At 42.1% G+C, this 573,507-nt stretch overlaps 29 protein-coding genes, 1 long non-coding RNA gene and 1 other non-coding gene across 51 annotated transcripts; 16 read left to right on the forward strand and 15 right to left on the reverse strand.

Moving 5' to 3' along the window:
• Positions 1–12,947: 12,947 nt before the first annotated feature.
• kcnj4 (potassium inwardly rectifying channel subfamily J member 4) lies at positions 12,948–25,534 on the reverse strand. Its single transcript, XM_086183934.1, has 3 exons — positions 25,104–25,534; positions 19,941–20,047; positions 12,948–17,556 (listed from the first exon to the last, which is right to left on the reverse strand). Exons 2-3 carry the CDS (start codon positions 19,967–19,969, stop codon positions 15,936–15,938), a joined length of 1,650 nt encoding a protein of 549 aa, XP_086040060.1. The 5' UTR covers positions 19,970–20,047; positions 25,104–25,534; the 3' UTR covers positions 12,948–15,935.
• A 4,266-nt stretch (positions 25,535–29,800) lies between these two features.
• Positions 29,801–31,566, reverse strand: LOC147245507 (uncharacterized). The gene has a single exon (XM_086184990.1). It carries the CDS (start codon positions 31,479–31,481, stop codon positions 30,021–30,023), a length of 1,461 nt encoding a protein of 486 aa, XP_086041116.1. The 5' UTR covers positions 31,482–31,566; the 3' UTR covers positions 29,801–30,020.
• Positions 31,567–33,894: 2,328 nt separating this feature from the next.
• Positions 33,895–38,595, forward strand: kdelr3 (KDEL endoplasmic reticulum protein retention receptor 3). Its single transcript, XM_086185292.1, has 5 exons — positions 33,895–34,195; positions 34,580–34,680; positions 34,865–35,023; positions 35,354–35,606; positions 37,662–38,595. Exons 1-5 carry the CDS (start codon positions 34,105–34,107, stop codon positions 37,703–37,705), a joined length of 648 nt encoding a protein of 215 aa, XP_086041418.1. The 5' UTR covers positions 33,895–34,104; the 3' UTR covers positions 37,706–38,595.
• Positions 37,415–40,458, reverse strand: LOC147245509 (GTPase IMAP family member 9). The gene is made up of 2 exons (XM_086185291.1): positions 40,276–40,458; positions 37,415–39,745 (listed from the first exon to the last, which is right to left on the reverse strand). Exons 1-2 carry the CDS (start codon positions 40,307–40,309, stop codon positions 38,730–38,732), a joined length of 1,050 nt encoding a protein of 349 aa, XP_086041417.1. The 5' UTR covers positions 40,310–40,458; the 3' UTR covers positions 37,415–38,729.
• A 2,044-nt stretch (positions 40,459–42,502) lies between these two features.
• LOC147245510 (ankyrin repeat and fibronectin type-III domain-containing protein 1) lies at positions 42,503–59,595 on the reverse strand. Its single transcript, XM_086184485.1, has 19 exons — positions 59,406–59,595; positions 57,310–57,631; positions 56,705–56,987; positions 56,395–56,595; positions 55,065–55,178; positions 54,067–54,164; positions 53,694–53,784; positions 53,093–53,200; positions 52,850–52,949; positions 51,021–51,150; positions 50,792–50,911; positions 50,457–50,563; positions 49,659–49,773; positions 49,252–49,418; positions 48,657–48,831; positions 47,275–47,437; positions 46,588–46,754; positions 46,155–46,359; positions 42,503–44,735 (listed from the first exon to the last, which is right to left on the reverse strand). Exons 2-19 carry the CDS (start codon positions 57,469–57,471, stop codon positions 44,020–44,022), a joined length of 3,222 nt encoding a protein of 1,073 aa, XP_086040611.1. The 5' UTR covers positions 57,472–57,631; positions 59,406–59,595; the 3' UTR covers positions 42,503–44,019.
• A 4,443-nt stretch (positions 59,596–64,038) lies between these two features.
• On the forward strand, positions 64,039–128,721 carry mei1 (meiotic double-stranded break formation protein 1). 4 transcript variants are annotated; one of them, XM_086184431.1, is made up of 33 exons: positions 64,039–64,090; positions 64,327–64,485; positions 64,674–64,797; positions 65,680–65,730; positions 69,277–69,350; positions 69,890–69,995; positions 75,929–76,138; positions 82,031–82,197; positions 83,317–83,431; positions 83,875–83,994; positions 85,978–86,077; positions 90,289–90,423; positions 93,193–93,307; positions 94,285–94,376; positions 95,536–95,683; positions 96,277–96,388; positions 98,530–98,590; positions 99,099–99,196; positions 102,004–102,184; positions 104,539–104,689; positions 105,686–105,871; positions 106,107–106,199; positions 106,496–106,685; positions 110,997–111,107; positions 111,804–111,914; positions 112,941–113,113; positions 113,407–113,491; positions 115,669–115,853; positions 119,132–119,213; positions 119,681–119,787; positions 119,964–120,095; positions 126,045–126,172; positions 126,716–128,721. In XM_086184431.1, the coding sequence occupies exons 2-33, from the start codon at positions 64,342–64,344 to the stop codon at positions 126,759–126,761; spliced, it is 3,933 nt and encodes a 1,310-aa protein (XP_086040557.1). In that variant the 5' UTR covers positions 64,039–64,090; positions 64,327–64,341; the 3' UTR covers positions 126,762–128,721. The 4 variants fall into 4 exon arrangements, 3 of the variants coding, with proteins under 3 accessions (XP_086040557.1, XP_086040556.1, XP_086040558.1); XM_086184430.1 differs by lacking the exon at positions 126,716–128,721 and having other exon boundaries at positions 126,045–126,568; XR_015109975.1 differs by lacking the exons at positions 119,681–119,787; positions 119,964–120,095.
• Positions 128,722–129,248: 527 nt separating this feature from the next.
• On the forward strand, positions 129,249–142,507 carry ccdc134 (coiled-coil domain containing 134). 2 transcript variants are annotated; one of them, XM_086185767.1, is made up of 8 exons: positions 129,249–129,524; positions 130,315–130,504; positions 133,333–133,466; positions 133,574–133,695; positions 136,302–136,386; positions 136,693–136,874; positions 141,118–141,189; positions 141,382–142,507. In XM_086185767.1, exons 3-8 carry the CDS (start codon positions 133,361–133,363, stop codon positions 141,505–141,507), a joined length of 693 nt encoding a protein of 230 aa, XP_086041893.1. In that variant the 5' UTR covers positions 129,249–129,524; positions 130,315–130,504; positions 133,333–133,360; the 3' UTR covers positions 141,508–142,507. The 2 variants fall into 2 exon arrangements, with proteins under 2 accessions (XP_086041893.1, XP_086041892.1); XM_086185766.1 differs by lacking the exon at positions 130,315–130,504.
• Positions 142,508–142,844: 337 nt separating this feature from the next.
• Positions 142,845–146,168, forward strand: LOC147245513 (uncharacterized). Its single transcript, XM_086184609.1, has 2 exons — positions 142,845–143,139; positions 143,617–146,168. The coding sequence occupies exons 1-2, from the start codon at positions 143,118–143,120 to the stop codon at positions 145,602–145,604; spliced, it is 2,010 nt and encodes a 669-aa protein (XP_086040735.1). The 5' UTR covers positions 142,845–143,117; the 3' UTR covers positions 145,605–146,168.
• Positions 146,169–147,285: 1,117 nt separating this feature from the next.
• Positions 147,286–166,692, forward strand: srebf2 (sterol regulatory element binding transcription factor 2). The gene is made up of 20 exons (XM_086184126.1): positions 147,286–147,637; positions 154,563–154,936; positions 155,315–155,507; positions 155,690–155,850; positions 156,104–156,256; positions 156,338–156,619; positions 156,738–156,852; positions 156,952–157,103; positions 157,597–157,801; positions 157,890–158,065; positions 158,283–158,532; positions 158,629–158,798; positions 158,907–159,078; positions 159,202–159,319; positions 159,395–159,504; positions 160,172–160,304; positions 160,735–160,906; positions 162,003–162,179; positions 163,358–163,469; positions 164,187–166,692. Exons 1-20 carry the CDS (start codon positions 147,547–147,549, stop codon positions 164,402–164,404), a joined length of 3,534 nt encoding a protein of 1,177 aa, XP_086040252.1. The 5' UTR covers positions 147,286–147,546; the 3' UTR covers positions 164,405–166,692.
• A 4,299-nt stretch (positions 166,693–170,991) lies between these two features.
• nol12 (nucleolar protein 12) lies at positions 170,992–176,557 on the forward strand. 2 transcript variants are annotated; one of them, XM_086184550.1, is made up of 6 exons: positions 170,992–171,169; positions 171,726–171,831; positions 171,919–171,967; positions 172,068–172,213; positions 172,449–172,567; positions 175,550–176,557. In XM_086184550.1, exons 1-6 carry the CDS (start codon positions 171,060–171,062, stop codon positions 175,743–175,745), a joined length of 726 nt encoding a protein of 241 aa, XP_086040676.1. In that variant the 5' UTR covers positions 170,992–171,059; the 3' UTR covers positions 175,746–176,557. The 2 variants fall into 2 exon arrangements, with proteins under 2 accessions (XP_086040676.1, XP_086040677.1); XM_086184551.1 differs by having other exon boundaries at positions 170,994–171,169; positions 172,467–172,567; positions 175,550–176,175.
• A 1,413-nt stretch (positions 176,558–177,970) lies between these two features.
• On the forward strand, positions 177,971–197,682 carry LOC147245516 (uncharacterized). The gene is made up of 19 exons (XM_086185025.1): positions 177,971–178,231; positions 179,460–179,605; positions 180,017–180,031; positions 180,133–180,305; positions 180,718–182,818; positions 182,937–183,062; positions 184,745–184,820; positions 188,681–188,737; positions 189,314–189,382; positions 189,552–189,641; positions 189,846–189,955; positions 191,467–191,917; positions 192,291–192,540; positions 192,826–192,937; positions 194,148–194,307; positions 194,493–194,594; positions 195,386–195,472; positions 196,477–196,665; positions 196,742–197,682. The coding sequence occupies exons 1-18, from the start codon at positions 177,971–177,973 to the stop codon at positions 196,636–196,638; spliced, it is 4,548 nt and encodes a 1,515-aa protein (XP_086041151.1). The 3' UTR covers positions 196,639–196,665; positions 196,742–197,682.
• On the reverse strand, positions 179,245–185,938 carry LOC147245517 (uncharacterized). 2 transcript variants are annotated; one of them, XR_015110044.1, is made up of 3 exons: positions 185,610–185,938; positions 181,066–181,337; positions 179,245–179,572 (listed from the first exon to the last, which is right to left on the reverse strand). It is a non-coding gene; the product is annotated as an uncharacterized LOC147245517 (long non-coding RNA). The 2 variants fall into 2 exon arrangements; XR_015110043.1 differs by having other exon boundaries at positions 179,245–179,644.
• Positions 197,683–197,959: 277 nt separating the features above from the next.
• ndufa6 (NADH:ubiquinone oxidoreductase subunit A6) lies at positions 197,960–202,060 on the forward strand. The gene is made up of 4 exons (XM_086184658.1): positions 197,960–198,162; positions 198,638–198,753; positions 198,894–199,722; positions 200,102–202,060. Exons 1-3 carry the CDS (start codon positions 198,024–198,026, stop codon positions 199,023–199,025), a joined length of 387 nt encoding a protein of 128 aa, XP_086040784.1. The 5' UTR covers positions 197,960–198,023; the 3' UTR covers positions 199,026–199,722; positions 200,102–202,060.
• smdt1a (single-pass membrane protein with aspartate-rich tail 1a) lies at positions 199,117–201,219 on the reverse strand. The gene is made up of 3 exons (XM_086184660.1): positions 200,803–201,219; positions 200,087–200,235; positions 199,117–199,697 (listed from the first exon to the last, which is right to left on the reverse strand). Exons 1-2 carry the CDS (start codon positions 200,956–200,958, stop codon positions 200,098–200,100), a joined length of 294 nt encoding a protein of 97 aa, XP_086040786.1. The 5' UTR covers positions 200,959–201,219; the 3' UTR covers positions 199,117–199,697; positions 200,087–200,097.
• Positions 200,093–211,852, reverse strand: fam234b (family with sequence similarity 234 member B). Of its 2 annotated transcripts, XR_015109994.1 has the most exons (16): positions 211,570–211,852; positions 211,190–211,408; positions 210,200–210,730; positions 209,638–209,751; positions 207,997–208,164; positions 207,358–207,473; positions 206,950–207,106; positions 206,689–206,830; positions 205,347–205,541; positions 205,046–205,124; positions 204,739–204,906; positions 204,440–204,560; positions 202,876–203,102; positions 202,163–202,259; positions 201,428–201,573; positions 200,093–200,346 (listed from the first exon to the last, which is right to left on the reverse strand). XR_015109994.1 is itself a non-coding variant. In XM_086184657.1 (14 exons), exons 2-14 carry the CDS (start codon positions 211,326–211,328, stop codon positions 202,257–202,259), a joined length of 2,160 nt encoding a protein of 719 aa, XP_086040783.1. In that variant the 5' UTR covers positions 211,329–211,408; positions 211,570–211,852; the 3' UTR covers positions 201,580–202,256. The 2 variants fall into 2 exon arrangements, 1 of the variants encoding a protein (XP_086040783.1); XM_086184657.1 differs by lacking the exons at positions 200,093–200,346; positions 201,428–201,573 and having other exon boundaries at positions 201,580–202,259.
• On the reverse strand, positions 211,724–211,877 carry LOC147245521 (U12 minor spliceosomal RNA). Its single transcript, XR_015110254.1, has one exon. It is a non-coding gene; the product is annotated as a U12 minor spliceosomal RNA (small nuclear RNA).
• Positions 211,878–212,286: 409 nt separating this feature from the next.
• On the forward strand, positions 212,287–216,620 carry poldip3 (polymerase (DNA-directed), delta interacting protein 3). The gene is made up of 10 exons (XM_086183951.1): positions 212,287–212,436; positions 212,999–213,099; positions 213,289–213,722; positions 213,828–213,872; positions 213,981–214,058; positions 214,158–214,379; positions 214,659–214,736; positions 214,858–214,987; positions 215,147–215,213; positions 216,078–216,620. Exons 1-10 carry the CDS (start codon positions 212,369–212,371, stop codon positions 216,292–216,294), a joined length of 1,440 nt encoding a protein of 479 aa, XP_086040077.1. The 5' UTR covers positions 212,287–212,368; the 3' UTR covers positions 216,295–216,620.
• A 3,129-nt stretch (positions 216,621–219,749) lies between these two features.
• On the forward strand, positions 219,750–222,404 carry rrp7a (ribosomal RNA processing 7 homolog A). The gene is made up of 8 exons (XM_086183953.1): positions 219,750–219,944; positions 220,056–220,168; positions 220,368–220,510; positions 220,731–220,853; positions 220,939–221,062; positions 221,192–221,289; positions 221,375–221,582; positions 222,237–222,404. Exons 2-8 carry the CDS (start codon positions 220,105–220,107, stop codon positions 222,320–222,322), a joined length of 846 nt encoding a protein of 281 aa, XP_086040079.1. The 5' UTR covers positions 219,750–219,944; positions 220,056–220,104; the 3' UTR covers positions 222,323–222,404.
• Positions 222,405–222,842: 438 nt separating this feature from the next.
• Positions 222,843–227,064, reverse strand: LOC147245524 (zona pellucida sperm-binding protein 4-like). Its single transcript, XM_086183950.1, has 12 exons — positions 226,723–227,064; positions 226,461–226,585; positions 225,778–225,898; positions 225,485–225,619; positions 225,167–225,339; positions 224,663–224,742; positions 224,456–224,589; positions 224,199–224,382; positions 223,964–224,105; positions 223,814–223,883; positions 223,618–223,746; positions 222,843–222,994 (listed from the first exon to the last, which is right to left on the reverse strand). The coding sequence occupies exons 1-12, from the start codon at positions 226,913–226,915 to the stop codon at positions 222,873–222,875; spliced, it is 1,608 nt and encodes a 535-aa protein (XP_086040076.1). The 5' UTR covers positions 226,916–227,064; the 3' UTR covers positions 222,843–222,872.
• Positions 227,065–227,566: 502 nt separating this feature from the next.
• wbp2nl (WBP2 N-terminal like) lies at positions 227,567–231,809 on the forward strand. The gene is made up of 8 exons (XM_086183952.1): positions 227,567–227,723; positions 228,200–228,308; positions 228,407–228,545; positions 228,696–228,788; positions 228,905–229,102; positions 229,341–229,448; positions 230,008–230,084; positions 230,181–231,809. The coding sequence occupies exons 1-8, from the start codon at positions 227,596–227,598 to the stop codon at positions 230,235–230,237; spliced, it is 909 nt and encodes a 302-aa protein (XP_086040078.1). The 5' UTR covers positions 227,567–227,595; the 3' UTR covers positions 230,238–231,809.
• Positions 231,810–231,863: 54 nt separating this feature from the next.
• Positions 231,864–241,950, reverse strand: LOC147245526 (heme-binding protein 1-like). Its single transcript, XM_086183955.1, has 4 exons — positions 241,293–241,950; positions 238,254–238,392; positions 236,953–237,133; positions 231,864–234,004 (listed from the first exon to the last, which is right to left on the reverse strand). The coding sequence occupies exons 1-4, from the start codon at positions 241,368–241,370 to the stop codon at positions 233,827–233,829; spliced, it is 576 nt and encodes a 191-aa protein (XP_086040081.1). The 5' UTR covers positions 241,371–241,950; the 3' UTR covers positions 231,864–233,826.
• Positions 241,951–244,255: 2,305 nt separating this feature from the next.
• On the reverse strand, positions 244,256–246,206 carry fmc1 (formation of mitochondrial complex V assembly factor 1). The gene is made up of 2 exons (XM_086184875.1): positions 246,038–246,206; positions 244,256–244,776 (listed from the first exon to the last, which is right to left on the reverse strand). The coding sequence occupies exons 1-2, from the start codon at positions 246,164–246,166 to the stop codon at positions 244,573–244,575; spliced, it is 333 nt and encodes a 110-aa protein (XP_086041001.1). The 5' UTR covers positions 246,167–246,206; the 3' UTR covers positions 244,256–244,572.
• Positions 246,207–252,399: 6,193 nt separating this feature from the next.
• Positions 252,400–412,875, forward strand: grin2ba (glutamate receptor, ionotropic, N-methyl D-aspartate 2B, genome duplicate a). 5 transcript variants are annotated; one of them, XM_086184043.1, is made up of 18 exons: positions 252,400–253,286; positions 253,557–254,945; positions 261,011–261,161; positions 262,234–262,341; positions 286,422–287,057; positions 346,856–346,999; positions 347,683–347,953; positions 364,293–364,485; positions 375,550–375,664; positions 381,437–381,645; positions 382,250–382,421; positions 392,923–393,076; positions 393,690–393,815; positions 396,989–397,218; positions 397,332–397,492; positions 398,524–398,711; positions 403,881–404,119; positions 408,475–412,875. In XM_086184043.1, the coding sequence occupies exons 4-18, from the start codon at positions 262,315–262,317 to the stop codon at positions 410,755–410,757; spliced, it is 5,148 nt and encodes a 1,715-aa protein (XP_086040169.1). In that variant the 5' UTR covers positions 252,400–253,286; positions 253,557–254,945; positions 261,011–261,161; positions 262,234–262,314; the 3' UTR covers positions 410,758–412,875. The 5 variants fall into 5 exon arrangements, with proteins under 5 accessions (XP_086040169.1, XP_086040171.1, XP_086040173.1 ...); XM_086184045.1 differs by having other exon boundaries at positions 254,594–254,945; XM_086184047.1 differs by having other exon boundaries at positions 252,400–252,784.
• A 15,965-nt stretch (positions 412,876–428,840) lies between these two features.
• On the forward strand, positions 428,841–447,242 carry tcf20 (transcription factor 20). 2 transcript variants are annotated; one of them, XM_086184869.1, is made up of 6 exons: positions 428,841–429,155; positions 431,904–440,329; positions 440,542–440,635; positions 440,737–440,800; positions 440,979–441,079; positions 443,920–447,242. In XM_086184869.1, the coding sequence occupies exons 2-6, from the start codon at positions 433,091–433,093 to the stop codon at positions 443,961–443,963; spliced, it is 7,542 nt and encodes a 2,513-aa protein (XP_086040995.1). In that variant the 5' UTR covers positions 428,841–429,155; positions 431,904–433,090; the 3' UTR covers positions 443,964–447,242. The 2 variants fall into 2 exon arrangements, with proteins under 2 accessions (XP_086040995.1, XP_086040997.1); XM_086184871.1 differs by having other exon boundaries at positions 440,737–440,786.
• Positions 447,243–448,775: 1,533 nt separating this feature from the next.
• On the forward strand, positions 448,776–453,957 carry gsg1 (germ cell associated 1). The gene is made up of 5 exons (XM_086184947.1): positions 448,776–449,102; positions 452,426–452,473; positions 452,576–452,740; positions 452,838–452,949; positions 453,132–453,957. Exons 1-5 carry the CDS (start codon positions 448,808–448,810, stop codon positions 453,598–453,600), a joined length of 1,089 nt encoding a protein of 362 aa, XP_086041073.1. The 5' UTR covers positions 448,776–448,807; the 3' UTR covers positions 453,601–453,957.
• Positions 453,958–454,719: 762 nt separating this feature from the next.
• emp1b (epithelial membrane protein 1b) lies at positions 454,720–459,323 on the reverse strand. Of its 2 annotated transcripts, XM_086185666.1 has the most exons (6): positions 459,217–459,300; positions 458,464–458,593; positions 457,551–457,633; positions 456,886–456,994; positions 455,629–455,769; positions 454,720–455,504 (listed from the first exon to the last, which is right to left on the reverse strand). In XM_086185666.1, the coding sequence occupies exons 3-6, from the start codon at positions 457,626–457,628 to the stop codon at positions 455,344–455,346; spliced, it is 489 nt and encodes a 162-aa protein (XP_086041792.1). In that variant the 5' UTR covers positions 457,629–457,633; positions 458,464–458,593; positions 459,217–459,300; the 3' UTR covers positions 454,720–455,343. The 2 variants fall into 2 exon arrangements, with proteins under 2 accessions (XP_086041792.1, XP_086041791.1); XM_086185665.1 differs by lacking the exon at positions 458,464–458,593 and having other exon boundaries at positions 459,217–459,323.
• An 11,414-nt stretch (positions 459,324–470,737) lies between these two features.
• On the forward strand, positions 470,738–479,902 carry LOC147245532 (uncharacterized). 4 transcript variants are annotated; one of them, XM_086184955.1, is made up of 13 exons: positions 470,738–471,323; positions 472,296–472,436; positions 472,586–472,704; positions 473,053–473,224; positions 473,321–473,439; positions 473,992–475,639; positions 476,205–476,374; positions 476,716–476,810; positions 477,514–477,644; positions 477,736–477,916; positions 478,884–479,028; positions 479,272–479,341; positions 479,854–479,902. In XM_086184955.1, exons 1-13 carry the CDS (start codon positions 470,840–470,842, stop codon positions 479,871–479,873), a joined length of 3,495 nt encoding a protein of 1,164 aa, XP_086041081.1. In that variant the 5' UTR covers positions 470,738–470,839; the 3' UTR covers positions 479,874–479,902. The 4 variants fall into 4 exon arrangements, with proteins under 4 accessions (XP_086041081.1, XP_086041082.1, XP_086041079.1 ...); XM_086184956.1 differs by having other exon boundaries at positions 479,294–479,341; positions 479,854–479,875; XM_086184953.1 differs by lacking the exon at positions 479,854–479,902 and having other exon boundaries at positions 479,272–479,400.
• cd9r (CD9 molecule related) lies at positions 478,784–490,443 on the reverse strand. Of its 2 annotated transcripts, none has more exons than XM_086184957.1 (9): positions 490,335–490,443; positions 490,005–490,123; positions 488,265–488,370; positions 488,066–488,163; positions 486,746–486,820; positions 486,562–486,663; positions 486,380–486,475; positions 485,110–485,193; positions 478,784–484,431 (listed from the first exon to the last, which is right to left on the reverse strand). In XM_086184957.1, the coding sequence occupies exons 2-9, from the start codon at positions 490,068–490,070 to the stop codon at positions 484,276–484,278; spliced, it is 783 nt and encodes a 260-aa protein (XP_086041083.1). In that variant the 5' UTR covers positions 490,071–490,123; positions 490,335–490,443; the 3' UTR covers positions 478,784–484,275. The 2 variants fall into 2 exon arrangements, with proteins under 2 accessions (XP_086041083.1, XP_086041085.1); XM_086184959.1 differs by having other exon boundaries at positions 478,785–483,824.
• Positions 490,444–496,863: 6,420 nt separating this feature from the next.
• On the forward strand, positions 496,864–553,247 carry LOC147245534 (RNA binding protein fox-1 homolog 2-like). 4 transcript variants are annotated; one of them, XR_015109936.1, is made up of 13 exons: positions 496,864–497,916; positions 510,258–510,308; positions 525,897–526,100; positions 526,386–526,559; positions 527,347–527,400; positions 528,402–528,494; positions 540,459–540,546; positions 542,150–542,206; positions 542,548–542,695; positions 545,024–545,066; positions 545,535–545,577; positions 548,295–548,398; positions 549,877–549,901. XR_015109936.1 is itself a non-coding variant. In XM_086183928.1 (13 exons), the coding sequence occupies exons 1-13, from the start codon at positions 497,662–497,664 to the stop codon at positions 550,078–550,080; spliced, it is 1,392 nt and encodes a 463-aa protein (XP_086040054.1). In that variant the 5' UTR covers positions 496,864–497,661; the 3' UTR covers positions 550,081–553,247. The 4 variants fall into 4 exon arrangements, 3 of the variants coding, with proteins under 3 accessions (XP_086040054.1, XP_086040056.1, XP_086040055.1); XM_086183928.1 differs by lacking the exon at positions 545,535–545,577 and adding an exon at positions 550,036–553,247 and having other exon boundaries at positions 549,877–549,952; XM_086183929.1 differs by lacking the exons at positions 496,864–497,916; positions 510,258–510,308; positions 545,535–545,577 and adding exons at positions 515,432–516,070; positions 550,036–553,244 and having other exon boundaries at positions 549,877–549,952.
• A 760-nt stretch (positions 553,248–554,007) lies between these two features.
• Positions 554,008–563,775, reverse strand: LOC147245535 (retinoic acid-induced protein 3). The gene is made up of 4 exons (XM_086184575.1): positions 563,349–563,775; positions 557,337–558,509; positions 555,477–555,532; positions 554,008–555,330 (listed from the first exon to the last, which is right to left on the reverse strand). The coding sequence occupies exons 2-4, from the start codon at positions 558,454–558,456 to the stop codon at positions 555,241–555,243; spliced, it is 1,266 nt and encodes a 421-aa protein (XP_086040701.1). The 5' UTR covers positions 558,457–558,509; positions 563,349–563,775; the 3' UTR covers positions 554,008–555,240.
• A 3,593-nt stretch (positions 563,776–567,368) lies between these two features.
• Positions 567,369–569,738, reverse strand: pde6hb (phosphodiesterase 6H, cGMP-specific, cone, gamma, paralog b). Its single transcript, XM_086185534.1, has 3 exons — positions 569,593–569,738; positions 568,375–568,532; positions 567,369–568,288 (listed from the first exon to the last, which is right to left on the reverse strand). Exons 2-3 carry the CDS (start codon positions 568,515–568,517, stop codon positions 568,171–568,173), a joined length of 261 nt encoding a protein of 86 aa, XP_086041660.1. The 5' UTR covers positions 568,518–568,532; positions 569,593–569,738; the 3' UTR covers positions 567,369–568,170.
• Between the last annotated feature and the right edge of the window lie 3,769 nt (positions 569,739–573,507).

The raw sequence follows: 573,507 nt of genomic DNA on the forward strand, positions 1-573,507 counted from the left end.
CAATCAGCCTCGTCCCCTCTTGATGTCTTTGGACTGTGGGAGGAAGCTGGAGTACCAGAGAGAACCCACACAGGAACAGGGAGAACATGGAGACTCCACACAGAAAGATCCCGTGCTGGAGCCAGGACTCGAACCCGGAACCTTCTTGCTGTGAGGGGACAGTGCTGACCACTGCACAGCCGTGCCACCCTTGGTTGTGTTACATTATGAAGTAATATCCCTCTGTTCAAAGCCATTCCAGACACATGACTGTCCAAAAAGGCTGAGGAGGTTCAGTTGTACAGTTGTTTACAGCCAATGCTAAATGCTTGTTTGATCAACTCCATCGTCTATGCTGCACGATGCTCAGGAACTCCTCCTGAATGCAGAAAGAACACTCCTCACTCCTATCCTTCATGCTTCAGCCTTCATAAGAAAGCATGAGAATAAAGCATGTAAAACTGCCTCAAATTAAAATGATCCCACTTTCCACCAGGATTCTAGGAAAGCCCCCTGTCGTTATAGGCAAAGCTCCAGGATCTGATGCCATCCTAGCAGAAATCTATTAGGCTGGAGGGCCTCACTTAGTCTAGAAACTGGCCAGCCTCTTTTAGTTTATGTGGAAATTCCCCAGGAAGCCATTCAGCAAGCGTTTAAGGATGCCTCTATAATCCATTTGTAAAAGAGGAAGGGCAATCAGCAGACCAGAAGCAGCCACAAAGGCATCTCCCTACTGTCAGTTGTTGACAAAATCTTTTGCAAGAGTTCTGAACTTTCTAGAAGTCCACCTTGACTGGGTCTGCTGCCTGAGTGTCAGCATGGCAAAGGCCAGTGATCCAATCACGCATCATTTTTTCCATGGCATCTATAAAAGAAATACCAAGAGGTCATGGCCAGTATCATGCATTCATTTATCTAACAAAAGCATTTGGCAGTCGACTGGGAGAGCTTGTAGAATACCATGGTCAAATATGGGTATCCTGACATTGGCATAGTGTTTAAACTCGATAACGTGACGTTGTGATATAATGTAATTTAAGGATGCCTTTTGTCAACATTTGGAAACCAGCCATGCAGGCTAAAGCTGTGCCATTTACTGTTACAATTAATGAATGGGGATTTCCCACTACACCATTAACTAATAAACTAAACTAAGATACCTGCAAGAACTCTTCGATACCTTACCGCTTAAAAATCTGGTGAAACAAAGCTGTGCCCTTGCGCCAGTGCTCTTCAGCCTTGTGCTTCCGTCATGCAACAGGAGTCATTCCAGAATAACTCTGCAATTCGGTTTACCTTTTGACATTGGGCTATTGAGTGGTCTCCAGAGAATATAAGCCAGTTCCACAGGGGGGCGGAAGTCTACAGACCAGCATTGACAAGTTGCACCCAGCCTGCACACCATCTTTACAAACAAGTAGTCAGTCTTGCACTGTGAACTTGGGTGGTAATGATGTTAAGATCACAATTGTCAAGGTCATTGCACCTCCTGACAATCTATGCAGCTCCATGAGGGAAAACACTGGCAGGAAGCAGAAGAAAAATTTGAATTTCCATCAGGCTTCTGTATTGCCACCTGTGTATGGGTGCAAATTCTGGAGAGTCTAATAGTGCCATGACATTTAACCACTTTCACATGAGCTGTCTGCAGTTACTGCTGATATTCAAGTGGCTGGAGAGAATCTCTGATACTGAGGTTCTCAGCCAGGTCAGTATGCCTAGCATGTCCACCCTATTTGCAAAGCACAATTCACATGAACCAAATGCCAAAATAAGATAACCATATACCAAAACAAGTCTCATTTGGTCTGCCAAGGTGTCCCTTAATAGTGCCACAAGAATACACCTAAAGCTTGGAACTAACCTGCCTGCTGATGTAAAGTCCTGGAGAGTCTTTGCTCTCACAGAGGAAAGACTCTCCTACAATATATCGAAGATGCAGCAGCATAAATAGACGATGAAAGGACATGTGGCAACGTCCTCGCTGAACAGTCCAGTCTGCCATTGAGATTTCAGGGTTCGGATTGGTCTGTTCAGCAATCAGCGCACTCGCCAACACAACGAGGCAGTCCATAGTTAGCATCAAATATGGTGGACAAAAAAGGACAGGTGATCATTCACCTTTAGTGGGATTACATTAGGATGGTGTTACATTGATTTTTGTGCATGTATATACTAGAAGCCTTAGATCCACTGAGCAGCCAGAAGCAGCTGAAAAACATCGTACCTTGTTCCATCAGCCGCAACAACAGGCAAAGAAAGAAATTCAGGAGGGATGATAGACAGAGAATCCTCAACAGTGCCTGGAATTGTTTGTAATTCTTTGTGGTTTTGTTCCTTTATGTTTGCTGCTCTGTGTGTGTGTGTGTGTGTGTGTGTGTGTGTGTGTGTGTGTGTGTGTGTGTGTGTGTGTGTGTGTGTGTGTGTGTGTGTGTGTTGGTTTTATGGGGTCAGAATTTATACCCCACACACACGCACCTCTACCGTATGCAAATGTAATGGAAAGATTTGGAATCTCCAAAACAAACCATCTCTGTAGGATGAAGGAGCATGCTAGAAAACTGATAATTGGGTGGAATAAGAAAGGCGAGGGACGTGGGGATTGAGTCATTTGCAGGAAAATGCAGAAAATGATGTTCAAGAATTTGGCTGAGAACAAGGGTGTCCTTTGTTTGGGTGTTTCTGCAGCATGTCTGGCTGGTTGCTGTTTGGGACATGATCATCACACAGTGATGATCTGCCCCTCTAAAAATGTTCAATTTTAATGGTGTTCTCATGGACTGTTTTTCCCCCTGGACATAAGATAGAATTCTCATTAAATATCTAATTTGGCTTCACATCCTGGTGTCTGAACTCAACACTGTGCATTTCAGATACTTGTAAACAGTGACAGAACATTTTCACATGTGCTGCATGTTCACACACAGTTTTAATAATCTGAGATAGTTCTTCAAAACTTAAATATAACCCTCATAAAAGGATTTATGTTTTTGCAGCTGAGTGACTGCAAATAGGTTAGTTACCGTCTTTGTTTTCCACTCAACATCAAAATTTGTATCTTTATTTGCAGATCTTTATTATTGTTGTGGCCCTCTGACAGACTGGCGACCCATCCAGGGGTGTACCCTGCCTCTCGCCCAATGTTAGCTGGGATAGGCTTCAAACCCCCCCCCCCCACACACACACACACACACACACACACACACACTTAATGGTTAAGCGGTGTAGAAAATGGATGGATGGATGTTATTGTTGTATGTTGTCAGTTTTTCCTGGTTTAAAAAAATCCTTCAAACTTTGTGGAACTAACCTTTAAGAAAATTTTGTTCCCGGTTATTTTGGGAGGTCTTTTTTTGGGAATTTGACCTGGTCTTTGCTTCTTTTGTGTCTACAGGACAGAAGTTGTTTTGATGTGAGAAGAAAAAACAGCATTAGGGAGAACAGGAAGATGGGTGATGCTTCTTAGGAGGAGATATGGAAATGGAGCAGAATATAAAAGTCACTTTGCAATCATGAGTTTTTCCTTGGAACATTGAATTAAGGAGCGTGAACGGGAGGGGGCCTCAAGGGTTTGGGGGTGGCTGGCTGCAAAGATGCCTGAATGAAAGAGTTTGTTGTTTGATTCTGGGAGAAGGAGATGAAAGGGGAGAGGAAGATGGTGAATTTGTCGGGCGATACTCCCCTCTCCCATCGCCTTCTCGCCCTGCGGCCCTCCCTCACTTTGTCCATGTGAGCGAGAGTTCAAATACAGGGCCCACAGCTGCTTGTTGAGACACACACACACACACACACACACACACACACACACACACACACACACACACACACACACACACACTACACTGCTTCTATCACAAAATGAACAAAACTACATTGCCTGTTATTGTAAACATTACTCGCTCCCCTCCACCCTTTACCCTAAACAGAACGCACACCCACAAATAATTCTAAGATCAAATTTTAATCAAACTGATATGTCTCAGAACATGCGCACCAACCAAAATGTTCTTCTTTTGCCAAAATGTCTTCACTACTGGAGTCAACTTGAAGTGGTTCTCAAAAAGATCATAAGATAATTGAGGTCTGAAGTTTAGTTTATGCTTCTGCGTTGCGGCGACGGCGTAACGACAGCGTCGACCCTACACCGTCATTGAGCATTCGAAGTTCTGCGTCGAGGGAACGTGTTGCTCTGCAATTCACTGCCAAGCCACTAGGCGGGTGTGGCTGTGTCTTTGTATGGTTTCGGGGGGCTTTTGTCGGATTCCTTGGTGGTTGTACTTGCAGACCTCCTCAATAACCCTTTCTTTGGCTTGATCCACGTCAGGCTACGGTGTAGGGTCCGCGTAGGGGTCTGCGTTGACAGCGCAGGTACGGCGTTGCCGCGACCCAGAAGCAGAAGCAGAAGCAGAAGCAGAAGCAGAAGCATAAACCAGGCTTTACCAATCTCTCTCTCTCACGCTCTCATTCTCTCTCTCTCTCTCTCTCGTCTCCCACTTATATACACACACACACACACACACACACACTTTGGCAAACACATGTTGGCAAACACACCCTGACAGGGGTGCACAGAGCAACAAAGACACCATTACTGTCTCTAAAGATCACAAAAAATATATCAAAACTCACTGAAACATTATGGGTAATAAACATTGTGGTTATGGATTAATTGACAGATGGAGGAAAGTATGCAATAAGTCATGCTGCAATACAACATCCCTTACAACTAGAGGGCATTTTGCGAGTGCACAGCCTTCACCACGGCACGGCAATTTGGAGTTACGTCCACAGACAGGACCTTTGAGACTACAGTACTCAGTGAACCCATCCATCCATTTTCTATACCGCTTATCCGTTAAGGGTCTCGGGGGGCTCGAGCCTATCCCAGCGGACTTTGGGCGAGAGGCGGGGTTCACCCTGGATGGGTTGCCAGTCCATTGCAGGGCCATCAGGGGCAATTAGGAGCTCAGTATCTTGCTCAAGGATACTTTGACACAGTGAGGATCAAACCAGCAACCTTTTAGTTGCTAGACAGCCACTCTACCTCTGAGCCATGCCGCCCCCTTCAGCCAACCCTATGCAAAAAAAGAAGCAGTTTTTCACTATGTTTAAGGTAGAGTCTTTTACATTTTTCTTTGAAAACAAAATATAGACTTACACAAAACAAATCTGGCTCAATCATCACTAATGAGCCTCTGGACATGTGTGGTGGTGACTGTCTACAGAGCCACTGCTCTCTGTATGTATTTCAATACTTTTGTTTTGTTGGAACATTTACGGGCAGGGAGTGAGTCGGTAGTCCCGTGGCATTGGCAGCATGCAGGTGAGGTTGGTTGTAAAATAAAACACAGAGACCACACAAAAAAAATGGCGGAAGCGGCAAAGAAAAGGAAATACAGCCCTGCTGAGGTGAAACAACAAGTGGTTAAAGCTCATTCCAGAACAAGAGTGAATCTCAGTTTGGCTTTTGAAGGAGAGACTTGAGATGAAGCGCCATGCAGAGCTGGCCTGCTTTCTGCAGGACAGATAGGTGACAAAAACTCGTGGTTTGGATGTGCAAGGGCAACATTTAGCCTCTGCTAATCAGTATTTAGCTTGTTCAAGCCTGCGTTTAGAATGTGCTGGCTGGCAGTTTGCCGGGGGGGGGGGGGGGGCATACACCTCCTCTGCCACTGAGTCCGGTCGGAGGAGCCCAATTTCAATGAATGCTGTGTTTACAAGCTACAACAAACCATGCTACGGTTCTACCTTTAAATGGTTCCGCTCCCCTTGGCCCATACTACCCCCCCCCCCCTTAAAGTCTAGTAAAAAAAAAAAAAAAAAATCAGACTCATAGTTTTTACATAATCCCACTTACAGGAAAAAGCAGTTCTGATCACATTACCTTGGTTTAAGTGATTACGATGAAATCAAAAAGGCAAACAAGGGGTTAACAAAGCCAGTGCACCTCTGGGTAGCTACAGGAGCGTTAAACCAATCTCTGAACCCATCAATTACATCTGACCTCTGGGGACAGGAGTTTCTGGTGTAACTAGCAGAGATCCAGCCCAAGAATTCTCTGCTCTGTCCACTGCTCATTGTTTACGTTCCGTTATGGCAACTTGAGAGGATGTTTCAATTGTCTCAAAATGAGTCCGTTTACATTCAGTTAACAGTTTAAATTCACGCGAATGGCTTTGTTCAATCATCAGACTGTGTCCATTTTTCCATTTTGGAAATGTGTTCCATCTGTTTTTCACTTCACATGGACTATTTACATAGATGCAACTGAAGCCAATTAAAAAGTGATTGGTTGAAGCAAACATGAAAAAAAAAAACCTGAAGCTTCTCTGTCCCAGCATTTTCTCCTCTGCCTACAGATTCCATATGCACATGCAGAATCTGTCCAAAGAGATTGGGTCGAACAGTAGTGTTTTCACATTTTCATTTGGGTGGTAATTTCAGATTACTGACCTGGATTGCTTCATACTAGACACATGGTTTTGTCATTGTGTCCACTCTCAGAAATTCCTAGTTTTTTCAAATCAATTTTCAAAGGATGACTTTGAATGAATTTGCTGATTTCCATGCCACCTTTGTTTATAAGAATGCCACAGCAGAGCCTGTGTCTGTGTGTGTGTGTGTGCCCGCGCGTGTGTGTGTGTGTGAGAGAGACAGTGTAGAACACTTGTAGTCTAGTTGTAGAGTTGAGTTGACAGTTACGTTGGTTTGAGTGTCACTTTTGCATGGATGACCAAATGAAACCCTTCAGATGGAGAACATTATGTATTTATCTGAGTTTGAGCTTTTTGAACTCCTTTTTAAGACACTTTGAATAACGCACGCTACACCACAAAATACTGGTCTGCTTTTAAATGTTGTAATGTAATATTATGCCTTTACTTTTATGGATTATGAATGATTACTATTCACAGGATTACTAAACACAGGTCACACATGAAAAAGGTTTATTTTCATAGTATAAGATACAAATCCGTGTTAGGATTGAGTTGAATTTCAGATGGCAGAGTTGAATTTTAAATGGCTGAAGGAGTCTCTCATCGTTTTGAAAGGAGGCTTAAACAGCATAATTTGTTTAAGGCTTGATAGTGCTAGACATGGTATAAATATGTCTCAGATGTTTTTGCTTTTATTGTAAGTATGAAGTTCAAGTGTTAATCTCATTTCCCCCAGAGAAACTATTTGTTCATCTGAAGGTCAAATAGTTCCTATCTGTCATGTATCAGCTGCGAGTGGCTTACCACTTCAATGCTTTAAAAAAATGCATATCTGTTTTAATGTTCTCTATAATCAGATATCTGCATATGAAAACGCAATCAGTTGGCAAGGGATTAAGGTCTGCTTTCTGTTTATCCAAGTGGTGATGAACAATTATCAGTGGATTTTTGGTTCCAGGAAGGTAAACGGTCATGTGGGGAGCAAAAGGGAGGGGACACACTGGTGAAATGAAATGCAGTCTCCCAATTAATTTGCAATTATCTGACAAAAAGTAAGCATTTGTTCCTGCCTACACCTGCATTCTGGGAGGTTTTTAAACCTGGATAAAACCACCGTTAAAAGCTGATGGGCCGCTTGTCCCACTACAGGTAAAACATTTTTTTTATTTTTTTTCCTGCTGCATCACATTCGATGTCACGAGTGTCCCTTAAAAATCAGGCTGAATAATCAGTACAATAGAAGGCAGCATGGAGGACAGTGATGGCATTTGTTTTGCTCCAGTCTGCTTTTCAAACTCAACACTGACTGACTGACTGTTGGAGCGCTGCTTGAATGCATCTGGGTTGAATTCGTGGACGAGATGACAAAAATGTGCAGAAGTTACACGCGGAGGCAACAAGCTTCATTGCCTCATTGTGTGTGGTTGACGTAAACGACTGGGTTCACACCGATACTGTGTTCACATTCATGCCAATCAGAAATACCCAAATCTGCTGCAGGGTCATTTGACCTGGGATTGAAGGCCAATTCATTTTGTTCTCATGCAGACAAAAGCCTGATGTTATAGTTGCTTTTATGGCCGGTGAAAGGGGGATAGTTTATCTTTATTCATGTGTTGGTTGTCAAATAATGCAGTTGTAGTCTTCAGCTCTCAAACCCAACTCTGTTTTCTTGTCTCTAGTTTGTAAGTGGACTGTAACTGCAACCGTTCCTGGCCTACATATCTGCTATTTTCAGATGCAAATTGCTTTATTCATGATGGAACACACAGCACATGGCTACTTGGCTACTTTTTAGCGTACAGAAACACAATAACAAAATCATCTATGAATATGAAACATGGAATCTACCCAGAACATTTCCACCTTTTATTTGGATTTTGATCACAACTGTTTTTCAGGTTTTCATATTTTGGTGTTCACCTCTGGAAAAATAGTCATTTGACAGCAGGAGCTGTGGCCCCATTCTTCTCCCGTCTAAGTTGGCTCTCTCGGGCCAAAAATATTTTGGGAATCTGTAATTGTACACCCTTAATCTAGCAACAGGGAGACAGGTGAAAAGCAGCACAGGCTAAAATGGCTGCTGTTTGCTGGAAGAGTTGCCCAAATGGGCCTGTCTGAATGAACTCCTCTTTCGCTAAACATGCAGGTAATGTTCCACACTGACTGAGAGAAAAAGACTCAATGTTTAATTGTTGGAGTGAAAGCAAAATGGATCCATAGCAGAACCAGAAGCAGCTGATTAAAAAAAGAAAAGAAAAGAAAGAAAGAAAGACCAAGACACTGGAGGCCCAGAGATTTTGGAATAAAAATGTGAAACAGGAAGTATCTGGTTAGGTGTTGTTACAGTGACAGAAAGATCAATGCAGAGGGTCTTGGTGCATTGGAGGAGCAACAACAGAGGAAGAGGATTTCGAGAGTCCAGACAGAGAAAGAGAGAGAGATGAGAGGGACTTAGTGCACTTCAATATGCACTGTTATAGTAGAAAGCTGTTGCACACAGAGACACACACATCCAATAATTAGCATGCTAACAGGCAGTTAAATGTCCCACACAAAGGTTCACTGTTGAACTGCTGTTGCTCACTTGGGAGACAATGCACAATAGAAGTCAGTGGGAGCCTCCAAATCCCCCTAATAACCAATGTGACCCAGCATGGCTTCTCCTATTTTACCATTCCACCAATCACACTCATTCACTCACTGACCCACTAATGAAAAGATGATAGCCTCCAGGCCTGAACAGCTCGCCCCTTCCTCCCCATTTCCCCTATTCAGGTTTTCATCCACTGACAGAGGTTCCTTCCCTGTTCTCCTGAGACTCAGATGTCCAGCTTGTGGGCTGTTTTGTTGATAGGGTGCATGGGAACAGCCCAAGATATGTAATTATAGGAGGATATGTAATTAAAGGAGAATCAAGGAATTCTGAGAAGGGAGGACTCCTATTAGCCTGAGTGATTGGAGCTGGTCAGAAAGAAAGCAGGAGAGGAACTTGATTTAATTATTGCCCAGGAACATGCAGTTACTGAACAGTTTAAATACTTAATATATTGATATGAAGGAAGTATCCAATAGCAAATACAGCTGTCAGTGCAGACAGTAAAAATGCCAACCCTTTGGATGTAGCTCAGTTCCCTCCATAGCTAATTTCACAGGAGCTAACGGTGTAGCAACACTGAGGATGACCATGGATTTATAATTCGTTGTCGGTATTTCATTCTAAATCACTGTGCTTTTGTGTTTATTTTCATTATTTGTTTGCTTGCTGCAGGCTGTACTTCAAATTGCCCCCCAGGGAAAATAAAGATAACTTTAATCCGGATCTGTGTGTACTGAGGTTTAGTCTCAAACAATTTGTTTTCAGGACTTTTTGATTCCAGAAAAAACTAGTTTTGTAGTGCGAGTATTGTACATAATAGACTGGCATAAGAGTGAGTCCTAAAACCTGGGAAAAAAACACGAGTACTGTTGATTGTCTGGTTTCCTTGTCTCAGTGTCAGTTGCTGTTTTTAATGGGGTTTAGTTAAATGCTTCAAATAAGGTCTGTGGTTCACACAAGGTTAAAAAGTTTTGATGCAGGTCATAAAATACGTCTGTGATTACTATACTCATGGTGGCTTACAAGTAGCTAAATGGTGCTACAGAGGTTGTCACAGACCCAAAACAGATAAAGCTTAGTTATTTTGATCCGAAGCCTTACATCTGGGATGTGGTTTGTTCTGCATAATGTGAGCTTTGTACTTCTAAAAACTGAACATGTGCTTTAAAAGGCAGAACATCACTTTGGAGATTCTTGCTTTGTTTTCCATAGAGCTAACTCTCTGCAGTGATGGGAACACCAATGTAAATTTGGCTTATGGTCAAGGGAACAAAATGCTGCTCTGTGCCTGTCTGTCCATAATCAGCAGTTTGAGAGGTGACTGTGAATTCAACACATTTAGAGCTATTCAGAACTATTTTCTGATAATTAGCCAGCAGGGGGCACTGGTCTACCATATATGATTGGTATTCTGCATTTACCTTTAGAATCTTGAGACCTTTATTTAGCGTCAGACATCCGACGTAATAAGATTGGAAGTATTTTTTTTCATCATTAACAGTCATTTCCAATCATAAATTTATTTATTCACAAAAGTTACATTCTCACCACTGGCTAAAGTTATCTGCTTCATGTTTACATCCCACAAGTAGAGAAATACTGCATCCTGATTATACGCCACTGGCATGTTTGTCCTTTTAACTTTATCACTGAGTCCCAGTGGATGTTTGTGCTAGTTTCTGTTTTTTTAGCACAAAAAAAGGGGTTCCACCCTAGTCATGCAGTGAAAGAACGTTTTGGTTGCACAGCCGTCAAGCTGTTTGCAGTTGGGCAAACGTATACTCGTGGAGGAGGAGTTTTTGTTGAAGTTTGTGAGTAATTCCAAGGTAATAAAGTAAATTAGGTGTTTCTGAATCTAATGAGGTCATTGGTGGTGCAACTCACTAGTTTGCTGTGACAAGATTGAGAGGACACATTTTTTGAACGAGTCGAGGGGGACTTCAATGTTGAATATCATCACTGGTTGGTGAAAATGTCGTTTTGGTATTTTCCTTTTATTTGAGCCACAGTAACAAAGCAGATTTGACATAAGACTGTAAACTGACAGACAATTTGTCGCAGAGAAGAGTTGACAGATTCCTTTAAGCTTCAGTGAGATTCTTGCAGTGTTCTTAGCGCTGCACTATTTTGATTACCCAGACTGCAGGCCATTACCAGCTAGTTTGGTATCAAGAGATGCACTGTTTGACCTGACATAAAAAGTGTATCTGTACAACACCAGCACCAGAAACTTGATGTTTTGGAGGGATTAAGTTTGGCTTCTCATCTGAAAGATTAGGTTTAGTGTCGACACCTTGAGCTCTCTGGCACCATCCTTCACTGTAAATACACACACAGCTCAAAAAATAAAGGGAACACATCCTAGATCTGAATGAATGAAATATTCTTATTAAATACTTTGTTCTTTACATAGTTTAATTTGCTGACAACAAAATCCCACAAAAATGATCAATGGGAATCAAATTTATTAACCCATGGAGGTCTGGATTTGGAGTCACACTCAAAAGTGGAAAAACACTACAGGCTGATCCAACTTTGATGTAATGTCCTTAAAACAAGTCAAAATGAGGCTCAGTAGTGTGTGTGGCCTCCACGTGCCTGTATGACCTCCCTACAACACCTGGGCTGCTCCTGATGAGGCGGCGGATGGTCTCCTGAGGGATCTCCTCCCAGACCTGGACTAAAGCATCCACCAGCTCCTGGACAGTCTGTGGTGCAACATGGCATTGGTGGATGGAGCAAGATATGATGTCCCAGATGTGCTCAGTTGGATTCAGGTCGAGGGAACGGGCGGGCCAGTCCATAGCATCAATGCCTTCGTCTGGCAGGAACTGCTGACACACTCCAGCCACATGAGGTCTAGCATTGTCTTGCATTAGGAGGAACCCAGGGCCAACCACACCAGCATATGGTCTCACAATGGGTTGAGCACATGGAGGGCTGTGCAGCCCCCCAAAGAAATGCCACCCCACCATTACTGACCCACTGCCAAACCAGTCATGTTGGAGGATGTTGCAGGCAGCAGAACGTTCTCCAGGACGTCTCCAGCCTCTGTCACGTCTGTCACATGTGCTCAGTGTGAACCTGCTTTCATCTGTGAAGAGCACAGGGCGCCAGTGGTGTATTTGCCAATCTTTGTGTTCTCTGGCAAATGCCAAATGTCCTGCACGGTGCACAACCCCCACCTGTGGACGTCGGGCCCTCACACCGCCCTCATGGAGTCTGTTTCTGACCGTTTGAGTGGACACATGCACATTTGTGGCCTGCTGGAGGTCATTTTGCAGGGCTCTAGCAGTGCTCCTCCTGTTCCTCCTTGCACAAAGGAGGCGGTAGCAGTCCTGCTGCTGGGTTGTTGCCCTCCTACGGCCTCCTCCACATCTCCTGATGTACTGGCCTGTCTCCTGGTAGCGCCTCCATGCTCTGGACCCTACGCTGACAGACACAGCAAACCTTCTGGCCACAGCTGGCATTGATGTACCATCCTGGATGAGCTGCACTCCCTGAGCCACTTGTGAGGGTTGTAGGCTCCGTCTCATGCTACCACTAAAGTGAAAGCACCGCCAGCATTCAGAAGTGACCAGAACATCAGCCAGAAAGCACAGGAACGGAGAGGTGGTCTGTGGTCACCACCTGCAGAACCATTCCTTTACTGGGGGTCTCACTACCTGCCTATAATTTCCACCTGTTGTCTGTTCCATTTGCACAACAGCAGGTGAAACTGATTGTCAGTCAGTGTTGCTTCCTAAGTGGACAGTTTGATTTTACAGAAGTGAGACTGCCTTGGAGTTACATTGTGTTGTTTAAGTGTTCCCTTTATTTTTTTGAGCAATGTGTGTGTGTGCGTATATATATATATATATATATATATATATATATATATATATATATATATATATATATATATATATATATATATATAAATGAGTCCTCCTTCCACAGTTAAACCTTCTAAAAATAATTCACAGTGCTGTCCTACCAATACATAGCACACAAGTGGGCATAACTCATTGTGCTGTTTTTCCAACAATCTCTTGTCACATTTTTCTTTCTTTCTTTCTTTTCTTTTTGTTCAGTGCATGTAGCTGGAGCTTTGCTACCCAAATTTCCTGACTTGAATCTCTGGTGCTCCTGCAAGACACCACTAGAGGGAACAGATGCCTTAATGTTTCCTATGAAGCCTTTAATGACAGGAATGGCTGCAGACACTCCAGTGGCTTCAGCTGGAAACAGTAACATAGTAAACACATAGATTCTTCGAAAAAAGGATCTGATCACAACTTTGGAAATTTGTGTGGATGATTTGTCTTCTATGAAAAGGTGAAACAACCCAAATTATATAAATATTTATTTGCAACATCAAAAGCTATACAAGGAAGAATAAAGTGCTTTGTAGTTAACATTTCTTGTAGGCTTAGTTCAGTTAGAACAATAATTTAATAGTGCGTTATTATCTCCTAGCAGGGGTCGGAAAGTGTTTATATTCATACAAAGAAGGAAGACATAGCAGCAAATAAAACAAAATATTATCTTGAAATCACGAAATGGCATTTACATTGGTTGTTCTCTGTATTCAAGTTGGCTCCCTGTCTGTGTCCACGTTGAATCGTTGATTACTGATGCAATTTAAACAAAACAACAACAACAAAATTCGTACGCTGCCAGTAAACTTTTTTTCATTTTTGCAAGACTTTTTTACCCAAACAAAAATGACAGGAAATTCATCACAAATTAACATTTTCTTTCCAGTCATTGATATTAAATGTTTTAGAAAAATAAATATCCAGAAAGTGAAAATACAGACATGTAGGTCTTTCAAGTGATCCAGCAACGTCCCTAAAAGGTTTGATTTTAAAAAAAAGCTAAGAAATCAGATCATATTTCATACAATCTCATAGTTGCATGAGTTAATCGGCTTAATTATAATTTATTTAAAGTCACTTACTCAGAACATACACAAACATTGCCCATGGAAAGCCATAATGCTAATCTAGTAACTCTCATTTGTATTTCAGTGTATGTTTGTCACTAAAATATTTTTATGTGCTTATACTGTGGTTATATAGCAGGTTTCTGATATCAAAATGTACAATTTAAATAAAATCTAACACTAAAAAATCTTGCTGCTAGCGTGATCACATTCTCATTTACAATCAACTTTTCTCACAGAACACACAAAAACACTCATCTGAAAGCAAAATAATCAGCAAAAACAAATGAACATTAAACAATGAAATAAAAGTTTTAAAAAAAAAAAGTTACAGTATCATCATCAGGAACAATGTTTGGATAGCCCAACGACGAAGCAAAATTGTATGTTCCAAGGTTTACAGGGAAAAAAATACATTCCTTTAAACTGTTTTGTAGCATCAGCTTCTAACCGCATGCTAATCAATCTAACAGTTACACAATATACCGGTCCTGTGACTTATTACACATTTTCAGAGGTGATACTCCTCCATCGTCATCCCTTTGTTTCCGCTCATCATTAACAATGACATGTTTCTGCTAAGGCGGCACGGTGGTGCAGTGGTCAGCACTGTTGCCTCGCAGCAAGAAGTTTCGATAACCGGCTCGGGCACAGGATCTTTCTGTGTGGAGTCTGCATGTTCTCCCTTTACTTGCGTGGGTTCTCTCCAAGTACTCCAGCTGCCTCCCATGGTACAAAGACATGCAAGGGACTAGGTTAACTGGATACTTGGTTAATTGGTCCTGTGATGGACTGGTGACCCATCCAGGGGTGAACCCCGCCTCACACCTGAAGGCTGCTGGGATAGGCTCCAGCCCCCCCGTGACCCTTAACAGGATAAGTGGAAGAAAATGGATGGATGGATGGATGTTTCTGCCACCAAACCAATAAACCAACAAATACAGGGGTATCACTTTCCAACACCAAACCTTTGGCGAACAAAAACAGCACATTTGTTAAATGTTCCTCTCAGGGTTGTTCCTGCGATCATTGGCTACAACCTCCACAAGAAACAAACCAAGACAAAAACTTTCCATAAAGAAAGAGTCAAATCTCAAGTCAAACCTCTCAGATTTACTTTCGGTAGAGACTTACCGTATTTATTAGAGTATATAAAATAAAATATGATAAAATTCTTGGTCGCTCATAAAAATGTTTTTTGAGTGGAGTTAAAAGCAATGATGTCACTCTGAATTCCCATTCAAGCCATGTCTTAAGGAATCGTAATCGCGTTCAGAAAAATACTCTTTCTGCTACACTCAGCGATTGCACTTGGAATGTTGGTGTACTGCACAGCAAAATAAACAATACACACTAAATACCTGGATAAACATGTTTCACAGAATAGTGCAAAGTGCAGGGAACTATTGCGGTATGATGAGCTATTAAATCCATTAACACCACAAGTAATGTCAAACATAAACCATCCACGCGTTCATGAAACATCCTGAAAATTGACCATTTATGCCTTGAGATCAGTCTTCTTCAAAAAGGAAGAGAATTTCATCAAAGTGCTATTGCTTTCAGTTAAAGTTTTGTTCACATTCACACATTACATTTATTTATGCTATTTAAAGTAGACAAATACCCTTAAACAGGACTCAAGAGTCTTTTGTGCTTTCCTTTGGTTATGAAATCATAATAAAAGGGGGCTTAAAGCCTGTCAGTGCTTCTCAGAGATCCTTTGTCCTCCTGCTTGCTTGTTATGGCTCTTCAAGGAAAGCGCATGACAGTAGTTTCCTATTTGTCTACATCTTAAGCTCCATGAGAAGAAACGACAATCAAGTATCAATATAGCACACAAAACACTGGCAAGGCAAAAGGGGTTTCTGTACATTTGATCCAAAACTGAACACATCTTCCAAAAAGAAATCCCTTCATGTCAAAATCTGTGTAATTAAAGTTAACAGGATTTTGGGGTATTAAAAAAAAAACTGTACCCTCCCTCAGGTCTTTAGAGCTCCTGCTCATTCTTGTAGGTCACCGGATCAAGAGGAATTGCAGTCTGCAGAATGTCGAACTCCATCTGGTTATTGTCCATGTCAAGAACACACATGACATTGCCTGATGTCATGGTTGCAGTGTCCTGGAACATATTTTGAAAGTCTACAGAAACCGATGTCCTCCTCTCCTCTGCCCTCTCCTTCCCTACAATCTGAGGGGAGTCAAACATGTCATTCTCATCCTCCCCGCAGCTCAGTGCCACCTCGTTCTCATAGCAGAAGGCGCTCAGCGAGCTAGGAATCAAGGTTTTTGTGGATCTACATGCAGAGGCAGGGGAAGTAGCAGAAGAAGCCTGGCTTGCAGTCTCTTCAAGCTCTTTGGCGCTGAGGTGGGGTGTTGATGGCACCTCGTAAGTCTTGTGAAAGCGGGCGTAATCTACTTTGTAGCAGTTCCGGTCCTCGTAAATCACAGGCTCAAACCTGTGACCCCAGAAGATCTCTCTGGCTAGATAGGAGCTACGAAACTGGGTGGTCATGGCTGTAGCCTCTACCATGCCCTCCAGGATCACAACGATCTCAAAGTCATCTGCCTCCAGATCAGCTCGACTTAACGTATACAAAGGGCTGTCTTTATCAATCTCATGGACTATGACCAGTGGGGATACCAGGAACAGCCTGTCTGTTCCCTCATCATAGCCCACGTTGAGATCCATCTGCTCCAAGGGTATAAACTCACCTTCTGCAGTGACATATGAGCGTATGAGCTGTGCACGAACGTGAGCCTCAACAATGTGGCTCCTCCGCAGGTTACCCACCCTCCACATGAGGCACAGCTTGCCATCACGCAGGGCGATCACTGCATTTTTGGAGAACATGAGGGTCTGGTTCCTCTTCTTTGGCCGTGCCATCTTGGCCATGATGGTTCCAATCATGAAAGAGTCAATGATGCAGCCCACAATGGATTGGATGACCACTGTTATCACGGCAACAGGGCACTCCTCAGTGACGCAGCGCCAGCCGTAGCCAATTGTGGTCTGGGTCTCCATGGAAAACAAAAGCGCCCCAATAAAACCTTGAACATGGAGTATGCAGGGCATTCTTTGAGGCTGCCCTGCAAATGCATGTCCAGATGTGGGTCCATGCAGCTCCCCCACAGCCAGTCCATCACCCTTGACAATGGGAGTCTCCTCAAAGTCCCCATGTGCCAGGGAAACAGTGTAAAAGATGATTCCAAAGAAAAGCCAGGAGATCATGAAGCTGGTGCAGAATATGAGAAGCAGGTATCTCCAACGGATATCCACACAAGTGGTGAAGATGTCAGCAAGGTACCGCTGCCTCTTTTCTTCCATGTTGGTGAATACAACATTACATTGTCCATTTTTCTTCACAAACCGGCTCCGCACTTGGTTGGAGCCCCTTGTCAGAATCTTGCCGTTGTAGTTGTTCATCCCTCCTTGTCCTGTTGTGCTGGACACAGCAGTGGAGGCCCCTGACCTCCTCCTACTATCTTCTGGATCTTCGTCACAGGCCGAATGCAGGTGGAAGCTGGTGGAAGTTTGGCCGTGATGGAGTCCTAAACTAGATATCCTCTGCCGTTCTGCCTCAGGTAAAAAGTCTGACACAATGCTATATCTGTTGGGCCAAACGAGAGAGAAGATTTAATGAATAGATAGGTAACACTGAATAAATTCCCCCCCCCAAAAAAGCAGATAAATGGCAGGATAGGATTGAGGATGACGTATGTATATAATGGTTATGTGAATGTGGTCATATGAAGTGTGTACTAGAGTCAAGGCTGATGACATATTGGGGGAAAAAGACACTAAATTTAACCACATACACTGTCACCTCAGTGACTCAGTCTCCTTTACATGGATTACCATCTGGAAGGTTAGTTCAGTTTAGCTGTATGTGAAGGATTGCTGTCATCACAGATTATAGGATTACATGAGTCACTGCGACAGTCAGACAACCCACTTCTGAACTGGACAATATAACTTATAAGTAACATGTTATCATTTAGTGTCCCTCTGACAACTCCTTTTAAGCCACATTACTGATTAGTGAAAAACACTGTATGCCTCTAACACCTACTTATGTATGACAGTTGGGACAATGAACTGTAAAACGACAAGACAATCCAATTAAAATAAGATCATTCCAGAAATTAGATAATATGTTCTCAAGTGCAGGTACCACATCTGCAGGTCAAGTTATACAGAATAATTATTCCATGTTCAGCATATTAATGTCATTTATACAATGAGGTCAGTCCTGTTCTGGTAGCAGGAATCTGAAGACTAGAACCCTGTGTGCGTCTGGTCAGGACAATGTCAGATGGCCTTGGCCTTTCCAGGGATCTGCTTTCTGTAAATATCCCTGTGTGGGGCCTGACTCACCCAGACTAGGTGCTAAAGGCACTTACCGGCCGTGTAAAGATGTCTGGATCAGATGACAATAGGAAAGGCTGTAATCATGAGGCTGTCACTATAACTTCTTTGCATATTAAACTGATTGACATTCATTCATACATTAATTATCTGCACAATTTATGCTGTCATATGGAGCTGGAGCCAATCCCTGCTGACATTGGGCAAGAGGCAGGGTACACCCTGGACAGGTTGTCATTGATAATACTGCTGACATCGACAGTCTCCCAACCCAACTGGTTAATTACATTCACCAAGGCGGCATTTGTCTGTTTGTCTTTTAGCAGGATTATGCACATCTTTATAGGCTGATTTTGGTGGAGGGGTGTACAATGGGTCAAGGAAACATCCATTCAAGTTTGGGGTGGATTGGTCATAGCACCACTTAGTGGCACCATGATTTTTTAACAGTATGACATATTCAGGGGCAGCATGGCTCAGTGGTAGAGAGGCCGTCAAGAAACCAAAAGGTCGCTGGTTAGATCCTCACTTCCCCCCGGTGACCATGTCCAAGTATCCTTGAGCAAGACACTGAGCCCCTAATTGCTCCTGATGGTTCTGCAACGGACTGGTGACACATCCAGGGTGAACCACGCCTCTCGCCCAGTTTCAGCTGGGATAGGCTCCAGCCCCCACAATCCTTCACAGATAATCGGCTTAGAAAAGGGATAGATGGACTATGACTTATTCCTCTTAGTGGACTGACCAGGTCCACCTTAAATTATGTCAGAAATCCCTTAAGAATATGGTGAAGAGTTTTCTTAAATGGTGTTGCACCTGCCAGGTGGCCAATTTTGATATTTTGCCGTGGAACATGAAACTACAACGGGACTCCAAATAGTCAGATCTTTTCCAAACATAACAAAACTGATGAGACTCCTGGCCTGAAGACATCTACAAGCTGTATTGAAGTCAAAGTCATAATGCCACCTGGTGGTTACAGGAAGTAAAACTGATGAGACGAACATCATTAGGGTAACATCAAAATTACAGTGTAGTCTTCACATGATGTACAGGAACTTAATATGTAATATTCTCTAGCGTCTCCCTGTGGAACTGATAATTGCTCTATGGTGCAGGCATCAGCATGTTCCTTCATGCCAATTCCAAATAGTATCAGGTTTCACCTCCCTCTCACAGGGCAACAGGTGCAAAGTCCTGCTCATCACTACTTGTTTTGTTGTTGGTTTGGCTCACTTTGGTGGAGCTATGTGCTCGCCGAGTGCCATCTAGGCAGTCACGTTTTTGCTCTGTGAGGGGAAGCTGGAGTACCGAGAGAAAGGACATCATATTCCACGCTAAAAGGCCCCAGTTGGCCAGCCCTAAATCCATTAATGATTAATTGAAATACAGTCAATAATCCAGTGATTTGCTGAGCTGTCTGAGCAACATGAATGACAATAATCTTTTGAGCTTTGAATTGGCACTCAACATTCTAAATTACAAAAGAATGATAACACTTTTGATATTGAAATGTTTTGGTTGATTCCGACTGTTTCATGAGATTGAGAATTGCCATCTAGCTATTTAAGTGCAGTCCTACACAGAGACCTCCTCCAGGTTAAACCCCTCAATTGTTGTACTTACTTGTTCCCATGGCAACAAAAATCACTCATAAAGGGCCCGGGTGGGAGGCCAGACTCTGCCGTGCTCCCAGAGATCAGGTGTCCACCATGGAGGTGGGCTGCTGACCACTGCAGGAGAGAAGAACATTATCAGCCTCTGAAGTGGTGATCTACTGCATCTCCAGGAGGATAAAGAGAATGAGGGGAACAAAACACTCCAACAAGCATAAAAACATGACTTTTCATGATTTTTTTTAATCTCCTCATTTGTGAGCCCATATTCAATTTACTCAGTCGCATTGCATTAATTTAGAGAAGTAAAAATGGGGATTTAGACATAATCCTGATTTGATTCTGTGAAATCTTGAGGAGCTGCGACCCCGTCTGCGGATTATCTTGTCACAAGAACAACAATGGACAGAGTCTTATTGTGTAAATCCACAGGGCTCTACATGAAGACATCATTTGGAATAACAGATTCTTATTCAACTGCAGTATCCACCTTACAATGGAAAAGAGCGCGAGTTGCTGTACAATTTCAACAAGGGCGCTGTCGTACCATCTGACCCGCCTTCATGATGAAAATCTTTCTCCTCTGTTTTCTTTTGCCCAGATGTAGTCCTGTTTCTAGGAGAGTTTATTGTCTGGGTTTATTTATCAGTGACCTGAAGAAAACTCACAAGGAAAATAGCGCAAAGGTGATGTACTTGGCAAACAAATATTGGTCCTGATCTTGAATTGAGTCTTTCCTAATGCACCTTTATTTACATGTAAAATAACCAATTATCTACATCAAACTGATGATGATGACTAATAATGTTTGGAGAAAAGAGACTGACTCTTCAGTTGGAGAATAGAGTTAAGTGATACTTGTTGTTGTTTTCATTATACAACAAATAGGCTAGAAATTCTGCACAGCACTTACGTATTTCCTGTCACAGTGACCTTGATCTTAGACCGCTGTCCACTAAAACTTTTCAGTTCATCCTTGAGTTCCTGTTAATTTGAAGACATTCCTTAAAGGCTTTACTGAGATATCAGGTTATCAAAAATAGGACTGACAATGGGACAGTCGACAACAACATGAAGTTTACTGTATCTTCACGCTATGTTCCACATGTTTGTACCTGATTTAAGAGAAGACGTTGACTCGCCTGTTCACATATTCTCCAGCCGTGTTTTGTCTTTTTTCACAGTGACTCATGACGTCTGGTTGCCCTGGTATTTTCAATGTCGTGTAGAACAACCACAATAATCTTTATTCAGTATATTGACGTCCATGGTGGTTGGGAATTGTTGTTTCATGTTGTTTTGTGAATGGAACTAGATTTATGGATTCTTTGTTCCTTTGAGTAAACGCGGTCGTTTCTCAAATAGTATTTTGAGTTAAACCCTTGGTGCATGAACATGTTAAGTGATAGAAATATAGCTGTAACAGCGTCTTGGCCTCCAAACCTGCATAGACAGATTTCAGCTGAGGTGCTGCCGATCAGATGTTTAAAGATACAGATGTCAGAGGATTTAATCAAACTGGCATCACCAAGCCTATGTTGGAAGTCAGCTGTTGGGTTTCTGGGTAAATGAAGCATTCAGCACTCACAGGGTTTTTGTTCAAATATTATTCAACCCAAGAAATCACATGACAATGGCTGCAAATCCAGTTAGTTTTTTTTACTATATTCCATCCACATGTACTGCCACATAACCTTTTCATCATGATAATAGCAAGGTAGATATCTGGTGTTTGTTTCCCCCTGAAACATTCCTTCATATGATAACACTGTATTTCTGTGTGAGAATTATGATGCTCCTACTTGCCTGTGACCCACTGATCTAAATATTTCTTGGAACAAATCTATAGTCAATGCAACCTCAAGTAAAATTAGGGACAAGGAAGTGTATTCAGTCATTTGGCATAGCCAAGAGAGCAGGAGTCTTTGGAAAGCAAACTGTAGCCTCACAACATCTCATTCTGTTTGCTGCACTTCAGGTGAATATATACAATACTTTTATTTTCTGTGTGCTTTGTCTTCACATCTCCTTAGCTTTCAAGATGCAACAAGCCAACAATCCATCATTGAGAAATTTTGTAGCACTTAATGAACATGAGGCCAGGAGAGGCAGAGATGACACACACACATTCAAAATACAAACCGGTAAATGGTCACCAGGTAAAATTAAAAAAAAGAGGTGGGGGGGGGGGGGGACTCTCTCTGAAGACAGTTTCCATAGGAACATGTTTCCTGTGACATTTGGGGGACGCAGCAAAGTGGAGCCAGTGGGGACACAGTGGCATGGCGAGTATACGCCGTTAAGTGCTCTTGTAACATGATTGATAAGTGATTCACTGTTAGAACAGAACTTAGCCTGAAAGCATTTTGACTTTAATCTCATGATTTGTGATGAGGACACAGCCACAAGGATTTTATAGAATATCTTTTAAGAGCAGATTTAGATTTGATACAGCTTAATCTTTTCCTTTTACATTTTATAAAACTGACACAACGCTCTTCGAATCTGGCCCGTTGATCTGACAAAATAAGTGATATTATGAAGACGTAACCTTTGACATATGGCAGTTTTCTCATCTTATGGACTAAACATCATTCAGGAGAAGATGTAAATGTATAGATAAGTTGATGATAAAAACAACCGCAATGTGTCATTGTACAGCCGTACAGTCGTACTGTAGGAGTCAGAGAAACTCATACTCGTGACAACTCATGATATACTTTGCCGACGACAGCATCGTGAGTGATTCTTAAACTGATCATTTGCAGGACAGTTCATCTGTGATGCATCGTGACATCTATGCCACCGCAGAAATAATACCCATAAAATTCAGGATTTATGTATTTATATACTGCATAGTGGTATCAGTTTCAAAAACTGAGTAGGAGACGAATGGACAACAAAGTGAGTCAGGGGCCTCTTGGTCTCACACACACACACACACACACACACACACACACACACACACACACACACACACATAATAAACAACTTATTTAAAAAAGATATTATACTGAATGGACACTTGGTGTTTCTGTTTATGACACTGCTTTTGTAAAATATTAATATCAGTACTTTACACAAGAAGAAATAAATTGCAGTATCAATAATTTTTCCCACCCTTACTGTATATCATGGACTCTTGTTGTACATTGGTGTGTACCTGTGTGGGGCTTGTTTTTATTGTTTAGTGTCTCGCTCCGTCATTAACTCCTCCCTCATCTCATTAATTACAGAATGATATTTATAACGCGATGAGCAACGACCTTAAGATCTCCTTAATCTCAGAAGGGAGAAATACAGAGCAAGCTGGTTGAGTTTGGAGGATGGGATTCAGATTCTGAAGTATCAACTATCTTAAAGCATTTTTGTATTTGATGAGATGCAGCGTTACACTTGCAAAAAAAAAAAAAAAAAAGAGTAGAACAAAATATAGCCAAACCTGTCTTAGCAAGTGGGACATGTGCGATTATGCAAAGTGCTCTGAGACATTTCCCATCATATGTTGGTCATAACTGGAAATTAAATGAGGAAATTAGCTGAACTGTTCTTAAAATGAAGACGCATTCAAAGGAAAATTGTGTTGCATTAACATGTGATTAGATTTTGCCTGACTGCTAAGATTGTTAAAAGAAAAAACAAAACAAAAAAACCCTGCCATGATGAGTAGAAAATGGCATTGGCGCATAATTATAGGCTATTAAAAACAGAACATATTTGAGAAGTATTTGCCTGCATCTGTGTCTCAGAGGTCATTCAAACTGAAGTGAATCTTTTTGTTGGGATAATGGGAATGTAACATCTATAGTTGAACATAATCTTTGTTTCGTGTCTTTTTCCCTCCGCCATTATCACTTTGATTGGAAATCTGTTGATCTCATCAGATCTTTTTTCCGGTCAAAACAATTTTTGAGTTTTCATTTATAAAACCTTATTGTTCTATGGCAGAACAAATCAATAAATACCCAGTTTACACCTCTGCTTATCACGAGCCAACCCACAAAGACACAGGCAGCCATGCAAAAAAAAAAAAAAAAAAAATTCCAGCGCTACCATCACAGCCCAGACAACCTCCATCTTGGCTTTATTCCTGAGCCTTTTTTACATATTGTCTCATTTTATTTTTTGAAAAGCATGTCATGTCATGTAGGCTATCCCAGCTCCCGTGATAGATCAGGTGATTCTCCACACGAACCACAGACACCGACAAAGCTTTCATCCTCAAGAGTTTTGGTTCGTCCTCTTATCTGCAGATTTGAATGATCTGGATGTGACCCTGAATGTTCGTTTACCTGTGAGACAGACGGAGAGCCACCATAGCTCGTCATCAGCAGGACACTGAGTGGTCTGTTGATCGTCTACAGTTTCATCCACTGTCTCTCCGCCAGCCGTTCGGCATAACTGCAGTTTTTAAGCAATACTGGTCGGTTTTGTGTTGTAATACTTGCAAACCTGGTGGACGAAGTGTTCATCACTAGTCCAGAAAAGTCTGTTGGTGTTTTTAAATACATGAAAATTGGCCTGACATATTATTTGACCAATTTAGACCTAAAATCCCTTAATTAATAAAATTATTTATCTATTTTTAGATCAATAAACAACACTGTATTGCATCAGGTCGAATGGCTAAATTGTTTCCCCCAACAATTCACGTGTTCATAAAATTCCCTAACAAGAGTGCTGATTTGGATGTTTTGTATGACAAACTTTCTTCATATTCATTTATATTATTCATGAAACTTTTCTCTCCTTACTCGTACCATGAGGCCTTTTCTTGCCCGATTTCATATTTAAGAAGCCTATTTTTGTTTCGACTTCAAGATGTAGCGAATCTGGTGCAGCAGAAGAAAAAAGGCGGTATTTCTGAATGCTAAACATGAAAAATCAAATCACGATGTTTTAAATTAATCAACAGGAAGAGAAAAAAAAACAAGTCGAGATTTATTTCGTGCCTGGTTTGTCTCAATGTCTCCTGACGCCTTTGTTTGTCCCTCAGAGATTTATGCATGACGAAGAAGAATGACTGTTTGCCTGATCATACACGACACAGCAGTTTCCATGATGCCGGGCTGCGTTCGTCCAGACGCAGTGCTTATTTTGCCATTATATCTGTGAAATCATTACCTCTAGACAATGAAATGTCAGTTAAAGAAAGGTCAATAATGATACTCACCGATGAGTTAGTTCTTGTTTCCTGTCACTTTGTGTAATTTCAGTTCCTTGTGCATCAACTCTTCACCTCTCACAGTCCCAATTTCACTGTACAGAACAAAGATCCCACATTTTCAGATCCCTCTTTTCCTCCTTTCATTATTTTATTTTCTTCCTAGTTTTGTCTTCATCACTTCTTATTGTTTTACTTCTGGTCTTTCTCCCTTTTAATCCTTCATTGTCCTCCGCTGGCTCCTTCACCGACTGTAATCCTTTCTCTGTGCGTTGTCTGTACTCACGCAGCGTGTGCTGAAAATGCTGTGTCAATCCCCTTCTGTAGAGCAAAGTGAGGGAGGGAGGGAAGCAGGGAGAGAGAAATGGATGGGTGGATGGATGGTTGGATGGCTAGATGGTGGAGAGAGGAGAGGAAAAAAGAGATAAATGGAGAAAATAAAAAGCCAGGAGAGAAAATCATTGGAGACCAAACTAAAGGGGAGCTGCCACTTTGTGCACTCTAAGCATGTGTAGGTGTTGAATAATGCCTGATGTGTCCATGTAAGCGAGTGAGAGCTCGTTTGAGTCATGTTTTCTAGGCTCCCTCGCTTCAGGAAACAACACCAATGATATTGTAACAGGTGGGTGAGGAGAAATATATGGGCGCTTTGAAATAAAATGGTTCAGTTTTTATCAGTTTTTAAAACCTGAGCATGAAAATGACGAGTACAATAAGACATTATTATCTGTTCACATGATGCTTTTACATTCACTCCATCCCAGTGGATGAGTCCCAGCACCTCAGTGTATGCAGCTGAGGGTCTTTCAACACAATCAAAACTCCAGAGCCTGTTATTGTTGTAGTACATTGACTACAATTACACAGAGTTGAACAATGCTGAACCTGAAGTATTTTTAGTCAAGTACTGTACAATGCTGAGGTATCTGGATGCTACTTGTGTAGTTGCATTTAAAGGCACTGGGTGTTTTTTTCTCCGCTACATGTGTCTGAACTTGTCCAGTACTAGTTTCTTTGAAGAAAAACATTTTCAATAAAAAACATTGCAAAACCTGTTGAAGATGATGCACTTTCACATTTTGAATGATGACAACTTGGATAGGATATACTCACAACGGCACGACTGGAACATATTCCACTTTAACAGGGCTTTCTTCTTTTAACAACAACTTGCATCTGTAATGTTGTGTAATTTCCACGAACATGACCTTTAGAGGTCTATGATTTGAAGATTAAATGCTCCCAAGCACTGGAACACACAAATGTCATGAATGTACATATTTACTTTTAAATTGAGATGTTTACTTTTACCAGAGGGCTATTTTATCTGGGTATTCATACTTTTTTACGAAGTAAAGGAACTGTGTACTTATTCACCACTGGCTGCAAAACACTTGGACTACACTGCATGAGTGTTTCCAGTATTTGGTTAAAGTAACTCCCTGTGCCTGCGTGGGTTCTCTCTGGGTACTCCAGCTTCTTCCCACCATCCAAAGACATCAAGAGGGGACGAGGCTGATTGATACTCTAAATTGACCGTAGGTGTGACTGTGAGTGTGAATGGTTGTCTGTCTCTATGTGTCGGCCCTGCAATGGACTTGCAACCTGTCCAAAACCTGCCCAAAAGCCGCTGCGTTGGCTCTGCCCACCCCCCCCGCGACCTTTAATCAGGATAAGCGGAAGAAAATGGGTGGATATTTGAACTGGAAATCAATCCAAGCACGCAGCTGACGACTCACCTAAAGTTGTCTTGGTCCCCCACAGGCCACCTCTAATATAAAGGTCTAGTTCCACCACTGATTTCCACAGAGTGGAAACAGGTTTTAACCATCAGTGTTGGCTTTGAATCAAACATGAAACAATTCTTTTTATCACAGAACTTTTTTCATCCTCGATATTACTACTGATAGACAGGATGTGCGTAACTTCAAAGATTATTTGCCTGTTTCATGTTGAATTCCTGCATCCAGTATCCGAGTGACTCCAGGAAATACAAATTCAGCCACATTGTTTCTACAGAAAGCAGCCCCACCACCTCTTCATCCTCAGCTCCCTCATCCTTCAGCCTCCTTGAGTCGTAAATTATAAAATTCTTTTCAAAGTCTCCCCCTCTGAATGTGGGTGTGAATCTGCCCATATGCCAAATTCACCGAGGAGGAACGAGGGGGCGCGTGTAGACGCATTACTGTAAATAGCAGTAAACACTCAAAAGAGACATAGCAGCTGGATGGAGCATCCAAGGAAAATTGTACATTTACTCCAATTGTCTCATTTTCCACCATCATTTCTCCTTCTTTGCCCAATCAGGGGTTGCAAAATCACAGTGTTAGTTTACAATTTGAATATAAACATTTTTTCAAGTTCGTATAATAATAAAAAAGGGGAAAAAATAGAAAGAGGTTGATAATGATGATGATACAGATACAGACTTAGAAAATTACAATAATTTCCTAAAATAAACCTTGTGGTTGTTCATTTGAACAGTGCATTATGGTTAAAATGATACCGATTATGTGTGTGTTTGCCAAAGATCTCTATCTGACTCAAAATAACTATCTGTGTGTGGTGGGAGATCGAGGGTCATAAACTGATCAGACAAACAGTGTGCAGCATCTGAGGAGAAGATGACCAGACAGACTCCTCAGAGAGAGAGAAAGAGTGTGTGTGTGTGTGTGTGTGTGTGTGTGTGTGTGTGTGTGTGTGTGTGTGTGTGTGTGTGTGTGTGTGTGTGTGTGTGTGTGTGTATTAATAGCTACTAATCAGGCCTGGGTGTCAGATTAGTTCCCATAACCTTTAGCTTAGTATCGGGTCAGCTCTGTCCAGAGGATGTCCTCTACAGTACATTCACTGCTCTCTATCTGAGTGAATCACCCACATGGGAATCAGATCAGAACCTTCGTTTAAGACAGCTTTTAGCCGGCAAATTAACACGTAAGCTCTAAATTGCAACCTCAGTTAAGCGAAAATTCCTCTGACATGCTTTTATGTTGTAATGTGTGTTGGTAAAAAATTATTTGAATGGTTCCACAAATGTTTGAGAGCATCCTCCAAACCTACCAATAATCAACATAAAACTCCACATAGCTTCAAGAACGAACAAATACAGATGTGGAATATGTCAAAGTAATGATCAGTTTGCATTCTGAAATAGAGAGCTAATAGCAGACCTCAAAACAGGTTCTTTCCCAGGCCCTCATTAGCATTTCATGGACCTGATCTGACTCTTGTGTATTCAGACTTAGATTTTTTGCACCCAGTCAACTGGTATGTATTTTGGCTCTCGCTAGTTAACTAGAGCAGGAAACTGTGTCCGTTAGAAGAGGAAAAAACTTGTATTGTCATAAATACAAAATGTGTCATCTGCATTTAACCCATCCCCTATGAATTGATGAGGTGCTTGATTTACAAGTCCATGGGCTTTTTGATGGTGGGGGAAACCTGAACACCCACAGGAAACCCAAACGGACACAGGAGTTCATGCAAACTTGGCACGCTGTCACACATGACTCAAACCTGGGTCCTGGGCCACCATGCTGCCCAACACTCCTTAACTAATTAGATAAATCTGTGTATGACCAGTTGAAATATTTTGGCTTTAACTGAGTTATAGGTGCAGGAAATGATTCACACTTTCATTATGTGTTCAATATTTATAAATATATACATTTATATGTAAATGCATATGTATATGTATGGAGAACATGCAAACTCCACACAGAAAGACCTCATGCTTGAGCATGTATGATAATAACAGTGAACCATAACTACCGGTGACAGGACACCGGTCGTAGTGGATGGATGGATGCCTGTGTGGTGCCCCCTCAGTTCTCTGCACCACCACAGATGTACTCTACTGTATGTAGGCTGAAAGCATTTCCTCTGTAACATCAGTTGCCTGTGCTGATTTTACAGCATCAAACGTGAGAGTTGGATGCTGGGGAACAGGATGTGTGTCTGATGCCAAAATTCAGCCACAATTTGCGGATTAAAAAGGAGGAGGTGGTGGAGGAGGAGGAGGAGGAGGAGGAGGAGGAGGAGGAGGAAAAGGGGGGATTTTAAAGGAATGGAGACATGAGAACTGGGGGGCGAGTCATTTTAGGTTTTGACGGTGATTCAGATAGTAGAGTCAGGAGGAAAGGGAGGTAGGTGGAGGGGAAGTGTCATGAGATGGTGAGAAGAGAGAGGGTGGAGGGTATTTTAAAATGCTGAGAACCGCAAGTATGATGCTGCATGCCCTCACTTGATAAAAGGGTTTGCTCTGGTATAAAGTCTCCGATTCCTTGAGCAGAAAAAATTTGCTTCATTTTTTTTTTGTCATTTATAAATCCTAACAGAAGAAAGACAAAAAAAGTTGGGGTAAAAACTGATACATCCTCCCATGTTGGTTAACAATGTCACAGTCAATACCGCTGAGTATAATTTTTCACATTCAATTCAACTGAAGAAAGTATTATGTTGTGTATTATAATGTGTATTTGGTTGAGATTCATGTGGATAAATTGTATGAAAAATACCTTTAAGGTAAGGGATTTGTTAGGCATACTTAACAAATTAGAAATGCATAGGTGTACTTCATTCAACAGCAGTAGAGTAAAAGCCAAATAAAACAGTAAATCAGTGGTGTTATTCTGACAGTAACAGGAGAGGAAGTGAGTTTTCTGTTATTTTGTGTTTTTTTTTTATATAAATGAAGCTTGACCTTTGTTTTTTAACATTCCTAGTACCCAACTTTAATACACAAATCAAACATCTGAAAATATATGGGACATTCACTTAGTTTAATTTTTAAAACTGCATTCCAAACATCTCTTTCTTAACCATGCTTTGTGTTCTGTTGCTTCAGAACTGTTCAGATTAAGACGACCGTGCCACTACAGCAACCACATGCAGGGTTGCTGGGTTATAGTTCAAATCCTTGTCTTGGATTTAGGGGCTTTTCACATCTTTCTTCCTCTTCATTCTGCCGTAGTTAATCTTGCAGGTCCAGTCGGGATGCTTCTCTGCATGGAGTTTCCTGGCAGCTGCTGCTTGCTCAAAGTATTTAGCCCTCACTTCTTCAGGAAGGGCCCTCCACTTCTCCCCCAAGACTTCACTAATGACACGATTATCTCGAACATTGAGCTCGTTCTTGACGTTCTCCCTCTGCTCCCCCACGAAGATCATATAAGCGTTCAAAGGCTTCTTAACGTACGAGTCCTTGTACGGCTGCTGGACTTTAGCCTTTCTCTTTCTGGTGATTTTGTTTGTTCTTGGTGGAGTAGCTGTGGCTGGTGCAGCTTCTGTTGGTACAGCCCTGTACACAACCTCTCCTCCCATCATTCCAACTGCACACAGGGCACGGACAGGTCCATTGTTGGGGGGTGGTGGGGCAGCGGGGGGGTTGGCAGCTGCTGCATGATGTGACCAGTAGTGGCCATTGATGACAGCACCCGTCTGTCTACTAAGGGGAAATAGCTGTCCATGCTGATGAGGCTGTAGATGCTTGTGGGTCCAGTTGGGTGCAGCCGTGGAAGCTCCTGGACCATATCCCCCTTGGATGTTCCCATAGTAACCTCGGTCCTGACCTGCCACTGGCTGAGGGTGGTAATTATTGAACCATAACACAGGAGGGTCATCTGGTTGAGGGTGAACTTGATGAGGGTAAACTGGTTGGGGATTAACTGGCTGAGGGTGGTAATTATTGAACCATAACCCAGAAGGGTCATCTGGTTGAGGGTAAACTGGTTGAGGATTAACTGGTTGAGGGTGATCCATATTGAACCATAACCAAGAAGGGTCATCTGGTTGATGGTGAACTGGTTGAGTGTGATCTGTGTTGGACCGTAATCCAGGAGAATCAACTGGTTGAGGGTGAACTGGTGGACTTTGTCCTGAATTGAACTGGAACCCATCAGGATGAACTGGTTGGGGGTCATCCATGTTGAACTGTAGCCCAGCAGGTTCAACTGGTTGAGGGTGAACTGGTGAAGTGTGAACTGGTGCGGTGTGAATTGGTGAAGTGTGAATTTGTTGAGGGTGAATTGGTTGAGTGTGATCCGTATTGAACCATAACCCAACAGGATCAACTGGTTGAGGGTGAGTGGGTTGAGGTTGAACTGGTGAACTTTGATCCACATTGAACCATAACCCAGCAGGTTCAGCTGGTTGAGGGTCAACTGACTGAGGTTGATTGGTATTGAACCATAACTTTGCAAGATTGTCTGGTTGAGGGTGATCCGTATCAAACCATAACCAAGCAGGATCAACTGGTTGAGGGTGATCCATATCAAACCCCACCTCAGCAGGATCAACTGGTTGAGGGTGATCCGTATCGAACCATAACCAAGCAGGATCGACTGGTTGAGGTTGATTAATGTTCCCAAATGGAACAAATTCTCTGTTGCTCATGATCGTCTTTCAACTCCTGATTCTCCAAACCACCGTAACACCAGCAGAAGAAGAAAACTCCTGAGTCTGGTTGTCTGCAGGTATCCTGGGTGGATGTATTTGTATGAATCACCAAGTTAGTCTCATAAATGACAACTATCAACTGTCATCCCTGCCATGCCTGTCATCTCTGTCATCTCAGCCACTGTGATGTCACCTGACCTACTGGCCTACAGTGATTGGGAGGAACTCCTGCACCTGACAGCTTTGTCTCACCCTCTGCCCCCAAGATCATGCTGTCCAGGATCTGGGTGGAACGGGTGTTGGTATTCTTTTTTTTTTAACCTGTCCTGTTCAGCAGCATCCATGTTCCTGGTGCCTTGTTGTACTGAAGCAGTTTTACTCCGCAAAGGAGGAATCTGATAAACTCCTCCTATCACCATTTGTGTTTAACTTTATTTGGAACGGTATTGGTTCATTGATAAAGCTACCGGACTGAGGCTCAGGAGTGGATAGAAAGAGAGAACAGGGTCAGGATAGGGAAGACGGGGGGGGGGGGGGACACAAAAACAACAACAATAGCAGGGAAACAAATAAACAAAAAAAACAGTAACAACAGAAAAAAAGAAAAACATTGGTTGCAGAATTTCCAGAGCAATTTTACCATTTGGTTTGATATAATTTTAAAATAAATGTCTGAGTGTGTGATTATGGATCAGTTGTGCACCGCAAGTGTGTATGTGTGTATGCGCGTGCGTATGTGTGTGTATGTGTATGCTACAGTTTGACTTGGATGCTGTGGATAGCTGACTGTAGCTGATGTGGGGACCAGAACAACACGCCCCCAGTCCAGGATAGCAGGCAGGTCAGGACCAAGCCACCAGGGCACCCAGAAACCCCCTGAACACAGGGAGCCCCAGGCCACGTGCATGTTGTGCGTGTGAGTGTAGATGTGATGAGGTGGATAACTAGAATGTAGTTAAAATTGGGGGGTCCAGCCCCTCAAGGCCTAGTGACACATGAGATGTGATGTGATGGGACAGAGAGGCGATGAGAGGGGCTGAGGCATAGGCTGGACACGCAGGGGGCCAGCTTCCAGACTGGCGCCGCTGGCCACCCCCGTCACCACCGCAACCAGCCGACGAGCCTCCCTGGTCCAGGGGTCAAAACGGAGCACCAAAGGGCACTGTCTGGAGATCTGGGCAAAGGGTCCACCACCCCACCGTGCGAGGGCAGGGAGGGCCCAGGCCCACTGTGCACAGCGGGACCCCCAGCCGGCAGCCCATGGTCAGGGCACCCAGTCTGATCAGCATCAAGGAGGTCAGCCCCCAACCCTCCTATGTCCCCCCGCAACCTCCCATTGTCCGGGAGTGCCGGCAGCCCAAGACGCCACGCCAGGGCTCAGCCCAAGGACACGGCTGAGGTAAATGCACCCCTCCCAAATGTGGGCAAGACCCCCCGGGACTGCGGGCAGGGTCCCAGGCCAGCAAGTCCCAAGTACCAAACCATTCACCTCCCCCTCCCTCTCCACCCCCCTACCTCCCTCCCTCCCGACCCCCCTCCCAGCGTCCGGGGGCAAACATGCCCCAGCCGCCACAGCAGGCCCCGCCAGTGCCTGGGGACCAGGCCAGCGACGCACCCCCCCACCGCAGGACCCTGCCTGGAGACCAGCACGGACCCCAGGCACCAGGGCCCAGGGCCTCAGACCCCCCATACCGCGGGGATCCAGCCTAAGGACACCCCAAACCCCAATCCTACAGGGTGCAACCATGATAGGGGAAGCCGCCCTCACACCCCCCACACCATCCCGCACAGGCGAGACCCAAAGCAGCCCCGGCAGGCAATAACCCTGGGCCCATCGGCTCAGCGAGCCACTGGACACCCAAGGAAGCCATAGCCACCTGCCCCGGGGCCAGGGCCACGAAGCCCAGCTCCCCCCATCGAAACTATGTGATGGATTTAATTATCAGGGACCAGATTCGTTCAAAGACCTGACCTTGACTTGTTTAAATAAAAAAAAAAAATCATCCTCAACTGTTTTATCAAAAAGGTCTGACATCCGTAGGATTATGATATGAAAAAAAATCACATGGCAATGTAATGTATTTTCCCACTATACCGTGGTTCCCTTTTGTTTACTGACAGCATCATGTCGCCATCTACCGTCTCATTGGAGCTACAGTTGGTTCTTGTGGGATGACTAAAAAGTAGCCGCAACACCGGAAATCATATAAGTATTCCTTCAAAATATAATATAAATATGTAATATAATACCAAAATACCAGACATATAAAAATGTATTAAAGTTAACTTGAATAATTCAATTTACAAGTTGATCAATTGTGAATTTTATGAAGCTAACATATCTATATTATCGTGAAAGTTGCTCGTATGTGTTTTACTTTGATAAGCAATAAGCGGAAGTGTATCTTGACAGAGGTGAGCGCGTCTGTCTGACCTGTCAGCCACGTCGCTTCCTTCGCTGCAACTTTCTGGAAGACATCCGCAAACATTGAGAGTTTGTGTGCGCGCTCTTGAGATATTTTATTTACTTTTTAATCAAAGACAACGATACACGATAAGCTGCCTGAGGGAGGTGGAGTAAATTGGATAGGTTGTGTTACTGAAGCGTCATATAAAAAACATGAACGTATTTCGTCTGGCGGGTGACGTGTCACATCTGGTGGCTATCATCATCCTGTTGCTCAAGATATGGTGGTCCAAATCGTGTGCAGGTACAGTACTCGCCGAGCGCTTGCTGCAAAATGTTAGCATTGTACAGCCTTGCTACATGAATGCGCATGTCAGTGTTCAGCATTGTGCTTTCCAGAGGCTGTTTGGGTCGAACAGGAGCGGAAGCTACGTGGCAGTGTTATTAAAGCTGTCTTTTCCAGCTGTTCTTACACTGCAGCTTACCTCATTTAAGCATAACGAAACCTCCAGCATGTCTCTCTTCAAGGTTGCAATTGCAGCTAAATCTTAAAATTTTGCGAAACTTACTTATAGAGTGGATTTATCTCCCAACAAATCCAGTTGGCCTTGATTCAGCTGTCCTCGCGAGTCCGCATGTGAATTGCTCTCATTGCAATGTATAAATTCGAATTGTATGTTCTCTGCAGGCATCTCTGGAAAGTCTCAGGTGCTGTTTGCACTGGTTTTCACCACCAGATACCTTGACTTATTCACCATCTTCATCTCTCCTTACAACACAGTCATGAAGGTAATTGTCTCAACTGCTCACACACACATACACACACACACACACACACACACACACACACACACACATATTTTAAACTGTACAATGCAGCATTGCAAAACAGCTGACTGATTGCATGTCTCCCAAACAGTGTTTCTTTCATGGGTACGGGTGGTTTACTGTGACTATTCTGCTCTACCCTCAGGTGGTGTTCCTGGCTCTGTCCTATGCTACTGTGTATCTAGTCTACATCCGCTTCAGGAACACGTACGACTCAGAGAATGACACGTTCCGGGTGGAGTTCCTGTTGGTGCCAGTTATTGGTCTGTCCTTTCTGGAGCATTACGCATTTACTCCTGTGGAGGTAAATAAGCACTCTTGATATAATATGCTGGACTGCAGGATGGGACCCCTCAGACCTACATCTGATGTAGAGAGAAACTTAACTACAGTACAGTCAAAAATCAATGTTACAATGGCAAAATATCAAGGCTTCAAAACAGGAGTTCACAAATTCAAATTGCTTGCTACAACCACTCATTTACACCGGTGACGATGAAGTGTAGAAAATTGCAGCAGTACTTGAATGACAAGATTACTGCATGCTCAGTTTACAAAAGTTTGCTTTTTTATGTTGCAACTCTTCTGAAAAGAGCTCATTTGTCCCCCCCCCCCCCCCCTGCATTCCACCCAGATCCTGTGGACCTTCTCCATCTTCCTGGAGGCTGTCGCCATAATGCCGCAGCTCTTCATGATCACTAAGACCGGTGAGGCGGAGTCCATCACCACCCACTACCTGTTCTTCCTCGGCCTGTACCGGGCCCTCTACATAGCCAACTGGGTGTGGCGCTACCACACAGAGGGCTTCTTCGACCAGATTGCCGTGGTGTCTGGTGTAGTGCAGACCATCTTCTACTGTGATTTCTTCTATCTTTATGCCACGAGGGGTGAGTTCTGACTGTTTTACTGGTAATATCAATATTTAATGTATGGAAAGACTGGAGGGCTGAATTAGCCTGGTCTACTTAGTTTAAGTAGGTACATCAGGTTTTGTTGTTGTTGTTGTTTTTAGTTTAATGTAAGTGGGGGTAAACAGGAATTTGACTTTTCATGAGTTATTGATCAATTACATCATCTTTGGAATATTAAGGACAATTTAGCCTAAATAGTCGTTTCTAGCCGAAACATCAAAAAGGGTATTTGATCATTATGTAGAAGAGGAAAAAGGTACATTTGAACAATAAAGTGGTGTCAGACTTCGACTTGCTTTATTGTCATTCAACAAACACGTCATCGGTGCACATTTCACACGAGACGTCGTTGCGATCGGCTCATAGGGTCGACACCTAAATAAATCTTTGAAAAAAAAATACCCACTATTCAATATTCACAGACTATAAAATGCTGGAATGATGTAAGTCGCTAAAAATGCAAGCGAATAAGAATTTATTTAAAAAAAAAAAGAGATAGTAGCAAAGGTAGGGTAGCAGCATGGAAAAGTCTGGTTTGAATCCCATGGAGGGCAGGTGGGCGTGTGTGTGTGTGTCGGGGGGGGGGGGGGGGGGGGGCCTTGAGGGTTTCTTGTCTATATGTGTTCAGTAGCCTTTTGGCCAGGGGGGAGGAAACTGTCTCTGAATCTGGATGTCCTGCTATGAACGCTGCAGTACCTCCTGCCTGAGGTCAGCATTGCAAACATGCCAAGATTGGAGTGGGTGGGGTCAGAGCAGATATTTGGTGTGTGTGTAGGGGGGTGTGTGTGTGTTTGTTCCCGTCATAAAATATTGCCTCACTGCAAAGTTTACTTGTCTGACAACTGAGGTTTTTTGGGGTTTTTTTGTTGTTTTTTTTTTGGTTAATTTAGAATTTAATTGTTTTCTGTTTCAAGTAGTAGACCGTTAAGAGTTTTTATTCCTGTTTTTCCAATTGATGAGAATATTCCTGTTGGGAGAAGTTCACCCGAGGAGAGTGATGGGTACTATTTGTCGTCCCGTCCCCTCAGTTGCTAAGTGTTCACTGCAGTGCGTCGGTGGATAGAGTCACTGCTGGATATTTTTTGTGTAATCAAACTGAACAGGTTAGCAATCGATTATTTGATTTGAAAGCAAACATTTTGACACTGCAATCAATAACATTTTAAGTAAAAGGCTCTTATTAAAAATGCATTCATGCACATTTTTTGTTTGCGAATCCTGAAGTTTTGTTTGCAAATCCTGAAGTTTTGTTTGCAAATCCTGACGTTTTGTTTGCAAATCCTGACGTTTTGTTTGCAAATCCTGACGTTTTGTTTGCAAATCCTGACGTTTTGTTTGCAAATCCTGACGTTTTGTTTGCAAATCCTGAAGTTTTGTTTGCAAATCCTGACGTTTTGTTTGCAAATCCTGACGTTTTGTTTGCAAATCTTGACGTTTTGTTTGCAAATCCTGAAGTCTGGTTTGCAAATACAAAACTTTTTCAGGGAAATCCTAACATTGTTTGCTGTCGATCTGTCGAATGCAAGATGATTTATCTTACATCTTTGGACACTTGTCCTGCTTTTGGCTAGTCTTTGGCTTGTTCTATCTTTTAGCTCAGTTCCCAACTACAAGACTCAATTCAACAGCCACGTACATTTTTTTTGTTTTTTATGAGCAATTGAACAGTTTTTGGGAAAGGTAATATTGAGAGTTTTGCTCTCAAATCAGTGTTTGGTTACAAACCTCTTCTGTTTGATTAAAGATACATAAGCAACTCCAGAAGTGGAGCAAAAAAACCAACAAAAAAAAACCGACTGCAGTGTAGCTAGTTGTTTGTCTGCAGAATTTATTTCATCACAGCACATCATCTGCAAACAGCTTCATGTCTTCTGCTTAAATGAATCACAACATCCTAATTGCTTCACAAAGTAAATACAATATCACGTGATGCTGGTGGAGAGACATTAACATGTTACAGGCCTACATGAACGTGAGGAAGAATTTTGTGGTTTCTAATCCGTTACACACCCGGTTTTGTCGTGTTCACAGTGCTGAGAGGAAAAGGAAAGATGACCCTGCCCATGCCAATCTAAAGCAGACGCCCTCATCATGCAGTGCCCACCTCCCCCGCGACTGTGCCTGCTGCGGCGCCGCGTCGGAACACAGATATGCCCTCCAACTGTACATGTCTTCAGCTTTGAGACTGATGGTCTGACATCACTCTGCAGACCAAAACAAGTGCACTACTTGAAATTGAACCTCTCTCTATTTGGTACTTTTTGATGAGTGTCGTGTGTTTACACACGTGTGCTTATTACTACATATATGTACTGTTGTGGTGAAAATACATGATTCTTTTTTTTTTAAATTTTCATCCATACGATGCAAATGTGTCTCTGATGTGAAATTTTGGCTACTAAGGAACAGTTTCTTTATTTTACTTGTATTGTTCGAGATAAATGCAGTTTCTGATATTTATTTTGTTTTAATAGAATTAGAATGTCAAATCCTCAAGTGTAAATGAGGTGGGCTGCAGGTTTTTTGCAGCACTCAGGTAGATTGTACAAAGTTTTAGCGTCCACACAGCCGGAGTTTTTCTGTGTGATACCTTTAAGGGAAGACACACATCATCGTTTCCTACAATTAATGCAGCGCACAATGATTTGCAAGTGATCACAAGTGATATACCATGTAAATTTGTAGTCTTTCAAGTTCCTTCCTCTAACTTTCTGGACAGTAAGACACTTCCCAGATAGCTTATCCTTTTGTAATGTCTATGGTTTTCTACTTCAGTGTCTTCATAGGAGAAGAAGGGCTACATTAATGAGGCCAAAGTTCAAACGAATCACTCTTGCAATGTAATGCACCCATTTTTAATCTTCTTTTAGTTATCTTGTATTTTTTTTTTCATTAAAGTGGTATCACACCACACAAACCTGAATACCTACAAATGTGTTGATATGTTCTTTGTTATGACACATAAACAATCAACATGCTCTGTGGATTCAGGGTGCACAAACGCAAAGTGATGTAAGAACATAGCTGAAAGGGAGATTTGGAGCATTTTTTGAGAGATGCATGATGGGAAGTGACTTGCCCGCTTAATTCAAAACTCCCTCAGCGCAGTATAGCCTTACGATGTTTGTAGAAAACCTTAGTCCCCTCTCTCACAGCCCCTCCCACGACCTTTGCGGCTGAGCTGATGGAGAGTGGTGAAGTCGCCAAAGCTGCCGCCTTCTTCACAACTTTCCCTTTCGCCACGTCTTTCCCCTTGAGCCCCGCCCCCTCTGCAGCCCCCCGTCCCAGCGCAGTCACCAGCTCACACCAGAACAGCCTCTCTGCCCTTTTTCTGGCTTCCTCTTCCTCTCTCCTGTGCTCCTCCTCTTCCTTCCTTCTCCTCTCACCTCCTTGTTCTTCTTTGTCTTCAGCCTTCACATGAAGCAATTTCTGTTCTCTTTCTCCCAGAATCCTCTCTTGCACCTCCCTGATGGCACTCTCGGCCTCCTTGAACAACTCATCACTATAGCAATTGCCTCCATTGTTGACCACCATCCTATCTATCTTTTCCAGAAGTTCCTTGACCTGTTGCGAACTCTCGGTTGAACCATCGTGTCCACTATTATCAAATACATGAAACCCACCATGGCAGCTGCTGACAAACTGCGACAGCTCGCCGCTCTCCCCCAGGAAGTCCTCCATGGGTTTGCCCTTCAGCTGGTCGCCCCAGGTGAACAGCACCATGGTAAACCTGGTTGCCCCAGATCCAAACATGGCTTTGATCCACTCCAAGGTATCCATCTCCTCTTGGGTGAACCTGCCAGGCTGAAGAGTGACTAAGAAGGTGTGGGGTCCTGGAGAGGACAGGGCAACACAGCGTCCCACCTCCAGCATGACTTCCTGAGGGGACAGGTGTGTGTGGAAGAACCCCGGGGTGTCAATCACGGCGATTCGTCTTCCATCTATGGACCCAATCTGTCTCTGGCACTGCATGGTGACAGAGCAGGGAGAGACATCCACACCGAAGGCCGGCCTGCCCAGGATGGTGTTGGCTGAGGAGCTTCTTCCTGTTCCTGTCCTTCCCAGCAGAACAATCCTGAGTTCATCCACTGGGGGGGAGGGGGAGGCCTCGCAGGCTGTGGCATAATTAGAGTTGTAGTGCATACCAGAATTAGATTTATTGCTAGGAAACTTTTTTCACAGTTCAAGGATTTTAACTGGTACAAACAAGCTTCACAGATGTTGAAGTATTAATGAAAACATGCACCTCAATTCTTAAAAGGAGCCGTGAAGATTAAAAAAAGAAATGAACAGGAATAAAAGTAGAATAAAAATCTGATATTATGCAGTGCAGGCAGAGGTGCAACCCAATGGGATTATTTAAAGCGACACGAATAAATGTAAAAATTGTTATAAAGGACACAAAAATGAATAGAGTATTAAGTATGTAAAAGTGATGACAAGCCACTCACGATAATAATATCCAAATAAAAGACGGTTTGTACGTGCAGCTTTTCCTAAATAGCCAAGATAAATGACATTTGAGTTGATTTGCGGTGAATTGTTTTGGATACCATTTAAATTACTGTCTTGTCTGCGTTGTGGCCTGCAATCGCCGACATCAGCGTCCCTGTGACCGGTTTTAAAATGCCGTTAGTCTACATACCTTGAGATGGCGCAGCATTTACACAAGACGACATCGTAACGGACCAACCAGGATGAGCTTGTTTCTGTGTGTTAGAACTTGTGCTGCGACTGAAATGTCCCCTCGCTCGTCATTTTCATTTTAGATGGCAGCAAGCATCAGATCAACTGCCTGGACCACAATTCCACCTGAATTATTTAAGTGTTGTAGTTCCCCTCTGACGCCGCTGGGAGGCGTTGAGAAAGAAAAAATCTAAATACACGTGAACACTCCCAACCACTGTGAAATTGATCCTATTTATTCTTTTGTATTTATAGCTTTATAATATTCCGCCTCTTTTATATGACTCTCGAATATGAGCACGTCCAGAAGTGCAATAAGTCAATGATTTACAACGAAGGGAACTTCGAAATTATTTATTTTAAAGAAACATCATTTTGAAGGTCAGATATTACTTCCCTTTTTTGGAGAGGTTATAGAAAGAAATAGAATATTAGGGCCTGAGCCTGAAGGTACTTCAGGCTCAGGCCCTAATAATCAATCAATATCAAACTGCCTGGTGGTGTGGCTTGTCAACAGTTGGGCGTCTCATAGGACACGAGCTTCCAGTCAGCTTCACATTGTTCAATTTGTGTAACAGAGAAGTAGCAAGATTGTCAGGATGAGCTGCTGCTGCACCAAAAAAAACAAAAAAACAAAAAAACTGATGTAAAAATGGATGAATAAAAAAGTGGCCCTTATCTGGACACTTTGAATGTTTTCTAAAACTTTTGCTGGTGTCATTCCATGAATTGTAAGAAGGTTTGCAAACCCCCCCCCCCCCCCCAAAAAAAAACCCAACAACCTTTGTTCCCAGATAGAATGACTGCAGTTTAGTTTATATCTCATGGACTGTAGTTATTCGCTGTGATCATAGGGGGGCAGAGAAACCCTGCTGTCTAATGCCCTCAAAGTCCACAAAGATCCAGGCATTTTTGATCGAAAAGTCGAACTGAAAAAAACATTTATCTTGATGATGTGTTGAAAACATCTTTAACTGCGTGTCAGTAAACCGAGAACTAAATTAGGAGCTTATTATAAAATGGATCATGCAAGAAGACAGGTCATGCAGTCGTTAGTGCTGGCTCATCTTGATTATTCTTCAGTTGTGCAGAGTACAGCTTCATGTCTGGCTCCACACCGTTCATCTAGGGCGGGCATCGGTGGCATGCATCTTTCTCTGTCACGACTAAAAGCTGAGGATTTTTTTTACGAAGCAACCTCCTTTTCTTTTTTCCATTGTATTGATACTATAGCTAAACTGAAACCTTACACTCAAAGACCTCTGATGTCAATGTCAGACGCAGTCACATCGTTTGACTGATCGTCACGTATTATTCCTGCGCCAGTGTGCGCCGCAGAAAACACTTTTGTTCAGGGCCACCACTCAATGGAACGGATTTGCCACGGTCCTTTAAGGAATCCGCCCGTAAAATGAGCTTTATAAAAGAACAAAAAAGTAAATAATTCAAAGATAGCTCGAAAACAAAACGGTTTTCTGTCAACCAAAGGTATTGATATCATGAGGTGGACCCCAGGAATGTTAAATGTCAGCCTAGTGGCAAATAATGGGGATCATTTTTTAAAAAGCAAAAACAAAAACAAATGAATGAATTGACCCAGCATAGTTGTTTCATGCGTTGTTTGATAGCAGACTGACCTGTTTCACGTGTTCAGCGACAGGTTCATCCGTCATTAGAAATACTGTGTGGTCTCTGACTGTCAAAAATATTTATTGTGTATCTACAGAGCTCTGGGAGGAGCTCTGGTGAACTCAGGTGAAAACGATCACTGGAGTTTATAACCAGTGTGCCTGGGCTTTAAAACACCATTTCCCCCTCACACAATTAGCAGAAGAAATTCAGTTAACCACCTCGGAGATGAAACACAAAACACAGAATGAAAGATCTTCATAAGCACTGTTTAATGGGATAATCACATCATTACATAAGGCCATTTGAACCCACTCAAGCTCATTACATACTGTAAAGACCTTTTCATTTATGACACTTGAATGTTATTTCATGAATATATTGCCATGAAGCTGCTTCGGCTAACCCACTCAAGTATTTAGTCAGTTCCTACAAAACCTTCCACCTCCATATTTAAATGAATATGGCAATAATGCAGTGTGAAATCCATAGTCTACAAAGACCTAGATAAAAGACAGCCATATTTTGCTTCAAGTCCAACCCCCCCCCCCCCCCACACACACACACACACACACAAAAACCTGATGTGTTCTTCCACAGCCCCTCCTTCAATCCTCCACCAAATTTCATGAAATCAAGCCAGTGGTTTTTGCATTATCCGGACAGACTAACGGCAGCGATAACACAACCCGTACATCTTGTGAAAATATCTGTGATTAACCACACTGAGCTTTAATTTTGCTCTGTTTGAACCAACTTTATCCTAACCTTGTATTACCACTGTGTCTGGAGAGTATCACTTGATTATGTGGCTCTATGGTAGAGAAACTGAAGCAGGAATTCAAGCTGCCACTCCTCACCCAAGGTCATGCCTCCCTGCAGCATTTAATTCAGTTGCTTCCTTCACCTGATTCCTGTCTTCATTGGCTTTCATATGAAATCAGCACAATTCTGCCAAAACGTTAATGAAGCCACTCCGTTTCCTTAGCTGAAGCGTCAGGCAAACAAATGAAAAGTGAGTCGTTTTGGAAAACAGGCTTTTGATGGAAATGATTATTTATGAAAGAAACTGAAGGGAGAATCATCTTCAGTTGTAGGCTGACATCCTGCAGTACTCAAATTCTGCAAAAACAAAAAACAAAACCCCAAAAAACTAGTTTGCAGACTTTTCTTGTTTAGACTGGTTCTCTCTTCTCATTAGGTTTTGGCTGAAGAAGAACTTGGACACCAGAAAAAGCTAAACTGGGAAAATTGAACGTCTGACAGCCGTTACTCCTTCATCAATAGGATTATGAGTTATAGCTTTTTTTGCTATTGAGCAGCAGAACAACCGCTATTATTAAATGCGATACAGCAAATATGCAGCCTAATAATGCTGAGAAATGCTTCAATTTCTCCTGGATTATGAGAATTTAATTGTTTATCAGCTTTAACCAGCAGCAATGCTGTTTTGTATTGTAATAACTGACGGATTTTCAAAACATATAAACAAATAGAATTCCCTCAGAGCGCTAATCTGCCACGGCAACCTCAGCCAAATTCAATGTAAAAAAAAATATATATTTTTTTGCTGTGTTTAATGGATACAGCCCCAAATTGAACAGCTTCTTCTTTGGCCCATGCTACAACCGCACTTTTTCAAGACTTTTTCAGTCTGATAGACTGGAAGCAATGCTTGATGATATTTGTTAATCCTTGCTACTTATATCCTTTTTGTACCTCCTGTAAATGTGACAGAACAAATTTGTACATAAAAAAAAAAAACCAACCTACATGATTGAGGTCCTTGGTGGAGCTCATTACAATAGCTACACACGCTCAAATGGAGCATCAGTGAGGAAAAATAACTGACCCAGATATGTTCAACAACAAAATTCATGTGTGATGTCTGGTTTTCATTCTCCACATCCATCGCGATGAAATTGCATCACGATGCCCCTTGTGAATGTGAGTGAAAATAACGGATCAGGACCTAACATGGTTGAACTGATTGCATAACTTTGTAACTCAACTGTGCTGGAGCATACAGACTCATGTGACAAAAGTTCAAAGTAGGATGACGCTGGAGTGTGTATCAGGATGAAATGTTGGAAGGTCTGTCCCATTCCACCTGGCTCCTATTTGGAAAGCACAATCCTTTGTTGGGAACCTGTTGAGGTTCTTGATCTTCAGGAGGAAAATCCCAGCTGGAAACACACACATCTCCACCTGTGGCTTGTGAGGCAGACATGTTCTCAAAGTGTGTGTCTGTCTCACTGCTGTTATGATGCAGGTTGGGCTGTGACACACATCTGGCTCCATTCGTCAAGTCTGTGTTCTCCAAGTCAAAGAAGGTGTTGGTTTCGCCGACCCCCAGCCCAAAACTCTCGAGCATATCCATTACCGATGGTGCCGATGGGCCACTGGGGGTCTCTTCTTCAATAAGACTCAGTGTGGGCAAAATGTCCACCAGCTCTGCCATCTCCATTGGCCGGATGACCTCGGTGATGCTGGGTGCGAAGGCCTGCTCCTCGCTGTAGGACTCCTGTGTATCCAGAACTGTATAACCCACCTCCAACTGTTCAACAGCACCGGGCTCCAATCCTGATTCAATTAAAGAACTGGCACAGCCTAACTCTGACTGGCCGATGGTTGTCAGATCCAAAGTTGATTGGGCAGCGATGTCTACAGGGTACCCTCCCTTCGCGACGCCTTCCATTAACACAAGCGCTGCCTCGTCAGCAACGACCATGATGGGAGAAGGGACCTCAGCAGTGACAACATTTGGAGGAGTCACGCTGACTAGGCTCTCTGAAAGGGGGAAGGTAGCAAGTAAGTGACGTAGCGCAGAAATAATATCAGCATTCCAGCAAAAGTCAATTCTGTGTGGAAAACTTGTTTGTTTGATCCCAATCTGCTCTTAAGATGGTCAAGCAGGAACAACACAGTTATCATGGTTGTGTCTTTGCTCAACACTGGGTTTTTCAATTGTTTGATTACATATTAACTAACATCTGCTATCATCCTGGTAGTTATCATAAATTCATTCATTTACTTATTGTTGTTTGCTTGCTTGTTTATTTGTTTGTTTATAAAAAAAATTCTAAATTCTAGTAAAGTATTCATTTAGAAATTGTTTTGTTTTGTTTTATTTTGGTTTTTTGTTCCCCTGAATGTTCTACCGAAAGGTGTGTTCAGTGATAACCCTCTTCAAATGTTACAGCATTATGCCCTCTCAATCAAGTTGACAGATTTTCGTGACATTTTGAGCATTTATTCGATCACGAAAGTGGAGATAAAAAGGAAAAAAGGATGGAGCGTTAAGCTGCTGTTATTTTACAGCAGGATATCGTGCTTTTAAAACATTATGCAAAACATTTGTGGCAATGTTTTAATAAAAATTTAAATTTGTACTAGGAGATGATAACACAAGATTCCTTTGACTCCTTGACACTTTAAACTGGGTGACTGGAGCCACAACACACGTACGGTAACATCGTGGTGACATTCCCCATTTAAAAAAAAAAAAAAAAAAAGAGTCAAAATGTATTCATTGCAAAGTTCTGAGTATGTTTTCGATACGTTATTCAACACGACATCTTCATCGATATAACACCCCCGCAGCATCCCTTTATCTTAAGATTTAATTTTTAGATCAAAACATTACATCATTAGAGTTGGGTACTTATTACAGAAAATTAGCTAACATTCAGGGAAATTCCAACGTCATAATATGGCAAATGTCATATTCTAATATTTAACATTAATTTGGATACAAGTGTTATCGTTTGCTATGAGCGTTTTAAGGGTGTTAATCAATTCAAATATTTGCCATTTCAGGTTATATGTTTGCAGACAAAATATTTTACCCGCAAAATTATGAGGATAATTTGGGGCGATACTGAGGTAACAGATTATAGAAGTTTGTATAGAAAACAATCAACAATGTCCAAGCAAAATCCTTAGAACATTGCAGAGAAAATGTCTTCAGAAACATATGAACCTGCTGGAAATATGACACAATATCTTTAAAATTTTCTTTCTACTTCAAATCATAACTTTTCTCAAATTGGAATTCTATTTATGTCTCATATCATTTCATATTTAAACTATATTCCTGGAGGTCTACATGACATTTTCATACATCATTGAGAACCAAAACTATTATGTTGGCTTGGTAATTATTTCGTCAGATTTCATTCTGAAAGCGCTAGCAGTCGTATATTTTACCTGTAAGTACCCTCTGAGACTGGATCCGATGGGGCCATGTTAGTCTGGCAGTCAATCTCTCTTCCTCTTCTTCACCATCGGGATGTGGTGGTGGATCTCCACCCATCACTAAGCCTAGAGGCACCGCTCCAACCCACTGTTTTGACCGAACACACTGCAGGCAGTCCATAATCCAGCGGGCGTCCCGCCACACCAGATCGAGGCGCTAAAGAAACAGGAAATCGGCAAAAGCTCACAGAATTAGAGTTTTTAATACCGAGCAACAGAGGAGCAGAAACAAAGCAATTATTAGAAAACTGTAATAAATATCCTCAAGCATGTCTTGTTGATTTCTCTCACTGAAGCCATATTAAACACAGAAGAGGAGAAGCGCAAGTATTTTTAACACTACAGACATTCTGACATGACAACTTTTTTTTTTTTTTAATCTCACATGTGAAAGGTCAGTCACATGGTTCAGACGCTCGCGAGCTTCCTGTACTTCCTTGGTGTCCAGCGCCTCTCGGAGAGCCTGCTGGGCCAGGTGAGTGTCCAGCTCCAGCCTCACCCAGGCCTGGCAGTATTGAGACAGGAAGTCCCGCTCATACGTCCAGAAGTGAACTGGTGGTGAGTCACAGTTGAGGAGAAAAGACGAATCACTGCATCAAAGTGACAAGAAAAAAGCCTCACAGCTCATTAGCACCCGTTATTATCTCTTTAGCGTGGGAATTTTCAAGAGGGGTCAGGATAAATGATTAGAATCAAAACAAATCCTGATATAAGATTTAAAAGGAGGATGAAAGAACTCATTAGATACAGAAAAAACAATACAAGCGACTCAACTTCAAAAAGCTTCATGCCTATTACATCTCCTTTCATGGATTAGAAATAATGTTTGTTGCTTTTGTTCTTTTGGATATGAAACACATTTAGACACCAGTACACCACAGAAAATGACTCCTTTGATCTTATGTGATCTTTTTTAATGTCGGAGAGCCTCAGGACACTGAGCTGTCCTAGATGTCGCGGTTCACAGTAGTCCCAGTTTGAGGGAGTTAATCAAAGCGTACATCGCATTTGTAATCAAAAAATACCAGAGCAATTATGAGACAGTAGAGTCAGTGGGTTCTTTTTTTCTTACCTAGTTCAAAGATCTGCAGGGGCATAGTGATGCCACGCTCCTTGGTCCCCAACAGGGGCCAGTAGCTGGAGCTGAAGTCCTCACTGGGAGGCAACAGCAGCACCATGGACACTTTGTCTCCAAACTGCAGCAGCTCACGAGTGTACACACCATACTGATACGCCTGTCACAGAAAGAATAACAGAAATACATCCTAATGTTTAAATAGTCTGTAACAAATACAGACCATAATGTACAGTATTGCATATTTATTCCCAAAGTTAAAGAAAGTCAAGGGAATGAACTGATAACAGTCCGGAAATAATCCATCTATCCATCCATTGTCTTCCGCTTATTCCTAAAAAGGGTCGCAGGGGGGGCTGGAGCCTATCCCAACATCTACGGGCGAGAGGCGGGGTTCACCCTGGACAGGTCACCAGTCCATCACAGGGCCAACACATAGAGACAGACAACCATTCACACTCACAGTCACACCTACAGTCAATTTAGAGTATCAATCAGCCTCGTCCTCTCTTGATGTCTTTGGACTGTGGGAGGAAGCTGGAGTACCAGAGAGAACCCACACAGGAACAGGGAGAACATGGAGACTCCACACAGGAAGATCCTGTGCTCGAGCTGGGACTCGAACCTGGAACCTTCTTGCTGTGAGGCGACAGTGCTGACCACTGCACCACCGTGCCGCCTCTGGAAATAATATTTTCCTGATATAGCCCTTTTATTCAGGCCCCTTTAAAAAAAAACAAAAAACTAAAACCACTAATGTATGTAATTATCTAGTTCAAACTTTGTAAAGGAACCATGAATTTTTTTCTAAAAAGCTGAAATGAGTAAAAGCCAGATAAAGAGCAGTAGAACATCGTGGAAGCCAAGAAAAGCTGTACTTGCAGTGAATTATTTAATGCAGTGTCAAGCTTTGTTATATCATGACTAAGAAATAATTTCCTATATGCTGTAACCTCACAAAAGGATAACGCATAAATAATTTATTGCAAGTATGGCCTTTCTCTGCTTCCCTGGGGTATTATCCATCTTCAACCAATATTAGAATGAACTGATAATTGAAAAAAAAATTACCAACTGTATAAAGTCTCACATTGGTAGCCCTCCATTCCCCTTATTTCTCATATTATTATTCCATTTAGCCCAAATATGTATAGCTGCATATTAAGACATTGCTAAGATAACATACTGATAAATCAAGTTAACTGTGAAGTATGTTGCAGGCCATGATGTAAATTTTTGTGTGAACCACAAACAAATCCGCCCTAATTATAAAGAAAAATATTTGTACGAGTTAAATAAACATACGCATTTATCCAGTGAAACCAAACAGTGTATAATATCATGGATTGGACAGAATGCTGTGTTTTCAAGGGTCCTACCCTGTAGAGGGGGATGTTGAGCTTCGTCAGGAGATGTGTGACTGCTGCTCTCAGAGACCTGATGAACTCTACCAGGCTACTATTTTCCATCACGCTCTCCTCGTCGCTCATCAGGTTCTGGACGCTTCCATTGGCTGTGGCGTAAACGTGACTCTGAAGCCAGGCCCACTCCTCTCTGTTGCACAATGAAGAAAACACGTGCATTTGAGACCTTTTATTGTACAAAGCATTAAAAGATCATAGTTGTAGCTTTGAATGTTGACTACACATTGTATATACTTAAGTAAAGTTTAGTGCTAAAAGCTCATCTTATGTAACATGTTTTTCTTGCAGGGTAATGCATTTGCAAGCAGGGGCCACTGCCTTGCCGGTGCAGGCATGTGGGAGGCACCACTACAATCCTGTAATTTAACAGCTTGTTGAATCCGTGTGTAAAATGTCGCATTTCTGGAACACCTGAAATTAGCATGTGTTATTACATTTTTTTTCGTTATATAATTCAGCTGCAATAAATAAGAATGCATTATTTGTTGATGACAAGCAAAATCATGAAGAACTTTTTTAACCATGTTATGTTTTTTTTAATCCGAGTTACCTGGATACATGAGCGTTGTGTCTGACCCGTGTGTGACAGAGTAGATTAGGCAGCCTCTGAGGCACCAGGACCCGGATCTGTTCCACTGAGCTGCACAGTTTCAGGATGCCCACGTACAAACCTGACTGAGTCCACTGAATACTGTGCCGATGGAAGGACAGCTTCTCCTGGAGAAGGGAGAGAATAAGTTATTAAGATGTCCTGTTTAGGTGCCTTTCTCATTTTGTTTCTAATTTGGTTCGCCTACGTCTGTTCACTGAATAAATGACTGGCTCAAAAATCAAGTCAGGAAAGTCAATACACTCCATCACTACACCCTCAGGTTTCAACACATTCTGTTGCAAATAGCCACTGCTTGGCATGCCTGTGAAGGTATTTTTGTCTCTTGTTTCCAAAGGCAGCTTCACCTTGAGCTGCTCATAGAGCATGTCCATGGCAGTGGGCTCAGGCAGGAGAGGAGTTCTGCTTCGGTTCTTTTCCATGCGAACCAGGGGCATCCAATGAAGTGGAGGGTCAGGAGGGCTGAGAGCAGAGAAGAGCAGTTACAGCAACAGTGCGGAACAAAGCCAACAAGTTACATTAATTCATATGACATAACATGCTTTGATCTCCATCTATCCATCCATCCATTTTCTGTTAAGGGTCGCGGGGGGGCTGGAGCCTATCCCAGCAGCTACAGGCGAGAGGCGGGGTTCACCCTGGACGGCTCACCAGTCCATCACAGGGCCAACACATAGAGACAGACAACCATTCACACTCACATTCATACCTACGGTCAATTTAGAGTATCAATCAGCCTCGTCCCCAATTGCATGTCTTTGCACGGTGAGAAGAAGCTGGAGTACCAGAGAGAACCCACGCAGGAACAGGGAGAACATGGAGACTCCACACAGAAAGATTCCGTGCCTGTGCCCGAGCCAGAGCTCAAACCCTGAACCTTCTTGCTGTGAGGTAACAGTGCTGACCACTGCACCACCGAGCCGCCTGCTTTGATCTCCTGAACCAACTAATTTTGTATGTTTTCTAAGATGAATTTGATACCTGATAAGATTATTATGTACTTTTGGATTCTGATTTGGGTGTATTTTAGCAGACTAGTAGACTGAAGCAACTATGAGACTAAGTCAAACAAAAGCTTATATCTCCATGGATGTGTCTCAGTCTTTGTGTGGGGCAAAACATAAAGAAATAAAAGTCTTCCCCACCTGGGAGGGTTTGGGAACTCCTTCAGTGTCACAAGCAATATGTTGCCCTGCCGGTCTTTCAGGGGTTCATAGTACACCTGGCCCAGGTCCACTGTTCCCAGAGAAGACTAATAGAGAAGAGAGGTGGGGAGATAAAATGGCAACTTGAAGATGAGTCAAAACAGGGCTATTAATGCTATAAAAAAACAGCGGGTACAGGTAACAAGCCTGAAATAGAGATGTGAGGCGGCTTTAAGTAGAGAGTAGGAGGATGACGAGAGTAAAAATGCAATTAAAATAGTAATTAACCCCTTTGATGCTTCTTATCATGCAACATAAGCTGCTTAACTTCCTACCTGCAGCTTGGAAACCGCTCTTAAGATGTCATGCCTGTTCTGAAGGAGGGAGGAGGGGGACGAATGAGCAGAGGAAAGGGCTTGCTGGAGCCATGGCACTTGCTGCCATGCATAGGACAACTACAAGAAAATAAAGGATGTTCAGTCACCTGGAAACATCAGGCTTCATTCAAAAACAAATGTATTTGTAGTACAAATCAGATTTGTATGCATGCATCTGACAGTCCACCTTGGCAAACCACAGGAAGTTTTGGGTGAAGGAGGTCGAGCAGCACTGGATCTCCACTAAAGGGAGTTGATCCTCAGCTGTCACCAGGATGCTCTCCTTATGGTAGAATACTGCTGCCAAGTACACACCCCTGATCATACAGAAAGACAAAATAAAGACAAAATCAACAAGAGAAACTACTTTGCCTCTGTATGACAGACATCATCCCCTGACTCAAAAATGATAGAAGAAAACAATTGAAAGCAGGAAGCGCAGGCCCACAATTGTTCTCAGGCCCTAATTAAAGCTGCGGGCAACGATGAGTGGGCTCTCACACTACAGAGCATTTCACAATATGTGGCTTATCTGTAGCATGACAGGAAGTTGAAAACCTGACAACATTTGGATTTTGCATGTAGCAGCACAAAATATTACTTCATGCATATGTTAGATGGTGCTGGAGAACACAAATGCACTATTTAGCACATTGATTAACATCACATGAAGACAACAGTGTCATTTTGATAAATATCTTACTATGTTTGTTTCATGTCTTATAGCAAAATATTGAAATTGGCGGCCTTGCTATGGTAACACCGCTGTGGAAACTGGTGGTGCTCTGACTAATCTGCCCCAAAATTGAAACGGTTGTTCCTTGGCCCATACTGCACCCTTCCACCATGTTTGATGAGAATCAGTCACATAGACTTTGGAGAAATAGGACTTCCTTGGCAGAGGCAATGAAACTTGTGCTCCAAGGTCAAACAGAATCAGCATAGCTTGAAAGTTTGCTCTTTATCGGGAATTACTGTTAGTTTGACTGATCAGTGGGTTTTCTTACTGTCTCATCAGATGAACACTTAAGACGTATCACAAAAAATGGTGGGCGGCACGGTGGTGCAGTGGTTTGCACCGTCGCCTCACAGCAAGAAGGTTCTGGGCTCTAGCACACTCCGTGAGGCGTTTGCATGTTCTCCCTGCGCCAACATAGGTCCACATTTGTGTTTCAGAGTGTAATATTTGACTCCCATGAAACTGGACATTCAAGTTCGCAAGGGTAGTATGAGGACTCTCAGATTGGGGCCCATATCCAAGAACACTTGAGCCCGGTTTGTTTGTTTAGAGTGAACAGTGTGTGCTTTATCCGGGGAGAGGGGGGCAACTGAATGGTTCATGTGTAAACTTGGGTCAGGTTTGAATACTGTAGTCGCTGGCTATCACATTACCTTTCATCGAAAACTCAAAATTTGTGCGTATTTTGTATTTCACGCAGAGGAGGTGACATGACCGATGGCGCACGTCTGTTTGCAGGAAAGCTCATAAACTAATGGATGTACTTTGATGATCAAAACTGACGAAAAGATGGACAAAATTATGAGGAACAAATGATTAATTTTTGGAAGCGATCTGGATCAAAATGTAGATCCTAAATCTGGAAGACTATTCTTTGTATTGTGTGGTGTATTTCTGGACGTGTCAAAGAAAAACTTTGATCCAGTTCCTTGAGTCGATATGAAATGGTTGAAAGAAAAACATTTCAACTGCTGTCCCATTTGTCTGTTGTAATCTACTGTAGCAAGAGTGGCCTGTTCAATACTGGTGGTGGTGGGAGGCAGGCTTTAATCGGTTACTTGCCATAGCTGATTGATTTCCCTCTGCATCATCGTGTTCTTAAGTACTCGTCACTCGTCTTGACACCTTTATTATGGCTATTGCTCCCGTTCAATAATAGCAAAACACAAGAGTTTGGACTCGTGATTTGTATGGCTGTAACCACATCACATTTAATCCATCACGCCTCATCATACCCTCAAGACATAGTGGGACAGGTGATAAAGACGGAGCCCTACCTCTGTAGGAGACGAACAAACTTGGTAGCAGACTGGAACAACTGTTTGATGCCTCGAGACATAGCCAGGCGCTTGCTGGGACCCTGGGGTTTAGGGATCTCTGTGGAGCAAGGAAGAGGAGGAGGATCAGACAGGAGGATATCCACTTCTTCACTGAGTAGGCATTCAATGTGCGTACACAGGATACTTCATGTGGTGACAGTGGTGAAATATATATTAAGTGGTATGCCATTTAAGTGTTACCTATGCAGTATCCTCTGTACTGTGGTTCTCTGGCATCCTCTAGCAGTTTCCTCACTAGGCCATCGTGGTTTCTGATCTGCGACTTTACACCAATGCACTCTCGCCAACCTCCAAAGGAGCAAAAGAAGTTATGTAAATAGAAAAAAACATCCAACACATCAAGATCACCTTTGAGTCCCGAGGGCTGCATTTTCATATAGTGGTGATTAGGAGTGATTTTATGAGAGACTCTGAAAGCAGCTTTCGTTGAATCTGTATTTCAGGTTAAATTGTGTTGTCTGATACTCCAACATGATGACATCAGTACATAACATCATATATTCTTATTTCACAAACATTTATTTACATCATTGCACTGAATAAAGTGAAAAGTTACAACAAGTATTGCAGCAAGATGATGGCAAGACAGATTATGAGCTATGTTAAACCTCGCAGCATCGCTGCGATGATTTGGATGACATCAAGCTCAGTGAACAGATTCTTTCTCGCTGAGCTTGATGTCATCCAAATCATTTTACTGCGTGGGTAAAAACAGGAAAAAGAATGGAACCACATCAAAAAAGTTCACGTTCATTCAAGTGTTGCAGTTCTGCGTACTTACTGGAGGGAGCAGCACTGACTGGAGCAGAGCACTGAGGTGGACCCCATCCTTTCACATTGTACGCGCTCACTCTAACGAAGTAATGTGTTCCCTGTAGTTGAAGAGGAACCAAATGATCGTCATGCATTAACCTCATGAATTCCATGACAAAGAAGTCACATCTAGCTGTTAAACTTCCACTGGTTAAGTGTGACAGTTAAGCGAGGTGAGTGTTCTGTGAGCGGAAGTGATTCAGCACAATAAATGATGGAGGGGGAATAATACAGTCTGTGTTTGGGTCATAAGCGGTTGTGTGAAGGATGACATACAGCATGTACATGCGTGTGCGTATAGGGATGGGTACTTTCTCATGTGCATGTACTGGATGACTTACTCCAGTGAGTCCTCTTATACTATAGGAGGGGTTCTTGGTCTCTGTAACTTGGGCCGAGCCAAGGGTGCGTTTGAAGTTGGCCGAGGTGCTCCATTCCACTGTGAACACAAGAATTGTACTGAGAGATGATTCTCTGGATTTACTCAAACCATCATAGGTGAAAATGAAGGATTACATGTTTATTATAATGTGCCTGGGCTAAGTCTCCTCTTGGCAGTGAAATATGATATTTGTGCAGCCATAAATATGAATAGCAAGAAGTTAAAAGCCAAATTAGAGAACATTTATACATGTAAGATTAAATGATGGGTGAAACTTTGATGTTATTGGACCACTGCACATATTCACTTGAGTCACTTCTGTGGTATTAACATAAACTTCAATCAAATTCCTTCAGGCCACTGACCCGAAAATCAAAGGACACCCCCCCCCCCCCCCCCACTTGCACATGCTGCCCCCATTTAACTTGTCTTGAGTTTGGTTTGTGTGGGCTTTATTAACTCCACCAAGTTGGCAATGCAATCATAAAGTGAGTGAGTGTGTGTAGTGTGTGTGTGTGTGTGTGTGTGTGCGTGCATGCCTCTGTTAAAAGGATATATCCAAAACTAATCGACCAATTTTGATGAAAGATAAAGAAAGATTATAAAAGAAATATCAGAAGGAAAAAGAAGCTGATCATGATAAAACTTTAGATCCTGGATCCTGAAAACTGTCCTGGGCCACTGGCAGGATACAGCTATTGCCAGTATATTTCTGGACATTTTAAAGTCCAATGTCCATCATATTCTTTTAGTCCGTGTGGAATGGTCGAAAGGAGAATTTTTCAGCTTCTTGAAAGTATCCTCTAGCAGATAGCCAGAGGAAAATCTATGAACAGTTTGAATAAACCTATGTTCATGTTCAGGATCCACATAGCCTCCTTACTAGAGTTCTCTGCATGCTTTCTATTTTACTATAATATACATAAACATGAATTAATATCACTATTCAATACCTACCTCTGTAGCAAGTTATGATCCCTATGTTGTTACTTTCTGGCTCTTTGATCACCACAAACAGCGAGGACATGCTGGTCACCAGTATGGACACATGACTGGGAGGACCTGGGAGCTCTAGATGAAACAGAAATCACAATCAAATCTTCAAAATGAACATTAGCCAAACATCATAATTATATCATGTATTACAGAGTTTAAAATTTCTTAAATCTGTACCATCCTCTATCCTCTTATATTTACAAACATAAAAACTTCATGTGTTAATAATATAACAGCAACCATGCAGAACCCACCGTCTTATCTAGATGTCTTTGTACCAAAGCTAAACAAACCCCCTTGCCTAACCAGGTTTGCTGGTAAAATGCTGAGGTTCTGTCTTATGTGATCCAAGTTTCCTCCAAATACTGACTCTCCCTTATTTCTGTTGCTGATCCTCCACGCCGACCTGAATATGAATTGTGAACTATCACAATATCATTATTGCAACAGCAACCTAAGCAATTGCCTAGGAAAAGATGAATTTATGATCAGGTTGAATGTGATCTGCTCTTTGATTCTTGCCAAAGGGATTTAATACTTTTCTAAACCAAAGCTGTGACCCAAAGCACATAAATTCAATGTACAAATGTATATATATTACAGTTTTATCATTTACTTGACTCCCTTACCTGGAAGGATTTGTAAAATGTATAAGCTTAATTTCACTGAGTGTTAAAATTCAGACAGTCTCAGCCATTAGATGTGAATGACCAAAGGAACATGCTGACATTTTGACACCAATAGTAGTGGATACGAGGTGTAGCATACTGTATCAAAAGTCATTAAATACAATCTTTGTCTGCACTGATAAAAGTAGGGTTAAAACATATTGCAATTTTAATATCAGACACATCGGATGAGGATCAATAAGGGTATGAGAGCTGAGTAGCTATCTTCTTGTCTGGCTCTAGAGAGGGATATTATCACAATTTCCACAATGTTAGTGTGTTCCATTATGCTAAAAGGTAATAAATGATGCAAGACAGGTTCTACCAATGCCTTAAGGGTATTTTTTTTTATGTGTATCTCAGTGCATGTATCCACCATCATCAAGGTTTGGAATTTGCTACAAGCAGCCACTGAGAGCATGTGGAGGTATTACATGCGTGGGGGAATTTGGAAAGGTCGATGACAGTGCTAGGATGGAAGGGACCTCCAGGAGACGAGCTGCTGTACAGTTCAGTAGAGCAACATAAATACAATACCAATATTCATGGCAATGTTTGAGCTGAAATGCACAAGCTTGTGAGCTAGTTTGATAAATGCTACAGGCTGATCTCAGACCACTGACCTGTTTTTTGGAAGTTCTCATTCATACGACTGTAAAGCTGCAGCCGGAGGCTCCAGAGGTGGATTTGTCTGTGGATGTCAGCTTGTACCTGTGGCCCTGCCCCTGCCTTCCTCAATAACTCTGTCTTCCTCTCCTCCACCCTTTTACTCGCCAGTGTCACCAGAGCTTCCAGCTTGATCGCCCATTCAGTGGGTCGGCACACTGACAGGAAATGGTTGAGTTAGAGTATAGTCAGCTGGGTTTTAATCACTACCAAAATGATTATGCTTTGCAAAGCATTTTCTTTTTAACGTGCAGATAAAACACTCACAAATGGGGTTGTGTCTCGCTCCCGCCTTTGTCAACACATGAAGAAGAGGGGAATTGTGGGTAAGGGCAGCCACATCCAGAGGAACAAGGCCCTGTTCACTCACTCTGTTCACCCCCTTCTCCCTCTCTCTCTCACAGTCCTTCTCTTTCCTCTCTCCCCTCTCCCACAGGCTTCCTCCGCCTCCTCCCCCTCCTCCTCCACCACAGCTGCCATGGCCTCTGGACAGCAGGTTTTGCACAGCCAAGGTGTCTTCATTTTCCACCGCCTCCCACAGGGTCATGTACTAACGGGGAGCAGGAGGAGAGGTTGCATGGCCGAGGGGTGGTGTGCAGTTAGGATGGGTCAGGGAAAAGCACAAGAGGGATTTATTTTATTAGGTAGAGGGAAGGGACAAATAAAGAGGCAGAGGATGAGACAGCAACACAGGACACATAAATCAACCCATAAATCACAGCAGCAGCCTCGCCTCGGATAATGAATTCAACATGACACAGAGTCGGCATGTAATGTGAGAAAGATCTCATTATCTCAGCTATAAAGAAACCCAGCCAGAGGCCAGGTAAACAATCCAGACCCACCCTCAAAATAACTTCTAAATATCTTACAGCATCTGCAGACTTGCCAATGTGTTTGGGCACATCTGTTTCCGCTGTGAGGGACGACTCTCCACCCCTCAGTCTGACGGACAGGTTTCTGTAGATACGTTTGGGCGAGACAGGGCCGAGAGAGCGCCGGCGCTGGGGTGGGTTCCTCATGGATACAGACATGACAGGAAAGAAGGGAGGGGAGGCTCAGTGGGACAGAGGAGGGAGGATGTTACAGGAGGTGTGACAGATTGGTTGGCTCATGGGCAGAGTGATTAGGGCCCCTTAGAGCAATCGCCCAGAGAGAAGAAAGGGTGAGGCATTTGAGACACAGAAATGAGAACTAGGGGAGAATGAAGAGAGTGCAAGGAAAGGTGAAAGTCATCAGATCAGTGTGGAAAGAGTTTAGAAATATAAAGAAGGGGAGAAAGAGAATATAGAGTCAGGCTCACACAGATTCTTCAATGGTAAATGCAATTTTCTAGCAACTCCAAGGGTGAGTGGTGCTTTTGTGTGGGTGGATAAATTGATAAATGTTCAATGCCTGTGCACAGTAGAAGAAAAATTCCTAAAAGCACTTCTCTTTGTTCCTCTTACTATTTTCGTCTCTGTTCTTTCTCTGTATGACGGCAGTTTTATTTCCTCTGAGTGGAATCTAAGAAGACAAACAACCATCAGTCTAATTAACTTAAGAAATCAATCTCATGTCAAAGAGAAGCCTCAACTCTCTTCTGATCCCAGCTGATTAGGGCAAGGCAAGGCAAGGCAATTTTATTTGTAGAGCCCGTTTTCACAAACAGTTTGTCTCAAAGGGCTTCACATGGCATCATAACAACATCCTCTGCCCTCAGATTACACGTCATCAAGTAGAGTAATGATAACTCTTTCAGTTCCACTACCTTTCATCATCACAGCCAGGTACTTCCATGCTTGAAAGATGCAGTTTTCAACACTTGGAATAACTGGCTGTTGGACTTTTTTTTTGTCCTTTCTTCTCTTTTCTTTTTTCTTCTCTCAGCAGAACAGTTAAGAGTCATTTTCGTGTCGCTTTTCATGCTTTGGAAAGTCCTGGTTTATGACTAGTCCTCTGTCCTTGTGTGAAACGGAATACTCCCTCACTGGATGCTATCTGAGGACAGAATACGAAGGCTACAGCGGCGCTACATCGCTCGTTAACTCCTGCATCTGTCTGCATGTGAAGCTGTGTGGGTATAGGGGTAATACCAGCCCTGTTTGTTTATCATGTCTTACATCAGTTGTGGAAAGTGCTGATGAGACACCCGAGTGAGGGGATTAGCTTGCCTTTTTTGGGGGCATCACAAATACAAGAGAAGACAAAACACCAGGACGCAGAAAAGAAGAAGAGCTATTATGGCTGTTATATGAGTAGTGTGAAGACGCATAGAGGTCTGGTGTGGACTCATGGGTAGACGTACACTCATTGTGGTTTTGTTGCGCGTCAGTTTGTGCTGTATCTAAGGCTGCGGTGACGATTTTAACAGTCACCCACTTGCTGTGTATTCTGCATTTGCTTTCAACTAGGCTATGTTGGTTTGCTGGGGTTCAAAGTTTCAGTCTAACTAACATGACAAAGGAAGAAACTAAGCTGTGTGTTGTTGTTTTTTGGTTTTTTGGAGTAAATAAACCATGAGAAGTCTTGCAGGAGTTGGTGACTCAAAGTTCTTACAGTTCTTCATTTATAAAAGCACATTTTGCACATACAGCAGACGTTGCAAAGCCCTGTCAGAAAGTAAAATGTAATGTCAAACTAACAGTAAATGTGCAGATGCTTTTAATAAACCTTTAACAAACAACATCAGTGAGAGGGAGGCCAAATTTATAAACTATAGACAGACTTGAAGTTGAACAATCGTATCTAAAAAAAATGGGTTTGCAAGATTAAATTTACATTTTCATTTCGAAAGTTTAAATCTCTTTTCACTCCACATACATGTTAATATATTTGATTAAAAGGACAGATAACACGCCGGCTACATCCGAAATTAAACCAACAGCATGAAGTGAAGTACGCAAGACGGACTGAAGTGACAGACCTCGGAGCGACCAGTGCTTACTGAGTACTACAATACTTTTAGTAAAGTTTCTTTCATCCATACCTGAGTTTACTTTCACTATAATCCGTCTCAGTTCCAGAGCTGAACCTGGGCGCCAATGTGGTGCATTTTTTTCCCCCCCTCAGAAATGAAAGTCTGTCGGTCAGATGTAATCCATCGACAAGACTGGAGGAGTTTTCATCTTTCAGGGAGACGACGCACCTGAAAGTTACACGCGAGCGAGAGTTGACGGCCCCCCTCCACAACACGCGCGCGCCGCCCTCTTCCTCTCTCGTTGTGCGGTTTAATTGCTTTTTCACGAGCCTTCCCTGACGTAAGCAGAATTATTGTTTTCGATGAAAACTACAGTAGTCTACGAAAAATGGTAGTTCTAGTGGTAGACTACTGGTAAACTAGCAATTTCAGGTATTCATTTAGTGTGTTTAGATTTATCTGAACCCATCCATTACGAGTCATTTTCATGAGAGATTTTTCAGAGAAAACATGGCTTAATGGCGATAATGTACTTTCAGATAGGAAGCCTGCCGAATCTAACAGGACATTATCGCACCCAGCGGAAGAAGTATTTCCTTTACTTAAAGTAAATGTACAAATACCCTGATAAAATGTTACTGTGGTGGTCTTATTTCGAGATGTACTCAAGTAGAAACCGAGGCATATTTATTAATATGGAGTTAACCCAAATATCAAAAGTCAACCCTCGACCTCTAAATGTCATGTTAAAAGTGTGTGTGTAGGTGAGTGGGTGGTTGTAGTGTGTGTTTTTGTGTCTTGTGGGTGGGATGTGTGTGTGTGTATGTGCGTTGGGTGGGTGGGGGGGGGGGCTGCGTCCTCTTGAAGACTTCAAATATCAAAATAGCTCATCTTTATCAAGATTGGTTTCAATCATGTAAACTTTTCTCTTCAAAGTAACTGATGGGCTCAATTAACTCTGATGGAGGAAAAAAAACAGTCCCATAAAATGAAATAAACACTCGAGAAAAGTACAGCTAATATAACATTATTGTTCATACTGTATCAGTACTTCAAAAATACTTTAATTACAACTACTGATCATATCCTTTTAACTGGAACACACACCACTTTAAGATGACCCAGTATGGATCAGTAGTTCAAGAAGTGAATGCGTCCAAGCAGCAGAATACAAAACCATTATGTTCAAAGTGTAATTTACTTTTATTTTAGCTGATACTGCGATATTATTCACAATCCAGCCATCCATTCTCTACTGCTTATCCTGTTAAGGATTGTGTGTGTGTGTGTGTGTGTGGGGGGGGGGGGGGGGGGGCAGGACGTGGGGTTCACCCTGAACAGCCACCCAGTTCCTTGTAGGGCCATCACATAGAGACAGACAACCATTCACACTCACAGTCACACCTACAGTCAATTTAGAGTATCAATCAGCCTCGTCCTCTCTTGATGTCTTTGGACTGTGGGAGGAAGCTGGAGTACCAGAGAGAACCCACACAGGAACAGGGAGAACATGGAGACTCACACAGAAAGATCCTGTGATGGAGCTGGGGCCTTGAACCCGGAACCTTTTTTGCGACAGAGCTAACCACTGCATCTCCATGCCACCATGATTAACGATAATAAATAATTATTTTTCAACATTCATTGTTGTTATTTCGTTATAACAAAACATATTGTTCATAATTAAAGGTCGACGCCTGAAGGGACAGGAACCGTCATACAACCTGTAACCAGTACCTGCGATGCTGGGAACCCTATTGAATTCGCAAAGCTTTATTATTATTATTATTATTATTATTATTATTATTATTATTATTATTACATTGATTAATGCAATACTGCAGCCTAACCCATACAAGCTATGGACGTGAAACTTTCAGGACTGGTACAGACCACTGCACGTTAACTCAGGCGCAAGAAATTACACATGCCTGACACTAGGTGGCACTGTCAGGAAGGTCAGGAAGGTTAATTTTTTTTATGCACATTTACCCACATAACTCCCACATGCATTGTCACAAATTTTAAAATATTATATCCACGCGTTCACTGGAGTGAGCTGAGTCACGTGACCTCAGCCATGCGCATTTCTGCCAAGATCTTTTTTTTTTTTTGCAAAATCGCTAAACTGTGAAACCTACTTTTGTGAAACCGTTTTGGACAAAATTTGCATGATGCACATGACCTGTAGCTGAAAAGTTATCAAAGAGTTTTGATAACCTGAAAACGTTCAATGTTACAGACCATAAAATGTTTTAGTCAAAAAAATGAAGCGCTGTGCATCTCTGGTAAAGTGGTTCGGATCGGAATGAAACTTGCAATAAATGCTTATCATGTCCCCCTGACCTTCTGTGCTGAATTTGGCGGCAGCTGGTTTATAAGGAACAAATCTGCACAAAATGCAAAGCTTCCTTTTTAACATGTTTTACCAAACTGGGGTTAAACTCGTATGTTTCAGACAGCAGATGTGACTGATGATGTAGATCCACTGTACAAACGACTTGCGTCGTTTCCACTGGTCGTGAGGTTCAACTTGCATCACTTCCCCTGGGCACCAGGCCCAACTTACCAGGGTTCGAAAGCCTGTATTAATAGACTGTTACTTTTACCAGAGCACTATCTTATCTGAGTATTTCTATTTTTTTCTTCTTCCCAAATACCTCTCCCAAATCCAAGATTACAGATGTCACCACTTGGTAAAACTGAACTGCAGTACATTATGATACTAGTAGTACCAGTAATAAGTATTTGTAAGAATTTCTGATGATTATGCTTACATTGACGGATGTGTATTGCTGAGTATTTCTAAATATTGTGGAGATGCGCCTCTCTCAATATTGGCTGATCTGTAACTCTGGCCTTGATAAATGTGTGAATAGCTTGCGATTCATAACTGGGAAATGTTCGAGAAATAGTTAATTCCAAAGTGAAAGAGCGCTGGCTACAATACATTCTCAACCGCAGTGAAGAAATAGATGTGCTTCTGTGGTTGGCTTTCTTAGCAGTCATCACAAATTTAACCAGACACGCACCTGTTCTCACAAATGACATGGTAAGAGAAAAAGCTGAAAATGATGGGAAAAGTGTTTTGGCGCATGCTAAATCTCTGCTTTTGCTCAGACAGAAGATGAATCCATTTGTCTCAGTGCTTTATTGGTCACTAGAGAATTTTCTCTGCAAAGTTGTCAAATAAAGTTGACAGATAGTTGCATCCCTTCCAACCTGAGCAGTGAAAAAGGCTATCTGTAGCTTCTTCTGCTGGTTTGTCTCCTTCAAAGGGGCCAATAAGACTCACAGCCTGATGGATCTGGTCTGTGTTCAAACACAAATCTCTTATACAAATATTTTCCATCGTCTTGTCGGAGGTCTGCTACTGTTTTTAGTCAGCCAAACAAAGCTAACATTGTGCTATTTGCCTGAATACAGTTGATGGAGAGGAGCACATTTGTCAAAGGCTACACATATTGTAGACTAATAAACTGTGAAAGATGAGTCCACTATACACACAGAGACCCACACACTCCCACGGAAGCAGAGCTGAGCTGATGACACTCATTTTCATATCAAACACAACATTCATGTGCAGTGAACTCAGTTTAAGCTGAAGTAGAGGGAGAGATAACAAATTGACATCTCGGTAGTAGCTGTTACCCACCCCCACACTATCATCAGATAGCTGCTCAGTTGCCGAGAGGCTTTTGTTGTCATGGTGATAACAAAATTGTGGCCTTTGCCTCTAAATGATACTGTAAAAAAACCTCACCAATCACACTTGCAGCATATAATTCAGCAATGATGTCCATATTGGAGAATAGATGGCTGTTGACATGTGATTTTGAGGAGTATTTTGCATAAGTATATATATTTATCAGCCTCCATAAACAAATGATCAACAATGTCCATCAAAAACACTTGACAAGAGATATGGGATAAAAGTACAGGCAATTCCAAAAAGAAAGTTTAAGCACGATAGTAAATATTTCGATTCAAATTAGTAATTCACATAAACTATAAAATATGACTATGTATAGAATAATGCAGATTTTCAAAGTGTGAGTTAGGGCAGCCTAAGGGGCTCTAGACAGCTTAATGGCAGGATAAGGGAAAAGAGTTGAAAGAATATTAGTTAAAGAGACATCATGTTGAACAGCTAAACGTGATATGAGTTTAAAAAAAAATAAAGTTAAGCAAACTAGAAAATGGGGAAATTTGACTGTTTTCCTGCTTTCAGAAAATAATAAATGCATCAAAACAGACCATTGTCATGTAAAGTAAGTTAAGTGCCCCCCGAAATTATGTAAAACAGCAATATTGGGAAAGCCTGGCTAAATAGTTCACTGTTTATAATCAAATAGCACAACTGGCCTTGTTAGTTGTGAATACGATATTTAAGATTATCTTTCAATACGTATCAATCACTGAATTTGGCATGACATTTTTTCTGATGTGAGAGTAGTTTATCTACTTGAAAGTGCGGAGATCGGATGTTTTCAATGCTCACTAATTTACCAGTGTTTATGATGTTTTTCCCTTAAGTATTCTTTGTTATATTTCTGTCTTTCCGCTTGTATATTCTTGCCTCTTAATTCGACAAAGAAACATTTTTTTTTTGACAAAATGCCCCATGTGAAGCATTCTTAGCCAGAGGACTCCAACATTGCTTTTACATTGACCTTCTTGTTTAATAAAGATTTGAGTTCAAACAGGATACACCTGCCAGGAGGCTAGGCTAACTTCCTGAATCAGCTAGCGAGGTAACGGTAATGCTATTTCATGTAATAACACTAGAAGTTTTTAGGTATTTCGGAGATGAATTTTTAGAAATGAAAAGTTTATTTTATGTAAATGTAGAGTATGTTGAGATTTTGGGCCTCTCGCTAATTAGCTTGCGCTGTATCAGTAGCTAACACAAATTAGCTAACCTGTGAATTAATTTTCACTGGTCGCATTTCTTATTTCACTACTTGATTGTTCGTTGTTTCTCTCAAAGGGTGAACCGACCAAAATGACCAGCAATGATGTTATTTATGACAAGATTCACTTCAGACATGACTCCAAGTGGAGCGGACGCCTGGGGCCTGCCGAGGGGGGCGGGATGCTGCTCTGCGTCGCCTGCGTTATTGAAATGCTGGAGAGTGATGACATTGCAGTAAGTAAAATATTATTTAAATAGAAGGGTTTTCTCCACTGGGATATACATTAACTTGCTTAGATGTGTGCGTTTAGCTTTCGGTAGGCCTATGTTTGATTGTGTAAATTTATTCTTGTAATATCTAGAGGATATTTACAATATTTTATTGTACAGTCTCACGTCTCTCCCCTGTCTCTACTGTGCAGTCAGTCAGGAAGTCTTTTGCCTTGTCTGGTATCAGTGGTGTTCTGAAGTGTTCTCCAGGAGCCCTGAGAGAATTGCTCAGACAGGACCATGGCGTCTCCCTGCGCTTCATTACTTCTTTACTGGGTGAGAAACAGTTATGGTGGGTAAGGATGTGATTAAGGGACGTTGGTGGTGTAGAAGCACAGACAATGTGTGTGTTATCTTTGTAGGGAACAGGTTGCCCTGAAGTGCTGCATATTAAATTAGAGGGCACTGAAAATTAATCAGGTCAAAACCCAATTAATTGCTCCACAACACAAGTTCTATCTTACTATCTAATTTCATCAGTCCACAGCTTTTTGAGTTAATCTGCTACAGTATTACTGGGGGTAATAAGTAGACAAACATTGGTGGGTAAAGTACAGAAATTGACTGGAATACTTAAGTAAATGTTTATGTACTTCCATGAAGATGTGCCCAAGGGAATACAAAAAACCCCCAAAAACTGCTTTATATATTACTTAAAGCTCAAGTTACTTTCCACTGTACGTGTTACTCAGTTGTTCAACCTACTGAACAGAATTAAAGAACAGCACTTTTAAATCTTTTTTTTTTGAATGAGGTAAATCAGGTAGGTTAGTTAAACCATCAAGGCCAACCTTAATATAGATATGAACAATGTCATATCATATATATCATGTCAATGTCATGTCAACAATTTAATGTGTTGTAAAAAATAAATAAATTCAGTCAAAGGAATCAGCCAAACTAGTAGATAAACATGATTCACCTGCCATAATTCTATTCGTGTGTGCTTACAGTTTTTTTCACCTCCCATTTTTGTTCGTTGGTCTTGGATCAAAACTGACGTTGCAAAAATTATTTGTTGTTTTCTGACACTAGGGCTTGAAGTGTCACTGTGGGGAGATATATTTATCACTTTTTAGTACCGTAGTGCCACCAGCCATGGCTGATTTTAAAGTATACATTTTTAAATCCAGCCTGTGTTTACTGTTCTGTCCCTAGAGATGCTTCACACCACCGAGGTCGCAGTCACTCTGGAAAAGGTTGAGCAAGGTGAGGAGATGCCTGCTTGATCTTTGAATAACATTTACTGAATGAACACAAACACTCACACACCCAGCTCATATTACACTGACAGAAATATAGATGCAGACTTCTTTGTAGTTGTTACAACGCTGACAGTGTGAAAAGACACACACACACACAGAGAGGCAATGACTCACTCTTGCGTTCAAAGATGCTTCAAACTCTCTTTGTGATGTGATAATGGTCATTGCTGGTATCTAAGGTGATCTGGCTTGACTAAACTAAAGGCTTTAAAAGGTCCAATTCTTCCATTGCTACACTGAAATACCTCTCTTTGCATCCAATGGTCACTTTAGGCTTCAATGCTTCAATAGTCAGACTTCTCCTTATGATGACTCAGTGTTGGCCTCTCAGTGAACCAGCAGTTTTTAGAGCTCAGCTGGATTGCTCTTCCTGCAGCTAAGTTTTTTGTTTGGGTGAACGCAAATGACAGAATGATTTTATGGTAGCCGTCTTAGTATGCCTCAGGGACTACTTTGCTGCAATAGTTGGTAGAGTGCTTAAAATTTGACACTGCTATTGCTCTTCACACAGAGAAGGTGGAGACTGGCAAATAGTGTGGTAACATGTCTGTGTATGAGGAGAACTAAAAGATAGAAAGGAGCGAAAGCTTATTCTGAAGCAGCCAAACTGATTAATGTGAGCTTCGCTTTAAGTGGAGCAGTATAAGTTTGTGTATTCATAGTCAGGCTGGAACTGATGATCACCGTCATTATCAATCAGTTACTGTTTAATCATTTGGTCACACAAAATGTCAGATAAATGTTTTAGTTTTTCATCACAGTTGCCCTAAGCGAGCCCTGTCACAATAACTACTTGAGTTGAATGAGATATTGTCCTCGAGATAATTGCAACAAGTGATATTGTCATTTTTTTAAAGACTATTTTATGCCACAAATATGATTGTTTACAGAACATTGGTGGTATTGGCTTACCATTGGATGATTATTTCAGTTGTCATCTTGCTTTCTGTATGCTGCTGTTTTCAAAGTTCTCCTCTCTATGTGAAACAAAACCAACTCTGAGCTTGCTAGCTAGCTAGCCAGTAGCATTCTACACACTGAAAATTTCATGTTTTCGCAAATATTTGTATTTGAAAATGAGGCGGGTTTGTTGGGTTATTTAGGGGAATGATTGTTAAGATGTACAACAAATATCAATATGTAAAAGAGTTTACCTTAATAGAAGGTGGTTCACTCAAATATTATTTTGCAAGAACACTGTCACTGCATCCTGGGCTTAGCTGTGCCTTTGACGATGATGATTGGCTAACAGAAATACAAACATGCTGGAATGTGTCTCTTTTAATTGGGAATAACCACAATAAAACAACACATGACTCTTGCAGTATTTATGTATTGCTTTATACCTTAGAATTGTTATCACAGGGCTCAAGAATGCAAGCCAAATGATTGCATCTGCAGCCCCTTATTTTTGGATTGTGGAGTTCATATTTGATTTAGTGGCATTTATCTGACTGCAAGTGCGACTGAAGTTGAATAGTCCATTAAAACGAGGATGCAGGTGCTTAATATATTTTACCTTCAGTCAAGGAAATGATGCAGATAAGAGCTGTACTATTTTCTTCTCAACCCATTCAAGCAATCAAGAGCTAAAATTAAGTTGTCTACAGTTGATTCCTACAAAAAGCAAAATAAAGGGAAAAGCAGAGCAAGTCTCACTAATGCAACAAATGCAAACCATAAGCCTGGACCGTGGGATTCCACTTCAATAGTCATCCTGTGAGGAGAAGCGATATAGATCACAGCAGTTCATTAGTGGCAACTCTAACCCCAAAATTTGAGGCAGTACGACAGACACTAACACAAAACCTATTCTGACTGATGCATGTTCCAAAACACTAAGCCTCTCCTGACTACTTTTAAGCACTTTAACTGATTATATTCACTCAGTAGAGGAGAACAAAATATTCCATACAGTTGATATACTGGCTTGCTCATACTAATAGGCTCTCCTTTCTTAATCGAGGGGGCATCTGGTTATGTATAAAAGTGCAGCTGTGTCTCGCTCAACACATTGGACAGAAAAAAGGACCGTATTGCAAATGGTTAAAATATGAACAGCATTCTTAAAGTCCTTATATTGCTCAGTAAGTCAGTGATTTACGTAAAAATTACAAGTATTTTGACACAAGCTGACGCTAACACCTTCATATTCAGTTTAAAATTGCTGACAGTAAAGACAAACACCAAAAATTCATATTTAAGTCTGCATAAAGTCCATCCATTTTCTACCGCTTGTCCTGTTAAGGGTCGTGTGGGGGGCTGGAGCCTATCCCAGCAGTTTTTGGGCATGAGGCGGGGTTCACCCTGGATGGGTCACCAATCCATTGCAGGGCCAACACATACAAGCCCCTTTCACACCGCACCAAAAACGCGGGCCAACACAGGTTTTTGGGCACTTCAAAAGGGTTGACTATGCATTTCGACCTGCGTCGCCCGACTTTGCCAGGCGGTGTTTAGCGGCTCGGCTCGGCTCGCCTGCAGTGTGAAAAAGGCAACCTGCGCCGTCTCAGGTTTCCTATGAAACCTTCCTATCACATCCTGATTTTGTCACTGTGTCGCCTGTCAGGCTTCGCCTGTAGCTTCTTTGGCTCCCTTCCAGACTAGCCAAAAACTCCATCCTCCTTTGCTGCATTAGCGCTCTGACATTTTCCAATATACGCCAAGTTTGTATTTTTTGCAAAAGAGACAACATTGCAATGCACGCAACATCAACGCTAATGCTCGACTCGACGACGTCCATGTTGTCGTTTGTTTACCTCTCAGTGTTCCAGGCGCGTTTAAGTGTAATGATGACGTTGTCAGCGCGATGATGTATGAGAGAGAAAAACACAGCAGGAGTTCAGACCCGGGTCTTCTGGAAGCTTGAATGCGACCTAATGCCGAGAAAACGCGGGTCCAAAAACCCACGTTGACATGCGTTTTTTCTGTGTGAAAATGTTAATAAACAGACAACCATTCACACCTACGGTCAATTTAGAGTATCAATCAGCCCAGTCTCCATTTGCATGTCTTTGGACTGTGGGAGGAAGCTGGAGTACCAGAGAGAACCCACACAGGAACAGGGAGAACATGGAGACTCCACACAGAAAGATCCTGTGCACAAGCCAGGGCTTGAACCTGGAACCTTCTTCCTGTGAGGCAACAGCGCTGACCACTGCACCACAGTGCGGCCATCTGCATAAAGTATTATTCCAAAAAAATCTTAAATCATATCTTTAAGTTTCTATAAATTCTGTTTTGTTGTTTAAGCAATCATCTCAGCTTGCTCACAAATCAAATACATTTCAAATGAATATCTCTCTTAAACTTCAGACTTTGAATATCAATTACATAAAACACAGATCCGGTGCTTTCTTTTTCCACTCAAGCAAATTTTTATTGGAGGAGTTTAAAGCTGTATTTTTCTTAAATGTGTAATGCATATGTGTGTGTGTGTGTGTGTGTGTGTGTGTGTGTGTGTGTGTGTGTGTGTGTGTGCGCTTTTCAGTACTAGTTCTGCTGCTTTTAGAGCTCCAGAGCGATCTGTCATTTCACTTTGTTTTGGATCAGATACACAGACAGGTGAGACAAATGCACTGCTCTTGTACACACACTTATACAACCAACAATGAATCGTCCGACAGTTTTTTTAGTAAACAGATAGTGTACACGTTCATGCTTGTGCTGCTGTTTTGACCTATGAGGGCTATGAGCCTCATTCAGCAGATGACACAGCAGGTGCAAAATGGGAAAGCTATACATATTGATGTTGAAAGAGAGGTGTAACCCCTGTTAGAGGTGCAGACAGATTTCATTGACATGATTAGAATACAGCCTGATGAGAGCCTGTGAACGAAAGAGTATTTAAAAAACACCTGTTTGCTGTTAAACAATCTCAACCAGTGCAGGTAAAAGAAGCAGGATTGTTTTATGAACTCTGAAAAAGAAATAAATCTGGGCATTTATCTTAGATTATTAATATACACAAACTGTAGGGATAAATTTGAGTTTCTACATTTTCTCTTATGTATCTCTTGAGTTTCTACAGAGTCGTGCTGTAGATGAATTGTACATGTGATGATGTTGATCTTGTGTTTTTATGTTGTATATTCATTGTCTAGCTGAGTGACCAGCTCAGTTTGAAGAGTTTCATTCCCACTTTCAACTTCTTGGGGAGCCTGATGGAAGCAGTCCCCAACGTGGGCCAAAGCCTGGTGACTCAGTATGGTGAGACCCTACAGCACATGCACAATTACATGCCAGAGTAACACAGATGCTGGCCAACAAACAAATATTTTCTCTCATTTGTGTGGTCATTGCTAGTCATTAGTAGCACCGATAACTGTTGTTTTAAATTGTAAGAGGCCTCTTCCGTGTCATCTATACATTATTTGAAGGCAGGTAATTGTTGATTTATTTAAAGGAGTACTTTACCAATTTGGAACCAGCTTTATATGAATACAAAATCATCTGTATGATGGGATGAATGTGGTTTTTTTTTTCCCCCTTCAATCTTCCATTTGCCCAGCTGTCCTGATATCTGTCTAAGGCCAAAATCTCCTCTGATGACATAAAACACGTCATTTGATGTTATCAGAGGAGATTTTGGCCTTGTTGCTGAAAAGGCTGATAACTACGATTCACGAGTTCCACATTTTATTTTATACCTGTTACCTTTGCTTTCAAAACTGCTTCATTATTTCCAATGATCTTTTAAAGAAAAATGTAAGTAAAGAATTGTTTTCAATGCTTCTGTTCGGTGGGCTTTGATGATGATGGCTGTATGTTGATCCTACTTTGCATCCTCATGATTTTGTAACATCCCTTACTACATGAAATGTACAATTTAGAAAAATCATTTGTCAAAATATAATCTTAAACAGTAAAACCAACAAATATTGCAGTTCTGCCTCCCACCTACAAGTCTGTTATGGTTGAGACAGGAGTCCGAGGTAAGATTAAAAGAAAGATATAAGATCTTTTATTCATGACAAAATCTTGTGCCATCAAACTCAATGCTAAAGAAATGAATTGACACTCAAGGAGAAGTAGGGCTCTCCTGAATACCATTTTTGGGCTTTGAAGCTTAGGTGTTAATTACCTGAGACCAGATGAGACCTGCGACTAACAATTTCTGAAGTTAAAGCTTTGTCTAACAATAAGAAATTTTATTAATTTGGGTGTTGATTGCCATGGTAACAAATGAAACTTTGAAGCCCCAAAGTATTTAGATCAGCTCTACTTAAAAATAAACTGTCCAATATAAGAACATTAGGGTTAACCCTAACCCTAACCCCATAAAGATGTTAAAAAAAGAAGCTAAAAAAACACAAATACAGTAAAATATGGGCAGTGTAGCATCAAATTACTGGAGTCTTTGTAGAGTAGTTTATGAAGGGTCTGAATTAGTCATGGAGTGCAAGGGATTCGATTTTTTTTTTTTTCTTCTTCAAAACTTGTGCTCTGACCACAGTTGGGGCTGGAAAGCAGTGTGCGTGTCCTTGGAAGGCAGTAAGAGCAGTGCATTGTGGTAGGTGTAGGTTTTATTTCATTTGAGCAAAAAAGACCTTTTCTTAGGCCAGAGGGTGCCAATTTCAAAAATAACTGAACAGTTCTGCAACCCAATTTCAAAAGAAATTGATCTTTTCAATGTCAAAGTAGTCCTTTATTTTCTTTCCTCATCATGAAAAGAACAACACAGTGCTAATAATAACCACTATAAGATTGCGGGTCACTGAAGAAAGTACGAAAGTGCTGTATGTACTGCGTGGTTGCTGGCAGGAGAGTTGTATTTGATTTTTGGTGCTTTGACTTCTGTGATTGTTATGAAAGACGTGTTTAGTGGCATGGCTCGAAGGATGGTTATGTTGGTTAGCTGAGTCTTTGGTGTGTTTCCGTTTTTGGTCCACACTGAAATAACACAAGTTCCTGGCCATAAAACTTTGTAGATTTATGATTCCCAGATGATGAACCCTACAGACATTGACAATCGATCCGCTGACTTTTTCTCGCGAGTCTATTGTCTGTTGAAGGGCTTAACATGAAACTTGCAACACTCAGGGGTCAACAGTAAGTACTGTCCAGTTGTCCATGTCAGGGTTGTAAAGCTAGCAAATTGATATCAGGCCAGTGCTAAAAACAGTGTCATCGTCTCCTCCTAAGGATTAACACGGTTAATACTTTCCCTCAATAGTTCAGCATATTTACAGCACAGAGCTTGTCAGACAACTGTTCGGACAGTGTAGAAAGTATGTAAAATAATGGTTCATGAATCAAGTTAAAAGTTTGAAATAATTGTGATATTAATTTGAAGTCATATCGTCCAGTCCTAGGTCAGGCTTTGCTGCAGGCAACAGCATTGACTACTACAGCACAGACATAAAAATCAAGCTTTATCCATCAGCTTGCCACGAGCAGCCCTGACTTCTGACGTTTAGATGAAGGGGTGGTTTGTGTTTTGTGGTGGAACAGAGTATCAACACAAAAGCTTTTTGCTGAGGTTAGAGTGGGATACCTTTTCAAATACAAGTGAGACAAGATCAGATCAGGCCACATATCAGTCGTCTTTGTGCCATTCTAAAAGAAAGTTCGAATTAAAAATTTAAGCGCTGCTGACGCATTTGTGGAAGATGAAATCCAGGAATATGTAGAAATATTAAAGTTCATTTCAGATGGAATGGAAAGATATGAAATATTATTCAGTTTTAAACTCTCCTAGTTTCTTCTGCATGAGGATATCTGTGGCTCAGTCTTGATAGCTTTCTTTACCTTTTCAGTTATATCCTGAATGCATGGAAATAGCTGGACAGCTGTATGCGGATTTTCGAAAATAGTCTCCCACACTCTGTGCCTGATTCAATTGTCTCTCCTTCTTAGAAATATGAAAAAGTCACAAAAGCTTTTTTCATAGCCCTTCCCTGAACTTCCTCAATTCAATCTCTCTAACTTTGATGACCTTTTCAATTACGCTTGAGCTGGCTTCAGCTACACTTCTGTGTCTAGATGTGAAATTCTGTCTGCATAGAGTAAGTGTATGCCAGCTACTGAGAGCTACAAAAGCTTTAAGAATTAATTCATGTTCACCAAATTGGTCTCCTGAAACCATCCCCATATCTGTGGGAGTTGCACATATTACCCTCTGCTCCAAAGAGGATTGCTTCAAAGCAGAGGATGAACTTTGTCGTAATTACTCCTGTTCTTCTTACATAGATGCATTCTGAAGAAAACAACTTTGGTCACTGTTCCAAAAGTCTGAAAGTCAGGTCAAAATATCAAAATGTGTTTTCTAAACACATCCAGTCTGGAACATGTTTTGTCTGGAAATTATAAGCAACTTTAGGCTTCAGTTTGTGAGATGAGCATGTTGTATACTCGACACTGGTTACACTGACATGGATGGCACTATGTTGATATTAATCTGATTAAGACAATGTTATGAATAAGACACTTCCATGTAAACATTTCCACATGATCTTAACCGGAATGATGCCAGTGAAGATCATAGCGATGTAATGCGAGCGGGAGACTTCAGTTGTTAGGCTGTTTGCTGTAATATGGAACAGGAATATGAATAGAATATTCTATGAGAAACTAATTCTATAAGATGCTTTGTGTAAATTAGAATAAGGTTGGACATTGGAGGATTATTGCCTTCTTTGTAATCTTAGGCATTGTGAAACTGGTAGTGTGAGGTCATTTCTCCTCGTTTTGCTGGTGAGTCCAAAGTTTTAACTGCTTCAGCAAAAACTTGTGTATAAATACTGCCATTTTGAAAATGCAGTGCTCTTGCATAACTCAACAGGGTGTTTGACGCGCTTCTTTGAGTAAGTGCTTTGCAACATTTTAGGATGCTGAGCATGCCTCTCAATCTGGTGACAGTGATGTAACATGCAGGCTACCACTATTGACTGTGTGTGTCTGTCTATGGCCTGTCACTCAACACATCTCTGCGTGGCTGTTTGGACTAACAACAACAGCACCGAAATGACAACATAAGCCCAGAGCACCCATCACATTACTCTCTCTCACTTACTTACTTTCTGCCTGTGTGTTGAACTGATTAACCCCTCCACATCTCTCCATCCTTTCCATCGCTCAGCCTGAACCTCTCTCTCTTGATCTCTCTATTTGTATTGATGGTGTCTTACTCCCTCAAGTCCTAACTTAGGAGGCAAAACAGACAAAATAGGGAGGGAGCAGGGACATAAGATGAGACATTTTTGAGATGGAGGAAGAGTCAGACAGAATATAACAATGAAAAAGAGGGAAGTGAAAGAATTCTCTAATTGACTACACATCTTCCCATTCAATCTATACTGCCAACTTACTTTTTGTGCAGACATTGGTCTGTGAGAGGGGAGTATTTGAATGTGCAAATATATTGGAAGCTGGATGCAGAGCTAGAAAGCAGAACAGAAGTGGTGAAGTTGCAAACAAAAGAGCAATGCTGTTAAAGGAGATCATAGGAGTAACAAAGAGTGTTGGCTTAGAATGCACAGCAGAACAGCAGGGAGCAAAACAGTAAACAAGGCAAACAGAAATACACCTTTGAGATTCCCTGCCAAGGAAAGGCAAAAAGGAAACATTTGATTCTTTTTTTTTTCATTGGTCAGCCACTGTGTTTGGTAAAATGTATTGTTAAACAACGGTTAGGCTTCATATTCCACCTGTTTCCACCACATCTGCTCCTGTGTTCCTTCCATATCGAACGTCTGTTTGTGGAGGTCTTATCTCCCTCTTCCCCTCTCCTCTCACTCTCTCTGTATGCCTGGCTCTGCTCTCGGTCGCCTCATATATTTTGGTTTAATCAAACATGTCTGGAAGCCTCTCCTGCCTCACATGGGTTTTGATCTGCTTCACAGAGCAGCTTGGCTTGAGCTAAGATCTCCTACGCTGGCAGCTGGTCTCGTTCTCTCTCTCTGTGCACTAACTGAGTCTCGCTTCATCTGTCTTTTTCCACCTACAGCTCCGCCCTGCTCTTATGTCCTGTTTATTTCCTCCACTTTCAAAGTTGCTCCTTTTTTCTTTTTCAAATCTCCCTCCCATCCCCAGCTCTCTTTCCATGTCTCACCTTTCATCAGGGGGAACCACACCTCCACACCCCCATTGTGGCACTACATTTGTCCTTGCATTAGAATGTTGTGTGCTGCTAAAAGCCTCTCCTGCTGATCTGTCATTGGACCTGTGGATGGATGAGCAAAAAAGTGCTATTTGTAGTATGCTGCACTACCTTCATGCATTCAGAGCGCGTTCGAACACACACACACACACACACACACACACACACACACACACACACACACACACACACACACACACACAAGGCAACCGATGCTTTCCTTCAAATGCAGCTGTCCCAATAATACTACATTATTACTCTTTTTCCCTTTGTAGATGGTCCCTGCACACCACCAGCTATGCACACCAATTTATTTTTGATGAAAATCTGTCTGCTTCTTGTTTTCTACCTTACTGCCATTCTAAATATCCACTTTTTGAGCTCACAATGTTTCACATCTTATCTGTTACCCCCCAAGTGTATTCTTTGTGATGTGACTCAAACTGTGAATGACTCCCCCTCCCTGCTCTGTATCTGTCTTTTTTCACCTTCTGGCTACTTTTCTCTTCTCATGTTTCTCTTTAGCACGATCACCCTCTCCATGTATCTACTTATCCTCTGTCTATCGCTTTATTTCCCTGTTCTTGCAAATCTGAATGATGTTCTCTCATATCAGAGAGTGTACCTGAAAGTCTCAATGGGCTCCTAATTATTGATCTCAAAGAAGAGACTACTATCCTTTTTATCTACTCAGTTTACTCTATTCTCCTTTTTTTCTTTTTCATATTCATGGTACTTTCCCTCCCTGTCTGGCTGTTCCATTGTCTGTCATAGATGTAAAGGTTGTCAAGGTGAAACTTGTTTTCATGTTGTTCACAGGATTTTTTTCTCTTTTGTGTCGTTGCCTTGCAATATTATTGTACACACATGCATAACCCCCCCCCACACACACACACATTTTTTTCACACGGTGGCTTTATTCTTAGACACAGTAAATCCCACCCGGTCTACACAGATGATCACTTGTCTTCTTCTGTTGCAATCCTTTGTCTGTGTTTTCTCATTTTTGTTTTCTCATCTGTCTCCCATCCTCGTTCACCAGTGCCCTTGCTGGAGCACCTGTGCTCTGCCTGGCTGTATCCAGATGAACGACTGAAGGCCTCAGTGCTATGTGTTTGGCTCAAGCTGTTCGGAGCAGCTGGGGGCTTGACAGCCCACTCCCTGCCCACTGCCATCAGGGACAGAGTGTGTATGCTGTTGCTGCAGACCCTGGCCAATGCCAGCTCACCCCAGCTCATCAACAAGTCCATTGGTGAAAAAAATGTCTTCCAAATATTCTATTTTGGTCCTATTATTATTGTTGTTTTTAGATTTGTTTATTCTTCCTCTGTTAGTTTATCTGTTTGTCAGCAGTATTACACAAAAACTGCGAAGTTGATTTTCAAACTTGAAATAGCATTGTTAGAATCCATTAAAGTTAGAGTCACATTTCATATCAAAAACAGAAACATTACCTTGGCCTTGGCAGAGGTAGGCGGTCCACAGAGTGCTATTACGGTTTAATGGACATAAGTGTGCTTTGAACTGTTTGGGCTGGAGGTTTATTAGATGCGCTTAAAGATTAGTCAGTTAGCAGCCATCACCATCATGACATGGGGAAACCTCATGATCAAAGCAAATGTTTAATAACTTCCTGCGGGAGAACTGTTCCCGCACATCAAAAGTCTCTGAACTGGTGCTACCACACGTCATTGTCTCTGTTATGAATGTTAATCAGTGAGTTTACGCTGTACGTTTCAGTTGTTTGAGAACAAATTGCTCATGAACAGGCATAATTTCTGTCATGACAGAATTTTTACAACCAAGAACGTCTAACGCAACCTCATACATCTGTATTTTACATTAAGTTAACCATGTTTTACGTTGGTGTGTTTGCAAATAAATATAAACCTCGAATCACTATAACAAGTTCAAAAGGTTTGCAGTCTGATGTCTGATACAAAGCCAGATTATCTTAATCTTCCGTGAAGTAAAAGTGTTCAGGGCCACCTCTGAAGGCAGAGTGAGTTCAGTGAAATTTTACTTTGGAGAAACTTAACTGACCTTGCTGATAGTTAATATATAAAGTATTCTGAGTATTATAAACTACCTAGATGAAAAGTTGTGTATTATTGCCCTCATTAAAATGTATTCAGCACTGCACAGACTGGGAATGAGGCTGAGCACCTATAGTCTGAAGGTTTGAAAATGATGCCACTGTACGTGGCTTAGGTAAAGGAGGAAGAATACAGTTTGCTAGTTGAGATGATGGATGTCATGAAATTTAGATGAAAGTTTGAAGTGAATTAGGGAGAGTCTGAAATTGGTGCACGTACTGTTTGAAACAACATGTAGCCTCAGTCACAACTGCCTAGAAATCTAGGCTAAGGATGATTCAGTGTGGGCTTAGAAGAGGAGTAGAACTGTTTAATTGCCAGCCACTGTGATTACAAGAATTACAAGTCATTACAAGAAGCCGTCATCCTAATTGGTAGAGGTTATTAATAATGAAATCGAGCTGTTCCTTTTTTTCAGATTAACAACTCATAAAATAATACTTTCCTTATCAGCTTCACAATGAAGATAGAGAATCTTCTTAAAGCTTGTGTGAGCTGGGGAAACACAAAGGTTTATAATGTGATGATAGACTGTTGCTATCTGTTAGGAAGTGGTGCTGATAACAAACCAGCCAGGTTTCCTTAGGTGATTACCAGAGGTCTACACTGGGTGCAGAGGACCTAGTAAAAGGTCTCCTACAGATTTGAAGTTGTCGTTATCATTTATCATAATCATCCCCCGCTGCTTGACTGGACAGTTTGCATTTTTGGCTGAGAATAGAGGTGCACAGTAGGTTCATTATTACACTGAAGAGTAGATACAGTTGAGTACAGTTGCTGCTGCTGTTTGGAATTTATTTAATCTTAATGAGCTTGGCCTCACCGGCCTGGTTGAGAGCAGCAAAATGGAATATGAAAAGGATTTATATTATTTTTCTTAATGTATTGCTCACAGCATTCAAGCAAAAGAAACCTCCTCTTATCCCATTAATTGCAGCTCAGCATCATTTTATCAGTAACTACTCAAACTTTTTACCTGCAAAAGTTTCTACGTAGTTTACAGTGTGGTGTTGGTGGATTACCAGGTCAAGACCTCCTCTTTCATTGCTTGTTGTGGTTGACAGTCATTTATTGGCCATTGAGCAACAGAAGGACAAAAAGAATGGAGTTGAGAAATAACGTTTGCAATAGGATTGTTTGCCAATTCATTGAAATTGGCTTTTGGGGATAGCACGTGGCTTGCAGGATTATATTTTGGACAATTTGTTCTCCTTCTCTTTGTCTCTTTCTATCTTTTTTTCATTTCTGTATCTCCCTTTCCCTTATCCATCTTTGTCTCTACCCCTGCTCTCTTGTTCTCCTGCTCTCTTTCCCCCCAACTGGTCAAAGTAGCTGTACATCCCCATTGAGCCTGGATCTGCTCAGCATTCCTGCCTGTAAAAGAAATGATTTTTTATCGCTGCTTTTGAGAGATGTGTTCACTCATGGAGAATTGTTGGGTGTAAATTAATTCATTCAGATTCAGATTCAGATTACTTTATTTATTTCCGAGGGGCAATTAAAGTACGGTACAACTGAGCAGCATGACATTAAAAAACAATAGAAAAAAAATAGAAAAAAACAAAAAACAAAAAACAGGGACATGACAGTGGGAATAAATAAGAGAATAAAAATAAGATTAAAGATAAAAATACAATAAATATACTACATACAGTATGTACACAATGTAAAATGAAGAGTAAGGTGACTGGAGTGAGTGAATAAAGTGCAGACAATGTAAACAGTGTAACAGTGAAGACAGGATATTGAGTAGTCCGGGGAGAGTATGTAGGTGTGTGTGTGTAGGGTGTTGGTGTGGGGAAGGTGTTAGCAGCTGGAGTTAAAGAAAAGAATGGCTTTGGGGACAAAGGTGGCTTTCCTCCTCTCAGTTCTGCAGGCCACACAGCGGAGGCGTCGCCCAGAGGGGAGCCATTCAAATGCAGAGTGGAGTATGTGTGAGGGGTCTTTGATGATCTTGGCTGCCTGTCTCAGGGCCTGTTGGCTGTAAACGTGTGAAAGAGTTCTGACAGGCAGGCCGATGATTTTGGAGCACACTGATGCAGTGCGCTGCAGTCTGTTCCGGTTCTGGAGGCTGAGGGAGTGGAACCAGCAGGTTATGGAGGATGTGATGATGCTTTCCACAAAGGCGTAGTAGAAAGTCATCATTATGGGCGCGCTGACTCCAAAGGAATTGAGTTTCCTGAGGAGGAACAGTCGTTGGTGACACCTCCTGAGAATCTCCTCTGTGTTGGCAGAGAAGTTCAGGAGGTTGTCAAAGATTGTGCCCAGGTATTTGTACTCCTCGACCACCTCCACTGGCTTCCCGTGCATGGTGGTGATGACAGCAGAAGCCAGATCCCTCTGCTTGCTGGAGAAGGTCACCACCATCTCTTTGGTCTTGCTGACGTTCAGTTCTAGTTTGGAGCTGTCACACCACTCCACAAACTCCTGAAGAGCGGGTCCATGATGTTGTGCTGGGCCTGACAGCAGTGACAGGAGAACTGTGTCGTCAGCATATTTCACCAGGTGGCAGTTGGGCTGTGTGGATCGGCAGTCATCTGTGTAGAGGATAAAGAGCAGGGGGGAGAGCACACAGCCCTGGGGGGAGCCAGTTGAGGTGAAGCGGAGGTCCGAAAGGGAGTTGTTGACCCGAACTTTCTGAGTCCTGTTGGTCAGAAAGTCCAGAATCCACAGTATAAGCTGGTTGTCCAGATGGAAGCAGGAGGAGAGTTTGGTGGCCAGGATGTGGGGCTGCAGTGTGTTAAATGCTGATGAGAAATCAGCGAACAGAAGTCTGGCGGAGGAGTTAGGAAGCTCCAGGTGCTTGTGGATGGAGTCCAAGATGAAGATTTTTGCATCCTTGACGCCTCTGCGTGCGCGATAAGCAAACTGGAGTGGGTCCATCAGGGGGTCAGTTGCTCTGATGATGTGCTGTTTTATGATCTTCTCCATGGCCTTCATCACCAGGGAGGTGAGGGCCACGGGGCAGAGATCATTCAGAGACTTAGGGTTGGTTTTTTTTGGGATGGGGATGACTGTGGAGTGTTTCCACAGCTGGGGAACTGTGTGACTGTCCATGGAGTGTTGAAATAGAGTCCGGAAAACACTGCCTAGTTGCCCCGCACAGTGCCTCAGGACTCTGCTGCTGATGTTGTCGGGGCCGGGTGAGCTCCTTTCCCTGGTCCTCCTGAGGGCTCTCACCACGTCCTCCGTCGTGAAGGTGAGTGCGGAGCTGCCAGGTTTGAATGAAGATCTGGTCTCCTCAAGCTGGATGATGTTGTCCGACTCAAACCTTGTGTAGAATGAGTTGAGGTCGTCGGGGAGGGTGGAGGGGTCACTGCTCTTCACCTGGATGGCTCTGGGGGTGGTGACCGCAGTGTTCACAGAGGCCATGGTTTTGAGGCCCTGCCAGGCTGAGCGGAGGTCCCCTGTGGTGAATTTCTTTTCCACAGTGTTTTTGTACTCCAGCTTAGCAGTTTTTATGGCCCTCTTAACTTCCCTGTTGACCTCCTTTTTTTCCAGTGCGGAGCCGGTGAAGAAGATCCTCTTCTTCTTGTTAAGGATTTCCTTAAGCTCCTTGGTGATCCAGGGTTTGTTGTTGGGGTAGATGGTGACTGTTTTTGAGGGTATGATGCTATCCACACAGAAGGAGATGTACGATGTTACTGTGTCAACTTGGTCGTTGATGTCATCAGAGGGAGAAAGGAGGCTGTCCCAGTTAGTGGATTCGAAGCATCCTTGGAGAGTGGAGATACTTTCCGCTGTCCACTGCTTGATGTACTTGGTGACCTTCTTCATCCTCTTGATGACTGGGGTGTAAGCAGGGGCCAGCAGGATGGTGTGGTGGTCTGCTGAGCCAAGAGGGGGGAGGGGGAGGGCTTTGAATGCATCTGGTACAGAACCATAGCATTTGTCCAGAGTCTTCCCCTGTCGGGTGCTGCATGTAATGTATTGCTGGAAACCTTTGAGTGACTTGTCAGGGGAGCAGTGGTTAAAGTCACCCAGTAGGAACTTGGGAGAGTCTGGTGATAATAGTTCTAGTTTGTGCAGAGTGTTGGTAAAGTGCTCTGTGGCTTTAGCTGCATCAGCTCTGGGGTGAATGTAAACCAGGATGAGGAAAATCTGTGGGAATTCCCTGGGGAGGTAGTAAGGGCGCAGGGAAACAACCAGGAGCTCAATGTCTGTAGTACACAGCTTCTCCCTCACAGTGACTGTAGACCACCAGCTGTTGTTATTAATCAAAGGAGTGTGGTAGTAGACCTGCTCTACTTGTAAAGTGTAATGAGATAACCTTTGTTGTGTTTTGGTGCTATATAAATAAAACTGACTTGACTTGACTTGACTTTCCACAATTGACTATTTACCTACAAGGAAGCAGAACCTACTGAAACTGGATTGGTCAACATTTCTCTTCTTTTCAAGCAAAAACCAGAATGGTTCTGATTCCCAAACCCTGTCTGTTGTCTCTAGATTCACATGCTGATATCTGTTAATAGAGGCAACCCACTGAATAATAATAATGGTAGTATAATATCTGTGTATAGCATTTTGTCTTGGAGTTTGTCTTTTTGTGAAACCTTGGTAGAAATGTGCTGCCATGTCCAACTATATAATACTGTGACAATTTGTGTGATCGTCTTTTGGTTATAGTTGATCCTCCGTATGAGTTTTTGTAAAGTTGCCTGCTGAGAAATTCAGATCATGTGCATGACATTCATAATAACTACATTTTGGTTATTTGATCATTTGGTAAACGCTTCAAAAATAGCTTCAGTGTACAAGCAAGACAACATTGTATGTTTGGCTTTGGTATGATAGAAAAAAATACCAACACGTACCAAATTACCAACACTTTAGATGCTTCATAACTGCAGAATAGTTAAACAATTAATAGACCAATCTGTTATTTGACACACAGTAACAGACCAATGCGAGAGACAGCAGAATCAAATCTTTAAAACAAAGAAAAACTTAATTCGTGCATAAATGTGAATGTGTTGTGTCCTTTTTATAAACTTGATAGGATTAAAATGTTTGATTTCTGTTTTCACATCTTACATTTCTGATAGGCTTGCTGTGGCTTCTGGTGCAGCAGGGGGATGCAGTGTCAGTGCTTATGAACACCCCCAGCAATCAGATCATGTGTGATGACAATCAGAACATTCCTATCAGCAGCAGCCAGAACCAAGAGCAACAGTCCCCCGAGCAGTGCCATCTGCCTCTCATACTGAAAAAGGTCTCTGTCCAAACATCCTGCCCCCATCCCCATAACCTGCATTCTGGCTCTGAGGATAATCATAACAAGAAGTTATAATCCTGGATTAATGTTCATTTGAAGAGGGATTGAGGGGGTTTTCTCTCTGGACAAATATTTTTGCTTCATGTCTGGGAAATCAATGCGTTCACATTAGAGGTCACATTACAGCACAGCTTGTGACGTTATTGCCTTCCGTATATCACCACTGTTCATTGAGTTGTGATGAAATCTGCGTCTTGACTAAATAAAACTGTATGAATGTGCTGTTTAAAGATCCACCCAGCAGAAGAGTCAACAGCTGTGAAAAAAATCCTTTGGAAAATAGAAGGCAAACGAATTAAAAGACAAAATTTGTCGTTAAACGCTACTCTAAAACTAGACAAGAAAACATCCGAGTCATTCCTGTCATGCCAGACAGAGCAGGAGTCATGTAACAATCAGGTTGATTTGCCTCTCTGGTGAGTTTTTAACACACCAGAATACATTCATGATACTAAATCCAGGAAATAATTAATTCTGTATTTAAGATTTCTGGCGAACTTAGGTGCATGCGTGTGCGCGTGCATATTCAATGTTTCTACACTTCAACTCTGGGTGAGGGTTGAGTCTATGGTACCTTTATTTTGGGTTCTGAGTTGAAAAGTTTGGGACCGCCTGAAATAACTATTTCATCCATTTTCATCTCAGTTTAACTTTGTAAAATCTTAGATAACAATTTCAATCTACAGGCATTATTTAATTTGAAAGGTAAACTAAAATTATATTGGGCAACGAGTACACTTTTTGCTTTTTATTTGTTGATTTTGGTGAAACAGCTACTGAATATTGATCAAAGCCCTCCCTGTTTAGTTCTTTCACCTGAACCATTTCTCAGCAGAAATTTCTTACAATTATTTTAACATTCATGTTCAGCTCAGGGGATAAATGATGTATTTTATTGAAAGCAAATATGCTGCCTCATCTTTCGCTGATGATCTCGATGCTGCAGGCACTATTTGTACATTTATTCACCCATGAACACAGTGGAAACCTTGCCTGCCATCTCAAAGTGTCTTCATTAGTGGCTTCTAATTAAAGCTGATTCAATGTGTTTTCCAGTTGTTGCTGAGTGGTGATGATGCGTTGCAGGTGACCAGTACGAAGTGTATCGCATCTATCTTGGCTCATTCTCCCAGTCAGTACAGTGCTGCTATCATCAAGGCTGACATTCCTGGTAATATGCACACGCACATACACACACACACACACACACACACACACACACACACACACACACACACACACACAATAAGGGTTGGTTTCTATAGAAGCTGTTGTGTTCTTTGATTTGTCTTCTAGAGATATAATTGACTCTGTCCCCTTTTCTCTTGGTGTCGTCTCTTGTTTCTTGCCTTTGTTGGTTTCCCATCCAGTGTCCCTTTATAGTTGCATTCATTTTTGTATTCTTTCTACTCTAGAATTATATATGACTGTGCTTTTGAAAAATTATATTATAATCATTTTTTAATCATATGGAAAATTGATGGTATTATAGTAATTTTTCCATGTTTCTCTTATTACTGCTCTTCTTCTGCTGTGATGTTTTTTGTTTTTTTTTAACTGTAATTATTTCACCTTTCACACTAATCCCTCACATTCTCCCCATGTCTGTTGTAGAGTTTCTGTTTGACCGCCTGGCCAGTACTCGTAGTGACCTGCTGCTGTGGTCAGTCTACAGCTGTTTATTGTTACTGGTCGAAGACCCGCTGTTTTTCTCCCAGTGTCACTCTGTCTATGGTGAGAGAGCACAGACAGAACAGATAATTACTTCCATCCCTGTTAGGTAGTGGAGGTTCATATTAATCAGTTAAGCATAACTGAATATCCATCCATCCAACTATATTCTACCACTTATCCTGTTAAGGGTCGTGGGGGGGCTGGAGCCTATCCCATCTGCCTTCGGGCAAGAGGCAGGGTTCACCCTGGACGGGTTGCCAGTCCATTGTAGGACCAACACATAGAGACAGACAACCATTCACACTCACAGTCACACCTACGGTCAATTTAGAGTATCAATCAGCCTCGTCCCCTCTTGATGTCTTTGGACTGTGGGAGGAAGCTGGAGTACCAGAGAGAACCCACACAGGCACAGGGAGAACATGCAGACTCCACATAGAAAGACCTCATGCCCGAGTCGGGGCTCTAACCCGGAATCTTCTTGCTGTGAGGCGACAGGGCTAACCACTGCACCACCGTGCCGCCCATAACTGAGTGTAATTTCTTTAAAAATAAATGTCAGCCATTTCTAGCGATATATACGGAAAAACAGCCCCTTTTGTTCCTTTCTGACAGAGAGAAGAAATTGATCTATTATCACAAAAAGCTATGCCTTTCATACATATACATGTTATAATCACACAGAAGTGTTGTGTGGATCTGCTCCACCCATAGCCACTGTGCCTTTCCATCCATCGCCTACCTGTTGGAAATATTTTAGCAGATTTGTGACCTGCATCTGCATGGGCGTTTCACTTTACCTCTGTATGTCACCGTCCACCACAAATTTGGTATCTGTTAGATTTGAAAAGAATTTTAACATTTTAAGAACACCAGCTGAAGGGCAGTATTTTCCCAGTCCTCTCTCTGAAGAAGGGTAAATCACTGACTGTTCTCCAGTTACCGCTCTCCACTTTTCAGACCATAATGTATTGTATATTGAAATTCACATAAACATCTGTTACTGATGGTCATAAAAGAAAGGCAACCTCAACTGAAACATATGGCTGTCGAAACATGGAGGCAGTGTGACCCAGGTGGCATGATGAAAGCAAGTTTACTCTGCTAAAAGAATGTATTCAATTTTCCCCATTCCTCGCATAATATTTCACCACCTGTGAGCCATCGGCGATTAATCAGAATGTTAATTTTTATGGCTCTCCTGAATTGCACTCGTGAATATAACTGTGATCCACAACGCACACAGCAACAGCTCTTAAGCTCCTCACAACATTAACAGTGAGCTTCTACTGGTCTAGATCAGTGGGTTAATGGGTTTAAGTGAGAATATCAACTTAAAACACAGCGTCACTCCTGCATGTGGTAGATAGCGATTGTGTGTAATCAGGGTACACTCATGAGATGTCCTGATAAAGAAAATAAAAGACTTGATGGAGGAAATGGGGCAGTGGAAGCGGAGTGCAGTGGTTTGCCATAATGTTATATTTGATACCAGTTACAGTTTGAATTTGTATGTGCTCCAACATCACAATTACATTAGGGTGACCGCTAAGATATTTTAGGTATCTACATAAGTAGACTGCAGGTTATTGTAAGTTAGGAAATTAAAGATGCCAGACTAAATGTGTCAAGTGTCTTAAATCCCATCATCTGTGCTTTTCTCTAATTCTGCACTACTTCATTGAAGAACACTGGCAGCATGAACTTAATTTGCCAGGACACAGGATATGTTGTGTAATTATTGATTGTGCCATCAAGTGACTGCTTTGGTTCAGCGGATTCTTTGTTGCTGTAAATTAGAAAAAGCTACCACCGCCTCTGTTTGATGTCCTTGATTATATGCATGGATTTTAAATAGATTGGTTTTTTTTTTGGGCCTTTAGCCTATTGTGTAGTAGACATCAGTTAATGGACTCTCATTTTGATCAAAAGTTTGAAAGTGTGCGTTCGACTGTGGAAAGCAGTGGGGGATCTTCCTGCCTGCTTATCTACACAGTTGTGGTGAAGTGTTTGATCCAGTGAGTGTGTCTGTGTGTACGTTAGGTATTGAGTCCCTGGTGCGCAGTCTGAAGGAGGCTCTGCAGCTGACCGACTTGGATGTGTCAAAACAAGGTCTGCTGCTCCTTGCTGAAATCCTGGAAAGGTGGGACTGCTCTGTAATTATTTTTAGGTTGTCCAAATGGCATCATTCTTCCAATTCATGCTGACAGCTCAGTTCCCCAGAAAACACATTTTTGTTCACTGAAAATTGATGTCAGTTCACCTCAGCTTCTTGTTCCTTATTTACATTGTCTATACTGATTATCCTGTTAAAGGTCATGGCTTACTGGGGGTTGAAGCCTATCTCAGCTGTCACGGGGCGAAAGGTGGGGTAAACCGTAGACACATTCCCTGCCTATCACAGTAGCTTATGTTAAGGCAAAATTTTTATAGTTTACTGAGAATTTGAGGTATTTGCTGGGCTACTTCTGCTTTTAGGGCAGCACAATGCAGTGGTTAGCACTGTTGCCTCATAGCAAGTCAGGTCGGGGCCTTTCTGCGCAAAGTTTGCATGTTCTCCCCTTATCTGCATGGTTCTCCTCTGGGTACTCCGACTTCCTCCCACACGCCAGAAACATGCTTGTTAAATTAATTGTAAGTATGAATGTGAGTCAGAGAGGTTGTCTGTCTCGATATGTGGCCCTGCAATGGACTGGCGACTTGTCCAGGGTGTACCCCTCCTCCTGCTTGACAGTTAGGATAGGCTCCAGTACCCCGTAGACCTTGTGCTCAAGACCAGGGTGAGGTGACTGCCCCTACCTCTGCTACATATGGTGTCAGAAGTTGGATAATTGCCCGTGAGGTCATTGGGGGTATGCAAGATGTGTAAGCTGTATGAAGGAACAGGATAGGTTGACCTATGTGTGAGAGACTCCAAAAGCTGGAAGTGCGGTGGAGGATGAGGGAGGGATGCATGTATGTACGAAGCTTCCCGAAAGGACGAGTTGTGAAATAGACTGCTGTCACCACAGTTAAAGGAGGGGTAAGCACTGCCTGATTTTAGGTTTTTTTTTTCTTTTCTTTTTTAAATATCATTTTCTTTTTTTAATTTTACAAAAGAAACATAATATACAAACAATATGGCATAAATCTGTCTAAATCGTTTTTTTGAATCATTCTCTGATCATGAACTCTCCCTCCTCGCTCCCACTCGCCCTCTCTGGTAAACTATGTCACTAAATACATTAGCGACTATTAAATAGTGTTTTGTTTTAGCTCACAACCTACACTGACAATAAATTGCTGCAAGTATAGCCTCTATAGCTAGCTAGCAAAGTTGGCAAATGGGTTTCTTACCTGTCCAAAAGAAAGGCTGCTACTTGTGCATCCATAGCTAAACCTTTTGATTCTTTTAGACTCCTCCAGCGAGCAAATGAGTCCCCAAGAATCACTCGTGTTGCACCAAGCCTTTTATCGTTCTCCCTCTTACCTAATACTAGTTCAACGAAAGACCTTTTTCTTTTTGCAGTGTTTTCTTCTGGCTCCATCCTAGTCCTCCTCAGTGCTGCTCACCCAACACTGATCCAACAAGGCGTTGATACCCACTTTAGGTTTCCTAGTCTTAGCCTTTTGACGGACAGCTAAGCTGCCCAATCAGGTGCAGTCTGGTTTTGGCTGTTGATGGACAGCTAAACGGGCCAACCAATCAAACTGGTAGTGGTTTTTGATTGGGTGGAGGTAAATTTGGCCTTGCACCCCTTATGTGTATTGTGTAGGGATTATGATGCTCCTTTTTTAAAATATAATAGTTTATTGTTTGCCATTGAGACATCATAACAAAATCAGGGATTATAACAAAAAGTACAGAGAAATCTGGGAGCCTACCCCTCCTTTAAATATGCGCTGCAGCCATTAAGCCTGGCTCTTTGGTGTTGCAGTCGGTGAGAATGTTTGGTACCCTGGGTTCAAGGCCAGATCTGCTACACTCAGTATAATTCATTACTTTCACACTACATAGATTTTCCCTGGGAAATATATGTAATGTTTTTAAAACTAGCATTTCTCTTAACTTTACACTGTAGCTCTTTAAAATTTCAAGGTACAGTAATTATGATACAAGAAATGTTTCAGAAATGGAACTTGTTTGTGAAGCCAAAATATTCTTTTGCTTCACATCACAAACAATGTGCTCATACACTGAGTTGGGCTTAAACAGTTCTAAAAAAGGTACAGTGTTTAGGAGTTGGAAACCTTCAATGGAAATCAGTTGGCGTTATTGTGAATGATAACGGGCTAACTTAAAAGGGGCCTATTGTGCTTTCCAGACTCATAAGTACTGTATGTTAAAAATGTTGGATACTTTTTCTAGAGGACGTAGAAGTGTCAAATCATGAGGTAGGCGTGTGTTAAAGTAATTCCAGGGGCAGTTTCAGGCAGCTCTGCACTGCTGAAAACACTCAGATTTGGAGAGTTTTCTCAAAAGTGTCCTTTTGTGACATCACAACTTCAAGCTCCATATATGGCAACTCACCTGGCTCTGGTCTCAGTGCCCAGTGGTGTTGCCGCCCACCCCACTCTGCCACAGAAGGATACAGTGCAGACTACAGAGCTACAGTGTTGTTGTCAAACTGGCTAAACGAAAGTGGTTGTATTTTTTTGGTGCAAACTCTTTCTATCTTTGTATGGACTGTTTATTGATCGAATCTTTCAATAGCACCCCACTGGTGTCCAAAACTGTAATAAAAGCTCCTGAAATGAGTATAATAGGGCTTCTTAAAACTGTCTGTATTTAACTGTCTAAGGTGCATTCATAACCCTAACCACATGCACCAATTGCTACAAGAAGAATCCATTAAATTTCTACTCACAGATAGATGGAGTCAAAATTTTCACATATGTTTGCATGCATATCTGCCTATGAGATAACAAAATGTCTGCAAATGAGAAGGTATATATAGTTACCCCAAATTTCCATTTAATTCCCATGTATACCCATACATAGAAGTTCTTTTTTTGGGAGCCATTTTGCCATGTCATAGTCTGTAAATACAGTTGTAATTGGTGGCATTAAATATGTACTACTTTAAGAGTGCCACAGCTAATCTACATTACAATTTACATTACAATATCATGGACACTCACAATTATAATTAGGATTTTTTTTTTTTTTTTACTCCACTTCATCACTTTATGCACATGTACTGAGCGGCCTGTACACCTTTAACAACATCAGTAGGACCGGTCCTCCAGCCTGTAAAACATGCTTATATATGGTGCACTGGGAAGTTTAATTAGAATTGAATGTGCTGGCTTGCAGATGGCCATATATCAGATGCCAGTAAAACACAGTCACTTTTTTGCAAGGTGGACATTATTCTAATGGAGTGTTCCTCCAGTCACATGGGGAGTGATACATGGGATAAGAGGTTTCAAATGCTGAGAGAAATTTGTTCTTATCACAGTGTGGAAGACTACAAAAAAAAATGGAGCTGTTTAAGTGCTGAACAAGCTAAACTTGTGTCTGAAAGAGGACTGAAGGACCTTAGCTGATGTTGGCTAGTGGCATATTTGTGAGAGTGGCTGTGTGTGTTAATGTCCTTGCTTAAGCCTTGTGTGTCCCAAGCATTAGGTTTAAGGGCCGGTTTGGAGTTAAGGAAGGTTTTAGAAATGAATGTAAGACAGCGTAATGTCTTCTGAAAAGACTGACAGTGTGCACACACTCAGAGTTTGTATGCACCTTTATGTGCTCGTATGTGTTATTTATGTTATTTGACTTCTGTTGTGGCAACAGTGAGCCAGTTGTTGAGGTACTGCATCATGAACCAGAACAAACTCTGATGATATTTGTAATGTCAATAGGTCAGCACTATTTGTTTATTATGTGTCCCTGCCCAGAAAGCAAGAGAAAATGTGTGTGCGTGTGCGTGTGTGTGTGTATGCGTGTGATTGTGTGTGTGTTTGTGTGTGATTGTGTGTGTAGGTGGATGAGGCACAGGGAATTTCGACTCAGCAAACAGTAAATGCTGGTAGTGGCATAGTAAACCAGCGAAAAACAAGTGACAGACCAGGCAGAAGAAGGGGCCGACAGCTTTCTGATGTGCTGTTATTGACATCCGTGTCAAAAACCCAGATGAGCAAAAAGTGTCTCATTTTTCAGTTCTCATTTGATCCACAGGACTTGAATTACTTAACTACAACAGTGATCCCTGAAGAATCTATTGTAGATAGATGATGATCTGGAATCTATGCTACAATCCAACAATGCTACTTACTCTGTGTTTGTGTGTGTGTGTGTGTGTGTGTGTGTGTGTGTGTGTGTGTGTGTGTGTGTGTGCGTGTGTGTGCGCATTCGCACGTGCATGCATATGTCTGCAGACAGCCCCCAAGTGTGCATTTATTCCCCAGTGTCCCAGGATTTGTGGCAGTTCTGGAGGCTGTGCTTGCTGGAGTTTCCACCTCCTGCCTGCTGGTTGCCACACAGGCTGTCAGTGCTGCCTCCTCCCTCTTCAGGTATAAACAACACACACAAACTGTTGCTAAATGTACAGCCAACACATACAGGTTTATAAAAGAGCACAGAATCCTGTGACATAACAAGCGATGAATGAAGGATTAGATTGCGCACACACAGTCACTTGCAGTGTTACCCACACTATTCAAAAAGTGAACACACACACACACACACATACATCATAGTAGATGAGTATCACGTAGTGCTGTCAACCAGTCAGTGAATGCATATACACACAAAGGAAAAACCAAGAAACAGAATAAGATATAACACTGATAGACCATTTAAGGTTAGACAGGTTGGTTCAAATGTTTTTGTCATGACATATTGGATTCAGCTGTGTCGATAGAGGGAATTTCTTGCTTCTCTGAAAATACATTGAAGTTAAAAAGTCATTCAAAGACTTTGTCTACATGTCCATTAACCAGGCTGTGAATTATACGCTTCAAGTTTTAATGTGAAATCATACTCATTTGGTTATGTTTGTCAAAGTAATGCAAAAGTAGAGTATCAGTTACTTTTTACCATACACTGTAAACGGAAAGTAACAATATAGGGTAACTTACATCAACATCTACTGCACGTCTGTCCGTCCTGGGTGAGGGATCCCTCCTCTGTTGCTCACCCTGAGGTTTCTCAGATTTTTCCCTGTTAAAAGGGTTTTCTATGGAGTTTTTCCTCAGTCGATGTGAGGGTCTAAGGGCAGAGGATGTTGTTATGATGCCATGTGAAGCCCTTTGAGACAAACTGTTTGTGAAAACGGGCTCTACAAATAAAATTGCCTTGCCTTCCCTTGCCTTATTACTGTACTTTTAAATGAAAGTAACTAGTCTATCTAATACATTACATTTTGGAAGTAACTGGCCCAACACTGATCCACATCCATGATGACCTACAGGATCAATCCTCAATACCAGTCTGATTAACTTAAATAGAATTATAATTTCAGTGCGATACATGAATAAATGTATAAGTAAACACAGCAAAAAGCAAACATGATATTGATACTATATTTCTGCAAAATTTGAGCAATATAAATGCAGGTGTACATTATGATAAATACAAATTGTTCCAGTAGAAAGCTTTCTAAACAAAAGTGATAGATCCCTCAGGATGTGTCTTAACACAGTCTGAAATGGGGCCAAAGTCTGATAAACAGATTTCCTTGTGCAAGGGTCTGCTTCAGAGGGCAGGTTTAGTGAAAACTTTGAGTTAGTTTACAGAAACTCTGGATTTTCAGTGTCTCAAAGCTTGTTCAGCTTTACTCCGAGTCAGTTACCATGGCAACTTGCTCTGTGAATTAACCAGAGCGGTAGGGAAAAAACTCTCTCTCTATGGCTCTGAACCTAACCTGCTCGCTGGCAGGTTTCAATCCGCTAACTCTGAGTTTCTCCTCCTCTCTCCTTCTTCTCCATCCTTCATTATCTAGATTGTAGCAACAAGGTTGTGCAGGAAGAAGGAAACGCTTAATGAAATAATCATCAGGAAATGACAAAATATCTAATCAGGGTCTAATAATTCTCTTCTGTTGGAGATTTCTGTGAAGTAGTTGTGCTTCTGTATCAATGGGCTCTTCCAGAAAAGGATGTCATGTTTTCTACTGCTGTCAGTTGCCAGCGAGCAAGTTAGGACAGGAGCACGTTGCCTTGCTAACTGACTCAGAGTAAAGTTGACCTGGCTTTGTGAAATGGAAAACCCAGAGTTTCCGTAAACTCTGATTAAACTAACTCAGAGTTTTTTCCGAAACCATCTTTCTGATATGGACCCCAGGTTGCCTTGTACTGTGCTGGAAAATGATTTTACCCATAACTGTCAGTTCTGACTTTAAAGAAGTCAGAAATTATGTTGTGCAACATGAGGACCAATGTTGGGTCCCCATGAGGACTAGTGGTCCTGATAAGGTTAGTGTTTATCTTTGAAAAGGTCTCCAACAAGTAGCAAAAGCCAAATTCACACACACACACACACACACACACACACACACACACACACACACACACACACACACACACACACACACACACACACACACACACACAACACATACACACTGTAATGAGAGAATAAAACCCCAAGTCTATAAAAACCTAATAGCTTTGCTATTAGGTTTAACATATAGTGGGAAAGCGGTACGTTTGCATGTTCTCCCTGTGCCTGTGTGGGTTCTCTCCAGGTACTCCTGCTTCCTCCCACAGTCCAAAGACATCAAAAGGGGACGAAGCTGATTGATACTCTAAATTGACTGTAGGTGTGGCTGTGAGAGTGAATGGTTGTCTGTATATATGTGTTGGTCCTGAGATTCACCGGCAACCTGTCAAGGGTGAACCCTGCCTCTCACCCAAAGGCAGCTGGGATAGGCTCCAGCCCCCCGTGACCCTTGATAGGATAAGCAGTAGAAAATGGATGGTTTGATGGGAAAGTGGTAAGTGAGTGACAAACACAAGCTATTGTCATGCCCTCATTGCACTGCAGGGTCACTTGTCATACAGAATATCTGAATGTTTTGTTGCTCACCGTATGTGTGAGTGTTTGTGGCCACTGTCCATGCTCTTACAAGCAAGCCATGCAGGATCCACCTCTTTCAATCAGGCCGAGGCCAGTGAAGTGTGTTGTGGCAGCGTGGGTACAAAGCACTCTCTCAAGTCACATGAACAAGACTCAGTGGAAAGCGTACTTGGGCACAGTACAGATTTTCAAGTGTGAGTAGGCCCTTAAACTACGCTAACACTGTTCACCATACCAACTAATCTTGTGTTCAAATTTTCCAGACTGAACCACCAGTCCAGACCAGTCCAGTACAGGGCATTAAAGCTTCTGGTTGAGTCCATCACTAACAGAATCTCGGAGCTCCCCCTACCTTCATCTGCTCATCGAAAAAACTCTGTGAGTTATTTTACTTTATACTTTATTCATACATCTGGAGTAAGTGATTTTTTAAAGACTGTCATGTGTGCTTCTCAGCTGTATTGAAAATGACACAGATTTTAAGTTTTGTGATTGATATATTTGCATAAATGGAAATCATTTTTCATCGAAATATCAATGCTTTTGTGTATTTTTAGTTTGTTAGTTTTCATGCTGGGTGGCACGGTGGTGCAGTGGTTAGCACTGCCTCACAACAAGCAGGTCCCATGTTCGAGCCAGGGCTCAAACATAAGGGTCTCTGTGTGTGGAGTCTGCATGTTCCACCTGTGCCTGCGTGAATTCTCTCCAGATATTCCAATTTCCTCCAACAGTCCAAAGATATGCAAGAGGGGACTAATTGATACTCTAAATTGACCGTAGGTGTGGCTGTGAGAACAAATGGTTTGTCTATATGTGTTGGCCCTGTGATGGACTGGTGACGGGTCACCCGTCCAGGGTGAACTCTGCCTCTCGCCCAAAGGCAGCTGGGATAGGCTCCAGCCCCCCCAGTGACCCTTAACAGGATAAGCAGTAGAAAATGAATGGATGGATGGATTTTTCATGCTTTATCTGTCCCTTTTGCCACGAAGAACAGTGATTTCATTCCAATCAAGATGTGTAATGTTTGCATGTGGTAAGGTACTACCTTAAATGATAAAGATGAAGTTCAGTTTTATTACAGAAAGAAATAATGCAGATACGTAAGGACAGTGGTACGATTATTACCGACAATCAATACCGGGTATGAATAGGACTTAATGTATAAACACAGGTTTAGGTCAATCACTCTGAATGCAGAAATTTCATTGTTTTAGATGGATCTTCAACAAAGGGATGATGTGCTTTGAATGGATGTTCTTGACTCAAGATGATCAGATTTGCTTCTTTCTTGCTCTAATTCTTCTCACTCATCCTTTCTCATGTTTATATTTTCCATGTTTCTCTGCTTTGCTAAGGGGAGTCTGAAGAAGTTGGACCCCTGCAATCTGTTTTCCAGGTCTGAAGGATTTCTACTACAGGCCCTGGTTTGTTTTCAGGCTGCCTGCAGGTCAGTACATCTTGCTGCATGTTCTGGGAGTTCAGGCTTCATGAAAGAGTTATCATTTATGTGCAACGTATAGGTATGATATTGCCATAAGCAGAGGACAACAGAAGATTTTGCAATTCCACATACAATTGTGGCTCCTGTTTCCTGTTTAGGGTACATGAATGGATCATTGCATTTAATTGGTGTTTTTCACGGGCCTCCTGCAACTCCCACTTTTACATTATTCTAAACACCAAACAGTTACACAATAAACAATAACAATAAATAATAGTAAATAATGTAAGTTTGCCTTTCTCAAATACATTTCATGATCTGTTATTCCACTTTATCGAGACGTGAGGCGTCACCTTATGTCTAACTTCAGATCAGCTTTGTACTGTGCCAGAGTTTACTTTGTGTGCTGCACGTGGCTGTTTCTCTCCATCAAATCCTTGTGCAATGGACTGAGGGTGATTAACTTTAATGGTGTGCTGATTGGCACATTGTCTGGAGGAAACAGTTGTCTCTTATTCTATAACAGACCCAGGCACTCTACTTAGGCTTCATGTAAGTGGTTTAATTATGACAAAATGATGACAAAGTTTTAATTCAAAGGCCACCAGGTTGCTGATTCAGCTATGTTGTTATTATTTGAAATTTAATGTGGGGCAACTATCTACTAATCTACTACCATTCCCTGTGCTAAGCTAAGTAGTGGTCAGCAGGTTTCTGTGGGTTTCAGCTCCCTGATGTAGCACAGAGGAGAGAAGGTTATCTACCTTCTTGTCTGGCTCTTCGGAGAAAGGACAATAAGCAAATTTCCATGTCGGTGTGTTCCTTTATCCTCCTCTGGAGCCTCTGAGTTGCCCTGTGCCTACTTTTCTCTTTGTCCTCTAGTGGTGATAATTGTTGATTCTACTGTGTGGAAAAGCAAACTCAGCTGTGTATAAAAGAGCAAACTGGAACTGTAAAGTGAGTGATTATGAATAAAGCATTCTTCAGAAAACATCAGGGAGCATTGGACTAATATACTGAGACAATAATGTTGCCATTTAACTCTTTTGTACAACTGTGTGGAGGGAATGTTCAAAGCAGGCTGTAGCATTGTCGGCTGAACATCACATTTATTTGTGTACAATTGTTTCAATTGGGTGTAGTTTTTACAATGTATGTGTTCAAGGTTGGCTGAGGAGTGTGCATCAGAACCTGTTCTTAAGGAGAACACGTTCACAGCTCCGTCCAAACAGAACCAGGCTCAGGACTCATTGGAGTGTCTGTGTCAATGTCTGCTGAGCTGCTGTGACTCCGTTTGGATACCCATTGTTGTCGTGAGAGCTGACCACACGCACACACATGCACATGCACACATACATCCTTGTACTTTCCAAAAATGTCCTCACTCTGTTGGTTAAATATGTATTCTAATCCTTAATTTGTAGCAAGTACCAGAACACAAACGCATGCACGCACGCACGCACTCACATATTCGTTCAATCATTGTCTTATCTGAATGTCAAAACACTTGCAATCAGTCACATCAAAAACAAACATTCCTCACATCTCTTTCCAACAAAGTGGACTACAATGGGCACCATGCCGACTTGTGGTTGCGGTTATGACTTTATTAGTAATGGCAGCCATAAGCCTCTGTTTTCATTAGTTTTATGAACACAGACGTTTGAGCTTCTCAATCAATACCTTTGCTATTGTGCTAAAAATTGTTTTTTGTGTTATATTTTTTTAAGAAGTTGAATCGGTGCAGGAAAAAACATCAATTAGACAAAGTAAATGTTTGCAGTTTCTGTTCTGGTTATTTGACTGATATTTTGTTGTGTCAGGTCAGCACAATTTGTTTATTATGTGTCCCTGCCCTGAAAGCGAGAGAAAATGTGTGTGTGTGTGTGTGTGTGTGTGTGTGTAGAGGATGTCTGAATGCACACCAAATTCTCAAATGCTGCAGTTCTTCTACTCCATCCTGTCCTCCCAGTTTACCCTCCTGCCAGCTCTCATGCCTGTCTTTGCAAATAAGATGGGTGAGTATAGTAACCCAGTGAAGAAAGTCATAAATGCTCTCATGCTTAAAAATTTGTTCTTACACTCTGTAGGACTTCAATTTAGTCGAACAGGAAGCAGTGATGATTAGTTGTAACTCCTTGCACCTGACAGCTACTGTATAATGCACCTCTTTTACATGTCAGTCATCCCGGTTTGCAAAGACTTAATTGTTGCAAGAGATACACAATTAATTTAAGGAGTACAATTGAGAAATACTTGAAAAATATTGTACTTGATAAAATTCACAGAAGTGTAAAATGTTTTAAGCAAGCTGTGAATTACAAAACCCAGCAGATTAGTTTTGACACGGATATAATAGGAGCGGCTTTAAATGATGAAGTAAGTGCTGAAATAAAAAAAGATGAATTCACCACTGAATAATGCAACACTCCTCCTGCAGCCCTAATGGAATATATTTTTATATAATCTATCCATCCATCCATTTTCTATGCCGCTTATCCATTAAGGGTCCTGGGGGGTGGGGCTGGAACCTATCCCATCTGACGTTGGGAATTGGGCGAGAGGCAGGGTTCACCCTGGATGGGTCGCCGGTCTGTCGCAGGGCCATCAGGAGTAATTAGGAGCTCCGTATCTTGCTCAAGGATACTTCGACATGGTCATTGGGGGAAGTGACGAACGAACCAGGGACCCTTGGATTGCTAGATGCGGCCACTCTACCTCTGAGCCATGCTGCCCCCCTGTTGCCGATTCCAGGAAAACGAATCATACAACCAGGCATATTTCTCCAACAGCCTCTTTTTAATACATTTACAAATGACGCATCTTTCCTAATGAATTTGTATAAAGCCTCAAACGCCTAACGAAATTAAATGAGCAGAAACAGCATGCAATAAACTTCATTTCATTATCATCTAACAGATTGTATTTTTCTCTGAACCCTTATGTTTCTGAAGCCAGGCAATGTTTACAAAATTAAAATCCATATTTCATGAAGTTTAAATAATGCCAGAAACAGGGTTGCCAAAAGTTGAATTTGCGCTCATCAAAGGCAGAAATAATGACTTTCATATCGCTGTGGGGGAAACCCAGCAATCTGTGCAATGCTGGCAGTCAATTATGAGGCTCAGTTATTGACAGGAAGTTCGTGTCTTTGGGCATCTTGTCAAGCCAGTTAGTTGAAATAAAAAACATATTAGCTTTCTGTTTATCTTGCAGTTGGCTGAGCAGTGCCTTTACACAGGTCTGCAGCTGCAGACTTTTCCCCTGTGATCCTTAACAGCGTTTGTGGAGACTTGGTTGAAAACTTTTCTGACTGCTATCAAATGCTGGTTTCTATCAACTTTTCAGTTAAAAGCCTGGGCTCTCCTGGCTGTGGTAAGTTGATAAGACCAGAGCATCATCTGGGAGTGACTGGGTTCCTCAGTTTGGAAGGAAAACGTGTGGTTTTGAATACAGCAGCGAGGAAGTTGAACTCTCGACCAACATCATGACATCAACACTGCTGATCATACATGTCCGCTTTTTACACTAACTGATGTTTTTTTTGGTGCTCTTGTACGTGTTCAGATTTTTGGTGACATCCACATGCATGTACTCGTTCCATATTCTGTTCTGCCTGCCCAGGTACAACAGATGTAAATTAGCTTTTAGCTAACTCTGGAGCAATTGCCATTGATTTTGCGCTTTCCCTGTATCGATAGGGGCACCATATTTCCAATGCATTAATCATGATGAATGATGATATAGTTCAATAATTGGATAAAATTCATTAAGTAAAACAGATTGGTATTGTAAAAATGAAATCCTTTATCGACTGTAGAGCTATTTCTACATCTACACAGGGAGCTGGTCCTCTTTCACTAGCCCTGCTCTTGCATTTAGTGGGCCAGACTTTGAAGTGATGAGCCAGTGACGAATAGAGCAGATTTCTGTGAGTGTAGAGCTATTTTTTTTACAATGACATAGTAAAGGATAGATGTACAGATGCTCATTGCCCTCAACCTGATGGTTTGCGTAAACAGGAATAATTTCAAAAATGAACAGAAAACAGGCAGTGGTCACACATTTGAGTATTGACTCACTTGTTCTTTTTGGCCTTCTCTTCCTCATTTCATGCTGTCTCATCCTGCTTTTATTCTTTCCCACCTCTTCCCTCCAGCTTCATCCCATTTCTACAGGCTGGCTCTGGAACATAAAGTGCTCTTCTGTGCGGGAGACAGGTACACTGTAACAGGATAACCTGAGGACAGACTCTCACTCACACAGAACTATTAACAGAGCACAGCTGTCAAGAACCGCTTATGTGTTTGTGTGTTCAGAATGTTTGTTTCTTATCATTGCATTCGAAACATTAAACATGAGATATCATGACATTTTTGAGTAACTGTCAAATTCTGATCCTATAAATCAATCTTCTCAGTAGTGTATCTTTCTTAGAGCAACGAATCTGCAGCCTCAGAACTGCATGTGTTTTTTTTTCCTTGACGTGCCTCTGTGTGTTTGCATTTGACAGCGTACCTTTTAATGTGGTTAACTAAGACCCTCTTGTTCTGAGCTGTAATGAAACTTCAATGCCTGTGACATTTGAAAGGACTTAGTCAAGGCACATCCTGTTGTGTCTCTTCACTCTATTGACCATTTTCCATGTGTCTCTCAGGAGCCGTTATTTGTGATTTATTTAACTTCCTACTGTCTGTTTACCATATTAATCTTTATTTTCTTTTCTAGAAACCCACATCTGAATGCTTCTTGCTGTGGTTTTCTACAAAAACTCAGTATGTGTCTCCTTTCCCAGTCAGACACTGCTTTTGCCTCCCACCAGCACGGTATGCAGACATGTACACAGTTTTAACACCACATTCTCACACACTTTGACACACCACCAGTAAAGACCACATTGTTCCTGTTAACTTCCAGTCAGTGATGTCATGGTAACATTTATCTGATGATATTGTTAATGTAGTGTAAAACCTTTGATACTGTGCAGAATTAATTAGAAAAACTAAATTGAAGATTAAAAAAAATACATTAAAATATACACATGATACAATACATTTTAATGCTTAGAATTTGTCTCACTTAGCTGTATAAAGTGGGGAAAATGTTGGCAACATTTATCAAATAAATCAAGCTGACAGAATGTAACATGCAGAAGTTATTTCTTACATGAAATTGTCAATCTCAAATCATAAACTGTATAAAAGAATTGGATGTTGCATCCAGCTCTGAAAAGTGTATCTTCTTAATTGTTTGCAGTGGAAGTGCCAACACAGAGCCACAAATGCTTGGATTATGATCAGATGCTGAGTGTTTTTTCTGCACTGAGCATATGGCATTTTTTTTTGGCAAAGCTATCTTAAACCTGCGCACTTGCCATTTTTGACAGATCTTCAAGACAGCATGTACAGTTGTGCTTGGTTTGGGCAAGAGATCAGAAAATCAAGAGAAATTATTGGCGTACCCCAACCCTATCTTGCGCATGCAACATAAACAGCGTCAGTATGAGTGTATTTGGCGTTTAACTGAAAGCGCGTTTCAACACTCACAAAATATATTCATTCATGTTGCATTTTTCCACACAGGACTGTGGGTTAGTAAAGTTTAAAGATGTTAAATGTACAAGATCATCCCAATCTGGGCAGACACGCACCCTATGTCATATAATACACTGTATCCTATCATTGGCACAACAGACCATGGCTTTCATACAGTATATGTGTGTTGAATCCTCATGCATCAGCAGCAGGGCTAGTATTCTGGGGGATATTAGAAGTTGGATTTGGACACGCCTTGAATAAGTCACAGCCATTGCACCTTGCACTCTCCAACTGCACTTTGGATGAGTGCAGGATAGGGCCCAAGGGCTTACATTTACTTTCGCTCTAATGACCAGCAGGGGGCGACTCCATTGCTCCAAAAAAAGGAATCTGATTGTGTAGCGACGATGAGAAAATGACTTGATTTATTACCTCAGCAGGCACTTTCACTGGGTGTTTTGGGTTATGACGAATACAGAGTGTGGTTCATTGTGAGCCTTGTGACGGACAAGTCACAGAGTTCCACTCTGTCATCCAAATATGGTCATGCACCATTCCAGAAAAATCAAAATGGCAACACACTAAACTTGAGGCTTTAAAACAGGAGGACGCAAAGCCATGGCTAAAATCACTTATCTGTGGTCAAAGACTCAAAAGGACAGTTTGACATATCGACAACAAGCTGATGCTTCATCATCGGTATTTGCTTTTAATGTCACCAAACTTAACCCCAGAACAGAAGACATACATACATATGTATGAGTCATGAACATGTTGAATGAGTGATAAGACCTTGACCTTGCCCAACACTCTTCACTTGGTCTGTTTGTGTGAAGGCGCTTATGTACTGTATGGCTATTTGTGGCTTTCTGACAACATACTTCAGACTTCTTATAGAACAAATTACATTGAATAAAGGCATCAAAGAAAGGCAAATTTCCACATCATTATAATACGGAGAGGCACACAGGAAACATTTAATTGGAAATTCCATTTTCCCCCAGGAGAAAGGTTTTGACATTGAAAGTGGATTTAAATGTTTGCTTTGTGTAAGTAGATGCAAGAGACATACGAACAAATGTGCAGGTGTGTGTTACAAAGCATATGCTGTTGATGTTTGTGTATGTGTTTGTTGCTATAAATGAGTTTTGCAGAGCTCCACTCCTCTTCGTTCCAATTTTTCCCTGTCGACCTCTTTAATCCTTTCGTTACCCTCTGTTATCTGATTCAATTTCATCCTACTCCTTTCTTTGTATTTTTCTTTACTCAAATAGTATCAATATTTATGAGGTGTTTTCTTTTAGAAGTTTAATTGTGGTCCAAATTTTAATACTTAAACTGATTCATACAGATTTGTATTATTTATATGACTATTATAAAATAATGTAAATTGTTCATTTTATTTCTTGGCTTAGCATCATTGATTAACCACTGATTTATATACTCTTTTATAGCTGTCTAATCATCTTATGGCTGTATGAGCTTTTGATGTTCTCCTTACTTTTCTTTCATTATTTTCTGTTGTCCTATTCTTTTTGCAGTTTAAGAAATATTTGCTGCTTAGTGTCACAATGGCATCCCTCCACTGTCTTATTTTCTCTCCTCCCTATTTATGCAGTGTAGTTTGTTTACCGTACATAAACATACCTTTGCTTTGTTCCCTCCCATTTTTACAGTCTCCATACATCTCTCCAGTTGCGCTTTCTCTCGTTGCTGTTCACACTACACACAGTATTCCTCACTCTTTTTTCATCTTGTTCTTTATTATTTAATACGTTCTCTTACTAAATTCCATAAAAGAGGAGTTTAAGCACCAGAGACATCCATGGCCTCTTGGCTAATGGATATTGGCTTTATTTTTGGACACAACGTAGTTAACTCAGACATGATATCTGAGTAACCCCTCTCATTTTAATCATAAACATAAATTGGTGAGTAATACTCCTCACTGTGTCCTCTGCTGAATTTTTCTTTCTGCCATCTGTCTCTCCTCCCCTATCCTCAGTCTTTCTCCAGTTTCTTTTCCTGGCACTGATTATTAAACCATTTTCTGTTCTGCTGCTGTTTCCTGTTTTATTTTCCCTTTCATACTCCAGATGCGGAGGAGGTGGAGAATATTCTGCTGCACAGTCTTCCGTCTCTGAGCTGCCGGCTGTTAGACTGGCCTTCCCTGCTGTGTGACTCCCCGGGGCTCCAGCTGTGTGACTATAAAGAACCAAGAGCCACTCAGTACTGCGTGGTGATAATTTTACACCTCGCCATGCAGCACGGCGACAGGTGACTTAGTGAAAACAGATCCCAAGAGACACCTTTGTATGATTATGATTGTTATGATTTTGATTCTAAATCAGCAATCAAATAACTAAAACAAAAGACAATCAAATTTCAAGCAGGATGGTGGTTCTCCCAGTATTCCCCCCCCCCCCCCCCGCCTTCCTCCACAAACTCACTGGAAAATCTTCAGAGGCACAGATGCTAATTAACATAACTTGCTGCTAGTGGAATTACAAGACACATGGGCCACTGTCAGGGATTATGGAGCAATTGAACTGATCTACATTACCAGCAGCACTATCCTCCTGTGCTTGTCAGTCTAATGTTGACAGTAGGAACCTTGATGGTCCTCTGTCCCTGTTGGTAGGAGCAAAGCTTCAAGCATCCTCTCCACTTTCCCCACATTTAGGGAAGCAGCTATTTTCTACTCAGTTGTTAAAGGTCAAATTCACTCCAGCGTTTATTGCAATTGCGGTAAAGGTAATGAGTTTGTGTTAACTTAATTAGATTTAAACTCACTTTCCTGTTTTGTTTCATGTCTCTCTTTATGTATCTAGGCTTTAGTGAACATTAATGAGGTAAATAGCATAATTATATTTCTTGATACCATGTAGCCTGCATTTTTAAAGAAGAATTTCCTCAGCTGCATACTCTGGCTCAGATGAATGTCAAAGTTTTCCAAAACATTAAGATGTACCCTCAGTGTCACATGGTCTCATTTGGTTTTGGCCATCTCTGGTTTTTGGACTCTTTATATGTCCATCTGGGAAGAGGTTGTGGGGAAGACTAAAGACCGAGTGGAAGGACCACATCTCCACGTTGGCCTGGGAACACCTTCCCAGTCAGGGGGGGTTGTTTGTGAAAGGGAATTATAGGGTTCCTTGCTATAGCTGCTACCCCTGTAACTTAATTTCAGATGAGAGGTTGAAGAATGTTGAGAATGGATGGATGAATGGCTGGTTAGCAAAATTGACCCTAGTTTTGTACTTTTGTAAGTTTTTATTTTTTTTGTTTCTTGTTTGTCTTTGTTTTTGTAGTCTGTGTTTCTTCTTGTGTTATAGATCAGACTCCACCCAGTTCCTGTTTTAAGTTCCCGTTTCTGCCATTTTGAAATTTCTTCCCTCTTCAGTCTTTGCATGCTTCCCGTCTTCGTCTATTTCCCACCTTTTTTGCATTTTACAGTGTCTTGTCAGTTCTTAAGTCTTCATCAGTCACAGCCCTGTTCCTAGTGTTTCTTGTCCCATCAGGATTTTCCCTGTGCTTATGTTTCCCTTCCTGTTTCTTATTGTATGATTAGACGAGTTGCACTCATATTTTGGATGCCATATAGCTATTCTCTCGACAAGCTGAGAGGAAACAGGACATTTTGGTTTTAAAGAGCAGCAGCTTACCCCCAAGCAGGAAACTACAAATCCAAGCTCTAATATCCTGTATGTACTTAACACATCCCTGTGGATATCAAGTAATCATTTTTGTGCCAAGAGAAGCAGGTGCTGCAGCCATTTCTTGATCAATACACACTGGGGAATGTGTTACTTCAGTTGGTTACATTTCCCATCAGCACTGATTTGACACATAAATTGTGGCAAATGTTCCGGTATACTTTTGAATGTTTGCCATGAAGCACCACTTTGTTGGAATACAACCTTTGAAAGCAGAAACATTTGTGTTCCATCAATGTATCAAATGTGACCCACTCTTTTAGAAAATTTCCCTGAGATAACTTTTGTGCTATATAGATATAGTAAGACCAATCCCAGTCAATAAGTAGTGCCATTTCACAAAGTCCAAGGGTTATTTTAGAGCATTTCCTGGCTCTATAAAGAAAACAGTGCATATATCTATAGCTCCCCCCTGCTCCAAAAGTAATGCTGAGGCTCATCAAGAGTCCTTTTAAATAAATATTTGATGACCTCAAAGATACATTGCCTTCTTGGGGAAGCGTGTACAGTATGACCCCCAGGGAAGAGGATCAAAGAGTCTCCCTGCCACTGTGTGGTCTGATCAAGATTAATGGTAGCTGTGACGAGAGATTTACATATTGTGGGTTTAGTGAAGGCGAGTTTGTGTTGTGTGTGTGCTCAGGGTGAGAAGTGCGTAAGTATAGATTGAGTTTGAATATGTGTGTGTGTGTGTGTGTGTGTGTGTGTGTGTGTGTTTTTGCGTGACAAAGAGAATGAGAAGGTTTGTGGCATCAACACACCCCGGATCACTTTGTCAGTGCAGTTTATTACCCTAACACCATATAGTCAGTGTCTGCTGGTGTGAGTTTCATGTGCAGGAAGATCGTTCATGTGTTTGTATACAAATAATAGTGTGTGTATATGTGTGTGTGTGTGTGTGTGTGAGAAAACCAGGCTCCTCCCAGACCAAACAGTGTTCTCCAGTGTGGTGTGGCTGTTGTGTTCGGTGCAAGAGCAGGGCAGCTGTACTCTGCCTCCATCTGTCCTCCGCTGTGCCCTCCAGCTGCTGGCAGTGACTCAGGACAAGAGCACCAGCCTTGATGGGGTAACTCCATTCACTTAACACAGATTAACTACACCAATTGATGTCTTGATTTGCATCTTTGTATTTAAGTCAAAGTTTACACTGGAATTTATGTTGCTTAGTCAGCTTTAGAACTTGAAATTATCTAAAGATGCTTACAACATTGTACAGGTTTAAATAAAGTCTCAGGATTTGTTATTGTCCATCCATCCTTCCATCCATCCATCCATCTATTTCCTACCGCTTATCCTGTTAAGGGTCACAGGGGGGTGGAGCCTATCCCAGCAGCCTTCGGGTGAGAGGGTTCACCCTGGACAGGTCGCCAGTCCATCACAGGACCAACACATAGAGACAAACAACCATTCACTGTCACAGTCACACCTACAGTCAATTTAGAGTATCAATCAGCCTCGTCCCCTCTTGATGTCTTTGGACTGTGGGAGGAAGCTGGAGTACCAGAGAGAACCCAGCAGGAACAGGGAGAACATGGAGACTCCACACAGAAAGATCCCGTGTCCAAGCTGGGACTCAAACCCGGAACCTTCTTGCAACAGTGCTGACCACTGCACCACTGTGCCACCATTTGTTACTGTTTTACATTTTAATCTATTTTTTGTATCTTACCTAAATATAATATACACAAGTCCTGAATCGGAAAATCGAAAATAGGTGAGCAAGACTGTAGGGAAGGGGCCTGGGAGTGACATAGAGGTCCTGATGTAAATTTGAATTATGCTTTTAATGAAATATAAAGATGCCTCAAAATGTACTTTTCTTTATGTTAAACATTATGTGAAATATGCTGTTGAAATTATTTAATTTTACACTGTCTTTATATTGATGTTTAATAAAAATAAACACTGTTTACAAAATACTTCCTCCTGTCACTGCGGGCTTGGCCAACAGCTCAGCTCTCATATGCGACAGAAAAATTCTTCGAAATGCAAGCTTTGAACTTTTGACTGTACGCTTTTCTCAAAGAATTGCTTTGTTTTTTTCAACATTTCTTTACTCAAGGCTCGTTTGAACTGCATCAGCAAGGTGCTTAGCTCCTACCAAAGCTTCTCTTCCCTCTACACTCACCATCCTGCACTCCTCCACTTCATCTGTCGCTATCAGGAGCTAGCACACAAATTTGGGCCACTGGTCTTGGAACTTTGGTTGACCAGGAAAGGGCACAACACAGGTGAAGAGTTGACGATGGTAAGAGGCTATTTTTTTGTTTCAGTATCAAACTGACATGAATTAATCAATAAATCATTTTAGTGATTGATTGAACTCATTTTACTATTTTCACTCAGACAAGTTTCACCGACTAATGTGACGTATGCATTATTGCTTGATTTTCTTTGAAGTCCTGAAAGTGACAAAAATAAGTTAGAAAAGTACATTCAGATACGAATTTGCAAATGGAAGTCATTTCTTCCACTGGGCACAGGCAGAAGAGGGACAGGATGCAGGGCCAGACACAGAAGTGATGGAGATGCTGTCTGTGTTAGAGAAGTACCCGGCTGTCATACTGACCCTCCTGGTGAGGAGCAGACATCTGCTTTGTTTCACATCCAAATAGAACTATTTGTTGAATCTCATACAGTACATAGATAAGACTTATTTTACTGTTTGAATAGTGAGAAAAAACAGGTTAAGAATATTTTTCATTGAAGAGTAACAGCACACTGTTAACTCCTGTACAAAAATGTCCTTGGGTGTAGTCACAGTGGACGTTCAGGTGTTTGTCATTTTCTGACTCAGAGTGTGAGTGTGTCTGTGACTTTGTGTGTCTGTGTGTGTGTCTGTTTGTCCATCTGTTTGAATGTCTTACTGTAGGATATGGTTTGCACCAAGGAGGCCTCCCTGGCAGAGCGGGCTTTGGTGGTGCTGGAAGTTGTCTTATGTAATCAGCAAGACTACGTGGCAGACCTGTGTGCAGCACTTATGTCAGCTTTGCTGCAGGCCTTACAGAAACTGAGTGTAGAGAATGTGGGCCACGGGCTGGGACAGGGATCCACCACAGAGGGTAAGGAACCATTGTGATGTTGCTGCATGTCATAGAATCAACATCCTCATCAGCAAACTACACTATCATGGTGACTCATTGTGTGGGAGGAGTGCCATGGCTGAGGATGTGAGGGTCTTTAGTTCAATCAATTTCAGAAATGTCACTAATGTTTCACAAGATTTCAGTCACTTTGAGCATGCTGAAAAAAAGTCATCTAAAATGTACAGAAAGTAATGCTGAGGTCAAAATATTATAAACACTGCTCAATATAATGAGAAGCAGGTCCACACCACTGCAAACCAAAACCTCTATCATACATACTGCATCTAAATTCATCTGATGGCAGGAATCAAAACTGACAATTACCTCACATGTTCTTGCAGGTTTGCATAATTCCCAAAACTGAAATATCAGATGTTGAAATTGTAGATGTGTGGGTCAGCCTTGCTATTACACTTTTATATGGAAACAGATACGATGTAAGTTCTGTGTACTTTTAACGATGATAGATTAATCTTCAACTCCACAAACGTGATCAAAGCAGGCTGACAAATGATGTTGGAAATGTATTTAATGAAAATTACACCATACACAGCAGTAAAACCTCTGTAAAGCTCTCTGCTTGGATTGATAGGTTTATTTGGTATGAGGTGCTTATGCAACATAATGGAAAAAAAAACCCACTTTGTTTAATTACTTACACGCATTGGATTATTTGAAAGAATACCTGCTCCAATTTATGATTGTTTGACCTGTCTCTCTGGTAGCATTTCCACTCTGATGGTTCTAACAACTGCTCAAACTGCACTGACAAGCAAAAAGGTGAACTGATTACATTTACACAAAGAGAAAGTGAATTAACCTTTTAGTAATTTTTTTGTTTTGCTTTTTCAATGTCAGTTGTTAAATTAAGTAAAACCCCTCAAAAAAATCAACTGTTTATCGATTGTCTCACCCAAGGACAATTTTTCACCAAACGTCATATCGATTTAATGTGTCTTTGGGCTTTAACTGTGTAAAAGATGTAGCAAATGTAATGTCAACCACTGGTTTTTGGACTGCTAGTTGGCAGCCTTGAGTTTAGCAACTTGGCCTTCACCATCTTGGCGTTTTGTGACTAACAAAATACCTGGACAGGATGGAATTTAAAAGGAGACCATTTTACAACATTTTGGAAAAGTGACTGAAAATTGCTGCAACCATTCCTGAATATTGGATTATTTTTATGACAGTGTTTCGAATCAAAAGACGGAATACCGGCACAATAAAGATGGGGTTTGTTTGAACAGTTGATTCCACAATAAGTGGAAATGTGCCAGGTTGGGAAGTCTTTCCTGGGACTGAGAGTTGGGCTGGCTAAGTCTCCTGAGATAACAACTGCCGTCGCTTGATCTGATGTACGGAATGGCAGAGAAGAGTGCAGCGATCCTGAAGAGTAAATGGAGAACCACTTCTAGCTGGTGCTCAAAACAGTTATTCACAATTCAAACTGAGAGGCCAAACTACTGTTACCACTGAGATGACTAAACTATCTGGTGCTCTGTTAATTTTTAGAGAATGTATGGGCATGAAATTTATCTTCAAAGGTGCAGGAAATTCATTAAGTCATATTTATTACCAAAAATATGTATGTCCCCGAATCAGTGGTGGTTGTATTTGGAGAGGATGGTGGAGCCGGGGATGAGCAAGATCGTGGATCTGATTGAGACCCAAACATCGTGGAAGTGAAAAAAGCCGGACCTGACTTTTTCTGTTTGATGCTAACTTGGAACAGATTTCCCTTAGTGAACATCGTGGTGATTTAAGAAAGACTTGAAACCAGTTATTGTTAGACCATAAACTCAGATGTTCAATGTCCAATAAGGTAATATCATAAATCAAGTGAGAAGGAGGGTCACACTCTGACTTCTATTGCGGTCACTGCTGTTGCCCCCTTCTGGCCATTAGAGAGACTGCAAAATGCAGATACTTGTGCTGCGTCTATCTTGTATTCAGTCCGTGCTCATGGGGTATGAACGTATGCTGAAAAAGTACGAGAAATCATTTAGTTTTAGGGTTTGGATGGAAGATGTGACTTGTCAAGGCCCATTTTCTCTCTGTCTTGATGGGCAAATTCACTGCAATCAGAAGTGTAACCACAAGTGTCTCTTAAAACTGCCTGTTTTAAATTGGAATGAAATGGCAAAACAGCTCCCAGAACACGAACTGTCGCCTCTGATTAAACCATTAATGCTCTGTTCAACATCCTCCATCAAAACAGAAGCTTTGATTCTCTTTCATGGGAAAATTGAGGAAAATTTTAGACTTTAAATAAATTAGTAATTAGATTGCATAAATCAGGAAGAACCCTATGTATGGCTTCTTTGAAATTAACCACACTTTTCTTTGAATTATTAACCTGACAGTCTTTAGAATTAATAAGAAATAATAATGAAATGTGGTCATGTCCTCTTATTATCCTCACGTTGTACAAGTTTAATGAGTTTATTCGTGCTGAACGAGCGGTTATTTCTTTACCCTAATTGGGAAACGTAAGGAGACAAGAATAAATACTCCAAATACTGCGACCATCTATTCTTTTTCAATTTTAGCATATATTATTGTGTTGATGCTAATATTGTCTAATCCAAATCTGGGAGAGTATGAACCGTAATTACAGGTTCAATTCCCAGACCCGTTGTGCACCTCGTCCATATATATCCTGTGCTATAATGTGTTTTTGGTAGAGATGTCTGCCAGATGGTATTATGTCTGTAATATTGACCAGGTTAATGAGCACAGTTGAAGGGCACAACACAAGTGTGCAAGCCAATGATTCAGAGGCTGTTGCTATGTTAGCCTCTGCCTGCTGTCTGCTCATCCCAGGCCCTGTGGGGATTACAGAACATTTTCCCTGCCTGTGTTCCAGTTCAACCCACTTCTAATTTGCATTAATATATACTTTATATCAGCTCCTAATGCTGAGGTATCCAGAGGGGAGTTACTTCAATGCTATGCACTACAGCAGTGAAAGTGAATAGTTGGCTGTTCTGCCTGATCCTCATATTCCAGTCTACTGTGCTCCCTCTCTCTTCAGGTCTTCTCATCACAGTCCCTCCCTTCTATGTGTGTTTCTCTCACCTGTGCCCCTTTTTGAATGCAGACCTGGACTGTTGCGATTTAAAGTGTTCCTTTTCTTCTCCTTGATGAGGATGATGAGGATGATGAGTTTGTGCTCTAGTCTACACATCAGAACGTCTTGATGTCTCTGCAAGATGATTGCATCTCTTAAAGAAGTTCCATATCTGCTTTTTGACATTGTCAGTTCAAACACTGTCCTGTATTTATTGAAAACTATCCTGGGAACATAAAGTTCCAGACATTCTTGGACTTAACTGTTATTAATCTTTCAAGATGTTTAGGTAACATTTACAAGTGTGTACTTATGTTATCCTAGATGTCTACATTTGTACAATGTTCAAACCCCGAGGGATTTTTTTAATGTTATACATCTCATTTGTTTGCCTGTCAATGACGTTGAGTGGTTGTTGCACATCGGTGTCTACAAAATAGATGTAGAGTTCCACAAGGCTCCATTCTGGGTCATTTAAGCTCAGAATCTACATTCCCACTAGCTGAGATACCAATGAAATGTCTTTGGAGTTGAAGAACAAAGATTAGCAAGTCACCGATGATATAATCAACAAATCAGGAATCCTCATGTTGTCATGGACAATTCATGACTTGTATCTTTTATCAAGATTCAAAAGGCTTGTGTCTATTTTTTAATGGCTATTGTAATGGTGTCTTTGATCTGAGTCCCATTCTGAGACCTTCGCACTCAATTTCTATGACACAAAGAATTGATTTTGAAATATTACTGCTTGTTGATGAAGTACCAAATGGCTTGGGTCCAAAATACCTTTTTATGTGCTGATATGTTATGATTACTGCAGCTTCCCCGGGTTATCTTGGCCAGGTTCGCTCTCTGTTCCAAGAGTCAAAGAAAACACATCAGAGAAGCATTTAGTTGTTTTAACTCTCTGACAACTTGCTCTCAACTCATAAATCAAGGCCTTAAACTTTTCTGTTCACCACAGCCTTTAACTGACTGTTGATATTCCCGTCTGAATTTCCATTTAATTTTTTTTTTTTTTTTTAAAGTCCTCTACCTTTATTTTCAATTGCGCACAATGTATTTACAGTCTACATGCGGAGATCATACCTTGATTTCCTCTGGCATCTTAATGCCTTCTAATGTTATATGGTATCTGTTATGTAAAGCCTCACAGTGTGCATCTGCATATACACATAACATTTGAATGTTTCTTCTTTCTTTCTTTACTGCAGTGAACTCGCTCCCTCTGGTGCTCAGGCTGCTTTGTGTAACACACGCCCGCGAGTCACCTCCCTCCTTCTATAGCGAGATGGATGGCATGCACTTCAAACTGCTCTACCATGGTGAGGTCAACAATGGTGCTACTCAGAGATCGTGCCTAGCCCAATACACAGATCCTAGACTCTGCATAGTCCTTGCAGAGATGGATGCAAACTACATTCATCAGTATGTTCCTCACACAGGCTCTTCCGTGCTACTTGACAGGCATATAATCATCCAGATAATGTGCTAGATTTATCTGCAGACATATCTCTCCATTCGATCTCTGACTACTGTGCTGCTGAATTTATATTACCTTCCTATCACCTTTCCTGCATTCCTTCCTTAGTATAAGTCTTGAACATCTTAAATTTAAGATCATAATATTGAACAGTGCAGCTCAAAGAAGCTGCTCGTGATGAACAATTTGCTGTAAAATTATCTATACACATCTGTCAAAGTATATGTCATGCAAGGATTTTGCATGCATTAGTGGAACATCATCCTGTGTTATGAGTTACTGTTTATTTTCCAACGTCTCGTTCATGACATTTTCCCTCGCAGACCAGATTAAATCGGTCTATAGAAACCAGTGAAACTACGTGATGTGAAAGGTCAAAAATGGTGAAGCATTCTACATTTTAGCCATCATTTCTCCCTTGAATGACGCATTTATCAGATGTGTTTAAGGGCTCTCGAGATAAAGTGTCTGGTACAGAAGTGAGCCATGTGTGTGTGTGTGTGTGTGGTGTGTGTGTGTGTGTGTGTATGTATGTCAGTGTGTAATATTGCAGGAAGATTGAATCCTAACAACACAGAGAGTCTCGTACCTGCCCTCAACTACCTATATTGTTGCCTGAATATGTCTCCTCCACTCTGCACTGACAGAGGTTCGACACACTTCTACATCCATCACTCTCTGTCTCCACATGTGTGTGGTTTCCCAGTCTGTTTCATCCCTACATGGCATTTCGGACCTCCCCTCAATCTAAGAGAAAACAACAGTAACTAGGACCAGCAATGTGACATGCCGTAGAATGCTGCATGGTTGATGTAGGGCAACCTGTAAGTTAGCATCACTTTGGATTTTTACATTGGCTTTTGATCACTGCTGAAAATAACATCTGTAAGGGATCAAATGTTTATGAGACTTTGTGAGAGGTTGTGTTCAGCATGACCTTCACAAACGAACATCATTTTTATGATTTTTCAAAAGTAAATGCAGTCGTTAAAACCACAAAAGTTAGCATTACTCGATGTACGAACTACGCTGCAGACGTATGACTTCAGCTTCACCACAGCTAGCTTTGCACTTCCTCTGATTTCGGCACAATGGTATATTTAATCTTATTTAACCCTTTGTTTGCAATCACTGTTTTTAAGATACATAAATGTTCTAATAATCCACATGACTAATTAAAGAGTGAAGCATAAATAAAAAATGCATTCAGTTTAATTATATTCCAATGAAATTTATTCATAACATATTTAATTATCAGCGATGTGTCTCCTGTCACGTTATTGTGGTGCACTGCTAGCTATTGAATTGATTTGCACCATTATTACAATATCAAATCAGTGAATAATTTCATTATTCACACACAATTCAATGTATTTGATGCTGTATTGCATCTCTAATGAAGAGGACTGATATTAAGCAATTTTACACAACATCTTTACATCTGCTTTTTACCTAATATGTACACGTGATGGGACTTCTGATTGGCATTGATTTTTAGGATAAGCTTTCCCTGAACAAGATTTAAATAAATAAATATATCAGATGTCAAGAATGAACTGCTCTGTATGTTGTGAGGCCGGTGGTTAGGGAGTGACAGTTTGTGTGTGTTGTGTGTTATCACACAAAAGTGGAGATCCTGTTAAAGTGTGATGAGATGGCGCCTTCTCCTCCCCAGCTGTCTCTATGCTGCTCTCCAACAGTGGACTGATAGAACAGCTTCAGACAGTCCTCTCCTCCTCCTCTGCTCCATCCCTCTCTCTGTCAGCTGGTCCTCCCTCCGCCCTGCTGTGCTGCAGCCATCTCCTCTTGTCCTCCCTCATTACCTTGCAGCACGCTCACTCCACTCAGGTACAAGCTGCAGCTCTGCTCCTGTCACAACTTCACTTGGTTAAAGCACAGTCAAGGGCAAGACATAAAACAAATAATACAAAAAGTGGTGGCAGAATACAAAACACCCATTGTATTCATTCAGTACAAACCGCTGTAAGGCTGTTGTATCAAACTCTACACTTTCCTATCAAGGCTCTGCCTGGACTGCAGGGGATAATAGATTCGTGCTTGCTAGAAGCTTTTTGGTCATAATCTTCGATACACTCCTGACTCTTCCATGTTCTCTCTATCTTTTTTCTGTGTTATTTCAGGTACAGAAGAGCATCAGTTGGAGTCTGGACGCAGCTGTGCAGCGAATCCTGCTTCAGAAAAGAAACATAGACAACCTCCTGCTGGGTAGCAAATTCAAAATTGTATCGAACAGTTATTTTTGAAAGAAAACCTCTTTCTCCCACACAGGAATTGTCAAAACGAGTCAACAACAGTGCAAGCGAATGTTTCTCTAAAGTTGCGTGCGCCCGCACACGCACACACACACACACACACACACACACACACACACACAAACACGATGAGATGAGCAGTGATGATACTGGAAATCATGGATTGTCAGTATTGGCCACTTGATGATGATAGGTGAAATAACTGCCGGTGACTGGAAGTGGGCCGGTGGGGGGTGGGGGTGGGGGGGGTGAATAGAGTTAAACCCACCTCATTTTGGTGGTGTAATTGAGGCCACAATTAATGGATGCGTAGGATACTCTTGACAGACAGATGAGACATGTGGGAAATAGACAAGTGTTTCCTAGGTAACCAGAGCTTGGACTGTCCATGAGCCAAATGCTTGTAATAGACAGTATTACTATATGGTATATCTATGATTACAACTGCTATTATTATAAGTGTTGTTGCTATGCATTGAAATCTGCCTCTCATCTTTGTCTGACTCTAGTTGTGTCTCCATTTAATTTTCCCCCCAAAAAAATGAAAGCGCAGTGGTGACATATCACAACAAAGGTGTTTCCTGTTTCCATTATCTAGTTTGGAGCAACTAAAATAGGTTACGTAAGGCCTCTAAAAGATGGTAGTATAGGCCTTGAGACTCCAGAATAGTCTCATGAGAGTATTCAGTTAACTGAATTAAGATTTACTACATCAGAGCTTGTTCGCAAAAGGAGTTTCCATCTCTTGTTCAGCACATTTACTTGTTTGGAAAAGGGCAAAACCCACCTCGAGTGAGCATGAAAAGAGTTTTCAGATTACAGCATTTCTATCAACCAGTTCTAGTGCGATACTTCAACCTGGTCATCAAAATAGGTTGTTGGAAACACAGGTTATCTCTGTCTCTCTCTCTCTAATTCTGTCTGTCTCTCTCTTTCTGTCTTTCACGCTTTCATTTCAGCTGGTCAAGGCAGATGGCTGCCCACTGACAGCCTGTTCCGCTCAAATATTCCTGCCCATTACAGTAAAAGACAGTCTTTTTTTTGCTGCTGTCGCAGAGTACTTCCTCATGGGTGAAGAGTTGGGTCACTTTAATTAAAGAGTGTGCTTCCAGACCTGTTCCATTTTATAAAGTGTTATGATTACTCATCCTGACTATTCCCTCGGTCCAGTACACTAATAGACAAACCAAGATGCATGGTAGTACAGTTTTGTTTGCCTTTAAAAGTGTCAAGAATCCTTGAGTCCTCCAAAAACTGTCCATATACTCTGAAACCCGGGGAGTGACTGATAACTCTCATCTGTGTTTGGTTTACATGTACTCTGCACACGTAAAGTGACCGTCAGTATTTCATCCTCAGGGGAGGTAACCAAATCCTGGCCTGCATCTCACATACTTTCATTATATTAAGTGGTCCACATCCTGCGGCACGAGTCGGAGATAGATCATCCCTGCTGCTCCTGTGTCTCTGTCTGTCAGCTGGATAAGTGGCCTGTCAGGCTTGCTGTGATGTATCACCTCTCTGTCTTCCTTTCTCTCTTCACTCCTTCATTCTCCTCTCACTCTTTCGTTCTGCCTTCCCTTTTATCTCTCTGATGCCTCTTCCTTTACCCATCTTTTTCCATCTCTTCATCCCTCTCTTCTTCTTCCCCTGCTAATTGAGTCTTCCCTCCCTCAGAGAGTGCTAATCTCAGCGTGCTTGGCGTAAGTGCAATTCAATGGATGGCAGCACTCCCTGTTGTAGCAGTCATCGCGGTCATGTGTCTCTCATTATCTCCATCACTGCTTCGGTTGTTCAGTCTTGCTGACCATCTTGTAACTCTGTTGCCTTAAGCACTCACTATACTGAGCACTGATATTTTTTAACTTCTCCCTCTCCTTGTCTGTCACATCACTCCAACAATTCCCTTCAGTTTCCCCCCTCTCCTCTGCAGATCTATTCTCACTGATGCTTTCACCATCTTTTTCTACTGTCACCATCCACCTCAAACACTCACTCACTCACTTGTCCTTGCTTCCTGCAAATGTGTGCCCCCTCCATTGTTTAAACATTCCTTGTCATTTCCCTTCTAGCCAATTATCAGTCTCATCAGTCTCTCTCTCTCTCTCTCTCTCTCTCTCTGTTTCTCAGTCAGCTACCTGAAGTTGCTCCAGGCCTTGCTTAATGTTGACCTGACATCAAGAGTGGTGTCTATGAGCACTGGTCCTGGTTTGGTTGGGTCAAGACCCCTGACGGTTGAAGATGGCGCACTGTACCCACTTGGCTCCAGAGGGGCCCAGTGCCTTTCAACTGTTCTTAGTGGACTTCTTTTGCAGGTTGTATTTCATGGGGTGGACTGAGTATGACTTTGTGTCAGTATCTTCAGATACTTCAGCAGCAAAATATAAAACTGTAGTTATACGCTTGATGAGAAAGAGGAAACTATTTTCACAAACGCAATGTTTGGGTTAAGACAGTAATGTTCTGTACGTGATGTTTCTGTATGCTTTAGGTCATGTTGAAAATTATTTGCAGATTATAGTGCTGCAAGGAATTGTGTGATGCCATGATCTCTTACTCCTTCATAAAGTGCAGGGGAGTTTATGCTCATTTGAAATCACTGTATTAGTGTTCGAACAATTTGAACAGCTCTTATCATGAATGGCTACTTCTGGGTCATTTCACTCAGCTCGAAATCCCCCCCCCCCCCCTTAAGAAAAGGGACTTTTTGAATACAACATACCTTAAAAGTCAAACACAAGGACAAAAACAAGGCTGGAGCACTCAAGATTTAAAGACAAAGGAACATAGAACAGGGTAGACACAGACCAAAGACAGAAAGATGGCAGGAAATCAGAGCTGGTTCTTACAGAAACTCATGTGAATTCCAAATTTCCAACCATTGAAATTCATAAGTGAAGTCTATTGAATTACATGTGAAATCCATCTCTATTTGTTCAATACTTTGGTGGTCCAGCTTCACAAGATCAATCTGTCAAGAGAACTTTTCCCACCAAATCGTTGCAGGTTCTTAAACTGGTGTCCTTCGAGGTTTCTTTAACCTTGATTCTGCCAGCTGCACCAGCCCACATTGGAGCTGAACCATTGTGTCATGAGTATTGCGCAATGCACAATGAAGTCACACACCTGCTTCTTAACCAACATCCCAACCAGGGACATAAAAGTGGATACAGAGTAAAATCCAGTCACTCATATAATGAATAGACATATGAAACAGGAAAAAGATTAATTAATTTGGTGGGCAACAAACTTGTTCCCCACCAGTGGGAAAGGCCTAAATGTGAAACATAAAAGCTTCAATCTTTGTGCATTGCCATTACACAGATCTCTTATGATCCATAAATATTGCAGAACCAAGTATATGGTGAAGTTGTTCCACATGTGGATCACATACTGCAACATGGATCACATCTGTTCACATGTATACATTTAGAAAATATATTTCCCAATCCGATTTTGTCCATAATGATTCAAAAAACCATAATGCACACTGGAAGCTTCTTGATAGGTAGATATCAGAGAAGGGTGAAAAGATCTGCAGCTTCATCTAACAAATGCAGTAATTTTACCTCCTTGGGTTTCAGGATCCTAGCAAATTGAAAATAAATGAAAATATTGCATCCAAGTGTATGCATTTATTCTGAGACGGATATATCATACTCTTACATGTCAGTTAAATGACGATACCTCCTTCTCATGTATCATTTTCACTCCTCCCCACATTCTTCTGCGAAGATAACATAAAGTTAATCTGGAAAATCTTTACAGCATGACATTGGACCCGTCTTTCAAGGCTGTGTATAAAATTAGATTCCAATTGATTTAGCGGTTAGCATAACAGAATACCACATATATCCAGAGCTTTCTCTGGCCTCTGTAAATGTTTATTATCTGCTGCAATTGTGCCAACTTGAGTGGCCTATTACATGAACGGCAGACATTCATTTTAGAATGAGGAGGGGGAACTCTTACAACTCTTACTTCTCATTGGTGGCAGTCAGGTGGTTCAAAATATGAGCAAAGCAGTAGATATAACCTTTACCAAATAGTTTATGAAGAATCTTCAGGTATCTGCGCTACGTGCAGGCCTTTTACTGTTATTACACTGTAATAGTTTGTTTTCTTATATTCCTCAAAGAAGTGCTCCTCCAGCTCAGTGCAGAAACATAAATGTGAAGCAGTAAAAGCTTCCAAGTTTATTGGCTACTACCTTACTACCTTCTGGTAATAGCCGAGTCTGAAGAAGTCTAAAAAAAAAAAAAAAAAATCCAGTGAGTGGATGGATGTCTTGGCTACACAAAAAGGTCTCTCTCTCTCTCTCTCTCTCTCTCCCCCCCCCCACCTCCTTTTTTTAGGTTGCCAATTGGTAGTATTCGTCTGGTGCTTGTCATTTCGACAACTTGAAAATTATGCTCTAGACTGCTCTGTCACCATTATTAAGTGGACAAGGAATTCTTAGTTAAGTCATGCCGATACACGCTGGTTAAAGCTAAATGAGCTGCACTGCCAGACTGTATTACATTTGTTTTTGTCCTTGCCCGTGAGAAGCAATTAAAGTTAATTTCAATGCATAATAAAAGACAATCATGATGCGAATCCCCTCTCTCCCAGCACAATATACCATACATTAAACATGATTTGAGGCTGTATACATATCAAAATCAGCTTTCCAATCAATTAATCCCTCCGTCATGAATAAGAACATTAGCATAAATTTTTGCAAAAGGGATTTACATTTTTTTAGTTTGACTTGTGATCTCAGAATAATCTGCAGAAAACATGCAAACTATGTTATAATTAGTTGTCAAGGCTGTTTATTCTCTGTGTTGAACCAGCTTCTGGTTCCACACCAGCGGCACATCCTCTCTGGTGCTGAACTGAGCTACAGCTCTGCGGTTCAGTGCTCTGTAGTTCAGCAGAGTAACGCTTCCTCATTTCCCTCTCCTCCTTTTCATTCTCTTTTCCTCTTGAAGCTTTAGCTAGGTGGCAGGAGGAAACAATGCAACTCTGCTCCCTTAAATTTAATGCTCTATAGTCTTCCTCTGCTTTACTTAACTCCTTACTCCCCCCCCCCTCTTCAGTTTCTGTCCCTTCCTGTTCTTTGCTCTTATTTTGACCTCTCACTTCGTCTTTGTTTCCTCATCTACCCTCTTTGTCCTTTCTCTTACCCCTACCCACTTCACCTCCCTCTCATCCCCTACCCACTTCAGCTCCTTTCTTCTCCTGTCTTGTCCTTTTTACCTGAGGATTAACAGAGAAACTCAACTGTCTTCTATACATCTGCCTGGCCTACTTCAGTATTTTTGGCCACTGCACAATGCTAACGACCAGCACCGCCACTTTATGAGAGGCATTCATTATTAAACTCTCACTAAGTCGCTCTCTTAGTGTGCTCTTGTTCTCTTGTGTCTTGCTGAGCATGTGCCCCTGTGTGTTTATGACTGTCTTATTTAAGTCAACTTTATGGATCTTTTTCTGCAAAGGACTACTCATAGGCACCTATCATGACCTGCAATTAAAGGAAAATTTTTCTTTTCCATTTTTATAAATGTGACCGGTCTCTCATGTTTCTGTCATGTGTCTTTCTCCTCAGAAACATGAGTTGTTACTGAGAGCCTCAGTCAACTGCCTGGGCTCCTTGCTCGGCTTCCTTCAGAGGAGGAGTCCAACCACAGGTATCACATACAAGTGAAGTTAATATTTACATGTGTGTATAAGAGAGTGAGAGCGTCTGATTATTTTAATCCCATTTTATGTCTGTCTTTGTTAGGGTCTCAAAATTACAGGGAAATATGGGAAATAATGGGAATAAGTTTATTATTTATAATACATGAATTATTATACTAATGGTATTTATCTCGATGTAATGGAAGAGTGCACCCTGCATAATTAAGAACATTATAAATTACCCCATGTCCAGGTAATTCCCATTGAAAGTAACTCCTTTGCATAACAAATTAAAATCCTCAGCCTTAACTTCCCCTGACATTTTACCAAAACGTTCAGAGACCAGAAACTCTGACTTTGCCCACATTCAGTAATTTCACCTGCAAGGAATCATGCAAAGTTACATGGAACTGATCTGAATTAGGCATCCTGACTTGTCATTTAACTCCACCTCGGTTTATGGTGTGTGTTTTAGCCAAGTATGTGGTTTGTCAGCCATGGAGTCGATTCTGTCTATCCTGCCTGCTCAGCTCTGGAGAGAGCTGCCTACTGCATCCTGCCATCCTCAGACTCATCAGACTAGTGAGCTGTTACACTCACTCCTCACATGCCAGTCAAATCAGGTCCAGTTGATGGGGCCTTAAGTCTGACAGTGATGAATAGGATGTATTATAAATATGGGAAGTATCAAAAGCTAATGTATCTGAAAGTACCTGGTTGACATGAATATAAGTATTTGTATATGGATCTGTGAGCAGCTCTTGCAGCAGGGCAGTACAGCTGTACAGTGGGAGCCTGACCTTGTTCAGGTGATGGACACGGTGGAGAGGAGGGGGGTGAAGGAACTTAGCCAGGAAGCGACGCAGGCCCTCGGGCAGCTTCTCGCAGAGGTATTGCACACACACTGATAAGTTAATGTAGGACACACTTTGGTAATATTGAAATTTTCCTGAATGAATATTAAGTTTATGCAAATTTCAGTAGCACTCATTTTTTTGGTTTTTACATTGACATTTTTTAATTTACTGTGAAGAAACGCAAGAGCAGCAAAATAACAGAGATGGCAGCAGAAACAGGGACAGGAAATCCTTAGTTCATGTATGCAAATACAGTACTTTTTGAACAGCAACATGCCACAATCCAGTAGCAGGATGTATCCACAGTCAACCTTTTATCTTTCATCATAGTTCACTCTGTGGTGAAAGATAAAAGTTTGACTGAGGGTTCAATGCAATACTTAAATCTCCAAGACCTTTGCAAAGTGTAAAATCAAAGGTCGGCAGTTGGCTCGGATTGAATGGGGAGCCGGCGAATGTTGTAGCTCTGTTCTGGATCTTGTAGCTCAGGTCTCCCATGAGTAGTTGTTTTTTGAGTTCAATACATTAAAACAGTGCTCAATAATCAACATAGCATCAATATAAATGTGCTTGAATTAGCACAGTTGCTAAATTTTATCGATAGTCATGTGGCAGGTACCATGAAAAGCATCTATAAAGAACATCTCCTAGGACAGACAACAGGGCATCACACAACACATTTCACCGACAGTTCACAACAAATGGACACATTGCATTAAACATGACAAGATAACCTCCAATACACAATTAAAATGTATAATAAGCCTAAAAGCCTCCGGGAATGGACATTAGAGGAGAAAGCAGGTTGTGTATGAGAACAAGATTGGTTTGTTTTCAACTAGTATCTGAGGGATTTTTTTTTAAAGTTAAGTAGTTGTCACAGTCCTTATCTGGGCTGGTAACTTATTCCATGAGTGTGTGCCCCTAACAAACACCATCATCTGACTAAATCTATTCCTGCACCTTGGAATTGCACAGTCTCCCCTTTTTAGTGCAGTCCTTGTTAGTATCTAGTATTTATTCCATCAAGTCATTTATAGAGGGGGTACAAGCCCATTCAGAACCTTAAAAACAAAACAAACGTGAGGAAGTTTGATAAATGTCAGTGTCATACTTATGAAGTTAAAGCAATGAAATAAATAGGTTTTCTGTCCAAAATTTTGACGGATTTCTTGAGGAGGGCCTCAAAGTGCTTGCTGGTATATGTATGTTGTGTTTCTCTTTCAATTGTCTCTAATTTCACTTTGGCATTTGGACAGATATTTGGTAGTCTATTTTACCTAAAGCCCAAATAGGATAGGTCTCAGTATTGATCCTTGTGGGACTCCAGCTGGTAGGGCGATTCTAAGTTTCCTATGGTGAGTGGCCTCGCCATTTGCCCGCTGCACATCCTGTTCCCATCTCTGTAGGTTTTTGGCCGAAAGAACAATGAATAAGACTAACAAGACTTTGACATTACCTGAGGACTTCCAGCTGTAGTAAATATCTAATGACATCTTCAGCTGTCATCTGTGTTGGTCATTAAAACCAGAGACTGACTGGGAAATCCTCATTATCACCCAAATAATGCAGGCAAGCCGTGCCCTTGGTTCTCATCCAATCACCGTTTGGAGCTTCATTACTAGTTACATGCTTAGCAGAGATTTTCTCTTGGCAGTGCATGTGCTGGTGCACAAAAACCTGCTCCAAACCTTACAGTGATATTTAACCCAAAAGAATAATTTGTTAATCAGTTATGTTGGAGCCAAATGCTTGATTTATGCTTGATGCATGTTTTATTACTGTTATTGTTGATCTTATTTAGTATGAGATATTAACATGAAATACTATGCTTTGGATTATGAGTTAAATTGATCACAATCATGAAATTGTAAACCATTGCTAATTTTGAAGAGTATCAGGCGCTGGCATATGTATACGTAGTTGGAGCCTATTCTCACCTCTGCCTCCTCTAATGGACAGGTGACTGCAGGATCTGGGCTATTTAGCATTGGCTATGGCCACCAGCAGAGCACTCAGTTTCAGGCATGCAGCCATACAGTTTTAGACTGCTGCTAAGACTGACTGACTGACTGTTTTTTGTTTTTTTTAATGGTTGATTGATTTGATCTGTGGTAAGAAACATTTACCATTTAGCTGAACTGGAATTACTTTGGAAATAAAAATCTTGAATCGGAGGAGGGAAGTGTTTGTTTCTCATAGTCATTTGCAAAACATTTGACAGGGTTAGTGCGCATCAGACATGGATGCATGAAAACCAAGAACCAAGGGCATCTTGCATAAGAAAGTTAATCAGAACTATACGTCTTTAATTTATGAATCCTAAAATGCATCATCCAGTATAATCCAAGACCTTTTAATAAGTTACGTGCTCTATTCTTCAAAAACGCTTTGATTTGAGTTAGAAACATCTTAACTAAGATAATTCCTGTTCTACGCTCAACCCACTGAGTGTGACAACCTTGGGCGTTCATTTGAAATCACATCTCCCTTTTAGGCTAGGACTCCGTTTCTATATTTCATGAAATCTGGTTTATCCAAGAAGTCAGGAAAGACAGGTTTTCAGTGAAATATCACTTAGAAGATTCAAGCTCAATGTCAAGCTTCAAAAATTGAAGCTCAATTTTATGCGGCAGCTAAAAGATGTCAAGTGTCAACTTGTTGCAGTTAATTAGTGACCTTGGTATAGTAAAATAGCTTGACTCTGCAAATCCGGTCCTGGAATAATGATGATAAATGTGAAGCCTGTTATGTTTCTCACTAGGAAAATTGTGGTTGTTGACCAACAGTTTGCAGTAGAAGTACAGAGTTGACTAAATTTGAACCCCTACGAGCTAACAAGGGTTTCAGGGGTGACTGCAACACACTTTTATAGTCATAAATGAAACCCAGGGCTGCCAAGTGGCTGGTTAGAAACACACCAAATGGTCATAACATTTGGAGATGAGAAAAATACAGTATAAACATTTGGCTCGCACATTGCCAGGGAGCTATAAGATTGCTGCAGTCACAAACACACCTGAATTTTGGGGCAGATTAGTCATTGCAACTCCTGGTGGCAGTACATGTGTGAGGTTTTTGTTTTTATACATTGATGTGTCCTTCCTTATGGACTGACCAGATCCAGCTCAGATTTTATCAGAGACTATTTAATTTGTCGATTGTGTGAATATTTTTCTATGCCATTTAAATGTGATTTCAAGAGGGGGGCTGTAACACTTGTCGGGGTTCTCCCTGGACGGGTCACCAGTCCATCACAGGACCAACACATGTAGACAGACAACCATTCACACTCACAGTCACACCTACAGTCAATTTAGAGTATCAATCAGCCTCAGATCTTTCTGTGTGGAGTCTGCATGTTCTCCCTGTTCCTGTGTGCAAGCCAGGGCTCGAACCCAGAATCTTCTTGCTGTGAGGAATCACTGCACCACTGTGCTGCCCCTAATATTAAGTCATTTTAGGAGTTTAAATTAAGTGAATTGTATTAAATAAGTGATGAAAACAAGTGACCGATGAACTGTGAGGTTATACACTGATGTTGCACAAGCTCCTCAAGTCAGTGTCTTCTGCAGTTCTTCAGATGAAATGATTAATTGTTAAAACTGGCTCAGCTTCAAGTTCATGTGTTTTCTCTGTGGTTTCAACTCAAATCAAAGGTGATGAACCTGTCATTACCTCAGTTTGCTGTGCAAGAAATGCATAGAGAACACTTGGGTTCTTTTCCAAATGTTGTAAAACACAGAAGGAATGGCAGGTTGTGTCACTCAATTTGAGCATCATATATATGCACTGCACAGAGAACTGAGTTTGGTATTCTGAAAGTTACTCTGAAGCAGAGGACTGACAGAATGATGGCACACTCGGAAGCTCCAAGTGGAGTGTCTACCAGGGAATCATGAACTCTGTGGATGTAAGTGTCTGCTTGTGTGTGTGTGTGTGTGTGTGTGTGTGTGTGTGCGTGCGCGCGCGAGACATCAAGGAAGCTTAGGCGGGACAGGGCTGAATGCGACAGACACATTTCTCTTCACTTCTTAAGACAGTAAGCGTTTTCTCCCCCGTCATCTCCTCTGCTCCAGTCAGTCACACATTCCTCCTCGTAGGCTTCGTCTATCTGAAATGAAATCTCACTTCATGAGTAAGTTCTCGGCACATTTATCAGAAAGCTGGGAACATGTCTCTGTCCGGCTTCCTCCCCCCAAATCTTGAATTAACTGTCATCTGAGTATGTTTGTGGTTGTTGGTGTGTGTGTGTGTGTGTGTGTGTGTGTGTGTGTGTGTGTGTGTGTGTGTGTGTGTGTGTGGGTGCCCATGCATACATGTATATGTGTCAGTGAGAACACAAGCATCATATGTTTTCCCAGCTTCAGCCCCTAGCTGTTTCCAGTGTTGATCCCTCTCTGCTTGTCGTATTGTCTATAACGTGCGTATCTACGATCTATGATTGAGATTTATGCTTGAAGGGAGGGGTCGTTTCTGTAATATCTGAATCTGATGCTTCCAGACTTCTGTCTCCTTCACTGAATGGACACTGTCATCGAAGCGTGACCATTCACTTTCTAATCTTTTCTGTTTCATCTTAGTCTTTGCGACTTCTCTCCTCTCTTTTTGTCCTAAGGAATATCTGTAAAAATGATGAAGATGTTGGTGGCTTTATAACAACAAATACACAGTAATATGATGACTGTAAATACTAATGTGTTGCTTTCAAATATTTCGCATTGCTGCTGCACTTTTGGATTCGCTGATGCACAATTCCTTCATGCATTTCCAAACTTTTCACTTCTGGAGTTCATATGATCACTGGTTTGTGTCCAGTTGTCTTTTAGCAGTTTATCTAAAAAAGGACCTGACAGATTTTAATTACATTTGGTGCAAAGACAGCTAATATTACAAGGGATGACCAATTAACTTTGGGAGGTGATCTGGATCAGATTGTGAAGACTCTCATAAAGAACTGTCAGGATTGGTGATATTTTTCATGCCATGCCACATTTCTTGAATTCATGTGAAATTGTGGACAAGAAGATTTTGACCTCCAGAAATCAGCTTTATCATATTCTGAATCTTTGAGCAGACCTGTTTTTTGGTCGAATAACCTAACCCTAACCCTAACCCTAACCCTAACCCTAACCCATGAGCACGTTTTGATGAAAACTCTTATATTTTGATTAGAGGGGGAAGTATTCAGCCCCCAGAGATGGTCTAGTGATTAAGGAGAAAATGTGTGAACGTATTTTGATGATACATATTTTTATGATGCTCTTCCACGCTAACTTGAACATGCAGTCAGCATTGACACTGATCATCTTAAGAATCAGTGTGATATTAAAGTGATGTCATTAGATAACTTCCTCAGGAGACTTGATCAGCGGCAGCTGTATTTGCGGTTCTTCAAGAGCCAGTTTGAAGAGTAAATCCAACTCCCTGCTGGGACTGTTCTTACCTGCTTGCGCTGACCTTTCGACTTTTAAAAGTTTTCTCTTCTCTGTGAATATTTCTTATAGCTCTTGCTGCTTATAGGCAGTTTTCAGGTTGCATTTGCAGTAAAGCAGTATTTGCTCCTTCACAGCCAGGCTCATTTTTATCTACCATTTGTGTGCGACAGTTGAAACAAATGGTTTTGTTTTTCAAGTAGAAAAGGTTTCTCATGGTCTTATTTATTTCATGCTCATCACATCTCTGCTCCCTCCCCCGATTGTAAACACCTGTTTAATGTGTGCCAGCTTTTTTCTGTTAAAATGCATTTCTCTCTAGTTGTCTGAAAAAGGCTTAGGTTTGATTCAGACTTTCTGCTTTTCTTCTTTCCTCTCCGAGGTCCCACCCCCCGCCAGTGCCTATTATCGGCTTTATGTCCAGAGCTCCATCTCTCCTCCTCCTTCTTTCTGTTGATGTCACGTTGCGATCGTTATGATCTCTCAAGCTCTGCCTCTTCCTTTTAACTCAACGAAATTACACCCCCTTTTTCTTTCATTCATTCAGATCCAGAGCGGTGTCTCACATCCACCACCTACTGAAGAGCTCAAGCAGAGAGTCAGGAGCATGATGGAGTCGCTTCGCCCACCGCCACCCACCGAGAGCTGCAGCTCCAGTCTGCCTAGTAACATCCTGTATCCCAAAGTTCAAGTGATAGTCACTCACTCACGCTCCCAGTCTGCACTAAACACATGAACTACAGCTGACACTGCTAAAAAAACACCCTCTCACACATACACACTCCTACATGATGACAGTTACCTTTCCCGTACCTTGAACATCAGCAGCACGTCTTCGTGGATCTTCTCTGGTAGTTTATTGACCGTGCGTCACGCTTTTCAGTCTTTATCCCTCTGAATTTGTTGTTACTATATTTCAGTCAGAATAGAAACTCGAATGTCAGTATATCTGTCGACTCACTGACTCTGTCACACACAGACTCTGTGTGTGTCTTCAATTTTTATATGGGCATTGATATTGCCATACCCCACAAAAATTGAACAAACAATTGCATCAACTGTGATTTCAGCAATACAAAACAGTCAATTTGAATTGTCGTGGTCTCTATTTAGGAATATGGGCATTTCCCTTCATTTGCTGTTCAGATTGGTGACTTCTTTTTTCAAACACACACCTCCAGTACTTTTATCGCTTTGTTCCTTAACTTTTGTCTTCAGGCATGTTGGAAATGTGTCTATTTGTCTGTCTGACTTTAATGTGTAAACAGCGGTTGGACAGTTTGTTTCATGTTCAGGAGTTTCGCTTCCCTTTCATTCTGACATACTTAGCGTGTTTCCTACCGTCATTTTCATCACTGTAAAAGAATCTGCTGCACTTACACGTTTGCTGAAAGCAGTATCGAAGGAGAGACAAAGACAAGTTGGATAAAGTGATATTTTGTTACTATAAAACAACATCCTGCCTTTGTTACAAACCAACATTCGCACAATACTTTTCTAATATGGTACCATTATTATTACCTCATTGTTCCATCACAGTGACACCATGCACATATTAGTAACTGAACATTTTGTATTTGAATCCCGAACTGTGAAGTGAGTGGCCAAGGTGAAACAGTTTTCATTGGAAAGGGAATTCTGCCTTTTCTGCCGCTGGGGTTTGCAAGCAGGAAATGACAAATTTGACTTTGGCACAAAAAAACCTTGAGTGATTCAAGGCATACTTTATCAGGTTTGATGTGCATGACTTTGACCTGATTAACCATCAGCTCTTCCAGCTAGCCTGCAGTTGACTAGCATGTTCAATTATTCTTATTTTTAACACGGGCACACATGTATGTCATGACAGCCCCTAGACGCCTATATAAAACGAAAACTAACTTTTTAACAGCTTTTTTCACAGTCTTCCCTCGCATCAACAGTTTCTGTTGAGTTTATACTTTTGAATTTACTGGTCACATTGTCCCTGTGGAATCTTTGAATTGAATTACAATAATGATTGTAGAGGATATTCAAACCGAGCCACTGGGGTTTTACTTAAAGAGGGCTTGATATCAGGGTTTTCACACATTAACTTGAAAGAAAATTGATTTAAATTTTTTTTTTAAAAGACCTCCTTACCGACAGTGATAGCATATGGCTGGAATTTTCGACATCAGCGGTATGCAAAAGAATGAAGATGCTTTCACCAAAAATGTCCACTAGGTTGCCAGTAATACTCGTGGAGAGACAGAGTTGTTCAAAGTGCCTGTAACCACCATTTTCAATCAATAATTTGGTGGATCACTTCAGAATGAGAAAGACAGCACGGTGGTGCAGTGGTCAGCACTGTGGCCTCACAGCAAGAAGGTTCTGGGTTTGAGTCCCGGCTCCAGCACAGGATCTTTCTGTGTGGAGTCTCCATGTTCTCCCTGTTCCTGTGTGGGTTCTCTCTGGTACTCCAGCTTCCTCCCACAGTCCAAAGACATCAAGAGAGGATGAGGCTGCTTGATACTCTAAATTGACTGTAGGTGTGACTGTGAGTGTGAATGGTTATGTGTCTCTATGTGTTGGTCCTGTGATGGACTGGTGACCTGTCCAGGGTGAACCCCACCTCTCGCCTGTAGCCACTGGGATAGGCTCCAGCCAGGAAGAGGAACATGCTGCCATCCCGATGATGTGGAGCAGCTCAAGAGAGGACATGTCTTGGGAAGAGGGAGCTGCTGGATGTTTTCAGCTTTCAGAAACTGTGTGCACAACCTGGTGACATTAAGGTGAACATCATCATGCTGACAAGTGTAACGTTGACAGAGAGAGATGCAGAACCTCATCCAGGTTTCCAACTGCATTCATGTGCCTTTGGGTGATGAGCAGATGATATATATTTCACGCTCTACTACAACTCTACCTGTACTGTGGGCCATCCTGTAGACCAAATAGGTAAAGCAGTGATCTACATGTTGCCTACTGTCTCTGTGAGAGATACCCTTGGCAGGCATGATTGGCTGCTGTAAATGTTTCAGCAGCTCTAGCGGAACATTAACCACTGCTGCAATTAGACAAATTGACTAACTGACTTGTAACATTGTAAGATCTCTCTCTCTCTATCTATATCTATCTATAGATATAGATAGAGATATAGATAGAGATATATATAGATAGATAGATATAGATATATTTATGGCAAGGGGCATGGCTCAATCTTCACTTCCCCTGGTGACCATGTCCAAGTGTCCTTGAGCAAGATACGGAGTCCTAATTTCTCCTGATGGCCCTGTGACGGACTGACGACCCATCCAGGGTGAACCACGCCTCTCACCCAACATCAGCTGGGATAGTCTCCAGCACACCCTGCAACCCTTAACAGATTAACAAATAAGCAGTGTTTAGGAAATGAATATATATATATACATATATATGTGTGTGTGTGTGTGTGTGTGTGTGTGTGTGTGCGTTTCATATGAATGGGATGGACAAAGCCCCTCTCAGTCAGTACACCTCACAACTGGTTATTACATTGATCATTGATGTAAATCAACAGCTCTCAGCTGTACAAATTTAAAAAGTCACTGTCGAAGCGGTCGTATTAAAGTGCAAGTATTAAAGTTTTGTCATATTTATATTTATATAAGGGTAGCTAATAAATTGACAAGTGACTGAGTATCATTTCCCTCGTATTAATATAAATAAAGTAATCATTATTTTAGCGGAACTAGGCAGTGGGAAACGTTGCTTTGGTGGTGTCGCTCTCTAAATCGTCCGTGCGGAACTCTTATCCTCCCCCGTGTTCAGCGCCCGCTCGCAGTCATTCGTCCACGGCGAGCCAGCTGGAGTGATCGTGGCGCCGGCGGAGTGGAGCAGCGGGAGCCGCATGTAAATGACCACCTCCTGCACTGTGTGGCTGTCACCTGAGAACCCACGGGGGTACACCGACAGTCCCGCCCCCTTCATCGGCGAGCTGACCTTTAACGTTCGGAGCGGAGATTAAAAAAAAAGGTGAAAGTGTGCCACTTCGTCGCGTGGCTCTGCCATTTCTACCAAACCCACGGTGAGTGATTCACGAGTTGTGTGTTTGTCATGTCCAGATGTTGTCGGTTATGCTCGGTGCTGGCTGAGAGAATTCCGGCGGAGTAGAGAGATACAATGACCGAGGGAATTTTTCGAGAAGCGACTTCACCAATGATTAATTCATATAATCCTTGTGTAAATATTCATGTAAACCTTGAATGTGTTCCTGTGGAAATGTACATGACAGCTTTTGATCTCGAGCCTGATGAAATCACGCAATTATCGATCGAAATGAAGTAAACACACTGATGATTGCGTGAAACAGTCGTAGGTCAGGTCGGGGACACGCCATCAATTAAGCCATCTGTAATGGATGTCCACATGTCAGTCTTTATACCGACTCAGCTCTCATCACCATTACGCATGTCCGCGGCTCTACCTCTGCATGAATGATGACGGGGGGGGGGGGGGGGGGGGAGAGAGAGAGAGGATGATGTGTCAGTCCTTGAACCTCCAACCTCCCACAGTAGGCTTGCAGCCCCTGAGGAATCTGGATCCACTCCTGCTCCACATCCGGCTCCCTGACAGACAGACTCTGAAATCCTTAGATCTGCTGCTCTGCGTCTTTAATGACTGCTAGCTGGTCAGACTGGTTGAGGATTTTCCGAAAAGAAGAGAAAATGGAGTTCTCCTTGGGATAGGGGGAAAAAATAGGGGTGTGTTTATACGTTGCAGGGAATTCCAACAGCATTTCAGTATGATTCAGTTTGGTCACCTGCTTCCATGACCATGCCGGAACCTACATCCAGGACATCTAACTTCCTCTGCAGGAGATCATATTTCCTGAAGAAGAAAATCCACAGCCAAGATATTGCTGTTGGTTTCAGCCTACTTCACCGCCCTGCCTTCAGACCTCCCTGAGGCAAATCGCCCCTGGTCATATGTGAACTGGTGGGTCGGCTGGAAGAGAATCCATCCGGTCTTGGATTCAGTGGGGAAGAAAAAAAGAGCACCCACTTGGTAAGCTTATACATTGTCCTACCATGCCTGGTCCAAGCTCATGTGTACCCCTGGTGCTGAACCCTCACCACAGGCAGAGCTTCCTGCAACTCTTCCGCCCCATCTGTCCATCAAAGACCTAAGCAGCCCAGTGTCAGTCAGCCTATGTGGTTAAATCGCCAGGCGAATGTAGAATGACCTCAAAACAGGGTTGATTTCATTTCAGGTTTTTCCTGATGACCCAAATTTCTTTTAAATGGTCGTCCAGCCTTATGAGGGTTGCAGGCTCAAAGTTGCTGGATAGGTTCCTGTCACTCATATCACTTTGTGATGTGATCTTGTGCTCAAACGGCTGCTTTATGTATTTGTATACGTACAGATGAAGTGTGTGTGTTGCCTGAATTCAATTGGTAGGCGGCAATAACCTTTATGATTCTAACTATCTGTCAGAGCTACACGACTCCCTGCTTGGGCACACAGCGCTGCCACAGCAGAGACCTTGGCTGTTATCTAGAAATACTGAGGCTCCGGACCACCACTTAATGATATTTAGTGCAGCATTTCTCAGAAAGCTTGGGAAGCAACCCAAAAAAGGTTCTCCGAATGCACAAAGTGGCCTTAATCGAGCATTGTCTGCTTGTTTCTGCTGATGTAAGAACAAAGTTGCGTTACAGTTTTTGAAGGAGAGGCTTTGATGAGCACTTAAAGGCAATGTAGCTGCAGCTAAAGCAGCGGGTGGGTGGGGATGGGGGGGGGGGGATCAGTCCGCTTCCTGTTTCAATTCTGTTTTTACTGTCTAATCTACTGTAAGATGAGTCTCCTGACAGTTGTGCTGCTGTCAGGATGTGTAAAACATTGAGATGATCACTATCACTCTGTGTTATCAGCACTCTGGGGGGGGGGGGGGCATATGCTTTCTCCCTCTGATTGGGGTGAGTTGGAATACTCACAGTCTGAGACTGCTCTTCACTTGCTGGTGTTTCAGAATCAGGACGCAGCAGTCGGGCTTACAGAGATTAATACAATGAAAGCATCCCTCAAGCTCATTATCCTCATTCTTTGTCCCTGTCACTGTTGCTCTTGTTGTAGCCAGAGGTGCTGCTGTCTTTCCTTGTGTCTTCAGCGATTATTAGCTTGAAGACGCGTCATTTTTCACGTTACTGGTATTAGGATATCTTAAGTAGCCAGGTGATATTTTTTGGATTTGATTGGATATCATACCCACTAATTTACCTGGTGAGGGGGAAAAAAAAACCAACTTGTTCTAAGTGATGGCTGTAAATTTGATAGCTATGTTTTTGTTTTTGTTTTTTTCATTAAATTGAGTGAAATCCTGCTGGGTTCTCAAAACATTTTAAAGTTCATCTGAAAAGTTGGAAGACTTTGAAGCTCTTTTTAAGAAATTATTATGAAAGTCGTTCGTAGAAATGAAATCTCAAGACTCCTACAGCTTTTTTTCCCCCCCTGCCTCCTCTACATGTAGGACTTCAGTACTCCTGGAATGCGGATGAATCACTGTCATCGTTGCACAACCGTAATTGGAAAACGCTCGTTTGGTTTTTTTTGAATGAGCAAACGCTAGTCCAATGAAGTTGATGTCCCGCACACTTAGCAATAAGCTGCTAACATGTCACCTCAGCTTTACCAAGTAACTGGATGCAGACGCCTCACACAGTGTGATGCGGCCGATCCAGCAACCTTCACTTTGACATCACTAATGTCGCAAGTAGCTGTTATTTTTATTTTAGTTGTTTTGTTTTTTTAAATTTAACCGCCAAAGTCACAACAAGCAACCGCTACTGCTGCTGGATGTCATTGTTGCGTTATGGAAGCGTCAAGGACACGCATGATGGGAGGAAACGTTCAGCTCATCAGTGAGTTGTTTAATGTTAACGTGTCAAATAGACTGTCCTCAAGTTCCAAAGCCCAAGTCTCAAGTCATGTGTGCTGGACTAAAGAGCAACTCAAGTCCAAGTCTCAGACCCAAGCCCCCATTCCTCGTCTTAGCAAGGTGTTTTTATTTATTTATTTGTACCCCAGCTGTTTTTGTCCTGTAGGATTTGCGTCCCTCTTGATGCCCCTCCACTCATCCGTCATCCCCATCCCCCTCTACTCCACCAGCTAGGCTCCACACCCCCCCCCCCGCATCCCTCTGATAGCACGCTGATGGAGCCCTTGCTAAATTATGCATGAACTATGTGAATGACGTCATGTTCCTTGTCATTACCATTGTCTTCTCCCTCCAGTTACTCCTGTTTCTGTTAATGTTTTCGTTAAAATGTGGCTTTCGTTGAATCTTCATTTGACCAGGCTCTATTTTTAGCGGTTTTATTTGTCTGCTCGCTTTCATCCTCAAGCCTCTGAGGGGAGAAAGGAAGTTGCAAGTTAGTGAAAATGTTGTAGAGGACCATTGCTCTGGAAGGAGGAGAGCGGAAGAGTCTGATACTTTTAACATCCAGCCTTCAGGGATTAGGCAAGAGCCACACGTCAGATGTGTCTCTTTAAAGGGACATAAGGTGCTCTCGTCAGACGCCGACCACCCTCTCCCTCTGGTGTTCCGTATTGACCACTTATCCCCTGCATGTCTCTGCATTTCACATATTCTAAACATATCACAGAGCCTTTTTATCCACTGCAGAAGAAGAGAACTGGGATCATGAATAAGAAACCCCTTTTAATGGAGGCTCTCTGATTCACACATGAAAGAGGATCTATTTTATCAAGAGGAATAGGCTTCAGCGAGACAGACAGTCAGTCTGACTGGAGACACATACCCACATGCTCCCTCTGCTTTTGAAAAATGAATTATGTCGTGCAATATCTTGATCTTTGTTATGTCTGTTTAACAGAGTGCCTCACTGCTGACCCCTACTGACCATGTGGAGCGCATGTGCCTCAGTGGTTCTGGTACTCGCTGCTGCCGCCCTCGGCTCAGCAGACACAGACACGCACAGGCCGAGACAAGACTCCAACCTGGAGATCTGTATCCTTACGCTGTCGGTGTGCTGAGGCGTGAGTTTTGTGTCGTAATGAGGCAGATGGGTGAGTGAACCAGTGTGAGTGTGTGTCCTCCTTACCTGCTCTTAACAGATAAGCGGCTATTTGAGACCAAGAGGAAAGATCAGCTGAACGCACTCAAAAATCTGGTTGAGCTGAATGACATCAACCAGCAGTACAAGATCATAGACATCATGCTGAAAGGACTCTTCAAGGTAGGGTGTGTGTGCGGATGTGTGTTTGCTCGTTTAGCACAGACAGGAGCATCCAAAAAGTTCTTCAAGAGCTTCTAGCTGTGTCAGCAAATTGAAGGACAAGAAGATTTGCAGGCGAACAGACTCAGAGGCTTCAAATCCTGTGATTACATTCATCAGCATTCATTTGAATGTTAATTCAGGCGCTGCGGCTCCAGAGTGCCATTCAATCGTACTGTGCGCCTCTGCTTCCCGGAGGACAGTTATCTATGCATCTGCGTGCCTCCCAAGGACGACAAGTTGACCTTCAGTCGCTGATTATCAGCGTCTCTAGACCCACTTGGCTGATATCTCCTCCACACACCAGCCGCATGTAACCACACTTGTTTCATCTCCGGGGATTTCTGGGTTAGTTTGTAACCACAAGACGACGCTTTGTGTCACCACAGTTTAAAGAGTTTTGACGCATTTCTACTCGTCACCCTTCTCAAATCGGACCCACACAAATCCACACAGTCTGAGAGGACGGCAAGAATATAAAATTCCTTCAGTAAAACAAAATCTCTGAATAGCCTACAAGTGTACTCCTCAGAGGGGTGAGACAAAATACAGACAACAACAACCGCACGCCCAGGAAGTCTCACACCAAGATCAGATCCTGTTCAGACTTGAGGCATCAAGACGTATCCCAAGTGATCACAAGTGGACATCTCAGTGGACTCGAGGACATGCCACATACTCTTTTAGAGGCATGAGCAGAAATGTGTCCTGGGCCACTTCACCTGCTGAAGTCCTGATAAATTCAAATTTGTTTGGCCATTTCCAAAAGCACATAGAGGTAGAGGGTATTGTGGGTGCATCGAAGCTCTTGGGAGGTATTGTTAGTCAGGAATAAACCAAGAAATAGACCTGGTCTTTGTTTTATTTGATGTCCCAAACGAGATGTTAGAAGTTACTGTTGGGTGATGTATTTTTTTGTGTGCCGACTCTCGAGTTAGCATCACCTCGGGTTCTCTCCACCAAAAAAAACAACATGTTTTGTTTTGTTTTTTTTACTTTGTATTTGGGATTACTGCCAAAAAATAAGCTCAGTGGAAAACAAAAGCTCATGAGACTTGCATGTTTTGTTCAGCAAGATAATCTCCACAAATTAACACCACTTGTATCATTTTGAAGCGCAGATTCAATAAGCCATCCATCCATTTTCTATACCGCTTATCCGTCCTCCATCAGGAGCAATTAGGGGCTCAGTATCTTGCTCAGGGACACTTAGACATGGTCAGCGGTGGAAGGGAGGAACGAACAGTTGCTAGACGGCCACTCGACCTCTGAGCCATGCCGCCACCAAATTCAATAATTAGAAGAGCAGTGTTAACATGATGCTGTCTATGGACAAGCTACACCACAGCCACACAACCAGCTTTGGGCTTCTAATGTTTGAGACGGGACGGTGTTCAACGTCCACCGGCACTCTCTTTTGTCTCCTTTAGCCACTTGTTTGCAACCACCATTTTTAATGCTCATAAATGTTTCGAAATTCACAAATTTAGTAATAACTGACATATTTCATGCCGTAGAATACAACCTGAAAATAGCTTGCGTTGGTGTGGGCCACAGACCTGATTTGAAGGATTTCACTAAAAACCCATGGACTTTGTAATGACAGATGTTGCCGTTCAGTAATGCTTACTTGTTTCTGGGTTTTGGGACTCATTTCTGCGCCTCTCTATTGACTGAAATATGATTAAAATATAAAATTAAAACATGAGCAGCACGGTGGTGCAGTGGTCAGCACTGTGGCCTCACAGCAAGAAGGTTCCGGGTTCAAGTCCCGGCTCAGGCACAGGATCTTTCTGTGTGGAGTCTCCATGTTCTCACTGTTCCTGTGTGGGTTCTCTCTGGTACTCCAGCTTCCTCCACAGTCCAAAGACATCAAGAGGGGACGAGGCTGATTGATACTCTAAATTGACCGTAGGTGTGACTGTGAGTGTGAATGGTTGTCTGTCTCTATGTGTTGGCCCTGCGATGGACTGGTGACCTGTCCAGGGTGAACCTCGCCTCTCACCTGAAGGCTGCTGGGATAGGCTCCAGCCCCCCGCAACCCTTAACAGGATAAGAGGGAGAAAATGGATGGATGGATGGAAATTTAAACATCAAATACAAATTTGTTGTCCATATTACATAATAAACATGCAAAAGTTGATCTCTGCGTGATTTGTGTCACATATCTGCATGTATGTTTACATCAAGAGCGGGGAATAGAGATCCAGTCACTGGTGCTCACAGGACAGGCCAAGTGCGAACTAGCATACTTGAAGATGCCCGCTGGTGAGGGATCACTCGGGATGCATGTTACTGCAGGAGTGAAGTGGCTCTGTGTTACCTAAAAGCTCCCATTATGAACTGTTTTTGCCTCTAAACCCTGATCCCTCAACCACTTACACGCCCCAGTAGATTATAACTTGGTAATAAATCTCTGCAGTGACACGTGAAGTAAAACAATGGGCGTATATTTTTTCCTATAAAATCTTTGCTGTGCTTTTTGCTCATCAGCAACTATAATTCACAGCACTAAATGAACCTGGCTATTGAGCTGTTTTTTTGTTTGTTTTTTTTTCACTCCTCAGGTCTTGGAGGACTCAAGACAAATCCTGGTTGCAGCCAACATGCAGCCAGACGACCCGTTCCCCATGGACGATAAAATCAAAGAGGGTCTGACTCACTTTTACGCTTCAGCTGTTTTAACATTGAACGTTTTTCCGTGTCTCTTTATTTCACTTCCTCCAGCATTATTTATAATGTTTTTTTTTCTGCCTCCATCACCTCTAACTGGTTCATCATGTACTTGTTACCCATCTATAAAAGCTACACCTGTCAGTCTCTCAGGACTATCTGACCTCTTTAATGTTTGTTTAAAAGTCAGAAATATAATCTTCCTATTTGCTTATTGGCCTTCTTAACCTGTTCAACTCTGATTTATCAACATGCTCTGCTTCCTCTCTTGATACTTCTCTGCAGCTTACTCTCATGTGGTGGAGAACACCGCATTTTTTGGTGACGTGGCACTACGTTTTCCCCGTATCGTCCACCACTACTACGACCGGAACTCTGACTGGGGAGGGCTTCTACGCTGGGGGCTGAATTTCTGTAACCAGACGGGGGTTTTCACTGGTGGAGCCCATCAACATGTCCTCACACTTGTAAGTCTGTAGAGTCACCCGCCCAAACATCCATTCTGTAGAGCAAGCATACACGTCAGATTCATAGCTACAGTCTACTGACAACTGTCGCTATTAGGAAGAAAGATTCAAAGGTTTGAAAGCTGACCAAAACTTCTCGAAAATATAAAAATAAGTCTTTTTTTTTTTTCAACTAGTGCCTTTGTGAGAAGTTTAAACTGACTTTAAAAGTATAGACTGAGCCAGTTAAAGGAACACACACTTTTGGGAAACACGTCGATTGTCCCTCCTGCCCAGAGCCAGACAAGCAGAGGAATACTCGTCTCTCTGGGAGTGCATAAGGGAAGTGAGACCCACAGAGAACTCCTGACTGATGGTTAGCTCAGCGCAATGAATGGTAGTTAATGGGAACTGTTAGCTTGCCTTCATCAAAAGTCATCAAATGCACTCTTCTCCAAAACTCTGCCTGCAGTAACATCCACTCATCCATCTATTGTCCGTCCCAGCAGAAGTTTACACATAAATAAATAAAAATCCTTGTGTAATGCACACATTCAGGAAGAGAATCACCAACAGTGCAGCAGGAGTCGGGCTGCATGTTTGTCACAAAATATCAAATTGCTTTTGTTTTTACTCATTTTGTGATATGATTTACAACATTGGAGGGAGCGTTTTGGCATTATTCCACTCATTTTCATAAAAAGAAACCCTTTGAAATTTCATCCGTCCATCCATCCATTTTCTTCCGCTTATTCCTGTTCAGGGTCGCGGGGGTCTGGAGCCTATCCCAGCGGCTCCCATTGAAATTATTGTTGGAATTTTGAGAGAGAGAGAGAGCTTCAGAATAATAAAAAGGCTCTGTACATAGATGGATTCATACTTTTTTCCATGAACTGGGAATAAATGTATTATTGCTATGTTATTGAACCAAATGTCTCCTACCAACACACACAATAAGAGGTCTAATAACCAGGACCTCAGGTTAATTCAGTTCTCCTGGTTGCGGTATAGTTTGAGAGGGAATCTGTTGAATTTTCTCACACAATTCTCTTCACCCCGCCAAAGCTTCAGTTACTTCTGTCATGCACACTCTTACTTCTTCACTCATCGTCAAAAGGCTTTTTGTGCTCCTCTAAAACCCAGCTAGCCACTCTGAGTGCTGCCTCATTTGCTGTCCTGGGCTGCTATTGATCTGATTCAGAGGATTCAACTGATTAAACTTAGGTGGCCCTTTGTGAGTGATACTGGTACTGCTGCTTCCATTCACAATGGCGTTCCACGTTTCCTCCCTTGATGATGCCACTGTGTCAGTCCAAATCAAGGCTATTGGTTCAGAGCTGGACTGAGGGAATATTAACGCATAGTACTCTGTCCATTCCTCTTTTAATTCTCCGTTTTTCTTCATCACATTTTCTTTTTACACCTACGAGCAATTGAAAGTCTCTAATTAACCAAACCTGCATGTTTTGGTGTGTGGGAGAAAGCTGGAGCCATGAAATATCAATTTAAAGTAATGATACATTGTAGAAACGTAGAAGGCTGTTGGAAAGTTAACGTTACATCTGCATGACCAAGTAAAGGTGTCGTTATACTGGTCCTACCATTTGCAGTCATATAGTCAAGCGCAACTAATGTTAATCTTGGCATTTAGATGCCACTGAGGTCAACAAACTGGTAAAAAGAAAATGAAGCGGGATGAAAAGGCTCATGAAAACATTGGTCCTTTGGTAAAACCAACATTTTCATTGGACAAACTATAACATTATGAAGAGAAATAACTAAATGTTAATCCATCACCTGACAAAGTGCAGTCCTTGAGTAACTTGTGAACTCAAAGCTGTTAGAAAAATTCAATTTACTGTTATTGTTTTAAGCTAAATAGCAGCCTGCTGGTCTCGGTTCGTCTCCGCTCTGGATTTCTCACGCACAGGAGATGATTGTATCTATCTTCTTGTCTCGATCCGAGGATGGTGGTCAATAAATTCATCTGTCAAAAGGTTTATTTAGGTATTTATTATTTGAAAGGAACAACACAATGCAATGAACGTCAGTATGAATACGTCTGCAAATACGGCAGAGTGAACAGGATTGCTAATTTACATCCGAAGTCCCTCGGCATGTGTTTTGGCCTGTTCCTTTGAATTACTGCTAAAATGTACTACATATGTAGCGATTTATGTACATTGGAGGACAGCCGTTATTTCATCTGAGCAAAATGTTGACGATGCATTTGAAAAAAAACAATTTATGTGCAGGGGTGAAATAGTGAGACTGCAATAAAACCAGGCAGTGTGATATAAAGCAGTAGTATAACGTGACTGATGCACTCGCTCGTCGTCAGCTAACACCTCTGTGGCCCCCAAAGTATTATCATTTGTCATATTTGTGCATGATGCATGGTGACCTTTAAAACTTTAAAAAGCCAAGCAGCATCAAATGGTATTTTCTGGTAAATGTGTAGGTTAATGAACTCAACACCTGCAGGATTAATCTGTGACCTTCACAGTGTGTCAAAAGGGCTGTGTAGTGGATTTATCGTGGGAGTTAAAACTGCTGCAGTTTGAGGCCTCAAATTGTGCATTCAAGGAAGTTTCACACCTCACTGAAGCAGAGAAGCTGAAAAAAACTCAGAAATGTTGTCCGTCGTCTCCTGAAAATTTGCGTTGTGGATCTGCTCTCCTGCTTAAGGAGAAGATGTTTGATGCTGGGAACCTTTTAAAGAGGATGTTGGAAGTAAGTAGGTTGGACAGCAGGAGCGTGTTTATCTGATCCAAGTCAGATTTTGTCACTTGTCTATGTACATTTCCTTCTCCTTGGATCCAAATGTAGACACTGGAAAACTTCTTCAACTGAGTTAACAGGGTTTATTTCAGCGTTTTAAACAAGCAAAATGAACTAAAATTCAACCAGAAGAGCACAATATGAAACACATGGGAGAACAGGAGGGTTCAGGAGATGATTGACAACGGGAGCTATGAATGACCCACACAGCCGACATAACACTAGGCCGGAAGTAAATGCAGTCTGATATGTGAGGGGGGGGGAAGTACAAATTAAAGAGAAGAAAAAAACTTGGGTGGGGCTCAGGGTTTAGATACTGCAGAGATGATGAGCTGCTGACACCCAGGGGCTCCAGAGGTGCACACTTAACTATATGGACACTTTGCTGCTAAATATCACTTCCTGTGTCCACAAGGTGTTGCTAGAGAACAATGTAAAACAAATGGGAGGAGGAGGAGCACATTACCCATCACAAAAAAATACAGTCAATACAATGCAACATATATAGTGCGAGGTTCTTCGCCTCCATACGATTCATTGATCTGCAGCTTGTCAAGTCCACTAGCTTCTGATGTAATCATCAAGTGATTACGTCTCTCCCAGAGCTCCGCCTGGATGTGACAGCCAAGTTCTAAACTGCATGCCAGTGGTCAGTCCTTGCATCTGAGTTTTATCTAGGTTTTATGTAGGCCATGCGGAAGCAGAGGTGGTTAGATGGAGAGACGGATTCATAGGTTTGGAAGTGATTGTAAAATATCACGATCGGACTGAGATAGTGTATAACACACCGTCATATTATCCACCTCTTCATTTTATATTGCTTGGAGTGAATCATCTCAATTTATCTGGCTGCTTGTGAGTTGTGTTCATTCAGAGCCTGGGATTCTCTCTTGAGACCGCAGACGGATCTGACAGGTGGCCAAAGGCATTGCATCGGGTGGAGGCAACTTGACATGTTAAACAGAGGTCTTCTTTGGAGGAGGTTCTGCCTGTTCTACCAGTTAAATCGTGGCTCCTGTGGAGCAACGCTTTTTAGAGGAACCCAGTCCCTCTCGACTCATTGTAGACTCCCAACAATGTTTACAATCATAAGTCACAAGTTATGGGGTTGTGTTCACTTATTCTTCTGAGCAACCACATCCTCTGCATCATATCTCATCATCATAAAGTTGACTTCTGGTCACCCTCAGGCTCATACCGGTCCGTCTGTGGGTGTGCAGGAAGAGGACCTAACCCTTGGGATTACGCCTTCAGCCTGACTGCAAAAATGAAAGCGAACAGAAGATAATATGACTGAAAACAATGAGAATGTTTTTCAAGAAGGTGGTGAGAAGGGAGAGATTCAATTTACTTTTCAACTTCGGAATGAGGGATGTGGTAGTCCTGGTTTTTTTTTGTTAGTTTATCTGTTTTAAAGAAGTATTAACATTCCCCTCCCTCCCTTTCCCTGTTCTGTCATCCCTTTATTCTTCGCATCTCTCAGATGTCACAGGAGCTGGGAATAACAGAGAAATCCCCAGACTTTATAAACCCATACCGCACAGAGAGAGACGATGTGAGTAAGACACACACACAAACGTGGCTCCCCTCTCAGCATCATCACTATCACCATAACTCAAGTGACCACAACTGTTACACTGTGACACACTGATCACACAGCATCTGAAACAGTTACATGCACAGGTGTTAGTTTTTATCAAACTTTATTTGGATTTTAATGAAGACCTGTCTCGCTTATTTTCTTCAGGTGCTTCACACTGCCGAAGCTTTCCAAAAGATCCTGAGAGAGGAGGAGAAGAGGAGGAGGAAGGAGGAGAAGAGGAAAGAAATCAGGAAAGGCCCTCGCATCTCTCGCTCTCGCACCGAGCTATAGCGCCGCACCTCCCAGCAGAGAGGAGGAGAAAAAGAAACAAATGCGCAGTTCACAGTGGACCGCCTGACTTGTAGACTGCGAGGACAGCAAAGGACATAAAAGCTGTCATCCTTTGGCATCACAGAAACCCGGTGCTCCGCTGAAAATCGGAGAGGAACCTCGATGGGACGCTGAAAGTAAAAATAAAGCAGGAGGCCTGCAAATTGCTGTGATCCCACAGTGAGATATCATGGAAAAGCTCGTGTGTAAGATGCTAAAGACATCTCTGGAATAGGAGTTGATAAGGGAAATTTATTTTTATTAATTTAAGGATTAGATCATTGTACTTTGGTTATATGGTTCTTTTTAGTATTTTAAATTTGCTTCAAAACCTTGTGAAGAACACCGCATTGTGTTTGGTCTAGATTTAATGTACCTAAATCCCATATGCTTTATCTATGTGTGTGGTTGCCAAATATGAATTTGACTTCACCTCATTAAATGTGTCCTGTTTATGATTAGGTTACACAGATTATATTACTTATATTAACTTCTTATACATAAAATATGCCTGCTCAAAGTTGTGCGAACACATCTTCTGTTTTGTTTGGCTGACGGGCAGTACAATGGTAAAATTAAATGTCTTGAAATAATTATTTGCAGGAGATAGTGAATTTTCCCTTTACATATTTGGCAGTTTTTGCAATACCATTAGTAAGTCTTATTCCCCCAATCTCTAGTTGTTTCTCTTAGATAACCTTAAAAGTTACTTTATATAGTTGGAAATAAAAACAAAATGTCATTTATAAATGTGACATTGAGCTCTGCCCCTGTTTGTTTGTTTGTTTGTTTGTTTTCCTGAGTATTTTTTGGCTTTGTTTTCAAAAATTCTCATTGTAATGGTTTAGCTCTATGGAATTGATGTAATTCTGAAATAATATTACGACTGTTATAAAACTATATGTGTATTCAGAGAAAGAATATCATTGCTGCAGAATGAATAAGCCATTTTGTTATCAAATTTAAGGAAATAAAATGACTGACATATACGAAACTGTGTTTGTATGTAACAGCCGACAGCTGGCAGGCAGCTGCTAAACCCACTTCCTTCCGACACCAAAAGTTAACATTAAGCATGAAGTTCATGCATATAGTTTTGTTTTATTTGTTTTTGTAAGTTGACAAAGGTATGTTAGATCTTGCTCTAACGTCCCAGATACAGTAGGTGGTCATACACACCTGACAATCTGCCATAAAAAAACACAAAGAACAAGAGGAAACATTGCAGAGCATTGTTAGATGTTCAAATGACACGTAAAGACGTGGCAGGATACTTGAAGTAGGGTTTTTTTTTTGTAATATTTAGAACTCTTATTTATTTATCGCTCTTAGTCTACGATATGTGAACGGGTACAACACATGCTGCGTTCTTCGGGCCAGTAGGTGGCGGTAAGAGCCTTAAAGTTATGGTTGCTTTCTCCGGTTTTAACAGGACGAAGAAGATGCGGAACCTTTATTGTTGTTTTTTGTTTTGTTTTATTTTAACTCCAACTAATATGTGGCTTCCTCTACATTAAGGGGGTGAAAGACCTGGAATAAAGAGAAGAGACAACCTGGTGTATTGCACTGATATGTCGAACAAAGCGGAACTCGGTAAATCAATCGAAGTGTTCCTGATGTGACATTTGACGTACTAATGCTATCTAGCTAATCCGAGAATTAACTGGTGTTAATTTTCATTGGATAATAAGTAGTCCGAGATTAACACACTTTGACTTTTTCACAGTAGTACTTAATCTCGTTATGTCAAACGTTATTTAAATGTTACCGTGGAGTGGTATTTAACATATATGTCAAAGCTATCATATAACCCAGGTCACCAATGGACGGATAAGGATTAAGTCCTAAGAGTTGTTCTCTACCAAGAATAACTGTCTTGTTTCGGTTGTTGTGTTCGGTGAGGCTGGTAGCTGCTCTTCACTGTGACGTTAACTCACCTGATCCAGTCCTGTCAGATTTGACCCTGTGGAAAATGATCATTCATATTCGCTAGTTTCCCTGTTATGAAGGTATTATCATGGAACCCTGCTCCCAATACTCTCAAAATGATCTGCAAATTCTGTTTTGTAGGTTTCTCATCAGTAGATGAGGGAGAGAACAAGGAGGCAGCTGACATGGAAGTTGAAGAAGAAGACTTTGAAACCAGATGGAGTGAAGAACTCCGGTTGGTACTCATTGGAAATACTGGATCTGGCAAGAGTGCTTCTGGAAACACAATCTTGGGCCGGAGGCAGTTCCTGTCCCTGATCAGTGCCAGCTCTGTCACGCAGATCTGTGAGCAGGCGAGCACGGAACTCACCGAGGAAGAGGAGGTTGAGGAAAACGGCCTGACTGTAACACGGAGGAGAGTGAGGAGAGTTGTGGTGGTGGACATGCCAGGGTTTGGGGATACTCACCTCACGGAGGACCAGATTTATGCAGAATTAGCCAAATGTGTGTCTCTCTCTGCCCCTGGTCCTCACGCTTTTCTCCTGGTGGTACCCATTGGGCGTTACACAGCCCAGGAGAACCATGCTGTCTGTGAATTGGCAAAGATATTTGGGGAGGATGCGACCCGTCACCACACTGTGGTTCTTTTTACCAGGGGCGATGAGCTAGAGAATGTAAGGATTGAGAATTACCTGAAGGAGACTGCACCTGATGGGCTTAAAGCTCTGATTGACAGGTGTGGAGGCAGGTATCATGTGCTCAACAACAAAGACCCTAGTAACTTGGCGCAGGTTAAAGAACTCTTGATGAAGGTGGATAGGATGGTGAAACAGTCGAACACAGGGTTTTATACCAATGCCATGTTTTCGGAGGCTGAGGCTGCCATCAGGGAGGAGCAGGCAAGCGTGATGATGATGATGGATCAAGGACAAGCAGAGGGTGAAGATTGTGGAGGAGACAGCTCCAGAATAGAGGAATATGCTAAACTCACTAAACGTAAGAAATGTGACTTGGAGGAGTGCAATGAAAGAGGATTGCAGAAGCTCAGGAGGAGGGAGATGGAGGGAGGAGATGAAGAGGGTTTTCAGGTGGAGAGATGGACAGAGGAGAGCAAAGGCAATGCCTTTATGTTCCTGAGCCAGTTGCGAGGAAGGCATAGGGGCAGCAGCAGGCGCCAGTCTCTCCGTTCATCCTTTAGTCGGCTCAGAAGAGAGGTTGCACTCTCTGCTAAGGTGCTGGAGAGAGTTAAGGTCTTGGTGGCTGCTGGAGCCACAGGCATGGCCGTTGGGGCAGTGTTTGGGGCTGCTGCCCCTCTTGCTGCTGCAGCTGGAGCATCTCTCATAGGGAACTCTGTTGGTTTTGCTGCAAGTCAGCTCGCTGGAATGTCTGTAGCGGGAGGCACAGGCGTTGGAAAAGCAGTGGGGGCCGTAGTTGCGACAGCCTCAGGGAAAGCTGCAGTTGCTTTTGGTGCAGCAACGGGTGGTATTGTGGGTGGTTCTCTTGGAGTCATTGCTGGCACTGAGGCTGCAAGTCCTGGGGAGGGTGCTCTGGATACTCTTGGGCAGGTTAGCGTCATAGGGGCCACTGCTGTGGGGGTTGCAGCAGGTGTAGGGAGCACCCTGGGAGCTGGAGCTGCTTTAGGTGCAGTTCTAGATGGGGTAGCTGTCAGCACTGCAACCCTTGGTGGAGCTGAGACTGCAGCAGTTGGGACAGCAAGTGCAGCAAGTGCTTCTGTAGCTCAGGGTGGTTTAGCATCAGCAGCAGGAGGGTGTGTAGCAGCAGGGACCGGGGTTCCTCAGTGTGCTGCTGCAGGGACGGCATTAGCTCGGGAAGTGGTAGCAAATGTCCCAACAGCTGCAGAGTCTGCCAGTGCTTTGTGTGGCATAAGAGGGCCTGACTTGGCTTCAGTGGCCACCAGGGTTGTGTCAGACCCCTGGGGCTCAGTTGGAACAACAGCACGTATTCTCAGTGCAGTGGCTGAGATAGGCAAGGCTGCAGCAGGGATTGCCCTGGCTGGTGGGCTGGTAGTGAAGGTGGTGAAGGAAAAAGTCCGATGTGGCACAAGAACAACAGAAACTAGTTATTCTGAGAAGAATTCTTATGAGATCTACTTCAATAAAAAGGAATGAGTTTCTAAGGTATACAATACACCTATATTTACTGAGTTTCTCCCCGAGATGTTTTATTGCCATACACGGACGAACCACTTCAAAGTTCCCTGAGACAGTGTGATGACTAGTGTTTGAAACTCCAGAGACAGTTATAAAAGTGTGGGATGATTAGGAATAGAAAGTCATGTCATTTCTTTGCTACATTTCAGAAACTATTGTGTCTTCATTAAAGGACTTTTAAAAGTGTTATGGTTGATCTTAAGAGCTGATTAGTTTTCGAGCAGTGATTTCAAACAATTGGCACTATCAAATATAGGCAAGAAGTGTTTGCTGGGTGAAATGATTGTATTAACTGACGTATCTTGAAAATTGAAAATGAAAGGAAATTCATCTTAAATTCCATGTGACAGTTGACAGGACTCTCTACACACTCCTATATTGTACTGTTTCCATCCTTCATGAATGAACCAGACAAAAGATTATCAGTTATATCCTGTATCAAGCACTTTCTTTATTTTCATTTCAAATGTAGCATCAAACCATTACTGTGTTCACTTTATTGCAGTAAAATAAAAGCAAAGACAATACTCTTCAATGACTGTGTATTTTGGCTTCATTATTTGGTTCTCCATCATATTTCCTCTCAGTACCTCAACTTTAGCACCTTGAATTTATTTTATTAGAAAGTCCGACATGTTTTTACTTGAGTAAACATTTCTGTTAATCCACTGTTGGTAAATTCTGAAGGCTGGATGAGGCACACACTAAAACTTAAAAGGATATGATGTATTTATTTAGAATCTGCATTGATAAAGAAAGCAGATTTTACAGTTAGTAAGAATCTATTTGTAGTTGAATTCACCAGCGCTGATGACCTGGGTGCTCCCTGCTTCCCTCACCCAATCGGAATTGGGATAGGCTGTAGCAACCCCCCTCCCCAACACACACACACACACACACACACACACACACACACACACACACACACACACACACACACACTAAAAGGATGCAAGGGTATGGACAATGGAATGCGAGATGAATGCATGAGCCATTGTACCTACTTTTCTCAGAGTTAATTTGACAAATTATAGCTCACATCATTTTCTCGTATTATTATCATCATAGTATTACTAAATGGGCAACAGGAAATTAAATGTATTGTTTTATTGTTTTGCATTTGTTACTGGACTTGGGTAATCTGAAGTATTAAAAACAACAGTATCTTATGGTGTGAAAAGCATTCTGTGATAATAATAAATGTATTTAAAGTTGCTCTTCATGAGACTGAAGGTGAACTTGCACTATTAAAACACAACAGTTGAACAGTGAAGGACATCACAACAATAATCAATAAAATAAGCATTATAAAGTGAAGCAATGAGAAGAGAGAATGTCGCAGTAAATAATGAGGTGAAGTTCAATGGAGGAGTTGTGGGATGCAGCCCATTTGAAGTGTATGTATTTATATCTATCGGGAGTCATCGGTATTTCCGAGGTGCTGAATGTAGCTGTTCGGGTCCACTTCTTCTCACGAAGCTAGGGGGCGCGGTTATTCAAATGCCACACAAGCTTCTGATGGTTGACGTACTATCAGACCACGATAAATACCTCCTCCTCATTGGATGGTGGAAACTGGTCTCATGACAACAACACCTAGCTCTGAACCAATCAGAGCGCGCTCTGAACCACTCAGTATGTTTGTGAATGACGTAATAAGCGTAAAACAAGATGGAGTCGTCTTAAGCATATATTGATGTGAATGAGTTTATCGGTGTAGATGTTGGCCTCTCTTGAGGCTTCGCTGTTGGGTAACGGTTGTTTCAGAAAAATATTTTCATTCCAGATAAGATAAGCTTATTGACGTCGCGACAAAGCAGAACAGACCCCTATCCCTGTTTTGCCCACCCGCGACCCTTCGGTGACAAGCAGCCGGAGAAGAAGGTTGGTGACAGGCGGGATGGACGGAGGAGAGTACATGTCCACTATGGAGACCGGAGATCCGACTTTAGCAGAATTAGGTGACGAATTCACCCTGGGGGACATCGACGGTGAGTGCGAGTGTTATTAAGTTAATGTTCGGCCTGTTTCCTGTCTGATGTTTATCCAGCGGAGCCAGCGAGTGTGCCCATGATATATGAGGTTCTACTAAAGAGAGACTGGGCAACACGAAACAGGCGGCAGGAATCTGTCAATACTTTGTTTTTACAATTATTCGAGCTACATTCATCATGGTTTCGACTTAAATAAAACACTGGAGCAGGCATGGGAATTTGAAAATAGACACTTCCAGGCCTGGTAAAAGTTTTGGTTGAACAAATTAAACCAGAAAGTGTATGAAAAATCACGGCACGTTGCTTCATAAATAAATGTATGTTATAGTGTACTGTTTTAGTCAAGATCCCCTCAAACAAATGTATATTGGCCAATATTAGTTAAATCAATGCTTACTTAGTTTTAATCTGCATTAATTTTTATTTATTTTGTTATATATTTTGTCATGGATATCATGTTAATGTTGCACTTCAGCAAAGCCATGGGAAATTATTTTTTTGTGGCATGAACCCTGATTGAGTTATTTTGTTGTTGTCAGGTCTTTATTTTCAAAATCACTCTGGAATAATGGCGCTAGCAAATTATTGTACGGCAGGTGAGCAACTAATGACATCAGAATTACTCCCCACCTGTCACTAAAATGAATGAATGAATGGATAAATGAATAGAACAAGTTTGTGTAATTGAACTATCTTAATGAAATAGAATATAATTAGCGGACATTACAAACATACACAACGTTTTTGTCCCAATGATGACCATTGAGAAGTATAATTTTGTGATAACATTGGGATTTAGTTTGTGTAATGCTATTTATAGGGATTCCAATATTGTCCGCTTCATGATAGAGCGAAGATCTGTTTTCTCCATGAAGCATAATGGAGTGTTTATCTTCAGTAGTCGATGTACGTAGACTGTAAAGGGAGATGCCGAAAGTATCAGTGGAAGGTTTAACATTTTCAATATTTTTCACCATATGGAAACATTTACAACTTCCATGTCCAGGTGAAAGTTTTTCTACTCTAGAACGTAATGAAGGAACCTTTTATTCAGCATGTGTCCAAACAGGTTATTGCAGAATGGAAAGCAAACTTTGTGGCCCAACGTTTCCATAAAGACCAACTCCACACTCGGAAGGCTGGCTGCAGTGAACACACAGCATCTCTGGTCCAGCGTCTCTCTTATCAAAACAAGTTTAACCATTTGGCACTCAGTAAAAGGACAGGGCTTCTGATTGAACACTGGCAAGTGCAGAGTCACCAGATTTATGTAAGAGTGGAATTCTACTGAATGCTAAGTCACCAGACCGGACTGATGGGCTTGTGTGGGTGTGTGAGGCATCAGACAGTGCAGGATTAAAAAACTGGATTATCCGTCAGAACTTTATCTTTTTATCTACTGACTCTGGTGGATGACTGTGGAATGATGGCCAACATTGACAAAAAGGTTGTGAAATGTATTTACTTGCATTTGGTTTTTGGTGCAACTTGTCCTGTCACAGGCCCTTAGACAGAGCGAACACACAGCCCACCCTGGGCCACTGTAATGTAATCCCACTTAATCATTGTGTCAAAAGAGAGGAATGTGCAGATTGTGTGTGAGAGAGATGACGGCCCACACCTAAGTTTTGCCTCACCCAGTCTTTGTTTGGCTGTCGGCTAATGGACTATATTTTTTCCCCATGAGACTGACCTGTCAGCTGCAGAGAAACTGACCCTGATTATCAAAAACACAATGTCCCCAACAGTCGATTTCGGTGTTTATGTAAATAGATTTTAAACCATCACAATCTATTCTAAATATGAAGAACAGTTCTCATTTTTCACTTTTCTTCCAGTTGTTACAGATCCTGTTGATAGCTACAGGGGTCATACGGTCATGAAAAACCCTGAAAAGTCAGGGAATTTGAAAATGACAATTTCCAGGGCTGGAAAAAAAATTGCAAAATAAATACAGCCAGAAAGGTTGATAATCTATGGAAATTTGCGAAATAAAGACAGTCCTATTACAATAAATTATTGCTGCACAATTTGGTGAAAAGACCTGCTGCAATCATTGTGGACAGTGTTGCGAAATAAAAAATGTGTGTGTGTTATTGTGAGGGGGCTTTGTTATTAGAAAAATTCACACAAACTACTGATCATCTTGAAATGTGTGTTTCTCACATCAAACATTCAAATTTTATAGAATTTATATCTTTTTTTATAAAGAGTGTGTGTATGTGTGTGCATATATGTGTGTATATATGTATATATATATATACATGCATGCATGCATGTATACACACACACATATAGATATAGATATGATTCAAACCAATTACCCTGTCACTCATGTTGGTGCCATTTAGGAGCCATGTGCACATCATGGAGTACAAGGTCTTAGAGGCCCCTGTAAGGGATCTTGTGTTTAACCCTAAATTCATTTAGAACGTTCTCCCTCTCCCAATTGTTCTCTTAGCAACTCCAGTTACATAATCTATTTTCTTTGCACTGAGCAGTCCAGGAAACTGTCCCTCTTTTGGGTTGGATTGACCCTTTGTGTCAGCTCGCCTGAGGCTCTGGGGGCTCCGAGTTGCTTTGTCCAGTCTGCCCCTCCCCCTCCATCCCCCAAGGAGATGCACAAATAATGCATGGTTTAATGTGTCTGTCGACATTAATGTGTGCAAGTATATGTGACAGGACAGACTAGTAAAAGTTCTTGAGCACAAAGACTAATGAATGTTGGTGGGCATTCAACTGCCCCATCGTCTGCATGGTTTCATTCAGGGCGTAACGGACAATTGTGTACTTTTCATTTGTTTTTTGGATACCAGTTGAGGTCTGAATAAAAGAAGTCGTTTCCTTGTTAATGGTGCCAACAGAAGTCACGGACAGAAGTCAATCAGTTGCACCATTTTGCTTTTCAGCCCGGTCACATTTGGATGCCGTTTATCTATCAATTTTAAACTGAGAGAGAACTGAGATTACCTGTTAGTGTATTTACACTTGGAGGTATTCATCTGTCCAAGAACTATGAATGGAAACTGGCAAGTGTACACATTTGGCACAAAGCAACTTCTCTTCTCAGATTATGTACGTGGCTCATTCCATGAAACATCAGTAAGTACATCCCACCTAATCCCCAGAATCAGCAATGTTTTTTGTAAGGTAACTCAAGTATATTTAATGATGCTTTGCAAAAAAATGTACCTTTTATACTATGAACATTTTTTAGTTAAGGGTCATCGAGGGAGACGATCAGAGATAGGAAATTGGCTGCTTTTACTGAAAAAGATGAGATTCCTGAGTGTTACAATCTGGCAGAATTTTGTTTCTCGAGTGTTTCCAGCTCCCTAACCCCATAAAAGTATAAAAACATATTGATCAATTGATTCTCTTTTTTTTTTTTTGGCAAATCTTAACTTTTTCTTTGCTTGATCAGTTTTTCGATGTCATTGAAATATAAGAGGAGAAATGTCTGATCTGAGATTTTCTCCTCCTGTGGCAGCCATATTGGATTTTTGATTTTTATAAAATCATTCATATTTACTTGATCGATCTTGATGATCTCTATGACAAAACGGACTGTAATTTTTCGCACAGGAAGGCTTCAAAACCTCAAAATCATAGCCATTATGGTTGATCAACATTAAGAGCTACAGTCACTTTTTAAGCATTGTTTACTTCCACTGTAGGTTCATCAGCTCACCGTGACTGTTGAGACATTTTAATTTGTGTCATACCCTGAGTGTCACCTCCCTTCTCTCAGCACTGAAGTGAATCTAACCAGTGTCTCATCAGCAGAGTCTGCTTCATCTTTGATCGTCACTGATGTGTAAGGTCGGGTATCGTTTGGATTTTACAGATTCGGATTCTCAATATCGATTCCTGTTCTCAGCGATTCTCGTTTCCGATTCTTTGTGATGGATGTCAACAGGTCACAGCCTATTCATCAGGAGAATTTTTTGTTTGTTTGAAAAAGCCTTAACACAGGCCAGTTTATTTATTCACAATGCCAATGCAATGCATCGAAATATAAGCCGCACCCACTAAATTTTAAAAGGAAAAAATATTTGTACATCCATTAGCCGCACCAGACTATCAGCCGCAGATATATACGTTGTGAAATGAGATATTTACGCATTAAGATTTTGTAAATGTTTATTTACATACGTGAATTGTTTCCAAACGTGCCTATAACACAGCAGTAAAACGGCTGATCGAACAAAACAGAAAAGCCATTCATGTTTTTATTCATCCTCCTCCTGTGCGCTGAAACCACCGAAGTCGTCTTCTTCGGTGTCGGAGTTGAAGAGCCTCAGAACATCTCCATCACACACCTTTTCAGTCTCTCTGTCAGTGTCGCTCTCAATGTCACTTTCGTCTGGAGGCAGAGATACCGCTGAAGTTGTGCTGTTCTCTTCACGCAGTAGTCCAGCCTTTCGAAACCCATTGGTGATCGTGGATTCTTTCACACTGCTCCACACTGCTATTTTGCGTTTGTGCGTGTCGAGCGCCGTTTTGCGTTGAGTGCACCAAAAACTAGCGTCTTCTTCTTTGCATTGACTCTTGCGTCTGTCTAGTTTTTGCACTTCTTGCGCCCCCTGATAGCTGCATTGTTGTGTAAGCCGCAGGGTTCAAAGCGTGGGGAAAAAAGTAGCGGCTTATAGACTGGTCATTACGGTACACTCCGATCGGAGTGATACATGCCCTGAAAACAAACTAAAAAAAAAAGAATCGAAATTCAAAAAGCTGCTTAACGGTTCCGGAACCAGACATTAGGAACCGGTTTACGGTACCCAACCCTACTGATGTGGTCCGCTGGGTTTTCTGGACTGCTCTGTCAGACATAAGACCATATACAAGGCTCAAGCTTTGTTCACTCACCCTTCATTGGCCCTGGTGGCTTCACCTATAAGTATGATCGTTGATAATCATCAGTCCTGCAGTTCTGACCGCATGTGTCAGCTGGTGGAGGTCTTAGAAGTTCTTAATGACTGAGGGATCATCAAACACTTGAGTGAATTCCTCTAGTAAACTGGTGACAAAATGGTTTCCTCTCATGAGTTTGCTGCTGCAATCAATTGTTTCAATACTCAGTTAAAATGAACTATTCCAACTATTTTGATGGTTAATTACTGGATTTCTGTCCCTTTTTTCCAAGTAAAAATGTCACAGATTTCCTGGTTCCAGACTTCCAGGCTCCTCTTTTGACATTCATAACTGACATTTTTGGGCCGTTAGACCCAAACGCTATCTGAACATGTCACTTTGAGTTCTGGGAAATTGGGACAAGACTTAACCATTCATTTATTGATTATGAAAATTATAGATGGTGCTTTTGACCCCCCCAAAAAAAAAAGAAAATTCTGTGCCATGATACTAAAAATTTCAGTAAAAGACAATAGAGTTCAACAGCAAATAATTTTCAAAACATTTATTTCCCCAAGTGCTCTTTGACTGCCATTGTCTGTGAGGCCTTCAGAAACATGATAACTCACTGTGTCAAGGCCATCTGAATGAAGGTCTTATGTGCAATAATCTCAAATTTATGACCACAATGGGAGCCGTTTCTGTCGCTATTCAAGGTCAGCCCATGACATGCACTTAGCTTTCATCTGCCAACTGTATTCACCTCATGTTGAGCTTCAGTTAAAGGCTTTTATTTCAGGGACACATAGGGAAGTAATAACATGACCACATGATTTTTGACTTTTTCTACTGAGTTATGCAACAGAGATGAAGCCTGATGCCCTAAATCCAAAATAGGGAAACATCTGTTTTTGTATGTGTTTTAACCAACTGAAGCTACAGAATTGTTAAAAGTTTGAGATTACATGAGATAGGTAAGATTACATTATTTATTTATACATTTATTCGTCCAAAGCATTTCCAAGTCAAAGAGATGAAGAATGTCCCCTTAGACAAGATTGTACCCTTACATTAATAATAGGTTTGCTTCTGGATGCCTATCTAGAATTGTTATTTGATGCCATAGACGGTGAACCATCCTAATATTGCTTTTTGACATGACTTCAGAGGATTCCAAACACATTAAAATAATCTGCCCAGAGCCATTTATTATTTTCTGACTTTTGGAAACTGGGAGTACTGTATCTCTTACCTGTATATCTGTAAACAAATTGAATCCATTTTGGCTGTTCTTGTCTTTTACTTTAATGTATGGAGCCTGCCATCTGAAGCCCTCGTGTGGGGAAACCTGCCTAACACTTTGAAAACCTGTGATTTAGTCTATCCTAAAGACATCCATCCATCCATTTTCGTATCCTGTTAAGGGCTGGGGGAGGGGGGGGGGCTGGAGCCTATCCCAGCAGCCTTTGGGCAAGTGGCGGGGTTCACCCTGGTCGCCAGTCCAGCACAGGGCCAACACATGAAGACAGACAACCATTCACACTCACAGTCACACCTACGGTCAATTTAGAGTATCAATCAGCCTCGTCCTCTCTTGATGTCTTTGGACTGTGGAGGAAGCTGGAGTACCAGAGAGAACCCACACAGGAACAGGGAGAACATGGAGACTCCACACAGCAAGATCCTGTGCTGGAGCTGGGACTCGAACCTGGAACCTTCTTGCTGTGAGGCGACAGTGCTGACCACTGCACCACCGTGCCACCCTATCCTTAAGACACTAGACATAACTTTTGTTTTCTGAACAGTCTACAACCCTGAAATCTTCAATGCACTATCAAGTAAGAAAGAAAACAGTAAGCGCTCATAAGAACATGGGACCATCAAATATCTAATACTTCAGCTTAGAAAAGGATGTGGACTATCAAAGTAGTTGTTTCCTTTAATCAACTTATTGTTTGAGCTCACGTTGAGATATACTTAATCTGTTGTTGAATTGAACAATATAGCATGTTTACTGTATTCACATTTTGTTTACCCATCACCAATTTTGTCTCTTTTATTTCCTCAGAGATGCTCCAGTTTGTTAGCAACCAGGTGGGTGACTTCCCTGACCTGTTTGAGGACCACATCAACTCTGCTAGTTCCCTCCAGAACACCAGTGCCGTCAGCGCTACGCCACAACCCACAAGTCAAACCCCTCAAACTCCACAGACATCAACTTCTGCAGCCTACCAGAGCTCCAACAGTAGCCTTACCGTTTCCCAGACCTTGTCCCCTCAGTCCCTGCCCCTCACCCCTCCCCTCACCCCTGCCCAGACCCCCTCCCCAACAACTGTGTCTTTAGGGCCACAGCAGGTGACCCGCACCGCCCCGCTCCTTCAGCCAAGACCTCAGGTGGTCCAACCTATCCAGCCTCAGCAGGCTGCCCAGCCCACCATCCAGGTATTAGATGTGTGACATATGAACCCTATTTGTCTGACATGCTCCTCTACTATTTCTATTTTGTATACATTTATTATGTCCACTGTTACATTGCACTGTTAAAGAAGTAACTGTTAAAAAGATTACAAATAAACATCAGTTTCCTAACAGTAAAACTATATTCAGGGTTTAAAAAAAAAAAAAAGCTCTCCCAAAGGAATTTTTGAATGAAAGGACCATAAAATTTAAGTTCCTGATTAGTGTTATCTCGACAAAGCCAGCTTCCAGCCTGAGAGATAAAGTTAATTGTCTTGGGTGAAGTAGTTTTTCAACAGAATGTCTACTAAAGTGTCATTTGTTACGTCAAACTAAAAGGGAACATTTCTGACTTAAATCCAGATGCACACCCAGGGTATCCCAATGCAGACCCAGAGCTTCCCAGTTCACACCCTGGTTCAGACCCACAGCCACACACCCCTGCCCATCCAGACTCAGGCAGCCCAAACTGTGATGATTGCCTCCAGTGGCGGACAGTCCCGGTTTATCCAAAACCCTGTCATCTGCCACCAGAGCCCTGCTCCTAGTTTCCAAGGTAACAACGGAAACTGATAGGATGGTATTCTATTGAAACATGTTGATGTTTGTCCAGTGGGGCTCAGCAGTGTCCCCATTGCCTCACAGTCCTGCTAGCATGACCAGAAACTCTCACTCTTTTTGGGTGTATATTGAGAATTTGACTTGTTACTCAACTGTCACCTTGTCTCCCATCCCCAGTCCTCCAACCGCAAATGCAGAGCATCATGACATCACCACAGCTTCAACCAGTGACTATTCAGCATCAGCGTGTTCTCACCCCCACTGGTCAGACCATCCAGACTCTGTCTACGGCGCCCACTACAGTCCACACTGTGCAACAGCAGGTGCAACAAGTACCTGTGAGGAGCCTGATTATTATTATCAGTGTTGGAACTGTAATTTCAGGGTTTTCTGGGATCAGAAAATCTAAAAGAATTGTAATGGAAAAACAGTCTTTTAATTTAAATGTTTTTCTGTAAGCAATTATCTCAAACACATCTTCCCGATGTAGGTGTAGAGTCAAAGATGTGTGAAGGCCCAAGTTTTGATGCTGTTATTTTTGTTTTCAGGCCATTTAAAACCTGTGGTTGATTTGGGGTTTCTTTCCATCAGGTACTGGTCCAGCAACCTCAGATCCTGAAGACAGATTCACTTGTTCTGACAACACTTAAACCAGATGGTACTCAGGTTCTGTCTACCATGCAGAGTCCAGCAGGCATCACAACCTTGACCACACCCATCCAGAACACTGCTCTGCAGGTTCCGGTATGCGTGTATTAGTGTTAAAATCTCAGTTAAGAAAGGGGCAACATCTGCAATCCCACGTTTACTGGTTTCTGTCCCCAGACGCTGATGAGCAGCAACATCCTGACCACTGTCCCTGTTGTGATGGGTGGTGGAGACAAACTGCCAATCAAACAGCTACAGCCAGGCTCCTCCCACTGCACAAACACAGCCAGAGCAAACATAGAGCAGGCCCAGATGACTGGAGGAGGAGGAAGCCCAGGGGGGATTGTGAAGGAAGGTGAGCGGAGGACAACCCATAACATCATTGAGAAGAGGTACCGTTCGTCCATCAATGACAAGATTGTGGAGCTCAGAGATCTAGTCATGGGCAATGACGCCAAGGTTAGTGATTTTTAACTTGATTTATTTGATTGAATTTGGAAACATTAAATTATGGTCCTGCTCTCTTAATTTATCAGAAAAGGAATCATCATCACCTGATCTGCATGTTTCCCCTCAGATGCACAAGTCAGGAGTGTTGCGGAAGGCCATCGATTACATCAAGTACCTGCAACAGGTCAACCACAAGCTTCGACAGGAGAACTTGGCCCTGAAAATGGCAAACCAGAAGAACAGTATGTGTGATACATAAATGAGAGCTATGCGTTGGTTTTTATTTGCAGCTAAATGTGATAATAAAAATGAAATGTAATGACTTTCCCTGTCTATCTCAGAGCCAGTGGCACTATCTGATGATGTGGAGCTTAAACAGGAATTAGTGATGATGTCACCTCCAGCCTCGGACTCAGGTTCTGGTTCCCCTCAGCAATTCTCTCCCTACTGTGTGGACTCCGAGCCTGGCAGCCCCTTACTGGATCATGAGCAGGTGACTTATATATTGGCGACATAATCTTGAGTATTTTTGTATCATTAAAGCATTTTATCAAGCAGTAATATACAAAAATATGACCAGAGGTAGAAACCAGTAATCAGTATGATATTTTTAAAGGATGAAATTTGTCAATAATAATTCATGATATTTTGTAGTATTTTAGTATTTTGTAATTAGAACACCTCAATGCCTCCTTTTCCTTTTGTTTGTCATGATGTTTCCTGCAGACTTTCACTGTGAAGTTGCTTTCGGAGTTGTTGATATATGTATTTTCTCATCAAAGTCAAAATCCAATTCCTTGATAGATACAAATTGAACATAGAATTTTTGTAAAAGACTCATTCGATAGTTTTTTTCACTGATGTGGCCATTGAGTGGAGTACTGTGTACAATATTTACTGTCCAAGTTTTAACCGTGAAAGGTTCTATCACATGAAGCAGATTTCAACATTTTTATCTGCTTATTCTCTCTTTTGTCCTCCATCAGCTGAAGAGTGAGCCAGATTCTCCTTCCTCAGTTGGAGTCATGGATCGGTCTCGTCTTCTTCTCTGTGCCCTGACTTTCCTCTGTCTCTCCCTAAACCCACTTCCTTCACTATTGGGCTCGGAGGCCTCAGCAAGCCAGAGTCTTTCTCAAGGACACGGACCATCGAGAACACTTGTCTGGATCCCAAGTCACATGCAGGACTTCAGTGAGCAGATCATTAAAAAAAGCCTATAGACAAATGTAAACAAAGAAAGATTCCTATTGAACTTGTTACGCTTTCTCTCAACTTCCAGCATCCTGGCTGCGGTGTCTGTTGCCGTGGGTGATTGTTTGGGTGCTGAGCGGGGTGGGTGCAGTGTGGGGCTGTGTCAGGGTTCTTTACTTGTGGGAACCTGTCACACCCCTTCACTCCCCCAAATCGGTGTCCTTCTGGAGGCATCGCAAACAAGCTGACCTGCATCTCAACAGAGTGAGTTCACAACTTTCATTTTCTCTCTGACAACAAGGGGTTAAAGAATTTTTCACAGAAAGTTCCCCTTCCTTTGGCCAAGAGTGAAGGGATCTCGAGGATCTCCAAATACGGAAATATTAGCTCTCACCACATCTGAGTGGTGAGCTTCATCAAATGCCCCCTCATCTCTCCCGCAGTCATGTTATTCCATCTCCTGTTTTCCTTTCTCTTGCAGGGAGATTACCTAGCAGCAATGGCCAGTTTGGAGACCTGCCTGTCAGTCTTGACCAGGGCACTGCCCTCAACCAGACTAGACCTGGTCTGCTCGCTGTCCTGGAATCTGATCCGCTATTGCCTGCATCGCCCAACTCCTCTGGGCTGGCTGGTTCATCAAGTCGGAGGAAAACACGAGGGGGAGGAGGCTAGGACTAGTGCAAAGGATGCAGCACTGGTTTACCACCGGCTGAGCCAGCTGCAACTCACAGGTTTGGTTTGCTGCTGGGAGAATTATATGACTAACTGACTTTTAAATCAATATTACATTATGATAAAAAAAATCCCTTTTCTGCCTTACATTTTAGGAAAGCTGCCTCAGCGTAGCAGCCTGTGGGCCTTGTCTCTTTCTATGAGTGCTGTCAACCTTAGTGAGAGCGCCCAAAGCAAGATGGCCCCAACTCAGCTCACCCAGATTTACATCACTGCAGCAACAGCCCTACGTACCATCCTGGGCCACCACCTCTCCTGTCTGCCTGTAAGTCCCTCACATGATCCATAGTCAATCTGTTGTTTGTTTATCTCCAGAAAATCACTTTAACAAATAGATGAGATCAACTTGCCATCGTCTGTGTCTATCTCCTAGGGTTACCTGTTGAATTGTGCTGAGAGTGTAGCCAACCAATCAGAGACCAAGCAGATCCCTGACTGCCTGCGCTGGCTCTTTACCCCACTGGGTAGGCAGTTCTTCCTGAGCTGTGATTGGTCAGTGAGATCAGAGACCAGTCATGGGGTTTACACTTCCCAGAGAGACCCAGGTATGTCACATACATGAATGAGTCCACATCAGGGGCCAAGCACCTGTTCCCTGTACCTGCCTTCAGGCTGGCTCATATTCAGTAGGACCCATTTGTGACCCCTCTCTCCTGACCTTCCTCTAGTGGACCCTATTGCCCAGCTGCACCGCTGTTTCTGCAGGAAGCTCCTGGAGAGAGCTGTTCACACCCTCATCCAGCCACAGAGTGACTCTGATGCAAGCAGTCAGAAGACCAGTTCTGGGTATGGTAGTGGTCCTGGCTGTTCTGGGGAGTTGGGTGAGAATGATTTAACTGTAAAGTTCTCTCTGTCTTTCAGGGAGTTCTGCAGTGCCTTGGAGTTCCTCCAGTTATTGAACAGCTGCACAGAGGACTCTCCTGCTCCCCCTCCTCCCTTCTCGACTCCTCCCAGTCACACCACCACACCAGGTGTGAATGGTCCATCGACAAACAACAGCTGATCACAAGATGAACGAATCATGTTAGATGTTTGTGAGGGGAGGAGATTTAGTCTGCCACCATGGATAAACCAGATAGTCATCTGAGTTATTACTGGCACCATGATTAGATTTTCTCTGCGTCAGTGGCACTCTTGACAGTCAGTGTAGTTTGTGGGATTAATTTTTATAGGATTATCACAGATTACACTTGGGACATTAATTTGTAGTAATAAGTGGCTTGAAATGGAACTAAGGACACTAATGATCCTTTGGGCAGTGAGTTTCAGTTTTGAGCATTGTTGTTATCACTACCCCCCCCCCCCCCCACACACACACACACACACACACACACACACACCACCACCACCACTGTTACCACCACCTCCTTGCACACACACTCACAAACTCACCCTCGCCTGTACCTATCATTTTCTCATGCTAAAAACAATATTTATAACAATGTTTCAAATCTTTACTATTAGACACATTACTGTTGCACTATAATTGTCCCTAATCAACAATAATCCAAAAGAAACACCTGCCGTCACCACCAAGTCTCATCTTGTCAGACTAACTCCACTCAGGCTTTTGGACTGAGCTTCTTTGTCCTCCTGATTCCTTCATTTCTTCTTTCTGCATCTTTTTTTTTATGCCAGTGGGAGATCCAGTGAGTCGTTGGTGGGCTTTGGTCCTAAAGGCTGCTGTCTATTGGCTACAGGGAGATGATGTCGCTGTGAGGTCACTGCTGGCAGAAGCCGAGCGAATGCCTAGGGCTTTGCACACTCTGGAGTAAGTAACTACTGTATGTCTGAGTGCTGCAACATACAAGCTCTCGCGCTGCAAAATAAACGTGTGGAGATGAACCACAAACTCTACATTCAGATGCACTTTCTCTTTCACACAGTTTAATCTTTTAAATGATCAATGACTATTTAGTATATTAAAGAAAAACATGGAAAATGTTTTCCCGATTGGTTGTAAGTCTTGAAATTGATATTACTTGAAAACTTTATATGTGAAAAATGCCCTTCAGAATAGAGTTTGGAATGTTGCTGAAGTTTGCTGTGCTACTGAAGTAGACGTTTCAGGCTAAGAGGAGGGAAAAACTTCAGTTTGATCTCAGTCAAATTTTCCCATTATGTTCAGAGACAGAAATATCACAATGCCTTACAAATATTGTTTCTAACTTCTTATTATCCCCCCCCTATCCCTGCTCTAGCCACCCTCTGCCCAAGGCCATGCTGTTGCTTTGCAAGGCCGTACAAATGAGCCTGTCACCTCTGAAGGGGGAAGGAGCAATAGCCTGCCTGTCACACACGGACCGAGCGAGCAGCTACCTCCGCTCGAGTATCTCGGTGCCTCTCGCACAGTCTGGGAACTGGCTGAACAAGGTATAGAACCAAAGAAGCCTCTAGAACTCTAAATGCTGGAACCGCTATCTATGATCTTTGCTGGGTTTGTGTGGTTTTCTCAATTTGTTTGCAGTCTTCACTCAAATCAAAGTTGTTTTTATAGGGTGTCCATTTATTGAATCATCAGGCTTCACAGAAACAGATTTCTATGCTCACGTATACACACACTGAAACACCGGTCAGGCCAGGCTGACACAGGGCTGTGTTTGTGTGCGAAGTGTGGGTGGCAGGAGGTGGCTGTGGTGCATTGTAGTTGCATTGCATGATCTTAAAGCTGAGTGCAATGTATCTGCAGTGCAGTACAGAGGCCTCCCTGATCTGCACGCACCCACTACACACCCCAAGGCACACATTACTCACATGATGCTACACACATGTAGGTTGTTGTAATTATAGCCTGACTGATATTGGATTTCTATGGACGATACTACTGTTTGAAAGTACAAAAATTTCAATATGGATGAAATAGACACTAGTCCTTATACACGTGTGCTTAAATACTGTCAGTGTAAGTAAAACACAATTACTAACCATGGAGAATAAACTATTTGGACGGTTAAATTCCTCAGGGCTGTGCAATAAAATCAGCAATATGTCAGTGTTTTTTTTTTTTCAGGAGCCTGTATCAATACTCCAGTATCTGCCCGCAATGTTGTACTTCAATATATCCAGATAGCATCATCTTGTGGTCATATGGCAGCTGTATTTTTGTGTGTTCAGTAACAGTGTACAAATGTGCTACTCTAACGGAAAATAGATAAAATAAACTGAATCAATTTCAAATCAGTAAAATGTGACGTACATACGATTAGACGAGCCCAGAGGTACACATCAAGTTGTATTTTCAGCTCTCTTTGGATATTTTCTAAAACTTTATCAGATATCTCATTGTACTGTGATTAAATTGCAATGGGATATGAATTATATCAGTTTTATATTTATATAGGAGATACACATTTGACTCATCTATTTTACAGATAAACTATTTTTTTAAACCATTTCATGTTGGTGCGCATTATTATAATAGGAGATGGGGTTTGTTTTTTTAATAATTCATATTCCTTTCTCTTACCAGGCAATGGAGCTCCTGGTCTGTGACCTTCTGTTGACCTTGAGAACCAGTTTATGGCAGCGGGGAGGCAGCAGTAATGGAGAACCTGGCCCAGCACCTGGAGCCCAGTTGGCTGGTTTCCAGAGGGACCTCAGTGCACTCCGAAAGCTCACACAGTGCTACAGACAGGCACAACACAAGGTTTGTCCGTGAAGCACCACCACCACCACCACCAGTCCAAACTGTGCTCACACAGTTCGTGTTTAGAATGATGTTATCTGGTGTCACCTTCATTGATGAACTGATTTTAAAGAGTGGAGGCTATGAGCTTGGTGTGTGACATCACTAATTATGGTCCAATATTCTTCATACACGAGTTTACTAATAAACGAGTTTAGTAAACCGTTGAATCGCCGCACACACGTTTCAGGCAAGACGCCTTTCTTCAGCATGGGTTTGTGTATTGCTGAGGGTGAATTAATTTCCATCCAGGAAAATGGAGTTATTCCAGCAGAGGGCGCCAACTGTGCATTCGATAACGTACCACAACAGATGAAATTCAAAACAGAAATACAAAAACAAAACAGTAAATACACTTAATTTGTCTGACTGGAAATGAGGCTACCCAGGGAGTGTATCAACATGCCTCCATCTGATTCCTGATCGGTTTTCTGTGTGGAAAAATACGGGTATCACATATTACTGTCTAGCTTGCAGCCACAAAAGAACTATTGAATCAACAAACAAACAAAAAAGTAGCTTGTTTGTAAAACTGTAACAAGTTGCAATACATGCAAAAATTCTTCTGAGATGATGGCAACATAATGATGCCCTTTTAGCTTAAACAGTCTCAGCATCATTTTGATGATGCACTGACTTGTGAATAAAGATTAAGGGGTGCCTTTCATGCCTCCTCAGAGCTACTCACACCTGTGTCTTCATTGTTTTAGCTGACCGGCATCAAAGTCCTGCTAGACTGCAGTGCTGCAAGCTAATTCTCAAGAACAGTACAGGGCATTTGCAAAGGAAGCTAAAGAGAGAAATGACACTGCCTACTGCTTGTCACTCAGTCAGCGTAACCTTAGCTGTTAGCAGCTGTTTTTTAACACATACCCAAATGCTTTTGCTCAACACTGACATTCAGAGTAACGAGGTCAGTCACAAGTAGTCTAATGTTGCCAAAGTCGTTCTACTTTTTCTGTTTCAGTCTTGTCAGAATCATGTTACAGCATTGTGTTACTCTGCTAAAACTGAGACGACCGCATGAACTCAGTGATTTTATAAAATTCACCTCAATTTAGCTTTTTCTCTGCTCCAGAATTGTAAGTGAACATGGGTACTGATGACATCATGTGGCTATGCTGCGTGCTTTCTTGTAGGTTTTTCTCCATGAGACCACAGTGAGATTGATGGCTGGAGCCAGTCCCACCAGGACACACCAGCTGCTGGAGCACAACCTCCGTCGCCGGGCTCACAGCTCCTACACCACCGGTTTGTGGACTTAATTAGGACTCTGAATTCAACTCACCTTGAGGCGAAAGATCAGTTCTCCTAAAGTCATTCTTACTGTAACCATTAAGGGCACATGTCCACTGGCTCACTTCAGCTCAGGTTGGGTCGGGTCGGTTTGGCCCCATTTCCATCGGTCTCAACACGGCACTAACGTTACCCTTTTGGTCCCTGCTCCGCTGGGGTTCCAAGTGAGCCAAGCAGGGACTAAAATGTGATGCAAACACATAGCAGGGCGCTGATTGGGTAACTTACCCGCTTTTGTCGTCTACTTTGTACCATCTTGGCCTCGGCGGAATACTGGTCTTTACTTGGTAAAGTCTTTTATACTTTTCTTGGTTGTTCTTTTTCGCCGCTTGAAGCCTTGCCTGCCCGTCCTTCTTTACTTTTAGTTTAAGCAAAACCACAGACAGAGCAACAGGTATAACGCCACCTCCATGTCGTCCATTGTTGTTGTGTCGCACACAAATTACGCAGGGAACTCTCAGCTGGTGAGTGCACCCACGCTGACGTGGTACTCAGCGCTAGTGGAAACGCACCGAGCCGTACAGACCCGACCCAAACCAAAGCAAACCTGTGGAAACGCGCCCTAACAGTAGCCAAACCAGTTGTAGACTTATAAAAACACAAAGAGAAACACACTCAACACAAGGTTGCAGGCACTTATCTGTGCTCTCCCTCTTCTATTCTATCTGTTAGATGGCGAGTGCGTCCTGGGCGAGAGGGAGAGGGCTCATGCTATTCTGCTGGCCTGCCGCCATCTTCCCATGCCCCTGCTAACCCCACCTGGACACCGCGCCCGCCTGCTGGCTGAAGCCAAGCGCACGCTGGAGCGGGTGGGAGACCGCCGATCCCTGCAAGACTGTCAGCAGATCCTTCTGCGCCTCAGCGGTGGCACGACCATCGCTGCCTCCTGAACACACACCAACACACACACACACACACACACACACACACACACACACACACACACACACACAAAGTAGGGCTACAGATGATCCATTCAGAACAGTTTATAGGTGTCTTTGTACCAGTAACATCAACCTGTCAGCCCTGTAGCCATCCCACAGCTCAAACACTTGCTTCTCTGATGCTTAGTGGTGCTCACCACCTTCTTGTCATTAATGGTATCAAATACTGGCTCTCATTTAACAGTGCTACATGACGAGGAAGATTAGGTTAAGTAGTTCCCCGGGGAAAAAGGGACCATCAGCTTATAGCTGTTTAAAATCATTCAGCAAGTCAATGATCAGATACAGAAGCTGTACAATCATACCTGACAAACAGTAGAGTGAGTGCTTCAGTAATATGAGCCTGAAAAGCTTCAACTAAGGGCTTCAGAGTGGTTCAGATCAGAGAGAGTGTGGCTGTGCTGTAGGGTGCCGACCAGCTGGCTTTGAACCGCTCAGTGCTGAGTCGTGTCTCCTCTTATCTACCTCATAAGCAGTACATAATACTGTGGAGCAAAATGGGATACATGAGCACCGAGCTGGTTCTCCTGACCACATGAAGAGCAGCATCATTCTAGCAAGACCCCTCTGAGCTGTTGTTTTTGTTTTGTTTTTTTACACTTCAGAATGCAGGAACCCACACGCGCACGCGCTGACAATGTCCTTCCTCTCCTGTGGCTTTATAACAGAGGAAAGCAGCCAATCATTTTCAAACTGGCTACCTACACACAAACATTCTCAACACCTCACATTTAAAATAAATTGCATTTAAACACAAAGTGTGATTGTATATAAGTTGTATATATGCAGATCTAAGGTCATAAGTGATCCAACAGGAAGTCAGTACTGCTGGAGAGGAACTCTGTGGGTTTGATGTCTCACTGATGGATCCCTGAGCACAGAGAGATTTTGGGGGCATACAGAGACCAGAAGATAGAATTCGTCCCTAAATTATTTTGGGGGCCGTTAAGATACAACTTGTTACCTCCATTTAATTATTATGAGACGGCACGTTATAAAAATGTGACTGTACAACAGGATACTGAGTAACTTGTTCAAAAACATAAAATAACTCAATTGAGGGAACAATTTATATCTTGTGGCCATAAATTCATTAAATTGAGGGAATAAGATGGATTTAAAAAAAAAACTCTGCTCACCAAAAGAAAAAACCAAAAAAAAAATCTCTATGCTCCTCACTCTAAAAGTGATTCTCATTAAAATTCTTTCCACTGGCCTGCTTTACCCTCGCATTTTAAAAAGTCGCTGCTGGAGTAAATCCTGTGGTCAGTTTTAATTTATACCAGCAGGAAAAGGAGTATGGAAACAGTCGGAAGCATAATAATCCAGCTTTTTGAGCCTAAAAGTATGTAAAGACTTCTGGTGATGAATCACTTTGATCTAAATGAAACAGGTGTGAATATAGTGATAAAAGCAAGGAAGCGTATTTCTTGGACCTGATGATAGTGATGTAAATCTCTCAAGCAAAATGGCCTTGATGGTATTTAAAAGACGACTATTTTTATTATTATGTTTTATTGTTTTGCCGATGATGGAAGAGCAGTAGATGCTAGTGAAATCTTTGTCCAGTTGGCATTTTATTTGTAATAGTTGACGTAACCATGACAAGGCACTTTTGTCATTCGTGTTTCTGTGCTCAGATCATCTATTTAACTGTTGTGTCGTATTAAGATGAGTTGTTTTTGAGGGGAGTGAGACAGAAGGGAGACATTTTTCCAATTTATGTCACTGTTCTATATTGGCAAAAGCAGTAGTAAGGTCACAAACAGGCACACAGAAATTAAATGTGTATTACTATCATTATTATTATTATTATTATCATTATTATTATTATTGGAGAAGTAAAACGTGCATTTGAACAGTCGGCAAATTTAAAGGCGGTGTTTTCTTTGCTACATGCTGTAATTTTTTTTTTTTGTTTGTTGTTGGCTGTTTTAAGAATAGAAGCAAACCCACAATTATGCTTTTCGAAGTTTCCCAAAGTCTGTCTTCCAGGTCAACCCAAGCTCTGAGTCAGCAGTCCTGTTCTGAAAAGTCCTGAAAATGCTTGTTTAGATTTCCTGACTGGTAAAAATGTGCAGAAGGCAAGCAATTGTGCCGTTGGTTGGCTGTAATTATTGCAAATATTATGATTATGTTACACTCTTCTTATTTTTGTCTCCTCCTTGTGTTTTATTGTCAAAATGTCTGTTTTCTTTTTGATCTTTGTTTCATAATAAAAACACTTGAGAGTGGTTGGCATTTATGGTTTTTCAGTATCAGGTTGTAGATGTGAGTGATTTGAGGCAGAAACAGTGACGCAGAAGATGGCGTGCCGTGTCGAGTGGGAGTCCTGATGATGTCATCTTTGATTTCCTTTCGCAAACTTGTGTAGCCCACTGATCAAGGCCCAGAGAGAGAGGACGTGACTGCCAATGGAGTCTGGGTTGTTAACCCACAAAACTCCAGCTGATCAATTTGTGGAGACCTCAAAAGACAGAAAAGGAAAGGGAAAATTATGCTTACATTCATCTGGAGGCAGGAAACGCAGCTCCAGTTAATTGTGAATGTTGCTCGTCTTCCAGGAAAAAAGTAAAAGCTAAATTTCGTTCACACATTCACCATATTAACTTTATAAAGTGATGCGTTCATGTTGCATTGTCCTGCTTTGCTACAAAGTGACTATTAAATGTGTAGCGTGAAGTACACAATAGTGCTCAGTACAAAAAAACAAACAAAAGTAAGGTAACAAATAAGGTACTATTATATTGAAGTAGTAGTATCTGTCTACTTGAAACACACATGCATCCTCAGAAGGAACGCGTAGTGAATGAATAGAGGACAGCGTTCAGTGACCCCCAGGGGGGAACCAGACATTTCTGATAACAAGACAGCTGCCTTGGATGCTGATCTAAATGTCACCCTCAGAAAAACGTGAATACGAGTCCATCTAATCAAGCAGAGGGGGACTGGGCCCAGTTGTGTAAATGTGGGCAGAATGCTAAGGATTGTGGGTGTTGTAGTGTGACTGATTTGTCTCTTGCGATGGCGGATTCTAAACTTATGTCAAAACTTCAAAACTAATTTCCCACCGTTTGTGATCGTCATCTAAAAATGGCTGTAACCATACATGTAGTGTCGTGGCGAAGGCCCCCTTTTTGAAGCCGCTATGCATCTCTAATGCCGGATTGTTTGGACACGAGCCCAGTGTGCTCAGTGAATAGCAAACAGAGGTAAATGTTACAATAATACCGTGGTTTATTTTCCATATTCAAACACCGACAATAACTCCTAGTGCTTCAGTCGATCAAACAGGTACAGTAACCATAACTCATAACACTGTAACAAAAAGAACAAACTGAATGCTGACTACCATAACACTGCACAGGGCACAGCTGAAAAAACTGTTTGCTTCCCATAAGCCACACCTGGGCTGCGTCCAAACTGCCAAGTGGCAACCTACGTCCTACTGCTACGACCTAAACACGGCGGTACCATTCGGACACCCTAGAACAGTGGTTCTCAAACTTTTTTCAGTGATGAACCCCCTTTAAAATATTTTTGAGTCAAGTACCCCCTGACATGCGCAAAACATTTTTGGTAGAAAATAAAGAGGTACAGTGCTGTGCCATCAGTGTCAGATTTATTAAAGTTAAACAACCAATAGCAATGATTTGCTATTAGCTATTGCTAGCATTGGCTAATTGCTCCCCGCAAAAAAACCACAGTGCCTTGGGTGCCTACTTCTGGTACTTTGTCAGCTCTGGTTTCGCCTTCTTTTTCTCTAGTTTCTCTGTATTTTCAGCAGCATTGCTGCTGCGCTTTAGCCACATCTCCATCGTTACAGTGCGTCGTCATGGCAACGGCAGGTTATTGACAAGTGATGCTGGATCAGTGGGTCAAACTAACTTGGTTTTGGGAGAGTTCGTTTTTTTAAGGATATTAAAATTGAATACTGAATATAAAATTAAGTTTATGAACATACATTTGTATTTTATCAGACTTTTTCTAATATAATTATTTCTCAAGACTTAATTATTATTAGGATTACTGTTTTAAAAAAAAAAAAAAAAATTTGTAAAGCTTCACGTACCCCCCTGGAGTACCTCCACGTACCCCCAGGGGTACACGTACCCCCATTTGAGAACCAGTACCCTAGAAGATTGGTGGTGAAGCACGACCTCTGCTGGCAGAGCACCAATACCGCAACTAGGTAGACAACGAAAGCCCCACCTGCTGGCCTGACTGTCGTACTGCACTCCACTCTGAACGCACCTTTCAGTCATTCTCTATTATTAAGCACATTATCGTAGCTGTAAAGGTGTGTTCACACCGCGTCTCCAATGTGGGCGTGTTTAGGCTGGAATTTAGGTTGCAAAGTAGGTTGCTACTCGCGCCAGTTGTGGTTTCGGACAGCCTACGACCTGCTCTGCGACCTACGATCCGACCTACTTGGCAATTCGGACCGAACCCTGGTACTGGGTTTACCAGGATTACATGGGCTACCTGGGCTGACCCCAAGTAACCTCAGCCACAGCCAATACAGCCCCCTATTGGCATGGAGTGCAAACACATGAAAATAATGTAAAAATGGATATAGCTCACAGGCGGTATAGCAGTGCAGTGTCAGCACTGTCGCCCCACAACAAGATGATTCCTGGTTCAAGCCCTGGCTCCAGCACAGGATCTCTCTGTGTGAGTCTCCATGTTCTCCCTGTTCCTGTGTGGGTTCTCTCTGGTACTCCAGCTTCCTCCACAGTCCAAAGACATCAAGAGGGGACGAGGCTGATTGATACTCTAAATTGACCGTAGGTGTGACTGTGAGTGTGAATGGTTGTCTGTCTCTCTATGTTGGCCCTGCGATGGACTGGTGACCTGTCCATGGTGAACCCCGCCTCTCACCTGTAGATGCTGGGATAGGCTCCACCCCCCCTGCGACCCTTACTAGTAAGGACTAAGCGGAAGACGATGGATGGAAGGAATTTTTTAATAGTTTTGTGGACCAAGTGTCCCCATTTTTACACCAGGATATAAAGTATTGACCAAATATTGTCTCAGAATATTATTGTTGCACCCATTATTTACCAAATCCATGCAATCAACCTTAATCCAAATATCTAATCTTGGTGTTAGTAGGCTATGTGATCTAGATTGTCTGGATGGATCAAATAAGGACAATTAGCATGCTATGTTGTACCTTTGTATAGTTTTTGGCGGAGCAACCCAGATTGCATGAAGTATTCATGTAGTGTGATATTGTGAGGGCTAAAATTAATGTTTATACATCATGTTCCATTGTAACGTTCCTTGTTGGAAGGCAGAAAGTTAAACAGGTCATTTTATATCTTTTATTATCAATTTAATGCCTCCGACTTTATGAGAACTATACCTCTATACCTGGACTTAAAAAGGATTGCAGCAATTTAATCTTGGATGTTCCATCCATATTTTCAAAAACGAAAATCCTGTATATACTGTTGCTTATTCCTCCACATGAAATTAAAATTAAACGTATCAACGTCCTCAATGAGCTTGGAAGGCACAGCTAGAGAGTACTCAGGGTAGATCAGCCTAGAAATAGATTTGATTTTTGTTTATGTCTCTTTGCAACCAGTTGTTTAGTGTTTTTTGTTTATTTTTTTAATTTATTAACAGTATTTGAGATAATCTTCCTCTCGCTTGTGTCTGAACTTTTGGTTTTCCCGCATTCCTGAGTATCTAGTACCTTTTTGACAGGTGTGTTACACAGCGGGGAATCAAAGCAGTCACGGATACTCTGGAGTTCACGTTCAAACAGATTCAAACCCAGAACTCAGGCTTGACAGAGCAGTTCTATTATTTCTAACATTGAAGGAATCTGTTCTTTTTTTTTAAATAAAAGAAATCAGGAAACAGTGGTGTCATCAGCAAACTGACTTATCATAAGTCTATGATTGTTTATGGCCACCCCTTCATTGTTAGATTTATTTATTCATTTTTTGACAGTTACAGCTGGTAGTTCTGCGACTGCGTGGTGAAATATTGCATCCCTGTCCTTTGTCGCTGTCTACCTTTAATCTTGGAAATGTTCCCTCAGAGGGAAACACAGCTGTTAACATCTGTATGTAACATCATGATAACCTCAAGAAACCTGTTACCAAGTACAAAATTATTCATTGGATCAACGATAAATTCATGTTCCACAGGGTCAGATGCTTCGTGAAAATCTAAGTTTAGCAAGCACAGCAGCTCATGATTTTTTTGACACGCCTACTTTCAATCATTTCATTGTTGTTATGAGCTCATTACCAATAATACATTCATGCACAGCCCGGATCAATGAGATTTTGATGTTTTCTCAGAAAAGTTTATAAAGGTTGGCTGTGATTCCATCTGGCCCTGGCAAGCGATCGGATGCGATCTATTGCAAAGTGCAATCAAACTCAAAATGAAGCACTTTGTTCCGAGTATGCTGATGTACAAAGGTAAAACTAAAAATAAAGCCCCGTCCGGCAGCCTACATACAGGCCGGGCTTCCCTCGGGCCAGCGAGATCCTCCCATTATGCGTGCGCGCTCCCGCGATCGCGGGCGTAACTACGTTCGCACGTCACCGGAACTAGCGAGCAGCCTCACGTGTGAAACATGAAAAACATTAAAAAGCACAGAAATTTGTCCAACAAGGGTAAATTCAAACCGGGATCCAAGAAAAGGGAAAATAAGTGCATCATCACGTTTGACGACAAAGACAGACAGTAAGTAGAGTTCACGCGCTAGCAGTGGCTGTACATGGAAATACATGTCGTCTGTTAGCATACGCAGGTTAGCATTAGCTTCTCAATAGCGAACCATGGGATGTTACACAGCTGAAATAAAGGAATGGGATTGAATCCTGGAAGTGTGTAACTGTTGTCAGCCACTGCGTCCTTGTTCGTTTCAAGTTGAGTACTAAAATACCGGAACCATAAAAGGCTGAAATGGAACACACGTCAATTTTTGTAACTTCCTTTCTGAACGTTAAGACTGTCGATCCCTCAACGGGAAAAGTTATTTTACAGTTACTTAAAAAGTACATTTATGAAATGAAGTGAGTATAAAATAAAGTAAATAAAATCATAGAATATGTTATGAAGGACCAAAAACATAGAATATACTAAGGAAACACAAAGACTGTCTACGGTATTGACACAATAATGCACCTTTCACAGATAAAATTAGGATTTGTTGTAACTGTAAATTTAGCAGGTATAATCTGTGTCTAACCAGTGGAGATTTCACATTTAAGGGCAACGCTTGTTTTGGTCTTTTTAGGGATTATCTGACTGGTTTCCATAAGCGGAAAGTAGAGCGAAGGAAAGCAGCAGTGGCTGAAATTCGAAAGAAAATCAGAGATGAGCAGATTAGAGTGAGAGAAGAGGTGAGTGTCAAGTGCGTGGGTTAAATTCTCCTCGGGGGTGGGTGGGGACTCAAACTGAGCTCAGTGGGTTTGCTTTTCTCCTTCCAGAGACATAAGGAGTACATAAAGATGTTGAAGGAGCGGACAGAGGCTCTTGGTGAGTCTTTTCCTGATTTGTAAAGTTTTGTACTGAGTTTAACATTTTTCAAAATTGGTACTTAATTGTCTTCTTTCCTTTCATCCATCCCATTTTCCAGAGGATTGCGAAGATGAGCTGGAAGATGCCATAACAAGTACGATGGAGTCTGTTCAGTATGATCACCCAAATCACACTGTCACCGTGACAACCATTAGTGATCTTGACCTCACAGGGTCTCACCTGCTTGCACCAGCTATGAATAAGGTGAACACTTGAGTCTTGCTTCCTCATAATAGGGTGTGTGTGTGTGTGTGTGTGTGTGTGTGTGTGTGTGTGTGTGTGTGTGTGTGTGTGTGTGTGTGTGTGTGTGTGTGTGTGTTTCGGGAGGTTTATTCTTTAGGTTTTATCACTCTGAGGTCCACATGATACCCTGAAAGATGTAAATATTTAGATGATGAAGGTTGATTGGCCTGGCCTGGCTGTGATTAACTATTCACAGAGAATCTTTGCTTACAAGGTCAAAGGGGAGAGTGAAGATGAAGAAAAGGGTGAAGGGGAGGAGGAAGAGAAAACAAAAGCCATGCCAAGAAAAGCTGGGAATCCAATCATCAACAAAAAGTAAGTTGTTCATCATGCAGGGTCCGAGGACATCACTAAAAAGTGGTGTGGGATACTGCAAAATTTGGTATCAGTCAGATGCCAAGTAAATAGACAGCCAGTATGGCAGATACAAATACCTTTTATTGTGAGCAGCTTTGGTACTTTGCTGTATGGGAGAGTATTTTAAGAAAAGTTTGTAGGGTAAAAAGTATTTGCATTAGTGATATGTGGAAGCAATCAAAAGGAGGCTGTTCCCTCTCCCTTCTCCCTTTAAATTTGCAGCCCAGAGTTTTGTTTTTTGTGGCTTTTCACAAAACGGTAGTTTTGCCAGAGTAGCGTACAGCCTTGGAGCACACATTGCAGTTTGCAGTGTTTTCATTTCCACACATGAAGTAACTCCAAATGATGATGCTCTTTCTGTGCCATTCTGCCCTCACTCAGTTCACTGCAGCTGCTAGCAGCTCAGCCAGCATGTTGCAGCATGAACAGGGGAGGAGGAGGAGGAGGAGCATAGTGTGCAGGAGTGGAGTCTCCACGCATGAATGTCTAGTAATATGAGGCGGTGACGACACACAGAATGCAGAGGAGAGAATCTGAAATCAAAGTATCCATCTTTTCTCTTGACAATTTATTGATACTGATACAAATTTTGGTGCCAATACTATCGATATTTCAATTGATCCACCCACCCCCATCAGTAAGCTACAAGTCATCAGAATAGAATGGTTTTGGTATTTGATATTTAGGTGGCTCATCCAGCCAAGTTTGAGAAATGGATGGGGGGTTTTTATACCCAGGAATCAGTTATTTCTCACTTGTGTCTACAAAAGGAAAATTTAAAAGCTAAACGCATAACTCTCTGTCCTCCGCAGTTTCCTCTGTTTGAGCTTTCTCTCTCCTGTGAAGTTTTAACTACAGTTTACTGATCAAATGTCCCACAATATTTACTGCTTTGAAGAAAGTTACTAGGCACATGAAAAGGACGCAACCACTGAATAAGCCTTTTTCATCAAAGTTTGTCAGGTCAGTTTTATTTGTTTAGCGCCAAATCACAACAAAAGTTATCTCATGACACAGTTTTTAATCTCCTTTCGACAGGTCTCCAGTTTAGTCAGCTGATTTGTTTCATGTGGATGCATTGATAAGTACAGCTGCATGTCATCTGCATAGCAGTGAAAAGTAATTGTTTCCTAATAATGTGACCGAGAGGAAGCAGGTATTGGGTGAAGAGGACTGGTCCAAGCACAGAGCCTTGTGGAACCCCATAACTGACTGTAGTGGTTCCAGAGGGATTATCATTAGTCAGTTCAAACTGAGATCGACCCGGTAAATATGATCTAAACCAAGTTAGGTTAACTTGTGACCAAGATACTGGCAGAAGATCTGGATTGAGTCTGTGAGTGCTGCATGTGGCCACTCACTACTCTGCAGACGATGGGTTAAATGCAGAGGTACAGTGTTTCTCTCTGTCTGGAGAGGCGCTGATCGCTTGAGCTGCAGTCTGCAGTCAATCTCTCTGTGATGTTCAAAACAATTCACCTCTCACTTTGAAATATTTTAGGCGTGATCTTCTGCGTGTTTGTGCTGCTACATGAAAATAGGACGGTCTGAAAAGAGGCCAGTCAGATGAGATGTTCCCTTAAGGCCCATTTGTGCTCCACATTAAATACGGACACTGATACGGACGGAGCCTGTCGTCCATACTCTGTGTTCATTTCGTCTGTATTTCTGTACGTTTCCACGAAGCTTACGGATACAGACCAAACTGAGCAGCACCACTGGAAATTGTGGGGCCACCCGGGGATCCAAGTTATTTAATACCCCGGTGGTACATCCTAAAGCAGGGATTCCCAAGGTGTGGTGCAAGCTGCCACTAGGGGGTGCGCGATATAAAAAATGTAATGACGGTTTGGAGTGTTTTTAGTGGGATTCTCCCACACAGTAAAGATGAGTAAATAGACATTTCCTTTGTAAACTTAAAAATCAAAGGCTGACATTAATTCATTACTAAATGCAGGCTATTCAAAACGCATCTCATCTTGAGGTGAAGTGTAGAGGAAGTTGTCTTCTATGCACTCTATGCGGCATTGTTGCGTTTTTGTTTTTTTTCCCGAAGGTCAACCTAGTTGGTATAAAGAAGGGGGTGCGTGGCCAAAAAAGTTTGGGAACTCCTGTCCTAAAGTATTTGAAATGACGCCCGTCATCAGTTTCTCTCATCAGCAGTGGTAGAGAAAAGAATTCTCCAGTGTTGTATTCAACGGCCTCACTGACCACCGCCTGCTCCTATGCTGCCTCTGTTTATGTCTTATGCGTGTGTGTGTGTGTGTGTGTGTGTGTGTGTATATATATATATATATACAATTGGATGATATATATTATTTTTTGACTGTGCGCTTCCCCCTGGTGGATGTAGTGGTTAACATCCATGCCTTTGTAAAGGACGCATGGAAGTGTGTGAGCAGTGACGGTAACATCGTTGGAAATGGATGCATACGTGTCTGTACATACACCTAAATGGGCCTTAAGTCTCCTCATGGATCCTGATGACAAGTTCCACTCTGTTACCGGGGTCCCTCACCTGAAGAGGGTCTCCAAACACCAAGGTCTGAGGACCACTTGATCTCACTCTCACTATAGTAGAAATCCCAGCACCTACTGTGTAACTCCGGCTGTGTCGGTGTGTTGTGTATCTGCCTGTTCTGTCTGATCATTAAGCCTCTTAAATAGCAGTTAAAGAAAAAAAAAAGACTGTGCAATTCCCTTTTCACTTGGCCTGTGTTTGTCATTGGCTTAATATAGGATTGTATGATGGCACCAACATGATCACCTGACCCCACCACCATGATTTGTACCCTGTAATATAGAGCCCACAGTCTGACAGGTGTCCCCCGACACCCCAACAACACACCGGTGGTTGAACAGTTTATGTCTGTGTATTATTTTTTTCCCTGCCCATCTAACCCCAGCTTCATTTTTGTTCTCTCTCCTCCCACTGTGCAGGATCCGCTCCCTTACCGCCTCCCTCAATACTTTCTCCAGCAAGCGGAGGAGGAAAGGGAAGCAGGAAGGCCGGGGAGGACGAGGCCACCAGACAGGCAAGAGACCTGGTGTCAGGGAGGGTAAACTCGCCTCTGGGAAGACCAGCAAGCGGCAAAGACGTCGACAGACGGGGAAGAGAACCCATCAACAGGACTAAACAAGTTTTAGGTTCAACTGTGGCAACACACTGACTTTTTGTGTCTCGGGTGGAAAAAAAAGTGGGAGTGTTTCTGCCCTGAGGACTTGAAATATAAACCAATCACAAGCTGATGGATTGGACTATCATGACATAACCGTGCATCTCCACAGTTCCTGCCTATTGACATCTAAAATGTTTTTTTTCTGGTATTTTTGTGTTGTTTTTATACACCTACCCTACTGTATACACTTCTACTTTGATTAAATGAAAGATCTCACTAATAAGTCCCCTGGTGTTGTATTCAGAGTGGAATTTGTCTGTCTGAGCTCTATTGTTTAATAGGAAACCTGAAGCTGTTGACATCCTCTCTCCAACACCAGGAAATCGACCCTTAACTCAGTATTTTCTCAGCTCAGCATTACCTGTGTGTGTATTAAAGGAGCCACCCACCATTTCTCTGAGCACTTTAACATAAGAACACCAGGCAGCCAATGGCTTGAATGTATGTTAAACCCATGTTTATTTATTTACGTTAACCTGAGCCGGCGTGTGCCAGCTGCTGCTAGCATGAGCGTTTCATTTCGCTTTCTAAAGCCCATGATATTTAATACAACCCCTCAACAGTGGAACCAACTGGCAATAGGCTCCATTTTGGTTCAAGGTGTGTGTTCGCTTCAGGGCATCCAAGCATGATTGTATAGAGCCGCCATGGCTGTCATGGATGTGTGTGTTTCACTCATTGTCAGGGTAGCCAATCAGATTGATCTGAGTGTGGCAGATCGGAAGGATAGAGAGCATGGGGGACGAGGCATGTTCCTACTGGGTTTGATGGGCAGTTCTCAGACAGAAGGAGCTTCTCTTGTCAGGTAATGTTCATCATTTTCTGATTAAAGCCTCAAATATAATCAACTATATTATCTTGCATACCTGTTTGGTTTGTGTGTTTGTGGTGCTGAAAACATGATTGTTATGCTGCTTTGTGTGGATCAGTGACAGGATTGTGTTTCTATGGTGTGAGTAGTCGTCACCTTATCAGTTCCGCTTTACATCTAGAATGAAATAAATGAGCCACTGGCCTGTGAACAAGAGTGCCAGATGGACTCACAAGGATGGGACGGTTACATTTCATTACCAACTATAATAGTGTAGCTTCTTCTTGCATAATCTCCTATGTTTTTTGGAAGATAATGTCACAAGTTTATATCAACCAAGTTAGCTAATTAAGCACTGAATTGTAAGCACTATAAAAAACAGTTGTACAGTTTATATTTGCTTAAATGTAGGTTTAGGGTCAGACATTTTGTTGTGACAGGGTTAAGGTAAGGAGCTAGGGAATGCATAATGTCAACGAAGTTACTCACAAAGATAGAAGTACAAGGATGTGTGTGTCTGTGTGTGGGTTTTAAGGAGGCATTAAGCTAATGCGATGCATGTTGATGTATGTTTGATCTCAGTTGTCTGTAAAATTGTCTTGACTATAGGGAGAACATCTTTAGGGTACTGTTCGCCCAACGGTTGCGCTGATATTGTAATGTATCGTACAGGGATGGTCTTGCAAGGTTTGGGTACTGCTTGAACTGGTATAGGTACTGCTGGATTTTGGGCTGGTTACCCAACTGTACTTTTTTGGTATTTTACTTTCTCTATGATGACAAAAACACATTTCATTTGTAAAAAAAAAATAAGTCTGAACTTCTCATTTTCTTGGTGTGTTGTGGAAGTTAGCATGTCAAACGCCCTTGATACAACATTCAGCTTTTTGTGTTGTATCAGGTTTTTCCTCATCTCAGATGTGTTGCTGTTACTAGTTTTGATTTTTGGTTCACAAATATTCCAGAATTTTCTTCTGTGTAAAATTTTGAAACCAGCTGTGACTCATCATTACTCTGTGTATTGGGTTTCAACACTCTGCAGGGTGACATCATATGGTTTCCCTTTTCTCAAAATGATATACTCTCTTATTCCAATGTGCTGTCAAGTACACCAAAATTTGGGTACCAGTTGATTTAATGTAAATTACTACTTTATAGTACTGGCATAATTACCCTGAAGAGTACGGCGTTGGTCCCCAGCTACTTGTGATACGTGGATTATTGCAGAATGGGGATGGTATAGTTGTCAAGGGCAAAGCATTGTGCTGGTATCATATACTTCAACATGACTCTCTTCCTTGCCCCTATGCTGTTTCCTGACTTTGCTCTGCAGGATGCGATGATTGTGCTGGTCCCCTCCCCAGACTCACCATGCCCGTCTCTGGTGATGAACCCATCTGCCCCAAGTTCCAGCCCAACATCTTTGACCCCTCCCGTTGCCTTGACTGCCTGCGCCAGAGGCACATCCACACTGGTGCAGGGGAGAGCACAGAGGTGACGCCACAGCAGAAATCCACAGCAGACACTGGGCCTGGGACAAAAACTGGAACTGGAGTTTGGATTGGGCCAGGCAAAGGGGTGTTGTTAACACCAATCCCATCCCAAGTAGAGGAAAGAGACACCAGCAGCAAGGTAAGAAAGGAGAGAGGGAAGATAGACAGAGCAGGTGGGTATCTTTGTAGATAAAGGAAGATGGGACATGTGCTGAGTGATGGAATTAGTGGGACCTGAGGAAGGGCAGGACGGTGAAAGCATTAGAGGTCACTGGTGAAGTCAGCAAGGCACTCAGTCAGTCAATAGGAAGACATGAACTCAAACGCTTATAATGCCCTGCAGATCAAAAGCGATTCATGTCATGCTGTTACAGAAATTCAGCTAATGTATGGAGGTCTGTATTTTTTTAAGACAATTTTTTAATTGAAACGAACAGTGAGTGATGTTACCTGTTGAAGATCAGACAAACCGAAACATCATGATAAACCGAAGGGCAATTGAGCGAGACAGTGCGTGGGAGCTTTCCTCTCCTTTTAAAGTCATTTTTCTCTCCAATTCACCTTTCACAAGGCTCTGGTGTGCAGAATTTCTTCTTTTTTTTTAACAAACTGTGAGTGAGAAATGAGCCTAAACAATTGAACAGACATGTAAACACAGGTCATATAGGATTCTTTATTTGTGAGTAAATTCTGAAAGGTCAGCAACAGAGAATGAGAGGTAATGATGAGGAGCGAGGTGCGAGCATTATAAATTAATGAGGCAGGATCAGTTACTGCCCTTATGGGAATCTCTTGTAATATTAGAAGGAGGGGCATCATACCAAAAGGACGTGCCGTGTCAAAGCTGTGACAACACTGCTCGTGTGAATTTATCCTGCCTCCAAGACATGTTGTCTCATGACAAAAAGATATTTCAGAAGATGTAGGCTATTGGACTGTACCACATTATTGTTGGATCATAAAAACGTTCCTGTATTTTCCTCAGTGTTGTGTGCGTCAGTGTTAACAGCAAAGATCTTTTTAAGAATCTCCAATTTAGGAGAAGGATTTATGGCAAGAAAAAAAAAAAACAATGAAATTTTAATGAGGAAAGTCACAGCTGGGTCAAGTTACAAAGGTGTAACAGAAACAGCAGAGTGTAAGAGGGGACAGACACTTTTCAGTTAGCCTACTGAGGGAGATGGAGTCAGAGAGACACATCTAGGAGTGGTATGTAGCTACATTTAATTTTAGTGAATCTACATGTAGACTCACTCAACTTTGCTTTGGAGATCGTATCTTTCACTGTGAGCTGTTTCCATCATCCCTCTCGTAGCCATGAAGGCTGCCTTGTGATTGGTCCGTGTCTTCCCCTGTCATCCTATCAGGAAGATTCAGACCATCTGTCAGTGGTGAGCAGCTCCTGCGATGTCAATGGAGGCTGTCCGGGTTATGAGGGGAGCTCCTTATGCATCCTGAGCCCGGGTTGCGAGCTTTATATCTGTGACGGTGACGACGACAACAGCACTGACAGGTAAGGGTCCTGCACTGTGATGATTTGTTTTTTTACGAGCTGTAGAAAGTGCCAACAAAGAGAGTTGACCACATCACTTTAGTGTGACAGACTGTCATTACTGATAATATCTTGTTATGGTTCTATAGAAGTCCTACATGATTAGGTTACACTCGAATATCATGGCAATCTACTTACTGGCCAACAAAGGAACTTAAGATAATTCATTTATCTTGTACTAGGATTCAAAAGGCTTACATCTACAGGTGGAACAAAAGGAACATTAGATGATTAATTTATTTTGTTCTAGCATTGAAAAGTCTTACATCTACTGGTGGATTGCTAAAAGTCACCATGTCTCGTCTCAGGGAGTCTGAGAAGTATTGATTCAGGAGGAAATGTTTCTTTATAAGTCACTGGGATGCTACTGAGTAGTTACTTGAGGAAGTTCATATTTTCCTGGTTTAATTTCTCCTTCTTTTGGTTGCCTCTTAAGGTTTCCCTCCTCCCCCTCACTCCGCCATTCTTTTCCAATCTCTTCTTTCAAGTTGTGACTACCAGGATTTCAGTGGTTCTGTCAGCACAGAGGACGAATACCTTCCATTCCGTCGACATTCACCCAAACTAAGCATGACCCGGCTTGACCCTCCAGCCCACCGACCCAATCCTCGGGCCTGGATGGATGATTCTCATTGCCGAAACAGCTTCCCTCGGCATTCAGGTATGTGACAACTGACCTTGTATATTAATGAAGTCCTTGTCAGATGTGGAAAAAGTACAGTTGTAGTAGTAGTTTGTATGTACTACTATTTTTCAGAACTCTGATTCCATATTCAAACATATGCCATTTTATACATATTCCATATTCCATGAGTCTTATGCGCCAGTAGCTTGAGCCTTCAGTAAACCTATGACTTACTGCACTTGACCAATCCATATCCACTTACAGCCAAAGGTGTTCTTTACCTGGAAGTACCGTTTGATGTCACCAGCTGAAGTGTCCCAGAACAATTATCAGTAATACAATATCACTCAGTTTGTGTCAAGAACCCTTCAGTAGTTCCAGTAGTTCAATTTGCCTTCCCTCCTTGTTTCTGTTTTCCTCACCCTGACTGACTCCTCTCTTCTTCCAGGGTTAAAAGAGGAGAGGGACAAACGTGAAAGTGGCTACTTCTCACTGGGGAGGGCAGCAGGTGCCCGTTCACTTCGTGACAACAGCCCAACTGCTACTTTCCGCCACATTGAGAGAGGCCATCCCATCTTTAGCCATGCAAACATTGAGCCCAAAGACACCATCCCCTTCAGAAATCCTAATCTTGGTGTGACCTCTGAAAGGCTGATACCAGAGATGTTAAATGAGGACTCATCTGTGGAAATCCTTCCTCCTGACCCCTATGACATTGCAGTTGAGGTTGAAGCGCAAGTTGGCCCTCGCTCTCCAAGTCCTACACCTTTTAAGATAGCAGAGTCGCTGGCCTCACCTGGGAGAAAAGGATTCAGCAGTTCACCTCTTCGAGGAAACCCTTCCTCTCCCAGTTCTTGCTATCGACAATCTGGATGCTTCAATTCCTCAAGGCAAAGCTCTGCTCCACAATCTCGATCTTCTTCTCCCTCACGTGGAAACTCACCATTCAGACGCAGTGAGTTTACTTCTTCCCACAGCAGGCAGAAACTTGATGTTGGAGGGCGGTGTCAAAGGATGGAGCCAGGCACAAAAGGCTCCATGCAAGGCACACGTGTTGGATCAGGAACCCTACCGAGAAACTTCAAATCAGTTGCTGGTTCGGTCAAATCTCATTGCAGTACAGTATCAGATTTTAGGAGTGCCTTGCGGAAAACAGAAGGAAGAGGGTCTTTAAGTGGTCGCAGTCATGATGGTAGAAGTTTATCTCCCTCGAGGGGGGACTGTAACCCTCAAGGCACAATATCTCTCCGCAAAACAGAAATCAAGAGTAATGTATCATATGGAAAAGGGTTCAATAGTCGTACATCTTCTCCCTCTAGGAGACCTTCTGACAGCCGCTGCCACAGTCGGGGATCCTCGCCTACAAGAAGAAATTACAGTTCATCTAGCCAAACCCTCCTTCGAAAATCGGAATCAATTACATCTCTGAATGGAGAAAGTCATCATGGACGCTGTGGCTCCCCGATAAGAGAGGGCTATGACATTGAAAGCCAGGCTCTTCTGCGTAACCCAAAACCAAGAAATGGACTAAATGATAAAGAACATGAAAACATGACCGTGTCTCCAACCAGATTAAATTATGACGCCCTAAATCAATCCATACTTCGCAAGAATGACTCAAGAACTGTTGTTAGCAGTCAAGGCCATAACAGCCGTTCTTCCTCTCCTGGGAGACGAGGTAATGAAAGCATCAGTGGGTATCAACTTAGAAAAACAGGCACGAGTGGTTCATTAAACAGCCGTAGTGCTGAAAGTCGTAAATCTCCTCCTTCAAGGAGAAGATTTGAAGCTCCTACTCAGTCTCTGCTGCACAAGTCTGAAGACAACAGCTTTATCAAAAGTCATGGCAGCCACATCTCATTGAATTCAAGGAAAAGCTATGATGCCACTGACCATTCCTCACTTAGGAAAACAGAATTCAGCAGCTCAATTAATAGAAAAAATCACAACAGCGGCAACTCTTCCTTGTCTAGAAAAGCCACCAGCAACCCACCAGGCTACTCAGTCCTGAGAAATGCCACCAATGGAGATCCCAGCCATTCCCCTCAGAGAAACAACATCTACGCTGACTCAAAATCTGACCAAACTCACTTACCACACTCCTGGCAGGAATCAAATTATTCCCGTCACAGCTCCTCATTATCACGTGCAGCTTCACCCACCAGACATGCCACTAATGGGAGCAGAACCACTCTTTTTACCCTGGAAACGTCCAGGAGCCCAGGCAGCACCAGATCTCGAGTTGGGAGACATAACCTTGAAGATCACTGCTCCTCCCCTAATGAAAAGAGGCCTTCCCACCACACACAAAGCCCCTCTCCTCCACCCCAGATTCAATTGCAGAGGCACACCTCCTCGCAGAGCTCCATGGAGTCCTCGGAGTCAGGCCAACTCTTGGTGGTGTCCACACGGCGGAACAGGGACGAGTATACCATCATGGCTGATGCACCAAAGGTCAAAATTATCCACCAGAGAGAGGAACAAGGCCACAAGGGGCGGCCACAGAATCACCAACCCTCCCGGAGACAAGAACTCTTCAAACCAGCAAGGTCGTCTGTTGTACAGTTCTACCGAACTGAAATGTTATCATCATGGTATTTCATGGAGGACATCCCAAAATCCTTGTAGTAATTTTTCCGTGCTCACTAACTGTTTGTACCATTTCAGCCACTCTGTGAGCAAGCATCCCTCCAGAGAATGGGAGGGAACAGGGGACACCGAGAGAGAATGGCACTATGGTGGCAGTGGGTGTCTATCTCGAGCTCACTCCTCCACCTCGTTACAGGTAGGCAGGTGATGCTGTGACGTAGCGTTTTTATTTATTGGTTAAACCTCCAAATTCATATTTTATTACCGTAGATGTACATTTCCAAACTAAACATTAGAGAACATAATGGATATTTCCTTAGTTACATTTAGCTCCAGCTGCAGTGGGAAGTTAGTGTAGTATATATTGAGACACTGGATTGACCATAGAAGGAACTGGTAACAGAGTACCTGAGGGATGATTTTTCTTATGCCAACCCAGACTTTAGAACCAGAGGGAGTTCCCTTAACAAAAAGCTAATGAGATTTTTTCCCCCTAGATTTTGGATTGTTGTTGAAAACAAGCTTGGTAGCTAACCAAAGGTTTTGAGTCTTGCATGTTTTGTTTTTTTCGCAACACAATCTCCACAAATAAACACAAATTTCATGATTTTCGAAAGATAAATGCAAATTCTAGAGGCCCTGAGCTAATGTTAAGATATGAATGAACTATACCACAGATGCACAGTAGCAGTGACACCAAAACTAGCTTTTTGGTTCTTCTGTTTTCCATGTGATGTCATTTATTGTTTGCGTCAACATCTGTATTCTCCTTTATCCACTTTTTAGCCACCACTGTTTTAAAGACACAATGCTTCCAAAATCACAAATAATGTATGAATAGATGCAATTAATGCTGTAAACATAATGAGAACTACATAATTTGTTGTAGGTGCGTAACGTATTCAAAAAAAATCCCATTGACTTTGAGATAGGATCAAGATTCTCTCACTGCATTCATACATGCACTCTTCAAATGTCCTCTGAAACATATTTTAGTGAACTTTTTCTGATATAAAATGGAATGGTTAGGGGCTGCAGCGCTGCTGTCGATCACTTTGCACACATTCTTTTGAATGAGCAACAATGAGAAACAAATGGCATGACTGGGATCTGCACCTATGATTTATGATGACTCAGCGGTTATTCATATCTGGCCAGCACTGACATGTGGGGCCATAAGAGTTAAACACAAGCTGCAGTGTGGCTCCACAGTGGTCTGGCTTGTGTTTCCTTGCTGCTAACAGAGGCACTAATGTGCACTCATTCCTGTGCAAATCTATTACGCATTAAGCTACCATCTACTGTATGTGCTCATCATTAGCACCTTTTCCTCTATGTTCTATACGATCCTACAGTGTGAGACAGCATCATGAACTCTGTTTTCACTTGCATTGTCCATCCATCCATCCATTTTCTACCACGTATCCTGTTAAGGGTTGCAGGGGGGTGGAGCCTATCCCAGCTGCTTTTGGGCGTGGTAAGGGGTTCACCCTGGATGGGTCACCAGTTCATCGCCGGGCCAACACATAGAGACAGACAACCATTCACACTCACAGTCACACCAACAGTCAATTTAGAGTATCAGTCAGCCTCTTCCCATTTGCGTGTCTTTGGACTGTGGGAGGAAGCTGGCGTACCTGGAGAGAACCCATGCAGGGACAGGGAGAACATGCAGAAAGATCCCATGTCCGAGCCGGGACTCGAACCCAGAACCTTCTTGCTGTGAGGCGACAGTGCTAAACACCACTTGCATCAAGCAACACCATTTTTCCCAGAGAGTATGCACAAGATTAAAGAACAACATGTGAATACGAGAGCTTGGGTGTTTCTATGGGTTCTCTCAGACATGAATGCTCCTCATCCTCATAACTACTAGCTGTTGCTTTTCAGAGGTCATGCAGTTCCACAGCAGATGAGACCACTTCTTGGAAAGGTAGTCCTCACAGATCAGAGCAAATACAGGTATGTGGTATACTGTATCTCTTACTATGCGTGTGTTGCTATGTATCCACTTTCTCTCATGCTGTAAATACTGAGCTTTATTGTATGTACAGACCTGTGAACAAAATATTCCTCTAGGGACAATAAAATCTGATGCTTCTATATACATCATCTTTTAATTAAGCACATGCTAGAAAAGCTAGCAATCTGCCCAGTGTTCTCACAGATCCTGTCTATAATGGCAGTATTTTTACAACCATGGTATTTCTAACTGCCAGCTCATCTATAGTTTGAAATTCTTCTTTATCAACTGGCTGAGTCTTTAGACTTCACCTACTCACTGCAGGCATTTCATAAGACTGACTGAGCTTTGTCAATTGTGGTCTGCTGGGGCATGTGTTGAAATTCCTGGACTGAAACCAACAGCTACTAAGAGAGGATTTTGGAGGGGAGGGGAGGGGGGGGGGCAGTATGTTTGCAACCCCTACGGATTATTAGAAAGGAAACAAAGGTATTAAAATTGTTTCGTTATCTTGAAAATAGGATTATCAAAAGTGCGAAGCTATGAGATTTAACACATGTTCTACTGTAAATGAAGGCAACTCCGTATTCCTCGCGTTCCTGGGGACCCCACCAGATTCCCCGAGCCCCTAAAGGTTCCCGGATGTCGAGCAGCCTGTCACCGTGCGGTTAGGTAGGCTCGGTTTGTTTTCTCAAACCGTCTCCGCGGACCCGCCCAGGAAGTGGCAGACAAGGCAGAGAGAGAGGCTCATTAGCAGGTCATATGTTGACAGAAAGTTGTGAAGTTACCGGACTCAATATACTGCCGGTTTCTTCTCCGTGTTTAGCCAAGTGAAGGCACTTCCTGCTCGGGGCTGGACGGGGAGTGTGCTGCCGCTGTCGGCGGTTCTCTCGGTTTTAACAGTCATATGGATGGCGGGGTTTATCTCTCTTCACGTAACGACGGTGTTCTGAAAGAAGCTGAAGTTGTTGATGGATAGCTTTCTCCGAGTTTTGTAGTTGGTCTGCGCTTGAGGAAGAAGTTACTTTGCACGAGCTAACGGTACTTTTCTTTGGTCTTTATTCGAACCTTAACCGGACCCTGTTAACATGACGGTAAGTACCCTTAAACTGTTTTTTTTTTTTGTGTGCCTTCCACTTCACCCTGTATAGAATATATCTAATATGAACTCCGACGCTCGTGTAGGCGTTATTCGTTGGGTTTATTCAAACGTTGGAACTAAAGTCAGTTAGCCTTCATGGCAAGTCCTGGCCAGTGTGAGTTGGAGTCGAGGGGTGTGTACAGGGTAAGAGAGTGATTTATGTCTCCATTCTACTGCGAGCTGAAATTGAATATCCTGTTGGATTGTCTCTGTAGCCATGCTGATTTCTACATATGTGCCTGAGTTAAAGGTTTTGGTGGTTACCAGGTGTGTTGAGGTTTCGTGTGTTTACCATGTGCCTCTCACAGTAGCAGCCATTAACAGTAGCTTGGGCTGGAAGTGTCAGGTTTGGCAGCCAACTGTGACACACGCTCCTGGTTGACACACTTGAGAATACCCTTGCAAATATTTGAATAAAACAACCCAGATGTCTCTTTCAACCAGCTGTGGCATCAGCCATGTTATGAATATATAATGAAACCCAATGTTCAAGGAGGCAACGAGTTGACTCAACCCTTACAAATATAGAGAACAATACATGCTGTAATATGGCAGAAGGAAAAGGTTAGGTACACCAGACAATACCGGTCTGTTATGAATGAGAAAGGAATCAGCAAGTCTGGAAGTTGTGTCCAACTGTTTCCAGTGGGTGACCCTCTTCTTCCTTTCTCTTGACCTTTTCAGTAGGGTCACTGGTCTAAGGGCGCATGACAGCAGGCTGCTTTTTCTGTGTAACTGTGACCAGACCCTGCTGATGGGCATGTATTTGCCAATTATGATTGATTTATAATGTTAGAAATCGCATCTTGTTCCAGAAGTTCTTTATCATCATGGGGATGCTCTTTTTCTCCTTGTAAAAAAAAAAAAGGATTTTTCAATAAGTTTCTGTCACTTGTCAAAAGACGAAAGACAGAGGATGTTACATTGTGTGTAGAGTTTAAAGCCTTCTGAGGCAAATTTTCAGTCTTGATTTTTTTTGGGCTGTATGAATAATATATGTGTATGTATGTATGTATATATATATATATATATATATATATAATACATTTTATTGGATCTTTACATATAAAATCAAAATAGCTGTTTGAAAATTACTCTTTAATCATCAGCTGCTTGTAAAATTCAGTCAAATAAGTTCATACTTGTGTTAGCTCTGAGTTAGTGTTAGCTGAGTATTAATTTTAGCTGATGCTGTTGACATGATGATATTGTGTGTTACATAATGTAAATAACCCGGCACATATACATACAGAGAACAGTGAGCGCTACTTTGGCCTTGATGAAAAGACAGATAATCTACATTGGAGGATTTAACACAAAAAGAACAAAATAATGCTGAAAGATCAATAAACAGTAAGGTTTTTGCATTAGAGATTAAAAAAAGTGATGTGATTGAGATGCCAGGTGAATACAGAATTCAGAGACTTACAAGTGAGGAATGTTCGGACTAGTGGGAGAGAGATAAGCAAAGTGAGGAATGCGCGGTGGAAAAAGTTGCCCAAGCTTAATCAGGGATCACCTCATCTTTAGGTACCTAGTGCATGTTTTCCTCTTCCTGTCATCGTGTCTAAAGTGCAACAGACTAACTCTTGGAAGTGGCTTAACAGTTCCTTCTGGTGTTGATGAGAAGAAGTTGATGCTTCATATGCCACTATCAAGAAGAGGCAGCATATTACTAGAACGGTGGAGTTTCCACAACTATTTTTAAGAAACAAGGAAATGCTAACTTCCTTAGCACAAGCTTAAGATGAAACACTGTAATTGCTGGTTGATTTAGGTTTCTTCAGTTTCACCAGTTTGAGGAGCTCTGGAGCAAGACGGTTAGTTATGTACCATACTGTAACTCCAGGCACTGTGAGCCCTGGCACAGCCCTGTAGTAGGACTGGTACACCGTGACTCACAGCAGCAGAGAGAGAGAGAGACATCAGACCAGAACCGCAGCTCTTTTGCACAACACAATGGTATGAGACAACTGAGTATTTTTTTCAGCAAAAAATATCCTTTTAAGGATGTGCAATCCTAATCTTCCTGCTGTTATCTTCCCAAAGGAGGTTTTCTTTTTTTTATTATTTGTCCGTTAGCAGAACAAGGATAGGAAGAACTATAGGAACAAGGGGCAAGGAGGAAGCTATTAGATTTGGGGGGCAGATTTAAAATAGTGAAAAAAGCTTTGTCTTTTTTTCTAGGTGAGCTAATAGTTTTCAGATTTTTTTTCCTTACCTAGTACAGGCTTACTTATTGTTTCCTGTTATTTTCACACTTCAGACTATACAACCCTCGCCTTTCTTTTATTTATGTAATGCGATGTACCAGTTTGCATTTGCACCTCACCCTTTCACATAAATATTAAGTGTTTTTGATTGTATATTTACAATCCACAAGTGCAAAAAATGAACATTCCAAAATGCTGCATGTAATGGTTTTTCTGTCATTAATCACACATATATATATACACACGCACACACACACACACGCGCGCACCCATATGTATATGGGTGTGTGTTTATGTATCCATGTAAAATTTCTGTGTCCTTTTTCTATTGGTAACATCTGTCGCATTTGTTTTCTCTCTTTGTTCTCTTCCCCTTTCAGTTTTGGTTTTTATGTTTGCCCACAATAGCCTTGATTCACAAATGAAACACAGACTTCAAACATCCATTCACTGACATTCAAATGAAGGTCAGTGAACATGACTCTGTGTCCTCTCTGCCTCACAGCCTGACCTCCTGAACTTCAAGAAGGGATGGATGTCAAAACTAGATGAAAGTGGAGAGGTAAAGTGGAATACTTCACTCAGAAGTCATGTGCCATCTTCAGCTCTTCCTTTTATCCCATGTTCCTACAGGGAAAGGTTGTACGTAAAGCAATTGCGGCAGATGGTCTGTGTTATCACCGTATGATGGCCTGAGGGGCCACAGGTGTTTCCTCACTTTGAATGCCTCAATCACTTTTCATTGCTTAGTTGGAACTGGGCAGGTTCTGCCGTGGTATGCATGATGTACAGTAAATTTTGTTATCAGAGGTATGAGTGGATGTACATAAACTTCCCCATCTCCCTCAAACATAAAAACTTTTTTGAGATATTGTCTGAATTATTTTATTTCAATGTAAGTGTTTCAATGTAAATTTAAAAGGCTCCTGAAGAGCTAGAAGGAATCACAACTACAGCTGGAGGTCTGCAGTTTAATATTTGCTCTTTGTAGTCACTGTGATGTTTGACAGTTAAAATGATCAGATGCCAGTAGTGCTCCATCTGATGTTACATCCTCTGATGTTGTCCATGCATTACATTGATAGATTTGTTGCTGATTTTGATCTTTGATTAATTAATATCTTCTGTGTTTCTGTAGTGGAAGAAGCATTGGTTTGTTTTGACTGATGCCGGGCTGAAATACTACAGAGACTCGAGTGCAGAGGAGGTACATTGCTGTTTGTTTTTCATGTGTTAGGCTTGGTGATTTTTGTGACTTCTGTGACATTAAGTTTTTAATAATCTGGTTAATTTTTGGCATGAGCGCATCATTAGATTAATAACGGGGGAAGAGAAATGTGAAATGTTTAAATTGTTTTGGATTTTTTTCTGTACAGAAAGATGACTTGGATGGCGAGATTGACCTAAAATCTTGTGTCAGGGTGTCTGAGTTTGATGTGGAGAAGAACTATGGCTTTCAGATACAGGTGAGGGTCTCTGTCACTGGTTCATGTTGTCATCGAGACATGGTTTGTATTCTTCACTTTGTGTCCTTATTAACAGTAACCACACCTGCTTTTTTGCACCTTGGTGTGTTATCAGGATTTGTCTCGTATTTCATCCGCCTCTGTCTTGTCCTCCTTCTGTCATACTTTGTGTGTCCTGAACCTTGTTTGTCTTTTGTGCTCCAGACACGTGAAGCTGTGTTCACACTCTCTGCCATGACAGCTGGAATCAGGAGGAATTGGATCGAAGTTTTAAAGAAGTCCATCCGACCCAGCAGCTCTCCAGACCTCACACAGTAATTGCTAGCGTTTTTATCATCATATCATCAAAAAGGGATTTTCTGGATATGTTGAAGTGAGATTGTATGAGGTAGCCATGCATGGCTCAGTGCACAGAGAGCCCAGAACAACAGAAGCTCAATATTATACAGCTGAGGATAAGGTCCGCAGTAAAAAGTTACAATCCACCTAAAAATATCCATCTCAAAAAAATCAGCGTCTGTGTACCTGGAGGATTTATTTGCAACATTTTTGATGCCTCATATTCAGACAGCCCTTTGTTCTTTGAAAGTGCTCCTGAAGAGTAATTTAATTACCCTGCTTATTAATATTAGCTTGCATTTGTGTTTCGTGTGATCATGAAGAGAAAGGTAGGTAGGGCTGCAGAATTTTTTGAAAAATATGTAATTGCAATTATATAGATATTATATGTTATATACTGATAGCAATATGATTTTCAGTGTAGGTGGGAATGTTCATTCAAGCTCAGTATCCTCATGATTATTGAAAAACCCATTAAAAGTATTATGGTCGGATTTTTGTTGGGGTTCTCTGTCATGCAAAGGTTTTTTTTCTTAAGTCTGTACGTTGTGTTGACAGGACATTTTTGGAGCACCCAAATATTTAATATATCACAGTCAATTTGCATTGAACTTTTATTGTGCCTTCCTGCACTTTGAAAACTGTGTAAGGCTATATGTTGATTTGCAATTCATGTTGATTCATTGTGCAGCCCTAACAGACAGCTTTGACTGGCATGAGCAAAATGCTGGGACTAAAAATGCTCTGCTCTGATGTTTCAGTGTGGCTTCCACATCAAAACACACCTCCCCACAACCCTGCTATACAAAGTGAAACTGTAGTGATCTTTCAGTGGTGCTGACACATTGAAAATAACAGTCTGATCCTGTCCAGAGGCACAAAGAAACACTTTTAGTGCCATCAGTGTGGAACAAGACATTTAATTCCCCGTGGCCTTCCCAAAACAGACCGCCAGACAGAAAGATAATTGGGGCTGGGGTTGATAACTACCAGAATTTTCCTTTAATGTATAGCATCTACGGAGGTTGCGTACGTAATTCTACAGGATTTGAATTGCTTACTAACATTTAACAAATTTCCTCTTGCACGCTACAGGACCTTTTTAGCCCTTTATTTTTTCTTTTATATAGGAAGCAAAGCATGCTGGTTATTTGTGCTTCCTTGCTCCTAACATATATCATGTTCCTCTTGTAACTTTTGAAAGTTACTAGAGGAACACAAATAGCTGTCAGGTGTAAGGAGTTAAACATCAGGCTTTACTGTGAGAACAAATTTGTGCAGAAGAGCATTTCATGACTGAGGCCTGATGATGTTAAATGTAAGAGTTAGGTAGCAGTTGTTTCCTGTTGAGGCATTGTATTCTGTTGTATTCATTATTTCATCAACATGATGAGATTGTGATTGATCAATTACAAGTTGGGTTTATGATGCTGTGATTTATGTTTAACCCCGAGCATATCTACATTTCATCCTACATGCTCTCTAGATTGCCTGATAGTAGCAGTGACAAAGAAAACTCCCACACCCGCTTCCCACTGTCCCACCGTCGCCCATCATCACGTCATACTGATGTTCAGTTGGACGGTCCTCCCTCGGGCACCTCAGCTCAGCGTAGGTTTGACTATGTGGAGTTGTCCCCTGTTCCTGCCCCTTCCAGTTCCCTCCCAGCCTCTCAGAGAGAGGCAGGTGAGGGGCAGGGGCGGGAACAGAGCCTGTGGCAGGAAGACAGGACCAGAGACGCCACAAGCAGCCAGTGGGAGGCGGTACTGTCCAGGAAGGGCACTGGTGTAGGGATGAATCAAAGGCTACGCATGGAGGATGAAATCGAGAAGAAGTGGGCGGAGTTTGAACGCATGCCTCTAAAGGAGATGAGCTCCGTACCAACAACGGCATCACGGACTTCCAGCCATTCAGCCAATGAGGCGCTGCAGAGGGAGGTAGTGCGTGGAGATGATTTTCCAATTTGCAAATCAGATAACATGCAAATTAACCCTTCATCAACTTAGATGAAGTAAAATTCCTTCCGCTGACTTCTAACACTCAACTCACTGCTCTTCTATCTTGTCTCTGCTCCTCAGCAGTGTTTTCCTGTCAGAATATAAAATTAAACCCAGAAGATGATAATTAGAGAAGAAAACAGATAATGAGGTGGAAAACACTGCTACATCTGCTATCTGTTGTTGGTTCTGTGTGTTGTGTTGTTGTGGTTGGTTTGTTGTTGTTTTTTTTGACTCAGTACCATATGTTGTCAGCATGCCAATCAGCTTCTGTCTCTCAGTGGGCTTTACCTCCATCTTTGTCTGTTCTCAGGTGGCGTCACTGAGGCAACAACTGGAGCAACTACAACATGCAGAGAGAGGAGGAGGGGGTGGCAGGGGTGGAGGTGGTGTGCGGAGCGGCTGTGGCCTTGAGGCCCCCTGCAGCCGCAGCCTGGTAGCCATGGAACGGGCTCATAGGCAAGCGCTGGAGGAACTGCAGAGACAGCACGACCGCCAGATCCAGGAGCTAGAGTTGGAGAAGGACAGGCTGCTGCTGGAGGACACTCAGGACACTGCAAGAGGTCAGCTTTCCAAAGTGTGTAAGAACAGCACAAATGTGTAGATAGACAAAATTGTATGTGAGATGATTCTATGATGGGAGTGTTTGACACTTTAGTACAAATCTACTAAATTGTAATCATTCTACTTCCCACGCTACTGCAGTGCTGTTTGTTATATTACAGGTTTTTTTTTTTCTCATGAGCTGTTCTTTGTCTCTATTAACCTCCAGGAAAAACCTGAGTGTGCCGATCCGTATCTAGTAGGTCATTTAGATGTGCCATCATATTTGTGTTGTTTTGTTTCAGTGATGGAAGCATTGAAGAAGAAGCACAAAGAAGAAATGGAGAGAGAGGTGGAGAAAGTCAAGAGACTGAGCAGTGGCGTGTTAGACGCACAGAGTTTGCGAGCCCAACAGCAGTAAGATGCTTCATATCAACTTGAGATGGCAATAACAGTCATTCTGCTAGCTAGGATGAAACCTTTTTTTTTTTTGCAAAAATATCCCAAAACATTCATTTACAAACTCTCAAGCACATCACCCGATATATACAAGAGTCATGAGGAAGTGATGCAGTGGTGAACTCAAGACACCTATTTGTGAGTACTTGGAAGGCATAATACTTTTTTGTGAACAATTGGTTCAACATCCCCATTTTTAGAAAAAATATTTATAGACAAGTAGTGTAATTAAATGTTTAAAAGAGAGTTCAATTCACGTTCATGTCGTTAGTGCAACTTTCATACTTTTTTTACAAGCACCCTTGTCCTGTGCAAACCTGGGAAAGTGGGGTATTCCTCTCTATGTAAAGGTTCTTGTGAGCAGTCCTACAGCACACTGCTTTGCAAAGAGCAGTTCCATCCAGTGGAGTCCAAAGTTGCTTTCTTCTTTTGCCTTTAAACTGCAGCCATTTGACCACAAATATTCTTTCTGAGTTTGCAGACATAGAGCCATCCAGAGTTCCTTGTCTGAGCAATGTCCTTACCACAGTGGCTGCTGGCTCTTGCCAGCCGCTAAAGGAATGTCCAAGAATTAAGCCGTGGATTAGTTTTCTTTTGTAAGCGTCACAAAGCCTCTCGCACAACGCCGTCTCACTGGCTGCTACTGGAACCTGCATTTTAGGACTTAATCATTGTCACTTACCCTGCAATTTTCACCCTCTGCATTCTCTTCCTTATTTTTGTGGTTAATGGTATGAGCAGTTAGATGTTGTAAAGCCACAGTCGGAAATACTTGCCTGTTTAAAATGGGAAAAAAAAACAGTCTTATACTTTATTAGTACATCTTTAATTTTAAAAGTAACTCATACTCTCTAGTTAGTGGAAAGGAAGTGCTCAATAGGTTGAAGTAGGTGGTGTTCCAAAGTTGATTGTGCATGACGTACAAGAAATCGTCATTCCACCAGAGCAGTCCTGTGATGACTTCCAGTTGTGAACTCAATCATTTTATATTCTATCTACATATTCATGTCTATATTGTGTCTTGTCACTATCAGTTTTGCCGCTCTTGTGGTAAAACAAAAATCAAGTGGAAGGATATACCAGCTGGCATGAGATGTTGTGTCTCCAGTTAAGTTCACTCGGGGCTCAATATGAGCACAGTTTACATAGTGTCATTGTGTTTCTGCAGGGCCGAGAGTCAGGCCTTACAGAGAGAGCTGGCCGGACTGTCGGAGCGCTACTCCCAAAAGTGTCTGGAACTCAACAGAGCGGAGCAAAACAATGCTGACAGAGAGAGAGAGATCAGTCGGAAGGAGAGAGATCTGGAGCAGCTGAGAAGAGAGAACCAGGTGAGTTCTCAAGGGATTTGAGAAGTGACGCACAAGATGAAAGAGATCATCCTCATTTATAATGTCCTGGCTGATGTAATTCTTAAAATACATGAATGTATTGTTTTGCAGTATGAAACCTCAAAAGTCATTTTATGTTGGTGCAATAAAAATGAAGAATAATTGAGACAAAATGCTCTCTTTAGGACTTGAAGGCCCGTTTGACAGAGGAGATTGGCCGTATGAGATCTTCTACTTCAGATCAGGGTTCAGAGGGCAACAAAGATGGCACTTCCTGTGAATTAGAGGTAAAGGCTCATATATTCTTTACTTAAACCTGTTGTTAGCTGTCAGGTGCCATCAGCAACAAGCAAAATAAAAGTGGCTGGATCCCTACATTCTGGAGTCACTAAGGGATGATGCAGATCAGGAGGGAAATGTGTTTGAAAAGCAAAAAACTGTTCTTGTGTGAAATATGGCTTAAACATTTGATTTAAATCGTGGTTGTCAGGGAGCCCACAGTATATCTGTATGTCATTTATTTTAACTGACCCTCATAGAACTGTAGGTATTCAGTTCCAGGAATCTTTTTGATATTCTTCAGCCACTGTCAATCAACTGGCATCATGTCCTTACGCGAGGTACGCGAGGACACATCACAGGTGTAAAGGAACTCAGTAACAGTTACGGTATTGTCCACATGAGTTGTAGTCAAGGGTCACCTAATGGTTGAGGTCCTAGCTTTGAGATGCAGTTCAGTCTCAGCAGTAGAGAACCGCAGTTGCACGTCACCCAGCCTCACACTGGCATTACAAAGTAAAAACCCAAAGTCGCAAAAATGGTTTCACTTATGCTGCGTCTTCCTTCTAAACCTTTGCTAGAGTTTGCAGCATACAAAGGGAACGTCATGACAGTTGGCCACAGGACCAGGTTACATTCTGTATGAATCATAGAGAAAATGCTCTCCTCTCAATCATAAATCAGCCAGAATACAAGCTCCATGTGTTGTGGTGGACTCCAACTCCCATTATGAGGACAGATGATGTGTTGTGTTTTGTTTGGCAGCAACTCAAAACCACACTGTTGTTTTTTCCCCCAGGTCCTCCTCAGGGTGAAAGAAAATGAGATCGAGTACTTACACAAGGAGATCAGCTGTCTAAGAAATGAACTGCAGTTTCTTAACACGGTACCGTGTGTGTGCGTGCGTGCGTGCGTGCGTGGGTGTGTGTTGTGTTTGTGCAAGGATACATAGTTTTGTGGGAACCCTACAAACTGTTACATGAATATCGGGGAATGTTCATATTTGAATTTGAACAAGGTCTTTGTTAAGTGTCTCACTGCCTGTAAGCTTTCAGAAAATGCAGAGCAGCACATTCCTAAGGTTCTCTGGCTTGTGTTGAAAACAGTGAAACAATGCAAACACATGTCATTTTTCAGCTATGTCGAGAAAAAAAAACTTGGGATGGATCTAAAAAGTTGGCTAAGGATGAGAATAAATGCCTAACACTGAACAGATTCTGTTGCTTTGTTGAAAGACTGCTGATATGAGACTGCTTCAGCTCACAGCGCTCTAACTTATTGCGAAATTCCAATTTTTGTTGAAATTTATTGGGACAAAGAAATAGCTGAAATGTTCCAATATTGAGTGAGATGCCAAGGTCGGCAACAGGTAGATGGATGTGACCAGCACATGAGGCGACTATCCACATCCAGTACGTCCAGTGAAAGTGATCTTGAACAGGTTTGGATTGTTATTCGAGTGTGACAACATCATTGAGAAAATGCTGTCCAACATATGACTGAAATCTCACTTACTCAGTTGATAGTTTGTCTACACACCTCTGTTCCCAGCTGTGTCTTCCATTTTATTTTTTGGCCACAAGAATGAACAGCCCAGTGTTGTGTAGCATCAAGTTGTCATTACTGCGGCCATCACAAGCTCAAAAGTTGAACTCACTCAGCCAAACGTGATGCCATCACATGCCAAATGCTGTTCAAATTGTCTTTCCACTGACAAACTTGGTTAGTGCACCGTCCTATTTTTGTGTATTTTCCCTTATTGGGGATTTCTACAGTAGGTGCCCTTACAGTTTTCTTTTTTTTCTACTAACCTCCAAACATGTGAAAATAGTGTTCAGTTTAAAAACTACCAGAATTTCCCTCTAAGTGTCCACATGCTCTTCTCTGCAGGAAAGACGTCTGGCTTGTGAGCGATACACGGAGCTGCACGAGGAGCTGAGTGGGATAAAGGGTCGCAGCGAGCGGGAGATCCAGAGTCTCAAGGAGCACTTGAGGCTCGCCATGGCTGCTCTGCAGGAGGGGCAGAAGCTGGGCAACAGCCTGGACCACTGAGAGCCTGCTGCTGGGACCCCTGCATAGGTGTGGATTGATGTTCTACAGTCGCACACACTGCAGTGATCTTTGTTGACGGTTGGAATTGGTTTTGGTTTTGCAGGTGCCATGGAAACTGAGTAGAAGAGAGATACAGCAGACATGATGGGCTGTGTGATTCTAGCTGTGAGCGGACCATGATAGTGCCTTAGTCATTCTGCCAACAAGCAGCTTAGAGTAGCTGCCCATTACAACGGGCTTCAGTTCTGCTCTGTAAAACTGCACTTTTCAGTTGTTGTTGTTGCTTTTAGCTGTTGTGAGTGCAAGCATGTGTGAATGCACATTTTGGTCTAAAAACTGGAACATTAGTTGAAAGAATGTTGTTTTTTTTAATTGTCAGGTATTGTAGATAAAATTGTATCAGCATTTATTGGCTAAACCTCTGCTTGTCTTTGTGTTGGCATCGTGAGACAGCGGAAATCCCCATCATAGAAGATCTACTGTCATCTTAGTTTTCTGTGTCATGTAGCTTGTTATGAAATAGGCTCACATTGCTTCTGAAATGGGAGTTTATCATTTTTGCTGTAATTTTTTTTTTTTTTTTACCTTGAAACATTTGTACCTAAGTAGTGATTTCTAAGTAAATAGGGAAAGTTAAAAGAAACAAAAACAAAAACCAACTGGGATCAGAGAGCAAGTCTTTCTTATGAACAACATCATGATGCAACAGCAAGTTGGTTATGATTGTGTATTTGCACATTCAGGCTCAACTTTCTTTGCTTGCTTTGCTGTTGAGTGAATGTGGTCCGATATCACAGATGTTTTCAAACCGTGACTGAAAAGCAGGAAAAACCTTCCCTGATCATCTCTGGCCTGAGTGTGTTGTCACCACAGCCAAGGACAGGTGTTGCATTGATGAGCCAATTTTTTTTTTTTTAATTGATCGTATGTATTGTGATAAAATGACTTATCTACCTGCCTTTTGAAAAAAAACTATTTAATGTACTGTAGATCCTGTATCATGTAAGTTAAACACATTTTGCAATCAATAAAATGAGAAACACCTTTCTGACACTTAATTTCACCGATGCCGCCACTCATAACCATCTCTTGCTAATATTTGTGTGTTACATTAACAGAAAATCTACACATCTTTTAATAATCTATTCAAAGATAAAGCGTGACAATATGATGTCAAGTGTTTGCAACAAAAAAAAAATCATGGTAAAATTATGAAAAATGCAATGTGACACTCTTGAGCAGCAGTTAGTCTACGGTCGTTGCCGGGCTTTCATGAACCTGTGACCACGAGCAGCCAGACCTGTAGGTGGCATCTTTGTGTTCATCGCCATGGTGACACAATCGAAGAAGTAAAAACCGGAAGCAAACGATCGGCAGCAGCAATCATGGCGTCCACATCAGCGGCCCGGACAGCGGCTGGTGCTGTAAAAGTGGTAAAACCGATCTTTAGCCGAGACTTGGACGAAGCTAAACGCAGGGTCCGGGAGCTATACCGGGCTTGGTACCGTGAGGTTCCGAACACAGGTATGTCGGTCCTCCAGGCCTTGTGAAGGCTCCGAAACACACCACTGAGCGTCAAGGTCGTGTGTATGTGGAGGTTTAGCATAATGGCAAGCTAACAAGCAGTAACCGAACCACACACTCGAACTTATCTTGCTCGTGTCACACTATGGCTGTTCTTACTTGTGTAAGCTTGTATTTATATAGATACTAAACCCAAATGTTTGTATTGTCATGACATGGCTGAATGAGAAAACATTGAAGTGCTAGCGTTCATTACCTGCGATTGTCGCTAAGTTTGTTTGGGTTTTAAGAGTAACATTATTCTTTATCAGTGTTTGCATCAAGATTGCTGTCGATCTCATAATTCTACACTTAGAGGCGCACTTCATGTTTTCCGCTTGTGGCCCACATTACGAGTTCTCTTAAGAGAAAACTTGAGGGCGAAGGTGAGGCGGAAACGGACGTAGATCTTGTCTCTGTCTCTCGATGTCTTTAGTGACAATGTATCAGCTGGATATCACAACACAACAGGGAAGAGGCAAAGTGAGGGAGATGTTCGATCAGAACAAACATGTCAACGACCCCCGTGTCATCGATATGTTAGTCATTAAGGTGAGTAACGTAATTGTGAGGTCTTGTCTTAAAATCAGGCTGCGTCATTGTTGAATGAACTTGCATGTTGCATTATTCTCCTTATTTTTTTTCTTCTACTGGAGTATGTATGAAGATCGAGCGTGTTCTTCATCCCCCAGGGGAAAATGGAACTCCAGGAAACCATCCACATCTGGAAGCAGAAGACTCACATCATGCGTTACTTCCATGAGACTGAGACTCCTCGTCCCACCGACTTCATGTCTAAATTCTACCAGGGTCATGACCCATGAACTTTGTTTACCGTCGACCAACTTTTTTGCTCATGTCCAGTGTGACTGATATTCCTCTTTCCTGTAAATACATAAATACCACACACTCCTGATTGTTTCTTTTATTCAGAATTATAGCTCTTTAAAAGAGTTAAACCACAAAATGTAAACATTCCACATAGATCAGTACTGTAAGGAGAGAAAACCACTTAAACATAGCATTTTTTTCAAGCCAACATCTCAGCTATAATTTGAGATTTTGAGGGAATGTAAAAACTACTAAGTGGTATTTCATTTTAAGGCCCACTTGTGTGTTTATAAATGCGTCTGCTGATAAGTTAATTGGTGCTTCATTCAAGGCAGCATTGTGTGTGAAAGTAGATCCTAACGCCAATATTACACCTTCTTTTACTATTGTATGTCTGACTTATGAGGGCGAAAAACGCTGCAGACTTTTACCCAAAGTCCACTGATTATGTGCCGCGTTTTACAGTTGCGCTCTCTTGTATTGAGACTATATTAGTGCATGCAAAAACGGCACAATACAAACAGCCTCTGACAATCTTCCACCAGTCAACTACAGTAAAACCCCTGAATCTGGTGCAGGCAGAGGCGATATGAGAATTCATCTGAGGGGACCACCATGGCTCAGAGGCTCAGAGGCTCAGGCTTGTCCCAGCAGACGTCCCAGACCTGCGGAGGAAGGAAAACCTTACATGTGAGCGTTCACCTTTAAGTCTCTGTTTTCTTGTGTGTCTGACACAGCTTTACCCTCCCAAAGCCACAAAAGGTCTCAAATTATGGATCCCAAAATCCTAAGATCACAAATGTGGACCTCAAAGTGAGCTGCACTCTAATTTAGTGTGGGGAAATGGCTGTTCGTATTTGAAATCTAATCGTTTAAGGCAATGGTAATTTGAAATGTTGTGTAGCGTTTTTTTGGGAAATAGACTTTTATAATTCCTCCTTTCACTGAATGCAGCATCCACATGTGACACTTCACAAGTCTCCCAAACACAGATGCAAAAACTCATTACTGAGCGTGTGTTTGTGTGTGTGTGTGCGTGTGTGTGTTGTGGTACCTGGTCGCCCATCAGTCATCATCATCATCATCCTCGGGGACGAAGATGTCGTGCTCCTCCAGTAGCGCAGCGAAGTTTTTGCTGATCCGAGTCCCAACGTACAAGAAGGGCACCACAACCAGAGCAATACGGATAAGGCCGAAGGAGGTCTGCTCGCCAGGGTCACACCATAGCAACAACTAGATTAGTTCGTGCCAAGAATCCTGTCAGCTTGACTTCTACGGAGCCATGGAGTGGCCATAGAGAAACTGTTTTTGTTTCTGAAAGAATACAACAACAAAAAATGTAAGCCACAACATTTGTTTGTTCGTAATAAATTTAAGGAGCAAGTTGCATTTCGAAACCACAAACTGAGACAATTGTACAAATAAAAAACTATACATGGTGGCTCAGGTGGAGGAAAAAAAAAAAAAACAAAGCAAAAAATCGAGGTAACAAGTTATAGCTCGTGCTCTCAAAATAATTGTGGGGACAAATATGTTGTAGCTTTAAAGTAAAAAGAAAAAAATCTATGGCCACTCCAGGGTTTCACCTACTATTACACAACACTTTGTGTGAGAAACAACGGCAGAGATGTTTATCAGTCTTATAAAACTAATAAATATTTATCACCAACGAGGCGTCCTACGGGGAAAGTTCAGGTTTACGAGCCACCCCTCCCATTACCCTGTTTTCAGTCTCCCTCGAGCTTGAGCTCACCTCAAAGCAACGCTCACCTTTTTGGGTTTGGGTAGAACTGCACCGGAGGCCGTCGTCACGGCCTGCCGGCAAAAGTTCACCATCCTGCCCGGCCCGCTGGATGGGCGTAGTGGCGAGGAGCGGCTAATTCTCAACGCCGACAGCCTGGCCAAACGACCGAGGTGCGACGCCATGTTAACAACGCTTGATGCGGCAGCAATGCGGAAAATAGCTATTTTAGGTGGTAGGAGTTGCAACAGCGAAGCCCAGCGGTGTCATAACGATACTGCAGCTACATTGACTCAAAGACTTCCACTGGAAGATGGTGCAGAGGTCAGCACTGTTGCCTCACAGCAAGAAGGTTCAGGATTCAAGTCCCGGCTCGGGCACGGGATCTTTCTGTGTGAGTCTCCATGTTCTCCCTGTTCCTGTGTGGGTTCTCTCTGGTACTCCAGCTTCCTCCCACAGTCCAAAGACATCAAAATAATGTCAGAAAATAAGTCAATTTTCTCATTTAATAATAGAAAAAAATGGCAGCTATTTTATTAAAATAAAACTTGTTTATATATATATATATATATATAATGATATGTAACAATCACTTTGGACATTTCTGCATTAAGAACTTTTAATTAATCAATTTTCCAGATGATATTTACATACTTTCACTGACGGTTCTTTCACAGTGTGATATTCGTGCTTTTACATGAGGAAGTGAAGATGACCTCCGCACTGCACCACAGGCCTCCCTCTCTTTCTCCTATTCGCTGATTCCTGCACAGTTTCAATACATGCAAAATCTCGAGGCACTGATAGAAAAGATAGAATGAACACAAGATACAAGAATCCATTTTCAAACTTGTAATATAGGAAGTTGCAACTCACAATCGAATATCAGAACCTTTAACTTCTTCAGTTGAGGAAAAAAAAGTGGTTGATTTAATAACAATAAAATATGACAGATAAATCAATAAATACTTTACAGCATTAAATATTTACAGCCTCACTTAGCTTGGTGATAAACTCTGTTAGTGGTTCCTGACCAAGTGCGTGGGATTTGACACTGCATTTAAAAAAAAGCAAAACAAAACAACTGGCCTTGGAAGATTGTGTAAGTGATGAAGAGCGTAAACACATTTGCACGTTCTTTCATCAACATTTTTGTGCTTCAGTATCAGACGTAAATTCGCAAAATTTCTCTGCTGCCATCAATTCCAAATAACCCCAAACGTTCAAATAAATATTAAATACATCCCTAAATGTGAGTTCAAACATTAAAAAAAAAAAAAAAATCCCTTCAGACATGAATAAATAAAATCACTACTTTAAAATGAACAACATACAGATATAAAACAAATCTGTGTCAAGTAGCAGAACTTAAAATCATACTTAGTGTACCTAACGAGATGTAAACGGCTTCAAATGAATTCCTCCGTAGTGCAGTGATCCACAGCTTCTCCTTTTAGTTGTCCTTCTTGTCCAACTGCAGCAATCACTACACAAAAACACACAGATGAGGCATCACACAAATCTCGTACAAAATTGTTACAAGTATTCTGGTTGTATGCTCAGCGTTGTCAAGGACTTCAAAGAATTTCTTCCCAGAAACAGAATGTCACATACACAACTAAAGTGTCGCCTAACTGATGCTCTAAACTGACCGGAGGCGTGACTGTGAGTTTTATTGAGAGTAAATCACAGTACTTGTCCAGACACAGCAGACGGCCAAGCTGCCCGACAGTTGAGTTTCCAACAGATTTTGGACGTCCACAGTTACAACAGGATTGATGTGATTATTTCAGCTTTTGTTGACGAAGGTAAGAAATGGTGTTTACATGTATATTCTTGTATTAAGCACCTGCTCCTCCCAATAACAAACCAAACAATAACAGTGAATATTCACGGGTTTAAGAACCAGTTGTGTGATCCTCTCTGGTAACACGTGGGAATCAGGTGCTTTCCTCAGTACCTCCAGGCACATAAGACTGTAACATTATTTTCTCTTTCCTGACTCTTCATCTCAGCTTCTAGATGTCACCAGATCTGACATACCGGCCTTTAAAACAATACCATGAAAACATTATGAGATCATTCATTGCTGTCTTTCTCACCTGCTGTTTGAAGGCAAGACGTCTGAAGAACTTGTTGACCTCAAACGTGCTTGGTTTAATGGCTCCAGCGGTCTTGTTGCGTTCCCCTAGTCTGACTAGTTGTGCTTTAGTGACAGCAGCTCGGAGGCTCATGCTCTTGATGATCCGAGCACCCGGCACTGAATCTGGTGTGGGCCGTGACGACACAGTGATGTAGGAGGCATCCTTCTGATGCTCCTGGTAGCTCACTGTCAGAGAGGAAGAGGGAGCAAACAGGACAAAGGACATATTTAGCATCTTCACGTAAGAATTACTTGGATTGTTCTTAAGTACAATTTTGAGCTGCATTTGCAATTTATGCTACATCTCAAAGGGAGACATTAAAATGTACTTTTCGCACGACGGATGACACTACAAGCTTTTGAAATACAACCAACCGACCATTTTAGAATGGATTCTTAACCAAACGCACCAAATTTCTGGGAAACAGCCGATTTGCAATCCTCAGCAGAGCCAGACAGGAATACGAATACCTCTCCCAGCTCGTGCATTAGAGACCTGAGACCAACAAAGACCTGCTGACTGCTGCTTCGCTTCGCACAATGAATGGTAATGAAAGGGGAGTGTTAGCATACCAATCAAAAGTACTTCGAATACAAGTCCTTGGCTTTATTGTTTTAACAACGGTTGGGCAAAATGCTCACAATATTGTAACAGTTTGAAATTATGGGGATATTACAACTGTATTCTTTTTACAGATGCTTCAATATTATACAATACAATATCAAACTCTGGGGGCTTTGCTATTTTTTATATTTTTTGGAGCGCCTGGACTTTATGTGTAAAAATACACGCAAAACCTCATCCCAGTAAAGCATGATCATGTAATATACTTTTTTATTTTCAGGATAAACTGGGCTATAAGAAGAAGTATGCTACAGGAGGGTCATTGATTTTGCAAATAGTAATATGACCAGTAATACAAGAGAAAAAAAAATGGAAATTAAATCAAAAGTAATTATTAAAACATAAAGTAAAATATGGATGAACACTTCTGACAACAGAGAAGTGTTTTCTGCTGTCCTCCTTTTCAGGTAGAACAAAGAAGTACTGACAATTACACAAACGGTAAACTATTAACAATTTTATCTACAAAAAAAGCCCACTTTTTGCAGTCTTTTGGCAGAAACTTCGTATCTGCTTATTGGCTGCTCTTCTCCTGTTATTGAATGTTTTGTAAAACGTGTATTTGGGATCGTGGACGATCTCATTCACTCCGGAGGGTTAACAATCAACAGATGTCATACATCGCAAATGTGAATCAAAGCTGCATTAAGTAATATTCAGTTTAATAACTAGGATTTTTAATGCAAAACTTGCACTTGTGATGAAGTATTTTACACTGCTGTTTTGATACTAATGAAGTAAAGGATCTGAGTAATTCTACAGTGGAGATATTGGACAGGAAATGTGATGCAGCACTAGAAGTACACTTCTTTAGCCTGTCTGGTCACCACAAAGTCAGCGGTTGTTTCTGTTCAACAAAGCAGATATTTCTGGGCTGTACTCTTCAGCTGCACTTTACCTGATGACGCGACGGCTGTATCGGTGGTACTGGTGAGCTCCAGCAGGATTGTGGGATACACAGGGTGCAACAGAAACAGCTTCCTGATTAGTGGCTCTGCTGCAGCAACTCCTGGTGCCACCTACACCATGAATGTGGAGAGTTAAAACAAACAAACAAAAATCACTCGAACTCACAGATGATGTCGTAAAATAAGCTTCACACATGTTTCGCAAAAAGCAGCTCTCTGTTTTATGTGTTCGGCCAGAAACTAACTTCAGTTATTTGGCTCAATGAGCATGATCTCTAGGCAGACTCACAGTTGCCTTGGTGATATTCTTCTGTGTTTTGATTGGTTCGCTGGCCCAGAAAATGAAGGCTGATTGGCCAGTCGAGGTGGAGATTGCTGAGGTCTCCACAACAAGACCAGGGCTAACAAACTCTGCTGTCCAAAGAAGGTGCCTATTCACCCCATCGATGATCTGTGCCTGATAACAAGTCACAAGCACACATCGGTTAAAGATGCATAATGCTGAGGAGCAAACGTTCATGAGTAACTGACGAAACAGAAGCACAACAGCTTGCATGTCTGCGCAGCATGTGAGCTCTGAAACAGACTTGAATTACCGTCATGATGCCATTTGCTGAATGCTGGAGGAAAAGATCCAGGATTCCATCATCATTGAAGTGTCCTGGGGCTGGTTGGCTTTGACAGGCAGGCAAAGGAAGATTTCTTTTTACATTGTGATGATTTGAGCGTGTCAAAAAGCTGCAGTGGAATCTCCTTTTCATCTCGTACTTATCAGGTATTTTTTTAGTCATCTATTTTTCAGACTAGTACATGACTATTTCTACTTTAACAGTTTTGGGTGTAATCTTGGCAGGAATGTAACAGCAAGTGAACTTCTCAGTAGTCACTAAGTCTTACCTGTGTATGGGAGCAGAGTTGAAGGTCCATTCTTTGCTTATGTCCCGCTGTTTGAGCACTGAGACTCTGCTGAGTCCGTATACCAACACCCAGTCACTTTTGGTGGAGTTCAGGTTGGAAAGAGTGTCCAAGCTGTTGTGGTTATTGCTAAAACCAGCCACAAGAGGGAGCAGGAACTCCACATGCTCCGATCCCCTGGAAAGCAGGATCATGACATGTAATTACCTCTGGCAAGAGGTTGTTTTTTTCCTCCTTCCTACTGTTTTCTCTTATTTGTCTTCATCTATCAAGAGGATTATGCATAAATCCTGCCTGTTCAATTTAGCTAGTAAATGTGCATCCTGTTTATTGTGGCCATTAAAGTTTAATCTGGCTGCCAAATGTATAACCTGCTTACTTTGGCTATGGAATGTTTGATCCTTTGATTGTAGCTGCTAAATATATATAATAAATGTATTTCTGTTTATTGTGGCTAGTAAATGTGTTTTGTTTATTGTGGCAAAAAATATATATGCCAAGTTTACTTGAGGCTGGTTAATGTATGTTGCATTTACTGTGGCTGGTAAATGTATGTTCTGTTTGCTGGGGCTAGTAAATGTTTCTGTTATTGTGGCTAGTAAATATATTTCCTGTTTACAGTGGCTAGTAAGATGATGTACTTATTATTGCAGCTATTACATAAATGTTATTATGACACTAACTAGTAAATCTATCCATCCATTTTCTTCAGCTTATCCTGTTAAAGATCGCGGGGGGGTGGAGCCTATCCCAGCAGTCTTCAGGTGAGAAGCAGGGATCACCCTGGACAGGTCACCAGTCCATCACAGGACCAACACATAGAGACAGACAACCATTCACACTCACAGTCACACCTACAGTCAATTTAGAGTATCAATCAGCCTCGTCCCCTCTTGATGTCTTTGGACTGTGGGAGGAAGCTGGAGTACCAGAGAGAACCCACGCAGGAACAGGGAGAACATGCAGACTCACACAGAAAGATCCTGTGATGGAGCCAGGACTTGAACCCGGAACCTTCTTGCTGTGAGGCGACAGTGCTGACCACTGCACAGCCGTGCCGCCCTGACTAGTCAATGGATATCCTTTTATTATGGCTGGTGAATGTAAGGCCTGATTACTCTGCCTAGCAAATGGTGATGTTGTTCACCGTAGCTCAAAAATGTGGAATAGACTGTTCAATCAATGGGTCCTCCTGCTCTGGCTTCATTGTTGTCACAGGTTTAGCAGCTGTGCCATCTCCCTGCCAACATGTTAGATGTTTTTGATGAACAGACAAAGAGGCGTCTGCACAGCATAACCAGAAATTCCCGTCACTGGAACGTACCTGTAAATGGGTATGTAGGAGGAAGAATTTGTTGTTTTGAGTCCCTCCCACCCTGGATCCTTCCTTCTCAGTGCCTGGGTCAAGGGCAATTTGCCAGTGGCATGAATGTAGATATCTCGCAGAGAGACGGCCTCAACATTACCTGAGGAAACATGCGGTATTGAAGAAGATTGAATTAGTCCAGCTGTAGACCAGCATGCACACACGCTTACTGTGACTTGGTGATGGCTAGGATCACACAATGCTGAAGGAGTTCTTCACCTAGTCCAAACAAGATGTAGTACGCCCCCTGTTGTGTCTCATGCAGCAAGGGACCAATCAGCTTTCCTTGTCCAGTAAGGTTGAAGGGCACCGATTGTCCAAGATTTGCACCAGTCAACCCAGAAATCAAGGTCAGGGAGAGGTCCAAAGTCCGAACCTGAATCCAGAGGAACAAAGTGTGCAGTCAGTGAATGAAAAGGCCAATGTCTTATCGGCATGAAAAGTCAAAAACATGTGGCATTGTGATCATTTACAATTATACAACTTTCATACACTGGAGGTAACATTAGTCTGGACGTCGGCCTGATTTCATTAAACAGAAAAGAATTACTTCATTAATTTCTTCACTCACAAGTATCAAAATGCAAATGTGATGTAAACTGCCACAATTTGTACATGTGGGACTACCTCATCTGCTGGCAGGGTCGCTATGAGCAGATCTGGGACTGAATCGCCCTGGAGGTCTGGGATTAATACTGCCTGGGATTCAATGTTCTTAAGCAGAATGGACCACAAGTTCTTCCCTGGAAGGTGAAAGGAAACCTCTTTGACCTGGTTTTAAAGGCTCAGGTTGACTTGCTTTAATGACATTTAGACCACAGGGACAAGTGCTACAGTTGAAACATTTCTTTTGAATATCCTTCACAATAATCAAACAATAGACAATAGAGGAACTTTTACAGCAACCTTGTGAAACTTGTTGCTTGTGAAAATGACACTGGGATGACAGTGTAACTTGACTGGCTTACTTCCAATCAGTCTTTAACAGTCAATCTTTATTTAAATGGCGCTGAATCACAACAAAAGCCACCTCAAGGCACTTTACACAAAGAGCAGGTCTAGAACTTTACTCTTTAGTTCAAATGAAAGAGACCCAACATTCCTACACGAGCAAGCACTCGGTGATTTTGGCGAGAAAAAACTCCCTTTTAACAGGAAGAAGCCTCAGGTGGAACCAGGCTCAGAGCGGGCGGCCATCTGCCTCAACCGGTTGGGGTTGAGAGGGGGAAGGAGAGCGATGGGGGGGGGGGGGGGGGGGTTTCTTACCTGTGGTGCCATTGACAGCCATGAGGATTGATTTCCCAGTGAGGAGACACACAGGTACCGTCTGGGAGCTGAACTGGAGCCCACACTGGATGAACATCACAGACTCTCGCATGACTTTCCTCCACAGCACCTGGCCACTGGCAGCAGACAGAGCCACCACGCTATAAACTGGGACAAACACAGCGTGTGGAGATGTAAGACACACGGCTGGTTAACAACCGATTCGGAAAAAGACAATGACACTTCAGCAAACAATCTGAGGTTTTTCTGAAAAAACCTGACGATAAAATCTTTATTTCTCTGGTGCTGCACTGCTGCTGATTACATGAACGTTTATCATTTTTGAGGATTACAATTTTTGCTAGTCCACTGAGACCAACAGAGACCAGCTGACTGCTAGTTAGCTTAGCAAAAATGGAGGGTAGGGAATGGGAAGTGTTAGCATACCTCCATCAAGAATGATAAAACACGCTCCAAAATGTTGTTGTTGTTTTTTTTATGATCCACATTAATATAACTTGGGTTGCGTATAATATTCACAACGAAGAAACAAAACCCCGTACAAAAGGAAGTGAACAATAAATAAACATAACTTATTGCTTTTGAGGCATTGAAAACAAACCAAGAGAAACAGGAGTGAACAGGTAAAGGCTGAAGTCTGAGCTTATAGCACCTGCACTTTTTACCTTCATGAAAGCGAAATGAAAGACGCTAACAGAACTCAGCACAGAGTATATTCTCGAACCAAAAATCTCAAATCAACACATTTCATGTACGCACTGGTGCTCATACTTCGCCTTTGTATTAGTTGATGATCCCGTGATGATGATGATGAGGATTTAAGGGCCTGTGGATTTATGAAAAGTTGGTCGCTTGATTTGTGATTCTGGAACGAGACCCAAGTGGGTATGTGATGGTTTTACATGAATTCCCCCAAACCTCCATGCAGCATGAAATGGTCTGAAGTACGAAAGGACAGTGTACGTGTCACAAATCTACTTTGAGAATGTCTTTTTGTGCAGCTTCAATATCGCGACTGACTTTGATATTATGATTCACACACGATTCCCATTTGGAAAACTTTTTTTTTTTTTAATATTTTGAAGAATGGTGGAAGGAGAGAAATCGGTCCATAGTTCGAAAAAGAGTGCTTATCTCCATCATCGTAAACAATAATGACCTTTGCTATTTACATCTGATGGGGATACTGTATCGCTGTTGGGAATGGCTGATTGCAGATTTGGTTCAGTGGTTTCGCTGTACTTTCTATCCTTTTTTATTTAATTATTCATTTTTGATCCTACAGACCGACATGCAGTTGGAACTACCTTCAAGACTGGATGCGGTTTGGGCAACAGAGCAAAGTGTTTGTTGATGACTAGAAGACTACCACTAATCACGGGCAACTCTGAAAGAGAGGATGGAGAGGATTCCTTCAGGACAAAACAAGATCCTGAAACTTCTCTACTTGATCACTTTGGATGGAGGTATGCCAACACTTCCCACTCAAGACCATTCATTGTGCTAAGCCAACCTAACGCCCTCACAGAGGCACAGGGGGACTGAGGCACATGACAAGGAGGCGGTGAGTGGAAACACCTCAGGATTAACTGGCTGCACCATTTCAAAGATTTCACATACTTTTGTTCCCTTGCGTGAGATGAGTGTCGTTGGTCCATTCGGTAACGCCAACTAGGACGTCATCCACTTGATCACCATCGATATCCCATAATGCCAGCGCGGGTGGAGTGACACCTGGATGGAGAAAGAGAACAAAGTGAAAGATAATGACTGGGAATATTAGTGCTCTAGCAGGTGTTGTAGCAGGAGGTTGACCACATTTGTTGATTAAACTACAATCTGACATGAAAGCCTTTGCTACTTCTTTCATAGAGCGTGCTGCAGCAGGACGTGTGGTGGGAGGAGTCCGCTCACGGTCCCGTGTTATTACAGGAGAATAATTAAAGGCTGAGTCAGTGTCTGGTTCAAGAGTCTGAATAAATCAACACATTGGAGGTGCAACCGGTTTTATAAATTAACAAAGGAGAGGTTGCTTCTTTCAATGAAGGATTCGCATTGAAAATCTGGTTAATATCATTCCGTGTCTTTAGTTTAGACTTTGACTGCGTGTCATTTTGTAGAAGTCATAATTGACATGCTACTGAGAACGCAGCTGCACCCATCATGTCATAATTTTGTTTACCTCCATCTCCAAGTGCTCTCTCCCACTGTGGTCTCTTAGCCAGATCTCCCTTCTGGCATGGAATCAGGAAAGCACAAAGTAGCACAAGCAATGTGGCGCAGACCAGAGGTACCAGGAAAAAGGATGTTCTTATGGCATGCTTCATCCTCATCCTTTTATCTTCCGCATCTATAACATGAATCCCCAGCCCCGTGCCTCCCATAGAACCAGGGCCCCCTCTTTCCTCCCCTAGCCCCCTGTCCCTGGCTGCGTGGCTCCAGTACTGCATGCCTTTCGCATCATCTTTGTCCTGCTGGGATTTGCTTGGAAGACGTTCCCGCCACTCATCCTCATCCTCCTGCGCCTCGTCCTCTGCCGCCACAAGCCTTCCAGATCTGCCACCCCGGAGCTTTGACGAACTTCCTCCGAGGCAACTGTCCCTGCTGAGACCGTTTCGGGGGTAATTGAGCACGAGGTCATCCTCCTCACTCTCGTCCTCACTGTCAGCTTGGGTGAGAGGGTCGTACTCACCCAGCTGCGAACCCTTCTTCCCTACGGAGACAGACAAATTATCTACTAAAACAGAATGTTTGCCTGTGAAAGTCACAGCAATATCTGGTCTGACGTCAGCAAGTGACGCAATGTTTATTATGCTGCTTTGCTCCGTGTGTTGTGCTAGTGTCGGTTATCATTAGCTTCCAGCAGCCAGCAGAGACGCAGTGATAGAGGCTCATGCTTTTCATCAAACGAATTCAGTAACCATATCATTCTTTTATGGTCCGATGTAGAAAGAATTTTGAAATAACTGACAACACCGAAGATATATTAAAAATGTATGGCACCTCAGTGGATAAATTGAATGAATTCCATTTCATTTGGAGATGCAAAAAAGACTCCTCTGAGACCCTCGACTCCAGGGCAACAATGGTTGATTTTTATCATATGAGATATCTTCTTCGACACTGTTCCTGGGTTCGTCTGTCTAGTAAAAATGCATGTCGTGCATCTTACCGGGTAGTTTGAGGGCACGGGACAGCGCAGCAGCCATTTCTTCCCTTACGGATCCGCGAGACCGCAGTAACAATGACGCGCCAGCGTGGTGAGCTGTCCGAGGGCAGCCAGCGCACCCAGTTGCGTGTGCCCACTGCATCACGGGACTTGGAGTTTACTGTCACTACTTACACGCAGCATGGTTATCCGGCTTCCCATGGTACTGCACTGGTATTGCAACTAAGAAATAATAATTAAAATCAAAGAATGAGTCAAATCCGAAACTGCAAGAATTAAAACAAGGAAACAAAAAATTCCCTCACGGTAAATACACAAAATTAAATTGTGTTATTTTTGTGACAATAAATACATTATGTAATCATAACTCTGGGTATACTAACTGTAGATAGAAGTGGCGTTACAATAGTTCGTCAAGATATGGACTTTCGAACGCATTCGACGGCTTAAAATTGTGTCTGGTCACGGGTCGGTTTTCTTAAGTGATAAGATTAGAGAGCCATGTCAGTTTTGAATTTTTCACATTGTTGAGATTCCAGGGAAGATCCAAATCCCGCAAGGCATCTCAAAAAGTAGATGAGTCACCTCAGCGAGCAGACCTGTCCCCTTTCAAAAATTGATCTCGTATAATGAACGAGGACACGGGCGTCACCCCGCATCGTTATTTTCCTTACTCATCAGTTTAAGGCATACAGAATGTAAGTTTCAAATAATTTAAGATACAGTGCACAGAACATCTCTATTAGAGTGACGACCAAGGCTGGTTTCCAATAATGTATTTCCGTGTTATCGGAAAATTGACTTTGTGAAAAATATTCTCTTATAAGTATCAAATGATTAAAAACTTTTAATCATGTATATTTTCTTCATAACCCACTGTATTTTATGTGAAATTTGGCGCAAAGGCTCATGGGTTCCAATCTACACATTTGACAAGAGCAATCGATCACAGATCCTTAAATGGAAACTAGACAGCACGTTTTTTCTTCGTAACTGGCTCCTCTCCTTCTTAACATTACGTTTGATTATTTTTTTGGGGTGTAACAAATATATAATCATTTGATTAGTAATCAAAATTAATAGTCTTTTCCATGAGACATTAGGCCTTATGGGGCTCCTCGGCGACCGTACTTCTCGCTAGAATGTTTCATTCGCGCACGCGCTGTGCGGTAGAGTGAGAAAATGGCAGACGTCTCTTTGGATGAAGTGATACGACAACGCGGTATTAACGTTAAGGCACCCGCTAAGCGGTAAGAAATTTAATGGTATGCTGTTTATCGGTAACTATTTATGGATATGAAAACGTTTTGTACGATCTGGTGAATCTTTATTAGAATTTAAAGTTGTTTTAATCAAGCTAGCTAAAGCAAGCTAACATTAGCCTATTAGAGCTTGCAGCAAACGCTTGTGAAACGCTGGGCTAACCTGTTAGCATTAGCCATTAGCAACTATTAGAACGATAGTCCGATGTTGTGAACGAGATAGGTGAAGTATTTAGTCGCACCCTTCTCTTTTCTATGTAAATTGATTGGAATAGCAAATTAATTCCCGGACATACAACGTCTTCCTAGTTGTAGAGCTGCCATTTCGTCCCTCATCAGACGTAGCTTTGCTGGCTCCAAAGCTAACTGTATGTTGGCATCTGCACAGCATGTTTTCAACTCCTCCTATTGTCTGTGCATGTATTAAACCTCAGTGCGACAAGCTCTACAAATGTCGTCCACATTAAATTTACTTAACAGTGGGCACAGTGGATTTATAAGTACATTTTATCTTTGTAACACTGATTACGATAAGCATTTCTTTTATCAGAACCATGTTTGGTCGAGGCGCAGGAGGGATTGGCAAGACTTTTGACGCCCGGCAGAAGATTGGGGTGAATGATGTACGACAGAGACTTGGAGGAGCAACGGGTAAGGGCCACCATTATTGTGTAGCTATTAACATATGCTCATTTGTGTAATTGTGACATTTTACGTTATAACTGTCCTAATTTCAGGTAAAGACTATATTTTAGTGGTGAAATACAGACGTTCAGTATTTCATCCACCTCTGTTGTGTTTTAATAAATTCTCCCTCAATCACCTTCCTGTGCCCCTCAGGCTTTCAAGTGAAAGATGCCAGAGAAAAGCTGGGGCAGAAAGATGCCCGCTTCAAAATTCGTGGCAGGGGAGGTGGCGCAGGAGGAGTGCAGGATGCCCGTCAGATGATAAATTCACGCAAACAGGGCCAGAATCTGTTCAGTGTGCCTATCGTGACCACACAAAAGACAGCTGCAACACACCAGCTACAGAGTCCAACACTGGTGCCGCAGATACAGATACACACCAACAACAGTTTTGCTGGTGTAAATACAAGGCAGTTTGCCCCAAGTGTACAAGGACTGAGTGGGAGGGATGGCACTACGCCTCAGTTGACCAATAATAACAAAAGAATGATGGATGCTCGCGACAGGCTGAGCCTGAAGAGGAGCATTGGAGGGACACAAACACAGCCTGCTGCTGCAACAGCTTTCAAAATAACCAAGACCATCCAGGTGAGGTGAAGATAGATCAGTGACAAGGTCCTTATACTTTGCTGTGTACGTGTTTAAGAATATTGACATTTTTATTGAAATGATGTTTGACGGCTCTCTTTACAGCAACGTCCAGCAGGGATGTTGGGTGGAATGCGTGCTGCCTCACAGGTACGCCTGTTTTTCTTGGCATTCTTAAACATAAAGTATTTCTTGGTGAAGTTTTATTCCATTTTAGAGCCTAAGCTATGTACTGACGGTCTATTTTGTTACCCACAGCCTATCTCAGCTGAGCATGATGTCACACCCTCTAAACAAATAAAGATCACCACTGCTAACAATATGCTTCAGTCACGGGTAAGAGCTCTTTCACAGCAGCTCACCTGACCTCATATATCAGAATAGAAGCACGCAGTGAAATTGTTGCATATTACAACTTTCCTTCCTTTTATTCAGGCTAGTACGATGGGCTCCACATTCTCCATGTCAGCTCCAATCACCAAAGTGGTTAAAAATGATACTTATACAGCCCCACGTCCACCAGTCCCTGTGGCTCCCACACGGCCCAACCCTGGCATGGCTGCTACACGGTCCTCCCCTGCAGCCTTGCAACCAGTGTCCAGGACTCTCCAGCAAAGTACAGCAGAAACCAGCACAACACCTCCTACTCCACCTCAGGTACCTGATCTCCTGCATCAGGGGTCCCCCTTGTATTAACATTCAATGTATTGTTCTTTTTTTTTTTCCCCTTTACACAAAATTTTGGTGCCTGATAGGTGAGTTAACAAGGGGTTTTGTGTGGCGATCATTACAGTAGCAGTAAACCTTTTTATAGGAAAAAGAGATGTCAGGCTAAGGTATTTTTCACACCTTCCCACCACAGTTGCAATCCTTATTGAATGGGCATTTTTCACAAGATATTCTTTGCCCTGAGGTGTTTTTCCCATCTCCTTCAAGCCTGCTTGCAGTCCTTTGGAGGGAACCAAAATAACAGTGAACAACCTGCATCCCCGTGTCACTGAGGAGGATATAGTGGTGAGTGCAACACACTGATTTGATGTAAGCTTTTCACGATGATTAATTTTCCGTTGTTGGTGCTGTTGTACCTATGATGGCTCATTCAGTGCATTTGTGCTCCACATCCATTCGTGCACAGGAACTGTTCTGTGTGTGCGGTGCCTTGAAGCGAGCGCGGCTGGTGAAGGTGGGAGTGGCTGAAGTGGTGTTTGTCCGTAAAGAGGACGCTGTGAGCGCGTACAGAAAGTACAACAATCGTTGCCTTGATGGTGAGTGCTAGGGGCAAGGACGCACACGTCAGATGGCTTTTTGTTGAGTTTTTGTTAAATTAAGGATAGCCCCGTTCGATGTATTCAGCATCACTGCCATTAGTAATTGGTATTTTATGTATCATGATCTATTTATTTTGTCTTCTCATCCTCCCACAGGCCAGCCAATGAAGTGTAACCTTCATATTCAGGGAAATGTCATCACTTCTGATCAGCCCATTCTATTGTAAGTGAGCCCACAGGGCTTCACTCCTTCTTTTCAAATTAATGTGTAGTTGATGGCAATTATGTGCACGTTTTTTCATTTGCATTTGAGCCCCGACCCTGAGTGAGAGCAGCAACAGTCAACCATTTAATCATTTTCATATAAAGAGCAGTGACTCTGCATCTTCTGAAATCACGTGATTTCAGAAGATGCTAGGATTTAACTGGGGGGAAAAAACCAAAAGTTCAACATTATTGCACAAATATTGCAGGAATTGCTTATTTTTCTGAAAAAAATTTAGTAGATTATTATTTTGATAACCGTACTGCACTTTTTTTCCCCTCCCCTCGCCATTTTGTGGAATAAGCCACAGCCAGCAAAAAATACAAAATGAGTGACAAGCTGGAGACCCTTTAGCAGCTCAGCTGTCTGATATTTTTCTGGAGTTGGTGGAGACCACGTCAAAACATGAATGTTGGACTTACTGGACTCCAAATGAACGATGATGTCTCCACTAGCTGCTGACTGTAAAAGATTGCTTCATTAACTTGCCCAGTCATATATGATCCACTTGTTGCCTCTGCTTTCAGTTAATACAGGCTATTCAGTGGTATGTGGAGTTTTCTTTGAAACTGCAGCTCTTGGCTGATGTATTTTGCGATAGGCCTATGTGGTGAATTGATTGACACAGTGGTTTTCAATCAGTTGCTGACAATAACTACGTATAGCTTTTTTGGAAACATTCCCTGCTGTGACGGACTTATTTGAGTCGTGTGATGAGTTTCATTTCACCGAAAAGATGCTTAAAACTTCCATGCACAGAATATTGAGTCCGCCAGATTTGGATGTAAGTTAACATCTCATCCTCTCTCTGATTTCATGCAGGAGGCTCAGTGACACGCCAGGCTTGGGCAGCGGAGCGAAGAAAGATGGTCTTCCCCCCTCCTTGTCTCGTCCAGCCAGCCAGCGAGCCTCCTCTCAGCCCACTCCAGAGGTTGACCCCCAGACCATCCTCAAAGCTCTGTTCAAGTCCACCACACAGTCGACCTCCACCACCGAGCCCCCCAGCTCACAGGCCACTGCCTTCCGCATCAAGATCTAGCTTTTGTCTTGTATGAGTACAGTTGTCTGTTGATAAACATATTCTTGCATTCTTCACAGCAGGCCCTCCACGCGCACTCATTCAAATCAGATTTTTACACATTTGATATACATTAATTACCGCATTAATTAATGGATACTTGTCAGCCAGTTTGCACTTGTGGTATCCAATCATCTCCAGTTAGTTCCTGAGATGGACCAGTAGAAATGTGTTTGTGGGATTTTGTTTTAATCCAATGTGGTGGGTTTTGCCAAATGTAATTTTTTTTTTTTTTTTTAATTGTCAATTCAGTTTAAACCCATTTGGATATGTTAATTTTTTTTAATCCTCCAGTTTATCCCCACCACGCAAAATAGGGAGAAGCGAATTAACAGGGACCGGCTGTAAGCAGTGTTGGTGGCCCTCTACACCCACGTTTGTCAGTTATAATATCTAGAACTCCTCAAGAGTGTTTCAGGCGTTTACAACCATTGAAATTGAACAAAATGTCGACAGTTAAACGTGGAAAAGGTGTTAATATCATGACTTTATTCCAACTTCTTTCTATAAACCTGACAAGGGGTCTTATACCAGCAGAGCAACTGGAATCAGCTCCTTGATGAAATCAGGGACATGCAGAACTCATACATGGACTGAAGCGTAAACCAGCTCCCAAACAGTCATATTATATGTTGTTGTTTATTTTAACCATTGATGTGGCATCCAGATTCTTCTGTGCTGTTTGTGACTGGGTTTACTTAGTTGTCCTGTATTGATGCAGTATATGTTTAATTCTTTCTAGGAATACATTACACTCAATTTCTTTTTTTTCTACTGTAAATCTCTCTTCTTCTTTTTTCCCCCCTCTGGTAATGTTGGTCAAGAAGAGACTAGAGATGTCAGACCTGTTTGTGAAAATTCACCATTAAATATTTAGCTTTGTAGATGTTGCCAGAGATCCCCCCACCCCCCACCCTCCGTTTCTCCTGCTCTGTTTTGTGTTAAAAAGAAACGTGAAAAGTAAGATCCAGAAAAGTTGAGACTTCTGATGGGTGAGTGGGCCAGTGAATAGCGAATTTCTCTGATTGCGTACGCTACAGACAATTCTGCCTCTATTTCTTAAGCTTATACTGAGCAGTTTGTGCGTGAGATTAAAAAATACTTGTATCTCAGTTTTAAAATCTACATGAACAAGAATGCCTTTAAACTCCCAACAAAATTAGTCTTTAATATAAAGCCACATCCAGGCAAAATAATAATACTTAAAAACAGCATTTGTTTTGTAGAGGGAAAAAAAACCAAAACCTCTTGAGATGGAAATGAAAGAGTGTCCTAGTTTTCAGAGCTCTGCTTTTATGCCATGGAGGGCCGTGTGTATGCAGGTTTTCCTTCCAACCAAACACTTTAACAGGTGATTCCACTGATTAACACACCTTCAGCCACAGAAGAGTATTAATCAGTGGAATCACCTGTTAAAGTGTTTGGTTGGAAGGAAAACCTGCATACACACGGCCCTCCATGGCACATGGTTCCCCACCCCGATCTGGTCCCTTGTAAATGTGAGTGGAAACTGCTTTCTACATCCACAAGAGTGTAAGGCCAAAGCCTAAATCATTTAGGTTTTGAAAAAATAACTGATCAACTTTGGGTTCCCAATTTCACTTTCAGAATCCTTCACACTCCAAATATAACTATTGAGGGACACAAAAAATTCAGCAGTATATGAATGTGGAATTTGAATTGCTTTACAGTGGTTGGAAGATAACTAGACCATTGCTAGAGTTGCATCTGACAGCTTGGCACAACTGAATAATATGCAACCTGTAAAATGTGCTGATAGGCTCACTGAGAATCAACACCTGATACTCCCATTTCACAATAATCCCTAAACCACAAGTATGCAGTTGTCACCTTACTTTCCCTAACGGTGGTTTCAGGGCCTGATCCACCTCCGTATATGCAAGTGGGACAGAAATTAAAGAGTGGGGTCAACACGAGCTGCCAAATGAGAGAAAGCTTGATTTGGATTTAAAGCAATGCAATGCGATCCAGATTATGTACAGGAAGTGACAACGTGACCCCGACACACACTTGAGGAAGACCTCTACCTCGAGTCCTTCCATCCAGACCCCGACCCGCAGAGGTGGACAGGAGCAGGGTGTGTGGAAGAACATTCGATCACTGTACCAGGGAGTGCCGGGCCTACGCTTCATCTATATCCTGTTTGGGAAAGCAAGCATTTGAAAGTCATCTGCTCATAGCTGCCGATGGAATCGTCAAAGACACCAGACGAGAGCAGGCCGGGAACCATCGGCTGCTTTTCGCCGTCACAGGTTCAACGCTTGTGATCAAAATCAGCAAGTTTGTTTTTTGTTTTTTTTATAAGATGAAAAGCTGCGTTTTACATAAATGTGTGCCAAAGATGAAGAAAAAGTAAATAAATGAAAGGAAATTCTAAACACCCACAGGGCTCATGTCCACCCACTCAGACGTCCGCTGATCATATATTCAGCATGGGTTTGCTGTTGTGCTGTGTTTGGGCTCCTGCTTGTGTGGGAGTGACGGGAAGTGAAGGAGTTAGTGTATTGGTTCATCGTCAACGGCACGCGTGGAATTTCCGTGAAGCAAAGCTGAAGATGAAATCTTAAAAGAGACTAATGATTGAAATATGACAAGAACATGGGCACAGAAATGATGCAGGAAAACATCACATCCAGAGAAATGGAGGATGGCTGGAGAGGAGCTGAAGACATACCAGTCTCAAGCAAAAGGAAGTGGGTCAGCACCACTTAACAGTAACTTGATGGACATGAGGATGAAATGAAAGACCTATTTAAAAAAGCAAGCTTTGTTGAATATCAGTGTAAGGAGTGTCCTTGGCCCTGTGGTATGGGTTATCCCTATTGAGCACCTGAAGGAGAAAGGGCTAATGGAGGGACGCTGATTTAATTTTCCAGTCAACTCAAGAGAGGCACGGCACTTTCCGTTTTTTTTCTTCTGGCTCAGTCTTGATCAATTACTGATTAGTTCTGAGACTGAAGTGGAAAATGCCTCACATCACTAGGCTTTATTGCCCCAGGTGGGGAAACAGTGGAAGTTTACTGGATTCAAATCTGTGAAAGGAGAACTCAGGAGACAGCAGATGTCAAGAAGGATATATTCCATGCTCAGTGGGTATCGAGGAGACGCAGCAAAATGTCATATCAGCACCAGGTCTGAAGATGACCCACATAAAAATACTGGCCCCCCACTCTCTGAACATGACACCATCCATAAAAGGCAAAGTTACTGTTTTAACAAGATGATCTGTTATTAGAAGATGCATGCCAACCTCATTTTGGTAACTTTAACTTTTCCCCCTCACTACCGTTTTCACACAACTGCAGGCTGAGCATCACCACCGTCTGATCCCGACCTGAACACCCTGGTGCCTTATTTTGACGAGACTGAACTTTATCAGTCACCTGTCCTTGAAGTGCTGCACACTGTGGGGAGTAGACGTGTGTCTCTCATCTGTATTACAGAAGGCAGGAGAAGCTGTTTCACAGAGAGGAAACCTTGACCTCTGAGTCTGTGCAGCATGTATGGAACATTCCATCACACCAGACCAGAGACCACTTTTGCTTGAATGCTAAATCGCAGTTGTGTGTTGTGAATGATGACCGTAAGATGTAAGCTATCAGTTAGCTAAAGTTTTAAAATTAATTATATCATGTGATAATTGAATAGCTGAATTGCATTTTTAATCACTTCCATTTTCATGGTTTTATTTTCGGTGGCAGTCACCCTCACCCGAGAAGTTGTACATCCGGTGTGAAAGGTCACAACAAAATGGCGCCGTCCAAGCGCAAACACGCATCTGACAAGGCTTGTGTTATTCCCGGAGGATTCACAGGTAATAACGCAGAAAAACCAAAATATTATATTCTTTTGTTTCCCTTGTATAAGAATTTAACCTCTGATACAACATTTTTCCTTCGTGCAATTTCAAACGGTTTCAATGAAACCTTTTACTTTCCCTTTCGCGTGGAAGCAACAGTTACTGAGTTACGTGTTGGTTTGAGGTTTGTTTGTTTCTCACGATTCTTTTGCAGTGTTGCCTTTGCAGTTTAGTTCGGACACCGTCGCTAAACATAATCTGTACGTAAAAGAACATAGAGTCCGAGCGGAGAAGACTTCTCACAGGCCGACGGACAGGACGTTGTTCGTCCTCAACATCCCTCCATACTGCTCGGAGGTAACCAAGACACTTTTAAAATGTCTAGACGCTTTTATGTGCAAACGTAAATGAACTCGTTCTCGTACAGATATTAATAAATATCTACTTTCTTTCTGGGCCAAATTGGTCGAAAATCTAAGAGTTAAACCACATATTGCGTTCATATTAAGTATACAAGTAAACTGTGCTGTAGCAGTTGATACTAGCTGTAGACTCGATCTCGTCTTGTGTGTTTTAGGGTGTTGTCAGAGAGTTGTTCTCGCAGTTTGGCATTGTTCAGTCAGTGGAGCTGAGAGACCATCCAGGCTCTCAGCAGTCTGGACCCAGACTCTCCCAGTTCTTCAAACCCGCTGCAAAAAAGGTTGGCTGAGATCTTACTGCTGTACCACCATGGGCAAATTCCTCCAGGCCTGTTTAGTCCTTATTTCCCTTTCTGTCTCCTCCAGGGATTCAAAGTTGGTTACATCGTGTTCCAGAACTCCTCCAGTATTAAAGTTGTCAAGTCACACCCCCATAATGCATCACTGGTTGTCAGCACACCAGAGCATCCAGTGAGGACTGGGGTGGAGAGTGAGTGACACTGCATCGATGCATTATTTATTGCTAAATGTCAGACTGTTTTATAACCACCAGAACATGAGCCACGTCATCCTTTATAGCAGGGACTTTCTCACTTTCTTTCATTATTTCTCCTGCTAGAATGGATTCACCAGTACAAACAATCATTCATTCAGCCTGACAAACTGCAAGAAGTAGTCAACTCGTTCATGAAAGTGTACGACAAGAAGAAAGAAACGGTGAGCATTCAGCAGCACCTCCGCCATCATCCACTGGTGTGTGTGTGTGTGTGTGAATATACCAACCATCTACATTTTTCCACAGGAAGAGAAACAGCAGAGGAAGGAGGTTGAGCAGCAACAAGAGGATGAAGAAGGCTGGGTGAAAGTGACAAGAGGGCACAAGGGTGCCAAAGCCCGCCCTCACAGCAAGGCAGCCAATCAGAGGATTCTACAGAAGGAAATGAGGAAGAAGAAGAGGAAGGAGCTCATGAACTTCTACACCTGGCAGCATAGGAACACACAGAAAGAACGTACGTTGCCACTGTTCAGTACGACCAGACTTTGGAAACTTTTAGAATCAGTGCCAGACCGATATGGGATTGTTCAGCCTGATTTTAGAGCGGGGAAAAAAGTCCCCAGTTTCTGATAGTGCAATTAAACTAATGAATGTTTGTGCTGGACTGAAACCAGACCCAGTCTGTGTTGGTTTTACACCAATTTTGTACCAATACGCCTATGTGCAGGTAGAAGGCTAGTTTCTTCAATGAACTATTTAAAATTTATTTAACATGGTCATACATGACCATTTACACAAAGACCAAAATTAAATAGTAAAAAAACCCCAAAAGGTTCAGCTTTAATAAACTGCTGACCAAGAATAAAAAAAAACAGTAAACCGCCTCACTTAGTTAACTGACCTTTTTTTTTAAAAAAAAAAATTTAAAACAAAAAAAGCAGTGACACCATCAGTATTGAATGTTCTCATTATACCACTTTTAAATATTCTTGTAGCCATTGTTTTCTAAATTTCATGTTCTGTGGAAACTTGATACTGGTATGTGGCTGAAAAAAATACACCTATAAAATACCTTTGATAGGCTGCTTACCGGGTCAGGTACTATTTAGAATGACTGCACTGTGCTTTTACTTGAATAAAACAAACCGTCTTGTTCTTCTTTTTCCAGATATTGCTGAACTAAGAAAGAAGTTTGAAGAGGATAAACAGAGAATAGCTCTCCTTAGGGCTCAGAGGAAGTTCAAACCTTACTGAGTCGTCTTTGTGGTCCCCTGTTTTTCATTGCACACTTGATTGCTGCTGTTAATAAAATAACTCCTTTATAAGACTTTTTGTTGCGACTCCACTCCACATGAAATGATTGCTGCCGGAGGTGGACTCTCAGAAGTTGATGGAAAGGTGACTTGCAAGATGATTCAAAAATAGCTTCTGAAATTAATGTGAAACAAGGTTTTGGCTTTGATAATTTTAAAACGACCCCTTAACTGTCTTAACTCCAAATTTAGTCTTAAGGACAGGAAGCAAAGCCTGATGGGTATTTAGCTCTTTACAACTGCTATTCTACCTCTTGTAACTGTCAGTCACACAGGCTGGGGAAGACATCGTTACACGTGGTACCAAACAGATGTCTGGATGAAGGAGTTTTGTTTCCCCTCTGTGTGACTGAATCGAGATAAGTGGAGTTCACGTTTCTTTAGCAAAATGGTGCACGAGAACATTTCATGAGAGACTCAGTGACACCCATCACTTTGCTGTGGTATACAGCAATGCACATTAGAGAGTCAAATGTTTTTATTGAGATTTTTCACTGTTGCAAGCCAGCACTCCGCTTTCGATGCTTCCTAATGTTTGACCAGACAATAAACAGCAGAATCAAGAGCAGAGCAGCCCCAACACCAGAAAGGATGTATACAGTCACCTGGAACACTGAGGAAGAAGAGCGTAATAGCTGTTAAAACATGCCAAGTTTTCGGGAACCATGCTTATTTCATTCTCCTCTGTGTGCAGTAGGGAACTGAGACCTTCAGAGATCAGCTGACCGCTTTATGTAAAAAGAGATTTTCCTTTGTTTAAAAACTATCTGTTTTGCATAACATTGAAAAAACTCAATTTAAATTACCAGACATGAAATTAAGAATCAGACATCCTTACTGGGCACCTCGATGCAGTGCCCCAAAAGTTTCATCTGCCATTAATTTTTGTTGATTAGAAGAGCAACACCAGCTTCTAATCCCAGCCAACTATGAGAGAGAAGATGAAGGGGGGCAACTTCTGGACTCAAAGATCACGATCTTCATCCATTTAATGATTTGACAGATATGCTAACACTTACTGTCCACTACCATTTGTTCTAAGCTAAGGTCAACTGGTTTCTGTGGATCTCAGCATGCACATGGAGGTCGGGCCCCCCCCCCCCCGGGTGGCGGTAGGGAAGAGTATCATTCTAATTGGCTCTTGTGAATACAGCAAATGCACTGATTTCCCAAACAGTTTCAGCAGTGACCCTGATAAATCGTGATGAGCACAGTTTTGGCTTTAGCTCGACCTACTTGTTCTCTGCAGAACACATGGATCGTTCGTCGGTTCTGTGATGTTTGGTCCCAGCAGCAGAGGCCCAAAGGAGACCAGCTGGGTGAGGTCTGCTATGGCCTCTCTTCTCTGTCTCTCCCCCTCAGATGCTGTGGGAGGCAAATGGTGAACACCACATTTGCATGTAGTATATCATGAGAGAGGTGACATACTTACAAATGATGGTGCATTCCTGTGCACAGTCAACATCCTCAGTGCAGATCTCCACCCAACAGTAGAAGTACATCTGAGGGACAGGTTCAAGACAATCAAGACGTCAGGAGGGAGACACATAACAGTCATGCTCATTTTTGCTGTGAAACTTACTTCCTCCACACTTGGGTGACTATCAGGGTCCAAGAAGGCAAACGTCTTGACATCAAACCTCCTGACTTGGGAGTGGGAGGTGGTTTTCCCCTGGTTGTCCACAGGGACTGAGCTTCTCAAGTTATCTAGAGGGTTAGGACATCTAGCAGAATGAGATGATTAAAAAAAAAAGAAAAAAATAAAGATTAGAGTCATTCTCCTCCCCAGTTCGCCACTGGGGCACCCTCCACCTTACCCATCGTAGAGAAGTGTCCACACTGAGTGGCGGGATGCTGGGTAGGCAAAGCAGTCCCGTACATGCAAGGAAAGAGTGGGGTCCAGTGATGGCTGAGCGATGGAGACCTCAACATATGCAGCATTGCGTAGAGGTAAAGTCAGTGGAAGCTGGTCCTCAGGAAAGAAAGATGAGAAGGAGGCATCTAAAAAGCAAAAAAACCCCACAAGTGTTGATTTAATGTCAACAGAAACATACATTTCGCTATGTTTTATTACCTGTGGCTATTCTCATCTGCACTCTAAAGGTTCCCAGGGAAACCACAGGTGGCGGGTTGGTCACTGCGTACGAGGACCGCAGGTCAGCGGCTCGCTTTAGATCTGAAGCCTCATATTCACACTGGACCTGGAGACTAAATAATAAAATGCTCGTCACCACCCAGTATGTGAGAAAAGCTTTGAAATCATAAGCTCTGTGTCAGCTACCTAAATGGAGAATGTTTGTCAGAACCTTTAGCAAGCAAGTCTTCCACCTCCAGCTCATAAATCAGCACTTCTCCAGCTACCTAAAAGAAAGGCAGAGGAGAAAGAAGTCTGCCTCAAACAAAATGTCAACTCTATACTGATATTCATGCCAAATGCAAGAAAAGAACAAAGATCAGTTGAAACTTATGGTGGAAGAACAAATAATTATTTCAAGGAAACATCTTGAGGGGTGAAACCTTCTAAAAAGTTGTAAAACTCCAGTCACAACAATGTAAACTGCCCCCCCCCCCCCCCCCCCCCAAATCACAGCATTAGGTCAGTTTTGATGTATTTCATACAGGAAATTGTCAGTGTTGCCAGTCACAAGAACGAATCTGGCCCTTTCAACTATCTGATTGTGAACTGGAATCTTGTTTTTTAACCTGTTAATGACCTCTTTTATAACATGAATCGCCCAACCCGTTGCTAAAAGCAACCAGCAAATTTAATGATGAGTAGCTCCACCTTTGTTTTTACGCCACAGTCTGTGACTTGAATCTTGAAGATGGCGGTTTCAGAAGTGGCGATGACAGGGATACACTGCGGCTGATCCTTTATGATGAGACTTTTTGGATTGATGGGGGGGTCGGTCTCCTCAGTCTTGACTGAGAACACAAAGTGTCCATCCAGAGAGCAGGCTGGGTGGAGGGCAAACAACAAGAAAAGTGAACATCTTCATTTTTAAAAGAAGGGTTGTGTGTGAGATGTATGACATATATATTTTGATTGGTGTGACATTGTGATATGACTCAAAACATATAAGAGTACAAAAATAATATTTACCATTGAGTCTGTAGTAGCACATTGAATGACTGGGGTCATAACAGCACCCCAGTTTGTAGCAGGCATCAATAGAGATTCCTTGGTGGCCACAATCCACTCTCAGGGCTCTGGGGGTGTCACAAGTACCGGGTAGTGCTGAAAAAGAGAATCGTTTTGGTGTCCTGGACTGACACGGTAAATGATGACAACAGGTTAACGACTATTCCTCACTCAAATGAAAATATGCCCATTCAGAAAGGTTTAGAACACTGAAAATACAGATAACAACAGGCTGGTAGAACATCTCCACTCACGTTTGGGCTCCAGGTCTGTTCTCTCAGTGGACCTCTTTATTAGAGGACAGCTAATATTGACTTTGAACCATCGCTCCTCGCCTAGTAGCTGAGCCAGCAGAGGGATGACCACATTGTAGCCCTGTGGATTGAAGCATGTTGACAAGTCAGGCACATGATTACACCCACAAACACATCTGCACTGGTTTTACATCACCCTGCATCCGAAGCTCATTTGCATATTAAGTTTGGGGCTGTAAACTGTCTGATGCCAAAGTTTGACAGGGGTCATCCCCATGTCCCCTCTTTTCACTAAATGTGTACCTCAACAGAATTAGGTCCCATGTTCCCTCGAAGATTTTTCTTTGCCAAAACAAAAAGACATGTAACAATTTGACAAATTTCACTGAAGCAGGCTATAGTATAAACTAGTGTGGTGCCAGTTATTTGAAAAACTGTCATTTATGACATCTCAGTACATGTAATTTTCTACCTTTGAGAATAAACAACAGAAGCATTTAATTACCAACTGCTTAAAGTACCTAGAATCAGTGAGTTGGAGTCATTGATATTTTTCTTTTTACGGATGTTTCAAAGCCATAAAAACGTAAAGTTAATCTGCTTGTTTTAACATCCTATTGTGAGGTGTTCATTCCATGTGTTCGCCACAACAGCAAGTTCATATTGTCGAACGTTTGCTTTACTTCAATCTGAGCATAGCAGTTGTCATATCTGCTGACAAACGAGAAGCCACCGTTCTTCTCTCTGCTCAGCTTCCCGCCACACTGGCCCTCAGACTGAAGCACTGGGACCGCAGCTCCCGTCACATCTGACAAAGCAGCAATAACAGTATAACTCGAAGCGAATATGAACAGACACATTTGCCGTGAAGCAGTTTCTTGAGGCTTGTAAACACATTCGAGTTGTTGTTTTTTTTTTTTTTACTCTACTACGCCACGGACTTACCTTTAACGCGTAAGTTACCTCTGACCTGCGGACCAAAAACAGCCTTTATTCTCCGGGGAGAACAGGTGACTCGCGGCAGCACGAGCTGGAGACTCCGCTCCGGTGTTTTCCTCCTCTGACCGCACAAGCAGTGTCGAAAAACGAGTACAAAGATTAAACAATTCAAAAAAACTTTGGCGTAATGATAATTCATCTCCTTTGCGTTTCGTTGTTTTGTTTTTACTAATATGGTTTTAGGCCCAACAATGTCCTGTTTTTGAGAGTGGAATGGGTCATGTGACCCCTGTTAATTAGTGTTAATTAAATCGGAGCTTGCTGCGCTTGGTCACGTGATTGCGGTCATTTGCGTCATGAAACATTGAAATGACCTGTGCAGTCATTTTAACTTCGACCATGGCTGTGATTAATTCAAAGGTCAGCGTTTAAATAACACACACCGTGTATCCTCAGGCAGCCATGAAATACAACCATTATGTAACATTGCCGAGCACACAACCGCTTCCTCTCCCCTTGGTAATACGTGTAATGATTACATAATTAGTATCAAAACTTAAATAACTTCGACGGCCTATGTTTTTATGCACCTTTTGTTATTAGTATACAAATTAAAGGGGACTGGATTTGGATCAAGACGGAAATGTTTTAAGCGGAAAACAAGCTAAATTATGTTGTTGTTTTTTTTCTTTAAATCAATGTGCACTATAGGAAAACACTAAGGGCCTGTAATAAGTTCTGCTACTTCTTAACCAGCTCTTACCAAGTTCCACCCAATCAATGTTCAGACAAACTTTAGTAAAACTGCATGACACATACTATTATTTGTTGTGTGTTTTTAGGTCACGAGTTGTCAGACAATGTAGTGACGCAACGCCTATGACGTTTCTGGGCATCGCTCTTGGACTTAAAGCACAGGCAGCGAGCAGCAGAAGACACCTTCTAACTATGGCTTTGAATCGAAATCATTCTCAAAACGGTGGCGTTTTGATATCTAATGGAGAAAGGTGTGTGTTTGGAAAATAGGCTTATTAAAACTGGGAGGCGAACTATCGCCGCTCCCGTCGGCTTGTTTACGTCCTTCTTTCCAGTGCGTAGTCAACATCTGCTAGCTTTCGGCTAGTGGCCTAGTTAACATTAGCATAGCGAACACTTGACCGATGGCGTTCAGGGCAGTGTTTACTTCATAGCATTTAAAATGTTGTTTTATCTCCACAATGTCTCAGAATGGAAGTAATGATAATTTGTTACAGAGTGACTGCACAGTCCGTGTGGGTATAAGGTGGGTGGCTAACTTGGCCCGTTAGCCGACTATCCAAACAGGAAATGGCTGTAAGTTAGCTTTTGCTTGTATGTTGACATCTCGGTAAATTAGAAATGTAATATTTTCGACAATATCCACGAAACCGCTCTTTAGTATGCTAATGCTAATGTATCTCCCCAATTGTGACCATGTTATGTCCTCTCGCTTTTTCTCCTCCAGTGTTTTAAGGGAATGTAAGAATGTGGAACTTTCATTCAGTGACGTCTCCAGCAAGACAGACCTGCTCAAGGGGACCAAGAAGGGCACAGTTTACCTCACACCTTACAGGGTAAAGCCTCGATGGAGCATTTGTTGTGCTGCTGTTGCTGTTGCTGAATTATTTACCTCTGATCACTCTCTGTGTTTCCCCTCATTCCACTGGCTCAGCTGGTGTTTGTGTCCAATAACACTAAGGATTGCTTGGGTTCAGCCATGTTCCCCTATTATCTGATGAAAGGCTGCAGCATTGAACAGCCTGTTTTCGGAGCCAACTACATCAAGGGGACTGTGTCAGCTGAGCCTGGTGGTATGTGTTGTTATGTCTGTAAACCATTCTGGTATTATAGGCACATTTTCATTCATAAAATTAAACTATTCCATTTTGCCTCTGTCGACATCCACAATGAAATGCAAGTGAGGCTTTCTGTAATGATTTTAAACATGGTTGACTCATCAGGTGGCTGGGAGGGACAGGCCCATTTCAAGATGTCTTTCACAAGTGGCGGTGCCATAGAATTGGGACAGCATCTCTTTAAACTGGCCACTAATGGTTTGTAATTTTCCATAATCGCAGTGACCCACATGGTACAATTCATTCCGCTAAATGTTCCTTTATTGCGCAGCAAAAACCCTACCTAACAGTCACGGTGGTATAATCTGTTTCAGCCTCTCGTGCTGCTCCTGCCCAGAATGGTGCTGCTTCATATGGCTATCCTTCACCCGGAATGATGAATGGTTATGGCCCACCTCCACCTGCTCCCCATGGCTATCCCTACGCACCCCCTCCCCAGCAGAATGGATTCTACCAGGGCCCCCCCCCTGCTGCTGGCAACATGGGCTACCCTTACCCAACAACTGCTGCAGGTGCAGAGTTTAATCTTTGGAAAATGACCAATAGATGTTAGAAACTAAAGGGAAAGGGATGTACCTGCTTTTTTTTTTGTTGACTTTCCATGTTCCTATCTATTAAATGTGAACATTATTGTCGCCTTTGGGTCAAACATACCTGTTTGTGTCTTGGAACTATTGTTGACACATAGTTGGCCATATCCTTTGAATTTGAAACTCCATCTTTATTTTCTGTCTGCCTTACTTTTTCCAGGGATGTACCCATCTGGTTTCGACTACATGGCCCCACCTCCCCCATACCCTGGGCCACCCCAAAATTGGGCTGCACCGCCCCAGAACTGGACAGCACACCCACCTCCAGGTCTCTCTTTCTCTTTCACTCTCTGTCTCTCTCTCTCTCTCTCTCCTTATTTTTCCTCTTTGGACGTCTGTGTCACTGCACCCGTCAGATCGGATCTGTCTGCCTCAAAGTGAATCACCTCAAAGCATGTCACCAAAAAAGAGGCGCTGATGTCTCATCCGCCTCATATCAAAATTAGAAGAGAGATAATCCCTCCTCTACCTCTTCATGCATCCATCCATCCATTTTCTATACTGCTTATCCATTAAGGTTGGGAGGGGGGGCTGGAGCCTATCCCACCTGACTTGGGCGAGAGGTGGGGTACATCCTTGACGGGTTGCCAGTCTGTTGCAGGGCCACTCTGCATACATCTTAGTGAAAATATTTGAGTTGGACCTATTGTGCATTCTCGTGGTGTGAAAATGGATTTTGTCTTGGGGACCTCAGGAGCTGGCTCATGTGACTAATACTGCACTCCTTGCATCAGTTCTACAGTGTTTGGGGCGTGTCCTCCTACATGTCCAGCAGTCACCACAGTGTGTATTTATCTCTCTTGACATGTCTTGTTTTTTCTCCACAGATAACTCCAAAGCGGCTGAAGCAGCTGGCAGTGCGTATTACAATCCCAGCAATCCTCACAATGTCTACATGCCGATGGTGAGCTGCTTCGTTCGTCTTTGTCACACTTGCGTGAATGTGACTTCTCTCTTAGTGGTGCTCATACAATACGTTGTTGTTCTCACTCCCACACAGGAGCGACCTCCACCATATGCACCCTATCCAAACTCTCCTGACAAGAAAACCAACTGAGGCTCCAGCAGCGTGACACTCCTCTCCCTTCCTCTTTCTCTTAAATACATTCTGAAAATGGAGTGTTGCTACTGGAAATGGAATACATAAAAGTAATTGCAAGTGACAGAGGGCTCAAAGATGTCAGGGATATCGTATTTACCATCGAATCAATGATATTTTGGATACTGGAATATGTTCAAAAGTAGCCACATTGTTTCAATACTATACATTTGATTGTCAACTAGCGATTCTTGCTTTCCTGAGACTCATCATTAACAATATCATCAGAGATCAGAGGGAACTCAACGGTCCCTGTCAGAACTGAAATGTGGGGGCAATATGGTGAATGTATTTTTTTTGTGACAGATTTCTTACAAAAATTTGTAGGAATTTGATTTGGTTGAAATTCTTATAGATACTAACAATAGCAACCCCAATTATAAACAGTATTTTGTAGGGATGCACGATAATGGAATTTTTTTTGTTTTTGTTTTTTTGTTGCTAATGTCAGATATGCTGATATTCTGCAACTGCTTTTGGCCAATAGCAGATACTTACAGATGTCGATCTGTTTAAAAACAAGTTTGTATGATATTCACATTTTGTACATGCTGAAAAAAGTGTACATGATTTTGAAAAAGTAATTGTTTTCTTTATTTCCAAAGCAATACAAAGTGCCCATGAATCACTCATTTACTGAATTTTTTTTGCTTGTCTGTTGAAAAAAGAAGAGAGTGGGTATCCAGCTGTTAAAACAATGACCAGGATCTGCTGATACTTGCGACGTGCTGAAAATATCGTGCATCCCTATTTTTTGCAGACAAAACTGAAAGAAATGTGTGACTTTCCTATACTGTTTTGCATTGATTATTTGTTGTGCTGATAAAATAGGGGTGATTGATGTTATTGCCTGTGCACTTCCCAATATCGTACTATAGCTCGTAAAACATGTCCTGTATCCGTGACCAAGGTGATCCTGTTTCTATATCGGTTACATAACTCAATAATTCCACTTGTTGTACGACCCACATCTCACATCTTCATTTAATGTACAAGGATTTCGTCAATAAAAAGCTGGTGCATCGTTTGAAAACATTGAGCTGAAAGGTATCCGACATGTCCTAGTATGTGCAATATTGTAACTTTGTCATATGAGTGAAACGCTGTGGTTACGTGAGTGACCCAGTACTCTACTCCTAGCTTCTATTGTATTCATGTATGCAAAGCCAAGCTGAAACCAGAACTCTGAGTGCAGTTAGACCAGTATGGGGTTACAGGGCATCATCATTATATTCGAGAGCCCATCAGTGTTTCGCCTGCTGTTGAAAGCTCTGAATGCAAACCATTTATTCCTGATTAAACTGGGGGGCGAGGCACTAGCAGGCCGTGTAATTGCACCCCCCCCCCCCCCCCCCCCACCGTTGTGCAACAGTTACTGCCTCTTTGAAGGATATTTGCACAAACTTGTAGTGGATTTCCTTGGTTTGGGTTTAGTTTGCTTTAATTATCAAATGTCTGTAAATTAACTATCTCTTTTGCTTAATTTTGTCTGTCAATAAAATCTAATAAACGTGTCATTTATTGAATGTACCTAGCATTTGATTTTTCTGATCGTCACATTATATTTGTAGGTTTTCAGTCCATCCATACCACTCCTGTTAACTCAATATCTCTGTAAAACCTGACAGAATTTCATTACATCCATTGTAAATACCCAGTTATTATAAATTTATTTCACATACATAAAATCCAAGGGATTAAATGAGTGTTTCTAAATAATTTTCTTATTACTTTAACAAATTACAGGTAGTGTGCTTTAATGTATCGTACACAGGAAACAGTGCAACTGATTGACATTTAACTGATGTAACGTTAAAATTTGAAGAAATAAGACAAGGACTGACACTAAATATGTAACAGATTATTTTATGAAACACCATTAAGCCACTCTCGTCACAGAATATCACAGTATACAGATATACGACATAAACCGTCCAAGAGTTTGATAAAGTAAATATGACACTGTCATGCACTAAAACAAAGTATTACTCACCACACACAAATGCTTACGTGAAATAGTCAGAAAATACTGTAATAACACCAAGAGCTAGGAAGCTAAGTTCAACTCACAGCGACTACTTCTACTTTATGGCTCAACTCCTGTTTGTTTCCAGATCCTAACTCAGGAAAAGGAAGTGTGCTTTTTGCTACCATTTATCTAATTCTATACATTTCTCTGATGCTGTCACTCTATTGTAAACTAGCTTAATCACGTGCAAAGCCCTACAGAGGGGTTCCTCAGGGAGAAGGGAGCACTACCAAGACTTTATCTACCTGTCGGGATTAACGTTTGATTATAAAAAATATAAATTGTCATTAATACAGAGTTATTCTATGACTCATTAAGTTACTCCATCTAGCTTCAGTGCTAGCGGGGTACCAATTACACTTTAAACTGAGATGCGCAAAATATCCTTTGATAATGATAACCTATCAGGTACTTGTTAAATAAGGATTACCTAATACCTAATGATTAGGTAGTGATTACCCATTGATAAATTAGTGGTTTGGAAGTTATTATGCAGTGATTTGGTAGAGCTAACGTATAGATTAGGTAGTGATTACCCAATGATAGGATATTGGTAAGGTAATGATTACTGAATTATCAGGTCGTTGTCAGGTAGTGATTGCCTAATGATTACATATTGATAAGACTGTGGTTAAGAAAGGGTTACCCATTGACTAGACAGTAGTTAGGAAGTGACTGCCTAATGATTTGGAAGTGGTCAGGAAAGGATTACATAATGACTAAATATTGGCTAGGTCGTGATTTTCTATTGATTCGGTCAAGTTAGGTAATGATACCTGAGGATTACTCAGGGGTTACGTCATGATCACCTAAATGAATAGGTAGAGTTTATGTATCGATATCTAATGATCAGTTAATGGTTAGGTCATGATTACCCAATGATTAGTTCATGGTTAGGAAGTGATTACCCAATGATTAGGTAGAGGTTATGTAATGATACCTAATGATTAGCAAATAATGACTGTAACCTTTGTGGTCCTGGGTCAGATGTTGAGGAACAGTACAGTATCATCACCTATCGATGCCCTAACTACCACCAAATCATTACCCAAACAAATTATACAAACCTTATTGAAAAGTGTTCGCCTGTAAAGAAATGAAAGTTTATCTAAATAAATAAATATTTTTGTTTACTTTTGGCATGGGCGAATAGAGAGCTGGGGACTATCACTTATATCACTCAAATACTATCACTTAACACGAAATTACCTGGAAGCGTTTCGTTGTGCTTGAGGGCTGTAAAAGGTTAGCTCATGTTAAGAACAAGATGGGAAACAAGAAAAAGCTACAACACTGGTGTTCTTATATCGCTTGAACTCCTAACTCAGTGTGTGTGACAACCAGAATCTCAGATTGGTAAAGGCAACATGGGTAATCTCCATCCGTCCATTTGGGTTCAAAGACCTATTAAGTCACCATATTACTCTTACCAATCAAATACTGTTGGAGGACTCTCAGCAGTGAAAGGTGAATGTCGAATGGATAATTTGTCATGGGAATTTACTTATGTTGGATCAACTACGGCTCCTCTTGTAGAAACCACACTTCATTGCGGCGTCCATAAGGCTTGAGTGGTGGGTCATAGCTGCAGCAGAAGTACTGCTTGCGCTGAAAGGGGGCTGTCTCCCCCAAGGTGCGAGTCAAACGCAAGGCCTCTGCTCGGTACTCACTCTCCCCTGCAAAGCCTCCAAACTGCCTGTTGAAAAAAATATGAGTAAATTATAAATGGTTGAATAACTGTTATTCTAAATTGTGGAATAATATTTACTGAATTTGCTGTCTTATCGGAGTGCAATGGGGTCTCAAATGGTACACTGATATATAAAACATTAGGCACCAGTCTGGTTAAGTACCCTCCTCAGGGGCCAGCTCTACTATCACTGCCCTTCATGGGCCTGAATAAGTATCAAGCTAGCTCTCCAAAAATGAATATGAAATAGCCACTGGTGCTTTCAAGTCGTCTGATGTAACCCTGCCTCAGGTCAGCCTGACCTTTGACATTCAAATTTGAAAGGATTATTGACATTATAGCGCCATGTAAAGACTTTTTAACATTTAGAATCTCATATTGAAAAAAAAAAAACAAAATTGGATCTAACACCGGTTAGCTTGTCTAACATATAAATACAGACAGTTTCACCGCAGCTCACCACTCACTGGGAAACACGCATATTATTTGATTTTTTTAAACACATCATCAGGGTTTTATTAAGAAGAGGCTTCTGCACATAGAAAGGGAGAATGATATACAATATGTCATTTGTTGACTTGATAGGGTGGGATTGCCCTTCATTCTCCCTTAAACATTTGCCCTCAAAGTTTTTAAAGCTATGCTCCTCGAAAGTATTAAATCTCCTGCCGTGCAGCTCCATTAGTGGCTAGGCTAGCGCCACTTACTTTAGTGCAAGTACTGCTGCTAACGGATTCCACAGTCTCTACTCTGTCTTTAGCTGACGAACAGCTCCCACTGACGGTTTCTGCTGCTCCCCTAGGCGTGGACTGAGGTTGTTTCAAACATTTATCTAGTTGAGAAGGGGGCCAAAATATTGGGTGTGAGGAGTGACATGAGGACAGAACCAATCAGAAGAAGCAAAGGAGTAAGTCTACAGAATGCCAGTGGTAAAAAAAAATTCTTTTTTTTTTGGGGTGTAACTCTGATGTAACTGTGCTTACCCCTGGGGGTAAACATATGTCAGTTTGGGAATGATGACCTGAGGCTATGGAGATATGTGAAGTAAGTGTATTTATTCTCTAAACAGCTGTTTTTTCATTTTCATCCATCCAATTTCTACCGCTTATCCTGCTAAGGGTCGCGCGGGGGGGGGGGGGGGGGTTGCCATCCATCCATTGTCTTCTTCTTCTTCTTGTTAAGGGTCGTGGGGGGGGGGGGGGGTGGAGCCTATCCCAGCAGCTTTCAGGTGAGAGGCAGGGTTCACCCTGGAAAGGTCACCAGTCCATCGCAGGGCCAACACATAGAGACAGACAACCATTCACACTCACAGTCACACCTACAGTCAATTTAGAGTATCAATCAGCCTCGTCCCCTCTTGATGTCTTTGGACTGTGGGAGGAAGCTGGAGTACCAGAGAGAACCCACACAGGAACAGGGAGAACATGGAGACTCCACACAGAAAGATCCCGTGATGGAGCCGGGACTCAAACTCGGAACCTTCTTGCTGTGAGGGGACAGTGCTGACCACTGCACCACTGTGCTGTTCATGTATTTATTATTATATTATTATACCCTACTGCTAAAATGCTTTTTCATGTGGAACCAGTTGACTTTGCTTCCCCTCTGTTGACTCCTCAGTAGAGCTCATTAGAACCACCTGAATAATGCCACAATGCATGAACAATCTAGACACTCTCAGGTTTCATACCAGTTTCCCGAATAGAAACTTTTTGTAAAACCCAAGCTTATCTTGCGCTGAAACACAAATATATTTCATAACAACAATTTTAGATATGCAGCTGTAGCAACTTTGATGAGGGCATTTTAATTAAATATGCTATCTTTTATGATGTGTATGGTCTCATCTTCTACAAATAATAAAAATCTCTCTGTGCAAGGGAGAGCTCTTTGTATGTTTGTTCCTCAATTATCTCACCAGATCTCACAACTTCAAAGTTGGTGTGTGCATTGCCGGTATTCCAAAGACGCACACGTGTCGAGGTTGTCTGGTTCCCATTGTGGGTCCAAAGATATTTTTTTCTGCTGGTTTGCAACTGGGTTTGTCTGTCTCTGTAGGTGAATACAGGGGCAGGGTCTGTAATATTTATGAAGTGCTGCTGGGATGACATATTTTTGGAGGCAGATCCAGAAGTTAGTATGGCGATAGCTAACCTCATCCAAAAGCTCAATGATTTTTACACTACATTGATTTTGGATTTTTGCAGAAACTAAGCTCTGTTGTAAACAAAAGTTTAAAAATGGAAATGTTTATTTTGCAAGATAATCTCACAAAATATAATGACTTTCAGGATTTTGGAAGCACGTTAGTTTTGTGGAGTTCTTCTGTTCTTGACATGATGACGCTCGAAGACAACCTCTGAAGTCTTGTTTTGGGCAGTTGTTAGCTATACTTAAAAGTTATTTAATTCCTGAGTTTAGTATTTAATGATATTAAATGTAGTAGATTATGTGCAGTTCGTCTTTAAGGGTTTTAAATAAAAATGCATTCAAAAATCCTTTTGTTTGATAAAAGGTTTTAGGACTCTTGGCTGTGCCACTCTGTAATAGTCACATTTTTACATACATTATGGTTGTGAAACAGCCGTCAGCGAGTCTCTCTGTCTTCCCGTTGACTTATTTAGACTTTTGTCACAGGTTTCTGAATTTAACCTCAGAATAAGCACTGCACTAATTTAATCTAATATTCCAAACCGCATTTTAACTGAGATATATTCTGTTTTACTGAGCTATGGAGCAGAGTGCTGTATCTACAAAGACAGTAAATCCTTTTTCACAAAGATCACTATTTTGCATCTTTAGTAGCACTGAATGGACAGTTGCCATAGATTTCCATGTATTCGCTGCACCTGTGGCACAGCTGTGGAGTTATTTATTTCATACAACAGTATTTCTGTCAAACGCATTTCCACAGCAAAAGGCAATGTAAAATCAAACGCTGTACAAACACCTACAGCGCGTAGACAGTCATGCCAGGCCGATCCTCAATCCTGACGGCGCTGTCGGAGGGAGTCGGGGGGCTTTGCTGGTAGTTGGAGGGGATGCGAATGGCGACCACCAAACGGCGAGACAGCACACCATCGTTCCGTGGGTACACTGTGATGATGATAGGCGCTGCTGTACCCATGGCCTCATCTATGAAGAAATAAGATGTGAGACAGAAAGCGAGATTAAAAACAGGGAGACATACACCTTACATCTACAAGTCAGGATTTGTGTGATTTTTGTGTCAAGCGGTGAGCGTGGGTATTCTTGCATCTAGACAAAATAAAAATCCTTATGTAAATGACAAGTCTATCTATATAAATCAAACGAAATGGTGATCCTGTAGCAAAGTTTTCATGTCATATTTTTAGTATGAAAATTCCAAGCTCAGAGGTGAGAAAACATAGTTAAGACCTGTTGAACTTGAAATATTCCTGTAAGAAAGTGAGACTTGTTCTTGGTCACTCGGAAAAGTAAGTTTAATATCACTCAACGTGTCAGTGTCTCTAGAGAAACAGGAGGAATGTTTTCGCTTTATGGAAAAATCAGTTACTTTGCTTTTAATTGAGGTTACACTCATTAGCACAGGTAGTTGCAATGTCAGTAAACCCTACAGTTAACTTTTGCACATTTGTCATGCAGCTAGTTTTGCGTAGCTAGCATCATGTTAGCATACTGGCTTCTTATTCAGTGTTACTGACAGAAATCAGTAGAAATACTGACTGATGGCGGCAGAAATAAAGCAGATTTTCTGGGAGTTGCCATGTTGCCTATTTGTTATCATGATGTGAACTCTATTTACTGGGAAGTGAGACGTGTTCCAAGAAATGTTTTCCTTTCCCAACAATCTGACAACACTATTGCATTTATCTGTTGATTTCCAAACAAAACAGTGTTTTAGCATTAGAGTACTTGAATGGATATCCAAGTTAGCGAGCGCATACGAGACAACTGGCATTGCATCTGATAAGTTGGTGTGAAGTCAATTCCAAAATTCTTTTGATTGCTCTATTATCTGTTTCACCCTACTGTGCCAAATTTCATCAAAATTGATTCACAACTTTTTGAAAGGCAAAGGTCAAAATCGGACTTTTGTTGGTTCCACCTTTGATGTTCAGCCATACAGCTTTAGGCCATCGTGAGACTGACCACTGAATACATTAAGTAAAAACAGAAAGAAGAACCACCTCTCTGGCTTATGATTTTTAGGGAGAGAAACAGCAAAGGAAAACACAGCAACCCTGTGATAATGTACACTCTAATGTTTTACCTTGTTCGTTGCTCCCACCGATGTACATGAGCAGCTTCCTCACGAGTTCCCCTGTCACCTGGTCAAAGGTGCGTCCCTCAGAGGAAACCACAGCATATTTGGCAGCGTCGTACCGCCGCACCTCGAAACTGACTCCATCCTGGGGAGCAAGGGGGGTTTAGATGGAAGAAGGCCAACTAAATCTACTCAGTGTAGCATACATAAATGCAGGGAACGCTTTCGTGCACATAAACACAGTTGTTTTCTTTGAGTGCCTGAGAGACGTTTATGTCAGACATGATTCACCTCGGACACACTAACATTCTACGTCTATAAAGCTTGGAATCTGGGGGAGTTTACACTTGGACGATTCGGTTACACGCATATGGGTGTGTGAAAGAAATGTGGGGGGGGGGGGCAGCCGAAGAATAAGAAGACAACGTATTTTACACTGATTTGATTTAATTTCTGCTGCTGCTCAGCGGGGTTCAGTCAGCATACAGAGAATAATGGGCCTGAGATGCACAATCTTATGTAACAGTCCACAGGCCTGGCCCAACCCCCACTCTTGATATGATGAAACAGTTTTGCATTTAATATTATTAAGCTCAGTTAAGTCACACAACTGCTGAACAATAAACTGAATAGGATTTGAGGGACTCTGGTCAACTCCCCATTCCACTAACATGATTGTGTAGCCTTGTATTTAGTGGGTCTATTTGTGCTTCTATTTGTGTAATTTGAATTTCAGACATTTATATTAACTATCCATATAAAATGAAACTGCTAGCCGTGAAACCACATTGTGTTTTTCTCCATAGGATTACAGTAGCAACAAAAATACTTTGAATGTGGGTTGATGTATATTTTCTATCCCTGGAGGGAAATTCAAATCTAAAATTATGCATTAGGTTTTTCTGTTTGGGACATTTTTTTTTTGGTGACATATTTTCCAATTTTAGATTTGCATTCCACACATTTATTCATCAGTTGCAGCTTCAACAAGATAACACTGTTATCACAGAGCTCTAACTTGTGACAGGTACACAAGCCCCGGCTTAGTAATTACAAGGGCTTGGCCCTGTATAGCTTGTCAGTGGCACCACTATTAACATTTTGTACGGGTGACATAATAAGAAAGCAGAGCTTGACTTAAGTTAAGTCATGCAATTAATTTGTCTGTCGTGTGTTGGTGTGTGTGTGTGTGTGTTTTTAGTGGCTGTCTCTTGCTGTCTTATGCAGTAATAATTACTCTGAAGAGATCACACAAAAGGTATTATAAACATTTAATCTTTTACCTTCATTCGCAAACATTCACCTAAATTTCACCAATATGTTGCGAATGTGTGTGTGTGTGTGTGTGTGTGTGTGTGAGTGTGAGTGTGTGTGTGTGTGTGTGTGTGTGTGTGTGTGTGTGTGTGTGTGTGTGTGTGTGTGTGTGTGCGTCAGAGCCAGGCTCTGTATACTATGTCAGTTTTAATTAAGAGTGTAGGGTGTCAGAGCCAGGCCCACAGATCCGGTGACAAGCTCTGATTTCAGTCGCTGTTGTTTAAGCACAACTCTGGTTTGGAGATTTAATGAAACTCTGTTTAAGGAACACTTGGAGGGAGTGGAGATGGGACGCTGTGGTGATTCTCCAAGATACCCTGCTTTTTGGAGGAGGTGGCGAATATCCAACAGCCTCAGAGCATTTATGAGCTGTGGGAACCCCCCCCCCCCCCCCCCCCCCTCTGCTCACATTTCAAATGAAATGTCAACTGAAATGAAAATATCTGTACTTGACCTGCAGCCTTCAACATTCTTGTGTCTAACCTTCAAGATTCATACAGTAGACCCTTGAAACATAGATGCAGCCTATCAAATCAATCCCCATCCAACTTAATGCTATTCCAAAGCGCCCATCTAAATGGAACAGGACCATAATTGCTGTTTTTAATCACACCCTGCCATGAGCTGTCAAAAATAGCAGCTGGGAACAGGGCCTGTGGACATTAGTATGGAGTGTTCTTGTGTTCTTATGGGTCTTTTCGAAGTATTATTTGCTACTATGCCATTGTACAGGTAGATGGTGCAGTGAATTCTCTATTTTGCTCCCTCTGACATGCGCTTGATTGCAAAAATGTTTTTCAAATACAACAGATATGTAGAAAATAAGAATTAACAGCAGAGACGCGCATGATAAGAACATACACATAAAAATAAACAAATAAATATAAAATGCAGCAAGGTCAAATAAACTAAGAAATTTGAGTTAAATAACACGTTTACTTGATTAAAAAATTTTTTTTATACTGAGTATGGTTAAATATGTCATGTGCTTCATGTGATTTAACTAACAAAAAAATCAGCGTGACATAACATAGCTTCATGAAGCTGTACAGCAGTGCACAGTGGGTCAACGGGAACCCTGGAATATGTCTGCTGGGCATCGCCTCATTAACCACACACACATCACTGAGTTTACTGGAATCTTTCCAAAGTGTGCACACATGAAATACATGCAAACACTTCAGACATAAACATAACAAGGGTGGGCTGCTGACATGAAAAGGGTTTGCCCTTCCTCCTCTGTGACGTCAGTGTCCTAATCAGCCACGGACGGTGTATCAGCATACAAATCCAATCTGAGCTCATGGGTTAACCACAAACACGCTGCGGGGTCAGGTGGCTTGGACCCTCGCACACGCGCACCCACAGTAGAGAAAGTATTTTTTATTTTGAAGCCTTTACTCCCATTTTCCATTCCTGCTTGACGATTAAGATGATCTTATTGATTAGCAAAGGACCCTCTGGCTGCTTTGCCCCTCACTGCGGCTCAGCAGGCGCCCTTATAAGGTCACCAACTGTCAGTCAAGGTTACAGGATGTGGAAAAACAGAGAAAAGTCCAGGAGTATTCAAAATAAATCTGCCACAACATGATCTGTTTTGAACAAGATATTATATGAACGCAAACAAAAGGCGCGCAACAGCTCAGAGTTGTGCGTACTCGCCACCACCAAAGGCATAGACAGAAATTGCGTTAAAGGCATTTGACTGACAGGTGTCTGCACACTCCCTACCTTCGTCTCATTGCTCAGCAGTTTATATTCCGTCTCCTCGGTGTTCCCGAAGAGCGAATTCTTGATCATGCCGAACATGTCGCTGCAATCCTCTCTTCAGCTCTCCTCTCTTTGTCCGGTTTATATATTTATATATATATATATGTATATATATAAATATATATATTGGCGAGGATCTCGAGTGACAGCTGTTCGTCCAGCTCCTGGAATAACCTTGGTAGATTATGTATCTTATCGCAACATCCAGATGTTCCGCAGCTGGCAGCAAGTTCTCGTCCGGGGAAAACAAGTGTGCGCTTTATAACCAGAGGGACTTTGGCGCAAACCTTCTCATCAACAGATGGGTTTCTTCTCTTAAAGGAGACAGAAGTTGGAGATGCTGACTTCAACCTTTTGCCGAACCAGGGAGGGAATGAACACATCAGCCCGACGGGTGGAGTGTCTCCGCCTTCAGCTGGTCTTCTCCTCCTCTCCGTCAACTTTACCTTCTCACAGCAGCTTTGACGCGCCCTTATGCCGTTCTTCACCCTTTGATTTAATCGAATTCGCAGCATATGGCCAGTTTTAAACGGCTAATTATTTCCAGATACCTCTCGGTTGGCTTTCAGTTAATGACCATTAATGGACATAATTCTGAGATGGCGCCACCTCAAAAGTCACCCTCTGTAGCTTTTGTGAGGGTTCCTCTCTCATTCAGTTTGTCATGACTGTCTGTTCCTGAATGCACCAAACAGTTGGGGGTGTAGTGAAATACTCTCATATTCTGCTTTTTGTGCAATATGAGTTTTGACACAAGCCCTTGCTTTGTCAGTATGCATTGGACTTTTCTTTTCCAGAACACACACCCACCCACCCAACGCACACACACACACACACACACACACACACACACACACACACACACACACACACTCTCTCTCTCTCTCTCTCTCTCTCTCTCTCTCTCTCTCCCTGTAGTTTAGGGCAGCATGGGTGCTCGCCTTACTCTCCATGTCAGTGAGAGTTGCTTTGCTGTAGGGTTAGTCTATTTAAATTCACACTGAAGGCAAAGTTAGTCATCGGTGAAGGGGGGGGGGGGTAGTAAGGGTAGATTTAATGGAAAAAGTGTTATGATTACAGTGGGCCAGAAAACCAGATATATTTTATGAGGAAACTGGATAAATGAAAATGACAACAAATCAGCAGGTAATTGGCTGAGAAATTATCTTCCAATTCATGTACAGTTTGAGGTGTTAATGAAACGAAAGCTGTTGTAGGGTTCACCATTGTTCATTTTCCTATATCAACAAATGTGTTGATGTTTGAGACGACACCTGCTGTCCCATTACATAATGCACACTGAAAAGTCCTGCTTACAATGTTTTTAAACCTAATTTCAAGTCAAAACTCATGCTTCAAGGATTCAAGGATCTAATGTCATACCATTTCACATTTTCATGTTAGTGGTACGAAATTAGGACTCAGGTCCCGGGTTAGCAAGAGATAGAATAATAAGATAGACTAAAGTAACAGAATAGGTATTTAAAGTATATCTATATAAAAAAGGTATAAAATCAAAATAAACTCTCTATGTAAACAGTGCTTCTGAGGGTGGGAGATATTGTACAATGGAGGGGCATATACAGTATAAGTATATGTCCATCCATCCATTTTCTTCTGCCTATTCCTGTTAAGGGTCACAGGGGGGTGGAGCCTATCCCAGCGGCTATGGCGAGAGGCGGGGTTCACCCTGGACAGGTCACCAGTCCATTGCAGGACCAACACATAGAGACAGACAACCATTCACACTCACAGTCACACCTACGGTCAATTTACAGCAGTGTTCCTCAACCCTGGTCCTGTGGACCGACTGCCCTGCATCTTTCAGATGTTTCCCTCTTCCAGCACACCTGATTCAAATGACTGGCTGGTTGTCAGGGTTCTGCAGAGCTGGATGATGAGCTGATAATTTGAAAGAAGAGGCAGGGGGAAACATCTAAAACATGCAGGGCAGCGGGTCCCCAGGACCAGGGTTGAGAAACACTGATTTAGAGTATTAATCAGCCTTGTACCCTCTTGATGTCTTTGGACTGTGGGAGGAAGCTGGAGTACCAGAGAGAACCCACACAGGAACAGGGAGAACATGGAGACTCCACACAGAAAGATCCTGTGCTGGAGCCGGGACTCAAACCCAGAACCTTCTTGCTGAGAGGCCACAGTGCTGACCACTGCACCACCGTGCTGCCGGGTCAAGAGGTGACTATAGACAGCTGCAGGGAAGAAACTGTTCCTGGGCCTGGAGGTCTTGCTCTGGATGCTCCTCAACCGCCTGCCAGAGGGGAGAGGACGAAACAGACTGTGAGCAGGATGGGTGGAGTCCTTCATGATGCGGAAGTCTGAGTAAATTCTATTTACCCCTTTAGCATCTAATTTCATTTACTGTGAAGTCATTATGTTGTTATGCTATGCAGATATTTTGCTCGTAAAAATTAGTCTGCCGATGGAATAAACAAAATTTCGTGAACATTTCTTGAAATAAGATAAAATATTCAGATTCATAGTAAACACACCTTTCCATTTTTACAGATAAGAGAAGGGATGGATATATAGATACATGTAAGTTACTTTTTAAAATAAATATCCATATATACTATATTAGCTTTTAAATATACTCGGTATATTTTAGGATATGTAAATATCCTAAAATACATCTAGAAATATTTGATAAATATACCCACAAAATTGTTTTATGCAGCAATTTCTGTCACTAATGTAAAAGAAATGTACAAAATTTGGGCAGCCAGATCTGACCTAAAGTATCCTTAATACTTTATTTAACAACTTAAGTTATATAAATTTAATAGTCCTTTCTTACCAGCATAATTAAAGTTTTATCAAGACCAATCTTCAAACATGCAATAATGTTCTGTGATACATTAATATTTCATATTCACATGTAAAACCAAAATAAATAACACTACACAGAAAGTTTCATACTTTAATAGAATGAGAATTTACTTACAGTGTTTATGAATGCTTTTTAACATTTAGGAAAACTGACAAGAACAGAAGGCATGGGTACTCTGTAGGGTGCGTCCACTGATCCGTTTTTCCTCACAAGTTTTTGCTTTTAAATTCACAGGTGCTTTATACACATGCAGATCAGACCATCATTACAGTTCCACAATGGTACAACCTTACACTGCCAGATGCAACCTGACAGTCTAGTCCTCGACACTTTTACTCATTTATATATATATATATATATATATATATTTTTTTTTTGCCCTCCACCATGTCTTCACTTCTCCCAGCCTTTGCCTCCTGGCTGAGTGGGCAACCTGAGCCCCACTAGGCTAGCCACTTCCTCGGGGCTGCGCTCTCCTTTGCCATGATAAAGGTTATGAAGGGCCAGGTGATTCCTGGTGGAAGCCAGCAAACACAGGTAGGTATGTGAGGCGTGGAGTGCTTCCTGCTGGGCACGGCAGTATCTTTCTCCTGTCACCTGTAGGGGAAAAGAAGACAGAAAGGTTACTTTGTTTGCAAATGCCGTACATCAAAAATAAGATTGACACATTTTCTTGTGTGCCATTTGCCTGTAAACCAACGGCCGTGCCGCTATTATGCTTTTTGTTTGCAAGACTGAAAAATAAATAATAACGAATTCATAAAACAGATCAAGATATGATTCATGAAGGAAATCCCCAAGGTCTAGATTGCACGGTCAACATGGATTTAGCAATAATGCTGAGTTCAATACCCTAACAGAAACAAGTGAGCATATTTACAGTTTCTCCACCACAATTCATTGACAGCATAATGGACAGTAACCATTTGGTCAAGTCCCCATATAGAGTTTGACATATATATTGTTGTGCCTCCGGGTTTTTCTGAATTATGACAAACACACAGTGACAACCAAGAGTCCCTCCTAGCTGTTTTGCATCACTGACTGCACATGCATTCAACCACCATGGCGAACCTTGTTCTGCCGAGCAGAAATAATTTAAGCTTTATATATACTTAAAAATACTAACGCTTCATTTCAACAGGCTGGGTGAACAGGACGGGAAAACAGAAAAAAGAAAAAAGAAAAAACGGAAATAGGAGAACTGACAGATTGACATTTAAAGATTGTTTAATAGAAAATTTAATGAAAAAAGGCATCGAATAGATATATGATAATTTGAGTCGGTGCTAAATTCTGAACCTATCATAGCTGTCATACTCAAACCATTCCGTTACTTTCCTGTCTGCTCTAAACCCTGCATTTGTTGCGCTTCGACACTCACGTAGAATCTGACGACACGTATCTGCTGTCACTCGGACTGTCGAAAAGCATTCAAAGAAACGATTAAAAATCAACACCATTATTGGCAAGGTTACGTCTACGGGGCATGCTGCTAACCCTTCACAAACATCGCGAAATTATCATTCGACTTGAAGTTTAAATTAAATTCAAAGCGACCGAGCTATGAGAGTTAGCGTAGCTACATATGCTATAGCCATAGACACTAACTGCTGGCTAATGTTAGTGTATCCCTCTGCTTTCCAGTCACACTGCGTTAGGTCGTAATCATTTCGCGGTTCTTAATACCAACACTCTTTAGGTTCGGTATTGGTTCTGAATGCATGTTTTAACGGCTTTAACACAAAGCTTACCTTTAATCAACTCGCAAATGCCAAAAAAAAGAGTCGTCTGAGTTAGCTAACGCCAATTGTTGGCAATGCACTTACCTTGTCGTACTTGTTGCTGAGAAACTCACCTTGTTTTTTCGAAATTGATCCATAACGTAGTTGTAGGCCAGTGACTTTCTGTAGTTATGTCCTTGAATGGACCGCAGTTCCTTGAGTATTCCTCGGCAGGTTCGGAGGGGCGATGACAACGCTGCCATCTTTTCACGTTGTTGTTGTGATTGTGATCGTGCTCGCACTAGGTATGCTCAATCAAACATCGCACGATCGATCAAATAATTGACCACAGGGAGGCGGTATGTCTCGAATTCGACACACGCGTGGGTTCTTCCAAGTTGACGTTTTCAAGTAGGAGAATGTATATGTAAAGCATGGACACCTCACTCTAAACACTATCAAATTAAAGTTCTGGATTCAGAATACTGCTAAGGTCACTATTTGTGTATTTTAAATGTATTGGCTGCCATATAACTGGGATGAATACCGTAAAGACCATTTCTTCTAGCCACACAGATGACCTGTCCTCCCACTGCAATTACATATCATGCGTGCTTGGTTAATATCTTTAATCTTTCAGTCTTCTATGAATTTTTTTTTTATACTCGTTTTAAATGAAATGGCTCTGACCCTTGAAATAGAACCGAACCACAACAAGAGGGCTCTGGCACTGTTGAGTGCAGGCTCTAATTAACTGGATCTATCACACCTGTGTAGCCTGCTATGCCTTGACTTGCCAAAATGGCTGCTATTCCCTCCATAGCTCCACCCAAGTCACACCAGACTAGGTGTAATACTGCAGAGTTATTAAAACACCTGTACTGGGGTATATAATTTGAGTGGAATATTTCTCTTTGAAATGTTATGGAGTAGGTGTTAGGAGTTTTTTTCCAATTAGCCTCGTCCCCTCTTGATATCTGTGGACTGTGGGAGGAAGCCAGAGTACCCGGAGAGAACCCACACAGGGAGAACATGCAGACTCCACACAGAAAGATCCAATTCTCGAGCCGGGGCTCAAACCTGGAACCTTCTTGCCGAGAGGCAACAGTGCTGACCACTGTACAACTGTGCCACCCACACTTAAGATGGTTTTGAAAATGTACTTTAAAACTCATATAGCAATGTAACAATATTGAAATAAGCAATGTTCTTGTTATGGACTTTCATTACTTTCACCAATCACAGAGGTGATGGTCAACCATAAACTATTAATTTGCTCGCTTGTCTAAAATTATGATTATGTACCAACTAACAGCCTAATTTTCATGAAATTTAATTTTCATGAGTGTGGGACATGGTCATTGGAAGATCTGATATTTTCATTAATTTCTCAGAAAATATTACATGAACCTGCTAAGACCTGCACTGTATGCATGGTCTGTCGGTTATATTCACTCCAGGGTTAGGAAATATTTACAGTTAGTTGTTCACGTTTTCCATGTGCCTTCCAAGGGTTTAAGGAGTTGTTTTACTGAGGGCTCAAGTGTATGTACATTTGGGAAACAAATGTGTCCGCACAGAGACCTACATGGATAAATTCAAAACAATATTAGCCGAGACATTCCCCTCCTTACTTGTGCACTTAATATTCCTCTGTTATTCCAGTTTTGCCCTTAATTTGAAAATGGCAATATTGCAATTAAACTGTTCAAAACTGAATCACTGTCAGGTTACATCAAAGATGTCCTCTCTTTAATGTCAACACTGTCAGATCATAACTTTAATAGGGAGGGATCAATTATATATGTACTGATCATGAGAATAACTATAGATTAATTAATTAAAATGACCATGTCCTAAAAAGTCCAACAGGCTGTTTTCCAGGTGGGGCAGAAAACTTTGATCTTCACTGCTGCATTATTCCTGTTCCACATCCAGAAAAAGCTGTGAAATGGAATCATTCATTTATTCATTCCTTTCTATTAAGGGTCACGGGGGGGCTGAAGCCTATCCCAGAATCTATGGGTGAGAGGTGGGGTTCACCCTGGACAGGTCACCAGTCCATCACAGGACCAACACATACAGACAGACAACCATTCACACTCACAGTCACACCTACAGTCAATTTAGAGTATCAATCAGCCTCGTCCTCTCTTGATGTCTTTGGACTGTGGGAGGAAGCTGGAGTACCAGAGAGAACCCACACAGGAACAGGGAGAACATGGAGACTCCACACAGAAAGATCCTGTGATGGAGCCGGGGCTCCAACCTGGAACCTTCTTGCTGTGAGGCCACAGTGCTGACCACTGCACCACAGTGCAGCCACTGAAACGGAATCATGATATGCATTTACTGCAAAAAATAAAAAAGCAAAACAATTATTCTGATACTATCCAGCTACAGCCCAGAGAGGACGACAAAAGTGGAGTTGTCTGATCATTCGAGTGGTAAATGGCATGGACAGATATTCTTCACTGTATAAAGTCCTTTTATCAGTTTATTAGAAATATGACAGGTATGAAATATATAAAAAACCCAACATAAAGTAAATTGATAGATATAATGTGTACCATACTTAGCTTAAATACAGGCTAAAGAGTTTCTTCTGTCATGTCAGGGGCACTTCTGGGCTGTAGCTGGATGCTACTTGCATATTCAGTCATTGATATGACCTGCTTTAATATGACCATGATAGAAGCTTCAACTGCAGTGCACTTAGCATGCAGCCATTGCATTAGCTTGTACTGATTGTTTTAGCTTGTGGCTTCATCTGCAGTCATAGATCACAACAAACAAACTGAATCTTATGTTTTATAACTCTGAAAGGTACCAAAGAACATGTAAAAAAAAACAACAACTCTGATTTTCTACACAGATGAATAACCAATAGCTGTGTAAAGACGGCTGTACCGATTTGTTGCCTTTGTTGCTGGACTAGTGAAGACAGACTGAACGTCCAGAAACTGCCTTCCTAGTGCTGTTTTAAGTTAGTTTTTGCTCTTTAACCCTGATTATTGCCAAGTACAGTCCAAAACAGCTTGTTCAGTGGAACTTGTCACTGCTGTCAGTTTTTTTCGATGCAAATCATGTTAATATGATGTAAATAAAAGGTTGAGTTATACTTTGGTGCAGTCCCGACTTTCACTGACGGCAGAATGATTGAGAGATGTACTCAGTTTCCTTTGTTAAGAAGTCATTCTTGACCCATGCCCCTCTCAGTTGATGCCAAGCCTCCCACACAAGATCTGGGCTGAAAGTCTGATAAAAAACATATGCTAGAGTGAAAAAAGACATGAAACCTCAAGAACTGGATTTGAATCTGAAAATAAAATCTGAAACTGATGAAAGAAATAACACCTTGAATATATAAAATTTAAAGTGAAAATGAAACGTAGTGTAATTATAAGAATTTCAGAGCTGAATCAAAATGATATCTAACCCTGAAAAAAACAGGTAAACTTGGAATTTGTTTGAATACATTATTGCATTTTTTCCCCCCACATTTCATGATTAGAACTTGGATTTTCACTGAAACCCTATTTCCTTATAATGGCCCTGCGATGTCCTGGCGGCCGGTCCAGGGTGAACCCCGCCTCTCACCTGATGTAAGCGGTATAGAAAATGGATGAATAGATGGAGCTTGGATTTTCAGTTTCAAATTTAAAGAAGACCCTAATTTGGCTTCATAGACAAATACTGTAAGAACCCTGAATCAAGATGCATATCCTGAATATATTGTACATGTCAAAAGAATGCCCCTAAAAAAACCCAAAACAAACTTGTCAAAATATCTCAGTTTTGATTGAAAATGCAAAATTTAGAAGACCAATTTTCAAAAATCGATGTGCGTAATATGCTCTTTCCATGACCCTCAGCAAACTTATTTGGAATATCGTCTTTTTCAGAATAAAAGTGTGATATTAGTGTGCATATAAAAGTAGCTATCACATGGATTAGGAACACAGACGAGTCGGGCACAGGTTATTGTGGAAACATGGAAAAGCTGCGATCCTGGCTGATTTTCTTTGGGCCTCCCATCATATGGATCCCATCCTCAGCTTCAATGTTGTTTATCAGTGCGTTTGATTTTTCGAAGAAAATTCACAGAAAAGGTCGATCCCTCCATTGCCTGCATGTAAATAAAAGAGGGCTTGAGGTCGTAGAATCACTGCCAGACAAATGGGTCAGCAGAGGAGACTGGAGCAACTGTGGAGGTGTGCAATCATATTTCCTTTCAGGATCTATTAGCACCTCTCTCTCTCCCTCTACTTGTTCGATCGATAACATAGATGTAATGATACAATATATACTTTTCCTACTGTTCCAGAAGTTTGCTTGGCTTTAACAGTGAGAGTTAACATCACAAGAATACAGGTTCATGGGCCGGTTTTGCTTTTTTTTTTTTTGTCATTGAGGTTCACAAACCTGATATAACTGAAAGAAAGTGTGGTTCTCGTGTGTAAACTGAACCCGGGATTGCTTATTGAATGGTCTCCTTTTATTGGTTTGGTTTTGCATCTATTAGGCTGCACGGTGGTGCAGTGGTCAGCGCTGTCGCCTCACAGCAAGAAGGTTCCAGGTTTGAGTCCTGGCTCAGGCACAGGATCTTTCTGTGTGGAGTCTCCATGTTCTCCCTGTTCCTGTGTGGGTTCTCTCTGGTACTCCAGCTTCCTCCCACAGTCCAAAGACATCAAGAGGGGACGAGGCTGATTGATACTCTAAATTGACCGCAGGTGTGACTGTGAGTGTGAATGGTTGTCTGTCTCTCTGTGTTGGTCCTGTGATGGACTGGTGACCTGTCCAGGGTGAACCCTGCCTCTCACCCATAAACGCTATGATAGGCTCCACCCCCGCACGACCCTTAATGTAGGAATAAGTGGAAGAAAATGGATGTCTTAAATAAACATCTGCATTTTAGCTTGACCTGTAGAATTTAACATTTAATAATTCTGTAAGAAGAATAAAGCAATAACATGCAGTTGGAATGAAGCAGTTTGCCCTTAGTGGGTCGGATTAAGGCTGAACCATTTTGATTGCCAATATCTGACTGATGTTACAGTTGTGATATGATTTAGAATATTAGAGGGAATTATACATTTTTGTGTCATTATTGAACTTTTAATGGAGAAACATGTTGAAATGATAGATGTGTTTTTGCAACATCCATCCATTTTCTATACCGCTTCACCCTGGAAGGGTCACCAGTCCGCCACAGAGCCACCAGGAGCAATCAGGGGTTTAGTATCTTGCTCAAGGGTACTTCGACATGGTCACCTGGGGAAGTGAGGATCGAACCAGCGACCCTGCGGTTGCTAGACGGCCACTCTACCTCCGAGCCATGCCGCCCCCTTGTTTTTTTGCATCAGTCTGTACCAAACAAATATGCTCCCTTGAAGTTTGGAGAATATCCTTTGCAGGCTGGGATATCCCTCCAACACCAAAATACTTCATTTAGGATGTTTTTTGGACACACGTTTTTTAATGAGCAGATATTGCACCTCCTGCCGTTTGGCTATTGTACTTGGTGGGTGTTTGTCAACAACTGGGTGCATGTGTGGGGTCCTGAGCTGCCGTGAAATGCTTTCCACCTCTTTATTGAAGTTTATTTTTAAGCCAAGTAAAAATGATATCATGGAAAGTATATTTTAAGACCATGTAAAGTTTAGAGTGATAGAATAATTAACTCCCATCCATCTTCAAAAAGCATTAATTTGAAACTCTCAGTTTAGCAAACAGATTACAAAAGCTGTGTAACAGGGAGGGCTGTTGTCGTTCATTCATGTCTATGTTTATCTATTACATTAAATTAAATAGCTCAGCCAAAATTATTCAGGATCTTTTTTTTTTTTTTATTCAAATGAGCTCTGGTCTATTATAATTGTAAAAAGGTGGGCTGTGAAATAGAGAAACTACACTAGGTCATTTTGTGAGTTTGATATATTGTTCAGCCCTAGTTAAAATGTTTTGTGCTGTGAAGGCAGGTCAAATGGCCTCACAGCTCATTCCAGCCCACGCCTGGCCCAGTGGAGGGCTCCAGAGCCCACTGACCCTCGGCACAAATACGTCAGTGAAGCGTGTTCTGGAAAATGTTCAGACCCCTGTTGAAGTTACTACCTACAATTTTTGTGGGGTTAGGATCTATGACAACAATCTGACCTTACAGGGAGGAGTACTGAGATCATCTTTGCCTTATGAGCTCACACAGCTACCAGATCTGGACCACCTGTGGACACCAGTTCTGTGCCTCTCGCTCGCCCAACCAAAGTTAATGTGTTCCCAGGTCTGTGAACTAACTTGTGTATCGATGATTGACTGTAGGGGGAGCCACTCTCTTATCAGTTTGAAACACCGGTGTGGTTCCTAGACATTTGCTGCTTCCCCTCTCCTCCCCCCTCCTCATCTCTCTCTCTCTGTCTCTCACACTCTTTCAATGAATACTAATGCAGTGAGTGGGCCCACCTCCCTTCCTCCCATCTTTTTGCAGGGATGGGCGGGAGAGGGGAGACAGAGCAATTCCAGCTCAGTATTCTCGCTCATGAGGCACGCAGTGCTTGACTAGCAGCAGCAGCCCCAATGCTTTTTCTTCCTCCCACTGTGTGTAGCTGCTGCAACAATGTCTTACCTGTGTGAGTGGTGCCAGACCCCAGAGCAGAGTTGAGAGACAGAGGGAAGGACATCTGAGTCTGCTTTTTGTCATCTGGATGGGAAGTCTTTTTTGGGAGGAGAGAAAGAAGACAGAGGAAGGCAGCCAGGGAAGGGGAACAACTGGCGCTAGCCAATCCCCCCTTCCACATATAGACTGGAGACAACGGAGGCCACAGGAGTATTTGCTTTTATCTTTCGTTTTTTGTTCTTTTTTTTCCTCATTGCGCTGCTGGGAGGTGCTTTACCTTTTCATTTGCTTGCTCTCTCGGTCCTCTGTCTTCTCATCTATTTCGCCATTTACCTGGTCAACAATTTCTTCTATTTATGATCCAGACAAGGAGGGAAAGCGAGGCAGAGAGACAAAGAAAAAGAGAGAGAGAGGAGGGGGATTTTTTGGCCCCTTTTTATCCTCTTTTCCTCCTCTTCATTCATTCTTTCTCCCTTCTCAATTGCTATCACTTCCAGCCCTTTCTCTCCCCGTTCAGCCCACGCTTCCTCCCCCCCGTCACCGCCACCTCCTCCTCTTTCCCACCACTCCTCTGTCCACTTGTAACTTTGGCTACTTTTTGAATCCACCACTGTGTTAATGACCTTACTTTAGAGACATTTTAATTGGCTTGCTTGTATTTTCTATTTATGCCTTTTTCACTTTTTTACCTTTTCCTATTTTCCCCCTTCTCTTTTTTCCTCCTACCATCCTATGCATCTTTTCGGGGCGAGTCTTAATTCTAACCATAGGTAGGTCTATTTAGTGTTTAGTGTCTGTCACAAAGTCGTGTTTCCTTATCTGTGTATGCAAGGTGTTTTGTTTGGGTCTGTTAAGCACCCCTCACCACCACACTCACTGGCCTACAGTTTAGCTTGCTACGACCATGGATCCCCTCCCATCCAGCTTTCAGTTGATCCCTGCCTCATGCCGTGTCATCCTCACGTCACTCTTCTCCAGCATATGATAATCTGTGTTTTCTGACTTTATTTTTGTTTCCTTTGATTTCCTTTCAACCACAGTGACTCATCAAGCAAGCGCCTCCTCCTGTCACCATCACGGAGCCACATTCGACCACCTCATCATGTCTGTGTTGTTGGACAAAAGTCTGATCCATCATTAACATGTGAAATGCCCCTTTACCACACACCCTCATCCTCACATATCCCTTTTGTCAGCTGTCATCCGCAAATCAGAGACTTCCGATCACATATGAGGAACTGCGCCTCAGTTTGTTATACACTGAGATGTGCATTTAAGTTTCCTCGGCCCATGTTTGTCAGGTGAAGGTCAAACACGATCTAATCCGGCGGCTGTTGTCTCAATATTCTAAACCAGGACTTGTGTGTTCTGGCAGCCTGTTTTTACACACTCCTCTGCTCTCTTTTCCCCTCTGTCCCTCTTTTCCTCTCTTCCTCTCTCTCTCTCTCTCTCTCTCTTCACCTTGTTTCTCTGAACTCACTCTCATTCCTACACACACATCACACACACACAAGCACTCAAAGAGAATGGACTAGAAAAAAAAATGGTTTCATCATCCTGAGGATTTTTTTCCCCCTCCACCATAATTTTTTCACTCACTTTGCATCAAGCTTCTGTAATCGCCTTTTTCTGCGTTTTCTTCCCCCATCACCATCTCACCTGCTGCGAATTGATCATTTTATTGATTCCTTTGTTTGTTTGTTTTTCCACATGCTGTTTAAAAACAACAACAAAATGACATCTTACCACTCCTGTGTCATTGACTTGCTTGCATCAGAAAGGAGTTTCTGTTAATTTGGGTTTTCTGTGATGTAATTTCCTAACTTGACAATTATCAACTTGGGAAATATAAGGAAGGAGACGATTAATTAGAATAATTGTTATATTATATATTTATATATATTTTAGAAAAATAGAAGACTGGGGGCTTAAAGGGACTAATATCCTAAGTGTGTGTACGTGTGTGTGTTTGTGTGTGCCTTGCCACAGCAGTAGACAGATGCATAGCAAAGTGAACACAACTCATTTCCTTGTCCACCTCATTTTTTTTATATTTCCACTTTTTCTCTTCCTGAAGGAGATTTAAGGCCTCTTTACATGAAGATAATGGGATGTTTGAACTTGTAAAGGCACTCTGGATATAGCTGTTTTCCTGTGGAATTACCCTTTAAATCCTGGATTTGGTTCCAAATGAAAAAAATAAAAAAAAACTGTCCTTAATGTGGGACTTTTTTTTTTAAACGTTTTTTTTTCTTCTCATAACGGACTGAAGCTGCTTTCAATATTTTGAACTATTGAATCTTAATGGGATTTCACTAACGCGGATTAAAGACTCAAGCGGCATCTTTGTCTGTTAGTTGATAGCAGTGATTCTTACTCCAGCCCACAAAACCCATTAACTCTCATAGGCTTTTTCTAGGGTTAAATAGGTGAGTACGCCGCTTCTGCACATGCTAATTGCTATTGCATGTCTTGGATGATTTATTCATTTAGATATTCACTTGTGTATTTCCTGTCACTTTACGAATTGTCGTGTGTGCTTGCGTGCGTGCGTGCGTCTGTATGAGATTTATATTAAACAAGATATTATCAGTTATTTCCCACAGTGTCATTTATCCATTGTAGTTGTTCCCCTGCGAGCCTTTAATTCTGTTTCTGATACATTTATAGTCAGGATTTCACCATATAAATTCACCCACATACACCCTGATCTAGTTATGTATCCGATAATGATCATACACGAGTGTAATCTCCATACTTTAATCCTGCTTTTTACTTATTAGCTGAAGGAGTAGCCGCTTCTGCCAAATCACCTGGCCAGTGCTGCTCTTATTTAGAGCAGAGGTGTGTCTGTGTGTGTGTGTGTATGTGATGACGTGAGAGGAATCTACGTAGATCAATCATCTATCTAATCAGAAATCTACATAAAGAGACCTACAGCATTGCCCTTTACTCCATACAATTATTTTTATCTACTGTTATTCCAAAGAAAACCGAAGTAGAAGGGAATATATTATCTCTGCATCCTAGAGGAATGCAATCTTGAGTGTCTACATTAAAACGCACATCTCTCTCTCTCTCTCTCTCTCCCTCTCTCTCTCTCTTTCACACAACCCCCCCTCACACACACATGCACACACATTCTCATAGCTTCAGTGGTGATTGACCTTTTTTTGTCTGTTTAACTTAAGCTGACAGCAGTTTAGATTTATACAGTTTGTGTGTGTGTGTGTGTGTGTGTGTGTGTGTGTGAGCATGGTGCTCCCTCGAGTTTATGGCTCCGTACCTGTGAAACGCACCTGGGACCTGCTCTCATAACCTGGGACCATTACCAATTCTGCTCGGTCTTCTAGGCACATATGTGACCCCTGTCGCCTCTCTACAGATGGGCACTTATGTCTACATTCACTGTCAGTGCTGTCGCAGCTGCCACACTGCAAAATGGACGTCTCGGGTGCCTCCGACACATAGTTCACTGCTGTGGTTCGACTATAATGGGGGGGGGGGGGGGGGGTTCTCTCTTGATGAAGTGGTGAAAGGCTTATTGTCTTGACAGTGTGGTAGAGGGAGGGAAAACGCACAATGATGTGAATGTTATGTTGCACTTAAAGGTAAAACTGTCGCTGATTGACTTGATGAAGTCTACACAGAGGATGCTGGCAGCATTTAGAGTGTAGCTGAGTAGTCAAGTGAGCGATGGCTGTCCAAATGAACTGCCTGGATGAAGGATACAACTGAGCATCACATCCATGCAAATACAGAGGTGAGATGAGAGTAACGGTACACAAATGAAACCTCTGTTATAAACCACCAAGACTATAAAATGTGTTTTTCCTTTGCATTCATCATTAGATTTTGTGATTTTTGAAACGGGTTGCAAATTTTGTTTTTTTCTAAATTAATAGTCCTTCCAAATGTTACACCATAACTGCACTCCAAATGAATAACATTACCATAAAGCTTTCTTTTAGTTATGTATATATATTTTATTTAAGTGTTTAAAGTTTTAGTAAAGGCAATCACTTACAATAATAAAACTATACGTGCACCATTAAGAAAAAGATGAATGGAATAATGAATAAACAATCAGAGATATTTTCTAATAATCAGTTTAGTCTTATATGGCCTTACATAATCTAAAACAGATATTTTTTTTAGCCAGTGTTAGAATGTAGATGTTCTTAAACAGAAGCAAATCATTGATACCTTACAGATTACATGTGTTTAAAACATTGCGACACGCAAAAACGCTCTCACACATAAAAAATATATTCATAAAAATATATGTGAAAAGGAATAACTGAAATAAAAATAAAAAAAGGGTTGAAAATTGAGGAAGGCCTTACTGCAAAATAGCAGAAACCCGTCAAGATTGTAAAGGTGTATAATACATTCCCTCACCAACAAATGAAAACCAGGAGAGTTGAGGGGTTTCATTATTTCACATTATTGCTGAGAGTTTGGGTTTTTGCAGACGATCCCTCAAGGTGTTGAATGAAAGTTTGCCATATTAAATGAAGCCTATAAACCTGCCCCATCCCAAGATATCGAATCCTCTCTACTTCCAGTGTGTTATCAGGTCAGCAAGACACATTATGTTCCCTTTCCATTGCATTACACACTTCTTAGCACACATGAGATACAAGTCAGATAAACTGAAAACACTGACTAGGAGTTCTGGTGTCCCTCGGGATACAAATAGTTTTAAAAAAATGTAGAGATTTTCAGTTTATGAGAAATACCCCAATTCATGAAGTCTGCTTAATGATCAAAAATTTCAATGAGGCAAGGTCAGGCATTAATGGAGCATCAGTTAATCTGCATCAGAATGTGACTTTTTCTGCTCTTCTGTAATCTCAGATCTCTTTCCCAGATTGCTGAAGGAATGGCATTTTTTTTTATAGGCCTCTGGAAATTGGATTATCGTAGAAAACACAATTTGTGGCACGAAATAAAAACAAAAGTTTATGAGATAATTAGGGACTCATTTCTTCTTCACCTTGTTGTCCTTGTTGTATATACTTGTAGAGTTCTGATAAGGGACTACAGGGATGTCTAATGGGACTGTAGTGAAATGAATTATTGTTTTATAGGAGGGAATATGTTTTCCAGAAGCAATCCTTTATTTGAAGAAGTTTTAACTTACCGAGCAGTAGTTGAAATCAGGCAAGTGTGTCCTCAGTATACAGGTCTGATACGGCTGTGCTTTTCCCAAGTCAAAGGACGGGAGAGGTTCTGTTTCCAAATGTCCTCTGGTGTGCATATTAACACATCAGCACCAAATTTTATTGAGCAATAACTGAGTTGAATTTGACGACAACCACATACTTCAAGCATCCTATCAATTTTTAGTGTCTGAAAGTGTTTTGTGCCAGAAGCTTATATAAAAAAGAAGCCTGCCAAAAGTCCTCAAACAGAGCTTAAGAGATTTCAGAGGCACAGTGTTTGCAGTCGTCATTGATAAACAGGGCCAGGAGAGGAGACAGCAGGTGCTGCAGAGATTCATGATCTTACCATCATCTTATTCCTTCTTCCTCCTGATTCTCTCTCTCTCTCTCTCTCTCTCTCTCTCTCTCTCTCTCTCTCTCTCCACATGTGCTACATATGTGACGACAGTACAAGTCTGGGAATGAACACAAGCACCAATAACCACTCGTTGCTCTCTTGTGAACTCTGTATTTTCCTTTCTGTATCACAAGTCAATTCAAAACATAGAAGGTCAAGCTATGAAATCCAAAGGAGATATAAGTAAACACTTGAGATGATGACCTTCTTAAACACATAAATCAGTCTGCGGAGCTCTGCTGAAAGCTTGTAACGTCCTGCAGTGTGTGTGTGTGTGTGTGTGTGTGTGTGTGTGTGTGTGTGTGTGTGTGTGTGTGTGTGTGTGAGTGAATCCTTTTGGACCATTTGTGCAGGAGTAGGGAGACCGTGGGACGATGAGACAATTTAAATCTCGATTTTATTGGCTGCGTATTTACTTCAAGCGAGCAGAATATGGGTCATGATCTGATATAAAAAGGCTACTCAATAATTCATCTAAACTGATTAAGAGTACTTGTATCGATGCAGACGCTGTCTGTGAGAAAAGATGGGTGTATACAGAGTGCACAGAATCGCAACATTTATGCTCCTCTGTGGGATTAGCTGAACAGAGGGAACAAGCCAAAAGAGGCTGGGCGTTTCCAGCCAGCAGCGTAGTCCTACTTTGATGTATTAATCTACTGTATGTCGTTCACGCCTGTGACTGTGAGATGACGCATGTGCATGTGACGGCTGTGTTTGTCTGTGATGCTGCTGCATATATCCATGTGAGTTTGTGTAGGGCCCATCAATCTATTAAAAAATGAAAAGTACAATCTGTTGCCCCGCAGACACTTTTATTATTCATCCACATACTTCAATTAATCATTAGTTACCTAAAGTATGGACCACACGCTCCCCTTCAATTTCAGAGACTGAAATGGAGTCAACGTGGGATGTGTGTTCATGAGACAGAGACAGGTGACAAATTAAAGGAAAAACCTGAATCAGGAATGCTGGTACACTTTACACAGAGGAGAAGTTTGCCTCAAAGGCTTTCTAGCACAAAGCCTCTTTTGACTCTCTCTGCCAGAAAGAGGTTAAGTTTAGGAATATGTTGTGGCTCGGGTTTAAATAGAACCTTCCACAAACAGAAAGTCTTCAAGGCAAACTTCTCCCATGTGTGTGTACCTGCTTGCTCTGGGGCATGACTGACTAGAATTACTGCATCGTGGTTTTATGCCTCTGAGATGTGGGTCTCTTACGGTGACCTTGACCTTTGACCACCAAAACCCTTTTCATTCATCTTTGAGTCCTAATGGACATTTGAGACAAAGTTGGAGAAATTCCCTCAAGGCGTTCTTGAAATATTGTGTTACTGAGCCTGGGACAATTGTGCGGACAACTTGGAAACCTAACGCCTCTTACCTATGGCCTTTGAAGTGTGGCGACATTAAAAACAAAAAAAATCGATGCAAAAGATATTCAGAAGAAAGCCCATTGTCAGAAGTCAGGAGACTACTGAACTGGCAATAGGAACTGGCCTAAAAGGATATTTGTGTCTTTATCCATGGGACATCAGTAGAAGGTCTATGGTTAACAGGCCATGTGGTTTGATGGTCATGAAGGTTGTGCGTTCGTGTGTAAGGAAAGAAGAGCAGGAGTCCCTCAGGTGACAGAGAAGGTCAATACAGGATGTGATAGGCTGACAAAAATTACACAGAGGGCTGTTATAGTACGGCCATTTCTAGGAAACTGATAAAATTAAGCATCGTGTTCTTCTGACTCACATTGGAATTTTTAAAATTCATGTAAAAACAACAGTATGACTCAAATTTTACTTTTCAAACATGGACTAACATACATAGATATACGTAAACATGTATATGCTGCCACCTGGCTGTCTCGTCATGGCTTGATGTTCTCCGTTTGTTCTGTAGGTTTCGCTGTGGCGTTGAAACTTGAAAGAGGAACAGCACGTAGTCTAGGGGAACGTCATGTGCATCATGTCAACAGGGATGCCTGTTGCATTTTTCCTGATGTAACAGGGGAACCAGAAAATTCAAATTGCTCGCAGCTGTAAGGGTGTAGGCCACCACCTTCCATTCCAGAGCTGCACATGCCACTGAAAATAAATAGATGCTTGTTTACTGGGATGACAGGAGTCCAATTAAATGACCTCCAGCTTGACCGTAACGGTGCATGTAAAATTCACATGCTGGGCTGGCATAATGCCAGTGTTCTTTGGCTCAGCGTAAACCAACAAGCAGCACAATGACAGGCTCATTTTTTATCAGGATATTGCATAGTCTTGGTGTAAAAGGGTCTTAAGAGTGTGGTTCCAGCTTCAGTGCCTGACCCCCTACAGTGATGGGATCTGCTGGCTCTGTTGTTCTGTGGGAGGACTTTTGCCGGCATGGTTTGACACCAACAAATGTCTTTTTTCAGAATACTTCATTCCTCCAGTAGGGGTCCAGACACTTCCAGTTTTTTCCTTTAATTTGTCATTGATTTAATATCAAGTCCATGCTGTAGCCGATGAGGATAAATGCAGGGACAATTTAGAGCTACAGCGCATTTGGAGGAAATGTTTAATTTATCAGATTGGGCCGGATTCTGCCTCTCAAATCAAACGGTTTTATCCCCTGCAAAACTGCACAAACACGTGTGCGCTCGGTTCATAAAGGGAGTTGTTAGACACATCAAGTCAGATTAAGGATAGAGAGCCATTGTTTTTTACAGAAGAGAAATGGCCTTCACAGTGGATTTGGATTCACAATGACACAGAAAGCTGTATTCAAATAAGGGTATTGAATTGTGCATTTTAAATTCCCTTCATTTAATCTAATTTGTTAATTCTTAAAGGAGCATGTCAGATGTTACACACTGTGCCAAATCACTGCAGGCTTTTATAAACCGACTGTGACCTGCTTCTCACCCTCTGTCCTCCCTGTTCCCTCTGCACTAACAGACTGGCAGATGTCAGTAAAACAAACGACGCCAAACACCTTTTCGGAGGAGCAAAACAGGAAACGGAGACAAAGCTGCTCCTGTGGAGTACAATTACTTGGAAATTGCTGCTTTACCCTTTTGACCCTTTGAGGATTTCACCTAAAACTGCTGTGAGTTCATGGCTCCAAACGTTCATCTCATTCACAATCAACGCTGAAGGGATTACAATGTGGTGAGAAGATAAATGTTTGGCAAGTTCACTTCATTCTAATCTCACCGTTCCATTCAGGAACACCGGTATTTGACGCAAAAATCTCCACATATCCAATGGAGAGTCTTGGTGGAGGGGTGTAAATCACTTCATCATGAGAAAGAAAGAACATTTATTTGATTAAGTGCTGCTGGTTAATCCTGCTGGTGGAATGACACCTGAAAATGAGGAATGCCTAGTTTACTGCATTTTATTCCTCCGTCGAGTTCATTAAAGTCATCTTTCAATTAACTGACGAAGGAAGTTGACAAGCAGCATCATTCCATGTGATTTGTTGTATGTCTTTACATTTTAATTCATAATGATGTCATAACCAACCATACATTTGAAAGATCTGTAGGGGTCAACTGTTTTGTTTCCAGAGGTGTGGTTGGTACTGATAACTAGCATTAAAATAGGCCAACACCTAATATTTGGATGCATTTGCTGTAAAAACTGAAATGTTGCTGTCAAGATTCTGAATGGGACAAACAAAAGACTTTCTATTGATGCTAAATGCTTTTAAGTATAAGTTTACATTTTTTTCAACATAATCTTAAAAAATGACAGGAAGCTCCCAGCAGCATGGTTTGATCACAATTGGAAAAAAACATTCTGATAATGGTAATAAATGCTAAAAATCGTCTCCAATAACTGGTCGAGCCCTTGTGTTTAGAATAAGACTGCTATGTGTGGATGGTAATGTTGGATGGTCGCATGCTTTTTTTTTTTAAAGCCCATATTCTATTTGTTGACATTTGTAACATAATCAACTAACCTTCATGAACTTAATTGTCAGAGGGTATAATTATGCCCGCGTAGGTCCACTAATTATCTTCTGACAATTATTGAGAAGTACACGATTTCATGTAATGAAGGAAACAGACACATCACTAAAGGGCATATTCCCTCTCTGTCATGACAGAACTCAAATTGTGACTGTGATTGCTGCAAACAGACAAAAATCGCCTTGTATTTTCTCTTTGCTGTAGTTGAGTGACCCTCAGTCTGAGGCTATGAGAGGGAGAGAGGAGTCCCAGGCTGCACCATCATGCTACTTCTGAGACGTGGGGATGAGAATTTGGCTGGCAAAACACAAGGTGAGACAATATTGATTCATGGCGTGCCTCCGCATTTCGATGTCCCAGTAGAGACCCCCTGAAACCACATGTCTTCTCTCAGCTATGCGCGGCTTTCCTAAGTGTGTGTCTTTCTCAAAGCTCAGTGATAGATGGTGTAAAACATCCAGAGTTTTCTTGCTTTGTATCTCCTGCCGGGCTGGCTGAGGGTCGGGATAATGGTTCAAGGTGGAGCCTCCAGACGAATGGTTTAACCCTAGCTTTTTAGCACAGTGTGCACTTTGATCAATTGCACATGTCAGTGCGTGGACATTCAACCCGATCCACCCCCTATCGACTATCCGCTTCATTTGCATGACTCCATAGCCATTGATAAGGCAATTAAAGGATTAGCAGGAGGAGGATTTGTTGAAGTGTGTGACCATTTAGACATCAGTGTGTGTTTGTTAGCTGCTCATCACCTCGCATACTGCTTCATGAAAGTATGAAAGATGTGTGAGACAGTGTGTTTTGTGTGATAAGATGAAAGGAGACAATTCTTTCTCGGACAAAATTACGCAGATTGTATTTGCTGTGAGAGCTCATGAGAGACCAGTGTCATATCAGCACATTCTATCTTTTTCTCACACATTTCATCTCCTTGCTGCTTGGCGCTAAGCTTTTCTAAAAATATTTCACAATTTCTTGTGTGAGGCTCCTCTAGACAACCCCTCTACCACCTTTCTTCCTCTTCCTCCCTCCCTCCTCCTCTCCAGTATCATGCACTATTAATCAGCCGTGACGTTTAAGAGACTGAGCCAGTGTGCAGAGGAGCAACAGTTTCCTGATGTTCTGTTTTTTGGGGTGGGGTGGGGTGTGTGTGTGTGTGTGGGGGGGCTTTGTGTGGACAGTATGCGAGCAAACTACAAATGCTGCCCTTACACAGTTAGTCTTAGTCTTATTACTTGAAGCAGGCCACCTCAGCTGGCAGCAGAGCAACAGTGGCGCTATGTAATGGAGTGGTTCAGCCTCGGCCCTCTGTCATTAGCTGAAAATCGCACAGCTGTCTGGGCTCATGCTGACGCTGCACACCGCTTACCATTGCCTTACGTCATAGGACATTACCATATAGATGAATTAACTGTTGAATCTCATTAACAAACACCCTCTTTAGCTTCTTTCAATTCATACTTACAGTTAGATGATGAGTCTTATCTTTAAAAGCCCAGTAAACTTCCTGCCTACTCTCACATATCTGTTTAGAGAAACGCACTGGCTTGGATAATGGTTAAATTGAGCATATTACAATAATCATATCTTGGGAGGGTTTTAAAAGCTTTATCTCCTGCCCTTGTGTATCTAACTTTAATGGGATTTTGGCCCGTCATTATATCACTATGTGACACTGAAATCGAATTAACAACAGACTTTATTTGGGCGCTGCAAACCCACGTCATCGTTCAAACCTTGAAGGTAAAATACAGTTTATTGTCAGATATCTGAATAGAGATGAGATAAATGAGCACCGATAGTCTGGGCTGTTTGACTTCAGGATGCTGTTGCATTCTTATGCTGAACAGGCCGGCATGTTCTTATTTTAGGAGGATATTTAATAATTGACATCATACTTTTATGCAGCTCCCCCCCCCCTTGTTTTATGGAAGCAGTGTGAAGAAAGCAAATTTTTTTCTCCCATTTTTTCCTTCGACTGTCTTCCCAAATTAGAGCAAATTCAAGAGCCTGGGAGTTGGGAGCACTTTGATGAGGAAGAGGACAGGAGAAAAGAAACAAGAAGAGGAAGTGTTTTGTTGTTTCTGGGGATTTTTAGTATGCGATTGAAAAAGGGTGCAGCTGTGTGTTTTCTCAGAAACACAATGACTTGTGATGCGCCTGCACTGCTGTCTTTTCAGTTTTGTTGAAAAATGACACAGCGTTGTGGGCATATCTCATTAATTCAACAACGCAGTTTTATTCAGAGAAACTTTCAAGCACAGCTCATTTCTCTATTAAATAAATTCCAATCATATTGTTCAATCTAAGCTTCACTGATGTTGAATTAGGCTGTAATTGAATTAACTTGTAAGATGCAGCAGCGCAGTCATAGAGGCTGAGTGTATGTCTCTCGTGTATATTCATCGCAGAGCAATGCGACCCCTTGATATTAATTGAATTTGGACAGTGAGAGCGCATGTTGTTGCTTGATCTGAAAACATGGCAGGAATCTTTGTGGTGGCATTGATTGGGTTGCAAAACTGCAGATCAATAGAGCTTCACTCATGAGCAGGAACATAAGTCACCTGGAAAACAGCCTGCAGATCGGATCATTAGCTGAGCGCTGCACTTCCCAACATTTGCTTTGGTTGCATCTGTTATTTTCTGGCATGTGCTCAGATGCTTCTGTGAGGAGGCTTCATGTACCGTCAGTGGTTCTGCTGCAGTTGTTGACCAGATCGAATACTTGAATGATTGGTCAATTGACGGCCATATATTTTTAATGGAGTCACTGGGTGTCACTCGCAAATAAATCAGTGTTTACTTTGGCCTACAGTAAGTTGCTTTTCTCTGTTTTGTATTAGCTCGGGCCTTGGAAATTGCATTAGAAATTTTCACGATTTTACAGGCTAAATAAATAGTTTCTTTCTAATCCTTTAATGCCACCCAAGATAGATCAGTGGGTGTTAGTATGTACAAATTTGCCAGTCATCATTTCATTATTCATTTGTATGTATTCCATTATTTCATTTCATTTGTATTCATGTATAGTCAAGTACATTCATTTCTCTGGTATTTCTATTCCGTTATCCTCTGTTCTTTGTTTACATGCGCAAATGCGTGGTGCTCTGATGTATATACCCTCATATTCTCTGTATATATACAAACACAAAGTGTATATATGGGGTTAGTCTCTCCTCTCTGTATACATGCGCAAATATGTGGGGTTATTCTTTGCATATATGCATACATATACAACGCGTTATTCTTAGCATATATCCTCACATATATGTGGTATTATTGTCTGCGTATATGCGCGTGCACACCACACAGCTGTAAAAATGTCCTGATATGTTAGCAGTTGCACTCAGCTCCAGCTGACTTGTTGTTTTCTGGCTTCACCTCAGAGGTTGTGTAGTTGAGGCGGGTGAGTGATTTGTTTCGCTGTATATGCCACAGGTCAGCATCTTCACACAGCCACAATCGACAAGAAAAACCTGTGTTCATGCCTGGAGGACCAAGAATGCAGAATGTTTACTGTGTAGCTGAGTGATAAAGCAAATGTATTCTTCAGTCGTATAAAATAAATGTGCAGTTGGAGGAGCAGTGAAGTTAGGCTTTACGCTTATTTTATACCAGGGGTAATAAAGATAAAATTGGATAGGTTTAGCTTGCAGTCCTCAGCAGTGTAATCCATACAATAGATACAAACTTCACTAATAAACTTATATTATTGGCTTTTGGAGTTTTTATATTACTCTGCACAATGTATAGTGACTTTATTTGGTAAGATCATAGTAAGTGATTAATGTTATACTCTCAGAATTTAATTAATCTCTTCTTGATAGAGGCTGCAACTGAATATTTAAAGTTTTGTTCCTTCATCTCTTCTCCACCAAGTGACCTTCCTTCTTCCCCATTATGAAAGTTCTGTTGGACAATAAATCAATGTATTCTGGAAAGAGCAACAGACGCCACCCCCCCCCCCCCCCCCCTCCACTGGCTGGAGCATTTTTGCAGGAACATGCTATGCCTGGAATGAGATTGGATTGTAGTGCTTCATCAGCTGCACCAGAAGGAGAACGAATCTCTTCAAGGCTGTTTGGGATGTGGCGAGGATGAAATGGTTAAGCATGGGCAGTGACCCTTGGCCATCCTCAAGTGTGCTCTCCTCTGTGAAAGTTCCAGATCACTCGGATGCAAGGCAGCGTCTACCAGGCCTGCTGCTGTTGAAATGTCATAGCTAATGCTCTTCTCGCTTCAGCGGCCCCAGCAAAGCAAACTCCACAGCCTGCTCTGCCATGGCTGCGGCCTCGCAGGCTCTCAGCCTCAGTCTTTCCGAAAGCCTCCCAAGGACATTGCTGGGACTCCGCCAGCAGATAATATCAAAAGATATTGATTGGGTTTTGTTGGGAAAAAATGCTCACCGGTTAAGCAGGAGATCTCCCAAAAGGGAGTTAAAGCCTCCTTGAGGAACTTGATCCACATTCTGTCCAAATGTGTGTGGCAACCAGAGAGCGGGACTGACTGCTGTAGTAGGAAAAAAAGAGAGGGAAGGGGAAAAAAATGAAGAGGTTCTTTGTGCCAGTTTGTCAGATATAGACCAGGAGGATGCTGTGATACTTCCCACTGGCCACACAGACAAAAGGCAGAGAAAGGAAACTGTAACGTGAACTTCTGTAATAGGTTTGTCAAAGTCTGACTGATTATGAAGCTCAATGCATTTGAAGATGATGCGGCTCTCATCAAACCACTCAGCCTCCTCTTGTGTATTCAGTCGATTGTTCTGGTTTGCATCCGACATGGATTTCTGAAAACCACAACCAGAGTTTTGGAACTATTGAAAACGATTTTAAGAGGATAGCTTTTCCATTGTGTAAACTCTAACTACCTCAAGAGAGTTTATAGATTATATGTGGGTTAAGATCCACATGCTGTCATTTGTGTCACGGTACAAGATGATGAAAATGCACATTTATACATCTGACCTTTTTGTTAAACTCTTAATATGTCGGAGATGCACACTGTCTCATCTGGTGACTGCGGTAATTTAACCCAAGTTGAGGCATGTAAATATTCCATCTAGTCTGCGTATATTGTGACAATTCAGGAAGTGTGTTTCATCCAAAACAGGAAATGCATATTTGCTATAAAAGAATGGTGCATGTTCATCCTACACAAGAACACATCCATGTAATTATTTTATTGTATTTACGTATACCAGTCAGTTAATTTTCTTGGTCCTCTGCATAAGTATGTTAAACCAACATTAAGTAAAAAGTGCAGAGCTGGTGGCCCGGTGGTGTAGTGGTTAGCACTGTTGCCTGTTGTTTCTGTGTGGAATTTGCATGTTCTCCCTGTGCCTGCCTGTCCAGAGACATCAAGAGGGCGCTAGGCTGATTGATACTCTAAATTGACCGTAGGTGTGGCTGTGAGTGTGAATGGTTGTCTGTCTCTATGTGTTGGCCCTGCGATGGACATGGTGTCCCGTCCAGGGTGAACCCTGCCTCATACCTTAAGGCTGCTGGGATATGCTTCAGCCCCCCCGTGACCCTTAAGAGGATAAGCAGCAGAAAATGGATGGATGGAAGTACAGAGCCTTTTGTTTGAGGGGCCATGGGTTGTATGACATAAAAAAACAAAAAAACAACAAACCCCCCCCCCCCCTGAATATTCTCTGACTTTGATCTGAGCAGTCACTCACTTCGATCTCTGGACTCTGATCTTAATGAAATAGCAACACGCAAAGTCCAGGCGCAACCTGGGCTTTAAAGGGAGGACATGAGGCATTTTTAATTTTAAAGTTACAACATCATTTTGATGGTACACTAACTTGGGACAAGAAGGATGCATCTTTCATCTGAGCTCAGGATGGCTGCTCTGGGAATATTTAAGCTCTCCCGGGCACAAAACTGCTCCTAGCTTCTAGTGCTGCGATGATTTACAAACTGGCCAGAACAGGAGGGGGAAATTATCGAGAAGCGACGATGGGATGTGTTGAAAAGCAAGACCTTTACCTTCTGCTAGTTCCTCAGTTTTTATAATCCTAATTGATAGCAAATGAATATAAACTGCTGCGAGTCCAGATGGACGGTCACGATGGGATCAGTCATAGTATGAAGGATGATACAGTAGAATGGAAACAATTTCTTGCCAGTTCATATTTGTCTCTCTGTCCCAGTCTCAATGTCAAAATCGCTTGTTTCAGTACAGTCACCTTTTAGTAGCGCAGTTTAAATTTTGGTGAAAAACACTGCCTTTTTTGTCCAATATTAATTTCAAAACAGACTTTTTTGCAGCACATTATAATGTCACTCTTCTGTCAGATGAAAAAACAGGCAGGGTGGGGGTACAAATAAAAGGTGGGGATAATACTGTGTGTGTGTGTGTATGTGTGTGTGTGTGTGTGTGTGTATGTGTGTGTGTGTGTGTGTGTGTGTGTGTTAATACAGTGAGGTCGGGGTGTTAAATTAAGCCTTGGCCCAGGAATATGCCACCTCAAATGATGAGACAATTAGAACACGCTCACACAGCCAGACCCTGATGGCACCCTCATTAAGCAAGTGTGTGTGTTTGTGTGTGTGTGTGTGTGTGTGTGTGTGCGTTTATGTATGTGAATGTGTGACATTGGGGAATTGTGCAAATCCTTTTCAATTCTCAATAATTGAAAAATCAATACAACTTTTGTTGGTTTGGCAATGTCTTTTTTAAGTTATCGACCTATATTACATTAAATTTTCCACATTTGAACACACTACACGATGAACTATCATCAAGACAGTTTTTAAAAAAGACAAATGAGATAACATTTGTTTAAGATAAATGAATAAATGACTAATATATATATGATTTCATGTATCTATGCATACATGTAGGTACGTATGTATGTATTGATGTAAAAAAACACATGTATTTTCTTGTTGTAATGGGATATACCCAACATACCAGAGATAGACTACACATGATATGCAAGTGAGCCCACTGGGTCACTGTGCTGCTCCATTTAACACATTATTAACAGTATCATCAGAGTCAGTGGAGGGTACAGAGGCAATCAGCCCTAAATTGCTGGAGTCTAGCAGGTCTATAAGACACCTACAGTCCATCTGTTTGGGCTTGTCATGCTATCATACGCCGCAAATCCTTCCAAGGATTTTTGTCGGCTCTACAGCCGCCCATATTATGTGGTTGCATTTCAAGGAGGGGGTGTTGTGATGATTGACAGGTCCAAGGTATATAAGGCAACAAAGACATAGATAATACACTTGTATGTGATGCCTATGGATTTTAAAACCTGAGATATATATTTGTTTCCCTCCTTTTGGCTCTAAATCAGTATAGGGCTAACAATTACTGGAATTGGTCCCATCAAGGGAAAAAACAAAGACATCGTTTTAGCCACCAACAATTCTCACTCAAGATTGCACCAGTCCCACAAAGCAAATTAAGGGAAGTTTTTGCATCAGATTCGTATGGATATCAAGTAGGAATAGTCTTTGTAGTAACTGCTTCATTTTATGTACAGTATGTTCTAAATAAATTCAGCAAGTGAAGTCTGAGTACACTTGAGCCTTTTATGTTTAATATGTGATTTTTTTTTTTTTTTACTGTCATCTTAGTTTGTGAAAGTCTTCACATGTCTATTAAATATTACTGTATTTTAATGGCATCAAGATATGCTGAACCTCTGTTTTGACACCAGGATAATCACAAACTGGATTTTAGGTCCACTGAAATTATAATATCTGTCACCATGAAATTGCCCCCTGACATTATCTGGAACTGCAGCCCAAGTGAATTACATCTTTTATGAAGCTGAGGGAAACCCTGGGGTGACATAAAGACATTGCCTCGCCCATCCTTTCATCTAAATCTTGAGTTCCTTTAGTCAGTGAGTGTGTAAGTGTGTGCGTGCGCGCGCGCGCGCGTGTGTGTGTGTCACAAAAGTAAAGTCGAGACTCGCACTTAGCTGAAACTTGCAAAATACTTTTGTCATAAATGGTCTTCCATATGTCTGTTTCATACCATGTGTTAGCTTCATGTTGCTGATGATGTCTTACAAATACATACTGACATCTTGTTTCCAGTAATTTCACAGTCACACCTGAAACGGATACAAATTATGACAACAAAGGTGAAAAAAGTCTCAATACCTACTTGCTTTTACAGCTTAACACTATTGTGTGTTATTTCCCTCTCTCTCTCTCTCTCTCTCTCTCTCTGTGTCTTTAGTGATCAGCTGTGTCATTAAAGGGGCGGTACAGACATATGTGAATGGTGGAGGTTGAGAATTATGGTCAGTTTTGAACTCTTTGTATGTGAGTGTGTATATATAAGAATGGATTATCTTACATTTTACATGTACATCCTTCAAATGGTTGCATCACATCCCCTTTCTGCTTGTGTGTATGCGTGTGTGTATGCGTGTGTGTGTGTGTGTGTGTGTGTGTGTGTGTGTGTGTGTGTGTTGCATGAGGTGGGATAATGTGCATCAGTGCATTTGTGTGTGAAGTGTATGAACCATCCCTGTGTCTTTTCTGTCGTGATTGTGAGTGAACCAGACTTAAAAAAAAACAAAAAAAACAATCAAAGGGAGTGACCAAGAATGGGCAAGAAGGATCACATGCATGCTCACACGGACACACTTTCACTATACTAGAACACTGCAGCTAGCCATTGAAAATAAATTCAGCCATGAGGGAAACAGAGACACACTGTGCTTTTCTGTTTTCTGCTCCTACTTCCACTTATCTCATTCACACAATCACTCCATTTCTCCTTTTCTCTTCCTCATTTATTTCCCTGTTCTCTGTTACCTCACTCTTTCTCATCCCTTATTATCCTTTTCCTCCTTGCTCTTTCTCTCTCTCTCTCTCTTTCATACACACGCACGTACATACACCAACACAGACGCGTATATACACACACACACATTCGTTTTTTAATTAAAATCTCTCTGTATCGAGGGATTCGGTAATAGTGGTGACAAGAACTGCACATTACTGTCAAACCAAAGCAAATTCCATCAGTCTTGGTCAAATCTGCAGTGCTGGCCATTTTCCTAAAGAGTTATTATTCTATAGCCAATATCTATCTTTTTCCCCCAGTTATCCTATCTGTTTGGCTGGACCAGTGGCACTCGGAACTGATTTGTTGCTGCCGCAGCAATGGTGAAGTGATCAAGTGTTGGACTCTCCTGTTGGATACTGCTTTTTCAAAACTATTTGTTGCTTACTATATTACGTCTTTGGGGGGCCGTGCTGTGCCCTGATCTCAATTCTGGTTCTCAGAAAGGGGTTTGTTTGTTTGCAAGCTGTTGTGACAAGCTCACATGTAGGATGACATCCTGCTACTAGGAAAATGCCAACAACAGAAAACACGCCACTTTATTTTGTGCAATAATGGGTTTATGGGGTGATACCAATATTAGGACTAAAAAAAATCATGAAGTCCAATTAACTGGCCGATATTCTTTATGGATATATTTTGGATTCATTTCTTTTTACTGTTCAACATTAAATATGTTTTTTTTTAAAAATGAAATCAGTGCAGCACTGGAACAAAGAGTAGTCGACTGGATAAAAAAATGCCATTGCATGATTGCTAATGTACTGTGACTATTTGGTCAGGTAAGCCGATTGATTGCTCAGGCCAGCATTTTCCAACATGGTTTCCGTATGTGGTCCAGCAATGCTCAAGGTTTTGACCCAGTCTTGTTTTTCAGTGTGTAGGATACAGTAAGAGGGACATCATGTGACCCGTAACCTCTTACGTAAATAAATCCATCATTGTTTATACTGTACAGGGTCACAAGGGAACTTATATCAGCTGGACATACCTTAGACACGGAGACATACACATCAATTGGTAAGGGTGTGGGAAGACACAGGAGCACCAGGAGAAGGTCTATGCAAGCATTCAGAGCTAGAGCTTCTTGCTGTGTGGTGACATAGCTGACTGCTGTACCACCAGGTCTTTTGGCCTCTCGCTATCGCTCTTCCTTAGCACTTAGCAACATCCTATATATGATACTGAAATCACCCAATAATATAGTTGATATATTGGTCAGGCTCGAATGCAGACAGACCCACACATATGCTTGTCACGCACACACACTCCAACACACACTGAGTTATAGGCCCACAGTGCCAACCACCTTGCTGTGAGAAACAAGACACTCTCTCCTTATGAGCGCCAGTCCGCCTCTTGACTGTTGACTCACTCTCTCTGGTGGATCGAGCCTGCGGTCGGGGTCTTCATAAATCAAGATGTTACCACCGGCGTTATATGGCTACTTTTTAATTAAAACTGCGAAACAGTCGGCCCTGATTATGAATTGTACTCTGCTGCCACTGAATAAAATATACAGGGCTCACATCTTCTCCCCCTCTGACTCTTACCCTCTCTGTCTCGCTCTGTCTGCTCCTCGCTCGCCTTCCTCTCGGTTCAATTTTCCACCAGAAATTGAGAATGTTCACAGCAGGCCTCGGCCATGCACAGCTACTGAAGGTTGACAGCATTGTGAAATAGTTGAGGAGCTTAGTGGTTGCATAAATATAATAACTCAGTATGGAGGGTCTGGTGCCACTGAGGTCAACGCCATTATATCACAAAAAACAGCCAGAAGGAGAGAAACACACACAATCTAATACCACTTGGCCGGTGTTTACGACACACTACCACTCCTTTAATGATCGCAACAACTGGAATGTGTTGCTGATGATCCCATGGTTCCCATCAAAGCAGAGAGTATAGGCCAGTCAGTATTATGATGCCAACAAGAGACAGCTTTTGTCCACTGGTTGTGACGTACAAGTGTTGAATGCAACACAGAAAAACAATGAAACTGGTCCCTGTTTTTTGCTATTCACGATGGCAGAAGCAGCAGCAAGAGCAGCTCAAGCAAAAAATGGACCAGCTCTGCTTCACACTGACAATAATGGCTGCACTGTACTGTCAAACAAAATCAATAAAACCTCAATATATGAATATATTTATATGCAAACCAGTGTGTCTTAAAAGCTTCTCTTAGGAGTACCATCAAGTGGAAGCTTAACTATGTTTCCTTCAAGAGGCCCTATTGCAAATTTATAACCTTTTGCATCTCTTGCTAGTACAAGTGTCACCATCCCAGGGAAATCCTGGGATGAGCCAGGCCTCGATGGAGCAGAAATTAGACCAATGGAGCGCAGAGAAGGAGTGAGAATGGAGCGCAGCGCTGCCTCCTAGGCTTTGCTCTATATTATATCAACAGGCAAAGTCAGGGAGGACGGTCTAACTAGAATTCAATCTTGCAGCTTTGCACAAACAAAGTCATGAATGATAATGGGTTGCTAATTGAAGGTACTGGAGCGATTCACTCCGCTGACTGTGTTGCTGCAAATGGAGTCCTCTGGGTAGTCATAGCGACCAACTTACAGAGGCTCTGGAGGTCTTCTGACCTGAGCTGGAGTCAGATCATCTTTTAAACATACTCCCAATGTCATCATTTGGTTACATTTGCATCCATGACTGTTTGTAGGTCAACTATTTCGCTGTTGTTTCACAAAACTGTTTGTAAAGTTAGCTGAAATATATAGAGAATATATATGTATACGTACATAGCTCAGCTATTATGTCTATTATACATAATAGTTGAGGTGGTTAGCATTCTGTCGCTATCCAAGGTGCTGAATCATCCTGCGCTCAAGAGGAAAGAGTGACAACAAACAAAAACTTATTGAGCAGCAGAACACAACAAAAACAAACCTTCCTGTTTTGTCCAATAAAGATTTCTCTCTCTCAACCCACTTTCCAGGATTGATGGAGCTTTGGATGATCATGTACCAGTACCACATTGTCAATCTTGAGTGGAGTCGTTGAAATTCCGAAGCCCTTAACTGTAACACAATTAATGCTGTCATCATCTGTTTATCTTTTTGCCGTTTCCTACGATGACCTCGGCCTTTTGAAGGGTCCTTTTTGAATACAGTCAATCTTTAATCTGTGAGACAATTAACCGGAATGAGAGGAACAAGTTTATTCCTGTCAGATTCCTGGAAAATTGGGGGTTGAAAGTCAATTAGTGTTTTGGTGTCAATCAAAGTTGTTCGCAGTTCCTCAAAACTCATTTCCTAAATTATACTTGAAACATATACTCACTCCCTATTTACTGTTTTTTTCCCCCATATCCCTCCCAACAAAGCAGCACGTTCAAAAATGAATTTCCATTGGATTTGTTTTTCTTCTGTTTAATGGGCTCCATAAAATATGCAGTTCATCTGTTGCCCTTTTGAAAGTCTTTAGGGCCCTATCCTACAAAAGAGGCAAAGCAGATACGCTTGGCAAAGCTCTCCTACTGTACACCTTCGCAGTTGCCATTTTTGACAGATCTCCAAGATAGCAAATACAATTGCGCCCGGTCTTGGTGCTAGGTCAGAAAATCGAGAGAAATTTCAGGTGTGCCCTGGTGCAATCCTGTAGAAATTCACTGGGTCAATTTATGTGTGTATCTCTCTACAGTCACAAAAATACATTCATTCAGGTTGCATTTCCACACACAGGAATGTGGGTTAGTAAAGCCTTCTTCCAAAGTGTTCCATCATAAATGAAATTGAAATTCTGAAATAAACCATGTTTATGTGGCTGTATTTCTGTCTGTCTTTGTAAAATAAATCTCACTAATATTATTATTTTTTTAATTATTATTATTTTTATTATTTTATTTTATTTTATTTTTATTATTATTATTATTATTATTATTATTATTATTATTATTATTATTATTATTATTATTATTATTACTATTATTATTATTTCATACCTGCAAAGTGCAACAAAGGTGGATCAGCACAGTCAGAGTGTCTTTAACATATCGGTAACAGGACAACTGGATAAACTAGCATTTTCTACTTACAGGATCCAGAAAAATGAGGATGAAATAATTTGGTGACAAAATGAACAAGATCTTACATCTAAGAGATCAGTCCAATACTCATATGGATGCACACACACTGCACTTTATCATACAGTGCTCAAAAATCTTGCAACAGCATTTTTAAAAATTTAAGACAAGTCCTCATTCACCTAGAGCAGGACTGGTGTCAGGGCCTGTCAACTCTCCTACACTCCTGTCTCAAAGAAGGATTCACCCATCAGCTGTATCTAAGTGCCTTCATTAATTCATGGGTGTGTTTTGGCTGAACATGCAACTAACCAATCAGGAAGTCTGCTTTCATCACCCGAGAGGAAGGTGTGCTGGCAGCCCGACCTAGTCAGCATGAGGCAGAGTTGAAGGAGGAAACAGAGAGAGACGGTTTAAGATCGAGGAGACTAATCTCCTGTTTCATGATCCGATATTACATCTTGTTCATCTTGTATTTTATGGGTGGTTTGAATAAATAGGCAAACACAAACACAACAGTATATCAACTGCCATGTTTACTGATCCCAGCCCTGACAGCTCTGATTCCATTCTACGAGTCTAGTCTAGATTTTTGACTATCATCACAATAATTCCTGTATTTATAATTAGTGATGATAGTGTTAGACAAACACACACACACACACACACACACACACACACACACACACACACACACACACACACACACGCATGTGTATGCTGTTTATTTGGGTATTACGCATTACCTCTTAAAGAAAACATTTAGAATGAACACTTTACTCATCTGCAATCCTGTGGGGAAAAAAAGATTAAAGGTGTGTCTAGGATTTTGGATACGTGTGTGTGTGTGTGTGTGTGCGTGTGTGTGTGTGTGTGTGTGTGTGTGTGTGTGTGTGTGTGTGTGTGTGTGTGTTTGTCTCGGCCAAATGCACTGTATCTTGATTGTATCTTTTTAATGTTCTTTAGGCATGTAAAATGAAATTGGGTCAGCAGCGCTTTCAAAACATCTGAGTTTTGTGGAATTGAAGTGTAAATGGAGCAAAAGTTATTCATTTTAAAATGAAAATGTATTCCTCCTGAAACATATGGGTTCTGTCCACATTTAGCGATGTTAGTGGTCACCGCAGTCAATAGTCATTGCAATCACCTGGAGCAGATACTGGAAATGTCTTCATTCTGCATGAGACATCTCAATTTTTTTGTGGCAAGTCTGGTCTTTTTACCTTGGCATGTGATGATGTGGTTCCCCAGACAGTTAAAATGACAGAATTTTCATAAAATGGTTCCATTTCACTCAGAAAAAGTGAATCAGTTTGGTTACTTACAAACCCTGCCACGAGCCAGTGACGTTACCTTTCAGGTGTAGCCTTGAATTCATATGGTGGAGCAGTGGCTTGGCACTGTAAAATCCTTAGTGACTGCCCTCTTTTTGAATATTTCTTTCTTCTTGAATATCTAACAGCTGAAAGGTGTTCATTGTGCTGCTGCCCACTTTGATATGAATGGGAGTCTTTACCTGCAGCAGATGTTTGAAACAGTTGGTTTTGTCCAGGAGATGTTACAATATGAGCTTTAAGGGAACGGGGAATCTAGAACCACCAAGGATTTTTTCTTGTGAGTTTGCAGTAGACGTGCTGTCATACTGTTCTAGGATTAGAAAAGCTGTCTTGGCTTTGTGGAGACTTGGCTTTACTTGGGTGCCACCCACTATGCTTAGGTGGTCACCTGCGGCAGAGTGTTTGTTCTTGTCTGCTTCTGTTCCTGCTGGATGCCTCTGAGCTGGCCCGTCTGACTAACTGTCTCTTTGTGCATCAAACTGGCTGCTGCCTGTCTAGCTGGCAAACATGCCTGTCCGTCCATCTCTAAATGTGGTGTTGCTGTTTTTTTTTTTTTTCTCGGAAGGTGCGTATCCCTCTCAGGCTGAGCTGTGGCTGGGATTAAATGCGGGGGACATCCGTTGGAGACACACTCTTACATGTCATTATCCCTTTGGGGAGTCTCATCATCATCCCACAGCAGCTCACTAGGGCAGCCTGTAAATGCTACTAGAAAGACGGTTGTGACAGCCTTGCATCTGCAAGAAAATTTTGATGAACACGTAGGAAAAACAGCAACACCTGACAGAGGCGTACAGAATACACATATGGAAAAGCTGAAAATGGCAGTATCGTCATCTGGGGTGGCAAAATCCTTCCCAATTCATCTGCTAATCATAGTAGGTCCAATGTAAGAATACCTTGAATTAATTGAAACATATAAAATTAGCAACAGAATTGATAGGTGAAAATTGAACTCATCAGTCAATATTCAGCCTAAGGGGAGAATGAAGAGATAGCTTTGCTGCAGTGTGAATTAAAAAGATCTGTAAAGGATCATGGGTGGGAGGTTTTATGTCACCTTTTCGGTGGTTGTCACATCATTTACTGAAAGTTGTGAGGGTAATTAAAGCTTTCCAAGTAATTAAGCAGGGCCGAATGTTGAATCAATACAGTATCAGAAAAGACTCTCCTGTGTGCAAAGTGATGGCATTTATTTATGTAGTTTTCCTGTGAACAGCCTTTTTGCTCATCCTTATGCAGATTTAGTGATGTGTTTATTGCACCGGCGAACATGCTAGGCACAGTGCAGTAGTGGATTAGACCATGTTCTGCCTCAGTTTGCATGTATACTCGTCTACCCTTCACATGCAGATTACCACTTGACAGATTTTGCTGTATTCTCCTTTTTAAGGAACTGTTTCAGCGCAACATCCACCTGAAATTGTCCTGCACAAAAGGGTAGAGCAGATGACTTATTTTTGCCACCAAACGCACTCACATGCACAGCCTCACAAAGAAAAAAAACAAAACCCTTGCAAACCTACTAATCCAAAAAGGCTGAATCCTGGTGCCAAAAATAACAGCTTGGAATGAGATGGATGGAGGAGGATAGATTATTGTGACTCTAATCTGTGAAAAGCTGACAATAAAACACATTTAAAGTGATTACAGCACTGTTATTGGCACGGGGGGTCACTGGATGCACTGTACTCTTTCTATCCCCAGCCTCACCTTTTAAGCAGACAATGTAGTCTGACTCCACGTGTAGCAACACTCCTGTAGAGGTCTTAAACAATGACACATGGACTGAAACCCTGATGCGGATGCAAGGCAGCCGTGGAGAGGGAAGGTACGTACATAAAATAAGGTGGAAAGAAAGTAAGAGAAAATAAATAAAAAGTAAGGATGGATGAGGAGAAAGAACAGAGCTGAGACAGGGATTTCGGTGCTGAAGCCACAAATCATGGAGAAGATTAAGCGTCTCCTCTGCGAGGCGGAGTAGGTGTAAATAGAATCGTGTCCCTGGGAGAGATCCTGGAGACCAAATGCTTATCTTCCTGAGTGTTTGTCAAAACACATTTGTCAATCGGAAGTGTTTAAGTATCTTTGTGTGAGACTTGATATGTAAAAATAAATAGATGGAAGATGGGTCGATACACCCTCCTCCTGTACAAATACTCCGTATTTAAGTGTATTTTTCAGATATCTGCAGTATTCAAGATTATTTTTCTGACATTAAACTTTTACTCCCTACATTTTAACACAAAATCTGTAGTTTGTACTTTTTAAAAATACTTTAGTTTTCATGCACGATAGACAAAAATGATGTTAAAGCTGTAATAAAAGAAACAGGGAAGAGTTTTGTTCAAGGGGACCGATATCTTGTTCATTAAGTGTCAGTAATGCTTTTAAAAGAAAAGAAAAGAATTAAAGGGTTGAAGAAGAAACATCACATAACACATCAATAAGAAGAATGAGTTGGGGACACCCAATGGTGGAGAAAATGCATCTGGTATAGTGAAGAATGTGTTGTAAGTGGGGTGTCAGGAGAGGAGGAGGAGCAGCGACATGAGGTACAACATGGATGAAAGTGAAGTAGCCAATATTGCAGGATGAGCAAAAAAACATGACTTGATATTTTTCATCAGGGATTGTTTTAACATGAGTATCTCTACCTTTGCTTGCACAATGTGCTTGCGCACACACACACACACACACACACACACACACACACACACACACACACACGAGACAAGACATAAATGTTTTCATGGTATGACCCCCTGGCTCAATGGAAGTGTGTGGACAAGCAAGTTGATCATGTATTATGGTGGTGTGTGAATCCCTCTGCTGCAGTACCAGCCCATCCTCAAACAGCTGCAGGCGGTTTTACCCACTCAACAGCTGCCACATCTGAGAAAAGGCTTCATATTGCAACTGTGTCTGCCCAGTAAATTAGCCAAGTGAGTTCAGGCCTCTGGCATTGCTGCACTCTTCCCCTCAACCCTCGTGTCCTATGGGAGAATCTTTGAACTGCATAACGGCTAACTGGGCAAGACTGGGACAACGCCGCCCCGTGCCCAGTAATAGTTGATATCAAATGTTTTGTCTATAACCTGAGATACATTGTGTTGCCTCTCCTGACTGTCCATTGCAACTCAAAAAAATCCTCATCATGAAGTGAGATTTAGTTGTGATCTGTCATCTGATCAAGGAATCCTAGAGTCTCAGGTCCATGAATACCGGATGGACATGGTGTAACGCTGAACTCTCGCATCATTGGCTCAGCTACAATGTGACAATCGGGGCCAAAGTTGCCTTGCAGAATTTAATCCATCAGGATGGTAATCTTTGAGAACAGATGTGAGGAACCTCTGAACAATAAAGAGTACCTTAAAGAAGAGTACCGTATAACATTATCAGAGCAAATACTTGCAGCAGATAGTTTTCCTTGGAACTGCTGCGTTATCTTGTGCAAGGTCACAGGAACATAGATTAAAGGGCAGTTTGAAGCAGAAAATAGATTTATAAAAGTGAATTACCTCAGCCACAGAGGGATTAGTTGAACCGTTGGAACTCTTCTATGCCAGGGAAGTTTGAATAGCTGTAGGGCCTTCGAAACACCTCTCGGGTTTACGGGATCGTTGCTCTGCTTCTGGTATGCACTTACACAGAATGTTGGTCGGAGGCCAGCAAGACTTTTATGATCCTCATCATTTCAGCAATTAATTGAGGATGGCCTTTTCATACCATCTTGTAATTGAGGAAAGCAACATGCTTTCTCCAGAGTGTTAAGACTTGGGATTTATGCCAAAGAGTGTAGATCAAATTCATTTATCAAATTAGGTCAAAAGACACCCTTTAACAAAAGAGTCTCAAGCTTCTCTATTGGTATGAGATTTTATACACTTCCTGTGTTGTAAGTGAGAGCAGCCACCTCTTCTGCCAATCCCTGCGCTTTGTTTGAGTGGTCATTGTGTGGATGACTTATTGTAAATGTTGCTTCAATTATAATTCAAGGGTTCTTCTAAGGGTTTCAGTTAATTTCAATATCTGTTCATCCTTGTGGAAAATGATGTTTTCTGGTGGGACTGCGCCAGTTGCTCTTCTCTAAGCATTTGGGAAAGCTCCATCTGTATCTCACGATGTGCTAGCCCACCCAGGACTCACACCAGCAGCACAGACAAACAGGGGTGCAGGAGACATTTTAGGGTGCGCGCACACGCACACACACACACACACACGCACACACACACACACACACACACACACACACACACACACACACACACACACACACAGGCAATGTGTGCAGAGGCGTAATCATAGACCCTGTGCTCAGGAAGTGACTATGCCCTATGTGCTTGCCTTCTGCCATAATCATTCCATTTATAACTAGCATCTGTATGTGCAATTGGAACTCAAGAACAAAGTTTTCATTTACTGATACGACAGACATGACACAAATTGGTCATCTGTCTGTATCGGACATGCTTTTGTTGGAAACAGAATCATGAAAAGGTAAATAACAGCAGATTAGTATTAAATTGACACTCAAAGGCAACAGCGAGCATTGGGTAAAGGCCCTGGGTAGTCTGTTCCCTTCATCCCACCCACCACGGTACCAACGTTTGTGTGTGTATGATCAGCCGCCCCCACGTTTCTCTCCTGTGTGGTCAAAGAGGTTTTCCAGGTAACCTTTTCTTTCATCAGCTGTCAGCACTTGTTCTGGGTCACAGTTAGGCACCGCCGGAGGGTTTAGCCTTTACACACAGTGAAACATATCAACAACATGGGACTGTAGCAGTCAAAAATAGACACTATTTAGAGCCCATTTAAAATGACAATGCCCCTGAAGTACTTTGAAAGCCCCAGATGAAGTCTCTCCTCCTCATCTGTTCATTTCTTGTTATGCAACCACAAGCTAGCACTTAGAAAAGGAATTATACTCATAAGCAGCCTCTAGTGGGAGTGGGTTTGACGTCACTTTTCACTTCTCTCTTCTGTTGCTGCATCTCATACATAAAGCGCTCATCATGACATTCATTTTAATTACAAGGAGAAATGAAGCTACTACAGCACGCCTGACTTCAGCTAATGTACATGCACCATAGCAGGTTTGAATTAATCAAGAGAGATGTAGAGATATTGTCTTTCCATGCCATCTTCTGCTGTCCTCTTAAATATCAAACCAGGCAATAACTGTGAAAAATTGCCAGTCGCCTCTGTCCTCCAGTTTTCATGCAAATAACGCCATTGACAAACCTGACACTTAGCACATAATGAGGAGAGAGCGATGAAATAGTGCGAGTGCGAGGGAGAGATAAGTGGCAAAATTGAGAGGAAGCATTGTTCAGAGGGACAAAATTATAAAAGAGAGGGAGAAACGAGCAAACATAATAGGGTCTTCGCCTGAAGTACCTTCAGGCTCAGGCCCTAATAAATAAATAGAACTCATATGAAGGAAAATCAAGACATGAGGTGTCAAGAGAGAGAAGTAGAGAAAGAGAGGGAGAAATGAAGGCTTTGGTGTCATTTGATGAACATGTGATGGTAATGCCTGGCTGGAATGCTTCAGCATGGGGGCTGGTGGATAGCTGCTGCAGAACATTGTGTACAGACAGGCGCACACACACACACACACACACACACACACATTGTGTTTAAGTTACTTATTTGATTGAGTGTATTCAATTAGAACTGGGCAAATTAGCTAACATATAGTACATATCAACATCACATACTTTTGGGGTATTTAATTTAACCCTAATTTATTTAATTTAACCCTAATTTCCTGCAGATTTACTTTTTGCTCAATCCTTAATCCCTCACCCTAACTATAAACCCTATCTCAGCCCTAATTCTTATCCTGAACTCTACCCTGTTCCTTACCTGAACCACGAAACTCAATCTTTTGGATGTAGTGTTCTTATTAATAAAGACAGTCCTGTGTATATTGTTTAGCCCTTTCATTGGGATGTTGCAAACTGTTCGTGAGCCCCAGTATCATCAGGATAACCCTTACTTCTTAATCCTAATCATGGCCCAAAAATCAGGTGTTTTGCAATTGTGGACATGAATTTTGACATAAATGGCACGTGCACATGAAATCTGGTTCGTGGGCATCTATGTGCAGTCTATATGGGTCCCTGTGTGCTAGAATGAGTGCGTTTTGTCTTGGTTGCTGCACGAGCACTCCCCCTGGTCAGTAGGGGTACGTGTTCTAGTGAAATGCTCTCATGTGCAATGTCCTCCTACTGAAACTTCTCACTGTCACGAATCAGAGGAAACTTGTGGTAGACCCTGCTCAGCTGGGGGTGGTGGATAAACAACTTGGACAGCTTGGAAACGGGGTAACTGAGGATCAAAACAGGGTAAAGGACAGAATTGTGTCCCTGAAATTAGCTCAACCCCCACACACAATGTAATACGGATGCTGAATGAATATTTATTAGAGTAGTTTATGATCCACTCACAGATTAGACCAGCATTTCTTTCATATTCTCATGTATTGCAGGTTTGGCAGCGACTCCAGCATCCAGCTGATTTCTCTGCTTATCAGTATGCAGAGCAGTGACCCGAGCTGTGGCCTGGTCACATCCCCCGGGGTAGAGAGGTTTGCCTTCTCAAAGTGCAACCGCAAACTGAAAAAAAGGTTTTTGATATTGTCACGTGCTGTCTACCCATTGAATCACTGCCTAATCAAAACCATCTCATAGCAGAGATTAGCATGAATGCTTCATCTTTCTTCTGGCTTCTATTAGAACAAAAACACATAAATGTCATTTCTAAAAATGCATGAGGAGGACCAGGCCACTGCTGTTCACAACCTTTCAAAGCAAATTCATCAACTGCACATGTTCATAGTGCCCACAAGTGCACAAACCATTCTGCTCCCTGTCTCATGTGGATTTATTACTCTGAGAGAATATGTTGTGATGGGGGCAGAGTGTTGCTCAGTCACATATATTAAACATAGAACCTCACAGACGGCACCAGCCTAAGTTCCTGATTCTGTCTATGTGTATGTGCAGCTTGCTTTTTCTATGACCTGCGCTGAAATAAGCAGAGATCCATCCTGTTATAGGTTCAGCTGCGCAATGTATGGTTGACATGAATAAATGAAAACGTTAAAAGAGCAGCACAAATTGCAGAACTCACGTCCCCCACTCTATCAACTTTCCACTGCAGCGAGATGGGACACATTGGCCTGGATAGTCATTAGTGAATATTTCTCACTTTATTGTCTACTTACTATCTGGTTACCTGTGACTGGGTTGGGTAACTACCTGAAACACTGTGTTCTTTCCTAATTGGCTCCTTTGGCATCTGTATAGCAAAAGGAGCCAAAGCATAACAAAACAATAGGACTGAAATATGGATGATATTTTTGTATTTAAAAAAAAAAAACCTTCACAGCCTTTTTTTGTTGTTGCTATGTTGTGATGCTGTGTATGGTTTCAATTTAGCCACCAATATATTGCCACCAAAAGCTTTGCAGATCGTACTATGAGATGTATTGCTTGCGTCTTTTCTGAAAGAAATAAGCTCAAGGAAACGTGCATGCATTTAAAAGATGCACAAATGTTTCAAAACTGTGGTGTTATGTTAAAATGTTAAAATATCTTAAGCAAAAATTAACCGTAGACTTTATTTCAAACATTTAACCAAAAACTCCAGTTGACTTTAAAGCCAGGGAGTTGGACCTTCAACGATAGCTGCTAACTTATTTTAGGACTCATTCTTGAACTACTCTGGACTCACACAGGACTCCTGCATTTCCCTATGAATTAAAGTGGTTCACAAGGTACCAAGGAATAGATAAAAGTAGATTCTTTCTTTGCCAAATTTTGTTCCACTGCCTTTTAATTAAATGACACACTTGATGAAATGAGTCCCTTTTCTGTTATGAAATGTTTTTCACTCTCTGTGTAATAAAAAGGTTAAGGGAAGGAGAAGTGTGTGTTTGGAGCTTGAGGGTCTTGGGCTGGTTGGGGCTATCTGCAGTCCACCCGTGTGTAACTGATATGGATGCTGTGTGCGCTGGTCTGGCTAATAGAGCAAATGGTGGGTGAGTCAAGTGGGTTGCCTGACGGAGAAACGGGGTCATTTGGTGTCATAACCTCACGCGTGTGCAGTTTAATACACGGCTTTTGTGCTAGTCCATGAGACATGCTTTGACTCATTGTGGGCCTTTTTAATGGCCTCATCCTGCTGAATGATCATTGGAGTTACACACTGTGTTGGCTAGTATAATCTATTGTGTGTGTTTATGTGTGTGTGTGCATGTCTGTGGATGCAGGCTACTACATGCGCGTGTATGTGTGTGTGTGACTCAGGATGAGAATGTAAGCTGGTGAGTTTGAATGTGTAAGCATGACTTTCTGTGTGTGTGTGTGTGTGTGTGTGTTCCCTTATCAAACACGTCAGAGGATGCTAATGCTAATCTGTTTGAGGAATGTGTGTGTGTATGTGTGTGTGTGTGTGTGTGTGTGAAATACACCCACTGCGACGATGAAGAGAGTTCACGGCACGTTAGACTACTTTGCTGCATTTACATGATCAATGCTCACTGCAAAACTCGTGGGTGTTTGTGTACTGGTGTATGTGTGTGTGTGTGCGCTTGTGTATCTCTGTGTCCATCAACTGTGTTTGTATATGTGCATGTAGGCCTCTTTTAATTGTTGCCATGGAAACAGAGTGCTGCTAGAGAAGTCCAGATTCAAAGAGGGCATATCTCTCTTTCTCTACCATCCCTCGTTCACGTCTTCTGTCACTCCTTTTTTCCTTTCTTACCATGTTCTCTTCATTTCTATCAGCTCCCTTGTGTCTCACCAAGGTCCTTCTTGGTTTACACTCTTTTCCTTTTTCCTCCCACTCCCCCTTTTTCTGTCTCCTCATTCTTCTTATCATCCCTCCCTCCCTAATTCCTTCCCTCCCACCTCTCCATCCTTCCTGGAGAGTGCTGTGCAATTGACTATTAACACAGGGACCTGTAATTAGAGCTGACGAACCTCCAGCAATTAGTTTTCCCTAAAGAAGTTGTTCTGTCATCTCTCCCTACATCCCTTTATCCCTCGCTCAATCTCCATCTTGCTTTTTCCTCCTCTCTGTCATTTCCTGTTTCATTAGCTGTCAGCATCATGGTGTGGTTATTGTTTTCATTTGTCTTTGTACCTTCCATCTGCCTCGTTACATGCAGTCCTGTCTGGAAGATACGTACAATAGACCCCTCAGAACAAGTCCCACTGTCCCGGGTATCTCTGCCCACATCTAGTTCCACCTACACTGATATGCTGTTGAGGATAAACACCCCTCCCTCACGCTAATATGTAAACAGACGTCCTTTCCCCTTTTACCCACCTGGTTTTCATCCCCTGTGTATCTCCATTAATGAAAAGCTCTATAAATAAGCTAGAAAGAAAGAGTGAGACGGTCAAGTAGAACATGGGAGGAAGGCGGAGGGATGGCGGGCCGGACAGCGAGTGTTAAAGTAGGCCAAGGGAGGTCGTGGTGGAGGGATGAGGGGATCATATCAAGCGTTGCTCAGAGTGCCTCGGCTATCAATCACGTAATATCAATTTCACTATCAGCTTGTCACTCATCTCGTCGCTGACAGTCGGAGTTGGTGTTGAGCCATCTTTCCCTCCATCTGCCCTTTCTCTCATTTTCTCCCCTCCTTCCTTCCATCTGTTGCCCCCTCCCTTTCTTGCTTCTCCCTGTCATGAAGCTGGCATCTCATCTGGAGGGAGAGTTTATATCCTCCATAATATATACTATAATGGTGCTTCTGAACTCTCAGTATGAATTATTGATCTGTGTGTGAGGTTCTAAGTAAACTGTATGCCATTATACGATGTATATGTGTGTTTGTTTATACAAGATTTATGTGTGTCAAGTGTAACCTCTTCTCGCATCCCTCATTCTGTGTCCTCCACTACACATCCCTTTGTTCTCCCTCCTCATTGCCCCATTTCTATGCACTAACATTGATATGCACTGATTCATATGAAGCATGTAGCCTCTTGGCAATTAAATTTATTCAATCAATGTTGCATGTTGCTCTGTTAACCTCTCTCCTTCTCTCTTTTTCCCTCTCTCTTCCTTTATTTTCTCTCTTGTTATGTTGCTTTATCAAATCTCTGCCCCCATTCCCCTAATTTTCTTTTCCCTGATCTCTGTTCCCTCCTCTTTCTTCATTCCTCCAGGTATTACTCTCCCACTCCTCCACCATGCCTGTCTGCGGCTGCCACAGCCCCTCCCCTACTCATGGCCATGCCAGGGCCTTAACCTCCACCACTTCAGTTGCCCAGGAGCAAGAGAGGCGACCCCTAAATCCACTCCTGACTCCATCATGCCATCGCTGCTCCTCTCTCTGCCTTTCCCTGCTCTTTCTGCTGCTTTGCCTCCTCCACCTGCCTGCAGTCTGCCAATCCCGGAGAGAGAAGGGAGGGGGAGGCGGTGGCGGCGGCGGGGGTCACTACATCCCCATTCCTCAGCCCCCTCCCCACCACATGGCTCTACCCAACATTTTACGTGGCCTCAGCATTGCTGTTGTCCTGGTCGGAAACTCCAGTGAGGTGGCGCTGGCCGGGGCACGGGAGAAGGAAGACTTCCTCCATATGGCGCCCAATGTGGAAGTGCTGACCATGAATGAGACCGACCCTAAGAGCATCATTAAAAGCATCTGTGATCTAATGACAGAGCACTGGCTGCAGGGCGTGGTGTTCGGGGATGACACTGACCAGGAGGCCATCGCCCAGATCCTGGACTTCATTTCAGCCCAGACCCATATCCCCATCCTCGGTGTCCGTGGGGGGTCCTCCATGATCATGGCTGCCAAGGTAAGACATCCAGAACTTTTAGTTACAAATATGACATGTTTTGTAAAAACACGAACGTGTCCCCATTTACAGTTATTGCGCAGGTGTGTGTGTTCTTATACCTGCTACATATTGAGGACTAGTATACATACTTGTTCAACAGAATGAGGACATTTTAGGAAAGTGAGGGCATTTTAGCTGGTCCTCACATCTTCACAGGGCTATTTTAAGGAAAAAACTTGGTTTTGGGAATCAAGGTGAGAATTAGGTTATGAGCAGGTTTAGGGTCAGGGTTAGGGTCAGGCATTTAGTTTTGATGGGTTAAACTCAGGGCAAGAGGCTGAGGAATGTGTTATGTCAATGAAGGTCCTCAAAAAGATATAAATACAAGGTTGTATGTGGTGTGTGTGTGTGCACGCGCGTGCGTGTGTGTGTGTGTGTGTGTGTGTGTGTGTGTGTGTGTGTGTGTGGGTGGGTGGTTGAATGCTGAGATATAAGAGAAGCTCACCTTGGAAACAGTGAATCGAAGTTTTTGTTCAGCAGTGAAAAATGAGTCGCCCTGCACTAACCTGTCAATGCTGGTGCCACATAAAATATATACAAGCATAATTCTTTTCAACCACTTTGATTTTGATGGTTTAGTCAAGTTTAGAAGAAAATATTTGGTCTGTTTGCCCTATCCTGGCCTACTATTTGACTATTTGGACAGTTGGATGGTCAGACATACTTCGGATGGGGTTTGGATTCAGCATATTCTTGCTTGCAAGGCCAATCTCACGATGATCTTATGCTGTCCTTAAAGATGAATCATTGCCTTCATTCCTGGGAAGTCTTGTTATGGATGAATTACACCTCTATACACAGATTTTTCTCTTCATATTGATCTGCCTCAAAAATGCTAAACTTGTCTATCCACCTTAAACCGGAGACATTTTTTAAAGAAGACGGGGTACTGAATAGTCATTTCCTCTCTCTATGTCAAGTAGGTTTTGCAATGGCCCCACCCCAGATGGGACACGCTGAATCTATTCACTTCAACAGGAGAAATAATCCTGAGCACAGAATCTGATCAGCTCTGTCACTACAAAGTCACTGAAATGAATTTTTTGTAGTCTCTGTGGACAAGCCATGTATTGTCTGAATATTCTCATACTAGAAATAGGAGAATACCAACTTTGTCTGGGACCTGTCTCTGTCTCAGAAATGTAATGTGGCAACATTTCCGCCTCTAATGGTGCTGAAGTGACTGGGTTCTTATCTGTGCTGCTGACTCTGTTTCTAACTGGATTAGCAGAATTTTAAATGGCATTTTGCATTAACTTCAGAATTAAGTTAAAACTAAAGTAGAGTTTTCTTTCATTCGTTCACATGATGTTTGCAAAACTTCAAAACAGGGTGGGGGTGATGGGTGGGTGAGATGACAAGACCCACTTAGCAGACCAGAACTGTACGCCAATTCCTAATATAGGTGCTTGCAGTGAGAGCTCTGTTATAGATTAGATTAGAAATCGCCACCAAAGAGGGTGTGTATTCATTGCAGTTGGTTAGTTAGTAAGTAAGTAGTCTTTGTGTAGCACCATATCACAACAAAAGTTATCTCATGACACTATACAAGTAGAATAGGTCTCCACACCAATTCACTCCTTCACACACTCCTTCAATGAATTTACACCCAACAATTCTCCATCAGCAGCACATCCTGCAACAGCGGCGACAAAAACCTTCCTTTTAGCAGGCAGGAACGTGGAGCAGATCCAGGCTCAATGGGGACGGCCTTCTGCTTTGACTGGTTGGGGGGAAAGAGAGCAGGAGAGCAGGACAGAGACAAAGACAGATAATGGAGAAAGACGGATAAACAGAGGGAAAGAGGGGGACAGATAAAGAGAGAGAAAAGGGAAGAGAATGATGGACAGACGGGAACATGAACAGGTGATGCTAAGGGTGGTGGCTTGGGCCTCTTCAGGTCTGTAGCCTCCTGCAGTAGCAGCATCAGTCCGGGATAGAGGATAGGGGGAGTTAGTTAGTCTGTAAGCAGGACTGCAAACACTACCTGGAAAAAATGGACAAACATGGTCCATGTTAGTGGTGTACAATTTGGTAAAAGTGTGTTCTTGCCATTATAGTGGACCGTGTTGTGATATGCATTTGTGATATGATCAGTTATATGAGCTTATTGCACAGAATATTGATAGGTTTGAAATGTGCATTTCACAACTCTCACCATACAAACAAGTAGCATAAAAATACAAAATCTAAGCACTTTTTTTCAAAATAACTTGCTTTTTTAAAAAAAATGAACAAAATGTTTTTCTTTTGAAAATAAAGTTATTTCCACAAAATGCTTAAAACAAGTAGCAGATACTGGTTTAATCCATAATGATGGCAACTTGATGCTCCAAGCAGCCTGAGAGAAATATTTCAGTTCCTTCAGTCCAATGTGCAGGCCTTTTTCTGAAACCTTTCTGTGATAACCAGGTACATCTGCATCAAATCTCATGTCAAGTAGTTTGTTATGATGTCAGTGATTTCTTCATATCTTCTTGAGGTCTCTTATGGAATGACACTTGTAAACAGACAGCTCGCTAGCTAAATAAAAGCTAGGTAGGCAGGTATATAGATAGCTAGACAGAGAGGGCATAACCTTACCAGACTCCACAGACTCAGAGGATAGATTGTCACACACACACACACACACAGGTATGCATGCACAGACAGACAGACAGACACACACACACACATACACACACACTTATTTAAATTAAATCACCGCCATTTTTGCAGTTATGTAATCGCACTGGCTGACTTCATGATTACATTGCAGCTGCAGTCACTGAAACTGATTACGCTCTCGTCATGCACCACAGACATACCTGGTGTATTTCAGGTGTATCAGGCTAGTTCAACAGGGCATCCATCCCAACTGCTCCCAACACGTGTGCGTCCAAGTGACAAGAAGTCCTTTGCATAATTTACACCTATTTTACTGCAGTATCCTCCTGTTACAGATGGACAGACAGGGAGACAGACAGACAGACAAGCAAACACACTGCCAACAGTGATGATGCCAGTGACAGGATCAGCTGGAGATTGCACCAGAACAGAGAGCTAGAGCTCAGCCTATTTACTAGGCTTGGCCTAATGGGATCAAACAATCTGCTGCTGCTGCTTTATCTGAGTCTGCCTGGGATCTGAACTTGGACTCCATTCCACAAAATCTCCTCATTCATTTGTGCAAAATCCATCAGTATTAAATAATACCCAGTAAATGGAAAAACAAAATGTAATGTGGCTTCCGCGCAGCTACACGGTGGAAAGTGAAACCTCTGAGTTGGCTCCTCTGTTGCTTCTTGCTGTTTGTTTAGAAGGATCAGTTTTATTTCATCCACCCTGCTGCCACGTCACTTTCCTCCAGTTTGTCTGCTGACCTTCTGGTGTCAACAGGTCGTTGTAACAGCACGAGACATGAGCTGTAGTGACATGGCAAGGCCAGCGGCCACCACTGAAGCTCTTCTCTCTGTTCCTTCTCATTAGAGAAACAAGGAGAGAAATCGCATGGAAACGTCCGCTTCCATTTAAAGAAGCATCCTTTCAAGCATGCATGAAAAGACTACACATTTTTCACAGCCCATACAAGCATGCACTTACACACACACACACACAGACACACACACACACACACACGCACACACACACACTTTCTAAAATACATTCTCTCTCTGACCCTTCCCTGTGGCCACTACTGTATGTCTTTAACCCCCAACCCCACTAACTGTATGCCCTAAAAACAAATTAATCTTTTAAATTGATGGCTGCATTACATGTGAAAATTTATGTTTGGATTTTATTGGTTTGGTGGAAGGAAGAGGAGGGAGGGAGGGAAAGTGAAACCGTGGGGGGTTGTAAAGGAATGCATCTGTGTGTGTGGACAGTATCATTCATTAAGCACACGTGCCCTAAGTGCACCAGACAGCAGGAAAGAGCAGTGTTTTGTGGCAGAGCTTTAAATGGATTTTTCCCCGGCCACGAGCCAAAGCTTACCTCTCCTGAGAGCTTCCTCTGAGCTGTACCGGGACCCAGGAGAGCGAGGACAGGGCTGCGCTAAGGCTCAGTCTCCAAACGGATTTGTGTCTGCCTAATGGGCTGAGACAATGCAGTGGCGCAAATACGATAGAGAGGGATCAGTGGAAGGCAAAGAAAGACATGGGGGAAGTGGAGAAATTGAGATAGTGAGGATGAGATTGGGTGGAAAAACATTTATTCTGAATGGAAGTGGCTGGGGTGATGGTCAGTATTTGGGGTTCAAGATGTGCAGAAGAGGGACAAAGATTGACATTGTTCACACTTTGATGTAAAGGGGAGAGGAGGGAAAATATCCTTGAAAGTGAGTAAGTGACGCAAGGAAAAGACAGCAAAGAGAAAAAACTATGGCTACTACTAAATAAAGTTAGTGAGCTCAAGAAAAATGAAGTAGCAGTATTCTTGTTCTGGGAGGAATTGGACTGACTAAGACCGGGAAATAGGGATTTGTTAAATGAGATGTTGAGATGTTTATTGGGTGGCTTTGACACACTCACAAACACACACACACACACACACACACAAACACACACGCACGCACGCACGCACGCACGCACGCACGCACGCACACACACACACACACACACCAAGACTCAAGGACAAAAACTGCTGCTATTACAGTCAGCAAGAAAAGCTCTCGTGTTTTCTTACACATTGAAGGAAAGATGGAAACAAGACACAACACAGAAAATACAGTATTTAAATTTTTAGTCTGAATAAGACAAAAAGTTCTACAGCACAAGATCATTCCATAAGGCTGCGGTGAACTACCGCGATCAAGCTGAGTCAGACTTACCTTTACTCTCACAAATGGTATTTAAGGAGAGAGATGCAATCCTCTATCTCTATCCAAGAAATCGAGTACTGCAGCTGTCTCTCAGTTGGCCTTTTGACATCTGAAAAAATCAGAAAAACTTGATTTTTACAAGTTTCTCCAGGCGATGACGCAAAACTGCAGAAGTAGCTCGGAAATAAAAATATCTGTTTATACAATTTTCCAGTGGGTTATTTGCTGTAGTTAAGACAAATATTTCATACAAATAATTTTTTTCATATAAGCTTGAGTTAAATAGACGAAGGGATAGAAAAGGAAGCCAGGTGGGAATAAAGACGGGAGCGGGAGAAAAGGAAGGTAAAGGGGATGGATAGCTGGAGCCAAAGGCCACTCGTATCTATATCAATGAATAAGATCGGTGAAGGAGATTTGGCTGGTAAGTAAGAATTGTGTACGTTGTGTGTGTGGCCACAAAGAGAGAGAGAGAGGGGGAGGAAGAATGTTTCACTATCTAGCTAATGTTACATGAAAAAGTTTCCTCCCTGCTCAGGACATGGTAGCCTAAATGGGGGAAGAATGAAGGAGGAGGACTTTTCACATTTCGAAAAAAACGAACAAACAAAACAGGACAATAAGAAGGAGGAGGAGATGTAAAGGGAACACATCATACAACTGTATGGGCATCTTTTAGACATTGTGTTTGATGTTGCCAATCTGTGTTGTGGGTGTCTCTGTATGTTGTCTCCCTTTAGAATGCAATCACCAGTCTCATCTAAAGCTCTGGCTAAAGCTCATATTATCCAGACATGGTGAGCAATTTTCCTCGGCTTGTCTAGAAGGTATGACTTTGTAATGGTACAAATAGCTGTAGTTGTCGTTGATCACCCCAGGGCCATGGCATAATAGGAACAGCGAGCTAATCTAGGAGCGGAGGCCGCCGGTGCTGTAGATGAGGAGCAAGATAACAGCCTCTTCTTCATAGGATTTAAATGTGAGAGCATCAGCAATTAATAAAAAAAAAAAAAAGAAAGCAGCCAGCATTGATGACCTGAGGGAGCTGATCATGTAAATGAATAACATTTGCATGCATGCAAAAATATGCAGTCAGACATGTTAAAACGCCCATGCGCACACACACACACACACGCACACAAACATGTGTAGTAGCCTGCTCCCACAACCACGTGCAGACACACACACACACACACACACACACACACACACACACACACACACACACACACACACACACACACACACACACACACTCACACGTCATTTTATGAATGTACAGTAAAATGTGTTACAAGGACAATTATTGTATGAATATAATAATGAAAAACACAAGAGGCTTCATCCTCTAACACAAACACAGAGATGTGTGTGTTCCTCGCCATTCTGGGACACAAACAAATCTGCTCCCTACTGTCTTTGTGTGACTGGCAGGAACAAAACAGCAGGGTGTGATCACATTTTTTTTTTTCAAATAATACAGACTTTTCATCACTTCAAAAATGGTCTTTTTTCCACAGACGTCCAAGCTTTGTGTGAGGAGGTGATTTGGTGTTGTGTGTGTGCTGATTCTTCAGAGACTCAAACTGTTCGGCGTATGTGTAACTACATTAGTGTGTTTGAAATGAGCCAGTTAAAACATTAAATTACAGTTCACAGGTGAATTTTGAGCAGCAATTATTTACACAGCTCGTTTTCCATGTTCCTATGCTTTTTGTTTTCTGCTTATCCTCAGGGTGGGGTGTTTTCCCCTTCCAATTTTTGGTGACAAAGTAATTTTGGGTATTATTTGCTGTTTTAGGTCCACTCACCATGGTCTCACGGGTTTATTTTAGTCCAGGGGGGTCTGAGCATAAATGTGCCTGTGCTACAGCACAATAGAAGCCATTGTTGTAGTAATCACTGAGGTCCTGTTCTCTATTAATGGACTGTGCTGCTCAGCTTGGCAGAGCCACATCCTTGCTAAAACATAAACGCAATTAGGAGTATTTGTAAATGATAAGAGAATAAAAAGCGACTGTTCTTCTGCCTAATGTCTCTGTGTCTGTCTCTTTTCCGTTTTTACCTCATGTCCATTTTTCCTGTCTCTTTCACATCTCTCTCCCCTAATTATTTGTTGTTGTTTTTTTGTTGTTTCCAACAAAGCGCCTGTAACTTCTTTCTGATCTTTCTCTGCATCCCATCCTGTTCTTTCTCTGTTCAGCTCCCTTTGTCCAGTTTTATTCCTGGGAGCTTTTCTGTCGTGAGTGTGTCCATAGCACTGGGCTCATATTTGGCGGTGAAAGATGAACCTAAAAATGTCCAATCAGGGAACTTTTCAGACAATGTATGCATCTTGAGGAACATAATGACATATTATGTAGGGTGGCATGGACTCAGTTAGATCTGATATGTTCTAAAAAGAAAATATTACAACAAAATTGTCTAGTGATATTTGCTATTCAAAATATTTTTACATTTCTAAGCCGTAATATGGCTAACATCCTGGGTATCTACATATCAGTATCCATTTTCAGCTGTGGTTTTACTGTAACTCTTTTCATGATGAACACCTCACTTACCTTTTTTGGCCTTTGCTCTATTTATTTTTATTTTTGACTGTAATCACGGAGGTGAGATTTTTTTTTTTATTAAAAAAATGTTGCTATTAAAAGGGAAATTTTTGGTGTAAACTTAAAATTAATTTAAGTCCTAACATTTGTTTTTTAATCAAAACTTGTGAGCATTTTAAGCCTGTATGAGATAGCTACAGTATAGTGGAGAGACACAGGAAAGACTGTTGGGAAATGACAGCAGCCAGGAATCAAGTCAGGAACTTGAAACGCTTGGGTATCAGGTCATCTCATGCTTAGGCTAATTTACCAGAACAATGTTGTGGGCATAAGCTTGTCTTTGGGCAATTTCTGTATGCTTCTGTTTTTGAAGGCTGAGGAATTTAGTCCCAAAAGAAAATGGCTGTCTCACAGAAATGCAGAGCGCTGAAATTTTGAAAATTGTTGTGGGCAGCACCTTTCTATGCTGTCTGGTGCTGCATCGTGCTGATTCTCCAGATGGAGGATGAGCTGACCATTACCTAAGGCAGGTGAGACACTGACTGGAGATCAGTCTCGTACAACCCCTCATCAAAACAACCAAAATATCCTTTTACAGGAGACCCATTATGCTTTCCCAGCTTTTCAGACTTATAAATATGTTAAAAATGTTGGATACTTGTTCTAGAGGATGTGGAAGTTGTCATATCATGAGGTAGGTGTGTGTTAAAGTAATCCCCAGGGGCAGTTTCAGGCAGCTCTGCGTTGCTGAAAACGCTTGGATTTGGGGAGCTTTTTCAAAAGTCTCACTTTTTGATGTCACAACTGCAGGGGAAGCTCCATATATGGCAACTCACCTGGCTGTGGTGTGTCTCAGTGCCCAGTGGTGTTGCCACCCAACCCGCTCCGCCACAGAAGGATACGGTGCAGACTACAGAGCTACAGTGTTGTCATTGAAACGGCAAACAGAAAGAGTTTTTTTTTTTTCCAGGTGCAAACACTTCCTATCTTTGCACTTTTTTTTGGACTTCCCAAAGAATCAAAGGAACAATGGGAGGTTTTTTGTTTTTGGGGGAGCAGGTAACACTTTCCCCCTTCGCCGCTCGTGTGCTCTCGGCATTTCATGGAAAGCAGTTTCCTAAAAAAAAACCTCACATCAACGCTGGATTTGCGAAAAAGCAAATCCTTAACTGTAGCTGCTGTCCCATCTTTACATGGTTGTGAGGAGGACACTGAACCACAGGCTGTAAGTAACATTCTGTCAGTGTCTTGTCTGTTTTCAGCACTGAACTGCAGTGAAAGAATTGCTCTCAGTATAAATACAAGCAGTGGGTACACACAGTACAGCGTTAGAGACTTTGCTGAAGTTTTGTGTCAGGCCACCGTGACTAAAAAAACAGTAACAGAGTTGCGGAACGTTATATCATCATATCTTACACTATTGTTTCATATCTTGAGTCCTGTAACTTTCTATGAAGCGGAAATGTAATTTAACAAGGTAACTTCAGCGTTAACTGTGGGTTTTTGTACTACGACAGCGGTTCAATTCTGGTGCATCTCCATGGAAACTTATGCTGACTAACCTGGTCCGGAGCAGTTTATGGTCTAGATTTAGATTGCAAGGTTAAAAGCACAGCTTCCTGACCAATCAGCTCTCTTGGAAATTAGCAAACACATCTTGCAGAAGTTGTTGCTGCAACAGAGGTTCGGGTTCTCTTTCATAAACCTTGCTTGATGTCTCACTATGGGGTGCATGCCCCGTAGCAGCCCTCAGAAGCATTCATCTCATAACACCAATCCTGATTAGCTGGTGAACTGTGTCAGTTTGCACCAGGTAGTTCCACCTACCATAAATACCCCTTGCAGACATCACCATCTCATTCAAACACCTCTTCTCACTCGGACCGTATCTCTCATTCTGGGCTAGCTAGCTGAACTGTCCACAGATGGATCTTATTTAGCTTTCGTCGCCGGGTGCTAACTAGCTCGGGGCATCTCACTGGTCACACAAGATCAAAACTTGTGTTTTCCTTGCCATCGGCTTGGATAACACCCAAACGCAATGCCACACCATGGTGTTTGACATCCAAGTAATTAGCACACGAGTTAATCACGTGGCTTTGGTTAGCACACCAGATAATCACCTGACTCCAGTTAGCACACCAGCTAACCACCTCGCTCCCTTCTTGCACACCAGCTCGTAAGGGATGGAGGTTAGAATCCATCAAGCCAGAGGGAACGGAGGCTCTGGGGCCCGCCAATGTTGCTGTGGGAACAAGATTTGGAGCAGAGATCCACACTGGGTCTGCTCAAGCTGCCTGGCTATCAGCGTTCCCAGCTCCTGTCTACAGTGTTCGGTGTTTACTCTCAAGAGAGTCCACAGACGGCTAGCGTGTCAAGCTAGCCTGTCCAGGCATGACCCCTGTCTTCCCTCCAATGACCAAGGCGTGGTAGGCGAGGAGGAGGTGGGAGGTGCTGCGGTGGCAGTAGCGCTGGAGGCCAGTGTCAGCTGGGGCTCTCAGCTTGACCTAACCATGGATGACCTGTCAGAGGAAGACGTTCTGGAATTGGATTTGGGGGAAGATATCTATTGCGCCTCCAACCTCCTTATATTAGGGGATGAGGAGTAGGATGACATTTTTGACACCCCGGGCCAGGCTGCACAGCCTGTGGCCTCCACCCGCTCTTGGGATGAAAAGAGGAATGCACGTCAGCCTCTCCTCTCCCCAGCTTGGATATGTTCAGCGTATGCAAACGCACTGCTGCCCGATTGGGCATCCCCTAGCCTGTCCTCATAACAGAGACCACCAGAGCCCGCTATGAGGGGAAGAAATTGCCCTTGGAAAAGAGCGTGATGAAACAACTTCTTCCCATCTTCCCAGAACTGCCCGATGAGGTGGCGCGTTCATGGAAAGACCGCCTGTACAGCAGCAGGAGCCCTACTCCCAGGGCCTTCTGCCTTGACTTCTAGGCGATGGAGAGCCTGGATCTGCTCTGCATGCCTCCAGTGGAGCCATTTGTTGCGGCCCATCTCCCACCCCAGCCGGTGGCAGTGTCCTCCAGGAGCCCCCACCTAACGTCCAAGTCCAGTCAGCCCTGACTTAGCAGGTGTACTGTACAAGGTGGCAGCATTCTTGGCCAGGGTCTAAATGTGCTCTCCCTGCTCACGGCATACCAGGCTGAGTTGTGCATGAGGATTTTGCACTGTCTCAGGACCCAACGACATGGAAGGGAATCCCGGTCATCACTGTGTCCAATGCTGTGTGGTCAGGTGACAGGGAGAGCACTGGGAACTATGGTTCTGCAGGAGCAAGCACAGTGGCTAAGCCTCGCTAACCTGTCACACAGAGAGAAGGACGACATCCTAGACATGCCCATCGTCCCGGAGGGGCTCTTCAGCTCCACACTGACCTCAATGCAGGGGTGGTGTGAAGCCAAGAAGAAGGAGGATGAAGCTCTCCAGCTGTTCTTCCCTTGTAAACCCCCAGTTCTCTGTCTACCTCCTGTGCAACGCCAAATCTTTGGATAGGCAGCTGCACATGCTCCGCAGTTCAGGATTCCTAAACTGCTGAAGCCCCAGCCCGCCTGCCTGGTCCACAAAACCCCTGGCCCCGGCCATAGCTCCGCCAGCTCAGCCTGCGCAAACTGCCTACCCTCAGGACAGGAAGAAAAAGAAAGCGGACTGACCGTCCCTCTCTCTGCAGATGCTGCAGCTGGATGTTCCCTGTTCCCCAGCTCTACCTAGTTGGCCTTTCAGTGTGCCGCTGCCTCCCACTCACCACAGACTGTGCCAGGGAGAGCTGGGAGAACAGGACATTTTATAGCAGAGGTTTCAGCTGTTGCTCCTTGCAAATGTCCACAAGCATGCACACACATATTTTCAAAAAGAAAATTAAATGTGTCCTGCTAACACATCCAGGCCAAGTGCTGAGGGCGCAGCATACGAAAGCCAAAACAATGAAACCGGTAATGTTGAAGAGTGTAGTGGCAACAACTACTGTCCCATCCCAGTGGAGAGCTGTCAGAGAGTTCTCTCTGGAGTGGAGACAGAGACAGTCCTGCCACTGCACTGTCACCCTGGGAGAGACGCGCAGCATCACTTGGGAGGGCTGCCCCGGCCCTGCAAAAGGGTGGCACCACTGCTTCACGGTTGGCACTGTGGCAGAGGAGCTGAGGTGTGTATCTCATCTCCCCCTCAGGTGAGAGAGATGTGCTGCTCTCCCAGCCTTAACCTGGGTGCTTGGCAGCGACTGCTGCTTGCCATGTGGGGTTTGGGGAAACAAACTGTGAGCCTGCAGGGGCTTAGGGGCCCTCCCTTTGAACCGTTGGAGAAAGTGGACCATAAACATGTGTCTCTCAAGACAGTGTTGTTACTGGCTCTGGCCTCAGTTAAATGAGTCAGTGAAATCCATGTGCTTTTGGTGCATCCATCATGCTGTCAGCTCTTCCCAGGAGGTGTGAGGATGGTTCTGAGGCCCAATCTGGCTTTTGTGCCTAAGGTGATGGGCTCGTGTTCTCCTATTGATCTTGTGGCCTTTGCTGCCTCACCAGAAGAGCAGCACCCAGAGCTGTTGTGTCTCGTCTGTACCGTGTGCACTTACATGGATAGGACAGTTGGTTTCAGGAGAAGCGACCAGCTGTTAGTCTCCTGGGCTGGTCCTCATGAGGGGAAAACCATCACAAAGCAGCCTCTGTCCCACTGGGTAGTGGAGGCGATTGATTTGTCTTTCTCTTGTCAGGGTTTACAGCCTCCGGGAGGCCTGTAAGCACACTCAACTCAGGGCATGCCTACTTCTGGGCCCTAATCAGGGGGGTTTCTGTTCGGTACATTTGTGCAGTGGTGAGTCGGTCCTTGCCACTCACTTTTGTTCATTTCTATATGATGGACGTTTCCGCTCTGTGCGTGGCACAAGCGGTTTGGAGTCCTGATTGGTACAGGATACCCTCTCTGGTGGTTGGAGGACAATAGATAAGCCTGTCTAACGATACAGGAGCTGCCATATCCCATCGTGAGACATCAAGCAAGCATTGTGAAAGAGAACTTGAGGTTATTTACATAACCCTGATTATGAGTGAGGTGTCTCACCAGACAGCCCTTCTTGCTTGAGCGAGTGAGAAGAAGGTTCTTATATTGCATGAGTTGGTGATGTCCACAAGGGGTATTTATGGTAGGTGGTACTACCAGGTGCAAACTGACACAGTTCACGAGCCAATCAGGATTGGCATAACGAGATTAATGCTTCTAAAGGCTGCTATGGGGCGTGAATCCTATAGTGAGACATCTCACTCATATTACTTAGAAACTGGAATTATGTAAATTACCTCAAGTTATGTATTGTCGCTGTCTGGGTCAGATACCGGGTCCAAGACATGGTTGTTTCAATGAAGCTGACATAAAATACAAAAATTGTAAACAGACCGGTTACCAGGTGAGACAACTTCCTTGCATGTGAGAGGAGGTGTGTTACTATGCAGTGGGGGGAGCAGGCCCCCTTGATACGTTGACCAATCTCAGCAGAGTGGGCGCGGTAGGGGTGTAGAATATGTGTTTGTGTGTGTGTGTGTGTGTGTGGGGGGGGGGGTGGTTGCTGAATCCTAGTGTTTCAGAGGGAAGCAGGAAAGAGGCAGAATAGAGGAGTACACAGACTGCGATTTGCGATAATTATGGAGTTTTTTATTGATCAAATCTTTCAATAGTGCCCCACTGGGGTCCAGCACCGTATTAAAAGGCCCTTTAAAGGAGCATAATAGGGCCTCTTTAAGAAACACGTCATTCTAAACCCCTAAGCCCCCCCAAACCTCCCTAGTTTTTCCATCCATCTTACACCCAAGAAGTTAACAAGAACATTAGAAATCATCATCAGGAACATTAGTTAACTGTTAAGTAATGGTTAACTAAGCATAACTAATATTCTTCAAACTTTTACATTTCTTGAGTATTTCATTAGAACTTCTTAGTAACCCAGGTTATGGGAACATTCCTTGCTAGTCTGGATTTTTCTTTTTTCCAACTTGCAGTATCTTATTATTTTTACTCATTTTACTTAGCGTTCCATAATTCAGTGCTCCAGGTTTACTTGTAGTGATGATGCAACATGACTGGCAGTATTACCAACTCCTTCAGAAAGACTGAATTGAAGTTCAAGCAGATTTATCTACATCAAGAAACACTGCAGCCTAGTTTCGTTGTGCAGCATGGCCGAGTGGAAATGTCTCACTACTACATGCCTCTTACCTTCTTATTGTCCTGGTTTAGAAAATGTGACAGCCCACTGTGTGTGTCCCCCTTTTCTGGAGGGAGAGAAAAATCGAGAGGAAGATAGGGAGAGAGTGAAAGAGGCTGTGAAAAACCTAGACCTAAATTTATGTGTCCTATTTTGCAATCCCGTTGGTCTCAATTTACTCTGGCCATTTAGAATGTGCCCATTTTAAACTCACCCCATAACTTCTTCTATATATGCCACCCTGCCATTGGCTTCACTCGCTACATCGCTCTTCTGGTCTGCTGCTTTACGTTCCTTCCATACACCTGAGTAATATTGGCAGTTATGTGCTCTTTTGGAGGATTAGCGAAAACATGTGGCATTTTTCAAAATCATTTAATTTTAATGTTTATTTGATAGAGACAGATGCAGTATACATATTGCAAAACAATTATCCAGTGCAATGCATCAGGGCATTTAAAGCCACTGTGAGTTTCTAATGCTCATTCTCAGATTGTTAGAACAAAACTCAATTATATGTATTTCCAAAACGTACTGTTCACCATCCCCTTATTTTTATGTCTGAAAAAGTGTGACCACTTGATAAGGTCTAGTTCATACTTTGGCAGCTCTCAAGAGGTAGACAGACATATTTACACCTGATATACACGTTAACCCCCCCACACGCACACTGTCCTTTAAATACGTTCTCAGCCTCCCTTTGTGTTGATCGCCATGTTTGGATCCCTGTAGTAGAATGGAATAAGGTTTGTCATATTCACAGCAGCACAGTTCATTCAAGTCCTCACTAATCCCTCCACACTCAACCCATGCTTCCTTACCTCTTTTTCCTTCCTCTCTGACTCAGACTGTTTCTATTCTTCTTACCATCTCCTCCTCTTTTCTTTCATTCTCACTCATGTCCCCTTGCTACGGGACCAGCCACACACACTCCCTTCCATTCTCATCTCCTCCCTCCCAACATGCCCTTAGAGCCCCCCACAACCCTTCCCCCATAACTTCCTCCTTTTTTTTAATTGCAACATCCCCTGCCTCTTTTCCCCCATATCTCCTACCCTTCCATATCTGCAAGAACCTACTCCCCCTTTTCCCCTTATGTATCTTACACCAGCCCTTTCTGACACCCTTATTAGCCTCATCTTCACCTGCCTCCGCCCTAATGTAGAAGTGGAAAGTGAATGGATGTCTATCTATTCATACGCTGAAAGAGTCAGTGCTTTTTTTTAATAAGACATGCCATATGTTATAAAGAAAAGAGGTCAGAAAAAGTACAGATTTCAGATTCTTGCTCATTCCTGCACAACCCTTACCAATCAAACACCTTCAGCCTCCATAAGTGACAAAGTTACAAACTCACCTCCCCTTTTCACACCACTATTTCCCCCCTGTCCAGTTCTGCCTGTGTCATTCCCGATGACGGGTGGTGAATTAGTCCTGTAAATGGTAGCTGATACGAGTGGTATTTTAAAAGCTGCTGTTGTATTCGGCTTTGTCATGAATAACTGTAAACACCAGACAGTGCAGAAAAGTTTCCAGCCCTACAGTATGTTTCTTCTTGGACACTGAATATAAAGGGGCAGAGCATGAATGTGTGTGGATCATTCATTGCATTTGTTTGAGGTGATAGCACCAGCTCACAAAAATGCTGTATTGATCATAAAATACCATTGTACATTAAATATACAAGAAAAAAGAGAGAAAATAAAACCAAAGTGTAGTGAAGTGAAGTGAAGTCTAGTGAGTAACATCACGGTTAATATATCTGGCTTCTGTTTGACGTACCAGCCAAACTTGCCAACTTTCCACCAACGTCATTAGACATTGATATTTGGTTGACAGAGGGGTGTGACGTAACTGAAATCCAATGGCTGGACAACATCACGCAACAGCAGCAACACACTCCTGTTGAACAGAACAAAGTCATCAAAAACCATGTGATATAGATCACATACGAAATATACAGGAGGAGGTGGGTTATAAGATGACATAAAGAGAAAGCAGGCTGAAGAACCTTAAATAAGGTGCCTTAAATGATATTTGCCAACGGGGTGTAGTGGAGGGAATCAACTGAGCCATCTGAAAATGTGGAAGGAGATAACTGGGTTGCTAGCTGAAATGGGCTGGCTTGGAACAGCTGATTGTCAGCTGATATAGCAGGGTTGTGAGCGAACTCCATGGCCTGCAAGAACTAATGTTATGCTCTGTTTTATTTCAACTTGTGTTTTAATCAACATTTAAGCAAATGTCTCCACATTATCTTGATCTTAACCCGAACCCTAACCCTAAGCCCCCCCCCAAACTGTGGCGCATCACAGTGTTAAATTCCACAACACACAACAATACAGTTTGGGGTGGTGTTGGGTACCAATAATCTCTGGACAGGAGACATGTTTTTGCGTATTGTCTGAGGCACTGTTTTCAAAACTAATCAAAATTTGAATGTTTTTCTGAATTTCTCCAAGATGCCTAAACCTAACAAGCAACTTGTTCTTGAATATCTGAAAAACAAACTTGTTGAAATTACATACGAGATGTCCACTCCATCAAAGGGCTTGTCTATTTCTGTTTCTGTGCTTCTGACATTAATTAATTGTAGTAATTTTAAAAGATGCTGTGACATGATTACGTGATGTGTTGTGATGTGTCATGTATTTTCATAGTTGGGTTTTCATCAAAATAGTGCCAACCGCAAAGCAGTGGTGCCACCCTTTTGCAGGCAAAATATTTTTAAAGGAACATTTTTTTAAAAAACTCCCCTTAAATTCACAAAACATTTTTTGATGCTTGCTTGAGTGAAAAAAAGAAGAGCCGTGCATTATAAACAAATAAGCTCTAACATAGCAAACCTTTAAGTCACATGACCAGCTGATTCCACACCATTGTCTTCTCAGGACAGCCAACATGTCCAATACTTGTTGGTACAACTTGTCCTACCAGAGGTAATTCCTCAACACCTCTCTCCATTTTTGCTGATAGACAGATTCTTCTACTCTGTTTATTACAAAGCAGCCATGTGTAATATTGCTTATATCACCATTTTCAAGTGCATTACTTCGTCTCTTTTTAGTCAATCCAGACGAGTTGACTGAAGCAAACCTAATGCGTATTTCAATGTTAACACAGTTTTCACAGTATGCTTATAATGGACCAGACAATAAAACGGAAACAATACATGAGATCGGCTTCATTATGTCTGTTCAGAGTTAGACCCCTACCTCTTTAAAACTGTGTGCCTGGAGACGGGAAGGAAACAGGAGCTCAGGATAAGAGAGAGAGGAAGATAGACAGAAAGACAGGTAGATGGCGAATGAGACTGAAGGAACCAGGGATGTGGGGGAAGAAAAGCATAAACCATAATGTACTCAGTCAATTACTCAGCAGCACTGTGCCAAGCTGACCCTCATCAGAGCCATGTGCTGTGACAACCACGCAAACACAGACACACACAGATGCACAGTGGCTAATATGTCAGACGAACATTTTCAGACTCTGACTTACAGTATAAACACACATGAACATGTAGACATATAACTTCTATACTCCGTCCTAAAATCATCAAAAACACACACATTGAAAAAAGTACATTCTCAGCGCTTAAGTGTAAAAAAATACACGTTTCAGGTGACACTTCAATTTATTTAGGCGTCAGAGACTGTTTGCATCGGAGCTGACCCTTGTTAATGCACACACCTTCACCCAAACACATGCAAAATGAGGAAAGAAGCAGTGGTCCAACACCCCTTTCATCATGCCTGTCCTGTTCTCACAACCCCATTGTTTGGGAAATTACAGTTGCGGATGCAGAAAACTAAAATGCTGCGTATTTGTTATATAGATGATAGATGTCTGTTGGGGACACACTCACTTCCTCTGTGGTTCATTATTTTGTTGTGTGTCATTTGGTTTACAATTGCAAAATGTACTTGCTATTCATCTTTACAGACTGAATGGGGCATTTTTCAGAACAAGACTAAGTATTCTGAGCTTTAGTATTGCAGATGTAATGCATCAACCAATCACGTTACCTGAGCAGGTGTCAACAACAACAACAACAACAACAACAACAGACTCAGTCATATCAGGCGCTTGCTGTGGGGCAACTTTCTATTTCTCTACTTTGTAAAATGGGATGTACACAAATTACCTAGTTTTTTGACAATTACAAAAGAGGAGAACAACGTCATCACCTTAAAGAATTTGTGTAATTTGTGACACAACCTTACAAATTCCTACTGTCATAAGTATGAAGAGATTTGATACAAATTATCTGAGTATTCTGCACTTTCTTGTTCATTTATTGTCATCCCTGGTGTTAAAAGGCTGATTGATGAAAGGTGTTTTTTTTTGGTGATATTTGTCTTCCATATGCATCCTACACATTTACACAGACTGGGAAAAAAATGCAACTTTGAGGTAAATAATTAAAGTTAATCTTTTGGGATATGCAGAGGAAGAGGGAAGCGAATATGAGGAGTAAACTTTAGGTTATGTGTATATGTGTTTATATATTCCACCTTATGTTGTACTCAAACTTTACTTCAGAGCCTGAGGTGGTTGATGTGGTTTGTCTCATAGAGTTACTGTTCATTGTTGATATAAAGTGCAGAAAGTAGAAGAGCTTTTGTGATTTTTCTATAGTAGATGAAAAGCGAAGAATGTCCATCCAAAGGCCAATATTTTCCCGCCTTTCTTTCTAAGTCACCATCATTGTGTTCTCTGTGATGGGTTACTGAACATGCTTAGTCTGGATGAAGAGTTCTTAATATATTGCTCCAAATTGCTTCAGTTTTTTGAAAAAACAGAAATAATTAGGTTGCTCTTTGCAGTCACAAAATCATTCATATCTTATTTTGCGAAAATGGTTCCCAAGAATGGGTGGCAAGGTGGTGCGGTGGTTAGCACTGTCGCCTCAACACAAGAAGATTCAGGGTTCGAGCACTGAGTCTGTAGAGTTGGCGTGGGATCTCCAGGCGAAATGTCTTCCTCCCACAGTTCAAAGACATGCAAAAGGGGACTAAGATACTTTAAATTGACTGTAAGTGTGGCTGTGAGAGTGAATGGTTTTCTATCCATATGTGACCCGGCCAGGGTGAACTCTGCCTCTCGCTCGAAGGCCGCTGGGATAGGCTCCAGCCCCCCCGCAACCCTGAACAGGATAAGCAGTAGAACATGGATGGATGGATCCCAAGAATATTTTCTTTCTTTTCAAAACACTTAGATCCTTTGTCTCAAATGTTTAAATATATATATATATATATATAGACAGATATAGATATACATAAATTTACAAATTAATTAATTATAAATTAAATTTAAATTTAAATATATATACACACATACACATATATGTATATATGTATGTATACATACATATATACATATACACAAACACACATATGTGTGTATATGTATATATATATATTTATATGTTTGTGTGTAAATAAAAATCAAACAAGTAACACAGGACAGATCTTTTTGCTCAACCCCATTCTGTCTCATCGCATCTCTCCCTCTCTCTATTTTTTATCTCAAATTTGCTCCCCTGCTCTCCCTCTCTTTCTCACACTGTGAGTTGAGTCGAGGTGAGCTCCTGTGATGAATGTAAATGTTGCCCCTCCCTTTCCTTGTTCTCCTAAATTACAGCAAACACCACCTCCTCTTTAGTCTTCTCTCCCTCTGTCTGCCTGCATTTACCCACAACTCTGCAGTTCTTCCTCGCACATCGACTGCGGCAGTCTGCCCAGCCTTCATCATCCATGCAAACACATTGAGAGGTACAGTACACAGATGTATGAGTCAGACATGACAAAAAGACACTACTGTGAGACCAAAAATACACCTCCAGTATGTATGTATGATGTTTAATCTGTGGCTACATTGTCAACAGTATAAGACCCAGACTGCCAGTATGGCCTCCATGTGCCTGACTCAGCCTCATACTTATGTGTGTCAAAAGGAAATATAATATTGAACATGTCTAAACATGAGTTCAAATGACATGATCTAGTGTAAGAGTGAAATGTAAATTTGCATTCAGGCAGCTGGACATTAGGAGTTCTCACATAACAAAAAGGGTTGCTGCCAGGACGACTGCTTTATTTCCACAGTCAGGATATAAATAAAACACCAACAACCTCATTGATACAGACATGAACCATCAAAGAGATGACACAATGCTGCGGAGGTCAATATTTCAACTGAGTTACGTGAGTTACAATAGAGACAGCTGTAAATCATTTCGCCCACCATTAAGCAAATGTTACATTAGCTAAAGGAAAGCATCTATATAATGAGTGCACATTAAAGTGATGCTTCACCCGAAAAGTGAATTTTGCCTTTGAAGCACTCACAAATATGTCTTGAGCTCATGAGAATGTTTTTAGCTAAAGACAAACAAACTGTAACCCTTCTGATGTAGCCACAAACCATAAATGAGCGTGGAGGAGCTTGAGGGAGTTGGTTCAACTGAATGTGCCAGCTGGTTGCGCTTTGTTGTTGGTGGTCATGGGGCACCGTTAGCCTCAGGCTAAACATACGTCGCTGGCTCATTATGCATTCTGGTGTCACAAAGAAGTGATGCAGCTGTGAAAAATAAGAGATCACCTATTTGTGAGTGCTTTACAGGCAAAATATACTGTACTTCGAGGTGAAATGCTGCTTTTACTGAAGTGGAAAGTGACATCGTCGCCTTCTTAAAACCCATCCATCCATTGCCTTACGCTTATTCCTGTTAAGGGTCGCGGGGGGGGGGGGGGGGGGCAGCTACGGGCGAGAGGCGGGGTTCACCCTGGACAGGTCACCAGTCCATCACAGGACCAACACATAGAGACAGACAACCATTCACACTCACAGTCACACCTACGGTCAATTTAGAGTATCAATCAGCCTCGTCCCCTCTTGATGTCTTTGGACTGTGGGAGGAAGCTGGAGTACCAGAGAGAACCCACACAGGAACAGGGAGAACATGCAGACTCACACAGAAAGATCCCGTGCTGGAGCCGGGACTAGAAACCTGGAACCTTCTTGCTGTGAGGCGACAGTGCTGACCACTGCACCACCGTGCTGCCCAATTGCCTTAGTTATTTTTTCAAATTTTTCAGACAACTCAAAAAACTGGAAAAAATGCATAGGCCATTATTTTAAGAAGGTGACGATATATGACTTCAACTAACAATGAAGTCTTATTGAGGTTTTGAGCAAGTATTTTTGTCATGTTTCACCAAAAACACTACCATGGGAAAAGATGTCAAACCTTTTCTGAGCCCTCAAAAGCTTTCCCAGTGGAATATCCTGGATTCGATAGGTGCTGGGTGTGTTTTTCTGGTTTCTCATCAACACACAGTGACACACAAATTTCCAGATAAAACAGCTCATCATGGTAAAATTGTGAAATCTAAAAAGATACAACGTGGTCTCAAGCCTGAGTCCTCTCTATCAGGAAGACAGGTGTTTTCAGAAGTGTGATCCAAACTCTTCGACAGAAACACAAACGGAAAGCCGAGGAGTGCAAACACAGTGGTTGGCAAACTGGGTGCAGCAGACGAAAGACACATCAAGCCGACCTCTCTGTGAAACGAGAAGATCGGCACCTTCAGCTCGGAACTGGCAGAAACTCGCAGGCCATTGGCCACCACATACAGGCCTAATCAGGAGTGTTGTTGTGGATGATTTGCAGCCAAAAAGCTATTTGATGTGGAAACAAAGTCAAGTTAACTCATCTGTACATGAAAACACAAGAACAAGGGTGCAGGAAATGGCAGCAGGTGTTGAGGAGTAAAATTTTAAATATTTGCCTCGAACAGAAGGCAGGTTGTTTGCCGGAGGGCTGCAGAGCTACAAATATGAGTGTCTGCAGGCAACATGAAGCAGGTGGAGGTTACTCTCTGCGTTAAAGCTGCATTTCTCCGCTGCAACAGCACTAGGGAGGTGTGGGATAGTTCCCATACTCGTTTTTGGCATAAAACAACAACAGCAGCCTTCAGAGACAAAAAAAGAACAAGGAGTCCTGAAATAGAAAGCATGACCCCACTGACCGTTGACCTCAACATCATCCCATCAGTCTGCGATGACATGAAGATGATTGGAACAGCTACCCATCACGTATCTTGAAAAACTGTGAATAATCAAAGGGGAGATACTTCTGAGTGAAAGTGGCTGGTAAATATGGATTGGGATTTTTTTTTCCTGTTCACTGCAGTCAAAACCAGGAACTCAGGAAATTGACTCACATGTTGAGAACACACGGGAGGCCGTGGAAAAAACGAATAATATACTGATTAAAGAAAAACGGTAAAGAGTTGCAAAGTGACAATGACTGAATAATTTAGCAACTTGAAGAATCTTAGATTCTTAGAGGTTTTGTTTTCAGTGTCGTTAGTTTGTCTCGTCAGGACTGAGCTTTCACACGTTTTCTCTTTTCTGGACTGTCAGACTTTTCATTTTGATCCGAACCACAATCATCCAAGTGGACCATGGTGCTGTTGGTTTGATGTGTAAAAAGAAATGAATCAAATTTAGGAGGTGAACCAAAAACATGAATTTAATTGGCTCACGCGCATGGGTGACGATGCTGCGGGTCAGTTGGAAGGATGGAAGGGGAGAAATGGGTTTTAAAGTTTTTTTCAAATGGGAATAAAAAGGTGAGTAAACGCTATGCTGTTGTCAGACTTGTCTTGTATGACGTCACAGGTCCTTTTTATAAGAGACACATTTGTAGCAGCTCATAACTTACAAATACGTTTGCCGTTTATTGTTAAACGCTATTAAAAGGTCTGACTGAAATGTTGCACTGGACAAAGTGACAGTGTGAAAGCAAACCAGACCAAATTCCAAATCTGTCTCAACTTGTCCTGAGTCCACTGAAGTAGAGGAAGGACAGGGACATTAGAGTGTGAATGGTTGTCTGTCTCTATGTGTTGGCCCTGTGATGGACTGGTGACCTGTCCAGGGTGAACCTGCCTCTCACCTGGTAGAAAATGGATGGATACCAAATATTGATCTGAAAGGTGTGTAAAGAAAAATACAAACATACGTCCACATACACACACCCTCCTTTTACGGATGGGATTTTACTGTGTAATGATACATGCTCATTAATTCTTCTTTGCTGCTCTGAAACAGTTGTTGGTTACCAATGGAAACACAGCCTACACTTCCTGTGTAGGCGATTGTTTTAGAGCCTCAAATAATTATCCCCTGTAAGTTATTTAGTCCGAGATAATTGAGCTAACGAAAGTAAAGGAGCATCTCATTTAGGGCAAAATAAATAAATGAAAAATGATGTGTTCAGCGCAGTGCATATGGACTTGATACTGATCCCGCATTTTTTACTGGTATTGGAGGCAGAATAACTAATGGTGACACATTTTTTTTTTGCAGATCTCGTAATTATTTCTTTTCTTAAACATTGCTGAAGGGCATTTAATTGACAGAAAAAAATCTGATGTAATTTAACTAATTTATATAACTATATTTAAATATTCACTAAATTACTCACTTAATCTATCCAATTTCTAGACCGTTAGATTTCAGAATCACACAATGTTCTGACACTTAGTCTAACCATAAGATGCACATTGTTTATGGTGTCGTAATATAATCATCATCCAGTTATCGTGCTTTTTATTATTTGTGATCTGATTGTCCTTATCACCACCACTATGTTCTCTATCATCACTCATTGTTCTTATTATCAAAAGGCCTAAAAACCTCCCTGGCAGGCATTTTGTTCTTTTCATTGGTTCCTGTGTTTGTTCTCTGTCACATCAGCTCTGTGTCAGGCACTTGTTTGGTTGACTTGAGTGTCAGCTACCCTGTCGGTTCCCCGCCAAATTGCGAAGTCAAACAGGCTTGATAGATTTTTATTGGCATGAGGCAGCCAGGCGTGGAGGAGGGCCTTTAAACAATGTGATACGCTAATAAACAGAATGATGTGTACTAGGACAACAACAAGCAGGCACCCAGTTCATTTTGTCGTTTCGGAATAGACTTTGTTAAAGATATTCCATAGATTTTTTGCAAAGTGCGACAAAAAACGATTAGTAACCAAATTTCAAAGGTAATGTTAACTTGTCTGTGTACAGTTCCCCCACTTCACACCAAGGTTCATTTGTTAGCTGAGGATGCAGAAGTAATAGCACCTTGTTGTAGATACGATCAAGCTGGCAGGAACACTTTCCTGCACTGTGCTCTGCATCATATTTTATCAAGAAGATTCTGCAACATACTTGAGCTGAATTTTTATGTTAGGAACCAATGCCAGCAACAAAGACGAAAAGTAAAGAGGGAACCAGATTTGTGTATGGTATGATTAGATCGCACACTGTTGCAGCATGATTTATATGGCCACACACAGGAAAGTACTGAATGTATACTCAGTTATTGGAGCTAAATAAAAAGAAATACTTTGCAGGATTAATAGGATAAAAAGTAAATGAGGAGAGGGGTCAAATTTTGCCATCAGAGTAATGTCCCTCATCCTTGGGTTGCTGCAGTCAAATCCCTGAATGGTGCACCAAGAAGAAAAGAATGAAAGACGAAGTCTACTTTTCTCTCTGTGCTCCAAAATGTCAGTATCCTCCAATATGTTGATGAATTATGGTGACATCCCAGCAGAATTATTTTGTTCTAAAAACTGCATTGAATATTATTTTAGAATGTTCCAGTGGCGGGCATTGTGTTCTTTTCATTGGTTCCTGTGTTTGTTAGATGGCCACTCTACCTCCGAGCCGTGCCACCCCCAACGTCACAACATTACCTTGTAAAATGGAAACAGGAAGAAGAGATAGGGGGATGAGTCGTTGCAGGAATTTTACCTAGAACTCAACGTTCTAGGAAGTAGCACCTTGGCTACAGAGTCACCCCGGTTTTAATTTATATTCCCTGAGCATTATTACAGATTATAGAGCTGTGTTGGATGATTTAAAAACATTTAAAGAGAATTGTGACATCTTTTTATTCAAACATTACCGGAACATTTTGGCGCAACATTCCAGTAAGTCTTTGACACCACTTTTAAGTGGGAAGACTGGAGCTGTGACACAAGTAGTACTGCGGCCAACATTATCTATTAGTTCTAAGTGATCTTAAAGTTTTAATTCAAAGGTATTTAAAGATTTTAATCATTAAAATGACATTCACACGCATAGTGTTTTGACTGGAATTAGTTTTGGGACTTTGTTGAATGTTTTGTAAAAGAAAATCTAGAATCTGGTGACTCCTCAGCATCGCAAAAGGTCCTCACAATGTTGCAGTTCATCATTAACATGAACAAAATTTGAAATGAATAACTTGAAACATGAACTCTGGGTAAAAATATTTCCGAGTAGGTGATTGGAATTTTTTTGGTAAAGCTGGCGAGTGTGGGAACATTCCCTGCTACTTTTACTACCTTGAGTTACTTACAGAGTACTGGATAACTTCAACAAGATGTACAATATTGATCCTTCTTTCAGTTCCCCAGCTTTGCCTGCAATAAGTTACTGTACCAACGCAGAGCCTATGTGTTACTGCAAGAACACTATTACACTTTAAATACATCACAAGTGTTCTTTTTCAGTGCGGGAAGTAGAATTCCCTTTTATTGGCAAGGCTTTGGATTTGAAGGTGGAGGAGCGAGCATGCAGCATGTTCGGCAGTTTACCACTAAATGTCATCTGTGGCTTCCTAGAACAGAAACGTTGTTCGCGGTGAGAAGCAGCTTAGTACATCCTCCATCATCATCCTGTTCTTTTTCATCCACAAGTGCTACGGCTTGCATAAAACGCATCATCATTGTTGACATCGCTTCCATAACCACAACGTCCTCTGCTGTTCAACCCGTGGTGGTCTTTTTTGTGTCAGTGAAAACACCCGACCACCAACACAGTGAGCTTTAGAGAAGATCCATCCATGGTCAATTTAGAGTATCAATCAGCCTCGTCCTCTTGATGTCTTTGGACTGTGGGAGGAAGCCGGAGTACCAGAGAGAACCTACGAGGGTACAGGGACTTTAGAGAAGATCGATACTTAAAAGGATGGGATGAAGCTATAATTCACTGACCCTTTTAGTTAATTTAATTATTTCAAAGTTACAGTGTGGAACATTACATCATAGTGTCATTGTGCCCTGTTGTTATTGTTTTGGCTATGTCGAGTGTCAGACAACCTGTGAAACCACTTCTTTCACTATCAGGATTGGATCCATTCTCTCTCTGATAACATTTTGAAAGTCTGTAAGTGAGTACATTTTTAATCCGTTCATGTTAGCAGAATGCGAACCAGAAGCAGCCAGTTCTCCTGAATTTTGCTCTTCCTAGCAATGCATGGTAATATGATGTATTATATCTGTAAACACTCAAACTATTGTCTTTTTCATCCTCAATGCAAAGTTTCAGAAAACTGTGGACAAGCAGACAGAACACACTGTGGCAAGTAGTTGTCTGCTTATGTCCATCAATGATCCTCCATCTGCGTAAAGAAGTTGATTTTGTTTCTCTCTCAAACTTAACATTGAGTCATCAAGTTCAGCTCCGAGGATATTTTTAGAGGGTTGTTAGGTGAGTCATGTTGCTTTAAATATTGACTGTCAGATGTCTTTTTTAAGCTCACACAGTCGCCAACAACACTTCATATGATTTCCCTGTGTACTTCTGTTTGTGATTCAGTCCTTTCAGGAGTCTGTTCTAATGATTCTCCTATGTGCACCACCTGCACAAAATGATGTGCTTTAAATGCTAATGAGAGTCGTTACCCCAAATATAACGACTATACGGACATTACTCAGTTCCGATATGGAAGCAGAGAGTTTAAAGACAGAAGTGACAGAATTAGATTCAAGGTCAGTACAGGGACACACAATGTTCCAGGGTTGTCCGACTTCTGTTAAAAAGACCGTTCAACCATATGTGTTTTAGCATGACTGTTTCCAGAATTTCTCCCACATATTATCTTATTGACAGTATGAACTGCTCTGACACATTTGATGATAGAGCGTCATGCATGAAACATGCAGTTTCAGGACTGCCTGACAACCCCCCCCCCCCCATGTGCTCCTGAGGTGTTAAATGTAGGAGCACATAAAGGATATATGGGTGTAAGTGAAATTGATCAAATAGTGTGCCACAACCGTCACACAATAAATTGCAAGACAATTATTTATTATTGCAATCATGAGATGATTTCCTATTTCTTATTCAAACAAACTTTGAAATTCATTGAGAATATTTATCTTTGCTCTGAATTCAGAGGGCACATACAGTATGGGACAGTTCAGAGGGCTTTCATTATGGACTTGACCTCCGGACTTCCCTGATGTCTGACATTCCCTGCTATCATTCTGAGGTGAATCCTGTTTCTCAATTACAGTGTGACAAGTTAATGTTTAAATGGACACATTGGTGGCACATTGGGTTTGAAATGATCAAGCATTAATTCAGTTTGTAGGCAGTAACGGCTTTAAGAAATAATTCATTTATTATTTAGTCTTTATCATTTTGTTGTATTCGTGTTCTTTTTATTGACTGAATTTATGAGATGACTCTGAACTTATGTTCATATTGAACCAAATTTCCTGCAACAATGCATTTGTTTCGAAATCCTGTCTCTCACACGGTTACCCTAATGCCACATACAAACGGGATGATCTCGGAAAATACAGGTGAGGTGGTGCCACTACCTGTCTTAAAGTTACATGGCTGCACCAAAGAATCAATGCTGAACTAAACCCATCCATCCATCCATTTTCTTCCGCTTATTCCTGTTAAGGGTCACGGGGAGGCTGGAGCCTATCCCAGCAGCTATGGGTGAGAGGCAGGGTTCACCCTGGACAGGTCACCAGTCCATCACAGGACCAACACATAGAGACAGACAACCATTCACACTCACATTCATACCTACAGTCAATTTAGAGTATCAATCAGCCTCGTCCCCTCTTGATGTCTTTGGACTGTGGGAGGAAGCTGGAGTACCAGAGAGAACCCACACAGGAACAGGGAGAACATGGAGACTCCACACAGAAAGATCCTGTGCTCGAGCCGGGACTCAAACCCGGAACCTTCTTGCTGTGAGGCCACAGTGCTGACCACTGCACCACCGTGCCACCTCGCTGAACTAAATCAATCAGTATATTTTTTTTCATGATTGGCAAACAATTCATGGCTCAACACCGTCATGTGACAGGCGGGGGTCAATGTGGTGAAATATTAAAGTCCACATGGGCCAGGCTGGGGTGGTTAACAAGACTGGACTTTGCTGTGGGAGATTCATACTTTAGTCCCATATACAGCATTGCAGTTCACAATTTATATGAATGATATTTCTCTTATCTTATCTTGTGTTTTTTGGGGCCTAAACCAAACCAGATATTAGTGAACTATTTCTAATGCATCATAAAACATCATTTTCCAATGACTTCGACAACAAATAATTATTCACAACCGCATGGAAACCACCTGTGCTGGCCACAAAGGATCGTTATTGACTTGCTAATGGCATTATTTACTAGTTGCAAGCACATACATTCATTTCAAAAGATAATTTGCCACCACCGCATATTGTATGGAACATTATTGCCCTTTTGATCATTTCTGTGGCTGTTTCATGAATTTCTGGGACATTGAGTTGGCTGTAAATGTGGAGGAAAGACAATCATTCAAACAGTCAATCAGCCAGTCCGTCCTTCACTTTTCAAACATGTGCATGAATGATGAGCAGGGCTGTCTTGGCATTTGCCCAGATTACAACACGTTGGAGGGATGCCTAAAGTGTTGAGTTTGAAAAATAATCACCAAATGATCTGAAAGCAGTGTAAGGAGATGGTAGCAGCTTGTTCTGTAGTTTCACTTTGTCTGACAGAACTTCAATGCTTGAATTAACGGAAAAAAAACACTGTATTCATTAACACACTCATGAGGACGCTTGAGTGGTAACTAAACACTTGAGTGGTAACTAAACAGAACAACAAAAACATGTTTAGCTCGCAGTTTCACTAAAAGATGCTCTGTTTATGTTGGTTGTGGGTTTGAGGTCTGCCAGCTGTGTGTATACATTTATTAAGTCCAGTTTGACAAGGCTTAACTGGTGGGGTTTGTTTTTTTTTTTTTTTAAAGATGTGTGGAGAGCACTTTATTGTTATGTACAGTGACAGCTATCAGTACCGTCTTGACAGTTATCCAAACATTTTTGTTAGGGCGGCCTCGCTCAGAGGTAGAGTGGTCATCTAGCAATGGAAGGGTCACTGGTTCGATCCTCACTTCCCCTGGTGACCATGTGGAAGTATCCTGAAACAAGATACAGAACCCCTAATTGCTCCTTATGGCCCTGCGATCAACTGGTGACCCTTCCAGGGTGAACCCCGCCTCTGGCCCAATGTCAGCTGGGATAGGCTCCAGCCCCCCCCCCCTTCGACCCTTAATGGATGAGCGGTATAGAAAATGGATGGATGGGTAAACATTTTCATTACTTGGGTTGATTTTTTTTTCTGACTTTAAAATGACATATACTCCTACAGCACATTTTTTCACATGCTGGTTGTAAATATGAATGAAAGTTTCTCACTGTTAAGCTTGACTTCACGCAGAAACACACCCTATATCACCCCCATAAACACTCCCTGCTGTTAAACACAGCACATTTCCACAACCACAATATGTCTCCAGTGGTCCACATGAAAACCTTCCCTGGTGCTGTACATCTTGTACATACTGTAATGTTGCACCTGACCCATATGGTGCTGAACAGCTCTATGTGGGAGTAACAGTCTGTTCCTGCACTGAGACAAACAGCATCTCTGGTTTCCCTGAGCAACGCCAAAGTTTAGGAATATCTTGCCTCCTATACTGGTCTCAACATCATGCTACTCATTGTAATACGCTGCCGTTGACGTTATAGTGAGTCATGTGTTCTGGCTGTACAGTTGAACCACCTTCTTACAAGGAATACAGCTGGTAGTGTAACTTTAGTTTTCAGTGGTGTTAGGGTGCATGATTAAATGTAAATGTGACAGCATAGAAAGATTTATGGTGAGAGGATTTCAAATACTCCTGTAACCTTTAGTAACCCCTGGTACATTTTATTTTCATACCATTACCTTGAAAGCTCTTTGCCATCTTTTGGAATGAAACCCTTTTAAACATTTGCATGTTTGCTCTCTTTTGGCATCAAGAAGCAAAATAAATCACATTATATTTTGAGATGAGATTTATTGATATGCAGTAGGTTATGAAGGAGCTCTGTTTGGCTATTCGGCCCTGCAGTGAAAACTAGGTTATTGTCACTGATACCCTGGAGCCAAGCAGAGAAGGAGCAACATGCCTGCTGCCTACAGTAATATCAACATGCTGTCTAGTATCAGGGCTTTGAGAGTGCAACTGTGCATATTGCGGCTCATAGTACAGCATTACACCATTCTGTCTCTTCTCTTAAAAGCCTTTCTGACACAAATAGGGAATATTTGTCACCTACAATGCTGTGCCCCAGTTTATATTAGGCACTTTAACTTCATGAGATTTTCTGACTTGCAGTTTTAAATGAACAATTGATAATGTAAACTCCCTTTTTGTCCTGAGCGATCTTGTTGAACTTTACATGTTAAAATTCTGTGGTGGACACACAAATGGGTGTTTGAGTCCTAACCTGGGAAACAACTTTGCCCCAAAACCTTAACCAACCAATGTGTGGTCATGTAATCTGGATTAGTGGTTCCTAGAACTTGTTTACATTCTGTACCCTCTGAAAAATCCAACCTCTTGGTGTGTTGCCCCTCTACCTAAACAGAGGGTTCTTGCGCCACCAGTGACTAATCTAGCACTGAAAACATTAATGCTTGCACTGTCAGACATGGCAGACAGTTTCAGCAGTCATAACTAGGTCTTCAGCTCATGTCCTGTGTCCACTGCTGCTCCCATGGCTGTGAGACAAGGTGGTTTGATCCATTTATCCATATTTGAGAAAGGTAGGCAACATCTTGGCTTTTATTGACCATTTTTTTCATCCCAGGATGTAATTATCATTGGCCAAAATCCTCAATCTGAAATGGCTGGGCATTCTACAGTAGCTGTTGTCATTGATGTGTGCACATCCCCAGAAGACCTACCCGAGGTCCCACTCTCTGGCTGATACTTAGTGTTTCGAGGTGTGTGGAATAAGTTGGATCAGGGTCAGAGACACTCAGAGGACGAGAAGGAGCATACATAAAACATGGGCTTAGTTTTAAAGGAGAATTATCTAGGGATACTGCAATATGCTTGCGTGTCCCTTGATGTAACTATTTGTGCTCCTGCGGGCACTTGAACCCCAGTTTGCGAATCATGGAACTCGATACAGCCTATGATTCGCTGGGCTAATGTTGAGCTGTCATGGTTTTGGACTGTAATGGCTGAACAATCATGGCTGCTGTTGCTGAGGCATGCTAATTTAGCTGTTATCTCTTCACATGTAATGCTATTCTGGGTGGCAGACCATCATTGACCACTGCCTGGTTGCAGACAGCCAGTGAGCAGTGAGGCCCAACTAGCAGTGGTGAGTGCCAGGAGTGCTGGCTATGGTTAACGCCTGTGGGAATCTATCTAAAATCACCCAAAATTCTCTGCCACCTCTGTTCCTGCAGAGGTTAAACACGAAAAATACCAAATGCAATTTTTGAGAAACCAAAAAAACTGATCAACAAATCCGAGCTAGCATTCCCCGCTAGCAGAATGCCCTGCTGCTCGCTAGCTGTGTTTTCCAGATTTTACTGTGATCATGATAATCAATAACAAAATATTTCTTTTCATTTCATTATTGTAAACTGTGAGCAGAATTGTAACAGTCATATTGTTTTTCTTCAGTGTTCAGAGAGAGATGGAGAACACTGTGAGAATACAAATCTTCCACCATGTGTAGCTGTCTTTCTCAGGTCATGGTCATTTTTGTTGTCATTCCACATTTTTCTGTGAGATCAGGTTATGTCCTGCCAGACCCTTCAGGATGCTGATCAGTGGGTGTTGATGTACAGGGTCAGCAGGATGGTTTCTGTATAACAAACTGATGACATGTCTTGTGAATACTAAAGACAAATGGTCCTTGGTTGACTGCCACGAATATTGAAGGAAAAAGTCACTCTTGCAGTCTTGATACTGTTGCTTTGACCTTCCTCTCTGTTGACTGCTTGGCAATTTACATATGTAGGGGCTGTTTATTCTTTTTATAGGACTGACAGCTGACATCTTGTTTTCAGAGGGTCACTAACACAAATGCATCAAAGTATTAACATCCTTTCAGTGTTTTATTCTCCCGAGAGCTTCCAAACTCTGTGCCTGGGGCACTGGGGCGTTGGCTAAATGTCTGTCTGGCCCATTGCAGGATGGGGGCTCACTGCTTCTAATGCTCTGACACTTGTGTTCTACAGAGCACAGGTGTGAGACAGATGTGCATGTCTATGTGAGCTTTAGTTCATGTACATTGTTGGTAATGTGTGTGTGTGTGTGTGTGTGTGTGTGTGTGTGTGTCAGTAGCTTATCTTGAGTGCATGTGTGAATTTGTTTGTGTAGTCGTGAGTATGAATGCATGCACTGTAGGTGACCGTTGAGTTTATCAGTTCCATCTGTGTGTGCGCTCAGTACAAGTGGTGAGTGGCATTCTCTTTTTGTTCTTCACTAATGGCATCCTTAGCACGGCTGTTACGATGGAAACCATGTTGCCACGGAAACGCAGCCTGTCTCTGTGAATTAGAAGTATTTCATGTCCTCTCTTAGCCTCTCTCAACCTTGCTCTCACTTTCTGTCGCATTCTCTCTCTGTGCATCCCGAACCATTCTTTCTTCATTCCCCTCTTTTTCTGTCTCTTTGTCTCAGTTTGGTACTCCACCTTTCTACCACTAAACCAGACTGGGCAGCAGCTAAAGCCTAAAGAGAGGTGGGCATTCACCTGAAAGAGGGAAGCACAGACTGACAAGAGAAACAGAGGATGAGATAGTGAGAGTGAAAAGAGGTGCAGAAGTGTTTTTTTGTGTGCGGTAAAATCTGTTCGTGTGAAGAGAAGTGCCTGGCTGGATGGATGGATAGAGGGAAATGGTGGAAGGGTTTGCAGACAGGAAAGAAGAGAATTTAAGTGGACCAAACTGTTCATGTGAAAGAACAGGCAGCAAAAAGGTTGTTGTTATAATTTTAGAACACGTCATTCCAAAACCAAAAAATACAGAAAATTTGCTGCTGTAGCACCCTCCACTCTGAAACTCAGTATGAGAAATTGGCCCTCACAGATGCAGTACTGGTATTGTGTCTAGAGTACTAGCAAGCTGACAGTACTCAAGAAACTGTGATGCAACACAAAGTATTGTGGGACTCGAGGTCACTCTCGAAAAATCTATGTGAGCTACATGATCAGAGTCAGGACATTCATGTTCACTGGCGTTGTTGTTGACATCGTAGGTGTTTCTGCTCCTCACTGCTAGTAACCATTTGCATGTGGTTTGGTTCTGGCTGATGCTGTTGTGTTACGTTTGAGATCAGATCAAGACTATTGGTGTTAATATTCTTCATGATTAACAGTGTACACATAGAATATGTAGTGTCATACAGTTAATGTATTCAATTATGTAATAGGCAATGTATTATTGGATATATCATCATCATTACGTATAACATTGTTTCACCAAGGGTTTCGTTTTTAATTAATTTATAAAAAAAAAAAACAAGACTGTAACACACCTGCCAATAGTTGGATAAAGGGAGTAATGTGATGTTGACACATGATTGTAACAGATTGTGTGCCACGGCCATTTGATGCGATGCGATGCTTGGAGGTTGTGGTCATCTCACATTTTTCTTCAGAGATTAGGTTGGTTGTTTTATTCTGATTCTCTATCTTTAAAACACCCTCCAACCTCCAACACACACACACATCCCATGAAGTGATCCAGACTTGGCAAAAAAAGTCAGATCTGGGCCTGAGTCCTTGATGTGAAAGTCCTTTCGTCGTGTGATGGTGGTGGCAGGACCCAAATGCAGAGAATGGAGAGCAGGCAGGACTAGATTAACTGAGATTTTATCTACCAAAGGAAATACAAAAGCTGAAATGGTAACACAAAACAAGAGACTCAAAGAACACTGGGAAGCAAACCAGCTTCAAAAGTGGTGAGGTGACACGATGTGAGGTTTGACTAAGACTGACTCGGACAGCAAAACTCAAATACACTGAACGAAAAACACCAGGAGCAGGGATGGGACTGATGAGGACTGATTCCGAAACAAGCCCCAGGTTATGCACTCAAAAAAGGTGTGAAACGGACAAAGACAGGGTGTGAGAGGCACACAAAGACACAGGAGACAAGAGCTAACAAAATAAAACAGGAACTGAAAAGAGTGCACTAAAACGCAAGAAGAAGCACAAACTGGAAACACGCTAGTGAAGAACGCCACATGAATCACCAAACGAAAAAGCCACTGACATGAACTGAAACGTGCCACACTTGCAGTCCATAATGAAACTCAACATGGTCTTGATTGGACTGTGACACCTTTTCAACCAAACTGGTGCAGTTTTGAGAAGAATCACTGCATCATTAATGGAGGGGGTTGCACACTGCAAACTGGAAGTCACACACCTAGCAGAACTGTATCTTTACCAACACAAAAAAAGGTGGTAACGCTTTAAATATCCTGCAATTGATAGGTTCCGGTTTGATTTAAGATCCATCCATTTCATTGACTTATATATTGGTATTGCTACTGGTTGGGCACGGGATCACACAAGCCACATTAGGTCACATGCCCTCATCACTCACACGCATTACCATACTGGGACTAAGAGTGAGATGTCATCATTTATGTGGTGTTCTTCACCAGTTTGCAACCCCCCCCCCCCCCCCCCCAAAAAAAAGAAAAAGTTTTGGTTCCTGTTGCAAACCTGATTTCAAGGTTCGGACTGAATTTTTTTTTGGTGAGGTCATCCTAAATGTGTTCAATATTGTTGAAGTCACGGCTCTTCCCACTCCAAACTTGGAAAACTAATTTCTTTATGGATCTGGAATTATTATGTTGAAACAAGAAAAAAACAACAACAACATACATCTCTAAAAGTGTCTTGACAAAGTTAAAAGAAATGTGTTGAATGAAAACTAGCCTGGGACTATCTAGGCAAGATAGTGTATAATGTCATGCTCACATTAACAGAGGAGACATTTGAGCGAAGAGCGTTTTTTTTTTTTTTTTTTAAGAAGGGTCAATTAGAAAAGAGTGTGGAGATATAGAGAATTAAAAGAGGTGGTGAGAGTTTAGAGCCCTGTTCCACATATGGATGGAATATAAAATAGGGGGAGAAAACAGAGAGAATGTGAAGGAGGGGAGAAAGGGAACAAGAGAAAGAGAGATTGATTATGTTCTCCTAAGTGCTCTCGGCATTATTGGAACTGTACTGTCCTCCCAAACCAGGCAATTTGAATTAACATTGCAGGGAGAGTGATTGAGAGGGGAAAATGGAGAAGCGGGATAGGGAGGAGGAAAGAGTGAGAGGGAAGATGGGTGGGAGGGCGAGGGTACGAAGGGGCGGGTTGGCAGGGAGACAGAGAGGGAGAGTGAGGGTCTGGAGGGAAGACAGAGATAGAATAACTGGGTTCAAAAGTAGGACAGAGAGAGGGATGGCAAGAGACAAAGGAAATGTGTGAGATAGAGAGAAAGAGAGAGAGTGTGTGTGTGTGTGAGAGAGAGAGAGAAAGTAAGTAGCATTAAGGTTTTAGAAGACTCGCAAGACAAGCCAAATTGAAAAAAATCAACATGCTAAACTGTACTTTATAAATTCCAGCTGGGTGTTGCGCATAATAATCCATCTGGAGGATAATAACTTTAGAAATTTGACTTTAAATATTCATTCTAAATGCTGAATTGTCCGAAGAAAAAGCCATTTGGGAAATGCTGCTAATCCAATCAGGAAGAGAAGGGGGGGATATAACAGGGAGGACAAAAATTGAAAGAGAATAGACAGATGGGTCTGGATAAAATTCTGATGAAAACGGTCAGAGTGTATCGCCAGTAGAGACATATGGAAAGGACAGTTTAGGACACACAAGAGAAGAAGTATGGGAAAACTGTGAAGCGTGTGTTTGGGGTGTGTGCATGGGCATAGAAAGAGGGAGGAGGCTGGTGGTGGGAGAGAGACAGATGTGAAGTGACAAAGCTGGAGGAAGTAAATGTACAACCAGAGAGGAAGTAAGTCATGCAGACTTAACTGGAGTTTGAAGAGGGGTCGTCTCCCCTCTCGTCCCTCCTTCTATCTGCCTCCTAATTGAAGAGGAGTGACCCCTGCCCTATTGACTGCACAGGCCAGACAACACAAAAATTAAGTCACGTTTTACAATGAATGTGCAGTGCATTACCCCGAGGAGCACAGGGTTGAGGCCTGATGGAAATGAAATGCCAGTGATGGAGGACCTGCCTCTTAAGTCTAATGAGAATCCTGATCAGGTGATAATTTAATACCACTGAGAAGAACGTGGCAGAGGTGGATCCAGGATGCTGTGCGTCAGACGAGGGATTTTTGGATTATAATTTTTTTTCTGCGGACATGAGAATTCCATTGATTTTGAGATAATCATTTCCCCACGTACAGTCCAGTACAAAGCTTGCAAATACAATAAACAAATAGATATGAAGGTACACGTGCGACTCCTCTTGTCCTGGTCACGTCCCAGCTGCTTAGGTTCACTTGTTTCAAAGCTGTAAATATAGACATGCAGTTTTTTGGCTGTCGCACCTGCAGTTTGGACACAGATGTTTCGGTCTCTTTGAAGCTCTGCGAGTTGTCTCGTGTCGCTTTGAACATTCATATATCAAAGCGCACATTGCCAGACTTCTTTATGGCAGACAAATGCGGCTAATTGGCGGCAAATGTAATATGACCTAGCTTGGTGAATGTAAGAGACATTCATTTTATGTTTTCAATTACATCCATACGTTCATTTATAATCCACCATTGCGTCGATAGTACTGAAACACTTTTCCCATGGGGGAATGTGTTTTTAAGAGGCTATGTCCCAACGCATTTTGTTGCAAAACCAGGGATTTTGTCTCTCCACCTCCCAAAACAATGTAACTGACTTTTCACTGTCATCATTTAAGAAGAGCTGACATAGCATTTTAATGGATATCAACACACCAGGGTGTGAGGCATTGTTAGGTTTCCTCCGTGCTGCATGAGTCCAAAATGCAGGAAGAGCCAGGAATGTACATCTCTGCATTCTTAAATGGATTGGCAAAGTCTTTTTTTTTTTTTTTTAATTTTTTGAAAACACAAAAAAACAGCGACAAAACATCATAAGGAGTTGATTTAGGGGGGAAAAAAAATTCCAAAAATGACTTAGGCAATTAGTTCAAGAAGGTGACGACATTTAGCTTGAGGCTCGTGTGACTACCTACTTATGCAGGCAAAACTATCCAAAAATGGGCACCAGAGATTTTGTAAACAGACAGTTTTTTTCTGTTGCTCTGGCTTGTTTTGAGTTTCAAGCTGAATATTCTGAAGTCATAAAGAATTGATGCAGCAGGGGAAAATGCTCTCATGTGTTCAAGATACCTATGTATGAGACCTATGTTTGAGTACTTCAACGGTAAAATAGAATTTTGGGTGTGGTCTCACATGAACATAACAATATCCAACACGCACTCTCAATAGCATCTTCATTAGAAGCACTTGTAGAATCGAATACAATGGCTCTGCCACAAATTTGTCTTTTGTTGACGCTGTCAGAAAGGTAATTACTCATAGTGGGTAGCGATCTCATACTGGAGCGCGTTATATTTTGAGGAACTACTACTTATGAGGAACACACATCCTGATATACAGTGCAAGTCAAGAATAAGAAATCAAAAGTTCTTTGATAGATTAGATCAAAATGAACCTTTTGAAGGCAGAGTTTAGATCTCATTAGATTGTACACGGTATCTAATGAAGCGACTGTGAGTGTATGTGCATGTACACTTGTGAATCATTAGAATTACGTGACCTCTTTTCCTGAACTAAAGCCCAGCTTACCTGCTCAGTAAATACTGTTGCTCCAGCAGCCCTCAGCCACCGACTGTTGCCGCTGCCAGAGTTCATATCCTGAGAGTACTCTGAGGCAAGGTAGCTCATCACGCAAACCCACTGTAATGCAAAGCACACGTAGTACAGTGCAGCAACGTACCTCCATTACCTGTCGAGGGATTTGTTTGGTGACTGTTGCCTCCCTGCTTGCGTGGATCTAAATCATGTTGCTTAAATGCTATGTGGGTTTACAGTCCTCATCACCTACATTTCAATTATGTGTGTTGTGTTGGTAGTTTCATACTTTTATGTGTGAAACAAGGAACCTCCTGTCACGTGCTTCCTTTCCTTTATAGCTTTATTCTTTCATGATTATGAAACCATCCCATTGGCTAACATGCTTGCGTGTGGTTTGTGTGTGTGTGTGCGTGAGTGTGTGTGCATGTATGCATGCGTGTTGTGGCAGATAATTTTAGCATCTTTTCAAAATTAATACATTTAATTAAGAATTCACAGTGTTTGGATGGAGACAGACAGACGAGCGATACGAGGGATGAGAAAAATAGGAATCTAAGACCATCGAGGTGAAAGACAAACAAAAGCCTTGTATTTAATGTAAAAACAAAGAAAGAGCCATCTATAAAATCAATAAATACTTGCTGTTATTGCATGGTGAATGCCTGAGCTACAGCACTTATAAACTGTATGTGTCTCAAGATGCACGCTTCAGCCTCTGCTGGTTGACAGGAGAGTGAGCAGCGAGTGGATGTGGCTGCCAAAAGCTGGCTTTAGTGTGACAGCTGGTGTGTGTGTGTGTGTGTGTGTGTGTGTGTGTGTGTGTGTGTGTGTGTATTTAAATGTACACAGGTGCAACTATGTTCTCTCTTGAATTGCTTTGCAAAAGTGCATGTTTGCGTACATTTCAGCCACACAAGTGCATTCATGAATGTGTGCGCGCTCATGCAGTCACTGTGAGGGAGAGAAAGAATAGCTTGCACCTCCATTCTACGGCTGCTGTTGCAACCAACTGTCAGCCAGAGAAGAAGAGATAAGGGGGAGGGGAGCAGACGGACTAGGTGTGAAATCATAACCAGTGCTTATGGGTGTAGAAAACCATATATCTGAGATTTGTACCCATATTAAATCACAGCCAAAGGGTTAATCAGCCAGCAAAGGGTTTACATCCAGCTGCCATTGGCTCTAAACTCAGCTGTGAATCAGTGGCTTGGACTGATTATTTTTAACCAACATTATTCAGGATGATCAAACTCTCTTCATCAAAAAGGTTTGATTCAATGCCCAGATTCTTTGGTTCATATTGCATCCCTGGTGCTTTATGTGCGACTGCAGGCCAGGGTTCCACCTCGAACCAGAGGATTTTTACAGTTTGTATTTTAGCACATACAGTACATCCTGCTTTCCTTTGCAGATTTCCAACAGCTTTAATAAATAAGCTCTAAATATTTACTGCCAGCAAATTCTGTATATTTAGATATTTAAACCAAACTGGATCAGAAAGCCTCAAGTGAATACTTATTTTACAAGTTAGAATTGGGCTGGAAAACAGAAAATGCCATTTGTCACTGGGTTTACAGTTTCAGTTGTAAGATGAGTTTAGGCTCAGAAAAATCTTTGCATTTGATAAGTTGTGCTCTGTATTTATATCTGACTGGTCTGGTTGGATTCGTCAAAGGTTCCATAAAGTAGCAAATCAATTTTCCTATTTTAATCCTGCCTCCCCGCATCAAGTATACATACATGTATTGTAATTTATCAAATAGATATATCAAGAATTCAGTTTTAGAGTATTTTTTCATCAAAATCTGAGGCATTTCTCTTTCTGAAAAAACAACAAAACTTCTAATAATTTTGTCCTCAATGAAAATGCTTTTTCACATTTATGTCCCTTTCCCATCCATCACGTAAGATACACTGCCATCCAAAAAAAAAAAAACTACCCTGCAAACTTGAATTGCGGCTGCACGGTGGTGCAGTGGTCAGCACTGTTGCCTCACAGCTAGAAGGTTCCGGGTTTGATCCCCGGCTCGGGCATGGGATCTTTCTGTGTGAGTCTCCATGTTCTCCCTGTTCCTGTGTGGGTTCTCTCTGGTACTCCAGCTTCCTCCACAGTCCAAAGACATCAAGAGGGGACGAGGCTGATTGATACTCTAAATTGACCGTAGGTGTGACTGTGAGTGTGAATGGTTGTTTGTCTCTATGTGTTGGTCCTGGGATGGACTGGCGACCTGTCCAGGGTGAACCCCGCCTCTCGCCCATTGACGCTGGGATAGGCGCAACCCTTAATAGAAATAAGCAGAAGAAAATGGAGGGATACTTGTGAGTGTCACACTACCTACAAGTTTCACTACTGATAAGGAATTTCATCTGGTATCCTCTGTTTGAACTTTCTTGGGCCTCGTCCTCATTATTCGCCTGTAAGGTTAAAAGCTGCTCTTACCCCTTGGAGAGGACCAGTGGTGCCTGTCATTCTTCTTTCAGAGTCATAAATTTGCTGTTAGAACACCTACTGATAGTAAAGCTGACACTCATGGTGCCAGCATTGTCTAGATGTGTAGCTGTGTTTAGACTGCGTGAAGATCACATCTGTGCAGGATGTTCTAATTCGGTATTACTGGTAGTGCCCAACATTGCGAGTATGACTGTTTGCAAGGGGTTGGACACAGATGTTCTGGGGGAGCTGACTCAACCTCATCTCACAGTGAACCTTTTACGTCTGTTGAGGACATGTCCAGTAAAGTTTCCAGTGTAAGCCATCTGTGAGTCTCCAGCCTGTTTCTTGTGTCTGATTAAGTCCTTCATCACGCAAAATTTCTCAACAACTATCATAATGTAATCCGTTTGGGTTGATAATATTTTTTAGGTCTCAGAAGAACTGCGTCATTAAATTATCAAATTATTTATTTAACATTCTAGCTGGCAGACAAATTCCTGTAGTTCGCCCCACCTTTGCTACCCTTAAAAACACCTTTTGACGAGAAAAAAATGGCAGAAATCTCAGGGAGAGTCCCATTGGAGGGTCCCCACACTGACAGACAGTGCAGATCAGAAAAAGTTAAAACATTTGATGAACATTGTGGATATATGCAAATTAGAAAATGCGTGATGGTTCCAATCTTGCCCTTGGGCCGTTTGATCTCCTCCCTACCCACGAGGCACAGTAGGGGAAGTAGAAGAAGTGTGCTACCTCAGATGATAAATGAGAGAGGAGTGGAATGATGGATGGTCGAGGGTCCAACTTGCTCAGAATCTAACTGGTGTACAGTGTAATCTTTTCAAGTAGAACAGATTTTCACTGTTTGGCTCAGTAACAAGGACTCAATTTTACAAAAGTGGTGACTGCAGTGGCAGCTCAAGTTGTGAGGAAATCCTCAAATTAGCTAGAGGGCTCTCAGAGAGCACATACCTTCACCTCAGCCAAGCCCAATGCAAGAAAGTGCCATTTTTACCCAAGCAAATCTGCCCCAAAATTTAACAAGTTTTCTCCTGGCCTAGGCACCCTGTCACCATCCATCCATCCATCCATTTTCTTCTGCTTATCCTGTTGAGGGTTGCAGGGGGGCTGGAGCCTATCCCAGCAGCTTTCGGGCAAGAGGCAGGGTCCCTGTCTCCATGTTTGGTGAAATTCAGCTGCATAGTTTATTTGTAATCTTGCTGACCCCTCTGGTGTCGTAATGAGTAGTGGTGGATATAGAGGTGAGTGGTTCTGGAGGTTGATGCCCATCTCCATCGTTTTGTTAACATTAAGGTCCAAGCCTCCAGTTGTGACACAGTGCTCCTACCGACCGACTCATAAGGACCGTGGTGTTGTCAGCAAACAGTTGACCAGGAAGTCTTTTATCCACTTGCAAATGTGGCAGGCTATTTCTAACTTTAGAGGCTTGATGTACATTAGTCAGGGAGGATGGTGGTGAAAGCTGATCTGTAATCCACAAACGAAACCCTGATGGTGGTGCTGGACCTGCCCAGGCACTGTAGTGGAGGCTGCCATCCATCTACCGGGCGGTTGGCTCTGTCGGTGAGCTGTAAGGTGTCCAGAAGAGTTGGGACGGGCTTAAGGAAATTAAGAATGAGTCTTTCAAGGCACTTCATGACTACAGATGTCAAAGTGACGGGTCTGTTGTCATTCAGGTGTATAATTTTGTCCTTTTTTTGATACTGGGATGGTAGACTGTATTGTTCTAACCTATCTGGATATACACATAACGTGTTGATGAATCTAGGCTAAGCAGCTGTCCTGACTATCCCTTTCTCCTCTCCTTTCGTGTCAGCTTCAGTTTAAAGATTCAGAGATGAGCCTATCTGGCATGACACAGGGGTATTGACTCTAGAGCTGTTCCTCTGCTGGATCAGCCCACACAGCACAAGCTCTTTTATATTTTCAAGCCTGTTCTTCCTTCACATTCATGTTCTATTTTATGTACAGCAATATGATGTGCTTAGGTGGCTGGTATCCAGTTACTATTGACACGGCACAAGCAATCCACTCTTCATACTCTCTAATATCCCTTCCTGCTTCTTTTCATTTCATGCGGCTCTTTATAAGTACTGTGCCGTGGTGTGAAATCTGTTAATCAATGGTGACACTGATTGTGGATGGCCATTGTAGGCTGACCGGAAGGAATAGGGGAGAGGATTGGGGTGAGGTAGTGCATGTGAGGTTGAGAGGATGAGTTAAACGGAAGAAGAGGAATAGATGAAAGAGAGCAGGAACATGTGCATGAGTGACAGGAAGTAATAATGGATGGGCAGTGTGTGTGTGTGTGTGTGTGTGAGAGAGAGAGAGAGAGAGAGAGGTAGAGAGAGAGAGAGAGAGAGAGAGAGAGCAGTAAGGGTGAATAAAATATCCCTAATTGCCAGGCTGAAGGTTGTCGGTTGCTGGTTTAACAGCTTGATGACTCTAATGGGCCATTGTGTGCCATTTAGATATTGTTGTGGTTAAAAAGCTTTGGCAGCCACAGAGGATGCCTGTCATGGCAGCACGCAGAGGGAGACAGAAGATGCTTGTGTCTCAGTGTGTGTGGAGTAGAGAGAGAGAGAGAAAAAAAAGACCAGAGCGGCAAGTGTGAGAAAGTACAGATGTTTCATCTTTTTTTAAGAGGAGGCACCGGCAGTGAAAAGATAGCCAAAAAAGTGAAGAGAGGAGACAATCAACACAATACTTAAATTATTTAATCTTATTAAGCATTTAATGTTTCCCTCATTTCTGTAGCAACGGAATTATTGTGACTTATCCTTGAGCAAGGAAGAGATACAATTGCATGTGAAGTTCAGTCTTTCAGGCAGGCCTATAGCCTAAGTAATAATACAGGGTTAAGAGGTCATACATACGGAATATCAACAGAAAGACTGGTAAACTTGATTAATGGTAGAACAAAAGCAGTCTGACACATAGAGGAAGTGAAGGCTGCTCACTCAAAAGACCAATTAACTAATGGGGACACGAGGTGGGAAAACACACAAAGGCAGGAAGTAAGGAGCCATAATACATCAGGTAAACCATTTTAAATGAAAAACAGGCTGTACCTGGTGGTCAGACAGCAAACGGGAGGAAATAGGCACAAACTGCCTAAAACTATGACACTATCATAAAGATGTGGAAACAAATTTGAGCTATTTCAGGTTGTCATCTGAAACACTGCATATACCCCTAAACGGAAGTGTCAAAGGTGATGCGCATATCTTTTTGGCAGTCATAGCAAATACGCCAAAAACTCTTAAAATCTAAAATATATGAAATCTGCAAACAGCTACAGTATGTCTAGGGTCCAAGCCCTACAGATTCACAGTTGCAAATACAGCTGCTTAAATCCCTTGGGAGTTTTACTTGAAAAGTTTTTTACAAGTAGTAACAAGTGGTAGCTTTTCAACCAGTTATTAAGGAAGTATTTTTTTTTTAAGTTTTGTGTTTTTAACCATATTCTAATTCATTAGAAAACTTTTTGTCACAAGTGTTTGTTGATCTCGGTGGGAGGCTTTTTGCACATTGCATAGATCCAAAGTAGAGCTTAAAAAGTAGTTTTCACAAGGCTTCACATATATCGTCCCCAGCCATTGAGCTTGGACCTCAAAAAACAAAATGTCTGTTTCTTTCTTTAGCTTGTGTTTTTTGTATTTGAGTGTGTCTCCTTATTTGTGTTCCTGATCATTGGATGCCATTAAAACCAATTCAAAATATAAAGAGAAGAGTGACAGAGATGGAGGCATGTTGTCTATCTGTCCTGAAGAGAAAGAACTGACATTCTGTTTCCAAGTTTTTTTAAAGGGTCTCCACTTTCTGTGAATAACACTCACACACACGCACGCGCACGCACACACACACACACACACACATACATACACATACACATACACATACACACAGACATACAGGTTACTGCAAACACACACACTGAGAGGGAGTGTCTCTACATGTTAGTGTCTTAAGTGACGGTGAAAATGAAGGGGGTTTAAATGCTTCTTTGGAGCTTTTTGGAAGCAAAAGCAGGGTTAGCTCATCAGGGAGGAACAAGCAGAAGAAGAGCATACAGATTGGCTTATTGTCTTAGTGCATCTTCTGACATGTTCTGTTGCGGAGACATCCCCCTGCTACTGTCACGCCAATAAAGAAGATTTGAATTAGAATTTCCATCTCTGGGAATGTAAGCAGTTCTCCATGGGGGAGCTTCAATAGAGAAGGATGGATGGTACTGGAGACCTGGTGGTCTACATGAATCACGAGACACATAAGCCCTTCGCTTTCCTCTCTTCAGCACACACCTCTCAGTAATTCATTACCTTCAACAGTCCAATGATATAAAAGGTTTGTTATATCTGTCATGTCACGGCAGTGGCAGCGACCCCTGTACTCCTGTTTCTGGAGGTGTCGGAGAACCTGAGGCTTATTCTGTACTCACTCTCCTCAAGTCATTGTGGAAGAGAGCCAGCTAAATTCCTGAAATGTAAATGTAAAGTGCAGGAAAAGGGAAGAGCAGAGAAAATAAAAGAGGTGGGAGGTAGAGAGGGGAGTCTTTGCATTGGGAGGGATGGAACTGAAGAAGCGAGGAGGAGGAGGAGGAGGGGGATATGGAGGGGGTGGTCTCACCGCTGACAGTGACTAAGAGCCAGTCTTTATCGTGTTGCCAGGAAAAGAACACAGAAGCACATATCAACTGCACTCTCACTCCATTGCCTTTTCCCTCTCCGTTGGACTCTCCCCCTCCCCACACCTTGTTCCTTCTCGTTCCTGAGAGGATCTGGCGGTTTCATGCCTCACTCTTTTCTACAAACAGTGTTGTGGGTAAACGTGCTCTCCCGGTTCTTGCTGTAACGGCCTATCACATTGGGGGTGAGATGAGGTGAAGAAATTTGGAAGGTATTCTGAAAGAAGACTGGAGAGGAAGAACATAAGGAGGGAGAAAGGGGGAGCAAGCTAGAGCAGGAGAGTGAAATCAGTAGATATGACAGGAGTGGAAGTGATAACAGACGGAGAGAGACATGGGGGAATAAGTGGATTAATAACATCCCTCATCTAGACCTTACTGTCCCCCATTCCCTTTCTCTCTCTCCCTCCTCTCTTCACACCACTTCTGTCTGTCTCCAACATCTCTGCTCAGCCCAGCATCACCTTTCCCCCTCTCTCAGCCTGCTTGTGGAGAGGGACAAGGAAAAAAGGTCTGTCCACAGAGCCGTGTACAACTCCATGACTCCCTAAACCACTTTACAGTTGTCTTGGGACACTTTGTGGTCATCTTGAACCTCAACTTCTTCACTGTCCTCATGTTCACTCCTGACGTTTTCTTTACTGAGGAGAGTCTCGCAGTTACTGCAGACTAGCTAGTTAGACAGTTATAACAATTCACAATGTGGCTCTTTATGCACAGGAAACATTATGGTGTGGCCATTGACACATGGATCAAGGATTCAAGCTTAAAACAAGACAAAAAAATACAAGAACTCTAAAATAGCTGACTTTGTGAAAGCCACGTCCCTCAAGGCATTCCTGAAATATCAAATTAACAATAAATAGGACATAATGACAACCTGAAAACATAATGGCTGTGGCTACGGCCTTCAGTGGCATGGAGGCATAAAATGTGCAAATACTAAAAAATACTTCGCTACATGAAAGCAATATGAAAATGGATGCAACAAGCTAGTCTTTCATCACAAATAGTCAAAGATTCAGTTAATTGTAACACCTGAGGGTATAAAAATTAGACCTAAAAAAGCTCCTTATAAATTATCTGGACACATTGAATGTAATGTAAAACTGTCCAAACGTGGCTTTTCTCTCATCAATTATCATTTAAATTTACTGAGGGACCCATCTTAGACTTGGCCTTAGCATTATATAATGTTTTCCTTGAGCTCCTCCAAGAACTTCAGTTTCTCAATGTGCCCGATTTTTTTTTTGAGATTCCGTGCTATGAAAACTGAGTCTTTAAAGAAGCCATTTCAGTCTAGGTTCTTGGAGGATGTTTAGGCTATATTTAGATTTCATGTGGGGAAGACAGGAAGGGTTTATTATACATGTGTTGTATTTATCTAACTGCATGTTTTTGATCTGAACAATATAATCATCAACATTTAATTTTACTATGGCAGAACTTCTAAAAGTTTTGCTACAAGCTCAGAACCTTTAGGGGTTCCCTACAGTTTAAAACTGAAGAACCTCCAGAGGTTTTTCAGGTGTCTTGCTGTATTAACAGTGCTATTGTGAGCATTTATACTTGGACTCCGATGTGTGTGTCACACTGCAATTACACTGCTGAAACACTAGTTTACTTCTATGCCACTGTGTTTCTTCAAGTACCTCAAACAATGGCAGCTGAAATGAAGCAGATTGTTTTGTAGAAAATACATTTAGAGCAACAGACACATTTCCCAAAATAACTAGAATGCACAAAAGAACTCAGATGAGAGGAGGAGATGGTTTGGAAAAGAGTGTGTGGAATTTGTATTAGAGGAAATGTGATTTTATGAGGTGGAGCAGTCACAGCTGCTGTGGTCTACTCAGCAACCATGTGCATTTACATTTCTAGGGAGGTGTGTATCGTCAGGCTACAGCCTACAGCATCCCCAATGCCATACCCTATGGTGTATATATAAATTGGCTTATCTCTACGAGTCTTTCTCTCTCTCTCTCTCTCTCTCTCTCTCTCTCTCTCTCTCTCTCTCTCACACACACACACACACACACATACACACACACACACACACACACACACACACACACACACACAAAATGACGATTCTACAAGTACCAGGGGACAAACAAGAGCAGCAGCAGGGAAAGCATCAGACTGCAGAGGCCCTTCAGTGGGTCGTCTGCTAAACTTAGAGCAGAAATGGGCCACCGAGAAATGATCCATGTATGAGTGTGTGTGTGTGTGTGTGTGTGTGTGTGTGTGTGTATTAATTGATATTAAGTAACAGTGTAACTACGGGAAGTCTCTCCTTCCTTAAATTTTTCCTCTCCTCCCTGTCTTACTCTTTAGGTGCCATCACATGGTAAATTAAAACCAGGCTTAGGTGAAATTAGTGAAATATTTTAATGAAGACTGTCTTTAAGGTTTAATTTAAGGTTCAAAAAGTGCTTAAAATAAGGTCACTGTTAATTAGATGATGGTCTGACAAATGTGCAGGCTAATTAAGCTTGTATGTGTTTGATTAAAGATAAGCAGGCTTCTATGATAAGAAATGGGATGATAAGGCTGGAGAAGAGAGCAGTAGAGAGTCGGGGAGTGAGGGGAGGTAATTGAGGTAGAGATAATAAGTGTGTATGTGTGTGTGAAGAGCCAGATAGGAGGAGTTAACGGGGACAAATGAAGGGGGAACAGAGAGGAGGGCTCGTCATCAATACGTAATGTCAGTGCACATGGCAGTTGCAGCCTGTGCTCACTTATCAGAAATGAAAGCACTAGTGTATGCATATGTGTGTGTGTGTGTGTGTGTGTGTCTGTTGTGCACGCATGGGTTTGTGTGAATGCCTATGGCTGTGTGAGTTTATCGTTCCTACTTAGCCAGATGTTACCCCCTTTTCTCCTGCCTCACCTCCCACACTCCTTTTTCATCCCCCACCCACTTTTCCTCTTTTTCATTTGTACCGCTCTACCCCTGGCTGGCTTCTCTTTCCATCAGACAGTGCATTGGCAATCAATACACACACACACACGCACGCACGCACGCACACACACACACACACACACACACACACACACACACACACGCAAAGGTTTGCACAGCTATCCTTTTAATGACATTCCATTTACTTCCATTCATATGGATAGCCTAACCCCAGCCCTTATCCTAATCCTAACCAATTGATCTCTAACCCTAACCTAGTACAATCACACATTAAATCCAACTACAACCAGGAACTGAGAAATGACATTGTGCCACCTAAGGACCTGTCTTTGGTCCCCATGAGGACTTGGAGTCCTGATTGGGTTAGTGTTTATACCAGTAAACCAGATACTACACACACAGACACAGATACAGACACAGACACACACACACAAACACACACGCACCCACACACACCCACACACACACACACACACACACACACACACACACACTTACAAGTTCAAAGGAGCCTTTACAGGCAGGATAGAAATATGCATTGCCAAAAACCTCCTGGCAACAGACACCATCAACTTTCTGCCTTACGCTACCTTTCTATCTCCATTTTTGTTTCCCCCAGTTCTCTCCATCTCTGCCTTTGCACTGCTTCCCCCTCAGACAGAAAAGATCACCTATATCATACACAGGATAGTACACATCAAGCTAAGTCAACACCTTGAAATCAATATTGTTGCTAACGGGAGCATGACCTGGTACATACACCCACATTCCACATGGTTGCAGATTTTCTGTGATGTGTGTATATCCCTATTTATACCAGTATATTCGGACTGTTACACATACTACTGGACAGTATATATAGTACTAAACAGTAAATATATATATATATAAACTCCCTCTCACCCTTGTAGGGTGGTTTTGTGTCATTCTCTTGCTCGGGTCCTCTACCAGAGGCCTTGGAGCTTTAGGGTATCTAACAGCACAGACTGCGCTTGAGCGTCAGCCCACAAAGCGTTTAAGACCACAAAAGGTAAAGACCTGCGAGTCCACCTGCACGAGTCCATCGAGCTAGGACACCGACTACCGCTGCCGCCTGTCCGACTTAAGTTTATCGCGCAATGTGTCCCACACACATCCCGGTCATTGTTGGCAATCGGAAAAAACTCACAGTCTACTGCAAACGCAATCTGCAAAACCTGTCCGCACTCCCAGAAAGTGGTCCCAGCCCACACTTGGTCACGTTTGGTCTTTGGAACTGTCAGTCCGCAGTCAATAAGACAGAATTCATCAGTTCACTGATGAAACTCTCAGACATTCAGGTTCTACCCCTGACTGAGACATGGATCCGCCCAGAAAACACAGCTACCCCAGCTGCACTCTCTGAGTCCGCCACACTAAGCCACACCCCTCGCACTACTGGACGAGGAGGCGGTGCTGGCATGCTCATTCCTGAGAACTGGTCTTTTTCTGCACTACGTCCGTCGAACAGCAAGACAACATTTGAATATCATGCTTTAAGTGTCACTGCTCCCATCAAAGCATATGTTCTGGTTGTGTACCGCCCACCAGGGGGTAATCTGGATGGCTTTGTCTCTGAGATGGACATGTTACTCTCTGACATCCCTGATGATGGCACACCACTGATTGTCATGGGAGACATGAACATTCACCTTGACAGAACTCTGGCAAACAACTTCCTGGCACTCACCTCCTCCTTTGCACTCGAACTAGCTCCTTCTCCTCCCATCCACAAAGCTGGTAAAGTCCTTGACTTGGTGCTGACTCGTAACTGCTCCATAACAGATGTGACAGTTACCCCACTCCACCTGTTAGACCATTTCTTGGTCAAATTTGCGGCTGCCTTTCTGCAATTGCAGACACCCACACAGACGGTTTCCTTCCGCAGAAACCTGAAGTCCCTCACAGCAGCACAGCTGTCTGATGAGGTGAACTCGGTCGTGCCTGACCACTCGCACTTCTCCTCACTTTCTGTTCATGAGGCTGCAGAAACACTCTGTTCCTCTCTGGCATCCTCTCTGGACAAACTCTGCCCCCTGGTGTCCAAACCAGCCAAGAAAAAACAACCAAGTCCATGGCTCTCTGAAGTTCTGAGAGAACAAAGAGCTGGACTCAGGGCAGCAGAAAGAAAGTGGCGTAAATCCCAAGAACCCACTGACTTGTCCTTACACAAACAGAAACTTGCTTCCTTCACCTCATGCTTACAGTCCGCTAAGAAAGCCTTCTATCAGAACAAGATCTGTGCCACTTCTGATTCCAGAAAACTGTTTATGGCGTTTAACTCTTTGCTTTCTCCTCCAGTTGCTCAGCCTTCCACTGCGCTTACTTCAGAAATGTTTGCCTCCTTTTTTACTGAAAAGGTTGCTGCAATCAGCAACCAGTTCTCTGAGCCTGACCAGTCCAGTCAGCACCAACCTGCCACTGCTGCTTCACTCCTCTCCTTTGCTCCCCTGAGCGAAGATGAGGTCTCCAGACTTCTCCTGAGCTCAAAACCTACAACTTGTCCTCTCAATCCAATACCCACCAGCATCCTGCAGACCATTTTGCCCACTATCAAACCTGCAGTCATACACATTGTCAATTCCTCCCTGGAAACTGGCATTTTTCCTGCTACTTTTAAGCAGGCCTGTGTCACCCCACTGCTCAAAAAGCCTAATCTCAACCCCGCCAAGGTTGAAAACTACAGGCCAGTATCACTTCTGCCATTCCTGTCAAAAATACTGGAGCGCTCAGTATTTAACCAGGTCTCTGAACATCTGCGGAACAACAACCTACTTGACTCTATTCAGTCTGGCTTCAGGTGTGACCACTCCACTGAGACTGCACTCCTGTCAGTCACTGAGTCACTGAGACGAGCTCGAGCTGCTGGTCAGTGCTCTGTCCTACTTCTGCTGGACCTGTCTGCTGCCTTCGACACGGTGAACCATCACATTCTCCTCTCCACACTCTCTGAGCTCGGCATATCTGGTTCTGCCTTGTTGTGGTTCAAGTCCTACCTCACAGGCAGATCCTTCAGAGTGTCATGGCGAGGAAAGGTGTCTAGGTCACATGGCCTATTGACTGGGGTTCCTCAGGGGTCAGTGCTTGGTCCCCTTCTCTTCTCTCTGTACACCACCTCACTTGGTGCAGTGATCCGCTCCCATGGCTTCTCCTACCACTGTTATGCTGACGACACTCAGCTTTTCCTCTCTTTTCCACCTGATGACAGAACGGTCTCAGATCGTATATCAGCGTGTCTGGCTGATATCTCCACATGGATGAAGGAACGCCACCTTCAACTGAATCTCTCTAAGACTGAACTTATGGTCTTTCCAGCTTGTCCATCTGTTCAGCCTCAGGTCAGTGTCCAACTTAACTCGAGCCTACTTGTGCCCACAAACTCAGCCAGAAACCTGGGTGTCATGATTGATGACCAGCTGACCTTTAAGGTTCATGTGGCCTCAGTTTCTCGGTCTTGCCGTTATGCCCTCTACAACATCAGGAAGATCAGACCCTTCCTGTCCCAACACACCAAACAGATTCTGGTTCAGGCTCTTGTCATCTCACGCATTGATTACTGCAACTCTCTTCTGGCAGGCCTCCCTGCATGCTCATTCAAGCCTCTGCAGATGATCCAGAATGCAGCAGCACGTCTGATCTTCAACCAGCCCAAAAGGGCACATGTCACCCCGCTGCTGGTTTCTCTTCACTGGCTTCCAGTGGCAGCCAGGATCAAATTCAAGGCACTTCTCTTGGCTTACAAAACAATCACAAGAACGGCTCCAGCCTACCTGGAATCCCTGATCCAGGTCTACTCTCCTTCTCGCCCACTACGCTCTGCATGCGAAAGATGCCTGGTGCTTCCAGCCCAGCGCTGCTCCAAATCTCTAGCCAGACTCTTCTCTTCTGTTGTTCCCAAATGGTGGAACAAACTACCGAACTCTGTGCGTTCTGCTGAGTCCCTTTCTACTTTTAAGAGACAATTGAAGACTCAATTGTTCAGAGAGCACCTAGGCACTTAACCTGACTCTTCTCCTCTTTGTCCTGTGGGGTAGAATAAGTCAGAGGGTCCAAGACCCAGCACTTAGTGATTATGTAGCACTAACTGTGTTGTGTGATATTGTATGTTTGTCCCAAAAAAAAAAAAAAAAGGGAGGTGGGGCGACACTTCTTCTGCCACTAGATGGCAGTACCTGTGACCAAATCACAACTGAAGCACTTTTGCGCTTCCTATGGGCTTTTCCTTAATTAAGTCTAAATTCTTGCTTGTGTTGTACGTCGCTTTGGACAAAAGCGTCTGCTAAATGAAATTGTAGAATTGTAGAATTGTAGGGTTCTCTACAGTATCTTAGCTCTTCCTAGGACTGCATTCTCCTGGGCTGAGGTTTCAGGTGTTGTTCCTGGAGCCACTCTCCCAGTATGGGGTCACCACCCAGAGTACTCCTACTGCCGCAGGGACCACATCTGCCTTGACCTTGTACTTCCATTGGCATCAGCTGGTACTGCCATATCTATCATGAAGGACCCCCAGAAGGGCCCCATCCCATCCAATTACCAACCAATAACCTGTCTCTCCACAACATGGAAGCTCCTGTCAGGTATCATAGCAGCTAAGATAAGTAAGCACATGAGTCTATATATGAATAAATGGGGCTCAGATAGGAATTATCACTAACACCTGAGGAGCCAAGCATCAGCTACTGGTTGACAGAGCAGTCGCCCAAGACTGTATGAGCAGACCCAGACAGACCAACCTATGCAACGCTTGGTTACAAGAAAGTCTATGACTCACATGGATACTAGAATGTCAAGAACTGTACAACATCACCAGTAAACTGAGAGCCTTTATCAGAAACTCGATGTGATGTGGAAGACAACCTGAGGGGCCAACTCAAAGCCAGTAGCCCAAATTAACATCAAGTGCGGCACATGCCACTATCACCACTACTGTTCTGCATAGGCCTGAACCCCCTCAGTCAGATCATCACAAAGAGGGATTATGGATACCGATTTCGAAGCAGGGCAACAATCAGCCACCTGCTCTACATGGATGACATCAAGCTGTACGCCAGGAATGAGCACGAAATTCATTCACTGATCCACATCACCAGGGTCTACAGCAACTACACAGGGATATCATTCGCACTGGACAAATGTGGCCAGATGGTATCAATGAGAGGCAAGATGATCAGAGCTGAAGGGGTTGACATACCAAAAGGAAATTTAGGTGACATCCAGAGGAGCTACAAATACATTGGGACCCACAGGCTAATGGAAACCATGAGGAGGCAGCAAGGAAGTCAACCACTTCCTAATACCTCCATAGAGTAAGACGAGGTCAGCTGAATGGTAAGAACAAGTTCCTAGCCATCAACATGTACACATTGCTGGTCAGGAGGCCATAGATGTTAAGACCAGAAAGCTCCTTGCCATGCACAAGTTTCCTTTTTTTTTTTTTTTTAACCTGTCCTGTTCAGCAGCTGAGGCAAGCAGCATCGGTGTTTCTGGTGCCTTGTTGTACTGAAGCAGTTTTACTCTGCAAAGGAGGAATCTGATAAACTCCTCCTTTCGCTATTTGTGCTTAAGTTTATTAGGAATGGTATTGGTTCGTTGATAAAGCTACCGGACTGAGGCTCAGGAGTGGATAGGAAGAGAGAACAGGGACAGGATAGGGAAGACAAGGGGGGGGGGGACAAAAACAACAACAACAATAGCAGAAAAAAACAAACAAACAAACAAAAAAGTAACAAAAACAACAACAGAGAGAAAAAAAAGAAAAAACATTGGTTGCAGAATTTCCAGTGCAGGCTTACCATTTGGTTTAATATAATTTTTAGATAAATGTCTGAGTGTGTGATTATGGATCAGTTGTGCACCGCATGCGTGTATGTGTGTATACGCGTGTGTATGTGTGTGTGTATTTGTGTGCTACGGTTTGTCTTGGATGCTGTGGATAGCTGACTGTAGCTGATGTGGGGGGCCAGGACATCACACCCCCAGTCCAGGATAGCAGGCGGGTCAGGACCAAGCCACCAGGGCACCCAGAAACCCCCAGAACACGGGGAGCCCCAGGCCACCCCTCCCCCCAGGAAACAGCCACAGGCCCAACCCATGCCAGGACCTGCAGGAAAGCATAGGAGCAGCAACCCCCACCCGGAAGCAACCCACAGAGAGACAGGTCAGACAGAGGACCCCGGTCCCGCTGGGCACCCCCCCCCCCCCCCACAGCATGAGCAGAGCCCAGGGGCATAGGGCCCCTCCGGCCCGAGATCCGGCCAGAGCCCCCTAAGAGGTCCGCCAGCGGCGAGGCTAACACCCACCCACACCTCACAGCCAGGCGGGGCAACCACACCCCACCACAACGACCAGGCCCACCGCCTCTGTACAGAGCTACCCTCCCCCAACCCTCCATCCCCATCCCCTCCACCCATCCCCTGTTCTCCCCCTCCCCCCAGAGTAGGTGGGCTTCAGGCTATAGGGCATCACCAGCCAGCCAGCCAGGACCCCTCACTCCCCTGAGAGGCCCAGCCCACCTGCCGGGGTGAGCCGAAGGCACACGCGTCCGGGACCGCCACCCCCGGACATAACAATCATACCCTCATCTTCCTCCATACAGGGGCTGAGTACTCCATAGATGCTGATACGGTGCAGGGCACCGCAGACCTAGTCAAACCACCAGCAAGCGATCCACTGCACAACGGTGACCAACCCCAGCCCAACCACCATGTTGGGAGGAGGACCACCCCCCCCCCCCCAAGAGCACCGGCCAGGCCCCCAGGCCTGCAATGGTGCAGTTAGCAAAGGAGGCAGCACTGGACCCACTCCCCGCCCCAGCTGCCCCGCCATCCCAACGTGGGTGCAGGATGCGTGTTGTGCATGGGAATGTAGATGTGATGATGTGGATGACTAGAATGTAGTTAAAATTGGGGGAGGCACCCAGGGCATGGGAGCCCCGCCGGTTGCAGATGGCAGAGTCTCCCAGTACATCCTCATGCACTCCCCCAAGCCCTAAATGTCTAAGATGTGATTAAAATTGGTGGGTCCAGCCCCTCAAGGCCTAGTGACACATGAGATGTGATGTGATGGGACAGAGAGGCGATGAGAGGGGCTGAGGAATGGGCCAGACCTGCAGGGGGCCAACTTCCAGACTGGCCCCGCTGACCACCCCGTCACCACTGCAACCAGCCGACAGGGAGTCTAGCCTACCTGGTCCAGGGGTCAAATTGGAGCACCAAGGGGCACTGTCCGGAGATCCAGGCAGAGGGTCCACCACCCCGCAGTGCGAGGGCAGGGAGGGCCCAGGCCCCTGGTGCACGGCGGGACCCCCAGCCAGCAGCCCATGGTCAGGGCCCCCAGTTTGATCAGCATCAAGGAGGTCAGACCCCATCCCTCTGACATCCCCCAGCATCCTCCCATTGTCCGGGAGTGGCGGCAGCCCAGGACACCGCGCCAGGGCCCAGCCCGCCCGAGGACGGGCCGAGGTTAGCAAACCCTTCCCAAATGTGGGTGCAACCCCCCGGGGGAGCGGCAGGGTCCCAGGCAAGTAAGTCTCAGGTACCAAACCATCCACCCCCCCCCCTCTCCACCCCCTTACCTCCCTCCCTCCTGACCCCCGTCCCGGGTTTCCTAAGTGCAGCATCCTGAGGTTGCACACTAAGCAGGAAGAGAGAGGATGAGGACAAGTGACTAGTGCATCTGAGTCACTGTCCAGGATGAAACATCTAAAAATCCAAGAGCACATCAAGTAGCTTGCCCTCGGGATGAGCTGCTCAGTGAATGCCTCAGACAGCTGAAACCAGCTGAGAGTGAGGAAGGAGAGGAGCAGACGGCATGTACAACCACCAGATTGAGGAAGTGGCTGGTATCAAGAATACTTGAATACTTACCAATGGTTGGAACATGCTGGACTGAAAGACAGCACAGAGGCACTCATCATGGTAGCATAAGACATGTATATATATAAATATATATGTGTGTGTGTGTGTGTGTGTGTGTGTGTGTGTGTGTGTGTATAATCCACTCTGAAATTCAGAAATTCAAGTATTCAAGTTCAGTTGAAATATGTCTAATTTCTGAATTGTGACATATTTCTTCGTGAGACAGGATAGAAAAGCTGTAACTAATGCTGAGCCAAATTTGATTTGGTCTATCACCAGCATGTTGGAACATGTCAGCTGAGTCCCTGACTGTGTGCACTGATAGGATAGTAGTATCTGTCACAAAGTGAGAGGCAAAGCCCATCTTGTTCCTCAAAATTAATGAATTCAAGCCAGCATAACCACAGTATTTTGAGGAAAGAATGCAGGGTCTGAGGTGGCAAACAGCCAAAGAAACACCACCGTACCGTACTGTTCTCTGGTTAGCTAGCTTTATAATGTATTTCAACATAGCGAAAAGCTGAAGATTGATTGGCAAGTGTATGTCATTATATTAAACCACCTCACACTTTAGCTTGAGATCTCAGACCAAGAATTCTGTCTGTTACAGAAACAGATTGAAAACAAGAAAGAACCCGGAAGTTCTGGGATGACCTGCCGGTGGTTGCTGGAGTCAGTCCCTTCTTTCAAGTGTCTCCTTCATACCTTCTTCTTTCATCTGAAAGCATTTCATTTTTTTTTTCTAATGTGTACAGTACAACATGTGATGTCAAGCCGGGCTTCTGACTCATTCACATTACGTATATTTGTATGACCAAAAGTGTTTGTCAATTGTTGCTGCTGTTAAATTGCGATGCAAATCAACACATCCTTTGAGCGTAATGGAGGTTGTAACAGCAGAGTGGCGCTGTTTTTTTAACTCCAAAAAATAAGTTATTTTATGTAAAATACTAAATAAATCAATCATCTGAATTATCAGAACACGTCGCTCTCTGTGTATCACAATTCTCTGTGGCCATGTTCCATTTCATATGGAATCTGTCACTGAAGAGATAAGTCCACTTGGACGGAAGGACAGACCAAGATTTCTTCATTTTATAGTAAAATGATATTTTCTGTGGTTACAATTGAGCTCAGTAAGTACAGTTGTAATGAAAATGTACTAATAGAAAAGAGTTGTTGTGGATGCACTGTATGTGATTGCAGTGTGCTTTGTGTTGCTTTGTTACTTCAATACTTCAATACGTGTGTGTACGTGTGTCAAAAGCAGCTGCTTGGGAATGTGTGTCTCTGTTTTTTGAGTGTATAATGTATATTCCTGTGTGTGTATGTGTATGCATGAGGATGACTGGATTTCAAACCATTCAGGTTTATTGGTGCTTTTGAATGTGTGTGTGTGTGTTAGTGTGTGTGTGTGTGTGTGTGTGTGTGTGTGTGTGTGTGTGTGTGTGTGTGTGCATTCCAGAACATGATTGGAAGTGGGTCTATTTCTTTTGCACTTACTGATGTCCCCCTGTGTGTGTAATTGAAATACCTGAGGAAACAGTCTCTCCTCTCCTAGGTTGAATAGCTGCTCCAGCAGTGTGTGAGTACAGTCATTCAAAGCCTCTGGGGCAGACAGAGCAGGCAGTACTGTCAGCTATGGAATGCAGGCATGCACACATGTGCAAAGGCTTGCTATCCTTGTTAGGACATTGTATGGCCTTACATTCGTAGTATACAGCCTAACCCAAGCCCTAACCCTAACCAATTCATGCCAAACCTTTACCTAAACTCAATTCATAACATCAAGTTAACCCTTAACCAAAACCTCATCAAGATATTTTGCTATATTTAGACCAGTCATTGGTCCCATTATGACAGTGTCCTGATGAATTTGTGTTTATACCAGGTAAAGTCTCCTCTAAGTGACAAAAACCATCCCACAAGTAACAAAAACCTTTCCACTCAAAATATGTCTGCCTTGAAATAGACTAACTAGACTAACTAACTAGACTAACAAACACTTTGATAGCAACAGAGTACTCACTCACACACACACACTGAATCAAACATTGATACTGATACATAAATTCAAATGAACAGAACAGACAAATCGAATCATCTGTTGCCCCCCCCCCCCCTTCAAAACACACAATGTTGCCAAACTGTCACTCTCCCCTTGGAGCAGGGCACACATGTATCCCACTTCCTTCTTTCTCTGTCTGATAGCACCCGTCCTCAGTGGTTGAACAACTCAGGCTTAGCCTCCTCCTTCCTAAATGCTTGGCTGACTGCCTCACACACACAGACACACACACACGCAGACACACACACACACACGCACACACACACACACACACACACACACACACACACTTCCTGTCCTTCCACTGCTCCCTTGCTGGGTGCAGGATCACTGCCGGCTGCCAGCCTGGCCTCTTTCTCTCCATTCATCCCATTGTCTCTTCATTGTCCTCTGTCCCTCTGGACTACATCCTCACTGCTTTATCTACATCTCTGTCTTCTATTCTCACTTCTTTAATTCCATCATCTCCGTTTAGTTTCCCTCAGTGTTTCCCCCTCTGTGTCTGTTATCTGATCCCTTTTCTGTCCTTATCTCTTTTCACTGGCCTCTCATCTTCCTCTGTTGTGTGACACATTGCTTTCTGTGTACAGTAGCCAACACTGATGTCAGCTGCCAGTCCACAGAGAAGACACTGACCAGCTCAGAAGTGCATTCAAAGCCTTGCTGGCCGGCTTCTCCAGCATCTGGCAGGCTAACTCTCTGGCCTCGCTACACCCCCTGGGAATTTTAATACTGTCTAATCGATGATGTTGTGCCAACAAGAGGTGATAATGTGGCCAGAGCCTAATTATTGTTGCTGTAAATGAAGAGAGGTGTTTTGTGGCACTTCATTTGCTTCAAGGTTTCTTATCATTCAACCCGCTGCCATCAGCCATTTCTTTTTTTTTCTACCCACCTCCACCTTCCTCTACTTCCGTTTGCCCTTCTTTTAACGTGTATTTTACTCATAGGCTAATGAAAATTTGGCAGACCTCTGGCTCTGTGAATGAGTGTGTTGGACAGTACATTAATACTGCTCTTAAGAAAAGAGAGAGAGAGGAAGCCAGAGGACGGGGGGGGGGGGGGGCAGGGTGGAGAACAAGGATAAAGGGGGAGCAGGAGTCTGGAAATTCAATTATGACTGTGCCCTGGCAGTAATTCCACTGGTATAAATGGGGTGGTGGAGCAGAGAGATGGATAAAGATGGATGAAGGATGGGAAAGAAAGAAAGAAGCAGCCAGAAAGTTGAGGAGCAAAGTTGTGCCAGAAAAACATAATTTTGAAACACAAGCTAGCAGCACATGTTGTATGTGTCACATAGCATGTGATAATGACATGTTTTTGACCTCAGAGATGCAGCGCTCGTTATTTGTGTTCGGCTCTCGGCATTGCACCTCAGCGGTATAGCCCTGATCTCATTAATGCATAAACAAGGTAACGGATCAACCCGTGTGGGTCCCCTGGGAGGGGCAGGTTAGCTTTTGATGTTGAGTGAAACACAGAGAGTCCTAAGATACCGTATTTCAACACCAAGTCTGCCTGGCTGATTTTACTCACACACTGGAGTAAAAGGACTCACATTAAAAGCACAAATGTCCAAACACACTCGTGTACATTGTGTGCAGAAGACATGGACTCTCACATACTCCTGTCACACAGCTGCTGTGTCTTGTGTAGACTAGCACTTCTCACCTCCTCCTCTTCTTCTGTGCGGCTCAATATTTCATTTCAAGAGTGGAGGAGATCAGTCCGGGAGCCATGTTTACTGAAGTGTCTCTCAGACTGTGTCAAGATGACGTCTTTCAAATTTAGGGACCTTGTATAAGCAGGATATGAGTGTGTGTCATGCACCTTACAGGCAAACTGAACACTGGTGTGATTAAACAAACTGATGAGAATGATTGATGAAATTAAAAACAGCAGCTTTGAGTCCCCAGAATTACCTCCCCCCAGCCTCTGTGCAAACTCATTAAAGGCATCATAAAGGCAACTAATGAAAGTCATGACTGGTATCATTACAAGCCGCTGGTGTCCCCTCGTCTCTCTCCTCTGTGAAAATAAAGGCAGTTAAATGAATGTTCGCACCAATAATGTAACAAAACCACCAGTGTGTCCTTAGTAGTAGATGATATCCACTGAGCAAAGCCAAATAAATTAAAGTTCAATAGTGTTACACAACCATTTACACTCCCCGCCTCTGTGTGCTTCTGTCGTTTTCAGGATGACAACTCGATGTTCTTTCAGTTCGGCCCCTCCATCGAGCAGCAGGCTTCAGTCATGCTTAACATCATGGAGGAATACGACTGGTACATCTTTTCCATCGTCACTACATACTACCCGGGTTACCAAGACTTTGTCACCAAGGTAACTGCACTCAGATGAGTCTGCAACAGCACTAAAGGCATGGCAAGAGACAACATCAACCATTATGTAACAATGTCCGACACAGGGCTGTGCCAAATTTGTTGTGATGTCCTGGTGCCCCAATGGAGTCTTAGGACACTGATCCATATTTTAGGTGATATGACTCAGGGACCTGGGGACCTGTTTGTTTGTTTTTTTTTCCTGAAATCATCTGTTTGACATTAAGGTCACCGGGAATTTGATCCAGCACCACCGATCTGACCCTCAAAAATATTCATGGAAGGATCATGATCAATAAAATTTGTTGTAATGTTTTAAACATTTGCCACATTTTAAAAATAATGCCAAAATTATTCAAAAAGCATGTATATGACCATGAGTAATTAGCCAGAAATTTATTTAGCAAGATATTTACTTGACTGTTAGCATGGTGTTACCCAGAAGGACCTTGCTTTGGGAACCTTAGTTCTGGCACACAGAACTATGCCATTGTTTTGCTGAAAACAGTTCATGGGCAAGGCTACAACAACACTAAATGATGTGTGGAAATTATTTTTAAAAGTTCCAAAGTTCCACTGAATGGCTGGAAACCCTTTCGGTAAAGCGGAATCAGATTGTGGAGGAATCCCTGATATTAAAGATAACTATTGTCTCTGAATCTCTTCTTCCTCTGTCCTATTCAGATCCGCAGCACCATCGAGAACAGCTTTGTGGGCTGGGAACTGGAGGAAGTTTTGCTACTGGACATGTCTGTGGATGATGGAGATTCAAAGATCCAGAACCAGCTGAAGAAGCTCCAGAGCCCCGTCATCCTTCTCTACTGCACAAAAGAAGAGGCCAACACCATTTTCGAGGTGGCCCATTCTGTTGGGATTACTGGCTATGGCTACACGTGGATCGTGCCCTCTCTGATCGCTGGAGACACTGATGTGGTGCCCGCTGAGTTCCCCACAGGTAGGCAGTTCTGGCACCAAAGAAAGACCGTATTAGGTAGTAGAACTGGATGTCTTTTATATCTGATATAAAATCTCAGAGTGGAAAGATGTTTGTTTGCCTTCAGCTCAGTTACTAAGCCCTCCGTAAGTACGACATTAAGGTTGTTATTTATCTGAGGTGCGCTCAGAGCACCACGAATGCATCTATTTTCTACAAATGTGGCCACAGTCAGAATCACATCCTTGATCCCGTGATCCCATATGAGCTGGCTGCACCCTGCACCACATACTTTGCTGTGAGGTGGGTTTGTTCTGTGCTTGGCTCTAAAACCCTCCAGGTGTGTTTCAGGAGCGTGTTTTTTTTCTGCTCAAATTGTTGACTTGCTGATGTAGCAATTGTACCCACAATTTTGTGTTCTTATCATAACAGGAAGCTTACATAGTTAAATGGATTATTTCTTGTCTTTTCTTATATCAGGGTGCTTAATTGTTATCCTGTTGATTTTTGGACTGGTGTTACCAGTTATCGTTGCTGCAATCTGGAATGTAAGACATTTTTTTCTTCAGTGATGAGCTAGTATTTTCGGGTTTTTGTCACAAATATTATACAAGTATAGTGAGCAGTCCTGGCCATTTTATGGTCCCAAGCCAACATCTTATATGATGAAATTTTTTCTGAACATCCTCTGCCTGGAATATAAACCCAAATAACATCAGGGAGAAAACAATTATTTTCTAAAGATTTTTTAAAAAGGAAGTGAAACTAAATTCAAGACAAAAACAAAGTATCGCTGTATTCATCGATTATTAGCCACCTTTAAAGGTTGCATTTAAGAAGTTTGAATTGTGTACCTATGTACAAAATTAACCTTTTTTTGTTATCAGCCAAATGGCAAGTGAATGTTCCAATATTACCAGCAACTTAATAGCCACTACCACTGTTTTTGGTTGGTTGGTTTTTATATACTGTACTTAATTTTGTCAATGTCTGCTACTTGTGTGCCCTGGTGGTCACCGACAGGTAACCCTGTCTCTACCCGCCCTTATCTTCTGTCATCTCAACTGCTTCTCATTTTATAGTTAAATAAAATCCCCAGAAATATTGAAAAACATCACCCCTTCAAAACTGCCTCTGATTTATTTGAGGAATTAGCATAATGTACAGACTTTTCTGGGCAGCAGCTATTGTGGCCTCAAGATACAATTATTGAAATGCAGAAGCACCAGCAGAGAAGAGTCAAGATAAAATTAGCCGAGATTAGCAACCGTAAGCTAGCAGTCATGAAATTAGTCTGAGCAGAACTCATTAGTGAGTGGACGAAGGACCTGTCATAACACTTGTCGGTGCAACATTTTATCAGGAAGATGAAGAATGTGGGCTTTCATCTTTCAAAACTGACAGAGTTGAACAAGAAACACAAGTTTCATGGCTTTTATTTTTCAATTGTCCCCATGTGCTGATGAAAACCATGAGATGCAACTGAAAGTTCTTAAAAAGTTAGTGGAAGTTTACCAGAATTAAAATTATTTTGTAACACTTGCATGATAAGTGACAGTAGTTTGATGCTTCTTACCTTGGTCACAGAAATTATTGTTTCATCTCTCCCCAAATTACAGCTGGCAAACAATCTATAATAGATGGAATTTGAAAAACTGTGAGATGTACAATGAGCAATGTTATAGCCCTCAACAATCAGGCACCTTTATATTGAATAATCCTTTTGCACTGAAAAACGCGTGTCAAAATGGGCGTTTGCTTGGCAGTAGGGAGCATTCAAGCTTCCAGCAGACACGGGTCTGAGCTCCTGCTGTGAGGGCTGCGTTCCTGTGTTTCTCTCTCTCGTACGTCATCACGCTGACAACGTCATCGCGCTGACAACGTCATCGTTACACATAAAAGTGCGCCTTGTCTCAAGTTGCCGGTGATGTTCCCATAAACCACCGTGCCCCGTACGGTTCCAGAAATCTGCCGCGGGATCTCCTCTTCACCGATAACGAGCAACTCACGGGCTTCACGATCTTGCCAGTGCGCTGCCATGACCAATAAAAAAGATGTGCAAGATCGCTCTACAAGTTGTTTACAAACACGGTCACGCATGCGCAGTTCGCCTTAGGGTTTCCTAAGCATTAATTAATTCACGTAAGATCATACACATGTAAATTGTTTGAAAAAAAGGAGTGAAACAGATTCTTGGGGATATCAACAGGAAGACTGATCGTACGACAGAGGTCAAAACTTTATTGAGAGCTGAGTGAGCAACTCTCGCAGTGCAGCCCAATTTTTTAATTTTAATTTTTTTACTGGAGCTTCCACAATGACAGCCGGACAGGTGGCACAGTGACAAAATCAGAATGCGACAGGAAGGTCGCGTGAAAAATGAAACAGTTCGGGTTGCCTTTTTCACATTGCTGGCGAGCTGAGCAGAGCGGAGGCAAGCCGCTAAACACCCGGGTCGCTTGGAGGGTTGGGATGCGGGTCGACATGCCGTGTTGACCCTTTCAGAATGCCCAAATACCCGTGTTCATTCACATTTTTGGTGCAGTGTGAAAGGGGCTTTAGAGAGCTCATAGTCCCCTACTATCCAGCTAGAACTCTGCACTCCCAGGATGCAGGGTTACTTATGGTTCCTGGAGTTTCTAAAAGTAGAATGGGAGCCAGAGCCTTCAGCTATCAGGCTCCCCTGCTGTGGCTCCCCAATGTTGGTCCAGAATGCAGACACCTTCTCTTTGTTTAAGAGCAGACTTAAGACCTTCCTTTTTGATAAAGCTTATAGTTAGGTCTGGCTTAGGCTAACCCTTAGATATGCTGCTGTAGTCTTACGCTGCTGAGGGTCTCCCATGGTACGATGGGCTTCTCTCTCCTCCTCTCTGTCCTCCTGTACTCATACTTGTTGCCAACTTGACTTCTTCTGTGGAGCCTTTGTGCTTCCCAGATCCCTGACTGATGCTGCTGCTGGAGGAGGCCACAGACCTGAAGAGGCTCAAGCTGCCACCCTTAGCATCGTATCAGTATTAATTCTAGTCTGATTCACATTAGTATTCTCAATACTGTAGTCGCATTGACATCATCATTGTGTTTGTATTTGCTAGCACATAATTGCTCATATTATGCTGAAATTGATTGCTAAGTAACTTGAAGATGTTTTTATAATCGGTCCCTAGGTGTTGTTAATTTTTACTGTGGCCCCCGTCCCTTTGTCTTTCTCTCCACCCATCTTTCTCCTTCCAGCTTGTTCATGTCCCTGTCTGTCATTCTCTCCCTCCTTCTTCTCTTCCTTTGTCTCTATCCCTATCTTTCCTTCTCTACATCTATTTTTTTCCATTATCCATCTTTGTCTGCCCCGCTTTTCTGCTCTCTTCCCCTCAACTATAGCACAAGGAGGGTACGAGAACATATTTTCATGTGCCTCTTGTCTTTCCAAAGTCTATTTTTTTGCATTTTAGAATTGGTACATATATTTTTATTTAGATAAATTGTGACAGGGGACGGCACGGTGGGGCAGTGGTTAGCACTGTTGCCTCACAGCAAGAAGGTTCCGGGTTCGAGTCCCAGCTTTGGCACAGGATCTTTCTGTGTGGAGTCTCCATGTTCTCCCTGTTCCTGTGTGGGTTCTCTCTGGTACTCCAGCTTCCTCCACAGTCCAAAGACATCAAGAGGGGACGAGGCTGATTGATACTCTAAATTGACTGTAGGTGTGACTGTGAGTGTGAATGGTTGTCTGTCTCTATGTGCTGGCCCTGTGATGGACTGGTGACCTGTCCAGGGTGAACCCTGCCTCTCGCTCATAGCTGCTGGGATAGGCTCCAACAGGAATAAGCAGAAGACAATGGATGGAAATTGTGACAGGCTTTAATTTTTTTCACATATTTTTGCAAACAGTTGAATAGACACCATACAGATCAAAACAAATCAAATACAAAATGGTCAAAATTATCAGATCATCATTAAATCTATAATAGAAAGTGAGCTACAACCCATTGGCATTGGGGCAATCGTGGTGGAGGTGGTGATGGTTGTGGGGGCAAACTGGCCACCACAGGAACAGTGGCTTTATGACCTGTAATGTGGTTTGATTTCAAAGCAGGCCTGATTGTCATCATTCACAGTAAGACTCCCCTATTCAAATCAAAGTTTTCATATTATCCTTTAACATCATGCACCCATTGAACATTGTATGATCATGGATGCTGCAGCTTGTCGGGATCACACATCACATTCCTCCTACAGCACCTTCATTAGCATCTGAGTTGATGTGTTTGTTCTCCCTTGATGGACCATCTCAGCACATCTCTCAGCCCCCACGATCAAGACTGTGTTGGGCTTCGTTCATATGGAGGCAAAAGCATACTTTGCCACAGGGCTGCCTCATCAGCTTATGTCCATGGTTTAAGTGGCAATACACACCCCGGGTGTACTAACATAGTGTATCATTACAACATCTGATCATGAGAAAAGTTCATAAAGAAATATTATTATGGCTGCAATAAACATTTATGGCCAGTTGCTCTCTTCTACTTTTCTCGCTTATGAACAAGAAACTACAGTATGTGAGAATGCAAATGTCCTCGTCAGTCAGAATGTAAAATAAACAGAGCAGTCCCTGCTACTCAAGGTCCAGTGAGTCCATGTATTGTTACGACAAGTAAGTTTGTGGAGAATTTACAGTGATGGTAAAGTTTCTATAATTTGACTGGCGTAAAACCTGAAGAAGAATTAAAAGTGAAGAAGCAGGATAATTTAAAGGAGGGGGGATAAGCAGCACAAGGTTCTAGATGGTTTCCAGCATTTTAGGTCACCCTTGAGGTATGTTAAGTGGTTAATGTTCTGATGAGTTTTGTTTCTATCTCATTTTGGATGCTATAAATCCTATAAGCATGAGGGATGTCACAGTAGAACCAAAAGTCTTTTCCTTTGAGCTAAAACTGCTCAGTCCAGGAATCAGCAGCACCATGACAATCTGTAACTCCATTTGAACCCTCCCAGCTTATTCCAACTAGTTTGTTTTTCTGACAGGCATTTCTCTAGGTGTCCTACCCATGTACCTGGGAGAAATTTCCCAGATATATAGTTGAGGATCCCTTGACCAGTTTAACGCATCCTCATCTGTTTAGGAGTGTTAGTTGGACAGGTGCACAACTCAAAATCATCTCAGGTGGCAGAAGTGTGTGTTGTTGCTGCAGGGATTGTGTGTCCAGGCTTTTACAGATAATGTTGAATCCAGTGGAAGGAGGAGTCAAGTATGCACAGTGACAATTCTTTCTTGAGCAAGCACTTAGTGACAATGGTGGGAAAAACTCTCTTTATACTATTTGATTTTTAAGTTTGCTATTTTGATTTTCTCCTGTCAAAGAAACAGACTGACATTTCCTCTGTAAGAAGCCCCCACAACCCCCACACAACACCACTGGAGATCACTGTAACCTTTGAAGGTCAAATCTGGAACGAAAATTGGCGAGCAACTTGGGGTGCATTAACCACTCAACATGTTCACGCAACCTGTCAGGCACTCCTGTCAGCCCACCTCAACATGACTCTTGGCACAGAGGAGGGGGCTGATCAAGCATTTTTAGAAAGGCCACTTCTCAGGAGGGGGTCAAAGCTTTAACTACTAGTGAAAACTCATAAAACTTTCCCCAACTTCAGTCGGTTTAGCTCAGCAGAGGCGTGTTAACCAAAGAGCAGCTCGTATCTTACACTGGACATATGAGCCTGATCAATTGTTGGTGTTTGACTTCTTGATTTACAGAGGAGGGGAGATATTCTGTCCTCAGCAGTTTCTGGGAAATGTTCACCAGGCTGAACCTGAGCTGGTCGTACCATTCAAGCATTGTAAATCAAACTTTTCACCTCTGCTCTCATATTGGCATCCATAGATGATTTACTCTAAATTGTAGTTAGGAGTGTGTGTGAGAAAGCTGGGCGCCTTTGTGTGTATTGTCTGTGTGTGTGTCTGTCTGGGAAATGAAGGATTGGTTCATGGTTTAATTTGCATGTGAAAATAATAGTTGAATGTAATCGAACGGGTTGTGTTTTTGTGCACCTTATAAGATGGCGAGTGCCAAGGTAAACGATCTATGACTGTGTATAACTGACAGAGACACAGAGAGAGACAGGGAGAGACAGAGAGAGATTGTTTCAATGCTCATTCCAAATTAGTGTCCCACCGTTTAAAATGTACGTATTACCATATCAGATATATTATTTATGACTTTGTCAATTATTTTAAGAAGATGACGGTACTTAAAATCACACGTTTTCTCTGGATTTTTGTTGTCACTGACCAATCAAGACCAGTTTGTGTATTGCCTGGATGAGACTAATGAGGGCGTGTTGATGGACACACAAACCTCTCTCAGTTAACATGGATTTAGCATTGTGGAATTTGGCCTTGATATAATCATATATTGGCCATGTTAAGATTTTTGGGATATTGATTTGACCAAAGTTTCTTCTTTTTTGCTCATCATTTGTTCTTGAGAACCCAGTGTGGTAAATATATTATTTATGGGCTTTTTCGAAGAAAAATATCACCCTGTTAGATTCACAGTTTTTTCATGGTTTTTCAGTAACTACAAAATGTGAATATTATATAATTTTATATGATATTGGCGTGAGTAAAATTTGGTCAAATACAGTAGATGGTAAACTATAGGAATGTTGTAGGAAAAATCCAATGTCATTCATTCTTATACGAAAAACAGACAAACAAACAAAAAAAACAGAATTTAGAATGTTGTTGTTTTGTTTTTTTTACACAAACTTACCTTTGACAAGCATCTCTTCAGATTTAAAATTTCATTGGGCCATGTAGTGTTTTTGGCAAATTCTGATTGTGTAAATTGTTCAGCCCTTGCTGGCAGGGACCTGATAGGCAGTTTTCACAACAGCCATTTTGACATCATTGCAGCTGTAAAGATGTGTCATTGACAGCATTAATTATTGCCCACTTCCACCTCAATGGGCCACAGACCACAATTTATCTTTATAAATCAACCAATTATGCTTGCTTTGACTAGTCAAGATGGCCAATTGTTTGGGATTAGGGAAAAATTATCTGTTACACAGGTGGAGACATGAACAGGCAGGAAGTAAAACATTCAGAGAGAACAATGGTGACCAAAAATACTGAAGTTCAAACAGTCCAAATGAGACTGTGACACCTGGGACAGAAGTGAGAATGAAAGGGGGTCTCAGGTTCTGCTCACAGACCTGACGAACATGATGATGTTGGCTTTTTCTTAACAGCAGTGAGAGCTGGAAAAAAATGAAAGGAGCCTCGTTCTTTCAAGACAAAACATTAATTTGGATGTTTTTCTGTGTGTGTGTGTGTGTGTGTGTGTGTGTGTGTGTGTGTGTGTGTGTGTGTGTGTGTGTGTGTGTGTGTGTTGGGGTGAGGGTCCTGTTATTGATCACAGAAGTTTTGCGCTCTGGACGAGAGCCAGAAGCTGGGCTCTTCAGATAGATTTAAATTGGATTTATATTTGTCCAACTGAACTACAAAGGAAACACAAGGGCTTGATACTTGTAGATGTCAGGTATTGAAACATTCAACCCATGCTCATCCTCCGATGTCCACATTCCAGACGCCATGTGGAGCCGGATGTGGCAGTCAGAACTAAAACAGGGTAAAATGGTACCGTGGCACGGCATGTGACTGATGGTGTGGGGCTCTGGGTTAATCCAGTAGTTCAGGGTTCATCAGAAGGTGCACACTAGCTGCGAGGCTAATTTGCTTACTAGGCACACTAAATAGTTTGCACCATGTGTGATGAAGAGCCTCTAATTCTCCTGGGTAATTCTCCTGATGCCCTCCTTAAGTGGCGCTCTGGGGAGCCATGTCTCCTCCCACACTCCTCCTTTCTTCCTTTTTCTCTTTAGTTCATGTTTTCTTCTCAGTTTTTATTCTTCCTGGCTTTCTCCCCACTCTCTGCTGCCCCCACCACCCCCACTCCCTCTCTAACAGCCCTTTCTTCCCGGCCTTACTCTTTCCAATCAGAATTAAACATAACTGCTGTGCACACTGTGCCAACGTAACCACCCAATCTGACATCACCGACAATAATAAGCTGTTTCCAAAAATACCCAGCGATAGTCATTCTACTATGACGTTCTCCAGTCAATTTCCCTGCACATGGATGTTCTGTCTGCAATCTTTTTGTGTATTTGTGCGTACGTGTGTGTCTATCTGTGACAGGACAGTCTTTGCGTTTAAACAGAGGCAGTTGCAGCTGCCACAGTGCTGTTCAGCTATAGCACTGCCAGCTGACATGTCTGTGTTGTGACATCTAAACATGTCCTGAGAGATGTAGGAATATATATTCAGAGAGCTGCAGTTCTTAAGATGCAGCAAAGAATACAGATACAAAATACACCACACATGAAGTGTCGCACATACAACACAAACCACATACATGTACCGAGTCTAACAGGCTTAAAATAAAAGCGAAGTTTGTTGAACAAGTAATGGAGTGTGAGTGAGTTGAGTGTTGAAAAAGTGTCAGCAGCGTGTGACATTAGATGTGGTCCTGGGGGGCCAGAGCTGTCAGAGCTGAGGCCCCGCGAGGAAGGCAGGTTGCCAGGCCGCCTGTCTATTTCTGACCACTGACATGGTCGTGGACCAGCTGACATGTGGTCAGACACTGTCTGACAGAGGCAGAGCAACTGATGGACAGAGAGAGGGACAGATTAAATGGCAGACAGAGAGACAGATAGCCAGATAAATTTCTGAAGGCAGGGGGTTGTTCTTTGAGAGCTGTGTGACCCCAAACCCAGATGTGTCCAGTGATGCTCAAAGATCAGTTATTGGCCATTTTCAGAAGTCATAAGGGCACTTCTGGCTGAGAGCTTTGATAAGAGTTGCTTTTTGGACAGGCATGTCTCCAAGATCAGATGCCAGTGAACAAGCCCTGCCCCATTTATTGTTATTGCCGCCGCGCCTGTCAAGCGTAACCAGCGCAACAGTTCACAGTGACGGTAGATTTATCATTCAAAATTCACAAATGAGCTGTTGATTTCATGCAGAATTAACAAAAGCAGGCGTCTTCAGTTAACAACCGTAGATAATCAAGTTGTGTTGGGCATTACGAGTTAAACATTACATCCTGCAGAAATGAGCAGGTAGAAAATAGAATGCATTCAGCTGCTGGATGTAGTCCGATTTGTATGATTGTTTTTGAAAGGAAAAATAACATGAAAATTGCTGTCCAACGTGTATTGCGTAAAGGTAGAGGTTGCACGTCTCCACTTGGAAAACACGACGTCAGACTTCCTGAAACATCAACTGTGACAGTGTAACAACCTGCCTTTTGAAAGCACGAATGAATAGTACATTACATTTTATTCAGTAACAAGCCCAGCACTGGTCAAGAGCAGGTCTATACTGACCTGCAGCTTGCTAATGTTAGTATAAGCAAAGGGTGCGATGCTAAACTTTTCTCCAGCTGACTTTTAATGAAGCAAAAGCTAGTTAAAGGTTTTATGGCATATTAGGCCAAAGAGTCAGGACAAAACCAGTTCAATTCTTGCAAAGTCTGCAACATTCTGAAAGCCGCCAGTTTACAGCATCATAACACTGCCATTTATCACTGGTGTTTTCAGAAGCTGAGATAAACACCTTGACCAGAACTGAGGAGGAACAATGAAGACTGCTCAGCTCATTATGACTTTTTGGTCTGAACTGGTCGGGCCTGTTGCCAACATGTAGCAAATAAGGGAACAGTGCAGTGATGGCCTGACTGTGTTAGTCATTTAAAAAAAAAAAGAAGTCATTGTTTCCATCATGCAAGTATAGTGGTACAGTACATTTAATACTTGTGAACAAATTAATTTCTACCTTAACTTTTCCACGTCTTGGTGCACCATTGTCACAACACATAACAACTGTGGAAGATTGCCAGGCATGTCAAGTAATTTATGGATTTAAACATGCAGCGACCTTTGATAGCCTGAGGAACATTTATTTAACAGCAATGCTAAAAACGGTATTAAACCTGGGTGTCCTTCTAAATTGGGTTAATAGAAGCATTCAAAATGTAGGATTATAAACGGTTAAATTATAGAATTTACATCATTCTAAAATTTAACCGTTTATAATCCTACATTTTGAATGCTTCTATTAACCCAACTATTGCAGGATTCAAAATGTAGGATTATAAACTGCTAAATTATCTAATTAACATAATTCTAACCATTATGATTAAAGGATTCAAACTTCAGAGAAGTGACTACAACAACTAAATAATAGCTTATGGCTTCTGATTGTTCTATCTGTCTGCTTATGCACCTCTGTCTCCCTCTCTTTTGTTTGTTGAAAAATTGCTTCCCTTTCGTTTACATTCTGCAGATTGCCACAGTTAAATGGAAAAAAAAATGCTGCTAGCCGGTGTCCAGCTCCAGTTTCCAGCCACTGGGAGTCCCCCCCCCCCCTTGGGGGTGTGCCCAGAAGCCACCATAAACACGCCCATTTATTCAATTGCAGGGTGTCACCAGGAGATGGCAGAAGATTTTTACTCTGCTGCATTCATCTTCTGCTTTAGTTTTGCTTTAATACATATTTTCGATTTGCAAATAGATAAGACCTGATTTTTTTTTCTCTTACAGTATACTGTGTGCGTACATACATGTATACCAGTCCCTCCAGGATTTCACACTGTTTTTTTGTGATTGTGCGATCAAAAAAGCTTGATTTTGCAATGGTTTTTCTAAAAAATTGCGCTATAATTTGTGAGGTTTTATGTGATGTAATTTTACTTAACATGCGCTGGAACATAGACGGAGCTGCAGCAGAGATGCTGGAGAACTCCTGTCCCTCTCATATTGTGTGTTTTCTCATCAGTGTCACATATGCAGATACAGACATTATAAAAGCTGTAAAATACTCATATGATACTGATTTTACTGTCTATTTCCCGTTTTGTGCTCATGCCAGCATGAGCAGCGGGAGAGTTGCGCCGGTTCTGCGTGTCTGCTGCGGCGCGTCATCTGGAGATTCCAGGGCTTGGCAGTGATTTACGCAACAGGCGCGCGGCTCTCGGCAAACAAAGACCATGAGATGGCCAGTAGACAGGCATATTGGTATTGGTTCTCTGTATTGGCCTCTTTCAGTGGCCATACTCTGGAACAATGTGGGGGCTGGGAACCTGTTTGGCTGGCGACCACCCATTGATCTAGAACAAAAGGATACACTGTGATGCTAATGATGACTTTTCAGCCCATCCTACTGTGAACACATGCCTGATGGAGTGAACATCAACGTGAGCATGACTCCAAGTTCACTCAGCTCTGAAATGTGCCGGGAGTTCATCACTTCAAGCGCAGTGAAGTTCACAAACCACTAGCAGTTTGTTAGTTTCTATAGAACAGACCTACTACTTTGCTGATCCAGGACATGCAGTATTTCACCCCGACAGGTTTTGGATAAAGTATAAATCCAGTGATCTTGAAGCTCTGAGCTTCAGAGCTTCTTTTTTATGCGACAGGCACGCGGCTCTCGGCAAAAATAGACCAGGAAACTGCCAGTGGACAGTCATATTAGCATTGGTTGAATATGTGTTCATTTTTGCGATCGCAAGATTTCCTGGAGGGACTGATGATGTACATTTTGTTACTGGTCATTCTGTACTCTAGGACAATGTGGGGGCTGGGAACCTGTTTGGCTGGCGACCACCCATTGAGTTAGAACAAAAGGATAGACTGCAATGGTAATGGCTGTTTCCCTTTCCAAGAGAAGCAGCGCATAATATAAAGTTAGATCAGTCTCATAATCAACAAATGAACAAAGTATTCACAAAATGTATATTGGGATTTATATACAAATGTCTCCCAACTCAAAATATTTTTCAATACACACAAAAAATATCTGTCCTTAAAAGTAGAAATAATCCACAAATAAATTAATAAAATTCACGAATGTATTTCTGATGCACACACAAATATTACTTGTTTTAAAATGGATTCAAATAACAAATAATTATATTCAAACTGTGTTTGCTTCTGATGTTTAAGTGTGAAGAGTGTTAAATCGTGTGCAGTTTTTTTCTCATAGCTCACAGCCGTTGTAAGATCGCTGAGCACACAAAACAGATCACACCCATATATGATAAACATCAGCTAAACCACATCACATGTACATCACCGCATTCATTTTTAAGCTTATGAAGGCAGAGGCTAAGAATTTATGTCCCTGACAAAATTATCAGTCCCATGACGATGATGCACAGAATTAAAGGAAGTGTGGTTTCAAGCTAAAGAAAGCTAGCTTAGACAGTCATACTTAAACAAGCTCCACAGTGGTTAGTCCCATTTAGTGTTTATATTTTTCAGTGTCTGTTACTTGTACCAGAAAATAAAACAACAACTTAAAGATTATGAATAAACTAAATGACATGGTTAAAAGGGGCTGCACGGTGGTGCAGTGGTCAGCAAAGTGGCCTCACAGCAAGAAGGTTCCGGGTTCGAGTCCTGGCTCCAGCACGGGATCTTTCTGTGTGAGTCTCCATGTTCTCCCTGTTCCTGTGTGGGTTCTCTCTGGTACTCCAGCTTCCTCCACAGTCCAAAGACATGCAATTTGATTGATACTCTAAATTGACTGCAGGTGTGACTGTGAGTGTGAATGGTTGTCTGTCTCTGTGTGTTGGCCCTGCGATGGACTGGAGACCTGTCCAGGGTGATCCGTAGATGCTGGGATAGGCTCCAGCCCCCCCGCGACCCTTACTAGTAAGGAATAAGCGGAAGTCGATGACGACGACAAAGTTAAAAGTAGTTTGACTACTAAAGTATTTACTGCTGGTCAGGCTGTACCTTATAGAACAGTGGTCCCCAAACTACGGCCCGTGGACCGGATACGGCCCGCCTCCACATTTGGCCTGGCCCCCTGAACAATACCAGAGACACATTTAGATTTTTTTTTCCATATATGTGTATTTGTATTTGATAATAAAATTGATAGCTAGCTATGAACTATTTTCATTATTATCTATTAAGGTGTGTTCATACCAAACGTAAAAATGTATTGTTTTCCAGGAAGCCACACAACCAAATCACCCTCTCTGGGTTCTTCAGAGAAAAAAGTCAGGAAATCTATAATGACACCACCAAATCACCCTCCCTGGGTTCGGGTCAAGGAACTTCTTCTGGGGTTGCCAGACAGGGGCACAGACTGCAGAAGGGTGGAACAGAATGTCACGCTCTGTGCGTGTATGAAATAGTTACTAACTGACTGTTCACACCAAACGCGACGCAAATTTTCACGTCACTTTATTCGCGCAAATTTGATCGCTGGATCAATATGTTTATATCCGCGGCATTCGCGAATAAAGCGACGTGAAAATTTGCGTCGCGTTTGGTGTGAACAGTCAGTTAGTAACTATTTCATACACGCACAGAGCGTGACATTCTGTTCCACCCTTCTGCAGTCTGTGCCCCTGTCTGGCAACCCCAGAAGAAGTTCCTTGACCCGAACCCAGGGAGGGTGATTTGGTGGTGTCATTATAGATTTCCTGACTTTTTTCAGTGAAGAACCCAGAGAGGGTGATTTGGTTGTGTGGCTTCCTGGAAAACAATACATTTTTACGTTTAGGCACCCCTGCGATCGCCACACTTTTTCTGTTACAAACTGACCCCGGCCCCCCATCAGAGAAGGGGAGAGTTATGTGGCCCTCACAGAAAAAAGTTTGGGGACCCCTGCTAAAGAATGTCAACTGTCTCAAAACAAAAAAAAAAGAAAAAAGTGATGGACGGAGCTACAATTCTAGGGTTAGTCTAAAAGACCCTTTTCACAGCAGCCATTTTGACATATTATTGTAGGGAAAAGGGAGGTGTAATCGTTAACATTAGTTACTGTTCCACCAATGTGGGCAAGGGTTATTATTCATGCTGGCTAATTAAAATGGATAAACTCAAGGTGGAATAAGACTGTAATTGATTTAATCAATTGCAACTACATTTACCCTTCAAAATGGCTGATGTGAAAAGGGCCTATCTTTGATCTACCAGCACCTTGTAACTTTTGGCAACACTTCATCCAAAATGTGTCATTTTTCTTCAGACTTGTTATTTTTCCTTTCACTATTTGTCAGTTGTCCCCACCTACGTTACTTACTGGAGATTAAGGAATTCTGAAAACACCAGCCATCTATGTGTAGCAGGAAGCTAACTGAGAGGCCCAAGAACAATCGTAAAAGTGTCCATAGCGTTCAATGATGACGTGATTAACTTTAACATTCAGGTCAACCCATTCTTACTCATTCATGATCATGCCAAACCAGAAGTGTTGTAGTTTGTGCTTCACTCCAGGCAAGGATTTTATGGATTATTGAGTGTACAGTTTGATGATGAAGACACTGATTATACTGGATGGTGCATTCAGTGTATGTTGCAATATTGATAGGAACTGTGCTCCTTTCCAGAGGAAGAAAATATCCCTCTGAGTCCAAGACATCTAAGTGAGTCGTTGCGCATTTGGTTGTTTTTGCAGATTCAGCTTATTATGGCAACACAATGATAAAAAAGTTTTAATGCTTTGATTAGACGGTTTTTGGCTTTTCTTTTAAAAAAAAGAATTAATGTGCAAAACAGGAAATACAGTATGATTGACTCATTCCAATAAATTCTTGGATATTCCCTAGTACTTTAAAACACTTACAACTTGTCCAACAAAAGGTAATTCCTCACAAGCAAAAACCATGGAGAGACCTCCATTGTTTCCAAGTCTTGTTGTATGTTGCCTATCCTACCACCTTCAGACAGAAATACTTCTTATGTAGCCTGATTCATTCCTTTAAACCACTTGATGGAAATGGCTGTATTTCATATTTTCTCCTCTGGCTTTTCCAAAATGAGCTAGACATTTTATTGAACTATTGCTCTTGAATGGCAAATGATACACTTTCACCTGTGCCCCCGCACGATCACAGGTTAGCGAAGACACAGTCCATTCCTTTGAAAATGTTGCTTGTGTATTTTTGATTATTTATTTTAGATGAACAGCATGATAAAAATACATTAAGAATAAGTCTTCCATGCATGATGAGTTTAGCAGCATGGATGTATCGTCTCTGGATTAATAAAGGTTTAAAAATGCCAAACTTGTAAGGTCAACCACAGCTACCTGTGGAGGGTGGAGGAAGGATGAACACCCTGGCAGACAGCTGAAGAGGTTGATGGATAGTTAGAAGGTCACCTGGAGAAATGGGCAGAGAGGCGAAGAGAGAAAGGCCCACAAATGAATGTTCATAACCAAACACGTTGTCAGAAGAGAGCAGGATTTGACAGATAAACAGGCTTACAGGCAGCGTAAAGGCCAACATAGACAGACTGCGCTTTAGACTGACAGATGGACAAACAGCAAGGTGATAGATGCGTCTAGTCATCACATAGTGTATGCTGTCTATTGGAGTACGTTCAAACATGTCCCCCTCTCTGTATTTCCTAACATAATAATCTGTCTCTCTCTGCTATGATTTACCTGCATCTGTCCAACTCTTGTCTCATGATCCAATTCACCTCTCTCACCATGTAGTTCAGCAGTTCCCAACCTTTTTCAGTCGTTATCCCTTACAGTAATTGTACTTCTTTGTGACCTCCATTCCCATATCTTTTTTGAATAATACATCAAATTTCGACTTCAGTGAGTTTACATCACAGTCGACGTGTATTTTAAGCCCAAACAAACAATGATAAACAAATGTTACTCACGTAACTGGGACTGTTAACTTGTGAAATAAAAAAAACGAAACCTGTCAACTTATACTTTTATGTGCATTAGTTCAGAAGTGTCTGTTTGTATCGTTTTAAAAGTTGATCATTTACACCAGTTTTCATAGTTTTCTAGTTCAAGCCCTCAGTCATCGATCAAAGATAGAAACTGTGAATCCGCGTGCAGGAAACATCTTGCAACAGGATTCATTTTATTTTCAAATGAATACGGGGCTGCTTTGGTGCCAGTCAGAATGGTCTCGGAACAATTCTGCAACTCTGCCAGATTTACCGTCACTCTGACCTGAAAATGTGTGTACACCACCTGAGATGAGATGAGATTTGGTCATGACTCCATTCATGTCACTTGTGTGGTGATGGTTGCACGCCAATTGTGCACCCTTTTCCTGTTGTATGTTTATTCTATAAATGAAGACCATTGATGTTCATATTCAATAATTAATTCAAATTATTTTGTTAGTGGTTGCACAATGTAAAAAAGAAAAAAAAAAGGGAAATAGATAATTATTTTGTTTTTTATCAAATGACCCCTGTTAGGGTCCCAACCCCCGGGTTGAAAACCACCAGTTTACTTAAATATTTCACTTGTTCATTCTCTTATCATTTTTCTGACGTGTCTCTTCTTTTGTCTTGGTCCATGCAGGGCTGCTGTCCGTGTCCTACGATGAGTGGGACTACGGCCTGGAGGCCCGAGTTCGTGATGGTGTGGCTATCATCACAATGGCAACCTCCACCATGATGATGGACCGTGGACCTCACACCCTGCTGAAGTCTGAGTGCCACGGAGCTCCTGACAAGAAGACCCCCATCTCAGGCAACCCTAATGAAGTGCTCAGGTGAGGGAGTTGTTTCCTGCTCACAGAACCTGAGAACACAAAGTGTAACAGTATAAATTGTCACATAACAACTTGGTAAATATTGCAGACTTTGCCAGCTCTAGTAATCGCACGAGTAATAAGCAGTCACGGTTACTACTTGAGAGAAAGAATTTTTCACAGCTGATAAAACTTTGGAAAAAAGGAATGTTAATTAAGTGTAGAAGAGCATAAACTCATAAACTACATGTAAACATGAATTTATTTATTACTCAAGCCCCCCAAATCAGGTATAACTGAGCTTATTGATCCTGCGAGCTGTGCAGGTAATGCAGCAATGCAAGACCAAAGCTGACAAAAAAAGTCACAATGAAATGATTAGGGAGACCGAAGGGTTCATGTGATAGTAGGATATTTCATGTAGAGTAGCGTATTCCAGGACGGGTCAGGGAGAAGTGCTTGTACAAACGAGAGGGGGGTCCCTGTTTAGCCTCAAAGGACAAGCTAACACTAGACTTTTGGTTCGGATCTTTAAGAATAAGGCCCTCAGAATCTGACAAAACAATAATAGCAATAACGTATTGCTGCTTTTATTTTTAAGGTAATATCACTGCACTGGAGGGGACTTTAATAGGCAACTGATCCAGGATCGTGCCTGACAAGAGAGGGAAGTGCAGAAGTAAAATTTGGAGTTTCCTAATTTAAAGCAAGCAATCAAGCAATTAATTATTCACGCCCGTCGCCAGTAAATATCAGTCTCAAATGCTTCATTAAACAGCGCAATAAGAGTTTAGATTACAGATGATGTTTGATTTTTGAGGTTGAAGATTTTCCCAGATGTTGGGCATCCGAAGCGGTTGACATGTCTGGTGTTGTGTGCAGTGGGAAATGTGAGTGTGAGTCAAATGGAGTTTAATGGAGCTGGTAGCGTGTAGTGGAGAAGCAGCTTATGGGCTGTACAATGTAAGATAGAGTGTAGAGGCCAGGCATTTCTGAAACAGTCTCATTTGTTACAGTCATTATTTTACAATTACACTAATGCCCCCAAATTAATGTGGCAATCATTTATGGATGGTGAAATACGACACAGCAGCGTTAAAAAGTGCTCTGGTTCAGGTACAAGTACACGCAGGCGCGCGCACACGCACACACAGGCGCGCGCACACACACACACACACACACACACACACACACACACACACACACACCTTCATGCCCTGCATGCTACGATCATTCCTCCTAAGCAATAATACCCTACACACACAAATCACCCCCTTCATATAAAATCCAGCCCCACCCCCACAGCTGTCCATCGCAGCAGCAGGCCTTTTGAACTGGTTGTGAAGCACAGCATTCAGTGGCGCTTTGCTCTGTGCATTTCCTAATTGGTCCCAGTGGCGTTTCAGTAGGACACTGATGCCTGTCATGCTCTGCTCCAGAGCTCAGTATTGTATTCAGGGGCACCCTTCAGCAACCCTGAATGTCTGCTGTAGCTGCACATGTGTGTGTGTTGCTACAGTATAGTTTTGTTTTTTTTATTTGGCAAAATCTGTGTGTGTGTATGTGGGGGGGCTGAGGGGACTTGTGTCCAAAGTGAGTCTGGATGCTTCTTTCAAAATTAGTTTTATATCAGTTTTGAGATTGGGCTCATGACACACACAGAAACACAAGCCGGCAAGGAGGTAATGTTTGTCTGTCAGCAGTATTACTCAAGAAATATGAGGGTGATTTTTACCATTGCACCACCAGGAAATGACATGTTCTTTGTAAACACTGATGTACTCCTCCTTGCAGGTACTTTAGATTTACCTTAGACCTGGTCAGACAGGTCTTAAGACCCTGGTGATGTGAAGACAGAGAGTTTTCTTTAAAAGGTCTTTTGATATTTCGTAATAAAACACTTGTATCCGGACTTCATATTGTAAGATCTTTTCCAAACCTCACTTGTTTGTTTAGAGTCCCAGACTGAAGGCATTTACGAGCTAAATTTAAATCATACTGCCAATGAGTGGTGGCAGAAAGTAAGCTTGATGTGAAAAAAACCCATTTAATTTACATTGAAATGACACCTTTATTTCCTTCATGTAGACAAACAAAAATAAGATGTAGTGTGCAGTCTGTGCAGTCACTTCCTAGATCCCTGACTGATGCTGCTGCTGGAGGAGGCTGCAGACCTGAAGAGGCTCAAACTGCCACCCGTAGCACCACTTGCTCACGTCCCCGTCTGTCCATCAGTCTCTTCCCTTTTCTCTCACTCTTTATCTCTGTTCCACTCTTTGCTTCTGCATATCTGTCTTCCTCCATTATCTGTCTTTGTCTCTGTCCTGCTCTCCTGCTCTCTTTCCCCCCAACCGGCCAAAGCAGAAGGCCGTCCCCATTGAGCCTGGGTCTGCTTGACGTTCCTGCCTGTTAAAAGGAAGGTTTTGTCGCCACTGTTGCAGGATGTGCTGCTGATGGAGAATTGTTGGGTATAAATTCATTGAAGGAGGGAGGTACTGGACCTGCTCTACTAGTAAAGTGTCATGAGATAACTTTTGTTGTGATTTGGCGCTAGACAAATAAAACTGAATTGACTTGACCACTCAGTGGACACAGGAAGTGAAATTTGCACCACAGGGCAGCATTAGTCTGCTCCTTCAAAAAAAAAAAAAAATCCTAACATTATTTGGTTTCACCTCCATCCCACTCCACAGAACAGTCCTGTCAGGGTTGGTAAGGTCTGTGCATGAAGTGGTTGGTGGAGTTATGTGCTCTCTGAGTGCTTTGTAATTTGTGTTACTCAGATGGACACTTGGACAGGCTCACAGGAAGTACATTTTTCCTCTGATACAAGCTCACATTCAGTCAGAGAAAACTGATTCTCACATCATCACATCTCACTTACACAGCAACACAACCAGCTGGAAACGGGAGTTAGAGGGATGTGAACAATGTAAATTAAATGCACACAATACTTCCTGCTTTGAGATGACAATGGATTTCAGGGCAGCTGCTGAATGCGTTTCCCATTTTGTGTATGTTGCACTCCTGTGGTTGTTTCAGACATGTCCTGGTCTGATCTCCTCTCTGCTTCTTCACTCTGCCATGTCTGCTCTGTCTTTCCTCAGTCCTGGTCTGTTTTTATACATCTGCTCTGCTCAATTGTCTCTGCCCCCCCCCCCCCCCCCACACACACACACACACACACACATTCAAATTTACTCTTCTCTTCTCCACTGCTCTACTCCTCCCTAGCCATCGTCTGCGCTCTAGACCAGCAGTCTTATAATCAAATTAGCTGTGTTGTTGATTAGATCAGTTGTGATCGCTGCTGAGATCCTTCGGCCCTCGCTGATGTAACTAAATTTGTTTGGCGATAACCTTTGTCTTCAAGTGTTCAAGAGATTATCAATTGGCCTACAGTCTATTTTGTAGAACCTGAGTGAATGGTTGGCAGGCTGGCTGGATGGATGGCTGGATGATCCCTGACACCTGGTCGGTTCACTTTACTGAAGTGGAGTGAATCAAAATGTAAAGAGATGAGAGATGGCTGGGAAGTGAAGCAGCTCAATCAGGAGACCCTTTTATAGGTTAAGGGAGGCTTCGTCGTCACTTTCCAATGAATTCAAATGCTGTACCTGAAGTTCCTCACAGTTAACGGCAAATCATTATTAGGTCAAAGCCAAGATGCATTCTTGAAACCTTTTTTTTTTTGCTGCAGATAATTTGTTTGCAAACATAAATGAGAATCTATTGCTCCAAAAACTCACCTTGACTCAAGAAATGCATGATCTAGGTCTTGTTTCTTCTTTATTCTGAGACGGGTTTGTCTAATAATCTACGGGATTTTTCAAAAACTAATGGTGTTTGAAAATCTCAAACCACACTGAGCAAAGTGACACTTTGTAAACATCTCTGGAACGTTTCTGCTGGTCTGACGTGTTGTTTTAGTTCAGTCAGGACCCTGCATGTGCCAAGGCATTGCGAAGTTGTTGAACTTTGACAGATGTCTTCGTTCTGATGGCATCTATGTAATATTAGCAAGTATGAAAATATCAACAGCAGCTTTAACCCCTTAACAGGCCAGCAGCAGACATGTTAACAGTCATACATAAAAGCAGATAGATATGAATAATACATAGAAATTTAAGAAAAATTGTTGACCCCTAAATACCATAACTACTCATAGCACACATAATAATAACAACAAAGTATGACAAAAGCATTTAGGACGAGCATTTTTCAAAAACATTATTATTTAAAAATGAATAAGGCTTGGGAAAAATAAAAGGGCACGTGCAACAATTAAAATAGCTGTATGTGTTAGTAGCAACCCCACCTTGACTGATTCTGTAGTTATTCACAGTCGTGGTTATTGACTGATGGGAGTGGCCTGCCTGTTTACACTTGATTTAGTATGAGGTGGTGTTGCCCTTGTAGGGACCAGCAGTTGGAGCAGCATGACATGTCACTTCCAACAAACACAATCAAACAAATAGTTGCAGCTGATTCCTGTAGTGTGGCGGTGAGGACTCACCAGGACTATCAATTCAAACTTTTCTTTTTTAGTATGAGCCGTAAGGGCTGGACCATGTCGCTTCAAACCTTTACCTCGATTTCAATTATTCAATCTTTTTGTGTACTTTTTTCGTACTGACTTCATAGTTCTTTGAACAGGTCATTGCAATGAATCATCCTAATTTCTTGTCTTCGGTGGCACTCAGGTGCTGCACGCTGGTTTGGTTCTTGGAGTTGATTGATTGATCCGTACAGACACTGTTGACAATGTCTGCAGGTTGGAAGCCAGGTGAGGGTATATGTCCTGGTCACTGCAACAGTGCCTCCTCAGGTTGGTCAGTGTACCTGTAAATGGTAGAGGGGAGCTGGGGGGCTCTACATTCCCCTTGCTCACCAACTGGTTGAAAAAATGCAGCCGGTGACTCCAAGGAAGAAAAAAATGAGATAGTCAGCAGTGCTCCTCATAGCAGCAGAAGGACCAGCTTGGTAGGGTGGGTGATAACACCATTTACAATTGGGGAAAAACTAAGTTTGCTCTCGGTCAGTGAAGTCTCTCAAGCCAAAGTTATATAAATCCTGTTTCCTTTTTAATCAGTGATATTTTCATGACAGATAATACTGCTTTGCAGTCCTGCTACAGGACTAGTTGTCATGAGGGATAATAAAGACTTAACCTCTAACTTGGTGATGTTTTTCCAGCAAGGATTACAAAATGTTAGGTCAGTGAGAGAGGGACGGAGATGTGTAAATCAAATGTAGTTTACAGTTCAATCTGATGAATAATCGCTGTATGGTCACAGTCACCTGAGTATAAGCCATACTTTACTGCTGATCCCATTTTAGCATCGCCTTGTCCAGCCCATAGCGCTTCATTCAACGCCACAAGAGAAGGACACACCACTGCACTAAGTAAATTAAGTCCACTGTAGCCAGAACTGTGACATTCTGCAGCACCAGCCTGACAAATGAAGATAGCAGGAAGAGGAAGGAGAGAGCTGAAGAGGAAGGAGCTTGAGAGAGTGACCACTACTGAGCAATACACAATAGTGTGGCAATCATGAGTTTGACAACGGCGGCCCTGACCTTGCTGGCCGTGGGCAGGTTCCAAATGAGCTAGGACTTGGAAAGGTGTCAAGTGCTTTTAAGCTCTGTGGACATTTTTGAACTTGTGTGGCCTCAGTGAAGCTTTCGATGGAGTGTTTATGTGTTTGCATGAGTGTGTGCAGAATACTGAAGCAGCGTACTGAGCTGAGGGAAGAGCGTGTGCCTGCTCTCCAGACACTGTGTCCACCTGTGCTAAACTAGTTTATAAAGGCCGGTTGAGTGTGTGTTTATGGGTTAGGCCAATGGAAGGCGTTAAAAAGGTTCCTGTTTGTGATGGTTCTTGATTGGAACTTGGTCAGGATGCTTTTGCTCTCTTGTGTCTCTCCATCTTTATACCTGCCTTCCTTTCTCTGCTGAAATCTTTTCAATTGTTTCTGAGTGAATCTTTGTTTTCCGCCAGGTCGTTCCAGTGCTCTTCTTTCTTATAGGCTGATTTGATCTGACATTACCAATGTCTCCTTATTTTTGTTGGATTAGTTTCTTTATTTGCATGACTACTCCTTCCGCTGGCTATCAATTTTTATTTTTGATTCTTATTCGATACGTTTCTCCAACACCAAAATATAGAGGCACTGAGCTTTGCTTTGTCTAATTATACTCTAATTATTGCAGTGATGTCTACCATTTGTCCAATCCAAGCTACATATCTCGTGCCATTTGCTGCTTTGATGTCATCTGTCCTCATTTCCGTCTCTCTCGCCGCTCTTCCTATTAGCACAATATATTACGCTGTTTACACATCCAGCTCCCATGTCTGAACACACACCACTCAATACATCCATGTGCGAACACATACACACGCAACAAATTTACACCTTCTTTGCTTTCACACTGTATGCCCCCGAGTGAGCATGCAGCAAGGGTACAATGTCATCATCGGCCATATAGATCCTCCTCCACAGACCTGATAAGTACATTGCACCACAGTAATTGCTAAAGAGTGTAATTCATGACTAATTTATATCAGGGTTAATTTATTAAAACTGCCTTATCAATATTTCACACGACTCCTCCATTATTCACACCAGAACATGTGCTAAAACGTATCTGTGTCAGGCCATGGAGTGTGTGTGTGTGTGTGTGTGTGCGCGTGTGTGCGCGCGTGTGTGTGTGTGTGTGTGGGGGGGGGGGGGTTGGCACCATGTTGTTCAGATTGTCCTCATAGAAAAGTAGAAAGACAACATTCTCTGTGATGTCTTCGATGTGAAGGCGATATGCAACTGTGATGCTCCGGTTGGCCAGGTGGAGACGGCTGCTGCTGCCATGTGAATTTGAATTCACCAGCTGTACTGTAGCATTGAGGTTTCCTCTTCTAGCCGTAGCTAGAAGATGACTGGCTCAACAGGATGTCAGAACAAGGGGTGCAGTGGGTGGGCGGATGTCTGCCACCGTCTTATCACGCTTTTCACACACAGCATGTGTGCATAGCGGGCAAGTTACTCAATGCCAGTTTTCATGAAAATACACTCTCATGTCACATCACTTCAGGCAACACAGGGAGATGAATTATAAAGGGTTGTTTGTGTTTCTTGTAGGACAAGAAAGGTGGCAAGGTAACTAACTCTTGCTATTCAGCATTGTGAGATCACGCAAGGGCCCATAAGAACATGGATGTGCAGGCTTTTCTTTTTCTCTTTTAAACCTATGCAAAAAAGTGCTGCACTATAATTCACAAGGAGGAGCAGGGATGAAGATGGCTGGACCTTTGTAGCCTTGTTCTGGTGACAAAACTTGTGGTTTTTGGTGAGACATAAGGATGTTTACAGCAGTATTTAGTGTGTCTGCCAAGGAGGTCATATTTTCAGTGACTTGTTTCTGTATGTCAGGGGTCTTGAATGGAAAATGGAAGAACCCAATCATTCTAAGGGCAGATTAATTACTCCAACTTGTGGCAACAGGAAATGGTATGGTTTTTTACACTATGGCGTACTTCTCCAAGTGGGTTGACTAAAATTTGGTTAAAACCACTGAAATTTGTGATTGTTACTGTGAATATATAGTTTTTCTTTAACAGTATTACTTGGTGTGGTGGACAATTTTGATATTTCGCTATAGAACAGGAAGCACTTGTAACTGGACTCAACATGGTACTGGATATTTGTAGGATTCCATCCATCCATCCATGTCTTCCGCTTATTCCTGTTAAGGGTCGCGAGGGGGCTGCAGCCTATCCCAGCATCTACAGGTGAGAGGCGGGGTTCACCCTGGACAGGTCACCAGTCCATCACAGGACCAACACATAGAGACAGACAACCATTCACACTCACAGTCACACCTACAGTCAATTTAGAGTATCAATCAGCCTCGTCCCCTCTTGATGTCTTTGGACGGTGGGAGGAAGCTGGAGTACCAGAGAGAACCCACACAGGAACAGGGAGAACATGGAGACTCCACACAGAAAGATCCTGTGATGGAGCCAGGACTCGAACCTGGAACCTTCTTGCTGTGAGGCCACAGTGCTGACCACTGCACCACCGTGCAGCCTTATTTGTAGGATTATGAACAAAAATTGTATGTAACTTTTGATATTATACAAACATTTCATGAGGATATCTTTGAGGGTTGACTTGAACGCTGAGTAAATTGTCCACTGTCACAGTGTGTTTAGGGAAGCTTTCACTGACAGTAAGGCAGAACTTCAGCAGATACTGTCACATGGACGGAAGACAAAGTCCAAGTACATTCCAGTAAAAACAGAAGGCCAGTTTTGCAGTCTAGTTGTAACATCCCATCCGCTTCCTTTTTTCTTTGAATCCCTCCCCTCTCTCTTTCTCCCACCCTCTGAGAGATTATCGTTACCATAGTGACGCAGCAGATTGGCTTGGAAGTCGCAGTGGTTGTGGGCGCCATGGCAACACACATATGCTTGTGTTTCGCTCTGTTAGCGCTGTCAATGTGTGTAGGATGCACACGCACACACACACACACGCACACACACACACACACACACACGGCCCCACTTTGTAACAATACCTTGCTCGGTGAAGATTAAAGGGGCCATAGCGTCAAGTCATTTTGTAAATGGCTTATGATTTATGCAGCAGATTCGCTGCACTTTGTATCAGTGCCAAGGCGCTCCTGGACAGGGCTGTTAGCTGGACACATGGGGCTGCATGAGACACTGTGATGCTGGAGGACTCAGGGCTCATCACAACCCATTGAAAATACCAATATTTAATGTAGGAAACAGAATAAGGAAGTTGGTATTAGAGTACTGGATTATTAAATAAGTCACATATAGATAGATAGATAGACAGATAGATAGATAGAACCTTTTTTGTCATCCATGTATTCATCTACATGTATACGGTATCCATGATTTTGAGGCAGAATGTTTCCATGGAAACAGTCTCAGAGAGAGAGAGAGATAGAGAGAGAGTAAAGGATGAGGGAGTGAAAGAGTTAAGAGAGTGTATGTGTGTGTGTGTGTGAGCGTGTGTGTGTGTGTTTGTGTGTGTGTGTGTGTGAGCGTGTGTGTGTGTTGTTGGCTTGTGAGTGTATCTTTCCGAGGACCTTGTGAAAAAGGACATTTAAGGACAGTGAGGACATTTTGGCTTTTTTTAGGGCCGTTTGAGAGTTAAGACTTGGTTTTAAAGATAGGCCTGCGTTTCGGTTCAGTTGGGGTAATTATCCGGGGAATGGGATAATGTAGAGATTCAAATATGTGAGTGTGTGTATGTGTGTATGACAGTTGACAGTGAAGTGATTTTTAGTTCATCTGACATAAATATTCCGTTATTATGTACCTATAGCACATACACACATGCATTGTTTCTTTCGGGTGAAATAATTTCTCACACACACACGTGCACACACACACACACACACACACACACACACACACACACACACACACACACACACACACATTTAAACAGAACCTAATTCTAACCTCACCCCTAAAACCAAGTCTTGACCTTCAAACGCCCCTTTGTTGATGTGAGGACTGGCATCACTTTTGACATCCTTGTTCCTTCATTTAGTGAAATAGTTAATCAGTTTAATTAAACATTAATTAAACATTTTGAATCATTCATTCAGTAGATAGCCAGAAGTAAATAATTTATGCTGGTGTATATGCAACCAAATAATTTTTTTGAATATCACATGTAATTAAAATATGTCTGTTCATATTTAAAAGCATGCTTCATTACAACTTGAAATGGTATGTTAAAAGAAGTGTGCTTAATGTATGAGGAATAATTTGGCTTAAGTTAGTGTAAGATTGATGTTTGACTTCTTAGTTTTTGTTGACACTAGGATCTGATGACCATATGAATGAGGATAAGTAAGTTTTTTTATGATTTTGTTGATGATTTCATAGAAAATTATTATGATCTCCCTCTAGTCAGAAAGCCAGAGGGCATGTAATGAATGCTTTTCTCTTGTTTTCGAAGTGAATTTGATGTTTGAAGCGGTATATCACACTGTCGATGATAGTGAAAAGTGTGCATGCATTTCAGAACAGGTGTCTCGTTTAAGGTCACATCAATGACGGCTAGTCCACCGGCTGATGGGATTGAATCATTCATTCAACATATGGGATGGTTGGAAATGATTCACTAAATTTCATTTCCCTCCATCAAGCTTAAAATCATCACCTGCTGTTTACCTCAGATGTCTCCCTGCGACTGATGGCTAATGTATACTAATCTATTCACTGAGCAGCCAGTCGGACATTAGCCAATAGACGCTTCCTTACTGACTGTCATTGTGTCTCTGTATTTGTTTGGGAAGATAAATGCCACAAGTAGAAGTTGCACTTTTATACCTCTGTGACAGACAATGTAAAAAAAAGATAAAAAATGCTGTGAAATTTAAGGTTCTTCCTTGTCCCACTCTACACCCTTGCAACAAGTTTGTCTTGCTGACAAACAAACAAACAAACAGACAAATACGGATGAAATTATTAACTCTAGCTTAAGACTGACCCACACTGAAGCTTTGGTATTCATCCATCCATCCATCCATCCATCCATCCATCCATCCATCCATCCATCCATCCATCCATTTTCTATACCGCTTATTTGTAAAGGATCCCAGCTAACTTCGGGCGAGAAGTGGGGTTCACCCTGGACATGTCACCAGTCCATCACAGGGCCAACACATATAGACGGACAACCATTCACACTCACAGCCACACCTTCAGTCAATTTAGAGTCACTGATTAACCTAAATTGTATGTGTTTGGACTGTGGGGGGAAGCCGGGGAACCCGGAGGGAACCCAAGCAGGCAACATACAAACTCAACACAGAAAAGCCCTAGACTTGAACCGGGGTTCGAGCCCGGAACTTTCTTGCTATGATGGGACAGTGCTAATCACTGCATCACTGTGCTGCCCCGTCTTGGAATTCAGACATCAACCAAAGGAGGATCTAGAGAGTGAAGCATTTGTCATCTCACAAATATAATTTTTTTCCCGTAAGTGATATATACCTCAATAAGTCTCTTTCTCTCTATCTCCTCAATATTTCCCTGTGCAGGTACCTGATGAATGTGACATTTGAGGGACGTAATCTGTCGTTCAGCGAGGATGGATACCAGATGCACCCCAAACTGGTCATCATTCTGCTCAACAAAGAGAGACAGTGGGACAGGGTGAGTGAGTGAGTGAGAGAGAGAGAGAGAGAGAGTGCGAGAGAGAGTGTGTTTGTGTGTGAAAAATGGTCCTTACATATAAGTGATTCTATGCTTTGCAATCATAGACTTTTAATTCTATTAAGAACCTCCAAAACCCGAAGAACCAATCAGGAATAACCATTTTTCTGTGTTTAATGGTAACATATAGATTATATTCCATTACAGCAAGTGAGTCTTGATATTACAGTACCTGGCTGGTGTATGAATATCTCCTTGTGTCTTTTTATCAGCCTTCCCCATCATCTGAGTTTTTCCTTTTTAAGCATTTTAAACCTTAAGCTTTTTCAGCACTCCTTTGATTAGATAATATCAGCTTGGTGAAGGTGCCTTTGAGCAGCACAGACACCAGAGTGGTGATGTAGGGAGAATGTTTGCCACCGCTCTTGATTTTAGAAGTTCAGTGTATTAGGACTTAGTGTACTGCCCATACTTTAACCAACCAGTATTCTTACCAGAAGTAGCAAAATAGAAAATCCAACTTTCTGCAGACCATCTTGTCCACAATCAAATTCACTGAGTCACACACATTGTCAACTCCTCCTTGGAAACTGATGTCTTCCCCACTACTTTTAAGCAAACTTGGGTCACCCTGCTGCTCAAAAAGCCCAATCTCAACCCAGCACAGGTTGAAAATTACAGGCTGGTCCCACTTCTTCATTCTTGTCCAAAATACTTGAACACACAGTCTTCCACCAAGTTTCTGAGCATCTGCAGAAGAACAGCCAGATTGACTCCTATCAATCTGGCTTTAGGCGTGACCATTCCACTGAGACTGCACTCCTGTCAGTCACAGAATCACTGTGACTGGCTAGAGCTGCTGGTCAGTCCTCTGTCCCACTGCTGCTGGACCTGTCTTCTGCCTTTAATACTTTGAACCATCAAATTCTTCTCCACACGCTCTCCGAACTTGGCATCTCAGGATCTGTCCTGTTGTGGTTCAAGTTCTACCTCACAGCTAGATCCTTCAGAGTGTCATGGCAGGGAGAAGTGTCTGAATCACATGGGTTATCGACAAGGGGTACCACAAGGGTCAGTGCTTGGTCCCCTACTCTTCTCCTTATACACCACCTCACTCGGTGCAATAATCTGCTCACATGGCTTCTCCTACCACTGCTATGCTGACGAAACTCAGCTTTTCCTGTCTTTTTCACCTAAGACACGACTGTCTAAGGTTGAATATCAGCATGTCTGGCTGATATCTCCACATGGATGAAGGAACGCCACCTTCGACTAAATCTGTCCAAAACTGAGCTTGTTGACTTTCCAGTGTGTCCCTCTTTTTCACCATAGATCAGTTTTCTTCTCAATTCTAATCAACTCGTGCCCCAAAACTCTGCCAGAAATCTGGGTGTCAAGATTGATGACCAGCTGACCTTTAAAAGTACATGTGGCTTCAATTGCTCGGTCATGCCGATAACATCAGGAGGACCAGAATCCACCTGACACAACAAGCCACACAGCTTCTGGTACAGGCCCTTAAGATTTCACTCATTGACTAGTGTAACTCTCTCCTAGCAGGCCTCCCTGCATGTACATTTAAACCTCTGCAGATGATCCAGAATGTAGCAGCATGTCTGGTCTTTAACTTGCCCAAAGCTGGACGTCACCCCACATTAATGCCTCTTCACTGGCTTCCAGTGGCAGCTTGAATCAAATTCAAAGCTCTTCTTCTAGCTTACAGAACAGTGACATGAACGGCTCCTGCCTACCTGGAATCCCCCATCCAGGTCTACACTCCCTCTGGCCCACTAAGCTCTGCCTGTGAGAGATGGCTGGTGCTCCCAGCCCAGCATGGCTCTAAATCTCTAGCTAGACTCTTCTCCTCTGTTGTTCTCAAATGGTGGAATGAACTACCCAACTCCATACCATCCACAGAGTCCCTTTCTACTTTTAAGAGACTTTTGAAGACTCAACTGTTGGGAAACACCCAGCTACTTAAGTCTGACCCTTCTCCTCTTTGTCCTCAGGGTAGAATGAGTCAGAAGGTTGAGCACCCAGCTCTTAGTGAATACTGAGCACTGACAATGTTGAATATTGAATGTGGTTAATGTTGAAAGATATTGTTGACGATGAATTATTTATCGTCAGTTGTGATTACATTATTTTAAGAAAGAAAAAACAAACAAGAAAAATTCTGACCCTTCTGCCACTAGATGGTAGCACCTGCAGCCAATCTAACTTGAAGCACTTTGTTGTACTTACAAAGGATTTTCCCCCCAGTCTAAACTATTGCTTGTGTAGTACGTCGCTTTGGACGAAAGCGTATGCTAAATGAAATTGTAGAATTGTAAAAATACTAGTGAAAAACATCATAAGGTAAGAGGTAAGAGTGTCTCAGGAATTTGTTTAAAATACATGGCTGTATCACAGAGACAATGCCAATGTGGGGCACCCAGGTAGTTCAGCAATTTGTTGTATTAATTACCAATACAGTGGCCACTGGTTTGGGGCCCATAGGGGCCACAGTGTTGTCTAGTCCATGCCCAGGGATCCATTGCAACATAACTTATTGTGTCTGCAAGTGAGACGCTGGATGCGTCCTCCTCACATTGGTGTTGGTCAGAGACTGTTCGGGGAGGAGGGGAGGTTGGCTGGAATAGCATGATCCTCCCAATCGCTGCATCCCACTTATGAAACTGGCATACACATGTGAAGGAGCAGAGATGTAGGGGAGTGGAGTCACGACCAGGACAGCTTTGTAGCTTTAGCATCTGGGGGAAAATTGCAAAAAAAAAAACCTGAAAAAAAACAGAGGTAACTGACAAAGTCTGCATCACCTATCTTTTTTTTTCTTTTTTTCTATTGTGCACTAAAATGACTCCTATGTTTTCACACTTCAGTTCGAGTGATACATTTAGACTGGCAGTGATGTGGAGCACATGTCTGTTGACTGTGGGCTAATTCTCCCTTGAAAAGACTGTGTAAAATTAGCTCTTTTTCATGTAAATAATTAAAGGTTAGAAAAATGTGTTGAAGAAATGGAGAAGTAGATCTAAAAGCCTTAGTTGGGAGAGGAGATAGAGAAGGCAACAAAAATCTTGAGTCACAACCTGACATGAACCCGCTACACAGCTCTCTAGCTACAAAGTCATCTGCATACATCGGTGTTTCTGACATTCATCCTCCATTGTACCTGCAGTCAGACTGGTGTGACTCTCTCTGTTCTTTATTCTTAGTGTTTCTCTCTCTTCTGCCTCTCTAATCTATATTCTGTCCTCTGATCAGAGAAGAAGGTGAATCGCTCCCATCCTTTACCCCCTCCCCCCCTCTCTGTTTCTACTCTTTCTTACCCCTTATGCTCTTGCTAGCTCACTCATGTTTAATTCTGAGCTTGACTTCCAGCTGAACCACTTTTCTTTGGATCCTAATGAGTTCCAGCTCTTACAACCATCCTCCCCGGCACCTTTGAAGTGCTGGGAAGACTCCGTAGTGTCCAGTCCCGTTGTCTCCCCTCCAGGCTGATTTGAACCCCTTTCTCACCACCTCCTATCCCTCCCTCCCTCTGTCCATACTTGTCTATCTCTCTCACTCACTCCTGCTCTCCCTTTTAGTCCATGAAGGCTGCATTGTGCCCCAGGGATACACAGCCTTAGCTTGTCCACTCCAGACAGCCTTGCCAAGTTTGTCTTCCCTGGAGTGCAAAATGTGTGTGTGTGTGTGTGTGTGTATGTGTGCGTGTGTGTGTGTGTGTGTGTGTGTGTGTGTGTGTGTGTGTACATTTACATATTTAACAAGCATGCAAAACTGACTTAACACACTCTAGCCCACAGCTCACTGTCCTGTCCTGTCTCCTATTAAAGTGTGTCCAATTAGCTGATGATCCATATCCATTTACACCCACCTCTTTCCCTAAGTAGCCTACCAAGCACTTCTCAAGGAAAGGGCATCGTCGCCAGGTAGTTCCATGAGACTGGCATTGGAGGAAATTGACAAATTGATGTCTCTTAGTCAGTGGAGTGCAACTGCCAGGGCTGGAGGGCCCTCCAAACATATAGCTGGACACTCCTCCATAGAAGAGCTGGCATTTTGCATCTGAATTAGCCCCATCGCCAGCTTTCTTTCTCTGTCACGTGGTCACTTGAGTCTCTCCCTTTCTTTCTGCAAATGTAGCTGTTTTTGGCAACTCACTCATTTCAGTCTTTCTTCATGTTTGTCCATGTTGCAATGTCCCCCGCCTCTCTCTGTCCATTCTGTCTCATATAATCCTTCCGTCGTCCCTGCACTGTTTCTCTCTCTGCATGATCTGAATTCTGCTCTTTCCTCTTTTTCAGTCCTGTCCTTCATGTTAACCTTGCTCTCATTCTCTGCTCATGTCCCAGTCCTTTCCTCATCTTTGTTTCTCACTAATTTCCTCTCACTAACATTCACTTCTGTCAAAGGTTTCTAAAACAACTCTTGAGGCAAGCAAGAAGAGTTCAGATATTCATTGAACAAAGTAAATTTAAAAGGATTTACACTTGGGTGACACTTTATTCAAACTGAACACCCTAGCAAGTCCCACCTATGCAGGTTAAAGCAAATAAAGTGAAAACAATAAAGCAACAGAAGTCAGAACCAGTAACACACATCAATAACATCAAAAAACTGTAAACTGAAAGGACTTCGATAAAACAAAGGACCGATTAATCACAGTTCAGATCATACAAAGTGTCGAAAACACACAAAGGCAGGAGGTAAAGAAGCTATACACACCCTGTATGCTAGCAATGCATGTTAGCTGCGTGGGATTTCACATAAATTGTAGTTAAAGTAATACCTTACTCAAATATCATGATTTTCTTATCAAATATTCATGCTACTGGTGACCTGTCCAGGGTGAACCCCGCCTCTCTCCCGTAGCCGCTGGGATAGGCTCCAGCCCCCCCGCCCCCCCCCCGCAACCCTTAACAGGAATAAGTGGAAGAAAATGGATGGATGGATATTCATGCTTGGTGTCTTTAAAATGCGGGCAACATACATGTTGCCGGAAGCTACTGGAGATCGAGGATAAACGCGCGTAAAACTGTACAAAACTTCCATGTTAAAAATGAATCAGTTCAATTCACCATTTTTGGGGTGTTGACCATACAATTGCATTAAGACAACTTGTACAGTAGACCTTTGAGAGTTTTTAAAAGGACTTTTGGTCTCCAGCAGCACCTCCCAACAAGTTTAGTCTAGCCTTTTTTGAAGTTGAGCTACAACAAGACATCATGCAGGGGAAAAAAACGTATTTATGAATACCAGACATCTAACAGAGAGAAACTGATAAACGAGATATTCATCACTTAAAGATTGTTGTACATTCAGATTTAAATATTAAAGCACGTTAACATCATTTAAAAAGAGAATATTGATCTAATTAACAGAAAATATCTTGGTTCTTAGATTTATCTCTTGTACACTTTCTTGAATCCAGCCTAATTAGTGTCATACTTGGCTCTCAATTCTTGACAGATTCGTAAATCTACTCATAAATTGAAGTCCATGTTTTTATTAAACCTTTGTAAAAATTGTAGCTGTTTGGACTGGCTTTATGTATCCAGATCAGTTGGTGGAATTAGTCCTGGAAAGAAAACAGAGGGGAAAAGCCACAAAGAATAAGAGAAGGAGGCACAGTTAATCATCAACATAAAACTCCTAACAAGATCTGTTTTTGCGTAGCAAACATAAAAAATCTGGTTCGATGTTGTGCTGCAGCTCCAGTTGAAGTTTTCAAACCAATCTGTAAATTTTTTTGTATTTTCACAGGTGGGAAAGTGGGAGAATGGTTCCCTCTCCATGAAGTACCATGTGTGGCCTCGCTATGAACTATATGGGGGGGCGGCAACCAGGGAGGATGACCACCTTTCCATTGTGACCTTGGAGGAGGCACCGTTTGTCATTGTGGAAGATGTGGATCCACTAAGCGGGACCTGTATGAGGAACACTGTGCCCTGCCGGAAACAGATCAAATCACTGTGAGACTTGAAGCTCAGATATATCAAGTAATAGTCCAACTGTTTAAATGTGGTTAAAAATGTGTAAAGAGACAAACACTACTTATTGTCAGTGTTAGTGTGTTATTAAACTCAGTATACATTGTAAGAGTTGGGCTTTGCTCTGCCAAGCTAAAACTTTGCAAAATTGTTGTGTCAACATGACAGACTCATAATGGCATCAGATTATGGTGGATTTGGTGGTCTTCTGTGATTGGTCAGGGAATCCCGAATCAGCTTGAGTTGAGATAGTGGCCCCTTTTACACAGACATTCTGCTATTGAGTCACAACAGCGGCTACACCATTTTTACATCTTGCTTGTTTACACAGAACCAACCAATCCGGGTGTGATGTTGTTCTAACTTGAGATTTTACAGAGGAACATCAGTGAAGTCAACAGCATCTGCATTTTTAATGAGTTGTTTTTTTTCTTAGTGCTGGTGACTCAGAAGCAGAACTATCTGTTCCCTCATTCTGTCTTCATCAGCTTAAATAGAGTGTAACTAATCAACAATTCTTTCTGACATCAAGTTTGACCAAAGTAGAAAGGAAAATTGATAAATTATGGCTTGTCTATTCATGCAGTAATCAGACAAAGGAGACAGGAATCTACATCAAGCGCTGCTGTAAAGGGTTTTGTATTGACATCCTGAAGAAGATTGCCAAGTCGGTGAAGTTCACGTATGATCTCTACCTGGTTACAAACGGCAAACACGGCAAGAAGATCAACGGCACATGGAATGGCATGGTGGGAGAGGTGAGGTGAAAACTCATTTATTCATTTCTGTCTTTCCAGCTCACACTCCAGGGTCCGAAAGACACAAAGAACCAAGTTTGCAATCATATACCCTTTTCACACTGAAAAACGCGCGTCAATGCGGGTCCAGGGCGCATTCAAACTTCCAGAAGACCCGGGTCTGAACTCCCGCTGTGAGGGCTGTGTGCCTGTGTGTGTTTTTCTCTCTCATACGTCATCGCGCTGACAACGTCGTCATTACTCTTAAACGTGCACCGGAACACTGAGAGGTAAACAAACGACAACATGGACATCGTCGAGTCGAACGTTAGCGTTGTCGTTGCGTGCATTCAGTGTTGTTTTCGTCACGCTGGATGAAAACGAAAATGACGACGTCAGACCCCTTTTTTCCATGACGAAAATGAGACTCAGACGAACGTCACCCGCCCTGTAAAGACTAAAATATGACGAAATTGTATACATTTTCGTCTGACAAGAATGAGACGAGACTAAATTGTTAGCCGGTGGACGATCACAGTTTGCGTGCAATGTCAATCAAGAGCTCAAACATCAGCATGGAGCCGCTGTAGCTGTTTGTGCTAATGGTCACGCCCCCATCATCAGTACACACGCACTAAAAGCCTCTCTCGCACGCTCACACACATGCACACACAGAGACAAGTCTGGGCCTGTCTGCTGTGGACGAGGCACACACCATGGCAGCAGCAGCGGTGTCAGGCGGTCGTGAAAAGAGGGATGACTAAAGCATAGCTTTCGTCTATGTTAGGCCAGCCCTGTGATGCACTTTCTTTTTTGTATTAAGCCTAAAGTTTTGTGGTGGTGGTGGTGGTTACTCCTCCCCCGTGGTGCAGAGACCGCTTCCAAGTGCTACATGCTAAAGCTAGAATGAATGGGGCTGCCAGGGGCCCCGCTAATGTTGGCTGGTTTAAACCAGCCCTTCTATTAATTTAGCATGTTATGAATAAAACCCCTGTCCATTTGTGGACGGGTGGCAAGTGAAATGCTTTGACCCTTGTTTGTGGGACTGGGAAACACGGTAGTCTTCAGACCTGTTGCTGTTCCCTATCGTAAGCAACACAAGCGGATGCTTTAACCAATAATAGCAGCTAAAGCCAATATGTAGGCCATATGGTCATTCATATGGAAGTCAAGTGTGCTTTTATTTTTTGTTTAATCATATTTGATTGTGACACAGTACTCATATTGTGTGCCAGTGTGTTGTCTGCATCTGCAACAAAATAATAAAAGTAAAAGGTAGAGAAAGAAAAAGAGGGGAAAAATCTCACCTTTGAAGGTAGATCAGTTTCAGTGTGCTTCATTCTAATACCTGTATTGGTCTATTAAGTACATACACATATATCTTTTATTTATAGGTATCTTTGGTGTTTGACTAAAACCTTTGAATTTTCGTCGACTAAAACTAGACTAAAACTATCAAGGATAGAAATGACTAAAATGTGACTAAAACTAAGAAGCATTTAGTCCAAAAGACTAAGACTAAAACTAAATCTAAAATGCCTGCCAAAAACAACACTGCGTGCATTGCAATGTTGTCTCTTTTGCAAAGCATTCAAACTTGGCGCAGATTGGAAAATGTCAGAGCGCTAATGCAGCGAAGGAGGATGGAATTTTTGGCTAGTCTGGAAGGGAGCTGAAGAAGCTACAGGCAAAGCCTAACAGGCGGCACAGTGACAAAATCAGGATACAACAGGAAGGTCGCGTGAAACCCGAGACGACGCGGGTCGCCTAGTTCACACTGCAGGCGAGCCGAGCCGAGTCGGTTGACGTGGGACGAAATGTTGAGTCGACCCTTTCAGAGTGCCCAAAAACCTGTGTTAACCCGCGTTTTTGGTGCAGTGTGAAAGGGGCTTTACATATTGAAGGTGTCAACCAAGTAGCCAGAGCTAAAGGCTGTGCTATGCATGAACAATAACCAGTCCGTGGAAAGTTGTCGGTGAACAAGCTTGTTTGTGCTTGTTACAGTCAGGTGGTGATGTGGAAGCTTCCTGATAAAAATTACATCACACTCTGTCGTGGCATCTTTTTATTATTGATGTTACTACTTTTTAAAAGGTGGGGCTAATCTGTTGGTGGCATCCTACATTGCAGGAATACATTGGCATAATTAATAACATGACATGAACAGAAAATTGAATAGTTCTAGGTGCGTGATGAGGTTGATTTGTTGTTGAAAGAGAGCCTTTCCTTTACTCTGTTTGTTACAGCTAAAGTCAAGTGTAACATTGCCTGTACTGCTGTCTTCTGGTGGCATTATGTACCTGTGTACCCCCTTATTGACAACTACCATGAAGCAGGTCCCAACCGCATCAGCTGGTGCTCTATTAGTCTTTATTAGAACAGATTCGGGGGGGGGGGGGGTTGTTAGACAGGAGTGTGGCCAAGGTTCAGGCGTAGGTCAGTACCACCAAATCTAGGCAGACAGGAAATAGATTAGGCTGGTAGACATGGAGGAAGACAGGTAGAGCAGGCAGGATTGGGGAATGCAGATTTCTGGAGTGCAAGAAGCATGAGATAACTCGACGACCTGGCGGAGAACAGGGTGAAAGGCTGGGGTATAAGTACACCTCCAGGGGGATCTGCTGCAGGCGTTAGGGGAAATGGGAGGGAGGCGTAGATGGCCGGGAGCTATGACAGACCCCCTCAAGGGTTGTCACCCAACAACCCAAAGCAAACTCCTACTTCTCCAGCATCGGTTCCAGGTGGGTGGTGGGAGGATGGAGGTGAACCAATCCTCCTCAGCGACCTCCCCCTCTGAGGTGGTCTCCATCCCCAAGGGGATCGTGTGGGTCTCTGGCAGGGATCCGTACCCCTACAGGATCCCCCAGCTGATTAGGGTGCAGGCAGTGGAAATCCCAGATCAGACGCTGGTCCAGAATGTGCTGTGCAGGCACCGACAGCCTTTCCTCCAGTTCGTAGTCCTCCCAGTCCATGAGGTACTAGACACCTCGTCTCCGATGTTGGGACTGCAGCATACCGTATAGACTGAGCCTCTTTCAATCATCTGGGGAGGTGGTGTTTGAGGAACAGAAGACACAAGGGGACTCTTTGCATAAGCCTTAACCCGTGACACGTGGAATGTGGGGTGAACCTTCAGAGATGGAGGCAGCTTGAGTCTCACGGCCAGCGTCTCTAGTTAGCAGACACCTTGTACAGCTTCCTCGGCATTAGGCGGGCCTGGAGGGCCGCTACCATGCTTCCCGACATCATTTTGCAGATACCTGGGCTGAGGGACTTCCTTCTCCAAGTCCCAGCAGAGAGGAGGCTGATATCCCAGAACACACTCAAAAGGGACATGTTAGTTGCAGAACAGATCAATAAGTTGTGTATTCAGCCCATATCAACTGCTTGGACCAAGAGTTGGGGTTGTTTGATGCAAGGATGTGCTGTCTCAAGCTCCTGATTTATCCTCTTGGTCTGACCGTTGAACTGAGGGTGGTATCCTGAGGTTAGGCTGGCGGAGGTTCCCAGTAATCTGCAGAATTCTCTCCAGAAAAGGGTGGAGAACTGAGGCCCCCTGTCTGAAACCACATCAGCAGGGATCCCATGGAGTCTGAAGATGTGCTGCATTAGCAGTTCTTTGGGTGGAGGGAAGATCTGGAGGTGGCAGATGATAGACCATCTTGCTGAACCTGTCCACCACTGTGGGTACATTTGAGTAGCCATCTGACATGGGGAGTCCACTCACAAAGTCGACAGAGATGGGCAACCAGGGGCGATGTGGAATTGGCAGGGGGTGGGAGAGATCAAAGGGAGGTTGGTGGGAGGTCTTATGCTGGTTGCAAAAAGGACAAGCCTCAGCGGCTCACCTTCCTGGGTGATGTTAGCCGCACCAACTCTGTCTCAAGGTCCGGACGAACACCCAGATGACTTTCAAACCACCTTCCAGTAAGATCCCCATCAGCAGGGAGTTTTCACTACTTTCCCTCCGCCACACTCGCTGAGACAGTTGAGAACTGCTGGACCTGCTCATGAGTCCCACACACCCCACACCCTATCTGCTATACTCACCTGAATCCAGTCCTCTGCTGCCATCCTCTGGCTGGTTGGGTGCCAGCTCTAACCTGCCGAATAAAGACTGTTCAAGAACGAAAACCTGGTTCATTTGTGCTGCAGTTGGGTCCACTCCATACTCGTAACAGCGAACATGTTCATGTTCCTTCTGAGAGCCAGAAAAAATCAGAATGTCATCCAGATACACAAAAACAGAACGATTCACAAAGTCCATCTTTAATCAGGTTTTGAAACACCACAGGAGCGTTAGTGAGACCAAATGACATGACCAAGTGTTCGTAGAGTCCGAAAGGGGTATTAAAAGCAGTCTCCCTCATCACCCTCTGAAGTCCCAACCAGGTGGTAGGCATTCCTCAGGTCCAACTTATTGAATACCTTAGCCCCCTACAGTAACTCGAAGGCTGAGGAGATGAATGGGAGAGGGTACCTGTTTTTTACAGTGATGTCGTTCAGTCCTCTATAATCGATGCAAGGCTGCAGGGTCTTGCCCGTCTTCTCCACAAAGAAAAACCTTGCATCCGCCGGGGAGGAAGAAGGGCGGATAATACCTGCAGCCAACAACTCACTGATGTAAGTGTCCATTCCCTCTCTTTCCCCTGTGAACAGAGCATAAAGGGTGTGGTATCAGGTAGCAAGTCTATGGCACAGTCATACGGTCGGCGAGGAGGCGGAGATATGGCTTGGGATTTGTTAAATACCACCCTCAGTTACTCTGGGGGAACCCAAGAGTGGTCTGGCAGAGGTTCAGGGGTCCAGGAGGGGACAGGTACCACACCTTGTCAGAGGCAATGCTGATAACACCTGGAGCTCCACCCCAAGATGGCATTGCTTGTCCAGTCTAGATGTGGGTCGTGCTGGTGTAACCTGGAGTGTCCCAGGATGAACAGGAGCTTAAATGCCTGCATCAGACAGACTTTGATGGTTTGGATGTGGTTTCCTGAGACCACCATCTGTACCGGTGGTGTCTGGTTTGTGATGATCCCCACGATGTGGCCATCCAGCACACTGCTGGAGATGGTGCGGCCCAAGGAAACGGTGGGAATCCCCAACTGCTTGGCCATGTTCTTGTCCATGATGTTACCATCCACCCCGGAGTCAAATTAGAGCCACCACCATCTGGGATCCAGCTGGCAGGTACAGGCGGACATGAAACAGGTGTTGGGTTAGGGATGAGGTGGTTTCTCTGGTCTGGCTCATCAGTATTCCTCTTGCTACTGGCAAGCCTGCTCTTTTTGCCGGACACGTCTAGACAAAGTGGATCAACTTGCCACAATACAGGCAGAGGTTCTTCTTTACTCACCTGGACGGCTCTTGAGGGGTCACCTGGGTCTGACCTAGCTGGATCATTCTCTCAGGGAGGTGAACAGAGGTAGTACTCTGGATCTGCTGCTGAACTGTGAGGACTGAATGGATTGTGGGTCGACTGTGAACTCTGTGTCTCTCCTGAGTCACTTGTCAATCCCTCTCACCAGTCCAATTACTTCATTCAGGCCCTCCAGTCTGTCAAGGCAGCAGGATTCCATTGGCTCTTGACTGCCAGCATCCGGAACTCCAAGACATATTCACCAAAAGTTTGGTCTGCCTGTTTCAGATCCATCCATTTTCTACCACTTATCCTGTTAAGGGTTGTGGGGGGGGGGGGGGGGCGGCCTGGAGCCTATCCCAGCTGCCTCAGCTAGGAGGCAGGGTTCACCCTTGATGGGTGGCTAGTCCATCGCAGGGCCAACACATATAGACACAAACAACCATTCACTCTCACAGCCATGCCTAAGGTCAATTTAGAGTCTCCAATTACCCTAGTCCCCTTTTGCATGTCTTTGGACTGTGGAAGGAAGCCAGAGTACCTGGAGAGAACCCATGCAGGCACAGGGAGAACATACAAACTCTACAAAGAAAGACCCCATGCTCGACCCTGGGTTCAAAGAACCTTTTTGCTGTGAGGTGACAGTGCTAGCCATTGCACCACTGTGCCGCCTTGTCTCAGATCCTTCCTTCTATTTATTTTTAACCAAACTTATTCCTTTCCCTGTACAGTGCCAACCCGGTATCAAATTTCTTTTGTTTTTTTTCGAGCTTGGCCAAACAAGTTGATTCTGTTTCTGATCTTTCTGGATGTTCATCCTGTGCTCAGAGAGCAGCATGAATGGGTTGTAGTGATGCTGATCATCTTGACCAGATCGCACTGACAAGAACCATGAAGCAGGACCCAAATGCAACAGCTGGTGCACTATTTGTCCTTATTAGAACAGACTCCAAGGGGGGGTGGGTAGGAGTGTGGCCAAGGTTCAGGTGTTGGTCAGTAACACGAAATCCAAAGATGGAGGGGCAAGGACACCAGGCAGACAGGAAAGAGATTAGCCAGGGAGGAAAACAGGCAGGCAGGCAAGGAATGCTGGCAGGACATGCAGGTCTGGCAGGATTAGGGAACGCAGGTTTCTGGATTTCGAGAAGCGTGAGATTAATCGATGATTTGGCGGAGAACAGAGTGAAGGGCTGGGATATAAGTACACCTGCAGCAGACTCATTAGGGGAATGGGAAACAGGTGGAGGGAGGCGTGGCTGGCCGGGAGCTGTGACACTTATCTTATTAGCTCAGAACCGGTTAATAGAAACCCTTCTAATTTTTTTCTTTTTTGTAACATAGCCGTAGTGCGCTTAAGATTTGCTTGACAATTCAATGGAAACACATTGACACATATTTGGGACAACATCGAATGTCTTAAACACTTTGAGTTATGCTATAACATGGGTATAGTATGGGTAGTGCAGTCTATTATGTGAAGCAGCTATACTTAACTCATCTGTCATGCATGACACAAACATCACTGCATGGTGAATTTATTTATTAGGGCCTGAGCCTGAAGGTACTTCAGGCGAAGACTATTATGCTTGCTCGTTTTTTACTATTATTTCTTTTCTCATCATGTGATGACACGGTCTGTTCGGGTATTTCAAATGACAGTATGTCAACAGAAACTCAGTCAGTGTGGCTGGTTAAAAAAACAATTCCTCCCCACTGATGTAACACAATATGGACATCTCCAGTGTGTGTCTTCAGGTATACAGATCAGACTTCAGGTGCAGACTGTCAGCTGAGGTGCATATCTTAGAGTTCCTGTTATGATATATAGAGTTTCTAAGCTTGGACACTGCAAAGAGGATAAATCATTCAGCGGTATAAAATAATTTGTAACTTGCCATCTCGATGCAGTCAATGTGATTTTGGTCGGTTTGATTAAAGCTGAGAAAGAGTTTATCACAAGAGACTCAAAATTACAGCCAAGGTGTAGGTGAAGGTGAAGAAAAGATTAAAAGGGAGACAGAGTTAGTTCTTCCCAGTGGGCCACATGAACTGTGCTATATTTAGCTTGCAACAGAGCTGCCTGAGGGGTAACTTTCCACTTTGAAGTGTGTTTTCATACCTTGAATTATGAGCTTTTGTTTCCGGGTCAGTCCTTTGCCCCACAGGCCTAACAAGTATGTCACATGGGCTAAGCACCTCACCCAAGGGTGCATTCACTTCAGTCAGGTGCAACAACCCACTTTGGGCTTTTAATATTCCCTAATCGACATTTGTCCCAAGGTAAGCTTGTTGTCAGTTCTGATACTTCAACCCATAATACCGAGCTGCATTTCTGCTGTCTTACTTTGGCGGCTTGTTAATGAAGTCAAACAGATCAATAGTTACTCAAAGGTCTCGGGTTCAAAACACACTGTGTGAACACGGAAGTTTTGAATAACCTTCAGAAGTCACTGAAAGATAATGCATCCATTTTTTCCCGCAGTGGAACTTTTGCTATTCAATTTACATTAAACTGACCCATTTAATCTATTATATAAAGCCATTTAAGTCACCCCGCCGGTCAGCCTCTGTCTTTAGTGGGCACTGAGCAATAAGTGTGTTCACCTGTAATAAACTCCATCACCCTTACTAAAAGCGCAGTAATGTGCTGTCTCCTCTCACCTCCACAGATGAATGGTCATTAAGAGAAGAGAGGGGAGGGGGAATAATCTCTTTGACACACACGCATGGACACATTGACACAAACACACGCTATAACGTTATGCATGAATGAGTCAATGCATGGCTTCAGACTCACGGACACAGACAGTTGCACTGTTGTTAGTCTCTCTTACCCGCTCACTCACTCACACACACACACACACACACACACACACACACACACACACACACAGGTTTTGCTGTATCTGTTCCATCCTTGTCCTTCTCCAGCTGGAAAACAGCCAGAACTACAGTATATCTCACACTCTTAATGGACCCAATCTAGACTGATGCTGACACACACACACACACACACACACACACACACACACACACACACACACACAAACACACTCTGGTACTGAGCGTGCCTCTGCACACACTTGAACACTCACCATGATCACTGATGGCCTTTGCACAATTTGCTGCAGCTTTGAAAGAAAATAGATCAAAATGAGAGGGAAATGAAATCAATGAACTCTTGAAGGAAGGCCTATGGTCTGTCTCGCCTGGATCTGGCATTGTCAGATTTCCTGCTCTGCAGTGACTTGTATACCCTTAATACCCCTAATCTAAAATATTACAAGCAAGACACTTGATTACGTCAGTTTGGCCTCACTGGCCGAGTCACACAAAGGCACACACAGACCAGCTGAGACACATGCACACCCATACTCGCAAACACAGATTCTGTACACACAAACACAAATTCTCACTCACTCATTCTCAATAACACCCACATGGGTCACTTTCATAACATTGAGAGAACAAGTCGTAGGAGGGAGATGGAGCGGATGGATGGAGAGAGAGGAAGTGAGTATACTGTTGGACGGACTTGTTCTCTCCCTCTGGGGAGACATTCACACATTCAGACACACATACAAGCACATGCACACAATGTGAATATGCACATGCTGACAGAAAAAAAAGATTTAAAAGTTGGTATTGCACAGACACACACTTGTAGATAATGTGCTGAGTAGAAGTGTAGTATTCTTTGTCACTAAAGTCCACTTCAGTTGTAGAGAACAAAGGTTCACTCTCCTCCTTTTGTGAGTCACTCATATGATACACACACACACACACACACACACACACACACACACACACACACACACACACACACACACACAAGAGCTTTGATTCATGCAGTCACATGCTCTATTAACTCAGTGAGATGATCTCGTCCCACTTTACCCCCGAATTTTGGGGCTATATATACTTCCTGTGCCCCTGAAGGGAGGGTGGCAGGTAGAGAAAGGAGAGGCATTGGGGTGGCTATTTCAAGCAGCTATGACCCACTGTGGTAACCCACTTTCTTCCTTCATTCCCTCGCCTGTAGCGTGTCCACTCTCAGCTTGTCCTGTCTCTCCCTATCTTCGTCTCTACCTATCTTTTTGTTACTCCACTTTTCATCACATATTAATGTGATATATGTAAAGAAAGTGGCTCTCTCAACCTGTCCTGTCAGTTACTATGTCATACAGGTTCTCCACATTTGACGGCATATGCTTTGACAGCTGACAAAGAGAGTGCAGGAATTTGCTTTTCTTCACGGAGCAGTCAGAGAATTCCCCTTTATTTCAAATCAAACCTGTTTGAAGTCAGATTAAAAATTGGTGTTTTGAACCTCATCCATGATGGATTCTCTCTGTATGGTTGCTGAAAATTAGTGTAAAGTGATGTGTCTAGACAGAAGTTATTACTCTTGGATTGCAAGTACTGGTGCTTAAACCTGATATTTTCTCTTTATAAATTACATTGCTGAAAATATTCCTGTGGAGGATCTCAGTCACACTTAAGAGACATAAACACAAAACGGGCCCAGAAATGCAAGTTTCAAGTACCCTTATTTAAGATGTGGTACGATAGGCTTTTTTATCCTTGTGTTTGTGTCCTTTATGTTTTCATGACAACAAGCTATTCTTGATTTATTATTATGGTTTTTTTTTTTAGATGTCTTTTCTTCTTTTTGCAGCATAACATGAAACATTCCCCCTCAGGGAAAAGTTTACGTTGAAGATGTTTCCTTCAAAATGCACCCAATTTATGCATCTTCTTTTTTGTCCTTGAGGAAGGGCGGGATGAATAGATAATGGGTAGGGTTGACTTTTCTCTTCTCTCACCACCTCCTGTTTGCAGGTTTCATGAAAAACCCGGAGAGGTCATCAAAAATAGCAATGTCAGGCCTTGAAATGGTTTTGAGAAATCTAAAAATCCAGAAAAATTTGGAAAGGCTATGAAAATTTGCTTCACAAATACCCTAAATTTTGGGAGTCCATGTGATTCAGCAAAGACTGACAGAAAAAAAGCCCTTTTGGTTAATATGGATATATTCTATGACATGTTTATGTTTTATCAAACCACGAAGGCTAACACTGGGAAATTTTGACATGTTTGGTTGTGAAAATGTGTCTCAATATCCTGGAAGATTGAACAAAATTTATTGATGTACCCTGTGTCTAGGTGGTGACAAAGAATGCTCACATGGCTGTCGGCTCCTTGACCATCAACGAGGAGAGGTCGGAGGTCATCGACTTTTCTGTCCCCTTCATTGAAACAGGCATCAGTGTCATGGTGTCCCGCAGCAATGGCACTGTTTCGCCCTCGGCATTCTTAGGTGAGCAGCTTGCTGCGAAAATTGAAGGTGGCAGAGTTGGGTGAAGGATTTGACATTTGGTGAATTTTAAAAAAGCCATCCACTTCTCGACAGACTGCTGAGATAAAATGTTTTTATTTTGATGAAATAGTGTTTTTCATTGGTCATTCCGCCAGAATAGATGGAGCTGCGTTAGGTCACAACAGTTTTTACACCTTTAAGAATGATTCAGTGTCCACACTAAGTGATTAGTTAGAATGCATTTATATGATAATGTGGGTAACTGTTTATTTATTCTTTCCTTCATTCCCTTTGCCCTCTCTTTCCCACTCCTACTCCACTTCTCTTTCTTTTCCTTCCTCTTCTCAATCTGGTGCACCACATTTGCATATCTCTCTTGCCCTCTCCTGCTCTTGCTTGATTTTCTCTCATTCTGCCGCCCTCGCTCTTTTTCCTGCTTCCTCTCTCTCTTCCCCCGTGTCCCTCATCTCTTTCCCATTTTCTGCCTCCTCACAACCCCTTCTCTCTCTCTTCTCTTCTCCTTATCTCTGTTCGTCCACACTCTCTCCCTCAATCCCTTGTCTCCTTTCATCCCCCCCCACCCCTCTCCTATCTTCCCTCTCTCGCCCTCCAGAGCCCTTCAGTGCGGATGTGTGGGTGATGATGTTCGTGATGCTGCTGCTGGTGTCAGCAGTTGCTGTGTTTATATTCGAGTACTTCAGCCCTGTGGGCTACAACCGCTGTCTGGCTGACGGCAAAGGTGAGGGGCTGCAGCTCAACACGCATGTCGTCGCCTTCTTAAAATAATAACCTGTCATTTTTCCAAGTTTTTCAGAAAACACAAAAAAACTGGAGACAAAACATCATAAGGAGTTGTTTTAGGCAAAAAAAAAATCTAAAAAAATGACTTTGGCGATTATTATAATCAGGTGACGATGTGAAACATAGACACACACCCTTAGACAAAGACATGTTACCTGTAGAGATGAAACCAGGTGTGTTAGAGATGTCCTCATAATACCTGAATCAAGGTTGTGCTTCGGTTAAATTTTCAAAGTATACCTTTGCAACATGTACTTGAGGTGCCGTTCAACTTTGGGAATAAAATGTGGCTTTTCAGCACGACCAACCTTTTTATGAATTCATCTTTTCCAATCCTCTTTCCTAAAAAATGCTGTTTATATATAAATAATCTGCAGCAGTGAGTCAGTAGGAAGTGTAATGTGAAGCTCACACAGTCAGCACCATGTCCATACTGAGTACAGCAACTCAAAGCATGGTCAGCAGACACATGTATCCTACTGTAGGATATGTCACGTGTTTTAATCGCAACATTAAGGATGAGAGAGATAAACAACAAAATATGTTCCTTGCATCTGTTTCTCCTCTTCATTGTATCTCGGACAGATTGTGAACAGTTGCTTTGTTTATTTCTTCAAGGCTTCATAAAGCATTAAAAACAAATTATTATTGCCATAAAAACAACAGACCGTTTGGGTTTAAGTATTTAGTATCTAACACCATGTCAGGTGGTTGTGGCATGTCATGATTTGAAATTATTTTTTGTGGTGGATGCAAAAATCCCCTGGTTACGGAAAGAACAAGCAGCAGGTAATGATTGTTAAAAGAAATAAAACAAACAAAATAAAAGCATAAAAATTGCACATTAGTAGGCAAAAACAACACAAGGAATAGAACTTTGTGTCCAGTGTCAAGGTTCAGTATGTTTGGCTTTGCTGATTGTTTGTCGAAGGTAAAAACTTTCACCAGGATTTGGTCCATGGTTGAATTTTATTTTCCAAATTAAATGTATCAGATTTAGGTAAAGTTTTTAACAATACGAGGAATTATTGGTGCAAAGTCTTTAATAAGGTTTAGAACTGGAAGCTGGGAAAACAAAAAGAAATATTAACCTTCAATATAAAAATAAATTTGACACGGTGAAAAATAAACTAAATTTTTTTTTTTTTTAAAGAAAGATAAGCTAGGATGACAGAATACCAACAGCACATTAAGGCAATACCATAGTCATAAAAAAATTAAAACACCTGACGGTTGGATTGCGGCTTGAATCAAGCAAACGGGTATCTGTACACAAAGTTTCAGCAAACCCTAAAAGTGTGGCTTAATATTTAAAGAGGGTTGAAACATGAAAATACTTTCATCTCGTCTGGTGAAGGTTTCTGAGTGTGTGTATGTGGATCCAAAATATGCAGAGAACACAGCGCAGAGTGATCTGATCTTCCGGTGAAGTGAATTTTTGATGCTCCAGCTAATAATTTCCTCCAAACAAGCAAGTGCAGGTGGTGACATGCTATAGGTTAATGCTTTCTGTTGCTAATGTTGCCTCTGCATTTTGCCTGAATTATGTTTTGCTGTGCACAAAGACTAACAGAGACACAGACATCCGCACAATGCATCCCACCTCCACACACAGACCAGCCGTCCTCACTGACTCAGTGACTTCATCCTCCTCCTCCTCCTCCTCCTCCATGCTGCTCTTTTGATCATTTACAGGTGTATCTTTCCATGGCTTTCAACACACCTTTGATGCTTTTTCTTCCACACTGGACAAGTTATTTGCATACATTTCCATTTCTCCAAAAATGAAGTCAGCTCTGACAGCAAGAGGCTAGTTTTGTGTTAGATCTCCCCTGCCAAAGAGTTATGAAAAAAAAAAAAATCAATGTTTTCCCAGAACTCCATCTCTGATGGGGCTCTGTATAGATTATTTCCATCTTTCTTTTCATTGGTTTCATCCCCCATCATGTTCTGAAGAAGCTGGAGCCCAGTCTCCCTAACGCATCGTTCTCTTCCCCGAGCCTCCTTGTTGTTTCTGCTTGTAGCACTGTGGGAGTTTGACATCAGAACGAGTGCAGATCGAAGTTTGGCCTCAAAGGATTCAGCACAATAACATGTCAATGGCAGTGCTGCAGATTTGTAAAGTCTCTGCTCGATTCATTTAAACAACTCTCTTGCAATCCTCACAAAAGGAGATATTTAGCATGATAGCATGATAGGCAGTTTGTCCATGAACAAAAGCCCCATACAACAATGCACCCCCCCACACACACACACACACACACACTGTCCCTTTCTCACTCACACATTCCCACACAAATATTACAATCCAACTGCTTATCACACCATAATGGCTGTAAGGACCCAGTCTGCCATCGGCTCATGGCACACTGAACTAACACAGTTCCTACTAATTAAATAACATGACTAATTACATTCTAATATGTGATAAGTTCAGTATACATGTATACAATATATGCTAACAGAGTATAGCCTTGCTGATACAAGTGTAGCCTTGTATGATTGTACGAGATGCTAAATGCTAATTGTAATATTTGCATGGTAACACAGAGATAAATGCATGGCTGTTTTTTTTTTACATTAGGCTCTGTTATAACCTCATATGAAGCAGAATAGTGAATGATCACCTTCTAGGGTTTGTTCAGCATGCTCACATTTGCGACTTGAATAACTTCACACAAAAACAATTCGTAGTACTTATTATGATGACGATGTTTTATAAATAAGAGATTGCCGATCATCATGCTGCCTTACTGTAAGCATGATGAAAAAAATCATCCGTAAACCTGAGACAGAACTTTGTTCCTTTCGTGAGCCTTAAAGCTTTTGCTTTAGTTGCGAACCCATGAAGTGTACAAGGTTCGCGGCAGCCAGACAGAAGTAGACATGACTACTACAGTACATGCAGGTTTTTATTATCCAGGTTTTCACATTATAGACACACTAACTGCCCCTGTCAGTAATTAGCCACATTTTCATACACTGACCTGTAGATTTAGAATAGGTCTTGACCACATCTTGTTAAAAATTGAATTGTCGCCAGACCAGAGCTTTCTGGTCCTTTTATACTTTGCCTCAGGTAATTTCTAATATAGTCTCTATTTCTTTCAGAGCCTCATGGTCCATCTTTCACCATCGGTAAGGCCATCTGGCTGTTATGGGGTCTGGTCTTCAACAACTCTGTGCCGGTACAGAACCCCAAAGGTACCACCAGTAAGATCATGGTGTCAGTTTGGGCCTTCTTCGCTGTCATCTTTCTGGCCTCCTATACTGCCAACCTGGCTGCTTTCATGATCCAGGAGGAATACGTGGACCAGGTGTCTGGTCTCTCTGATAAAAAAGTAAGATGGGTGCTGTCACTTATTCCTCATTTCATTTTTTTTCTCCATCTACTTAGATTAGTAGATTATTTTTACATGCCCCCTCTCTCATTTGATCTGTTTACTTTATTTAGTTCCAGAGTCCCAATGACTTCTCACCTCCGTTTCGGTTTGGCACCGTCCCAAACGGTAGTACAGAGAGAAACATACGGAACAACTATCCAGAGATGCACTCCTACATGACCAAGTTCCATCAGAGAAATGTCAATGAGGCTCTGCAGAGTTTGAAGGCTGGGTGAGGATCTGCACAGTAAAACAGAGCTGAGCTTTACTTTACTGTTGTGCCTAAAACATGTTGTCAATGATTTTTACCCTGGAGCCACAGCTACAACTATTCAATGTCTGCACTGTAACTCCCACCCAATCTGATCTCAGTATGGTCTAATCTGGATCACTACAGACTTTATAAGCTGTTGCTAACTTCCTGTAGCAGTCTGACTGGATTACTGAGTTTTAAATCATCATCAACTATAACATATTCTGATTTTGGGGGTTTGAAGCTGGTAGCACAAATGTAGCTCAATGGAAAAAGTAATAACACAGTTAAACAACAGAGCATAATAATTTTAGATCAGTTTTAAACAAGCATGATCAAATACACAAGAGTAGAAGTGGGAAAATGGTTAATGCTTCCAAAAGATAGTTTGTCCAGACCCATTCTGTTTGTAAATATAATGATTTTTAGGATGCATTATTTATTACATACAATATAAATAACAATCCCTTCTAAAATCTACATTCTGGATCTTTGTGTCTGGCTGACACCACGGGAACTTCATACAAACATCTAATTTCATTTGTTTATGCATTTCAAATGCAAAATATTACTACTGCATAATTGCATCAGCAAGGTTTACATGAGTTGATTTTGTGTTCTACCAATTCAAGAAAATCGAAAGCAGAATATGTGACTCTTAAAATGTGGAAAAGCCATACTTTAATGTAAGTTCACATTGAAGGGAATATTTTAAAAAAATAATAAGCTAAAATTTCCTTGTTTTTGTGTTGTCTGTCGTAGTAGTCTTCTTGCAAACCCATTTTAGCTGACTAAATCCAATAATAATTTCCCTCCCCCTCTTCAGACATTTTCACCATGCTGTGTGTCAGCTCTAGACTCTGGCAAACCAAGTGGAAGTCTATTACACTTATCAGCAGCTTAGTGCTATTTAGCAGGTTAATTGGAATGTTGTAGCTCCGATGTCTGACTCTGAAGTGCTAATTAATCATAACCTATCTCTCTTTTTCTTTCTCTCTCGTTTTCATTAGAAAACTAGATGCTTTCATTTATGATGCGGCCGTACTGAACTACATGGCTGGCAGGGACGAGGGCTGCAAACTGGTGACCATTGGCAGCGGTTACATCTTTGCCACCACTGGGTACGGCATTGCCATCCAGAAGGAGTCGCTCTGGAAGAGACATGTGGACCTGGCCATCCTGCAGCTCTTTGGAGACGGTGAGATGACATGCTGTTTCCTTCTTCGCTGTATTCGTTGATACTGCACTGTGTAATACACTGAGCAGACTCATGCATCAGTGCACACGGCCCTGTTGATGTGCAGACACACACCAGATAGTCACTGAGATGAAACCAGGCTTTAGCAGGGGAAGAACAGCCTTTGCTCCAGATTTATGACTAATATTAAAGGATAACTGGTTTATTTCAACAGTGCTTTCAATGTGTTGCTACTTTTAGTTATGAATCCAACTGTAGCCCCACGCCGGCGTCACACTTTAATGGATTTTCAAACATATTGTTTTGACTAAAGTTTCTGCTCTGTGGATCACTTGCCACTTGTTACGTTATTGTTCATATTCTGTGGTTCAAGAGGTTATTGGTTCAATCCACCAGGTTTGCACAGACCCCGCAGAAGTGCCCTTGAGCAAGACAGTGACTGGGTCTCTAAACCCTGATGAGCTCATTGGTTTGCTTCTTGCACGGCAGCCTCCACCATCAGTGCATGATTATGTAAATGGCTGAATGAGTTGACACTGTTATGGTAGTGATGATGCTGTATAACCAAAGCCCATTTCTTTAGTGTAATAATACAATTTTAGTTTAGCTACTTAGCACCTAAACAGTTCTTTGGTCCCTGAAAGCTATTGTGGGGTACAGCTGTCTCTATTTTCTAGCAACGTGATTCAAATCCACGCTCATGTTCGGGTAGCCAGCTGGTCTCTGTCAATACAGAATGCTCACCGTGCCCCTGACAATACAGGCATTTTGTCAAAAAACCCATTTTTGAAATGCAGAGATTTACCTGGTACTGATGATTTTAACAAGCATTGAAAGAACTCGTTTGGAATGGGCTTGAGTTGTAAGGGACGTCCATTCTGTATGAACACTGTCGCTTTAATGTTGGTGTCTCTGTCAAAACCTAACCCAAGACATCCCAGATTACGAGTAAGCGTGAACAATCATAATATTTCAACAGGGATTCGTAACTTTTGGAAGTGACCATCGTGACTCGTGCGGACAATTGACCAGGCGGCAACATGGCCATTGCTCCTCATATCAACACAGAATCTGTCCATTAGTTGTAGCGAGCTGTTGTGCGTTCCTTGCAGTGTAACACTGGCAGCCTGCCAGCTGCTGTCAATCAAACATAGACACCCACACACCCCTCCAGCTTACTGAGCAAAAAAACAAGCATTTCTGATATTTCCTCTCACATTTATTCTTTGTTCAAGCAATAAAAGCCTTTATCAGTACATAAAAAATATTGTTTCTGACCGCAAAAGGTTATCATTAAATGTGATTTCAGCTGAATTTTACGAGCTTAGATTGGTTCTTATTGTTATAGAATATATATTCACTTCCTAAAAACACATAACTGTTAACCCTGTATAAAACTGAAGCCTTGTAGGGGAGGAGGAAATCTTTTTCTTCTGAATTTGTACATTTGGGCTAACACAGTTCTTGTGATTAATTGGCTCGAATGTTCAGTAATTCTGCCCTCATGTATATCAAGTACTGTCAGAAAAGGTAAGATAGTGCTGCTATGAATATAAGTTGAGACTTAGCTCCACTGTGGGGTCCAACTACTCTATGAGCATGCTTGCCTTTTAAGGGAGAATGTCCAAGCTCTCCAGGGCTTGTTCTTTTGAAACACTCTTCATTCCTGTCAACTCTGGCTGGAACATTTATGACTCAGAGAACAAGTAGGAAATGAACTGAAATATGTTCAAATGTTTATTTCTAAACCTAGTAAGTATTTCATGGTTTTCAAGCAAAAATCATGAATATAGTCCATAATATTTAAGTCCAAATGCCACTTGTTGGCTTTATTGACTGTTTAAGTGTTATTTTACAAAGCCATTTTTTTTCATATGCAACTTAATTTGTGTGCGTGTGTGTGTTTGTGTGTGTGTGTGTGTGTGTGCGTGTGGGTTTGTGTGTGTGTGTGCGTGAGCAAGAGCCCTCTGGGACCCACTATAGTGCGTCCCAGTTAGGGGTGCCAGTATAGCTCCTGGTGTATTTCGACACAGTGTGTGTGTGTGTGTGTGTGTGTGTGTGTGTGTGTGTGTGTGTGTGTGTGTGTGTGTGTGTGTGTGTGTGTGTGTGTGTGTGTGTGTGTGTGTGTTAGAGGGGAGAGTGTGTTTGTGCCCATGTTGATATGGGTCAGCCCTCTCAAAATGAGGATGCCTATGTGTGTAAGTGAGAGGCGTGCATAAGTTAGTGCAGTGTGTGTGTTTTGCCAGCCTGCATTCAATAAAAATAAGAATACAGATTTATTAATTATAACTGTTAACAAGTATGGATGTGAGACTAACGTGTGTATGTCTATGTATGTTTTGTTCCTAAATGTGGGTTGGCCCACAGTAACACCCCCTGTTGCACTGCAAAAGCATTCTAACAGGAACAAAGCAGCTCTGTATGGCCCCTCTCAGGATTTCAAAGTCACCCTGCCACAACTCCACATCCACGCCCCTCCTGGTGGCCTAGAAAGCCATCAGACACACATGGAGAACCCAGGTGACTAGTAGGAGGCAGGAGGGGAGTCTTTGCCATTCGATGCATGCACTTTCTCTTGAGAGCATTAAAAAAACAAACAAACAAAAAATAGGCTCACCTTTAACACCGACCAGGCATCAGTGACGGAATGATACGATTCCCCTCAATAATGGAACTTTTGATTTGAATACTGACTTTAAGCCACTTTTGGTATTCTAACATAAGCATGGAGGTTTGTGTTTGAAGTACCTCTGATACTGTGGGTGTCTGATTGACAGGGGAGAGCTAAAGAGTGGACCCATAAAATAAGTTTAAAAAAAAAATAATTTTGAGGTAAACTAAATCTTAAAGTGATACATCACCCAAAAAGTGTTATTCTGCTTTTCAAGTTTTCCCAGATACTTCTTTGTGGATTACTAAGCATTTGTGCGGATGAAAAAGACGCGTATTAAACCAGATGATGCACTTGATCGTTTTTTTAAACTAATGTTTATGGACATTTTCAGTGTTGTTGGTACTCGATGGCTTTTACACACAGTCAGCTTTAGGCTGAATCGACAGCGCTGGCATTTTCCGTGTTCGTGAGTCACAAAGAAGCGTGGCAGGAGGGGGAAAAAAAGGTCTGATCTCAAGACAACTATTTGTGAGTACTTGAAAGGCAAAATTCCCTTTTTGGGTGAAGCCTTGGTCAGTATGTTTTAAACCTAATATAATCTTATTTCAAGAAATTAGATGCAGCAACAACAAAAGTCTCAACTTTGTATTTTATACTTCAACAAGTAAGATCATCTGTCTTTGCAGTAAGAAATTATCTTATCAAGGTGCTACTTGGATTGATTCTGTCTTATAGTCAGCATCTTTTGGTCAGAAATCAGACAAATGCACCAGAATTTGAAATTGATCAAGTTCAGGTGGACAAAGATCAGTGTCAGTGTCTGATGACAGAGCCTCTTTCTTCTTACTATGAAGAATCAAAATGTCCTCCCTGAACGGGCCAATTGAAATGTTATCATCGTTATAATGCAGGGAATCTGTGTTTGTGTCTCAGATGTTCAAGTGTTTTTGAGAATGTATCGAATGAAAAGATGTATTCATTGCTCTGAGCAGGGACTCCCAAGTATGGTTTGGCCCCTATTTGGCCTTTTACTTTTTACATTGTGTTGAACCCTCTCAGCATTCTGCTCCTTTTTTTTGTTAAAATTAAAAATAAAATATATAACAAAGATACACATTGTGTTTGACTAACTTGTATAAGTAAGTCAGTGTCTTAACTCTCTAAGTAGATTTTCTTCAGAAAAAAAAAAGCTTTTCCGTCAAAATCATATAGATGAGAGCATTTAACACCACTCTTCCATCAAAATGACTGAAAAACATACGGCAACAACTGTATTCATGCCAGCATGCACATATATTACAGTGCGTATGGAGTGTGTGTGTGTGTGTGCCGTGTGTTGGTGTTCAGAGGCCAGCTCTTATGCAAGTGTCACTCTGACATGCAGCAGTGGCTACTGAATGTATGATTAATTAACCTACGTTGTTCTGCTACAGTTGCCTCTGATAGGGAACAGTTTGTGACGAAGCCAAAGGTGACCAGTGAAGAATCCATCTCGCTCGAACACACGTTCACCTTTACACACACGCGTATGCCTTTTTGCATGGATGTACATGCATAGTCGGTTTGTTTTGTTAGCATTTGCGATATATGTTTGCTTCCCTTCCTACATTAATATGTACATATATACACTGTGCATTTGAATTTTACTCCACCCAAAATTATAATTTATTTCTTAGCAATCACTGGACATTTTGGAGTCGTGAAGTCACGACGTCTTAGTCAATCCAGAATTGACGCTGTGTAGTTCTTTGTTCTAAACCAGTTCTAAACAAAGGAAATACCAAACAACTCTGGAGCAGAATAAAGATGTTTGTCTGAAAACTGCAAAATCTTTCTGAGTTTTTTTTTTTTTTAATATATATGTCACATCTATTTTTTCACATCATATTTTAGCGAACTAATGAATAATTCAACCTGATTTTTACAATTACATACAACACTCACACAAAGGACTACATGAGCTGATTCTTTGCGATCTACCTAGTCAGTTATTTCTGTGTTGGACCAAACCAGGGGACAATAAGAGACAAATGTTAGAATGGTCAAATAACCTGGCTTGCGATTTCAGCAGGCATAAACCAGTCAATTTCTACCTCCGCTTTGAGATCATGGTGAAGTAAACACATACAGATGATCAGAACATTTGCAGACATGACCGCAGTTAGGACCCATGCCGTGAAAATGTAAGCGACGGCATGTGTGTGTTACTCTGTTCTCATTATTGTCTGTCTGCCTTGAAGCTGACTGTATTTCAATTCTAACAAGCTGACCTCCCAATCCTTTGTCTCTTCCTCTGTTGCATCACTCACTTCATCCCTGGTGTCCTCGAATACTCATCCTGTTGTTACATCATATCCCTCCTTTATGTTTTACATTTCTTCCCATTTTTGACACTTTTTTACATAAACTCCTTTGTCAATTATAAAACACTTCTCCCTGTGTCATCATCACATCCCCATCATCTGTCATTTCCTCTCACCCTCCTCCTCTCCCTTAACCATCCTTCCATTCTGCCCTCTTCAACATCTCTCATCCGTTTCTCTATCTCTATCCAGGCGAGATGGAGGAGCTGGAGTCCCTGTGGCTAACAGGAATCTGCCACCATGAGAAGAACGAGGTGATGTCAAGCCAGTTGGATGTGGACAACATGGCGGGTGTCTTCTACATGCTTGGTGCTGCCATGGCTTTATCGCTCATCACCTTCATCTGTGAACACTGGTTCTACTGGCAGCTACGCTTTTGCTTCATGGGCGTTTGCTCAGGCCGTCCGGGCTTTGTCTTCACCATCAGCAGGGTGAGAGAGGGTGGGGACAGGAAGACATGCACTGCAAGGAATACTCTCATACTTACTGCAGTTTGCTACTTTCACAAACATACCACTGAGGTGGACTGAGACAACAAATCTGTAGATGCGTCGATGTTACGTTATTGTGTTTTGTTGCCAGTCCATTTAAAATACTTTTTTTTCCTTATGAAAATCACTCAGTTTTTTTTTAAAAGACATTGGAAACTGCCATCATGAAATTAGGAAGACTTATTTTGAAAATTTGCATGAATCATGGAAAAAAAGTATAAGAAAAATTTTCAACTTACAACAGAATTCGGAAAATATATATTTCTCAGTTAAGATAGACAAGCCAATTGATTTTTAAAACTATATATTTAAAGGTCAACTCAGCAATGCTATGTCACTCCAGCATTTAAAACGTAAGATGTTCTTTTTCATTTTGCCGAGGACCCTCTGAAATTTCCCTCTAGGACCCTATGTTGAACACCCCTTATCAAGAGAAAGGCAGTTGATGACCAACATTCTCACTCAAAGTCTCTTCCACTGCAGTTAACAGCAGATGGATTCCAATTAAAATCCCTCTCTTTTCTGCTACCATCCTGTACATCCTCAGCTTTACTGTCTCTCATGTCTTTGAAATTAAATGATTAACATAAAAATATTCTTTGAGGCTTCAGTTAGAGATTCTTTCAAGAAGCCTGCGCCCTGTGTGACAACTCCAAATTAAACTTCTGATGTGTGTTCAGACACAGAAGCATTCTCCTTTTGCCGTGTCGCTCAGACCTCTCTGGCTTCTGTGAGGTAAATATTTACAAAATGGTCAGCCGAAATCAATATTTCACTCAGCAAAAATCAGCCACAGATCCAGAGTGGGTAGATTACTTGATCCCAGGGGACCAAAGTCACCCCGAGGTATTTGATTTGCATTCCAATTGTTTTGACATGGCTCTGGTGTAATTCACCGTGTGCCTCTGAAGGTGAACTGCTGCAGGCGAAAGCACGTGGCTAATTTACAGCAGAGAGACGCAAAACCCTGCTATCTCCCTCCATTTGATATGCTGCTGTGGTGCCAGCTCTGCCTGTGCCAAGAAAGCAAGGCAACAGGGAAAAAAAAAAATCCTTTCTTCGCTCTAATATTACACTTCATTGCCCAGCTTTGATTATTTTCCATGTTGTTTATTTTACATTGTTGCTGCTGACATGTTTACGTGAACTCATCTGTTAGGGTACAAGGAGCATTGGAATGTCCACAGACAGGCTGCTCGGTGTTGTTTTTTCAATGTTACGTCATTTTAATTTTTATGATAACGGACAGAATTGGAGAGCAGTTGTGTAACATTCGGTGCTCAGGAAATAACTTCTATCACTGCTACAGTGTGACAACATAAATAAATGCTGCATGTCCACAAATGAAGGCCGATCATTCAGAATGTTAAAATATTCAGCAGATATGTTCATTTGCATGTGCAGAATCAAGCCATTGTGAAACAGATACAGGGGAAATTACATTTTATTATCTTTCCACAATCCTCAGCATCACATTGTCTCCCTCTCATTGACTCCAGTGTTTGCTTTCCTTTGGTCATTTTTTTTCCTTTTTTTATTTCTTGCTCCGCCACTCAGATTGATTCCGCATTTTTAATTTCACAGCATAATCCAATAAACTTTATTGTTAGTGCTGCAATTAACATTTAAGCTCGGGAGTGTAAAAAATGAATCATCTTTCACGGCTAGTGAGTCACATGGCTTCACGGTCGCTTACTCCCGAGGAGGGACTTTGTGAGCAGCTGTCCCCTGGCTACCTGCTCCTCCAGGTCCAACCTGCAACACTGAAACAAATTAATTATATCGATCAAAAAGCCCTCGAATGACTTGAGAACAATATATGTATTAGATCACGGCTATGCTCATTTGCAGTGAGTAGTTAATACTCACACCACACATACAGGCAGTATTATAATTACGATCTACAGCATGTAGGCAGCCGCTGTGTATGCAATGGGAGCGGCTAGTTATTTTGCTGATTTCCTGCCTCTCTGTACCAGTTTAATCACTTATAGATTTTTACTGTGATCCCCCAGTGAATTGAAATTTCTTAGCAACCCTCAGGCCTTGGTTATTGCTATTCACACAGCCTGCCCAAATAATCAGCTACTGTAACACCAGGCCGCCAGCAATCTGCCAACTGTTACATTACGTGGGCATGTAGAATAGATCAAATCTGCTGCTGAATACAAATCACTTTGTTAAATGTCCACAATTTGATGCACTGCAGTATTAACTCCCCAGACATGGTCAGTTGCGACAGTTTTTTTATTTTGTGTGTATCTATGTGTGTGTGCGTGTGTGTGTGCGCGCGCGCGCGTGTGTGTGTGTGTGTGTGTGTGAGCAGATGAAAGGGAGCTTAAGAATCACACAGTGAATATTCATTTTCACCTTGCGCTCAGATGCCATCGTCACTCAACACAATACGACCTCGACATCTATAAAGGTCAAAACATAATGGCGGAAGATCATCCTGAGATTAACACAGATGCAGTTTAGAATAGGATTATGAAAAAAATGAGAGGGAAGAGGTGACAGATGCAGTAGCAGGTGGAGCGTAATCAGGACAATAATATAGAAAGGAATGAATCTAAACAAACAGGCAGAGTGAAAGCAGAACAAATGAGACAGAAAAGGATCTGATGATCATTGAAAATAAATACAAAGGAAAACTGTGTGTACATCTTCAAAATCAGAGATCAGATATTGTATTTTGTAAATGTTGTTTCGTATGTTAAACCTCTTTCTGTTTGATCTGTGGTCAAACTGTACATTCTTCGCTGTTAACAGAGTGAAATTGAAGGAAAGATACATATTACATCTGAGTGAAGAATGAAGGACATTATAGGCTCTTTCTAGGTTGCTAATCAACTACAGGAAATGAGAGAAAGGAGTAAAGAGAGGTGAATGATTCATATTAGCAGATAAAAGGGGGAGATGGGTACGATTCATAGATTAATGGCAAAGAGGGAGCGTTTGACAGCCACGTAACCTCTAACCTCTTGACAGAGGTGTGACCTCAACAGTGGTGAGCCTGCTTCGAGGTCAGCTGATCTTTGATCTTTAACAGTGGCCAGAGCATCCCTATATTTCCACATGTCCAAGAAAACTGACTAAAATCATTGTTTGGAATTGATCTGATCCTACACTGTCCCATCTGTCATGCCTGATTTGGCCTCCTCTATCTCTCTGAATATTGTACCGTACATCACCGAATGCAAATGGAGCAGTTTATCTTTCTGTCACTGTAATGCTACACCAGTGTCTCCTTGGCTTGGCCTTTTTCCTCCAAGGGGACTGCTTTGTGGCCATTGCTGTTGGAGGGATAGCGGAACTGAGGTATTTAATAACTGCCGGAGGATATTGTTCAGCTGAATTCTAATCACATTGATGAAAGGTATTGACCACTGGGACCCAGGGGTTTTTACTGCCCCATTGCCTTTATCAATCATCCACAATCTAGCTACACCATCCCCAGAATCTTCATGCTCTGTGCTCACTAGGTCTGACTCCCTTCATCTTACCCCAGCAGATATAGCACACGGTTCTACCCATCAGTTTTTTGCTTTTTACTTACTGTATGTAGGGAGTGAAGTATTGACAGCATCGGCATGAATTCATTGGACCTCATCTAGGTTCTAGATATAGTGTCCATCTTATACCCTTTTTTCATTGCACATACTCATGTACACACAGGGGGTTTTGTCAAGCTTCTGTAATCAAAGCTCAGTCATTCCGTTCTCATTGTGAGTGGACAAGGACTAACCTTTCTGTTTCGTTTTTTCCTCGTGCATCATGTTTGATGTCACAAACTCAGTCAGTGCACCAGTGACAAGTGAAAAGATGTCAAAAAAGTTCGTCGCTTGAGCTGCTCTAGTCTTTGCAGTAGAAGAAAGCCCTTATGATAGCAGCAGTGTTTTATATCTTCTGTTTCAGTCAAACGCAGTTTTTTGCTGACTTGACAAAAAGTCACAGAAGCTACCGGCATAGACTTTCATTGCCTCCATAATATATAAGTTATTGTTGATAGTGGAATCCTGGACCTCATTGGATGTGGGTGGTGACAAATCACTGCGTTTACCCCAGGAGTCATTTGACCTGGGAGGGAACACCGATTAAACCTGTTCCCATTGCAGATAAAAGCAATTCTTAATGTTCTTAGAAGGTTTTTTGGCCAGTGGGAAAAGGTCTCTGTTCAGTATGGTAACATTTAGTTTTTGCATGCAATCAAACATCGAGTATTAGTTATAGTGAATGACAATGATTTATGAAATGTTTATATTATTCATTCTTCTGCCTGCATCTCCCCCTCACAGGGCATCTACAGCTGTATTCATGGGGTGCAGATTGAAGAGAAGAGCAGCTCAGCATTGAACTCCCCTTCAGCCACCATGAACAACACCCATTCCAACATCATGCGCCTCCTACGCACCGCAAAGAACATGGCCTCTCTGTCAGGGGTGAATGGCTCACCACACAGCGCTCTGGATTTCATCCGCCGTGAATCATCTGTGTACGACATCTCTGAACACAGACGTAGCCTAGCAGGCCACTCTGATTGCAAGCCACCTTACTTACCAGAAGATAACATGTTCAGTGACTACATCAGTGAGGTAGAGAGGACGTTTGGTAACATCCACCTGAAGGACAGCAATTTATACCAGGATCACTACCTGCACCATCATGGTTCAACACTTGGGCTCAGTGGACCCCCTCCTAACAGGCCCCATAGTTTGGGCAGTGCTAGTTCTCTGGAGGGTGGCATGTTTGACTGTGACAGCTTAGGGGGAGGGGTGGCTCCTATTTTCACCACCCAGCCCTGCTCAGCACTGACCCACAGGAACATGAGCAAGTTCGACCTGCTATCAGGACAGACTCCACCCTCAGGCCAGGGCTTCCAAGGAGGCCTGCCTGACCTGTATGGGAAGTTTTCTTTCAAGGGAGGTGCCTCAAGTTCCACCTACATCCCTGGGCCTAGTTACTGTGGAGGCAGAGGAGATGACGATGGGAATATACGCTCTGATGTCTCTGACATTTCCACGCACACAGTAACATATGGGAACCTAGAGGGCAATGCCAAGAAGCGCAAACAGTATCGCGATAGCCTGAAAAAGAGGCCAGCCTCTGCCAAGTCCAGGAGGGAGCTGGATGAGATCGAGCTAGGCTACAGGAGGAAACCCTACCACATCAGCCACCACCACTACCACAACCACCGCTCTGCCTCCCCACCACTTTTGCCCTCTGAACGCAAGCGTGGAGGTGGAGGAGGAAACAATGATGGGAATTCCTATTTGTTTAGAGAAAAGGAAAGCGTTAGGGATTTTTATTTGGACCAATTTCGGCCAAAGGAAGGTGTCCCTCAGTGGGAACATGTGGATCTGACAGAGGGTCCTGGGAGTAGAGATGGAGGAGTGCCCACCTGCACCTCTCTGGTTCCAGTGGATGACTTTCTTAAGAGTAAACCCAAAAAGTCAGATTCAAAGAGTGGGGGAGGATCTGGTTTGGCAGGAGGAGAGTGGGAGTGCAGGAACTGCCGGGCTAGTGGGGGAGGAGGAGGCAAGCAGATGTCCATACATGGAGGAGGGGGTGCTGGCGGGTATGGTGGTGGAATGAGTTGCGGGTCCTCGGGAGGTGGGGGGGGCAGCCGCCCCAGCTCTGCAACCTGCATGCGCTGTGAGGGCTGTAAAAAGACAGGAAACCTCTATGACATCAGCGAGGACAACAACCACCTCTTGGAACAGATGGGGGGAGGCAAAGGTGGGGGAGGAGGGGGAGGTATGGCCGCAGTCCCACAGTCTCAATCTCAGGCCCAGCAAAGGAGGAAGGGAGGAGGATTCGGCAAGCCACTCAGACGGCAGCACTCGTATGACACATTTGTCGACCTTCAGAAAGAGGAGTCGGGTGGGATGGGAAGCTTGATGGGGGGACTCGGAGGAGTCGGAGGGATGAGTGGTCCAGGTATGGGAGGAATGCTGCCTCCACCCAGAAGTGTTAGCTTGAAGGAGAAAGAACGCTATATGGAGGGCACCAGCCCTTTTGCACACATATTTGAACGTCATGGGGGCTCAGAGAGAGAAAGAGAAAGAGACAGAGACCCTTTGTTTTATGGTGGTGAAAGCCGCTCACCATTTGGCCTGTTCAGAGGTGGTGAGGGCCTCCACCGTCGCTCCATCGGAGAGAGAGACATGAGAGATAGAGATAGGTCTTTGATGGAAGGAGGAGGTGGGGCAGCATTCTCTTTATCCAAATCTCTTTACCCTGATCGGGTAAACCAGAACCCCTTTATACCCACTTTTGGCGACGACCAGTGTCTGATGCACGGAGCAAAACAATATTACATGAAAAAGCAACAGCAGCAGCAACAAGTTGCCAAAAACAGCCGAAGTGACTTTAGGGGCCAGATGAATGCGACGTCATATCTGCCAGCATCTGCCACAGCGGGGGTAATTTCCAGTGTCACCCCACGTTTTCCGAAAGAGCTCAGCCTTGGTGGGATGAACCACCACGGTTCCATGCTTGGGGTCGGTCCCCCACGACCCTTCAATGGAAGCAATGGCCATGTGTACGAGAAACTATCCAGCATTGAGTCTGATGTGTGAGAGATAAGTACATGACAGCAAGGGAAGAGGAGGAGAGGAATAGAGGTATGTAGTGTTAGGAGATCAGGGATGATTTTAAAGACACTGTCCACACACTACAACCCTATGAGGTAAAGGAGGAGAGAACCAGAGAAGGAAGAGACTACAACATTAAAAAAAAAAATGAGCAATGGAGAAAAAAATTATTTTGAAAGAAAAAAAATCAGGACACCCTGGAGAGGTGTGGGATGTTCACCCTCTCTGAGAAACGGCCAAAGCTACTCTCCTTTTATGCCCTATCACAGTCAATCAGCATTCCCTTCAACCTCGCCAATGCACTCGACTCAAGCCCAACGTTTCATCCACTGGTGAGGCAGAAGCCAATGTACTTGGCCATTATCACCAAGAGGCAACACCTCATCTTAGTTTCATATTGGATGTGTGAGCCTGGTGAGATTTGATGGCTGTCTGAGAGCTCCCACCGAGTGCTTATGAGGAGAGACTGCAAGATTGGAGAGAGGAGCGAGCTGCCCATCTGGCCCAGTGTAACTGCCGAAAGGAGACGTTGTCACATTTATCCAAGTCGCGACAAAGGAGATGTCTTCTCTCCCTCTCTCTCTCTGGAAGGAGACAGCCTGCTCTGTCTGTCTCTCTCTCTCTCTCTCTCTTTCTGGAAGGAGACAGCCTGCTCTCTCTCCTCCTCCTTTCTGCCCCTGCTCCTCATCCTCCTCCTCATCCCCAATGCCAAAAGACCCGATCTTGTTTGCTATGAGAAATACAATCATGAATGAAATAATAAGATATTCTTATAGAAAAAAACAGGGTATAAGAACAACAATAATAATAACATTGTGAATAACAAAGATATTAGTACTGATTATGATAACACTGCTTATATTATCACTAAGTTGTTTTTGTTTGTTTTATGTTCTATTGGTATATTTCACTTTTAATATTTGTACATGTATCTTTTTTCTGCCGGTTGGCATTAGGAAGGTTATTCTTTGTTCAACCCAATAACCAGAAAGACTGAGCCCTTTTTTTTCTGAAGAATAGTTGAGTCCATGCTCATTCATTTGTTTACTCCTTGTGGAAATAGTTCCAATGGGATTGTGACGACTGGCGCAGAGCTAATAGATCCTTACTTCAAGACATTACAAGTGCACACACACTTTTTGTGGCTCTGAACTTGTGTTATTACTGTGAACAACGTCAGAAGCTGAGAGCTGAAGAGAGGAAGGACGTGCCTTAATGGTCTCCAGTGGATGTGTCCTCCAGTTCACACGCAGCAACACCAGGACGGAGCAGAACGCCATCCGCCTGTTATGGTGTTCTCTTGACAATAGTTTAAATACAAGATGGAGATGTTTTATAACTTCGTAAAATGATTTCATATGTTAAGAATGGGCAGCGCTTTATGAAGCAGTTGTATTCAGGATGTCCCACTGTCACAGAGTGACCGATGTGACTCTCTTCACAGCACGGCAGCCTTTCCTCAACTTCTTTTATTCAGGTTACATGAAATCAAGTCACCAGGCACTTACTTTTTTCGGCCTCTCACTAGTATGTCGTAGAAGTCACACATTGTTTGGACATTGTGTATAATTGATATATGCACAGTCATTTATGTTAGCAAAATGTCGCCCTGTGACAATTATACTGGTAGTAGCTGGAGCTGAGGATGTCTATTTGAGAAAGGCACCTTTGCACAAAGGTGGCCATCTTGCAAAAGTTTCAGCTTTGACTGATGTAGATAGTTGTTTAAGCTCAAGAAGCCTCGTTTTATTGCACAGGACCTTTACCAAGAGTAGGTACAAGGCACTCAGTAGACACGCCTTATCATCCCCCCCCCCCCACACCCCACCACACCCCCACCCTGTGTGATAATGACTTGTCATAGCTGTACAGAATACAGATGCCTCTTTAGTTTTTCAAAGGTTTGATTGTTAATTAGCGGGTGGAGTCAGAAGTTCAAGGGCTGTGGGAGATTGCCAGAGATTGGAGCTGCTCAAGTGTGTGATCTTTGTCATTGCTGATTTCTATCTTATATCCTGATCTAAATGCACCAGGTTCAAGTTTGTGTGTGTGTGTGTGTGTGTGTGTGTGTGTGTGTGTGTGTGTGTGTGTAAGTACATATGTTGTCACCAAATGATAATAGCTGCTCCCCTACACACACACACACACACACACACACACACACACACACACACACACACACACACACACACACACACACACACACACACACTAACCTGCTGATAATTACTCATAAATCTGGCAGACTCTCCTCCCACCTCACTCTACAGACAATACCATCAAAATGAGCATGATCGAGCCTTAAATCAAACCGATCCATCCCTCCATCACTTACAACTCTCCTAATAAATAGAGTGGAATCTCTGGAATTTTATATATGTGCACATGTGGAATGGCCATTATAAGAGAGAGAGATTGGAGATGGTACAATGGCAAGGAAATAGGAGCAAGCAGAAGACAGACTTTGGTGATGGCATCTATCAGTGTCAGCATTAGTATGTTCAACCCTTGTAAATAATATATTCCAAACTTTTCACTTTGTACAGTAAACGGACAGACAGGATGTAACTTTCAACATGTTTTACAGCAATTTAAGAAATAAAACAATAATAAAAACTAAAAAAAAGAACAAAAATGTGCAAAATATAGTTATGACACAAATATTACTAATCTTAAGTGATAAAATTGATCCTCTTCTTCTTTAAATCTCATGTTTACTTGATTATGATAGTTTACCAATCGGTATTATGTTAAGAAATCGTTTTCTTATTTTCACTGAAGTGTTTTGAGAACTTGAGGATAATTTACTGTAGGTGTAGATGTTTAGTGATCAAAGGGAAAAGTTTAGTTTTAGGAGTCGTTGCTAAGTTTCCCTTGAATTGTGTTAGATTCTCTCTTTTTAAGACAAGCTAATCTTTATGCTTTTTGAGATCAAGTCAATTATCTACACATTTATGTAATACAATACTACATGTATACATAGATGATATTTGCATATAGACGCAGTATATTGTGATCATTCATTTTTAAGCTGCAATCCTTGTTCAGATCTTACAAAATATTTGTGTTTTTCTTGCCCGCTTTTTTGACCTGGGCTCTAATGGTGATTGCACACAGAATTTAGAGCCATCGTCGGCCCGGCCTATCCTGTTCTCTCTCTATATTTGGGATAGAAATCACTGTGGTAAAGGAAGAAAAGTATATATGTATATGCGTGTGGATGTGTATTTGTGTAAATATATATATGTATATGTATGCATATAGATACACATACGTGTATATATACACACATACATATATGTATATATGTGTGTATATGTATGTGTATACATATATGTATGTGTATACATACATATATCGGTTTATGCATATATACACACAATATATATATAGTATATATATATATATAGTGTGTATATTGTATATGTGTGTGTGCGTGCATGCGTGTGCGTGTGTGTGTGTGTGTGTGTGTGTGTGTGTGTGCGTGTGTGTGTGTGTGTGTGCGTGTGCACATATGTACACACACGTGTGCACTGGACATTTCCCCCGGTGTTAATGTTGCTGAGCGTTTTCAGCACAATCTTGTGAGAACCAAGACAGATTGTTTAATGTTACTGAGAATTCACTTGAAGCTGAAATGCATTTGTGCAACCCCTTATTAAAAGGTGAAACATTTACTCTGTCATGTCTCCTTTTGTATCGTTTTGCTTTGGGGGAATCAACTGTTGTTGCTATATTTTAGCTCACGTATAACTAAACCGTTTTATTTGTTTATTTATTTGTCTTTTTTTGACAGCTGTTAAGTTAAAAGCTTTGGATTTATCTTGTGATTTTTTTTTGTTTCTCTGTATGAAACAAGGAATAGAATCTGTAATTTCTTGTGTGCATATGCAGCCAGAAATTATTTCCCTGCTCCTCTTTTGCGTGCTACTAATCTTCTCAGCCCTGAGAAAAGGAATTCATCTTTCTTTTTATCCTCAATTGCTTTCTTGTCTTAAGGGTTGATTTAAAAGTGAAAAATATATCCACCTAAATTTTGCATATTTTCCATTCACTTATTCTTCTTATTTGCAATAAACAGCATGACCAAATCCTCTTACTGTATACTGTATGTGCCAATATATCTCTTGTTATATTTTCATGCATTGGAAGGCTGCTTTGGGCCAGTTTACAGGTTTGGAAGTGGAGGTACACATGACACTGTGGTGAATATGCCACCATCAGACCTTTACCACCTCCAGCTGCTCTGCAGCCAGCGAGTGCTGCAGAGCAAGCAGGCTCGTCAGAAGTCTTTATTTCCCTCAAGGCCAAATAGGTCCCAGCCTCGCTTCTCTGCCTCTCTGCTTCTCTGCACACGAGCATGCCACAACACATTTGCTCAGATGATTCTTATAGAGCAAAACACTGTGTCACATTTTTACAACACAAGGCATGGCTGTGGTATGGTAGTGGGCTGGAACATCCTGAAGGTGGAGGGTCACCTCAGTTGATGTGTGTTTTATGTCTGAAATCTTGACATATGGGACCAAATAAGACCTTGACAGGCCAGCTACAGGGGCCGCTGAAGTCACATTTCAAGTGGAGAGAATTTGATCTTTTTGTTTGCATCAGTATTTCTATGATTTTCATTCATTCCATTCCTCTGCTGATCACCTGGTATTACTTTTGTCTCACGTGTGTCATCTTGTGCAGATAGGAAGAATTACATTGTTATATTCTATTCATTTGCTGACAAGTAATTTGGCTGTACATCATTTTTTCATAACCCTATTTATTTGCATAATTAATTTACTAATATTTAAAACTCTTGGAGTGTGTAAGTATTTGATTTATATTGATTCATAAAAAAAAAATTCTATTAAAGAATGCAGTTTGGTTTGTTTGTTGATAGCGCTATAACCCATCACCGTAATCCATACATATAACGTGTTAAAGGATGGCCGTATCTGGATGGAAATGATGATGTAAGGGGTTGCTACAAAATGTATTTAAGTTGGGCAGGTTTACGACACTCCACTGAAACTACATAAACTACTTAAATTTACTGTGGCTCAACAACATGTAACATAAGACGAATATACATAATGATATACATAATATATTTGGCCATTCTTTTCTCTTTTTGAGGCCCTTTTCTTTAAAATAATGCCAAAATTTTTACACTGTTGGGAAAGAAAACTACACAAAATCAACTAATTGTACAGGTTGTGTAAATACTGAATAATGGGGAAAACATTTATCTTCTTTTTTTGTATGGAATCAATCAAAGTAATCTCAATAACAAAATTAACCATGTCATGACAAAATGCAAAAAAACATCATCAACATACTTCTAATAAGGATAATAATGATATCTAAGATTATAAGTGCTCAAATAAGACTATTCTTTCTCTTTGTACATGATGAACAAATGAAGTGTTGAGTATTGATAATAAAAACTACAAGTTTCACGCAAGTTGCACTGTCTTTTTAACTTTGTTTTGTGTTTTCTGCTGTACTTTGGAATTTTAAACTCTACTGAACACACACGCACACACACACACACACACACACACACACACACCTCAGTGTTCTCTCAAATGTTTATTGATTTCATTTGTTTGGTGTATTAAAGCTATAGTGCATCATTTTTTCCAATAAATGTTCAGTCAATCAGGAACCCTTGAATTTAGGCAAAAAGCTAACTACAGTATTAAAATTCTGGTTCAGTGTGAAGTTAAGCACAGCGCTGGTCCCATTGGCGCGACAGTGAACAGGGGCCAAACCAGAGGAGTTCTGGTTAGTTTATTTTCAGCTCAAATTAAAGTGTTTGCAGATTACTGAGAATAGGACTGGACAAAGACCATGTGGACTATACAGTAAGATATGCAGTTTGAGACAGTTTTTGCTCTTGTTTTGTTCCTGTAGCTGTTGTTAGCTGTGAGTCGCCATTAGCTTCAAGCTAAATGTGCCTGATTCCTAAACTAGTGCAAGAGGATGCAAATTGTGATAGTGAAACAAGTCATTTCACAGGAATTGTGTGAAACCTCGGTCCTATAGCTTCTATAGGCTGTAGAAGGTCCCTGTTCTTGAATCTCTTGAAAGCTGTGGGCACACAAACCATGCTCCACAAAATCTGAAAACCCCGTTAGGTGTTTACACACTCTTCCTTTCACAGATTAATCACTACACTCACAAACAAGCTCATTCTATCACACATAAGCTTGCTCTTTCTCCTGGCTGTCAGGAGTACCTGGGGGCAGGAGGAAAGGACAGAGCTGCCGGGGAAACTATAACCATATGGTGAATATGGTGGAGCGGTTGGGTCTGGGTCTATCCCCTCCGTGATCCACGCTGCTACTGGCACTCGAAACAACCTTGTCTGATGCCATCTAGCCCCCTCGAGATTCTCTCAGGCGGCTCTGTCTTGTTCCTTACACCATCTCTGCTCCTGCCACACTGCCTCAGCTTACAAAATCACCACAATATATCTGCAGGAGTTTGAGAGGGTTCTTTATCAACACCAATGACTCAATAATTACTTCTCTAAGCACTGAGTTGTCCTGCCTCCCGTTCACATTTCCACCCACCTCTTGCAGTCTCAGTTGGGGACAATGGATGCTTAACTAGCATCAAAAACATGCTTGGTGTTGAAACCTAAAATTGAAAGGAACACCATTTCTCATCTCGATACATAACATCCTCTAGCATTTCTACTCAGTTTAAATATATCTCTGTCTTTCAAGTGAACTGTAGAATTGAGATTAGCGAGAGAGTGGGGTGACCACAATCCTAGTATCTCTGTGAGGTCATGCAAGCTTCACTCTTAATAGCTCACAGGACAATGCTAAAACGTATGTGCAGCATTTAAAATCGTTTTTGTCATCACTAAATACAAAGCTGTGATTGGGAATTCATATAGGGGCGTATGTTTATCAGCGTTTATGGCAATCCATTCAATGATGATTGATGAAAAGTCAAGGGATGATTTAAGTCCTCAGGATACATGTCATTGCACAGTAGATATCAAGACATAAAGGGTAAGGCATCTGCCAGTGACACTCAAGGAAATTCAAGGAGATCACCAAAGAAACAAGGGTCCTCTTCTATGGGTTAATCCTGATAGAATATTATCCATCCCATTGATGAGATGCCAGTCTGGACCATGGCAGACCAACCACACATGAAATGGCTGATTGTTGCCATTCACGCCATCACTCCAACACAGCTTGTGTGTTGAAGTGAGCCCTACTTTGTCTAGTGCCACTGCTTCACTTCAACGCACGTCTCGTCTCACGCCTCAGTCCGCTACCTCTTCAGCAATGCATCCGACCCAGATGTCTCACCCTGCTGGTGGTGGGTCCAAAGAGTGGTTACACCCTGTTGCTTTCATGGGACTGTGCCCAAAAGGGCCTCATGGGTCAAAGGATGGCAACCAGATGCTTGGCTGTAAGCTCACCCTCTAGGCCTGCTGCGAGGAAGATGTTCTTGTTGTTTCCCTCTGGGCGAAACTCAGACATCCCGTGGGAGCTCGGAAGGCTGATGTTTCGTATTGCAAGGAGTCAGCTGACATGCCTCCAGCATTGGAGGTGTACTGCATACACATAGGAGGAGGCTTCCATGATAGAATCAGAAAACACTCAAGGAATTATAGAGGGAACATCATAGGGTCAGCTGGGAAGAACAAGAGATGAAAATGTACTTCAGTGAGTCAGTTTCAGTGACTCATCTTTAAAATTTGTGACTCTAGAGGACTCATTTGAAATCATTATTGATCTTTTTTGTTATTGCACTTATAAGTACAAGATTTCCCTGTCCCTGTGTTTTTTAAATTGCTGGTTCCTTTTTTTTGTTGCTCTTCACGCAGTATCAACATTTCAACCTTTATTAGTTACCTAGCAACAGGATATATTATGTTAAAAACAGAGGGGAGAAGGGTCTGAAGCAGCAAAGAAAGATACCATTTACATGAGCAATGGTGCATTTCAAGCACATCTTTAATGTAGGGCCTGGCACATCAATCAAAAAGAGCTGGACTGTTTGATTTACCCCAATGTTCATGATTTGCTATAATATAAGGTAGATTTATTGTGTTTGAAATATTCAGATAGCACACACACACACACACACACACACACACACACACACACACACACACACACACACACACACAAACACTCACATACACATACACTGACCATAGTGTACAAACCGTTTTGTTATATTTGGCTGGGGGATGTAGAGAGTTATTTTTTGGAAGAACATCAGGTACCGCTACTGATTACTGCAGTTGGATTCCAGCATTGATGACCTACACAGCGACTTAATGATCAATATAGACATGAAATGCACCACTTTGGCTTTAGGGAGGAAGCAGAAGCACTAGATAAAGACTAGAATGTGAAAAAGGGTGATGTAGGCTCAAGTTCACTTAAAGGTTTTGTTCTGCTTCTTTTGACAAGATAGTCACCAGGTTTACTTAGAAAAGACTGGAAACAATTAACATTTCTCTTTGTACCAGACAAATTCTTGGCTGGCAGCAGTTATCAGAAAACACTGGTCCTTGTTAACCTTCCTGTTTTCCCCTGGATTCTACCCCTTTACCCTCTCTAACAAAAAAAAGTAATTGTCATGTTGAAGAGACATAAACTTGATGATTTGTTACATTCCACTCTGGTAAAGCAGGTTCTGGTTGTAGGACTTCAGCTGTAATATTCACTGACAAGAAAATGGTTTCATCTACCAGCACTCACCATTGAAACAAAAGAGGAAGAATGGTGAGAGGCTTCAAGGGTGGATGTGAGTGGGGTGAAGTAAAAGTTATTGCCCCAATCTAACTTCATCTCCACGTTTGCTGATGATGTTCCTGGGCCTCATCACTGAGGGATATATAAAAAAAAGGTCAGAGTGTTATCAGAGTGGTGAAGCAATGATAACCTCTGCAAAACAAAGAAGATGATTGTAGACTAAAAGAGGCAGTGTATGAATGGCCGCACTCCGTTATACATCAGTGGAATTTTTGTAGATGGGTATAAGTATCAGATTCTTCAGCATACGCCTCGCTGATAACCTGACCTTGTCCCATTTACAGTCTGAAGTGTTATGATCAGTGGTTCTACTTTCTTTGGAAGTTGTGAATTTGGTCTATAAATTTTGGTCCTAAAATCCTGACCGGCTTTTATAGTAAAGCATCAGAACTTGGCGCATGTCTGTCTGGTTCAGCAGTTGCCTGTTCTCAAGAAGATGGATAGCAAGTAACGTTCACGATTAAATCATTTAAAACTGCGGCTACTAATCATGCTTGACTTTTTTAGGTGATAAGGAGGATTACAAACCAAGATCCTAAGCCTTATCTATTTAGACACAGAGGAAGAACTACAGTTTTTAATGCTGAGTGGGCAAAATGGAGGTATGCTAACCTGCCCATCTTCTCCCATTAATTGTGCTAGGCTAACCAGCATTCAGCTGGTCACTTCTGATCTCAACTCCCAGGTGCGCCCATAGAGGAGAAAAGAGTGTCCGTCTCCTTCTGGGGTGGATGATAAATAAGCATATTTTCCTAAAAGTCGGCATGGTCCTTTAACATACCCACATGGGAGTTGTTACTGATGCCACTGCACGCTCAGCAAGCAACATAGTCACTAAATCTTTGTCATTCAACACTTTCTTGCATAGATGTGTGCAAAAAGGTGTTGCATATATTCCAAATGTACACAAACACTCACCCAGCTCTTTGAATATGCCACATAGTACTTTAATCCTTCAAAATCAACTTCACTGTATCACCAGCATTTCTGTCTTCAGGATATTGTTTATTTTCTGCAAGCAAACAACCATGTTATGCCACGTGTCCAACTCACCAAAAGCACCAGTAGAGGAACAATTACTTAGAGATACTTAACATAGTTCAGCACAAATTGTTGCTGTTCTCTAGCACATAATGACTCAGTGTGAACAAAGCAAAATGACAGGTGTGCAGACCGGAGGGGGAATATTCAAGAGGAAGATGAGTCTGAACAGCTCACAAATCATGATTTTATTTCACAGTGAGGAGTAAAAAAGTGAGATGGGAGCAAAGAGATGCATGTGGATAAAGAGAGGGACAGATGGAGTGATAGAACATCAACAAGTGTGAGATTGCTGTGATACTAAAAGACAGAAGGTGAAAAGGAAGTGCTAAGGAGAAAGGGTTAAATAGGAGAGGGGAAAGAGAGAGAGAAAAAGATGGTTGCCTAGGCAACAACAGGCAGCGTTTTCTTTGTTGATCCCTCCATTTGCACACACACGCACACACACACGCACACACACACACACACACACACACACGTTCTCCCACCTCTCTTCTTGCGCCTTCATCTCTTTCGTAGATCAGAGTTAAAGTTTTTCAGTCAAATTTTTTTCCCTTCCTCGAACAGTTTTCTTGATGCTATGGCAACACAGGAAATAAATGGGACTGGACAAAGCATCTCATCACATCATATTACAGCATATCACATTATGTCATATCATACCAAAAATATTATTTTTCTGTCAAGGCAGAATTAAATTCAGTAATGGCCGAACAAATGTATGACAGTGGTATCACAGTATGGAGTTTTTACCATTTTTTACATGATAGTAGTATTAGTAGTATTAATTTATTTTTCTCATTGTTGGTTATACTCGTGTAAAGATCTATATATTACTAATTCAATAATTGAAGCAATTGTTTTTCATGGATTTTTTTTTTTTGCAAAGGTATGTTATTGGTGCATTGTCGTCTAGCAGTGAATAATCTTAATAATGTTTCAAAAGCAGATGAATCAATGAATCAGCAAACTTAGGTGCAGTTATTTTATTTTATTTGTTCGCCCCTTTTTTGGTACCAAAAGACAGCTTACAATAATAAAGATCGTGATAAAGAATAAAAGGGAAAAATAACTAACAGTGCGTACAGTTACATTAATAAATTACATATAGAAACTAGGAGAATACAAACAGGGAAAAATATATTATAGATAGCAAAACATTTGAAGTCAGGTGTATAATCATGCCACAAACTCACTGTCATGGGGACTCATGAGGACATGACTTACAGATGTATAAATATGTATGTTGAATGGAAGTAACACCTGACATTGATGGCTCAGTGTTCCTGACTGAATCCTGTCATGTGTCTACCTCTGCTGCTCATTCCCACATGACAACCGCCACAGGGAGGAGATCTAGTGTCTAAGGTCACTGTTGCTTCACATGAGGACTGTGGGAACACTTGTGTGCTAGCATTGCCAGTGACGATCATGTGTAGGTGTGTGTGAGAAGTATATTTTCTTTGTGCCCTATATGCATGACATACTCAGAATGTTATACAAGGCTCAGTGATGTGTGTGGCATCTCCAACATACAAGGTGTAAGTGAATGTGACGTGTGTGATGTCATAGGTATAACGATACAGCTGTGGACTGCGTGCATATTTTTTAATTGGACCACGTGTTCATGCATGCATGCACGTGCGTGTGGTAGATCACAGGAGAGTTAAGCACCCAAAACCTCAAGGAGGAGTGGTGTTAAAAAAACAAAACAAAAACATAGAGATCCACAAGGAGTCACAAGGACAGACCAGAGATGATGATTGTCCCATCAAATTTAATGGGCAGCAGGAGAAGGGGGACGAGTAAAAGGAAGGGGTAAGGGAGGCTGCTGGGGGAGGAGTGACTGTCAGCTGTGGAATCGAAGCAAAGGGGGCTCTCAAGACAAACTGGTTTGGTTGGGGCAATCACTCTCTTCAACTTCACGGTCCATAATATAGGTGATTTGAATTATGATCTCTATAGACCCCTGGCTCCATGAATCACCTCTCCCATCCAGATCCCCCAACTCAACATGATCCACCTCTGTCTCCACTCTGCAACCAGGCGCTTAGCTTTGCTGTCCTTCAGTTTTGCTGCATGGGATGATGATGCCTATCAGCTTCTTTTCCTCCTCCTCTGACTCTTTTACACTCTCCCACCCTCCCTCTGTCCCTCCCGGTATCCGTAGTGATTGGAGGCAGGGTTCTGAGGTTGCTATGAGACGAGGAGAGTGTGGCAGCAGACCTCAGTGTGATAGAGTTGTGAAGGTGGTGCGGGACATTAGGGGAGAGTGCTCCCTGCTGGCCATGGCTTGTCACTGATACAATACTCAGGCACAGTTCAACCTCTCTTATTGAAAAGCAGATGAGCGTCATCTCTTTGAATAAAACTGACTTTTTTAGAGCTCTAGTGTATGTTTCCTTTTGATTTGATTGCCACATTCTGGAAATATCACTTGTAGGACCAGAATAATCACTCTGATATTGGTGGACAGAAAAACACTGATTATGTGCCACTGAGGAGAATACATCTTTGCATCATCCCACTCAGTTAAGGTCACAGATTTAGATTTGGATCTGCTGCAGGTGTATTTCAACAGTGATGCATCATGTTCTTTGATCAAGGAGCGTCTGAAACAGTGAGATGGGCACAGCACCTGGTAGCAATCAAAGTTCAAGATCTCATTTCTCGCTGTCCTTCGAATTGTGTATTGTCATGTACTATCAAAGCTGTACCCATTCTCCTGATGTAATATTTAATATCAGTGGCAGGCTAATTGGGATATTGTAATACACTCAAGAGGAAGACGGATCAAAGACAGGAAATTTCACCAAAGCATAACTTAGACATCAAAGGGATTAATAGACAGGGGTCTCAGACAACATAATGTGATGGCTGTTTTTCCACATATGGTTCCTCCTACTGCTGTAACGTTAAGGCCAGCTTCTGAGCAGGAGAGCACAGCTGCATGTTTGTTGTTGGACTATGACACCCTGTGGTCATCACTGAAACTGCTGCTTGATGCTTTATGCAAACTGACCACTGCAACATGATGTTCTGGCCAGGATGAGGTTTTGTTTAAAATGAAGAGCAGATCTGGAATGGAATTGTTTTGTTTTTTTTTAAATGTCAGCAATGAAGGCTAAAATGTACATAGGTCTTTCTACCTAACAACAAATACAGATTTAAAAAGCACTGAAGTAAGCAAAACACAGATATTTAATTAGATCTTTCTACCCAACAGTGAAATCCAAACTAATATGTGATATAGCAGTAAGCTAAACATGGCCTATATTATCCTCATTCAAACAGTGCTTTCATTTGGAGGTGTCACAAATACTTACTTCTAAATTTCAAAAAACAGTGCTGAAAATAATTTAGCTTTTATTTTGTAGCTGCCCCACCACCCCGTTGCCTGATATATTTTACTTCCATTTCCTTATGAAAATTTTTAAGAATTAATTCAATTTCCTCTTCACCCTAAATCTGCTTCCTCGAGGTCACATTATAAGGAGACACTCAATTAATTTCACTGTTATGCAGACGATACACAGTTGTACGTAATGCATCCACATGAAACAAATCAGCTGACTAAACTGGAGGCCGGTCTAAAGGAAATAAAACATGGATGACCCCAAGCACCTTAGAAACACCCTGTCTAATGAGATAAGTACCCTGGATGGCATCACCTTGGCCCCCAGCACGACCGTAAGGAACCTAGGAGTTCTCTTCGATCAGGATCTGTCCTTTAACTCCCACATAAAGCAAATCTCTAGGACTGCTTTCTTCCATCTACGTAACATCGCTAAGATCAGACACATCCTGTCTCAAAAAGATGCAGAAAAACTAGTCTATGCCTTTGTCACTTCCAAGCTGGATTACTGCAATTCCCTCCAATCAGGCTGCACCAGTAGGTCCCTAAAGACTCTCCAGCTGGTCCAAAATGCTGCTGCCCGTGTGTTGACTAGAACTAACAGAAGAGACCATGTCTCTCATGTACTGGCTTCTCTGCATTGGCTCCCTGTCAAATTCAGAATAGAATTCAAAATTCTCCTTCTAACATACAAAGTCCTCAACAGTCAGGCACCTTCATATTTGACAGAGCTCATAGTCCCTTATTACCCAGCTAGAACCCTTCGCTCCAAGGATGCAGGGTTACTGGTGGTTCCTAGAGTTTCTAAAAGTAGAACAGGAGTCAGAGCCTTCAGCTATCAGGCTCCCCTCCTGTGAAACCGTCTCCCAGTTTTGGTCCGGGATGCAGACACCCTCTATACCTTTAAGAGCAGACTTAAGAGCTTCCTTTTTGATCAGGTTTATAGTTGGGCTGCTTAAGCTGGTCCTTAGATATGCTGCTATAGGCTTAGGGTTAGGCTACCCCTTGGACTGCCGGGGGATCTCCCATGGTGCACTGGGCTTCTCTCTCCTCCTCTCTTTCCTCTCTGTCCTCCTATATGTGTCATACATAAATCATACTCGTATGTGTTACTAACTCATCTTTGTTTCCAGAGCCTTTGGGCTCCCCTCATCCCAGATCAATGCTGGAGGAGGTTACAGACCTGAGAGGCTCAAGCTGCCACCCGTAGCATCACCTGCTCACGTCCCCATCTGTCCATCAGTCTCTTCCCTTTTCTCTCTCTTTATCTCTGTCCCTCTCTTTCCTTCTGCATATCTGTCTTCCTCCATTATCTGTCTTTGTCTCTGCCCCACTCTCCTGCTCTCTTTCACCCCCAACCGGTCAAAGCAGAAGGCCGTCCCCATTGAGCCTGGATCTGCTCAACGTTCCTGCCTGTTAAAAGGAAGGTTTTCATCACAGGATGTGCTGCTGATGGAGAATTGTTGGGTGTAAATTCATTGAAGGAGTGTGGTACTGGACCTGCTCTACCTGTAAAGTGTCATGAGAGAACTTTTGTTGTGATTTGGCACTAGACAAATAAAATTGAATTGACTTGACTTAAGAGCAAAGAAGTTGTTTTTAGGTCCCTCCTGACTTCATTAACCAAGATGTACTGGTAGAGTTCTTTTCCATTTTCAGAAGTCATCTTTAAAGTCAGTCTGGTCCATTTCACAAAATTATTGATCAAACTACAATAAGTCTCATAGTTAATTTTTTTTAAATCTGGCAAAATTGTAATTGTGATTAATTTACATGTAACTGGCAACCTGTCCAGGGTGACCCCCCCACCCCCCCACCCCCCTCGCCCAAAGGCTGCTGGGATAGGCTCCAGCCCTCTCGTGACCCTTAACAGGATAAGCAGTAGAAAATGGATGGATGGATGATTGACATGTGAAGACATTTTATAAAATGACCTCCCAAAAAACCTATCTATCAACAAGGTTGCTATCAAAAAAATCTTAGTTGATCAAATCAATTTTTTTTTCCATTTCATAGTTTTTTAGTTTTGTCTTGGCAGGGAAAAATTTGGATGAAGAAATATATTCCAAAGTTGTATGAAAATACAAGCTGCAGTGACTTAATGGTTATTATACAATTTATAGGAAATATTGGGTGGGGAATAAACTTTTGTACAAACATGTACCCAACTTGGACTTTGATCTGATTCTGTTGAACAGTCTACATAAAGTATAGTTGATGTGCTAATATATTAAAAGTAATATAGTCGATATTAGAATCGGCCCACATCAAAATATAAGTCACAGTATGTTTTGTAGGGTTAGGGTGATTGTAAAAACCATTGCAGTAAGAAAAAAAAATCTTAAAAAGTATCAACACATAAAATAAAGTGATTATTGGCGATTAAAGGCAATATAACCTTCTAACTCCCCTCACAGCTGTGCAGAGACATCACACCTTATTGACCTGAGAGTGACTATGGGGCACACAGTGCAGGCATTTAACCACGGTTTGCCTCTCCAAACACCCAGGTAATGATGTTCCAGCTGAACTTTAATTGCTTATTCACTTGCTTGAGTGTCTCAGACACTCTCATGTGGACATTGAGGACATCTTGCTGGAAACCATTCATACATATTCCACCGATGCAAATTATTTCGTAAATCCCTGCACTGAAGCAAAACATCCTTATTTAGTTCAGGCATGTCAAGGGCAGTGCAGGTGTGAGAGCGAATACAACTGCTGTAGTTAATGATTTGATCAGGTTTCTGTCAAAGTTTAGGGAGTCAAGATGGAAATGCAGACTCATGCAAGGGGTCCCATACAGCATACTTAACAGGTCTACGTCATGATATGTCACTTCAGGCATTATTGCAAACAGACACTCGGAGGGAAGACCAGAGGGAACGTTATGACAATTATGTCATTGAGAATGCTGAGAACACTGCAACCTTGGGATGTTGCTTGTGATGAAATCACAGCAACTTACAACTGATGTTCTCCTATTTCATTGTCACTGACTCAAATGAGAATCTTTATGCAGAGGACCAATACGGATTTATTTCCCATTTTTACCTTCATCATTCATATAATTCATTTTTCTCTTTTCCTTTTAATACTGTAAATGTATTTACATTTTACTTAATAATTAAATATATTCATTTTTATCATTATTATTGTAAATATAGATATAGATATATAGATGTTGAGATCTTATATATATATATATGTATATATATATAATTGTTGTTTTATATATAGACAATGATATTTATATCATTGTTGTTGTATTTAAAGATATAGATAAAAAGATATAAAGATTTTATATCCTGATCTAAATGCACCAGGTCCAGGTTCAATGTGTGTGTGTGTGTGTGTGTGTGTGTGTGTGCGTGCGCGCGCGTGTGCATGTGTGTGTGTGTTCGGGTAGAAAAGAACTACTTTCTTCACAACTGTGAGGTTGGAGTCTTCTCTGCTGAAGATTTGGTGACCTTGTCAGAGATGGAGAGAGCCTGTGTGTATCCCAGCAGGCGCTCCTGTTGATTGGATAGGCCTGGCTGGCTGACTTACGGGTTCAGCGTATCAATGCCCTTTATCTCGCCTCTCGGCTTGTTCCCTTTGACTTAGTGGCAACACAAGTACACAACTGCTTGCAAGTGATTCATGGTTGGAAGAATTGGACCGCCAACCAAGAGTGTCTCCATGAAATTGCACATGTGAAAAGCAATTCTAGGTACGTAGCCTAAAAATTATCCACAGTTAAAGCTCTGTGATGCAGTTGCTATGGCAACTATGATAGAAATAGACGTGTATCTGCAAGGGAATGAAATGTATTGAACTGTTGTTAAGGAGCTAGGATAGGTTTTATTCTTGTGATTGACATGTTAAATACATGACTGTGCACATATACATTTGTGAGTTAATTGCCTTTTGTGAATTGCAGGCTTGAATATCAAGATTGTGTGGGTCTTTCTGTACAGTTTGTATGGCAGATGTGTGTGCGTGCGCATGTTTGACAGGCAGCAGTATATTAAAAGTGCAGCACCATGGAAGGGGAGCAAAGGGCACATCATTATGATGGCAGAAGAGTGTAAGTGGGTCCGCACTGCACTCATTGGCCCTGTGTGAGAGCAGATAAGCTCAGGCACAGACAACACAATAAATTTAATGGGAATAAGATACTGTTTACTGTTCTTCCATTGTTGATGTGGCCATGATGAGGTTCTTAATGTGTTGTGTCAGGCATAAAACAAGGTGAATATCATCTGGCTTTTTTGTGGGAATACAACAGGTCTGTAATTCAGCTTTAAGAAATCACAATAAACTTAAGCATTATCCAAAGGACTGCAATCTTCCTCTATTGCAGGCTTTGCTCACAAATGGCATTTTATCTGTTACTGACCTATTCATTTCAGGCATACTTCTATTCCATTCAACCCTGTCTCCTCTCCTTAATGCTTTTGTAACCTACTGCCTTCATTATCATGTTCATTGGAGGTAAAATAAGAACAAAGAGCATGGTGCAAAACGCTCAGCCCAGACGTGCAAAAAATGCATTTGTAAGATTAGTATAATCTTTGCTTTTATTGGTAAGAGGAAAAAAAAAAATCAATGAAATAGCAAAAGCGTCAGAGAGGGAGGGGAGATGGAGGGATGTGATGGAGAGAGATGAGGGAGGGGGTGCAGGAATATGAGTGCATTTTCAAGGCGGTCTTTCTGTTGCAAGAAAAAAAAACAGTAGAGGGAAAGGAATAGGTCTAGCTACTGATGAAGGTATGCAAATGCAATTCAGTGACGGAAACTGAGATCTTCATGTGTTGGTGGAGGTTAATGTGATGGCGGTGTGCTTAATTTTACTTATAGATAGGTGGAATCACCTAAGCGGTGTGTGATAGAGGGAGAGAGGCGAGGGACAACGAGGGGAGGGGGCGGGGGTGTATGGACCTCACTGCTTACGGGACCCACAGGCACCCCGATTGTGCCCTGCTCTCATCATTTTTGGAGGTGAGGACAAAAGGAAAAAGGGGAAATCGGAAGAGAGGCCCGGAATCTGAGTGTCGTGACGGGCCCCCCGACTTCGCCGCCGCTGGTCGGGGTTGTCTGGACTCAAAAGGGTGAGGGGAAAGCGGCGGAGCGGTCGACTCGAGTCTGGGGTTTCCTGCCACAGCAGCGGGATTGTCAAAAACAGCTCTTCGAGGGGCCTTGTGTTGCTACGTTCTCAGGTATGAGTGTTAGCTAGCCTGCTTCTGACCGACTGTCTCTCCCTGACCAACACTAACTGTTAGCTCTATTTAGAAAATGTCATGCAGCGTGATGCAGTTACTGTTACACACACAATGTCTATTGCTTGTATTTATTCTAGCTAAACCCAATTACTCACAGCCCCACTGAATTTCTGAGGGAAACATCTGCACCCAATCACCTCTCTTTTGCAGCTACATGGCTGCCCAGTGCCTTTAGCCTGCTATCGTTTTGTGCAGGCTCTCAGACGTCTGTAATAATATTTTATATTAGCTGGCTTGGTGATGTGCTAACTAGTGGTTGTTGCTCTGCTAGCTCCTCAATTTGCAGAGGTGTTAGCGCTAGCGCCAACCTTGCGAGGCTAGAATAGGCAAAGCTAATTGTAATACGTATACCTAATGCTAACGTAGCTAACTGTTAGTAAAGCTAGCGTACAAAAGACAGCACTGTGTGCCAGAGGCTCTAACATAAACGAACATAATATGGTCTTCTGATCACATTGCGTATGCTCTTAGTTAGCAATGTAGATGATGGACTTGATGACAGACTGCAATGAAACAGTTTATATTAATGCTGCACTGTTGTGTGAATAGTGGATGCCTGATGGTTCTCAGTGAGCTGCTGTGATTAATTAGTCATCAAGATACAAGCCAATAGGCGGGTGGAGATCAATAGAATACATTTAACTTTAGAGATTTTACTCAGGCATGTACACCAGCTTTCACCCTGAAATGTGACACTAGGAAACAGACCTGTTTGATTAAACACGTTACAAATTTTAATTAATTTGTTTTGTAGCCTTGTTTGGTGCCTTGTTAAACCCCTAATCCCTTAACCTATGGCATTACATTAGACTAACCAGCCTAATCCTAAACATAGAGGACTTGTTATGATATAGTTCAGATTATACTTTTAAAAAAGTCATTCAAAGTTGCTTTAGGGTTATTGGCCATTTTATAGTGTTTTGGAGACGGACAATGGGCTTGTGTCACACTGCAAATTAGGGGCACTGACCCCATAAGAGTGGCGCAATCACTTTAATGTCCCATAATAATTAAAGTCCATTAAAAGAAGTCAAACACAAACGTCAGTGGTATTTAAGCGCATTGTTATAAAACAAAAAGGTCTCAAACCTTGCTCATATTAGAAGTAACATTTGTGACCTTGTATGTGTTACTTTGTTGCCTTCATCGCAAGCTTTCTAACTTTTGTCCCTGCCAAACATGTTTGAGTTCAGTCAGAAGAGAAGGCTCTTGCATGTATTGACAAATCAGAGGAAGAGGGTTACAAATTATTGGAAATGGTTAATAAATTATTATATGATGCGAATCATCCATCACAAGATCTCGGTTAAACCCCCATGGGAGACGTGTTAGACAGCACTCAACACAGTCATCGTCAAAACACTAACCATGACCCGAGGGAGGAAATATCTTTTAGAAAAAAAACTGGCGTTGAGGTATTCCTCCCTTCCATATCAAGTTCAAGTAGAATCTATGCCAAGGCACATTCAAGCTGTTCTGATGGCCTGATGTGGCCCAACACCTCACTAAGACACTTCATGTTGTCTTTTCCTTTAATTTGTCACCTGTCTGCATATATGTGTGCATTTGTGTTTACTTAAAAGAAATTGGAGATGGCCTTACATCAGTTTGTCATGTCCGATGTCACAGATTTCAGTATCTGCTGATTCCAGTCCGCTACAGCTTTTTCCTCTGTAAGACAACTAAGCGGTTAATAATATATTTGGATAGCTTAATCTTGCCTCACATGCCATCTAAAAAAAACATGCTAAATGTGAAACAAATATTTCTCTGTATTCCTTTGCTCTGCAACACTTGACACATACTGCCAATCAGCATTACTCTTGGCTCTTCTCTCTTTACAGCATGCAGCTCAATGTTTACTTGAGCATTCACCTGTGAATTTGGGATGATGCATTGGATTATATTATATATATTTTCAATATTCAGTCCAGGGATTTAGGCTGGAAGCAGGCTGAGATCAAGTATTGTATTGGCACATCCCTGCAGGATCCACTAATGAGATTATTCATGTCAACAAAATAAAAATTTGATGATCAAAATTAGGGCGGCTGCACGGTGGTGCAGTGGTTAGCACTGTCGCCTCACAGCAAGAAGGTTCCAGGTTTGAGTCCCAGCTCGGGCACGGGATCTTTCTGAGTGGAGTCTCCATGTTCTCCCTGTTCCTGTGTGGGTTCTCTCTGGTACTCCAGCTTCCTCTCACAGTCCAAAGACATCAAGAGGGGACGAGGCTGATTGAATACTCTAAATTGACCGTAGGTGTGACTGTGAGTGTGAATGGTTGTCTGTCTCTATGTGTTGGTCCTGTGATGGACTGGTGACCTGTCCAGGGTGAACCCCGCCTCACGCCTGTAGCCGCTGGGATAGACTCCAGCCCCCCCGTGACCCTTAATAGGATAAGAGGGAGAAAATGGATGGAAATTAGTGCTTGAAAAAAGCTCACAACTTATTTCACTGATTATGTTTGTTGCTGCATCCCTTTATGTCATCTCTATCACTGAATATTGAAATAAAAATATTAATATTGAGTATTAAACTTATAAAAGTGTTACTGACTATGTGGCCAAATCCTTTGATAATTATATATTTATAACGGCATACCAGAGCACAAGGTATGATATTTAAATTTTCCTGTAAATTTTGACATGCTAACTTTTTTTTTTTAACTATCTTTTGTGTTTGCAGAGTTGTGAAGGCTTGTCAGCACCTGCTGGAAAATGAATCCATCCACATGGAAATACTGAAGAAAAACTGAAAGCAGGCTGAACTTGAAGTGGAAATAATGGATTACCCTCCTTTTGAGAAATTGTTGCCGTGGAACTAGGTAGAATTAAGTGATGGTTTGGAGAAGACAAAGGTAAGAAAGCTATATGTGGAAGATAAAGAAGAGCATCAAGAGGAATCTGAACACAGAACAAGGAAATTTTATTAATAAATAGGGACCAAAGACTTTTTCAGTACAAATGAACACCAACAGGAAGGAAAAAAATGAAAAAGAGGATAGTATTTGAAATGGAATGACAAAGAACATCTCAACAAGTATTTCACTGCATCCAACAGCTGATGAAAATATCAATGGGGTGGTTGCCTTTGCAGGAGTTTAGTGTAGGTCTGTATTCAGACTTTTTGATTCTTGCTTTTGTCGTTTTCATCTCACACAGGTGTAAGTCAGGTCCTGGCAGGCTTACACAGACAAAAGGATTCTTCTGACGGAACTCTGTCTCATGTTTTTTGATGTTTTTTTTTCTTTTTCTTTTTTCTTTTTGCACAAAATGCTAAAGATCACGACTGAATATAACCCGTAAATAGCTCAGTTTGCTTGAGCTGTTACATCAGAGTGTCTCCATGTAAAGACATTTAAGGTGGAACACCTCACATAGTGGAGTGTCAGTCATCCATGATATCGCCTCATTGCCAAACTGCTTCAGCTTCATGGGAATGACTGCATGTTTTTCATTTTGTATTTTTCTGCAGTAGAGACGTGCTTCACTACATAGCTCATATTTTTTTCTCAAAAAGAAAAAATATCTGTTTTTAATACCATCTGTAAATTGAAACTTTTTTTAAGTGGAAAAATACCATCGTCATGCAGAAGAAGTAACATTTTTACTCTTTGACAAAATAATCTCTCCCACCCATTTTCTACGAAAAGCGATTCTAACATCCTCCATATATTCTCTTGCTTCAGTTTTTTGGATTTCATCAACCATTTCCTTGTTTTTCTACCAGGATTTTATTTTTATTTATTTATTTTTTTTTGTGCCTTTATGGTTACTGCCCTAAGCCCTTTAGTTTCTGATCAGAGGCATTCCCTGCTATAGACACTGATAGACGTTTCCACTTTCGTAATTTTATCTTGAAAAGGAAAAAAAATGCAAAATTTTCCAAATAGTCCTGCTCCCCACTCTCTCCCCCCTGGATTCAGTGGGAGGCCCGGTGGAGGACCTCCATATCCTCCCCAAGCAGCTGACCCCCAGATATCCCCAAGGATGACAGATGATTTTGCAGGGATGCAACAGCAGAGCCTGCACAGAGGCCACCACCACCCCAGCCAAGCGAGCCACATGCTTGCTTACAATGCTCGAACCAGAGGAGCAGTGGAGCCACCACCAACACAGGGTAATATTCACACTGGAAACAGTAACAACCCTTACCGGAAGGACACCATGGATTATTATTTTTCAATGGGTGGGAAAGACAGACATAGAAGAGGGGGTCTGAGCTATGGGGCAGGCTTTGGGTACCCGAACATAGATGGACATATACCTCACCAGTACAGGCATGCTGGATCTGGCTCTGCACCATCATCTGGCCTGATGTCACCATATCCAGTAGACTATGGTGCCAGTGCTGGTTCAGGTGGAGGTGCTGGGCCATTCTCTCCTTCTCATCAATACAATATGAGTCAGAACCCTGCAATGCAGGCAGTGGCAAGTTCACAGCTGCAGCACCGCCAGCATGGACAAACCTTCCCAGCTGTCCACCATGGACAGCAGCATAGGAGCTATCCACACTCCGGGCACAGAATGACCTCCCAGTACCCACATTACTCCCCACAGGGTGGAGCATCCACAGGGTCATCAGGAATGTACAGCCCTCCTCCACAGAGATATCTCGATGGAGCTGCTAGTGCTGGGTTTGATCCCAAAGTTAACAGTTCTCCCAGTGTCAACTCCAGTGCAAACTCTGTATCTGGTTCAGCTGCTGCTAACAATGTGGGGCCAATGGATAATGTTCAACAGAGTTACCATGCTTCAAATTATCCTGGATATTCCCCACAGACACTTTCACTTCACAAGCAGGCCACACTACAGCACCGCAACTCGCAGCACAATTTAGGAGTGGGTTATGACAACTCTCTCAAGATGCAGCACCAGGGCCCATCTCCAGGCTCTGTATATGCTAAACATCTCCAACCCTCCAATCCCAGTATACCTCAAGCAGCATCTCAAGAAATAGCCAAATCCCCAATGCACCCCAATGCTCAGCAAACCCAAATTAACCAAAACTTTAGCCCAATATCCAACCCCTCTCCAGCTGCCTCTGCAGTACATTCTCCCAGCTGTAGCTCCTCTCCTTCCCCTTTGATGGGTGTCTCAGAGGCATATGGAAACCCCTCAGGTCATGGTCCTTCACATCCTCCTACGTCAAATCCCCGTAGCAGCCATGGTCATGGCAGATTACTGCAGACTATGCCTCAGTTGAGTCCCACACCCAACTCAAATAGCAGCATCAGTAGTTGTGGTAGTAGTGGCAGTCACAAAGCCCATAACATGGGTGCAGCTGGAGGAAACAGTGTTCCTCCGACAGGCCGCAACAAAATTGGTATAGGCACAGGAATTGGGTCCAGAGAGGAAGTCTCATCTGTTTATTCATCTTCTCCACTTGACAAGATGCAGGATTCTGGCATGAATAGTCTTAATGCCTTGAGCTCCCAAGTAGCCAATTTACCGAACACAGTTCAGCACATGCTCCTCACCGACACCGTGCTCTCACAGAGGAAGGGGAAAGACAGTGGACAGGTGCAACTGGCAACACATGGCATTGCCCCATCACAACCAAGGAGTAGAAATGCAAGTGCAGCCTCAAGTAGTAGCACAGTAAAAGATGGGAGTGCTGTGGGGATTGGTGATGGTACCAGTTTAGATGCCGGCCCAGATGAAGACTCCTCCTTGATGTCAGCCGGGGGCTCGTCCGGGACCAAGTTGGAGAGAGAGGATCAGTTTTCTGAAGGGGAACGTGGGAGAGTCAGGCAAATGAGTGGTGCAAGCAGTGGATCTGAACCAACAAGCTACCATCTTCCTCAGAGTCAAACTCAGCCACATACTGGACAAGCATCGAATGTTAAAAAAGTCCCCTCTGACTCACCATCGAAAAAACAGACTTTTCCTGAATCAAAAGTAAATGAAGCTCACGTTCCTTCAACATCATCATCTCCATCTTCTGGATGCCAGTTGACAGAGACTGGCCCAAATTCACATTCAACACCTCCAGTTTCCTCATCCCCATCATCAAGTTCCTCTAGTATTCCTCCTCCCCCGCCAAATTGTGTCCCACAGTCTGGTTTAGCATATAATGACCACAGAGGTGGCCATAAGAAAACAACAGAACTGAAAAATGAAGCCATCAAAACTGAAAGTGAAGATGCAGTTGATAACATAGAGAAAGGCAGTAGCCAAATGCACCGGGAAGGCGAAATCAACACACAAAATGGTCAGGACAAGGAAAATAAGTTGCATACTGCTTCCAGATTACACAATAATGAGAGAGAAGAAAAACACACATCAGAGGAACAGCAAAGTGCTAGTAGTGTTGGTGTGATTGTGTCTGCCCGGTCTGAAGGAAGTCACACTGAAAAAATCAAACATCCCCAAGACATCTGTATAGAGGAGAAACAGTCACAATTTTTGAAAGAGTCGAGCAGTCACAATGGGGAGGAAGGTATCGACCTGAGTATATATTCGTCCCACCACCAAACCCACCAGAAATCAAATTTCGGACGGCCCCAAAACCCTCCCCAGTCAGGACCACATAAATATGGCTATGGAGAATCAACATATGGCTCAGATTTGTCAATGAAGAACAGAGGGAGGGCTGGCCCAGTGGGTGTAATGGAATCACATTCCAGATACTTAGGCTACCAGCAATCGCATGCTGCTTATGGCACTCTGCATTCAAAAGATGTCGGTTCTGTAGCAGAGGCTCTGGTGAAGAGAGGGCCAGGAGCAGGAGCGAAAGGTCACGAGGATAATTCACAAATGCAGCAGTTTCCAAGCCTTTTGCAAGAGGTTCTTCAGGGTTACAATTTAGACAGACGTTATGGCAGACCAGAACAGGCATTCCCTGCACATCTTCAACAGTTTCAAACCAGACACCCCTATGGCATGACAGAAACTATGAGGATGCAAAGTGGACTGACTGAGGCACCTGGACAAATGGAAAGCTCAGGAAAACCTGTACATCCAAACCAGAGACATGTAAATGAGCCCGATTTTGCCACCGATCCTCAGTCCGCTGTGAAGTCAGACCAGACTAACACTAAGGTATTACTAAATGCTGAAAAAACAGAGTTGGGTGTGTCCCATAGTCATTTACCACAGGCATCAGATGCTCAGCCAACCCCGCCAAAACATATAAACTTAGCCGACTATTCTCTTCCACAAAGAAAAGCCTTATCTAATGTGTCCATTCCATCCTCTGCTGTGCAAGAGCTACTTTTGCAAGAACCAGAGCCACTAACAAGCAGCATTGGTCAGACTGAGTCTCAAAAATCATCAGGCTCCATATTAGCCCCATCAGAACGGCGCTCCGTCATCTGTGATGTTTCACCAAATCGACGTGGCACACCAGAACGAGACCGGGAAAGTAATAGAGACCGGGAGAAAAGTCAGAGTGGAGCTTCTGTTATTCAACAGCCATTTTCATCTCCAGCGGCAGCCAATGATCTTAATAAAAAGGATACTGTGGAGAAACAAGTGTTGAAAATGGAAACCTTATCAAAAGAGGCTGGCCCAGATGCTACAAAATTACAAACTGACCATGTTGGTGGAGGAGCTAATGAGACTCATGTGGAATATCACTCCAAGTCTGTCCATTCATCTGTTGTAATGAATGCTGACCCCTACAGGCCCTTGCCTCCTCATCCTTTGGGCACAAATCCTTTATCTTCACCATCAAGGCATCAGCCCTATATTCATGGTGTTGATTTATCAACTGGCAGTGCAAGCAGTTTTCCTGGTTATCGGGAAGGCAATATTTTGCCACGCAGTAACCCCCATTTTCCCTCCCACCATCCATACCACAGTTTGTCACCTCAAACTCATTCTGCAAATAAACTTCAAATGTATCCTCACTCTCGTGGGCCTCCTCATCACCCCCATGACATGGCTGACTGGGTAAAAGCGATGAACAGGCCAGCTAAGGAGATGATGATTCAACAGGGTTCTTCCCCAGGAAGACATAAGGTAAGTCAGCCAGAGCAGAGACAGAGGATGATCTCCCAAACAGACATGCCCAGTGAACAACACACAACCAAAACGTCACTCCATCATCAAAGTGGATACTATGAAATGAAAATGTGGGAGTCAGCACACCCTGGAAGAGAGACTGCAAGAATGATAGAGGGAGACGCCTACTACAGAGCACCTCCTCCACCTGTTGTTGCTCCTGTAGCTTCACATGCCCCTCCGCCTCCTCAAAAGACTCACGGTCCAAATGCTGTTGAAGTTGATGTCACCAGGGGAACAGTGGAGGAAGCCAAGCATCCCTGCCCCCCTCCTCCGTCAAGTTCCACTAAGCCTGCTGCTGACCTGAACTCCAGTCAGCCACAGATACAGCGTCAGAGTAAATCTGGGGGTCCAGGAGATACAAATCCACTGATATTGAGAAGAAGAGTTCGTTCTTTTATCTCTCCTATTCCTGCCAAAAGGCAACTTCAGGATGCATCTCAGCAGCGGGCTGCCACAAATTCACATCACTCTCCTGGGGCTCATTCTGAGTCTAGCTATCCCAATGAAGATGACTCATCTAGTTCAGATATTCCTTGCCCCAGGCTGTCATCCCCTCTGACTGGAGATAATACCTACTCACAACCTCTGTCTCCATCATGTGGAAATACCAAGGTTTTGCCTCCCAGGAAGGGACGTGGTTTGAAACTGGAGGCAATTGTGCAGAAAATAGCACCAAATATTAAAAAATCAGCTGGCCATGCTGATGAAGGGACAAATCATTACCCAGGCTTCTCTCACCAAGAAATACCACAGTTTAATGATTCGCAGGACCAAGACTTGACTCCTTTCCCTAGGGTCGCTGGAGGGGATGAAAGTTACATAGATGAAAGTCATTCATTAAATGACATGATTCCCTTCAGAGGAGTTGATGAGACTGCATCTTTACCGCTATCTGCCTACCCATGTGATACTCATCAGCCGTCCCAAGCTCTCAAACAACAAGACTTTGACTTTGGATTAGGAGCTGCTGTGGCATCAGCATCAGGTGACAAGGAAGACTTTGCTTTGCTTGGACCTTTACCCCCTCCTCCACCGCTTCCTCGTCCTGTCCAGGGTTCCCCCCCTCCATCTTCATCTGCCCTGTCAGACATTCAGCACTTCACCAACACTTACCAGCAGCTTGAGACAAGAAGAGGAGAGCAGTCTGCTGCCAACCTTCTTCGACAGAAGCTTCAAGAATCTGCCATGGGATTTGATGATTATCCTGGCAGTGACTATTATGGCAGCGCCCCGCCCCACCACAGCCAGGCCCAAGGACACATGTTAAACAGACAACATCACATGTCTTCTGGTAGGTCCAGTCTGTCACCACAAGATTGTAAGCCACCAGAGAGTGTTGTTCCTAAAGGCTATTTCCCATCCGGCAAGAAGAAGGGGAGGCCTGTAGGGAGTGTAAATAAACAAAAACGGGCCCAGAACCAAACCCAAACACAGGGCCAGGCCCAGTCTCAAACCCAGGTTCAGAACACAACTCTGAGTGCACCTCAAGCTCCACCCACTCCAACTACACCTGCCATGACACCCCCACAGACAGTACAGACTACCAGCAACACTACTGCTTCCATAGCAGCCCCTCCTTCAGACAACAAAAGCACCCCCTCAATAACCCCACCAATTTTAACCCAGGTAGTGAAATTGGATGGTGAGAGCGAGGATACACAGCCAGAGATCGAAGTCAAACCTGTGCGACGAAGACGCAGAGGTTTGAAAGATGAAGAGGGGCCAATAGAAGGAAGAGGACGACAAAGGATAAGAAGGAGAGGAGCAGTGGCGGCAGCAGCAGCAGTGCCACAATCAGTGGCCAAAGATGACCCAGATACATCTTTAGGGGCAAAAGGGAGTCTCAGCACAAATAGAACATTCCTGGATCCAAATAGAAAGGGCCTGTTTGTTCCTCACATACATGTTGAGAAAAAAATCCCAGAGATTGGGGCAGTGTGCACCATTGTAAATGCTGAGGAGGACAAGATGAAAGGAGAGCGTAGTGCGGTGGGAGGGAAAGCAGGCGGGAGTGGAATTGATTCTCTCCTGACCTCAGCTCTTTCCTCCCAGTTATCAAGGAGAGACAGAGAATCAGAAAAGAGGGAGACAGACGAGGTGGAAACCACACTTCAGTCGGGAAAAGCACTTCCTTCATCTGGCTATGTTGTTTCAGGGCCTGTGCTCACTGAAACCAATCACTCTGGCCGCCTGCTTTGCTGTCTGTGTCAAAAATGGGCAAATTACAAACATCTTGGAGATCTCTATGGGCCTTACTATCCAGCTGAATATGCTGCAAAGCTGCCTAAGAACCAGCCCCAAGTCAGACAATGTCAAACCACCACAGCCACAAACAAAACAGGACCAAATTCAGACACAAGCTCAAATGCTTTGTGTACTTTCCAAGACACACAAACACAAGATGCTCAGTTTAGCAGGCCTTCAACTGAGAGTGACTATGCCGTCAGCCTTGACTCAACCCCAGCATCCTTTCCCTCTATTTTAAGATCAGACTCCTTTGCTAGTAGAGAGGAAATGATGATGCACATGACTGGTCCACTCCGGAACACTGCCTCCTCTTACTCCACCACCATTGGTAAAACCACAACTCTCACCTGGGACATGACTCTAGATATCAGACCTATTCCCGAGCTCAAGAGAGAGCCGGACTTTGAGATTGACCTGCAGCAGTTACCGCTGCCGCCGCTACCGCCGCCGCAGCAGCAGCAGCAGCAGCAGCCGCAGCAGCAGCCGCAGCCGCAGCTGCAGCCGCAGCCACAGCCACAGCCACAGCCACAGCCGCCACCACCGGATGAGGCCCAGCAACGACCTCAACACAGGAAGTTGACCTCACATCCCCGCTTTAAACGGAGGCACAAATCTAGTGAGGATTCCCCCCGAATGGTACCATCCAACAGTAAGGCTTCCCTGCCCTTCCAGCCCCCTCCACCAGCTCTGGACTCCCTGGGACCCTTGGCTCAACTCGCCCAGCTGCCTCAGATGCCCCTAGACCCAGAGGAGCTTTGGGTCCATGAGGGATGCATAGTGTGGACCAGTGGAGTGTACCTTGTCAATGGGAGACTGTATGGCCTGCAGGAGGCACTAGATGGTGCCAGAGAAACAGTGAGTGTCCTCTTTGTCTCTTTGACCTGTTTGTTGTGGGACGGTTCAGGTTTACTTGTATTTGCATTTTTATTTCAATTGTCTTTTAAACAGATGGGTGGGTGGTTGTTTTTAAGTCAATAGCCATAGTGAACACTGTTTCTCATTCAGTGTTGTCTTTTTGAGGTCTTGGTTTCTGTATGAATGATTTCTCATTTTTCTGTCTGTCTTAGAACTGCTCATACTGTGAGATGGTTGGCTCAACTCTGGGCTGCTACAGTAAAGGCTGTACACTTCGCTATCACTACCTGTGTGCCATGGAAGCAGGTAAGGTGATGCGTCACGAATAGGCGTGCCACAAAAACCTCAAAACTCTTTAAAGTAACAGCCTCTCTCACTTTATCTGTGCTTTTCTCTTGCCCTTCCAGATTGCTCTCTGAATGAAGATAACTTCTCACTGCGGTGTCCGAAGCACAAGGTAAAGAAGGAGAGGTTGGTTTTCATATTGTTTCTGGTGGAAATTTTGTTTTTTGTTCTTCAGTGAAAATCCTCACCAGTCTTTTACCAATGCTTAGTTCCTCACCAGTCTTATACCAACACAGATGTTACTCTTGATTTCTTTTTCATCCCCCCCCTAACTTCAACCGTGTTCTCTGCCCTCCTCACTCAGTTTACCCAGAGTATCCGGCCAGCCAAGTCAGTTTACCTGGAGCAGTCAGAGAGAGGATGAGAGAAATGGAGAGGAAGAAGAGACACAGGAGTCTGGGTGCTGTAAGTTTACACTCAGTTATTTGTGTGCGCGCGCGTGTGTGTGTGTGTGTGTGTGTGTGTGTGAGAGAGTGAGGCAAGTAGAGAGAGAGGACAGCAGTATATTTGCCGTGATATAAATGCAGAGGAATCCCATGAGTGGAGGTTCAGATGTTGTCATCCCATTGTTTTAAAAAGTTGTAGTCAAGAGATGTCCTCACATTCTTTTTTTTTCCTTTTTTTTTTTTGATATTCAAAAATACAATTTGCCTCACACAGTTAAGAAAATATGTCTTCCCACTAAGTACATTTTCAACATGAAACAGGTTATGTGTTCTGCTCTTTCATTGAGACAAGAGCAAATAACAGTTAAGAGCAAAATACAGAACATGAAATGACTTGAAATGTCAGTAGTGGAGTACGGCCATTGGAAGAGATCAGATGTAAAGTGAAATTACTGTGAGTGTTAAAAATAAATCTCAGATAAACACCCAATTGCACAATATGCAGATAAACACAAATCTTCCATCACCTTTGTATTGTGCAGTGTGTTTGCTTGTTGCCATGGCAATCTGAACTATGCGGCTCATCACTTATTTTATATAAATCCATTCCTATTCCCAAACCCTCCTTTCGTCAGGTCTCTTGTTTTAACTCCAGATGCTTCACACAGTAAATGAAATATGGAAGTCAGGGTCTGTGTTTATCTGGATTTTTAACATTTTAGCTAGTGTATGTAAAGTGTAGTGCATTGTACACCTGGATATCAGACTCATCAGCCTCAGTTTCTGAAATCTAGTAATCAATCAAAGTTTTATCTTGCAGTAGAACTCTATCAATGTACAATGTCCACTGAAAATAATCCCTAAACACTTCATTCATATGTAATAGGCTGGAATCAGCACCAGGCACAGCCCCTGTCATTAATACCACAAGCCTGTAACGAGATGCCGTTGCAGTGACCACCAAACTCTGGAGGTTTTCATTTCCATCCTGGGTGGGCTTAACTGGCCAAGCTAGCTTGTGTTGATCCTCATCTCCAGTATGCCAGCGTGCAGAAGCTTCGCTCTGCAAAACAAAACGGCACCCCTGTGTTGCCATGGGAGTGTCACAAGGCCTGTGCACGTTGAAAGTTGTGGGGAGACACCTTGCACTGCAGGTGACTGCTTTTTTATGACCTCTCCTGGTTGACCATAACTGCCAGCAATGTGTGTCACACTCCCACCCATTAAGGGAACATGTGTTTCCTGTTCCGCCTGAATCCTCGAACTACATCACCATTCGTGCCCACACAATAATAGAGATCCATTGATTTAATGCTTGTTCTCTCCTGCAGGGAGAACAAGCATTTGTACAAGTAGTTTCTCTTTCAAGTACTCAGAAATACTCACCATTTTTTTCCCCTCCTCCATCACTTCTTTGGGACTCCAAAACCCTACGCTCAGGAATCCACAGATATTCTGTAGGCTTGCTTTTATCTTCTTTTCAACTTCGTTTCTGCCCTTCCTTACATCTTTCTATGAATGGGTCCCAGTTTTTTTCTGTTCACCTGCCACTGCCAACAAAATTGTCTTCTCCCTCAAGATTTGCTTTGTGTCCCATGGGACTCGACGCAGCCCTTTACTTTGCACCCTTGGTGTTAAGTGCTTCAGTGTCAGCTGCTTAAAAAAAAGTAAGAATTACACGGGTCAGCAATAAGTATAATTTTTCTGGTTTGTATACTCAGAGTTTTCATTCTGTTTCATCTTAAAGGCCCGTAGCAAATGCACTAATTTAGATTCATGTCGGCCGCAGCACGCTCAAAATAAAAAAAAAAAATTGAATTAATTCAAAATAATGTTCAGAACCAGATAGGATGCATGTTTTGGTTTGTTTGCAAATGGGCTGTTGTTCTGTTTTATTTAATCTGAGAATAAATAGGTCTCAAGGTTCAGATGATTTTTCTTCTTGAAACTTTGTAGTGCGTGTGCGTCGTACATTTGAGTCTCTTGATTGAATATATTTGATTCGAAGCCAGCTTTTGAAGAAAAGATATTACATTAATCTTTCAGTCTACATGCCCTTATGACGTCAAAGCATTTAGCCAGCCGGCATTTCAACTCCTTTATACAGATAATATCTAACTATAGTTCCTCCCATTTTTCCGGGACGTAGAAATCTTAATAAATGCATAGACAACCAGCATCACTTAAACACTGTCACCTGCTGTTTATCACGGATGACACGCCTTTGTAGAGAAAAGTCATAATTGGTAGTTTCTTTGGAGGATTTTCTGGGAATACCACGACATTTCTACCATGACACAGTCAGCTGGCTCATTTAAACCAGCAGCACTTGGAGCTGTACTCTGCTCAGTCCACCTCGCATCCAACAAGTTTGACAAATGTTGTGTCAGTGTTTCGTTCGGGAAAATTGTTTCATTTCCTGATGGGGTTGTGTATTGTTCCAGGCCCTTTCGTAAAGGGACTCTGCTGCCTCAAGGCCACGTGCTCCTGTTCCGTTCACACAGTACTTGCTCCAGTTTGATCTCTTACAGCAGCACATCCACTCTTCCTGCTTCTTTGTCGATTCCATTTTCGACTCTCGCTGAGAAAATTCATCCAGCTCTTTACCTCAGACTAATTGCTATATTCCTGTCAGTCATGCTCCACTATCAGTTGGCTGCGTACACCTGCTTTTACTGGCACATTGGTGTGCGCACTCCAATTTGTAAATGTTATCAATGCAGATTGTCTTTATAGAAGTCTTTTGTGTCGCTGCTTTTACAACAGTAACAGAACCTGTAATTCGACCATTGTCGGAAAGCTTTGTATTCGAATGTGATAAGAGATTTCATTTCAAACTGTTCGTACTTTCTTTCCTAGGTAAGTTTGGACAACAGAAGACTGAGAAATGGGATTTGTTGTGAAGCAGCCCCAAACGAGACGGAATGGGACTGGCATCTTAGGACAACAACAAAAGGGAATCTACAATTTCTCCACAGGAATCATTCACATTTAAGACATTGCAGAAAGAAGCATTTCTTTCCCAAGAGAATTACTGCTCTTTACTTAAAAGCAGAAAAGAAAAAAAAAATGGACGTGCAACACAAAGGAACGGCGTTAAAAGCGAGACTTTTTTTTTAAAAAAAAAACCTACAAAAAATGGAAGCGAAATGAAACGCGATGTCAAGCCTGATGGAGGAGCTAAGGAACATTTTTCCATAAAGAATTAAAGAAGCAGATTTCCTCTCCAGGATCATTTTTGATTTTCATGGAATTCCCATAACATGTTAATGTTTATCATCACCTGTACTATCATTTACCTTTTGCTCTGGCTGTCTTTTGATTGCTTTGAAGAGGCATATTGGGAGCCAATAGGGTGTCAAACCCAGAAAAGGAGAGCATAGTGTTCCCTCATGCAAGTACTCTTATCTTATGATATTAGGATGATCACAATTATTATTCTAGTCCGCATTATTACTTTGTATCCTCATCAGTATTTACTCATCTAGATGAAATGGATGTATCTCACTTTATATTCAGTCAACACATTAATTGGATATTTGTTTTGTTTTTCATTCCTGGAGAGGGAGGAGCCAGAGCGATATCTGGAATGTCAGGGTCGAGTTTGCCACAAAGACATTTGTTGCCTTGGAGAACGGACATCTGTTGCCTTTTAAAAGATGTGTATGAGTGAGTGAGTGAGTGAGTGTGTGTGTGTGTGTGTGTGTGTGTGTGTGCGCGCGCACGCGCATATGTGAAACTGAAAAATGCCGATATCTGGGTCCATTTGATTCCATTCTGGTCCTTTTGAAAAGTGTTCTTATTTTTCATCACCGGGGTTTTTACGGTACAGGCAGGATTCATGAAGAATCAGATGGAAGCTATCTTATTTTTCGAGTTCAGATAATGTGCAAAGAGGACAGTCTTGAATGAGGAGATAACACTAAGAACACCGTGCGTCTGCCATCTTTGACCATGCTGACTGGAATAAGACGAAGGGTGGGACAAAGAAGAGTTTTCATCATTGCGGAACTGTGTGCTGGGTGCACAACTGCTTTTGTTCTACATTGGAAGTTTGACTGATGGGTGTCAGTCACTCAAGTGATGATGAAACATTGTTGGAAATGCAAATGTAGGACAAGATGTCATACGAAGAGCTGTGATCGGCTGACTGTACAGGCAAATGGGAACAAAGCCCAACCGAGTACTTTGGAATATTCCCTTTCAGTAACAGCAGCAATTTGATCGGGAGATGCAAAATCCATTCAAGAGAAGCATTGCCATAAAGTTTAAAAGTGAGTCGTACATGATGTTGTCTTTATCATTTTTTATTGTTATTCTTTTAAAAAAAAAAAAAAAAGTCAAGCTGAAAGGAGACAGTTACACTATCAAGACCATGCTGTATTACAAATCCTGTCAATATGTATATGAATAATGAATACACATAAAAATGCTTCAAGTATGCTCTAATTGTTCCTGAAACATATTTTTGTCACTTTTTTTCACTTATAAATACGTCTTTCAGTTTCATCTGATATTTTATTTTGCCTATCCTGTTTTGCTTTTGTCGCCAAAATCTCTTCCACCGTTCGTTCAGTTATCATCAATTTCTGTCTTAATGTCTGTCACACACACACACACACACACACACACACACACTTGCTTCCTCTTGCTGCTTTTTTTTCAGTTTGAAGAGAGTGTATAACCTCCCTCTGACTTTTTCAGAATGTCTTTATAGGACAGATTATCGAAGCTTTTCCCTTTAGTTTTTAAACATTGTACCAACTCGGATTCGGGCCTTCTGTTCATTTGCGTATTAAAAATGCCACAATATGAAAAGTTTACTTTTAAAAAAAAAAAAAAAAAAGGAGAGCAGTCTCGGTGTAAAACATAGGATGATTTGATATAATCCAGTAGCTAAAAATCCCTCGTTTTCCTTTGGGAAAGCGTGAATTAAATTTTAAAATGAGTTGGTCATGAAGGAAAAAGCTAGATTATCCAAAAATCATTTGTTATTAAAAGATGTCCATATTTGCAACCCTTTGCAATAGAACCACTGTTGGGATACATTTTTAAATGACTTAGTATTAAAAATCACATTGGCATTATTTATTTTTCATTGAAAATGCATACATTTAGCCCCATGTGCACTGCCACTGACAGATGTACTGCTCAAATACCTTGAATAAAATAGAAGGTACAACTTGCTTTAACACGTCTGCATACTAGTAATTGTAACTACAAAAATCATCCCCAGAAGAAAATGCAATGTGAATAATATCAGCCGAATGGTTTTGTAGTCATAAAAGGTAGAGACTCACCTTGATATTTGAATGCCTTCTGTAGCTACAAGCATGAAAGAGTTAAAAGCTGGGCAAAAATGGAGCAAAGAAAAATCAAATTTGGGATCTGAGAATAATAATAAAATTGTTGTGGCTCAACCACTAGCTTAGACAGCGAAAGTGAAGATTTGAAATGTAATTGTTGTAAGTTAAAGTTAAAAATGTTAGGTGGATGTCCTTTTTTTTTTTCTTAGCTAGGACTGGTGACGTAAAAACGTTGGCTCATGGGGGAAACTGTTGGCTACGATTCGTGAAGTGTCAAAAGTGTAAAGTAAATATGTTATACACTGCACTGCACAGCTGCCATGTTAACGTTTGATAGCAGGACAGACACAAGTGTGCACTCTTAGGATATTCAGTTTCTTCTCACTGCCATTCCATGGAACCACTATGCACTCTACCAAGGAACATGGCCGTAGTTGATGTTACTAATTCCACCTGTTCACCCTGCGAGGATGGGTCAAAATGGCTACTGTGAAAAGCTAAGGACGTCCCTTATTAAGCCTGATGGCAGGGATCTTTAGCTTAAAGTGTTACAGTAGCGGTCAAAATAGAAAGCGGATTCGATTCAAATTACATCATTTTCTCTGAGGAACCTTATTTGTCCAGTAGAGAAGGGATACAAATACAAACACCAATGTAATTGCAACCTTATCATTACGAACATTGATATTGTACAGAAATGACAGGAACAGACAATACAATGCACTTAATTTGTGTAGAATACTGATAGTATCAGATATACTTCATACACAGGTAAACGTAACGGATGTAAAATAGCCAACTTCATACATGGTTCAAACAAATGAAATAAAAAGTAACGAAGCAAAGGTTGAGACCAGCTGCTTCTCTGATGTAGCACGAATGCAAACAGGAACAAACCTGAAGGCTGAGAGAAACAATTCAATACCTGTAACGATGTAAGCTACAATGATGTGTTAATTACAAAAGGTAAGCACTGGGGTCATTTTCCAAGTGGACACATGAAAAAAACCCACTCTTAGAGCTTTCTCGTGTGAAGTCACCACCTCTCCACTCATTGCCATCACAGAAAATTACGCATGGCACTGCAAAGCAGTATTACTCGTGTAATACTGTGTACGTGCTGTATTTCTCACCATGTCAAAGGTCATATTAATTTTGAAATCAACAGTGTTTGATGCTTTTAGAGGCAGGGGAGTACTGTGACATGGGACAGACGAGGGGAGATGAATGGGTGACCGGATGAGTGAACCTAAATGAAAACAGATGGAACAGATTTGTCTGTTTTGGATTTATATGGATTAAAGAAGAGTGTGGGTGTGAGTGTGTTTGTTATATTCTCAGTGTGTGTGACCGCTGGGTTGGATCATAAAGAGTGACAGTTGCCTCTCACGCTCACTATCTGATGACGAGGGCGAGCAGATGGGTAGAGGAGCAGGGCTGCAGGTTTCTACCACCTCACTCCATGTTGAACTGATGACCAACTGAGAAGGGCTGGAGGAGGTGAGTGGGGTTTTGTTTCAGTCAACCACTTTATGTCGCAGCAGTTTCCTCTATATTCCGTGCCTTCACCCATCGTTCGTGTCCTTTCTGCCACTTTTTTCGTTCCCTAAATGCGTTTAGTCATGTTGCACCTTCACCTCCAAACACCTCACTAATAATCTCAAGCAAATACACAACGCTGTTTTTCTTGGGAAACTAGTAATAGGCTGGTTGTGACGCTAAAGTTACGTCGATGACCATTTCTAGTTTCTTAGTTGTGTTATATTCCACCTTAAGTGCTAGCATTAGGGCTGTGTGTAGGTACGGACCTCATAATGTAATGTTTCATGATGTACTGCGATACAATATGATGCAGTAAATATTACTATATGTGATTCACCGAATATTCATCCATCCATTTTCTATACCGCTCATCCATTAAGGGTCGCAGTGGGACCAGAGCCTATCCCAGCTGACACTGGGCCAGAGGCGGGGTACAGGCTCAGTATCTTGCTCAAGGATACTTTGTCCTGGGATTTACCGAATATGAATATAAAATACACCAGGAAATACAGCTTTCTGTATACAACATAGGTAGTCAAATAATATGCACTTTCTTTTTATAATTCAAGAGATAAATACTGTCAAAACTATTTTATCTATGATTTCCATTCCAGCTTCTCAGAATGAAAAGTTGCACACTATCACTGATTACACTGAAAAGGAGCTGCAAAAACATACATCGGTTATGATATAATTTTATCACAATATATCGCGATGGAGTATTAATACTAGCTGATGTAATATTGACACTTTACGGCTGAACAAAAAAAAAATGCTGAATCATTTTCATTGGATAGCCCCAGCCAGCATGTTTTGCATTTGGCCAGCTCTGCATATCTGTCCGTCAACACTCTTTTATATCCCTACCCCAGCCTGAGTCTGACTTGAACCGCAGCGTGATGGCGTTCCTGCAGCAGATGCGCTCCCCTCGCCTCTCCTTCATTCAGACCCTGGCTTCTCTCTTCCTGGCTGCCTTGGCTCTCACGTCCTCGTATTGGTGCGTGGGTAAACAGAAGGTGCCCAAACCGTTGTGTTCACCCACCAAGCACAGCAAATGCATTCCGGTCCCCGGTGTGTCCAACTCCTCCAGCATCCAGTTCTCTTGGGAGACAGGCGATGACCGCTTTGTCTTCCCCACCTTTCACACTGGCCTGTTTCTCACCTGTGAGGAGAACATCTACACGGACGCATGGGGTGAGAGCGGAGCAATATCAACAGTCCAGTCTGTCAGCTTCAAATGAGATACCTCACTGAAAGGGCAAAGGTCAAACCCACTCATTTTCTTCATAAATTGGTGTGATGCTGAAAGGCCAGCAGAGCAGAGTTATTTACAGAGTCGTGTGTACAGTCTGCAATCATTATCATTGTGAGGGATCTGAGAGGCAGGCGCCCTTCATATGTGCATATCAGATCCTCTGTGTGTGTGTTTTTGAGAGGATATTCCCAAGGTGAGGATCCGCACAGAAACAGGAAGTGGCACCGGTGCGGCAGACAATAATATAGGTCATTGGGGGAGAGAGTAAATCCAAGTGATAATGTGAATTGAGGTCTCGGCTGGGTGTGTTAATTTGTATTTGTCAGCGTATGTCTGTCTGTGAGTGTGTACTTGGCTACGCGCTCAACCCAAAGAGGATTATCATTACTGTGTGTTCTGCTCGCAGAGATTTAGACTTCAACAGCATGACTCAATTATGGATTAGGAAGCAAGGGAGAGAAAGGTTAATAGGATTCACCAACATCAGCTGTGTTTTCACTGTCTCATTCAGAGCTGACTTGCAACTGATTTGAAGGTTTCGCTGATATGAAGTTCAGGGGCAGAGCCATTCTTTTCCACTTTCTTTAATGTTGCACGTGATAAAGCATGTTTGATATTTCCATTAGTGTTTAAGGAAAGATTTCAAAAAGCCAAGATCCAAGCGGGTGTATTGCTGTGCCAGATGAGTTACATGATACCGTTGGTGTGGCAGTGCATTTGTTCTCATGAACCATCCTATGTGATGTGATCAAGGGGCAGGCAGATTAAGAACAGTTAGTATTTATACCGTCATTTATTCGTGTTTATCAACACTCATGGTGTCTGGACTTTAAGAGAATTTACTGAAGCAAAAGAAAAAACCATCTTCATGACGTTCTGTAATGACAAGAACACGGCAAAATATGTTGGGTTTTTTTACGAAACACCGCTACGCCGCATCGGAGCTGCCCTTTGATTTTTCGGCTATATGACATCATCCCTTCACCGTTTCATGCTGTTAGACGTTTGTGTCAAATTTTGTCATAATTATTAGCACGTGAATAGACTCGCGGCCGGTTATTTGTGCAATCGCTATGGCTGTGGCCTTTGAACCGCATAACTCTAGATACATGTTCCTCCAATTCAACAAGATTTGAAGACCGTGTAGCACCTTAATGTGACCTTACAGTGACATTTGACCATCAAAAGCTCTCTTCCTTCATTCATCCTTGAGTCCAAGTGGAGGTTTGTCTTAGATTTGAAACATTTCCCTCCAGTTAACACTGAGGTATTGCCTCAATGAGAAGGGACAACCCAAGAACAGTTGCCAGTGTGGAGAAAGAATCTCACTGTGAACAGATCAGCACTTCCCCGTGATGTCTTCAAAATTAAATGTGTCGTGCAAATTCTCTTTTTCAAAATCCCTTTAGAAAAGTGCTGATTTACAGACCAGACAGCAGTGACGTAAACTGTCCTCTTGGCCGGATGATGAGCCTCAGGCCCTGGCAGCAGCTCTCTCTGCCTCCCACCCAGCTAACTGTTAGTTGACAGCCAAGCCCGATTGACGAATCAGTTTGTGTTGGTCTGATCTAGGGGTGGGAATTGATATGCTTTTATCAATATGGATGCCATTGTCGATTCTGCCTATCAGTCCAATTCCTTATCAATTCTTGTGTCGATTCCTGAGCAGGTCATTGAGTGGCAAAAAAAGGAGCTCTACACAGTCTTCCGCACCAAAAGCAACACTTTATTTCTTTCTCTTGCAAGGCGACGGCGTGCTAATGCAGGATATTTCATGTGACCGTTGTCGTTGTCAACGGAGGAGCTTGTTTGGCCAGCAACATTAGCGCCCGTACGCAGGCGGTCAAACACATGGCATTCTCGTAATTTAACACTGTGCCTGGTGGACAAATGCTCCCTCATGTTGCTGGCATTCCCACCTCTGTGCGATATCACAACATTGCACCGGTCGCATAAGGCAGCATTTTTGTCGCGTTTCGTGAAATGGAGCCAGACTTTATATCACTTCCTCCTCTCCTTGATGCTGCTAAAAATGGTGGATACGGACGTGATGCTGCTGCCTCTCGTAGTCTGATTCGTCGCAGTGTGACGCAACGTACCGCGACGCAAAATTTCAGGAAAACCAGAAAACATTATGCAAGGAAATGAGAGAATCGTCAAGACGAATTGATCACATTGGAGGTGTACAATTCTGATGGAATTGATTAGTTGTCACCGGTTCTGACTCAGAACTGGTTATCGATTCCCATCCCTAGTCTGGTCATAGCTGGTATATTACTGGTTTCCACAGCAGGTCGGTTTGGTTTCGTGGGTTGCCATTTAATCGATTAGTCTGGTGAATAAGATGACAGTAGCACACACTGTTGCTTGTGTAGTTGTGCATTGGGCTGTGATGATTACAGTGCATGAACAATGACCAGCCTCTTACACATGAAGTGAACCCAGATCACACATACTCAGGTCATATACCAGCTTTTGACTTACTTCTTGTTTTGGATATTTATTATTTAGAAATATTAATCAGACATATTGGTATGTCTTTAACATTGAAGCTAGGGCTAGTTTTGTTTTTTGATGTCTAGTAAATTCTTTAGAAATATATTTCTTCACACAATTTTAGACAGTTCATATGTTTGAATGCGTCCGCCAGCAACAGCAGTTTTTAGACTGTCCCTCTGTCCCATTTTTGTTAACAAAATATCCCAGAAAATTGTCTTGATGGATTTTTCAGATTTGGCTCAAACCTCCACTGGGACAAAAAGATGACCTGAAAAAATGTTGAGAGGCAAAACTGGAGGCCACCCTGACGGGCATATGGAGGAACACAGCCAAAAGAAATATCCAAGCCTGTTTGATGGCTTTAGGTGCAGATAAAGGCTACTGGCCTCGGCAGCTACTGGCTGAGTGTAACTCTTGTATGAACATTGTCCTGATGTAACAATATTTCTTATTACTTCACAATAAGCCTCCTCTTATAAAGGAGTAACAAATGGTTGTGAACGTGTTTTAATTGCAGTCACAAAGCATTAGAAAACAGTTGTAAATGACTTGTAAATGAACTTATTTCCCATGCGTCAATGCAGGGTCACATTTGAAGATGAAAGTACGCAACACAACTGCATTATTATCCCTCTAGACATCAAGATCTGCTGGCCTATTGAACCAACACCTTACCTTGCTGTCATAGTTACTATGCCAAGTGTTTACACCTAACAAATGTATCATAAAGCTATTTTTATATGGACGCGCTTTTTATTCCTAGAGGAGAAGTGCCGAGGGTTTCATACTTTGACGCCAGGATCTGAAAAAGGTAAATGAATTCATTGAGTTTGCTTGCATTCGTGAGGGCACTTTGTTGTGATTGATTGTTTGAAATCATCGTATCATTCTTTCTTTAACGCATTCTCCTCAGCAATGATGTGGCTGTCACTGTCATTGGAGCTCATGTACATCGGCCTGCTCTTCATCAGCTGCATACTGCTGTCTTTGCAGTTGTGTATGAGGGCCTGGTTCCGCTCTACACAGCACTGGGGCCAGCTGCTGAACGCATTTGCTGCTGTCTTCACTGTTTTGGGAGGTACAGCAGCACTTTGAAAGAATATGACTGTAACCACAACAAAAAATAACCAGCAGAGCTTCATTAGAATTATTTAATTTGGTTTGTGTGTTCACAGGTCTGCTTGGGATGGTGGGTCACATGATGTTTATGCAGGTGTTTCAGACCACAGTCTCAATGGGACCAGAGGACTTCAAGCCTCACAGTTATGGCTACTCATGGGCATTTTAGTGAGTTCATCACCCATGCTGTAAATACGCATGGCAGTCGTTTAAATCTCATCCACAAGGACAGAGTAGGAGTGGTCACTCAGACTGTTAAAGGCAGTTCTTTCTCTATATTGGATAGATCTGAATAACTTTGGCCCCTGTCAATGATTACAACTCCTGTTTCTCTGCTCTTTCTCCATCAGCATGGCCTGGCTAGCCTTTACTGTTTGCATGTCAGCTGGCGTCTCCACCCTGAACAACTACACGAAGAAGGTGCTGATGGTGGGACCCAGACGTAGCTCGAACCTCAACCCCTGCAGCTTTAACTTTGTGGGGCTACTGCCACCAGTTCCTTATTACACCCCTCCAAACACGGCCATCACCCATGTCTATCCTCAGCCGACCCCCCGGGTCTCCCATTTATCCCCCTACTATGAGCCCCCATCGCCAACATCACCAACCTCCACGCCAAGGCTCACACACTCTCACCCTATTTCTCTCCCCCACTCTCAATCCTTTCCTCCTCCTCCCTCCCACCCTGCACCTGCATCCCCCTTCCACCGCTTGTCCTTTTCCTCCCCATCTCCCTCTCCAAAATCATCTGCACTGCCAAGACACCAGGAGAATATCTCCTCCCATTTCAAGCCAGAGGAGGACTATAGCCCACTTTGAACTGTGAATCCAGACTGGAGGTTTCATGGCCAAAGGACCCCTGCCTATTTTGGAAGTGTATCTCTGTATTTGTAATACTCTTGTAATGTGCTATGAATTTAGACAGTTCTTCACCCATTGATAAAATAAAATTGGCAATTGTAGAGGCGTGGACATAGACATTCATGTTCAGCCTCGCTAGCAACCATCTTCTAAACTGAGCAGTAAAGAAGTGTTTCATATACCGCATGACTACTAATACTGTTAGGTAGTACTTAGGAAGCTTAACATCACCATGCTAACATGGTCACAAACATAGTGCAAGTTTGTGTATGTGTGTGTGTGTGTATGTGTGTGCTTGCATTATAATTTATCCATCCATCCATCCATTTTCTTCCGCTTATCCTGTTAAGGGTCACGGGGGGTGGAGCCTATCCCAGCAGCCCTCAGGTGAGAGGCGGGGTTCACCCTGGACAGGTCGCCAGTCCATCTCAGGACCAACACATAGAGACAGACAACCATTCACACTCACAGTCACACCTACAGTCAATTTAGAGTATCAATCAGCCTCGTCCCCTCTTGATGTCTTTGGACTGTGGGAGGAAGCTGGAGTACCAGAGAGAACCCATGCAGGTTTGACCCGGGGCTCACACCCAAAACCTTCTTGCTGTGAGGCGACGGTGCTAACCACTGGACAACCGTGCTGCCATAATATAATTTTATGATTTTTTTAATTTGTAATTTTATTCTTTACACACAGTCATCACAAATGAAGGTTAAAAAAAACCCCAATAATGATACCTCCAATAATTGGTTGGAATTCTAGTTTTAATATTGTAAAAATCATTGTTATCCATGATGAGAAATATAATTGGAGAAAATAAAACAGCGTTGGACATACAAAGCATGATGGAAACAAAACATATTTACATATCATAAACTAAAGCATATGCAAAGCCTGATAATTGAAAGGTTGATAAGATATGATGTCTTTATTCATGTTAGGGTGAAATTACAGCCTGACAAAATATTTTATTATGGAATCACTGTGATACATTGTTTGCTGAACTAAACTGCTGCTACTTACTGCTCTAAAGTCCATTACTTTGACCATTTTGTCATCGCACTTTTACTCTGAAATCAGTTCAGCTTAGCTTTATTAAAAATTTAAACACTCTATCATTGCATATTCATATCATTAAATTAAACACAAATCTATAACATCATAAAGATATTTTTGAAGAGACTTTAAAGACTTGGGGGGGGGGGGGGCAAACAATAAACTCACCCCTTTTATCCACTCCTAACATGTGTAAATGTACAAAAAAAAAAAAAGCCAGACACATTGATAGATCTTAATTTATCATAGCATCTTTTTCACGTTAGTTTTTTGTTGTTGTTGTTTTTTTTTGTTTTTTTTTTAGTCCAGTTAACAAAAATATTCTGAATCCATCCAGGAAATCCAGCCCAAATTCTGGATTGAAAATAACTTTACACTCAAATACATCTGTGATTGATTGAGCTGCAGAAATAATACACTGACTCACCGCAGACTCATTTAAACACAAGTGTGTATTTGAATAGATCGGCAAGGCTGTCATCCATGGATGGATATACACAAGCAGCTCAAATCCGATTTGCTCTCACAGAACATGCCGCCAATGTCCACAGCTGGTAGAGCTGTCATTTGCTGACTGAAACCATGTTTTAGCTGACAGTGTAGATCCATCCAAGGATTTCAGGCTGGTTACGCTAGTATTCTTCTCATGCAGTTTTCTTGCGTAACACAAAGTAGGTGATGGAGGAGATGAATGTGAGGGCGAAGGAGATCCATGCCAGGATGTAGCAGTGACCATACCAACCGGAATTCTCATTGATGTGGAAGCGATCTGTGTAGATGGAGGCTGCGATCATGATGCACAGGCCTGGAGGGGAGGGAGACATGGACATTTGTGAGGGAGCTGGGTGCTGGAGGAGGGAAATAAAAATGGAAAGAGCAGGATGCAAAAGGGAGATGAAGACCATGGTGTCTAAGGAGAAAGTACTCACAGGCAAGGAATTGAAAGGCTCCGGAGATGGTGAACCTTTGGCCCTTTTCCAAGGTGAAGAGCTGGGCTACAAACACAAAGATGCCGAGGATGGAGAATATACAAGCAAGCACTGAGCTGGCTTGCACTGCCTGAAGATAATCTGCAGGGGGCGCCAGAGAGGATAAACAGTGATTATGCTACAAGTGCATGTGTATAGTGACACTGTCACACCTGTCAGTGTTGCAGTGCTGAATGGTGCATTCAAGTACAAGAAATGCTCCAGTTTTTAAAAACATTTGTTCTAAAATACATTTTTATACATTTTGACTGTCTAGGATTGAAATATGGTGATACTGCACAATAGAGGAAATGAGATGTAAATATCAAACCCTACTTAAACTTTTACATTTATAATTTCTCTCTTGGTATTATATGGCATCATAATTCTGAGCAATGCTATTCTGCAGTGTATTTTCTTATCGCTGCCAACACCACAACATAAGGTTTCGGTCGCATGATGAAAAATCACAATAATAGGCAGCAAATAAGACACAACAGAACAGCATTCGCCACAAAAAACAAAGGTATTTTTGATAAGTCGAGATTCAAATGGAAATTTCACAACACCTGATGAAATAGTTGATGAATAGCACATGTGTCACAGTGTTACTTTTGGCAGCTAGTTTTGAGTTTAGTCCAGAGTCAAGTGTTCTTTTGTTATTTAGTCTGTTTTAACAGACAAGAAATCTGCCGATTTAGTCAAAGAAAACTTTACCATTTTTGTTTTGATTTAGCCCATGAAAACTGACCTTAATTCTTTGTGCTGAGCCTTAATGTGCCCAATGTGTCTTTTGGGGCAGCTGATTTTAATTTAGTCTTTCAACTAAGATGTACTTTATATAGTTTTAGTCTCTTAGTTATTTGATTTTTTTTTTTTTTTAATAATTGTTGTCTCATTTCAGTCAACACAAATTCTTTGACATTATATTCTCATTAGTCAATTTAATCAGTCTTGTTTGGGTTAACAAAATCGACACTAGTCGCAGATCTCAAATAAGTGAGGCACAAGGAGTGTAAATTGGTATTGTGATGCAAAAAAATCCATGTTTTCTATGTGCTTGCAGGTGATTTTATTTTGGGATCTTTCTGTATTGACTTGTAAAAATATCTGGGATAATGTCTCCATTCCTCTAGTTCATTTAACTTTATTAAGATGTAAATAGCACTTTGAGTACTGTGTGCATGCATGGAAACAGGTTCTACTGGTGTGTCTTACCCTGTGGGTAGTTGAACTCTGTGGGAAGATCAGTGTAGTTCCATATTCCATTTTTAAAAACCCACCGGGCCCAGACATCAGTGGAAATGGTTTCAGTCACCCACCATGCCTGAGGAGGAGGGAATGAGAATAACTGATAGTTTCGTGGACGTCGGAAGCCTTCTCATCACAAAAACATGAAAATGAATTAATCCATATGAGAGGAACGAGGAAAAAGAACTGGTGTGACTTCAAACGTGACAGCACAGACCGCGTGTGTGTTCTATCCTTGTGTCGGCATGTATGAGGAAGGAATGCATCGGTCAGTGTGGCATTCCACAAGTAACACTCTGGAATGCAATGCTCACAACAACACTGGCAAGAATGTCACATATTTATGTATGCATGTCTAGTATGTGCAGGCTCAGTGTCTTACCTCACCTGTAGTCCAAACACACACACACACACACACACACACACACACACACACACACACACACACACACACACACACACATATACACATACTATCGGGGGTGACAGAACTAGAATTGTGGCTCACTCAGCTGTCACCGGAAAAATGTCAAATATTTAGACCTTAGAGGAAGCATGGACCACTGACAGCAAGAACAAAGATTTTGTGTGTTTGCTGCACAGGTATGTGAATATAAGACTTCAGCCCTTACATTGTCGATGGTAGCCACCAGGAGGAGGATAATGCCTATAATATGAAGGGCAAAGATGGCAGCCAAGAGGATCAGCATGATGACTGTGGTGGAGAGAGAGAGGGAGGGAGGGAGAGAGAGAGAGAGAGAGAGAGAGAGAGAAGGAAAAAACTTGTTATACCACTTTCCACACTTTATTATGCTGTTATGCTGGATGAATGTAAGTGACTGGAGGGCTAACTCATTTACAAATAACAGACATACATACACTGAATCAAATCTATCTGACTAAGTAGGAAAATCAAATATTGCTTTTCATGAAAAAGCCAGTGGTATCTCTCTCTCGCTCTCTCTCTCTCTCTCTCTCTCTCTCTCACACACACACACACACACACACACACACACACACACACACACACACACAAACACACTCATTAAAAGCAGTAAGTCCAAAATTTGGCACCATCTCAGGGCGTGGCTTCTCGAATTCTAATTACTTCCTGTTCTAACACACTGCAAGTGACATGGCGTGTGAAAATGGCGCAAACTCATGTTCGTATCAAGAATCAAGAAGGAGATAAATACAGAAGTGTAATTAGAGCGACAAAATTCACTTCATCCCTGACCAAAGACAAACAGCCGGTAACAGGAAGGAGTTTTGTTCATGGCGGGCAGATGAGTTTGGACTTGTCTTGTGCTTCCAAGACCTGCCACTCCTTAAAATAACTCTAGAGATTACCTGCCATTCCCCTGCCTAACTGGCCCACATCCAAACCCCTCAGTTTGAAATGTTAACATGTGCGTCTCCCAAACAACTCTTGAGAATCGTTTCCTCAGCAGTCACTCTTGTATTCGGTATTTTCTGCCAATATGTGTATATGCATATGTACATGTCAAAGATTTTACCAGTGTTTTCTTTTTTATTGGAACTAACTTTGTATTCAGAAAGGAGGCTATACTGGGTGTGAACAGAGGAAGAGAGGCACATCTGGAATGTGCTGGTTCTCTCCACGGTAAAGGAGTGGTCAAAGGCTGGGCCAGCTCCCTCTCCTTCACACGCAACCCTGCACATACACAGACAGAGCGCCACTGAGATGGCGGTACACGTGTATTCATGCCTGTCACTTCATTTACGTTCGCTTTCCCTCTGTTGATCTCCATTTAACAACAACAGTGAACCGATAGATTGAGTTTCCAAATATTTGCTCTGTATAATTTCTGCCTGGAGCAGTAGATGCGCTCAAATACAGACGTGCCCTTCAGATGTTTTCTACGAGAAGACAAAAGTTTGATGAAAAAACTTCAAGTGGACAAGAATACCAAGCAGCTTGAGCAATTGGATGCTTCGGTTTGGATTTTGAATACTTTGGGAAGTCTCTCTGAGGCTGCCATAGTTACCGACCAAAAAAACAGAGCACATGACTATTTTTAGGAATGTTTTGAAACAAAAAACATAAAAAGTTGCCTTTTAAATAATTAAGCACATCTGGAAGGCACCTGGCTCCTAAGTCGATTAAGTTCTACGACAAAGATGGTGGTGAAGATAAACAGGTCACTCACTGGGAGGTGCCTTCACACCTGCTTTAACTTCACTTATAATGTTAAAAATACAAATTACATACCACAGTTTCAGCAAATTGTAAGAGATAATACACTGAAAAGACAGATGAAAAAATCTTTGACTTACTGTTAGGGGGCTGTCTGTCTCTTCAAGTCTAATTCCTCCTGCTCTCAAGGATCAAATATTAAGACTCAAAGTGTAAATGCACAAACATTAGAAACAACCCATCCACCTACTTTTGCCCTGCCCTCTTTTTTTAAAAGTCCACACCCCTTCTGCTTCCTGATACACAAACCTCTCTTTCCGTCTCTTCCCCACCTTCTCTACTCTTTTCCCCTGTCCCACCCCCTCTGTCTTCAGTGTACACACATGCAAAAGGAATACTAACCACAATTTCAACAACCTCTGTGGGCGAGGGGGTGTATTTTCCTTTGTATTTGATGCCTCATGTCTTTGTCACTCAGCTGATGGTGGTGATTTTGTCTGAGAGGGCTGCAGATGACTCACTGATGTTTGAGGGGGGAAACTCCCATAACAGTGGCAATGACAATGATTTGTAGCATGCTACCATGGTGACGGACCGCTCCAATCATAATCACATCATTGCTGTACCACATATAAAATACACAGGCACAGAAACGGTTTCTTCCTGATCGCCACCCTCTGTCTTTTCCCGCTTTTGTTACTGAGGAAGGAGTTGCAGGAAGAAGGAATGTTGTTGGTTGCAACGGAGAAGGAGGTGGGGGCAAATGAGTGCAAGTTGTAGCTTGAGTGTGAACAGAGGAAAGAGGAGGGAGGAAAAGGGGGAGGGATGCAGAAAGATGCAAAGGTAGAGAGAGATGGGGGAGAGCGTTCACATTGTTTTTAGTCAAACAATAATTACGCACAACACATTTTTATTGCTGGTGTTAATTAATGCGATTTATTGTTTCCAAAGAATCTGCATTATCATCTGTTGTAAAGTCATGCTCATTTATCTGAGAGAGAATTCAAGGACATTTCTGGTTCATCTACAAGTACAATAATCATAATCATAATCATAAACATTTGTTTTATATTCATACAGTGGCAGAATGTAGTAGAATTCCTGTGAGAAATCACTTAAAATAATCAAATCTAGATGAAATTAAAAAGTCCAAAAAGGTCCCTTACAGTAAGAGCCGAGCTAAGAGAAGATTAATGGATTTTTATTGAAGTAATCCTCAGACAGCAAGGCCAAAGAATATCACTTGAGCTTTCTGAATGTTTTACAAGGTTCAAACAATGCAGTTAAGTGAAAGCACACAGACATATTGTTTAAGCACATCTTATCCAGAAATGTCATTTTACGATGTGGCTTGAATGTGGCTGGTGTGGCTTTAAGAGTTTTGGGCAGAGAAAATGGTAATGCAGACTTTTTGTGTGTGTGTGTGTGTGTGTGTGTGTGTGTGTGTGTGTGTGTGTGTGTGTGTGTGTGCGTGCGTGCGCGTGTGTTTTAAAAAATAAGTCCTGGCAGAAAATTCAGTTGAACACACAAGTAGACAGTGAAGACTGAGGTCACTTGTTTGCTTCTGAAAAAATATTGCAAAACACCACCAGAGGTCTGAGTCAATGGTAGCTGCTCAGAAGAGTATCTGTTTAGTACCATGTCAGACTACCATGGTCTCAGTTATGAGTCAGAAGGACAAGAACAGGTTTTTAAAATAATTTACCTGCAAATGCAGTGCTTAGCTTATCTATGTTCCCAAGGTCTCATGGATGCTGATCCAAACCTCTAACCCTGCTAACCTGGTGCACTATGTTGAGCTGGGTGATATCAGACTGAGAGAGATCAGGTACATAGGATCTACCACATAAATCCAGAGAACAAAGGGCATAACAGACATAAGAATGAACCTTCAATCCAAGAAAAACTCGTAACAGCAGAGTGAAGACAAGTGCTTGAATGAGCAGGAAGGTCTCGGGAACTGAGAAGGACAGGTAAACTACACAGAAGAAGAACTAAAGATGAGGAACTAAACTGGTAAGCAGCTCGTGCCAAAGAAGGATGCATCAGAGAAGACAATCAAAAGACCAAAGGATTTAAATAAAACAGAACTAATTGTACAACACGACACTGAAGCAGCCAGGGAGCTGACACGCGCAAGTCTGATCAACGAATGAAAAACAGCAAAAAACTAGCAGCAACCATCATGCCCTGAGAGAGACTGGGAGCTGGAGGGTCTGGAGGCTGAGCCTTGGACACAGAGACCAATGACTGGAACTCATCTGACAGTTAAAGTCACTCTGGGGATCAGCACAATAGGCCAAGTCATCCTAACTGGGCATCATTGGGGATCTACTAGGGACAGGGAGTCAGCAAGGTTTGGCTAATTGTTTGGGGGAGAAGCTGGATGCTGCAAAGATTCCGTGAAACTGCCACCAGAGTTTGAAGCTAAAGGCTTGCAGGCAAGGGTATGCTAGCACCCCTGGATTTTAACCTTTTTGTTAATGCTTTCCCCACTGATGCCCATGTCCATGAGTTCAGGCACAGGCTGTGGGCTAGTAACATGGAGTGTATAGGCTCAAAGCTTGAGGCACAGGGGGCAAGCAGGACAGGCAAGCAAGACATGGTGCAGGCTAAATCCTACCAAGCCAGGGATCAGGCTTAATGGTAGTAGGATGGGATGCAGGCTGAAGACCAGCAGGCCAGATAAAGGCTGAAGGCAAGCAGAACAGGGTGCAAGCAAAAGGTTAGCAATATGGAGGGGCCAAAGGAAGGCTAGTAACCTGAATTCTAGCTATACTGCAGGCAGACTGAAGGCTAGCAGGCTGAAGTATAGCCAGTCTGGGAGCTGGCTGAAGGTTAGCAGTGCAGGGTGCAGGCTGAGGGCTAGTAGAATGGGATGCAGGCTGAACACAAGGAGGGTGGTGTGCAGGGGCTAGCAGTACAGGGTGCAAACTTATGGACAGGCCAAGAGGCCAGCAGAGGGTTTTGGCAGTGGAGAAGCCCAGAGGAGCCTAGCATCAAGAGAAACAGTTTGGGTTTTAGGATTGGGGATAGTAGGTTGGGGCTGGGGGGGGGGGGGGGGGGGGTGTCAGCGTCTTTCTGCCATGGTAGGCATCAATTTCCTAGTCTATGGCTTTTTCCATAAAAATCTGTGATGCCGAGGCACACTTCCCTTCAGTGTCTGAAGCCTTAGCAATGTTTCTCACATTTCATTTGCTCTTAAAGAAGGACTGTGAGTTTGCTTTTGTCCATAGTTAGTTAGATCCCCCTGCTACAGTGGTGTACAGGTGGATCCAGCAGGCAGGTATGACCTGAGGAACTGTTTTTACATGTTTCTTAAATTAAGGTTTCTAACTAAACTGAAGAAGTATCAGGGTAAGAGTGAACAAGCTAACTAAACAAACAAGACTTCAAAGCTAACCCTAATATCTCATGTCTAACTAACATCCAACAAAGACTAAAAAAAACACTTTGGAAAAAATACAATAGAACCAATAACCCAACAAGGAAGAAGTGGCAGGGACCTGATGAACACAAGGGCAGAAAATGACATGAAACACAATAAAATGCGTGAGTCAGAGTAGTTCAGACAGTTGATGCAGCCAGCCAAAGCTGAATTTTTGAACGAAATACTAATTCTGGCTTGATAATATCTGTAATTTCCATGATGATACTGTTAAGACATGGATAACAGAGTCAATATGCCAGCCATCTATTTCAGGGACATGAATCTATCATTTGTGCTCAACTGTTCAGGACATTGATCATTCCATTTTAAATTCTCAGATACTCATCAAAGTATCTTTTGAATAAATGCCTGAAATTCAGGTTTGGATTGCAGTTGTTTAATTCTCTCAAAATCAATCCATCAACAAACACCAAGCCAAAAACCTGTCAGCAACACAAACCGCTTCACCCGAGGTGAGAGGCAACTCCCTTCATGCGCCCAAGGTCAGGGCATGAGCTTATAGCAGGACATGGCTGATGTAATTGAATTTTAGATTAAATAAACAACAACAGCGTGATATTTGTGAAACTTTCTTGGGGAAGACACAGTCTTAAGATCATATGAAGAACAGAAAAAGAACAGTGAGAGCCGGATCAGGAACGAAGAGGTGAGAATGTGGTTGAACCAGATTGTGTTCTGGGCGTGTTGACTCCACCTATCAGGTGAAGGAGCCAAGGGTTTTAGTACACCATGAGTGCAGTACAGCACTCCCTGCAGCCTTTTGATAACTTAACTGAATACACAGAGACTTAGTGAATGAAACCATGCTTTTTGTCACTTGAGTTACGCAAGAATAGCCCTTTTTCAGTTCCTGCTATATTTTCAACAGGAATGCAGTGAGTCATGCATCAGTCATCTATCTTTTTTCTTTTTTTTCCAGACCAGAAACATTGTGGGTGTTGCTCTCACCACTGTCTGCCACGGTGTGTAGCAGGAGGGGTGGAGCAAAGGCTTGGCCGTAACATGTTTTCGAGATCCAAGCATAAGTCAATAACTCACATGCCTTTGTAATGATTGAGAAAGACCAATGGGGTGGCTTGCTCAACAATCAGCCCTTTGTCGTGCTGCATTCACTGATCAGTACTGGAAAAACCAGAGTCATGAAGGATCACTTGGAACACTTGTGATATTGTCTGACATGCCAAGTGCTGTGTGCACAAGTAGCAGAGATGATGCCGTAAAATAATTTCTCAGACTCATTCAGGGATGTTCTATTCGTTCCAATGTGGAGTTTCTTAACAGTGGGATCACTAAAGAGCTGAATGCAGGACCAAATCTGTTATTTTGGAGACAAAACTGAAAGGCGCAGAATGTAGTCATGCTATGAAGCCTGTGACATTTTCATTGCAGAAAATTCCAGCATGGCGACACCAACACAATTTTAGCAATGCTGTGGAAAAGTGAGAGGCAGAGAAACATAAATACAATTGTTGATGTTGAACTGTTTACGTACATTTTAAGTTTTAGGTGAGAAGGTACAAGTTTAAACTTTAAATCTGTTATGAATATGTAAATAAAGCCAGCAATTTGTTGTCATAAACCTCTGTCGGGCGTGGACCTTAAGCACTGACTGCCCTGTCACAGCTGATGGCGAGGGGCGAGGCATGCTAAATTAGCATGTTAGTTGCCCTTGCTAGTGGAACCTCACATCTCATGTTTAACCACAACAGAGACGTCTGAGCTAGCAGCAAATTTCAATGTGATATGCTGATGTAAGGCTGTTCTTTGGCGTTGGCCAATCAACTACGTCACTAGCATTTGGTCTGAACACACATTTGCACATTCATCTCTTCCATGGCAGTTGAATTGTGCTGAAAAAAACATCAGCTTCAACATATATTTCAGGTACACATGGTAACAAACAAGGCCATCGAAGAGCAAATAACTATTTATGGTTGTGTCACGGCATTAATCAAGAGTCTGGGGGAGTATTTCAACACAGTCTGTGAAACAAAGCCAGCACAGCAGTGTGTACATGCCAGGAGATTGAGCCCAACATAAGCAGAGTCACTGCTGCTTTACACAACAGTAAAGCTCTCTGTCTGTGGTTGACTTGTCTCACTGTGTTCATTGCTTTTTACACAATGTCCCACCCTGCCTTGAGATGTCTATATTCTTCGTTTTAATCACCTACACAAATATTTAATGTAAATACTGGGATTATTTATTAAGAGCTGACTGTGGAAGAGCCGACACAGGGGCTTTGTATTACCCCCCACCCCCCCAGCCCCCCAGCCCCCATCACTTCAGACTGTTGACCAAAAGGGAAAGCTGACCATCGCTTTTGTCCGTGTGTCTAGTGTCACCAGGGAGGTTTTCTTGCTACGTTACTGCACAGACACGTCACTAACCAGCACCTCACATACATGCCTGCATACTTGTATGCTTCCTATCTTTCTAGTCTATGTACACACATTTTTTACATACAAACTGCATACTCCTCATCCTTTATTGCCACAAGCACCCGAGAGGAAACACACATTTCTACTTACATCCTCTGCTTCTCCTGAAGGTTTATCAGTTTCATTTTCCACGAATGGCCCCTTACCAGCTGTGTCTGTGTCATGATCTTTTTCCCTACAATGACTCATTATTTGAAGGCAAACCCAGCCTCATCTCACATCCCTTTTCTCTTAGCATGAATAACCAATGGGGTCGCACAGGCTGCACGGTGGTGCAGTGGTCAGCACTGTCGGCTCACAGCAAGAAGGTTCCGGGTTCAAGCCCCAGCTTGAACACAGGATCTTTCTGTGTGAATCTGCATGTTCTCCCTGTTCCTGCGTGGGTTCTCTCTGGTACTCCAGCTTCCTCCCACAGTCCAAAGACATCAAGAGGGGACGAGGCTGATTGATACTGTAAATTGACCGTAGGTGTGACTGTGAGTGTGAATGGTTGTTTGTCTCTATGTGTTGGTCCTGTGATGGACTGGTGACCTGTCCAGGGTGAACCCCGCGTTTCTTGCCTGAAGGCTACTGGGATAGACTCCAGCCCCCCCCCCCCCCCCCCCCCAGCCCTTAACAGTATAAGACGTAGAAAATGGATGGATCTGAAACAGGGAGATCAAACTTTTAAACTTTTGGTGAATATGTCTTGGAGTTCCGGATGCTGGCAGATACTTCAAGGAATGGCTCATTTGGGGGTTTTGCTAAACTTCAACTGTATGGTTGGGCTGGGACATGGTGAGAGTCTGCCATCATGACGCAAGGTGGATGATATGCTTAGATATAGAGTATCATCTTAATGTGCAAAAAATGTATTATTATGCATCAACAAGATATAATCACGTTATATCCACATGAAAATAGTTTTGTTATAACATAAAAAACTCTTCTTAAAACAAGATATTTTCATGTTATAATGACATACAAACTTGTCACGTTACATCAGTATTAGACTATAACACTATTACATTAAAAATGAATTATCTGTTGTCCTTACAGCGTATTTCATGCAATGCCAAGATATTTTGTTATCACGAGACAAATTATTTTGTAACAACATATTTTCCTGTTAAGGCGGCTTGGCCTGGAGGTACAGGGGCTGTCTGAATGTGGCAAAACTGTAAAGTTTTTGCGTACCTCTAATGTAGAAGAGTGCTATATAAGAATGAGCCCTTTTATAACGTGATACAACAAGACAAGTGTCATGCTATAATGTGGCATGATTTTATGTTGTAAAAATGTGAATATTTGTTTATATAACACAAAAACAACTTGTTGAAGCGATCAGTCAACTTTTTACGATATATGTAATATTGATCCTTAATTCTTTTCATGGTGTGGCAGCTGCTGTAAGTATCTGCCTGATAAACTGGCTCAGAAGTGAACAGATGGGAGGAGAGGGAGAGAGACAGAGGTAAGCTTAATCAAGATCTAATTAAGACAAAATAGAAAACTTGCAAAACTTGTCGCTAAGAGAATAATCTATCTGTTTAAGCATTTGCATGTATTGGCTGCCTGCCTGTGGTTTAAATGAAGACAAGAAGGAGCAGATAGAGAAATCTACTATGAACCAGAGATACTGGATACTGTACAGTCGTTGTGAGCAGCTTTAATTTGAAGGCTGCAGCTCAGGGCAAACGCAGTATATGTCAGTTGTGTTGCCCAAGCTGCTATTTATGTTTAAAAAAAAAACCAAAACTCCTCTTATTTAGCCAAGCTGACCTGTTGCCATGGTTACTGACAAGGGGTTTTCATCCTTGATTTACTTCCTCACCCCGAATGCCCCCCCCCCCCCACAATACACTTCAGTTTCTCCTCACGTGAGTTCTTGTCCTCTTTGAGAACATAGCTGCTCCTCCTGTTTCCTGCTCAGTGCCACCCCTGTGTTTATGCCGCCCCCACAAAGCCTTGCGCTCTCAATGAAATCCAGACACTGTACTCTTGCTCTCAGTCAAAAGAAAACAACTTCAGACTGTAGCTAGGCAACTCCAAATATGAGTCATCTAACTGCCGCACCCGTCGTCAACTGACTCCCCCCCCATACACATGCGCTCACACACACACACACACACACACACTCATACATTCATAGTTTCAGAGCTCAGAGCTTCCTCATGAAGTGTAGTTTTGAAGCGCACACAAACTGTGCTACAGTGTGGTAAATCTGATTCCTTGTCACACTTCTCAACCCCAGCTTTGGGCTTGAGCTTGAAAGACTGCCTTTGCACTGATGCACTATGGTCAAAGAATAACCCTGCTGTCCTCAGTTAATAACATCGTGACCATGGTGATATGGCTGTTGATCGTGGCTTGGCAGAGTCACTGGTTGTCAGATGGGGAAGTTGGCAACTAACTTAGTAACTAACAGTAATTACCAACAGTAGTTGGCTGCATATTAAGTAGTTAAAATATACATTCAACTTTTATTTTTCATGAATAAATGGAGTTTGTTAAGCCTAAATGCTAACGTATATAATGACTGTAAATGATATGGTCACATTTGTGTGGTAAATTAATATTCTTCGGTGACTTATGACTCGCTTCGAATGATCAGATGATATATGCAGAGAGGAGCTTATCAAAAAAGATAGATGATAGATAGATAGATAGATAGATAGATGATAGATAGATAGATGATAGACAGATAGATAGATAGACAGATAGATAGATAGATAGATAGATGATAGATAGATAGATGATAGATAGATAGATGATAGACAGATAGATAGATAGACAGATAGATAGATAGATAGACAGATAGATAGATAGACAGATAGATAGATAGATAGACAGATAGATAGATAGATAGATAGATAGATAGATAGATAGATAGACAGATAGATGATAGATAGATAGATAGATAGATAGATAGATAGATAGATAGATAGATAGATAGATAGACAGATAGATGATAGATAGATAGATAGATAGATAGATAGATAGATAGATAGATAGATAGATAGATAGATAGATAGATAGACAGATAGATGATAGATAGATAGATAGATAGATAGATAGATAGACAGATAGATGATAGATAGATAGACAGACAGACAGACAGATAGATAGATAGATAGACAGATAGATAGACAGATAGATAGATAGATAGACCGATAGATAGATAGATCGATAGATAGATAGATAGATAGATGGATAGATAGATAGATAGATAGATAGATAGATAGATAGATAGATAGACAGATAGATGATAGATAGATAGATAGATAGATAGATAGATAGATGATAGATAGATAGATAGATAGATAGATGATAGATAGATAGATAGATAGATAGATGATAGATAGATAGATAGATAGACAGATAGATGATAGATGGATGGATGGATGGATAGATAGATAGATAGATAGATAGATAGATAGATAGATAGATAGATAGATAGATAGATAGATAGATAGATAAATACTCCACACACCATTCACTAATTCAAGACTTTGTGCAACACAGCATCCTCTAGTGGACAAAAAAGTTGACTGCGCAAAAGAATACATACAAATCAGACTGAATGTAGCTCGTGTTATTCAAAGCAGGGTAAAACCTAATTTCCTCTTGTATGCACCCCTCAATCTCACTGAGCTTTCATGAATATGTGCAGTTGCTGTAGAAGTTCTCAGATTCACAGCAAATACAGGTATATCTGCAAATGTACTAACAGTCTACTAAACAAACTCAGAGAAAGGGCCAAAGTTGTAGCAGATATATCATTCTAATTCTTGAACCTTGAATCAGTCCAGCTTCTAACAGTTGATGGGGTGAAGCTTTTAATTGGGCTCGCACAGTAAATCAGTTGAAAATATAAAAAAGTACTGCTACATTGCGATACCAATTAGCCATAACATTGTGGCACCTGTCACCGGGTGAGTTACATTGGGCAGCAAGTGAACATTTTGTCCTTAACATTGAGATGTTGGAAGCAGGGGAAAAAAAGGGGCAAGCATGTGGATCCAAGCCTCTTTGAAAAGGCCCAGATTGTGATGACTAGACTACTGGGTCAGAGCATCTCTCAAGCTCCGGGGCCTTGATGGGTGGTCCTGCTCTGAAGTGGTTAGTATCTTCCAAAAGTGGTCTACAGAAAGACACCTGGTGAATAGGCAACAGCTTCATGGGTGCCCAAGACTCCAAGATGTGTGTTGAGCGAAGGCAAGCCTGTGCTGTCCAATCCCATAGACGAGCTACTGAAACAAAAACTACAGAATAAGTTAAAGCTAGTTTTGATTGAAAGGTGTATTAGTTTTTGTTCATTATTACATACTACTATGTACCCACAGGCCTGACCCAAGCTGACCCCTTTCTACCCCAACAGTGGCCACAGAGGACAGGTGAGCATCAGAGCTAACAACGGAACAATGAAACATGTTTTCCTCTGTATCATGTGGATGGCCAGATGTTTGGGTTTGGCCTACCTTGGAAAGTGATGGCACCAAGACGCAATGTGGGAAGAGGATCAGCGGCAGTGTGGCTCTCTTCTGCTGGGAAACCTTGGGTCCTGCCACTCATGTGGATGACACCGACATGCACCACCTACCTACGCATTGTTTTAGACCAACAGTAGTGACTTCTTTCAGCAGGATAACGCACCCGGCAACACAATGTAGACTGATCTCCGAATTCTCCAGATCACGATCCAATATAGCGTCCTTGGGATGTGCTGGACAAACAAGTCAGATATATTGAGACGCCACTGCACACCTGAAAGGACTAAAAGGACCTGCTGCTAATGTCTTGATGCCAGAGCATCAGAGGTCATAATGAGTCCATGCCTTGACGAGTCAAGCTGGAAGCAAAAGGGGGACCTACCTATTATTGCGCAGGTGGTTTTAAAAAGCTAAATATCCTGCTTCAGCTTGTGTTTTGAGAGGATTTTTTTGCTATAGTCTGATATGATACTTTATTACAAACTTTGCATTGTGGAGAATGACAAAACAAAATGGAAGTTTAATATCATGACCAGGGCTTAAGTCAAGTTAAGTCAGTTTTATTCGTAGTTATTTCATGACACTTTACAGGTAGAGCAGGTCCAGTACCTCACTCCTTCAATGAATTTACACCCAACAGTTCTCCATCAGCAGCACATCCTGCAACGGCGGCGACAAAAACCTTCCTTTTAACAGGCAGGAATGTCGAGCAGATCCAGGCTCAATGGGGACGGTCTTCTGCTTCGACCGGATGGGGGAAAGAGAACAGGAGAGCAGGACAGAGACAAAGACAGATAATGGAGGAAGACAGACATACAGAAGGAAAGAGAGGGACAGAGATAAAGAGAGAGTGAAAAAGAAGGGACTGATGGACAGACGGGGACGTGAGCAGGAAGAAGAGGGAAAGAACTTTTAGCGTATTATCTGTGATTTTAAAAAGCCAAATAGATAATCAATAATAAACAGTTGAAAGGAATTCAGACATAATCATTACTTCGACCGTCTCCAGTTTGTTGTATGACGTTTATACATATTTGAGATGTTACTGAACAGCCTGTAAACAACGTAGGATGTATCCATGAAATGTGTAGTATGTGTGTGTGTGTATGTATATATATATATATATATATATATATATATATATATATATATATATATATATTTATAAATATATATATAAAGGGTGCCACTTACATTTGGAATTAAGTTAAAGTAAAAATGGAGAAAGGTGTGTACAGTGTGTACATGAGGGATCTGTGTTCAAGATGCCAGGTAGCAGATCACGTGGTCAATTAGAGTCAATTAGTGAGCAGGTGCGTCACGATGAGGTCCTCAAAAATACTACCGCTGTTTTAGGTTTCCCGATGTTCAGTTGCACAGAGAGAAACTCGTTTTGGCAATGTATTTGAAACGAAGCGGATACCATGTCCTCCTCATTTCCACCATCACAGTAACATTAGCCCCAACAGGCAGGTGTCAACCCACCACCCTCAACCCAAATCTAAATCTGGATCCCCAGAACGACCGGAATGTCGGTCTAAAGAGGAAAAACCGCACACACGCTTACAACCAAGAGGACAGACAGCCACTTCTAGACTCGAGAGAACCGGGAAACCAGCCGAGTTCATCAACAGCTGGGGACGGATCGCGGACCAGAACCTCAGACGGGAATCCCCGCAGGAGATTTGGACACAGGAGGGTGTCCCCTACCAGAGCCCAGAATATACGGAAGCAGAGCGAATGGGAACGGATGCTTTCGACACAGAAGCCTCCGAATGAAGACTGCAGCCCAGGTGAAATTAAACCTGTAGTCAATGGCAAGTTTTACATCCCTGGTCAATTCGAGGCTAACGTGGGCTACCAATCAGACTCTGCTGTCTCAGGTAAGACGAAGACATCCTTGAAATGTCTGTGTCCTCTTAAGATTCTGTGGTTTTGTTTTGTTTAGTTTTAGCAAGTTGCCTTAAAAATGTTTAACAGCTTGGCGTGGAAGTTATTCTTGGCCCTCTCTCCATGGAATACATTTACTACTTCTCAAATTATTGTTTTGTAATTTTAGTGGTCATCTCCTAACTATTATGACCTTTTTTAAAAACTTTCTCACTCATTTCTCACAAATTTAAGGCCATTTAGATGTTTGTAGTACAAAGAAGTCCTTAACATATTCATGTTTTTGTTTCATTTAGAGCAACAGTTTGGCAAAATATACTTAAGCCAGAAACACTGCGTTATGGGTTGATGCCTCTCTGACGTGTACCTGAATGTCACAGTGACCTTTGACCACCAAATCTCCATCTTTGAGTCCCAGTAGAGCAAAAATTGCATGAACAAGAACAGACAAGGTGAAAACAAAATTCCTGGCATAAATCAACAACATATTCATTTTTTTTTTCATATTTCCCAAATTGATATTTCATCTTCGAGGTTCAGATCGTCAAGGGTCTAGTTTTGAACCCAAGTCTTTCTAGATTTTAGGGTCCAGAATGAGCAAAAGTCTCTCTGTACTCTTCACTCTCAAAGAAATGTATTCTGATAAAAGGCCTTTTTACAAAAAAAAAAATTGGAGAGAAGTTCCATCACCACATATTTGCATGAATTTCTCTTACACTGACACGTCTGTTTTAAAACACCAGTGAATCCCGTAATAGACCAATTCTGATCGTAATAAAATGGAAGATATTATTATACATCTGAAATAAAAGTAGATTTATGATTGAATCAGTGGGAACTGTGAATTTTTTTGAGTCAATAATGCCCTCCCAGCAGTCACAGAGTGGAGATTCCACAAAGGTATGTAATGACACTCAACCTTGTTCTGTTTCACTTCTGTCATTTACCATTTCATGCACCAAAAGGCCAGATGAGGACGTGGGGACAGCATCTCAGTAGCTCAGGGGAGACCTGGCAGAGGCTGCAGCCTGTGGTGGAGTGTGGGGACCACACCATGACCCTCACTGTTCGGAGGAGACAGGCTGCGCAGCTCCTGCTGGACCGAGGTGAAGCTTTACAGCTCCCTCCCGGTTTATTTTGGGGTGCATGTCGGGGGATAGTCATGTCGGATTCCAAAAGTGTAGAGTTGGAGCTGGTGTCCTGAGCGTTTGGTGCCATTAACTCGTGTTTTATATTGGGTCTATTTGTGTCTCAGCGAATGAGTCATCCGTTCCGGTGCCCAAGCTGCCACCCCAGTGTGGTTACTCCATTCAGACCACATTGAGAGACCTCAGGCTTGTGGCTCCATATGATGCCTGTCATGTCACACAAGAGGTACATCATCCATAGAATACATTTTGGAACAGATTCTTGAGTGCAGTATACATGTATGTATACAGTATGCCCTCACGTAGGTACTGGACCCATGGGTTTCAAAGCTATGGAAATAAATCGGCCTCAAAAGGCATGCTTTAAGTTGATATGAAATTGTTCTTATTTTCAGTCGAAACAATAACAGCTCCTTTTCAACATTTTTTTGCAAAGGAGTTAAGATCACAAGTTCCATCTGCAACAGCTGTCATCTTGAAAACAAAGTTGGATGGACAAAAAAAAAAGTGGGTTTTTTTTTTGGTCAGCAGTCAAATGATTGAGAGAATTCTGTTTAAAACATGTCCTGATTAGGACGACGGTTATGTGCTGCCTCTGCTGTGGAGGGGGTCGCCAGTCAAGATGATGTGTCCAGTCTCTGTGGTCCAGCCTGAGGATGTAGGTCCATCTTCCCTCTGCTGCTCCCCATATGGTATGATTGTCCGCGTGCGTGGCCTTTTAACAACACAAGAGCTGAGGGTGAAAGGTAAAAAAAACACCAAGGTGACAGTCTCACATGAGGAAAGCACCGGTGGAATCATGCGTTTATGACCCCTTTTTTTTTTTTTCTGTGCTGCTGCAGTCAGAGGAGAGTGGACCCCCCTGGTATTACTGGCTCAACAGTGTGACTACACTTTGGACAGACAAGGGAATGAGCTTTTAATTGCTGCTCCGTTCATTACATGTGGCATCACACTCGAGGTGATTTTCTATTTATTTTAAGTGACCATATTTAATTATGAACTGATTTTGGAAATTTTAAAGATGTAGAATTCTACAAAAGTATGAGATTTTCGGGTCCCATATCAGACATGGTGTCTGAGGGCGATTAAAACTTCCGTTGACACCACTGACTCATGAAATTACTGCAAAACTGCTGACCCAAGCTTTTTAAATGTATTACTTTGATAATTACAAATGTAGTCTTCATAACTTACAGTGTCACCAATTTTCATAAAAGATTGTTTGGATACTCTTAGCCTTTTCCCTTGTGTCAGAAAGAAATTAATTTGCCGGCAAGTTTTACATTTCTTCCGTGATGATCTACAAGCGACACATTTCCGAAAGCAAAGGATTTAAAATGACCCGCAAAATGAATTCATGTCATCAGATTTCCTAAACTAAATCACCTAAATGGGAAATGCTTAGAAATTAGTCACCAGGTACTGTATTTGCTGTGGATTTTTGACAATTGTTCATGCAGTTATAAAGGAAACTCATTGTACTTTGTGAACATCTCTCTTCTTTTTACAGGATGGAAAACACACACTTTCTCTTCAAATTGGAGAAAAAGCTTTCACATTGGGCTGTCCGGTGCCGTCCCCTGAAGAGCTCCCTCCAGCTGGCCAAGCACTAGTGGACAGCCCTCATCAAATTATAGGCCCAGCAGGGTCCGTCCCATGGGCGCCGCCATTCTACCTGGCCCCACCTTACTACCCGCACCCCACATATCATCACAAGAGTTCTGGTCCTGACGCATTTAAACCTCCCAGATCTTCAACTCCTGAGCCTACATTTGGTCCTCCAGCTATCCCTCGCGTCGATCCCCAGCCAGATGATCAAGACGACGACCTGAAACGGATTCCTGTAAGGGAGTGGTTCCACGGTTCTCTGTCGTCTTCTAGTCCATTTGAGGATTCAAGTCAGGCGTATTCAAGTTTGCTAGGTCTGTCCGAGCAGCACAGTGCAACAGGCTTTCCGATCCAAGTGGAAGCTCCTTCTCTCCAACCCCAAAGCTATACTTTGAATTCGTACTACCACTACTACCATCACCCCAAAATCCCACAGTCCGGGCCACATGAAGACCCTGATCCAGGCCCAGAGGTTCTGGCTGAGCAAAGTTATTCTCCTATCCTTGAATCTACCAAGTTGTACCCAAACATCCAGCAGAAAAAGGCTCCCAGCAGAGTTGACTTAGACCAGCACCTCCAGCCTCCTCCAGAGGGGACCTCTCTTCCTTACACCCCTCCAACTAGTCCTAAATTGTCGTCCAAAATCCCTGGACCTGATCCAGCTTATCCTCCATATCTATTCCCATACCAACACTTCTATTATTTTCCATATATTGCTAGAGGGGAATCCAAAAAACTGGAGCCCAACACTGATACAGCAAAAAATGATGGGAGCAGCCTAAAGTTGAACACCCATGTTTATCCCCATCCTCACCCGTTAGTGTCGCTCCATAATAAATATGACCTCAGTCCTCACGCAAGGGAGGCAGACAGGAATGAAATGCTAAACCTTCATGAACAAAACACTGAATCAACCAAGCATCCCCTCTTGTCTAAAAATATGAAAGCAGATGCTAAAACAAGCCAATCAGTACCTGTGAGTCCTGCAAATCTTTCCCCATCTAGCTGTCCTCTGGGACCAGACCCTGTTGCAGCTCCTCCACCTGAACCATCTTCCCTTGCCCCATTATCCAACCACAGTCCTTATCACCACTATCAGACGTATTATAATTTGCAAAGTGCTGACGACATGTTTCCAACTTCATCCAAAGAAGAGTTAGACCTGCAGATGGAAGATTCCTCCCCTCCATCACAGGATCCACGGGATGCTCCATCACATCTAATCAGTTCTCCAGACAGAGAATTGGTGTTTGACGTTCAGAAGGCTTCTGTGCATCCTTACCACCGCCACTTCCAGCCCCAAATGTCTGTTGATAAAGAAAAGCCTCCTTTAGATGACCAAGAAATGCATCATATTGGAAGCATTAATTCAGAAAAAGAAACTCCTCTCTCCCCAGAGGCTGGTGTGCTGACGGCTTGGCTGGGTGATCCAAGATATTCTAGCCTTCCTCAGTCACAAGGCAGTCCTATTGATGGCTTCGATCCCCATTACATCTCTCAGGAACATCAGTATGACCCTTCTAAGCATCCTGGTATGGAAAAAGCAGAAGGTGGGCAGGAAAATGAGAGGAGGGGCAAGAAAAGAGCAGCTTTGCTCGTTTTACTGTCACTTTATGTTCCGATACATCCTAGTTCTTTCACTCTATGGGAGCTGACGTGTTTTCAGTGCAGAGAAAGGGCAGCATTCAGGCTGTCAGTCTCTGACTGTAACGATACACCTGTTTGGGATAAATTATGTCAATTTATTTCATCCGTCATTGTTCCTTTAGTTCTCACTGTTTACACTGCATTCAGATCACCAAAGCCAATCCGTACACTCCCTCTCTACTGCTCCGTGTAGTCTTGGTGCTGTGTCATACTTTGACTTCACTGTCTCTTTTGGTTACCTTGTAAAACCCTTTTACAGGCCATGAACACTTTGCCATCAGCCCAAGCTTGTCAACACTTGTCCTTATGGAAAAGCAAATCCGTTGCAGCCAACGCCTAAACCATACAAGTTTAGAAATGAACTTTGTGATCTCTGCCTGTTCTTCATATTATGTGGGAGGGTGTTAAATCACTGTTTCTTTGAAAACTGATCAAAGTTGTAACTCAAGTGTTTGTGTGTATCTACAGACTGTACGATGGGTCAGCTCTTTGTCTTCAGGATGCCTGACACTCTGATGGAGCCAACACTCTCCCCTTATCCCTCAGAGATCAGTAATTTTTCTTGCAACCCTCAGAAGCTGACCTCTGACCCTGACCTATATATGGTACCCCTTGAAGGCTGCGGAGTCACAAAACATGTAAGGCGCACTTGTGTCTAATACTTAAAGATTTGATTTGCCTCGGTTGTGCTCACTCGCACATATCAATGGGAGCAAATCTTTGCTACACAATGCACATTTTCATCAGAAGATGGCGGTATAGGCAATATTACGCATGGGAACAAAACGGGTCCCCTTCATCTAGAAAAATGGAGTGGCCTCTTATCACTGTCAGAAGGGCAAGTGAAGTTATCATTGTTGGTGGCAGCTAGTATTGGCTGTGTTACATGTCAAGAGTTGAAAACAAAAATACCTGGAACGACCCCAGCAGCTGTGAATAGCTATTTTTGTTTTTTAATCTAATTTCATACTGTTGTCAGGTATTTGGTCACACAGTGGTTCATCTGCTGGAAGTCCGAGGTTTCCATTCTCTTCAACAAAACAGTGATTCTGTTGATGATGACGCTCCAGTCAGGTATGACATTGCTATTGTCTCCCATTAAAGGAACGCGCTTTTTTTTTTTTTTGGTAGATGTGTAAAAAAAAAAAAAAAAAAAAAAAAAAATTGATTCCCTTTGCTTATGAGTGTGGATGTGCATGTTGACAAATAAGAACATTTCACAAAAAATATATGTGCTCCTTTTTTAATTTGGAGACATTTTTACGTTTCTGCTTTCCTCACAAGGAAAATCCTGTTCAGCTACGAAGTCACATGCTTGCAATGCAAACATCCTTTGCAGCTCTAGGGTTTGTTTTAACTGCCCCCCCCCCCCCCCCCCTTACTGGCAGGTCTTTAATCAGCCTTTATTTTTAGAGTGGGTTTTCCTGTGTGGAGCACATATATTCTACTTCTTCATGCCATTTATTGCGAGGATTTAGTACAAATGAGTTGTTTTGTTGTTGTTGTTTTTACAGGAAATGCACTCAAATCTTTGGTCTTAGGTCTCAGGACACACTCCTACAGTACAATCTGTCAAAGCTGAAGCTCCAGCACCAGATCAATACAGACAGGTCCAGCTTCTTGGCTGTTGAGATTTCAAAAAAAAAATGCATTTGATCTACAATATACATTTAAATAAATACCCCTATTATACTGTTGACAGGCCCTTTGTCCACGCTCCTGCTTTCTTTGACCATTATTTTCTGTACGTCGGTTGTCATCTTTATCTGACCCCCAGGTTGATGGTGGAATGTCGGACATCTCCAGGTTCCCCAGGTGATGTGAGATTCCATCTAATGGATAATTCCGCTCCTTCATCTGTTCAGTCTACACCAGCTACTGTCAATGTACAACTGGGAATTGCCACAGGTGTTTTACTCTGTCATTCCTTCAGCTGCACATGTTTGTTACCTCCTTGTCGCTGACTTGGCTAAATACGTTTGTTTTTTTTTCCTCTTAGATGAGTCCTTCACAAGCTACCACCCCAAGGCCCACCTCCCTCTCAGCCTCCTGCGAGGGAAACCGGTTTATATGGAGGTGAGGCTGCTGGACCCCCAAGAGCCCAACCTGGTACTGCTGGTTCATTCCTGCCTCGCTTACATACCAGCACCGTATGCCAGTTGGATGCTGATTTATGATGGGTATGTTACTGTCATGCACTTTAGGGTAACCTTGGGTGTCCTAAGGTTATTATTGAGAAAGGCTCTGAAACCTTATTGTTTCAGAAGTGTCCGTCTTACCAAGATATTAACTTTTTTTTTTTTTTTTTTAGAACTTTTTATTTAAATGTTTTCAGTTAAACATTGAACAATGTCTGAGACAAGGTCAGTGATGTAAAAAGGTGCAAATGGCGGTGCAAATGTATATCAAATAAACATTAGACATTGTGATAATAAAGATAAGCAAACAAGACAGACAAAAATGAATAAATAATTAGCTAATAAAAAAAAGAATGAATAAATGATGAGGTTACTAATAATAATTAAAAAAAAAAATCCACATCGTGAAGATATTAACTTTTAACGTAGCGTTATTTTAAAGGTTTAAGTGGCTCTTAACTACATTTTGCTCAAGTGTGCTGAGAGAGACCAATGAGATGGGGGGGGGGGAGAGTGAGTTTCATGTAGTTTTCTCAGCAGTGGGTGCTGTAGAAAAAGTGTTTTTTACTTGAAATTGCTTCAAATTAAAAAAAAAATCTCAGTTTAACTAAGACAGCTTTTAAACAGCTTGTTGATGCAATTAGTTTTTTCACAGGAATACAACAGAAGAGGAAAATCCCTGCTCACTATATATGCTTGCAGGTTCACCTCAGATTGAATGGACAATGTTCCGATTGCTTTATTCAGAATGGTTCGATTTTCTTCCTTGCACCTGTTTACCGAAGGAACTAAATTTGTAAAGGCTACGGAACTGAAACTTGGCTGACAGTTCCCTTCAAAACAGCTCTTTGATTTGGAATTAGATCTTTAAAAAAAAAAGAGAGAAAAATGGCAAAAGACAGATGTTTTATTAAATAGTAGTGTATCTTTTTGCCCCCCATATATTTCACAATGATTAAAAAGGAATAAACATTTCATACAAAAGCATAATTCACTCTGTATTGTTCAGCTGCCCAAGCCGGGGTGGCTCACAGCTGCTTCCTTCACACGCCCATCACATCCGGAGGATCTTGGTCACTAGCTTCCTGTCGCTACCCGTAGAAAGTCCCTCCTACGTGACTGAAGGAGGTTTCCTTCACCTGGACGACCCAGAGGTGCCCCCCACTAAACACACCAACTCATACAAACATTTATTGTTGTCTTTTAAAAGTTACTCGTGTATTTATTTTGTACGAAATACATTTTGAATCAGCTGAGTCTATCTGTATTGAATATAACTGATGCAACAAAGTACAACACAAGTTATCTGACATTTTACAAGTACAGCAGGCCTATCACGATGGTGGTGGCTAAGCTAGGACCGTGTAATTATCTGGTAAAATCGTATTCTCTTTCAGATCTACTTCTTGTGCTTGACAGAAGTGTGCGCTGCTGCAAACGGGGACTGCGCTGTAGGCTGCATCAATAGTAAGTTCACCACAAGTGAAACTAGAAAAATAACACAGACATGAATGCAGCATTCATATTTGCTTTACAAGGCTCTCTGTGGTGGAAGCAAGGCCCCTTGATTTTACAATAACGGCCGTTGTCGCCACATGGATTCCTTATTGTCTCCCTTCCACTGAGGATGGGCTTTTCATAATAAATCACAGTACAATGATGCTCTGGTAAAACCTCCAGTACTAACGTGGTGTTGGCAGTGTGCGCATCAGCACTTGAATACTTTTTCAGAGCAATTTACCAATATAGAGATAATGCTGAGAACTTACTTTGTCCCCCAATCGCTATAAATTTTGGTTTTGGTGTGATTGAAGCTATATTGTCTGCTCTCATTATACACAATGAAGTTCCTGTATTGGCATACACTGCCTGCTGCTCACTGCTTTTAACATAATGATCATCAAAACAAACCAATCTTAAAATGTGATCCAGTCACAACGTGTGATTATGTGACCTTTTTTTTTTCCTTGCCCTCTCAGGATCCAGCAAAGACATGTGAGCTATGAAATAAAGCCACATTCAAACAACTACTGACTTTGCATTGTAATTTTTTTTAGTTGATGTGACGTCCAGGGAACACATTCAGGGATTGTCAGGGAGATTTGGCAACATTGTCTGGGGACTCGAGGATGAACTAAAAAGATCGACTATTCCGCCTAGTTTTCTTCAAGTGCCTCCTTTTATTGTGCAACTTGAAACACCTCTTGTTTTCAAAGAGTCCTGTATGTCAGCTGAAGCTATTTATGGGTTTGTCTTTGCATCCCGAACAATTTTCCTGGCAGTTGTGGCCGAAATTTTTGTTGGTCTAACTGACCGTGATATGGTGTCAACAGAATCCCTCATTTTCCACTTAAAAAAAAAAAAAAAAAAAAAAAAGTATTAAACCAAGTTGACTTAAAGTACAACCAGTGGACATACAGGACAAAGAGAAAACCACAAAGTTACTGTGTGGGTGTGTGTAAAAACATGGTGTGGTATTACAGTGTCAAATATGGTATAATGTAAATATAAATTTGGACAAAGGGGAAAGAGAATAATGAATTTAAACTAAACCAGTGTTCCAATAGTGTCAGACAGTTCAATACCAGGTAGTATAAGACATAGTTAATAAAGTGTGATATAATATAGCACAATATCAAATGTAATATAGATCATATATAAAATAACATAATCCCCTGATTAAAAAAAAAAAGATCTCTAACATAGCCTTATATAAACCAATATCAGAAGAAAAATAAAAGAGAGAACAATTATTTAAATAATTGACGTTGCAATGGGGGATGGGGTCAGACAGGGCTTTTTTTTTCTTTTCTTTTTTGTGAGAGACAGAGGGGGAAAGAGGAGGCCCAATCATGTCCCAAGACAGCCAAGCTTGGAGTCTCTGCTCACCTCCGCCTTCAACCAGTCAGCGTTGCAGGTCTGGTAAAAAGGGGGACCAATTGCTTTCGAAGGATGTGGTGTTATTTTTCAAAACAGCTGTAAATGTTTCTAGATTTGAGTGATTTGTTAGAAGATTAAAGACAGTGGTTTATGGATGTCTTTGTTCTGTCTTTCCAGTTGAATAATATGGTCTTCTTGACAATGGTTAGTGATATTAGTACAAATGATATGTTCTGGTTGGGTGCATTTAATGAAGAGAGGTCACCAAGTAAAGCGATAATTGGGTATGTCGGGATGCTGAGGCCTCTGATAGCCTGCTCATGACCAGTATTTTTGAACTGATGAGCAATGCCAGGGTGCATGGATGCAGTTCTCTACTGAGGTTGAACAAAGACAACAGGTATTGCTTTGGCTGAAGCCCATGCGGTGGGATTTGTGTGCAGTGGCAGGAGTTCTATGACAGATTTTGTCCTGTGTGAATTGAGTTTTAGAGTTCCATGTCATGGAGAATGTGTTGTTTTGCCAGTTATATATCAGAAGGTTATTGAGGTCTGTGGTCCATTCCTCTTTTGCAGTTGATATTGTTGTCATTAAATGTTAAGAGCTTGTATGTCTGAGATCTTTTGAGGTTTGAGTAATTGTAGCTTTGCATGGGGGGGGGGGGGCATGATTATTAAAGTTTGTGATGTTGATGCTTTTCCTTATGCTTCTTTTAATTTATTGGAAACAGCAGGGAGCCAGTATATTGTATTCTTTTTGGATATGGTTGAAGGTCATGAACAGGCCACCGTTGAGGAGCTGCCCCAGGTTTGTCACTCCTCTCTCAATCCAGGGTCAAAAGGCCATGGTTTTATTATTGATGAAGAGCATGTTCTTGTTCCATAAAGAGGTATGAGAGGATGCTGAGAAGCTGTACTGGAGAGTTTATTTGATTTCCACCAGGATGTTAAAGTGGCGTTGATGGTATTTTTTTTTGTAGCATGGATGGTTCTTAATGGATTTATCTATAAATGACAGATTTCAGATGTATAATTCTTCAGTTAGGTTAACTTCGATTGAAGATATTGTTTTATTTCCAAATTGAAAATGTTGTCGAGTTTTAGGAGTGTTTTAATATTTTTATTCAGTATGTTATTTAGTTCATGTTTAGTTTTAAATAGTTTTAATATAGTTTTAAATTCTTTCATAATGAAGCCGGTGGGTGTATGGGAGGCTGGGGGGGTCTAATCTCTCCACCTATTTTGAAGGTTAAATTCTTTTTTTAGGAATTGTATATTATTTGATCTCTTATGACAGTCTTTGCTGCTTCCCATAAGGTGCGTGCTGTTGTTTCATTTTCCACTTTTTAATTACAGTTTGAACATTGGCATTGTCAGGTCCTTCGATGTCTTTTTATACAATTCAATGACCCTTTCTTGCAGATCATTTGACAATTCTTTTGCTTTCGCCATGACCCCGAATCCACAAACGTCAGTGCAGCACAGCACTGGATGAAAGATGCGAGGGTCTGTCAGGAGCCCAGAAACTCACTGACCTTCTCCACACACACTGATGACAAGAAAACAGATCACGGGTGACGATGGTTCCCTTAAGTGGCCCACCAAACCTGTTTGTGTCAAACTGTGTGCAGAAAAAGCAGCCGATGATGGATGGATTTAGGTAGTTTCTGTTGTCATGATTTTAAAGAGTAAACAGTTTGACTGCAAATGGCTTTACCCAACCACTAACCATGAGTGAAAAAAAAAGTTTCCCGTATCATTCATATTCTCTGACATATGGCCAAAAAAAAAAAAATCACAAATTCTGCCAGGATATGTAAACTTCTGATCATGAACTGTCTGTGATAAAATTGCAAAAAGTGATTTGAAGGCAAATGTTTTGACGCAAAAGGTGAATTTTGAACAAAATACTAAAGGCTGAATATTTTTTGAGACGTTCTTCGCTTAGTTTATCATTACAGCAAGAAAAGCGCATTAAAAGGACCACAATAATGTCATAGACAGCACTCTATGGTATCCATCCATCGTCATCTTCCGCTTATTCCTTACTAGTAAGGGTCGCGGGGGGGGGGGGTGGAGCCTATCCCAGCATCTATGGGCGAGAGACAGGGTTCACCCTGGACAGGTCACCAGTCCATCACAGGACCAACACATAGAGACAGACAACCATTCACACTCACAGTCACACCTACAGTCAATTTAGAGCATCAATCAACCTCGTCCCCTCTTGATGTCTTTGGACTGTGGGAGGAAGCTGGAGTACCAGAGAGAACCCACGCAGGAACAGGGAGAACATGCAAACTCCCACTCTATGGTATATTTATTTAAAATGGACGATTTAGTCCAGAGACAGAACAGTTGTTAATGTAGAACAAACTCTTAAAGCTACAGTGTTGATAAGCAACAAGTGTTCCCTAAAATCAAACTATTTTTGCTAAGTGTTACATTCCTATAAAGACCAAAGATCTAAAGCAAGGGCAAACACAACTTGTATGCAACACTAAAGTTCCATAGGCTCATAATGATTTTGATAAAAAGCTCAAGTATATTAAAAAGGATCCCTTTTGCATACATGTTTAATTTGTACCAGTGGCCACTTGAGCTTTAATATGGAGGCAATAATTCCTCTACATGTAGCAGGAGACAAAATAGAAGCTACAGTGGCATAAAAGACTGCATATCAACATGATCGCGACATTTCACAGATGCTGAAGTTCTTAAAGGATGTGGTGTACCTATCTTGGCCTTAATGACCCAGATGTCTTTCAGGCTGGTAGCAGCTGCTGTCGAGCTGTTCCAGCTAAACGATTACTATTCGGAAGCCACCACAGAGTTCTTTTAAGGCACAATGTCATTTTTGAACAAAAAGCATTTAAAAAATGTTCACACTGTAAACACAATGAAATATCGGTAAACAATGGCATGCTGGTTGAGCTTAAATTCCAATAAAGGTCTTTGATGATGATGAGGGCTGCATCCTCTTAGTACACTGTGGAATAGTGGGCCATGACAGCCACCTGGCCTTTCTTGATCTCTCTCAGGAGGATGATGGCACACACCAGTGCTATGACCTGAAATGCAGGCACAAGAGGGCAGAGGGGATAGTGAACAGCAGTGATTCCTCATCAGCCCGAACATTAAACCAGCCAGAGTGAGTTAGTGAGAGAGCAAAAGATTGCACTTGCCCTTGCAGAAAAGAGGAACCTCGAGACAGAAGGCATTCAGTGAGGAATTAATGAAACAGCTACAGGGGAAAACTCAGCTTTTTAAATGTAGAAATTCATAATGTTCCAATAAAATAACGGGGTTTGGGGGTGGGTGAGGGATATACCTCAACTATCACTTTCTCAGGTGGGTTTTTCTTCCTGAAGTATTTGAAAATACAGAATTTTCTATTGTGTATGCCAGGAAATTGTGGAATAGATTGAAGACAGCATGAAGGTGAACACTGATCAGACTAGGCCTGAGCAGCAGGGATGATGGCAGCAGTAAAAGGGGTGAGGGGTGACTCCCAGCTCTTGGTCAAGGTGAGGGGGGAGGGGTGGAGGCAAATTCATGGTGAGGCGAAAGTGGGTTGGCCAGGGACGAAGTAGACTGAGTCAAGATGATGTACTGAGGAGATGAGCTGGTCAGATGAAGCTGTTTACAGAGGGTGGAGCTGCATATCAAAGCTATTAACTTTAGGAACCAATCAATTCAGAAATAAGCCAAGTTAAAGGAAAAAAAGAGGAGCAGAAAGAGCGAGAGAGAAGAGGGAGTACACATTGATTAGAACTTAAAAACTTGCCTCTCAGGAGAAAAAAAGCCCATCTAGAATGGAACCTGACTGACACTGGATTTTGAGGCTTATTCCAAGATTGGGAAGGACATAGCTGCAAAAGGCTAAAACAGGCCAGATGATAATCAATCCGATTTTGAATCTATAGCTGAGAAAGGGAAAGAAGTAGTTGGTTTGTTTTCCCTGGAGCCAACTTTAGTCCCAATAGAGTCTATTGAATAGACAGATTTATGGAATCTGCGATACGTCCCCATATCTGTGTAACTGAAGGAAAAAAAAAAGATGTTTCACAGTCAGCTTCAATTAGCACCTCTTTAATACACAGCAAAAATGGCTCCGACAAGAAAAGACAAGACAAGAAAAAAGCTGCTATGGCCTCTTTGAGCAATCTGAGCATCTGATTTGTATCTTCCTTCCTATTGGCTGCCTGTAATGATGTCTATAAAATTCCCAGCTAGGCACCATATCTCTGAACTGTAAAAATGTGGTCAGGTACATAATTTGTACCCATTTGATTTCAAACACAAAATGGAAACGAAAAGGTGATCTTTGAAGATAGAAACAGTATCTGTGCCTACCAAAAGAGCAGCGGTCCCAATAAAGATGCCCAACATCAGGGGAGCTTTACTGTCGAAAACAGTCGTGATGATCCCAGGACAGTGCTGGAGACAGACAAAGACGGCAGAAGGTCAGTGCTCAGTTCTCAGCTTGAAGTAAACTAGGCCTTATCCAGAGAGATGTGTATGACAAGTACATGCAGAGTTGAAGAAATGTGTTTTTGTGACTTTGCAGACCACAGACATTTGTACAGGAGTAGAATTTGGTAAAAAACAACAACAAAAAAAAAAAAAGTCACTCACAATACAGTGTCATTACTCTAAATGTTACACTGAGTGTGGAAGCTCTGGAGTTCTTTGAAGCCTTTACAGAAATTCTTGACCCTCTCAACCTCCTCGTCTTTTTGTTATTTAAGAGTCAATATGCTGTAGCCAAGCACAATTAGCACAACACGTGCAAAGAAATAAAAGCATCGAGTCATGACATCAGAAGAAACACTTTGTGTTCCTTTTGAAAAACGTGTCCATACTTTTAGCCGAATGTGACCTCAACCCAACCTTTTGGGACATTCATGTTACGTCGTCGTATTCATCAAAGGTGTGTCTGTGGCATTGTGGTTGCTAGGTGAAAACAACATCTGTGAAAAAAATGTTGATCTTATGTTTGTGCAGACCGATTCCACCTTTGAAGACAAAGTGGGATGTAGAGGCAGAATGGTGCTGATTTTTTGAACTCGGAAAAAGAAGATGGTTGGCTGAAGCCTTTGGTATAAAATTAGAAGGTTAAAAAAAAAAACAACCTGTTAATCGACATTGATAACATTGCTTATGGGGCCATGTCGATCTCTTTGTAAGCCAATTCTCTGTGGTCACGTGCAACTTCATATTGATCAAAGATCAAAAGCCGTTCTCGTCATTGCATAGCATACAACAAAGTTGGAGTGCATCTCTCTTGTGCAAGTTTTCAAACGACAAGTACAACAGCTATTAAATATAAGGTTCCTAGCATAAAACAATAAGATAAATAGAAATATTTATTTAATTATATGTATCATATATGAGATAAAACGGTTATTGCGGGCCTGTTCATCTTAAAGCGGGCAAAAACCCGACTGAGTTCCTCTGCCAGCAAGGTATCAGTCCTATCAGTCGCCTGTTTTCTGCTTCTGTTGTTTATGTGGTTGATTCCCTGACACATCTCTCTGGGATCGTTATTCTGGATGAAGATGCTGACAACGATGCCCTTAGACTGGGTTCGATAGAATGTCTCAAGATCTTGGGACCTACTTACAGGCATAACCAAATGCTCCAAGATTCCATCTGGTTTGGGACAGGTATTCTTGGCCACCTCCAACAATGAGACCCCTGTCATGCCACAGCAGTGAAGCTACAGACAGGAACAGAGATTAAATTATAAATGCTAAAAAGAAAAGAGAAATAATTGACATTTTTTAAAATTTAGTTTGTCCTCACCAAGTTGTGGACAAATGTCAGTGTGACACCGATGGCAGGGTCTCCACTGTTCATGTACATGCCATACATGCTCATGTAGAACTCTGCAATGTACTCCCCCACCTTAATCATGAAAACAACAATGTTAATCACTAATTTGGACTTATTTTTAATTCCATTTTTGTGATCCTTCATTCCGTCCCACCTCATGGCGTCTGGAGTAAGCCAGCACTCCGCAAACAATTTCAGCCACAGTCAGGAAGGACAGAAGAACAGAGAACTGGAAGAAATAAGAAGTAAATACACACCACGTTCCTCCACTGCCATACAGCCTGTGTGCAGTACACAATGATATGCAGTGAGCTTCAAAAAGAAAAGGAAAAATCAACTCAACACTTGGATAATGCACAAATTTCTCTTCTACTATATGCGTATCTGCCACTGAGATCATTATAGAGACTAGAATTTTTTTCATCAAGGATTTGTGTGACATCCCCTGAAAAATTAATGAAAATGTAATAATAGGTCTTTTTATTATTATTTTTTAAAAGTAATAGAAATGTATCATGATTTGTCATTGGAGATTTATGTAATAGAAAAATCATAGAAAATTTTAGGGGGGGAAAAAAAATCTCAAAAGGTGGGCTTAAACTCCTTCACAGTGATTCTAAACCAGGGGTGCCCCAACTTTTTCACTTGGAGGGGCGAAACTGAGAGGTGCTAAAATTTCAGATCATTTTAAGTAAATAAATAATCGCTTTTACATAGTTGACTTATAACTCAACACCAAATGTTTCAGTGACACTGAAAAAGCATTTTTGTAAGGTTCTTCCACTGCATAACAAATCAAGTGTTAACCCTGATGCCTGATCAAATAATTAAAAACAACAATCAGGGATCCTACATATTAAAAGAGCTTTCTCCATTAGAACATTTTTTTTTCAACTATTTACTAGCAGGTGTTTAAACATATCCGTTTCAATGCTCTGAGTGCATATTGAGACCGAGTCCATTAAGACCCCACCAAGCGACAGAGGACACACCCATGTTTGTTTTATTAAAATCGTTGTGTATGTGAATACAACAAATATATTATGGACTGGCTAACGGTGAGCAAGTTCAGGGGAGTATGGCAGTTTTGATGTAGTTGCTGCGAGCTCCATTTCTCGGGGACTCTCTCGGCGCAGCATTCAGTATGAACGTCTGCACCACAAACCTCTCAGCGAGCGCTGACACCAGAACTGCCTGCCAGACTCGGGCACGACATGTCCGGACTTGGCCAGTCTTCTCACAGTTTCGTTTCCTTTCATTTCATTTCATCAAGTAAGTCATCCATTATCAGATTTATCCACCAATCCCAAAAAGTTTTGTTTGCTGTTGAACATGCGGAACTAAATGTAAGTCGGATCACTTCAGCTTCGTGCTCCTCACACACTTATTTTGCACAACTGCGTTGCACGACAGAATGAAAACAAAACTTGGCTGTGGCACAAGATTGAAGCGGGGTTACAGGAAACAGCCTCACCACTTGAAGAGCCCATTTCTTCTCGTTGCAGGCACCAAAATCTCCAAACGTCACCACGATCAGCATCACTGTGCCCAGGGCTATCAGTACGGTCACACCTGATTCCAAATAATAAAAAGTCAAAAATCAGGTTGTTTTTTTTTTTGTTTTTTTTTTACAGTGAATGGAAACAATAAATATGAGTGAAATGGCATCTCACCTGTTACGAAGGCGGTGGAGTCGAGTACATCTATTGTAAAGATCCCTCTGGTGTTACTGCTGAATCTCAGCCACAGGCCGAGGCCCAGAAAGAGAAAGCCCAGCAACTGCCCGAGGAGAAATTCAATCACAGTGTGGATGTACAACACACCAACATGGCGACAGGTAGGGGTGTAACAACAATGGTGCACAAACTCTTATCAGATTCTCCAAGCACCAAACTGTAGGTATGCTGCACTCAGACAATGTGGCAATGTCATGCCTTTGAAACAAGACAATCTAAACAGCCTGGGATTTTGGATAAACTCCAAGTTAGCAGCAGTATTCAGTTCTTTTAATCATATTGAAATTCTTATGGGGGCTGCACGGTGGTGCAGTGGTCAGCACTGTCCCCTCACAGCAAGAAGGTTCCAGGTTTGAGTCCCGGCTCCAGCACAGGATCTTTCTGTGTGGAGTCTCCATGTTCTCCCTGTTCCTGTGTGGGTTCTCTCTGGTACTCCAGCTTCCTCCCACAGTCCAAAGACATCAAGAGAGGACGAGGCTGATTGATACTCTAAACTGACTGTAGGTGTGACTGTGAGTGTGAATGGTTGTCTGTCTCTATGTGATGGTCCTGTGATGGACTGGTGACCTGTCCAGGGTGAACCCCGCCTCTCGCCCGTAGCTGCTGGGATAGGCTCCACCCCCCCCCCCCGCGACCCATAATAGAAAGGAATAAGCGGAAGACGGCGATGGATGGAAATTCTTATGTTTTAAGATTTTATGTTAAATTGTTTACAAAGCTTAAACAGTAAATATTTTGACCTGTGATTGAAAATGAACCAAACCATGACATTAAACTTACCATGATTTTTATGCTCTATTACAATACTACACATGGCTTGAATGAGGTCAAAAGCAGGACAGATAGGTAAACAATAACCCTTCCATCCATCCATCCATTTTCTTCTGCTTACTCCTCTTAAGGGTCGCGGGGGGGCTGGAGCCTATCCCAGCAGCTACAGGCGAGAGGCGGGGTTCACCCTGGACAGGTCCATCTCAATAATTTTTCCACCACAATCTCATTTTTAGCTTCTAACCTCCACTAACCCAATGTTCATTTTGAATACTAATTTTGGGCTTCACATTTAATTCAAATTTAATTGAAATCTTAACGTGACCTACTGCAATTTTCATATTTCATTAAAGGAATTTGCAATCATTTTTTTAAAGGCTTACTGTATTTTAAATACCATTCAACAAAAAAGATCTTGGTTCAATACAGATGCCCACGAAAACTCACATCTTCAAGGATTTTGCAATGAAAATGAAAATAATGATGCCTTACAATTAACATACCCCCTTCAATCACAACATGTAATTATTAAGTAATTTATGTTATTTGCTTTGTTATGTGCAAAGAACAAAAACCAAAGTAACTTGTACATCATTGTGTCTTTTATCTTGAAATAGTAAAAGTGGATAGAACATTACTGAGCATGCTCCAAGAGATACGAAACCACTGTTATGCACCTGGACGCGGACCAAATTTCTCAACTACACGCCACGTTTCCTTGCAGCCCACGGTTCATTTTCCAGACTAAAAACAAGTGATAAGATTTACGTTTGATAACATTTAACACACCGTGTAAGAGTTCGAGATCACCCCCCCCCCCAAAAAAAAAAAAAAATCACGCGTGTACTTTATTAATTACTCACTACCCTCCTTTATACATACATGTGTATTTAGGGTGAGACTTACCGCAAAGATGAGGTTGAAGAGGAAGAGGACATATTTGCAAACGAGGCCACATCCATCCAAAGCCATGGTGATGATGATGATGATGATGATGATGATGTCGTCTGGTCAGATTTCCACTCCTTAAGTCGAAAAGATGTGAACCGAATGATCTGATCAGCCTGTTGGCGTGACGCACCTCCTCAACCTGAACATCTGCTTTTATCACTACATTCGGTGTTAAGGTATGCACCTCTAAGTAATCGTGTTCATTGCGTTAATATTAGCCTGTAGCATCACAGTAAAAGTACCAGCAACATTTGGGAGGATAACAACTGTTGATTGAACAAATACCTTTAATTTAGAAGGTTTCCACAGTTCCTTCCTGCGCCAATAGCAACCAAAACACCTGCCGTCCAAATCTAAACAGTCGCTTGCGCTTTTTGCTTTAGTCACACCAAGCTTCGCCTTTTTATGTGGTGAAGTAATGTGATTGGCTAACAGCAACACCAATGAGAATGCGATGAGACCCGTGAATCAACGGAGGCTTGCGAGGAAACACGTAGTGAAAGTTAAGGAAATAAAAGCTTTTGGTTTCATTTCTCCGAGTCTTGTTCTTCTCATCTATGGTTGATGAGGAATGTCTCTATTGTCTACAGGCAGAGTTCCGATGGATCGCTCATGAACATCAGCACATCACACTGTCGCCTATTTCAGTTCTTTATATTTCTTTGCTGGTATAAGGGCTACTTACACCCAGCCGTCTATGTTTCGTGCACTATGAAGTAATTAACCATGACAGTACATGTTTACTGTGTATCTCAGTATTTCATGTATTTATACCTTGATGAAGTCTCTCTACTCTTGGCTTTGCATATTTTGCTTGTTCGCCTTGAATGATTTTTCTCTCAACTCCAAAACAGGAGAAAGACGATGTTTATTTTTAACGATTCCATTTCGTGTTCAAGATTTTTTTTTAATTAAAAAGATTAGTAAAACAAATAATTAAGTCAATTGTGGAAAATAAGTTGTTTTATCAGCATTTATGAAAATGGCAAAAGTTTACTGACGCAGTGAAACATAGTTTAATCCTAACGACTGACCTCACTAACCTCAAACCAGCTAAGAAATCTAACAATAAGGTTTTTGTTGGTTTTCCTCGTTCGTTGTTTTCTGTCTGCTTGCTTGCTTGCAAAGTGAAACTTATCATTACTCCCTTGAAGCATTACTGAGATGGCACTTGGCCATGAACATGTTGAAACATTACACACTTCTTGGTACACTTAAGAAGAATGTCAACGCAGTTTTCTATCAAAAGTGTATCCCTTTGCCCCATCCCCATCATTCACACTCTAAAGTGTATGATGAGATATTGAAACAGACCTTTGACTTTTTGGACACAAAATGTCCTCACATCATCGGTTTATGAAATTAGACAGCGATCTGAAATCTTGTGTGAATACTACAGCTATGGCCAGAAACCTGTTTTGTGAAACTCTAGTATTCTTTCACCACCAAAGGCCAGTCAGTTCAGTCTTGAGTCCCAGTTCACATTTATTCCAAACTGGAGAGAATTTCCTCAATGCAGTGGTCCCCAAACTACGGCCCGCGGGCCGGGTACGGCCCGCCTCCACATTTGGCCCGGCCCCCTGAACAATACCAGAGATGCATTTTGCTTTTTTTCCATATGTGTGTTTGTATTTGATAATAAAATGATAACCAGCTATGAACTATTTTCACTATTAACTATTAAGGTGTGTTCACTAGGGTTTGCAACGATTAGTCGACGTTGTCGACAAAAATCGATAATAGCAACAGTCGACAATGAATTCCATCGTCAACGATTGTCGCCAGACGGGTTTTTCCAACAGAGTGAGGCCTCTCACTTGATTATAGTCTCTGCCGAGAGTCGCTCATGCGCAGTAGCGTCTCTGTCTCTGAGCGGTAACATACAGGAACGCGGCGTCAACATCATCAACCAAAGCTTCTAAAGTTTGGCGTCATTTTAGCCTGGATACGGAGAATAAAAAGACTGCTAGCAAAGGCTGCTAAGCAGACCTTGGTGTCATGGCGGTGATGCAGGAACATTTAAAGAAGCCCGTCGGGCAGTGGAACGAAACGGAGTCTGACTCGCCTCGGCGAGATAAAAGTAACATTCAAGCAGGACGGTTTTTAGGACACATTGGACATTTTATAAGTGTGTTTTGATATAAAAGAGAGCTCGAGCGCTATGAGACTGTGACTGACAAACGTGTTTTAAATTAATCAATTCAATAAAAGATGTATTTTTCCTTCTTCCCATCTTTCTTGTTTATTATCATTTGCCACATAATTAAATCAACTTCATGCTAAATTTAAGAAAAAAATAATAATTATCCGATTAGGCGACTAATCGTTTCAATAGTCGGTGACTAGTCGACTGTTAAAATGGTCGTTTTCACGTCACTTTATTCGTGCGAATTTGATCGCTGGATCAATGTTTACATTCGTGAATAAAGCGAAAATCCCCATTGCCGTTTGGTGTGAACAGTCAGTTAGTAACTATTTCATACACGCACAGAGCGTGACATTCTGTTCCACCCTTCTGCAGTCTGTGCCCCTGTCTGGCAACCCCAGAAGAAGTTCCTAGACCCGAACCCAGGGAGGGTTATTTGGTGGTGTCATTATAGATTTCCTGACTTTTTTCTCTGAAGAACCCAGAGAGGGTGATTTGGTTGTGTGGCTTCCTGGAAAACAATACATTTTTACGTTTAGGCACCCCTGCGATCGCCACACTTTTTCTGTTACAAACTGACCCCGGCCCCCCATCAGAGAAGGGAAAAGTTACGTGGCCCTCACAGAAAAAAGTTTGGGGACCCCTGCCTCAATGTGTTGCAAGAATGGAACTCACAGACAAATAAACAGCCAACTAACAAGCATAATTCATCCAGTCTTGCCTGTCACCAGACCTGGGACATTTTAAAACCTGTGGGACACAAGCTAACGAAGGCTTACCGACAGAGAAAATGAGAGCTAGAATCGTCTTTTGTCTTATGTTTGAGCAAAATTCAGTAAACAGGTTGCAAAAAGGACAATATTAAACATCTGGTAGAGGGACAGAGTAAGCACTGTGGACCTGTGGGGGGAAAAAAAGAAGCAAGTAGCCCACTGACTTACAAATTTGAAAGAAAAAGTGGAGTTGGATTGCACACCCCCTCAGCAAACTTGACACAATTATCACCTGAATAGCCCTGACATGGAACCCCTAAGGGAAAGGGAATCAAGGTCACCCCAGGAACAGCTGGAGAAGAAATTGCCATGCAGAAGCGTCCGAAAAGAGGTGACGCGAGGACAATCTCGAAAGAATCGCAGGTAACTGAGTGAAAGGGAGGGAAATTATAGTGGCTGATATGCTTGGCCTATATAAATGGGTCAAGTTGAGCAAATAAGAATAAAAACCAAAAGACTGATTTAAATGATTTTTATCTCTGTGCTTTAAAAACAAGTATCTGCCTATTGGATTTTTTTTTTTTTTTTACTAATTGACTACTTGGCTGGTCATCTGTTTCAGCACTTGAACTGAACATCTCACAACTGGCTTGTGAAAAATGCAACCTATTGATTCTTACTTCCCTCTACTGATGTGCCTCACAATTACACATGGATGAATTTTGAAAATATGTGAAAAATTTGCACGACTTGTGTTCAGTGTTATGTGACTTGATTCTATTTTGTTTGACTTATTTTATTCGATTCAGTTGGAGCCATTCGTTTTAAGCTCTGTGACAGGATTCCCCCTCCAGTGTTTGGCTCCAATGTTGATCTTCTGGACAAAGTTGACATTAAAATTTCTCTCTTTATATAGGCTACATGCGGCACGGTGGTGCAGTGGTCAGCACTGTGGCCTCACAGCAAGAGGGTTCCGGATTCAAGTCCCAGCTTGGGCATGGGATCTTTCTGTGAGTCTGCATGTTCTCCCTGTTCCTGTGTGGGTTCTCTCTGGTACTCCAGCTTCCTCCACAGTCCAAAGACATCAAGAGGGGACGAGGCTGATTGACACTCTAAATTGACCGTAGGTGTGACTGTGAGTGTGAATGGTTGTCTGTCTCTATGTGTTGGTCCTGTGATGGACTGGTGACCTGTCCAGGGTGAACCCCGCCTCTCTCCCATAGCATGGGATAGGCTCCAGCCCCCCCGTGACCCTTAACAGGATAAGTGGAAGAAAATGGGTGGATGGATGGGTGCATGCGCATATCTATCTATCTATCTATCTATCTATCTGTCTATCTATCTATCTATCTATCTATCATCTATCTATCTATCTATCATCTATCTATCTATCTATCATCTATTTATCTATCTATCTATCTATCTATCATCTATCATCTATTTATCTATCTATCATCTATCTATCTGTCTATCTATCATCTATCTATCTATCTATCTGTCTATCTATCTATCTATCTATCATCTATCTATCTATCTATCTGTCTATCTATCTATCTATCTATCTGTCTATCTATCATCTATCTATCTATCTATCTGTCTATCTATCTATCTGTCTATCTATCTATCTATCTATTATCTATCTATCTATCTATCTATCTATCTATCTATCCATCTATCTATCTATCTATCTCATAGCTTCCATCAGTGAAACAGGGGTTGTGTAAAGTGATGTGACAGCCCTGTTTGCCCATCATTGCAGGTTCAGTGGGTGGTAGAGGGCCAGGTAGCAGGGAAGGGACATAACTGATATGCGTGAGTCCTGCAGGAAAAGAGTTCACACACACACACACACACATAAACCACACACTCAGCTGCTGATATGCACACGTTTACAGATTGGCAGTTGGCCTAAATTGACAGCAATCATCTGTTCTGAGGCAGGCAGTTGAAGTGAGGAATCACTGCAGATTTTATCACGAGTGTGTGTGTGTGTGTGTGTGTGTGTGTGTGTGTGTGTGTGTGTGTGTGTTTGTGTTGGAAACAGAATAGACAGTACTTCTCTCTCTGATATCTCAGTCCTCTACCAGTTATAGTAGCTTTGCTCCTATAAACATTTCCCCACCACGACAGCAGCTAGATTTGATTAGTACAGCTTGGGTGTGAATTGTATGGCAACAATTCCAAAGAGAAGTTTTAAAAAAAAAATCATTTCAGAAACAGTGGCATTCTTCCAAATGCTATGTCAGATATAATTCACTAGGGGGCGCAAAAACATTAAAAACGAGCCTGGATGCGTCCACTAATTTATCCATTTCAAAGAATAACTGCAGTTGGTAATTCCTCTGCGTCATACAATTTTTAACAAATTTTTTTTTGTTATTGATATATTTTTCTTGAAGCCTTTTGTCTATACGTAAAAATGTACACACAACTGAAGTGAAATACTTTCTTTTCAGTTGCTTGGTACATTTCTTGAATCGTCCTTAATATTTGCAAAACAGTAAGGGTATTAGACAGCCTGCAATCCTGTGACTTGTTCACAATTCTTAATTAATGGTTCAAGATTAATTATTGAGGTCGACGAGCAGGCCAGAGTTATTCTCTAAATGTGACAATGAGGATGCATGGCGATGTTGTCAATATGGCAACATGCATTCTCTGCGTGTTAAGAATTTTCAGAGAAAACGGGTAAAGGTTGTGATCACAATAGTTGAAAAGATATAAGGCTCCTCACTATGACATAATAATTTCACATTTATTTTTACTGGGGGTACATTGCATGAGATTTGACAGAATTTATACGTATACTTTCATTTTTGTATTATAATTTATCGACGGGAAATGTCATTGCATAGAAAAGAAACTGGTAAGACAGATTTTCAGCACTGCATAGCACAAAGGGACAAGTATATCTTCCCAGCTTCATTTACTTTTTCTTCATTCACTGTCAGAAATTGTGCTCCATCTATGTACAGTATGCTTGAAGTCCATGGGATACACCTCTTAGCTATGACAGCACAGATTTATCATTTAATATAATGCGCCACACTCATTTTTGAAAAGTTTTACTTCAAGTTAATTCATCAATTCAGGACATATTTTCAAAAATCTCTACAAAAAATGTCTAAAACTATGCAGGGCATTTTATAACAACTGGTTCACCCATTTTGAATATATTCACTTCTGCATTAAACCAGTGCAGGGTATTTTTACCATTAATATTATTACCATTATCATATATTTTATCAACATTATATAAGCCGTTGCTAATGTAAAAAACAGCAGACAATTGTGCTCAATTATTTTGCATACTTGTCCAAAAGAATGAAAACATTCTTTTATGATGTGCTAAAATGAATAGATGTTGAACAAATAGTTTTAGAAGTTCAATTCTGATCCGACAAATGCACCTGAACAACTAAAGGAAAATTGTAAATAGATTTGTAAAATTTACATTTGGATATTTCCATTAACTCATGCACATGTACACGTGGTTTCTTCTCCTTTATATTTTTTCTAAAATGTTTTAGCTATTCAGTGAATTTTAAGACACTCTGTTATGCAATCTTATAGCTGAACTTTGGAAGCAGATGCTTAAACGCATAAAAAATGTAATTCTTTTCAACACGTTAAATATAGCACATGAAAAATATTTCTAAAGTTTTGCGAATTGTAGGCTTAATTTTTCCTTCAAAATACATGATTCTTTTATTGAGTTTGATTTCATTATTTTTTAAAAATGGGACTTTGCAGGTTTTACTTGACCGATAGTCGAAGAATTTACCTCGGTGAAACACTGAAATAAAGGCAGCGAAGAAGTGTGTGTGTGTGTATGTGTGCGTGCGTGTGTGTGTGTGTGTGTGTGCGTGAGAGAGAGAGAGCGAGAGAGAGAGGGAGAGAGAGAGAGTGGGGGGTTAGAGAGGTTAGGGGGGAAAAGAAGGAGAAGGGAGAGGGAGAGAGTGAAAGGCAGACCTCAGACCAGCTATTCTACGACTCTGCCCTCCGTTTTTGTGTCTGCTACCAGCGGACGAATCTGACTGTGGATCAGCTCTCCCGAGCTCTATCCACACTACGAGTTACACCAACTGGGACTAAGACCAGAGGAAATCGTGTCCGTCGGCAGCCAGGTCAACCAGCCAGCCAGCCTCATCTACAGCAGCCTACGGCGGAGGAAAGGACGGTGTGATAAGAAGGGACTGTAGTCAAGGAGAAGGCTGGTAGGAACAACGGAGAGGTTTATAGGAGAAAACATATTTAGGTGCGAGGGCAGAGAGGTCTGGCTGGCCCGGGAGAAGTAAACTATAGGCGTAGCTAATTTCCAACATTTTCTATTATTGGCAGCGAGTGTGCTCTCCAAGCCACATTTAAACAGGGAGCTAGCGGAATGTAATGCTAGCGAGCTAGCTAACGTTAGCTAGCTAATTAGCTTGTCAGGCATCCAGGAGTCGGACGTGTGGTCTTCATTAAATTAGGTCACTGTTTGGCATCGTTTTAGTTTTTGAAAAAAAAAAACCTGTACTTTACGTGCTTTGTCCGGACTCCTGGCATGGTCCCCATGTTCTGTCTGGAGAAGCTAACGTCAAGTTAGACATAATAAAGGCTGCCTGTATTGATTAAGTGCTAGAATCACTTTGATATTATCCGGCTGCGTCTTGGGGAAGCCAGAGCCTTTGTGATTTCCGAGTTGTGGACGAACCAAAAGGAGAGGCACAAAAAAAATCAAGACTTTTGATTGAAGACTGTCTGCCGTCCAATGTTAATGTCGACTGACGTTGCATCTATAATGCTACCCGTTAGTCGGGGAATAATGGACCGAGAAAGGGACATTGATGCCGCAGCGGGACCCCATGCAAGCGCGGCCGGGGGTCCAGCGGCTGTCCGAGGGATGAAGCGAGGAGACCCAGAGCCCGACGCTCATGCAACCGCTACCCTGACTGATTTAGCCGGGGCGGAGTGCAAAAGACCGAGGATAGACGGAACCGGGAGTGTTGTTGGCGACATTGGCCAGGTAGGAATGCAATGTAAACACACGTAGTAGCCATTTCTCACGTCCGTATGTTACTATCTCAAAACATGTAGCACAATATCCGCTCTGTACTCCATTAGAGGTAAAGATGTTTTGACAAACACATTTTCCTAATCAAAACATGATTCAGCATCGATGCATCTATAAGGAATAAAACTTAAATGAGCCCTCGAAATTACACCAAGATGGGCTTATTTTAACATCCGCCGGACTGGAGCAGAATGTGAGGGAGCATGACCAAGCCAGACAAAGGTAATATGATCCGGGCTCCATTGGCATGACAGACAGCAACACATCAAAGATCAGACTCATTTGTCTTGCGCTGTCACATGGAAAATAAACCAGTACTTTATCGAATATTGCAAGGCAGGTTGTTTTAGATTCCCATGATTGAAATCACCAAGATCTGGATCATTTACAGTGAGTCACCCCATGGCAAATCCTGATACATACCGCATGTGCCATAAATCGCTCCTTACACCCCCCTCCTTCCCCCATTGTGCTAGGTGTTAAAAGAGAGAGGCAGACAAGGATTGGGGGAGGGGTCACAACAGTGAAAGACAAAGAACAGAGCCTTTTAGTACAGGCTGAAGGAGAGTGTGGGGGCTCAGGGGGCTCTCCTGGTCTTCCCTGCTTCCTAGATGTCAATTGATGAGACAGCAAAGCATCAGCAATCCATCCCGCTTCTGTTCGACTCATCTGTGCGCAACACTGTGTGTTACAATAAAGCAGGGAAAAGCTGTAAACTCTGTCTCACTCACACTGAATCTGTTCCTACATGCTGTCTATAATTGAGCAATAGAGGGGGAAATTTTAGCTGATATTTTATTCTGAGGACAGTAAATCAATACCAATGGAATGGTTAGGTGGACGTGATTGGAAGTCATCAAATACTTTAATTGGCTGTGTAGTTTGGCTGTCGCGATGACCAATGGGTCCCTGGTAATGCCATGATCGTCAACAGCAGTAGACCTCACAGAAGCTACATAATGAGGAATGGTTGTAGTCCCCCCAACCCCACCCCAAGCAAAGATGATGTGACAATGAGCAGCATGGCATAGGGAACATTCTCTCTGCCCATCAGTTGTATTGATCGTCTGGTACTGGGGCGCAGGGGATCAGGCTGGATATTGGATGGAATAGGGTTGGGATAGCTTTATGGGGAAGGGTGGGACTGCAGGAGAGACTGATGTGGTCAAGATGAATTGATGTGAGGAGAAATAAAGAGTAGAAGCAAGGAGAGGAGATGAGAGGAAACCAGACCCATTAGTTTGCCTCCACCAGTGATCATGATAGAGAGTGAGAGGAAAGAGATGGATGACAGCTGTGGGATCATCAGTTGGGCTGTGAGATAAGATGCAGGAATGGCTCTGAATGAAGATGGGTACATAAATAGCACTACTACACACAAACAGGGTGAGTTAAAAAATGAATTGACATTGAGGGGCTATGATGTCACGTCAGTCATGGCATCTGAGGTGTAACTCTGGATGAGGGAGATGTGTCCTAAAAGTTGAATGGTCCATATTTTTCGCATAGTTTTCCCATTGACAGTTAAAGATAGTTGATTGCTGACCCTCTGCACTGGCTGTAATAGTAAATGAGAGCGCAGCCTCCTCTCCCTTTAGTTTCTCCCGCTCTCCTCCCCCCACTCCATCTTATACAAACCCCTTCATATCCCCCTTGCTCCCCTCTAGCTGTCCTCTGATTTCTCCCCCTCCAGTCTCCCCCAGGCATATTTCCAGATTGCTAATTGACTCCTGATTCACAGGCTTCCCGTGTGTCAATGAGGCAACTGCCCCAGACACACACACACACACACACACACACACACACACACACACACACACACACACACACACACACATACACAGTTCTATCTGCTGTCCTGTTCCCCTCTGCCATCTTTGATTATCCCTCCATTTCTCAGTCCATCTGTAATCACTGAAATCTCTGGAACATCTCTTATCCTTTTCCAGGTCCACATCTGTCTCAGCTCTGTTTTCCTCTCGTGCATGTGTCTTGATTTTCTTGACGCGTCAGCTCCCTTCTGCCTTTCATTTCCCAATTCTTTGTTGGTGGTATTGATGCGTCCCCTTGAGGCAGTGCTGTGGTCCACTCAGATGCACTGGGAGAGAGTACAGTCCTAAATCTGTCCATCTCTGTTTTGAGAGCTGATTTGTCCTATCATCAGCAGTAAAGAGGCTTTGTGTCATGCTAACAAGATCAAAGCTTATTTAGGAGAGGGCATTAACCAGCCTGATCACCTTTACGGGCCAGAGAAAGATAGAGCAGTGGGTGATACACACAGACAGATCATTTAGATATGTTATTGTTTCTGTTGAAATTTGTTTTTAAGGATACTGTGTTTCTGCTGCTTGGACTGCTGCCGCTCACTCTGTATCCTCACTGTAGGCCACTGAATCTAATACAACTTTACAGTTTTCAGTATGGTCTCCAGAATTTGTACCATTTTATGTTGATATTGCTAACTTCCTTTGAAATCATATTGGATTATTGATTTTTCAAACTGTAGTTTTTTGTTCTTTTTTTTTTAACATGTCCTCGTAGATGTTGTGTGTTTTAGCATTTGATTGTGTAACTGGGAAATAACAGTGTGAGGATGAGCAGAACAGTATAAAAGTGGCTAATATCCCCTTGGTTTGTTTATTTGTTAATTTGAAAGAGTTACTATATATTAATGATCATTAGTATAAAAATGCATGGCATAGATGTACCAGAGTTGTCAAGAATGCAAATTTCACATCCATAGTCCCAAGGCAGGTATAAAGAAAAGATTAAAAATATAGGATTAGAATTGTAAAAAAAACTGAAATCTGCCTGTTTTCATTTTCTTTATATAAATAAAAAATGAATTGACAATGCACTTATTAAATAAACATAAAAGGGTGCAACATTGTAAATTAATATTTTCTTTTCATCAGTTTCACTTGGAAATCAGTTAACTTTTATTTGGCCATAAAACAACTACAAACTTAATTACATAATGTTTGTGTTTTTGAATGAGCATTTTTCATCATTTTAACCTTTCATAGACTGTGCAAAGTTGGGACATATGACCTGTTTTCAGCAGGCTCACTGTTTGTAACCCTAACCCAATATCATAGGTGAAAACTTATTATGTATGGCTTGGCATGTGATCAGAGAGCCGGAATGGACAAATTGTTGCACAGATAAGTTTGTAGTTTGGTACATAGTATATATTATGTAGTGGTTTGGTAATATCAGTCTTTGAAGAGTACGTAGGCAGCAGATCACATAACACGATTAAGCAAGAACTGTTTAAAATGCAGCTGTAAGAGCAGAGATTGTCATTCATATTTTCAGAGGTTTTATATGCATATCAATGTTGGGTTGTAGCTGTGGTTATAAGCCCCATGGTATAACAGGAAATATTTTCAGTCCTTCTCTCACCTTGCCCCCACCTTGCTTTACTGAATTGTTGTGTCAAGATACAACTAAAGTTGACTGATTTGTTTTATTGAGGACTAACATAATCTAAACAAAGATTTGGCTCATGATCCCATGCCACTGTTGAAAATGATGTCGCTCAAAGGTAATTAAGTAGCACAAACAGTGCTTTTCTATTGCTGGTCACAATAACATTTCAGCTCATAAAGTCCACCAGATGTAAAAGTTCAGACATAGAAGACTCCACTCTAGATCCTGCTCATGCGCTTTCTTTTTGTCCATTAGGTCAGTCAGTCAGACACTCAGCGACCACCCCAGTTATAGGGCTTGCTGCCCTTGGAATACCACTGCCCTTCTCTGGTTTCTTTGGTTATGTGACACCTCTTTCAAATATACTTTCAATGTCGACTGCAAAAATAACCTGGTATATGAAAAATGAAATACTTGTGAAGTAATGTAAAAGCTCATTCAAAATTGAAAGTATCTTTGATTAGTGATAGATCGTTGAGTGTGAAATAGCGAGATGTTGTTGCCTCTGTCTGGACCTATGGTAAAGGTAGCAAAGCACTGTTTTAGAACCTAGCCAGCATGGATTCAGAAGGCTCGCTTTGGCTTTGTACGGGTGGGGTCGGGTCTGTATGGGTCCGTACGGCTCGGTGCGTTTCCACTAGCACTGAGTACCAAGTCAGCGTGGGTGGACTCACCGGCCGAGAGTTCCCCAGCATAATTTGTGTGCGACACAACAACAATGGACGACATGGAGGCGGCGTTATACCTGTTGCTCTGTCTGTGGTTTTGCTTAAACTAAAAGTAAAGAAGGACGGGCAGGCAAGGCTTCAAGCGGCGAAACAGAACAACCAAGAAAAGTATAAAAGACTTTACCAAGTAAAGACCAGTATTCCGCCGAGGCCAAGATGGTACAAAGTAGACGACAAAAGCGGGTAAGTTACCCAATCAGCGCCCTGCTATGTGTTTGCATCACATTTTAGTCCCTGCTTGGCTCACTTGGAACCCCAGCGGAGCAGGGACCAAAAGGGTAACGTTAGTGCCGTGTTGAGACCGATGGAAATGGGGCCAAACCGACCCGACCCAACCCGAGCTGAAGTGAGCCAGTGGAAATGTGCCCCGAGTGCCCTTCAGAAGTCAGCAGCCTAAATTATTAAAAGAATGAAAAATTATCCTGAAAGGTCGTGGTGAAATAAAGAGGCAGAGGGGATGGGTGGGTCAGGTTGTAGTCAGCCCATACTGACATCTGTGAAATACGTGTTCCAGGGGTTTGTTCAGACTCATATGTGGTCTTATGGTATGCTCGATACTGCTGTGTAATGATTGCTGTTAAACTTTGAGCTGTAGCAAAGCAGTTTGACTTTTGAACTGGCACTGACGAACCAAAAATATTCCCCAGACAAAGTTGCGCAACTCATATCTTGCTCTCTCTTCGAGGTCTGTTCATTTCAATGGGCTGTATTATCTCAAGTGCAATAGCACTATTGCTACAGCTCTAAAGAACAATCAGATTGAAAAAAATGAGGAAAGTTCCCATTCTGGGTTGAGCACACTGTGGCCTGCTTAACATGACTCTCCCATGTTAACTCTCCCTTTATGGTCATGAACACGCACACACACCTCCTCCCCGAGGCTGCCCCCAAACTGTCATATGTGCTCCCATCTCCTCCCACACTCAACCAAATGTCAATGCAGTGTTTCCCTTGTATGGGGTCAGCTGTGATGCACTGCCAGCATTGTCACGTGTCATGAATACACAGTTGCTTATGGAATAAAGCTGAAGCCATCATTTTGTTGGGATGTTTTATCCTCTTTCAGGTAGGTTTTGTTTATCAGGCATCCTAATGAAGCACATGCCAGTGGTGCACTTGATGCTTCATGTTGACAAACTGAAATAATTAGACCTGACAGAACACAAACAAGCAAGCAGCCTGTGCAATATACTGGTGTAAATTACACCGCAAAAAATGCATCACTTTTGAAATGAATTAAGTGATCATTGATCAGTGTTGGTTGCTTATAGTGGCAGTACCAATTCATTATGATTTTTTTTTGTTCTTATTCTGTTTTATTTCAATCCAACTTTGATGGATTCTCATCCTCATTAGTTTTCTATTTTCTATGTAGCAAGATGGAAATAAGGGCAGATGCATCATGATAGTGTTAGGGGGGAAAGAGAGTAGCGTTAGACTTTTATTTAGAGATTCCTTTTTTCTTGGCTGAGTCCGATTAATTTGTTTGTGGGAATAGTTGCAGCTGCAGTTATGGATTTTTGACAATTCTGATATTCTGGCCAATAACTATACTTATAAAGATTATTTAAAAAAAATCAACTTTTCTTCAATGGAAAATTTCATTTTCATCATTAAAGATTACATCACTCTTACAGTTTCCCCCAAGTTGCACAAGAGTTGTGGATCTTCTCATACTTGAACAACTCTCAAAATGTTTTTATATATAAATAAAGTGCTATTCTACTTTAAAGAAATACAAGTGAAATTATTCTGAAAATGACTTGCTGTATATCCAGCTGTGTCTGACACACCCATTACGCTTTGATCAAAAGCAGTTGAATGTCGCAGCCAATATACTTTAAGAATAGTATAGGCTGCAGGCTAGTTCTTGGGTTTCAGCTCTGCCTACTTGCCGTTGCCACTTTCCTTTTGTTTGCTACTTCAAACTGGGGAGGCTCAATGAAGTGATGGGGTTTTAAATGTGTGGTTAAGTTTGTTGTTCGGGACATTTTTGTTGCGGCTCCTCCAAGGAAAATTTTGGCATTACGTTTTTTTACAAATCGTGAGCTTGACCCCAAATTTCCAATGAGCACGGCTGTGACGCTGATCACGGCCGTCCTCCACACTGCTGCAATTTTGAGCTGCCCACCTAGCTTCGCTAATTTGCTAAGATTGTACTGTTTTGGTCATTGTCTCTTGATATAAATGTTTCTATTACTATCTGCATTTAGAGTTTTGTTTATATTGTGTACTTTTCAGGTCCGTTTTTGTGATCAGGAGCCTGCATATGGTGTTTCATTTTGAAAATTGACCAGATATACTTAACCATTGTGTAAAGTTTTCCTGTCTGGCTCCGTTCAAATTGACATGCTGCCCGTCAAAAATAGACGCGCCACTATTCACCAAAGTGGTGTGCCATGGCAAATGGCCAGCTAGGAATCAGAAACTCGTGACACCTAGCGGTCAGGCTCAGCATACTGAAAACCATCTAAATCCAGTCACTGGCTGGGCAGTCATTGAATCCCTTCTTTTACTGTGTTGTGTTGTGCAAATGGTTATCATTTTGTTCAGGTTTATTTTGAGATAAAGAATTAAAGTTGTGAAAGGGAGCAGGAAATCAAAAAGTACACACAAGTAAAACACTCCAAGCACAACAAAAGGTTTTGAAAACTAAAAGTAGCCAAAGCCAGCCGCTCACTATAACTTTAATTTGGATCCACACAAAATCAGGAATGATAACGATAAATGTGCTGTGATTAGGTTTGGTAAACAACTGTGATTTTTAAAAATCTATTATCATAGAATATCATGTGAATTCTATTTTATTTTAACCATCGTATATTACTGTCTTATTGTATCTGATCTAATTTTTTTGTAAAACACTTTCACGTAGTCAAGAAAGGTGCTATTTAAATTAAGTTAATTATAATCATTATTATCATTATGTGATATCCGCTGAGAAATGATTTTTTTAAAAATGGCTGCGTAGAAATCTAGTAATATACAATAGAATAATATTTTTGGTTCTGCTTCTTGATCTGGATATTTAAACATTAATGGGCTCTTCCTCAGAACCCCCCTCCACCATCGTGTTTCTTGAATGTGGTCCTGGTAGTTTTGCCTAATCCTGCTGACAGCAGCCAGCGAAACAGAGAAAAGGAAAATGTAGCTAAGCTCAGGCAGAGGTGTGTGTTACTGCAGGTATCTGTAGCATCCTGGACGCATGCTGACACAGCATCACCTGTATAATGCCCTATTATTTGCAACCTGCCTAGTTGGGTAGTAGCCTATTCTCACTGCACAACCCATGTATGTGTGGGTTTTTCAGATCTGGGAAAACGCGCTCATAAAAGCTGTTCCCGTTGCAAGGATTGACTCTATGTGTTTTCTTAGTGCATCATAAACACAGTCATGAAACCAGAAAGAAATAAGTATTGTTGTCAAAATAGCACTGGATCGAAATATCTTGGGCTTGTATTCTATGTTTGCTAGCTGTAATAGAATCAGCGTGGAAAACTGGCAGCTTCTGCTGTATTTGAATCTCCCATCTGGTTTTCAAACTCAATGCTGACTGAACAATCTTGGAGTGTCACTGCAAATAGGTTGAATTTGTGGTTGATAAGTCAAAAAGCAATGGAAGTTACCGGCGGAGGTGACCATCTTTCATTCCTACATGTATGTTGTTCATGGCAGAGCACCAACTGCTCATAGTATGTTTCAGAGATTGGAAGTAACAGAAGCACACTGCAAATTCCTGTGTTTGCTTGGGATTTGTCTTTCCGAGCCAAGCTGATAAATACCCGTATCTGCTTCAGGGTCATTTGACTTAGGACTACGATAGGGATTGAACACCTAGTTCCATTAGGTTTACTGATTTAAGCGCTCTCTAAGCACTAAAAGGTGCTACTAAAAATAATGAGATTATATCATTTTAGCTCTCCTCATCATCAACTACTTTCCAAGCTGTTGTCATTTGACTTTTGAACAGCACAATGGCAAAATTTACATTGATGGCAAGAATCAAACCATTGATTTTGGTCAACAAATTTGCATGAGTTTCTTATAAAACTTTCCATTGATATTCCTATTGACGAAATATTTAAAATTGTTTCTGTCATGGTGCTATGGTTCATTTAGAGTGTTTTCTTATCATTCTTCATTCATTCATTGTCTTCCGCTTATTCCTTTCTATTAAGGGTCGCGGGGGGGGGGGGGGGGGGGGGGGGCTGGAGCCTATCCCAGCGGCTACAGGCGAGAGGCGGGGTACACCCAGGTCGCCAGTCCATCACAGGGCCAACACATAGAGACAGACAACCATTCATACTCACAGTCATACCTACAGTCAATTTAGAGTATCAATCAGCCTCGTCCCCTCTTGATGTCTTTGGACTGTGAGAGGAAGCTGGAGTACCAGAGAGAACCCACACAGGAACAGGGAGAACATGGAGACTCACACAGAAAGATCCTGTGCTGGAGCCGGGACTCAAACCCGGAACCTTCTTGCTGTGAGGCCACAGCGCTGACCACTGCACCACCGTGCAGCCCGTTTTCTTAATCATACTGCAAATTATTGTACTTGGAGGTGCGTATGTAAAAGAAGCTGGACTATAATCCTGGAAAAACTCAGGTTGGGTTTGTAGGATGATTTAGGTATATACATGTCCACAATTGCAACGAAGATCAGAATACTCCACATCTTTCTTACTTACTCCACTTGTTGGTTACTCTATGACCCCTTTCAGGTTAAGGTAGTCAGAAAATGCTGTTTATTTGGAAGCATCTTTTTCAGAGTATTTTTTGATTCTTTTTCCTCAATTTCTGCATCGTTATTATTTCATGGTTTGCTACTCTCTAAGCCTGCTCCCTCCATCACCACTCCTTCTTCCTCAGTCGTGCTTTATAAGGGACAAAGCCACAGTTATTTGGGCTGTATTGTAGTCAAATCATGATAGGGTTTTGTCTTTTCAGCAGATCTTTGCCTCCATTTGGTATTATGATTGCGATCATAAAGTCAAACATTGGCGCTGTCTACCTCCTCGGGCCAACCCCCCCTCCTCTGTTAATTACCCTGCTCCTCCCTCGCGTCTCCCTCCCCTTTCGCCATCTGTTGACCTCATGTCATTCTTGCCTTCCCTCACCACTGCTGCTCCTTTTTTCTTCCCCCACTTCTACCCGTTTGCTCCACTAACTCCCCGACTTCTTTCCTTCTCTTAAAATAGCAAGTTGGAGAAAGAGAAAATAAACAAGAGAGACGCCCTTTAGTTTTGCCCTTCGTGGAGTCTGAGAGGGGAAAAGAAGAGTGTATGTGTGTGACTGATTTTCTGTGCTTTTGCTGATCCCTGTTAGTGCAGTCTAAAGCTCTCACAGTCAGCTAGGCGGCACCTTCAAAGGCTCTTCATCGCACACAAGCTACATGATACATTAACCTAATGGAGACTTACATATGTGCATTTGGGAAGTATGGCTTTCACCCTTAACAGATGTCGAACACACGTGCACACAATCTCACTCTGCTTGCATAAAGGTAGATGTCTTGAAAATTGTTTATGACATGCAGCCATAGCATGCACTTAAAAGTAATACCGTATGTTTAAGAGTGAGTGCAGTTGAGAACTAGGTATCAAGTTAAGACCCCGAAACCCATCCCCCACCCGCAAGAAAATATAAATCACATGACATTCTTCACTTATGACTCATTGTCTCCATTTCACAAATGTTTCACTGCTTTATATTTCTCTCCCCATCCTCAGCTTTGGCAGTCTTATTCCCCACATTCCTCCTCCCGTACACGTCTGTCTGCTCTTATTTTTGTCTCATTCTCTCCTTCCTTTTCTTCTCTCCTTCTCCCCAGATTCAATCCATCCCCCATCTATCCATCCTGCCCTCCCTTCTCCCTTGCAAACAGATTGATTCCAGATGTTGCTCAACTCTCTCCCTCCTCCTGTTCTTCAGTGTAAACTCCTCCTCTTTCTTCTTTCCACTCTTCTCTGTCCACAGCAGAGCCAACATTCACTGTATAATTTGATGGTTTTGGGATAATTCTGGTATAGATTTCAGTGGTGTTCCAGTTTTTCTCCCAGGTTTGGTTGCTTTTGCTGCGCCTACACCCATACTTTAACTGTGATTGTCTTAAAAACATGTTGCAACAGGGATAAATGATTCCATCTCTGGAGCTGTTAATGTTTTCACTCACTGCTTGACAAACAATCCAGTTTTAGGGCACACAGACTGGATGTCCCTTCATCCATATTTGAACTGGAGTGTTCTGTTAGAACATGCATCTCTTTCTCCTCCAGCAGCTCTTGTGAAGTCAGTATGTTGTTGAATGTAAGCCTGTCCATTCGGCTGTAGATGTGGCGCACCAGGGAAAGTGTTTCCCTTGGGGATGAGGCACGAGGGGGAAATTGGTTCCAGATGAAACAGGAAGTGGAGTGAAGACAAAGAAAAGTCTGTTTCATACAAGGGAAAGGACGGGTCCAGAGTCTTGACACAAACGCACAACGTTAGAGTTAACTGCCTAGGCATCAAAGTAAAACTGCTGCCTATTCTTCTCATCTTCGTCATTTTACATCATAGTCTACTCTTTTGTTGGCTTCCCTCTAGTTCACGCTATTGTAGTGCTTTCCTTCAGCACCAGGGGATGTGACAATAATTGAATGACCAACAATATTTTTCAACTTCACAATTTTAGAAAATAGCTTTAGGAAATAACTAAAACAGTAGTTTAGTAAAAGCAGCAATGTGTCGCTCATCTTGTCTGCTTCTGTGTGGCAGCATTATAGGACCTTCTAGTGATAGCAGTATTATAAGCTTTTACCATATTGATTTCTGTTTTTGAGTAGTGTTTACATGAAATCATAGGCTCATTTGTTTTTCCACGTTGAACAATTCATCTGTAAAAGCCTCACACATAAACTAGAAAAAAAACAAAAACGTCCCAGACCACCTCATTTCTTTGTTCTGTGTTTGGCTACATAACTTAAAGCCCTACATTTCTAAGTTTGCACTGCACAAGCTAGCAGCTTGTCTGTTCACTCAAATTGGCTGTCACCATATTACCTTTTGTATCAGCCACTTGGTTGAATAAATACAATCCGGAAGGGATTCCCTCAGCAGGTAGCCCGGGGTCAGGGCCCGTAGGTTAAGTCTATTGACACTCATGAGAAGCCAAGTCTGTTCCTCTCATTGCTGCAGCATACCTCACTCTGTTTGATGTATTGAGGCTGAGGGACAGCACATGGATGGAAAACATTGTCTGCTTCGCAATCCTGGGGGTGGAATATGATGAAAACATCAGCAGTTCTAACTTCCCCATCCCAGCCATATATATCTGTACAAGCACTCCTACCAGTGCCTCCTCCCCCCTCTTCACTCTCTCTGCCTCCCCCTTCTCCACAGTAGAGTCTCACTAGGAGGTCATGTTTTCTCTGCAAGGCATGCCAGCAGGCTAGAGTGTACTAGAGTGATCGCTCTCTGCTGTCAAAATATCATCGTTTGGTTAACTGTCTTCCATTGTTTAAGAGTCACCCCCCTACCCCCCCCCCCCCCCCCACACACACACACACACACACATACACACACACACACTTTGCAGCAAACAATGGCTTCACTTGCTGGGGCAAAATTGAAATGAAGAACATAGTCATAGAGAGAAAGAGGGTGAGAGAGACGGAAATAATCTAATTAAAAGTGATTGCAGAGCAATTAACCACAACAGTGGTTTCTGGGACAGAGTCGATTAAGCATGGGAGGTGGGGGGATTTGGACACAATATGAAATGTTGGTAAACTTCCCTACTGTTACTGAGCGTCATTGTGTGATCATCATCATGTTGTGTTCCCCTGGCATTGATGACAATGGTGCTCTAATAATGTTTAGATCAAGGTTTTAAAATTTATTTGCATAATAATGAGTTCTCACTGCGAGTGATAGCAATATTATTTAATCAAAAAATCTGTAGAAAAGAACAGATTTCAGTAATACCAACCTCCTGTTTCACATATTGTACTGTTAAGGTGGTTTGGAAACAAGCTAGGTGAGAGTGAAAAGTGCATTTCAGCTGAAAGTTTTTTGGACTGTAATACTGCATCCACTTGTTCTCAAAAGCCCAGCCACTTACACCACTCTCTTTCCTCCTGTTGTCTCTTGCAGAACAATGAGCCTTTAAACCCTGGTTTCCATGGATACCCACCTCACAGTCAGGTAAGAGATTAGTGATGGCTTGCAAACCTTTTATAACAATACATTTAGAAATAATCCAAAATCTGTGTCCCTGCAGAACAAATCATGATGCTCAGATCTTCAAATGCTGTTCATAAACAAAACGTAAAGCCTGTGCATTGTCTTACTCCATTGAAACAAATGTACCCTGTAGTATATACTGTGTCATTTACATAATTAGTGGTCTCTTGTTTTTGCCAGTTTTCAGCCTGTGATTTTCTTCTTCCTTCAAATAAACAAAACCGTGCACATAGGCCCAGTCCCATGCCAGATTTCCTCCTGTAGGAGAACCGGACCTTAGGTTGAAAATTTTAAAAATTTGTTTCAAAAATTGCTGTTGGCTAGATTGTATATCTACATGATGTACATCAGACTACTTGCTGTTCAGTACATGGGTGTGCAGAGTGTTCAAAATGACATAATTGTATCCTTAAAGTGCATAGACAGCTCTTACGGAAAATCTGGTGACGTACAGGAGTGTGATACTTGACATGCTCAAAGGGTGTTAGTAAAAGCACCTGATGGAGTTTGAATATCTTGTATCTACTACTACCTACTGACAGTGCAATGTGTGCATTTAGAGTGACATGTCTAAAAAAAAACAACTTAAAAAATACCTCAATTCGCCACTGCAGCAGCTACAATTGTATAAGTTAAGTTCTCTTGGGCACATTACTCTAGTGCAGGGGTGGGCAATCATGTGCCATGGAGGGCCGTGTGTGTGCAGGTTTTCCTTCCAACCAAACACTTTAACAGGTGATTCAACTGATTAACACTCTTCTGTGGCTGAAGGTGTGTTAATCAGTGGAATCACCTGTTAAAGTGTTTGGTTGGAAGGAAAACCTGCATACACACGGCCCTCCATGGCACATGATTGCCCACCCCTGCTCTAGTGTGATCATTCAGCCTGGCTCTGTAGGAATGATTTTGCTTTGTCGTTGCGCTGCTGTATTATAGCAGAACTCATAATCTGTTCAATACTGACATCTGAATTATTTATCATGATTATTCATTGGGGCTGGTTATTGGCAAAGACCTCATAATATATTACATACCATGATACATGGGTCAGGCAAGGATTTTACCACAATATTTTGAGATATAATGGAATATGGATGAGTAAATCATGCATAATTCACTGAAAATCTCAAAATGGAGCTGAAATTACAACTTGCTGTGTCCCACCTGGGTAGTTCAGTAATATTTACATCGCCTGTACCGATATGCAAAATTTCCATTCCATTTCATCAGAACTATATATGCAAAGTTGTAAGTAGTTGTACATATTTCATGTACATAAAGCTGCCATAACATACATGGGTCACAATATGATTTAATCACAGTATGTTGTGGTACAATGTTGATACTATGGTTGGGAATATCATTGAACTATGGTTAAAAAAATGACCATTTATTGAGTTTATTGCACAGCCCTATCAATAATTGTTTTGGGAAATATGTTGGATGGCTTGTTACTCTTCATGAGACTCATGACTCTGAAACTAGCAGAATTGTAATAGCATCAATTTAAAACACAATTGCAATATAATCCTCATTTTATCGCAACTGTCTCAGTTTGCGTTATCTTTAGAAGGCAGTATCCTAATTGGAATCAATAAATTGCACTGCCCTACACTGCTCTGCAAAATCACAAGTTTACAGGGGCTCTTTTATTCTTCCTCTGCGTTTGCCTGTGGCCACATATAAATGATGGCTGTTAGAGGAGTTGATGAAAGAGAACCTGGTCGCAGTTCAGCTTCTCTCTCAAAAACCTGACCCCCTGAAAAGGAAGAGAAATTATTTTTTTCACCTTCTTTAAACTCAACTCTACACCATCCATAATCAATAGTGTTTCACAGTAGTTTACCCATACTTTCATACATCCCCTTGCTTTATGCCTTTGTCTTCCTCTCCAACTCATTTTAAGTGTCTCTCCATGCATATCGCTCTCAATAATGAGTGCCTTATGTGTGCAGTGTTGTGGCAGGATGGCACAATATTTTGTTATCTACCTCCAAGCAGCAGTTAGAGCACCTTGAGCGGCTCAGACTGGTTTAGTACTGTTTTTGTGTGTGTGTGTGTGTGTGTGTGTGTGTGTGTGTGTGTGTGTGTGTGTGTGTGTGTGTGTGTGTGTGTGTGTGTGTGTATACACTATCAGCCCCTGTTTGGGTGTGTTTACATGACAAGGTCTGCGTGTCCGTGCCTTTGATTTTGTATACATGTTTTAAGTGCGTCCCCAGTGTGTGTTTGGGATCTGCAGCTTTCTGGCAGTGCCACAGGAGGGAAGTGTTGGTCTTTGAGCCTGCTCGCCCCCTGCCTCCCTCTCTCCCTGCAACACTACATGATAGATTTTTGTAGGCCCCATCTACTTGTGTTGTCTTTTTTTCTCTCCTTCTATCCTGCTCTACTCATGGCTTCTCCCTTCTTGGGAATATATCTCTGTGAGTGGCTTAAAGAGGCCAGCGCTTAAAGAATTTGTCTTTCAGGTTCAAAGTTAGTTTTATGTAATATCCCTTTCTGCTCAGTATTGAGTTTTCTTGTTTTTATATTGACATGTCATCAAAAAAAGATTGCGAGAGAGATAAAAGGTAAGAATGGAAGCAGAGAATGAGGCAAAGAAATGGAGCAGAGGTGGAACAGAAATGGAAACGAGTTATTTAAGATGGCTTCCCTGCAGGGCACAGAATTATACAAGTCATTTGCTCAGTTATAGTCCCCCCGTCTCTAAACTGTAAGCGCGTCAGACCCCTGTTTCACTTGCACACCTTATGTACTCAGTTTATCTATGCAGCTGTTTCCACCAGTTCTTTGCAGGCTTGCATCTCATGAGCAAATCTCTAACATGACGCACTTACTTACACATAGACTTTTTAATCTTTACAAATCATGCAAATAAGGCACTGAATTAATTTATTGAACTACATTTTTCAGCCTTGCTCGTTTTTATTTTATTGTGCTGTCATTATTTCCTCATTTTAATTACATATCTTTTTTTGAGCAAATGTTCTTGTTGCTATCTGTCCTTTATGGTTTAAATGTTGTTTCCCTAAGTTTGCTTTCACATTGCTTTCTATTTCATTATTTTGAATTTCAAAACCATTGTTTAAATTAACAGTGTAAACCCATTTCTAACAATCACTCCTTGTGCATCAGATGAAAACAAAGATCACTTTTGAGGTTTAATATTTATTCTTTTTAAAGACTTGCAATGTAGACCGACTTATTAGTTTTTTACTAATACATACAATACTAATAATTAATTACTATTTAAAACACAAACACAAAAATCCTACAATAGTGCTGTCTTGAAATAATGACTTAGAGGTAGGAGACAACTTCAGAGTGTTTTGCAAACTTTAATCTTGTCTATTGCAATTCTGTTGGCAGAAATGTAGTAGTGCAGTACCTATTCTGGCAGATAAAATTTTCTTTTTTGAAATGTTAACAGTGTTCCATGTTGGGAAATATGCAGGGTTGCATGTACAAATGAGAGGAATATATAGTGATAAGCAAAGAGGAATTTGTTAGTATGTTTTTTCAGCTCCTCACTCGCAAAATATCACCACAAATCTCTCCACCTTTATTTTTTATTGGACTGGGATGACAAGATGTCCTCAAGCTGGAATCCTGATAGGATTGGTTTACTTAATTTATTGGCTAGTGAGTGTATTGTTGTTTTTCCTTAGCCAGCCTTGTTTCATCTGCTTTGAAGGCAAACACCTTTGCTGGGAAATCTTGTGACCTGCAGAATGTCTGAACTGCCCCTTTCATCTGTCAAATTCAGTATAAATGCACTCTGCTGCATTTGTTTTATAAATGATTTAAAAGCCATCACATTAATGTATTCTGTCCCCAGGCTCACATATTAGGAGACTCTAGCATGCTAGCTGCTAGTTATCATGTAAATGTAGTGAGACGAGCCGGCACGTTTATTGCCGCAGTACTTTGTAGTTCTCCTGCCTAACATATGCACGTTTGGACTGCTGATAGGTGTATGTCAGTATGGCTTCTGGTGGGAGAGGGATGTTTGTGTTTGTGTTTTTCTGTGTGGGTGTGACAATGACCATTTTGACCTGAGGGGCCATACATGTCAGTCCTTGCTGTTTAGGGCACAGAAATGATCAGGGTTAACATATACACAAACAAACAATTCATAGGGGCTATGCTCCGCTGTATCTTTAGATTCAAATGTTGCTACAACCATCAAATGAGTAATTGCTTTTCTCAGGTCATGATCTAGGTTATTTTACTTTTATAGATTATTTAAGCGGGATTTATTGATATTCTGTTGATAGAGTGTTTGATGAATGATGTCTTTGTTTAAATCAGCTTATGAGTGTGGGATAGTGTATTTGTGTGTCGGCAAATGTTCAGCAGCATGAACACAACACATCTGTGTGTACATTATGTGCATGTGTTTGTGTCAGACTGTGTGTTTATCACTGCATTCAGTCTGCATGCTTAATCCTGAGATCATCCCCTATTCATCCTCTCATCCTCCTCACTTACAGCCCTAATCCTGTCATCTCAAGCTCTTTTTTTTCACTCAGCCCTTTATCCATTTATCTCTTTATCCTGTTATCTCCTGCTCACATCCACTGCCCCTGCCCTAACTCTGGCCCAGCTCTCTTCATTTACCCCTTTCCCCCCAATTCCCATCCATCTCATCTTACCCTCCCTTCATCCCTCTGGACCCAATTCTAGCCAGATTCAGCAGATGTCTTAAAGCTTGGCATCAGGGCTTTTTTTCCGCAGAGTTCAGTCCCTCCCATATGTAATCATTGTGCATTCTCATCTCTGCAAATTAAGAGTCTCCCAACAATACAGTGGTGGGAAGTAAGGAAACCGAGCCAGAAGGAAAAGGTGCAATGCAGCGTAATGCAGCTTGATGTTCAGGTAGAGCTTTACTGGAATCAGACCTCCATCTGTGTGAGGAAGGCAGCTGCAGCGGAGAGAGATGAGGAGCCTACCCACGCAGCTATCAGCCTAGCTGTCTTCAGACTGGCCTGCCGACCATTGCTTTTGGACCTGACAGGCTGTCATGCAATAAATAAATCATCCAAAAAAAGCTGCAATGCAGTGGGGGTTGCGTTCAGTTTCCAGGAAGCCAGAGCAGAAGAAATGAGCATCTTCTTCCTTCTTGTTCCTTTCTTCTATGGGTGTATGAGGACACAGCAGCTTTGACTCCATCAGGCGTGGATGGCTAAATGGACGGATGGATGCTTTGATGGAAAGGAGGGACTAAGACTGAGAGGGAGGGAAAGTTTAAAAGAGGGGGGTGGGAACAAGAGGAATCAGTGGTTCGTGTAACGTGAGCAAGTGAATGACAGACGCAGAGCAAAGAGAGGAGACAGAGGAGGAGAGAAGAGACTCGGGCTGTCAGGAAGAGAGAGACAGAAAGGCCCGAGGGGGATCAGAGCAGCAGGGCCAGGGAGATAGAGGACAGGGAGGCAGAGAGTGTCAGGGCAGATAAGACTTGCATACTGGAGAAGTGGAAGACGGGACACGGGTGAAAGAGAAGGAGGAGGAAGAGGGAGTGAACGAGGGAGAATTTGAATATGTGAGACAGACGTGGAAGCTACTGTCAGCTCATGGTATTAGAAGACAGACAGAGGAAAGGAGGAACAGGAGGGGAGACAGAGATCCAGAAGGGACAGGAGAGGAGAAGGAAAACGGCAAGCTGGTCAACAGTTCTTCCTCTAAATCAGACAATGATGGGTCTGTACTACCCAACAATGCTGCTGGTAAGTTGTCTTCCTCAGCTTAAATGCTTTCTCTAAACAACTCTGTGCACATGTTGAGAATTGCCAGATCAGAACTGGAAAATCAAGAGAGCCTATTAATATTTTTTGTTCTTGTAATTAGAATGTTGCATATGTTAGTCTCATAGTCTCTTTTGGTTTGCTGCATCTTGGCCCAGGTAAGGCCTCTTTCAGATAGTTGGCAGGGCATCAGAATAACAACAAGGCTTGTCCCTGCAGCTCTGCTCATTTCACTTTTTAACTCTTTATGCCTAAGAGGCTCCATGCTAATGACTTATTCACACATTGTCATGTCTGTCCTCATGTCCTAGTGCCCTGAGATTCACATGAGTCTTATTGTATGCTTCACAAGGCTTGCAGAGATTCAACATATTATGTTTGTAACTACAGATAGCACTGTTGCATACAGTGTTTATACAGTTGATGTTATGTGCTAGGGTGCTCTCAGAGCATATGGTGGGCGTGTCTGTGCTCTCTGACAGACAGCCTGAGGATGAGAGCTGTGTTCTGGCTCTGTTCTAGCATGTTCTGTCCTGGTCTCTGGTTCCTTTGGGCCTGGGGGTGAGGAAGGGAGTGAAGGGGGGAGGTTGTTAAATGAGGTAGTAAATGTTGCTTTAATTACCTTTATTATCGTCTATATACAGTCAGTGGGTATGTCATGTTGTAACAAAGATATTTTGTGTGTGTGTGTGTGTGCGTGTGTGTGTTTGTGCGCGCGTGCGCGGACACACAATTGTGCCATTGCACCTGTCTCCATCAATCCCAGACAGATGAATTTTAAACTTCATGGACAGCTTAGATGACAGTTGTTAACAGTGAACCACTTGACATCCTCTGTGCACCCATATGCCTACACACAAACAAATTACATATATTTATATGTATATGCGTTTATTTATACGTGTGTGTGTGTATATATGTATATACATACGTATATATTTATATATATGTATATATGTAGTATAATTAAATATATAATTAAGTTTCAAAGATGGTTTAAAATACACACGTAGCGGATCAAGGATTATTTGACGACTCCTCTTCTTTTGACATAAAATTTACACTGCTGCACTCCCGTTGGGTCTGGACAGGCCATCAGGAGCATGAAGAGTTGTCTCGGAGGACTGACCTGGTAAATTGGGTAGCATGGTGGGCAATTGAAATGAGGTGACCAAGCAGGCACAGGCACCTGCAGTAATTATGTTATTCAAACATAATATGAATGCATAAAAAGCAGCGCTTGAAGATGGATGGTTGTTGAGAGAAAGAGAGGAGAAAAGTAAATTTAAACCGGGATATTTTGGTATGAAAAAGCTATGCTAATTTGGCTAACATTAATGCTGCATCATCGTCCCCCTGTAAATACAAGAAAATTTGCACCCCTTCTCTTTTGCTGAATTACCCAAAAATTATTCATTATAGTGAGATGCAGAGCAAAAATGAAACAGCATGACCAGAGAATTCCAATAGCTTGTTGCAGCGCTAGACTGCGAACAAACTTCTTTGCGTACATGAATCCATTGCTTGTTTATTTTACTTCACTAACATAGCATTTCTCGCCCCCACCTGTTTTGCCATTGTCTCTTGGTTTGTGTTTGTGTGATGTGCATGTTGAGTAAGTGGTTATATTGTATCTTTCTATGTTTTGCTCAGGAGTTTGCGCATGGTGTTTTATTTTGAAAAATTACCAGATTCATGATGTCATTTGTGTGGGGACTTCCTGTCTGGCTCAATCTGCTCTGTACAGATTAACAAGCTGTCTGTCTGTCTAAAATAGACTCACTGAAAATTGGTGGTGGTGAAAATTGCAGCATAGACAAAAATGGCAGTGATCGGCTGCTGTAGCGCTGCCATTGTGTGGCCATTTTTGCCTCAGCGCGTGCACATACTGTACGTTGCAGCCCTGGCATCATCACAATGCTAATCATGGTCATCAGGTAAAATATTTTTAGCACAAGTGCCTGTGAGCCCTTAGTTGTCTGTGTGATAAAATGCTAGCAGGAAATATAATTTTTAAGTTACATCAAATTTAATTATAGCTTCAATCTGCATACAGCTGTGCACCTCCACATGCTTGAATTTTAGAATAACTCATGAATATCAAGAGAGCACATATCAGAAGATAGAGAGGAACAACAGCTTTGTAACGGTGGACTATATGCAGGCCTTTACTGCATTACTGTGTTTAGATGACATAATGATACTTATGATAAACTCTCAGACTGGTCTCAAGCTTTTAATTTTCAAACCCAGGTGGAAACTCCCTCCTAGACTCAAAAATACCTCTATTTCCATAATGGGCATACTTTTTCTCCATGTCCTTTCATGTGTTTCTCCTGGTTTTCCCTCTGTTTGTCCCTTAGACACCCCCCCCCCCCCCCCCCCCATTTTTTCCCCCCACAGGCTAGAGCAGCTGTAGGCTAAACACATTATTCTCCTTCAAAGGGAGGGTTAGTTCCATGTGGGAGTGATCTTTAAAGGTGTCAAAACACCAGTCACACTAACCTCTGTAAAATTTACGTCACTGCCTTCTATTTTGGGGGACACACCTCTACAACATTCACGTTGGATAACAGTTAGTATTAAATCCTTGGCGCTAATGTAAGTCACCACTCACATTACAATGTTGTCATTTTCAGTCTGCTGAGCTGCGTCTACACATGGCTAAACTTGTCAGATCAAAGAGTCCAAGCTAGACTTTTAATTGTTTTCATTTCATTGACAAGAAAATTCTATACAAATTGTGAAAATTTCACTAAAAAGGAAATGCCCATTACATTAGGTGTGTATCCGTCTACTAGTCTGGAACTAGTAAAATGGGCAGCACAATGCCACTGAAAGATGGCATTGTAGGCAATGGTGCGCATGGTAGTGACTGTAACAGAGTAGAAGAAGAAAAGCCATCAGAGTAAACAGTAATTGGGAGTTCATATTTGAGGATTTACATTTGGCTGGAGAAGCTGTAATTGCTTTTATGTACCAGTTTTATTGGACATGTTGCATGCTGTTGAGAGATGAATACAAATAGTTGTGGAAACAGCTGGCTTGTTGGTTTTACTACATCAGTCAGAGTTAATTCAAAAACTAGTTTCCATCTCACATTTTTCATATTAACCTTTGTTCTGTGAAAGAGGGAAACCACCTCAAGAGCAGCTACAAACATTTTTTTTGCCAAATGGAGGAGGTGTTTTTTCGTGTTTTGCTGTGTCCATCAACCCTTTCTATAGTGCTACCTCAAATTTCAAATCAAAACGCGCTCAGGTAGGGGTGCGGTCTACTGTGTTGCCCTACCAATAAGAGGGCACTGATTTGGTTCACTGCGTTACTTTATCAGGGAACTGGAAGCATTGCTTCTCATTGTCAGGTGAAAAGATGAAGCTGACAACTCCGCATTTGATTGGAGATGCACGCGATAGCTCATGGTGCTTCCCAGAGGGGGCAGAGCAATGATCAGGACAACTTGGGAGGGGGAACTGGCAATGTCTGATATGGGAGCTAAAGACAAAAGAAAGTTTAAAACATGAAAAATATACATAAAGATGCATTGGCATATATGAGACCTACGTTTTGTTGTTACATTTATTGGACTGCAAAGACTTGCTGGTTCTGTATTCTTGCTAATCTCCCATTGCATCTACAAGAGGGATGCACAATAAGGATGGCTCTTAGTTTTTGGTAGTTGATGTTGCAGTTTGTGTTGTTCAAGTAAAAGAAAGTGAAGCCAGAAAAGTAGACAGACTATTGTGTAATCTGCTTTGTTCAGTCACTTTGGAATCTCAAAAAATAAGCAGCCAGCTATTGAAACAAATGTCATCAGTGCAATACAGGTGAGGTCATGCATGGTCTGTCTGTTCTGAAAATGATTTCAACACTGGATGTCTGTATTCTGCTTTTGCTGCAAGAACTGACACTCACAAAATGTGGGATAGCCTGTGTTTTCAAGATTACAACGGATTAGTGAATGTCTTGCTTTTAATTTCCCACATAAAAACATTTTACTTCGGCTAATTGAAGAAAACACTTCTATTTTCCCCTCTTTCCATTTTTCTGTGTAAATTTTGATTTTCAGTGAAGTTACATCATCTTTGCACAGCGTTAAGCCCACAAGGAATGGTGTCAAGCCAAGCTGCTTTTACACTTGATGGGTTTCCTGCCATGTGTGTCCATGTGTGTCCAGTCTAACTTGCATTGAAGTGTATTATTGGCAGAGGTTTATTTTCAGTATCAAAATCCTGGTGGGATACTTGTTTACTACTCAAGGACTCTCTAAATTGACGGCTTTTGTGCACATCAGTCGTTTCTTTGACCTGTTTTCTCCTTCAAGGCTGAAATATGGCACAGCATCTCTGTGAGTGGAAGTTCTTTTTTGGCATGATGCTATGTTTGAGCTTTATTTGAAAATGTGTTTCTATCTCCCTTTAAGAGCACCAACTTTTTTAAAGGCATAAACCACCTTAAGCAAGCAGAAAAACATTTTTTCACTGAAATTTTTTTCTGTTTTTTCTTTTTTTTCTTTTACCCTGTCCCTTGACCTTCTGTAAAGTGATAAAAGATTTGCATTAAGATACTATTTAGGAGCAGGTGCCCGACTCCTCCACCTCCCAAATTTATCTGCACAACACTCTGCATGGTTAGCTACTATAGAGTGTCACCCCCCGAAGGGATTTACAAGGGATCCACACCCAAGTCCAGTGTGTATGTCAGGTACTGCACACTAGGGGTGTAAGAAAATATTGATACACTGAAATATTGCAGTATTTCATTTCATGATACGGTTTTGATATTCAAAAGTACTGTATCGATTTTCAATGAGCAATTTACATGTAAACATACATGGCAGTGGTTCACTTTGCATTTGCATGTTGCATTTAAAATTCCCACACCAGATTACTTAACCGATTCTTACCTTAGGGTGGACTGTTCTACCACTGCCTGTACAGCCATGTTTATTCTGTCCAACACTAATGCTGCTCTAACTGCCATTGCCTGAGGCTTTAAGCAGGGTTGAGGGGTGAAAACACAGCACATTTCACACATATAGCGAAGTGCTTTACAGGCAATGCAGTGCAGTCGAGCCCTAAATGTATGCAGTATACTTCTGCATGATAAGCAGCACTGTAGCACTGTAACTCTGTACACACTGTACCCTTGTTTAGACTGCAGCAGAAATCACTACTGCTGTTTTTAAAATACACTTAAAGCGTTGCTGTCACCAATATGTAAACGTCTCACCTGGATTCCTCTGCTTAGTTGGAAATGCCAGATATTTCTTAACAGTTTTTTTTCTTTTGAATTAACCTTTTAAAAGCTATGCTGGCATTTCATACACACACATATCTAGATATAGATAGATAAACTTTATTTATTTATTTATTTAAAAACTAATCCGATTAATCGCATCGTTGTCCATAAATAACTCACGATTAATCACATATTTTTTAATCTGCTCTAAATCTACCTTAAACTGATATTTTTCATTTTTTTAATTTACCGTATCAACATGGGAGTAGGCAAATAGTTGCTTTCTGCAAATGCAGCATGTTTATTAGTGTTGGAGCAATGTATTGTCCAGAAGTACAAACAAAACAAAACATCCATCCATCCATCCATCCATTTTCTCCCTCTTATTCTGTTAAGGGTGGTGGGGCTGGAGTCTATCCCAGCATCTACGGATGAGAGGCGGGGTACACCCTGGACAGGTCGCCAGTCCATCGCAGGGTCAACACATATAGACAGACAACTATTCACACTCACATTCATACCTACGGTCAATTTAGAGTATAGAAGAGACAGAATAAATTAAATTAAAAACAATGAATAAAGTGTGCATTAAACGGGGGACAGTGCAACACAGAACAGGACTCAAATGATATAGTGGGGATGTTGCGGCGCCGTCGTGCCAAACAATCCAGCGTGGTTTGTTTTATGCCAGAAGGGAGCAGAGGGCCCTCTGCATCAGCTGTATGCTTCGCGGACAAGTGATTCTTAAGATTGCTCGTACTCTGGTGGACACAAATTCAGCTTTACAGTGTATGCATATCACTTTTTTCCTGTTGAGACTGTCATCTGGCAGGGCTTTGAAGTTGAACTGTCCATTTAAAACTGACGTATTATTTTCCATGTTAGTCCTACCTTAACGCTCATCTGCTCTCAGTTTTTTTGTTTTTTGTTTTTTTTTTTGTTTACAAGCTGCAGCCGGCTGCATCTCGCGTGTGTGACGAGTGGTGGTGCGTTCACTTCGGTTTTTTTCCGCGAACTACAGCAAGGTCACAGGGTCAAAAAGCACCCGAACAACCTGATATTTGTTTTTATTTTTAATGAATCCATTTCTGCACATGATTTGGTGTGCTGTAGTTTATCACAAGACTCCTATTCAGGCCATTTTCTTTAACCACAGAAAAATGCCCGGGAGTAGGATTATGGTAATGTCGCTAATCAGAGCAGTCAAGAACAGACAAGTTGAATGTCATAGATCTCGGCACAGAGCTGCTGACAAAGCCTAGTCTTAATTTATGTATTAGGGGTGTGCAAAAGACTCTGTTCACATTACAATTGGGATAGGATTCTATCCATACTTGCCCAAGAGGGGAAACTCTTTTAACTAAATACTTTAATGCACATTTGAAAGTCTACAGAACGAAGGCCAAAAAAACAAGAAGAAAGTGGGGAGTCAAAAGTTGTGGCATTAAGTTAGAAGCTACTAAATGTCTTCAAATTTGTCAAGTAAGTTTCTCAGTCAAAAATGACTGTGAGTGCTGCGCATCAATATTGCAATATCGGGATTCATTCACTTACTGTTTTTGTTAAAGTAAATTTTTTATCACTACCAATGCTAAATGGATTTAAATTTTACAGGCTTGTAACTGTGTTGATTTGAGTTTATAGCAGCAATGCTGTGAATGGAACCATATCGGATATGTGTAACACTCTGGGTTGGCAGAGACTTGATTGTTTTTATGAACAGCTCTTAAAATATTAGTCAAATATCAGATTGTGTGTGTGTGTGTGTGTGTGTGTATATGAGTAAATGTTTATGTGTGTGTGTGTGTGTATATAATCTGTTTTTATTTCATGTTATTTTATTTGTTGAATCAATAATATTCTTTTAATCAAACTAACATTATTTGGAAATTTTTAGAATCATTCACCCTTGAAAGGTGTATAAGATTCTTGTTGTTCATGTTGCTTTATTTAACTCTCTGTTTTGAGGGAAATCTGGTGAACTATTGGTTTACCTCAGGGACAACTGTGAAATCTGATTGGCTCACTGTCAGGAAGCAGACGAGAGCTTCAGTAGAGAGGCAACCATATAAGGAGATGGGGCAGTGGCTTGTTCTTTTGATGGACATGGCAGTTCAGTAGAGGTTTTTTGACTGACTTTAGGGGCGGGTGTCGGCAGTTTTGAAGAAAGAAAAAATCTCCCTCTGGCTTTCATCAAGCGTGGCAGGCAAGAACGAATAGGGAAGGGGGGGTGAACGGAGGCATACGTACTTATCCAACCACTGAGAAAGAAAGGAGACAGAGTGTAGAGGGAGAAGAAGCTGTAAAAAGTATTTCTACCTTCCACTAGGCAACTTTGCAAGACGGTAGATGGTTTCATAGACAAATGGCCATGAATTTGTATGATTGATGATTTAAATGCAGCAGCATCACCACTCAGATTCAGATTTAAGCGGGTGTGTTGTTTACTTTCGGGGGTTAGACTAAGTCAGCAGACAGAGCATAGACGCAGGCTTGAAAGGCTTCTTCTCCCCCTCAACTGCTCCGTTTATGGAAAAACATATGGTGTCGCAGGTAACACAACCGCTGTGTGTGTGTGCATGAGGTGAGAGTGAATCGGTATTAATGACTCGTTCTGACTCCAGATGGTCTGTGCTTTGTATCATCAGCTCGTTGATTAAAAACTTGTATTGATGTAACCTGTTTTTTCTGCATTGCCTCTCCATGTGGTTTTATCACAGATCTTGCAATCTGAGAACTCTTTGTTGAATGTTTCTTTTGAGACAACTCTAATGGAGTGTGTCCGTGTTTTCCCATCATCCCCTATTCCCCTCCTATGAGCCTCCCTCCCTCCCGCTTTTCTTTTTCCATTATTTCTTTTTTCCTAGCTCCCCCTCTAGTTTGGACTATATGATGCTGCCATGTAGGGCAGTGCTGCTGCGCCTCAGTCAGCAGGTCAGGAATGCCTGCATGGTCACAATCTCAATATTAATCCACGGCAAACTATCTTCTCACCATCTATGAGTTTATTCACTCTTCTATCTAAAATTCATTTTGTTTTGGTTGTCTAACATGAGTTAGACAACCAAAAAAACAAACACCCTAAAATACTGTGAATATCATAATACCTTCAATTGTGTTTTTATGTGGTGTGATATGGAGCTCCTACAATCAAAGACAGAATAGATTAAGCTTTTATACACAGTGAGCTGTTTCATCATCGCATTAAAGCAATAAATGGTCAGTGTTTATCCAGGAGGCTTGGTTTACCCTTCTTGACCGTCTTCTACTGTCTTACTCTCTCTTTTTCACCCTTGCTGTGTATTTTTGGTGTACGTGACTTAGCCCTGCACTCGGATGTGCCTATAGGGCACACCTTATAGTTGCTGAGTACAGGCTACTGCATGTTTGTGAGCTCACATGCTGTAACAAGTAGGCTGAGTTTGATTTTCAATAGTATATCCTCTCTCATTTTTGATGTGTTCTCTTGTATCATCACATGACAGAAAGTGCAAAACCGCTTTGAAACATTTCCCTTTAAAATACATTTTTCCATTGAGATTGGTAAGACAAGGAGGCATTTTTATCTTGTCTTTGGAGTATTCAGCCTTCCCTCCTATCTGTTGGCCCAGAACAGAGATGCTGTCTGTCCTACAGATGGTCTGTAGCCTCAGCTGGCTGTTAGTCACCAGCATAGCCAGAGAGCAGTAAGGCTAAAGGCTACAGGGCAGAGACAGGAGGCCCAGCTCATTTGCTTTGGAGCAACACATCTTAGTCATTCTAATTAAAAAGGCTGTCTGGAGACCAAGTGTTCCTAGGCGTCACCCAGTCCACAGCAGACACCAGGCCAGTGGTGGACGGTATTGGATGTGGTGTGTCAACAATAGCCATGACCTAACATTCAGTTCCTTTTAAAAACCATCTTTCTACCTATTACCAAACTCCATTCATTCCTCTCCTTTCACTATCTCACCTGTTCTTTTTCTCTTTCTTTATAGTAAAGGAGTTACATTTATTTCAACATGTCCTTGACTGTGTGAAATAACCGAAGTAAGTAATATTGCAGTCACTGCACACAAAAGATAAAGTGACTGCACCAGAGCTGCAGCTATAAAGAATCTGTGGATGATACTGCTGCTGATGCATTTGTAACCACGCCGAGAAAAGGGACCCGAGGAAACAAAGTCCCAGCTGATACACAGTTAATCTGAATTATAGATGGCCCTTGAAACACAAAGAGAAAAGTATTCACACAATTCAACCATAGCTGTAAATACATCATGGTTAACATGTTGTGGTTAATATCTGTCTCTTTGTGTGTCCATCGATCCAATAAGCAGTTTTGAATCTAAAACTGTGCATTGAATTTTCCGACTCTTAATAATAAATGTGTTTGCTGTAAATATTTCATGGTCGGCTGACTGAAAACACATGGCTGTCAGAGATATGCAGGTATGTGTGTGTGTGTGTGTGTGTGGGGGGGGGTGTTTAGAGGTGGGATCTTAACCCTGTCTTTCTCCCTTCAACAGTTTATTGAGAGTGTATGTTGAACTGTCTTCTCTTCTCTCACCTCCTTCAACTTCCACAGGGCTCTCAGGATTCAACAGGAGGACAGGAAGGTTTGGTGGCCCCACCCTTCACAGCGTTCCCTCCTCCACCCCCTCCCCAAAACGGACTACCAGGGACAGAGTTTGGCCCTGGGGCTATGTTTGGTGCTGCGGGCCAAGGTGCTGCAGAGTTAGGGGCTGGCTCGAATGGAGTCACCACCACCACGACCACCACCACCAACAACGTAAGCACTGTGGTGACAAAGCTTCCACCAATAGTTGATTTAACTACATCTATTTTCAAAAGCGAATTTATTATGAATATATTCAGAAAATCATATTATGAATATGTGGAATACATAGTGCAACACTTAATAATATATAATAAACTTCTTAAAGTAATTTAAATTTGGGCAGCACATGATAACAACAACACTGAACACAGCTAACTCTATTTTTTAATTTGTGCTGCCACTAATGCATTTTTCTTCACCTCCACAACCCTTCCTCTGTCCTCTCACCAACCACAGATAAAGACAGATGAGCCATCCCAGGGTGAGGCTGGGGTGCAGTGTGGTGCAGGGACTCCAGGAGCAGGGGGTTCTGCAGGAGACTCCACAGAGGCCAAAGGGACCCCCAAACGACTCCATGTTTCGAATATCCCCTTCCGCTTTCGTGACCCCGATCTCAGGCAGATGTTTGGGGTAAGAAACTGGAAGAGTTGTGTGGCCTTGTTTTTAATAGGATCTATAAATTAGTCTGGACCCCTCTGCAGAGGGGCCGATGAGATTTAGGTGGGGTTTAGAGGCAGACAAAAAAAGTCAAACTTGCACAAAGGAAAGACAGTCATGGGTGTTGTCTTGTTGCATGAGAGAGCAGTTGGCTATATGTGTCAGTGTGTTAGCCTGAGTGATGAAGAAGAGGGAAAGAAAGATGATGAAATATGCAAATGTCTTTTGGTATAATAGTGACCCCTAGTGCAAGACGGTTGAAATTCACACAATGCAGGAACCTTTTGAAGTTGCGGGAATGCTACTCAAAAACAGTGGTTCCTGACCTTTTCAGTACAGACACTCAAAATTATGTCCGTCATCACTCTGACCCCAACTATCTCCGGGGTTGGTTGACATGCACAAATGTTGCAAGCACCCACACAGACCAGTAGACCTATTCATCCACAGCAAAGTTTAAATTAAACTAAGTTTAAATTTTAAAATCCACTTGCTAGCTTTATAGTAGTTATAGTACCATTTTCTATCTTTAGAAATGTTTGAGGCCTTCATAACAACAATATTTAAATGTTATTCCGTATCTGGGAGTCATCTTCTCAAGCCCCATCTGTGTCTAGCGACCAACTCTTTGGGAACCCCAACTCTAAAGACTAAAATCCAAACCAATTTTCCACTGGCAAATCAAAGATATTAAGAAATGTAGGAAATGTTTCTTTTCTTGTGTCATTTTATTTACTACTCTCCTCAAATTTCTTTTCAGCAATTTGGAAAGATTCTGGATGTAGAAATCATTTTCAATGAGAGGGGCTCAAAGGTAAGTTAACATTTCATCATTTCCCTCTGCTGAAATAATGCATCGCTCCTCTACAGCTCCTCTGTAAATGTGACATTGTGGCATGGTACTGATTTTTATGCTTAAGTTTAATCTTATAGATACGTAGATGTACAGCATAGATAAAGATAGAAAACAGTTCAGGAAGGTTAAGACTTCAATCTTCCGAGAGTTATGAGAGATACAAGAGGTACACTCTGAAGGGCTGCAACATTGACATTTTTTTTCCAGGCCTTCTTCAAAAGTTAGCATCACCATTCATCATCAAAAAACGAATGGAATTTTAATTGTTTGCTCACTGCAGAAAATTAGCTTGGTGGCTCGTGAAAGTTGATGAGACTTCCATGTTTGGTTCAGCGTGAAAATTTCCACAAATAGACACCACTTTTATGATTTTTGAAGTGAAGTACAATTGTTGGAAATACAAAGCTTTTGCGCTCCGAACTTCAATATCACCACAACTAGCTTTGTATGTCTTGTGTGTTCGGCTTGTGCAACTGCTTATGCGGTGTCGATTAGGCACTTGTTAGCTATTTCTGTTTTTAGTGGTTGAAATGGGTTAGGTTAAGAGTTATGGTTAGGGTTAGTACTAGGGTACTAGGGTTAATACTATATAAGCCAGTTTTCACAACACACCCTTTTTAAGGCATTTAATTGAAAACCCATGCATTCCTGTGCCACACAAGAGGAGCAAAAAGTTCCCAATTGCCATCAGGCTTTACTTCTAGCCTTTAAGACTAAACTGAGGGTAATTTAATAAAGTATATAAGAACAGTTTTTTTGTTCTATTTTGCAAATGAGGTCCAATGTTCTGAAAACACAGAGTTAAAGATTAAACAATATCAGAAGGCACCCAAAGGTCTATAAAAGACGTTTTGTAGTGTCAGCCTTGGATTCAAAGACTCTTTTCTCCTTCACCATAATTCCTAATGCTGTGACCCTCAATCTTTGTCAACCTCTTTAACTTCTGATGTGTGCCACAGGGTTTTGGATTTGTGACATTTGAAAACAGCGCAGACGCAGAGAAAGCCAGGGAAAAGCTCCATGGCACATTGGTGGAAGGTCGTAAGATTGAGGTAATATTCCCCTCTGTCTCCAGTGCTCTCCTCTGTCTTCTTCCTGTGCTCCCATTATAATTCCGTTTGAAACTTTCACTGCTAGCTAGCTCCCATCCTTCCTTTAGTGATATGCTCTGATGCAACCCATTTGTATCCCACTGCCTGGTCCCCTGCAACAATATGTTATAATTTTTAGATCTCAAAAGACTAATTTCCTTCTTTTTCGTGTTTGTTGTGTTTTTATTTTTATTTATTTTTTTTTGGTGGGAATGATTGGGGGTGCAAGAACACTGCATAAGGCATGCTGGGTACATTTGCTCTGCAGTATTTTTTTTCCACATCAAGCTGTTGCCTCTTCAGCTTTTTCCTCCACTGATGTGCAACTTGTCGCCACACTGATATTACAACATCTTCAGCAACAATGAATGTGTAGTTGGCACCGGGGGGCACGAGAGGAACGCAGTGAAAGGATGATGCATGGCAGATTGCTGTCAGATGCTCTTATTTTCCTCCCTAGTGTATAAATCCTTCTGTGTTCCCCTCGCCCACCGCTGTGGCTAAGTGGTTGTGACAAGCTTATGGCTCCTGGTGCAACAGCAGCATGCTGGGAATCACAGCTGCACTGATGCATGTTCACTTTATGGAAGTTTTGATTCCTGCCGAAGAGCTGTACACTTGGGATTTTATGAGAACTCAATGTGCGTTCAAGTCTTTCATTTTGATTTTTAATGAGTGTTGTTTATATGTGTAACTGAAGCATGTTGTACTGCAGTATTCAATTGTCCATTTTTTATTCTGTAGTCTGCAATGTGGTCGGGAATGAAATATAGCCACCTGCACCCCACCCACTGGCACAACACACTGTCAGCTCTGTCTTCTGATGGATACTGATGGAGTCTAATTAACCTGCATCAGTTGTCCCCTGCATTGCTTTCAGCGTATTCACTGTGCCTCTACCAACGTTTTGCATGACATTGGCCACTTATTAATCAGTAAGCAGTTTGTCTTATCTCCACTCTGCATGCACTTTTCCTCAGAAGTTGTGTTGGGCTGCAGTGAGTCATGAATCAGCAGCATGGTGGGCCAGCAGCAGGGCTCCAGTGTGTTTCCCTCTTTCTGTTCGTGTATGGTGCATGGGCTTGAAGAGACAAAGGGCTGGCGCAGGACAACCCATGGATTTGTGTTTATACATTCCTTAGTTTGAGGAGAAAGCGCTGGACACTTCTATTTGAGGCAATGTTATCTGGCTTCTTCCTTGCAGATGTTACTGCAGTAATGCTTCCTTTAATTGGTCATCATTTCAGAGTTTGTTGAGATAATCATGTATGTTATAATTCAGAAACTCTGAAATATAGGCCCCTGTTTGTATTTACTGTGTGACTCTGCAGTTCAGTGCTATCCACTGGCATGGGTTTAGTTGATGAAGCCTAAGTGTGCATGGTTACTAGTTTGATTCAGAGCTATGTAGCCTAACTGACTGCAGATATTTGGATGATTTTTCTTGCATGTTTGATCTGTACAGTTATTTTTTTTAAATTAGTTTGATGGTGGATTCCTCCTTTACTTGTTCAGTTAGCATGAAAGTTGCACCCAGGTGGCTCAGTCTTTTTCTGCTCATTGCAACAAGGTTGAATAGCTTAATTCTTGCATTTGTGAGGGATTTTTGTTTTTGAGTGCGTGTTTTTGAGAATTTCTGGTGGTGCATGAATTGAAGTTAGTTAGTAGTTACACACAGTGTGCATGTATGTAGCCTACATGAAATAGAAAGAGAATTGTTGTTTTACAGTTTATACTCTACCTCTCTTTGTCTGGAATAAAACTCTGCGCTTTGAAGAGGTCAGTTTCCTGTGTGCTTCCAATGTATCCATGTAAGTGGCCCAACTACAGTTGACTTTGTCTCCATCTGCTTTTCTGTGATCTCATCCCATCATCATTGTATTCTATATATAGAGTCCTCTAAGCCTATATATAGGTTTGACAGTCTGTATCTTTGTATGCATTCACAAACACACACACACCCGCACAGGTCAGTGCATCTCCCTGATCCATGGCTGTCCTGTGATTGTTTCTCTGCCTGATGTTAACATGAATGATGAAGTAATGCTGTTTTCACTGATTTGTTTGAGGTGAGGCTGGCGCATAGAACCAGTGTAGACCTCAAAAATATCCAAATTAAGACATCCAGACTCTTGCTGATCCACTGATTACATCACTTCAATCAGTACTCATTTGACTGGCAATTAGTGTCTGATTCATCAAAAAGTGGCAATCTGATAATCCTTAAAAAAAAAAAAACTAAGACATAACTCCTACAGTCTATATTTTAAATCCAGGACACGTGGTTTTCTCATTAAATGATATCCTCTTTTATTGTCTGTAACAGCGACAGCTATATGTAAATTCCCCATACCGCCATCTTCTGGCATTATTATGTAGCTTATTCTAGTCGTTCCAAACTACTTGATGGGAACAATGTGCATTTCCTTTTTTATTTTTACATATCCACCACTTGTTTGAAAGTTACTTGACAATGAAATGGAAACACAATTACTGTAGTGCACTAGAGAGTTAATTTTGTCAGCAGCAATGTATTTACATCAGTGCATGCCCATGGGAAACAGTTCTGGCTGCAGCGTGTAGCAACTCACACCCCCTTTCAGTATGTGTGGGAGCAGATGGATGGATGTTATGATACCAACTTTTTTTTTTTTTTTTTACCTCATTAATCACAGACAATAATATGTTTGAGCAGGAGTCAAAAACTAAAATTAAAAGTGAGCAGAACTGAGCTGAATGCCACAGGGGATCTGTGTAAGTTTGTAAGCATTTAAATATACAATTAACATAGTAAGACATAGCAAATTAGCACTATATACCGTCTTTTTAACTTCATTAGAACAGGTTGATGCATGTTTCCACATCAATAACAGGAAGATTCACATTAAAGCTCACTTTTTTTTTTTACCGGTTAATAATGTATGTCGTCAAAATGAGCTGTTATTAAAATGAACCACCACACAACAAGAAGGAGGAGCCATCAGTGCATGGGTCCATTGAGACTGAGATTTTAGAGTTTTTATTTGATGGCTTGGGACTTCATTTTGATGGCTTTGTCTTGCAGCTCTTATCCAAGTGTCTCATTGTGTCCAAGTAGGTCCATCTCATAAACAGAGATGTTCGATACCATTTTTTCCTTCCCAATATAAATTCCGATACCTGAACTGCAAGTATCTGTTGATGCCGAGAACCAATCCAATACCAGTGCATTAAAATAAATATAAGAAAATAAGTATTTTAGAAATAAAAAAAAGAAAAAACTGTTTAAGATTAAAAATGTTACTATTGATGTGGAAAATAACAAAAAAAGCTCTATTTTACATACTTTTCGACAGTCTCTTTGCTTATTGAGTTCCAAATAGTTTCTAGTTGTTCGCGCAAACTTGCTTTGGATGCATCTTTTGTGCGATCAATCTTTGAATCTACGAAATCCCACATTTGTTCAATAGGATTCAAATCCAGGCTTTGACTTGGCATCAGTTCCAGTGTTCCAAATTCCTTTTTCTTGCTCAAATAGTCTCTGTACAGCTTTGAATTATGCTTGGGGTCATTGTCATTGTCTGAGCCACGACCAATTGGATTCAGTCCAGAAGGGACTTCATGATGCACTCAAATGTTGTGGTAGACTTTCTTGTTCGTGATACTGTCGATTTTCATTAATTTGCCCACACCGTTTTCATTAGTGTAACCCAATACCATCGTGGAATCTCAACCACATTTTACCGTGGGTGCAATGCATCTCGCATCAAAACGTTGTCCAGCTTTTCTGTGGACATAACATGAAGATGCTGACCAAAGAGTTCATACTTGGGCTCATCCATCCAGAGTACCTTCTTCCAGTCATCAGCAGTCCAGTGTTTATGTTTCCTGGCAGATCTGAGGTGTTTCTGGATGTTTGCAGGCGTCAATAATGACTTCTTAGTTGCTATTCTTCCCTTGAGTCCTTGCCCTGTTAGTCATCTGCATTCTTCTCTGCCTGAAGATCAACAGTGGTCTTCTTTCTGTCTCTAGTACTTAAAGTCTTGAGGTGTCTGACATCTGCTTCAGTCACCTTTCGTTTCCTGCTGCTTCCTTGATGTATTTTGTTAGTACAAGTTGGCAGTTGACTCCAAATATGTCTCAGAGACCATTCAGCATCATGAAGTTCTTTAATGTGGACTCTTTCATTTTCAGTGAGCTCTCCGTGTTTTACCATTATGAATAGGAGTGAGTAATTTCAGAAATTAATCGAGCATAAGATTCAACCACTAAAACCCACTTTCCTGTTCAGGAATGCAAGTAAATAGCTATAATTTGACATCTTATTTAAGAAAGAATAATATGCTTTACTATTTTTACAGTTTTATTGTAAAACCGTAATGTGAATACTTATGGATAAAAATGCTGATTATATTCCAGCAATAAAAATAGATAATTTGTTAGAGCTTCTACATACTGGTGTTTAAGCTATTAGAGAAACATGAAAAAATAATTTTTGAAATTACCATTGCTGTTAATTTAGGACAGCTGTGGCATAAACCTTATATTGGGTGGTGGTGTTAAGCTGTTTGTGTGTGTGTGTCTTGTACTTGCTACTATTTAGGACTAGAATACATATTTACCACAATTTAATTAAACCACATTTTTGGAAATTTAGGACATTTTAGCAGGTCCTCACATCTTCAAAGGGGTGTTTGAAGGTCAAGATTTGGTTTTAGGGTTGAGATTAGAATTAGGTTCTTGTTAGGTGGAGGGTCAGGGGCTAGGAAATGCATTACATCAATGAAAGTCCTCACACAGATAGAAGTATGTGTGTGTAAATCTATAAATATAACATTTAGATTAGATTTTCCAGATTAAAGACTAAATTTCTAATGCTGTATTGATGTGGTCAGAGCTGTCTTCATTTTTAAAACAAATATATACAGAGAATTAATGCTATTGAGCTTTTTATTTTCTAGTTTGACAGACCGTCATACTTGAAAGATCACAAATCTTGGAATAATAATTTTCTTGAGCAAACTCTTAGAGCAGCCACAATTTTGATTGAATATTTTATATTTATGCTGTAATTTTTGCAACTGTAGTGCAGCAGGAACTGACATTAAAAAATAAACATTGGCGTGATCCGCCTTCAAATGCTTGACTAGATTGCTGGTTTCGCCACAGTTTGGTGCCACCCCTCTAAACTAAAACTTAACTACTTTACGAAAAAAGAAAACTTTAAAACAATTAACAATTTAGTTCAAAACAGTTTAGTAGAAAGTGCTTTTGTTTTCAAATCTATTTAACTCAACAACGATCATACTAACTCGATGATGTTACGTGTGTATGTTGTGACACAAACACCATCAGGTGTCATGTTAGGTCCACATGTCAACTAAGCTAGCATGAAACTACTTTCAGCAATGTTGGTTTGAGGTGGTTACAAAAAATCCTGAACAAGAACCCTTCTACTAAAAAACATTTACTATTCCTACAATATTCTTATATGTAGTACCTATCTAAAATTCATCATTTTAGAACTGCTCACACATATGCACCATGTTAGCAGCCTAACCTATGGGCCATCTATAGGCAAATATCATCTGTTTCTCTATAGACCTTTGACCTAGAGTCATTTGCAACACTACAGTCGTCTCATATACTTGTTGTGGTTTTAGGGCTTACCTTGAAGCTCGCACTAAGCCCCTCACAAAGCGCCCCAGGTGTACAAGCCACAACCAGACCTTTGTGATGGTAGAATTCACAGAAAGGTATCTACAATTCCATTCACTACTTCCTGCTCTTAAAGCTGTGTGTTGAGAGTTGTTCTGTGTGCCAACAGGAAGTGACAGTTCTTTCTTAGCGCAGAGTTTTAGTCAGAATGTTAAATGCTATGAAATAGCAGTGTGTGCGTGCGTGCGTGCGTGTTTCAAGTGGTGCACTTCTGCATGCTTATAGAAAGGTATGTGTGGGGGTAACTAATCAGGGCAGAGTGTTGTCATCACTGCATGGATATGTGTGGTGAATAGAACAAGACGACGTGGCTGTGCATGCTTGACCTTGCCCATTCTCACTACCCACAATTCCACACACTCCTCAATGGGACACAGTTGGCATTCAGCTCACTTAGACCAGCGCCTTCATGTCAGCCATTCCCATAATCATTATCAGCCTTAGTAGTACTTTCCTTTTGACAGGAAGTGGATAGTTTTAATTAGAGTTAGATGGCAAAAGCCTGAGGTGAAGGCTTTACCAGCTGCTGGTGTCTCAATATCATAGAAGACCTTGACCCCAAAGCTATAGCTTTGACCATTTTGTATTTCTTACTGCATGATTCACCCCAGGAAATATCAGTGAATAACTTGCGTGAGTGTATGTGTGTGCGTGTTGTGTGGGTTTGAGTGAAAATGTAGAGATGGTTAAAAGAAAAGGGAAAAGAGTTTGCACTTTGCCTTTTCCAACCGCCTTTCTTTCCTTCTGTGCTGGCTCCATGATTTGTCTTCTTTGTCCCTTTATTATCTCATTGCCAGTCTCTCATTTTGTCTTTATTAGAAATTAACTTTTTTTTCATTTTTATTTTGTTGGTTATGTCGTTTTTTTGTTTTTGTTTTTTTCATATTCTACAACCCTCAATATGTTTTTTGTGGTGACTAGTAAAAACTGGAAATGATAGCCACTCTGGGCAAAGGTATGTTCCCTTCTCTTGTGGCCTACTTAACCACATCGGAGCCGATGCCTCTCTTGCATCACCTAACCAAAATCCCTCCGCTTGTCCTTTTGACTGTCACAAACCCAGACAGCATTAAGATAGCCTTTGCTCTTCTGCCCTTGTGATGGAGGGCGGTGTGCTTTTCCTTGGAGGTGTTTGAGTTTGCTACATTTAGTCCTTCACTGTTTGTCCACTAGGCTTGTGTATGGGTTCAGGCAAGGTTGCCTCATATCTCCATCCTCCTGTACCATGTCTTTTGTTCTCTAGAATATCGAGTGCTTTTCCTGTCACTTGTGTGATTGTTGTAATAATGCTCAAAGCTCTGTTAAGCATCTAGAGCTAGTATCCCCCTCTCTTTTTGATTCTGTTCTGAGCTGTAACTTTGCTGCTGTCAGGTTTGAATTTCACATGGATAAAGAGGGGGGACATCTAGGTTTCTTTTGTTACTAGGATTATTTGTTTGTTCATTTATTATATTTTTTCTGTTTCCCTGACGACTTCTGTGTGTTGTTGTCAGTCTCCACGGTAACCACTCGCTGTTTCTACGGCAATGGTAAGTTGTGTACAAACATCTATCACTGAACTGATCTCCTCCCCACCCCACCCCTGAAATGGGCAATAATATGATATTATATACATTTTATTATGATGTTAGAATATTCTTTCCTTTCTATTTACCCAATGTTCTTAATGTGATAAGCATAAGCCCGCACAGCCATCGTAAGCTACACAGCATCTCCAACTGATGCAATAATATTTTCTCCACATGCCCGTTCCCCACCATGTCATTAACACCTCACTGGGAATGACCGAATGTAATCACCCTCCTCTATGCAATGACACGGCTACCCACAATCCATCTGATTAATTCTCCATTGGTCTCAATGTACGTAGTATTCATCTTCTTGATTAATAAAAATCAATAGAAATGATATGAAGCTCCGCTCCCTCTTGCTGCTTTGAGTGAATGTGGATCCTAAGTTGCAGGGCATATAACTCTGCTATGATGTTGAATCTTTTATTGACCTGTGTTATTTTAGTGTGGTTTACAGTTATTTAACATTAGCCACATAAAAATATGAGTTGATAAATTTAGGGAAGGAGAGTTTATGTAAAAATGTTACATGTGGCTATGTGCATCCTAGCACAGCTCACTGTTGATAGTTAACTTCTGCAGAAAAGTGTGTTGACTGCCTAGACAAAGCCCAACCAAATGTACACATCTAGACAAGCAAAACTTGACTTTGGGCCCTGTTTAAGCCATTTGTGGCCTTTCGATCTTGTCCAGTTCATTAAAATTAGTTCAACAATGATAAATATGTGTGTGAACTCTGGCACAAAGCACTGGCCTTTGTCAGTTCATCAATCATGGGCATGTTTTGGGAGTACCAAGAATGTAACTAATCCAAGCAACATCTCCCATTCTCTTAGGCGTTGTTTTTTAAATGGTGTGTCCAGTGAGCACATTTTGGAACAACCAGTTTCTGCCAAAGAAACAACTTCTTCTTCGTGTCTCTTCAAGTCCCCCTGAAGCACCCCGTAGTCACAACCTACTAACAACAACAAAATGTTCCAAAGTTGTCCTTTTACAAACTCTTAAAATCATCATCTGGTGTAATCCACATCTACCTTTGAATATAACGCTGCACCAGTACTGTGCCTCCTTTTTAAAATACCGTGTTCAACTGGAGATATTGGTGGTGTCATCGGCACCGCACCACTTTGTGCCAGGTATATGACAGGGCCCAATGTCTTAGTTTGCAGTCTTATCAAAGTGAATTATTAAACTGGAACTGTTCATTAGAGGCCTTTTTCATGCATGTAAAAATAAGAAGTCAGATCTGGTCTTTTATCAAATCAGCCAGTGTGGTAACCATATGGATCTCTAAACCGTTATGGGGTTTACCTTGCTGTTTTTTAATTTTGGGTCTCTATTATGCTGCCATTATGTTTTCCTCTTTGGTTTGGTTTTCTTGTAGTGGATTGTCTGTGTATTAGTAGTTGTAGTAGTAGTCATAGTCATAGTGTACTGGTCTTAGTTTGTGACACACAATTCTATTGCCTGGCATAGTGTCTCATGTCCATTTTATTTCTCTCCTTTTTGGGAATGAGGATTGCGCGCTCTCTCTCTCTTCCCTCTCTCCCCTTCTCTCTCCCTCTCTCTCTCCCTCTCTCTCTCTTTCTCTCTCTCTCTCTCTCTCTCTCTCTCTCTCGCTAACTCCCTCCTCCCCCTCTTATTTCTCTCTCAGTTCTTTTCATCCTTTGGTGCTGTTTCTCAATCCACCACACATAATGAGATTTTCAGGGGAATGGTCACCAAATCTAATTGCTTTATTTGAATGATGCACCTTGGTATATATGTTTTGTTTGAAAACAGTAATGTTTATTTGTGTTGCTCATGTACATTTTATCCTTTTTTTCCTTTATCCTTTATTCTTCATTTCATTTTTATTTTTTGTATATGGACTGGCTCTGTGTTTCCTCACCTGCATCCCTTCCTCTTAACTTCTCTCTTCCATCTTGTCTCTTATGTGTTTGATGTGGGAGTGCTGCGATTGTTTAATTGGTCTCTATGCTGCATCCGACGCTTGCTGATTGGCTGAAATTTTTCTTTTTCGTTTATTACTCACTCTTGGTCATGTTATGCGCCCATATTTGGCTGCGTGTAATTTCTGTGGTATATGATTATTAATTTTGTCAATCAAATGTTTTTGCACCCCCTGTTTCTCTCCCTTGTATTTGTTTCTTTTTAGGTATGTAAACCCCACAAATTTTGGTTTCATATGGAAATGTGACTTCATTCTGTCTAGGTCTATTGTTTAGACTTGGGAGAATAAAAGTGAGATGAGAAAGTCTGAATGTTTTATTAACCATTTAATCACTCTGGAGATTTGCCTTCCATTTTGGTCTCTGTCAGTGTGCATGTCATCCTGTCAACCCGGTTTCGTTAACTGTGCACAGTGGTGGACAAAGGACACAACCCCAGTGCTTGGTAGATAGATACTCCTGGTCAAAAAGTACTCCACTACAACTGAAAGTTGCTCAGATAATTTGTTTTTTACTTTTGTCAGGTGTTCAGTGGTAAATCTTTAGAATAATAATACATTGCTCTATTGTTTTCACTCCGCATTTTTTCATTGTCTCTGAAACCACCTAAATGTGCTGTCTCAGGTGGACTGAATGTTCAGACTCTGAAGTTTGCTCGCAGTAAACATTTCAAATAAGGATACACGATAATAACGGCTGGTCATCAGTCCAATGCCTGATATTTATGTTGTCCCAATTTTTGCTTAAATCTCTGCTTGGCTCACTGTCTGTTGTTTATGAAGTAGAAACAACTCAGTTAAGATAAGATTTATGCGATTTTTTTTTAATATTTGGGAAATAAATAAAACCTTTTTTTTTCCAATTTCACAATGTTAACATTTGTTTTTCAATATGGTCAAAATGTGGTCGTATTGATTTTTTTCCAAACATATAATATGAACATAGGTAAATATCAGCTATTGGCCAAAACAGTTGTAGAATATTGGATACCTGCAAAACTCCCTATTTTCCATATCACCACTTCAAATCATACGAGTCATTTTCTAGATTGGAATCATGATTATCAATGGTGACCTTTGAAATTGAATACGTTTGTCTCATTGTGTCACGCATGGGTCAGTTTTCATCCAGCTGGACAGCAAATTCTGACTTTAAAGCAAGCTCGGTTAAGAGCAGGTGTTGTGACTGGTTTCTCCTCCAATGAGGATCACTTCCGGGGATGTTATTTGTAAAAGAAACAACAAATCAACAACTAACTTCAAAGCTTCATGCTAAACTTAAAGAGCAATGACAGCCCTCACTGAAATGTAGTGGAGTCAAGTTCAAGATTTGTCTCAGAAACATAAGGAAAGTCATGTTTCTAAAGGAATAAATACTCAACTACAGAATGTATACTCCAAAAATGTCCTGAATAGAGTACTTCAGTAAATGTTCTTCAGCACTGTCCACCACTGATTGTGCATTGACATAAACATAAACTGAAGGACACACAGGTGATTGTCTCCTATTTACACAGGCCAAGTTAGTCAACTCTCATAACCCTGTACTAAATTTAATGGTGATACCGTTTTTAACATTATTTTTATGCATTAACTCAATTTCCCTTCAGAATGTCTCCTCTCAGATAGCCACATACAGTTGTCAGAGCTGGCTAATTGAATCTTTTGTCACTGACCTTGTCGTTGGCAATGAGGGAAAAATGAGGTAAACCTCATTTCCATATGAATGACGCTTGGCAGATGAAGGACATGACTCGGCAAGAGTGGCAATGCGGATGGCAGTCTAGGCATTAATGGTCTCTAAATGGGAGTCCATTGCACACAAGCGCTCTCATGCCTGAATCTCTTCCCTTTGTCACGCACGCACTCTCTCCTCATCTTGCCTAAAGGTCATAAATCTTAAGCTCGCCACACAATCAGATGTAGCAGCTTCAACAGCACGCCTGAACTGTGTGGGTTATTAAAGGGAGTGAGATTCTCTTAAAGCCCATCAAAGGAAGATGAGGATAAATCAAAGGACCAGAGTGTGAGCCTTTGAAGCTCAGAGAGGAGATTATCAGGCATCTTGGATTGAAAAGTATGCATTAGACTGAAATTGCAAAACATTCACAGATGCACACCCTCAAAAAACACAATACAATACACTGCATGCCAAAAATGAGTTATTTTGCTGCGCCCGCACCCCCCTCTCTTTGTACTCTCAGCAGTAATGTAACCAATGTCATCCAGCCCTTGTATCTCACAATGAATCACTGAATCTCTACTGGGCAACTCACTTTTAATTGCATGATGACTCAAATCCCCCTAACAGTCTCCACCCACTTGTGTACACAGACATGGCTGTCGAGTGTGAGCTGTAACAATAAATACGTTCTACTGGGTCATTTCGCAGGGCATGACTGGCAGAACGATTTGGGGGGGATATAAACTATATGTTGACATACAGTATTGGGCCGTGTCTCCAAATGACATCAGATTTCTCCCTTTTTAATTGTCAGTAAGATTGCATATCCCCACAAAATATTTTCAACCTCAGACATGCACCATGATTAAATTCAGGCATGTTTAATGGCAGCACATAAGGGCAGGCATTTTGAATGTAATTCTGCAGTTCATAATCACCCTCATCAGCCTAGTAATCAGTGTTTGAGTCTGCATTTTTCCTGTTCTGGTCGGTGGTTTGACTGTCTCTCCCTCCACTCTCAGGTGAATAATGCCACTGCCAGGGTGATGACCAATAAGAAAATGGTCAGCCCCTACCCTAATGGAGAGACTCTGAGCACGCTGCCTTATGGTAACAACCACACAGACTCACGCGTACAACCAAACACTGTCTGTCTAATAACCGGTTAAACACACAATGCAGTTACAGTGATGCCTCTCTCTCTGTATGCGCTCATACAGACCACATAGTGTAACCAGTTTATTTTTAGTTTAGTTAACGCTTACCTGTTTTTGAAATAGTACCTTTTACAAACAAATCATGTAACCAAATGGCACGTAGGTTTTATTAGATAAGCTTAAACATAAGGGCCTTTTTTTTTTAAATCTCGTGGTCCTCAGCTCTCAAGAAAGTTTTCATTAATAAGAATTAGTGTTAAAAGGAACACACCAACTTTTTTATGAAATACACTTATTTGCCATCCGCGCCAGAGTCAGACAAGAAGATAGATGACATCTGCTTGTTGGCTTAGTGCAATGGTCCCCCAACTTTGTGTTTCTAACCACTCGCTATGTATCCCCTTTACCTCCACAGATGGCGCTCGTGCCACCAGTAGCCAGGCTAGTACTGCTAACTAACCTTTTTCATTCTCTCGTACAAAATAACTTTTAGCAGTTGCAGTCGCTCTTCTAGTCAACAAATGTGTTGGGTTTTTTTTTAGCTCAAGTTTGGAAGTGCTGCAGCTGTGCTGCAGCTGTGCTTCCGATTCTTCAATTTAATTAGCTTCATAGTTTGCGATTTTGAATTATTTCATTGCAATTTATGAACTACATACTCTTCAATTCATAGCAAAATTATACACAGCCTTAGTTGTGTTAGCGCAGGATAGGACTGTTTTGGAGAGAAGTATATTTCATTACTTTTTGACACAGTTTTGCTATACTTCCCATTTGGTTGGTGTGTTTCTTTTAAGATGTATAATTTTTTTATTTGGTAGGGCATCACTACGTATTATAATCAATAATACATAATGATGCTAATAATGATAATGCTAATGATTATGGTAGAATAAGGAACTTTAGCATATTGATTTTTAAATACTCTGGCAGTTTTAGATCATTCTCTATTACCTGGGGGGAAAATAAATAAGATAATATTAAAGGAAAAAAACTCATTATCAGAGCATCAGGCTACTTTTATATTGAAATATCTCAGGATGCAGGAATTGTAATTTAGCTTGGTTGCAGCTTCTCAAGATCTATTAAGATTTATCTATGCCTTCCACTTTCTCCTGTGTCTTGTTCTGGTCATCAAGCAGTTAAGGGTTGTGAGTGTGTTTTACTTACATATATGTATTTTGCTATGGTGTCCCCTCTAACTTTTAATCTGTTTTGTATTTGTGCTCCTCTGAGGAAAGTAGGAGATTAGAGTGCTTCCTCCCTGATTAAATATGGACAAAATACAGCACAGTGATAGGCAGCTATTTGGTTTTAACTGATCTGCTGAGGTAGATTTTTTTTTTCTTTGTGTCTTATTTGACAGGCAGTGTGAATGAATATGTACATGCTGTGTCCAAGTGTTATTCATTAAATGAAAGTTTTCCTTCATGTCTGTAATACCTCTGTGTGACCTCTTCATATTAATAAATTAATAGAAATGTCTTGTTAAACACCAAATAACTGTAATAACAACCGCCCCTATGAGTTAATAGATCCTCTTTCTCTGTGGTATTCAGCAGGGTGGAAGTTGAGTCCTATGGTGGGGGCTGTGTATGGTCCAGAGCTCTACGCAGGCAAGTCCTATCTCTATTTGCTAAACTCACTCTAAAATCAGTCTTCACTTTTCAATTTCAGTCACCTTCTGATTTTTACTTTATATTAATGCGCCGCTTACCCTGCGTGTCTCCTCACTAACATGTTCATTGGTAGGAAGACCTGAGGGCTGTGGTAATACCCTTCCCATCTCCTTAAATACACCCAGAGCTTTCACATTATGTCCTCTATCCACATTGTCCTTTCCCTCCCTGAGACATTACCCATCTTTACTTAATGTTTTACCTCATCGACTCACTTAACCTGTCTCCCCTTTTCTCTGTCTTGACCCTCTTCGTATTCTCTTCCCTCCTTCCTCCAGTCCCAGGATTCCCCTACCCTTCAGCAGCAGCAGCCGCCACTACAGCAGCAGCAGCATTTCGGGGTGCCCACCTCAGGGGACGGGGACGGCCGGTCTACAGTGCCGTGCGGGCAGCTGTGCCACAGCCTGCAATACCTGCGTATCCTGGGTAAGGAATATACATCTCAGTAGTTCAGTTGTACACAAAAATCCTTGTTTTTGAAGTTATGGTTTGGTATGTTGTCAGAACAAAAAACAAACCATACAATGCTCCTTTTGACCCCCCCCCACACACACTTTTTTTAATCAAACATTGATTTAGTGAGAAAACGATCGCTGTCTTTCTTGAATACAAGTCTGCCAATTGTGCTGTAATCACCCACAACCTAGCAGTATTTTTGAAAACTAATTATACCTATTTTTAAAAAACTGACGTGATTTGCTCCCGAAACAAGATACTGGGGTACAATGACTTTCAACATGTTTCAAATCCCTTATCAGCAAAGATATATAGTTGCATGTCTGCCACTATAAAAAACATTCACAGTGTTTGTTGTCGTGTTCACTGTTGTAATTTATTGGAGGGTAACCCATTTGAATGTCTGGGGGAGCTGGATTTGCACTCAATTATTCATTCATAGAAAGGATAGCCACATTTAGGTGATGCAGTCTGATACAAGTGAGCCGATTCGTCGTAAGTAATAGATTGTAGTAACCAACTGGCATATTTCTGTAGTGCAGAACATTATGCCAAAGGTTCCACTGTAGTCTACTGTACCGTTACTGTATTGGCTGTAAAAACAGTGGATAAATTGTGTTGAATGTCACACGACCTCCATGGAATGACTCATGTCACCATCACAATTTGATTAATTTGGATCGATAACATTTGGAAAGCAGTGTAGCATGACTACATTTTAATCCACATTCAGGTAAGCAGAGGGCAAACCAGAAGTAGTCTCACTGACCTTGGCCTACACCCCTGTTACTGTTTCTCCTTTAAAACTGGTTAAATTGTTTTGAATGTCATGTTGCCCCGCAAAATGGCGTGTTTGCCTATCGGAAATTGGTGCAAACAGTTTCTACTTTTGGATGCAGAGAGGTTTAACTAACTGTGATGAGCGTAATGAGCATTATATGATCTCATTATGAAAATATCATTATCTAGAGATTGAAGCCCCTTTTGTACCAGCTGGAAAACCAACTACAAGGGAAGAGGCTTAATCAGCATTCAATCCTGGGTTAAATGACCCTCTACTCAATCAGTTTTCATGAATTACAAAACTCAGGTTTATGCATCAATTTGTGGCCCATTCCTTGCACAATGCTATTATGCGTGTAACTTCAGGGATTTTATTTATTCTCAGCCACAAACTCACTCGTCTTTCCGCATGCAGAACTCCAACGTCTAATAGTTTGCATTGACTTTGAAAACCAAGACTGCAGCAAAAGCTATAAAATTGGAAATTGGATTACTCTGATTGACTTGTTTTGGAGCTGTCCCAATTCTATACGTCTATGAATATCACAACTCGAAGATAAAACCAGTGAATGTGTCGAGGAACACCTCATCAGTGCTCCCACGTTTTGTTTGACCAGGTCTGTGTTTTACACAGCTGTGTTCATACAGATCTTCTGATCAAACATTATACGCACTTGACTCTCTTCAGCAGCCCAACTGGCACACTGTCAGTCTGTTCACAACCTGTTCAGTGGAGTATGACTCTCTGATTGGGATTACACTATCCAAGGTTCATTTGAATAAACACAGATACCGCCACTGGTAGATTTGCATAAACACACACAGACCACTTTCAGTCATTATGCATAAGCAGTCACCCTGCACACAGACTGGATACAAATGATTCACGTTTACTGTGATCCGTTTCCTGTGTGCATGCTGTTGCTGTGATGGTTATCTAATGTGGCTTTTGTGTTTTTAACCTGTGCTCGGTGGCTGTTTACTGCAATGACTTTAAAAATTAGGATAAACTAGATGAAATTGGGGGTTGCATGAAATATTGTCTCCATGTCAGCTCCACTGATGGCTTTAAAAAGTCCATAAAAACTGCACTTCAGCGACATCATCTATTAAAAATGGCCTCTAATGCCTTTATTTTCTTGCAGTCGGGGAACAATAACATTTTATGGGTTTTATCTTAGTGTCGTTGTAGTCAGTGAACTTTATGTATCGCTCCCACGGGTCTCCTGTTGTCATGCAGAATGGTGCTGGTTATTTTGGTTGCAGTTGTGGAGCTTTAATGGAGTTGTATTTCCTCTGCATGCTGCATGGGTGTGAAATAACTCTCTCTCTCTCTTTCTCTCTCTCTCCCTCCCTCTCTCCCCATCCCCCCCTCCCCTTCTGTGTTTTTGCTGTGTGTTGACCTTCATCCACTCTGGTTTTGGGACTGCCACCACTCTTTTTGCACTACACCACCCCCCCTCTATGTGCCCTCCTCTTCTTCTTCTCTGCCTCTCTGTGTTCTTCTTCTCTCAGTGTGGTGTATCAGGATGGGTTTTATGGAGCTGCAGACATATATGTAAGTAAACTCACCTCCCACCAGTACACTCTCTCTCCCTCTCCATCTCTCTCCCTCCCCTTATGGCGCTCTCCTGCTCTCCTCCCCCCTGGGTTTTGCATGTGCGTCCAGTCATTCGCATCACAGAGCTACCTGCATAACAGGTGGATGAGCCCACAGTGAACAGCACAGCACTTGCATTTTCCAGACACACCATATAGTACACACAGTATAAATGACAAAAATATCTGTTATAAAGCACTGTCATTACCCGCTGGTCAAGATAAGTTGTACTTATCTTGAAAATAAAGTGAGTAGAGCTGTAAAAAACTTGATAAGAGGGTCTCAAACACTATGACTGAGGCTGCTCTGTGGGCGGATGAGGCGGTGTGCGTGAGCGTATCAATACCAGCGTGCCTGCGTGCGTGTGTGTGTGTGTGTGTGTATGTGTATCCAGGTTGACAACGGTTGTTTCTGTTCTCTCTATAGACTAGTGTTTCAGGACTCAGTCCTTAGTCCCAGATTGCCTCAGGTAGGGTCACCTCAACAGTGTGCTTTGTTTTCCTCTGATCTTATGAATCATCTTCTGATCTGATCCGGAACATGTTATCTTTTAGTTGTTCAAAATGAAATTCACTGCTTTGAATTTGCTTTATTTTTCTACTAACTCACTGAAATGTGCGCTGTTTTTGATTGTTGGAAGGACTTTGTTTACTAAACTGTATGGAGTGTTTTTTTTCCTCCAGTTTTTCCAAAATAAGACCTGGTCTCTCCTTTCCATTTGACAAGATTTGGGGAAATAACACCCTGTCTGAAAGAACTGCAAACCATTTATTCAGACAATAAACGTCATGTTTTCAAAATGCTTCCCTCATACCTTTTAAAATGGAAGGTCTCCATTTTGCAGAAACGCCATTCGAGTTTACCATGAAAACTCTGTACTTTAATTTGGTCTGCGCAATTTTGAAAAATATGTCAGGTTGAGTTTTCAGTTGTCACTTGATTTGTGATATTAGCAGGAATGTTCATTTTTTGCATCACCATTCTTATTTTCATGGAAACAAAGAGGTTAAATTTATTATGGTGTGATTTTAGTGGAGCTCATGTCTTCTTGATATGTAGGCACGACATCGATGCTGCACAACAAAATATAACTGAAAATTATATTTTTACGCCCAACTGTTTTTGTTCAATTAGTTCATACAAAATATGGGTACCTACAAGTAGGCTGCACAATTCGGTGAACGTTTATTTAGATTTTTTGAACAAGTAGTGATAAATGCTATCCTAATTCTATTAGCCTTCATTTCAAGATGCACACAGATAACTGATAATTTTGAAATGTGTATTTTTCAAATCACACATGCAAAATTAAGTATAAAAATACGGAAACAAATGTTTGTGTTGCACTTTACTTAGAATAACTTTTTAGGACCCAACAGATATGGGATTTTTGAGATCCTGTGGTTAACTGGTGTGCTGAAGTGAAAATAGGCCCTTCCTATGTTCGCTGAGCACCAGTTTTAAAAATAGGCACTGCAAGATACGCAAAATGCTAATTTCAATGTAATTACTTTATGAAGAATATTTAACATGGTCATACGTGACCATTTGAATAAAATAAATTAAAACCATAACAAAAACTAAATGGAGACACCAGAGTGTTCATTTTTAAATCACCATTGCCATTATTTTCTGTGTTTTATGTGCAGTTTAAAAAGAAGTTTTTCAGTATTGGCAGATGTCTTGAAACACGCATTGGTACAGTATATCGTATCTGTGGTAGGCCAATGAAGGCAGCTATATCAGACACAACCAATGTATCAATATTTACTTAATTAAATTACAAGAACAAAAAAATTAAAAAGTCAGTCATCGGCAAGTAACAATACCTGAGGGTGAATCAAAGTGTGCATTTTAGCAGTGTTTCTCAACCACTGGTCCGAGGCCTTTGGGTGTACAATAAAATATGGCTCACCTATTCAGGCCCCTGGTGAACCTTGAAACAGGAAAAATGGAGAATGTGATGGGACCCTGAGACATTTTCAAGCCCAAAATTAAGTAGGGGGCAAAAACTAGCCTCAAATGTGCTGACACATATAGCACTGAAATTTATGTGATGACAAACACAAAGTTAGCAGTGACAATTCATCTAATATTAGGGAACGCTCAATAAGTCTTTGACTATATCTAAAGGTGGAGGCGTGTACAGTGTTTGATTTGCAAAGGACATCATCACGCCTGGAAATTGAGAAATTTGGACTTTTTGTTTTTACAACTGGAGTTTTATTTTTTGTTATTCTTGCAAAAGTTAAGTTAAAAAAAAGTATCGTTAGGTATGGATAACAAGCTGAGTGTTATCCCACGGTGGAGAACACGGTCTCTTCCTGAATTAACCAAGCTGACCCCTCCCAGGATGTTAAAGCATGTGCTCATCAGCTGCTGCATGCAGACATACTTTTCCCTCCTCCAACCTCATCCACTCACCCAGAATGCCTTGCTCTCTCCTTAATAACCTAATTTTTTTTCTGTCCGGCTCCTCCACCTCTGCTCTGTGTGTTTCGGGTGTCTCGGAGGTTGCTGGCTTGTTCTGATATGCTTTGCTTTGTTCTGATCAGGTCCAAATGCAGTGGTGTTGTGTTTTTGAGTAGGTTTGAAGTGTTATCTGGGTCGTGCATGCAGTCTCAGTTTGAGGAGATGATTTTAGTCAGTACAGACTTGTGTGGGTGTGTTTGTGTGTGTGACTTTCCTGTCTTTCTTTGCCTTTTCTTCTAAACCCATGGAACTTAAATAATACTTAAAAATAGCTCTGTACTAGTCGCTCTTGAAGGACTATCTGTTCATAGCTTCTGACAACAGTGAGGTTTCTATATGACATCAGATTTGTTATCTACCTTGCCCTCTCCCCTACTGCTGACAACACAATCTAACTCCGTTTTGACAATCCAATTTTCCTCTCCCAGTCCGATGTATCAGCCTCCATGTTCCCCTCCACACCACCTCCTCTTTACTTGCCTACTGGTGTGGCAATATATCAAGTTTATTGCTCCTTAATGTGAGGAAATTAAAAGTATTTCAAGTGATTTATATGCTATAGTTCATGATATTAAATGAAGTATGAAACACAGTAATAATAGTGTAGTTTTATTGTTTTTTGAAAACATTTAAAAGGTTGCGGTAACAGTATTTACATATGTATACATAATATATTTAATGTTAGTATATACTTGTTTATGCCTGTCTCTCTAGGGAGGCTACCCTGCTGCTGCTGCCGCCGCCGCTGCTGCCTACCGTTACGCCCAGCCTGCAGCCGTAACCGGAGCAACCGCTGCAGCTGCTGCCTACAGTGACAGGTGATGACACACATGATGAAACAAACACACATACATACCTCACTGGACAGCAGAGCTGCCAGGGCAGAGGCATACACAGTCATAGGATGTTGTTGTTTCAGTAATCAACACAAATACGAGACAGAGAGAGTTGGCCAGTAGAATTTGGGAATGTGTGAGGACATGAGTTTTTTCAGGACTGAAGGATGGCTGATGTTGATAACAGTAAAAGCCAGTCATATAAATATGTTTTTTAGTTTGTGTCCTAACATTAACATCCACAATTAATCTAGTAACCTAAATGTACTGATTTTACTTCCAATTACTTACATAACTTAAGTACTTCCTTCTTCAGGCAGGGAAGATCATCCAAAAGGTTTGGGGTGTGCACATTATTCAGAGGGCCATTACAACGTCTCTGTGTCAGTGGGTTTGACAGCACTTCAGCAGAGTGTCCTTGGAAGTCAGAGATTTCAAACCCAGTCATGCAACATAGAGAAGCGGTTCCCAGCTGAGTACATTACACATCTGCGGATTTCAGAGTTCTTTAATAATATCACTATTATTACTATTGTTAGTATTGTTCAAGGTTAAAATTAGAGGCTGTAGTCAACTGTACTTCACAATAAAAATACACAAGGGCAGCAGGCTCATGGTCCAGAGCGCAGAATGGCATCTGGATACCTGATCTGTGAATAAAGTCAGCTGTATAATGTTTGTATCTGCAGGCAGTTTTGATATTCTTGATGCCATTTCTGGTGCCAACACAGCAGGGCTGAATGTTCGGAAAGGCTATGAGAGGATTTGACTGTGACATGTTGACGTAGCAAACGAGATTCTCATTTAGAGATGATCTAAACTGAGATGTCATTGATAACAACAAGCCACCCAAAGGTCGGCCTGGGAGCCAAATATGGCCTGCTCTACCTTTCAACTGGCTCTGACAAATAAATGAATAGATAGAGTGACGATGATGATACAGGCATTAAAATAAAAATTGCAAAATCTGGAAAACATCATTTTAATCACTGTGTTGTTTTAATTTTTTGTGAGGTCAAAAGATTCTTTATATAGGTAGAATAATTATTCTTACATAATTGGATTAGGCAGTAGAGGGACTCTTTGTGGGAGATGTCAGTTTGATGTGAGTGAAATAAGAAAAGGGCAAAAGAAGATGTTTACATGGATTTCTCTGTTGACTCTCCATCCGTCAGTAAAAAAAATGGTGATAAATTGTTGCGTCGACCCTTTTGATTGTAGTTGGAGCTGTGTGAAGTGTGGCAGTGCTGTGTGAAGTGCACCAGTGCTTTTCAAGCTAATACATTGGAGTGTTCGCTGCTGTTACAACATTCAGGGGCAGTGTGAAAGGGTCTGCTCACACTGTCATTTATGGTCATGCAAGCTTCAGCGCGCACATGTGCCTCTGCCATAGAGGAATCCACAGACCAAAGTTCAATCTTTACCTCATCATTTTCTCTTTTACGCGTTTTCCCTGCTAGTTACGGCCGGGTGTACACCACAGACCCCTACCACGCTTTAGCTCCAGCTGCTGCTGCTTACGGAGTGGGAGCCATGGTGAGTTGCAGTGGGGTTGATCATATTCTTTTGCTGAGGTAGTTGTAAAGGTCTGATGTTGTGTCATCCTCTGTGTCTTCCAGGCCAGTTTATACCGGGCAGGATACAGTCGGTTTGCTCCATACTAAAGCCACAAATCACAACCGAGGAATTTCACTAAACCCTTTTTCAAGCTCTTTGTTTGGCAGAAGCTCTCTTCATCTTTCTGCTGGTGGACTTAAGTGACAACTCATGGTTTTTTGTTGTTGTTTTGTTTTGTGGTAAGAGAGCTCACTGCCACATCATCAACTCTGATTCTGTCTGTTGCTGACTTGGACATAATGACAAAACTGCTCGGAGAGGCTCAACCCTAGCAAGCTGGAGCCAGCGTGGCGCCATGTGGGACAGTCGTCTTTTAGAAACACTATCAGACCTGTGGAGGGATATTTGCCCCTGTTTGATCTGATCTGTACATCCCCACTGTCTCCCTTAGTGTCGGCCTGCAACGTTACACAACTGCCATAGAAACAGCATTCCTCTTTAAAGGTACACATGTTTTTAAACACTACACTGATGTAATACCCCCTACCCTCCTCCTACAGCAGAGACATCCCTCTGGTTTAGCTTTGTGGCTTAATAATGAATCAAACTGCTCACTAAACAAGATGTAGGAATTATTGTTGTTATTTTGTAAAGCTGGAACATGGAGCATTCAACCAGCACGGAACTTAGGAGCATCCGCCTGACAGAACCCCTGTTGCCTGGCAACGAGGAACACGGCATTGGAAAAGCCTTCTCTTTGTTTGCTTGTTTTTTGTTTTCCAGCATGTCACCACTTCCTCAACTGTTAAAGAAAACAGCAGCAAACAAAATCTTAAAGTACAAATGCAAAAAATGACAAGGAAAAGTAACATGCGACTTTTTTTTCTGCAACACTTCAGTTTCTTATTTTGTCGCCGCTGTTGATAAGAAGCTGCAGTGAAATGTTAGTAGAATGCTGTGTCAAAACTGTCTGTTAGCCATTTCATGTTGTCTTTCTTGCTGGTCTACAAGTATTCCCTCTGTCACTGTTTGATACAGCAACACTAAAATGTTATTTTCTAATTTCAGCTATGAACTACCCCCTTGTGTCCATGTTGAGAAGGTTCCGTATTACTTCTCCTCCAAATGAAGGTCCTTTTTTTTTTAACCCCTGAGACTATCAGATATTCCTACCATAGCAGTGATGCAGTAAAAAAAACTGGTCTGATGTGTAAAGAACACAAACGAAACTGATTTAGCAGTTTAGCAGTTCTGAACCGGGAACGTCCGAATGGGGAACTCATCATCTGCCAGTCAGCCAAATGGAAATCCCTCCTGGCTGAGGCACACACTCCTGCTGCTTCGAAGACATCAGGACAGTAGGTCCCAACAGAACAGCTCAGATTAGAGCACGGTGAAGCCCATTAAAAGAATGAGTCATGAAACGGTGTCTTGATGTGATTTATCATCCAATATATCGAGCAGTTTTTTTTATTTTTTTGTTTTTTTCATTTCAGTGTGACGGGCCACCACGTTCATAGAGATTTGTGTGTCTCTTTGCTGTTGACATGAATCGTTTTTCAAGTTCGAGTCTGTGTGGAGGAAGTTCTGGCAAACCATTTGTAGACCAAGTCTGTCTGTGTATGACGTCTCCATATACTTTGATTTTCTTGCTATCATTTGCCTCTTTTGGTTCCAAAGATTTATTTTTTTTTGTGGAAAAAGCACATTTTTTTTTCTGATGTATTACTTATTGTTGTGACTGATTTTTTTTTTGTTTGCTTGTACTTTATATATATATATATTTTTTTTTTTATCTGTGGGTGGAAGCTGTGGTGTTTTTCCTGGGTTGTAATGTCATCTTGGGAAATGTCATTGCCACAGTGTCTTCAAAATGACCACCAACACACATTTCAAAGGTTGCAGCACTTTGGGGAACCTGCAAACCAAACAACCTTGTTGAATTGAATTTGGTCCACACACTGATTTATTTTTCTTTTTCCAACTCGCTGTAGATGCAGAGGGTTTTTGCTGCAGACAAGGGAAATCAGAGCAGATGGAGTCATGAGGGATATGCTGAAAGACGGCAGCACACGATTGATATTTGGAATTGCATTTACCAGCAGGGGCAATTTACAGGTGTGTGTTGGGGGGGGGGGGGGGCAGTAGCCACAAAATGTGGAACTGGTCCCACAGCCAAGCAACCTTTGAACGATGAAACCATGTGTGGGTGGTGTATCAAGGGACATTGTGATGGTGAAGGTGAACCCTGAACCATAAATCATCTGACAAAGTAATGTCCCCCGCTGACTTTTTTTTTTTTTTTTTTTACAGTGTGCTCAGGGTGGAGCAGAGAGTGGGAGGAGGTGTAACCGTTTTGTATGAGTGTGAAACTGTGTGCAGTAGGTCCAATGAGTATTTTTGACGAGCATTACCTCCTTTTTTTTGTCTCATTATTCCTTACAAGTATTATCAGATGTGTTGCTATGCATGCTTTCCTGAGAGAAGATGGATGTCCGTTTCATTTGTGCATGAATTCAAATCATAGTGCTGGAGGAGAATGGCGACATGTAGGAGGGGATGTTTACACGCAGGAGTGAAGATCACGGCATCGAGGAGTCTCAGTAAATAATCTCCAGTAAAACGTGTTTAGGAAACCACGGCTGCTTTATTGAAGCTTTTTTCCTGCTTCAATAATCTGGGTTATTTCTACTCTGTACCTCTGTGGTTGTCATGGTAATCACCAGTTATATCTGATGTGTAAAGTTAAATTTGGTATTGCTTGACCCTCTGGGGTTTTACTTTTCCAATGTAAGGAAAACCAATAATGGTGACAAAATCCCGGGACAGTTTAACCCTTTAAGCTGATCAGTGTAAACATGAGATGAGGCTAGTGATGAGTATCGGCCTCCACCGTGGCGAACCCACAGAGATGCTCATGTGGCAATGTGTCCACAATGTGTTTGAGGTGTAGGTTGCTTTTTTGTCAATAATTGGAGAATGAAAAAAGAAAGAAACACAAGGTATGCTTGGATGACACAGACGCCAAATTTCCTGACTCTCAGCCGCTGACCCCGCCTCCCTGCACTGTGCTTACTTCCAACCAGTGGGAGTTTTTTGTACAGGGATTGAATACATGGGTGTGAATTGCATGTGGATTTTTATCTTTTAGTCACATGCTCTTAAAAATTCATCAAGTGATTTTTTTTTTCAGTAAGTGACATGTATTTTCTCACAATATTTTGCCATCTTTGTGTCTGCCTTCTGTTTATTCTCTTCATTATTATTGAATGTATATAATAAACTGTTTGGTTTTTATACTCGTGTGTGTGTGCATGCATGTTTGTGAGAGAGAGAGAGAGAGAGAGAATATTTTTACCTGACTGAGTGTATGAAGGACTCAGGAAGCTGATAGAGCACAATCCTTGATAGGTCCCTGGTGGGTTCGGAGCCTGTCGCCATTATGTTTCCTTCCTCCCGATAACAGGTTCAGTCTTATTGTTGTCTGTGCAGTGTTTGGTTGGCCAATCAGGAGAGAGACTGCTGAGAAACTACACGCGAACTAAAACATGCAGCTCTTTTTCTGCATCACCTCCAACTTTCTTACTGCTGCCAAGGGGGAACAATCTGGAACAATCTTTAATTGCGTCTGGAGTTAATGGCCGTAAATGGGTTGGATGTGGCAGGAAAGCTCATATCCCTGCTAATTGCTCTAATGCACAAGAGGACAATTGCCAATTTAATGGGATGCTCTCTATGTAATTGAAGTTGGTCTAATTGGAAAAATAGATTGAAAGGCATCTGATAAGAAAGGATGTGTGATGATGGCGTCTAGTGAGGAGTTGACTTTTAGCGGGTTTAGAGGCATGACTGTCCACCGTGGAGGCAAAACTGGCCACCACAGAGAGACGAATGAACCTGCCGAAATAAGAGAGTTAAAAAAAAATGACACATGTAAGACAGTCTGCCATTTAATGCACTAAAAATCAATGTATAGGCCAGTTTGTAAATAATCTAGAAGATGAAAGTTTTTTTAAAAACTTTACAGAAGTATCAACAATTACGAAAACCTTTATTTGTCATTTGCTGTAGCAGATAAAAACATGAATCTAAAAAAAAAAAAAATGTACCTAACAAGTCGGAGAATAAATGAGGCCGATAAAGGGACATGATAAATATATTATGCAAGTTGTAAAAATAAATAAATGTAAAAAGAAAAATGGGAAAGTACCTAAATTGATTGATTAGGAGGTGTAGTTGAATAGTGGGTAACTACTGTAAAGCAAATAGCAATCATTGACATCATATTTTATCATTTAATGAATCCCTACATTTATTTATATTTTGCTGTATGTAAGTATATGGTATTCTCCTTTCATGAGGCTTTTTTCCCTTGCAGTTGCCTTTCTCCACTAACACAAACTGGCTGTCTCACACTATCACACTATTTAGCTGTCGCTAAAAACATGCATTGTTTGCCATATCCACCCTGAGCAGGTCGCACTTGCCACACAGAGACAGTGCCCCCTGGTGGTATAACTTGTCCACTACCACACTGCTGTGCGCGCGCATGTGTGTGTGCACGCGCACCCAGAGGCATGGCACCAAAAGCGGTTGAGAAAGTAATGGGCCGTTGGTGCACCATCTGTGCAGTAAGTGAGTGGGAGAATCAAAGGTTGGGCTTTTTTAAGGTACTGAACAAATTTATATTTTTATACACAGACAAACCTTTTTATTAATAACACAGGATAACAGGGATAAGCACACACAAGCAGAAACTGCATTGCACTGTTACTTTGCATATGAAGACGTTAAACAGTGGTGGCATGATCCATCTACAGCACTGACATCTCCAGCTCCATCTTCCTCCCGTCCTGTCTCATCTCCTCTTTCTCTTCCGTCCCTCCCTCCCTCTCTTGCTCCTCTGCCTTCCTCAGCAGTTTGGCACCTCCAGAGTGACAGCTTCACGCCTCCTCCATCACCTCCAGTCTCTTATATACCATCTCAGAGAAGCACATAATGTGCGCTAAACACACACCATCACAGGGATTCATTTCTGTTACGAATTCATCAGAAGCTGGACTGTCTGAACCAGCCTTGATGAAACTCTGACAGCAGATGACTTTCTCCCTGCTTTTGATGAAGAATTCTACATTCGATGTATCACGATGTATAAAAAAATCCCTTTTCTTATTTCACTGACTTATATTTACATTTGTGCAGAAGAAGGAATCATAGTCAGACGCATTTTGTGCCAAGGCTTTGGTCAAGTCACTTTATGTAGAATTTTAATTTTGTCCATAATATTCATCATACGGTTCCCTGTAGTTGGTGGTCTGAGGGCGAGGGATGGTGTAATCTTTGTCGGGGTCAATTTCCTGAAAAATACACACACATATTCATCACGTTAGTGCAGATAATCCCCACAATGGAGGGAGCTTTGATGAACCTGACAATAGGACTGGGCTATCAGCTCATGTGTTTAATTAAGTCAGATTGTGAATCCTAACGGTTTTGTACTCACTGTCATAGAGAATCCAGACTCATAGGGCGATTGCAGCTCCAGATTGGTGGTCCTGCCTGAAGGTAGGGACATAATACAGTCAGCTAATTATTGGTTCATCTTATAGGCTCACAGGGAGAGCTGACTAATAAAGATGATAATATGATCGACGCCGCCTCGCCATGCATTTAGATATGAAGTATAATAGTTGGCGAACGTGGAATTAAACTTGTTCATGACTGCATGTTGCTGCTGTCTCTGCTGGAGCAGGGGGGATTCATACTGGTGCAAGAATTGAGCAAATAATTCCAACGCGCAACAAACGGAACTGTGCAGAATCTGAAAGATACAGAAGCCAAGGAATGCCATATTTGTAATTGGCCTTTTTAGTCCGTTATCTTGTGATAACTGAATAATATCCTGTTAGCTTGCGATAACAAATGTTGCTGTCTTGTGATACTGAAATATCTCAATATGAGACAACAGATCTTGAATGTTACGTTAACAAGATAATAACTCGATAAAGGAAGACAAGTTTCCCCCCCAAAAAAAAGATCGTTATCTTGTGTTATCAAGTTATTTGCCCTGTTGTGTTGAGATAACGGGTTAATAATCTGTTTTGAGCTTTGTTATCCTGTGATAACAAATCAAGTGAACCTGTGATAATTTAAGCTTCAATCAACGTGGACCAATCCCCAAAAAATCGTAAACTTTTTTCAAACACTAAATCTAAGAATACGTTCTGCACACCGCAGGCACTGATTTACATGCTTTCCCCAAGGAAGTTTTAAGTAACAGCAAATGCAGATTCATGAAACGTAGCAGTGCGCCATCAATAGCATGACAACACCTACAGGATTTCCCAACAGACCTGGGAACAGTGGATCGGAGCTGACTAGAACAGCAGCAGTCCTCCTGATAAAATGATCAAAAATGCAGAGCACAGAGTGAGAGAGCAAACCCACTGCCTCCTACTTCCACCTCATCGGTATGTTTTGTTTTGTTATGTTTAAATAACTAACTTAACTACAATAACTGTATTAATAAATGTACTTTGTGTTTATACTTGAAATGAGACACCCTAATAACAGAAAAAAAAAAGATTTATGGAGGATTAAATCATTTTATTTAAAGTGAGAGTGGCGGGTTGCCAAAGTGCAGTTCAAAAGATGATTTAAAGAAACCGAATAAAATTGAAAACGTATCAAAAATCAATTATTTTGATAGCAAAGTTGTTGTTTTTTTTAATAATATAGAAGTTAAATGTAAAATACATGTACAGTTTCATGGTTCTGGAGAATGTGGCTGACATTGTATTTGCCAGTGTTAGGGTTTATCAATTTTAAAGTTGTACATGTTGCAGGAATTGCAATTAAATGCAAGAGAATTTGCTGTCTTTAATTTTGTATCATACTGATTCATTTATTGAATATTTCAGCATGTTACCTGCACAAAGAGGGCAGAATGACACTGGTAACACTGCACCCAGTTCTACTGTATTGTGGTTACACACCACATTTACATTATTTATAATACACAATATAAGTGTGAAGACACGATTTGATATTTCTTGACTTCACACTAAGCTGTCATTTAAAGGAGCCGTCTGATGCTGTGTAACAACTAAGAATATTCAAATGACCAGAATTATTTCTTAAATGTTTTTAGTTCTCCGTGACATTTTATTATTTTCAAAGCTTAGTTTACTTATAATTTAGTTAGCAGAAAATCAGTCTGCACCTATCAAAGTATTTTTTTTCTAAATAAAACATGCTCGACTGTGTATACCTCTTCGATCCAGTCAATCAAGAGTAACACACACACACACACACACACACACACACACACACACACATACACCGCCAGTACATAACGTCTCACCTCTCCTATTTTCACTCTCACTCTCAAAGCTTCCATTTTCACGTCCTTCCTTCGGGCTTCCCAGTCCCGGGATATCAGCACTGGCACTGGTCCAGCCAGCAAAACTTAGAGGGATTTCCTTGGACTTGGCCTCCCCCCTACAGATGAAGGCCACCTGGGACAACCCATGCCCCATCAGTAACACCCAGCCGTTGGTCACCAGGGCAATACTAAGAACTGGGTCATCCCAATGGGGTCTCCGGCCCAGCTCAGGGTTTCCCTTGATGAGCATAGTGATCCACACCACCCAGATGCCAACGGAGAGCAGCAGGGTGAGGAAAAGGAGCATGGCCTGTTGCCGGCTCTGCTGATGGGCAGCCCCAGCATAGCTGTAGCTGTATGTTGTGCAGGAGCGACATAGAAAGTGCATTGAGAGGATCAGGCTGACAGACAGGAGGCACAGCACATAGATCTGCAGCATGGCAAACTCCTCCTGGCTGTATTCGCAACGGTTCTTATCCCTGACTAAGACCAAGATGAGCCACTGGGTAGAGATGATAACCTGCACGATGAAGAGTCCCAGGGCCAGGGCGGGCTCCCCCCAGCCCCGAGCTGCTGCAAAGCCCAGCAGGGCAAGGCAGCGAGCCAGCAGGCAAGAGAAGGCCAGGGAAAAGAGCACACTGAAGAGGAAGAGCCTGGTGGGGCATGTCTGGGGGGTGAGACGGATGATAAAGGAGAAAGTGGTGGCGAAGATCCCTGCCGTGGCCAGCAAGAACATGGACATGCAGGCCACCGTGCCTCCGATGTTGCTGCGCTGCCGGGATGACACACATATCCAGAGTGACCAGAGCAGCAGAGAGATGATGAGGATGATACTGAAGAGGAAGCCCGCAGAGGCAAGGGTCTCCAGGATGATGCCCCATGCTGCCCGACGGTCACACAGGTATCTATAGATGGTGTCCAGGCCATTTCTGCAGCCTGGCACTGCCCTCAGGGTAGTAGAGTTTGGGGAAGTGCTGTTGGATGTGGCACTGATTGAGCTGATGTTGGTTGACTGGCAGAGACAGGTGAAGGGAGCATGGATGAGGAAGAGGAGGAGGGTGAACGGTTTTTTATGCTCCTGAGGTGAAAAAGTATCCATTTTGGGAATAAGTGAGAGGAATCAGTCCCTCCTTTTATCCTTCTTCTTTAGCCCTGAAAGCAAAATGTCACATGTATGTTAGTCTGCAGCATTGTTCATACATGCACAATGAAGAAGACGAGATAGGGCAAAGCTCACAGCTCAGCTCGAAGACTAGAAACGGTTTGACAGAGTAAAGTGAGCAGGCAGGGGAGTGCAGGGAGTGCATCATAAGCATGCCAGAACAAGACGGCAGAGAAAGGTGTGTGTGTGTGCGTGTGTGTGTGTGTGTGTGTGTGTGTGTGTGTGTGTGTGTGTGTGTGTGTGCACACGCGTGCGTGCCTGCCTGCCTGCGTGCATGTATGAAGGCTACATATGAGATTAAAAACAAGTGCAGACTGAGGGTAAGGTGAGCATCAGCTCAAACAGCTGCAGGTTTGGGATTTACACAGCAGGCAGATTCAACGAGAGATTTTGGCTCCTGATAGTCGACTGTCACTTCCTCCAGCCCACAGCAGAGTCTTTGTTTTAGCATCACCAATGACCTTTACCAGGTTATCACTGGATGAATGTGACCCAGCTCCTCAACACCCTCATTGTTTTCTACTGCTGCAAAACAATGGCTGAAATATTTTAAGATAGTTTTAAGCAGTCAAATTGAGGATCTAATGTTTTATTGGAATTTATACTTAATTTAATGTAATTTGCTTCATTACAGCTCTATTAAACTACAAGGGCAATTTTAGTAGGAGTGGAAAAAGCCAACAACAACAATTACAGAACAGTGGATACTCATAATTATATACACTATGTCGGCTACGTTGGGGGTTGAGTGGGGCATATCATGTCATGAAAAGTAAGCTAAGAAACTAAAGTCAATTTAGAAGAGTAAGAATAATACAAAATTAATTATGATAGAAGCAGTTAATATTAAAAGTCAGTAGTTGGCATATAAAAGATATATATATATATATATACATATATATATATATATATATGTATGTATATTTAACTTTTTTGGAAACACTTTTACAGTTGTTCCTGTTTGAATAAGCTGAATAAGAGTTACTTAATGAGTATTAACCCTTTATTACAGTAATACTTGTCCAAAAAAAGTAGTTTGCCTTTTTAAATAGGTCCCAAACGGTAGTCTTGTGCTCTGTTGTGGTTTTTCCAATTCTGCATTACCTCTTTGTGAATACAGAGTGCAGAACCAGCCAGCCATTTATATGTTTGCTTCAAACTAGGAGCGACTGACAGCTAACAACCTTCACACAAAGGATTGTCAGCAGAGGGACATGTTGCTGTAAACGTGTGACCTCACTTCCTGTTACTGTGTGTTGCTGAATGTCGTGCTTTGCTTTGTTGCGGAAGCTAAAGTGTGATCTTCCCTGCCGACTCATAATTACGCAGATTAATCCACCTGTTAAAACTGCACACTTGATCTTATCACTTGGCTGAAGTCTAAAAGACCGTCTGTCTTGTATCGACAGTGTGTCTGCCTCTTTCTGCCATTTTAACTCTCCACTCCAAGCTAGCGATGGCTTCTCGCTCTCCTCTTCCCTTCTCAGGGTACCACATGTTAAGTTACTCCTCTGGCTCCGTTAGCGATACTGATAAGTGCGTTTAATGTAGTTTTTTTGTTGTCCTGGAGGCGAGGCTTAACGAGGTTGAATTGGACCTGCGGCGGCTCAGCACTGATGGATCCAAACAATTAGCTACTAAAGCAAGAAACAAAGCGCATCCTGTATTGAGCTAAAAAGGGATGCACTTTGTCTCGTATTACTGTGAGAATCAAAAATGGTCTGGAAAATGTGAACGGAATTAATGCTTTATATGAAAACTTACAGTGAGCTTATTCCTAGACCCTCTCCTCCTCTGTGACCATTGAGCTGACAGCACACTCACACACCAGTATGACAGTACAGAATCCTGCTTATGCCATTGGTCGAAGTTCTGTTTCTTGTGAAGAAGATACCACACGACAACAGACGATCATAACAAAGCAGCCTGGGTGACGGTGACACAGATGTCGACCCTGCTTTACAGTCTAAGGTAGGGATGCCAGCGGTCCCTCAAAATACAGAATCAGCCCTTATTTTGGAAATAAAAGATATGTCCCTTAATGATGAGGGACGCACTTTGTCCCTTGTTTCTGAAAATCTATGTCAGCGCGAGTTTTATTACATTTAAAGTAACCTTACAGCTCTCTGACTGCTACCGGCTGTTCTGTGCTTTATCTGTATCGTCAAATCACAACAAACGCCATCTCCCTCCGTCCGTCTGGAATCATGCTTCTTGTTAACCAATGAGAACTGTGTTGTCGTTGCTGCATTATTCCTGAGAGGCAGCACGGATTCCAAAAAATCATGGTGGCTACCTTGTCAGACTCCAGTTCACCTGTGTGCAAAAAAATAAATGAACGCTTGCAAAAGTACAGGAGTGAGTGGGGAAAAAGAAAATGAATGCGACAACATATGTAAGGCTTGATTTTGCACCGAATGTTATATCCCAAATAATATTTGTAGTTGCTTTTGTTTTTGCACTACTTAAAAACATGTTACATGTTCTATATGTTTACTTGTATTTTTGTTTTATTCAAATCTGTTTACTTTTTTTGGTATTGTAAAGAATGGTACTTTGCACATTGCTCATACAGAATAACATAGAAAGGATCAAATTCAGTGTGTACTTGTCCTCATGCAGGGGTCATGAAAGTGTGTTAAAACAGATAAAGTCATTATTGTTGGTGACTTCAGTATTCATGTGGATGTTGATAACGACAGTCTGGGTGCTGCATATCTCTCTCTTCTAGACTCAATTGGTTTCCATTAGTCTGTTCATGAACCCACTCACTGTCACAACCACACCCTCAACCTCATCCTGACATATGGAATGGAAGCTGAACATCGAGTTGTATTTCTGCAGAACTTGGTTTTATCTAACCATCAATTAATCACTTCGAATTTGTACTTACTGACTTCTCCACAAAGGAAAATGGTAGTTTCCAGATGTTTGTCTGAACTGGTCGTAGCTGGATTTAAGGAAGCGATTCCATTGGCGCTGAATTCAGTGTCATGTCCCATTGTTACAGAGGATGCTAACGTCAACCTTAGTCCCTCCCAAATTGACATTTTCATCAACAGTGCAACAAGCACCTTGGGAAAAACGTAGGACTCCATTGCTCCATTAAAAAAGAAAACTATGAATCCAAGGAAACAATCACCTTGGTACACTTCTGAAACCAGACAGCTTCAACAAAACAACTCAGAAACTGGAGAGAATATGGCACTCCTCAGAACCGGAACAGTCCCATGCAATTTGGCAAGGTAGCCTTAAAACCTATCAGAAAGCCCTTCGTAGAACTAGAGCAGCCTAGTACTAATCATTAATAGAGGAACACAAGAACAACCCCAGGTTCCTCTTCAGTACTGGAGCCAGACTGACAGAGAGCCACAGCTCTACTGAACCAAGGAGTCCTGTTTCCCTGACAAGCAATGACTTCATGAACTTTTTTTAATGATAAAATTCTTCTCTTCCTGCCATCAGCTGACAACACAGCACCTATAACCTCAGAAACCTCAGAGGCAACTGTCAAACCGTACCTCCTCTGTACTCTCTGCATTGGCTCCCTGTTAAATTCAGAATATAATTCTAAATTCTTCCTCCAACATTCAAAGCCCTCAACATGCAGACACCCTCTCTAAATTTGAGAACAAACTTAAGACCTTCCTTTGTTGATAAAGCTTATCGTTAAGGCTGCTTAGGCTGGCCCTTAGATATGCTGCCATAGGTTTAGACTGCTGGGGGATCTCCCATGGTGCACTGGGCTTCTCTCTGCTCCTCTCTGTCCTCTCTGCACTCCTATACTCATATGTGCTACTAACTTGTCTTCTCCTCAGGAGCCTTTGTGCTTCCCTTCTTCCCAGATCCCTGACTGACGCTGCTGCTAGAGGAGGTAACAGACCTTGAGAGGCTCAAGCTGCCACACTTAGCATCCCTTAGCATTCACGTCCCTGTCTCTCCATCATTCTCTTCCCTTTTCTCTCTCTCTTTATCTCTGTCTCTCTCTTTCCTTCTGCATATCTGTCTTCCTCCATTATCTGTCTTTGTCTCTGCCCCGCTCTCCTGCTCTCGTTCCCCCCCAACCGGTCAAAGCAGAAGGCCGTCCCCATTGAGCCTGGATCTGCTCCACATTCCTGCGTGTTAAAAGGAAGGTTTTCGTCGCTGCTGTTGCAGGATGTGCTTGATCCTGGAGAATTGTTGGGTGTAAATTCATTGAAGGAGTGTGGTACTGGACCTGCTCTACTTGTTAAGTGTCATGAGATAACTGTTGTTGTGATTTGGCGCTAGACAAATAAAACTGACTGGGCTTGACTTACAGCAATAAAACAAGAGACAAACAGATATTGGACAATGCACTTGAGATTTTAGAATGAGATTTACTGTTGTTAGCCATCAGTAGCGATTAGCTAATATGCAATATACGTGGCTGTATCTTTCAGCATTCTTGAGTTGCAAAGAAGTGATGCAGTAATGAAAAAATGTCCGTGAACTACACTTATTTGTGAGTGTTGAAAGGCAAAATAGACATTATAGATGAAGTATGGCTTCATGGCTCTTTGTGATACCTATTACAAAGCGGGAAACTGTCCCTGTCCTCCCTAACCCCACCCCAACCTCCACTTTTATTATCCATCTTTACTGTAAAATGTAACTAACCATAGTAACTACTTGTTTTATACGTATAATACTGACATTGGTGAATATCAGCAAATGGAATATCTTATCCCTAATAGCTGATACTATAAATAACTATACTATACAAACCGTGACAATTATACAGAATTCATGCGACGCATCACATCACCACAAGAAACAGTGTCCAAACCTTTATAACAACAGAGACTTACCGATTAGCCTCTGAGATAGGACTTTAATCTTGATCCTACTTCTCAGTCCCGCTCCTGAAGTCTTGAATTTAGGTTAACCTGGAAGAGTTGATACGTCTACGGTATACATGCATCTCTTAGCCTGAAGAGGCGTCCATATCTGTGATGAAGAAGCTGATGAAGCCACCAGGAGAAGATCACCTCAAATTAAGAGTTTGAGTCAATAGTAAAAACACATGCACCCCTAGTCATACTTTCCAGACTGTGATTACAGGTGGGGCTGATACACCTGAGGGCGATGACACATGCAAACAGAGAGAGAGAGAGAGAGAGAGAGAGAGAGAGAGAGAGAGAGAGAGCTCCTCCCTGGTTTTGAATCCAATTTCCCGTTGGAATTTGAATCCCGATTCAAGATAATGTGTGCACTGGAGTAACAGGAATGTCTGGAGTTTCATGCTGCAAAGGGAAGAAGTTAAGGTGAGTCCAACTGACTCATCCCAGTCTCACAGGACAGGACCAGCAGTTACCTTAGTTACAGGTAAATCATTGCAACAACAGTCGAAAGTGATGAAATAAGCTACAGCGCTGGCTGCATCAAGCTGTCAACTGCTGTCTCTTGTGCAAGTCCACACGTAACAACTTCACTCATGTCTGCACAAGCACTGAGCTCCCAGGGTGTGTTCTGTTCAGTCCTCAACTCAACTGTGTAAAAACCAGTAGAATCACTGCAAAAGTATGTGTACACTGGAACATAAATAGTTATCAATTAAATGTTTCCGTGTTTTGTGTCCAAACACCTAAGGAATTATTTCCACTATCCTTCAGTACAACCACTGTTCTTCTCTCATTTGGTTAAAAATGAAAGAAGGGAAACAACTGGAATTTTCACTCACTTGGTAGGACTTTCTTTCGGAAGCAAATCCAAACTGGGAGCGTGAAAAGTAAGCGATGGTAAACAGAATTTAACAGAAGCCATGAGGCTGTGGTGTAAGTTACAGGTTGAGATCTTTGTTTTTGTATCTTCTCTGTTTAATGACGTTTGCAGAAACAACTACCTCAGAATTGGAAGTAATCATGATTATATGTTGTCAATGTGAATCTGAAGTGCTTACGGCGATGTCAACTCTTTTTGATTCTCTGGCTAGAGAATGAAAAAATACACTGTCTTTGTGGTCTCCAACATGAAGCAGATTCCCCCTAAATTCTTTTTTTGTTTTTTTTTTAACTGTCCTGTTCAGTAGCTGAGGCAAGCAGCATCAGTGTTCCTGGTGCCTTGTTGTACTGAAGCAGTTTTATTCTGCATAGGAGGAGTCTGATAAACTCCTCCTACTGCCATTTATGTTTAACTTTATTAGGAATGGTGTTGGTTCATTGATGAAGCTACTGGACTGAGGACAGGAGGAGAGAACAGGGACAGGATCGGGAAGACAAGGGGGAGGGGGGAGACAAAAAAACAACAACAGCAATAGCAGAAAACAACAACAACAAAAACACAAAAACAAACAAAGACAAAAACAAACAAAAAACAAATAAACAAACAAAGAAAAAGTAACAACAACAAAAGAAAAAGAAAGAAAAAAAAACAAAAACAAAAAACAATGGTTGCAGAATTTCCAGTGCAGGCTTACCATTTGGTTTAATATAATTTTAAGATAAATGTCTGAGTGTGTGTTTATGGGTCAGTTGTGCGCTCCATGCGTGTATGTGTGTATACGCGTGTGTACGTGTATGTGTGTGTGCTACGGTTTATCTTGGATGCTGTGCGTAGCTGGCTGTAGCTGATGTGGGGGGCCAGGACATCGCACCCCCAGTCCAGGATGGCAGGTAGGTCAGGACCAGGTCACCAGAGCACCCCGAAATCCCCAGGACACGGGGAGCCCCAGGCCACCCCTCCCCCAGGAAACAGCCACAGGCCCAACCCATGCCAGGACCCATAGGAAAGCATAGGAGCAGCAACCCCCACCCGGAAGCAACCCACAGAGAGACGGGGCAGAGATGACCCCGGTCCCGCCGGGCACTCCCCCCCCCACAGCATGAGCAGAGCCCAGGGGCACAGGGCCCCCCAGCCTGAGACCCGACCAGAGCCCCCCCAAGGGGTCCGCCAGCGGCGAGGCCGACACCCACCCACACCCCACACCCAGGCGGGGCAGCCACAGCCCACCACGACGACCAGGCCCACCGCCTCTGTACAGAGCTATCCCCCCCAACCCTCGATCCCCATCCCCTCTACTCATCCCCTGTTCTCCCCCTCCCCCCAGAGCAGGAGGGTTTCAGGCTATAGGGCACCACCAGCCAGCCAGCCGGGAGCCCCCACTCCCCTGAAAGGTCCAGCCCACCCGCCGGGGTGAACCGAAGGCACGCACGCCCAGGACCGCCACCCCCGGACAAAACAATCATACCCTCATCTTCCTCCATTCAGGGGCTGAGAACTCCATAGATGCTGATACGGTGCAGGGCACCTCAGACTTAGTGAAACGGCCAGCGAGCGATCCACCGTACAGCAGCAGGGCCCGTGACCAACCCCAGCCCAACCACCATGCCGGGAAGAGGACCACCCCCCCCCCCCCCCGAAGAGCCCCGGCCAGGCCCCCAGGCCCACAATGGTGCAGTTAGCAAAGGAGGCAGCACTGGACCCACTCCCTGCCCCAGCTGCCCCCCCATCCCAACATGGTGCAGGGTGCGTGTTGTGCATGGGAATGTAGATGTGATGATGTGGATGACTAGAATGTAGTTAAAATTGGGGGAGGCACCCAGGGCATGGGAGCCCCGCCGGTTGCAGACGGCAGAGTCTCCCAGTACATCCTCATGCACTCCCCCAAGCCCTAAATGTCTACGATGTGATTAAAATTGGGGGGTCCAGCCCCTCAAGGCCTAGTGATACATAAGATGTGATGTGATGGGACAGAGAGGCAATGAGAGGGGCTGAGGAATGGGCCAGACCTGCAGGGGGCCAACTTCCAGACTGGCCCCCTGACCACCCCGTCACCACTGCAACCCCCTAAATTCAATTCAATCTAAATCTATTTATGATCAAAAAGGCTGCCTGCCACTTATCACGGCTTTTTTTTTTATGCAATTCATACAGTGACCCAAAATATAGATGGGATGGGATGAAAATATTGCAAATCAGTGCTACTCTTAATTGTAATCTTTAATAATTTAACATATTGAAGCGATACTTCATTCAAAAAGTGTATTTTGCCTTTCAAGTTCTCAAAAAAATGTATGTCCTGTGCTCATGAAGACCTTTTTTCTTTTCTTTTTTCAAAACTGCATTATTTACAGAAGAAAAAGCCAGAGTTGGTCTAACTGAAATGCATCTTTCTTGATACTACCATGAAAGTGTTTGTGGATCACAAAGCAAACGCCTGAATAAAAACGACTTGGATTATACGAGATGATGCATTTAAAAATTTGGGGGCATTTTTCGCTGTTTTTAGCTGTCAGTTGCAATTAAATCCAATAGGTAATTGTACAACTTTAACTTCTTTTTCACATTTTTAATCTGTGCACACCTGCTATGATTGTCTTGGCTCTGTTTGGCTGTCAGCATGATTATGAAAAACTATGAGGCTGATTTGCAACAAATGTTGAGCAAACATTTTTTGAGATAAGGTTTTGCTGAGTATGGGTTGGTGGAGGAATGCATTCACACAGGTCCCATCCCATATGTAAACACATTTAAACCTAATCCGGGACACTTTTTGCATGGCTCAGGTACAGCGCTGGTTCTGAGTGCCAGATGCAGCCGAAAATGAGTTGGGCTTTACTTGGAGTAAAATTTTAACCAGCAAACAAGTTTACAGTTTGCCACTCAAGGACGCATTTGTGCTCAACTTTCACTGCTATCTGGGATGTTTCAGAGACACTGCTCTCTAAAATTATAATTTCTTTCCCTTGATTTATAGATGAAAGACTTTAACTCTGAATTTGAAAGTACTGAAATATATTTGAAGGTGTTGGAACTTATGAATAATGGATTAGTAGTTTCACAGGAAGCTTTTATTCAGTCTTCCAGGAAGAAAAGAAGGACAACATGAGTACTAAAAATAAACACATTTAATGCTGCTATCAGGACAAACCAGTTCACAGTGCATTTTCTTGGTATTGTGCTTGCAACCAAACATATGCAATATATTTCCTCTGAGGAGGGAGGTGGGTTAAGAAAGCAGCAAGGAGATAGATGACTAGAGAAAGGTGATTAAAGGGAGTTCCTTCTCCATAATCATGTTAAAGTGCATTGTAGTTGTCACCAACACAGCTTATCGCAAAGTCTCCTTGCATCCTTTGGTGTTTACAATAATCTCATATTGAAAATACAATGCAGAAAGAGAGAGAGAGGGAAAGGAAGTAAAAAAGGTGAGATGGAGGAAAAGGTAAAAAGGTTTGCCACTGAAAACAAGTATTTACATTTTAACAGACAGCTAGAAGCAAATACAAACTAGTATAAACCAGTGTTTTGCTTGTGTCCATCGCCATTGGATGACAATGGGAGAGAAGGGGGAGTCCACATGAGGAGAAGACTCTACTAGATGGATACGAAGAAGACAGGAATAAGGTGTGTGGAGTTGTTTTCTCGTCATATCAATTCAAGTATACATACATACATATATATGTATATATATTATATATACTGCAAACAGTATCATATCATTAATAAAATAGAAATAAGAACATCATTATGCATTCCATCCACGTAGTGGCGTATAGCATGAGGTAGATAGACGAGAGGGCATTAGGGGGTCCGGCAGCCTTATCATGGCATGCCAAACTGGGATGGAGAGAAGGCTGGGCGGAGAGGATTCGAGAAAGGAGAGGTGCAGGCAGGCATGAGGCAGCAGCTTTAGATGATGCCGTATTTGGCCAAGTCGCTGAGCTCCATGTCACCAAAGGCTTCCCATGGGCACACCACTGTGATGTCTGTGCCAAGACCCTCCATTCCTGGGATATCATCGCCAAAGCTGGAGCAGGAAGAGAGGAAACACGAGGGTTAAAGATCACTTGTATGGAGTGATATTTGGCGTTTAAATATCATCTTTATTTTTACCCCTTCTGGCCTGGCTTGGGTGCCTTGCTCTTGAATGTGCGGGTCTGCCTCTGCTTGAATTTGGGGGGTCCCTTTTTGGGTGTGGTGGGGCCAGTTGCTCCACCCGGGGCCAGGGCACTTCCTGCAGGGGGGCTGGCGTTCATGTCTGCTGCAGGTCTCTGAAAGGCAATTTGGAAAATGTCTCTTAACGCGTCCTCAAAAAAGATCACCAGCTTCTGAGTGCCTTCCTGTCTTTTTGTCCTCCCGTAATCCTGTTTCTTTCCCAATCGCTGAGCTAATCAGTGGAGATTATGCAGATGAGGTCAAACTAGCAGATTAGCTCTAATCCCACTCTGATCCGCAGCAGACTAATTGTCCTTCTTGAACAACAGGGATGATGGTCCCCTACCTCTCTTCTTAACCTCTTTCAACTCCTCCATTGCTGACCTCATTAAACTTTCAAACTAAAGCATGTCTGTTGAGTGAGGCTGCAATATCAAAACATTATTATTATTATTATCATACTATTAAAACTGTCTGTATCTCCCTTCCTCTACCCGCAGGAGGAAAACACCCTCTTTTTTTTGTGAAACATGCACCACCTGCATCAGCACCAATAACAGCATCTCTCACGAGGTGAAGGGTTCGATCATCTTTTCAACGAGTATATGACAACACACACACACACACACACACACACACCGGTTCTCCCCTTCAAGTTGCTGTTCTATTCTTGCATTTCCAAACTTCGATGTGTTCCATCCTCCTTTGAGATTTATTTATCTTCCTTTTAGGCCCTGGTCAACATCTTTCTTATTTCATTCATGCTGTTCTTATTCAGTTCAGCAAGACTTAAATGCAGAGCTGTAATGAAGACATAGTTTTACATTCTTGCCTTCTCTCCTGTTACTTAGCTGCCCTGGCATAATCCTGTCAACAGGATTACGCCAAAACTATGTGACTGAATCGCACCAAATTTTTTACAGAACATTGTTACGGCCCAATAAAGGGTGCCATGAAATTTAGGGGCAGATCTGTTTAACGTAGTGAAAAAAATTGCATTTAAAAAAAAAAAAATTCCATTTTGATTGCATTCACCTTAGAGGAGGGATGCGATCCCTGCAGTTGTATCTACAGCCAACCCACAAGACGTTATTATGAACAAATGTGTATCATCATGTATTAGTAACAGCAATCACAAGTTCTAAGTCAGTAGAGTTCTAAGTGGTGTGTTCTTACCTGTGATCACAGATATCCCACCGTCCTCTGCTCAGAGAAACGTCTTCCTTCCTTTTGAGCCTATGATTTGTCTCTGCTGTCTGGGTTGTGCTTTTATATCCTCATTTTTAATCCCCTCAGTCTCCTCTTTCCAGTCACATGGTCATCGGAAGAGGTCAGCCAACACCCCGCCACACACACACGCATACAGCACGCGCACACACACACCTTTCCATGTACCGTCCTCCCTACCTGAAATGACATGGAGGTGGAGCAACCTCCTGCGTAGATGATGTCAAAGATCAATCTGGAAGGATTTTATCAGGCTTATCCCGCTAAACCACAGCACGCCTGCTATAAGCTCTAGCATGAGGAGACAAACTACTTGTCGTGTTTTTGTTCCATGTGAGATGCTGAGTTGACATGTGAGATGTTGTTTTATGTTTGTCCCGGTAATTAAACCAGTTTTGTCCTTGCAGACGTTTAAATCTTCCTGCAGTATTGCAAGCATCTCTTCAGCCATGCTACTCAGGATATAACACAGAATGAAGAAATAAATGGCTCTGTATGAAGACAAAAAAATCGTACGTTAAACAATTTTATCACCTGCGTGTACAATCATCGACTCATCTACGCAGAAATTCCCCATCATAAACTACAATCAGCTACAATAAATACGAGCAGTGTCAGTGTTGGGCAGCGTGGATTATGAACCTGAATAAAGGTGAAATCAATGTCACACATTTGTCCTCACGCTCAGGTTCAACCATGCCATCTACGTATGTCTTCCAAATGAAAGTTAATTGCATTCCTAGTTTGGTCCGAGCACCACAACATGAGTTTGGCCACCAACGACATCACGAGAGAACTGCAGAAAGTGAGTGAGGGCCTGCGATGATAAAACTGATCAACACAGAGGGAGTCAGAGAATCGGAGCTGGTGGTTGTTCTTGAAGAAACATCGTTAAACTGATCCAGAAAGATCTCCTAGGTAAGTGATGCAAAATCCTCTTCAACCAGTATTTTTTATTTATCAGAAATAAAAGACTGGTTTTAGGACCTTATCTGAGCTTAGCCTGTCAATATAGTAATTACCCATTATCATCCATAAAGGAAACTCTGAGTTTACCTTTATACTGCGTGTGTGTTGACCCAGAGGTCCTGGATTAGTCCTTTTGGATGAGCGCCAGGTTAAAGCCAGTGTTGTTTTTGGCAGGCATTTTAGATTTAGTTTTAGTCTCAGTCTTTTGGACTAAATGCTTCTTAGTTTTAGTCACATTTTAGTCATTTCTATCCTTGATAGTTTTAGTCTAGTTTTAGTCAACGAAAACTCAAAGGTTTTAGTCAAATATCAGAGATACCGATAAATAAAAGATATATGTGCATGTATGTATTGTCATTATATCATATTATACCATCATTATTATTGCTATAATAATAACAATTAATATTATAATTAGTATTATTCCTGCTACTATGCACATATACAAAATCACATTCAGGTACACACAGGCACACGCACATGTGTATATATATATATAGAGAGAGAGAGAGAGAGAGAGAGAGAGAGAGAGAGAGAGAGAGAGAGAGATAGTCTTTGTTTTCTTTTCTTTTCTATTTTTCTATACAGTTCTATTTATGTCTATTCTATTTACCTTCATGGCAGCATTGCTCTGACTGTGTAGGAGATTGCAATTTCCCTGGCGGAACGTCCAAAAGGGATTAATAAAGTAATCTGTCTGTCTGTCTGTCTGTCTGTCTTTTACTTTTATTATTTTGTTGCAGATGCAGACAACACACTGGCACACAATATGAGTACTGTGTCACAATCAAATATGATTAAACAAAAAATAAAAGCACACTTGACTTCCATATGAATGACCACATGTCCTACATATTGGCTTTGGCTGCTATTATTGGTTAAAGCATCCGCGTGTGTTGCTTACGATAGGGAACAGCAACAGGTCTGAAGACTACCGTGTTTCCCAGTCCCACAAACAAGGGTCAAAGCATTTCACTTGCCACCCGTCCACAAATGGACAGGGGTTTTATTCATAACATGCTAAATTAATAGAAGGGCTGGTTTAAACCAGCCAACATTAGCGGGGCCCCTGGCAGCCCCATTCATTCTAGCTTTAGCATGTAGCACTTGGAAGCGGTCTCTGCACCACGGGGGAGGTGTAACCACCACCACCACCACAAAACTTTAGGCTTAATACAAAAAAGAAAGTGCATCACAGGGCTGGCCTAACATAGACGAAAGCTGGAGCCTAATGCATGTGTGTGTTAAACCTTATTTCTGATGAGCCAAGATTATTTACTTTTCAGATTTCTTCAACCAGCAGATACATTTATACATACATTTCACTGTTAAGCATTCACATTTGCCTTTCTTTACTAGATCTCCTACAGTAGGTAACACTGTCATTTCAGTATTACAAGCTTTAATTCTCCGTAAACAGCAGTGTGGTATACAGTGAACATGAGCACACACAAAACATGCGTAAGAGAACACCAGCTTGAACTGACCACATGCTGTCATCCTCATCCGTCAACTTTTTAGGTATTTGTCCCGTAAGCTTTCTGACAACTCTTTCCTTTTACGCTCCACATTTAAATACATTATTGACACGTTCTACTCTTAATATTTGATTACTTATGTTTTGAAGCACAAAAATGACGGAAAGACGCAACAACTAATCACGCTATTTCATTGTTTTTGTCTTGAAGATGCACTTCTCATTGGAGAATTTATATACTATTTCTTTAATGGTTAAATATGATTTTTATTAGGTTTCATTCATGTTTTTGAAGATTAATGAAGTGTTAATAAATCAATGTTCTTCACCTTATAATCTTCAGCAGAGGGACTGTACTTTTTATATTATTTGGTACAGTACTTGTCTTTTTCTTCTTCTTCTTCTTCTTCTTCTTTTTTTTACTATATCAGGCATACAAGGATTATTGCTAAATAAAGGAAATTTCAGATTTGTCTTCTTTGGTATAGATCATGATAATACTGTTACCAGTGTATTTGACTTCCTTTTCCAACCAATCAACACCAGGAAGTCATCTGCATACATGGGACAGTGTTGCTCTGGTTGGAAGCAGGTGGACCCAAATGCAAGACTGGAGAACAACAGGAAGTAGGGCAGACAAGACCCAAGAGGACAGAAACATTTCAAATGAAACATAGCGACAAAAGCTGAGATCAAAGCATGAGAAGAAAACCAGGAAAACAAAGAACAACAAATGATGATAGATTTTGAGTTCCTAATAATCAGTCCAAGGTTAAAAGTCCAGAACTGACAATTCACACATTCCAGGCAGGTCCACAACAGGTTCTTCATGATTCTTTGACTTTCCCCTGTTTTTCTAGACTTATTTTTTAAATGTTATTTGAGTTTTATAGTTTATATGAAATCTTGACGGGCGGCACGGTGGTGCAGTGGTCAGCACTGTCGCCTCACAGCAAGAAGGTTCCAGCCCCGGCTTGAGCACGGATCTTTCTGTGTGAGTCTCCATGTTCTCCCTGTTCCTGCGTGGGTTCTCTCTGGTACTCCGGCTTCCTCCCACAGTCCAAAGACATCAAGAGGGGACGAGGCTGATTGATACTCTAAATTGACTGTAGGTGTGACTGTGAGTGTGAATGGTTGTTTGTCTCTATGTGTTGGTCCTGTGATGGACTGGGGACCTGTCCAGGGTGAACCCTGCCTCTCACTGCTGGGATAGGCTCCACCCCCCTGCGACCCTTAACAGGATAAGAGGTAGAAAATGGATGGATGGATGAAATCTTAACCTGGAAATGTGTGTCAAGATATCCTTGATAGAGACAAATCAAAGGGGGCAGCAGCAAACCAGAGCTACAATACACACACTCAACAAATATGAACACTACATTAAATACATTTATGTTTTCAACAGGTTGTATAAATTG

Source organism: Aulostomus chinensis, chromosome 18, assembly GCF_037954235.1.
Source record: "Aulostomus chinensis isolate RoL2024-O1b breed Wild chromosome 18, RoL_Achi_v1.0, whole genome shotgun sequence".
Taxonomy (NCBI): domain Eukaryota; kingdom Metazoa; phylum Chordata; class Actinopteri; order Syngnathiformes; family Aulostomidae; genus Aulostomus; species Aulostomus chinensis.

What these genes read in the sequence shown, in the direction of transcription:
- kcnj4 (XM_086183934.1), bottom strand. Translation starts at nt 19,969, where the DNA reads ATGAGTGATTTTTGTTGCCATGGGAACAA. An exon ending in TTTTGTTGCCATGGGAACAA is followed by an intron (nt 17,557 to 19,940) that starts GTAAGTACAACA and finishes TTGGCCCAACAG; the next exon opens with ATATAGCATTGTGTCAGACT.
- LOC147245507 (XM_086184990.1), bottom strand. Translation starts at nt 31,481, where the DNA reads ATGAGCAACAGAGAATTTGTTCCATTTGGGAACATTAATCAACCTCAA.
- kdelr3 (XM_086185292.1), top strand. Translation starts at nt 34,105, where the DNA reads ATGAACGTATTTCGTCTGGCGGGTGACGTGTCACATCTGGTGGCTATC. An exon ending in GTGGTCCAAATCGTGTGCAG is followed by an intron (nt 34,196 to 34,579) that starts GTACAGTACTCG and finishes TGTTCTCTGCAG; the next exon opens with GCATCTCTGGAAAGTCTCAG. An exon ending in CTATCTTTATGCCACGAGGG is followed by an intron (nt 35,607 to 37,661) that starts GTGAGTTCTGAC and finishes TCGTGTTCACAG; the next exon opens with TGCTGAGAGGAAAAGGAAAG.
- LOC147245509 (XM_086185291.1), bottom strand. Translation starts at nt 40,309, where the DNA reads ATGTCGTCTTGTGTAAATGCTGCGCCATCTCAAG. An exon ending in AAATGCTGCGCCATCTCAAG is followed by an intron (nt 39,746 to 40,275) that starts GTATGTAGACTA and finishes ATTATGCCACAG; the next exon opens with CCTGCGAGGCCTCCCCCTCC.
- LOC147245510 (XM_086184485.1), bottom strand. Translation starts at nt 57,471, where the DNA reads ATGTCTGTATCCATGAGGAACCCACCCCAGCGCCGGCGCTCTCTCGGC. An exon ending in GTATAAGAGGACTCACTGGA is followed by an intron (nt 53,785 to 54,066) that starts GTAAGTCATCCA and finishes CTTCAACTACAG; the next exon opens with GGAACACATTACTTCGTTAG. An exon ending in GTACAGAGGATACTGCATAG is followed by an intron (nt 52,950 to 53,092) that starts GTAACACTTAAA and finishes CTTGCTCCACAG; the next exon opens with AGATCCCTAAACCCCAGGGT.
- mei1 (XM_086184430.1), top strand. Translation starts at nt 64,342, where the DNA reads ATGACCAGCAATGATGTTATTTATGACAAGATTCACTTCAGACATGAC. An exon ending in TTTTGCCTCCCACCAGCACG is followed by an intron (nt 99,197 to 102,003) that starts GTATGCAGACAT and finishes TTCATACTCCAG; the next exon opens with ATGCGGAGGAGGTGGAGAAT. An exon ending in ACAGGGATCCACCACAGAGG is followed by an intron (nt 106,686 to 110,996) that starts GTAAGGAACCAT and finishes TCTTTACTGCAG; the next exon opens with TGAACTCGCTCCCTCTGGTG.
- ccdc134 (XM_086185767.1), top strand. Translation starts at nt 133,361, where the DNA reads ATGTGGAGCGCATGTGCCTCAGTGGTTCTGGTACTCGCTGCTGCCGCC. An exon ending in ATCAACATGTCCTCACACTT is followed by an intron (nt 136,875 to 141,117) that starts GTAAGTCTGTAG and finishes CGCATCTCTCAG; the next exon opens with ATGTCACAGGAGCTGGGAAT. An exon ending in ACCGCACAGAGAGAGACGAT is followed by an intron (nt 141,190 to 141,381) that starts GTGAGTAAGACA and finishes TATTTTCTTCAG; the next exon opens with GTGCTTCACACTGCCGAAGC.
- LOC147245513 (XM_086184609.1), top strand. Translation starts at nt 143,118, where the DNA reads ATGTCGAACAAAGCGGAACTCG. An exon ending in GTCGAACAAAGCGGAACTCG is followed by an intron (nt 143,140 to 143,616) that starts GTAAATCAATCG and finishes TCTGTTTTGTAG; the next exon opens with GTTTCTCATCAGTAGATGAG.
- srebf2 (XM_086184126.1), top strand. Translation starts at nt 147,547, where the DNA reads ATGGACGGAGGAGAGTACATGTCCACTATGGAGACCGGAGATCCGACT. An exon ending in ACCACCTCTCCTGTCTGCCT is followed by an intron (nt 158,799 to 158,906) that starts GTAAGTCCCTCA and finishes TCTATCTCCTAG; the next exon opens with GGTTACCTGTTGAATTGTGC. An exon ending in TCACAGCTCCTACACCACCG is followed by an intron (nt 163,470 to 164,186) that starts GTTTGTGGACTT and finishes TCTATCTGTTAG; the next exon opens with ATGGCGAGTGCGTCCTGGGC.
- nol12 (XM_086184550.1), top strand. Translation starts at nt 171,060, where the DNA reads ATGAAAAACATTAAAAAGCACAGAAATTTGTCCAACAAGGGTAAATTC. An exon ending in TTTGACGACAAAGACAGACA is followed by an intron (nt 171,170 to 171,725) that starts GTAAGTAGAGTT and finishes TGGTCTTTTTAG; the next exon opens with GGATTATCTGACTGGTTTCC. An exon ending in AATCCAATCATCAACAAAAA is followed by an intron (nt 172,568 to 175,549) that starts GTAAGTTGTTCA and finishes CCCACTGTGCAG; the next exon opens with GATCCGCTCCCTTACCGCCT.
- LOC147245516 (XM_086185025.1), top strand. Translation starts at nt 177,971, where the DNA reads ATGCCCGTCTCTGGTGATGAACCCATCTGCCCCAAGTTCCAGCCCAAC. An exon ending in CACTCAGGACACTGCAAGAG is followed by an intron (nt 192,541 to 192,825) that starts GTCAGCTTTCCA and finishes GTTTTGTTTCAG; the next exon opens with TGATGGAAGCATTGAAGAAG. An exon ending in GCACTTCCTGTGAATTAGAG is followed by an intron (nt 194,595 to 195,385) that starts GTAAAGGCTCAT and finishes TTTTTCCCCCAG; the next exon opens with GTCCTCCTCAGGGTGAAAGA.
- ndufa6 (XM_086184658.1), top strand. Translation starts at nt 198,024, where the DNA reads ATGGCGTCCACATCAGCGGCCCGGACAGCGGCTGGTGCTGTAAAAGTG. An exon ending in CCGTGAGGTTCCGAACACAG is followed by an intron (nt 198,163 to 198,637) that starts GTATGTCGGTCC and finishes CGATGTCTTTAG; the next exon opens with TGACAATGTATCAGCTGGAT. An exon ending in TCGATATGTTAGTCATTAAG is followed by an intron (nt 198,754 to 198,893) that starts GTGAGTAACGTA and finishes TTCATCCCCCAG; the next exon opens with GGGAAAATGGAACTCCAGGA.
- smdt1a (XM_086184660.1), bottom strand. Translation starts at nt 200,958, where the DNA reads ATGGCGTCGCACCTCGGTCGTTTGGCCAGGCTGTCGGCGTTGAGAATT. An exon ending in TTCTACCCAAACCCAAAAAG is followed by an intron (nt 200,236 to 200,802) that starts GTGAGCGTTGCT and finishes CCTGGCGAGCAG; the next exon opens with ACCTCCTTCGGCCTTATCCG.
- fam234b (XM_086184657.1), bottom strand. Translation starts at nt 211,328, where the DNA reads ATGCAGTGGGCACACGCAACTGGGTGCGCTGGCTGCCCTCGGACAGCT. An exon ending in CCGTGCCCTCAAACTACCCG is followed by an intron (nt 210,731 to 211,189) that starts GTAAGATGCACG and finishes CTGTCTCCGTAG; the next exon opens with GGAAGAAGGGTTCGCAGCTG. An exon ending in CAGCAAATGGCATCATGACG is followed by an intron (nt 204,907 to 205,045) that starts GTAATTCAAGTC and finishes ACTTGTTATCAG; the next exon opens with GCACAGATCATCGATGGGGT.
- poldip3 (XM_086183951.1), top strand. Translation starts at nt 212,369, where the DNA reads ATGGCAGACGTCTCTTTGGATGAAGTGATACGACAACGCGGTATTAAC. An exon ending in GTTAAGGCACCCGCTAAGCG is followed by an intron (nt 212,437 to 212,998) that starts GTAAGAAATTTA and finishes TTCTTTTATCAG; the next exon opens with AACCATGTTTGGTCGAGGCG. An exon ending in ACAATATGCTTCAGTCACGG is followed by an intron (nt 214,059 to 214,157) that starts GTAAGAGCTCTT and finishes CCTTTTATTCAG; the next exon opens with GCTAGTACGATGGGCTCCAC.
- rrp7a (XM_086183953.1), top strand. Translation starts at nt 220,105, where the DNA reads ATGGCGCCGTCCAAGCGCAAACACGCATCTGACAAGGCTTGTGTTATT. An exon ending in TATTCCCGGAGGATTCACAG is followed by an intron (nt 220,169 to 220,367) that starts GTAATAACGCAG and finishes ATTCTTTTGCAG; the next exon opens with TGTTGCCTTTGCAGTTTAGT. An exon ending in ACGACAAGAAGAAAGAAACG is followed by an intron (nt 221,290 to 221,374) that starts GTGAGCATTCAG and finishes ATTTTTCCACAG; the next exon opens with GAAGAGAAACAGCAGAGGAA.
- LOC147245524 (XM_086183950.1), bottom strand. Translation starts at nt 226,915, where the DNA reads ATGAATTATCATTACGCCAAAGTTTTTTTGAATTGTTTAATCTTTGTA. An exon ending in ACTGTGGCGTAAAAACAAAG is followed by an intron (nt 224,743 to 225,166) that starts GTGGAGCTACTC and finishes CCTTTCTTTTAG; the next exon opens with GTAGCTGGAGAAGTGCTGAT. An exon ending in GCAGATGAGAATAGCCACAG is followed by an intron (nt 224,383 to 224,455) that starts GTAATAAAACAT and finishes TTTGCTTTTTAG; the next exon opens with ATGCCTCCTTCTCATCTTTC.
- wbp2nl (XM_086183952.1), top strand. Translation starts at nt 227,596, where the DNA reads ATGACGTTTCTGGGCATCGCTCTTGGACTTAAAGCACAGGCAGCGAGC. An exon ending in TTGATATCTAATGGAGAAAG is followed by an intron (nt 227,724 to 228,199) that starts GTGTGTGTTTGG and finishes TTTCTCCTCCAG; the next exon opens with TGTTTTAAGGGAATGTAAGA. An exon ending in ACAATGTCTACATGCCGATG is followed by an intron (nt 230,085 to 230,180) that starts GTGAGCTGCTTC and finishes ACTCCCACACAG; the next exon opens with GAGCGACCTCCACCATATGC.
- LOC147245526 (XM_086183955.1), bottom strand. Translation starts at nt 241,370, where the DNA reads ATGTTCGGCATGATCAAGAATTCGCTCTTCGGGAACACCGAGGAGACG. An exon ending in CGGTGGGAGCAACGAACAAG is followed by an intron (nt 237,134 to 238,253) that starts GTAAAACATTAG and finishes ATTTCTTCATAG; the next exon opens with ATGAGGCCATGGGTACAGCA. An exon ending in GGCATGACTGTCTACGCGCT is followed by an intron (nt 234,005 to 236,952) that starts GTAGGTGTTTGT and finishes TTTTTTCAACAG; the next exon opens with GCAGTTTGGAGGCTTTGCAG.
- fmc1 (XM_086184875.1), bottom strand. Translation starts at nt 246,166, where the DNA reads ATGGCAGCGTTGTCATCGCCCCTCCGAACCTGCCGAGGAATACTCAAG. An exon ending in ATCAATTTCGAAAAAACAAG is followed by an intron (nt 244,777 to 246,037) that starts GTGAGTTTCTCA and finishes TTTCCCCTACAG; the next exon opens with GTGACAGGAGAAAGATACTG.
- grin2ba (XM_086184043.1), top strand. Translation starts at nt 262,315, where the DNA reads ATGAGAATTTGGCTGGCAAAACACAAG. An exon ending in CGGAAACAGATCAAATCACT is followed by an intron (nt 381,646 to 382,249) that starts GTGAGACTTGAA and finishes CTATTCATGCAG; the next exon opens with TAATCAGACAAAGGAGACAG. An exon ending in TTCGCCCTCGGCATTCTTAG is followed by an intron (nt 393,077 to 393,689) that starts GTGAGCAGCTTG and finishes CTCGCCCTCCAG; the next exon opens with AGCCCTTCAGTGCGGATGTG.
- tcf20 (XM_086184869.1), top strand. Translation starts at nt 433,091, where the DNA reads ATGCAAAATTTTCCAAATAGTCCTGCTCCCCACTCTCTCCCCCCTGGA. An exon ending in CACAAGGTAAAGAAGGAGAG is followed by an intron (nt 440,801 to 440,978) that starts GTTGGTTTTCAT and finishes CTCCTCACTCAG; the next exon opens with TTTACCCAGAGTATCCGGCC. An exon ending in GACACAGGAGTCTGGGTGCT is followed by an intron (nt 441,080 to 443,919) that starts GTAAGTTTACAC and finishes TTTCTTTCCTAG; the next exon opens with GTAAGTTTGGACAACAGAAG.
- gsg1 (XM_086184947.1), top strand. Translation starts at nt 448,808, where the DNA reads ATGGCGTTCCTGCAGCAGATGCGCTCCCCTCGCCTCTCCTTCATTCAG. An exon ending in CATCTACACGGACGCATGGG is followed by an intron (nt 449,103 to 452,425) that starts GTGAGAGCGGAG and finishes TTTTATTCCTAG; the next exon opens with AGGAGAAGTGCCGAGGGTTT. An exon ending in TGTCTTCACTGTTTTGGGAG is followed by an intron (nt 452,741 to 452,837) that starts GTACAGCAGCAC and finishes GTGTGTTCACAG; the next exon opens with GTCTGCTTGGGATGGTGGGT.
- emp1b (XM_086185665.1), bottom strand. Translation starts at nt 457,628, where the DNA reads ATGCTGATCCTCTTGGCTGCCATCTTTGCCCTTCATATTATAGGCATT. An exon ending in AGAGTTCAACTACCCACAGG is followed by an intron (nt 455,770 to 456,885) that starts GTAAGACACACC and finishes CGCCCCCTGCAG; the next exon opens with ATTATCTTCAGGCAGTGCAA. An exon ending in AGCCTTTCAATTCCTTGCCT is followed by an intron (nt 455,505 to 455,628) that starts GTGAGTACTTTC and finishes CCTCCCCTCCAG; the next exon opens with GCCTGTGCATCATGATCGCA.
- LOC147245532 (XM_086184953.1), top strand. Translation starts at nt 470,840, where the DNA reads ATGTATTTGAAACGAAGCGGATACCATGTCCTCCTCATTTCCACCATC. An exon ending in CCTGTCATGTCACACAAGAG is followed by an intron (nt 472,705 to 473,052) that starts GTACATCATCCA and finishes TGTCCTGATTAG; the next exon opens with GACGACGGTTATGTGCTGCC. An exon ending in GCTGCGGAGTCACAAAACAT is followed by an intron (nt 476,375 to 476,715) that starts GTAAGGCGCACT and finishes TACTGTTGTCAG; the next exon opens with GTATTTGGTCACACAGTGGT.
- cd9r (XM_086184957.1), bottom strand. Translation starts at nt 490,070, where the DNA reads ATGGCTTTGGATGGATGTGGCCTCGTTTGCAAATATGTCCTCTTCCTC. An exon ending in CTTACTCCAGACGCCATGAG is followed by an intron (nt 486,664 to 486,745) that starts GTGGGACGGAAT and finishes TTCATGATTAAG; the next exon opens with GTGGGGGAGTACATTGCAGA. An exon ending in TTGGGACCGCTGCTCTTTTG is followed by an intron (nt 484,432 to 485,109) that starts GTAGGCACAGAT and finishes TGGTTCCTAAAG; the next exon opens with TTAATAGCTTTGATATGCAG.
- LOC147245534 (XM_086183928.1), top strand. Translation starts at nt 497,662, where the DNA reads ATGTTAATGTCGACTGACGTTGCATCTATAATGCTACCCGTTAGTCGG. An exon ending in TGGTCCAGAGCTCTACGCAG is followed by an intron (nt 542,207 to 542,547) that starts GCAAGTCCTATC and finishes TCCTTCCTCCAG; the next exon opens with TCCCAGGATTCCCCTACCCT. An exon ending in GCAATACCTGCGTATCCTGG is followed by an intron (nt 542,696 to 545,023) that starts GTAAGGAATATA and finishes TTCTTCTCTCAG; the next exon opens with TGTGGTGTATCAGGATGGGT.
- LOC147245535 (XM_086184575.1), bottom strand. Translation starts at nt 558,456, where the DNA reads ATGGATACTTTTTCACCTCAGGAGCATAAAAAACCGTTCACCCTCCTC. An exon ending in TGAGAGTGAAAATAGGAGAG is followed by an intron (nt 555,533 to 557,336) that starts GTGAGACGTTAT and finishes CCCTACCTTCAG; the next exon opens with GCAGGACCACCAATCTGGAG. An exon ending in AGTCTGGATTCTCTATGACA is followed by an intron (nt 555,331 to 555,476) that starts GTGAGTACAAAA and finishes TGTATTTTTCAG; the next exon opens with GAAATTGACCCCGACAAAGA.
- pde6hb (XM_086185534.1), bottom strand. Translation starts at nt 568,517, where the DNA reads ATGAACGCCAGCCCCCCTGCAGGAAGTGCCCTGGCCCCGGGTGGAGCA. An exon ending in CCCAAGCCAGGCCAGAAGGG is followed by an intron (nt 568,289 to 568,374) that starts GTAAAAATAAAG and finishes TTCCTGCTCCAG; the next exon opens with CTTTGGCGATGATATCCCAG.